At 41.5% G+C, this 486,799-nt stretch overlaps 24 protein-coding genes, 4 long non-coding RNA genes and 1 other non-coding gene across 52 annotated transcripts; 18 read left to right on the top strand and 11 right to left on the bottom strand.

The window, feature by feature from the left end:
• Positions 1-34,887: 34,887 nt before the first annotated feature.
• Positions 34,888-46,555, bottom strand: mpp7a (MAGUK p55 scaffold protein 7a). Of its 7 annotated transcripts, XM_061265499.1 has the most exons (20): positions 46,282-46,555; positions 45,159-45,382; positions 39,931-40,020; positions 39,693-39,811; positions 39,550-39,627; positions 39,389-39,469; positions 39,146-39,277; positions 38,950-39,031; positions 38,752-38,837; positions 38,589-38,663; positions 38,334-38,530; positions 38,186-38,250; positions 38,043-38,063; positions 37,506-37,538; positions 36,974-37,144; positions 36,830-36,910; positions 36,652-36,745; positions 36,466-36,574; positions 36,251-36,394; positions 34,888-36,159 (listed from the first exon to the last, which is right to left on the bottom strand). In XM_061265499.1, exons 2-20 carry the CDS (start codon positions 45,253-45,255, stop codon positions 35,980-35,982), a joined length of 1,935 nt encoding a protein of 644 aa, XP_061121483.1. In that variant the 5' UTR covers positions 45,256-45,382; positions 46,282-46,555; the 3' UTR covers positions 34,888-35,979. The 7 variants fall into 7 exon arrangements, with proteins under 7 accessions (XP_061121483.1, XP_061121484.1, XP_061121488.1 ...); XM_061265500.1 differs by lacking the exon at positions 38,043-38,063; XM_061265504.1 differs by lacking the exon at positions 45,159-45,382 and having other exon boundaries at positions 39,878-40,020; positions 46,282-46,553.
• Positions 46,556-47,881: 1,326 nt separating this feature from the next.
• On the top strand, positions 47,882-53,678 carry waca (WW domain containing adaptor with coiled-coil a). Of its 2 annotated transcripts, none has more exons than XM_061265507.1 (13): positions 47,882-48,134; positions 48,270-48,300; positions 48,897-49,089; positions 49,200-49,291; positions 49,715-49,830; positions 49,901-50,010; positions 50,105-50,356; positions 50,422-50,544; positions 50,659-50,810; positions 51,055-51,179; positions 51,817-52,012; positions 52,079-52,206; positions 52,289-53,678. In XM_061265507.1, the coding sequence occupies exons 1-13, from the start codon at positions 48,094-48,096 to the stop codon at positions 52,356-52,358; spliced, it is 1,629 nt and encodes a 542-aa protein (XP_061121491.1). In that variant the 5' UTR covers positions 47,882-48,093; the 3' UTR covers positions 52,359-53,678. The 2 variants fall into 2 exon arrangements, with proteins under 2 accessions (XP_061121491.1, XP_061121492.1); XM_061265508.1 differs by having other exon boundaries at positions 50,662-50,810.
• Positions 53,679-55,257: 1,579 nt separating this feature from the next.
• On the top strand, positions 55,258-58,388 carry bambia (BMP and activin membrane-bound inhibitor (Xenopus laevis) homolog a). Its single transcript, XM_061266167.1, has 3 exons — positions 55,258-55,803; positions 56,959-57,237; positions 57,368-58,388. The coding sequence occupies exons 1-3, from the start codon at positions 55,590-55,592 to the stop codon at positions 57,784-57,786; spliced, it is 912 nt and encodes a 303-aa protein (XP_061122151.1). The 5' UTR covers positions 55,258-55,589; the 3' UTR covers positions 57,787-58,388.
• Positions 58,389-100,034: 41,646 nt separating this feature from the next.
• LOC133143882 (uncharacterized) lies at positions 100,035-106,904 on the top strand. The gene is made up of 4 exons (XR_009710501.1): positions 100,035-100,179; positions 100,343-100,436; positions 102,497-105,762; positions 106,369-106,904. It is a non-coding gene; the product is annotated as an uncharacterized LOC133143882 (long non-coding RNA).
• Positions 106,905-111,129: 4,225 nt separating this feature from the next.
• jcada (junctional cadherin 5 associated a) lies at positions 111,130-125,347 on the bottom strand. The gene is made up of 5 exons (XM_061265860.1): positions 125,218-125,347; positions 118,162-118,698; positions 116,522-117,406; positions 112,883-116,061; positions 111,130-112,767 (listed from the first exon to the last, which is right to left on the bottom strand). The coding sequence occupies exons 2-5, from the start codon at positions 118,530-118,532 to the stop codon at positions 112,733-112,735; spliced, it is 4,470 nt and encodes a 1,489-aa protein (XP_061121844.1). The 5' UTR covers positions 118,533-118,698; positions 125,218-125,347; the 3' UTR covers positions 111,130-112,732.
• A 16,814-nt stretch (positions 125,348-142,161) lies between these two features.
• Positions 142,162-147,940, bottom strand: mtpap (mitochondrial poly(A) polymerase). The gene is made up of 9 exons (XM_061265959.1): positions 147,734-147,940; positions 147,257-147,423; positions 146,948-147,175; positions 146,634-146,858; positions 146,359-146,570; positions 145,173-145,399; positions 144,386-144,478; positions 144,253-144,326; positions 142,162-143,028 (listed from the first exon to the last, which is right to left on the bottom strand). The coding sequence occupies exons 1-9, from the start codon at positions 147,903-147,905 to the stop codon at positions 142,702-142,704; spliced, it is 1,725 nt and encodes a 574-aa protein (XP_061121943.1). The 5' UTR covers positions 147,906-147,940; the 3' UTR covers positions 142,162-142,701.
• Positions 147,941-148,235: 295 nt separating this feature from the next.
• Positions 148,236-152,329, top strand: map3k8 (mitogen-activated protein kinase kinase kinase 8). Its single transcript, XM_061265960.1, has 8 exons — positions 148,236-148,395; positions 148,718-149,090; positions 149,179-149,349; positions 149,892-150,153; positions 150,275-150,381; positions 150,715-150,867; positions 151,209-151,455; positions 151,690-152,329. Exons 2-8 carry the CDS (start codon positions 148,734-148,736, stop codon positions 151,800-151,802), a joined length of 1,410 nt encoding a protein of 469 aa, XP_061121944.1. The 5' UTR covers positions 148,236-148,395; positions 148,718-148,733; the 3' UTR covers positions 151,803-152,329.
• Positions 152,330-152,775: 446 nt separating this feature from the next.
• Positions 152,776-167,524, top strand: LOC133143523 (rho GTPase-activating protein 29-like). Of its 2 annotated transcripts, XM_061265474.1 has the most exons (23): positions 152,776-153,014; positions 153,701-154,061; positions 159,811-159,954; positions 161,280-161,376; positions 161,446-161,518; positions 161,603-161,663; positions 161,850-162,008; positions 162,563-162,627; positions 162,710-162,820; positions 162,912-162,992; positions 163,078-163,260; positions 163,333-163,470; positions 163,546-163,721; positions 163,807-163,961; positions 164,047-164,160; positions 164,244-164,336; positions 164,410-164,573; positions 164,646-164,834; positions 164,914-165,051; positions 165,115-165,350; positions 165,413-165,728; positions 165,805-165,922; positions 165,993-167,524. In XM_061265474.1, exons 2-23 carry the CDS (start codon positions 153,770-153,772, stop codon positions 166,829-166,831), a joined length of 3,942 nt encoding a protein of 1,313 aa, XP_061121458.1. In that variant the 5' UTR covers positions 152,776-153,014; positions 153,701-153,769; the 3' UTR covers positions 166,832-167,524. The 2 variants fall into 2 exon arrangements, with proteins under 2 accessions (XP_061121458.1, XP_061121459.1); XM_061265475.1 differs by lacking the exons at positions 152,776-153,014; positions 153,701-154,061; positions 159,811-159,954 and adding an exon at positions 160,470-160,721.
• Positions 167,525-168,298: 774 nt separating this feature from the next.
• On the top strand, positions 168,299-184,638 carry LOC133143521 (retinal-specific phospholipid-transporting ATPase ABCA4-like). 2 transcript variants are annotated; one of them, XM_061265473.1, is made up of 50 exons: positions 168,299-168,379; positions 168,461-168,554; positions 168,616-168,757; positions 168,904-169,043; positions 169,856-169,983; positions 170,064-170,261; positions 171,388-171,477; positions 171,843-172,077; positions 172,161-172,300; positions 173,821-173,937; positions 174,016-174,213; positions 175,417-175,622; positions 175,693-175,869; positions 175,949-176,171; positions 176,530-176,751; positions 176,820-177,024; positions 177,106-177,183; positions 177,255-177,377; positions 177,563-177,740; positions 177,819-177,950; positions 178,033-178,172; positions 178,242-178,379; positions 178,451-178,632; positions 178,707-178,803; positions 178,867-179,072; positions 179,130-179,184; positions 179,262-179,342; positions 179,558-179,724; positions 179,818-179,942; positions 180,012-180,110; positions 180,291-180,480; positions 180,544-180,638; positions 180,710-180,742; positions 180,830-180,935; positions 181,011-181,085; positions 181,153-181,322; positions 181,394-181,571; positions 181,638-181,753; positions 181,833-181,980; positions 182,047-182,170; positions 182,303-182,432; positions 182,502-182,622; positions 182,702-182,764; positions 182,841-182,947; positions 183,015-183,156; positions 183,231-183,365; positions 183,437-183,540; positions 183,605-183,697; positions 183,761-184,010; positions 184,075-184,638. In XM_061265473.1, the coding sequence occupies exons 1-50, from the start codon at positions 168,314-168,316 to the stop codon at positions 184,192-184,194; spliced, it is 6,882 nt and encodes a 2,293-aa protein (XP_061121457.1). In that variant the 5' UTR covers positions 168,299-168,313; the 3' UTR covers positions 184,195-184,638. The 2 variants fall into 2 exon arrangements, with proteins under 2 accessions (XP_061121457.1, XP_061121456.1); XM_061265472.1 differs by lacking the exon at positions 168,299-168,379 and having other exon boundaries at positions 168,446-168,554.
• Positions 184,639-188,179: 3,541 nt separating this feature from the next.
• On the bottom strand, positions 188,180-189,837 carry LOC133143656 (noelin-3-like). Its single transcript, XM_061265729.1, has 4 exons — positions 189,682-189,837; positions 189,394-189,613; positions 189,095-189,201; positions 188,180-189,019 (listed from the first exon to the last, which is right to left on the bottom strand). Exons 1-4 carry the CDS (start codon positions 189,826-189,828, stop codon positions 188,336-188,338), a joined length of 1,158 nt encoding a protein of 385 aa, XP_061121713.1. The 5' UTR covers positions 189,829-189,837; the 3' UTR covers positions 188,180-188,335.
• Positions 189,838-194,010: 4,173 nt separating this feature from the next.
• col11a1a (collagen, type XI, alpha 1a) lies at positions 194,011-222,427 on the bottom strand. 5 transcript variants are annotated; one of them, XM_061265723.1, is made up of 67 exons: positions 222,023-222,427; positions 219,192-219,356; positions 218,906-219,119; positions 217,515-217,677; positions 214,531-214,656; positions 213,316-213,411; positions 212,206-212,301; positions 211,079-211,366; positions 210,574-210,639; positions 210,386-210,427; positions 210,216-210,278; positions 209,737-209,811; positions 209,537-209,620; positions 209,348-209,404; positions 208,492-208,545; positions 208,361-208,414; positions 207,872-207,925; positions 207,706-207,759; positions 207,372-207,425; positions 207,192-207,236; positions 206,965-207,018; positions 206,835-206,879; positions 206,510-206,563; positions 206,333-206,377; positions 206,145-206,198; positions 205,977-206,021; positions 205,766-205,819; positions 205,606-205,650; positions 204,950-205,003; positions 204,761-204,868; positions 204,642-204,695; positions 204,163-204,216; positions 204,030-204,074; positions 203,903-203,956; positions 203,763-203,807; positions 203,602-203,655; positions 203,469-203,522; positions 202,542-202,595; positions 202,358-202,465; positions 201,598-201,687; positions 201,150-201,203; positions 200,912-201,019; positions 200,724-200,831; positions 200,575-200,628; positions 200,447-200,500; positions 200,269-200,376; positions 199,839-199,892; positions 199,710-199,763; positions 199,550-199,603; positions 199,426-199,479; positions 199,244-199,351; positions 199,097-199,150; positions 198,919-198,972; positions 198,783-198,836; positions 197,475-197,528; positions 197,274-197,381; positions 197,139-197,192; positions 196,994-197,047; positions 196,818-196,925; positions 196,679-196,732; positions 196,569-196,604; positions 196,440-196,493; positions 196,124-196,370; positions 195,929-196,041; positions 195,664-195,732; positions 195,157-195,390; positions 194,011-195,077 (listed from the first exon to the last, which is right to left on the bottom strand). In XM_061265723.1, the coding sequence occupies exons 1-67, from the start codon at positions 222,135-222,137 to the stop codon at positions 194,931-194,933; spliced, it is 5,439 nt and encodes a 1,812-aa protein (XP_061121707.1). In that variant the 5' UTR covers positions 222,138-222,427; the 3' UTR covers positions 194,011-194,930. The 5 variants fall into 5 exon arrangements, with proteins under 5 accessions (XP_061121707.1, XP_061121709.1, XP_061121708.1 ...); XM_061265725.1 differs by lacking the exon at positions 211,079-211,366; XM_061265724.1 differs by lacking the exons at positions 211,079-211,366; positions 212,206-212,301 and adding an exon at positions 212,506-212,691.
• LOC133143657 (uncharacterized) lies at positions 222,273-225,986 on the top strand. Its single transcript, XR_009710457.1, has 4 exons — positions 222,273-222,367; positions 223,505-224,418; positions 224,714-224,811; positions 225,606-225,986. It is a non-coding gene; the product is annotated as an uncharacterized LOC133143657 (long non-coding RNA).
• A 710-nt stretch (positions 225,987-226,696) lies between these two features.
• On the top strand, positions 226,697-232,274 carry rnpc3 (RNA-binding region (RNP1, RRM) containing 3). Of its 2 annotated transcripts, none has more exons than XM_061265998.1 (16): positions 226,697-226,833; positions 227,337-227,493; positions 227,571-227,618; positions 227,708-227,817; positions 227,888-227,971; positions 228,147-228,258; positions 228,888-228,956; positions 229,050-229,189; positions 229,257-229,382; positions 229,455-229,585; positions 229,652-229,849; positions 229,925-230,019; positions 230,196-230,254; positions 231,008-231,140; positions 231,446-231,522; positions 231,925-232,274. In XM_061265998.1, the coding sequence occupies exons 2-15, from the start codon at positions 227,341-227,343 to the stop codon at positions 231,512-231,514; spliced, it is 1,527 nt and encodes a 508-aa protein (XP_061121982.1). In that variant the 5' UTR covers positions 226,697-226,833; positions 227,337-227,340; the 3' UTR covers positions 231,515-231,522; positions 231,925-232,274. The 2 variants fall into 2 exon arrangements, with proteins under 2 accessions (XP_061121982.1, XP_061121983.1); XM_061265999.1 differs by having other exon boundaries at positions 232,216-232,274.
• A 4,680-nt stretch (positions 232,275-236,954) lies between these two features.
• On the top strand, positions 236,955-323,524 carry ntng1a (netrin g1a). Of its 2 annotated transcripts, XM_061265995.1 has the most exons (11): positions 236,955-239,150; positions 254,098-254,127; positions 280,613-280,720; positions 285,672-286,235; positions 302,288-302,931; positions 310,074-310,246; positions 314,154-314,180; positions 315,981-316,025; positions 316,844-316,903; positions 319,867-320,001; positions 322,984-323,524. In XM_061265995.1, the coding sequence occupies exons 4-11, from the start codon at positions 285,993-285,995 to the stop codon at positions 323,208-323,210; spliced, it is 1,554 nt and encodes a 517-aa protein (XP_061121979.1). In that variant the 5' UTR covers positions 236,955-239,150; positions 254,098-254,127; positions 280,613-280,720; positions 285,672-285,992; the 3' UTR covers positions 323,211-323,524. The 2 variants fall into 2 exon arrangements, with proteins under 2 accessions (XP_061121979.1, XP_061121980.1); XM_061265996.1 differs by lacking the exons at positions 236,955-239,150; positions 254,098-254,127; positions 280,613-280,720 and adding an exon at positions 282,345-282,857.
• On the top strand, positions 277,028-278,273 carry prmt6 (protein arginine methyltransferase 6). The gene has a single exon (XM_061265651.1). It carries the CDS (start codon positions 277,035-277,037, stop codon positions 278,136-278,138), a length of 1,104 nt encoding a protein of 367 aa, XP_061121635.1. The 5' UTR covers positions 277,028-277,034; the 3' UTR covers positions 278,139-278,273.
• Positions 323,525-330,210: 6,686 nt separating the features above from the next.
• LOC133143648 (guanine nucleotide exchange factor VAV3) lies at positions 330,211-359,502 on the bottom strand. Its single transcript, XM_061265713.1, has 27 exons — positions 359,122-359,502; positions 352,877-352,993; positions 347,233-347,291; positions 347,094-347,159; positions 346,207-346,315; positions 345,923-346,024; positions 345,393-345,461; positions 345,219-345,322; positions 345,046-345,145; positions 344,788-344,883; positions 343,590-343,658; positions 343,421-343,507; positions 343,263-343,348; positions 342,862-342,994; positions 341,568-341,677; positions 341,396-341,497; positions 341,230-341,321; positions 339,585-339,607; positions 338,979-338,997; positions 337,864-337,994; positions 337,147-337,212; positions 336,787-336,821; positions 336,521-336,637; positions 335,925-336,012; positions 335,467-335,596; positions 332,500-332,651; positions 330,211-332,430 (listed from the first exon to the last, which is right to left on the bottom strand). Exons 1-27 carry the CDS (start codon positions 359,326-359,328, stop codon positions 332,386-332,388), a joined length of 2,514 nt encoding a protein of 837 aa, XP_061121697.1. The 5' UTR covers positions 359,329-359,502; the 3' UTR covers positions 330,211-332,385.
• A 1,981-nt stretch (positions 359,503-361,483) lies between these two features.
• On the top strand, positions 361,484-365,454 carry selenoj (selenoprotein J). Of its 4 annotated transcripts, none has more exons than XM_061265766.1 (10): positions 361,484-361,573; positions 362,199-362,265; positions 362,812-362,991; positions 363,213-363,311; positions 363,373-363,465; positions 363,534-363,690; positions 363,810-363,925; positions 364,019-364,096; positions 364,324-364,463; positions 365,184-365,454. In XM_061265766.1, the coding sequence occupies exons 2-10, from the start codon at positions 362,199-362,201 to the stop codon at positions 365,280-365,282; spliced, it is 1,029 nt and encodes a 342-aa protein (XP_061121750.1). In that variant the 5' UTR covers positions 361,484-361,573; the 3' UTR covers positions 365,283-365,454. The 4 variants fall into 4 exon arrangements, with proteins under 4 accessions (XP_061121750.1, XP_061121751.1, XP_061121748.1 ...); XM_061265767.1 differs by having other exon boundaries at positions 361,555-361,573; positions 362,196-362,265; XM_061265764.1 differs by lacking the exon at positions 361,484-361,573 and adding an exon at positions 361,921-362,096 and having other exon boundaries at positions 362,196-362,265.
• A 148-nt stretch (positions 365,455-365,602) lies between these two features.
• Positions 365,603-371,083, top strand: LOC133143679 (endophilin-B1-like). The gene is made up of 9 exons (XM_061265768.1): positions 365,603-367,249; positions 367,591-367,732; positions 368,008-368,136; positions 368,221-368,354; positions 368,502-368,594; positions 369,115-369,204; positions 369,502-369,602; positions 369,675-369,906; positions 370,007-371,083. The coding sequence occupies exons 1-9, from the start codon at positions 367,187-367,189 to the stop codon at positions 370,112-370,114; spliced, it is 1,092 nt and encodes a 363-aa protein (XP_061121752.1). The 5' UTR covers positions 365,603-367,186; the 3' UTR covers positions 370,115-371,083.
• A 384-nt stretch (positions 371,084-371,467) lies between these two features.
• Positions 371,468-375,793, bottom strand: nrros (negative regulator of reactive oxygen species). The gene is made up of 3 exons (XM_061265679.1): positions 375,449-375,793; positions 374,810-374,927; positions 371,468-374,694 (listed from the first exon to the last, which is right to left on the bottom strand). The coding sequence occupies exons 2-3, from the start codon at positions 374,912-374,914 to the stop codon at positions 372,772-372,774; spliced, it is 2,028 nt and encodes a 675-aa protein (XP_061121663.1). The 5' UTR covers positions 374,915-374,927; positions 375,449-375,793; the 3' UTR covers positions 371,468-372,771.
• A 750-nt stretch (positions 375,794-376,543) lies between these two features.
• ngdn (neuroguidin, EIF4E binding protein) lies at positions 376,544-378,820 on the bottom strand. The gene is made up of 11 exons (XM_061265680.1): positions 378,757-378,820; positions 378,444-378,503; positions 378,174-378,245; positions 377,920-378,057; positions 377,760-377,844; positions 377,636-377,688; positions 377,457-377,559; positions 377,190-377,364; positions 376,971-377,124; positions 376,825-376,891; positions 376,544-376,707 (listed from the first exon to the last, which is right to left on the bottom strand). Exons 1-11 carry the CDS (start codon positions 378,775-378,777, stop codon positions 376,688-376,690), a joined length of 948 nt encoding a protein of 315 aa, XP_061121664.1. The 5' UTR covers positions 378,778-378,820; the 3' UTR covers positions 376,544-376,687.
• cebp1 (CCAAT/enhancer binding protein (C/EBP) 1) lies at positions 378,183-380,942 on the top strand. Of its 3 annotated transcripts, none has more exons than XM_061265683.1 (3): positions 378,183-379,211; positions 379,805-380,056; positions 380,128-380,942. In XM_061265683.1, exons 1-3 carry the CDS (start codon positions 379,209-379,211, stop codon positions 380,434-380,436), a joined length of 564 nt encoding a protein of 187 aa, XP_061121667.1. In that variant the 5' UTR covers positions 378,183-379,208; the 3' UTR covers positions 380,437-380,942. The 3 variants fall into 3 exon arrangements, with proteins under 3 accessions (XP_061121667.1, XP_061121666.1, XP_061121665.1); XM_061265682.1 differs by having other exon boundaries at positions 378,305-379,211; positions 379,772-380,056; XM_061265681.1 differs by having other exon boundaries at positions 378,374-379,211; positions 379,769-380,056.
• A 2,251-nt stretch (positions 380,943-383,193) lies between these two features.
• slc22a17 (solute carrier family 22 member 17) lies at positions 383,194-388,711 on the top strand. Its single transcript, XM_061265309.1, has 10 exons — positions 383,194-383,715; positions 384,157-384,672; positions 385,082-385,185; positions 385,252-385,406; positions 385,482-385,647; positions 386,080-386,204; positions 386,275-386,380; positions 386,452-386,675; positions 387,017-387,128; positions 387,334-388,711. Exons 2-10 carry the CDS (start codon positions 384,199-384,201, stop codon positions 387,608-387,610), a joined length of 1,743 nt encoding a protein of 580 aa, XP_061121293.1. The 5' UTR covers positions 383,194-383,715; positions 384,157-384,198; the 3' UTR covers positions 387,611-388,711.
• Positions 388,712-389,783: 1,072 nt separating this feature from the next.
• On the bottom strand, positions 389,784-398,796 carry zmp:0000000991 (mucin-3B). 2 transcript variants are annotated; one of them, XM_061265306.1, is made up of 5 exons: positions 398,632-398,796; positions 396,178-396,242; positions 395,975-396,107; positions 395,135-395,180; positions 389,784-394,776 (listed from the first exon to the last, which is right to left on the bottom strand). In XM_061265306.1, exons 1-5 carry the CDS (start codon positions 398,730-398,732, stop codon positions 390,334-390,336), a joined length of 4,788 nt encoding a protein of 1,595 aa, XP_061121290.1. In that variant the 5' UTR covers positions 398,733-398,796; the 3' UTR covers positions 389,784-390,333. The 2 variants fall into 2 exon arrangements, with proteins under 2 accessions (XP_061121290.1, XP_061121291.1); XM_061265307.1 differs by lacking the exons at positions 396,178-396,242; positions 398,632-398,796 and adding an exon at positions 394,908-394,978 and having other exon boundaries at positions 395,975-396,070.
• An 862-nt stretch (positions 398,797-399,658) lies between these two features.
• LOC133143880 (receptor activity-modifying protein 3-like) lies at positions 399,659-409,057 on the top strand. 2 transcript variants are annotated; one of them, XM_061266122.1, is made up of 4 exons: positions 399,659-399,974; positions 405,355-405,384; positions 405,466-405,625; positions 407,546-409,057. In XM_061266122.1, exons 1-4 carry the CDS (start codon positions 399,923-399,925, stop codon positions 407,799-407,801), a joined length of 498 nt encoding a protein of 165 aa, XP_061122106.1. In that variant the 5' UTR covers positions 399,659-399,922; the 3' UTR covers positions 407,802-409,057. The 2 variants fall into 2 exon arrangements, with proteins under 2 accessions (XP_061122106.1, XP_061122107.1); XM_061266123.1 differs by lacking the exon at positions 399,659-399,974 and adding an exon at positions 403,349-405,269.
• Positions 409,058-419,814: 10,757 nt separating this feature from the next.
• On the bottom strand, positions 419,815-419,886 carry trnac-gca (transfer RNA cysteine (anticodon GCA)). The gene has a single exon. It is a non-coding gene; the product is annotated as a tRNA-Cys (tRNA).
• A 176-nt stretch (positions 419,887-420,062) lies between these two features.
• pomp (proteasome maturation protein) lies at positions 420,063-421,306 on the top strand. Its single transcript, XM_061265783.1, has 6 exons — positions 420,063-420,153; positions 420,404-420,501; positions 420,612-420,672; positions 420,755-420,856; positions 420,936-421,029; positions 421,119-421,306. Exons 1-6 carry the CDS (start codon positions 420,151-420,153, stop codon positions 421,184-421,186), a joined length of 426 nt encoding a protein of 141 aa, XP_061121767.1. The 5' UTR covers positions 420,063-420,150; the 3' UTR covers positions 421,187-421,306.
• Positions 421,307-422,135: 829 nt separating this feature from the next.
• LOC133143695 (uncharacterized) lies at positions 422,136-438,302 on the top strand. Its single transcript, XR_009710467.1, has 6 exons — positions 422,136-422,226; positions 426,088-426,189; positions 428,950-429,111; positions 429,329-429,385; positions 433,183-433,262; positions 437,020-438,302. It is a non-coding gene; the product is annotated as an uncharacterized LOC133143695 (long non-coding RNA).
• Positions 438,303-440,491: 2,189 nt separating this feature from the next.
• LOC133143692 (matrix metalloproteinase-16-like) lies at positions 440,492-462,136 on the top strand. Its single transcript, XM_061265782.1, has 10 exons — positions 440,492-440,992; positions 446,827-446,975; positions 447,464-447,586; positions 449,478-449,782; positions 452,926-453,087; positions 454,963-455,180; positions 456,777-456,915; positions 458,489-458,639; positions 458,700-458,815; positions 460,241-462,136. Exons 1-10 carry the CDS (start codon positions 440,864-440,866, stop codon positions 460,573-460,575), a joined length of 1,827 nt encoding a protein of 608 aa, XP_061121766.1. The 5' UTR covers positions 440,492-440,863; the 3' UTR covers positions 460,576-462,136.
• Positions 440,854-441,624, bottom strand: LOC133143694 (uncharacterized). Of its 2 annotated transcripts, none has more exons than XR_009710465.1 (2): positions 441,352-441,624; positions 440,854-441,015 (listed from the first exon to the last, which is right to left on the bottom strand). It is a non-coding gene; the product is annotated as an uncharacterized LOC133143694 (long non-coding RNA). The 2 variants fall into 2 exon arrangements; XR_009710466.1 differs by having other exon boundaries at positions 440,854-441,025.
• Positions 462,137-486,799: the final 24,663 nt, after the last annotated feature.

Raw genomic sequence — 486,799 nt, forward strand, 5'->3', positions numbered from 1 at the left:
TGGTTGCCTCATATTTATTGCAGTATGTTTCAATTATAACAACAAAGATGCATCCAGTTACATGTTAACACTTGTATTATTCTTGCAAATATGCAATGCACGTGGAGTTTACAAACTCAAGAACTTCATCTTCCACATTTGAAACACAAAGTGCGCAAACGTACCTTTACTTGCAGTCGCGCTTGGAAAACCTCAAGCAAACACTCTTCCTGTTAGTCTAGTCGCCATGGTTACTGACGACGGTGTTACCGTAATGTTTAGTAAAGATGCGCAACTAGAATCTGGCGTCAACGCGTTTGACTTCATATGACGTCATAAAAACTCGCTTTGCATTGCATTTTTCGAATTATAATGACGCCTGTTTATTGGTCACCATGCTTTTTGTCACTTTATGCATTCAAACTGTGCACAATTTATTAATCTAAGCATCATGCATAGTAAAATAGTACTAGTTCAAGTGAATTGTGTGCAGAGTTTGATACCTCTCGTGGATCATATACTTTTGACTAAAGCAGTGTTGTTTTTGTGTTTCTAAAAGTGCTGTTGGTGACTTTCAGCTGTGTGTGTGTGTGTGTGTGTGTAGCACTTGCACTTAGCTTAAAGAGTAATGTCGGGGATTAGTTATGCATGTTTTTACCTAACTTTATTAGAAAAACACTTTAACTCACATCAATCTGTTACTTCCATCTTAAACCCTTTGTTTAAAAAAAAAAAGCAACAAACAAACAGAACACAGCACATAATTAAAGCCCATTTACTGTTTGTCAAAACTCTAAATGAAACGATTCACTTTTTTTCTTTGTGCAGAATCAAATTTGGATGTTACTAAGCTCAAAGGCTTAATTCAACATAATAAACACAACTGCTCTTGTGATGTTTACATGTTGAGTCCTTGATTAAACAGAACCGTAACACAGAGGACACAAGCTTCCCTTAGTAGGGAATATCCTGATTACATCCGCTCACAAACTTCCACAACAGACCATTAACCATAACAATAAACATACCCATAGGCCAAAAGGAAGTTTGCTACTGTTCCCCTCCTTCTAGCCAGATTCCGATTCACAATTTAGTTCAGCTTTTCTCGCAAACTTCTATGAAGAAAATTTTTCAGACTGTGTTCAGATTATGTCCAATCATAGATACTTGCTAAAGATAAAAAAAAAATTTAGAACAGGAACTATATTCTGGTTCAATGAGTTTCTATCGATAAAACATGATATTGCTAAATTTATATTCTTTTTTTTTTTGCAAGAATAAACTAGCTTGAAGCTCTCATGGTTATGAACCGGCAATTATGGCTTTCAAATACACCGGAGTGTATGTATTTCAAATTACACTCATTTACTGCCAGGGATTTCTTTGGAGTGGACGGATGCCTGTCAAATATAGAGGACTTAAAGAGATTTAGGACCCTGAAGCCATTGGGGAAACAGACAATGACATGAAACAGTTATTTCAGTTTTTGCATTGAAGTGATTTTGCATCTATTTTTACAAAAGGAGTATGATGATGTAAGTTTATTTTTAAATCATGCTGACTAAAGGTTTAAAGATGCATTTGAAATGTGCTGGATGAAAGAAAAGGTCCCATTGCTGATATTAATTTCAGATATATTGGACAGCGTTACTTATTCGGAAGGTCACTGCTGTTTCCATTCATAAGATAAAGATTGATGATTGTCTTATAATTTCATTTTATCCCAGAATTTCTAAGGTTTATTTTTGCTTGACTTTTATATTCTTATTCTTCTCGCTAATGATTGGTTTGCATCTTCAAGGGTAACCTCAAGAAGTCTGCACTCCTGCCCTCTGGAGGTTTTGGGTGAAGTCAATTTTTTTTTCTAACAAATGTAAGAAACACATTTATCTAACAGATAAGACTTCTAGCACACTTTTTGAGCAGACATGATTCAGTCTATGACGTAGCCTCGGCTCCCACTCCTCATCTTGCGATAACAGCTGGTTCTACTTTTTCAAACATTTAGCGCCATTAAAAAAAAGACATCTTTCCCCCCATGTTGCTTTCCTCCTTCCTTCACCCCCTTGCTCATCTGTCTCCCTTGCTTCACCTCCACTAGTGTAATTATTTTGGGGGTCTGAGAGACTTTCCACATTTGGCAGTGTCTCGTTCGGTTAAACCCGAGGAGCTCTAACAAAAGTTGACTTTTGCATTTTAACCTCTCTCCGGGAAGCTTTTTGTTCCTCTGTCGGAAGGCGAAGGTGGGGTTGGGGTGAGAAAGGAGTGAGCAAATGGGGCAAAATGGAGGACAGCGGCTCTGTTTTTGGAATCGGAGCGAAAACAAGTGAACAAACACATGGGTGCTTCTAATGGAATAAGATGAAGATAGCTGTTGAGTGGAAGGTCAGATAGAGTGGTCGATTCAGGAGGGACTTGATGCTGGCCTCGTCATTTGAGGAGGTGCACCTTGAAACTTTTAAGTTGGTGCCACTCCGAAATCTGTCCTGCCATTCCGATAAAACAGGAGAACCAGGGAGTAAAAACCGCCAGCACACATTTTAGTGTCTGGTATCATCACTCTCAAATCTCAAACGTTTCCAAGAATTTGATTTTCACTGCAGCTTGCGGGTGGAGGAAAGCCCCAAAGGAGATGGTGTCGACATAGACCGGCCGGGACAAATGACAAGAAGACCCAAACAGTAGCGACCCCAAAGGAAAATGCTAAATAATATCCTATCTTGACATAGATGAATTTGAGCAATGAAATTTCTCAATAGGATTCGTTTAACTCGCCAGCGCAACATCTGCAATGTAATTATAAAGCCCCGGCAGACTAATCAGTCTGTCTGCACGGACGGCGGGCTTTTTGCTTCAGCTTCTAGGCGGGTTCCCCCCCGGAGAACTACATTGTGCCAGACAGCTAAACAGACTTTAAACCTGTGGGCATTCCCCTTCTTCTCAGATGGATCCAGTTTGGAGATGATCCTTTCTCTCTTGAGCCGCTATCTGGCCATGAAGCAACCCCAGTGGCTCATCACTCATTAGGTTCTTTCGTCTGGAGCCAAACTCAAACAGCCTTCGAAGTCCTCACGGTCTGACTCCGCCCCCCCAGGTCAACACCTGCTGACATACTGTTTGAGCCAGGGGCTTCCTGTGACTAAAAAAGCCCCAGCACATCTCGCCGCTTGTCAGATGCATCCCTATTAGCCACCATTTCTTCATGACCTTGTCCTACATTTCCTCCGAAACACTTCAGATATCCCAAAGTCATCACCCTTGAGTGTTAAGCTAACTGTTATTAGTTGGCAAAGGTGAACCACTTTACAGTTTGTTTGTCTTGGGCCCCGCCACATGGTTTCTTTCTTGTGACTCACCGCCACCTTGACAGTTTAATGTGTTACGTGGACATTTGCACAGATCTGTCCTCTATCCGCCGTCTCTGATCTGGGTAGCGTTCCTGTCTGGTCGATATGTAATATACCAACATCCTGATGTGACCTCGTGAGGGGGACTCGTCTCAGCGGAAAGTCTTCTTGTTCATGAGTCATGCGGCCCAAATGGAATCTTTTTCCTCTTGATTTTGTTTGTTTTGTTCCGTCCGGTACGGGCTCTCATCGCACATCCCAGGTGGGAAATGCGGGCTGAACTAGTGCTTGATTAGAAACATAAACAGCCATAGCACGTTTACACCTTTAGACCGACCACTACTATATTTAAAAAAAAACAAAAAAATGATTGACAGTGTGTCAAAACATGGTTTGCAGGGTATGTAGGTTCATGGGCTAGGTCTTGGGGAGGCCAGGTCTAACGGATACATCTGCCACTGTCATGGTCAGGTTCCAGACCTCTGTCAGCCCCCCTATGGCGTTGATCTTGATTTTCCAGAAGCTCCTCCACCGAACGTGTCAAGATGTTTCCCAGAACATACCAAACATCAAGTGACACCGACAAAGACCCTCTCGGAAGATAAATATTCCTGGAGGGCTTCGTGTGAGAGCAGAGTTGAACTTTTCGGTGTTCTTATAACAAAAAGATTTTCATGATTTAATTAATGAAAGCAAGGTGATGCTGTCATTTTTGTTTTATGACAAATCCTTTTTCATGGAACCTTTTATGGTCAACCACATTCCGTCGCAGGTCGCGTCAATCTCTGATTTGTTCATATTTCAAAACAATTTCTTCTCCATTGGAAATAATGACGGTATAAATAATCACTTTCAGAATATATATCGATTCATCATTAAACTTGTTAATAACAAGACTTATGACATGATGACATTTGCCAAGTCACATCGAGTCCCGCTGACTCTTTTTTTTTCGATTAAGGTAAATAAATTCCATTTGATCAGGGTGAAAAATAATGGCAAAAATCCTGACTATTTGAGTTCCTCATGAGACCATCGTGTGCTATTTCATAATTGTAACACATCACTCAAGTAGTCACAGAAGCAGTTATTAGGCACCGCAATTGGCACCGGAGTTAAAAATGAAAAATAATTGAATCCTAGTCATTTTTTCTTGGCCGCCATCAACTTCTATGACTCTCCCTGTGAATAAATTGGCTAGTCTAGTTACCTTGAGGTTCAGCACTCGATTCCCTGTAGTGCAGCGGCTGCCACATGGAAGTAACTTTAGTGAACTAAATATTAGCGACCAGTGACCTGGGCCTTCTTGTAATCCACTTACTGTCATTAGCCACTGGGTCAGCAGGGACGCTGCCGCTGCTGCTGGACTCTCAAAGCCCTGCTGGACATACGACTACATTCCATTTCAATGGCGTATGGCTCGATGATGGAGAAACAATGTTTTGCTACTTACATTCGCATGTGTTGGATGTGAAGTTGCGCAAAGATGTTCCAATGGAAGACCCGATGGAAACCTATCATAGCGAGAGGTTTTCAAAACTATTCAAAGGAGACATTTTTCTATCGTCTGCGGTCGACACTGATTTGAAACCCCCGGGACTGAGTTTCCGAACATTTAATAGTGACAGTTGAGAGCGGGCATATTAGTTGAGATGGCTTTGACAGAGGCAAAAACAAAATAATCATAAAGTAGGGTGTGGTTAAATTTAATTTCAAATGAAACAACTATATTGTATTTTTACCATTACCACAACTTGCTCTTTAGACTCCGCCCATTTTTCTTCCCTCATCATCACTTCAGGCTTCAGTTGCCGCAATAAATGTATAAACATAACAAAAATCGTCCAAAAGAACGATTCATGAGACCGAGCCGGATAATAACACAGGTAACATAAAACGCTAGCATCTGCAACTAAGGTTTAGTTTTACTTAACATAAATCTTCAAATACAGAAGGCATTACATTGGACTAGTCGAGTCTTTGGAATGAAAGCAAAATAGGCAGACTGTGCGCTTTGATTTGATGAACGTTAGTATCCATGTCTGAGCTGGAGAAGCCATTGCTGAGCTTCACTCACACGCCAGCTTGCGTTTTTATAACAAAGTCGAATAACAAAAAGGAAGGAGATTTGTTATCTCAAATCTGTCATAGCGCACAATAAAGAAAACAGGAAGAGACAAATAACAGAATATAGAATGTGAGGTATAAATGGTTTCTTTCCCCATGCAGCCTTAGTGAGTGTTTTTACCTTTTCCTGACCTTCTCTGCAACTTCCTCCTCACTGAGTTCACCAAATTTAACCCCCCCCCCCCACACACACACACACAATCCACACGGCCATCAAAGTGAGCACTGTGGAAAGGGGAAATGTGAAGGTTAGACAACTCGAGTTGGTCGACTGATGAGCTGTGGAGGGGTTGGATTTTTTTGGAGCTTCATCAAACAAGCTGCTCTATACTCTGGTGGACAATTCAAGAGCCTGTACGACTGCTCCTTGCATTGGTTCAAGGATTCTCCAAAAAGCACTTGATCAACTAAAATATAATATTGATTTGAGGAGCAACATTTTTCTGTTATTGGTCAAATTGAATGCAGATGGCCCATATGCGAGAAGACAGTCGGGAATTGAGTGTACTTCTTTCCAGCACGGCCATTTACAAGATGAACGATGGCAGCTCCGTTTACCTAAATGTGCATTTTTGACTGAGCCACTGTGGGGCAGTTGATAGACGGACCTGGTGGGCTTTCTCTGAAATTCAAACTTAGTCAAGTGCAACTTGAGTGGCACTCAAGGCTAACAAAGTGAGAAACATGACATTTGAACATTTTTCTTCAACGCGTTCAAATACTATAGGCATTATAAATGAAGATCAGGGGTGCAGATAGGATTTTGCAACTGGGGGGGGGCACAAGAACCAAGCTTATATTAACACAATTAATATTATGGATGTTGGTGCAAAATATTATATTACGTTACTTTTCCCGATTTCATAAATAGACAAATAGAAATTCAGATACACAATTCAAATACACAAGAGCTCTTCTGAGAATGACAGGATGATGGGGTGAGACTAAAAAGATGGCAGGGACGAGAAGGAAGTTTGTTAGCCTGTAGAGGAAACTGATCCGCTGTGGGACAATAATTTTGTCATATGGACAAAATGTCATCCATTGACGACAATAAATGCTAACCATGTTTTGGTGTGTCTGTGTTACATATATGCTGACATACAGTAAATATTCCGAATGTCAAATGAAATCTTACGCAATAGACTCAGCTGACTTTTTGTAGTTAAAGTGAATGCCTTATCAGAAACATCTTTACTGGTCAAGGATATTAAAAACACACAAGGAAGTTCATTATAATCAGCCAAAGTTGCTCAAGTAGTCGAGCTCTTGTAGGCTTCAATTAAGATCTGTAAACTCGAATGCTGAAATCTGAAAAGGCGTTCTTCAAAATAGTTTTCCCAGAACAACACTGCCCACCAATCACATTTTAGCTCTTTGCAGAAAATCGATTCTGTCCAGCTCCGGTTCAAACAATACCGCTCAAGTTTTTGAAACAATGAGACTACTGTTCCTCAGCCAATTTTCATAAAAGCAGACTTGTTTTTTTTTTGTGTGTGTGAGGGAAACACAGAATCAAATACAGAGATGTTCCAAACAACTCCACCGATATGAGTTTCTCTTTCTAAATTAAAAGAATGTTCAGTGGCCTACTTTCTGGGAACGGGTATAAATGTTGCCTCCTTTTTATTTTGCCTTCATTACCTTAATAGTTTCTTAGTGATATTCCTTTCCTCTTACTCATCGTCCGTTATGACGTCTCACCAGGTGTCAGGTCATCCCCACTGTGTTACAGACCTAACACTCAGCCTCAGAGCAAGCATGGGGTGATCCTGCATGGCTGGGAAAACCATCAAGCAGCAGCAACCTTTCTTCCCTTAGCTGTCAATTCACAGCAGCAGTGAACAAGAGTTAATTAGTTTCATCTGAATGGCCGCTGGGCTGGGAGTAAGGTGTGTAAGGCCTGACCTTATCACCCACATACTAGACATGGGGTGCAGATAGTATTTCTGTTCATTCTGTGTTTGGCTGTGAAGTATTATTATTTTTTTTTTCAATCACCTCGAGGACTAAAATGAATCCAGTGCTTTATAACTTTAAAATGAAAATGTTGGTAAGTTAGTCGGGTTAGGCTACTGGCAACTAAGATGACCTAAAGAGAAAGATAATCACGATTGTAGCGATTTGTGTTATTCATATGACAGTAATGTACTGTAGCAAAATTATTTTGAGCTTATACAACCCCGCAAATGAAACCCAAAATCAAATATGTACTGGATATAAATATAGGAAGTTACAGATAGTGAAAATGCCAAAGGGAGCAAAAACAAACTGCAGCAAGTGGTGGAGAGAAATCATTTCTGCCACTCACGCAAGTCCATTAGAGCCAATTTTAGTCTCGTGTCATAGTAATTCCCTAAGTACTGGTTTAACTTGAGAGGTGAGATGGAAAAAGAAGGTAAGTGTTGAGCTGAGAAGATTGCATGGAACATCTCGATAATATTCCCCCTACAAATTAGCATTTGAACCCATGTACTTTGGAAGTAACTTTGAATTTGCGTCATGCCGGACAAAAGAAAATCCATCAGCTAGGAGATTTACAAAAATCCTACAAATCTTCAAGATTATGCTTTTTAACTGCTGACAGATCTGGAGATAGTATTCCTTCACAAATGGAAAAAACAGACATTTGGGCCCAGCTTGTTTTTATATGATCTCGGACATTTACCCTTTCAATCAATAACACCTGTCAGCTCGACTATGTCCGTGAATGCCGAAATTTCGACTATCTGTTGGGATTTTTGCCCAAAGACTGCTCACGAGCAAACTTCTTTCTGTCATGAATACAAAGTAATGAGCACTTTTTGGGAGTAGCAGAAGGAATTTCAAGTTAATGGCATGCATGCCGTGTTAGGCTCAGTCCGTCAAGTGTGACTGGCACAACATGTGAAAGCTGAGTTTTATGAGAATTGGTCATGTAAGAAGATTTTATTGTGGTTGGTATACAGCTTGAAAATAATTTAAAGGAACACAGAAGCCTGTTTATAACTCTTACAACTTTCTGCTCTGCTTATTATACGTGGATTTTTGTTTCAAGGCATGTCACGGGAGCTTTGGTCTCATTGAGAGGACGGATTGTAGTTTGACGGAATTTGTTTTGACTCAGTTTTTCTTTTTATACCAGAGTGTGCTTTGTTCCTGTCATGTAAGGAAAGATCCAGATTTTAATATCGTTCATCATCTGACATACACCCCACGTCATGTCTGAAATATATAGCTGCTCTTTTGATTCCTACCATTATAGTCGACTTCAACCCAAAAATGTTTTTTGTTATTTTATTTTATGGGCAGGCCAACTAGTTGAAACAGTTTTCTGAATGTTTCATTTCTCAAATATGAATTTATCAAGCATTTGTAGCCATTTTGCCTCTTGTTGTTGATTGAAAATGACATCACAGTTACCAGGTCTCAGGTCACAACCAATCACGGCTCAGCTTTAGAAAATCGGTGAGGCGTGATTATAAATGTTGCTGCTTAACTGTTATACCACAAATATTAATCAGATTACTTTTTTTAGACTAGTGGGGGCACATATAACAAATTTTAAAGAAAATCCATACGCTTGCTTCAATAGATTTTTTTTTTTTATAAACACTCCCAAACTGTATTTCTCCTCCTTTATTTGTGTAAGCGCACCTTTTAAAGACATCATCAATCATTCTCATGGCTGTTACAACATATATTTAGGCCTGTTGGCCACGTGCATTATGTCACATATGTGGCCAAATGTAGAAAGCGTGCTGAAGGAGAAGAGGAAGCAAAGGCAGGAGACCTTGGGGGCCAACGTCTGGAGATCCGTTAGCAATGCAAGGCCCGGTCCTGTCAGCACCAACTCACACTGAGTTACAAAGACGCTCGAACGCACAACTGCAGGGAGTCTGTGTTTGAACAGTAGCTAGAAGTGCAGGACGGCTCCCACAGCTGCTATTCCGGTTAAAAAAAAGTCGGATGCTTTCATAACAAACAAATAAATAAATAAAAATTTAGACTTTGACAATAAAAACATGAATCAAAAACACAAGGAGACCAGCGGGTTTGTCAAAATAGACATTTAATATCACAAAAATATTGAAAACCTTTCAACCAACAAAAGTGATGGAAAATAAAGTTTGAATCAAAAGGTTAACTCTCAATTGTAATGACTTATTGGCATTTTCCTTAGAATGATGGTATGAGTTCCCCAAACTTAATAAAAGAGTCGTGCTTTTAGGCGTAATTTAAAACAACAGCAAGTGTTAAACACATCCATGTGGCCGTTGGCAGCAAACATACAGAAGGAGAAGATGAGACAGTTTCCGAATCGCTTTGCTTTCAATGAGAGCCAAGATTGTATCTGGCGTATATTAAACACCCTATTGCAGATCACATTTAGGAACTTTTATTATTATTGTATTATAGATGTACTGTAACTGGCCTTTTGGAAAAACAGGCTCAGTAATTGGAAATGAATGGCATTTTAATGTCAGACATTTTAAGGTCACATACAAAACTAGGCGAGTGGCACAATAACCCAAAGCAAAATTCTTATTATTTGCTATGTTTATTGACATCAATCCATTTTTTTTTCCACTTGTGCTTATTAGAGTTGGAGGTTCGGGCAGATAAAGGCAAATAGAAATTCTAGTCCCTACTGCCATAAAAGTTGAAGAAGTCTGCCCAAAGAGTTAAGGCGACTACAACGCATCAAGCACATAATCATTTACAAGAAAAGAAAAAAACATAGCCTAGAAGAAAGAAATCAAGAGAAAAATGGTTTGAATGATGAATGGGATCTGCAGCAGATGCTCATTGTATGTAGGAAATGAATATCCTCGACTGGTCAAACTGAAGTGCTTCAAGTCAAAGGTCAAGCCTTTCCTCTCAAACTTGACATCACTTGATCTATCACTAATGATCTCTTGTGAGAGCAGACATGGTGCCTTCTTTTTTTTTTTTGAAGGCATGACAAGGTCAACATGTCAATTATTCTAATGTCATTGCGGAAAAATAGTAGATGTACAGTAAATAAAAGAATGAATGATGGCCACTGTCTTTTAAGCTACTTCATGTTCAGACACGGGTAAAGCCTTCGTGTTCAAACTTCCAACAATTACAAAAAAATTATGTTCAGCGTCACATTTGTGGAAGAAAAGCTGTGAGAAAACAAAATACACACAATCCACCTAATAAAGGAATTGCTAGCTCAGATCATATTTAATGATTTTTGTTTTGGATTTAAAAATGACAAAATAAGAGATAATGTTAGTTTTACCCAATTGGTATGTGACAAAATAATAAACCTTACAAAGGAACATTTTCTGTCAGATGGATTTCCCATCCCATTCCCAGAGGGGAAAACTGAGAAAGAAAGATGACAGCAAAGGCAGAGTCGTGGCCATTAATTCAACTGTGACCTCCTTCCAATATTTAATCATCAAGACTGGCTTCGAAATCTTTGGCTTCCGTGAATGTATTATTGATGGGCACAAACAATCGGCAACCTTGGCAAGTCATTCATTTGATATCGTCGATATCGGGCTAACATTCCGGGTAGCCGATTTATGTCTAAAATAGTAGAATTATTTATATTATTTATATCGAATAAGTGCACTAACGGCTACAATCGGTTTTTACAGCGACATTAGCATATATGTCGGCCAAGGTTGCGAGGCTTTTACGGTGACAAAATCCATCAGACAGGCAGTCATAAAATGTCTGGGAAAGTACTCATAATTGCCTCTGCTGATTTTAATATGATGGAATGTATCATTCTCACAGCTGTTTATTGACTATTTCATATCATCTTAAGTCATCGCTGTCCTTTAAATGACAGAACAAGAAATCCATAAAAATGACTTTTGGATTTGCTTTGTTTGGAGACAGGCAGCATTTTGTCTGAATTGAAAATCCTTTGCATTCCTGATGTTCTGTGCTAGCACTACTATGGTATCATTTTTTTCTTCCATTTCCTTACAACAAATAATGAGTTCACTCAATGATCTGGGAGAGTATTTGCCAGCCAAGCACCACTTGGGGAAAATATTGTTTATATAAGCCTCAATGTATTTGCACGTGCCACTAAGCAGATATAACGTTACACTAGATCATTAGAGGCGACTTTGTTCCATCGTGAGTAAAGCTCAGGCTTATGTTGTCTCTGCTATTCATCCTTGGGTTTATCTTCTCAATTCGCACCCCCTACCACCCCCCCACCCCCACCTTTAGCATACAAGCTCTTCAAAGACTCATTTGAGTTTGTTTAAAAAGCTGGGATAATGAAAACAATTCCATTTCTTAGTTTTTAGCAGCTATGTTTAGTGACTTCTTCTGAGGACACATTTAAGTTTAAAAATTTAAATGTACATAACCTTGGCATCCATTTGACAGCAGATCTAGAGATTTTCTAGTTTATAAAATCTGATGAATGATAGGGAAAACACAATCTCCTGGTGCATATTTTTCAAATGCGACCGATTATTGCTCCGTTAACATGTTGGACAGGAACTCCAGTCTGAGCAATGCTCCCCAGATCAATCTGATTGGATGGCATCATGGGACAATTTTTTTTAATCCATTCAGGATGTGCTTTCTTCTCATCACTTGGCTTGAGGAACATCTCCGAGCACAGGAATCCGCTTGCTTCCAAGTCATACTCCAAGCACATTTTTTGGGCAATTGATGTTACAGACATTGCATCACTAAGATATGAAGAGAAGAACTACCAGAACCCCAAGCACAACAAATCCAATCCCAGTACTTTTTTTTATTTCCCAATGCAACCTCAGTAGCATTACAAAAGCATCTGTAGGTTCTAGGGTTTCAAACTGTTAGAAGCGGGCCAACTTTAAATCATAAAACCACATCCAACAGGCTGAAAAGCCATGCAGCGAGTACTCGCTTAGCGAAGATGTTATTATAACTCAAGTTTTTTTTTTCGACTCATTCTCTCATTTCAGTTCAATCTCAGCTGGAATACAGAAATCGGGCTCACCCGCAATACTGCTGGATGTTGTCTGGGTTGCATACGGGGTAAAGGAGAGGCTGTGGTTATTGAACTCATGGATGAGGGTAAGTCTTATCGGATAGGTTGACTCAATTGTCACTGCCATGTCCACATCAGTGATGTCGGACATCGCCTAAAAAAATACACCAAATAAGCCGTCCCTTGAACCCAAAATCCCTCCAAGGCCAATTCAAGCCACAGCGGAGACAGACTAAGAATAAGCATTACATTCTCCAATTTGTGTCAATGCCTGCCAGTGCCCAGTTAAACCTAGGTTAGGTTCTGTGAGGAGTTTGAGAAAAATTTATGACGATACTTCAATCCTTGCAATTTAAAGCAGACACAATTGTAAGAGTGGTTATCATATTTCAGACATTGGCTTACAATAATTTTTTGTTGGGTGGATGCAGGTCATCTGTAAGGTCTCATGAATTTGGTTGGCAAAAATAAAGTTGAGGTTCCCTTGAGCTAAGAACCGAGACGACTTTTATTCAAATCCTAATTCAAGTCATATCAGCAATTTAAAACAATAATCCAAGAATAGTTTCATCACCAAAAAAAATCCATCAAAGAAAGTAGCATGAACTCTGATGAGAGCATTGCCAAGATCAATATTGTGTTATCGAGAGGGCCACCCTCTCCTCAATCATCGCCTCTATTCTTGGCATGGCAACCAAAGGGGTCTCAGCGGTATGCTTTGATTAGACTAGTTTATTACCCCAAGGCCGAACTTGATTTGGCCCTTTCCGAGCTGTCCCTCCGAGCCTCTTTGGACTAAACCACCACTGCTCCACAGGTTTACATCCACAACTGAATATAACCCTTGCACTGTTTCTGTCTACATTTATTCAAAGCCAATTTATATTCCTTTTACTTATCCAATGTATTTTTAGTGTGGGAATTTAAATCCAGGTCCACAGTTTGGCTTTAGCTACAGGTGCTTCTACTCTGGAAAGGGATGGCGAAAGGTTTTTGGATTTAAAAAATATGCTTACAATGACGAGGTGGGAGACGACGTAAAGTTAAATGTAACAAAATAGTGTAGAGCTGCAGTATGTGCGCGTAGGCAGTTGTCCATTCCTCACTTTTGCCATTTGTGACTTCCTGCTTGTCGGTTATCAACAGTATGCCGTCTGTTCTTTGAAATGTATCACAGGAAACAATATACATCATGCTTGTCAGCTCGGAGAAATCCGTACTTGCAGGACTGCAACTGGTCTTGGCAAAGCAGATTTTCAGGATACAGTGTTTAGAGAATAAAAAGGAAAAAGGGGAAAAAAGCACAATAAGATTTTTTCATGACAACATGGGGGCAATAAGAAAATAAAAAAACAGAGCCTATGCATCAAAAAGCCAACAACTTCTTTTAAATTTGGAGTCGTGATTAAAAATGAAGGATGGTGAGTGGAAGTGGTTTGAATCTGATTGTTTAAAAGTGAGGTGTTACACTCCTGTGTACACGTGGGTTTTACCTTTGAGCCTGCTGCTTAGACGGTGCCAAAGAACCGCATCTGCACGAGCCTCCCGAGTTCTGTGTTACATATCAAGTGTGGCCGCCCAAGCGCACACTGATTTGCGATTTTCCATCCACTTGTTGTCCAAGATGGATCTGTATCAGGGCTATCGTTTTTGTGTCATTAGTCATTTCAGGCCAGACACTGTGCGGGAATTTGAAGTAGGAGAAATTTGGCAGTGTTGTGATATATATATAAAATGACAGATAATACAGGGAAGTATGCAGTACAGGTTATTTAAGTTGGAATAGTTTCCAAGCAGATATTGATCCTGCGTACAAGCGAGGTAACTTTGCTACGGCACGCAAAACTTTTACAGGTTGTCTTTCTTTGCACAAAGAAGAAAGACTCCTAGCGAGACAAGTGTTGAGTTTGAGAACAGAGATGGGTGTCCCAGATTCCTGGATAAGTGGAAGAACGTTTTAGCCATCATGAAAGAGTGCTATTTTGGCCTAGAAATTGAGCTGAAACAGAGGCGACGTATTTGAACGGTGGACACAAGGCAGAGCTTGTCACAAAAGACAATGCTTACCAATAAAAGATATTTTCCATCAAGTACAATCTGTTCAGCCACAATAACCCTAATCCCACGATTGAATTAATTCAATATGGTTACAGAGTGACCAGTACTGAAAAAAAAAAATAGTGAGCAGACTAATTGTGTCCTCCTGAAATAAACTCAGGGATGGCTTCAGTGAACTATAGAGGGTAATTATCATTTTGATTTTCGGAAGCTAATAAGTATGATTTGATAAACCTATCAATTGGTGCGTCTGCTTATTTGTTTGTCTTTCTACCGTTATGTTTTCTATCTTCTGCCAGATGGATCATTGCTCACACAGATCCATTTTTCTGATCTTTCTTCAGGGTCAGAGGTTCAGATACCACATGTGTAGGTTGCAAGCATAAAACCATTCCTTCGTGTTATTCTCATTACCCAAAAAGAATATTTCAGCAATAGAAAGTGCCTCACTATTGATGGCAACAGAAGGAGAAATTAAAAAACACTTATGAGACCAAAGGAGCCTCTGGTTTGTGCCACTTTGCCATCGTCATTAGCATGTCATCCTAGTTGTTTTCACAACCTATTCAACACCTAATGGTTTTCCTCCTAGATAATGGTTTCCTCAAGGCCTTGTGATTGGCGCAGAGACGGAAACGAGCAAAGACATCAGCAAAAGACACTGGTGTGCTTTGCAGACCTTTCTGCTCCTAATAGAATAATTGGCCTAACTTGAGAGGTTGGAGAAATCAGTGGAACGGGTTAAAGCGAGGGCAAGGTACCGACAGAGCCTCGTATCAGGGTTAGCCCATCAAGCAGCTACATAATGGCTCATTTTTGACATTTCTCTCAGCTTTTTATCGTTTCATTAACAGCTGACCGATACCCAGTTGCATATTTGTATTGTTTCCGCTGGGCTTTCCAGTGGCAGCTGAATAACAGATGCAGAATTGAAGACAGACTCTGAAGTAACAACGGGCCGTCTCGAGACGTGCTCTGCATACGTAGAAGGAATGCTCACATATGGTGTGAAGATACACTACATATGCAAGAACACTGCTTTGACAATTTTTATTGCAAGTTAATATAGAGCTAGACGTTTGGAATACAAACAAGAACAGCTTGGGTCATGAACTCAGTTCTTTGGAAAGTCAGTGGGCCATTTTATTACTGCACTTTAGGTCGTTTTCTTTTTTTTCACCAGAAAGAAAAACAAACCTTGTTATCAGTGGACGCATTTACCAACTTATTTTCCTTTTTGACACCTCACAACTCTCTACAAGGAGCTTTTTAAAAGCTCATCTCAACATGTGATTTACATCTGACTTAATGCATTACAACATGCGGGGAGGACATGCCGGTAAGCCAAAAAAGGGGAAGGTTGGGGGATTTATGAAGGGAGGGAAGATTATGTTGATCATAATCTGGCAAGAAGCAGGCTGAACTCAGAATAGATATGGTAGCCAAATGTCTGCTATGAAAAAAGAAACTCAGATGCAGTGGCAAAGGGAGATTTAAAAACCCAAAAGATATATGGCCATTATTATTTTAGGATAAGTAAATGAATGTGTTTTCAAAATGGAAAAAAAGTAAAACTGTCAGACTTCTCCGTGGATATCTATAAATTTGTCTTTAAAGATTTTCATATACATAAAGGTTAATAGATCCCAAAGTACAACAAGGGAGGACATGACAGGCAAAAGGTCGAAACCATGACAACAGAAATTACATTAAATTAAATGATAGTTCTTCAAAATTATACTGCACAGAGAAAATAGTATGCACATATAAAATCATAAATATGAGAACTATATTAAAAAAAAAACAGCAAAAGTGTTCTCATAAGAGTCAACCTCTCTTGGAGGGCTGACAAATGTTTTGGAAGAACTGCAAAGCAGCAGGAGTCCAACTTTGACTTTCTGAACTTGCCATCGACGTCCCCTGTGGGCATCTAGCGATACATAAATACTAATGAGAACTTGTTGCTTTGTTCAAAAAAATGTATATACTCCTTTCCTAATTGCCCTCATGGGATTAATAAAATATTGTGAATGGCTGGCGACCATTTTAGGGGGTAGACCCGAGTCAGAAAATGAATGTATGGCTTAATGAAATACAGCTATACTTATCTACTGTATAAATACCTATTCTAAACCCATCAAAATCAAATCCCATCTGATATTTTAAGTTTTACAACCAAATGATGCAATTATAGAACCTCAAAAAAACCTGATTACAATTACGACGCCTGCTGAATTTGCCGTGCTATTTTAGCAATTACAAATGAGACGCCACTTAAACAGCAAGTGGCTCCATTCTAAAATTTACTTTGAAAAGGAGAAGCAAAATATATACCAGGAGAGATTCTGGGACCGATTCCCGTTGTTAAAGCAGTTCCAAGATACAAGAACAGGAAAAAAAAGGCTTCAAAAAGCAAATCACAAGGGGTGTCGGGCAAAGAGATGAATACACACAAACCCTCAGTCCAAAGAAGGCGAGAATAGTTTATCTTGGATTGCGGCGGGCTGTCTCGTTGTGGTCAGCTAGTCGAAGAATCAGTTCCATATGTAGCTGCTTTATTCTTGCATTGCTTATACATTGAGTGGTAATATTGGTCGGGTTTTGAACCCAAGAGCTTAATCTTTATATTCACAGGCTTCAATGTTTTTGTCCCAAAACTTTTGCAAATGGGGTGTACGTGACGACTCGGATTGTTATTTTAGCTCATCGCACATTTTGGTGCTTCCTATGTGTGGCCTTTCTTGAAAAGAGTAGCGGAACATCAAATCTCCTCATACAGTCTCGTCTTACCTCATCCAATACCACAACTAAAGCCTCTCTATGACTCCGAAAGCCGCAAGCAAAATTAGGCACGGCGCTCCATTTGGCTTGTGGCGCATAACGACCAGCTCAAAACATCACCCTATGAACTCTGTCTAACACTATGGCATTTGACAAACACGTTCCTTCCCTTTAAATTGAGAGCGACAAGGCAAAACAAACGCAAGCGGCACGGGCAACGACGCCGACGTGTTTTGACATGATGTCACTTAACAGCAAAAGTGTAACGGCGACAATAAACCCGCGCCGACTGCTGTGTTGACCACTATGTATAGAGGTATAAATACTAGTGTAGTGGAAACACATGTTGGCATTCTTCACACCAGATGTCGACCATGGAAAAACCAAATACAAAGTGGTTACGGGCCTCCTGGACATTAAATTACAATTATGTCCAATCATATCTGGTGTTGGGAGTGTGTCATTTCATTTTACCTTACTGTGATGGCATTGCAAGCTTCCACCCATTGCTCATTAACTGCCCCCCCCCCCCCCCCCTCCACACACACACAAAAAAAAGAAAATTAGGGTTTGGGGTCCTTGTATACTTCCTTCGAATCAGCAGAACACCATTGGTGAAATCATGCCTTCTCTATTGTGCATTGAAATGAACTTTCTAACCAGATGATGCAATGCGAAAAAAGCCAGTCGCCACAAAAAGACCTGCTGCATGCATTTCCATCTGTTTGATGAAACGAGTTCTGATTGCAACTAATAAAAGTAAATCACCTCCCCTTCACTTTCCTCATAGCTCAGCTCCCGCTCGCACCGAACCAGGCTCTGGTTTCCCGTTTTTATTTCCTTAACCCTGGACTTGACCTTCTGCTAGTAATTAACAAGTATACTGAGAAAAAGGAAAATTGTGGGTCATTATTATGATAATTACGGTGAGCCGGAGAGATTCCAGGAGAGGCTGCCAGGTAATGTAACGCAGACGTCCTTGCGACACAGCAGCTTACGTCCATTTGTCTTCTAGCACCAAGCTTCATGTTAAAGCAAACTATTACCCAGGTGCTATGAACACCCACTTAAGAAGCCACTTCAACCTTCTGAAGTGTCGGCGAATACAAATGTGTAAATCCGTTAGTAATGTCTGACCAAGGTGTGTCTATTACTTTCCATACTGTTCCCATGAATCATCATGTAAAGTGAGCCGAGTCATCCTCCGCTCGCTAAAAGCGTGACCGAGCCAGGCGAGCGGTCCAGCATAAACAAAGTGCATGCAAAGAGACTGTTGTGTCATGGAGAGAGGTCTATCTCTGTTGAGAGATTGTTTAGTGTTTTCCTTGTAGTTATCCTGAGAAACGAAAACAGCACTTTCACGTGTCACTTTTCATTTACAAAGTGGCTTAGGAAGCAGGCGGCCCAACGGGAAACAATGCCCACATTCAGCTTTGGAGCCTCGGGCTTTCCCTACGCTGAGTGGAAAAGAGCAGAGGTGTGTATCTGCCGTAATGATGGAAGGAAGACATTTTATTTTAGAGGGATGTAAGATTAGGACCTGGGAAATTCCTCGGACGTGGAGTTGCATCGATGTACAAGAGTCCAATTTGAGTATGACGTGAAAAGATAGCCAAAGACATAATGGACGGAAGCTACGAGCGTAAAGGTAGCAAGTACGAAAAACAACATTGCTCTGTTTTCGAGTATGTTCCCATTTCACCAAGGTCTAATCCATCAAGCAAAAGATGTATTGCTTTGAAAGCAAGAGTTGATCTATAAAACACAAACATGTGTGCTGCCTGTTTTAATCTCATTAGCTGCTCTCTGGTTGTGTCATTACCTTCCCTCTCGTGCTTTCCACACTCTGATGTAAACAGGCAACATAGACATTATGCATAGTATATATATCTGGCACGCTAAAATATCATGTCGTGTAATTCGATTCAACCAAACAGGACAGTCTGCAACCTGTTTGCGTGTAAAGACTTCCAGGCAAATGGAATGAGAGAAGTTAGTGATTCAACTGCCCTAATTGTGTCAGAGAGGGAGCTAGCGAGCCCGCTCGCCACAGATGAGAAAAGCATGGCATGTCAAATTGCCAATAGTTCATTCCAATGACGGCCATTCATGGAAAAAAGTACTCCAAGTTCATCACAAACCGTATCGATCAAAAAGACTTTCCTGTCTTTTCACAATTATCATCTCCCTCATTAAGAAAATCCACAGACATCAATCATCCACTTGGACTTTTTACAATAATAACGCTGGCTATGTCATCTGCAACTGCCATAGCTCGGAACTAATGTTATTTGTAGGTCTATAATGGCTAATCCAGCTGATCCGCCGGTATCCAGCATGAGTGCTTTGTTGAATGAAATTAGCCGGAGCCATGCAAGGCAACGTGTACGATGGCATCGACTTTGCATTTGAATCACACACAATTAACTTTAATCGCATTGATTGTGTATTACATTCATGAACGTAGCAGGCCAGAACCTCTAAGCCTTCAGTCTAAAATGACCAAAGCCATTGGCATCCTTTAAATAGCACGGTAGCACACTTCTGGTGCGGTTTTCAATGTCACAAATGCAAGAATTGACGATATTTCTTCATTAAAAAACCATCAAAGTACATGACTGATTGCTTTCCAGTACTTGAATGTTTTTATTTCACAAAAACTGAGACACACATGCCTTTGCTTTTTTTTTTGTCTGGAACATGAGAATCAATGTAGATAAAAATATAGTTTCTGGAATGTTAGGACTGACTATTTAAGAATCGCTTTTTGCAACGTTAGCCTGTAGCTCACAGTAGAGTCTTGGAACACAGACACAGAACCTTTACAGAGGCTGAGCGACCTTCACATTGAATTTCTAAGAAGAAATAATGGAAATGGTATGAAGCCATTGCAGGAGTTTTTTTTTAAGTTACAATTTTTCCTTTGTGTTAAAAAGAATGTATCAACTATGCTGCCGCTTTAGTTAATGGAAAAAGAAAAGTCGTCGGCGCGCTTTCAGACATTTATTGTATGATGCAAACAGTGAAACACACAAAATCAAATTAGAACATTAGACTAGGCCAAAAATCACGTCCAGACGCCCACACAAAAGCTAAGCAGCAATTGTAGTGATGTGAGCCAACGTCCTAAAGGCACACGAGGAACACTACGACTTATTGTGTTTCAGCTTATCCCACAATAAATTTACATTTTTTATTTTTATTTGATTACAATATATTGCTATTGTTCACCAAAAAAAATTGGGTGGACTGATTTAATGCCATTTCACTTCATTTTAATTGGGATTATTGATTTTAAAGCAGAAAAATAAAATTGAGTCATTTCATCAAAAAAAAAAAAAAAGAACTAGCATGGTGAGGGAATAGCTGATAGCAAAAGCAGATGAAAAAAGGAAAGTTGGAGCACAAAAGATTGCGTGCTATGAAGAGGGCTTTATAAGATGAACTGAGTGGGAGAATTCCAACAGTGACGGGAGCACAGACCAAGCAGGTCACATTGAACACGTCAACACAAAACAAATGTGAAAACGGCATGGCACAAATCTGCTATTAACATCGACGTCACTGAGCTCTGAGAACAACCAAATGAGAGGAACAGAGCCAGCCACAATGGGCTTGACAGCCTATAATGTTCTCACATCAGATCAGCGGTCAGGTTGAGACTGTGGGCACTATCCTCTACTCGCAAATATATAGACTATAGAATCAAGTTTAAATGAATCCACAAACAATCTGAAATGTCAGGTTTAACCGATGCATGTTCTCAGGAGCTAAAGCAATCTGTGAAAATGAAAATGGTTGCACTCAGGCGGATACGAATCACACGGTGGCTTGACGTTATGGTCGCAAACTCTTAAGAAGTCAAGAAGTGGCCGCAACGGGGTATGCGAAGGGCAACAAGAATTCCTCTAAGCCACGTTATGGAATTCACGCAACCCTATACGGCACATGTCGGAGGAAGGAACTTAGGTGTGTACGAATTTCCCCGGGGTGTGGTGAGAAGAGTGTACCGGCCTGGAGCCAAGGTGGTGGTCAGGGTGAAAACCACAAAGTGAAAATAAAGGCAACAGGGACCGAGACATGTCCGGCTCACATGAAAGATGGGCGGGGCCTCAGCACGCAACAAAGTGAGGTGATGAAAGATGGGGTCCCGTGGACTTGACTGGTGGAGTGTTCACCTCAAATTAACAGAGAAAGAAAAAAGGCAAAACTGCGGAGAGTTCATGGAGATGATCAGATGCTGATGATTGCCGGTGACGCATCTCAAGATTGCCGTTTTTTAAAGACATGTTACAATGAAAGAGAAACACAGGCCAGGATAGAAAAGGAAGTCATTTGCAGACATCAAGCCTAGACTGTCTGAAAATACTCATGGCCAAGTTCAGAGTAAGTGTGTCTGGTTTTGGTGCGCTTACAACTTCAAGGTTGTGGGCTGGCTTTACACAGGCGAGAGCCTCAAAAGCATGTATGGTAATGACTTTGGTATGGATACCACAGTAGATTATCAGATATACACGATTATTTTTTTTTTCCAGAACAGTAAACGGAACATTTTATCAAGAACTCACTTTGACTGCTGCGCATTGATTGATAGATTTTGAAATTGACTCTAATAAGTACAATTTGAGTCACTCAAGAGAGCGACCAAGCTCCATTCTCGGGCACCACTTACAAGAGTACTTGTAGAAGGGAAAACCTTTTCCAATACTGATGCTTTCCAGGGCAAGCTGGAGATCAGAGAAAAGATGTTCTGCGCTGTTTATTGGCATGCTCAGCGTAATGAAGTTCTCAGACACCTCAAATATTTCACAAGTTAACAAGTAGACATGGAAAAAAAAATGACATGGGGCGCAGACAAGAATGATGCCATTGAGACGTTCATTTTTCAAACTATTTAACAACTCCGTGGCCGGAGCGAGATGCAGCTGGACGCGTGGGGCTTTTTCCGTGGTTGAAAAAGGGGGGGGGGGGGGGGGGGGGTGAGTAAAAAACCATCTTCCACTACATGTGCCAGACAAAAGTGGAGAGAAAGAAAGGAAGAACAGAAGGATACGGCAAGAAAGGGAGGAGTGTGTGTTTCATGGCACGAGAGCGTCCATCGTTCAAGATGTTAACCGGGAGCAGATGAGAGCAGGAGACAAACGCACAATTCGCGCTCGGAAATTAATTCAATTTATATTAAAACTACACTAAAACTATTCATCTGGCATATCAGCCGTTTTAATTATTGATGGCCCATTTATTTTACAGCAAATGTAAAAGTGCTTCCACGCTGAAGAATTATTGAGCAGCAGTCTAGCATTCCAATTTCAACCTTTCCTCCCCCTACCTACAGCTTCCACCGAACCCACTGAACATTATCCATCAGGCCTAACATCTTGACCTCTCATCGATGGCACTTCCTTAAATTTGACATTGCTACCCCATAGCCACGGCTAACAACCCGTAACCGAACCGCGGTTAATTCTACAAATGTTCTCGGAAGTCGTGTATGCTAATAGATAGCACATGGAATGTGACCATCGACACGCAGGTACAGCAACATATCTTAGATATTATTGTTGAGAGGGGATTACGCAATCTGAAATGAAACCACCCTTGTTTTCAAGCATCCATTGCCGTAAGAGCCCACATATGTTCGTGTTCATCAGAGATAATAGGGATCTTGGAAAAACAGATCACTATGCTTGACTAAATAAACCTACTCGTACATTCCTGCCATCGACCTCTAATTTAAGGCCTCCAGCTCCGCCACCGATCGTTTTTCAGTCTGCGGCGCTGGATCAGCAGGTAACTGCTTTTCTTCGGGGGGAGGGACCGAATTCTGAAGCGCCACTACACTGTTTGAGTCTTGAACCTCAGCGCACATTAGTCAAAGTCCAAAACATTCTTCTGGATCTTCCACTTCCCACCAGAAGAGTTGACGGAAACAGTTGGGCATAATAACTTGAATCACTGTCGATATTAGTCTTGTTGAAGAGGTAGATAATATGCTCAAAAGTTGTTTATTCACGTGCGAGAAAAAGGAAAAAGATCAGACTAAAAGAATGGAACGAAGGGGGTTTTAAAGACCTGATTGATATCCCCGCCATCGGAATGGACCGTTTGAGATATAATTAAGAGTGATAGAGTTTCTGTCACACAGAGACGACATTCAAAGGCAAAAGTGTGTTTCGAAACCCCTCGCCTTGTTATTTACATTGGCTTTGGTTGCTAAGGTAAACGTTACCAAAAAGTTAGCCAAACAAGAAGTGAAAAAACACTTAAGGGCCTGATTTACTAAGATTTAGAACTTTGTTTTGGTTATTTATGTCTGTAAATCTCTTTGTATGCAGCTGTGTTGTTTTTTTAAAGTGCTCCATAAGTAAAATTGACCAATGGTGGATGTTCTAAAAGAGCTGGAGTCCATCCATGATTAATGTCCGGTACTTCTAAGACAAGTTGCTCTGTAGTAAAGCTTAGACCATGCTACTCAGTCTGTACTTTGATTTATGACTGTTTCTTTGGATATATGTATTGTGAGTGTACGGAGAAGAAGGGTTAACTGTCTTGTAGACAAAGATCTGTCTGTACTCAGCTTGGATCAAGAGCTAATGTTGACTACAGAAGCAGGGGCCAAGGGAAAACACACACCGGAGTGTGTGCGCACGTTCGTAGGCGGTAGCAAGACTTCAAAAATCACACGCACTTCCCCCATCGGGTGGGATCATAGCTACATGTTAAGATTGCCATACATGAGCTCATACTGATAGGTATCGTAGTCATACTATGTACACACACTTCAGTCACGGGAACAGCATGTTGGATTGGAGTGACATGGAAAAGAAATATGGCTGAGCTAAGAATACAGTAAATATAACAGCTTTTTGACTAAAGTGTGTACAGATATGTAATTCATAATATTGCACAAGACTTATTATATAAGCAAATAAGCTTTTTGACATTAAGATAGTGCTAGATTTATGCTGAGGCTTAATTTTTTATTAACATAACATAATTTGAACAGTATGATTCAGTGTCCTCCTTTATGTAGTCGGGCAGATGTTGACAGAGGCAGATAAATGTAGTTGACTAAAGACCCTGGTGATAGGGGAATAAGGGACTAGAGGTTCATCAGAGCTAAAGACTCGTGGTGGACGGGGGGGTGGAGTTTAGAACCAGCAGTGGGAGACCCCGAAAAGTCACAACAATCAAGGCGCTGCATCTGAAGTGGATTACATCACGTCATGAAATACAAATGAACTTCAAGGAATATGGTGAACATTAAGAAGCAGAAGTAATACGAAAAGAACGGAACACATTGAGTCACGACGACACGGCGGCGGACTCTTTAGTCAGTTAACATCTTTGACCTGCTACAACATCATCCGTCATTTCAACGCTGTGATGTTTTAAAGCACGGGGAGGGTGGGAAGCAGGCAAAGAAAGACAGAGAGCAGTCCCCCATGTTGCCTTCTTAATGCATCTTGTTCCATATCTCAACACAGATGACAGACGGGAGTTATCCGACGATGTATCACGTCTTTGCTGTTTGCTCGTCCGAAAGCATCACATTTTCCACTCTGTCTGTGAGCTATTAAAACATCTTAACAGTGGCGGACTGATATTAAAAACATGCGGGATGAACTAAGCTAATAAATAAATACCCCTAAATGGAGCCAAAATCGAGCATCTCCAATACATTCCAGCTATTCATACTTTCCTTTCTCTTCTATTAATCACTGTAATACATTTACAATGTTTTTGTAAAATCGTCCTCCTCATTCAGGCAATTTTGAAATAGTTGGAGGCACCCCAGGAGTATTCATGACCATTTTATTTGGAGAGATTTTTATATCAGTCACAATGTTCATTGTGTCTCGTTGTCTTTAAGGCAGTGTTGACTTGAGCTGTTGCAGTCACCTGCTGTGTGAGTGCAGCCAGGGCGGAGGTGCAATGTCATTTTATGTTAGGCAATAAATTGGCCTTCCATTAGTTGCAACCCGAGACCAAAATACATTTCAAGTCTTCAACCTCAACTTCAATAGTGGTCATTTAGAGTGGCGGCTGACTTGAAAAACAATCCTCCTTAGAAATACTTTGATACGCCATCTCTGGGCTTTGTCCTGTTACCCGATAATCCCGGAGAGACGGTTTGCGGGGCATTTAACAAGAAGCATAAATTTGGAAGTCTATCATTTGAAAAGAAGTGTAAGAAAGAAAATCTCAGGCTGATATTTGGGGGTCAGTTGAACAGGCGATGTGGGTTGTTGCCGTTAAGAGCCGCAAGAGAAACCAACATGTTATCCTTTTCTGTCCAATTTTCTCCAAGTCCAAGTAGGGTATGACCAACATTTTATATTCCATATTGCTTGGAAGTTTTTGTGTCTCTCATCCGAGTATCATAAACGTACGCCTTTTTCTCTTCTCTTTTTGCGGCTTGACATTTCAAACAAAGACACACAGCAGTAAATCCCCCCCCCCCCCTCTCTCTCTTTGCTACCATGCCAGGTTTTCACATGGGGTTTACACAGGTGTGGGTGTACTAACATGTGGATGTGAACCGGCCCCAAGCATGTCCATGTGTCCACCGGATGATACGACTACCCCCCCCCCCCCCCTCCAGATCTTCTGTATCAGTCTGTATCCGGCTCTGATAAGTGACATCTCATCTGGTTTATTACCTGTGCTCATCCTTGCAGATTTGTTTTTTCAATTATCAGATCCATGGTTAGATGTTTGGGTCTGAAGAGACATGCATGGCCGGTCGTCAAAGTAGTGGGTGGATTGAGAAGACAAAAGTCACACGGTGGAAGTCGGGGGATTGAGCATCAACATTTAAACGTTATATTTTACTGTACACTTACGGCCTTAACATTTTTTGTGGCTTTTTAGACTTTACTGACTGACCTCCGTAAACTGGTTGTTATATTCGCAGTAAGAAAACAAAGCAGTTTCACTTTTGACGCTACATACACAATATTAAAGCTACTTAAGAATCAAGATAATGTGTCTCCTCTAATGTTTCAGCTCTCTTAGGCACTAAAGCAACAATTCAGATGTTCCGCCAGATATTTGATACGTCCCGGCGGCCTGGTGATGATTCCAAACCACTTCAACAGTCAAGTCAAATTGGCTCAACATTTCCTTATCAGACTCAATACGTTGCACAATGTTGACATACGACGTCAGATCTCTGGAGAATTACAGGAAACGGAAAATAGACCCGACTGGTGTCAAGTGTGCTCGTTTATGCGCAAAAACACATCATTACATCAAAATTGATAAGTGATGGAGAATTGGAATGATTTATACACAAGACCACATGGTCTCAGACGTCCTCGTACACTTGCTCCAGCCTAGGACGAAAAAACAACAACACTTGATTCATCCCTTTTGTGATTTAAGAGCAGCTGTGCAGGAATGCAATGACAGCCTACAGGCTGCTGTCAAGTCTCATCACACAACAGACAGGGACAACCGGCAAGGCTATAGGTCTGAATGATAGCTGGGCTTTGAGCCGAAAGCGCCGGTTTGATGTCCCAGTAAGCATTCCAGAACAATGGTAGTGGGAGGCCATCTGGCTGAGAGAAGGAGACACACACACACGGTTTGAAAATAAAAGTCATCCTCTCTTTGGCTAGTTTTGCCTATTCGTCTTCACAGCACCCCTCAAGTTGTTTTCTTTATTTCAGTAAAGTTTTGAGGACTCTGCAATGCTAGCGATGGGCTTGGGAGAAACAGGAACTTGCACAAGAGTGGCGATGGGGCCAGAGATGAAGATAAACACTAGACCGAGCGTGAAGCGGTGCTGACATAGGATTCCGACAAGGATTTCGCTCCTGCCTTTAAGTTGTATGTTTTATAGCATCAAATTTAAAACTGCCAGTCGATAGAGATTCTTGGAAAATGTCATGGTTTGTTTAATTTCACATATCCCTGACAAATTTCAATCTCTACTATTCATGAAGTAGCAAAAAGTCCACCCCAGTGCTCCAAGACTTTTCTTTCAATAACATATGGGTGTAAAAGGACAGGCAGGCAATCCTGGTTAGTTCATCTTTGTAAGAGAACGTCAGAAACAAATGAGAACATACCATGTGGCACATCTGCTTTGCTAGTTGGAGTTCCACTCAGCTTACTTAGAAACTGTGGAATTTATCTGGTGCTCAATGAGTAACATTTTAAATTACTTGTATTTACAGTTCACGGCACTTTCCAAGAGCGGTTCCATGGTGGAGTAATGTACTTTGAATTTATTTCTCCACTCTTTTTGTTGCATAAAAAGTTCTTTGTCCTCTAGGTGAGCAAGAAATACTTCTGGAACGTACAGTAGAAGTGGCCTTGTGGAACTAAAATTATGAGGGAAAAAAATGCATGAGCCACAGCCAATTTGTGCTTAGTCTTAATCAGACCATGACTTCAGGAACTATATCAAAAACTGGAATACTGATGACGCTTTTTATAAAAAAGTGCATCTTAAGGATTTGAGGATAAAGAATTTCTTTTTATAATTTGGAACTTTGCTATGAGTTGACGAAAAAAAAACATGTTACAACAAAGAAGTATGTGTTCTGTCTCCGCAAGGCCTCCGTGCATGTTGTTTGTTTCTTGAAATACACCGCAGACTTAAAATACACACAGCGCTATGAGGAAAAATGTGAAACACAACATCAATCATAATCCTCCTCGAATACAATTCGTAAGAATCACACTGCATTCAGGAAATTAGAATTGTCAAAACAATAAAAGCAATGGAAATTGATAAACGGTAGGATTTACCTAGAATGCCATTGAGTCATTCAGTTTAGTAGCAAATGTCAGCCAACTCGTCTGAAAATGAGGTCATTCATTTAAAAAAAATAATAATCCATTAAAGCACAAGTGTTGGATGCAGCACCTTTAAAAGCTGCGCGACCATTTTGGCAAGGCCACGTCGTAATTGCAGCGTAACCACGCAGTGCCAAGCCTATTAGCAGCTAACAGGAGCGGACAGGAAAACTGACTAACCACAAAATGAGTGATCCTGGGGTCTGGGTAAAGGCCTGCTGACAGAAACTTGGTCTTTGAGTCGAGTCCCACCTGAGGCAGGTGGAAATTGAATATTGGATTAGATTTCCTGTGGGGTTTTGTAGTTCGGGAACTTGGCAGGATAAGAGCGAATGCAGTGGAAGCTGCATAAAGAACATTAGGGCAAATTTCTTTTAATTAAATTGTGTCGTTTAAATTCCAATGGGCCCGAGCTTGAGTCATGCAGTCACAGTCCAGACAGAAAAATTGTATTTGAACATATTGGCTTCATCTCGGCGACATAATCGGATTACGAGAAGTCAACGACTGCTAACGTTGTGATGAATTCAAATGATTGGAGACAGACACAAAAGAAGTCTGGTTCAAATCTCCAAGCAAGTCTGAGGTCGTCTTTCCCTTTAGTCTGTCATTCTGTCCGGGACACTTCCATTGCACTTGCTGTCAGATTACCAAGCTATTTGTGCTTGATGTGTCTATTTTTCCTGTGGAGTGGAATGGTCTGTGTATTAAAAGTGATTCTTTAGAGAATTTGTGGTGAGACATTTGAGGAAGGAGATGACAAATGTTTTAATAATGATGTGCCACTGATGGTAGCCATGTTTGTCTGAATGTGCATGAGCATGTCTTTGCGGTAAGGTGAGATGGTTGTTGTATACTCTTGCGAATTTGCCAGTCGCTCCAATTGGCTCACAATGCGACAGGCTGCCTCGTGTCCCTGTATCGAATCAAAACGAGAGGAAACGTTGTTCTGCTTGTTTGGACTAGGGCACCCCTATTTATGGCACCAGCAATAACAGAGGCTCAAGAAACTAATACAGTGATATAGTCCATTCTAATGACTTCTGCCATAAAAATCGTATTTTGAGGTCATTAGTGTTTAAAAATATCTGTGTGGGTTGAATATAGTTTAATTCCAAGCCAAAGAAATGGCTTTAAATTGATCAATCGATTATCAAAGCAGCAGTCGATTATTGTGAAGATTTATTACCGTATTTTCCAAGGTGCACCTAAAAACCTCCAGTTTACTCAAAGGCCGACAGTGCGCCTTATAATCAGGTGCGCCTTATATATGGACCAATATTGAGCCACTACAGTAGGCGTGTTCAAAGTCCAGCCCGCGGGCCAAATGTATATATCTTATATATGGACAAAGTTTTAAAATGGGCAATTCATTGAAGGTGCGCCTTTTAATCCGGTGCGCCTTATATATGGACAAAGTTTTAAAATGGGCCATTCATTGAAGGTGCGCCTAATAATCCGGTGCACCTTATAGTGCGGAAAATACGGTACTTGTCAATTAATAGTTAGTTAATTTACTGACAATGTTTCTCCGCCAAACAGGTGTCAAACTAAACAGCCAAGGTTAGTTCTTACCAATCTGCCTTGTTCTGAAAATGTGAGTGAGCCGTTCTGGAAAAAATTGTACTTGTGTTACACAGATTTTTTTTTCACATCCCATAAGTATATCCAAGAGCAAATACATGCTCTGCCCTTCGAGATTAGCCGGGTGCAATTAGGGTGAGGCCCGAGGATCATTCTCAAATGCTTTTCTATGCAGCGCAGAAACACGATGCCACCATCATTAGAATCATTCTATCTGCCCAACAGTTTTCTTTATGGGGCCAGCAAGAACACGATCCTAAACATGCAGCTATCATAAGCATCATTATCCATGTTCAAAATGTTTCCTTGGCCTTTCATAACATCCAGAGCATTAAATGAAAGCTGTCAGGTTTCCTCAGTCCCAGCTTTGCAAGTATACCATAAGTTAAACGCTTACACACAACACACTCGATCCTGAGCAAACAAAATATGCTATTACCGGGAGGGGCTAAAAATTATATATATTTTTTTCTTTTTCTCTCTCTTTCATTCGCTTTAGTGATAGAAATATTTCGTCCAAAAACAGACCACCAAAGTAGAAGATATATTAGAAAAAGTGCACAAAAACATAGTTTGGTCATTTCAAGAATGTTTCAGTATATTGATTAATGATTATTTTTTTTCACTGAAAAATAAATCTATATTTTAATGTATATTTACTGAATAAATGATGAGCAAACAATGTGATCAGGAAGCGGAGGAGGTTGGCTACACATTGCGTAGATTCCCATGTGAAGACGAGGCCAGACAGACAAACTGTGTTTTTTTCATCATCTTTGTCTGTCTGCAAACAAATAAAAATATCAGGTGTGTTCGTCTCAGCATTCAAACTTCCTCGGCCAAAGATTCCGGAGCTCCTAACATAGATCGAAAAAATATCTAGCAGGTGCTAGATTGAATAATGACATTTTCATGAAGCATCATCAAGATCCAGCGGCCATTTAGCTTCTTGCTGTCTACTGAAAATGACATCACAGTGCCACTTGTGAAAGTCACATGACCAAACACCAAAATTGTAGTTTGTGCATATTTAGCTTTGGTGACAGCAATCCTCAGCCAACCACATGGATTTTTTTTTGCTGCTTAGTAAGTTAAAATAAAACTGTTTAAGCAAAGTGACGATCTCATCGGCATTATGTGATTATTCGGCGACTGAATCTGGGATCCTCATTACTTTAAACCCGACTTTCTGGCTTAGGCAAGCCTGCCTGAGGTCAGATGGTCCCCATGGTGGTTTGCAGATTTCCCTACAGAACATCTCGCAAAATATATTAATAAAAGATTTAAAGATGGATGTAGGAAGTGAGTGGGAAGATACAAGGTAATGTCATTACCACTGGGAGTGCTAATACGCTAGTAGGAAGGGTAAGAAAAAAAAAACCTGTATGTTCTCTTTGGGCTTTTAGGATCTTCGTGATGTCAGTTCCTCTTATTTGTGCTGGGGAAAAGCTAAATAACTTTGTTTGTGCCCATCAGAAATGTGACAGTGGGGTCAGTAAGTTTCAAATAACAGAAAAAGCTGTAAGGGATGGAGAACTCTTCTAAGTTCAAATTAAATATAAGATTGGTCGTGCGACAAGAAGGAGAAGAGAATGAGCCAAGCAAATAACCATGTGGTAGTAACCACTCTGTGTGCGCACATTATAAATAGTGGACCAAGAAATAAATCCAGGTTCAAATGAAGGGAAACATGCATAGATTTGTAACATTGGAAAGCATGTCCAATACAGAAATAAAAATTATAAAAGGGAAAGAAAAGACAGGAAGACTGAGCCAAATCCTCACCACCAAAGAGAGGGCCAACTTGTTTCGTGCTGGGCTGGTCCACGATTGAGTTGATTTGTTTTGCCTGGACTATTCTGGATCCATCGTGTGGAGGCCGTGTGAAGCGAACGGCTTGGCTCGCAGTGACCGCGATGTTTTGTTGTGGCTACAACTGGAGCGGCCCAACCCAGAGTTCCCCGCGACCGTCGCGATGTTGTACATCAAAATCTTATGAAGTGAAAAGATTTCCGACACAAAGTAACCGCTTTAAACGCCAAACGGCACTTCCCCTTTCAAGCCCAATCAGACTGAGAAAATAACAGTGTTTCCCACAGATTTTCTCCAACGTAACACACGCTCGGAAAAATCCCAGACAATGAACTACATTAAACATGGTTCTAATTGCTAGTTTCCCCTGGTCAACAACCTCGGGAGGCTTTCCTGGAGAACAGAAAAACGAACAAATTACAGGGATAATCTAACAAAAACAAATTTACAATGCAAATTTTGACCGGTGACGTGTTTCATCGCTAATTTTAACCTATGACCTCTCTCACATTGTCAATCGATTAAAGGTAACACAATGTTGATCCGGTCACTGTAATGTACACGGGAAGAATGGGGTCGTCAAAAAAAAAACAAAAAAAAACCACCATGACAAAAACAGAAACTCATGGTTCGAACATTTCCGGTCAAATTGATTCCCACACATATGCCGAAACAGTTTTGTCCGTCTCCACAGGCTGTGGGTGGGACAGATGGGATTTTACATCACTCAGGTGTAGCACACAGAACAGAGTTCATGACAGAATATCCGATCAGTCTCTGGACTGTGTGGGAGATGAACTGCAAAAAAATAAAATAATAAATTAATGGTTTGTGCATTGTGTCCGGATTCGCTACAGTTTCCGCTATCGATAGTGTGCTCTCGAATAATAACTTGGCAGGAGAGGGTGTAATTCTTGGTTAAATATCTTAAACCGTTGTAAAAAGCGCACTACTTGTAATTTGAAATCAATCCTCACGATACATAATTACATATTTTAGATTGTTAAATAGGAGATGACAAATTATAATCAGCAATGCAAATGGCAGCCCGTAGAAACAACAATTAAAATAAAGCCAAACAATGATATCTTCATGACATATTGTATATTTGACACATGGTAAATCCTCCACTTGAACCTCCTACTGAGAAATGTTGTGTTCCAGTCAGTGCTAGACAATAAATGACTGTGGGTGATTGCATTGTGGTCCAACAAATAAGTCACACGTAATACTCCTTCCATTTTTTTTTCTCTGGAAAAAAAAGAAATCAAGTGGAAATTTCACTCCTGATGTTAAGTGGAAATGAGGAGCTCGTCCAATGGCAACAAATCTTTGGCTTTTGGTTCTGCATCAATGTGTCCAGTACAGAGTCTGCTGGCAACACCCGTCCCCAGGTTTCCCTTGAGTCTCCGACAAAACTCCAAAACATCTGGGTAAAGATGCTCAGGATTCTTGAAATTAGAATGGAACAAATGTCATTGTGAAACACAAACAGAGAAAAATACCGCTATGCTCACAATGTCTTCGAGCAAGGATGCAATGGTCACGCTTAAAATACGATATAAATCCTCAACGCACATACACGCAGCCAGGAAGTTATTAGCAGATCTGGTGAAATCATTGTCCCATCAAAAGCCATCCATACGCAGTGTTTCGTGTGAACGTAGCTCATCTCCTCCACAGCTGTGCTCCGCTTTAAGCGCTGTGCTGGGGCACTTAACTTTGATAGAACATGCAGGTACACTTTGGAAAAACAATGTTTCTTTAATAAGGTTATTAAAAGGGCATAGAAGCTTTTACAGGAAAAGGAGTTAAGACTTTGTGGAAATTGGTAATCCATAATTGCTGGAAAAAAAAAAAGGGATTCCCAATCAATTGCTTTATCTGTCCTAAATTATAGAGGGATTCAACCCCGGAACATTTGACTGTGCTATCCACCACTCCTATTTAATTTTTTTTAAAATGTAAACACTAATCTTTGCACCTGCACAAAGCCGCACAGCATCATCAAGACACACAACCCTTAAAATGTTTTGTTTGGAAACACGAGCCCTTGAGGTAATTGCATGAAAATGACTCTAATCGTAATTGGTGGTCTGGCTTTTCCACTTTTGTCTTTTGCTAAATTTCCAGGCTTCAATAAATATGGTTGAAATTCTTGCGAAGAAATGAACACATACTTTATCCATCAATCTCTGCCCTTCAAAACCTGTCTTTGATTTAGAAAAGTTTTTTTTTCGTCGGTTATTTACTGGAAAAAGTCATCTCGTTGTTGTTTTTGTAAGCCTGCCCCAAAAAGTTGAACTGAGGGGAATCTTATATCATACGTGACAAACACAATGTGGCTTGTTAGCTTGATGCAAGAGAAATGAATATCTACCCAGTGCCCAGTGTGATAAATGATCTTTTTTCCACTCGGGAAGCTTTCCAGTGTCCAGCGATGAACACCTGGGATGTTTTTACAATCCCGACAGCGATCATAAAAGACAACTTTAAAGAAACATACGCTTCTGTAAAAATCTTCAGCCGTGTCCAATTCAGATTATATCCCCAAAAAAGTAAAGGGTCAGTAGGGACAATTTTGCAAGGTGGCCTCATGACAATTGCCTGATGCCAGTTTGAAAGTTTGAAAAGACTCTAATACCATCTAGTGGCAATGTTAACTAAGGCAGGAAGCACTGAACCTGAAAAAGTAACTGCTTCCTTCCTGTAGATAAGGAAAATTCACTAAGTATGCAAAAATATGTATTACAATTAATTTATGTCAATATTATGTATCCTCATACAACCATCAGACTGAAAGACCTATCTACAATTACAGCGCACAACCACATGAATAAATAATTGTATTAAAATGTGGCTAAGGAGAATATGAATTTACACATAAGCAAACAGTGGCCCTTCCATTTCTGTGGTTCGTGCATAATTGCAGAGTATTAAACTGCGGCCGAAGGCCACTGTTCATTGACATGACATTTTTGCAAATGGAAATACAAGCTTCAAGGGGGAAAAAAGCAAATTAAATATCCCCCCTAATGTTCAACATTTGGTGGGGGTACTCCTGTGGAAAAACACATTGTCGAATAATGTCTTCCTCCTGCCTCAACACGCCACTGCCAAAAATGTCACCACGTCCATTCCTATTAAATGGAGGACAGGGGCTGTGTTTTCAGGCGCGTGCCACGTAGATTCTCGCTAACAGATGTCTGCGTGATGATTTACGAGGGATCTGGCTGCTTCACTCAAAAAGCTCGCTTGGCTGAGGATGCGGAGTAAGAGGGTCAAAGTTAGAATTTGTTCAAGTGGCAAAAATAATTAGGATGCATTCAAGTCGAAAAAAAACTAATGGAATCAGTTAAGAGCAAAGAACTTCACTTCTCGGATTGACACCGTCAATTTAGAACTGCTTGCAAAAATGTCAAGAGAGCCTTTGAAAGGTTGGATTTTCTTTTTAATACAAAATGTAGCCCAGTAGAATGAGAAATAGATCTATGGCAAGAGATGTTTTTCCTCGTGTGTACAGTTTTGATTATGAATGTAGATGTACAAATATTAACTGACGCAGGTCCAACAGGGCAGCATGGAAATGTGACTTAATTGTTTCTTTTTACAGCTACAACAGAAAGAAAACCTCGATAAGAATAAATAAGTACCAAAAAAAATCCCTTACATACACTTGTGGGGATGCTGACACTGTTAAAAAAAAAAAGTACACCAAAACTATGATCAAAAGCTAGATAGCTTAGCACAAAGGCTGTAAACAATCTGTAACCCAAGTTTAGTTGAACTTTTAAAAAGTAGTAAGATATGTCACATAAAATGCACTCCTTTTTTTTTTTTATCTTAAACAAATATTGACTTTTCTGTCTTCAATGGGATTGTAGCAGGAAGCCCATGGAAGCACAGCCTATTTTTAGAAAACTAACTGATGAGGCACAAAAATGGTACTTATTCAAATAATTTGTAAGATGACAACATTCACTTGCACAAATCTCTGAACGTTACGCCACTCGTAAAAGGTCAAATATGTCCGTCATTTTAAAAGGGGGTCATTGAGGTTATGTATAAGAAAAATAAATGCAGTCAGGAGTGGCTCGAATCCTTGAAAATGGCTTGTGGGTGGACAATAATGCGATTCAAATCGTGTTCTAAAGATGTTTGATATGCATATAAAATGTTACAAAAAAAAATCAAAAAAGTATTAGAAAATATATTACTTTTTTCCCCATCAAAATTCAACATGTACTGCCCTTTATGAGAATGTACCAAACAATATTTTGAAGTGGAAATAGGATAAAAATATAATAAAACACGAGAGCTCAAACAATCCCACATTTCCCTTGCATTTTTTTAAAGACATGTAATATGTTGTCAAACCAAGAAGAAATGTGTCAGTTCCTTTGGTTTCTAAGAGTCTCATCTTTTTAAAGACGCTGAAGAAAGGCTTCTGGTTGGCAGTGCTTGGCAAGTTTGCTGATAGTGTGACAGTCCAGGCTCATTGCGCAATCCCTTGTGTAGATCTCAAGAGTGAGTCCAGCTAACAGGAACCCATTGTGTGTCCATCTCCACTTTCTTGAGTGCCACACGTAGCTCGCCAAAGGCCTCTGTGAGGTTATCGTTGACGATGACCTTCTCGAATAGATGCCCGTATTGCTTCTCCATTGTCTGGGCGCTTGTCACCATCTCTTGAAAATCCTCTTCCTGGAGCAAGCGTGAAAACAAAGACATTAAATTGTCATTTAGAAAAAAAATGTAATCCGGCTTATATTTCATCCATGTATTCTGGACTCACCGTAAATGACTTAGCGGATTCCTTCTCGTCCTTCCTTGAAATGACTTTAGCGTTAATCCTGGTCTCCCTCAATCTCTCAATCGTAGGAGGCTTCACGAAGACTACAAACGGTTTAAACTCCGCTGTCCGCAGATGCTTTAATGTCTGGAAAGACAAATAAAACTTGAAGTGCACGTCCGAACAAATGGTAGAGGGGAATTTTTTGGACCACTCACATGAGGCTGCAAGTCCAATAGACACACTTTGTTCTTGGAAAGGACCGACCGTATTGAGTCTAAACTTGTCCCGTAGTAATTCCCTTTGTACTCGCCGAACTCGATGAACCTGAGAGATGAGACGGAAAGAAGATAAGAATATTGCTTGGAATATCTCAGGAATGATAAACAGCTACGTTTGCTTACTTATTGTTGTGAATATCCGTCTCAAAGAGCTGTTTTGAGATAAAATGGTATTCCACACCGTCGTTCTCCAGGTTCTTCTTGGGCCGACTTGTGTCTGAGGGAGAGACAGAATTTTACGAGAGAGTCGATGAGCTTAAATATTAGAATCTGACTCAGCGATGGGCGGGAAACCACGTACGTGGGATGGTCACACTGAAGTGCTGTGGATCGGAAATCAAAAGTTTCCTCTTCAGCTCATTCAAGCCTACTCCAGTCGGTCCTGCAGAAAGGTTCCATGATGAGCCCCAATTTGAATATTTGTGTCTACCAGCACGCTACTTACCAACTAGGACCACTAGTCGGTGTTTAGCTCTACCCTGCCTCTGGTATTTCGTGACCTCTTCGTAAGTGGGAACGTCGGCTGTATCGTAAATTTCACTCTTCTTACACTCGTACATGGACTTGTTGGTCTTCTTGTCTTTCCTGCTGAGACGGAAGCTTCTTCTGAAGCCAACTATTGTCAACAAATGGAGAGAAAGAAAAAAGAAAGGAGCTTTTTTTTTTTAAATTGAATTATAAAGCCGAGATGAATTAAGGACTGTATTGTAGTGACCCCAAAAAAATACATGTGACCAATACCATCCAAAAGTAAATAAAAACATGAGTGCTCCACGTAATATTATATAAACCTTGGGTTGATAGAATAAGTAAATATTTTGATTGGTCATAAAATTTGTAACACTTTTGAAGTCATTTATTTTAAAAATGCCAAAATGAAACATATTTGTAAAGAGAGGATTTTTTCTGAGGTTATAAATAAGATGAAAAAAAGTAAAAGATTTCAGGAAAAGAAGAGAAAAGAATACATTTCTCACCTAAACGGGATCCGCTAATAAAGTCAGCATCCTCTGGTGATGAAAAAAAGGAAGAAAGGAGGGACCAGAAGAGTCGTATTATCGTATTGGAAGAGAAAAATCAGAAGGGATAGAAATAGGGACCCAGTCTTTTTTTTTTTTTTTTTTTAGGAACGCACACAATGTATGGAGGCAACAAATATCAGGCTTAATATTAGAATTAATTAATCCAAATTAATATCAGGTATTTTGCTGTTAATGCTCTATTGCTAAATATTTAGTCGAGGGACTTTCTAGCAAAAAAAATAAAGGGAGATGTGAAAAAAAATTGGTTTTAGATTACATTAAAATAAAATCCAAGTGCTTGACCACTCTAATACGCTCATAATTCAAAGCCTATTCAATGAGAGATGTTAATTGACTTGTACCTTCAATTTCCTCAACTGTGAGAAACAGCAAATGAAGCAAGAAATGAAATTGAGGAAGTTAGCGAAAAAAGAACTTTCAAATTGAACACGGGAAAAGATTTAAGGGGAATTAAGAGAAGAAAACACCTACCACAATCTACAGCCACATCATCTTGAAAAAGCAAAATATACTATTAAAAGCCCGTAGCTCCAACTCCAAACAGTAATTGTTTCTAAAAAGTTTCTTCTATTTTTTTTATTTTATTTTTCTTTTGAGTAGCAATAAAAACCTACTGGATCGTCGAATCGAAGACCGATGCATCGGGCGAATTGCAGCAGGACTTTGCAAAGCAAGTCTCCTGTAAAATAGACAGTCACATGATCAGAGCGGATTAAAAAACATTCAATGCCCAACAAGAGAGATTTCAGGGTGACTTCTCACCTTTCTTGAAAGTGTTTGGACGGGATTAAGCCAGCGCGGGGGTTAGCATCCCCTTCATGTTTGGCCTGCCACCAGGTTGTGTCATCTTGGCTCATGATCTGAAGAACGGAGCCCTTTTTGAAGGCGAGTCCAGCTTCCTGACACGGGATGGCTTTGTCGTCTTTTGGGTCATAGTCAAAGAGTGCCCTCACAAACATCTGAACAGAGAAGTAAATTAGTGGCTTCCTAAATGACAGGAGATGATGATCATTTAACCTTTGGCTCTTTGGTTAATACGTCCTCCTTGAGCCCAGGAACAATTTTGAAGGTAATGGCCCCTTGTGACTGAGCCTGAATATTAGAAGAGACAAGATACAATGTGGGTTAGTATGTGGCTAATACAATTCTAATCGGAGGCCAAAATAAAAATATGTTATACCAGAATCCGAATAATTTCCTCTGGTTGTTTGTCATCCACGGGGATTCCATTGACCTCCTTCAGCTCGTCCCCGACGTGAATAAGGCCTGTTACACAAAAGTAAATCACAGGCTAGACACTGAAATGTCATTTTTATCCCTATAATATTGCAATTTAAAAAAAAAAGCACATTCTTGAAAAGTACAAAAAGAAACTAACCACTTCTGTCTGCTGCCCCTCCTTTCATGATTCGGGCCACAAGGATGGCTCCCGTGAATTCATCTTGCTTTATCGTAGCTCCCTATGAAAAAGGGGATTCATATTTTGCTAGCGCATGTCAAAATAATTCAATTTAAACAGCAGTCCTACAAATCAAACTTTGGTATTAAAGAAGGTTTCAAATGGGCTAACTTACGAGGGGCTCCTTGTTTTTAACCAGTCTTATGATTTTCACAGAATCCTCATCGTCGTTGAGGTTTTCGGGCATTGGAGGTAGTTCAGGATCATATTTTTTCTGTGCAACCACATCATGGACTGACAGAAAGTTCTGGAAGAAAGGGTGGAGAAATAGCATGAGAATAGATTCTTTTTCTTTGTTGTGAGTTATAGCAGCAATGCTGGAGCGAGAATGGGGAAAAGTCAACATTAGGATCTTCACCTTCAAGTGGGGCTCAGCCAATAGCTTGAGAAGTTCACTGACTTCACTTGAAGTTGATTTCCCTTGAAGGTCCTCGGACAACTGAAAAAAAAAATCATTTATAGACTTGAGAAAGTTTTAAAAACATTTTAAAGACATGCATTCACTTAACTTTCACTTACTTGAGTGCACAGACTTGCAGCATCGTTCGAGACAGGCGTGGGTTTGCTCTCTTCATAATGCTGCAGCCGATCATGAATCTGAAAGGAGCGCTTGTGTTGATGGGGGACAAAGCAACAAATAAGATAAAAATGAATTCATTTACCTTGAAGAGTGAATGGAGGCTTTTCTCCCCGAACATGCCCTGGAGGAAAGTGTTTTCCTCAGGGTGGCCGGCATGGGGCTTCAGTTTTGACGGTAACGCCGCCAGCAACTCATACAGCCCTGGAATTACCAAAAGTAGAGATGAAACGTATATACAGTTAGAAACGTTGAGATTTTGGTCGGTACCTGGCTCGTCGCCCGCTCCGTCGGTCAGGGCGGGCATGGCTGCTGCCAATTACCTCCGGAAAATGGCAACACGGTTGTGAGTTCCTCAGCAGCTCCCCCCAAAGACCAACTGCATTTGTGGACAGGTTTTATGCCATGGAAACCTGCAAAAGGAGAATTTCCAGCTTAATGACAGGGTGTGCAAAACCTGCTAACATGTTTGAAATATCTCCAGGGTATCGTGTTTGAGTCCAGCGTTATTGGATCTCGGGTGTTCCCCGAGACATCCTTGTTCCTCGTTTGTATTTCTATCAATGGTTGGCTGATGTGTGTACAAACGTGACACTTGATAGAAGTAGTCAGCCAACTAGACATGAAACATGTTGCATGTCTGGTTTATTGAGGGAAGGAAAACCTTGTGCTTATAGTCACGGTACATTTCAGTAGATGCCGGAGGTAATTAGAAGGTCGTACTAAATAGAGGATCTGAGGCATTAGTGTTTGAAAACCAGACAATGGCTGGGTTGAAGACATCATCTGTCGTCATTATGTAAACAACGCAAGGTAATATGAGCAGATGGTCGATACTATAAATATTTTTCCAAGCCATCCAATAGCAAAATGGAAATTTAAAAGGCCAGAAAGGTTTATAAAAGATGGACATAAAGAAACATGGCTAGGTAGGGAAAAAAATGGGGTCAAGGGTCAGCAGTATAGAGACACTTTCCATGTGGCTGCTGGATGGATACACCTGTCTGACATGTTCTTCTTGGTCTTAAAAAGGGTTCTACCACCATCTAGTGGATTTATTACAACAAAGCAACTGCCAGAACAACTTAGACAAGGATGGAAACATACTGTGAAAAATCACAATCAATCCTCCAAAAAAAAAATAACAACGTATGATTTTTATGTTAGCTGAACAACACTTCTTACAAGGTCTTACATAAGACACAGTAATAAATAATGTAACTATGATACACTGGCGTAACAAGATTCTGCGGTCACAGAAAGAGGTGTGTTACAATAATGCAAGATCAATCGGGTCAACTGTGAGAACACAATAAAAACAAGTGAGTCCAAAAGAATTGATGGCAGATATTAGATTAGGGGAACGTAGAAATACAAACATGATAACAATCAGGAAAACTAAACTAGCAGGTACAAAAGAACACCTACCCGATCATGTTCTTCCTGCAAGTGAAAATGCAGCTTCGACACGCATGTGCGGGCACTCCCACTCAACTTACAGTGCATGAAAACAAAATCCTCCCATACGGGAAGTGGCCTGCCCACCGGGTACATCTGCTCACCTGATCAGACCTGAAAGGCAAGTTCTTCTCACAAAAGGCCTGCACCTCTGTTTACTCTTATTCAAATTTTATTTTGATCACAGTTCATCCAAATTTTATTTTTTTATGTGGTTTGCAAGATGAGATGTTCAAGTCCTAACTATTTTTCTGCTTGTGTGTCAAACAATTGACAAACAATATGTACCTAAAGACTGAAGTAAACATACTGTATTGTGTAATATGTAGAAACTAAAATGACCGCTAGGTGGAGCTGTCACAATAAGAAAAGATTGAAGCACTTTACTACAGTGAATGAATGTAATCATAGTAAAACATATTTTTTGAATGAAAACTTTATTTAAAAATGTTTATAAAAGGTGTTATTAGTAACATTAAATTTTAGATAAAATAATAAACAGGAAATTATTTTGGATAATTTTGTATCTCAATGACATTCGAATGGGAGTAGTTTGTGTTCAGGGAGGAAATAAAGAGGGGCAATGTGCCGCTCAAAGAGAAATGTGTTTATGCATCCTTGTTTTACACCTACTCTCCTTCTCTTGGCCCATGTCTTTTTTTTTTGTTTTCATACAACAGCAGCTCTTTGTCTCTGGCTGACCCAGAGAAGGCCACAGTCAGTGTCAGTCACCACTCACACATTCCTCTCTCGCTCACATTAGCATGACGGGTTGTTGGAGAATTAATGGGCAATTTCATTCAACACAGACATAAAATGCGAGGGGGGGGGGGGGCGTACTTGTTATCAAATGCATGGATGGTGATGTAGTGCATGAAATGATATTCTAATGTCAAAATGCGCTGTGTTTTTCCGCTTTATTTCAGATTACCAGCATCATCGTGACATTAATCAGAGCATAGTGGATTTGTGCAACAATTCAGGATGAGAAGAGAGCAGCAGGTAAGTCTCACTAATCTCAAATATCAAAATTGCCTCCGGACGTATGATCCTGAAGAGAATTATGACAAAAGCAGCATGACCCAGACCTGACCCTTTCAAGAAACCCGAACACAGATGGGGAACAATAGAGGGTCCCTCATAAATGCAGCATATAGGAAACTAATTTATGTCCATAACAACCCACCACATACTGTTCAGCCTCGCCTGAGTGTTGCTACGTGATTGCTCAAGGAGTAGGTTCCCCTGACCTATTTCAACATCCACTCCGTTTCCCCTCCATCGTTTCCACCACCAGGAAATAAATGTCAGCAAGTGTATCTCCAGGTTTGAGGGCCAAGAGACTTTTATGATGTTTGAAGTTCACACTTGATAACGTGTGGAACGGGTCAAAACATGATACAGTAGAAGAGAAACGGCAGGGAAATGGGTAGTGTAAGAAAAAAACAACAGGATGACCCCATGGCATGAAAGGCAGGAAACGGAATATTTTATCAGCTCATGTCTGCAACAGAAGGCCTGTGTCTGTTCGCACACCAATTAACACATTCCACCACCTTTCCATGAAGTGGGCATGATAAACTGAAAGCAAGGTTGAGTGTGTGCATGCGTGTAACCCCATTTCCCGGTATCCCTAATAATTTGCATGGGCTTTACATGGGTTGCTAGGAAATTGAGAACTGGCACGGAGAAGGGGGCGGGAAAAAAACAACAAAGTGGCAATTGTGTATCCCTGAATTACACCCGCAAATCAAAATGACTAACATAAAGGTTTTGGGGTGACTGAGGTCTAACAATGAATGTCACACTCAGTCACTCCAATTCATCTGAAGTTGCTGGAAGTCTATTTGTGACTATGGTGTCTCATTAATGAGTCAACAACCAAATAAATGCCAAGTGGGACTCACACCAATACAGCCACATACCGTAAATTTCGGACTATAAGCCGTGACTTTTTTCCAAAATTTTGAACCCGGAATCACAAATTCTAGCTGGTGCGGCTTATAGTCCGGTGCGGTTTATAGTCCGAAAATTACTTATTCCTGTTTCCATAGACATGATGGGGTTCATATGTAGAAAACAGAATATGTCGCTTTGACCTCACTTGACCTGTCCGACACACTTCGCTGACAGCTCAAGCAGCGATACTTGTTTATTTCTGAGAAGGATCCAAACAGTAAGCGGCTGAATACTTCATTACACACAACTCATTCACTGGTGAAGTTTATGGCTGCAGCTGGCTACGTCACTCTGAACTACAGATACATTTCCCACACTCTATAAAACACTGATGACCTAGAAGCAACCTTTGGCGGTGACAGAAAATTTTGAAATGCTCAATGGTGTGATTGACACTACGCCGGTGATTGCAGGTGAGCGCGGAGACGCGACGCCATTTCTAACACTATTGCTGGGCTTTATTTATTTGACATAAGTGACAGTGAAAATCTGTCAGAGCTTTGATAAGAACATAAATACGCTTAGCTGTCCCTCTGAAATAAATTGGATTTTTGTGCAAGAAAATAGTTTGTCATGATCTATTTATTTCCCCTTTAGAAGCAGTTGTAACTTGTAACCCGACACATGGTATTGGAACCTCGACCAAGGCAAGTGTGTCTTAGGGGGAGAAATAAATACTGGTTTCAATGAGACACTATTCCATAGGTGCCAGAAGGGGCTTGATAATGATCGGTTTAAACAAGACTAGACAACAGCTTGTCAAAATATTTTTGCGAGATCTTTTACAGTTGGGGGGGAGGGGCAGATGAAGGCAGAATATTGAAATTGTTTCGGGAACTGCGGTGGGAAATTGCCTTAAGGTTTTCCAGGGCAGCGAAATACTTTAATTCCAAAACCGATTGTTTAGTCTGTGGATTTTTTTTTTTTGCCTCATTTTATTTTCTTATTCTGTCTATAAAGAATGTGTGATCCTTAAATCTGTACAATGTACTATAAATTAAGTTTTTGGCTTAACCTCATCTCCACCCAGCCAAATATATCCATTTCATTACAAGATCAAACTTCACATTATTACAGACATCCCAAATGATCTTACTAACTTATATATATCACACTTTAATTCCACTACAGCCCAAATAAAAACCTCTCCACTTGAAGGTGCATCCATTGGGCTACTTATAATTAGTGGTGAAGTAAGACAATATAAAAGAGGAGCCAGCTGTCTGCTGAGACAGTTCCACAAAGTCTTCAGTTATTATAAAAAAAGGAGACAGTTGTTCAAAAAGCAACACAAGTCAATCCTTGAGATGTGGCCATGGATGAGTTTGTGCTGACGGAGAAAACGCAGGGCACTAATGAAAAGGCCCTCAGACAAATCGGCACTGTTTGGAAGGCTCCTTGGTCTTCATGAATGAATCATAAAGCACCCAACCTACAAAGATTCTGTTTTGTTCAGTTACTTTAATCTTAGCTCTTTATTGTGGGGCCAAGATTGCCCAATTTTGTTCAATATTTTTCACTAGAGCACTCTGTTGTCAAATCACGTGTCCTAGTCTTCAACAGCATATCGATACCGAATTGTGCATGACATGTACATAAATTAAACATACCTCTGATTGTGAAATAATCGCAATTTAACTTGTAGCTAAAAAAATAATGTTGATGTCTTTTTTGTGAGTGCTTTCCAAACAACATGGAGGCAAAGTGTGCTCTGGCAGGAACCCGACACCTCTTTGAGGCTGGCTAAGGCATCGCTACCAGTGTTGTTCTTTCACCGTGACCCTGCCGAGAACATTACCGTACATTAATCTCTCTGTCTCTCAGTGGGAGTAGGCTCATTGTGAACTAGGATTAGTTATACCATTGAGTAATACGGTGATTAAGCGGGATGGGGAACTGAACGGATGAGTGAATGAAGATGAAAAGCAGTATAGAGTGAATGAAGGAATTATGTTCTATGAATGGGAGAGTCCACGGATGGAACTGTCCAATATCAAATCCCAGATCATTCAATCAACAGGCAGACATGTGTCCAGCTTCTCGAGCGTATCACTCCAACTAGAAAAAACAGTGATGATAAGTGGGGCAGGCTATTTTAGGACTGTTTACGATGTTAATGCAATAAAATACTTACTGTACAGCACGGTGCAAATAAGACTTGGAGAAAGGCCGACGGTGCCATCTGAGCAACCCACTTCACAATCTGTCTTTTCCCTCACTTCTGCACGCATTCCTGCAGAATCTGAAACCTCGTCATAGAATTCTGCATTCCCACATATCACTCGGTCAGGTTAGTGACCCTCCAAACTGGTAGCAAAACCTTTGGAATGTGAGCAATGTCGGGAGCTTAGGAGACACCTGTAGAGACATCCAGAACATTACGCAAAACTTGGGCATCATCCGAGCCTCTATGACCTCCTTCTTATTTTTCTCCACCCCTGCTTCTGTCTAGTTCCCATCATCAACGCTAATGAGACAATAACATCCAGGTAAGGTATTCAAAGCAACAAGCAATTATCAGTTCAAGGCCATGTTTTCATACATCAATTATGAAAATTCCATCAGAGTTGGGTAACACTGCAAACATTTGATACTTGTACATTATAACTGAAGAATGTTGATATAAAGGATTGGAAAATTATTGAATGTAGATAAATATCTGGTTTATTCCGTATTACACCATCAGACAAAACTGTAGAAATGGTGTAAGACAAACCACATGGATTTTGTTTAATTATTACATACGAACTGGAAGTATGTAAATGACTGAGTTGGGATGCGGGGAAGGCTGACATAGTGTTTTCAGCACTTGTGGTTTGGCGTGTCATGCTCCAGTTACTACACTTGACTTTGCTTGGCGTAGTTACTTTTTGGAAAGAACCTTTTTCTTTTTACCCTGTTATTGTTGTTTGTATATGCGTGTGCATTACAATTAAATGCGTTTGTATTTTTGTTATGACAGCATATGGTCATCTGACTATAGGTCAATTCGCATTAAAAGCTCATATAAAGGCAAAGATGCTCGTGAGTGGTCGTTCGTCTTGTGATCTTAGTAGTTTTAGCATTTATAAATGGAATTAAACCTGTTAAAAGGGTGACAGGAGCGGTACGCATGAATAGCGATTTTATTTGCATTGAAAATAAATTCAAACCGTGTCAAGTGATTGCATTTTAAAAAACAACACAAACGCTAAACTTCTCTCAATGACTTTTGTTATTACGATCATAATAGAATGTATAATGCTCGCTATACTTACTTTGCAAATTTAGATCGGAGCTGAAATGGGTTTCGCTAGCCTCAGTAGAGTCCAACCATTCTTTTGATAAGGAATCTAAACGTTTTCAGTTTGCACTTTAAAAAAATGCGCTCCGGTCCTTCATAACCACAACTGTGCAACGCTTGTATCTGCAAAAAAAATATCTTCAAATCGTTCGTTCTTATCCGTGGGACTCTCCAAGAATACAATTATATTTCACTTGCTGATTTGGAAGCAGTTTGTCTGCTTAGACACTATGTTAAGTGTTGAACACAAGGAAAAACACGCTGATCTGCAGTCTGTATAGACGGGGAGGAGGGGGGGGGGGCGTACACCAGGGACCGCCCCATCCGTTCGTTCATTGGCCTATGCCTTTAAAAGGTGGATTGTTTACCTAAATGCTTTGTTTTCATTGGTGCGTTGTCCAACCAATCCAAGGCAAGTACGCGAGCGCACTATGATGCATTCATAAAAATGTTATATGACATTTGTTTTCAGTGATGACAATGACGTATTACCTCTGTAATAATTGTCTTCTGAGTAATTGTCTTCTGATGCGTATAGTCGTACTCTAAATAAAGAGTGATATTGTTTGAGTTTGAAACAGGTTAAATGCGGTAAGATGGCTCCCTCTAAAGGCCGTGTGAAGAAATGACTCGTGTTGGAAGGAATAAATGTAAGCAAGAGGGAGTGTTCTATTTTTCAATGAAATAAATGACCCTTTAACTTTTTCTACAATGAATTTATGTCATCGCTGTTTGAGAGAGGTATCTTAGGAACTCTTGCTGCAATATCACAAATTGGCCACTAGACGGCAGTGCATACCAAGTAGTAACTGTTCAACAAGGTGTAACTATATCTCATGCCTGGAAACTATTAGTAATATACGCTCACTTTGATTACCAAATTGCAAATATTAAAAATGTTATTATTTTGACAGAGGTTTCTCTCAAGAGTGAAAGTTGTGCAGCATTCAAGAGGGGATGCACACGCTTCCTGGTTGGGTTGCCAAGTTTGAACAGTGGCTCCCTCATTATGCTTAAACGCTACAACGTTCAATATGCCTAATTTATTAAATATCCTCCAAACTATAAACTTACTGTGTGCGACACTTCGAGCATTTAAAAATGCGCGTTTTGAGTGATCATTTTTAATGAATTACCCTGGAGTTGCGTCAATTTGTAATATCTGGCAACCCTCCTAGCACCGCACTGCTACGTTTTGTCGTGTGATCCGGAGAACCACAACTCGTGATGTGCATTCCAGTTATTTTAGGTGAACTGAATCTTCCGACTTGGATCACTCAAAAGATTCGTTCAAATCGTTTGAACTGGAAATGCGAATCACTCACTCACAGATTCGTTCACTCGCAGATCCATTCAGTTGTCGAACGGGAAATGCAATTCACAACTCGTTCGTGAACGGGAAGTTAGATCATTTTCTTCTTCGTTTTGTTTTACGGCGAGGTGGCACCAGCTTCAATGGGCATTACCGACCCCTACTGGTTGAAGTCATATGAACTGAAAAAAGAACGAATCATTGTAGGAAGTGATTCGTTCACTCTCATTCACTGAACGGATCCGTTCTTTTGAACGACTCGTTCACTCACGAGCCAACACTAACCACAACTGCTGTGCGGGAAATGGACTGAGTGAAGGAGGGCGTTCTTTCCAACCACCGCTGCCTATAGCATCAAAATACCTACCAGGCTAGGCTGAAATTGACCATTTCGGCCCGCCGAATTAGCGAGAAAAATACATTGCCGTCATTAGTCTTTCCCATCCCCACTCTAAACACACTAACACGGCATTGATGGTAATGTATGCTAGGAAACAACCGAGACTCGGCGATGGGTAAATATATTTTTGACATTTTCCAACGCTTGACAATCCGCCATTTTTACTTAAACCAAAACAAGTGTCTGGAAAGTTACGCGTACATTTGGATTCATTCCTCAACGTTGACATGTCCTTTCCTTCTTATTGCAGGTGCGACCGAAGAGATTCTCAGCCCTATCAGGTACTTGGAAGCTAAGCGTAGCTTGCTAGCAGCTTAAAATGGAAACTCCGGTTCAGGCTTCTGGGGAGCTCAACAGGCCGCAGTCGGTGCGGAAAAGTGAAAAGTATACATTTGTTTGTAATTACGGCTGCACCATTACTCTGTGCAGACCACCGACAGATAACCATAGTTATTGCATTAATTGCAGCCTGTCGCTGAGTGGAAAAATTCAGGCGAGTTTTACAGCAGTTCAAGCTGTTAGCTTGTTAGCTTGCCTGCTAGCCTGTCTGTGTAAGGCCTGACCGCAATTATTAATCTAGCTGGCGATTTGTAACCTTTCAACATTCCAATCATGTATGGCTAAAGGTTAGCATGCTAGTGGGAATGTTAAAGGTATGCAATTCTCCAGTAATTTCAACTACGACCACACTCCGTACGTCATATTACGTCGCAATCTCGAACTGTTATTTTCGTCCTCTCACGTTGTCACGAGTGATCATATTAGTAATTCGATCTACAATTATGAGATTTGTAGACTGATACACCTGATCATGAAGGTTTCTAGTTAATACTTGATTAGTCCCCCTGACAATGTGTGATGCATGTTTTTATTTCAGACTCTCAAATATTCATCCAAGAGCCATCCAGGAGGGGATCACAGACATGAAAAGATGCAAGACCACTCGGATGTCACCCCTCCCTGCAAAGTGCTTCGGAGGTCTGACAGTCCAGAAAACAAACACAGTGACAGCACAGGGCACAGCAGAGCAAAGGCTGTCCACGCTCACAGGGCCAGGGATCGCGATGGAGGTGATAAAAGCAGTTTAAATTTGAACTGGACAACGACTTCCCTTGGAAGAGATTGTACAAGATATGCTCGATCATCAAATAAGTGAAACACAATTATTTTTGTGTTGCAGGGACCAGTTCTTCGCCACATGAAAATTCTCATAACCACAGTAGCGTTCAAAGTTCCAACTCACATTCAAACCCTAGCAAAGCTTCAGACACAGTAAGTAGCCTCTGATGAACTGCTTGGAGTCTTTCTTGATGACTGCAACTCTCGTGTGTTTGTCCGTGTGCGTGCGTGTCATGTATCACCCTGCTGGCTTCACAAATTGAACTAGATGTGATAAAATGCATGTTATCGAAGTGGTCCTGGTTTGACTGTATATATTTTTTTATGGTCCTTTGGGGAGATTAAGGTTGAAATGTAACTATATAAAGAAAGAACATTTAATGAAATTCTAGTAATATAATGAAAAATGGTAGTGGTGCAAAGTCTTTCCGGTGGTAGTCTTTGTTTAACTCATTGGATGTGCCTTGACTTGAATTCAAAGCCCAGCTCGGCGTTTATTTAAAAAGACATTGCAGCCTCTTGCATCAGATGTCTGTTGCCAGATAGAACCTGTTCCCGACATCTCTTTTTCCTCAGACCCACGAGCCAGGTGATGACTGGTCGGAACACATCAGCTCATCTGGGAAGAAATACTATTACAACTGCCGAACAGAGGTGTCCCAGTGGGAGAAACCCAAGGAATGGCTTGAGAGGTAGCCGATTTGCCAAAGCGTTGGAATGCGTCGACCTTTATTTATTTATGATTGTGAATATATTTGGCAGAGAGCAGCGTCAAAAAGAACCAACAAAACAGACGGCGGTTGTCAACAGTTTTCCCAAAGACAGGGACTACAGACTGCAGACATCGGTGCCCCCTGGTTTCTCAGCAGCAAGTAAGAACCGCCCGAGCGTGTCTGCTTGTCAAAGGTTTTCATGGATGCGTCGTTCAGCAAAACAGTGACAACACCAACCTCGCTTTCGGTTCAGAGTCTGCGTCCACGACGAAACCCACGACGACTCAGGCGACGCAGTCCTCGTCTTCCGGCTCAGGGAGCTCGAACCCCTCTTCAGGAACGCCGGGGACGTCGTCCTCCTCCACCGTCCCCGTGTCTCCGGTCCTGCAGTCCCCCGCGCCTCCGCTTCTCCAAGACCCCACCTTATTACGCCAGCTTCTTCCTGCACTTCAGACTGCCCTGCAGCTCAATAATGCCAGCATGGACATGGCAAAAATAAACGAAGGTGCGTAAGCAGGCGAGAGTATTCTTTTTGACGAGTGTACAAACGCTTGTTTTCCTTTTATTTAGTTCTGACAGCTGCCGTCACGCAAGCTTCGTTACAGTCAATGCTTCATAAGATCCTTACTGCTGGACCGTCACCTTTCAATATTACAACGATTCTCTCTCAAGCGGCTCAACTGTCCAGCCAAGGTAAGAGAAACCTGTAGGGAAGCGGTACAAAAATGTTGATTTTATTCAAAGGGCCAAAAGATTTGTGAAGTGGATAATATTTTTTGCATTCACGCTTTCTTTTTTTGTCCTTAGCAGCTCAGCAGTCAAACCAGTCGCCGATGTCGCTAACGTCAGATGCGTCATCGCCCAGATCCTATGTTTCTCCTCGCATCAGCACGCCGCAAACCAACGCCGGTCCCCTCAAACCCCTCCTCGGCACACAGGCGGGCATCTCGCTGTCAAAGGTTGGCAAATGAGAGCCTACTGTTTGTGAGAATTCCCAACTTTGCGTCTTGTCACTGCTTGGTTCTGATCATCGAGTTACTTCCAAGCTTGTTTTATATGTCTGCTGTAAATGTTTGTAAACATCAATTGGGAAGAAAAAAAATCATAAGCAAAGAATTTGCTAATAGTGTGACATCAGAATTGATCAATTTGACCAGTCCAGCTTCAAATCATCATACTGCACATTTGGTGATTGTTCTCTAGGTGAGCTCGCCAGCAGTCAAGCAGTCATCTCACCCGCAGCAGATAGGCCAGCAGCCGCTCCCCAGCGATAAACAGCACACTCATGATGCTAGCACAGCGTCACCACGCACGATCCAGCGGCAAAGGTACGAGCACGTCGACATAATTGATGGCGTGCTGTTTTATTGCCCGTGATGCAGAGAGGCATGCATGTCAGAATTTTACAACAGAAACAACACATCTTTAATGTATCTTATCTGCATGAGCATTCTGAAATTGTGAAGGAAAAAAAAAGACTGGTTTTCACATTTGGGAGTTTTGTTGACACACAAGATGCGGGCTGCAGTCAGTGTCTTTGTCGCCGTCTGCTGGTTGTTAGTGGAAACGTGATTGAGTCGTTCGGTATTTTAGTAGCACCGTTTGCGAACGTAAAGTTTTAATGTCATGTGAATGCATTATGGCTCATTTGCAGTATTTGTGTATCCTGTGTAGTAGTTATTTCATTAAAGTAAATGGAGCTGTGTCTGCAGCTTGAGTTGCAGAATGGTGAATAGTCATGTACGGCTCCGCTGCTTATTCTCTCGGGTTGACACTTAATTGTAGACACATTTACGATGAAGTATTTTGACATAATTGATACTCAATATCAAGAGGCTATAAAGGGAAATAGCTGAAAGTTAATGACAGTGTATTTTTCTTCTTTCCCCCCCACCCCCTCCCACTAGTTCCGTATAATTGTGCACCTAATTTGAGGCTTTTCTGTGCTTCTGTTGTCGACCGCAGCAGTCAGAGGAGTCCCTCACCAAGTCCCAACCACGTCGCACCCGGCAGCAATGCCACCCCCACGTCTGCCTCCGCCGCGTCCACGTCCTCGACAACCCGGACCTCCTGCTCCTTCACACCCACCCTCGCTGCTCACTTCAACGAGAATCTTATCAAGCATGTTCAAGGTTGGCCTGCTGAACACGCAGAGAAACAGGTTTGTAGCCGCCGTTGTGCAAATATGATTAATCGGATTAATGTATAATATGAAATTGTGGTGCAGGCATCAAGATTACGCGAAGAGGCTCACACCATGGGCAGCATTTGCATGTCCGAGAACTGCACCGAGCTCAAAAACCTGCGTTCCTTGGTCCGAGTCAGCGAGATTCAAGCCACGCTGCGGGAGCAAAGGTAAGTCGTGCACAAGCGAGCGAGTCCCATGCAGTGCAAATGCGTGCGTAACATTTCTCTTCTGAACGTCTTCCTCTCACAGGATACTGTTTCTAAGACAGCAAATCAAAGAACTTGAAAAATTGAAGAACCAGAATTCTTTCATGGTCTGAGAACTTCTCGTCTCAAATCAAAGCGGGCGTTTTGATGATGGTTAAAGGAAGAAAAAAAGGGTACAGTAGGCGGGAGACCCATTGCACATAGCTGGAAGCCAGAGGCAGAGCGGCGGTTTGGTTTCTCTCTCGAGGCCCATCTTTACACGTGCACACAGGAGCCGTCGCCGGGTTAGGTTTGGACCGTTCGGGCCGTAACGAGCCAAGGAAGAAGGAAAGGATAAGCTGTTTGGAGAGGAGGGGTGATTCACAATTCTGCTTTGTTTAAAAAAAAATAATAATGGAAAGGAAAAAAAAGAAATGTAGATTTCTTGTAGATGTTATCTATGTTGTAAATATATTTTGTAGAATGAAGCCATGGAAAGCCGTGTCTATCAAAAGCTTTTGACATCTAATCAGCGCCGAGGCGGCGACACCCTTTTCTTTGCGTGAACTCGTCCGCAGCTTCCTGTTGTCAGTTCGCCGATCCCAGAAGGATCTTAAGCCGATATCTCACTGATCGGCGAGTGTTTGCGCCAGACATTTGCAGACAGTCTCAAACTTTCAAGAGAGCACCTTTCCACAGAAGCCGAGCTCGCACAGAATAACACTGGTATCGTTTTTCCTTTCCTCCTCAAACCTCAATGAACTCGTATCCCCCCCCCTCCCTAGCCCTTTTGGGGTGAAGTGCACTCAGGCATGGTGAAACATCCCCTTCCAGCTAAGTCCAACACAACTACTCCGAATAGTCGGGTGGTGTGTTTGCATCTTGTGGTGGCCCTGCATCTCCCAGTCTTGATGAAATAGTGCCTGGCGGTGTGTGGCTATGTGTGATTCCAAATCGATCAAATCAAAAATAATCAATGGGAAGTTGCTTACAATACATTCCCCCACCCCTTGACTGGCTTCAGCCTGGTCCTGCCACATCCCCCAAGTTTTTTTTTATTTTTAAATATATATATTTTCCCTTTTGAGATGCAGGTTCATTCCATTGTACAGTCAAAGTGGACAACGTTCAAAGGGTTTATTTATAAAGAGTTGTAGAGATCTACACTTTGATTTGCACTCTGTAGGAAGGGACAAGAAGCAAACGGGTAGGTTTGGGCAGAGGTGTGTGTGTGGTCGGTCACAAGGTTCAAATGTGAATTGTATGTATGTTAGTAAACATGTTAAGTTAAAGAGAGCCCCGCTTATTTTATTGGAGTGTTGGGTTTGCTTTGATATGATGCTAGTAGTGCCTTGTTGAAAGTCTCGTTCGCCTACACGTCCCTTTCCTGTTGGCTTTTTTTGACCTTCTGTTTGACTAAATATAACAAAAATAAAAGAAAAGATATTCAACAAGCATGGCCCATGCTTATTATTGTTTGCCCTCCACTGTTGGGTGGGTATCCAAGCTGCTATGTTTTGCTCCCACTTGCTGTCAAACGTCTTGCCTAAAACAACTTTACCACCACCATTGAGTAAAAGTGACCACATCATTGTTTTGTATATTGTTTCTTGAAGTCTATGACATATGTAATAAAATATGTCTCTCCAGGCTTAAGTAGTCTTGCCTTATTGATTAGGTTTATTTATGAATAAGCCAGTGAGGAACTTTCTAGAGTAAGACATTTTTTTAATTAAAAAAAAAACATTTATACTAAAGTTTTATTTACTTCATTGTATAAACATTAATGTTTTGTGATGAATCAAATGAGTGAGCATACAGATGGTGCCACTACCAACTATCACCGCTAGATGGTAGTAGAACATTGCCTACTAAAATAGAACGCAACAACAGTACAGACGGTGCTTGTATAGATTATCACCGCGAGGTGGGAGTAAAACTTTACTTCAAATGAAACGCAATCACAATGCTGCAGTTCACGTTGTTTAAATGATCTGATTCTAATACAAAGTTTTTTTGATATTTATAAGAAGGAATAATACACTTGAAATTGTAATTTTAAGTCAGAAAGCAGTATTTTCTCGACTCCAGACATTTCTATCTGCAGCAGTCTGACGCAAGGCGGACTGGCGCCTCTGGGAATTGTAGATAATTGCTGTAATTGTCATGTGTATTTTTTCACTACAGTTGTATCCTCATTTTCACTTGGCTGTAGGCTTCTTGCAGAACGCGTCGTTTATTGCAGCCATATAATTTTTTTATTCATAGTGCGCGTAATAAAGCATTTTAAATGAACTTGCACAAACATTGAGGAGGAATTAGAATATATTATTATTGCTACACCAGAGCCTTCGATTTTGCATTGCAGATTGTGACATGTCATACATAGTGTGGATGTGCGCGCGCGCCTGCTTGTGTGCGCTTGTCGTCTCGGCGGCGCCATGAGCCTTTTTGGATTGCTAATTTCTCTTAACGACTGTCCGCTCCTCCCTAAGTGGCAATAGCAGCCTAGTCGCCTGAAGGCTTGAAGGTTCAACCGGCGTCAACCTGGCTGGGATGACGCTGCAGGTACAAACACTGGCCACACTTTAGTGACAATAGCTCCGAGATGTAGTAAAATGACTCAACCCACCAATGACCTAAACATACAGCCAAGACATATAACCAATTTAATTTAGAGTTAAATAAAACAAATAAATGCGATATTACTGTTTTTCCAGATATATGCATAATTAATAGACTCATAGTAGTAGTTGAAAGCCACAATTGGCTCATAAACAATTGCAGATATTCTAAACAAACGTATAATTTGAATCTTTTCTTAAATTATCACTTAGTTACATGAAATTTCTTGACTAACCCCTGCCTCAATTATTCCCATTATTATCCGGCACGGGGCGGTATTTGGCATATGTAGTATACCCACCCACACTCATTAATAAAATGATTTTATTTTGAAACGGGTAGACCGTCACGAACTTTCCTGACAAACTGACCAATCATCTTAAAGGGGCGGAGCTAAAGCAGACCACAGCTATTTCTTCTGCTATATTTTGACTACTTGGAGTTTGCTCGTAGTGTCTGACAAAACGGGATTGTCCTTCGTTTTCATCAAATTCTTCTTCCAGGAATACTTCCATGTTGCTTCAGCATCTTCAGTAACATGAAAAGATAACGCAGCAGTTTCATTTTGACAGGCTTCAAAATAGGAGTATATCCTCTCTTTTTTTCTTTTTCTCCTTGGACTTGAAGTAGACGCAGTGCTTTTTGCGTCTTTTGCAATGTGGACCGGTTTTTAAAAGCAACTTTTGAATGCTTAGAGGGAGCTTTTTCTACTTCTGGCGGAACTGTTTGTTGACTTTTTAATGAGAAGGAATGGCCAGCTTTTCGCTGTAGCTCCATGTAAAGCGTTTTTTTCCCCACGTCCAGCTCTTGGCTTTGGGGACGATCGTGCTGCAAGTTGCGGACACACAAGCGCGTGTTGCGCGTCAACTTTGGCGTCAATGGATCGTCACTTCAGTCTTATTTCAATTTGGTTGCAACTGGAACTTTGCGCCATGGCTATTCTTCTGACAAAAGGTATTATAAGTATTTTTACGCTGCTTGTGCCACGTTTCTTCTTTGCCGCTTCCGACTAAAACCATGTCTGGAATGAAACTCACCATAAAATGCTTCAAATAATCACCAATATATCCTCGTACAAATACGAGTACAACATCGCATCATATAACCTTAAAAATATGTTAAGTCATAATCGTGTTTTTTTTTTTTTTTTGTCACGCGCAACTTTTCGCGTTGGACGACAAAAATAGTTGGAATAAACGCATCTGCTATTAACTTAAGAATTAAGTCTAGCAAACTAATCTTCGTTTCATGCACTTTTAAACAGTTTATCAAACTATTTAGTTGCATTGTCTCCCAAAGGATACCTTCAGCGGTTTTAAAGCTGCCTGCCATTCATATAAAAAGTGAACTGGGCCAAAAAGCTTCCGTGCTCAGGTCGACCCTCCCTCATCCACCCCCCTCTAACCCACAAAGGGGCCTCTCCTCACTAATGAAATATTCTCCAAATGACCTGGCGGGCCCTATTGCTCCAATCATTCCCAGGCAAAACACTGATCTAATGAATGCGCCCCTGCACCGAAACATTCAAAAAGGAGGGAACTGGCACTCAAAGATTTTTTTTTCTCACCCTTGTTAACAGTAGATTATAACCTGCAACAATCTAATGAGGTTAAATACAAGAAGTATGTATTATTAAATTATGAATCCACGTCTTGCCTTGGCTTAATAAAGTTTGGGAAACACTGATGTAGAGAAGAAGGAAGGAAGAGGTCCTGGTTGAACTAATGACTGGGTCTGGTTAAGAAGCAGCAGGCAGTCATAATGATAAGGTAGTTGTCTCGGGACATCAGTAGTGTGTCAGCCCCCCACTCCTCACTTGCAAATGGAAAGAGGAGCCCCTCCCCAACTACTTTATGAGTTTTCATTTGAGTTGAAAGAAATTGACTTCATACTAGTTCCTGTCTAGTTCAAATTGATGCCTTAGGAGTGATGTCAATATAATTGTTTCCCTCAACCTTTCTCGCGCCAAGGCACATATTTGACATTTGAGAAAATCTCACATCAAACAATCAAACAAAAAGATTGTCTTCCTAATTGATTAATTTAAACAACTCTAGGGGTTCCAGAACCTGAGGACTAACCATCATCTCTGATTTCTGTCACCTCCAGGAGAAATAAGGTGTTACTGTGACGCGCCGCACTGTGTGGCAACGGGCTACATGTGCAAGTCTGAGCTGAACGCCTGCTTCACCAAGGTGTTGGACCCACTCAGCTCAAATTCTCCCCTCACACACGGGTGTTTAGAGCCCATCGCCAACGCCGGCGACATCTGCAGCAACCAGAGGGGCGCAGACGGCCTCGCTGGTGCCGCCACCCTGGACTGTTGCCATGACGACATGTGTAACTACAGAGGCCTCCATGACCTGGCGCACACAAGGGACTCCACAGGTAAGAAATATATCAAGCCAAATCAATTTATTAATTATGTAATAAGACTGATTTAGAAAAAAAAACCATCACATATATGTGACAAATATCATAAATGGTGCTTCATTGTTCTGATTTTCAATCTCTTCAGATCATAACCGGTACCAGCCGGAGAGCAACAACAGGAACCTGGTGACGCGGGTCCAGGAGCTAGCCTCGGCTAAGGAGGTGTGGTTCCGAGCGGCGGTCATCGCAGTGCCCATCGCGGGCGGCCTCATCCTGGTGCTGCTCATCATGTTGGCGTTGCGTATGCTGCGCAGCGAGAACAAACGGCTGCAGGACCAGCGGCAGCAGATGCTCTCGCGGCTTCACTACAGCTTCCACGGCCACCACACCAAGAAGGGACACGTGGCCAAGCTGGACTTGGAGTGCATGGTGCCAGTCACTGGTCATGAAAATTGCTGTCTGACTTGTGATAAGATGAGACAGGCGGATCTCAGCAATGATAAGATAGTGTCCCTTGTCCACTGGGGGATGTATAGCGGTCACGGCAAACTGGAGTTTGTATGACTTCCTGTTCAGGAGCGACCCTCAAGTGTTGCAGACTTTTTTTTTTTTTCTAACTCTGAGAAAGAAAAAAAAACATTCCCATATTTTTCTCCCGTTGGGTCTGTGTTTTCATTTATTTTTACCAGTGGCAAAAAAATACGAGACTGATCTCATGCCGTGTGGTTTTTGCTAGAGGAGCACTTTACTTGAAAAATGAAAAGGCAAAGCAGCGAGGAGCCGTGTTTAAACCCGAGAGGGCGGGACTGCGAGGGTGCACCCGAGGATCCTGGACTTGTACACTGAGCGCTGAAGGATTCCACATCAATCCGAATTTTGCACATTTGTATAAAGAAAAATGTTGTTGCTGAAAAAAACCAAACTTTTACACTGACACCAGGGTACAAGAATTTGAGGAGTTAAAAATTGACTGACACACTCCTCTCTGTACATTCAAGTTTATTGTAAATTTTAAAAAATATATATATATATATATATTTTGTCTGATTCAAAACCGACCAGTGTGTCTTGTTTTAGGTGAATGTTCTACATTGCTCCGTGTGATCGGATTTTGCTTGATTGTGAGTGTGAAAGACTTCATTAAAAGTGACTTTTTATTTATTTGACTTAATGGATTTTTTAATGTAAATTCTAATATTGGAAGGGGGGAGTTAAACATGCAGTTGTGGTCATAGTTTGGCAGGTCATGTGTGTGTAAAGCAGGATGCAAAGGTGTGCCTAGCAGGATGATGTGGAGGTGGGCGGGGGGGGTGGAACAGTAGGGCCTTGTTCTGTGGTTGAGCTGCTCCCACTCTTTGCAGAGGTCAAGCGATTTTCCTTCTACACTGCCTGTAGGTCTCCTGATATAGAGAACTTTGTCTCTAAAAAGACAAAAACTGCATGATTAAAAAAATAAATTCACATTATTCTGTCAATATACTAGTGATGTGCATTCCAGTTCTTTTAAATGAACTGAATCTTTAGAATCCGTTCACTCAAAAGATTCGTTCAAACTAATCGTTCATTGAATCACACACACACACTGATCCTTTTGATTTCATTGTTTTATAAATCAAATAATCAAAAATCAAGGTCACAGCTTAACGAAAAGTGAAAAGTGCCACACCCGCCCTCACCCCCACTTTCTGATTGGCTGGTTGATATGTGACATCACTCGGACACTCCATTAGGTACACCGCCATTTTCAAGTGTACCTAATAACAGGCCAACACATTGGAACGCGGCCCTGAGGACTAGAGCTTGACAGCTGTGACCTTTGACCATGATATTTTCCTAATAAAGTGTCCTGTTATTAGGTACACTTGAAAATGGCGGTGTACCTAATGGAGTGTCCGTGTGATTCCCTCGTTAAGTGCACCTGCGTGAAAAGTTTTAGCTCCTGCAGAACGTGAAAGTGGCTAAAACTTTTCACGCAGGTGTGTTTAACGAGGGTAACTTGGAAAACATATTGGAACGCGGCCCCGAGGACCAGAGCTTGACACCTGTGACCTTTGACCATGATATTTCCCTAATTTGGTATAATAACATCATCAACTACAATCCAACAAATACAAAAACTAAAACAATGTCGGCATAACGTGTGTCGGCTGGCATAGCAGCAAGGCTGTTTGTCACTCGTGAATCTTCACGAACGATCCTAAAGATGGCGGTGTACCTAATGTACCTAAAGTGCCACACCCGCCCTCACCCCCACTTTCTGATTGGCTGGTTGATTTGTGACGTCATACAGACACTCCATTAGGTACACCGCCATTTTCAAGTGTACCCAATAACAGGCCACTTTATTAGGGAAAAATCATGGCCGAAGCTTAACTGAAAGTGAAAAGTGCCACACCCGCCCTCACCCCCACTTTCTGATTGGCTGGTTGATTTGTGACGTCATACAGACACTCCATTAGGTACACCGCCATTTTCAAGTGTACCCAATAACAGGCCACTTTATTAGGGAAAAATCATGGCCGAAGCTTAACTGAAAGTGAAAAGTGCCACACCCGCCCTCACCCCCACTTTCTGATTGGCTGGTTGATTTGTGACGTCATACAGACACTCCATTAGGTACACCGCCATTTTCAAGTGTACCCAATAACAGGCCACTTTATTAGGGAAAAATCATGGCCGAAGCTTAACTGAAAGTGAAAAGTGCCACACCCGCCCTCACCCCCACTTTCTGATTGGCTGGTTGATTTGTGACGTCATACAGACACTCCATTAGGTACACCGCCATTTTCAAGTGTACCCAATAACAGGCCACTTTATTAGGGAAAAATCATGGCCGAAGCTTAACTGAAAGTGAAAAGTGCCACACCCGCCCTCACCCCCACTTTCTGATTGGCTGGTTGATTTGTGACGTCATACAGACACTCCATTAGGTACACCGCCATTTTCAAGTGTACCCAATAACAGGCCACTTTATTAGGGAAAAATCATGGCCGAAGCTTAACTGAAAGTGAAAAGTGCCACACCCGCCCTCACCCCCACTTTCTGATTGGCTGGTTGATTTGTGACGTCATACAGACACTCCATTAGGTACACCGCCATTTTCAAGTGTACCCAATAACAGGCCACTTTATTAGGGAAAAATCATGGCCGAAGCTTAACTGAAAGTGAAAAGTGCCACACCCGCCCTCACCCCCACTTTCTGATTGGCTGGTTGATTTGTGACGTCATACAGACACTCCATTAGGTACACCGCCATTTTCAAGTGTACCCAATAACAGGCCACTTTATTAGGGAAAAATCATGGCCGAAGCTTAACTGAAAGTGAAAAGTGCCACACCCGCCCTCACCCCCACTTTCTGATTGGCTGGTTGATTTGTGACGTCATACAGACACTCCATTAGGTACACCGCCATTTTCAAGTGTACCCAATAACAGGCCACTTTATTAGGGAAAAATCATGGCCGAAGCTTAACTGAAAGTGAAAAGTGCCACACCCGCCCTCACCCCCACTTTCTGATTGGCTGGTTGATTTGTGACGTCATACAGACACTCCATTAGGTACACCGCCATTTTCAAGTGTACCCAATAACAGGCCACTTTATTAGGGAAAAATCATGGCCGAAGCTTAACTGAAAGTGAAAAGTGCCACACCCGCCCTCACCCCCACTTTCTGATTGGCTGGTTGATTTGTGACGTCATACAGACACTCCATTAGGTACACCGCCATTTTCAAGTGTACCCAATAACAGGCCACTTTATTAGGGAAAAATCATGGCCGAAGCTTAACTGAAAGTGAAAAGTGCCACACCCGCCCTCACCCCCACTTTCTGATTGGCTGGTTGATTTGTGACGTCATACAGACACTCCATTAGGTACACCGCCATTTTCAAGTGTACCCAATAACAGGCCACTTTATTAGGGAAAAATCATGGCCGAAGCTTAACTGAAAGTGAAAAGTGCCACACCCGCCCTCACCCCCACCTCCTGATTGGCTGGTTGATTTGTGACGTCACACAGACACTCCATTAGGTACACCGCCATCTTCAGGATCGTTCGTGAAGATTCACGAGTGACAAACAGCCTTGCTGCTTTGCCGGCCGACACGTTATGCCGACATTGTTTTAGTTTTTGTATTTGTTGGATTGTAGTTGATGATGTTATTATACCAAATGTGTTTGTGTTTGAATAAAAGGTTGAAAAAAAATCTGTTATACTGACATTTATTATTTAGGGGGACACAACGTAAAACACATTCATATTGTCATATAAAGCAGTTAACCAAATGTCTGATCAGACATTGTTTTAATTGGCGAATATAAAAACAAGGAATAAAACACCAGACAGGTTTTAACATAAATGTTTATTAAAATAACAAAAGCACATTTCAAACCAGCAATCTAATGTGAAATTGCAGTAAATATATTGGATAGCAATATTTAGGCGTATATATGCATACACTTTATTTCACAACTATAAGTGTTATAAAATCAAGATTACCCAAAGAGAAGCATAATCTCCCTGTTTTTGCATAACGGCGCATCCCTTCATGCAATCAAGTTAGCCGTTAGCTTAGAGAAAACGTGCATAAAAGAAGTGGTCCCCCCACGGACTCGTTCGTGAATAAGAAAGTCAGGATTCCTTCCATCACTGATCCGTTCTCGCGATGAAGATGAAGTTGTCATTTTCTTCTTTGTTTTGTTTTACGGCGAGGTGGCACCAGCTTCAATGCGCATTACCGACACCTACTGGTTGAAGTCATATTAACTGAAAAAAGAACACATCACTTTAGGAAGTTATTCGTTCACTCTTGTTCACTGAAAAGATTCATTCTTTTGAACGAATCGTTCCCTCACGAGCCAACACTACAATATACAAAATAGTTTATTAATTGAAAAGTCAGTCATTTAGTGTAACTTCTCAATGAAGAGTTTTTCTATGCGCTGAGAACTCACCCTTGATTCTTTCCATGAGGACAGGAAAACTCTATTAGCAGCTAACCACTTAGCGGCAGCTTGCATTAGCGGGGGCTCAGCCTGTAGTCGGGGCCTCCCGCAGGACTATTACACGTGTAATCATAACAATGTCCTCTGCTTGGCCTGCCTAATGTGACTGCTGTTTGCTTTAGCCTCAGTCCACTTTGGCTTGGTCTTAGGTGTTATGAGGTGGCACTGAGACAAGACAAAGGATTTCAAACTAGAGTTTTAAACGATACGTGGGGTCCAAAGATATCGTAGGGGTTCCACAAAATGGGGTGAAATGTGAAAAAAAAGGTCATCTGGCCTGGTACCTGAGTTGTCCAAGCATATTTCAATGGGCGCCAGTGCCCCTTTTAGCTGCGTCAATGCAGGAGGGCCCACGTCCATGTTGGAAGAGTGTATGAGGTGTAAACACACATGGAACCTGTTAACACTTACATACGAGAGCACACCTTCCTCCCACCCAGTGTAGGCGCAGACATTTCTCTGTTGACCTGACCTGAATGTAACCGTTTGAACGTTACCAACAGCTACCTTTGACTTTTGTCACACATCTTCGCAACTCCCCATGGATTAGTTTGCTAAACTTGTTTTTAACCCAAACCTCCACATTATTTGGTACCACTTGTATCTGTGGCATAAATAATATCATGGATACTCTCGGGCTGTTTAGCCATTCTCAGTACAAACAAACAAAGAATTCATGGAAATAAACAGAGTTTGTAATTCCAGTGGAACTTAAAGTGCTATTTCTTTTACGTAAAACTTGTATGCCTGCAGAAATAAATCTTCTTTGTCCACCAAAAGAGGATATGCTGTAAATATTTAGCAAATTCACTTCCTCCCATTGGATAAAAGTGCCTCTTTAGTGCAGATCTTCATTTACTTCATCCCGTCCATCTAAACATTTATCTTCAGAATGCTGTTAACTATATGAGATATAAATTATTCTCCGCAAGAAAAATAATAATGTTGGGAATGTTTAGTCATCCAGTAAACTTTGCAAGAAAAAGTTTCAGTATAATTATGTCCAATAGAAGCTGTAGCAAAAACTTTAGGCTTATCCTTGAAAGGTTATGAGTAGAGAAATAAAGTTTTTAGAAAAATATATTATTAAAAGTCAAGACAATGTACAATTCTTGGAATGACACACAAATTTACTTAATACTTGAACACTGTAAACCTGAGAAACGTACATGACCAGCAGTATGAAGGGCACCCAGAGGTGCAGTGACCTCCCAAAACTTATGTGCGTGCCGGAGGTCGATGATAATAGCCTCCACAAAGCCATTTGGCTTGGCAGAAGGCAAGCGTGCCTTTCTATGGAATGGAGATGTGCACCTTGGGTTGACAGCCTAGCCTTGGGACTGAATACTTGCCTGTTTACTCTGATGTGTGCTCATTGTGGCTGGAGATCCCAGGGATTACTGAGCCTGGAGCAAAAAAGATCTACTCCCAACATACACAAGCCTCAAGCGACATTTTCATGCCTGTGGTATTATATGGTTTACGGGGATTAAAAAATGTGTGGTCCATTTCAATTTAATGTTACTTGTATATATATATATATATATATATGTTTATATATATATATATATATATATATATGTTTATATATATATATATATATATATATATATATATATATATATATATATATATGTTTATATATATATATATATATGTTATATATATATATATATATATATATATATATATATATATATATATATATATATATATATATATATATATATATATATATATATATATATATATATATATATATATATACATACACACATAATAAATTATTTACACACATACATATATACACACACACACAAACAGCGTAAAGATGGTGTAATTCATTGCCATGTGTATTTTGATGCCATGTTTGGCCTTACAAATTTGTCATCTGCAGAGGTCAGAGGGTTGTCGCAGATCTTATTTCCAAGAGCAGGGATGACGACAGCCAAGTATTTACGAAGCCCCGCTTATCTCCTGCAGTGTAACTTTGGTCATTTGGACTACAAGAACCCCATAGACTAAATAATAAAGCCCGACTACATATTTTATAGCCCCTCTTCATCTGATGTTTATTCTGGCTTTGTCGAGTCAAGCCGTACAACATGTTGATGTATTTTACCAGAGCGATTACTTCATGCTGCCAAAGTTCGTGTGATAAAAGCAAGTGGAGCACTATTCCCTCCTCCTGACAAAATGAATGGATCTATTTGTTTATGATCAAGCCAACACAGCAACCACGTGTTCAGGGTAGTGCCCAGGGGCATGTAAAATCACATGTAAGGAGCTGCTGTATGTTAGGGAACGTTGCGTAATTACTCCTTTGCTGGAACACTTTATGACATTTCCTTGGGAATGTTTGGAGGAAAATGTCTCAACGGCCATGAGAAATCGGGAAGGATATTTTAGTGTTTAATGATAGATAACTAAAAATAAACAGAGACATTAAACAGACATGTTTTATTAGGTGAAGCGGATTTTTGTATGTTAGCTAACTGGCCCAAACATTTCTGGCTCAGGTGTCGGGCATTCAACTCTTGAATAAAATCCCCAGAGAGCTTCTTCTCATCTCCTAAGAGGATAGGAAGTTGACTTCCAGATGTAAATATGTTAAAGCAAAAACTTTCATCTGAGCAGGTCAAGCAAAAAGTGTTTCCTCTGCCTGCTCCTTGCTGTGGTCAAAACAAATTTCTTTACAAATGGGACATGGTATTAATTACCGTATATTCCAGACTACAAGGTGCACCTAAAAACATAAAATGTTCTCAAAAGCCGACAGTGCACCTTATAGTCCGGTGCGCCTTATATATGGACCAAATTTGGACAATCAGAACTGCAGAAAAGATCATTGGAATCAACCTCCCATCTATCCAAGACTTGTACCTGTCCAGGACCAGGAATCGGGCAAGGAACATCTCTACAGACCCTTCTCACCCGGGTTGCAGTCTGTTTGAACTACTCCCCTCCGGACGGCGTTATAGAGCTCGGTACGCCAAAACCAGCAGACACAGAGACAGCTTCTTCCCCCAGGCTGTTGCTCTGATGAACTCACACCACTCATAGAGTCTCAGAGACATTACTGTGCAATAACATCCTGCTCCTCACACCTTCTTGAATTTGTCTACACTGTTTTTGCATTATTCACATGTCCTGAATGTTGTTAGTCACCTAAATGTTGAACAGAGGGTGTGTTTCTACCGAAGTCAAATTCCTTGTTTGGCACGCTCAAACATGGCGAATAAAAAACTCTTGAATCTTGAATCTCTTGAATCTTGAAATTCCTTAATTTAAACTGGCCAGAAGCATTGTGTCATGAAATCAATCATAGATGGCCTGCTGAAGACTATGAATCATGAATCAAACAGACTATGGATCATTATTTTGTGATTATAAAGTAATTTGTTGCATCTGAAGTTGAAATAAAAATGATAGAATGGCGAATGATTTGATTTGGATTAAAAATCTGACATGATGCATTAATGGTGTGCCATATAGTCCGGTGCGCTTTATAGTCCGGAAAATACGGTAATACAAATATATAGCCAAGCCGAGCCCCGCTCTACTATTCATCATCAGGTGGAAACATTGTTTACCGCTGGGGTCAAGGTCCCAGGCACATGGTTACGGGCTCTCTGAGAAGAGCCATTGTTGTTCCAACACGCGGCTACAGTGAAGATCATCTTTAACAGAGGCCCTCTGCCCTCAGGGCTAAAAAAGCCAGACTTTATCAGATTCTGAAGTTCAAACCACAAAAGGACATTTAAAGCCCTTTAGAGTTTTCAGATAAGCTGTCTGCCCTGTAGCTATTTGAGCTGTTAGGGCGTGTTTATTCTGAATGTCACTTTGTTTGCCTTCTAGATATGATTGAGTGAACATCACGTCATACTTCTGTGGCTATTCTGTACCATTCTTCAACATGAGACAATTTGGGGTTTGATTTTTTTTCTCCCCCACTGTGGGGGTTTGTGGCTGCTTTTTTTCTTCGATTCTCCCCGGTCCCCCATTAAAGAGATGGTTGTGATAATCCCCCCCACCCCCAACTTTGACTCCCCCGTGTACAGGAAAATGCTTTTACCACGGCGGCCCCTACTTAGTTTCTCAACCCGTCACTTTTCTACACTCAGCACTGAAACTTTGTGTAGCGCAGACCTGCTCATTTCAGGAGTCAGGAACGTCCCGTGTGGTTAAGGCGACTGTGGCGTCCTTCATCTGTGGAGCATTAGAAAGAGAAGCAAATTAAGGCTGTCTCCTCAACACTGGGCAGACCTTTTCTGTCTGCAGTCAGGACCAAGGGGGGTTGGGGGTGAAGCCACGGTAGAAGAAACTCCATTTACATTCCTCCCTTGACCGAGGATATTTTTTTAGCAGTTGGCATAAATACTCGGTTGAACATTTTTGTCGCTCCACCTTTGTGGCTGAAGTCGAAACAATGAATCCAATTGAACGTATAGTTTTCATAAATTCAAAAATTGTGCTACTGCGGGAAATAATCCCAAGTATTTGAGTTGCGTCTCTGGTACTATTTGTGACGAAGGCAATGTTGGGGCTGAGTGAGAGGGTGAGGGTTGCTGTGGCAGCCTGGGCTGGGACAGACAGACATAATTTGGACCAGAGGTGGAACCTGAGAGCCCTGCAGTCTGACAGGAAGCCCTGGCTTACCTCCCGTTCCATTTAGATGTCAGGAGGCCCAAGCTTGGAATGGTATGGCTTGTAGCTCAGACCTAATGGGACTTAACTCCTCTCTAATATTTTCTCCCCCATATATTTTTTCTACATGTGCAATGTTTTCTTTGATTTAATGTTGTGACATTATTAGTGAAGTTCTTGTTGAGACTTTAGGGCCATGTGATCTGAATGTCTTTTGTCTGATTTCATAACCCCCAAAAAGTAAAGCCTATTAAATGTAGGGGGAGAATACAGCCGCACTAAAATAAATTCTGCTATTACAACCGGACTTGAATCCGATCCAAAGACTCGGGGGTCAGTTTGGCTTCAGGGAGACAGAGGTTATATAAAACTCGGTTTGTGAATGTAAGCGGAGCTTTGTTAATGTTACAAGTTCATATAAACGCTTCCCAAGTGACAGCCTTGAGCGTGATGTGATGTTTCCTTCCCTTGCTCGGTGATTTTTTATCAATGGAAGTATAGAAAATGCACAAAGGGCCTAAAAAGTTCTAGAAGCACATTCATCATTCAGTCAGTCTGCTCATACAGTGTACGCTTGAGCGCTCTGCAAGACAGAAACGTTGTGAACATAAAAAAAAAGCCAAGTGTGCTTTTTCACACTACAGTACATTACATTTTGCACGTCCAAGAATTTTTCACCACGTCGGTTATTGTAACTGACGGATTGTGGTTATGTTCAAACATATTTCTTGTACAAACATCTGGTAAACCTCTAATTTGATTCTAGCCAATACAATAGCCCAAAAATACAATATTTATTTATCTTGTAATTTTCTGTTGTTTGCACCTGTAGCAATTCATTTATTAATATTTTCCATTGAAATAGAAATTAAATGAATCAAATCCAGCCCCCCCCCGCCCCCACCACAATTATTTTGCGATGTGTTTTTGTGGTGTTCGCATGTTTGCACAGTGCATTAGACAAAGCTGCAAACATAAACCAGATGAGGTGCGATTAACATGGACGGACTGACAGACAAGGAGAGAGGAGGTGCTATGCGGTCTCACCACAGACCCAAAGCCACCCCCTTAAAAGACTTTACCCCGATCCGATGAGCATCACATTCAATAAAATGAGAAAGTCGGAATGGGAGTATATTTTATGAAGTAGTATCCCAAAGCTGATGGCGTTACCCTCCATTTGAGCTAACTACACGAGTGTCAGCAAATTGCCAAAATGAAACAACCACATTCTGGATCAATTTCCACTTTTTTCCTCGCAGTTCCCATGACCTTGTTACAGCGAGGTTGTTGCATTCTCTGAATGGTGCAGCACTTTTACAAAGAGGCGAGCAGGAGTGCGCTCCAATGTGCTTGGCTTGCCTGGTTCACTGGCTGGCTGCTCCAAAAGTGAGAGCTCCCGCACGGCCGGCTTCCAATTCATTAGATTTGAGAACTCAGCCAGGATATGATGACTCCCATGACCTGCTGCTCAGATCTTGTGGTGCATAATCAGCAAAGTTGTTTGCTGATTTAAGATCTAATGGATGTCAATGGGGTGGGGGCAGAAAAATGGACTCTGAAAGGACAGAGGATTTTTTTTATCTAACGTAGCTGCAAGTGGTGAATGCATACATTGACTTTGAAGCTTGTTTTTCTTCCTCCGCCGTTGATTAGGCTCTTAGGCTCCCTCGTATTTGTTCGTTCCGTCTCGTTCTGCACCAGTAGCAGAGTAACTGACAGGGGCCTGCTGAGTGCTCAGCTAATGAAACTCATTCCCTGCATGTCTGTCTCCACGGTAGCATTACCCCCACCCAACCACCAGCTACTTCCCCAACTCCCCGGCCAGACCAAAGGTCCCCGGGTTGACTGCCAAACAGATCCAATCAGATTCGACTGGCTTCTCATATATAGTCTGTTTTAAATGCAAGGATTACAGTAAAACAAAAAAAAAACAGAGTGTACTCTTTTTCATCAAGGCCCGGTCAATGTTTTTGCTTTGGACTTTCAACAAGCCCTATAGGAGGATTTAAATGTATAGCTTTTATTTAGGATATACCTTCCAACATGTCTTCACCTTATTTTTAAAACATTTTATGTACAGTTTTGGAACTTTTTGGTTTTCATTTCAATGGGGGTATTTTAAAGTACCGTATTTTCCGGACTATAAGGCGCACCTAAAAAACTAAAATTTTCTCAAAAGCGGAACGTGCGCCTTATAGTCCGGTGCACCTTATATATAGACCAAATTCCTAAATTTAAGCTGGCCCGAAGCATTATGTCATGAAATCAATCATAAGTGGCCCACTGAAGACTATGAATCAGGAATCAAAAAGACTATGGATCATTATTTTGTGATTTTAAAGTAATTTGTTGCGTCTGAAGTCGAAATAAAGATAAAATGGAGAATGATTTGATTTGGATTAAAAATCTGACACGATGCATTAATAGTGCGCTTTATAGTCCGGTGTGCCTTATATAAGGACCAAGTTTTAAAATGGGCCATTCATTGAAGGTGCGCTTTATAGTCCAGTGCGCCTTATAGTCCGGAAAATACAGTAGGTGACACCTAAGGGACAGAAAGTGATCTTTACCCTCTTTGACATCTCTGGCTAACATGACCTTTTGCTTAAACTGAAATGGAATATCACAAATGAATGACATAGCAAAGAAAATGTTGAAGTAAAGTAAGAGGAAGGCAAACAAAGCGCTTGTGGTGGCCTCTCCGAAGCAGAGCAGAGACAGGAAGAGCTGCCCAGTGGGAGGGCTCACTCATTATGATATCCTGTTACCGCCTGAAGCGGCCTACCACTTACAGTTTAGTTAACATCACAATCTCTCTTCTTTACGCTTCCTTCTACAAGCAGGCCTGCAAACATTCAAAGAAAAATATGATGAGAAACAGATTGGAGGTTTTAAAGGCGATGCTATGTTTTTTTTTTTTTTTGCTCCACATGATAACTCGACATCACAGTCGGACCCCGACCTGTTCATTTCCGGGCAATGCATCGGAGATGAGCACGGGAGGAAGGGCGGACTTGGGGACAGATGCATCGCTTTGGTTACAGTTTTCTCAACTTCCTGCTGCAGAGGAAGTGAGCCACAGGAAAGCTGAGTTTTTTTTTTTTTGACCAAATGATAAAAGGCAGTGTTTTCCAGACATGACATGCAAAATGGCTGGTCAAAGAATGCAGTAAAAAAGCTAAACCAGATGAGGCTTTTTGTTTTTGTTTTTTAAAGCAGCAGATGTCATCTTTTTTCATTTTAAAAGGGACAAAAACGCTAACAAAAATATACACAAATTCTATGTATTAGTTGAAGATGACGCAAGTCATGATTTAAGTGCTCAGCACGTAAAGCACAGAAATTTAAATGCAATGTATAACATGCTGCTTTGTATTTAAATCTTATTTTATTTAGGAAGATTTTTTTTTTTTTACTTTGATGCTAATGTTTTCAGGTATATCAATTGTGTTTTATGAACAGCCCTTAAGTGCAAATAATATTCAACATAATTTAATGGAGCTTGTATAACAAATCAGAAATATTGCAAAGAATGTTTGCTTTCTGTCTGAACATCTACACTAGATCATCAGGCTCACTTTCTCTGAAGCCGGTTCCTTAAATGGTACTTGATGGAAAAGTTCTTGCAGTGAAAAAAAAAACTCAAGCTGTTGAATAGAAACATGAAAAAAAAATCTTAAAGTTACAGTTGTGTCATTCTGTGCATACAAGACTTAAATGCACAAACTAATGGTTTTCTTTACTTGTTCTATTCTTAGCTGCAACTATTTTACGACTGTCATACCTTAGTTTATATATAGGTATTTTTTAAACTTGTCAAATATCCATCTAGTCTCGTCAAAACATGTTTTGCTTGTTCGTCCACTTATGACCTGTGAGCCTGACTGCAGAATGATGAACGGGCAAAGTTTAAACATGCGGACATTTTAAGCTCTCTCATTCCTCTGCTGAAGGGAGAATTTTTTTTTTTTAATGATTGGTTTAAAAGTTGAATTTGTGGCATCGCAGTCTGGAGCCAAGTAGTGCCTCTCCATAAATGAGTCTGGTGAGGCGACGGCACTGAAAATTCACTTAGCAATAGAAATATTTTACATCATTCATACTATTTTATATTATAATATCTTTGCAGAGGTAATTATTAAATCCCAAATTTTAAAAGTCCAAAATAACATTCATCCTCTGTCATTGCTTGCTGACTTTTGAGTGTGTCAGGGGGGAGCATTTGCGTCACCCTGTCATTTATTCTACCTCTGCAACCCTCTCATCTTTCTTCCTATAAACAACACTCATTCTTTCCAAGCTTCATCCCATTTATGCCACTCAAGATATAGTTTTTATATGTCAGCCTTTACAATCATTTTTTTTTTTTTAATTCACAATAGAAACCGTAATTATCCAAATATTTGTCTGTCAGTGGCTCTGGTAAATGAATGCATGGAGACTTACAAGCTGTGTTGACTGGTTGATTCCGTCAACTCTGTTTTGTCGATTACCAAAGCCACAATTCTGCTGCATAACGCATTAATGTCACTTCGGAGAATGACATGCTATGGAGATGCCAGCTTTTCACTCCACAGGACATGTTGCTGACGTGTGCCCATATAAAGAAAGTCACTCTTTCCATTCCAGCAGAGAGGGATGATGTCACCCTGAGGTGTGAAGCAGAAGCATTAAATCTTTTGAATCAATTATACCCCCTGAAGCACATGTTGGCTCTGACACGCAAACACGGAGTCACATTAACACTTCCTGATGGCTGACATGTGACCAGCAGATGTTTATATTTAAGTCATCAAAAGGTCACAGCGAGGGGATCGGGATGTCCGATTCATGCTACAGAATGTGAATGTGACGTTGAAGGAAACAAATGTGTGTGGAAATAGGAAAAAAAAAGTGCCGATACCAGGTATCGATCAGAAACTAGAAATGAGAAATTAGAAGAATAGGAAATTACTTTTAATTTCATGCAATTTGAAGGACAATTGCCATTTTGCAAAAATGATCTGTCACTGATTTGTATAAAAAATATCATTGGTATCGATGCTTGGTATTGGTATCGAACATCAAACTAATCAGCGCCAGAATAAATAACGAATATGAAGAGGAAGCAAATAAACAAACAACATGAAGCAATTTCATTTTACAACTGTGTCCACATTTGTTTCCCCATTTTTGATGGGAAAATAGCCTGGTTCGGATGTTTTGATCTTTCAAAAAAGCCCGAGTCAGACAATAAATGAGTGTTTTATGCCATAAACAAATGTAGTGCAGCTGCTCTGTTGACAATGTCCTGTGTGTGTGTGTTTGTGTGTGTGTGCCACCGACAGTACATCCGCGTGCGTGACATGTACATCCTCTTAACAAGCAGCTCTTCAAATGTTTACCTCCAGCGTTTTGTTTGTCCATGCCACCTCCTTGATTTCTTTCTTTGTTTGCAGAAGAAGGGAAGAAACAGATGGAGGGATGGGACTGGAATCATTTTGGTTGGTAGGGCGGGGGGCCTACTATACAGAAAGACCAGCTTGTGAGACGACATAAGGAGATAAGGAACAAATATTTACCGCTGTTGTCCGGTTGACTCCCCAGAAAGTGTGCTTAATGAACGGTGAGGGCTGTTTGGAGAAGGGTGAGGGTGCTCAATTAGCAGACAGTAGCTTCTGTACAAACACTGACATGGAGGGGGGGGGGGGGGGGGCAAGTCTTGCATTGGATTTCTTGTTCTCAGCCAACTGTCATTACCTTGAAGTGTTACAACCTAGCATTTGTACAAGAAGACAAACAATGCACGGCACGTAGTCATCAAAGGCACCCCGAAGCCGGAAGCGGCAAATGAACGAGTGAACGGGAGCCAACGTTTGAGGAAAAACAGGAACAAAGACACTGGACGAGTCATGTCTTCGCCTCGGGGTGCATTTTGACATCATTGGTTCTCTTTATGTGCTCTGGTTATGATTTTAGCAGCTTTTGTTGTTGGCACGCCTGAGAAAGAAGGTCAGCGGCCGCCATTGAGAATTAAAATTGCATGAAGTTTAACAAATGCAACTCTTTCACTGAATCTGAAAGGTGCTGACGTTCAGATGTTTTTTTTGTTTCTAAACGAGTGACTCATCGGCTCTCACACACGCATAAATACACATTGAAAAAGTCAATCTGAAGCCCTCAGGTAGTCTAAACACACACACACGCGGCATGTTGCGTGCTCTCAATGTATTTAGTCTTAAAAAGTGCAGGAAACACCCTTTCTTTGAAGCCCCAGTTTGCCTTCCAGCACTTCTTTTTGCTCTGATTTTAGTGCTGCTGTTTCCTATATGGATCCACTTAGAGCCTCCCTGTTACAACGCTCATATTTTGTCTTTACGGTCATGTGCAACAATTAAGACACGAGTCTTCCATATAATGAACAAAACAACGAATAGAAAATCAGAAACCCATCCATGTTTTGTCGGTTAGGCCATGGGGTGGGCGGGGGCTTGGGAACGGTGACCTCAGACTCACCTCTCCGTGCGCAACGTTGGGCCCGCTCAGTCCCGATAATGAGATCATTACCAACAGTTAATTAAAATCGATGCGTCTTCTAAAGCTATGCCCCATATCGCTTTGTGTCCAAACAATTGCGTCCCTTGTGGGTGTCCGAGGATGAAAGGGTGAGCCAAATGGAGAAGAACGCCCATTGTCCTCCTCCTGAGAAAATGTCTTCCCTCACTTGTTGCCTTTCAATGAATGCTTTGTTTGCGTACTGGCGGTTCGGGTCGGTCCTACAGAGTTCCGACGGACACCACTGTAACTGGACGGAGCTTCCGATCCTTGAAAAAAAACATACCAAGATCTAGATCTTTTTGTGTAGGACCTTCAAAAGATCCCGAAGGACAAATAGAATGAGACCTCCAACCTGCTCCAGCCTAGAATGACGACGTTTCCTTCTTTGCACTCTTCTGTCGCAGACTTTTATCATTCCGTGCATTCTTCTTCATTACACAAACGGACTTGAAACCCGGCTTGGCGCCTCCGCGCCCTAAGCTGGTCCGTAGGTGTGTAATTATGTTTAACCACCTTTGAAAAACAAGAATCGCACAACATTGCTTGACTACAATACAACAAGGCATTCGTTCTTGTTTCATTCCTTTTCAGACCGAGCCATTTTTGTTGTTTTGAATTTGCCTTCCAGCCCAGAAAACCTTTCGGTCGAACCCTTAATATGCAATTCACGTCCCGAGATAGCGACCGGAGTTACAGTTTGACGACACCGATGGCAAAACAGAACTCAAGCCGGCGTGATTGATCTGGAGAGGCACAGCAGACAGCTCCAGCTGGAGATCAAAGCGCAGCGTCTCCTGTGCAGAAGAAGAGGAGGAAGGCGGGAGCGAGGGAGGAAGGTTGGAGGTGCTCCACCTCCTCCCCTCGCAACCCCGCACTTCCACTCATGCCAGATGTTCTCGTCTCAGTGTCCCATCATGCTTGATAATTGCAAAGGGCACCCTCGGCTCTGTTGGTGCCCCTCTGACAATAAAGTGCAGAGCCTGGCGGGACGCTCAGGTCCCAAAGAGCTTTGAATTAGTGCGGCAGTTACACCACATCTCTACGCTCAGTCACAAATGACCACGGCGGACGCCGAGACTCCTCAGAGTTTCTACCCGAATGATTTCATGCCACTTTTATATCCAGCTGGGGTTGTACACTCTTCTCTCGTTTTTGCACGGTGACTCACCATCATTTCTGGCCCAAGGGACTTTTCCATTGACACGGTCCCTCCTCTCTGCCATCATTATAGGTACACTCGGTCCATGAAGCCATGGGGGCTGAAATTAGCGCATTCGGGGACAGATAATGACAAGGTAGAGCAACGTGACACTAGCTTTTAAGGAGGCAAACTGGCTCCATGTGTCCAAAGTCAGTCCCACTGTCTGCATCACCTCACCCCTTCCCTCCCAACCTTTTTGGTTAGTGACGTCTGGGTGAGTCAGGTGCCTCATCTCGTCCGTCTGTCCTCCAAATCAGAGATAACGGCTGAATGCGATGTGGCAGGTGGTGCACGTCTGCACACACTGGGCCTGTTACTATCTGTATCTACACACACACCATCATCTATCATCTGCAACCTTGGTCAGATCCAGACAGGCATCCTATCTCCCTCCCTTTGACCTTAACCCTAGTGCACCTGCACTGCTAAGAATTTAGCGGCATAGCCTTGCTATTTGTTCATTCATGAACTCTTGCGTGTGTGCGAGCATGTTAAGAAAGTGACGCCAACAATTCAGTGATTGAACTTTTTCTAGATCCAGATGAAGAGCACTACCTTGTTCATAGAATACCAGTTGGAGCACCAAATATAAAAACGCAAATCACACATCTGTGTTGACATAACCGCTCTACATTTGAATATTTTCCACAATGCTTCCCGTATTATGGTCCCAAGGTCATATATGTAGCTAAGGCCATAAACACTGACGACAAATTTGCCTTGAACACTCCTCTGCCAACCCTTGGCACGTTCCTCCCTTCCGATTCATGAATGAACGCTAATTGACTCAAAAGACTTCGAAAACAAGCCTCCCTTGACTCTCATCCTGTTTGGTCCTTTCCTCCCCCTACACATGTTGTGCTGACTCGTGAATGGCAGAGGTGTGCGGGAGCCAAGCGTACGCCGGCGGCCGGAAGAGCTCAATAAAGCCTCGTCTTCTCGGACATTTCCATTGGATATTTGATGATTTGCAAGAAATACTGTCAATGGAGGTCTTTGTATATAAACGTGTGTCTAAACTGTCCAAATGATACGTCAACTTGTAAGCTTTTTTCCCCCCCATTCTACTGTCCTTTGCATTACACACACAGAATTTTTTTTTGCCTTTGACCCAATCAGCACACACACTATCTCTGTCTGGATTCCATACACCATGGCGTCTAACGCTTTGCTGGTTGTATTATGGAGCGACCATGTTTTTAAAGCGATGGGGGGGGAAGAGATAGGCTCTCTGATCTCGCCGTAATCGCATTAGTGGCGTTTGAACTTTGTTTTTCTTCCCTTTGCAGGGAATCGCTCTGGGCAAATAAACTTCTATGGAATATATTTACAGAAGATGACAAACAGATAGACAGAAGATAGAAAACAGGGAGGGGGGGGGGGTTGTTTCATGTCAGCCACTCACCTATGCTAACTTTGGAGGTTTCTCATTCAGAGGCTCAACTTTTCATCAAATTGCCTTCAAAATTCTCATCCGACTCATGTTGCAGCTTGATACGTCAACCTGGAGGCGCCCCCGCTCATAATTCCCTCTCTTTTTAAAAAGCCTCTCCAAATAGTGCAAGATAAAATATCAAAAGGATACTCAGGAAAAGGGAAACACATCCACACAGTTATAATTTAGCCTTCAGAACAAGTCCTGCTTTATTTACGAAGCAGAATAAGAAGGGGGGGTGGGGGGGTGGGGGGGGGGGGGGGGTTAACAGTCAGGAAGCCAAAAGCCTTTCTGAATGATTTAGAAGTCTCCCCATCTTGGTGTGGCCATAATTATGGTTGTGTGAGATTGAAGGGTAGGAGGTAGATGCTGGAGCCTAAAATAAGATTATAGTTTAGAGGGACAGAGGGAACGAGGGTGAAAATGAAAGAAAGAATGGAAGGCTGAAGGTTACAAAGCACAAGAGCTTGTGCTTGAATTTGAACTCCATCATTTTCTCTGAACGCTCCCAAAATATCTGGTCTGAGTGGCCGTGGCACGGGAATGTAAATGATTTGTCCACACTGGCCAAAAATGAGACGGTGTCAAGCCAGCGTTGTCAAGGAATGCTTGAATGATGTTTGCTCTAGCAAATTCCTGGTCCACAATTGCACACAGCAACGGGAGCTAGAGTAGCAAGAAAATAAACACTCTTACACTTTGGGCATTATTGAGTGATTTTCTTTTGACTTTTTCTGACACTGAAGGAAGGGCAAAGCCTGGGACTTGGGAATTACCAGATTGTGAAAAAAGCCGAGAGGCCCTGCAGGTAGTTCCGTGTTTTTTTGTCAGCCATAATGGACCATTAGTGCTGTGTGGGGCTCTAATTTCTAGCTGAGATTAAAGTCTTAGTTGAGGGATACCTGAGCGACAAGGAATGGGCCTCAAGGTGGGATGGAACTATTTCAGGTTACTGACAATCCAATTTCAATACTAAACAAACATTTATTCATATTATCATGGGTGGTGCCAATATTTATATCGAACTCTCTTTGGCTCCCCCACGCATCCTGCTCCTGTGCAGTCATGCTTCATAATCCTGCTCCTGCAATTTTCAACTTCAATTTGCCTCCTCTTCCGCACCTTTTCCCCTTAAGATATCTACCGTCTGTCCGTCACTGCATGCACTGACCCGTTTGTAACCTTTGATTCCAAGAGAACTCATTGGACTCGTATTTTGCCGTAGGAAAGTCTGCTATCTTAATTCTAGCATATAATAATAATAATAATGTCAGTGAGTTTTACAACAAACTGGATTAAAAGTTTTCTTGAAGTTGTTAATGACTGATCAGGATGTGGCATTTAATTAGGACATGCTGGAGTGGTTGTGGCCAAGACGATGATGCGAGCCAGAAGTCAATCTTCTGTGGCTGCGTGCATCTTGAAGAGACTTTAATAAGACACCATCTTTAATGTGGGGGTCACTTCTGTCTGTAGTTGAATGGGAACTTCTGGGTAGGGTTTGTTTAGACTTTTTTTTCCCCCCCAGATGTTTATAACAATACTGCTGCAACTTTTATTTAAATTTATAGTTTTATTAAATCCCCCAGCAAACCTCATCTGTGGTGCTTTGGTGTGACATCAAAACAGGAGCCGCGTAATCCGCATTGTCACTGCTGGAAGAGGCTTCCCGAGACTGAACCTTTGTAATTAGCCAAAACAAATAAAGTAGATACCATTAGCAGTTTCCTTGTTGTGTTAGGAAATCAGCAACATCTGCTCCCCTCTCTGCTCCTCCGTTTTCAGCGCTCTGTGCTTAATAGCCATTAGAGCCAGTCCACATTCAACTCTGGCTTAATAAACACCGCAACACTTTTTTTGAATTTTATTAAAAGGAAGGAAACGGGTCAGTGTATGAAACAATGGTAACCTGCCTATAATTGTATGGCTCTAAACCCTTTCATACACACACACAGGCATACTTGCTTTTTCATAGCCATACCTTCCTGTCAATGCTGCATTTCTCTGCGACTCTTCAAGGTATTCAAGCATGCATGCTCCACATTCCCAGCTGTACTTCTGCCCAGAATGAAGCCATAACACTGCTGTCTCCAGCAGTCAGTTAGCAGTGGAATGACTCCCTGTGTGCGTGTGTGTGGCTCAAGTGCGGGAATGTATGTGCATCCCTATCCAAGTTCTTGCATGTGTGTTGATGACTTCATCCTCACTCCAGTCCCAAGCATTAGGGCATATTTTTAAACAACACGAGAACAAGTGTGTGCGTGTGTGTGCGTGTGAAGTGTGAATGGCAAATGTTGTTGGTGGAAGTTGACGCTGTTTTAAATTACAGGTAAGCTGGGGTTAATTTCCCGATGACGGATGGCTTGTGGATAGAAATGGGGGAGGGACACTTAGTTGTTGAGGAGCTAAAAGTGGTTGGTGAACTGTTGCATTAGGTGTTAACAGGTAGTGGCAAAAGTAGGGCAAATGATTCAGAATATAATTTGTACCTTTACGGGATGGATGTTTTGAAAATGTTACCGTATTTTCCAGACTATAAAGGCGCACCGGACTATAAAACGCACCTTCAATGCATCATGTCAGATTTTTAATCCAAATCAAATTTAGGTGCGCTTTATAGTATGGAAAATACGGTACGTCACAGCATGTCGTTGCAAGTACATGAGTTAGAGAAAATCCAAAAGCCTGAACCCAGACTTGAACCGAGGATCTCTCAAATATAAAACAGTCATTGTAATCATGATGCATAGGCCTACATATATTATATGACTTTAATGCGGGTTGTGGTATTCTAGCAAGAAATGTTCCATGGACAACAGCACAGAACATTTCATTAATTTCAACTTCGACTGTAGTCCAGGAGAGGAAAGAAATAAAACGAGTTATAATTCATTTTCAGGTAAGTCGCAAATCATCAAAAATAATGACCCGAGCTACTCATATGGAAGCTTTAATGTGGTTGAGTTTAAGTGTGTGAGTGTGTCTTTGCCTGGCGTGTGAAGACCCTGTCTCCATCCGACTGGCAGTGTTAAGCCACAGTCTCCACCACAGTTGGCCCACAGTCTTGCAAGCCCCCCCCCCCCCCTCTCCACCCACATTTCTTATCCATCAGCTTCCTCCACTTCCCCCACATTCCAGCATCTCAGTGCCATAAACAACTATTAACTTAATGGTTACAAAAATCATTAAAGACGGAACATCTGTGCAACCATTGTGGCCAATCAAGGGAGCCAGAGGGGCTGCCCAGTTGGGGGAGGAAGAGTGTGGTTGGTTGCCTCAAGTGCCTGCACCCAGTTTAGTCCATCCCACTATAATTGCATGCTCTTTATAGCTGGTATTATGGGAGGAAGAAGCAGTAGGATGGCCTGGAAAAAAAAAATAAAGCAAAGGCAGGGTGGGGGATTTAGTCAAGACACAGCGACACATGGAAATGTTTAGTATCTCCATGGCGGCGCGGCAGGCAGCAGCCCACTCTCTTCTCTTCTCTCCCTCTGTTCTTTTGCTTTTTCATTTTCAATCTTTTTAACGTCCTAAAATAAGAAACAGATTGCCACTGTGGCTGCTTAATTTGCCCTCCTTCATCATTTTAGGATGTTAGTGGAAATTGAAGTGGAAAACATGAAAGACAATAACTGAATGGGAACAGGTAGCGGCGAAGAACGGATCCTAATTACAAGCATGAATGCGAATTTTCAAGCCAATCCCAATTTGCTAGATTACTATTTAATAATGACAGTTTGAACTACAAGGCTGTGTTGAATGTTGGCTGGCAAAGCAAAATATTTCTATATTCATTTACGCCTGAACTTGTATCCCAAATTCACGATCACGGTTACAATTTAACCACTGAATCATTTCCAATGGGTTACTGCAAAATAAAAATGGAAGGTTATTTTTTTAATTAAAAATAACTCACTTCAACCTCCAGTTTTTAGGATATCTAACTAACCATGGATCTTGATTTTTTTTATTTTAACCTATGTACCCAGCCTCACGCTACATCATGAAAGGTAACCTGAATCAAATGATAACAAAGACGGCGCTGTTTTCAAGTGCGACGGGACCCGTGGCCACCACTGCTACCCCTCATTCCAGATTGGCCATGACATGCCCTTGGACTCATTTTTATCTTCATAACAAACGTCAAACCCAGGTCTGAAAGTATTTCCTAACTTGCATAATGTATGAGACAACAATATGTGTAGTGTGGAATCAAGAGTGCTGAAACATTAGAAATGCGTGAACAAAGAAGCAGTTGTTCTGTTCGGCGTAGTCGGCGAGCCTCAAAGCCAAATACTAAAAACACGGCGAGAGGTGTTTCTCAGATGTAGAAACGGTGTCCATTTTTCGTGGCTGATTTTAATGACGTGTCAAGGTTGCTGCTCTGGGTGAGGACAGCGCAGGGAGTAGCGGGAGTGTTTTTGTGAGCGCCGATGTATACCATTTTGCCACAACAGCATTTTCTTTCCCACGCTGCTGGATAAAGACTTTCCTGATGTGTCCGATGGGAGAGGTTAAAGCAGGAGAATTGAAAAAGTGCTGGAAAATGGCAACTTCTTTTTAACCAACATAAACAGATCATAAAATGGTTCCTCAGTTTGACTGTGGGAGCTGAGTATAGTTTAGGGGCAAGTGTGTCACCTCTGATTTGGGTCACACGGATGTCGGTTTTTCATGCAGTGTCATTTGAATAGGATGAATAAGGCTTTTAGTATTTGGATGTTGAAAATCAATCAGGGTATTTTTTGCAGAAAAATTCAAACAGACACAAATCAGATTTTTATTTCAATTAATTGGATCTAATACCATGAAAAAATGCAGATGCCATTTAATTTTTTATAATTTTCTCAAGCTCCTCTCTGTAAGTCAAACAGATGGGTTTTGTCATTGCTACTTAGCTTTATGAAAAACAAATTGAAGCAAACCACAGCAGAGAGCCAAATCCACTTTTAGTGACAGTATTCCGAGGTGGGCACAGCCCAAAATGTAATTAAATGTGGTGAGTAAATCCTCCAGGTCAGGACAACATGAACAGGACTCATTACATCTACGGAAGAGTCATTATGTGAGAAGTGCCACTATTAATTCGTTCTGACTTCTGGTGTATTTGCTGACCTAGATTTCTCATTTAAATCATGAACATTCATCTTTATATTTACATGCCAGTCAAACAGAGGGCATAAAACCTTGTGGAATTATTTTATGATTCATAAGTTGAATAAATAAATAATAATAATTAATAAATGTTATTATACCACCAGTTTACTACCGTTATTATTGAACTTTATTTTCCAATCATGGTAAATTGTGTCCTTTTGAAAGCAACTGACCTCACTTTTGCACATTATGTAAGGAAGTGGCCGTCTGGTAAACAGAACGGGCTAGCTTGGAATTATTAGTGTAAGGCCCCCGGTCACCATGTTCTGCCATCCCCTCTCAGCAGCAGGAGAGTCGGAGGAACCATAAAACATGATTAAGTGAAAGAGCTGTGGCTGTAAAGTTCGTTCCAGTCACTCGTGGATGAAAAATGACAGCAAGGTAAGTTACAGCATGGGAATGAGTCTGGAATCTTTGTAATGATTAAACCCCTGTTTTGGATAACCAGTAGCAGACGGGACTCGTAGATCTGTGATAACAAGGAGAAAAGAAACATCTGCTCGACAACATCCCACATATCGCTTTTCATAGTGAATGATTTAAGATATGCAGTAGATGTTGTACATTGTAAATTTTGCATTATCTCCGCAGCTGTGTAAACAGCTGAGGGAAAAAAATACAATATACGGAAAACGTAGAAGTGTCTATGTGGAGTTAAAATGTTTGATTGACAAATATATTTGAACATGATTGATCATTTAATTGAGGACCAGTCTCGACGATGAACTTTGCTCAGACACGTCGCAAACCCCCAACTGACCTTTCCCCTCGGAGATAAAACCCAATACTGATCAATAGTTTAGTACAAAGTGTCGATGATTAGTGAAAGACGACATGTTTTCCACTCACGCCGATTGATTTTGACGATTATCTCATGTGATGATAAAATAACTTTGAGGTCACACTGACATGATATTTCAGTCTTTCGGTTGACTTCTGGCCTCTTTTTTTTTAATCTGTTCACTTTTTACAGTATCTGGCTTTTATTTTGGACATAGTTTGGCTTAAGCTACTTACTTTAGTCTTTACCTCTATTTTTTTTTTTTTTACTATTTATGTAATTAGCGGACAGTTGACATTTATTCATTCATTCATTCATTCATTCATTCATTCATTCATTCATTCATTCATTTATTTATTTATTTATTTATTTATTTATTTATTTATTTATTTATTTATTTATTTATTTGCTAAAGAATTAGATACACACAGACCTATCTGCACTGAATAGAAAGCACAGTAAGTCTATTATCACACTTTTGTTTACTGGGACTCAATGATACAGTCAGTGCTTTTGCAGCAACACATCATTTGGGGGAGAAGAAGAGTGAAATGAAGAAATGAAAGGAGCCCTGTGAGAGCTTCCGCAGAATACGGCTGATAAACTTGCTGTGGCTATTACTGAAAGCCGTCTGAACATTTGGAGTCGTCTGTGGGAAAGAGAGAGGCCTCAGTGTGGGAAGCGACTTTCTCTTGATACCGAGCTGCAGATCAGCAGTTTGCCATTATCTGTCATGGAAAAGTCGAGCCTGCTTTAGAAAAGGTCAGATGCAAAAAGGAGTGTTTTTGTCTATTACTGTTGACCCTTTGTCATCGCCACGGGCTGAAGTAATAAGCAAAGCCTTTGAGGATGCCGGATAAATTGTGCAGAGAAGCGCTTTGATACAGATCTCGAGCCTTCTATTGGACTGGAAATCAAATTAAAACATGAGAGCAATGTTGTAGCTCATGTCTGTCTTTTCCCGCTGTCTCCCCGTGTCTGCCTGTCTGTCTGTCTGTCTGTCTGTCTATCGGTCGGTCGTTGGCTCCAGGCTGGAGTCGCATGGTTGACTGATCAAGTCAGGGGTGTTGAGGCGAACTCTGCGGGCGACGCGCAGGAGCTCAGGCTGGGCTGAAATGAGTCTAAGTAGGCCAAGCCTTCATACATAAACACACTTCGCCCCCCGCCTCACCACTATGACCTTACCCGTCCACCAGCCGCCTATTTCACCATGACCTCCAGCCTTCAACGGTCGCACCAGCACGGATGGCTGGATGGACGGAAGGAGTCCGAGAAGCAGCAACAAACAGTTCAACTTTCTGACAGCTCTATTCATACTGACACGTCATTAAGCAGTTTTTGATTACCTAAGTGTTTTTTATTATTATTTTCCATTAGCTTTGCAATGTTGGGTTGTTTCTTACAAGGAAAGAACCGGACCGGGCGTCCTCAGCCTCCCACCCCACACATCCAAACTCATTAACTCAATTCATAATCGGCCCTTTCACCCCCCTTCTACGGAAGAGAGGTCATGGCGAAGTTGTTGTTGGCAGGGCTCATTAGCACCATCGCTTACTTCACTCCAAATGATTGTTTTTGCTCTGCTAAACCTGTTAGCATGTGCTTTTCTCAATCTTGCCTTCCTTTGGCACATTTCTTTAATCCTCGTTCCCGTTCCTTCTAGAAGCAGAACGACTGAATGGAGATAATTGGGGGTAAAAGTATCTGCCGCTTGTCTGACCAGACGTCTCGCACAACAATCGGCAGATTGTTCCGTAGGACCAGTGACACAACAAGATTTAATTAGCAGGCAACCGCATCAGATGTTATGTACATCAAATCGATTCCAAATGACCTCCCTTGCCGTTTTCTTACGAACTCTGACTTGGGGTTCAGACTGATACCAGACCACTTTCAAATCAAGCAGTCACCTTTGTAAAGAAGTTTTTATTTCTTTGGTTGACTGGAGAGCGCAACAATATCCGTTTCTATTTATATCCGTTCTATTTTTGTGTCACATCCTCCAGGTAGCAACCGTGTTTATTTTGTATTCCCAGCATACTTCTCTTTAGTCCCACCGATTGGCCGTTACCACTATTTACACAAAATATCACAAAATACAAAGCACTCAGGGTGAACTCAAACATTGATGATGGTTGTTCTGTGATATGGAAACTTTCTCATTCTGTACCTCCTACACACAACATTCCATCCCCGGAAAAGATACATCGGAAAGGTCAGTCTTGCTCCTGACCTTTAGTCGTGACTTCATAAGAAACGTCTTTTATCATCATATGGTGTGGAGATAGCGAGCAGACATGGCTGAAACTGAGATAGCCATCAATGACTTGAAGTGCGACTGCTAAACTGAGATGAGAATGTCTCATGTCCTTGTGTGCCACTTTTTTTTTTTTAAACCACCATTAACAAGTTGCGTGCTTACGGTTGAGCAAACGCAATTTTACGAGTTTCACAGGCAACGAAAGGTTGTGTGTTTGGATATGTATGAATGTGTGTGTTTGTTTTGAGCCTTGAGAAGTGAGTAGGGGAAGCCAAAATATCAAAGGCCCAAGAGTCAAGCGTCGGTCAAACGTGGAAATCAAACATCCCATGAAGTTGCTCGAGACGGCCAAATGCAATAACACAGTAGCTGCACCTTGTCTGTCCGAGGTGAGTGAAAGAGACGGACGGACGTACACACTGTGCTCCTTGTTGAGTACTCACTAGCCAATAAAGCCCGCTTTCATAAAGCAAAATTATGGACATTTAAATTAAGAATCTCATCTACAACAATGCCCAGACCCAAAAGCTAGCTTCTAAACAGGCCAGCTAGTCCCGAGATATATTTACATGCCTTTTTACCCAGATTTGTATGGTGCCGTGGAACACACAATAAAAACAGGCCCAGGGACAGACGGCTGTAATTTACTGCTTTCTGACAGATATAATCTTGGAAGATAGGAGCGAAGCAGGCCCACAGAGCTGCAAGCAAGCACATGCCAGCGATTAAGTCTCCGCACAGACAAAGCATATGAAACAATGATTAGTTTGGACTTTAAAATTGACAAAAGTCAGTGGTCCATAAAATGGAAGCATGGTGAGTATGTATGCGCATATATTATATCGCCGTCGTTTAGAAAAATAGAACTGTTTCATACTCTAATGATATGGTGCGGTTGAAACTGACCCAGTTTAAAGTTAAAGCAAGGCAGTGAATGTGCCAACATTAACATATAGACTATAAATGGTTCATGTCACAAATGTCCGGACATTTTCATGGCGAAGCAATTTGGGGATATTATCGCTGTTCCTTAGAAGCAAAAGTTACAATCTCTTCAATTGCAGATTATTAAAAAAAAAAATTACTTGTGTCTAATCTCATTTGACAAAACAATAAAAATAATTCAGAGTGCTCGCTACACCTAACACCTCAGCGGCTTTGGTCGCTCCTCACCAGGGAGTCATGCACGGTGGACAGGGAAGGATGGGGTGAGCCAAAACACTTGCAGGGTCAATTTTGCATGTGACCGGTGTTTCGTATTTAATGAGAGCCGCTGTCACATCAAGTCAAGGCAGTCAGCGTAGAAAGGAAAGAGAAGAGAGGAGGAGTGAAGGGAGGTAGCGAAGAAGGTTGATGAGATATTCAAACAATAAAATTGCCACAATATGATACAATACTAATTTAGCTAATTTAACAAGAGCGCTTCGCAAATAAACGGGACAGTAACAGTTGAAAGTCAGTCAAAAGCTAAAAAATAAAAACTAGTCTGCAAACGTAGCAGTCTGAAATGCCATACAAAAACAACAACAGCAAGGGACCTAAAATTGATCCCTGTGGAACACCATAACACAAAAAGTCCTGCCAGCCAAATAAGATCGAAATCACGACTCCTAGGCTGCAAACTTATAACTTTGTATATTTGCATCCAAGCCAATTTTATTTATAAAGAAATTAAAAAATGATAGTAAGCTCCAACTCTGTAAGGCGCTCTGCTCACAGCATCCACCCACCTCCTCCCACCCGCATTCCCTCACCGGACCCTCATTAGCTCATGTGTACTCAATGCGTTTGCTCCTGCATCCCTTAATTTCCACTGTTATGGGGACAAAGAGAGGCACAAAGCGTATCGCGGCACCAGCTCCTTGAACTCGACCTCATTCACTCATTACTGTCGCCATAGAAACCCCCTCCCCTCATCACCTCCTGACAAACCCTCTCACAGTGACTTTATGAATCGTGTGTCACTCATGACAGGCAAAGAGAGCCTTACTCGAAATATCACTTCGAGTTCATCCCAAAGGAATTTGATGGGCCTTGAGATCAGGGCTTTCAAGTTCTTCCGCACCAAACTCATCCAACCACAATGCGGTAGTCAAAGAAGTACACAGATGCAAAAAAAAAAAAATGCACGACTGAAAAATGTGCTCCAGTTTTCAAACAGCCACTTCAAATCCACTCCGATAAATTCATGAGCATCTGGGGACAGCTTTCATATAGCCACATGAGCATGCAAACACACACACGCAAACACACACGCCCACGCACACACCCAAGGGCTCCCTCTGCTGAGTTGTAAGTTCATAACTTCAAGAACACCCCGACTAAGACATTCTTAAGATTGGTTGACAGATTTTATAAATTGCTAATAATTCAATTTCTTTGTACTTGGCCCAAAACACATATTTAAGTAATTAAGACTAATCTGAAAAACTGTTTCCAAATATTGCCTTTGGGCTATTCGGACAAAAATTAGATGCCAAATAATAGGTGAAATGTTTACTATTTAAATTATTGGTGATGCATGATATACACAGTTAGCGATTTAATAAATGAAGATGATTAATTGTTCTTTCATTGATTGGTAAGGCAACACAAAATTAAAGCAATGTCACGTATTGATTTACACGAAGACATCTGCTTCATTAATCCTCATGATGACACGGAAGAATAATAGAATAAGCGGAGATGAGTGCAGAGATTGAGTGCATGTAAATGAAAAATATATAAAGGCAATCAATGTAATTTGGATGTGATGTATTTTTAATGAGGCACCAGTTGTGCGAGGGGTTCGAGCGGAGTACTGAATCCAGTCGGGCCGCTATTGATCACTTTGGTGGGAGGCTGGCACCAAAACCGGGCCACAGGGAGGCTCGATCAGCACTGCCTCACTTCCTGTCATCGGCTTCCTATTAGGCCTAACTCCTTCTTCCATGACCCGAGAAGAACAACACATTTCAAGTATAGGTATCCTTCACCGGGCTTTTATTCATCATCACTTTGATATCCAGTCCAGACATACTCTGGTCTCTTCGGGTGTGATCAAGCCATTCTTCTCGGCACCAGGAGAAGTCTAACAACATATCAGCAGAGTGACAATGGAAGCTCTAACAACAGTGGCAGTAAAGCACCTAAGGGTGGATTCTTGACTAGTGTGACCCCAGGGAGGGTGTCGCATCCTCCTTTTAATCATTAAAGGGGCAGGAACCCCCCCCCCCCCCTTCCAACTTCTCAAACCCCGTCACCATTTAACCCCCTGGTCTGACTCCCTGCGTAGCCCCCAGCTTCACAAGCGCCACAGTCTCATAAGCCAGACCAGTGTCTCCACTGATAATCGATGTCTGCGCCCCAGCTTCCCTCCCCATTGCCCCCTGAGGCTCAAAACCGCCGCTTCAGCTCCCGTAGAGATGGCTATGTTCACGTAGGTTTGACGAAGGCATATAATGTTAACAAACTGCGTGGTGGCGGGGGTTCTTTCCAAATGTGTCGACGCACATATCACAATCTTTTTTTTACCTGAGTCAATAAAGTCCCATTGATTTGGTAGGGAAAGACATTGGGAGTGGGGACAGGGTTATGAGGCCCAGGCAATGGGACTCCAAAATCCATACATGGATTTTCACCCGCCACTGACTCAACTCGACCGGTGATTTTAAAATAGAATTATTTTCCCGGCTCAATTAAGGTCGACAGATAGGAAAATAAATTATCGAATGAAAACGTTCCCAACAGACGGGTTCTGCTCTATTTGCACGGACACAAAAGTTGATTGTAGTCGGCCTCCGTGATTGTAAGCTATAAAATGACTTCACGAGTGGAGACAGCTTATCTCTCCCCGCGGATGCAATCAATAGACTGGCGCTCCGCCGTTGCTTGTTGACGCAAAACTTCAGAGAGCGCGGTACTCTGCCGTACGCCTGCTTTGGGTAAATAAGTCTCCGTGAATTCGTCATTGAGCACACGGAGGTCACACGGGCTGAGATGTGGCTGATTTTGATGCAACAACGCATTATTGTGTTTTATGCTTGTCACTTGTTTGTCTGGGGGGGGGAGGGGAGACGGAGACAGGACGGCATCTTGCTTATCAGTCCATCACAAAGATGAACTATTGTGTAAACAGTCTCAACAGAGCGTCGGCTGCAGGCGGCTTGTTCTCCTCTCTTGTGTCATCGTGACTGTGTGACCGGCAGCTCATGTGGGTGTCAACAAAACACGCTAATGATATTATTTTTAGTCATTGTTGGGGAAAAGTATTTTGGATGGGATCAGTTTGCAAACCAGAGCCACTAATAACAGCGTAGGAAGCACAATGCTTGCTATATTTCCAGTTCATGCAACTTCTGGGAAACAGTTGGACTGTTTGTTTAATCACAGTAATATTGACACAACTGAAATACACCAAGATATTTTGCAATGCACATTTTTGCACTCGATTGCGACAGTTAGAGCTGTTATTTCTGTATTTTATTTTTTGGGGACAAAGCACAATTTATTTGGGTGTTTTTTCTGTCTGTCTGGGATATATATTTTATATATAGAATATACATACATAGATATAACCAACAGCTGTCTGTTGTCTCACGGTCTCTATTATTTATAACGCTCGACACTGTGCATAAACGGTAGCTAACAGCGGTCTCAGCTCGTGTCGCAATGGCGGGACCGGTGTCACGTTCGTGTGAGTCATATCTTTACTTGCGGTGAGATTAGGTGACGCTCTATACAAGCAAACAACATTCCCAGCAGCCCAACGCAGCTGAGAGACTCTTTATTGGCTGCAAATGACAGCAGCTGCCATTGGGGAAGCAAACAATTGCCTCCTGCTGTAGTTGGGGAGCTGATTTATGCAAGACATTTTCCCACCTACTGTGGTTTAAATGTGTAATTGGTATCTGTTCAGTTATTTTTGTTTCTGTGTCATCAGTACCGTATCTCCAGCCCAATTCTCATAAGCAGTTTATTTTTGTTTCTGTTTTATCTGCACGGTACCTCCAGCCCAATTCTAGCCCCCTTTGAGTAAAGTGAGAAGACTTGCTGAAATGCTGGAAAAAAAGTAGATCATAATTGCTCTGAAGGGTGAGACGCCTGAGACTCAACACGTCCCGCTCTCATAAAAGGTGGCGATCCATATCACACGAAGCATTGCGCGCTGGCACAAAAGCTACAGTGACAGCTGCTTCATTACCTGAGTGGGCACTGATCTATTGTAAATTTTTACTCAGCATCATATTATAAACAAGATTAAAAAAATCACAGGCGACAAGGAGTACCGTATTTTTCGCACTATAAGGCGCACCGGATCATAAGGCGCACCTTCAATGAATGGCCCATTTTAAAACTTTGTCCATATATAAGATAGTATATACATTTGGCCCGCGGGCCAGACTTTGAACATGCCTGCTGTAGTGGCTCAATATTGGTCCATATATAAGGCGCACCTGATTATAAGGCGCACTGTTGGCTTTTGAAAAGATTGGAGGTTTTTAGGTGCGCCTTATAGTGCGGAAAATACGGTAGTCGCTGTGACCGCTTGATCATGTTTTAAAGCAAAGTAGACTTGTGTGTTTACACAAGTCTACGTGCATATAGCAACATAAACACATAAAATGAAGAAAGATCTTGTGTCTAAAAGCAAGACATTTTATAAAGCTCGCCATGTCAACCGCAGGTTAACAGTTCTGGTGAGTGCTTCCTAATTTACAAGTGCACTTTGATTACCTTAACTTGCTTTTGCTGCCTCCGCATTCAGATGAGAAATTCCCGACTGTTTATCTTTTAGATTGCCCTCTCTGCTCTATAATGTCCAAACAACATCTCCACTTGACTTGAAATACTTCTTTCATGTGAAAACAAGACTTTGAGGGGTTTAAGAGTTTCTGTCTGCATTCTGAACACTTGGTGTTCTTGCAACAATAACAAATGACAACGCTGTCTCAAATCTAATCCAATTTAACTAGAGAGGAAGCCAAATGATCGTAGTCGATGTTTTTGAGTTCATGTCCAGGATGTCGCAGTCTAGATGGCTCAGGAGTCACGAGACTGTTTGTCTGGTGACCCCTAAGGACCCAAAGGTGGCATTTCCCCAGCTAAAAATACTGACACCGTTCCAGGAACAGCGGTGTTCATGATGGAGGAGAGGAAGGAAACAGTTTCTGTCCTCCGTGCACCTCAGAAGTCTTTTTTTTTTTTTTTTTAGGTGGGGCTCCATTTACTTTTGACCTTAACTTTTATCTGACTTGAATTGGCTTTTTATAAGCAACTTATTTAAGATGACACAAAAACAAATGTTCATTTTATCATACAGCATTATAAATATTGAAATGTTAAATATAGAATGCTCCTAACATTTATCTTGTTGGACTCCATCCCAGTTGGGCGAGACATAGGTACACCCTAGTTGCCTCTCACTCACAGAGCACAAGCACTTTGGCATTCACACAGCCCATTTTTGGAATGTATGAAGGGTGTGTAATATTGTCTCGCAAACAAAGCCTGGCATTCTATTTCAATTTCTAAGAATATATCACATGAAAATGTTCATATCCTAAATTTCGAGTCAAATTCATCTCATTAACCCTTCAAATATTTCCCCTCACGTAGCTTTGCCACCACATCCCAAAGTGGCAACATGAACAGGAGTTTTTTTTTTTTTTTCTTTCGGCCTTTCCTCTGGGACAGACTGGTGCCAGGGAGTGCTGAGAGGGTAAACCTCTCGTGCCCACACCCCGCCTGCAAACAAACCACAAACACACCCAGCAGGCCTCCAGGCACCAACACAACCACGGGCCCCAGACCCTCAGTCTACTGCTGGAGTCAGCTGGATGTCTGCGTGCGCCTCATTATGTTGCTCATTGTTCATTGTCAACTCCCTGTTGCACTGGTGTGTGTGTGATATACACACACATATATATCCTATACAGATAGATCGATGGCTAGATGGACATTTTTCACACGGTTCCTTTTTTCCGTACAAGGCGTGCACCATGAATCACATATCAACACGCGTCAACTGTCTAAGAGACGCCACAATTGATGATTACATCAGACTGCCAGTTGGCGTAATTATCTTTAATTATCAGTGTCGGTTGCTTGACACCTTCATGGTGAGAATAGAATAACAACACTTCCAATTATGTTGTTCTTTAAGAAGACATCACAGGTGATGCCTGAGGCGTTATAGACTTGGAAAGTAACGCTCACTTGGCTTCTCTAATGGGAATGTAGAACAAGTATAAATCATGGAGCAATTAGTTTAAAACCTCAATCCTGCTTTAAAGGATCTCAAACTGCAACAGGACCTTCGCATGATTTACGGTAAAAACAGAAAAGGTGTTTTTATCAGCACAAATTGTCTTCACGGGCATTTATGAGAAAGTGGAGGCTAAGATATGCCTGAGTAATAATTGCCTTGTTTGGATTAGACAATTGTGGGAGTTATAATTTCAAATCCAGGCTCAAAAGCATCTGAGAGCAAATTCATACGTTTTCCGTCATTACCTTATGTTTATACAGAACGTTTGCGAGGAGGTGTAACAACAACAGGCACATTTTAGTGATTACTTTTTGACATATTCAATCATTTTGTAATTTGTACAGCCCCCCTGTGGCACGTTGATCTTTTCCTCACTTGCAATGTAACCAAAGCGGAATACATCACAACGTGGGGAAAAAGAGGTCGCTAACATTGTCTCGTTGCCAGGAAATTTCAAGCAGTGACTGACATCCTAATAAGCGCTTAAAGAGTTTATACAGGCTGCAGTGGATTTTTTATTCTTTTTTATTTTTCTTATAAGTTGAAGTACCAAATGCAACATCAATATTGAGGGAAATCTAAACATGTGCTTTTTTTTTTTTTTGCAGGTTTGTCTCTGGCCCGTCTGACAAAACTGAGCATAACCACTCAACTCTAAAGTGCTCTCCCAACAACATTAATGCAGCTAATGTATATTTATACAGTTTGTTGCTTTTGGACGAAAGCTTCTCTCTGATGTCCTCTAAAGAGAGCCTGATCAGGCAAATATTTAGATCCACAAAGTAACCAGTTGCTGCAAACATCAACTGTCCTAATACTGGCAAGAGCCCAATAAACTATCTTTTAATGTCATTACTAAATTACCGGAGACGGCATGAACAAAAATGTCGACCTAGTTCTATAAATTGCAGGCGTTTGAGTGAGCTCTTGATTCCTCATCTGAACAGATGCTGCGGTATGAATGAGGCAGGGCAGACATGTCTTTAAAACAAACCCGGTGTAAAGTTGTGAGTCAGTTATCGGCTCCGGCGCAGCTATGCGAGGCCTCCAGACAGGCTTGCATTGATGTGAAACTGTTGCTCCCCCTCTTCAGTGACCCTGGAGCAGGGGTGAGGCCATGAGGGGCACACCAAGAGCCCAAGGTGCGATGGTTATCTCGGAGGTAGAGTTACAGTCAGTCGTAAGGAGGCAAGAGAGACGGATGGATACTAGTGGACGCCCCTTTTTGCCTCCTCGTCCATTAACAGAAGGAGCCACTGTTCCTCTAGGGTTCCTTGGTTTGGGCTTGTGTGCATCCTACAACCATTTCCATCCCTCCTACCCACCAGACAACCACAGGCCGCTCCAGGGAAAAGAAGAATTTACACTGGCAGCGGCCTCCGAGCAGCACCACTTGTCCGTCATTACCAAGCTCAACGTAAAGCCTCAGTTTAAATGTTGCTGATGATGGTCCCAAGCCAGTTGCATGGAAACAAAAAAGAGCCGCAATCATGTAAATTTGATAACAATCGTTAAATAGCAAGAGATTTTTGGATAAAGTTGCTTTACCCGACATCAAATTCAATCGAGGACTTTGGTTGTGTTATGCGCTCGGATAGCATGTCAAGGCCTGTCCAGTTGGCCAGTTGTCAGCGGCGTCTTCATCATCCAAAGGAGGCATTTTATCTTTCCCATCACAACACTCCTCAAAGGAAGGGGGAGAATGTGCGTGCATGTGTGTGTGTGTGCCCTTGTGTGATAGATGCCAGCAAACGTAACTTTGCGACATTGACGATGCACCGAGAAAAATGACAAAAGTAGTAAACAACATAAAAGATACATAATCTTTTAAAAGAAATAAATAAATGCGTGCACCACATTCACAGACACACCGGCTGCTTAGTTCTGTGACCCATAAGCTTCAACCCGTGACCAGAAAGCAGTGATCTAATAAAGCCTTGCACTGCTTCAGTGGTCAGCAAAAGAGTGAAGGTGACATAAAGGCCATCATCTCATTGACCCACATTCCACCCTATACAGCAATATTTACTCTGCTGACGTTAACAGGCCATTAACACCTACGTGTTTGCTTCCGAAAAATCCTCCTTGCCTCTCTCAGGTTTGAGAATTGTATATATATATGCCATGTCCAGACTGTGACTAATAACATAGTGTGATAGTGTTTCACAAATCCTGACAGCAGCAACAATGTAGGCAGTGTATGCAAATCTAATCTGTCTAAATATGAGCATGGAGCCAAGAGTTAAGCAGCCCGGCCGCCGTTCAAGCATAGCCTGCAGATAGAGAAGGCTTGCAAGGAGGCTGATTAGATACACTCTGAGTAAGTGCAGAATCAGGTCAACATTCTCCCGCACCAAAGTTAGACTCCCAAGTGATCATGTTCAAAACACAAAGAGGGGATATGATGCTTGAGGTTATCTGAATGTGGTACCATCTACAGAGTTTGTGTCCGTGATTCTGTCCAGTAAAGAGACAAGCGAGCCATCTGTTGATAAATAACAACCCACTAAGGCAGCAGGAAATTTGCGGGTCTGAAAATACCGAAATAATCCGAAACAGTCCTATAACCATGATAAATACCTCTTATGTAGTGTCGCCTGTGAAATCCTATTTTCAGATTTTCTTCCAGTCTGACAAATAACAGTTGGAAATTTCCACACACCCAAACTTATTTTGTGTGGGTCTTTGAGCTGAGCTGCCCCTGCAGCTAAACCTGCCAGACGTTTAAAAAAAAACAATCGTTTGACCTGGTCAGCCACTTTTCTGCCTCATTTCCTTTCCAATCATTGTCTTCCGTGATCCAGGTCACCGAGAAAATCCACTACCGGAGCCAGAGTAGGTGTGTCGTCTATTTCCAACATGGCATCTAAAAAGAGGCATCATAAGATCGACAACAAACATTAACACTTCTTCAGCTTCTTCTCCTGTCCTCAATATCTGTTAGCAGTTACTTAGTGGCAGGATTCCACCAAATGTGCTCTCCAGATGTCCCACAACAAGTAGATTTGTGCCACTCAAACACTTTGATTACTACGATCCAAAGAGTAATGACAGCCATAGCACAAAGAAGCATGATTGGTTATTTTCATGTTTGTTTTAACTGGCTGTGACTCCCCATAGGCAGTTTCCATGTCAGGATGCAGAAGTCCTCTTTGTTCCCTCTCAGTATTTAACAAGCCAAGCCAATCCTTTAAATAAGACGCTTCGGATTGGTTTTACTGCGGCCTATCATCTCTTCTTGGCATTGTCGCAGAGGTCTGGATTTTACTTTTGCCGCGATGAGGCCATTCTTGTGGCCGTTCTGCTTTTCTCTCCTATGCTCGACGTCTTTTAATGGTTCAGAGGCCACAGCAGCTGTTTCAGTAGGCATTCGCTCATGTGCCTGAAATGGATTTCCAGGATATGGTCTTCCGACCAGGAGTAGATGGTGAGCAGAAGACAAGGACAGAGAAAGTAGACAAGATAAAGATGTCAGGGGATGTGTTCAGTTGGTGGCCGCTGAACTGGGGAAGCTCAGTAGCACCTCACGGTCGAGAGACTTTATCTCTAGACTCGCCTCAGCAAGCATGATAAGAGCAGCTGCTACTTTCAGACACGTTTTTAGACATGCGCGTACATGAAATCGCAAAATTAAAAGTGGGCCTCGTTTGCAAACGGTTAGCTCCATATGAAGTTCCACAGGCCTACTTGCTTGTCACTTTCCAGTCTGGATGAAGAGTGAAGGCTATTGCCTCATGCACTAGTTGTCAAGATTTATGAGCCTGGGCTTCTTTACATATCGTCTACAGAGAGTTCTCTTGCCGTTTTAAATCTGGGATGTTGGACTTTTAATGCCCACTCATTCAGATGACAGCAGTGGCACCCTTACGTCTGTTTGAAAACCGCATTTATGTACGAGCGATTGAGGAAATTACATTTCTATTTCAGTTGAAGTGCCAGATTGAGGCTCTCTGTTTTACGGGCCGAGGCGGAAACTTGGCCGGGGCGTCCGGCGTCGGCGAGAGGGGAGTGACAAGGGCTCGGGAGGCCCCGCGCGGCACTAAGTTGGACGATTGTGATTCCGGGCAACTGGCCCACTCCGTCCTTCCCTCCTACCTCCCGGCTTTTGCTCCTTGGCAAAAGCAAGAGCAGGAAATCCCCCAGACGGGATTTTAGCGAGGTTTAATGAACACGTTGGCTTGACAGTGCCTTTTCCTGTTTACTAAAAGGCAGACGGTCAAATAACAGTAAACACAGTTTCCCCTTCAACCTGCCCTTCGCTCATCATCCTATCAGGAGAACGCAAAGTAATTGACCTCTTTAGTGATGCAGAGCACATACTTTCAGATGTTTACAGTATATTTAGCCAACCCACGTAATTTCATTCTGTCCCTGAATCCTAACCCCAAGACGACCAAATCACTGAGAATAAAAGTAATTGGTGGTCTCACCTCAACTTCTGAATGGAACCAAGTCTGCATGGAGGAGCCACAGCTTCTGGCAGGCTTCCCCAATTCTGTCCCCACACTCTCAGAGGAGATTTGGTCCGGGAACACTGTAAACATGCCACACGGTTTGACCTGAATATTTCTGACCGAATTCAACCAGGACAAACACAATCTCGGAATTCTGATGCCGGGTGGCAACGAATATATTTCGGAGCTACTCCGACGGTTTCTTCATCAATCCTCCACAGACTTTAAGACCAAATTTGTGGTTTGTTTTAGAATAGCACATACTGTACTCTTTGTTTCAACGGTAAAGAACTTTGACAACTCCCTCAGCACTATCACCGCACACATTGCAAGGGTTGAGTGAAACGGCGGAGAAATGATGACTCGACACGAGACCGCCTTCCGATTGTGTTATAGTTGCACTTTCCATACTTGGAAGGCAATCTTATGTTGTCGAAAAGGAACTTAAAGGCGTATTAAAAGACTAAAAAGAGCTGAACCAAATAAACAAGCCCTGATCCAACCTGATTTAATCAAAGTATGCTGAGTTAAACATACTTTGCGGTCCAGAATAGTTGGTGTTCACATTTCAAAACAAAAACACCGGATTTTGCTACACAAATGAAACCCGAGCCTGTTCGATTTTCGGGTGTGTCTGACCCGCAGAACCCGAAGCAAGTGTAACAGAGTGACGGCAAGACCATCGCTTCAAATGAAGTGGAAGTGAGGAAAAGCTCTGGCAGCCAAGCAGTCTGGGGGTGAAGTTTCATTATCATGTGCTATCAAATGTCCTCCATTGAAGCTGATGAATCGCCGGATTAGAGGGGAAACGGAGCTTTGTTGTCTGAAGGCGTCACTAACTCTGATCCATGTCTCTGCTGCCACCCACCCTGATCCGAAAGCCGTTCTCGTCTCCGCTACCGTCTCGTTGGATAAAATCCTTGGCCAGACTTTCTTGTGATGATAGATCACAGGGTGTAGCGCCACATTGACAACCTGGAGACTAACCTCTGCTCCCCCGGGCTACGATCAGACCATATTAATCAAACACCACATCATGACCAAAAGTAATGGGACGATTGGTTAAGCCCATATACATTTACTGCGCACACACTTTGGCTGGCTCTGTGCGGTTTTAAACAGTTGCCAAATAGAGGTGCTCTATTTCATGAACTATGACTGAACTTGTTCAGAATGGGTAAAAATGTTAGACAAATATGCTGTCTGGAAACCTCAAAAACGTTGTTCTTCCGTCCCAGCCTCAAGACCCCCTCCCCAACGCTCTTCCCACCCCTCCTCGCTTCCCCCCCACAAGCCCTTCATCCTCTGCCAGCTCACGGCTCAACATTTTCCAAGCCTATGAGGGCAGAGGTCGACATATTAGAGGAAAAACGGGAAACTTGATTTAAATTTCGTCTTATTGATAATGTACATTGCGGCTAATGTTATAGAATCAGAAAGTCCCTCCTTCACTAACATCTCTGACATGAATAACCCTCTGTCCTCGTCGGCTTCCCACCCACAGAGCGAGCTGACAAAGGCTCCCATTTTACGTGCCAGGTTTGATTTGATAAGTGGAAAACCTGAGTGATGGGGCACCTTTTGTGAAAAGCGGGAAGGAATTCCCCTCTAGTATCGAGGCATGATTACGACTTAGCTTATGTGTGCGTCTTTCAAAAGTAACATTCAGATAATAACCCTGGCCTATTGTTTGGGAGTCAGTCATGAGACGCAGGTGTCTTTTCCAGGGATGGGAACGGCCCTGTTCCTGCTCCCTGAGGCTTCCAACAGATCCCTACGTCGTGTGACGGACAGGAACAGTGACGGTTTGAATTCAGTCTGACTACAATAGTCGCTGTCAAGTAAAGACTTTCAATGTAGAACATAAAAAAATGGAAATCTCGAAACATATATAGCTTGGGAACATGTTTTCCTGGTTGATAGATTCTGTTACCCAGCTAAGGAAATATCCCGTGTAGGAGCATTCTAAAAGAAAAACAACAAGGAAAAATCAATTTCCTTGTCACACGGTGGAGCCGAACCGGTTTGAAGTGAGTTACATGATCCGCAAGGCCCCCCGGTTTCCTTCTCCAAACAGGAGTATATATGCGGGTGGCAGAGAAACGGAAATACTCAAGTAACTGCTTTCTCTCACAGTAAGCTATGCCGGTGTTAGAATATTTATGTGCAAATAACGCCTGGATAATAGAAACCACCTTGTCCATGTTTTCTCACAGTTCCAGGAAGTTAAATGCATATCACGTGTGAACTAGCTGTTCTGATGTATCTGGTTCAAATTTTATTTATAGTTAAAAAGAAAATCCACTCTACTAAAAATAGTTGTTTTTTTTCCACAGAGAGAATTGGTGGCTAATTGGCGGCTAATCGTGGTTGTGTGAGTTGGTTTTTCCAACTTTCCTGAATAATTGTTTCCTTTTTTAAAGTCAAGGGCATGTCGTGTCTGCCTCGATATGCAAAAAAAATTGCTCCAAAGAAAATAAATTCATGGTATTTGTTGCTGCCATTGCCAGTTACTTATGTGGTAAACCAGCCAAAGGAAACTCCACATGGACTCTGGTTGCATGGGGATTTATTGAATGGACGAGAGAGGAAATGAAGGGAAATGACACAAAACCAAAGGAAGTGATGATGGAGGAGATGAGAGACAGAGATTTTGATTATTTTACTCGCCCTGTAATTCATTTAGTTTATTGGAATGGGGAGGAAGCAGAGGAGCACAGGTGGCGACAGGGATTGTCGAATTGGGTTTCATCCAAACCTCTCGATTAGACCTCCCCCCAGTGTACCGAATTTGCCTGATGATAGGATTGATAAGGCAAATGTGGAATTGCTCTTCGGCGTCCGGACCTCCTTCCTCACCACGGGAGCCATGAGAAAGTTTTTACGAGGGAAACTTTTATATTCAGCTATTGTTTAAAAAGGAAGACCGGGGTCACTTCAGCACTGCAAAGCCAATTTGGAATGTGTACATAGTTTATAAAAACATGCAGAGTTCACTTGGCTGTAGTTTTTTATGATGCGGTTTTACCACCTACACAAAGTCCTGGTGGGACTCGCGTGATATAGTATATTATCTTTCTCTGTCCATGCTTATAAGCGAGAAAAAGCGGATCCCGGGAACGACAAGACGGGCAATTTACTCATTTTACAAATCGGTTGAGGAAGCTGTGATCTCACTACTGCTGAAGCCAATTAAAGTTGTGAGGGACAAGGAGTCGACTAATGGCCCCAAGGTATGCCGCAGCCACTACGTCTTCCGCCTTTAGACATAAAGTATCACAGAGACACACAAGCACGCAGACAAGCACCACATGGGCCATCGCCACCGCGACCCGGCAGTTTGGCACCAGCGAGGCTGAAGGGTTGGGGGGGGAGTGATGGGCTCTAACACAGCACTCTATCTTTTTTTTTTTTTTTTTTCTGTTTGAGTCTCTTGTTCGCTCGGGAAGGTCCAGGCTCTGCTGGGTGACGCAGTATTAGCGATGCTTGCGGTTGTCCACGCTGACCGTCAGCAGTCACACAGACGTCAGTATGAACAATCATAGGCTTGTGTGCCACTCATTTGACCTGGCCCAAGTTAAGCCTCCAATTATTCTTGGTTGCTTTGAGTGAGTGTTTGCAATTTTTTGTCTATTGACTGTTTGCGGTGATGTGAATGTGGACTAAAAAAGTGATTTTTTTTTTTTTAGGTCTCCTGAGTTTCCATTTTTTCTATTGATTGACTTGTGTGTGTGTTCCTCGCCGAGGACAGACTTGGCTTTGTGTTGCCTAATTCAACGCATTTATAACGCCGTGTGTTTGGATATCAGATTGCCGTGGCAACAGGATATATTGATGGTCAAACTTGCCTGCAGATCCACAAGTGGAGCCTGAAAATTAATTTGGCTCTCAAGTAAATAGTAACAAAAAGAGCCCAAGCTTGTGGAATGTTACATTTGTGCCATAGTCAGCTGATCACCACAATTAAAATAAAAATGTGTTTCGATGGTGCCAAGAGAGGGATAGTTGGCTTTTAAGAAGACTCAAGTAGATGGCAACAGTTTAGCAACAGAAGGAGGAGCCAAGAACTTCACTTGATAGGAATGCTGAACTGAATGTTGCGAAAATGAAGATGTGGGGAATATTTTTATTCGTCATCACAGGAAACGGGCCAGTTTAAAAAGGGATTCCGGGTTTATAGAGTCGGCTTGTTTATTCAACAATTTAGTTCTTGCATAATAACCCAGGCAAGTATCAGCCACATCGATGCAGTCTGAAGATTTTTTTGATAGTGTCATATTTATATGAGTCGTATTTCAAATTTATTTCAATATATCTTGCAATAATATATTTTATTCCGTTTTTTTAATGTTCTGGAGAAAAAAAATGAAAGCGTGACTATTATTTTAGGAAGGTGACTATGGAATAGTAGCAGTTTTTCTAACCATACTGAGTGCATGGGTGCATGACTCAGAGTGCTGACACAGCATGTGAGCATGGAAAGACAAGTAAGTGACTTGGCGCCGTTTGGAAAAAAAGAAAACAACCAGCCTTGATAAAGATTAGTCATTTTATGACCAGTACTCTGCAATTTATTTCATTTTCTGTCAGAATTTGTCCCAATAGATTGAGTAATGAGCGGGGATAATAGCACATTCTGGTACAGATTGAAATGATGACGATAATGATGAGGAAATGATTTATTGATTTAATTTTTTTTCAAAATGGCTGTTAAAATAACATTTGGAGATTGTATAAACGCATCACTTATGCTACCCCAAGTATGTGATCGAGTTCCCCGACTCGGTCAGTTTTCGCGTCACAGACATCAAGCCGATAACGTATTTCATTTGTCAGCGCACGTTTGTGATTTTCGAAACGTGCTCGAGAGGATGAAGACAGGAAGAATGTGAAGAAGAGAAATATTTTGAGGACTACTGTGCGCTCATGTGCGTCACATCAGATGCAATCAGCAGACTTGCGTGCGGGCCAACATGCACAGAGATAATGGAGGGTCCTCCTTCCTGTTTTTTTTTTTCCTTAAAAGCTCTAAATTAATCTGCGACTATAATTACAGCATGGGTGGAAGAGCAAATAAGGAAGGAAAATAAGGCTGTGAGAAAAGCGTACGTGTGTGGCGGTGCTTTCCGAGGAAATGAGGCCATATCGGCTCGTCTGTGCTGACAAACACGTTGCCAGGTTGAGGCCCGCAGAAGCCACATCTTCTCCTGCTCGCTGCGATGTTATTTGAGGCTTTTTTTGGCAGGGCTCGGGCACAGGATGCAGGCCGCTCGCCGCAGGAAAGTACGACCGCATTGTCTGACTTAGGACAGCCTAATCGGCCCACAGCAAACACAAATGTAAACTGAAGCTGATTATAATTTGAGCCCTGGGCCTCACCCTGTTGATTGTATGGACGGGGGCGGGGTGGGAGGTCTTATGATATATATTTACCCATATTTCTTGTGGTGACTGGTCAAGGAAAGCGTTTTTTTTTTTTTCCAAGCGCCGCAGTAAATAAGTATGTCGTGGAAGGACTGCGCGTTATCTCCGATATGTGTGTCCAAATAAAAAGGCGACACACAGAACGATAAGTGTTTGCTTTGGCTTGCCGCTCTTATTGCTTCCTTATGTCTTCTGCAAACATGATTGTGGCAAATGCATATCTTTGCTCTCTTTCATACTTGAAAGATGAATAAATAAATCATTTTCGATTACCTTTTTTAGCTAAATTATTAAAAAGATAGATATTTTGAAATATTTTATTTAGAAAAATTACCGCACGGCGTTACAAGGGACTCTTGCCTTTTTTAAAACATATTTTATTCTAAAAAAAAATGACCGCATTCCATTATGAGGGACTCACATGTCAAGATGTCTCACCCGCGTAATTCCGCTAATATTAATAAACCCGCAAACTAACCAAATGAGTAAAAAAAACAAACCAGACCCAAATCTGCTAATATAAATGACACAAAAATGGGGCTTCACGTTTATTGTTGCATCTACAAAATACCTCAGAAGCTTTCTGCCTCCAATTCTCTCAGGGGCTTATTATTGGTAATCATACTATTACGCAAGCCAGAGTGAATCCCAGCTCGCCGACCAGATGAAAGGTTCTGGCGGTCGAGCTCGGCAGACAACAACCCGTCGACGGATCAAAGCTATACTCTTGTAATATCCTCCACCGCCTCGCTTTGATACTGTAACCGCACAAAAGGAAAGAAGAGCCTGCACTGATGACAAAGTCTGATTCTTATTTTTAAACCATTCACGTGATGCTTTGTTGTCATATGAAGGACCCTGAAATTTCTATTTTTTATAGCAATAGAGCGTTCACAAAGCCCATTAGCCCCGTTAGATAACAAGGAAGACCGAGTTCTCCGAGGCACATACTTCAGCGTCTAGACTCCAGACAAACATGATACCTGCTTTGATATCGTCGCCGCGACTCTCATGTTTGGCTACCGGAGGCTCACAGGCGGGGAGAGCGCCTCCCTCCCGTGGCGCGGCGGCGTGAGGTGTGAACGAGCCTCTCTTACGACCCCCTGACCCTTTCCTGTTTCAGGACCCGCAGTCAATTCTGGGATCAGAGGTCACCGCTTCCTCGATAAACCTCCGGAGACGCAGCGTGAGGATGGCTACCTTTGATCAATCGGAGTTTCGAACCGGAAGCAGGAGAGTGAATTTGGCCGTGACTCTTTCAAACACACGAAAATATCTTTTTGTAGTGCATGATTGACACACCAAAGTATAATTACAGAAGCAATTACAGGCCATTACAACGTCCGTATAGTGTCTGAGATGTCTGGCCTGTCAAATCAAAGGGAAATGTACCTGTACATGTGTACATTCTTCACAAATGATATGAAGCTTAGAAGTTTTCTTAGCCGAAAAATCTCTTCACCCCCTCCTCCATCTTTTCCGCCTGACATGTTTAGCATAAGTCGTGGCACTGCGACTTATCCGCTCGACACGACACAGCAAGTTTCTGGATAACTACAACAAGGCTGATTTGTTCCCCCAGTAGTAGATGAGGGAATATTAGCACAAAGCTGCTGCCAAAGGCTTTCCGTGTGAATGAGAGGCAGCTGCACACAAGACGTGCGTGCGGCACAGCTAAAAGACGGCATGGGAGCGAGGAAACTCAGGTAACCGAGTAGCAGAGACATGCATAAAAGAATATTCACACACAAGGCAGTGGGTTGCAAAGGGTTGAGGCACCCCAGCTGCCGAGGCCCCCGGTGAGGTGAGGAGGTCAGGAACATTACCCTCCATTTGTAAAGGAGAGAGTAGGCATGTCCAACAAGTCCCACCTGCCACTATATTTATGAAATTACTCATTGGAGGTTTTGGCTTCCATCAGGCTTTACACTGGAAAGTCTTCGGAGCAGTAAGAAACACAAGTCAACCTCTTCCAAGCATTCAGGCTCTAGCAACACCTAATAGATTTTCCCGACGGACAACGGTTATTCTAATTGAATCCACACACAGTAGGCGGTATCGCGGCTAAATTCCCACTAATGCAAGAGCCGCCGGTACGAGGTGGGCCCTTTTCACATACTGATCCTCTTGGACTCTGCTTAATTTAACAGAATCACTAAAATGTTTCTCACACATGTACAAACACACACAGGTTCTCACAGCGTATATTTAGACATGTAATCCTCTGCGAAGCTCACAGCGGACGGCGCGGCTCAAAGACCCCTGGCTGCGTGTACAATAAGGGGGACTTATTGAAACAAGGCTGGCACTGAGAGCGCAGCAGTGGGGGGATTTATTTGGAGAACAGCAGCGCACTGGCTAAACTTTGATCAGCCCTCGTGCACTGCCGCCCTTTTCTCTTTCTCCCAGACACGGGCTGGCCGGTGAACGCCGGGGGACTATGGAGGGGCTTGTCTCTTGGCAACAGAGACAAGCTTGACTAACTTTTATTTTGATTGCATTTAATGGGTGCAAGTGACTTCATTTTTTTCAATTGACAGCTCTATACTATATTTAACATTTACTGCAAAGATTGCATGGCGTCTTCAATCGTGGCGCCCCACAGAGTGGAAAAACTCCACCGGCAGCTTTGCTCCTCTTAACCTACAAAAAAAAAACATTGTGCAAACTTGACCTTGTGGGTTCTTAGTGCTGTAATGACACCCGGTCTCTTTGTTGTGGGCCAAACGTGACGGTTAGCTTAGGCGGAATGATACTCATCAGACTGCGGTGGAGAGAGACACTTCATTTGGAATTTTCGAGCAAGGGAACAGAGATCAGAAGGTCAGAGCACTCCGCAAACTCCTAAAGCAGCATCAGAGATGAAAGTTAGCCTGAATAATCCCGTAAAGTGCTCAGACGGAGCAGAAATTCCCCTGAGGGAGGTCTCCACAATGTGAGCACCAACCCCCTCAATAGACACAAAGACACCTCACATCCATTAAAAGAATTAGCAATTAGAAGACGAGCAAGAAACTAAGCGACCGGTGTTCGTTTGGACTGCCGATGAGCCAAAAGTCTTTCTCTGACATTTTCGACAGGATGGCTCGTCACTAATCGACTGCTGAGTGACTAGTTGTGGCATGCGGTGTTCCGTTTCCCCTCCTTATTCCCAGCCCTTCCCTCCGTGCGCCCCAGTCAACATAGATAAACACTCCCAGACATATAAAGGACCAACGTAAGAGACTAATGGAGCTAAAAGCCCCAATGAAAAAGAACACCGAGCTCATAAACGTCATGCCGTAACCAGTCGAACAAACAAAGCGCCGAAAACGGTTGCCTTGTGTTTACTTACTTCTACTCAATGACAAGGGATGCATGCCGCGAGATGGAGTCCCTTTAAAACTCCTCATAAAGTTCGCCTAAAAGGTTCAATTGGAGGATGAGCCCATCGGTGTCGTGACATGTCAGAGTGACTTCATTGTTTTGAAGACCAAAGTGAGTCACTGCCTTTAAGTTAGAAGTCCTTTGTTGGGGTTTGTGATTTATTTTCAGGTTTTAATTTGTCTGAAATTCCAAAATAAGGAATAGATTGAAAAAGTACAAATAAGAGTAAGAAGAATATCGAGAATTTACCGTATTTTTTGGGCTATAGGCACTTAAAATCATTTAATTTCTTTAAAAAAAAAGTGTGCTTTATAATCATGGACGTCCAATTGAAGTTAAATAAAGTTTGACTTATCTGCTGTACTGATTTGTTTCCCTTTATTGGCAGTAATCTGCCTTATAACTCAGTGCGCCTTATATACAGAAAATTCCCAAAACAGAGACTGCACCTTATGTTCTCATAAACCATACAGTCCGAAAAATATGGTAAATGAAATATACAGACTCAGGTAACTTGAATCTTTCTTATTTTAAAAAATTCTAAACAAATCTTTCATTTAATATAAAGAGCCTCGGTATATTAGCAAGTATGTTCAAGCACAACGAATATAGTTGACGATAGTTAAAGTCTTACGAGTACAAGTACATCATGGGGCTTTTACGTTCCCATTATAAAAAAGAAAGAAAATAGTACAAACCCCACCCTGGCCTTTGACCCCGGGAGCATGTCTGTAGCCCAAACAACTCAACTATGTTGCAGCCAGTGTGGTTTGAATTACAAGCTCAAAGGATAGTTCAAGTTTATGTGGACGGGTGGGTTAAGAGGTACAGACACTGGGGGTTGGAGGGAGAGGGGGCGCTTGAATCCCTGTCAGATCTGGGCGACTGCTTTATTTGATGTGTGCCAGGCAGGCTGGTTCTGTCACTCAGCCTGAGTTGGGCGTCCTTTGAGAGGGGCTCAGCTTCAAAATCCTGAAAAGACCACCGTGGAGAAAATGGAGGGGGATGAGGATGGCATCACAGGTGAGATTCAAATCAGTCCACAAATGGAAGTCTACAAGAATGAACCTCTGTTTGCAAATAGCAAACATGGAGTATTTTTTTTTTTTTTTCAAAATTGTTATCAGGTGATGCGTTTTCTCTGAATATAATTGACAGATATTAAACTCTTTGCTGATTCCCACTAACGCCCACTGGGCCTCTTTGACAACAAACTGCACACACAATGGGCACTTTCTTCACATGAAAGGATGGCAGAGGATTTAAAAAACTTGGACAGCGGGATGACAGTGCTGCTTGGAGCATGTGTCATATTTTTTTTTTTGTGATGGGGGGGGGCAAGCACCTTTGAGAGACTAAAGCCCTGTGCGAGCTACACTTTGAATGTAGATTTAGTTACACTGTATACGACTCCCAAAGAGTTCACAGGGGCCATTTATTTTGCAAAAATATGAATGTCTGGTTTGTTTTCCGGACATAATCTCGATCTTTTTATTTCTAGTCTTCACAATTGATGACGCTTTATATGACACCATGGGAAAATATATATTCACATAATAAACCCAGGATGAACTTGTTTGTATACACAGTTCTGTTAAAAGCTTTTTTTTTTTTTTTTCTTTCCACAAGCACCTCGAGGTCAACAGTAACCATGAGCAGACTTTTTCTGATGTGGGAAGAAGATAACGCCTCACATGGTGAAAAGGAGGCCCGGAGCCAACACAACATCAACATTATTGGACAGATTTGTCTCTGTCTCTCTAACCCTTCAACAACAATGACTGTATTCATTTGTGTGCACGTTCAAAGTAATATCAGTCACATATGAGCTGGACAAACGCTGAGAGACTTTTCTTGTAAAGCGTGAAATCAAACGGCGGGATTTATCAGCGAGACATGGTCGCATTCCTCAACGACTGTGTTTGTTGTTTTAAAGTGCAGGCAGTGAAGGAGGCTGATGCTGCGTATTAAATATGATTTGAGTGACTATTTAGATTAAGACGGTGGGTTTGATCGTCTCTGGACACTCCATTAGGTACAGTAGTCTGTCATGATGAAGATGATCCCGTTTTCAGAGAGTTTAATCACATGTATAGGAATTCAAACGGCCACTGCCCTTTTAACTCCACTGATGTTTTACTGCTAATAAAAGGTGTTAACAACAATTCCCTGGAGCTAGCGAGAGTGTGAGTGGATATGAATGTGTACATAAATTCAAAGCGTTTAAAAGTCCAGTTAGCAAATATGAAGTAAAAAAAAAAATGTTGCATTCATTGTTTGAGAACTTGACCTGGCCTCAGGGGGGGCATCTCCTCTTGACATCCAGACAAAGACCTTCTTAAGACTGGGACGGAAGAGAGAGAAATGAAGGGGACCCCCATCATGTTTGCTGACACAAGCCCAGCTGACGCCATCACTCAGGGGCATGATTCCATTTGTGATGGAGTGTCCAAAATGAAATTATAAACTGGAGGTCAAGTTGGATATGTCTCATTCATGGAGTATTTTTTTTTAGGACCTATCAGTAAATAATGTAGTAGTGTATCATTGGATACTATGGAGAGATTTTTGTACTCAAAATAATAGCACTCGATATGAAGAAACTGGAGTTGAGATGATTCAACAGATGTGTTTTGGTTGGACTCTGCCTAGTTGGACATTTAACTTTCCTCAAAACACCAAAGGAAGACCTGATACGGAAGCGAGCCAACCAAAAATACACACACCACATAATCCTGAGCCAGAAGAGTTCCTGTCTTCTTTGTATTTAGTATCCCCCCCCATTCAAACCTCACAAGCGGTTTCTTGATGTGTTCCTGTGTATACCCTAGACACTTCCCTCTTTACATCCCCTGCCTCTCTTTCTCCCTGCTTCCTTTCCGAGGAAAACAGACAAGCCTTTAATAAAAAAAAATAGTCTCTTGTGTTACTGGGATTGACTGAATAAACAAGGCAATGGTTTCCAGCTCTGACCACACGCATTAAATCTTTTTTTTTTTTTTCCGCTTCAAATTGAAGACTTCTTGGCTGATAGCACAATGGCTCAATGAGCGCTGTGAGTGATCAGAACAAAAAAAAACATTGTGGTGAATAACGTGTGGTCGAGCTGTTTAGTATCGCAACACTAATATACGTGTATATATAAATATATATATATGTACGTGTATATATATATATATATATATGTACGTATATATATATATATATATATATATATATATATATATATATATATATATATATATATATATATATATATATATATATATATATATGTACGTGTATATATATATACATATATATATATATATATATATGTATGTGTGTATATAAATATACATATATATGTGTATATAAATATACATATATATGTGTATATAAATGAACATGTATATGTGTATATAAATATATTTAAATATCTCTGCACACACACTGCTTTTTCGAAAGAAAACACACCGAAATTGTTTAGCGGAGACTGTGTTTAGCTGTGCTGCACAGGCGCCAGTTGTTTGCATACACAGATGAGACAAACAGCTCTGTGTGTTGTCATGTGTGAATGTGCATTTATGTCAGCAAAGAGCGTGGAAAGAAGACAGCCTCCTCTGTCAAAGCCTTGTGACCTTCCTCATAGTTGAAATAAAAGGCAGGGAGCAGCCATTGTCGGAAGGGGGGGGGGGGGGCACAAAGCTTTGTACAAAAGACGAGAGAAGTGAATGTGCTGCAGTGTTCGCTGAATTTAAAGTCATTTAAAATTGGTATAATACACAGTGCAAGACCTAATGAGTCAGAATGCAACTGCTAGCGGGCCATAAAAAATTAATGCAGAAAAGACTGGAAACAAGTCAAAATGAATGTCTACTCATATGAAATCATTTGTTTCTAGTTTCAAAGTACGCCACCCGGGGTTTGGAGCTTCATGCCTGGCTCCTGGTAATGCAAACCTTTTGGCAAGGTGGGTCAACATAAAAGGGGCTAATGTCAAGTCAGAGTCAGTAGCACCCACCTGGCCTTCAAACCTTGCTCCTACAGTCTATTTTTCCTACTCCTAGTTTATAAAATAACACATTTCCAGCCTGCACCCTCAGTAGACAGCATTAATCTATAACAGTATGGTGTTGTTTATATTTCTCAACTGCAAGAACAACATCGCTCCTAAAGTAAACCTAATCTGTCTGTAATTGTAAACAATCTGTCACAGTAATGGCCACCGGGAAGAAATGAGGACCTCATGGCGAGGCCTCAAGTAACCAATCCCACTCGCTAAAGGCCCGCAAAGACTCGCCGCCATCCCTCCTTAGCTCGGCGCATTGAAAAACCAACAACCTTCATGCAAAATGTTTCCTGTGTGCCTCCGTCTGGGGAAGGAAGGAACTCCGAGGAGCTTCCTGTCTTTGCTTAACTCTTTGAATGAAGTGTGAGGCGCCTAACTTAAAGCACCCCCCTGCCCTCCCTACTCTATCTGTGTGTCTATCTGTCTCTCCGCAGAGGGGGAGCGAGCAGAACCCCGACACCAAAGTAGGCCAGACTCTTTGGGCGAGATAAGGCAGGCAACAGGAAGGAGACAACCCAGAAGCTTACACTGCATGACATGACAGAGCCACTATTCATTTTTCAGGAAGTACCAAAAAAAAAACACATATCAGATGCTGCATAGGAAATGGGTAGAAAAAGTCTCAAAAGTCTACACACCCTTGTTCAAATGTTTTTTTGTGATATATGAAGCCAGATAATTTTTTTAAAATATCAAACAAAATGAAAAACCGAGATAATTTGGTCGTTTGCAGAAAAATGTCAAAAACATTGTTTAAATGTTTGCATTTTGAGTTAATTAAAAATCTAGAAGGCAGAGCTTGTGCCTCAGGACGCACACTGATAACACAAACTCATTGGCGCCACCTTAGCCCAAACTCTTGTCATTGTCACCACACACATTTATCACTTGTTTCTTCTCATCGTCACACAGAAGCTGAGAACAATTGTGAGTAAACAAGAATGACAGTGGAAGAAGAGTCTGTTTGCTCAGCCCTGTCCTCTCCCACACAAATTGCAAACAACCTTGTGTGTCTAGTAAAGGTGAGCGTTAACGGTGGCGGCGCTTATTTCGGCACCGAGCAAACATGCTGGACAGACAGGAGCGACGATTGGAATCACACAGACAGTCAAGAAAAGTCAACATGAAGAAAATGAGATTCAAAGATTTAAAGGAAGAGGCGGGTTGCAACACTAGGCGGCCAATCACAATCCATATCAAGGTAAAACAATAATTATATAATGTCTTCAATCAGAATTAACAAGGTGCCCCACTTTAAAAAGAAAAAAAAAATCCACACAGGAGCAGGCACATTTTCTTTTCTTTTTTTTTTTTAAATATCCTTGAATAAAATCGAACATTTAAAGGAATCTTATCTATATGCAGATTTAGGAGCTGAAAGGTCAAAGTGAGTTTTACGCAGAATGGATTCAGGTTATTATAGGCCACATTTGAGTTTGGAGTCAATTTGACCAACTTGAAGTTTAACAATGCTTGGAGAATAGAGGATAAAAGAAAAAAAACGACAGAAGGACATTTGAGTTGACCCACCGGCACAGCTAGACACCAACACTAACCTTTGAAGTCATGCTCGGGTGGTGGCCTTGTAGGAGTGATGGTTTGTGTGGCCCTCATGCAGGGAACACAAGAGGAACTTGGAAGGAGGACGCCTGCATTGTCACCAGCGGGGTTGCCTTCAACACGACATGTGCTCAATATGCTTTTGGTCCCCTGTGTCATGTGAGAACACCCTGTGTGACAAGAAGCAAAAGGCACCATGTTGTTATGAGATCAAGGGTCAGCGTTGGGCTAAAATGCTCATTTATTAATTCTAGTGAGCATGGGGAGGCAAGTCTGGTTCTTGAGGGCCGGTGTCCTCCATCTTTTCTGTTGCAACACACCTGGTTCAAATGATCAGGATTGTTATCCAGCTTCTGAGTTCCAGAATCATAAAGTTTATTATATGTGGGTTATTGAGTTTTTAAAGAAATTACCACAAGAGGGAGACAAATAAATAAATTTAATTTCGGATCACGTTTTGGTTTTGCTCTGCAACCATATTAAGTTATTGCAAAGTACTATGGCGCCATCTTCTGGATGATAATGTCACTTCAACATTCTTTCATGGAATCAACCCAGAGGAGAAACACAAGCTGTTTTTCATGCAAAGACTTTTATTTATGAATAGTCTGTAATACTGTACAATAGCACACACTTGTCTCTAATTACGATCATTCTAAATGATCTATTTTATCGTAGACAAACATTGTGCCTTTTATAATTAGTTCCCTTTTCACAATCTAAAAATAACACGTTCTGCTTTAAATATGTAGAATACCTTTTTGAAAATAAAATATACATTATTTGAAATATAACAGTTGTTTATTGGGTTGACTATAGACCATAGTACCAAATGCATGTACTGGATATGCAAATACACTTCTCTGTAATTTCATGCACACGCACACACGCGCACGCATACTAAAACTAGAGATGGCGCACGTTAAAAAAAGATGCTATACATATCTTGTCTGTATGAAAATAGAAAATATCAAAGCAAGATGTGCACCAATCAGTCTATATGTTACAACTAATTTGCAGTACAAAAGACTAACGAGGATGACGAGACTAAAACAAAATAATGGACTTCTAAAATTCCACAAAATCAAAATGATTCTACTGGGGAGAAAACAAGGAAACCAGTAGTTGCAGCTTTAAATTTTGGTATTAAACCTATTAAATGTCGATGTCCAATGCATAGCATAAAGTTTGGTTTTGGTATATTCCCAAATGTCTTATATTGCTATCCCAAAAGCAAAGTCAGCTCTGCTCGAAACCTGTTAAATAAGAACTGATATGTCAACATACAATGATTGAAGACGTTTACAATGTTCTGTACATCATCACCGACACTTTCACCATATTCACTCCAGTTAAAATAATTCATTTTACACACAAGTTAACCAAGAGTGTGCACAAAGGCATACCTTTCATTTAACATAGCGGTATATTTATTATTTCCTGCAGAGAAGCACTTCTGAAATCACAGCTTTACTTCCAATAGCAAAATTGCCCACAAAATTTGATGGTAATTGGGAAAGTAGCACTCAAATTTCTGATTTACAATATGTGACTGATGCTAAAAGTGATGCGTTCGAAACAAAAGATTATTGGTACACGACACAAATAAGCTGCACACTTTAACGCGGACATTTAAATGATCAGCTCGTTGAATCGTACTACTTGGAAACCGAGGCCGAAACATACAGTACGTTACTATATTGCTCTGAAGTGAAACTATTTTTATTTATTTTTTTTAAAGACCACAGTGTTTCTCATTGCAACCCAGACTCTGAGTACATTCGCTATCATACACGTAGAAGAATAAAGAATAGAGGCTTCCATTATTAGTGTAACACTCAAATATTTAGAAAGAAATCTGAACATAGATAAGAAAATATACATTTGTTAAATCCATTTTTATAATCTAGATAAAATTTTGATACTTCTTTCTTATATTTACATTTGGTGAGGATTAATACTGATTGTAATGCAATACTGTTGCCTTTTTGTTTTCAATTTACCTGTTACATTTCTTTTGAAGAGCAGAAGCGCTTTTACATTCATAATTCAACACCGAGCCAGAAGGCAGAGTGCGGCGGGAAATAATGACGTGCACTGGAACAAAAGCAAAAAAAAAAAAAAAAGAATATTTCAAAGGAAGGCAGTTTTCTTGGTGTAGCAGAGAAATATTTGAAGGGGGTGGCTGGAAGGACTCGGAGAATTGGCACCACCTTTTTTTTTTTATTTGGCTGTTAAAATATTCCCGCAGCACCAGGAAAGTCCGATCGCTGAGGGTTGATATGTAACGATCCGACTAAGCCGCGGGAACCTTTTTTTTTTTTTCTTGGCAAAAAAGGTTAAGCAGGAAACGTTTTCCACAGTGGTCGACACAGTCGTGGGTTACACTCGCTCCACTCGACTGGGATCGTAGGAGTCTGTTGAGAAAAAAAATCTAATCAAAAAAATATAAATAAATAAATAAAATAAAAATAAACCAGCATTGTTCATTTTAATTGTGCCAGTAAGTGTCTCAACAACACTTGAACCCACCTGAGACATTTAGCATCTCCTCATCCTCCAGATTTGTGGGAGTCCCAGGGTTGAAGCTGAGCGGTAGTGTTATTTCTCTTTTGGGAACACTTCGAGGTTTAGGAAGCAGTGGAGGCTTCTGGAGCTTCATCCGACGCTTTGCTTTGGGCAACCTGTCTACCTTCACGTCGTTTGTCGTTTGGCTTTTGCTAACTTCTGCTGCTTCGTGTTTGTCTGCGTTGTCAGGCTCTGCGTTTCCTTCAGGCTCTTCTGGTTTTGCTTCTCTTACTCCTTCGTTTATTGCTTTTAGTGCAAAATCTTCATCAGTCTGTTCTACCTCCTGTGATTTCTCACCTCCTTTGCATATATCTTCATTGTCTCCACCGGGTTGACAATCTTGGAGAGTTTCAGGCTCGACCGGAGAATCCACATCGACCTCGTCCCTCCTTCCGTTCTGTGCCTTCACACCTTCATCAACTTTCCGTTTCTCCTCATCCTCAAGCTTTGGCTCTCCCTGAACTGAGTTTTCCTCGCTAGCATCAGAATTACAATTCCTACTGGAATCAGAAGCTTTCAGGCTGAGGCGTCTGATCCGAGACACCGAGTGGAGTTCTTTGAGTCGGGCTATTCGGTCCGTGGTTGACCTGCCGCCACCAGATGCATTGGCAGAAGAGTTTAGCTTATCTTGCAGGGCTTCGATGAATTTTTTGGAAGGTTGTGGTGCGGCGGTGCCCTTATTTTCTCCTTTCCTCACCCTATCGGGAGTGATGGGGAGGGACAGTGAAAGATGACCCGGCGGATATTCGGGCAGGTCCAGCACCACCGTTGACTGAGTGATGTCATCCTCGTGATTGTGCTTTTGTCTGCTGTCGTCAATTTGGTCTTCCCCTAACTTTGACACTTTGACCTCTTCCGTCTCGGTTCCCGGTAAAATCAGCGGCCCCTGTTCAACTTGCTCGGGCTCTTTGATCACATTCTCATCGCCTTCGAGATGAGGTTTCTCATCTCCAGGAGTTTCTGCGTCATCACTCCTCTCTGACTTTCCCAAGGTTTCCATTGGAACGGTAATTCCCAAAATCCTGGCAGCTCTCTCCTCCATTGATTCGTTGTCCGGTATTCCCTTTGCAGATTTGACTTCGTACAGACTACTCAGGTCCTCGGCGGGTAACGAATTGGCTTTCTCTTGAGTAAGCAAGTTCTCAAGGTGCATGTCTGCTATGGTTGACTCACAGTCATTCCCGTTTTCCTCGAAAACAAAGGAACTCAATTTGCAAATTTCATTCCTGCTCAAATTAAGCTCAGTCCTGCTTTGTGACATTTTGTCTGACTCAGTCTCCGCTTTATCTGGAAGCTCTGGATTTGTTCCGCTCTCGCTCGAAAGCTGGTCGTCGCCGTGGAGTTGGTTTGAAAGCAAGAGTGAGCGCTGCTCGCTGTGACCACCGGGGGTCTCGGTGTAGACGGTCAGCCCGACATCCCTTAGCAATGACTCCTGCGCGACGGGAATAACCTGCCTGTAAAGCTGCTTTGAATGACTCCGTTGAGGCGGTGAGGATTGTAACTTATCAGGTACGTCGGTCTGCGGTCTGGAGAAATCCTGTCGTGCGGCCACGGATTCCAAATCGTTGGCAGAAGGAAAGGATTTAGATCTTATTTTGAGAACGGGTTTTTCTCTACCCGCTCCAAAATGCTTTCCCGGATGATAGCGGCCATTTCTTTTGTTCATCCCGTCTAAATCGTCGATCGAGCGACCGAGATGCCGCCTCTTGCTGATTGTGTCTTCCATCTCCTTATTGATGGTCTCCAGCTCACCGATGGCATCGAATGGCCGTCTGTTGACTGGCTTTAGGAGAAACTGACCAAAGGCCACTTGTTCAGCACACTCGGGAGGACTGCTCCTCTTTGGAGACGATGGCTTCTGGTCTCCTGAATCTTCTCGTTTGGATGGAGAGAATACGTGTTGCTCGGAAGGTTGCGATGTTGGGCTGCCGCTGAGTCGGGAGAAAGCGCTGTTGCTGGAGGGATGGAGATTCTTCTGCCCGGCCATGGGATAGCCGTAAGAGGAACCGTTATCTGTTCCTACGCCGCTGTCAGTCGTCGTGTCCGATGCAGAATGAACAGGTTCTTGTCCTCCGGGTGGGCTTTGGGGTTCTGGACTTTTCACCACTGTCAAGGGTGAACCAGTCTGGGTTTCCTGGTTACGGTATTGATTTCCTGGCCAGGAGCCGGAATAGCACATCGGCTTGTCGTCATTGGCTTGAAGTGCCCAGGCGTCTATGATCTCCTTCCTTAAAGGAGCCCTCTTGTAATTCCTCAACGAGGAAGTGCTGGTGGTGTGAAAATGCGAGTAGTGGACTTTGATGGGCATCTCGTTGACGGACTTGCTCCGCAGGCTATGGGTCTCCTTGAGGCCAACAGCGAAAGTTTCTGTATTGGTCATGGTCAGACTTCGTGCTGTGTCGTTGTTGTTTTGATCTGCTGATGCGTCTTTGTTAAGGTTAGTTGGTGTGTGAAGGGGAACAGACACAAGGCAGAAGATGGTCTCACTAACTCTTCTCTTTCTGTTATTCTCCAACCCTGATCCTGGGACAATTTTCTTGACTTGTGTGATGGTTTCTGCGAAGACCTGATCTAAACTGGACCCCTGGCGAGATGCTGCTCTTCTTATTGGGGCCTGAAAGGCGGAAGATGGCGATGGAGGAGGACGTTGGTTTTTGGAATATGTGTTACAATTTTGGTCAGTTGCTGAGAAGTTATCGACAGTCGCTTTGTGCAAATTGCTGTGCCACCTCTTATTGTCATTGTCAAAGTCACATGAAGACGTCTGATTAGCATCGCTGGCTAGTTTGGCAGCGATAAAAGGCCCCGCCGACGGGGGCAAAAAGGCACTTTTGCCGGATGCGGGCTCCGACGTGGTGGTGGTGCTGGGTAGTTCGTTGCGGATGTGACGTATCTTGTCGGCGTCCGTCAGAGAATTCCCGCCGAGAGCTGAAGAAATGTGTCGTATGCGGGGATCGTCGAAGGAGATGTATTGCACTCCTCCACCTGGATGCTCTTGCGAAGTACATACAGGATGAAGCTGCTTGTGGCCTGCAATGCACTTCTCTCTGGATGAGTCAGACCAAGAACCCGCTGGATGTCGGGTGATCCAATGGGATCCATCTGGAGCCACGTGGATTTGCTGGTATACGTCACCTCTGTACCTAAAAGCAAGGGAAAAAAAATTGCTACGTGGGTAATTGTGGAGCAACACGTTGCAACCAAATTGGCATGATGGGAGTAACAGAAATATCTGACATATTTTTATTCTTTTCTTAAATGATTTCAAGGATTATGTAACAAAACATCAATCTTTTTATATATACCGTATTTTCCGGACTATAATGATCCATAGTCTTTTTGATTCATGATGCATAGTCTTCAGCGGGCCACTTATGATTGATTTCATGACACAATGCTTCGGGCCAGTTTAAATCGAGGAATTTGGTCCATATATAAGGCGCACCGGACGATAAGGCGCACTGTCGTCTTTTGAGAACATTTTCGGTTTTCAGGTAAAAGGGAAAAAGGTAAAGACCCAATGATTGTCACACACACATCTGCGCCTTGTAGTCCGGAAAATACGGTATATATAAGAAAAAAAGAAGGATAATCAGCCCTTACCTGTAATCAACTGCAATCTCACCATATCCCCGACGCCCTTCTATAATCACAGGGGCTCTTTTGTACGATGGGGGTGGGATGTATCCTGGAGGTCCAGAATCCTGTGCAAAATAGTCTAGTGGAGCATCACCTGTCCGTATGATGGGAAGAGGAGTCCTGTCCCTGCTATGGGAAATAACCGAGTCTCTCCCAGACAGCAACTCACAGCTTCCCCTGATCTGCTGGTGCATTTCGTAGGAGGGAGGTCTAGGGGGTCGAGTGAATCTGGGTTTTGGCGTTAACGATAACTGGTTGGCACTTGCCGGCCTGCCGTTCTCCGGCCAGCGGGGCGCCCGGTAAAGGTCATGTTGTGACAGGGGGTGGCCGTTAACCCGTCTGTACAAGTCCTGACCGCACGAGGACATGTCAACATATTGCAGGCTCTCAGGTCGCAGCATCCTGGGCATGGACTGGGATTTGGCTTTGGTCCTGGGGTGGACTACCATTCCCTCTGGTGTCCTGGCGTGGAGCCGCTGCTGCTCCTGTGCCCAACGTTCACCCTCACTCTGCGACATCTGGCGACTAAAACTGACAGCTGGACGCCACTCGTCTGTCCCCAGGCTCTGGCACTTCCTCTCAGTGGCCACCCTCCACTGTTTGAGAGCCGCCTCTCTTTCTTTAGCACGAGCCTGTACCTGGGCCGCCCAGCGTTGCCGCTCCTGGGCTACTCTGTGACGTTCCTCCGCGGGCGGCTCTTGACCTCTTGCTTGTTGACTTCCCTCTGGTCTGTTATGTTCCCCTCTATGGTCCGCATAGTCCAGAAGCACAGTAAAGTCCTGGCCTCTCCTCCTCCAGAAGGACACATCCTTGGACTGCATCTGTTGACCTCTGCTGCCATCACAAAACCTAAGAGGTAAAAAAAAAAAAGGTTAATACAAATTCCACTTCCACTAGATGGTGACAGATCTCCATGTCTTTTTTCATGAAGCGCCATACAAAAACATGTCAAAGCGATTGTGACAACATCTGATTTGTGATGCCTTCAAAATGACTGACCGGCATCACTAACAAGATGCATGTATGTGCACCCCATCAAGGCTGAAGCCTTGACCGCCCTCAACATTGCAATCTATAATGATCTCTGGGCAGTCGTGTGCTGCGGGAAAGCTGGCGAGTAAAGTGAAACCAAAGAATCAAAACGGCCGTGGTTATTTTACTGGCTGGTGGATGGATTTGAAAAATGTCTAAGGAAAGAAATAACATTAACAAACTGAACTCATTGTTTGGACATAGGAACGCTCGTTTTTACTTTGTCTCAGTTACAACACAAGCTAGTGCGAATAGGCAAACGAAACAGCTCTGTTCAAAAAATAAGATTCAAGAGGGCCTCAAAATTGCGTAACACCAAACTCAGCTAAATATAACTCATTCTCATATACATTATGCATTTAACCCAATATAGACGTTGTATTATTGATGAAGTGTAATCTTGAATTAGGCGGGATTCCGGAGTTTGACATTTGGCCATTTTGTAGAGAGCTCGGCAAAAAAAAACTCCTGCTCTGTCATTATTCGCTAAACGGTCGGGGACAACAATAATTACGTGGTTCCATTGGTCAGCAAATTACAGCACCCATGTGACAAAATTGAATTTATCATACCCGCTGTCTGACGTCAGCGACTCTCCAAAGGAAGGCGTTTCAACTTGGCCCTGGATTTCAACCTCCTGCCTGGATTGGCTCCTCTCCCTGGGTTCGACGTTGTTGTTGGGGCAGCTAGTTCCAGTCGCGGCCAGGTACCCTTGAGGAGTCCTGCTTCCACAGTTGTTTGCGTACGTCACTCTCAAACCTCGTTCGTAGCCGTTGAGTGTCCTGCTACTGGGCCTGCTCCCCGAACCCGCATTGTGTTTATTGTAAGATGGAGGTGAAGAAGACGAGCGGGATGCGGGGGTTGGGGTCGGGGTGGTGGAGGCGGAGGTATGCTTGGGGAGCTTATATCCATGAGAAATGAGGAGGTCCTCCACGCTGTACATGTTCGCATTTGATTATGCTGGTGTGTTTCCTCTTTTCCCCCCCTCTTTGTGTTTTTTCCGCTTTTTTGGGGGGGCGAGAAAGGTAGGTCGGTTGTCAAGGCGTCGCCGCTTCTTCCTCGTGTGCAGCGGCAGGATCACCGGCACAACTGCCCAGCCGAGGCCATCACTGAGTAGAGAAGAAAGGAGGAGATGATGTAAAAAGACAACCAAAAACCATAAACCAAAAAATGTAATAAAATTAATTAAAAATAATTAAATTAATCTGATTTACAAGGACCCTTCTAACATAACACAGAAGTGAATGTTCATTACTTGGTTCACGTCAGCACCAAAACTGTCTACATGGAAAATTCTGGTGGATGGAGAAGTAAATAAAAAAATAAAAACACCATCGTCAGCAAACTGATGATGAAATTGATGCTTCTGTATATCACAAGGACAAGCGAGCGATCGTATTCATTTCTGCTCCACATCCTCGTCCACACTCTTGGGGTTTTTCTTTTGCATCTCAAAAGCATTTCCTTCATCTGGGAGGATAAAAAAAAAAGCCTATTTCAAAGCTAAAAAAACTGGAATTCCCCAAGAAACTACAAGCGAGTGCCGAGAAATGCAGTCACTAAACTAAAACGTGGAAGAAAAAAAGGACAAACTTCACAGCAATCCCATCATAGCATGCAAATATATTTTTTTGTGCGGTATTAAAAAATTCAAGATCCGACTGACGATAGCCATGGTGCATCTGTTAATGATGTCTTGCCCTCGATGAAGTCATACTTGGTGCCTTGTCAACAGGACACATGCACCAAAATGTATTCATCTGCTACATTTGTTTTTCAACTCAGTGGATGGAAAAAAACAAGATTTATTATAAAAAATGGCCTTGACTCACTCTCCCCACTATATGTCCTTGATCCTTCCTCTCTCCGTGTACCTGAACCTTAGAAGAGCCTACAACGAGATGATTAACAGGATCCAAGAGCGTGAAATGCCGCTCTTTGTATGTACGGCTCCTTAATACGATTAATTTTTTTTTTCCCCCATTTAAAACCTTAAACCTGTTAGCTTTGGTGGATTGACTCTTGCCTCTTACCCAGTTAAGTTCAATTTCACTCCCTTCCATTTGCGTAATCCCCTCAAGGAGAAGACGAGCTGGAAGTTTCTGTAGTGAACAATGTCAAAACAATGACATCATTTGGTTTATTGCTTTGGCCTGATTATCACTCACAGACTACAAAACTGTCAAAATGCTGTGTAACAAATACGAAAAAAAAGGGCTGCGTGTTTCCTTTTTGATAATGTGTGTTTCTGAACCTCAACATTACTTAAATGTAACGCTTGCTCAGACTGCGTCCTTCGTTTTCAATGTTAAGACTGAAAAAACTACTAAGAGCATATTTAATTCTCAAATAAACTCATTAGAAGCGTGTCAAGCTCCATTTAAGGCTGTTTACGAGAATTTGGCTTGAGGTTGTAAATACGCTGAATTTTATTTTAACAGAAATATGGATGCTTAGATGAATAAAGCTATTTTGGTTCCTTTTTGTGATTAAGTCAGGAATAAAAACAGAATCGTATCGGTATAATTAAATCAGATTTAGGTCAAGGGGGCATATTTAATATGATAATCCACCTTACCTTGTGATAATATTCCATTTACATATAAACCTGTTTTAAGTGAAGATGTCTGATCCTAACTTAATCCCTAATCTGAGGCAATTTATCTTGATGACACCAATAAACGAGGATTATCTCCATCATCGGTTAAAGTGAGGATTTCCTTCTGTAAAATGATCTGCCTGCAAACCAGTCCCCCGCCCTAACTCTTCCTTTCCCATGACAAGCTGAATTTAAATACTGCTAATGCTCTTACGCAATGGAATTACTCATTTTATATCAAGTAAAACCTTGGATTGAAGGAACGCTACGCAACAATGCTCGACGTTCATCCCCCCCCACGACACAAAAAAACATTGTGTTCCGTGACAATACCCTCTTGTGTGGAAAATGGATGGCATTGTGGTTGCTTGGATATGGCAAGCGGAAAAAATAAAAAAAGTGCTGTGTTTTAGTTGAAAGCGCTCGCTCAAGAAGGGAGGGGGGGGGGGGGGGAAATAGTTGATATGGATAACATACACTGCTAAGCGAGCTAAAAATAAACAGAACCACATGAGGGCTGGCATTTCCCCACAGACGACCCTCGCACCACCCCCACGTGTTCTCGTCTCATCAGCCACAACGTTTTTACTGGCGACGCAATTGAAAATACGGGTATGAGGTCGTAAGAACAAATATCAAGGCCTCGCTCCAACAAAAAAAAAAAACAATCAGAAATATTTTTGGCTGGGCACACATGACTGGGCTGCAGGAGCATGACGGCTTGCAGGTTGACAGTTTGGTGTCACCTCATTTACTGTACGGCCGAACTAAGATGAGGGATAGCAACGCAGTACCGGATGGAGTCATATAAAAAAAATAATAGAGCAGGTACTAAGTTGTCTTCAAACACGGCAAAAAAAACATCTCGGTGTTCAAAACAAATTGAGCGAAAAAGATTTATGCGATCAAACGGCCTAAAAGAGCTCAAACGCAAAGCATCCAAACGAGTCTAATACAAAGACAATCACCTAAAAATATTCCACAAGAGCCGCACCTCTCCACATTGTTCCCAGTCTCCTTGGATCTAAAAAGAGTCCCGAGCTGGGTGTGTACTTGGCTGCTCTCCGGTTCCGCATCTGTTTGGACTGTGCGTACGCAGACCCATCTTTTGGAACGACAGCCCATCGCCTTCAATAAACAGCTCCAGATTGTTTATCTAGGTGACAACATGGTGTTCATTGAAGGTCCTGAATGTTTCCAATCAGGCTTCTGTTTGTCCAGTGAAAACACGCCAGAGGCTTGTTTTTAACACAAGCTTGTTTGACAAACAACCAAGTTGACTTTTAAGTCTTGTTTAACTTCACTTAAGGTGCACGCTAACCCAACAACACCCAACGTGCATGTCGGCCTTCATTGCCTTAAGAATTCTAAGTCAATTAGCTCATGTAGAAAGGTTAGCCAAAAGACATATATTTGAATTTTCTTTTTTTTTTTTTAATCGTCTCCCTTGGCGACAGTTTTGCTCATGCGTGGGCCGCTAAAATATTCCCCCCTTTGTTGCCGAATTTGGTTCACAACTTATTTCAACTGGCTGGCAGCAAATTTAAAAATCAGGAGGGGTAGACTATTTTTAATTCCAACAATACATCACAGGGTACAACATTCCAGTCTGGCCCTTGATTCTTTTTTGTACTTAGTCTAGCCAAATAACTGTCCCCCGGACTTAATGGATGACAAAAACCCGGCGCAGAGCTGTGCAACAACTTCTAACATATCAATGAAGTGATCTTCCATTACTGAGCTCATCATGAGATTTTCAGCCCAATGCAACCACATTTAAAAAAGGATGTTTGGGTTGGGCTGGGCATTTTTACTGCAGCCAGCATTTTAAAAAGAGAGAAGATAAAGGCAAGGTCATTAGGCACGCTAATCCACAAACACACAGTAAGCTTCACCTGCATTTAGCTATTCTCAATCCATGCCGTGTCCTAATTAACGTCCGTCAAGGTCCGGCGGGTTGCTGGAGATGACATGGGCATGTTTAGCAGCCAGAAGCGGACTGATCAGAGGGTTAGCATGCTATGACATATTCCTAGTAAGATTCCGACTCTTGCCCTTACGTGATAAGGTGGATGCAAAAAAAATGACAATACTGGAAGATTGAATCGTAAAATTGATTTGAATTTAAGCATTATTTAATAAACAACTTGCTTATTCCTTATCGCACACTCCGTTTTGCTTCAAGGTCGTGATTCATAAACAATAAAGCAAATTCTTGACAAGCAATTAAATGTTTAATCATTTATCGGGTTTATTCCTTGAGGCCATGTATGATACCACGACAATGCGGTATGAAACCGCCCCCCCCCCCCCCCCCCTCCCTCTTGTGTCCCCTGCTGCCCTGCCTCTTTAAACATTCATTCATTATACAACGCTACATTACATTTATTTCTATTGTGCAAGAGTGTTATCATTAACAATTTGCCGGGGGGAGTGATCACATTAGTCATAACGCCAAACACGCATGCCCGTGTTTCTACATCACGTGATGTGTTTTTTTTTATTTTTTTATTTCACTTTGAATTATTATTATTTGGAAAAAAATGGGGAACTGCTTGCCTGTATCTGTGACTGCACAGATTACTGTCGAGTGTTTTTTTTTCTTACGCACGACTTGTAATTTCCCTCGAATTATACGACCTTTCACATTTTTGAGATTCCATTGCACGTCATTTAGACAGACAGCATTGCATTCAGGGCCTTGTGCATAAATTTAAATGTGAACCAGATAACAGGTGGGATGAAAGGATTCTCACACACTCATGAGGGAGGCATGGCTGTGGAAAACTGCGATGTAAACAAGTGAAAACAAATAGTCAAGCCACATTGGAATAAATTGACGCTAAGGAAGCGGAGAGCAGGCAGATGGCCCGAACATATGGCCGGCTTCCAATCGGGATGGAACAATATACACAGCAAACGTTTCACATTTCACGCAGCAGCTCTGGCGTCTCGCTCTTAAGAGGCAACGCTGGCAGTCAGCGGCGTTCATATGTTTCTGCTCGGCTACATCCGTGAGCCTCGTCCTGCCTGCCCGCCCGCCTGCTTGCGTCACCTCAGCTCTGACATCACGTGTGACATCATACAGGAGCTCCGAGGGGATCCCTGTAGCTAGGCAAACATTCGATGACATTCAAAAAAAAAAAAAGAAAACCTCCGGTTTTAGCCAGCCAATGGCCAGACTAATATTCTGTGTGCACTTGGCCTTGAAATAATGCTGAAGACAGACAAAGTGGGAGATGGGGGGGGAAATGGGATAGTCTGTCAGAGCGTGGTCAATGATCCAAGGAAAAGTAATAATCCGAGGGGAAAGGGAAGTTCAGGGATATCACACTACCTTGCAAAAAAAAAGAAAAACGAGATTCGCCCACCCTACACTTATCGCTGGCTCGGGTTTGGCCCACTCATAAAAGTTTGACTCATTTTGGAGCTGTGAAGGGCCCCTCCAAACATGCTGAGCAAACCTTTCTTCCACATGCTGGAAGGAATTAATGAGCTGCTTCCTTCTTAATACCCAGCCCATCCCCCAAACTCACCGTACTTCACCCCCTGAGGACTTCCACCAGGGTCTTCACACGCCAACCCAATATCAGGGATGTGTGAAAAACCAGCAACCATAGTGATGGTTTCTTTCTCCCTCTTAGCTAGTCTTGGACCATTTGCTGACATTTACTAACTAGCTTTTAATACGTAGTCACTGAGCTATGAAAGGTCAAAAACTAACAGATATTGCTCCAGGGCAATACCATAAATACTGTCTAACACTACTGAAAATAATCATACTTGAGGCCATGGATGACCAAGTCGAGGGGAGACATTATGTTTACGATGTAACTGAACTAGACTTTGCATCCAGTCTGACATGGACTAAAATTCAATATCCTATTTTCCACACTTCCTTTTATAGAGCAAAGTGCAGGTCCATGACCCTTCGATGAATATTAATTCCAATTTAATTTCAACAAGCGTTAAGGATGGCCTCACTTAGCAGTCAGCATGAGCGAAGGTCATCAGTGGCCAGCATGCTTGCAGGTAAGACAAAGTGACAACATGCAAAGCAATCATTTGTTATCAGCCGAGCTCCATTTTATGCATTTTTCCGCACATGCACGAATCCGCGTGTTTTGACTGTTTTGTTATGAAATGGACTGACAGGCATCTCTCAGGTTGCTACTAAAACACACTCGTGCAAAAGAAACGCGCACCAGCTCGACTCCCTTCAACGACTCCCTATTTTCACTTTCATTGCTGTCCGGTTGAAATGCAGTCAAAGCGTGACGTAGATTGAAAATGTTAAACTAATCGGGGGCGTCCTTGGCTAAATTCGGCATGCACGTGACCCGACATACAGTAAATGATCGCTCGGTTGTTTTAACTCACATCTCGCCCACCCTCTGTTGATAAAAATTCAAATTGGACAACTTCTGCAGATTTCTAAGCAATATCTGAGGATGCATTACATTTCTGAGACAGAAATTGGATTAGGACCGTATGATATTAATTCGGTCAGATACCTCCATTATTCCCGCTGTCTATAATACCGGGGTGCTAGGACAGGGGAAATTGCGTAATTTGGATGGAGTTTGGCCTCTCATCCACCGAACGATGAGCTAACGTTAGCGTGACTAGCTCCATCATAGCAATCTTTAACCTTCAGCTGATAGGGGAAGAAAAAAGAGCGCGTCCCCGTCAAATAATAATAATAAATAAATAAATAATAAAATCCCAAACGCACCGCGCAAGTTATAAATCCGATCTGTGCACGCTGCGCTCGTGCACATCCGCCGCGTTATGTCTAGTCTGAAAAGTGACACAAAATCTGAACCGAATGGCCCCTTTTCCGACGCTACGAGATGCAGACGAAGCCGGGCAGGAGAGTGTGGAGGAGGCTGGATTGAAGTTGAAGAGACCGCTGGAAATGTTGAGTGACGCGCGGATGCGACTCAGCCTCTGACGGCTCCCGGGAAAATAGCACACGCACAAAACAATAATAAAACGATGCATGCAAAGGACTTTGCACAGAATTTACCTGAGGAGCGTGTCGTCGCATTGGCGCCTCGGTGCCAAGCTCTCATCCCTGCCGCTGCTCCGGACGGAATGAGCGAGCTCGGATGTGCGGAGGGAACAGCCCCCTCACGACGATCGGCGCTCATGAGCATCCCGCCTCCGCTCCAGTGGGCAGGCAGCTGGCTGGATGCAGCGGCGCTCAATGGTAATGCCAAATGACTGTACAGTACACTCAGCGTTTCATCCATCCAATGCTGCAAATGTTTGGAGTTAACCTTTTTCCTACTGTAGAAGAAGGATCGATTCAAAACGCATCTGAGAGATCTTTAGGGACTAGCAGCGGGTAATGAATAATTAACCTCCGCACATCCTTGACCGTGAAATTGCTCTAGCCAATCAAAATGTACAGCTGCACACGTAATCTGGATGGAAAAACGTGGCCTTAACCAAGATTCAGCCTTGCATTTAGTGCATACGGTGGGTACCTACAAACCTACCGTATTTTTCGGACTATAAGGCCGCACCTTCAATGAATGGCCCATTTTAAAACTTTGTCCTTATATAAGGCGCGCCGGACTATGAGGCGCACCATTAATGCATCGTGTCATATTTTTAATCCAAATCATATCATTCTCCATTTTATCTTTTTTATTTCAACTTCAGACGCAACAAATGACTTTATAATCACAAAATAATGATCCATAGTCTTTTCGATTCATGATTCGTAGTCTTCAGCGGCCACTTATGATTGATTTCATGACACAATGCTTCGGGCCAGTTTAAATTTAGGAATGTGGTCCATATATAAGGCCCACTGTCAGCTTTTGAGAAGATCTTTGGTTTTTGGGTGCGCCTTATAGTCCGGAAAATATGGTAATCAACCTTGAGTCAGTATAACGTTTAGAATAAAAACAAATATTTTGTGTCAAGAGTGGACTGAGATGAGGAGGCGGAGCTTCATATCACCAAGCCATAGCCTTGTCAAATCATAATATTTTTTAATCGTCTAATACATTGATGTTGTTTTGGTTCTCTCATTGAAGATGGACCAAGCCCTTTGTTTACACTCCCGGCTTTATGCCTTCAAAGCTGACATTTGTACTCCCTATCCAGCTCTTAAAAAGAGCAAGACCCTACACCTCCATAATATTGACACAGATGTTACATTCCCTGAAAGCCAAGATTTGGAAGCTGCTTGGTGTTGTCAACACAAGCCTGCAAACTAGAAAATATTTCCCTTTTGAAAATCAATCTACACAATAAAACGTTCTACCCAGTTTGCACAATCGCTGCATGTTCGCATGACTCAAGTTTGGAGGATCCGATAGCTATCTCTTGTTTTATTTATTTTTGTTTTTACAGTAAATTCAGAGAAAGCGTTGACAAGTATATCGTGCGTCTGGTGATTTATGAGCACATTAAGTCCCCGAATGTTGTTCTTGAACATAGAACAAAGCATTTTGATAGAGTTTGCCACATGATAAGACAATGAGCAAACTGGAAAAATAAAAAAGACCAACCGCTGAGAAGCACAAATGGGGCTCACATTGTAACTTTTGTTTTATAGTATTTGGCCGTGTAAACTCTGCAACACCTGCTCAGTGTCACGGAAGGTCGCCATTTGTATCCTCCTTTTGCTCGCGATTTGAACTGCATTGTTATGGCTGCAAAGTTGGACATGTTGATTTCCTAGGGGCCATGTATTAGCAACTCAAAGTAGTGCAATGTGGTGCGGAGACAGTGACGTCACCGCTCCACTTGCCAAATGCGGTTTGGGGGTTGAGTGTTTTTTAGCTTGCCGAGCAGGCCGCTGCAACATGTCCCACACTTTGAAGGCTTTGAGGAAATTCCGTACTTTAAAAATCCTTTCAATTCAGCTCAGTAACTAAAGTAGAGAATAACATTAGTATGAGTTTTAGGCAGTCCCGACATCCATTTACCGTATTTTTCCGATGTTAAGGCGTACCGGATTATAAAGCTCAGTGTCAATGAACAGGTATATTTTGGGAAATGATTTATTCCATATATAGCGTGCACTGGGTGCAGCTTGCTTATTAAGCTTGGCAAGGGTCAGGGCTCCTGAAACCACTTCCACCTTCGCAGAAAGTAGACTCAACTTTCTTCAGTTTGCCTTGCTTTTTCTCACAAAATGCTTTTTCATCCACAAAGAATGTGCTAAACTTGGCTAGCCTATGAAAACCACACATCTGCGGGCTGCCTAAGCCAGAAACTGTCCATTTCCCATCAGACTCCATCTCCAAACTTATAATTAGAATTATTTTAGGAATATCGAGTGGTCAGTGCATCCTCAATGTATTCTTGAAGAAACACAGGAGCTGTCTCGAACCCAAACAATTGCAGCAGAGTGTGACATAAACACAGAAGCGGTTCTCGCCGTCATCGGCTAAAATGACTGAATCAGCATCGGGAACTCGCTGTAACATTTTGGGTGAGCGTGAACATTATGTGTGAGCTCAATGGAAAACATTCACACAGACACTCATAGACGCAACATCGTATCCCAACATTGCTTATCTAATCTTCTCAGTTTCTTCCTGCGGAAAGTATTTTTTTTTTTAAGGCCGCGATCCCACAGTAACTGCACAAAACATGAAAGAACTCAAAGAGCGGGGAAAACAACTTTATCCAAGGCAATCACGGATTTGTGCTTTCCTATAAGAGTGAAGCACCTTCACAAATGTTAAGGTTTATTCCCAGCCCCAAAAAAAATCTCCACGATCAAACAGGCTCCACGTCAACAAAGCAAATCCTTGAACAGCTGGGCTTTGACGTTGCAAAGTGCCTACCATAACTCAGCACAGATGTGGAAAGGTCTTGATGGTCGGAGGTTTAAGCCACCCTGGTAGTACACCACCCAGAGGCATCTGCTCAGGAGATCTTAAGGGTTTTTTTTTGTGTGTATTTCTGTTCCACCCGGACCGATGGTTATTGTTCTAAGGTAAGAGATCTGTGGGGAAGAGGGCACGAAGGGCAGGCTCAACACATGAGAAACATGTAAAGCCCCTTCACCTTTGAACCCACGGTGCAAACAGCTGCCTGATATTGACGCTGAGATTTACTTTGATCCGTTCATATCTGGATTCAGAACAACGGCTCGCTTTGTGTAGCGCCGTTGCTTTTGGGAAATTACACCTCCTTTGGATAACATCTACCTGTTTCAAATAAATATTCTCTCACCAAGGCGGGATTATTTTTTGCTCGGAGCCACAGGGCAAACAAGGGAGCCTTGGGCCCCCGCCTGTTCCTAAACTGAGTGTTGACAATAAAAACAGCTTCCGTTCAGCAAAGTTCTGGAGGATGGACATATTTTACCAAGATGAGAGAAGTTGGCCCAACCTACATCTGTTGCCGGCATACATAAACACTCCTATGCTAGCCGAAATAAACAAACTGTATTTAATTTTTTGTATCAAGTCTACCCAGAAGCTCTCTAAATTGAATGACGCACAGGAAAAGAGAGACTCCAGTGTGCTGAGGAAGCACTTTGAATCGCTACAACCCTTCTTGTTTTATTGCTTGTGTCAGTGAATCTTGGAAATTTAGCAGAGGGCTGCAAAAGAGTGAGCCATCTGGCTGTGGAACTTATCGGCTTCCCCCTGGTTGCTTTCTTAAGATTCCATTCATTCCGGTTTAAGCCGCTAGTCTCATGCATTAAATCTCCCAATATATGTGGAATTTATTTATTTATTTATTTATTTATTTATTTATTTATTTATTTATTTATTTATTTATTTATTTATTTATTTATTTATTTATTTATTTATTTATTTATTTATTTATTTATTTATTTATTTATTTATTTATTTATTTGTTTATTTATATAATAACTTATTTATTTAAACATTTATTTATTTAACTTATTTTATTATTGTATTTTTTGTTTATTTATTTATTTAATAACTTATTTATTTAAACATTTATTTATTTAACTTATTTTTTATTTTTGGGGGAGCGGCCTTCACTGATGTGGGTGACACATCTGAATTGAGGTGTGGCATTTATGATAGCAGAGTACTAGCATAGCACTATTTGAGCACCATAGTCTAGATTCTAGGAAATAAAATATGGACGCTTTGGTAAGCTAGTACACCAGGTGGCCTCGGGTGGTTTTTTTTGTTTTGTTTTTCTCTCCGTTTGGCATATGAGTCAAACATATCAGTGCGTTCATGCAGACACGACTGCTAATTTGAATTGTCCACGTCCGAACTGCTCCGGCCGGTCATGACGTGACGAAGGCTGCCTGACCGATGGCTGTTATCCTTCGTGCTTTAACAGAGAAAATGTCAGGAGGTTAATAGCAAAGTCCTGATTCATTTACTAGGAAGTGTCTGCAAGGGGATCAGGGAATAGGAGGTTGCAAAATGGCCGTCCTCTGAAATATTACTCATCTATGATAGATGTCTGACAATCCACACCCAGATGGAATTTTCTTTTCTATGCTCGGACTTGACCGAGTGAATCATGAGTGCTTCTGATATCGTCTCAGTGTCATATTTGCGCTCCTCCCTGCCACTCCAAGAATCACCGGGTTGCGATATGACCAAACATACAATTCCAGTTACACGCAAAACATACACGGGCTCCAACAATATAGTCTGTCCCAAATTTCTCGTGGGAGTGCAGCAGACAGCCATAGTGAGGCATGTGGAGGGAAGGAGGATGGAAGCATGCCAGAGGGAAAACACAGGCTCTTTTTTTGTGTGACTCTGTGTGTGTGTAGACAACTCACTATTTGCAATGTGCAAGAAGTTTATACGTTTGCAGTAATGTGCAATTACACCCCTGCTAACCTAATTAACCGTCTGACAGTGAAGAAAGACGTTGTTTTTTTTTAGCTTCAAGTGGTAAATGCTATCCTGCAGAAAGGGCTGAGACATTTTTCTCTTGTAAAAATGTAGTGTACACATCACTGCTCATATTGTTTTTGGGGTAATTGAGCAATGAATTTGAAATACGGCCGTTGTTAAAGAATAAAATAACAATGTGTTACATTCGAATCTGTCTTAAATTTGGTTTACATTTAGCTGAGCTTTTATGTGAGTAGAAATGTGTCCAAGAGATTTTGGCTTAAGAGGATGATGCAAGCGGCACTGCTCTGTACCAGGCATCTATTTTGGCCAATCAGCCATGAGTTCAACCTCCTCCCACTACATAACAAGATGATGATGATGATGTGCTGGGCCCTTTGACATGGGATGAGATAACACACATCTGGCTGCATGGACAGTCTGTAGTGCAGCTAAAGCTTTCAAGATTATGCTTTCTCTGAAAGAAAAAAAAACAAAACTCTGAGCCTCCGCTTGTTGTTCCAAGAGAAAGTCGCGGTTGCGTTAAAACAACACAACAAGCAACACTCGTACGAAGGAAAACCACAGGATTGCAGAGAGCTCTGTCAAGTCCAAACTCAAGTGGAATTCCATGCAAGTTGAAGTGAAACCTGCAGGCTTTTCGTGTCAGATGGCGCACATGCAAAATGGATAAATTATTCCGCCATGTATGCTATAGAGCTGAAATCACTTTAGCCTGCACACAAACACGTGTAATGGCATCCAGCACACGTTAGCGCTGGATAAGCCACACTCATGCACACCCTGTAAGGGTGGGCTGGGGTTCTTCACCAGGTTTCCCCCTTCCTCTCCTCAGCGATAAAGAACTCTCCTAATTCCTGCAAGGATTCACAGCAGGACTTTAAACAGGCTCCTTCAAAAGGGCTAATTATAGAATCGACCTATACCGTGCTGCTCCAGTCAGGTACAAGACCGAAATCACATTTGTTACTTTATTTTAATGGATTTTATCTGTGGGGGTAGGAGCCAAAGCCGACGGCAGGAAAAAGCTTCTGATGAGCTTACATAACGCTCACTGCACTTTCAAAAAAAAAGTGCCGTACCTGTGTGTCCGACCCCGAGCGGTATTGCTCCGACATCTTCGGCACGCTACAAAGTTAGCGAGAAGCTCAGGCATGAAAGCTGACTTGTGGAGAGACACGTGGAGGTGAAGCATGTAAGGAGGGAGCGAGGGCATGTGTGGCGGGAGTGAAGCAAAACAAAGCCACCCGGTCTTTTCAAGCTCAATTGAACGTTCAATCTCTTTGGGCGACAGATATATGACACGGTGTTATTTTTTTGCCAAGCTCATGCAATTTTAAGGCGGTCGTGACTCGTGAGCCAAGAGGCCTAAAAGCTTGTGTTGTTTTTCCGTCGGCAAAGCTCTCCGACGGCGGAGGTGTGCGGCCGCCCAAGGATGAAGTTAAAGATTCGGTGGACGACTCCCGAGGGTTGCGACCGCCTCATTATTTCTGCTTCCTCACTGCACTCGGCGGGGCCACAGCTTGGGAGGGAGTCGTCTGCGTTCAATTCATAATTCATACATTTGGCCGACTGCTTCGCTCTGGCACACGTAAACAGCGTGACAAGCCCAGCAGGTCTCTAGGTCCAAATCTGTCCACAGGAAAACCTTCCCTGATGTCTGCTTATAATCAACAACTTCAACAGAACCCCCTAAAGAAGCAGCTCCGTATGCACGACATAGTCCACCGTGTTCCCTCGACTAATTTCTTCGCCTTATCAGCAATGTTCCGAGCGAGTGCAACGACGCGGCAGGTCAATCATGGGGCTGAATCTGTCTTTCCGGCATCAAGACTGCGGAATACAGATGGACTTGTTCTGAACTTGAGGATCTCCAACCTCAAATTGAACTCTACACTTTGTCAACTTTGAAAAGTTCGGAGGCTGTATGTCGACGAGAAAGACAAAATTTGTTCTGGGATTTTTCATGGAGATTCTTAACCCAGAGATTCTTCGCGGCGGAGATAGATATAGACGGATATAGATATACCGTATTTTCCGGACTATAAGGCGCACCGGACTATAAGGCGCACCTTCAATGAATGGCCCATTTTAAAATGTTGTCCTTATATAAGGCGCACTGGACTATAAGGCATGCTGTCGGCTTTTGAGAAAATCGTAGGTTTTTAGGTGCGCCTTATAAGTCCGGAAAATATGGTACTAGATATAGATATATATTTTCAAGAGTCCCTAGATTGAATATCATGGACAGTGATATACTGCCAAAACATCAAAATGAAACAACATAATGATATCAAAATGTTTCTGAAGCGCTCACTGTACTTTCACTTGAGCAAACTGTGCTACCGCAAAAGCAAATCAATCGCTGGCGACTGGCTCGGCATCAACGGTGGGAGGTGATGTCTGCTTCACACACTACCATGATTGGAAGTGGGCCCTTGCTCATATGAAAGCCCAACTTTACTTGTCAAAGACAGAAAGCACCAGCCATAAAAATCACAGGGAGGCAGGACCACCAACATAGAGTCGATGGCTTGCTTCGTGTTGTCTCCGCCTATTCGTCGGCTCTTTGCCCTAATGGAAATTCACTTTCCATCCGCATCAACCTCACTGATATCTGCAAAGACAACTTTAAGACAATATTGATCCAAGTGCTTCTGGCAAATGCCGCAGGATTTCTTGCTTGCTGTGTTCATTAACTCTTTGCATTGTAATGAAAATACAGCACGCTAGAAACAGGACACATTTAGCGTGTGCAGTTTGTCATACAGGTGTTAGCTTGAAATTTAGCAGGCAAACTGCGTTCCTTATGCTGGACAGCGTTGCATGTGAGAGACACACTCATGTGTGGAAGTGGAAAGCAGGACGGTGGCGAACGACATTCCAGGAGATAGCAGCATGGGGGTGATAGCATGTTCTTGTGATTACATTCCAAGACGGACCTGATAGTGTAACATGAGTACAAGACATCAAAACAGTTTGCTTTTCTCACTAAGGAGCATCACACCACGTGTGGGAAAAAATTGGGGGGCCAGTAAAAATAAAAAATATTGCCAGTTTGTCAGGGTTGGCATGAACAATCACAAACTAAAGAGTATTTTAATATCCTACCAAATCACAATCTAGAGACATAAATAAAAATACGGACTGAAGCTTTGACATGATTTCATTTTTTTGGGGGTGACACAGCCAAATCATTTTTTGGTAAACACCGCCAAACATTTTTCATCCTCACATGATGAATAATTTCTGTAAAAAGCGTAGTCGTCTCAGGACCACAACAAACAGCCTGTCGCCGCTCCTTTTTTTGGGGATGGAATAAAAAAAAAAAATCAATCATCTTTGTGATTCAACAGCCGCTCTGCTCGGTTAGGAAATGAAACTGGATTGCTGTCCCCGAAGAAGAGAGGAAATTATACAGATAAATTGCTCTGGGACAAACAGACCAGAATCAGGCCTTAAAGGAAGCAGCTTGTGCACACACAAGAAATATGTAACATTTCCTGCAAGTGTCAGTTTGTCAGCGGAACTCCCGGAGAGTCGGTCATCTGGACGAGGCTCTGCTGTGTCACTGTGGGGGATGCTTGGAGGTCAAATAGTCAAGGTACAGGTCAAAGGTTAATCTAAGAGCGCTTGGGCGGTCACTCACGGGTCAGCACTCAGACAATCTGCATGCCTCGGGGATGAAAGCGAAGGGGGACGGACGTGAGGGACTCATGGGGTCACTAACTTATACAATTACGCGGCGACATCATCTCCAGAGCCTCTTTGGAACAAAATTATTGGGACAGAATCTGACTTGAGCAATCCATTCTGAACAGAAAAGGAAGCTTTCTACATTTTCCTCCTCCACGGTTCAGTGACCTCCAACGTGCTTATTGATATTGACTGCGAAGAGGCAGATGGCAGCGTCACCTCCTTGAGTCTGTTGAGTTCAGGGAGAGGACACCCACACCACAACTCCAATGCTTCCCCATCCAAAAATACTCCTCAATTATTCCACTCTGTCTGCCTGTTACCTTTCTAATCCTGCCCTTTATTGTCTATTCTTTATTTTTGTCACCGTGTATCTCCCACACACTCTTTTTTTCCCATCATGCAGAGATTTAAAGTTTATTTTCTTGTCTCCTTCGCTCCTTGATACACCCATGTTTTCATTCGCAGGGGTGGAGAGCACGTGTTGGCCAGACAGCAGAAGGTTTTCATGTAACACAAACTGCTGCAAAGGGGCTCAAAGTCCCACTCCCCTTTCTAATAGCTCACTGCGGCAAAGTCATATGCTGCACAACCATAAAAAAGAACAGACTCCCGAGTTGTTATTGAACCCAGAGGATATTCTTTCCTTTCCTTGCTATTATATTCCAGAGTGTAAATGAACCCCATCTCCAGATGCAATTGATTGTCTTGATAGTTTTTCTTGGATTGCGGTGAAGTTGTGATGCGGAGCCACCAAAGTGGAACACAGTCATTTGTTCTAATAGCTAAACTGTTTTTCCAGTTGTAAATAATATCAAGTGAATCGATACGTTGCAGACACAAATGTGGGGTCGACATGAAACCTAGTTTACTGCTACATGTTATTTACATTAGCAATTGTTAGTTGGAATTCATTTGTAGTTGCGATTGATATATAATAAATTGGATTTCTCATTCTCATTTCTCATTCTCATTCTCATTCTCATTCTCATTCTCATTCTCATTCCTCATTTCTCATTCTTCATGCTCATTTCTCATTCTTCATTCTCATTTTTCGTTCTCGTGTCTTATGTCTTATGTCTTATGTCTTATGTCTCATGTCTCATGTCTCATGTCTCATGTCTCATGTCTCATGTCTCATGTCTCCAAAAAGCTTTTGAAGCATTTTTACCCACCATAAAACTCCAAACAAAACTTTTAGTTCTTTCGACTTTGGGGGGTTTGACTAAACACTTAACACAAAGTGAATTCTTTTTTTAGTTGTGCAGATGTCTGGATGCCATTAACTGAAATAGAAGAGCCTTTCATTAGATTCTATATCAATTAGTGCTTCAAAAATGAGGTTTTCTATCCGATTTTGCAAGCCAGAGAAGCCTTTGTAATAAAGATCTTTTTTTTTTTTTTTTTTTGAACGTCTTAATGTGGTTATTATTCCGGAGAATGGGAGCGTCTTTTCGTGCTACTGGAGCACTGAGAATAGGAGGCTTCATCGCATGTTCCCAGTTTCCAACATATCAAAGTGCTACCATAATTACTATTTCAAGTTGAAGGGACCCTACTGTTTCCCCCCGCGCTTCTTTGCCATTTCTTGCAGAAACTTCAAAGGCCTACAACATTCTGGCTCTTTTCTCAACCCAGATCTTTCTTCAGTATTCTGACAAAGCCAGCAGACACCACACCAAGGACGTAGACTGAAAACAAAAATTAAAAGCAACGTGGTCCAAAGACTGATCTTACATCATCTGTCAGAAAATTTGAGGAAAAAAAAAATCAATATTTTAAAAGCACAACAGTGGTGTTTAATGCAGCAGTGTTTGGAAAATAAACTCATCGTGAGGAGTCTACTGGGAATGCATTAATGGAGATAATGAGCAGAGATAATTTGGGTTTGGATTATTAAACTAACTTTTCCCGTACATTATATTCCATACAGACCACAAAAAAACAGAGGTGGCGACCACATTTGCTTTTTACTAAAACGGCTAACAGCCTGTTATTTCAATCCGGTAATACCCCCAGCTTCTCATTGCGTCCGGGGGATACTATCGGAAGGCAGAGCGGAAAAATTCCAACGAGGTAAGATAAATTCACCTCTTTTGGAAATTGAAGGCATGTGTGGAATGTCATGCCATTGAGAAAAGAAATGGAAGGTATGGATGGGAATAGTCACTTGGGTTCCTCTCACACCTTTGAGGACAAGGTAAATAAAGGCATTGTGGAGGCTTAAGTTTGGTTGTGCATGCCTCAAATGCCTACTTAATCAAAAGAAAACAATCTCAGCCATATCCACATGCTTTGAGAATTGAAACCTGCTGTTGGGAGTATTGTGGAAGCACGTTTGTGTTACCTTTGTGAAAGCTTCTGAAGTCTGCAGAGGAAGCCACACCCTGATACTGACAGTACTAACAGTGTCGATTCATAAAAAATAAAAAAATCTTTCAACATAAAAACAAAATTCCATAGTATCGTTGTTGGATTTTGTCTGGATACTGAGGCCAGCTGGATATTTAGGAAGAACGACCTCTATCCAGGAAGGAGGCTACAACTTCATGCTGCTTTCAGCCTTCCACCACATGGCTTCTCTTCTCCATCACGCCAGACAGAACGATCATGTTACCATAATGAATCCCTTTAGAGTAAAGACCCATCTCACTCAGCCCCTCCCAAATCCCCTTAGCACTTCACACTCACTTTCTCTCTCCATTTTCTCCTTGCATCATCTAAACAGTCATCGGCAAAATATGCAACATTTCTATATGACAGCCATTTTTTTGTCTCCAATTCAAGGACAGAGATGAAAAATATTATGGCGGTATATTCACTTGTTTGATACAGAAGCCCCTCGGGCAGGGCTTGACCGTCATGACCTTTTTGGATGTGACCTATTGACTTTGCTCCAGGGGTTTATGTGAGAGGGATTCCAAATTGATTGCTACTATCAAAGTAGCATGAAGTGAAATGAGAGTGCGGTGGCTTATCATCCATTTAAAAAAGGTTTAATGAAATTGCGCCGAGCACATAAAGCACGGAGAGAGTGGCAGGTTGATTCATTGCGTGATCTTGGAGCATGAGCTTGAAAAAAAAAAACGATATTGAATGAGGCTAAAGAGATAGTGTCATTCATCCTTATCAGTGACTTCTTATAAAATGCATATTTTTATTCTTATACAGCCAGCTAGGCCAGATAATTGACTTGTGAGTATTTTCCGATTTTTGTAGGAATTTTATTCCGCATTTACTTCTGTTCTCTGAAGAAAACATACAGTGAATGTCTACCAGCATTTTCTGAATAATTTTAGGGGTTTGTTAAAAAAAATATATATAAAAATATACTTTGAGGATCCCCTCAGCCCCCCCAGAAAAAAACTCCTAGCTCCGCCAGTGCTCTTTACCACAAATACTATTTTAATAGCCGCATTCGCCGTTGAATGCCAAGATCACGATCCAAAACTGACTACAGAATATTGGCTGCATAATCCAACACACTTTTGATGTTATTTGACATAGAAAAATGCACAAATGATGAACGGCAGACTGTTTTATCTCGGATTTCCAGTTTCCTACTCTTGAGTGTAGCCAAGGAATGAGCTTCCACTCCAAACCTGGCTTCTCTAATACATTTTCCACAGGCATGAGTGGAATCTGAATGTAGGAGATGTTCTGGAGATTATATTTGTGAGTATTTAGGTGACTCATATTTATTAGAGCCAAAGGATACAGTTAAATGGAATGCAGTATTAGGAAGTTGACTATTTGGGCCATTTGTATCCACCAGACAGAAACATACTTGGTTCTGGGCTATTGAATACATAATAACATAAAAATGAACTCTGTTAGTACTTTTTAATCTACATTCTATTAAGACGACTTTATCCTTGACCTATCAAACAGAAACGGACCTCGGCAAATCTGATACTAAAGTGCAAAGTACCGTGCAGCGAGACGTAATGGGCCATGGAGCAAAGCAATATTAGACTGTGAGAAACACTTCTCGACACTGTTAGAGTTTTTCATTCATTTTGATCTCGTTAAGCCATGTTTCGAGAAGATACAAATTGACTGTCTGGCTGGCTGATGAGGAAAAATAGCTTTTTGTACAGCGGTCTTCCAGATTTTGTGAGTTTCCCAGCCGGTCAAACTTGAATCTGTTTTCAGTTTTACGCCAATACCGTGACCTAAAAAAACTCCTAATGGTAGTATCAACTCTTATTTCTGCCACACTGATCAAGGTTACTAAAGATGAGCCAACACCGAAACATCACTAATGTTCCGCGGGATTTAAAAAAACAGCATATGCCATTAGAAAGATTTATAAAATACGCTAGAGACCCATAAAAAGTCGACAGGAAAGCACTTTGAATAATGGAAATAATCCTTGCTGTCAGTTCAACCCCATGACGTGTGTCTTAAGCTCACTTGCGTTCCTGGAGATGGTATTAAAGAATACATAAGGCACAATGGAAAAAAAAAAAAAAATGTCGGATCAAGGCACCTTGTGCATCACCCTATGCACTAGTCACACCCCCACATCGGTGGGTGGCAACAGATACACACTAATGAGCGGGAAGTCTCTGATCCATTGGGCCTCACCACATTCCAGCGCCTCTAATAAGACCACGTCCCGCTTTACAAGTTGATGGTCGCTTCATTAACCGCAATATGAACCTGCCCTGAACAGGAAGCCCATGTCGTTGTATTTACCGGGGTTTTATTACGAAGAACTGGGACCACTTTAATTGGAAACAACCAGGAAAGGTGTAAGATGGTGGTGATGGGGTTAAGCATCTCGGCCAAGCCGGCTAGCTGAAGTCTCTGAGGTTGAAAGGAAATTGGAAGAGCTAGGATTTCTTTTCTTGGAGGTACGCAAGACAAAATAAAGTTACAAACCCAAATAATTCCTCAAGAAATACTGATAAATATTAATCTATGCTTTGTACTGGGAACTGGTGGAAATTTAGATAAATATTCCTGAAAAAAATTGGAAAATACCCAAATGTCTGGCAAAGGATATTTCATGGGGAGGCAGTGCTCCTGTGACCCCCTCCTCTGGCTCCGCCAGTGTTCTATACGTCATCTCCATTCTTGGATCGGGTTCTATAATCCTCCACCATCTTCAAGAGGAGCTATGAGATCAGCAATGCCAATTTTAGCTGCTGAGCTAAATAGGACCAGTAGGCCTATTTTTTAGTGATAGGAGGCATTCCCACAGTCGCTGCAATGACAGACAAGCCCCGCGGTGCTTTTGGCCTATTTTGGAGCTTTCTTTGAACAAAAGTCTGACTCCCCTCCGGCGATGCTCCCGTATTTGGGTGAATCCATGTGACATCGTTGGGGGGGGCGACCGAACATCCTAATGACGGTGTGTGACAGCATAGGAGACGCTCGGAGCGATGAGCTGCCGACACAGAGCTGCCTTTTTGGATTCCCCACTCAACATCCAAATTGTCCTCAAGCCAGCCCACCAACGTCTGGAGTTTTTGTTGAAACATTGAAATGTTCCGGGAAGTCGGAGGGCTGCGAGGGCGGGGCCCGTGGGGACAGTGTTTGATACTACTCATCAATCGGAATCTGTGTAATTTCATTTTTGTTCCACAGAAATAAGCACACCTCAAGACGCTCGTAATTTAGGTTGAGCCTTCTCTATTGTTTCTTGTCTCCTGTCCATCTACAAAAATGGGGAGTGGGTCTCGTTTCACTTTCATGGGTCTCTCCTACGCACAAATCTCCAGTTTGTACTTGGTGGTAAAACAATAGGGAGGATAAAAGCCTATTTTCGGAATTCCTTCACCACCTACGAGTGACATCTGAAATTAATTATGTGTGGAGGAGTGGAGGGTGGGGTGTTTTCCAGAAACGGAGGAATCGTGTGGAGGTCGCAGTCTATATTGCGTGAGCAATCCCTCGGAAGGAAAACAATCTTTTACAGTCAGAGGAGAATGAATTACTTTGGTTTTGATTGGAAAAATAATGGAAAAACGAGGAGCCCTTCGTTTGTGATTATAAAAACAGAAGCCTTTTTTGAATGGTATCGGAATGATTTCCTGGAATGATCGTGTGAGCCAAAAAGAACCCAAACAGAAAGGAAGAAGGTGCTGGAAAGTTGTGAAAGGGGAATGGTACTTCCATTAACCTACAATTCGTTCCGAGCAAATTCCAGTTTTCCTAATTAGGTCGATCTTGTAAAAATGACTTGTGTAGGAAGTCAACAGAATAAAATGGCAGAGCTGTAAAGCCCATCCTGAAAGCTTCTTTGAGCAACGTGAGGCCAGTACAGTACTGTTTTTTATTTAATGACCTTAAAAGCATGAATCTCCAAAGAACACCTCCTTTCAGCGAGGAGCGTGAATATGAACTAAGCTTTGCGGTCGGGAATACGCACGGCGGCACAAGTGCATATCTCCTCAGCTAGGTCTGTCCAGCCGAGCGAGCCGAGCCTGGAGATGACATGTGGGCTCTCATTCGACTGATAACACCCAGTGCTGCGGCCCGTAGATTAGGCTCTTATAGGGAAGGGACAAGAAATCTGGCTCATGAGGATGAGGGAGGGAATGGATGCTGTTTAGTGATCCTCCTCCCTGTGCATTATTTAACTCTCTCACACATATGGACTATATATGCCATCTTCGGACGACGCTTACCGACGGTAAACTGGGCGAGCTTTACCGTTAAAGATTAGTTCCACAAAAGACATCATAAAAAGCATTGAAATGAATATGACATTCATAAGCTCAATATTACAATAAGCACAATATAGCTGAATCAAATATTATGCCTTTATAGAGCTAATGCTTTTGATCAACAAGGTCAAAGGTCGGAATGTAGATATTATTGTGGATGTACCGTATTTTCCGGACTACAAGGCGCACCTAAAAAGCTAAAATCTTCTCAAAAGCCAACAGGGCGCCTAATAATCCGGTGCGCCTTATATATGGACCAAATTCCTAAATTTAAACTGGCCCGAAGCATTGTGTCATGAAATCAATCATAAGTGGCCCGCTGAAGACTATGAATCCTGAATCAAAAAGACTGTGGATCATTATTTTGTGATTATAAAGTAATTTGTTGCGTCTGAAGTTGACATATTCAACTTGAATATAAAATGGAGAATGATTTGATTTGGATTAAAAATCTGACAAGATGGTGCACTTTATAGTCCGGTGCACCTTATATAAGGACAAAGTTTTAAAATGGGCCATTCATTGAAGGTGCGCCTTATAGTCCAGAAAATACGGTAGTTTTCAGTTGAGTTGTCGTACACTGTAATAATGGAAGGTGTTCCTAATTTTTAGACTCTCCTGCGTGAATATTAGAGGCAAGTAAAATATTAGGTCACATTTGTGGCTCTTTAAGAGACTTTCCCGAAGGAAGCTGGTGTAACGACCATTCACTATGTTGCTTGGGACAATTAGTGGAACTGCAAAGGGGAAATGCTTTGCGGTTTTGTGGAGTCGGTGGAGAGGTGAAGGGAAAGAGTGGCGGGGGTTCGGGGGTGATCAAATGTCTTGATAAAATAAGTTATGAAACTGTTGATAAGGTCTCAAACATCAAAACATTGTTTTCTCCCTGACTTAATACCAACAACTGCTGAAAACAGTTAATGGTTTCCAATTGTATAACTTTAATGCGCTTAAATTTTGAGGTGCATATTGACTTAGGTGTCAACGACAAAACTAGAAAGTATTTCCTAAAGCAGCGAATGCAGAAGGGTTGACACGGAGAACCCAAAATGAACCCTGCGTCACCCAGCAGTGGCATTTCATCAAATTCTCCCGAGGTGTTGATTTTCCACATGCGATGCTTCACTAACCGCAGCATTTCATAATTGCTTCGCTGCTCTACCAGCGCCGGGCCCCATCAGTCACAAAGTCAGTGATGGAAATAAACAAACTCTGCTAACATCAAAGAATATTCAGAGAGGAAAGAGATGGCGGAGACAGATAGCTTGGTGTGTTGAGGTATGGGGACAGTGACTCAAGTTCAAAGCTGGGGGGAGGGTGGCACAAATGGGCTCCCTCCACCCGAGGGACATGGTCTGCCATCTGTGCCGTGGCCCTGTCGTGCTCTATGGCAAAGGCTACACGGGTGGTCGGCCTAAAGAAGGTTGTTAAAAGTCTATGGCATCGCCCTGTGACCTTGCACAGCAACGAGTGGCAAAAACAGCTGTCGGCTGCATGCACAACACCGTGCCACGGGATGCACCCCCCCCCGGCATCCTCAGGCTGCCATCTCGTAACCTAAGGTTATGCAACAAAAACATAGACATTAACATATCCACTTTGGATTTTTTTTTTTCTTGAGCAATTTCGGGTTGGTCATATTTAAAGCATTTTGTAATTTGTTATTGCAAAAATAAAAAATCCCCTTTTGCCCCACTTCATGTCAGAAATAAGAGTGACATCACTAGAGCACTCACTGACTGATGCAAAAATATGAAGAAAACATTTGCGAGGATCATTATGTCATTGTATTAGGTCATTTGCTCTTACATAATTCAGTCCAAATACAACACTGTCGTGTTTTTCCTATTATAATGCTTGTTTAAAGATGTCCAGAAACCAAAAAAATATGCCGATCAAATGCCGTTTTTTTTTCCCATGGCTGCCATAGAGGATAGAATAATAAAATTGCATTTGTTGATTGATTGTGTTCTACGTTACAATATACAGTCCACCGATTGATGACAATAAAAACATTTGCATTGTGAACCTCAAACAAACCTGTCAATCAAGTGAGCTTTTTGAAATATATACAATAGTAAATATGTGAACTAGTTGAAACAATATAAGTGGTAACCTATGTTCTTTCATAAAGGTCAGAGTAATTCACAATATCCTTGCCATGGTTACCGCTTTAAAGTCTCAGTAGCACCCTCCAGTGTTCACCCAAGGAACTACATCCTATTAAAGGCGCTTCTTCCTTTGTGTCTTTGAGGTGTCCTTGAGTCATTCAAAAAAGTTCCTTTCCAGGGATGTCAAGAGTCTTTAGCTCTTTGGCTGCTTTTTATTTTTCAGGGATTCCAACAAGCCCTTGATCCGCTCGCTAGCCGGCTCCCTTCTCTTCTTCTTGCGACTTTTGACCCCCGCAACCTGTGACGGCAGTAGAAGGGTCGCTAGTCCCCAGGGTGTGAGGCTCCTGCCCCCTTTGGGTGTCATTGAGTCGCTTTGCTGGAGCAGCCAGGCGCTCTCCTGACACAAAGCCACAAATCGTTCGAGTTGTGTGCCGTTGACGTTCTTGCTGACGTTCAGGGTCGTTTCGAACGGGTTCTGGATGTGGAGCGGGGCCGCCTCGGGCTTGTTCTGCTCTTTGCCCTGGAGACAGGGAAGGAAGGTTGGATGTGCTGTATGTAACGGTTCATTTATCTCATTGGTCATGCTTTCTGCACCCTTATGCCGGTATGTGGGGCACATGGGGGCCAAATGGACCAACTCTCCCCAGGAGAGCATCGGAAAAAAAAAAAAGAGAAATGTGGATATGGCCTTGGAGGACACTTTTGAGATACAGAAGGAAAAACTTCACATGATGTATAGAAAACGGATTCAAACGTGGGCTGAGCGCCCCATCAAACAAATCATCCGTCTGAGGTTAGCGGGAAGTCGGACAGGCAAAGGCATTTGTCAAAGAAGTGGAGCCAACCAGAAAATTGTGGCACAGTAAAGCTGATTTACAGCTGGTCCTCCAGCAGCGAAAACCAAAACGGCTCAGGTCATGGCCGCCTTTTACCTGCAAAGCTTCCTCCGGTTGTGTCAAAAGTCATGCATGACACTAATGGGACCTAATGAGATAATAAATGAATGACCCAGGACAATACAGGAGCAAATACGTGGTGATCATTTTTCACATCATGTCGATTGGAAACAGATTCTCAAAGCTTCAATTGCAAAAAGCACCAAAAAGCTTTGACACAGATATGTAAAGCAGGCTAGAAAAGAAGCCAGGAAGTGTTTGATGGAATGGCTGAAGATTGAGTGACATATTTTGATGTCTCCTAGCTAGCTTGCGCACAAATACCGTAACGACTTTATCATTTTATCTGCCCACTTTTTTTCTATTGTGTTTTTGTTGTTGTGAACGAATTAGCATTGATAACAGCAAGCGGCTTGTTTACCAATGGTGATTGACGATACTCCAAAAAGGCGGCAGTTGCCGTAGTGTGACCCCGTTGACAGACGAGGCCATACATCAGTGCCAGTAAAAACACAACCTCCTCGCTCGAGGTAAATAATGCTTTGCAGCCTGATGGAGTTCCTAAATTTGATCTGGGCTCAAGGGCATTGGATCTCACGGGCCCAGCATCAATCAGACGAGACAAGGGCGGCTGTCATTTGCGTGGGCTGACAGCCTCCGTGCGAGCGGGCTGCCTTCGCTATCAACAGATCTGCTGATAGAACCGAACACCCAGGAGGGAATGAAGGGATGCCGAGTGGAGATATCTGATTTGCGATAGATGCCAAACTGATAGGAAAAAAACAACTCATCCGATACTATGCTTGGTAAGATTTTTCATTTGGAAATAATAATTGTTTTCGACATACCTTTCTGATATTTATGGACTTCTTACTGAATCCAAAGGTGGCATAGAACTCAAAGAATCCGCAAAGCAGTCCCTCTATGACAAAGAAAAGCAAAATCATGTTCGTATCCACAAAATCTGGCCTTTGTGCTCACCGAGTGTTTCCGTGTTGTTCCGGAGTCGGATCCTGTCGAAGTCGTTGACAAACGTGCAGTCGTTTCCCTCGATCACGCACTTGTCGGCGGGACCTTGTGGAATGAAAGCGAGGACACGAGGTAAATGGCGGGCGTCGAACAGCGCTTATAAATAAGGCACGTACGGAGGGCGTTTGTTTGTGAGGAAAAGGAGAAAACAAAAATATAAGGGGATGGATCAAGTCCTTTTGGAGTCCACGGTGATGCCCTTGTTAGCAGTCACCTTGGGCTGATGCTGAGTCTGTGTGTGTTCAAGCAAGTGCATCCAAAGGAGGCGGGGTCATCGACCTGACCAGAGTGATGGGCCTTTTATTGTCCTCTAAGCACTCTGTGTGATAGAAACTCCTCTGACCGGGGTAAAGGCAGTGAAGCAGGTGGTAGCGGTGTTGGCCACCGAGGGGGTGCGGCGGGGGGGGGGGGGGGTCTGTGTGGTTTTGGTCTGATTGCTTTTGGAGGGCAATTATCAAGCAGCCAAGGTGAAAGTGAGGGAGAGTTATGAAGGTTTAGTTCAGTTGCGGCGGTGTGCTATGATGGCGCTTTGCTAGATTAGCAAACGATAAGCATGGTAAATCAATATGCGGCCAAGAAAGTTGTACTTTCATTATCTGTGGCTAATCGGAATGACAATGAGCATCGCTAATTCTCCGCTGAGCAAATTCATCTGGAATTGACAGTTTAGACAAATTCTTTGTTGTCTATGCATGAATTATTCTGATGTCTTAAAAATCTGTCGTGGCTTTTGTTGCACCTGCGAGTTCTCGTAGGTGGTCCAGCGTGGGGATGACAGGCGGGCTTCTCCCCTGCAGGAAGAACAGCACCATGACGGTGAGAGAGAAGTTGGTGATCCAGGCGCCGGGGATGCTGCTCGTCAGTCCATGTGCTCGGGCCCAACATCGTACGGTGAACACCAGGTGACGCACTCGGGGGTCCAGATGGCCATAAAGGTAAAGCAGCTCTGAGCTCTTCATCGCCACCCTGTGGACAACAGGTGGGCTTGTACTACTTTTTCATTTCATGCAAACATTCCCTGCAAGCTTTCAAATGCGAGTGAGGTTAACACATCCCGCAGTAATGTGCCATAAATAAGTAAAAGAGTCTCTAACACTAATTTCACAACATGTTATATTCGTTTGCTAGTGTCACTGGAACTGGAATCCTAAATTACCACTAGAGGGCAGTCTTTTCTATGTCACCATAACTCAGTCCTTCTCAAATAGTGGGGCGCGCCCCCCTTGGGGGGCGCCGTGCTATACCTGGGGGGGCGCGTGTGACCCTGGGGAACAGGCTTTTTTTTTGCAGTACTAGAATAAAGTGTAATTGCGCATCTTCCCAGCAGGGGGCAGTGGCGCTCTCTTTGTTACTTCTGTGACGTTTGCGACAGTGCAACATTTTACGACTTACAAGACAAGTAAGGATAGTCACGGTGGGGAGGGGGGGGGCGCGAATAGTTTTCTTCTTGCTAAGGGGGGGCGTAACAGAAAATAATTGAGAAGCACTGCCATAACTCAATGGGTTCTGCCTTGCGGCCACTTTTTTTTTCTCTTCCCGTTGAGACATTCACTTGCACAAGCATAGTCACCACAGCACAAACAGGAAATTGTAATGACCAAAAGATATAAGCAAGAGTCAAGAAAAATCCCCCACGACCTCAAATCCACCCACAACACAAATCCCGCAACAGTTTCCTTCGAAACTTCACAGAGGTTTACTCTGTAGTTGTTTGTGTGGGCATTATGGATGTGTCACATTCAGAGTGGGCTGTCAACAACGTCAAAAATGAAACGGAAAGTGTAGGTTCGGTTACGCAATCACTGGACTAGATTGCCACCGCCTACCTTGATTTCAGGGGTTTTCTATTATGTCAATTGTGGATGACATTTTGAGACCAAGTATGAATGTGAATGTTGGAAAAAATATGGGAGAAGGGGATGAACCTGTTGTTGGCGGTGAGGTCACACTGAAAACCAGACGGCTGGTGGGCAAAACGGACCAGGGGGCATCGGGCATTCAGAATCTTCTGCACACCCACGCAGCCGGGCCCAAACTGGTCCACGCATTCACCGATGACCGACAGGATGCTCTGCGTGGCGCTGCGCTCTGAATTGGTTCGCTTCATCTGGTACTCCAAGGTCAAACCGGATTTGGGCTACACGATGAAAGAGAACTCAATAAAAAATGCAGGTATTATTAAAAGCCTACTTCTCCTTACTATTTTTAAATTCCTTCCACTGATGCCATCTAGGTCCAGAAACATGTCCAGATCGCAGCCCAGCTTTCCAAAGCCATTCACTGATGATCCAAATGGTTTAATGGAGCATTCTGGAAAATAAGCAGCAGCGATGTCTTTGAGCAGAGAGCAAACGAGGAAACGCAGTCGGCTGTTCTCCTCAGTTAGCTGGTAGGCTTCAGTCAAAGAGACTATTTGTTGGTCTATCTGAGGGGAAAGGCAGAGATAGAAATATTTTAGTTGGATTTACATTACAGATATTACAAAAGGAAACACGTATATGGAGATGTACTAACACTCTCTTCTTGAGAAAGTTTCTGAATGAGCTCATTAATGGGAATGGTGGTTTGTGGATGGTTATTTTTACTGGGCTGCTGGTTGGTGACTTCCGTCAGACCCCTCAGAATCATTAGTCTTGATTTATAAGGAACCACAGATTCATGGTTGTTATTGGGGATACCGGCCCCATCGAGTAACGAGGAAACACTGTCTTGGGAAGCAAACTCTACCACTGCATGCATGCCCTGGAAAAGAATAAAAAACAATCAAGCTTAGACCTCAGTTTGTAAAAATACAGCAAAGGGTCGGCGAAGGATTTTACTCACATAGCTTTCATAAGTGAAGTAATTTTTAATTTCGCCATGTAATGCTAAAAAATTGAGGATCTTTTTCTCATTGACTTTTTGAGGGCAGTTGATGAGAACAGATCGTTCTGCCTGTTCTTGTCTTTGGGCTTGGACAGCATAAAACGAGAGACGTCCATCCTTCTCATCTGTTGAGAACAGAAGAATTCACATACTATTTTTTTAACCAAAACACATTCCCATGTTTGCTGTTAAATTGATCATCTCTATTTATTCCTACAATTACTAATTTGGCATATTTTATTACATATGGTCACAGATGCATTCACAAAATGATTTTTAAAGAAGTGACATTATAACACGACGTCATAATAAACACATGTTTCACTAGTGACTCATTTATGACAATATCATCAATTAACAGGTACTACAAAATATTTCTAACACTGTCCTGATAAGGCTGACTTATCAGCTTGATTGAACGTAAACGTTACTGACTGGTTTCGTCCTTTGTTGGTACGTCGGCATGAGCTGGAACAGCTGTAGTTCCGACACTTCTGTGAAAGAAGTTGTCTGCCTTTCGGAGACATTTCGCGAGGTTGATTCTTCCACACATATGTAACCCGTGAACTGCTATGGAGGACGCCATTGTTGTAGAAGCAGTACGCATGCGCTGTTTTCGGAGTTGCCCTTCCTACGGCAAGCGAGAAATGTCAGAAATAATTGCGAGAATCACAACATTATAAAAATATATTTGTATTATTTATAACTACTTCATACTTGATAATTACTTTAACGTGATGTGTGGTTCAAGCGTTCATTCGTAGTACAATACAGTAAAACGATAATACAACAGTTTAATCATATATAATAAATAATACATATAATGTTTACTTTGTAAAATGACTAGGTGCGCGTTTGTTTTGGTTAGTTACTATTATAACAAGCATTTATAAAAAGAAATGCTTCTTTTTCGGCTCAGAAGCAAATAGTGAAAACGAAACACAAAACGTGCTTAGTTGCGCGTCTGACGTCTAGAGTGAGAAACCTGCGCAACATTTCCACTGGGTAGTTCCTCTTCAGATTGGAAAACATCAGCCAGTCTCTGAGGTGGACGCAACTGACGCACTTATGGAAAGAAGTCGCTCTTGATATCAACGGTAATGACACTTTTATTTCACTAATTCAATTTACAATATAAGTTATTTATTTATGTAGTTACTTAAACGTTATAATCAAGCGATATCAGCTCGTGTTAAAATATTTCCAAAGTCATTTGTTAACATTTATACATGTAAATATCTGTGATTTCTCATGTATTTGTATTTTGGCTGTCGTAAATAAAAGTCATCTAGTTGTTTGAGACACGCTGCTTCCTAATTTACTGTCGAGGCATTTATCCAAATACATCATTTAAATATATGTATTTGTGTCCTTTACATTTACGGTATTCTACACAGACTATTGTTTTTTATGTTACAGTGAGTGGGACAAATCCATGCAAACAAAAATGGAGTACACTTATGATGACCACATAGAACTGCTTTTGGCACATATGAATATTGAGGACATCATCAACGCTGCAGGGACGCTCTACCAGCTTGAGAAAGAAGAAGAGGAGGAGGAAGGTGGCTTATTATCGGAAGCTGAAAGTCTGTCCCCTGTTGAAATGGATGGGAATGAGGAGATTGGGAAGTTTGTGAGTCGGGAGTCGCAGGAGGACTACACTGATGGGGATGGAAGTGTCCGGCATGGGACAGTGACAGACCTCCTGTCCTTTGTCAATCTGCTCTCCAACATGCAAGCAGCAGCACTGCAGCACCTGACTGAGGAGATGGGCGTCCTACTAAACAAAGTCAGTTTATCTCGATATCAAGATGATGTAATCCTAACTGCCTCGGCTAAATATGCATTCCATTCAAAAATATCTACTTTATTTACAGAATGATATGGTTGTAAAGAATGGACGCTATAAGATCAACAAGGATGTGCTCCTGTTTCCCTGGCAACTGTCCTACAAAAACCGTGGCTCTGACCTCGTACCTGAGGGTTCCTTTGGGAAAGTTCACTTGGCTCAGGACATCACAACTCGGAAGAGAATGGCTTGTAAACTGGTACGTCCTGCTGGGAAGAATGTGGAATTTTTTTTCAATATGTCAACATGTTTTTCTGTCTCTGAAAGCAAAAGAGGAACAAAGTTATTTGAAAAACTGCCAATACCGCAAAATGAGCTGTGGAGTGAACTGAGCTTTTGTGACACAGCATCAGAATAATTGTTGAACTTTTGGATTTAGTACTCGTGCACATGTATATTCATTCACCTCACGAGAATAAAATGTACAACCCGGGCTTTCCTCGTTAGATAAGGTTGTTGATTTTGTGCACACACAGCCAATACTGAGGCGACTGCTGACTGGCACTATTATTTACTTTGGCAATAATTTCCTGGCCATCAACTCATAATGTCAGGCAATATCATGTCTTTATGATTGACTAGCTGTGTAGTAAACAATATGAGGCCTCGTGCTTACGTACTTGAAAAAAATAACAACAAAAAAAAGTGGCAGTGTTCTTTGCTGATAATACAGAGTGAAGCAAAAAACAAAATATATTCTTGCTAATGAATTGAAGAGTATCCCCACATTGTTTTTGAAAGATTCCCATGGAGAACTTTCGAGGGGCCGAAATCGAGTTCCAGGCCCGCTTCTGCCACGAAAACATCGCCAAACTCTACGGGGCATTGCTGTGGGAGCAGAACGTGCATCTCTTCATGGAGGCCGGCGAGGGCGGCTCGGTTCTCGAGATGATAGACAGCTGCGGGCCAATGAGGGAGTTTGAGATTATTTGGGTGACCAAGCATATCCTTCGGGCTCTGGAGTATCTGCACTCGCACAACGTCATCCATCACGACATCAAACGTAAGAGAAAAAAATGACCTGTTGGCAGTTTAAAAGATGTGTAGTAGGAATGTTTGTGAACATTTCTGATTTTAATACAGAAGGTTTCAAAATATGCTTCTATTATTTCTTCTCTCTTTAGCCAGTAACATTGTCCTGATGTCAGACAAAGCTGTCCTGATAGACTTTGGCCTGACCGTGCAAATGACAGAGGACCTCTACATTCCAAGAGATCTGAGAGGAACCGAGGTAAAAAAAACAAAGATAAAGGCAAAGTTTACATTCTGTTAGACAACAGAAAAGATCCTGTTCTCCTCGTAGCTTTCTTAGCGGAAAGTCCCAAACCAAGCTCCCGGTAAAAAAAAAAATGAATCAGCAATGCTCACAGACACATTTTTTAGCTCAAGCCCAAATTACACAGCAGACTGGAATTTCCAGCACAGAGACAAGCTACTACTGTTTACTTGCCACGCACGATCACGTTGACGCACCACCTTTGTCACAGGAAAATCTTTTTTTTTTTGTATGTGTTCATGCATCATTATTCTGGTGTCCTTTAAATGTAACTTTCATTTTATTCAGATGTACATGAGTCCAGAGCTGGTTTTGTGTCGTGGACATGATACCAAAACAGATATCTACAGCCTGGGATCAACAATCATTCACATGCAGACTGGCAACCCCCCCTGGGTTCAAAGATATCCACGCACGGCCTATCCATCATACCTCTACATTGTATGTATTATTTGATTTTTTTTAGATATTCATGCCCCAAGGAATATCCTAATATGTGACATATTTGCTCACATCTGTTTTCCATTCCACATGGTTAGTTTCAAAGAAACTGATCTGATCTTTTGAATGTGACTCAGCTACTCACTTCCTCTCGAAACTGTTGACAAAAAATACGGAAGCAGTGTGAGTCAGTAAAACGACGGTTAATCATCTCACCTCGCTTTTCAGTGAGGTTTAACAAGTTGTAACTAACGGCATTACTCGGAAAACAAAATCTGGGTCACTGCTTTGGAGTTGTTTTTGCAAGCCTTGACTGATGAGTTCATTTCTTGCTCTCTTAGATCCACAAGCAAGCACCCCCTCTGGAGGACATAGCAGACAACTGTAGCCTGACCATGCGCTCGTTCCTGGAACGGGCTCTGGAGAAGAACCCGACTCTTAGGAGCTCGGCATCGGACCTGCTGAAGGATGAAGCCATCAATCCGCCCAAAGAGGACCAGCCTCGATGTTGGAGTCTCGACTCAGCTCTGGAGGAGGCCAACCATGCCATGTTGTACCAGCAAAACCAGCAAGATGACACCACACAAGGTGCTTTAAATGGGATCACGGAGTAGTGATTCGATAAATACCACCGGCTGTTATTAAATGCCCATTTTTTTATTACCGTAATTTTCAGACTATAAGCCGCACCGGACTATAAGCCGCACAGGCTAAAACACGTAATTCAGGGTTCAAAATTTGCAAAAAAAGTCACGGCTTATAGTCCGAAATGTACGGTAATTATTTTCTGCTTATATATATTAATTCAAGTTTTCCTTACAGACTCTTCACTCTATGCTGAAGTCTCTAACCCCCTGAAAAGGAACGGATCCTTGTACCTCGACCTTGGAGGCTTGTCTGGTTATTGCCCATTGATGACAGGGCCACCTACTTAAAAATATAGCTAACATTTGTTTATATATGTGGGTGACTTTTGTTTTAGGCCACCTAATAATATACAAACAATCTTCTGTAATTGTTCGGTTTCATTGATGCGGACCAGCGCTTTTTGTCAGAGGCTACTGCTAGAAGGGACACGGCTCACTGATGACCTGTGTACAAGACCCCCGATGACTAATTAGCTAATCCTTCGAGATGGAGATGTCTTGTGTGACTCACTGCACTGCAGGACAGTATTTGGATGAGACACATTTATAACGATGTGCATGAATTGTTGTTGTCAATTAGTAAGTTGTAATTTTAATGGCTTGTCTTGAAATGTTTTTGCCTGATAGTCTCTCTCTAGTATTTTTTTTTCCAAGTATGTGCACACTCTGTAGTCATGACTCATTTAGTTCTTCATGGACTTCCTCAATTTAATTCCTGTGGAATATAAATAACAATCTTGTGATGCCCATTTTGTGTATTGTACATCCTGTGAGATGACCGATTTTTTTTTTTAAATAAATTGAAGTATTCAGCATGTTTCGCTTTCATTGCTTAAAAATTATGCATCTGTAAAGAGGTGAGACGTTGAACCAAAATCTTATTACATCATGTGACGCTTAATAAATGCATTGTTACACTATTACCGTTAGATGGCACTCAAGTCAAATACATTTCTGCATTCAACCAACTTGTCGTTGCCGCAGCAATATTTTCAATATACATTTGAAAATATCAATTGTCTATATCCAGAAATTTATTCTGTAGCAGAGCAGTGCCAACTAAAACTATGTACAAGAATACTTCATTTTCAAATTGGCCTTATAATAAAACTGAATATTGTAGATTTGAATATTCTATTCAATTATATGGAGTCATGGGACATAGCTGTCAGATTTATTATGAAAATCATAAGAGGATGTTGAAATTCTCTTACAACTATCTTGACAATTTATAAACTAAGCACCTGTTGTTAAAGGAGAAGCGTGCGCGCATAAACAGACAGACGCGCGCATACTCGGTCAAGATAACGTCACTCGTAAAAGGGGGAGGCAAGCAAGTCGCTCAAGTAAAACTCCAACAAGGAGAACCAGACCGGCACATACGAATAGCGTCGCTTCCTGTGGACTATGTTTTTTCTTTTTTTTTTTCTTATTCAAATATAACTAACCCCATTGGACCGTCTTTTTGCGTTTGGATCTTCATCAGAAGGAATGCATCGGGTTCGTATGCATGTATAATAAATCTAAAGTAGTTCATCAAAAAACGCAAAGTGTTTTTTTTTGCAAATGCAACATAATTATTGGTTTTTATTTGCGCTTTGCACGCAAGAGAAATTCCACCGCTACTACTATTTGCTTTATTGATGGTATAGTGCGTAAAATTGTTTTAACTACGCACCGACGAGCTATGTTTTAAAAACGGATAATGGTTTTTGTTCGAATATTTCTCATCCTCCAAAAAGGGACAAAACCTTTTGCGGTACAAAAAAAGAAAAAACGCACCACTGAGGCATTTAACTTTGCGTTGTGGTGCGCCTTTCGTCAACGCGTCAGCAAATCTAAACACCGCATAAAAGTAAACTTGCACAATTTGAAGAGTTCATAAAATAAAGTAGATTCTCTAAAACGTGTTCAGATTTGTTAGGCGGTGTTGTCAGAGAGTATTACTTTAAATGGTATGACTGTAAATATTTGTATTTAGTGTATCAGAACACGACTGACAGCATTTTGGTCACAGCTCTTAAACTTTTGAACTCTCATAAGCAGCACTTGTGCTCTATTACAGTTAATGTTATTGTTGCTGATAAAAACAATTAAGACACCATGCAGGTTCACCATGCAGGTTCTTTGTTTTTATAGTGAGACAATATTGTTGACTATTGTAACACTCGCCTCTTGTTTTGCAGCACCCTTCATTCTTAAGGCAGGTCTGTGTTCCGATTGAGACCTGAGTACAACCACAGGGCCAGGAAAGCATGCTTGCCGCCATGCTGGGTCATAGTACCGGCGGAGGATCCGGAGGTGGCGGTGGTAGCAGCGGAGGAGGAAGCAAACTCTCTCAGAGCATGTCTCAATTTTCCAGCTCCAGCTTGAACACTGTCACTTCAAACTCCTCTATGTCGGATAAAGTCTCCACGGGTCGCCCAATGCACTCGCCCAACCTGGAAAGCCTCACCTCAGACCCAAACTACATCCTGCAGTTGGTCACGGATGTACGCAAATTTGCTGATGTCGTGCTCCAGTTCAGAGGAGTTTTTGCCTCCGGAGGTACGTTTGGGAATTTTGTCTTTAATATGACCTTTTTTTTTGTCCTGTTGTGGCCTTGGTTGCTGGGACACCCAACTTGCCTTATCTCTCTTTTAGTTGCAGGTTATTGCTCTCTTCGTGGTAAACAACACAATGAAATGTGCTGCTGACCAAGCACAGTGAATAAAGTATAACGTGACTAACGCATTTTTCCACGCAGAAAAGAAATACTTTCAATTCATGTGCATTTAAATTGTATGCTGTATCAATCCTCTCACCATCAAACAAGATCTAACTAGGTTAGCTGACAAACGTGACAAACCCTTTTAGCTCAACTCAAACCGGTTCATGATTGTTTTTTTTGCTTCATAATATGATTACGGCAAAGTATGGGGGGGGCGGTTCCCAAAATTTAATCTGCAATGCAACAAGAAAGAAAATAATGCAATAAAATAATTTTCAATGTACTGTCAAAATGAATGAATCTTTCAGACTCCAAAAGTTTATTGCATAAGCGAACAGCTCAGTTATGCGGATGCGATCACTATAGTAGATTCCAACATGTGATTTGAGTCTTCCCATTAGGGCTTGTTTTAGCTAAATACAGGAAAAGGCCAATTTGAGAGCCTGATTCGGAAGTTGAAGAAAAAACCCTCCACTTTTGAGGAAAGACGTAAATAGTCCAATTTGCCTGAAAAAAAAACAACAACTCTCAAAGGTCCTTATTGTTTCTTAGTCGACATATCCCAGGTGTCATTGTTTCGGTTTAGCATGGATACTTGGAGACAGAGTCACTGACTTGGATTGTGATTGGAAGTGATTTAAACCTCTCTTTAATTTATGACCGTATTGTCCGCATGCTGCATCACCAAAGTTCAAACCTTTCATTGCTGTGGTCACTCACTGAAAGTGACTAAAACAACCCCCCTCGCCCTTTGGGTCTCCTTTGCAGCTAAATTCGCAGTCAATGACGTCACCCATCGTCCCTGGTGGCATCCCCGCACTCCAAAGCGGCTATGTTTTTTTTTCACAAATGGCTACTTTCCCAAGTCTGGAATAACTGGCCTGTAGGAACCATCCCCATGGGGTTTCCTCAGCCGAGTCTTCCAAATTGGATTTATTTTGACTGGTCGTACTTCCTTAGATGGTTCTTATTGCCACGGTCAATGACGCACGCACACACACGACTGAGTCCTCCAGAAGTTGTGTACGTGATTCCACTAGTGTCAGGTCAATGTTGTAGAATTGCCCACTGTCAGATATTTACAATCTTTTGTTGGATTGTGACCTCGTCGGCTGCGCACTTGTGAAGGGCATTTCAGTAATTGGAGGGGATTATTATTTAGAGGTTAGTCCCCATTAGGGTCACAGAGGACATCATGAGACCATATGAGCTAAGGGGGTGGTCTCTCTGGCCCTTTTGTATTGTGAATAGACACTCCAAAGCACTCCATCATATTAGAGAAGCAAACATTTGGCCCCTCGCTTAACCAAAAGGAGATTTTATTTTCAAATCAGTGCAGGAAGAGAGTTTTCAGGGTGTGTTGTCTCGCACGCTGCTTGATTTAATAACAGGTGTGTCATCTGTGTTTGCGTTGCCAAGCGGAATGAATTTTCGTGTCAGCCGCACAAGCATAAAAAGTGAACGAGTCAGCGTCGACAATGGAAAGTTGAGAGCCGGGTGTTGTTACCAAGTAGGAAGTACAGAGAAAGCCTGTCAATGACACAGCAACTTTGGAATACCTCGAAAAAGATACATACAGGACGGATGAGTGTTCTTTTAAATGAGTAAAGTCGGTATTTGTCAGTGTACAGTATGTGCATGACTCACCCTGCCCCTATGTCAACTATTTGCTCTGAGTCACGAGGAATCTTTAGCTAATCATTATCTATGCGAAAAGCTTACCTCAGGTGTTGCGTAATACCAAGGTACACACATAAAGGCGACAAGGTGAATAATAGCTTTTAATTGTCTGGAATAGTTTTTGGGTTAGTCTTGATTTGGTTGTATGGTGCTGGGAAACTTTGTGCTCCGAGAAAGTCTAAAAATATTTTCAGTGATTTGGATGCCAATTTAGCCTTACTTGGACTTTTTACCAACCATTCCAGACTTTCTTTAAAGGCTCTAACTCTCTCGTGTGTTTAGACAGTCGATCCCGCTGGGTTTTGTGGGATCAGCTGTAAAGTACTACAAGCAAGCTTCTTGCTTCCAAAAAAGTTCCTTTTATGGTTCTTCTAATGTGCGTTTATTTAAAGCCAGTGTAAATCATCCAAAATGTATTTTCGAATGTGGACCAGAAAAAAAATTACTTTGCCTAAAGATTGAGGTACTTTTCCTTGGATGTTTCTCAGATTCTTTAGCTGCCTAAAGGATTTATGACATTACCTTAATTGCTTCTTGCTCTTATATGTCTGATGCTATGCTTGAATCGGATTTTTGGAGGGGGGGGATTAATATCTAAGGTTGTCTTAATCTGTCTTTTTAAAAGGGAACACGTCACAATGTATGAAGCGCCCCAGGGTTAATTCAACTCACAACTGCTTCAAGATGGAGAATACTTTAAATCAAATTTGACTCCCATTCTTTGAGACTTTCAAGTTCACAAAGCCCATTGAGCCACCATCAGGATGACAGTAAATCCAAATCGTCTCCCTTTGTGTTGCCATTCGCTCTCTTATATCCAGTGACAGGTGCACTAAAAAAAGGAGCCGTCTTCTCTTCCTGACTCGTTGATGTTCCTTTGGGTACAATACACATTGTGGAGAACAAGCTTTTAGCGATAACGCTTGAGCAGTTTGGCTGCCAGATCAAGGTTGCACAGAGGGGTGGTGGGGGTGTGTGTGGGGGGGAGATCGGTGTTTTTCTTAAAGAAAGCAGAGAGCATAGTTGGAATGCCAGTTTTTAGAGAGGTTGGGGGGGGGGGGGGGATATCAAAGTGTTATCATTGGGTCTTGGTTAGTTGTGACACTTTTAGTGATTTCTCCACCTTCTCTGTCCTCTTGCATGTGTTTTGAACCATAAATAATACATTACTTGTGATTTGCGATGCATAATTGAGCAGAGTGAATGGAATGTTGCCAGGTCATACGAATTCCGTCCTTCTTTATGTGCTTGACTCCTATAATAATATAATCCAGACAATATTTAGTTGGATACTTTCATCTGCAGATTTTGGAATGTTCTACTGTTATGGTGTCATTTTGATGGTGACAATGTTTTCATTATGGCTCCCTCCTGCCCCCTTGCTGCATCCCCACGACCTAAACAAGAGGTTGGAATGCTGTGTTTCCATGACGCTAATGAAGTAAAAGCCTGGCAATGTGTTTCTGGCAGCCTTACGAGGAGCTCCTGATCCGCGGCCTCCTTCTCATCAGGCTCAAGGTCTGATCCCTCCATAGCTTTCATTCAGCAGGCCTTATTATGCACTGGAATGTCTCTCACTCCTTCTCTGGTCGCGGGGATGTGCAGCGTAAGGGGTAAAGTTGGGACGAATCCCCAAAGGCTGAGAACGAGCCCAAATAATACACAACCCCCTTCTCCTTTCATATTTTCCCTCCCTCCCATACCGGCCGCGACTCCTCCCCTGTCATTCCTTACCATCCTCCCACCACGCACAAAGACCGACACACTCACACACCCCGATCATCCTTTCCTTCCAAACCTAAAAGGCCGGCGTCACAATTTATTGTTTCATAAACGCTTCGTGCGGTCAAGTCCACGAGATGACCTGATCCCCTGTTTGCTAGCGGCCCCAGGGACAATACAGATTTTTTTTTTGCTCCTTGGTTTTCCCTGTGGACTGTGGACAGAAAGATCTTCCCAGAACCTCTCTTTAAACTTTACGTCCTCTCTTAAAACCGAGACTACAGCTGCCGAGTCTAAATTTGTGTTTGTCAGATACAGTATGCCTTAAACAGATTCTTCCTGGTGGGAACAAGTTGGATATGCTTTGTGGTTCTCACTTTTTGGGGTTAAATAATCAGTCTTTTTTACTAGGGGTGTCTTGCTGTGCCATAATGTCTTGCTAATTAGCCTCAATTTAGGATGGCCCGTGGGACCTTTTAAAGGAAGCCCTTCTATCTTGTGGGGCATTCAAGCTTTAGGGTAGTACGTAATAAAACCTTTCAGTTTATGCCTCCTATAGTAAAGATTCAATTCAATGAATGGGTCATAAAGCCTGCAGCAGGAGGATTTGAGCTATGCTGTTTATTTGAACCATTAAAAAAGATAATGAGTGGGGATTTTAAATGACTAAGGGTTGAAGCAACTTGTTAGGAACTTTGAAACTTTGTCCTGCACACGTGTGTATATCCAGCAAAGAACATATAAATATTTGAATTGCAACATCGGACTTTTTGGGGATGCCAAAATCCACCAAAACCTGTTTTTTTGGTGACTTTAATCTAAGCATGCTGGTTGGGCAGGTAAAACAAAAAGGAAAGAAGCTTTTGTCATTAAAATCTACCAGTTTCTCAGCAGCTGAAGAAGCTGTGCATGACATGTGATGAAGATGAATGAAAATGGTTGCTATGGGGAAGGAGGATCTAAAGGTCCTGCGGTGAAGCTTTTGGCCAGAGCGAATCATTGGCTGCAAGCAGTTCTTTTTTTTTCCATTTGAAATTTGAAGTGGCTGGTTGTAGGAGTCATGCCAGCTTCTTTTTTTTTTTTTAAGGTTTTGTAGTGAACTTACAACACAGGAATATCTGCTTGGAAGTTTATTATTTTATGTCTTCCAAATTTATTGTGTCCAAATTGGAATGATTTCAAAATATTTTGTCTTTGATGCCGCAGCACCTTCTTTTGTTTTGCATTTTTGTTGTTGTTGTTTTTGTAAAACCGGGTTACCTTCTACCGGGAACCTGCGCCGTACTGTTTAGCTGGCTCGATTTTCTGGATCACCCCAGCAAGCATTGTCAATATGTCCATGCAAAACCCAGCTGCATTAGCCCCGCTGTTTGTCCCACTCCCAAAAAAGAGCTAATGAATAAAAGGAAAAATGGGCGACAGCTAAAGTCTTTCTGATCCCCTTCTCCATGAAGAGATAATCCAGGGGGGTGATCATCAGCGCCAATGTGGCTTTGCCTGTCACTGGTTTTGTCTGAGGGGGGAAAAGTGGACAGTAAGCAAAGCACCCATCATTGCGCAACACCGATGTTGTTAGCTTTTGTTATTTGGAAAAATATCAACAAACTGCACTTGTCTTTAATACAAACATCCGCTTTGTTCTCTTTGCTCGCTGACTTTGAGTCAGAACATCAATTCCCACCCTTATCACAGTCTGTGTTTTTCACTTTCTCACCTCATCATTTCTGTTTAAAAAGGAGCTTCTGATTAACAGACTTGCAAACTTCCAATTGTAGTAAGGTCGCAATAGGTCATGGGTCTTTATGCACTTGGCTCTCAGGTACGACTTCTCTATGGAGGTTACACAGCCGACCGAGTGCAATCCCAATGCCAGCCTTGCTTTATGGCCTTGTTGCCTAGGCAGACCATTGAGTGCTTTAGTGTCGAGCGCAACTGCTGTGAATGGATGGTCGTCGTCTGACATGGCTACCATGGCCACCCTTTAAAGCAGCAAAGGCGGAATGTAATCTAGTGATCCTGTTGCCAGAATGGCTCTACTATTTGTAGGATGGGAGATTTGTCATTCTTGATCGACTTTTCCGAGTGGGGAGGGCTTGTGCTGATATTCAAATAAGGCAATTTTTTAATTTTTCATAGTCAGTAGCATCATAAAGCTTGTCCAAATCTCATTTTGTGATTTCACAGAGAACCAAGCGTGTCTCCACAAGGCAGTCCATGATCGTCTAAGGGAGATGCTGGCGGTCCTTTCGAATCTCATCAGCAAACACCGCAGCCTCAACTCACTTGATATCCTGAGTTCAGCTGGGACGCTCATCACGACAGTGAAAGGTAGAAAATGAAAATGTTTGCAAAATAAAAACGGGAAAAGTCCGCTAGGCGTAACCGTTTTTGTTGCTCCTGTTTCTCCATGCCACAATTTTGGTTAACATGAAAGCAGTTTATTCCATAATCAAAGCTCTTGTAAGAGATTATTATTATTTTTTTTAATTTAACACAAATGCTTTGAAAGGCACTAGACTATCCTTATTCTGTTCTTCATTCTCTTCGATATAATTTAGTAAGATGATCTTAATTCTTAAAATGGCCAACACCCTGGAATACCAGCTGCCCAACCCTTTGGCGTATTATTTATAAAATTACAATAAAAACAAGGCGGCCTTTCGTATGTGTTGATGGTAAAAATATTAGCCCGAGTTTTGTGTTGTGCTTTTCCATTGAAACAATACCATTTTTTCTCAATGATGTAACTTCCGCATTTGGACCACTGGTTGGGGCCTGTGTGAGCGCTGGCATTGTATTCCAACAAGGCTCAGGATGTCCTGTTGAGGGGTTAGGGGTTGGACACAAGCAGAGGCCATGTAAGCACATAAGTGAGTTAGTTGCATGCTTTGAACGGTGATAACGCCGCCGCCGTGTTCCCAGGACCTTACGGATCTTTACAATTGTTCATTAAGTCAGACCAATCTTCTCTTTGGATTTCTTTTTTTTCTAAATCCTGAACTCAATTTTGCTTGATTGAGGATAATATGATCAAATAATTTTATTAGTGATAAAATTGCTTGTTGAATAGGACCGAGTTTGGAAATACTTTGCAGGTAGGTATTCTTAGCTCTTTTTTTTTTTTAAGAGTGCAGGTGACAAATTTTCTGATACTAAACTGTTTTTGTGCGAAGTACAGTATTGAGGAAGTGTTTTAGCCTATCGTTCAAACTTACTAATTGAAGAAACCTCAGAAAATAAAAGTAATATCTTGAGCTCTTTGAAATCTTCATTGTTCCAATGTAAAGAAAGACGTTTCCTCAATAGCACTGATTTACTGAGTCTATTTTTTCTCTGCACAGTCCAGAACAGGAAGGTTATTGTGAAGACTGATTACAAGCATTTTTACATTGGTGTTTTTCTTTCCCCTATTCTGTCTTCAGTCATCACCGTGTTTTGACTCGAAGCAGGAAACTACTGGATTTGCCGATTACGGCCCGTTTATATACACTTGGAATCTTTTCTTATCCTTTCAGAACATACAAGGTTGTTTTGGATGATTGTGGTGGACTTGACAATGATGCATATTGAATCCGTGCAGGATGTCACCAATGTACTGAATTGATATTAGGACAGGAAGCTTGACTTCATCTCAACTCATCTCCATTTGATAGGAGTGAATTTGGAAGAGGTGAACGAAGAGAACAAGAAGAATCTTTTGAGAGACATCGACATTGCAACCGAGCAATTGGCATTCACCGTTGGCAATGTGTAGGTATCACCATGTTGGCTTTTCTGCATCAAAATATATTTTGAATTTGATTTTTTTTCCTTCTCCAGAGTGTCTGAGTTCCTTATGGGAGATGTAGAGAATGGATCAGTGTTAGGGCTCCCCCTAACTAAGACGGGCAGGGTAAGTGGTGTGCAGAATAATAACTTGCTTGGTCTAAAACATTGTTCCTTTATCTTGTTGTGGTTTTTTTTCATGTGCTTTCAGTCTTTTGACAACCTGCCTGTGGAATCTGGAGGATCCGGCTCTGAGAAAGATGATCCGCCAGGTAAGATAGTCTGCTCCCTTTGACAGAATCTATTTTGATTTTGCACTCTTAACAATTGGGCTGAAAAAAAAAAAGGGGGGGGAGAATATTTTTATTGGTCAGACTAATTTGTACATATCGTTCAAATATTAATATATTCAAATGGTACAAATACAAAGTCCAACTTTTACAATCTTCCTCGTGCAGTTCCTGTGATTGTAACAGGCCCAGCATTTCGGGGCGAAGAAGTGGATCGGACGCTCCAGCAGAAGGACAACGGGGTGGAGTCAGCACTACGCTACTCCAAGGCCTGGTCCAAATACACCAAAGAAGTGCTGGGGTGGGTGGAGAAACGTCTTAATATGGGTGAGTCAAGGTTTGCATGGGTCGTATCGGGTATTTTGTGTTGCCGTAGCGACGCAGAACTCCAAATGTAAGTCTCATGTGTGTTAAGTAGCAAGATAGTCAGTCATAAGTAGCAAGATGTTAAGAGGTTAACTGGTTTTACTACATAACCAGAAAAGCACATATTGGTTGGACTTTGTGTTTTTTAATTGGAAGAGAAATTTGACGGAAATTTCCAGGGATATTTTTTTTCACCTGTGCTAGTCTCGCATGTTCAAAGCTGAGAATCCAGTGTGTGAACCGGTGTTCTGCTCGATGGTTAATGAATGGTTTCACTGTCATCCTTAGTCATTCCCACAGTCAGGATGGTGACACAGGGCCCTCTGTAAATTGGCACAATGTGTTATCACAAAATGTTTATTGAACACATCCTCTGTGGCTAATGATTTATTCGATAATGACTCAAGGACATTGCTTGACTTTATGTAAAGTCAGTGTCTTTGTTGGCTTTCCTGTTATTCTATTCAAAACGTTTTTACAATTAAATCAGAGGGATTTATTTATATTGTTACCAGATATGGAGTTGGCAAAGAGCTACAACAAAATGGCTGAATCTGCAAACGCCCTTGCAAGTCAACAGGTGATTTGAAAATGTGATGTTTAAATTTAGAAGCGCTGTGATTTGATTTTTTATTTTACAAACTCTGTTCTTTCCGCTCAAGCAATTCATGCCGTTCCGTGACATCTACATGGCAGCTTTCAAAAATGACATTGAATACAGCAAACTTGTACTAAACACCACAGCAGTGCTCCAAAGCAACAAATTTATGCAGGTAATTCCCCAAACCAGATATTAGCTGGATAATAAAAACAGCAATACTAACATAGTGTGTGCTACTTTTTTTTTTGCTTTTTTAAATCAAGCCGCTAATAACCCGAAAAAATGAATTGGACAAACTACGCAAAGAAATGAAGGAGCTGTGGCAGAGAGAGCTAAAAAAAATGGTAATTATTCTATATTGTTAAAGAATTTACAGGAACAGTAATTAAGGTGCAATTTTAATCATTTTAATTTTCTTTGTATTCCAAGCACGAGGCGGAGAGCGCTCTGAAAAAGGCAAGGATGCTGCAGGATCAGCGTCAAGAAGAGTACGAAAAGGCCAAGGTTTCTACCAGCCGCTTGGAGGGCGAGCAGATCGGAGGAGTGGGAGGAGCAACGGCTGCTAAACAACTAGAAAAGCGTCGCAGGTTGGAAGACGACGCCCTCCAGAAGGTACTGCAACATTTAAATCCCCTGATATCATTTACCGAATTGATAATCCTTCCATTTATTTTTTTGTTACAGGCTGAAGAGGCGAAGGTACACTCCAAAGCGTGTCAAATTGATGTTGAGGAAAAAAAAGCCGGTCTAGCCAAAACGAAGAACGACATCATCACTCAGCTCCGAAAGATGGTTTTCCAATGCGATCTCACTCTCAAAGCTGTACGTCGAAACATCTCAGTCGAGAGTGGAATCTGATCCCATTAACACCTAACAGAATGAAATTGTCTCTTCAAGGTCACGGTCAATTGGTTCCACCTCCAGCAGGCTCAGGTGGTATCACTTCCCGTCAACCACCAGAGACTTTGTGAAAATGCCAAAATATACGAGCCCGGGCTTCGCTATGTTGAGTTTGTCCGGAATTTGTCCCCTGACTCCCAATATCCGGATTCAGCTTTTTCATCAAGCACAGGGTGAGACATGTTCTAAGATTCCGGACCATTTCTAGTATTCCCGTCTTTTTCGGACTCAGGACAGATGTTCTTACTCCTCTGGCAGATTTCCTCTCACCCAACACATACAAAGCGGCAGTCACTCATCCTTCAGTAACTTGTCACAAGGATCCTTGACATCGGACCTCCTCGATGAGGACGGGTCCACCCGACAAGCCAAGATTGCAGAGCGCCGCGCCAACAATAACACTGACCTCCAAGGTATTTCCAATCCTGCAGAAGTAGTTTCATTGAGTTAGTCATCATAATGACGAGTCATGGTTTTACTAATTTTTTTTATACGCAGCACTTCGGATTCGTTCTTGCAATTCAAGTCAAGGAGGAGGAACCTGTAGCGACTCAGAAAGTGTCGGAGGGAGCAGCGAGTCCCGATCCATGGACTCGCCTACTGCCAGCCCAGGTGAAGCATTTCATTGGCACCACCAGAAGGATGGAAAGTTGATTAGACAGCACAAATGTGGATTTAACTTGGTGTCTTTTCAGGAGACTTCAAGAGGAGATTACCCAGATCTCCCTCGACTGGCACCATGTCATCTGCTGATGACCTTGATGAACCCAACTCTCCTTCTGATAATGGTATGCAAAACAATCACAAATGCTGAGTTTGCTTTTTTTGTTTTTACTCAATTATATATTGCACTCATTTCAGGCGTAAACGATCTTTTAAACGAAGTCGCCAGCTCTCCACGTTATTTTCGAAACACACAGATGTCCAAAGCTGCTCAAACGCACAAGTTGAGAAAACTCCGAGCGCTCTCCAAATGTCGAGAGTGTGATGGGCTGGTGGTGTTTCAAGGAGCAGAGTGTGAAGAGGTAAATTGTTTTCTTCTTTCTTTTCTTTCAAGACTTTTGGAAACTCCAGTTAACATTTCTATGTGTGGCCAGTGTTCGTTAGCTTGCCATAAGAAGTGCTTGGAGACCTTGGCCATTCAGTGTGGCCATAAGAAGCTTCAGAGGAAGCTTCACCTCTTTGGCGTCGACTTCATGCAGATTGCAAAAAACAGCCACGATGGCATCCCCTTCATCATACGCAAATGCACGTCGGAAATCGAGACCAGAGCTCTCGATATGAAGGTATCCACAAAAAAAAAGATTAGATAATTTTTTGGGAAATTCTTTGGATCTTAATGTCAAATATTTTGGACTGCAAAAGGGTATCTACCGGCTGAACGGCGCCAAATCACGCGTGGAAAAACTGTGTCAAGCGTTTGAGAACGGCAAGGACTTGGTTGAGTTGTCCGACCATTACCCCCACGACATCAGCAATGTTCTCAAACTCTACCTTAGACAGGTAAGCTTGTGTTTAACACTTAAAAGTTTTCCTTTTGTTTGACCTTGATGATGTTCTCCTCAGCTTCCAGAACCACTCATCCTCTTCCGCTACTACAACGAGCTTATTGGTTTGGCCAAAGAAAGCCAAAGAGGAATTGCGGAAGATTTGGAGGCATTTCGTCTCAGCTCCTCTCCAGTCACGCCGGCTCAGGTTGGCGTGGAGCTTAATCGCATCCTCTTCAAACTCAAGGACATCTTGAAGCAGCTGCCATCTGCTCACTACAAGACATTGCAGTTTCTCATCCAACATCTCCACCGGTAGGTTGCTCCTAGCTAAAAAAATCTAAACATTTAAATACTAACAAGCCTTTTTTTTTCAGGGTGACAGAAGAAGCTGAAGAAAATAAAATGCCCGCAAGAAACCTGGGGATTGTCTTTGGGCCTACACTCATCAAGCCGAGGCAGGCCGATGCCGACATGTCTCTTTCCTCGGTTGCGGATTACCCGTATCAGGCACTCATTGTCGAGCTCCTCGTCCGACACTACCACATGATCTTCGACACCCCGCTCAGTCCTCTTTCGGGCAACTCGCCCAAAGTGGTTTGCTCTCAATCCTCACTGGACCACATCCGTCCTCAATTGGGAAATGAGCAGCTTCTTAGCAGGCACTCAAAGTCTGTGGGTGACATCCAGGAGGTAAAGCAGAACTTCACAATTAATGGACCATAAACTTGATGTACTGATGTTGTGAATCATCTGCTACCAATTACAGTTGAGCTCCAAGAATTTGAAGAGACATTCCTCCACTCCTCCATATCACTTGTCGCCCGAGTATAAGGACCCAGTTCTGCTCCTTCCAGGTGACCATGAAGATAAAGACTCTGAACCTGGTCAGTATGAAAGAATTGTGCATTGAGTGCATTTTTATATTGATTTGATATAATATTCATGTTTTTAAAGGTGATGAAGTTGATTCAGAGGTCTGCAATGGGGTCATTGAGGGGGCAAAATCCAGCGAGCGAAGTTTCAACCGCTCTCCACACGTCACACTTACGACTCGGGTGAATCTCCGATCGCACCGTAACAAGTTCTCCTCCCGGCCAGTCAGCATGCCGGTAGAACGCAGTCGTGGTCAAGACAACGAGAATCCCACCTGGACGACCTCGCATGAAGATGATAGAAAAGGAGGCATCCAGTCTATCCAAGAGGTGGATGAAAGTGAGATGAGAGGTGGAGCACGCTACGGGAGCACCTTTAGTAACAACCATACCTTACGTAGGACTTGGGCCGATCAATATAAGCACCGTGATGTAGCGTCGAAAACTACCAAAAATGTTTCCAGTCCAGAAAGCTCATCAGAAGATGCAAGCCTCCCTCATGAAAATTCCAAGAGCCAGCTTAATGGACCTTACAGCACGTCATTGAGAGCCGGCAGGATATTAAGACGGGAGGAAAACGTGACCAAGTACAACATAGTCTCAACGGGTTACCGACCTTCCCGGACCCTTCAACCACCACCTGGAACTTTCTATAAGCCTCCATCAGGGAGTCGAACGAAATTACTCCATACGTTAGCTAACAGCGCTGGCAACGAAGAGGATGAGGACGACGAGTTGGAGATTGAGATTTCTGTGGACGAGCCTCTTGAGAAGGACGCAGAGGCAGAGCAGGCGACCGCCTCGTCGTCCCACAGCCCAGATCTAGAGGACGGGGGTCTAAACCAGACCAGACCGTTATACCAGAGAACGAGATCCAGGCAACTTGAAGAGGTTGAACATCGAGAAGCTCATTTTGTGTGATATCTCCAGCCACCAGATGTCAAGACACAATAAAAGACAAACTTGGTGGTCCTGAGTGGACAAGGAAAACTAATTTCCTTTCCCAAAAACAGAGAACGCACTTAAAAGGGTGTACATTTTTGGAAATTGTATTTTTCTGCCATTACTACACTGACATCAGATTGGACTATTTATAATTCTTCTTAAACTGTGCAATTGCATTTTATGTGAATATTTGTAGTGTTCTTCCAGACTCACTGTCCGTCTGTCTGTTTATATACCAACAAGTATATTTGACGAGTTACAGAAGATCATGTAGCCATAACACTGAGAAGAACAAAAATGGTTCACTTGATCACTACAGGAATCTTTTTCTGTTCGTTTATACTGTTACACGGAGAAAAAAAAAAGTTTTGTTAACATTTTTCTGTCAAGCATTAAACACATACTTGTTCTGTGCGGCTAATGATACGAACGTTATTTTATTTTAGTTGAACATGTGACCCTGAGAATCGTCGAGGAAACAAAAATAGGTCTAACTAAGCTTTATATATATTTTTTGTAAGTATAACAGGATTCGGTTGTTTTATTTTTTATGGTGACTTTCAAGCTTGGTGGAATGATCAAATGATTCAATGTAAAAAAAAAAAAAAAAGACAGGTACATTCGAACAAGCGTACTTTGTAAGTTATTAAAATGTCTCGCAACTTTCAACCATGCTTTTCTTTTTTTTTTCTTTTTAAACCAAACATGAACTCACTTCACCCACTAAATGTGAAATGTTCGGACATCATTACACGCTTCCCCGTGTTTTTTTCTTTTCTTCTGTTGCTAAGTGCAGGCAAAAAAACAGCCAATAAAACAAGTCTGCAATTAATCTTGCCAAGGCACTGCGTGTTCTAAAGCACTAATTAAAATAATTAAGACATAAAAAGAAAGGGATGATACTTAACATCATTTTAATAATAGTCTGTCAAATCATACAGAGTCCAACAAAACTTCCCACCAAATTTTTGCTGTGATTAACCTACGCTCTGGATTTTTTTTTACAAAACAAAGAATTTGGCTTTATTTATTCCCTCTCTGAATTTCTACAATCTATTAATCTTAATTCCTCATCATATTCTGACAACTCCCTTAGAATAAAACCCAGGGTGGCTAGTGTGCAGGATTAGCAGGCTCCACACTTGCAAGTGAGATGTCGACTGCCGAGAAAGGAGATTAAATCAATCTGCTTAACTATTCACAAGGTTTACAAATTAGCTGCGTTAGCAATCCCGTAGCGCGTTCGGTGGAATATACCGTGTTATGTGCTATTCATTAGATATCCATCACGGGGGCAAGCATTCAACTGAGGTAGGTGCTACAATTATTTATGCTTGACTATTTTAGAGAGCTCATTCCAAAAGTGTCTTTTGTATGCGAGATCCATTCGAGTATATTTGGTTGGATCCAGGCCTGTTTACTATCGCGACCCCCTTTTGGGGGTGAAACGGAAAAGTCATGGGGGCAGGAACGCAGGTCAGACTCCTGCTGTGGAAGAATTGGACCGTCCGCAGGAGGCAGAGGGTAAAATCCTTTCATCTATCATTTGCACACTGCATTTAATCACTAAGCATGCTGTGAGGCTTTTTTTTTTTTTTCAACTAGATGCGTTTCTTCATGGAAATCATGTGGCCTGTTATTTTGTTCATCGGGCTCGTTTGGCTACGAAGAGTGAATCCGCTCTACCGTCAGCATGAATGTAAGATGAGCTTTTAAGTTTTACCATTGCACGTATTTTGAATATATCTCGTCTTCCTCAGGCCACTTCCCCAATAAGGCCATGCCCTCTGCGGGGGTCTTACCCTGGATCCAGGGAATCTTCTGTAACGCCAACAACCCTTGTTTCCAGTACCCTACCCGTGGTGAATCACCTGGCTTGGTGTCCAACTACAACAACTCAATGTGAGTTTTGTCCTGATGTTTGTTGGACTTGTGATTTAATCCTCAAACAAATATCAGTTGTGTTTTTATATTACACACACAAAAAAATGTGCATAAATAAATGAATGAAAGAAGCATGACAAATGTGTGATAACTCATTTTTCCAGATTGGCCCGCTTCTACTCGGATGCCCAGGAGCTTCTTTTTAGTGATCCAAAGCTTCTACCCATGGGACGACTTTGGTCTGAATTGAAAGCCATGAGTAGCTTCATGGACACATTGCGTACCCGTCCTGATAAAGTCTCAGGTCAGTTCTCTAAATCGCAGCCAAATATATATATATATTTTTTTATATAATGATGTAGCATTTGATTGTGCTGGTGTCCCTAATGAAGTGACAATTCATATTGTACATTTTTGACAGCAGTTTGAATATCTTGAGTTCAACTTTTTTAACCATCAGACTATGCGTATCTTTATGTAACAGGATTACAGCACAAGGCTTCAAGAAAGATGCGTAATGTAAGCTGCTTACTTTTGCTGGTGGCCCGGTGTTTATTTGGTGGGAAAGCGTTTCACGGGCCCCAGCTAGTGTCCTCATGAGGCACAATAAAACCACAGTTTCCATCTCACGGGACACCATGCCAACAATATTGTTTTTGTATAAACAGGAACACTATGCAAGCTGGTGTGTGTATTTTTAGTACAAATCTTAACGATGGGATAGGGAAAAAGACGCAATGGTTATGTCAGACTACTCTCATGGTGTAACATTCAACAGACCTAAAAGAAAATAGGAGGCCACATTACACAGGGAGTACGGTTCCCATGAGCCCTGGGGAGAGAACATTAGAGCATACCAGGCAGTGGCGGCGCTAGGATTTTTTCCTTGGGTGGTTGGGGGGGGGGGCAAGGACTACTCAGAGGATCCACAAAACAAAAGCATTTTTTGACAAACCCAAAAAAGTCTCCAAAAAATGCTGATAATTATTCAGTATTCGTCCGAGTGGAAATATGGGAAATAAATCTCGGCAAAAATCGGAAATCACAACTTTACAAAAGTCTAGAATTTGACGAGCCTAGTCAAAACTGAATGATCATTTTTTTCCTCGCTTGCAGGGCGAGGACTACAAGTAGAGACAATCCTTAAGGATGATGAGACTCTGACGTCATACCTTCTGAGAGATGTGCCACTAACCGAATCGGTGGTTAATCAACTTGTCACAGCCAAAATCAGGCCCGAACAGGTTCATTACATTCCACAAGTGGGCCTGGGGATCTCTCAAATCAATATTTAATTGTTGACCATTATACCGAATTTCCCCAGTTTGCCTTTGGAGCTCCAAACCTGCATTTAAAGGACATTGCCTGCAGCTCGGATCTCTTGGAGCGATTCCTTATTTTCCCGAACCACAGAGGACTTCTCGCCGTCCGCAACGCTATGTGTATCCTCACCGCAGAGCGGCTGCAGGTCATCGAGGAGAAGTTCTATGCCAACGTTGACTTTTTCAAGCTCTTCCGAGTGGTCAGTGCAACTTTTAAAATCTTTTTTTTCATGTCTACCTTCTCAATCAACAATTGTTTAAAAATAATAATTTCATGGAATAAATGTCAGAATTTTGGTTTTAAATGGAACTCAAGGCTTCAGATACATTTTTTGTGAGTTAGCCAAGCTTGATAAACATCCAACTATTGTGTGACTGTTTATATAACCGCCATTATTAATCGTTTTAATTTAATAAGCCAACAGCTGCAGGGTTTGTCCGAGCCGATGAATAGAGAAAGACCTCATTAAACTGTGCTGGAATGAACCCCAAATTATCTTCTATCTTCTCAACAAAACAAAACAAAAAAGCTACAGCAGGATGGAAGCCAGATTAAACAAAAAACAAATCACACGTCGGTTTTTGCCCAAAAATAACTCATTACTCGATTATCAATTATTCATCTGACATTTTGCATAAATGTGAGTCTGCACAGAATATTTCCCATTGCATCATTATTCTGTCAGAAGTGTGAAAAAAAAAAAGTCCGGAAATGTGGTCATAGGTCAAAAAAAAATACTAGTGAAGTCATCTTAAAAGATCAGAGGTCATGCACTTACTGACCTAGTTTAGATCAAAGGTTGCAATCATTTCCACGAATCAGCAGGGCGGGAAAGACGAGATAAAAAGTGTGTTCTTGCCGGGCCAGCATACTTGAAATAGTTACGCACGTGTACAAAACCTGTGAAACGGCATTAGTGGAGCTGTCAGACTTGCCCTCTTCCACTAATTAGCTTAGATGTAACACTCCCTCCTTGATGATTAAAGGCCGCCTCTGGTAGACAATACGGCAGACGGCTTCTTCATTCCTCTGGAGTCTGAAGTTAACCGAGACCACTCGTCGTCGAACTACTTTCTTATTGCTTTTGCTTACGCACGGCCGTTGAGATGGAGAGATATGTCGCAAAGGAAGGATGTCTCCTCTGGTCTTTGTCTCAGCCTTGGCCTACTTCCTGTACCTTCAGACTATTGTATGCAAGCTCTCAAGCATTTCGGTCCCACACTTACAAAAAACAAATCCTCCCAAGTCATTAAAATATTTAAATCAGATGCAAGTGTTACTATAGAATATTTTGATAATATTGTCATTTGTGTTCCTTTCTCAAGCTTCCTCAAGTTTTGGATGGTAACTCCGAAGGCATCGACATTCACTTTTGGGTCCAGGTGGCGTCCGCAGCCTCGGACAAACTACGGGAGGTAATGGTGGCCTCGTGCGTTCCTGTTGAGCCCCATTCAAAAGTTCACTGGCTTTCTATTTTTAAGTAGGCAGGAAACGGTTGCTTCCGTTTGCCTCGGTTTTTACGCAAACACAAATGTGGTGGTGGTGGGAGGAGCTTAGCTGTAACAGTGAATATGATGGTTAAATCAAGATTAGGTTCCGCCTCCAAAACCTACAGTAACACTAATAGCATTAAAAAAGTATTTTTTAGCATTTAGCATTTGATTCACATTGTACAAAACTATGAAAATGCCCCATCAATTAATAATTCGTGGTTTACGTCTAAGCTTTATTCTCTGCTCTGACCATTCCGTCTTTTTTTTTTTCTAATCAACCTTCTCAGTTATTCCAGCGAAGCAGCACACAAGAGCTCTTCCAGGTCATGACCCCTCTCTTCCAGACCGATCCCACCTTCAGGCAGGTGATGACGGCTGCTTCCAGCCTCGTTTGCGGCTACACTGAAGGCGCTTTCTCCCGAGTGGCCTCCTTCAACTGGTACGAGGACAACAACTACAAAGCGTTTCTTGGCATCAGCAACGGCAGAAGACCGAGCCAGCACACCTACGACGACAACACCAGTGAGTAGCTACCAACAGTGATCTCCACACCTGCTTTTATAATCACATTGGAATGCAGGCTTCGGATCATTTTTGCCCCGCAGCTCCTTTCTGCAATGATATGATAAGCGAACTGGAATCCAACCCTGCTACCAGGATCGTATGGAACTCCTTGAAGCCCATGTTGATGGGGAAAATCCTTTACGCTCCTGACTCGCCCGCTGTCAGAATGATCATTAAAAATGTAAGTGTCTTCAACTACGATGAGAAGTGGAAAGACTTTCCATCGCTTGACTACCTGCTTTGATTTTCTGTTGAGCAGGGCAAGCATGCTGCAGTGAACAATGCTTTGCCCCTTTCAAAAGGGGATCGGCTTTCCTCATGTCTTGTCCCAGCCTTTGTATGGAGATGTAGATACTTGTTGGTCAAAGCCCCTCAGGGGGTGGAGGTGGTCATGGATGGCTCGTTTGCAATGGCTGAACACAAGCCGATCGGCGCCATGGCTTTTCTAGTCTTGGTAAACATGGTAGTTTAAAAGAAGGTGTCATTGACCTTTAGTGACCCCCGTTTATTTTTCTCTTCCTACCTGCATTGGCCCAAAAAAATAGTTGGACCAAAAACAATATAAATAATTTCGTCATTTGTGTGGAATAATAAAAGGTACAATTATTTTGATCACAAACTTGGCTTCTTCGCGGCATTAATTCCACTCTGCTATTTTCGTCCTGACGCATTCAAAAGGAAAAACAAACTTATCACATTGGAACAAAATAATACAAAGGACTATTTGAAAAGTGGCACGAATTCCACATCCAGACTGTTACGCAACAGCTTAACAAATACAACTGATGAATGGTTTCCTCTTACGTAAATGCTATAACAGAGGAATTTACTTTAAGTGGGGTTATATCAGCGGCTTTCACCCATTGGCTGAACTCGAGAATGTTCATTTGAAGTTTGGTACTGGCATGTACCTGAAGTATTTGATGTCAACAACAGCTCAGCATTGCGTGAGGCCAATCACTCAAATGTTTTACACACCCTCATTCAGTACCATTGGCGGTTATAGACGTCAAAGATATTAACTGGGTTGGCAGTGGATGAGTTAAAATCAAAGCAAATTGATTTTTGCTTCAAAACATGCAGGAAGACCTCACATACTAATTGTTGCTTGGAACAAGAAGTGACCTAAGGGAACCCCTTCAATCCATCTCCTGCTTGTGGATTCTGTTTTAAACTCCCTCGGGAAGGAGGAAGCTCTCACTTGTGGGAACCTGACTAAGATTCACTAGTCCGGAGCATTGGACCAACGGCCTCCATTGTCACCCCGGTCCCATTGTCCCTATTGTCACCCAAAATCAGACACACAGAAGAGGAAGGCGTTTAATTGGGTGTACTCTTGAGCACGCACGTTCACCCCCCCTGCTGCGCATGAGTGAACGCTAAAGAGCGGCGAGCGGCGTAGGCCGTTCACACACAAAACACTGTAGTGACACATTTAGGGATTTGAACGATAAGCTTGCGGTAAATATTTGACGTTTTGGCACAGGTTGTCGCATAGTCGATGTGGTTATCTGAAGCTCGTGCCTGGCGGAAATTCTTTGTGTGAGAATGTGTGTGTTGTCTTTGTAAAGCCTGTTTGGGGAGAGCGGTCGGTGTGGGAATTTTGCGAGTGCTTCAGAGAAGAACGTGCAAGTTTGAAGGTCTTGTACATGAACGTATAGAATACACATTGTGTTTTATTGACTCGCATCTCTCTTGTAGGCCAACAGTACTTTTGAAGAACTGCATAGGGTAAAGACAATGGGAAAGGCCTGGGAGGAACTGGCTCCACAGATCTGGGCTTTCTTCCAAGATGGAGTGCAAGTCAAAATGATACGGGTATGACACCCGCCTGACAATTTGTGCCAGCTATGACCAAAACTGTAATTGCAATGACATTGTACTTTTCCTTTTCAGGACACTTTTCGAAATCCCTCAGTGATGGATTTCATTGACCGTAGTCTTGAGGAGGCTCCGTTCTCCACCAAACATATCCTCAACTTCCTGCACAGTGGTCCACCGGAGGAACGGCTTGACAGCATGCCTGATTTTGACTGGCGGGATGTTTTCAACCTCACTGACCGTGTCATTCAGATGCTCAATCAGTACGGAGATGTGAGGACATTCTGAAATATTTTTTGTACTGTAGCCTAGAAACCTTTGTTGCATTTTAGCATTCCTGGAGGTACAAAAAAAACCCTTAAAGGGATACGCGTGTTAAGCCGGGTTTCCAAATGAAAATTCGGTGTCAGGATCATTTGTTTTGGTCCCCGCCTACCTATTTGAACTCCTGACACTACAATTCACCTGAACTGTCACATTCTTGGACCGACCCATTCATTGAATAATCCAAGTCCGTCACTTGTTGATTTCATTAGTTTGACGCGACGTGAGCATTTGGATAAGCTGTCGACTCGCTTCTGTTAACTGCTGATGGAATGGAGTGGAAGCCCTTTCCAAAAAAATAAAACAAAGCATCGCCCTCCATAGCTACGTGGGCCAATATATTTAAAACAAAGTCCAAATCAGCCTTTTTCCCCCCAAAAGGGCTTATCGGGATGAGGGGGTCTATCCCACTGGGGGGTGACACGGGGGGCACGGTTGGGTGGATGGCTAGTGCTCTTTCTTTTTGTCCAAGTTAAAGCTTACAGCACTTGAGTGTGACAGGGAGAGTGGGAACGCCTCGGGCTGATTAGACACAGCTGTCACTTCACCCGCCATCTTTTATAGGGCAACTACAATGACGGTGGGTGCTCGGCTGCTTGCACGTTGGTGGCATGCATGCGAATCACGCAACACACTGGCTCTGTACTGTTGATGTGGAGCATACTTTGGCAGCGTGGTATTTGGAATGGCAGTTACTTGTTGCTTAAGTTGAATGCAAGGGGAACTTTGTAGATAGTGTGTATTGACATTTTGACATTTACCGTATTTTCCGGACTATAAGGCACGCTTAATAGTCAGGTGCGCCTTATATATGGACCAAATTCCTCTAATTATCCTCATTATTTTGTGATTATAAAGTAATTTGTTGCGTCTGAAGTTGAAATAAAAAAGATAAAATGGAGAATGATTTGGATTAAAAATCTGACATGATGCATCAATGGTGCGCCTTATATAAGGACAGCGTTTTAAAATGGGCCGTTCATTGAAGGTGCGCCTTATAGTCCGGTGCGCCTTATAGTCCGGAAAATATGGTAGTTGCTAGCAAATCGCACGGATGTGTCATTTGGACAGATAAAATGTTCCTTGTCTGTTGTTACCTTGTAAATTAAGACTTTCCTTTTTCTCCTCCAATTCTCATCCCTTCTCCTACAGTGTGTGATACTTGATAAATTTGTCGCCCTACCCAACGAGGACACCCTAACTTATCGGGCCTTGGACCTTCTTGAGGATGGCAAGTTTTGGGCGGGTCTTATCTTTGTTAACATGCATCCTTGGAGTGCCAAAGTCCCGGCTCATGTCAAGTTCAAGATCCGTATGGATATTGATGCTGTGGAGCGTACCAATAAAGTCAAAGACAGGTTAGAATGAAGGATGATAATATCTTACTTTTGTATATTATGATAGAGATTAATAATGTGTCCTTGTCAGGTATTGGGATCCAGGCCCCAGAGCGGATCCGATGGATGACCTGCGCTATGTTTGGGGAGGGTTTGCTTATCTTCAGGACATAATAGAACACGGGATAATTCGGACTCAAACGGGGAAAGAGTGGCCGTTGGGGGTTTACCTGCAACAGATGCCCTACCCTTGTTACGTGGATGATCTGTGAGTGGACGCCCACAACACAACATTCAATGCATCGACACAAAATCAGTTGGTCACATCAAATTTCTCATTTGTCCAGCTTCATGCTCACACTGAACCGCTGCTTTCCAATCTTCATGGTTCTGGCTTGGGTCTACTCTGTATCCATGATCGTCAAAAGTATTGTTCTGGAAAAGGAACTCCGTCTAAAGGAGACCCTCAAGGTCATGGGGGTCTCCAACAGTGTCATCTGGTTTACATGGTTTATTGACAGCTTCATCGTGATGGGTACCAGCACTGCTCTCCTCACAGTCATCATCATGGTGAGAATGTCTATGTTTAGGCTTGATAACGCTGTGAACTTCCTTGGATTGGCAGGTGACAAATGATACTTTGACCTTGTCACCCTTTTAATGAATCACTGACAGTGGCACAGTGATTGTCCACATAATATACAAATCATTAACAAATTGACAGTGAGGTCTATGACATCATGGGAATAATGTCAACACCTGGTGTGCAGGAATGAATTTAATAATTAACTTTTGTGCCCAGTTAAGATTAGACGATAAATTGACACATTGTGTACTATAGTGGCCCCTAGTGGTAATAATAGGGAAAACAGAAAATAAAATTTTGCACGCAAATTTGATCCCTTGCTTGTTTCTGACTGACTTGCAGGGAGGAAGGGTACTGAACTACAGCAACCCCTTTATCCTCTTCCTCTTCCTGCTCACCTTCACCACGGCCACCATCATGCAATGCTTTCTCCTCAGTGTCTTCTTCAACCAGGCCAATTTGGCAGCAGCCTGCTGCGGGATTATTTATTTCGCCCTCTATCTGCCGCACATTCTTTGCTTCGCCTGGCAAGATCGCATCACCAAAGACTTGAAGATCCTGGTGGTAGGTAGAACATCTCAACAGCGTTGAATTCAACGTAAAAGTTCATTCCTGAATATCTTCTCCCTCAGAGTCTGATGTCCCAAGTTGCCTTTGGTTTTGGGACAGAATATCTTTCCCGCTATGAGGAGCAAGGTCATGGTCTGCAATGGGACAACATCCAGACGAGTCCTCTGGAAGGGGACGAGTTCTCGTTCCTCACCTCTATCTGCATGATGGGCCTTGACACTTTGCTTTATGGTTTCCTTGCCTGGTATCTTGACAACATCTTCCCTGGTGAGTTGGATGAGTTTGTGTTTAAGGCATGCGTGTGAACGTGAGACATTTATTGTTGCTGTGTTTTGAAATACAACACAGGCCAATATGGAATCGGCCGGCCGTTTTACTTTCCCTTCATGCCCTGTTATTGGCTCAACACAGTGACACCAACTTCAGGTATGCATTTTTCCATTCAAGACTTCCCGCTTCATAATTTTCCTCCGCTAAACACGATCTGCCTAAACAAGGCTTTGACAACCCAGCATTCAAGGATAAAGGGACGCCACTGAAGAAAGAGGAGAAGGAGAAACCAGACGAAACTAGTACATGTGAACACCAAGACCAGCGAGATGTGAACCAGACGGCTAATGGTACTAAATCAGTTTGGTTCAGTCCCTAAAATAAACTCCATTTCATAAATGGTGGATATTTTGATTATATTCCCATTGCGAAATTTCTACTAGCTTGACATTTCTGGTGTTATCATCATGCCCTTTGCTTCTTCTTTGTTTTGTGGTCCTCCAATACCTTTGTTATCACTGTCATCACTATTCAGGCCAGGCCTTCTTTGAGGCAGAACCAGCTGACCTGGTCAGGGGTGTTTGTATCCAGAACCTGGTCAAAGTTTTCAACAACCGCTCCAAGCCCGCTGTGAACGGCCTTAGCCTCAGTTTCTACGAGAACCAGATCACTGCCTTTCTTGGGCACAACGGGGCTGGCAAGACCACCACTATGTAGATATACGGTGCAATCCACCATCAACACAAGGGTCACGTTTCATTAGCCAACCCCCTTTGTTCTCTATCTTCTAGGTCCATCTTGACTGGTATGTTCCCTCCCACCTCAGGCACAGCTTCCATATATGGGAAAGACATCCGTACGGACATGGATACCATCCGTCTGTCTCTAGGAATGTGCCCACAGCACAACACTCTTTTTCAGTAGTATGTAATATCATTTTTTGATCACGGGCCACATTGTTGTTATGGTCCATAACAATGTCTACCTGCTGTGATTCTTCTACAGTATGACCGTCGCTGAGCATATCCTGTTCCACTCACTGCTGAAAGGTCGTCCAATAGCGGAGGCCGAGGAAGAGGTGGAAAATATGCTCCAAGATTTAGGTCTACCACACAAGAGAGATGAACTGACACAAAATCTCTCAGGTTGGTCAGGATTTTATTTTCTTCCCTGCCACAGCAACAGTATGGAAACATGTTGCTATTGTTATTCAGGGGGCATGCAGAGGAAACTATCAGTCGCCTTGGCATTTGTTGGTGGTGCAAAGGTGGTGATTCTAGATGAGCCCACTTCTGGGGTGGATCCTTACTCCAGACGGTCCATATGGGATCTGTTGCTGAAATATCGTGCAGGTAACATTGGTCCCCATGTCATCATTTGAATTGTGCTTAGGAATTTAAAACCATGATGTGTCTTTTTCCAGGTTGTACTGTGATCATGTCCACCCACCATATGGATGAGGCCGACCTGCTGAGTGACAGGGTCGCGATCATCTCTCAGGGTCGTCTCTATTGCTGCGGTTCTCCTATCTTTCTCAAGAATTGCTTCGGCGCCGGCTTCTACCTCACTCTTGTGCGAAGAATGAAATACAGCCAACTTGGAGCTGTATGTTGAAATATGCGGAATATTGGACAATTCATTTCGGTCTGTCCATTTTATCTCTTCTCATTGTCTTGTAGAATCCTGATGTCTGTTCAAAAAACTCCTCCTGTAAGTGCTCCAAATGTTTGAAGTTTAAAGTAAACCAAGAGGAGGCTCCGGACAGACAAATGGATGGTAACGTCTGTGTTAAACTGAGACAACAGTATGGCGCAGAGAGTGAGAGTTTTGCATCTCCAGGTAACATTGAACGCATCACAGCCCTGGTGCATCATCATGTGCCGCAAGCTCGTCTGATTGAGGCCATCGGCCAAGAGATGACCTACCTGCTTCCCAGTCATGACTTCCAACCACGGGCCTACGCAAGCCTCTTCAGGGAGCTGGAGGAAACTCTGGAGGACATCGGCCTCAGTAGTTTTGGGGTGTCGGACACGTCGTTGGAGGAGGTAGGAAGGAGGACAGGGAAGGCTTTGAGCTTGGGACAAACAATTTTTTTCTTATAGATTTTCTTAAAAGTCACTGCTGATGGATATGCAAGCAACCAGAAATGCATTCAAGGTAAGAACATTTATTTTCTCTCGACATTGTAATATTTCAATCTCTTTTCCTTATAATCTGTCATCTGCCTCTCTCAGACAATAAATCATTGCAACAGATTTCTCGAGCTAGCCTTTGTGGATTCAACAGAGTGGCGATTGCGATGGAGCCACCTGAAGGTGACAGTCGCATTCGGCTTGCAGCTCTGAGCAGATGCTTGCCGCTTTAGTGGATGAAAATAAAAAAGCCCGTCATCATACATGGAGGATGTTAATTTTAACTTGCACTTGTACCATTTAGCTTGCCGAGTCACCAAACCTCCTTCTGCTTGCCAACTAGCCTCCATCGCAAATGTTATTCAGATGTGTAATTTAACCTTAGCGCCCTATTCCAGACTCAGGAGAGCCTTTGGACACCAATCCGTGTGATGGTCCCAAAGGTAACGAGGGCAGAGGGTCGTATCAGGTCAAAGGTCTGTGCCTGGCCGTCAAACAGTTCTTTGCGCTGTTGATCAAGAGGTTGCACCACACCACCCGATCTTGGAAAGACTTCTTTGCTCAGGTATTATTCGGTTAGGCCCAACTACATTATTTCTCATTTAACTCATTCACTGCCAACCCAGTTAATTGAGTTTTGATCTTCTCTGTCCGTTAGATTGTTTTACCAGCCAGTTTTGTTTTCCTGGCACTGACCTTTACGCTGATCATTCCACCGTTCGGGGAATATCCAAGTATGACTCTAAGTCCGTGGATGTACGGCCGACAGTACACTTTTTTCAGGTGAGTCCATTTTGATGTTTGTATCATTTTTTGGGGGGCAATAATATTTTTGGGGCGACTCCTCTGCAGTAATGAACGTCCATTGGATGCCCAGATGAGAAATTTGGGGGAGGTGTTGTTGGACAAGCCGGGTTTTGGGACACGCTGCATGGCGGATGAACCTTTGCAGTGAGTAAATGTCACATGTTTATAGTGGACGCATGATATTTAAAGACCTTTGGAGGACCATTGTGGTCACACAACAACAAAACCTTAATTAATTCCGTGCATAAATCCCACCTGATTTTATAAACGGCGCGCCCTTCACTGTTTTGTTTAACCACATGGGTCAATTCCCCCCCCCGGTAGAGATTTTCCATGTAACAACATCACCACAGACTGGGAGGTGCTCCCGGTTAACCCATCAGTGATCGAGATGTTGGCTGAGCCGAAGTGGAACTCCATCAGACCATCTCCGGACTGTCAGTGCAGCACCAAGAGGAAACTCACCATGCTGCCCACATGCCCTGAAGGAGCCGGGGGTCTTCCACCCCCACAGGTACCCGAGAATATTCAATCCTCCTGAAGGTTTTTTTTAAATGTCATTCTGTGTGTGCATCAGAGAATTCAGTCAACAGGAGATGTTCTCATGGATCTGACAGGGAAGAACATCTCGGACTACCTGGTGAAAACGTACCCCAGTCTCATCAGAACCAGGTGTCCTTATGTTCAATCAAAACGGTTTTACAAAATCCTGCAGCTATAATATTCTACATTTGTTCTTTCAGCTTGAAGAGCAAATATTGGGTAAATGAACAAAGGTAATTCCTTTATATTCAAATTTAAATAAAGCTAGGTTACCTTTTGGATTTACAAGCAGACTGAAGTCTGACATCTGTGATTTTAAGGTATGGAGGAATATCAGTTGGAGGGCAGCTCCCTGTTTTAGATCTCCAGCCAAAGTTCATCCAGGATTCAGCAGCTCAACTGGGGCAAATGCTCAACATTACTGGGGTATCATAATAATCAATATAATTATAGTATTAGGGTTATTTTTGTCCTCATTATTTTATTTTTTATTTTTTGCAGGGTGACAACTGTAAACAAACACTACGAGAAATTGGTACATTCCTCAGGTACATGGAGACGCAGAATAATGTGAAGGCAAGTGATCGCCGTGATTTTCCATGTGGTTTTCTCGCACGTATATCGTAACTTATTCGTCGTTCAGGTGTGGTACAACAACAAGGGCTGGCATGCCATGGTGTCCTTCATGAACGTGGCCAACAATGCCATCTTGCGTGCAAATTTACCAAAAGGAGCTACCCTGGATCAATATGGAATCACAGCCATCAATCACCCCTTGAACCTCACCAAAGAGCAACTATCGGAAATCACCGTGTAAGTAGGAAGCTGTTTTGCAGTATCCAACGTCGTATGAGCTTTCACGTGGATTTTCTTTTTTCCACTAGCTTGAACACGTCGGTGGATGCCGTGGTAGCCATCTGCGTCATCTTCGCCATGTCTTTTGTTCCGGCTAGCTTTGTCCTCTATCTCATCCAAGAACGGGTCACCCAGGCCAAACATCTCCAGTTCGTCAGTGGTGTCAGCCCGCTGATTTACTGGATGGCCAACTTTCTCTGGGACATGGTACTGATTAGAACTTGATATAAAACCATTGAAATACATCCTAAATATATATTTGGTGTTTTACAGGTGAATTACTCCATCAGTGCAATGATGGTGGTGCAGATTTTTGTCTTTTTTGATAAGAAGTCTTTCACCTCAACAACCAATCTGCAGCCGCTTATTGGACTACTTCTACTTTATGGGTAGGTGTCAATAATAATTACTTTTAATAGATAATAAATATACGAGTTGTGAGAGCTTTCCACCATTTGTTTTTCTCAGCTGGTCCGTCACCCCCATGATGTACCCGATGTCCTACATGTTCAACGTCCCCAGCACAGCCTATGTGTCTTTGTCATGTATCAACCTCTTCATAGGCATCAACAGCAGTGCCATCACCTTCATCCTGGACCTTTTTGAAGGCACCACGGTAAGAACGGACGAGCCTAGTTGTATAAAATCCGGCTTCTAAACATTTAATGTGCTTGCTGTCAAGGCTTTGTACAAGTTCAACCAGCTGTTGAAGAGCGTCCTGCTGATTTTTCCACATTACTGCTTGGGGAGAGGACTTATCGACATGGCCGTCAACCAAGCCGTGACTGATATCTTCACTCGCTTTGGTAATGTATGGTACAAAAAAAAAAAAAAAGATTTTTTGGTCCAAATCCAAAATAAGGTCGGAGAAAATTAGGTTCCGAAGAAACGTCTATCGACAATTTTTCCAGTGGGGCTTATTTCCAGTGTGTCCTTAGGTGAGGATCACAGTCCTAACCCCTACGACTGGGACTTCATTGGGAAGAACCTTTTCTGCATGGCAGTTGAGGGATTCATCTATTTCACCTTGAATATTTTCTGTCAGTATCGCTTCTTCCTGGATCACTGGTAAGATTCCAAGATTTTATTTTTTCCCCAAGACAAATTCAGCCAAGAAATGGTAAATACCATTGGCAGGGTACCAGATGGCCCAATGCCTTCAATTCTGGATGAAGACTTGGATGTGGCTGAGGAACGAGAGAGAGTCTACAGCAGCAGGAAAACAAATGACATTTTACACGTATGCAACCTTTCGAAGGTGAGATCTTTTTTTTATAAAGCCAATTTATTTTTTATATTTAATTGTCTGACTTTGGCTGTTTTCTATTCCTCACCAGATATACACAGGAACCATCACTCCCGCAGTGGATCGAATTTGTGTTGGTGTATCACCTGGAGAGGTTTGTACACTTGAATAAACAAAATAATCAATCCACTTTATGCCATGATGGTTTTTTTTTTTTGCTTCATTGCCAGTGTTTTGGTCTCCTGGGAGTAAATGGCGCAGGAAAGACCACGACGTTTAAGATGTTAACCGGTGACATTGATGTCACCACAGGAGATGCTTCAGTTGCTGGTCACAGGTTTCAAATGATTTCCAAAAGAGTCGCAATGGAAATATATTTCTGACCAGATTTTCTTTCCTATCAGCATTTTGACCAACATCCTAGATGTCCACCAAAACATGGGATACTGCCCACAGTTTGACGCCATTGATGAACTTCTAACAGGAAGAGAACACCTTCATCTGTATGCTCGTCTCCGCGGGGTACCAGAAGTTGAGATCAGCAAGGTGAGAGGTGGTTGCAGGACCAGAACAAATAATTTGTCATTCCTCGCATTGCATGTTCATCTCAAAATCCGCAGATTGCAGAGTGGGCCATTCAAAAATTGGGTTTGTCCGAGTATGCGGGCCAAAGTGCGGGAACCTACAGTGGCGGGAACCGCAGGAAACTCTCCACAGCCATTGCCATGATTGGCTGCCCTGCCCTAGTATTGCTGGTGAGCACCAAAACAATATGTCCGCCTCACATAAACAAGTTGATTATATTACATGTGTTTCATTCCACAAGGATGAACCCACAACAGGTATGGACCCGCTCTCCAGACGCTTCCTCTGGAGCTCCATTGTGAGTGTGATCCGAGACAAACGAGCTGTTGTTCTCACCTCGCACAGGTAACCGCAAATGTGTGTATTCAATTTATAAACACATTTCCTCATGATAGTTATTCCTTGGCAGCATGGAGGAATGTGAAGCCTTGTGCACACGTTTGGCCATCATGGTTAATGGATCTTTCAAATGTTTGGGAACCATTCAGCAGCTCAAATACAAGTAGGTTCTTGACGTTCTACCCCGGTGCAGAATCTAGTCGTAAATTACCGCATGATCCGACAGATTTGGCGATGGATACGTGGTGACTATGAAGATAAAGGCATCCAAGGCAGGTTGCGCACCAGATCTGAATCCGGCCGAAGCCTTCATGGAGAACACCTTCCCTGGCTGCATCCAGAGAGAAAAACACTACAACACCCTGCAGTATAAAATCGCCTCCGCCTCACTGGCAAGAATCTTCCAGATGGTTCTCGCTAACAAAGACAAGCTTAACATTGAGGACTACTCGGTATCACAGACGACTCTCGATCAGGTAAAAAAAAAATGGTTGGAAAAATATAAATCTTTCAACCTAACATGCGGCTATTTGATCATAGGTGTTTGTGAATTTTGCCAAGCAGCAATCAAGAGAGGATGAGGCGATTGTGTTGCATCCAAAAGCTGCGGGGGCCCAACAAAGTGATCGCGGCACCCCAGTTAAGAGATTAAGAAAATGAACTTTGCCCTAACCGAACCACTTCATGTTTAGCTTTACTAGAACTTTTTGGGCAGTTGCAATTCATTCCAGAACGCAACAATAAGGTGCCTACAATTAGACGCTCTTTTGCTCACCTTATAGGCCTTGCGAGCTAAAAATGGCTCAGGACAGCGGAAGCTTTTTAAAAGATGCATCGATCCTGTTTCTGTATTTATGACCTCATAACGCCAAGCATGACGTTTTTTTTTTTTTTTTGCCTTCCTGGAACAAGCACTTGTGACATATAGGAAAATCTTAGCACTTTATTGTTGCTTCATCATTTGTTTGTTATTGCAGAAACAAATAAACTTGTGCAGAATCTCAGTTTCAATAATCCTGCTGCAATGATCAAATTGCTTTCCGTATGCGAATGTAAATAGTTATCTTTCACAATAAATGTTCCCCGTGATTGCTTCAAATCAAATTTTCGCCCGGAGTCAGATTTGATATCAGGTATGAAAAACAAATGGATAGAGAACTCCACTCCAGATGTTGCAGTTGTCACCAGATTTTAAATGGCTATTAACTGTTGCAATCTGGACCTGCCTGATGATTAGATTGAGTCGATATTGACGAGCCACAGCAGTCATTCATACATTTGCATGAATGGATATTTCCTTTCCTACAGCAACACTGCATGAATATTTAAGTACTCTGCTGACCCGCTATTATGTAGATATAATAAACTAAAAAAAATACAGATGATGCAATGCAGTCCCACACCACCAAACAGTACAGCCACACTAATTGTGTGTCAATATTGTCAGGCATGCATAATAGTTTGAGGCCTCAGTCTTTCTCCATGTGAAATAATACTGCCCTCTGCTGGAAAGGAGTGCTGGTCAGGAGTACCACATATCTTTGATCATCTCAAAGCGCAACCTGTTAAAAATATATATATTTTCCTTTTATACAGCTGAGCTATCATGGTGCATTGGAAATAATACGGCTATTTAATGAGCAGCATATTTTGCGGGTTGCATTTTGTTATACTCGTCCACTTGCATTTGCTCGGGGGTTGTTAAATAATTAATATTGCTTGAATTAATTTGTGCACACGTGGAATTTCCCTGTATCTAGAGGTATCAATCTGATTTTTATAATTATTTCCCCCCTTCTTGATGTATACAATTAAAACAGGTAGTCAATCTGAATTACAATAAAAAAAATCCTCAGTATAACCCAATGCTGTTTAACTACATCACTAATTAAATCCTCTAAAAGTACAATTAAGGTGACCATCTTCCCATCAGACAAACTGGTATCAGAGGGACAATTTCATGAAATATAAAAAGGAACTTTGATCAAGTATACTTTTTTTTTATCCATTTAAAGAAAGCAATGGTCAAATGGAGAGCAGTGAGCTTACCTGTGCAGATCCTCATTTCTTTTTAGTACTTTGTATTTGCTCTGTATTCCACGCTGAGTTGATATTTTTTTCTTTATTCTCCTTAATGACAAGCAGGTGAGGAGCGTGGACACACCCTGCTTTGCTTGATGCACCCCAACTTGCAGACTTGGCAAAAAAAAAAAAACAAACAGCAGAAACACTAAAGTTTGTGAACAGCAGAAGAACATGAGACCTCCATTGGAGAAAATAAGATGACATGATTTTAGATGCATTAAGCTTCACTGATGCAATTTATTGCAATCTTTCAAATTCTAACTTTTGCTACTCTGTAACATGATCACTCATTAAAATGAGTTCCCTTCATTCAGCGTCCTCATTAAAACATCTTAAAAACTACCACAGTGCAGTATCCTGTCAAAAACTGCGCTTTTTGGATTGCTGCGAATTTCATCACGCCGTCCCCAAAACATGGAATAGAGACTTTGATATTGTTTTAAGATTTATAGCTCAGAATTGGAAACTTCTATGAGCACACTTGACATTATACAGAATGTTAAATATTAACTCTTTGGTGTCAGATGATTTAAAGTGACTTGATTGCTGATGTCAGCACAATTTAATCCTTTGGGTTTGACAGCCTGAGGCTGCCGCATTTTGATTTCGTCGTTGATGAAAGCGAGATTGTGCTCCCCGATTGCTAAAACTTAACACAAGACAGCATAAAAAATGAGCACGCTTGCCGCAAATACCTTCAGCTCCACATGTGGTTAACGAGAAAAACACAGTGAGAAATTACTTTCTGTGACCGCTCTGATGTTTTGTACAAAAAAGCCAACTCTGAGAAATGAACAACTGAATCCATTCAGATAATACAACATGACGGGGGTGGTTTTTGCTCAATATAATTTTATATTTAATCAAAAATCTAGAGCTAGCCTGCTGTTCTCAGACTGGAGTAGAATATGAGTGTACCTGAGAGAGAGAAACATAGAAATACGTTTCTGACTTCACACCAAGCAAGCAACACAGCACGGCCCAAAGGGAAAGAATGATGGAAAAGGCCTTTTCATATTATTCCCATACTCATAATGTGACAGGTTGCTTGGACATGGCTGCCTTATGTTGTGATTTATTAGCCTGAGAGAGAATTTTGACGAGCAAACTATTATTTATGATGAAATATGTATTCGGGTGGAGTCTATCGCCCGGTTGTAAATTGAATGCCTATTCTTGACTCAATAGTCATTTACTCCCAGATTCTCATTTGAAAAAGATGTTTTTCTTTAATAATAGAAGCAATATTCTTGTTTGTGAGCTGAGCATGAAGTATGTGTTATTGTTTTGTTTTTTATTTACGACTTGAGGGATTTTAAAATGACAACAAATGGGTAGCAGTGACGGCATTTTTCTTCCTTATATTTTCCTCCACGAATAATACACTTTTTTTTATTTATTTAGAGAATCAGCAAGTGAAAACAGAAATAAATGGTGTTTACAGGAGAATCACAATAATGTCAAACTAAACACAATCACATCCCATGAATACAAAGTATTATTATGGTGGCTTTTAGTGCTGCATTAAATCCAGTGTTCATTATCAACACTGCAGCGTTTGTGAGGTAAATCTGAGCAGCTTCCCCACAACATCTGCTCTCCTGATTTAACGTGATTACAATGTTCAGTGCTGAATGCACTATGATGATCTTTGGGATTTTCAAGGCAGGTGCCCAAGTTCTATAAAGGCACAGTGAGTATGAGTAATCTTTCCTCTGCAAGCTGAGTCATAGCAATGATATATGTTACATTACAGTTGGACGTTTCCATCAGAATGGTGCTGAAGTGAAGATAAAATAAAAGTTGGCTTGGATTTACTTTCATTTCATGTTATGTCTTTTTTTTTTTTTCATGTGCCATCTACTCATTAAGCTACGTTTTTCTCAGCCAATCAGCTTCCCGCAGTCGTTTGCGTCATGTCCAGGTGAGGCTTGTCTCTGTATTTAAGGTGGATGCTTTGTTCGGCCTCGTCATTTCTTTGCTGCAGTGCTGCTGCACACATTACACACTAGAATTTACTCCCAAACTAGAATTGACTCCAAAAATATGACACCCCATTTACCTGTGAACCGACTAGAAGTCATCATCCATGCTTATCCAATATTTCAATCATTTCAATTATTTTGTATTATATAATGTGCATTTTTTTAATGGTGAAGAAAAAAGGATTCAACTGCTTTCAACAAATGCTTTATTAAAAAGACACCAAAAATACACACACAAAAAAAAACTAAATACTAAATTGCACTGATTGCAAGCACGAAAAATGTAACATTAGGCATGCATGCACAAACTAAGAAGCTGGGCATATATTGTACAATATACAGCGATGCCGTATTTAAGTGTATCATCAATGTGGAAAAAGTGTAAAAATGTTTTTCTACAGTACTCATGCTGCAGTGGTCTACTCGCTTAGCAACAAGTTCAGTCCCCACTCAGAGATGGTGTTAATGTTTGTGCCCTGTGGTTGTCTGGCAACCACTTTAAGATGGTGTCTGCCTTTTGCCCACCTGGGAAATGCTCCAGCGGTAGAATGGTTTAATGGATTATTTTTTCCCCCCATTAACTCATTCACTACCAACCCAGTTAATATCTTTGACGTCTATAACCATCAATGGTTCTGAACGAGTTACTTTCCATGCTCCATTTCAGAGTCTTGAAGTTAAAAATCTGAACCACACAATGCTCCAGGTTCAACAATTTGTAAATGTTTATCTCACTTTTTAGAGTCATCATCTGTTTCTATGACATGGAACAAGGTGATGTTGAATATGACCTGGTGTCCATTATTCCAAGCATAGAGCACTCTCTCTCTGGCATTGTAGTCAAGCATGGAGATATGGAAGTACTGATTGAAGAATGGAATGTCTATGTACTCATACGTTGAAGTCTTTGTGGAGTACGCATAGTAAACTTTTGCTCCAGACAGATGCGAGTTGGTGATATAAAGCGTCCCGCAGATCATGAACGACTCCCCCGCGTTCCTTTTGGAGTATTCCGTGTTCCAAGTTTTCAGGACATGTAAGGTGTCCGGATCGATTTGAGAAATGACCATGTTGCCAGCGTTTTGGTTGGTGGCATACGCCACCCACATTCCGAGTTCATCCGCCATGACATCGATGTCTGAATATCCTCCCCACGTATACGGGTACATATTATGGAAGCCGGCAAATTCCAAAGCTCGCTGGGCCAGCACGGTGCCTGTCTCAAAGCTGTACTTGACAATTATGTTGCTCTGGTACTTGTTATAATAAAGTGAGCCGTTGTAGACGACGTGATTGGTTCCTTCCCATTTGAACGGAAGGCTATACGTACGAGCGACCACTCCCGCCGAGAAGTCCTCCATGGTCTTGAACTCTCGGACGATCTTACTGTTGGTATAACCGTCCATGTACCAAACCTGTGTCAAACATGGGAGATGTTATTTGGAATGGCGTCAATAACAATAAAAAAAAATATATAATCTTTAACTCACTCTGTTGTGTCTTGAAGATACCAGTGAATCGGTCATCCATGCTCCAAAGCGGGTTCCGGAGATCTTTAGCGTAACAGGCCCGGTGATTTTCATTAACTTTCCGCATGCTGAGAATAATAAAAAAAAAAAATCAATATACCATATTTTCTGGACTAAAACCTAAAATTTTCTCAAAAGCTGAATGTTTTAAAATGGGCCATTCATTGAAGGTGCGCCTTATAGTCCGGTGCGCCTTATAGTCCGGAAAAAACGGTAATGAAATACTGGCTTGGATTAGGTCAGATTTTCGTTTGACTCACTTAATTTGCCCATACAGCTTCGGAGCCTGGTATCCAGTTGCAGGAGCCGCTGATAGAGCTCATCGTAGTCGTAGACACCAAGTTCCGCCTGAATACTTGTTAACACCGCTGAGAGATTCCTGATCTCCTCTTTGAATTGGGCGATGAGTGTCGCGTCCATTTTGTACTGCTCCAACACGGGGATCAACGGCTTCAGCTGGTCCATCTTGTCTTGAAGCTCCTAAATGCGAGCAAGGAAAACTAATATGTCCGAGAAATTAAGAAAGGGTACGCGCAAAAATGTCAGACCTGGAAGTTTCTGCTCATGACAGATTTCCTATCATCCTCAAACTGTCTGAATTTGGTCCTCAGGCCCCTCATTTGGTTCTCCATTTTCATCACAGACTGAAAATCCCTCTGGGTTCGCATATTCAGAACCTCAATGGACTGAGACATATTCTGCACCTAGAACCCAAAATGGCTGATTAAAAAAAAAACAGAAGAATTTGAATGCTCCTACCTACCTTCTCAAGAAGATGGCGGAGCTGCTTGTTCTTGGCATCTCTGGAGCACAAATTCTGTTCTGGGGCCATGACAGTGCAGACACAGCGTCCGTCAGCATCCTGACCCGAGCTGTGCACCTGCCAACCATCTTTTGGCCCGATAGTCTACAAGCACAAAACCAAACCAATTAGACCGGATATTGATCGAGGACGGGCTTAAAACAAAAAGATGAATAACGAGAAGATGCTGATAGAAAGCATTTATTTCCCCTTATGAATGTGTCACGAGTAAATCTACATGAAAAATGTCCAAAGCTGTCTCCAATTTCATATTTTACTCTGAACAAACATCATTTTAGCTCTCAAATAGTTAATCGCCGTAATAATTCTTGTTGCTTAAATATTACCAGGATCAATCAAGTGTTCGTTCATTCGTCTATTTTTTTTATGGTTTCTTTTGCAAGGGGGAAAAAAAACGCAACTGGCCATGAGGTGGGTGGTTGGGCAAACAAATGCAAATATACCCCGCCTTCCTCTTTTCTTCCTCTTTTGTCAACACCTTAACCTTGGTGTTGAGGTCTCCTGCGTTCAATTCTGCTTTCTTTCTCAGCAATCCATGCAAGGTCAACGTTTCTTTGACTCCCTATTACTTCATCTTTTTTCATGAGCTGACTTTAATAAACAAAAATCCTCCATAACACAGACGACCTTTTTGTTTCCAATTTAACCTTTCAACAAGATCCCAAGAACTCTCACTTAGTTCCCTAACCTCATTTAAAATGCATCGGAACTTTTGAGTAAGATTTCACGGAAAGATTGTATCTCCATCTGTTGTAGTTTGCAAACTGAATTAAGACTCATTCAACAGATGAATGTGAACTGGCACACTTCCAGCCTCTTCTCATTAGTGCTTCCATGAGTACAATTCATGCTGTAGGCTAACTTTCCTTTTTCTGCATGCTGTTCATATCCTATTCAGCCTTTGTACCCAATCTTGAATTGTAAAACAAAGAGAAGAGCTTCCACTTTTTAGCTGGTCTCCAAGGTGGACCACGCTTTTGTTTGCTCACAGTCGACACAGCGCACAAAGGAAGTAATGTGCTGACTGGATGCAAAACGCCTTGCGCTATCGTAGCGTGCAGCTCAAGGTAACCTTTGGAGGACAACGTGTGGAGAATGCTGCAATCAACTTGTAATTTAGCACACTTTTTTTTGTGCTTTTGTCTAACTCCCCCATTGTCTCTTCAACTCTCTGTTGTCAGACTGCTGCAACAAGTCTCCAAAGGCTGGCCTAAAATACTGCTGTGCGTGTATTGAAAGAAAGTTTTTTCGGCATTGGCTATCCAAGAACATGATTAATATTCATGTGGAATAATATTCCCGCTTTAAATCTACATGGAATTGAAAAAATCCAGGAAGATGATCACCTTTTAATTCATTCACATTTTTCAGACTCCTCACATTAAAATCCTGGAAACTTTTTTTTTTTTTCCAAGAGTGAAAAGTGGGAAGTAAATTTGATTTGTCAGTACATTTTAAGCCGAATAGCTTACACAAGTCCAATTTGCCGAAGCTAATTCATCTCGTCGTCCATCTGCCTGTTCAAACAAGCCACGGCAATGTAATATGCATGACTCTTATGTGAACACTTGTAGATGTAATAGCAAAGGAAGACCAAGTTGAATGAGTAGCCGCTTCTGCAATCAGACTGAGGTAGATGTCGGAGATGAATGGTAACACGCTGAAGACATCAGCCATAGCAACACTAACGACCGCCAGGAGAGGTGAACACTTCAGAGTGGAGAACAAAAGACAAGGAGGTTGTCGGGCTGAGTCAAAAGCAGCTAAAATTGCAAATGTGGCAGCCTTTAAGAGATGTTCAGCTTTTCAGATCCGCTTGGAATCTAAAGTGGCTTCACTACTTGGGTGCCTGGACTATCATCATCCCCCCACACAGTTTTTATGACTGCAAAACAATTGCAAAGATGATGGAGTGCTGTTGTCGTTTGGCAGGATACGTTCTAGTTTCTGCTGAATGATAATGGAAATAGTTCCAAGGAAATTGGTACAGGGCTGCAGCTCCATTGTAATTCCACATTTTGATTGTGGTATGTTGCTATCTCGCATTTGATTACAAAATTGAATTTGGAAAATATATTATATAGTCACGTTCATTCAAAATAACTCACCTTTTGCGATAAAAGGGAAAACTGATGACAGCCTCTCGCAGTTAAAAAAAATTGCGCAACATTATCAGTCCATTACTCCATTTATATGTGGGCAGCAGTCCCTATTCCAACGATGACCCGAAACCTAATCCCGACCTTTCACCCTTTAGTGAGTATTTTAGACAAAATGACTTTTCTAAATTGCAGCATAGATGCTCTATGAGTAGCCACAACATAATTACCTGGCTGGGAACAGACGGAATATTATGCAATACAAATATTTTGATTGGCTCTGTTAGGGCATGGGGAACAAAATACACATCTTCTATTAAAGGCACATTCATTTACATGCCCAAAGTGGAGGCCACTAAATTGCTCCGTTCAATACATCGAAGAACAAAGCTGTGTGTTGCGAAAAGGTTTGGCAGCCAGTGAGTGACAGATTAATTCTTTGCGGCTTAGAGTAATTCCATGAAAGGTTTGCATTTTCTAATCATTTCACCCCCCAGCAATTAGCAATTGATTTGGGCACCAGTAATATTCCCCAAATAAGTGGGATATGAATTAACTTATCCTTTAGTCACCCTATTCAAACTATTTCAAGCCCCTTCAAAGAAGGTTTAAAGCGGAGGGCATGATTGTTGCACGCCCCCCCCCCCCCCCCCCCCCACCCAGCCAGTCGATTGTTTATAGCATTTCAGCACCACGGCAATGGACAGCTCCCCCATTGCCACTCGCTGCAACACGTTGATCAATCTTTTTCGAAACGGATCTTAAGAGACATGCAGGCATTTAGCAATAAATTTGGAACTTTTCTAGGGTCTGGATGACAACATTTAAGATGACTAGTGATGATTTACAGATATAATGCAGTGTTGATTATCAATATGATGGATTTTCATTAGTGATGGAGATTTGGGAGATGCTCAAAAACTAAATGAAAATGTTGTCATAAAACTCACCGCAGATGGGTACAATCCAAAGATGGTCAGGGAGAGGAAGGAGTATAATATACTCAAGAGGAGCCGCATGCTGACTGCTGTACGTACGTCTAGCTGTATTCCGACTTCACTACGAGCAGCCCCCACAGTGGCCGGTTTGGGGGGGGTTAAGATTCTTGGAGTGCGCAGAGAGGAGAGCTCGGCTCACGAATAAACGTCTGTTCGCTCACTGGCATCACACCCACCTCTCCTTGGAGCCAAGGAAAGGATTATGAGGGTGAGCGAGAGAGCGAGAGAGAGAGAGAGAAATGTTAAGGGACTTGTAGAGGTCTATTTGATGATTATGTAGATTAGAAAGAGTTCGTAGAAGTCCCCAAAAACTTTGCTTATATTTTATCAGCATTCACAGGGTTTTTCTGTGGGTCGTTCTTTCATCAATACAGACTTTTCTATTTCTTATCTACAGACTATTTTTTAGTGGAAATTGTGGGGCAAGATTTATAGATTCATTGTTGCCATTTGCTTAAGAGGCTGAGAGATAATAAATAATAAAATGTAATATCTGTGAAATATATCAAGCGTTTCCCCGAGAACATTCATAAAGGGCTTTCAAGCAACATCGAATATAATTACTTTAGTGTAGTTTTGAATTGTTTGGGGAAATCATAGCTGTCATGCCAGCGAGTTATTGATTGAGTTTTGCTTTGAGTGAGGAAAAAAAATCAAAGCTCTCTTAAAAATCAAATCCACATGTCAAGAATGAATATTGTAAGATGGAACTTTATTGGTTTCAAGAGAGACGGAATTGCACCAGCCCAAAGTTTTTAGTTGACGTCATTTTACACAAACCACTGAGACATTCAGTTCACTGTTGTTTCCAATCCAGTTTTAATATTTAATGGAACTATAAAAAGCAACATGGAAAAAAAAAACATTTAGTTACAAAATGGGTCACCTTAGGGGCTTCTCATTGCATTCACAGAAAGGATTTGAACAGTGGATGTCGAGCAGTTGTGGAACTCTCTCTTTTCAAAAATAATCCCCACCCAAAATATATCAACTTAATTGTTTAACCAAGGTATATACAGGGTATAACATCCTTGCATCCTAAAAGGTTATCAAGAAAGTCTGAGGTATACAACCAAAAAAATAATAATAATTAAAAAGCCTGTCAGAAAACAAAACAGAAAAAAGCAACAAATAGAATTAAATTAATTAAATGAATGCCATGATTGCTACTAGCACAGGATCACAACATTAGTGGGAGATGTTGCCGTTATGTTGTCGCTAAGCTTTTTGGAGTGTCAATATATACAAAGGGCAAAGTCTAAATTTGGCAATGGAGAATTGTTTGGATGCTCACTTTATTTGCCTGATGAAAAAGGTACACACAGTATTTGGTAAACAGAATTCAAATGTGGAATCCGTTTGCTGAAATAAGCAGAATGGAACACATGCAAGTTTTGAAAAATGGATTCAGAAATAACAGTAATGTACAAAATACTTACAGTTTTTATTATTATTATCAAAATAGACCTTCTTTCTTTGCTTAGCACCTCTTTATTCCTTTGGAGTGTGTTTTTTGAACAAGCACCATTTGAATTTCCTACAGCACCTGGAGAATCCGGAGAGGAGGTCCGCCGCCTCTCCCCGGGCTCGCTCCGATCGGCCCGCCTCCTCTACCACGCTTTCAAAATGTCCTTCACCTTTTGCTCCGTGATGGGGTCATGTGGTTCCAGCCCTACAAGGGCAACAAGTATTCTCCGGGTTTACGCGTACATACATGGAAAGGACATGTTTGCTACACCATCTCTTATTCAAAACTTGCATGTGGCATAGAAAAAGCCTGGGTTGGTGTGGGAGGGGGGGGGGTGTATTGGGGGCGGGGCTTCAACTTGACTTTCTCTGCTGACCCCATCAAGTCCTTTTTTTTTGGTCATTTTTATTTAGCCGAGGAAGCAGACGGGCCCGACTTCAAACCCGAACTTCTGATTTGGGTCCCCAAAGTCAGTCAACATGACGTCGATGATTGGAACCTGATCGATTTTGGGAGTATTAATCTCCATCACAGTCTTTCCGTAGCCCTTCCTCGTCTGTAACGGAAAAACAACTTGAATGAGAAAAATCCGAGCCGGCGATTGAAGTTATTCCGATTTTTTTTTTTTTCCTTACCGCACATCCGTCTGAGAGGGCCTTGATGTAAGGGTTGTTATCGTAAGACAACTCCTCGTCATTGGCACCCAGGAAGCGTAGCGACTTGTCGTAGCTGTCGCTGGTGGCGTCGTGCCACGCCACGGATTGGTGGCAGCTGTAGGTGAAGTTTTGCCTCGCCGAGGCTGTCAGTAGCCTGAGGAAGGTCATCTGCACCATGTTAATGGAGTTGCCCTCCGAGTCGACGTAAGAAAGCTGGGGCGGGAGAAAAAAAATCCACGTGTAAGCTCTAGTTGATCGTAAATAAGAGGAAAACAACAGCTGGGAAAAAAAGTTGTTTGTGACATAAAGTTTGTCCTCTAAGCACTTTGATTGAGCAGGAGTTGTTTACAAGGGGATGTTTTTACGTGCTCAAGGGCAAAGGATGATGTTATATTGAAGTCGGGTTTTCATGAGCTCTCGCTCAGGTAGTTTTTTTTTTTTTTAACTAAAAGCTGGTTGATGAATCAAGAAAGAGAGAACACTTACTATTTTACCACGCTTAAATTCACTGTACCATGACCCTGGAACTTCTTTAGGCCATGAGGATATTCTGACCTGTGAACACAAAGACATTTTGTTAATTCCAATAAATGTTTCTCATTTGCATATTTCTCCTTTGGTTGCACCAGAGTGTGTTAACCCTGAGGCAAAAGGCTTTTCATGTGATTCAGTCTGCTTGCTAATGAAACATTACCCCGATAAGATTTCAAAGAAAATAAATCATGGGTACTAGGAATGGAGACTGACTTACCCCATTGGATTTCTTATCAGGGTAGATGCAGGTTTCTCCCCCAGCAGTAAAGTTACAGTAGACTTTGAAAGAATCCCCTGAGCAACCTTGATTTGGATCAATCCAGTATTCACCTGAAAAGAATCCAAAGAAGATATTTATATCAAAATGTACGACTTGATCCGACACTGTTGTGTTTTCCTTTTCTGGATTTACCATCGGGGAACTCCGGGTGGCAGAGTTGCAGGTCCTTGCATGTTCTGGCTGGGTTGTTCTGAGTCCCCATTGGGTATTTCATGCGCTCAACATCCTGTTTAAGGTTGTTGAGAGAGCCAAAGATGTCCTCCATGCCCTCGCCGTAGTCCATGAAGGTACCGGCCGCATCGGATTGCATGTCGCTGGAACGCTTGGTCTTCTTGGGGGAGCGGACGGGCAGTGGCTGGATGACCTCACCCGGTGGACCCTACAGGGAGGGGTGTGTCATACATGTCAAAAATTCTTCTTAATTCATACACAGTCCTTAAATACTCACAGGAGGACCCGGAGGACCAATAGCGCCACTGTCTCCTTTAGAACCAGCCGGACCCTGTGAGACACGTTCATCATATTAACCAAGTGTCACGTCATTATTTTCAACTGGATTTTAAATGATTTGACTTACAGATGAACCTTTAGCTCCCTTTGGACCTTGGGGACCCTGAATGTGAGAGGTTATCAGTTTTGCATTCACTCAGCTGAATTTTAAACGATTCAATTATTGAATAGACTTACAGGTAGACCAGGGGGACCGGGGGGACCGAGAGGACCTGATGATCCACCGATACCCTAAAAAAAGATGAGATGGAAGAAATATTATTACCGTCGGCCATCATGATGTCTTTTTCCACTAAGTTAGAGAGAAACTACTTACACCGTCTCCTTTGCTACCAGATGACCCTTGCGGTCCAGGCAAACCTCGGTCTCCCTTTTCTCCTTGTTCACCGGGGGGTCCGATCAAACCGATTAAACCTGGATGTCCCTGAAAAAGAACATTTTAAGCACAACGCCAAAAATTGCTTTCTTTCAAAAGAAACCCGATAAACATACCTTTTCACCCTTGGAGCCCGGGTCACCTTTCAGACCAGGAAGTCCAGGAGGACCCTGAACAAAAGTAGAAATGAAAATGTTAAAACAGAACCACGTGGTGCTGAATAAAACATAAAAGGTTAAGGACAAGGTGACATGTACTAACCATTGGTCCAGGTGGGCCATCTTGACCTGATGCACCAGGGAATCCTTGTTCACCCTGTAAAAAAAAAAAAATACTTTTGTATTTCCTTTTTGCTTCAACAAGCTCATATCTCAAATAAAATATATTTCGACTTACAACAGGGCCAGGGATTCCACGTAGACCTTCTGGACCAGGTTTTCCAGCAGGTCCCTGAGGTCCAACAGGTCCTGTTTTACCCGCTGGACCTTCGGACCCAGCCTCACCCTGGAAACAGGAAGTTGCCCCAAAAGAGTTGTACTCGTTGGTAAAAGTACCGACGTCACTTCAAGCCAAGGAATCCAATGGAGTGCTTTTTACCTTGGCGCCCTTCTCGCCTTGTCTGCCTTCAGCACCAGCAGCTCCCGGAGGTCCCTAGGAAGAGCACCATTGTTATGAAGCATTTAAAAAAAAAGTGATTTTTATTCAAAAATATGAAATATTAAAGACATGTATAGTAATCTTTATTGTTCAGTTTTTTTTTCTATGGGTATGTCTTGTATGGCATTTCCTTATTGGGTGAAAATTCTGCCTAGCAACAAGCTGTCAGGAATGACAAAAAAAACAAATTTCCCTGTTGATAATCATATTTCTTTTCCCAAAGAGTTTCAGACACTAATCACGACAAGGTGAGTAGTGCTTGATGTGTCAATAGCAATTTAATCCGCATTGCAGGGTCATCCATTCCTCTTTCATCTTTCCACCATCAACCTGCTCGACCAGCCAAAGCCGGAGCGTCTATTGATCCAAAGTCCAAATTGAGCCCGCTAATACCCCCAGAGAGCTCCTTCTGCTTCAGTGCTTTTATTAGCTTGTCATCTTAAACTTTTAACTAGTGCTCAAGAGTCTCTTCGACGGCACTAATAAGACTGTGGGCTGGTTCACAGAGTAGTTGTTTCCCTTCTAACCAATGGATTGATTCAATTTCCCCAAAATGATGCAACAAATAAACAGATTTTTCTTAAACAACTGACTACCTCTTCAAATAAAAGTTAGCCATAATGCATTTTAAGATTTTTCCCATCCAGAAAATATCACCGGCATGAAGACTCACATCTGTGAAATCAGCTTAGTAGCACCATGCTGATATCTCCTTCATACTGCATTAAAACATTAGCTTTAAGTACAATTGAGTGTTCTTAATTTGACAAGACTGCAATTCCCAATGAAACAATCTTAACAACAAAATTCATATTCTGTTGAACACTCCTTGAGCCAAGTCACATTTTGTGGTTCCACATTCATGTTATGAATCTGCTTTGCCGCAGCTGTCAGACAGCAGCATGAGATCAATAATGTGTCACGCTCGCAATGGCTCTCATTTTCAAAAAGCTTTAAAGGAATCAAGGATCAATTTCTTGATAAGCCTTTTTTCATTTCTTTTGCGAAAGGGGAAAACGGATTCCTGATTTGGGAGTCTCACTTCTCGTTTCCCATCAGACTTAAGAGCATCTTTCGATCACAGCAGGATTTTCTCTTTAAATTTCCAACTTTTGTTATTCCCCCTATCTTTTTTTTTTATGAAAATGAATAATTCGTACTTGAGTACAACTCCCGGACGTTTGCAAACTTGGATTGTTGGCAGGCACGTTACAAAAAATCCAATCCCTATACAAATTCTGAACTTACTCTTTTGCCTGGAGGTCCAGGTGGGCCAGCTTCTCCAGATGGACCTGGGGGTCCCTTGAGATCACAGAAACACAATGTTATGTCACAAATATATAACACCGATTTGAACCCAGCAATATAGATATGAAATACTTACCGCTTGACCGGTTTCACCATCCTCTCCCTTCTCTCCAGGTTCTCCGTCCGTGCCCTGAAGAAATACACGTGTCAGAAATATATCTTTTCTGTGATGAGACCGACTTGAATTTAATAAGCATATATTAAAATCAGATTTGGATATGAAGCAAATATTGCTTGAGGATTTCAGTACTCACAGCAACGCCTGGCTCTCCAGGAGGACCGGTGTCTCCGGGGAATCCGACGGGACCCTTTTAAAAGAGACCAACAAGTTGTGTCAAAGACCAAGGCAAAATGGAATATATATATATATATTAATTTCCATATTTATGTCAAGTGCTTACAGGGTTACCCTTTGGACCGTCATCTCCAGGGGGTCCTTTAGCACCTGCGGGTCCAGCAGCACCAGGAGGTCCTGCCTCACCCTTCTCTCCTCTCTCGCCTTTGGGTCCCTGCCAGAACAAAGAAGCGTATCACGTCAATTTGATGAATTGAACAAAATGGAATGGCTCTCGAGATTACATACCCCGGTGCCGGGCTCTCCGGGTGGTCCCGGGTTTCCAGCTTCACCTTGTTCACCCTTGTAGAAAGACAAACCTCAGTGAGTAAAATTATGATCGTACAAATACGGGCAATGATTTCACTCGTACCTTTTCTCCCACTGAGCCCACTGGACCCACACCGCCTGGAGGACCTTGTGAACCCTGCGATACAGAGAAACAACTTGAACAACACTTGCTGATAGCTGATAATAAAATCACTGATTGTGGAACATAGCCACTATTTGATTTCAAATATTATCATACATACATCAGCTCCACTTGGACCTTGAGGACCTCGAGGACCAGGGGGGCCAGGAGGACCCTACGGAAAATATATTTTATAATGTATACATTTTTTAATACTTAAGTGTGTAGCAGTTGAGGTCACGTTTCTTACCATAGGGCCAACGTCTCCATTCTCTCCCTTCTCACCGGGAGGTCCTGGAAGCCCCTGAGGATATAAAAACATAAATCGTACATAAAAACGAAACATCATCCAAGTCACAAGAGGTGTGGATTGCCGTAAAACCGAACGCAGATTGCTTGTAAGTCAACCATGTGCGGCAATGCATGACAATTTCTCCATGCTGTCAAATTGTCCTCTGAGATTAAATCGTTAGTGGTCTAATTACGCAGTATGCTAAAAGCGAGAAACAGAAAGACACAAGTGCAGGAGGTTGCTCGCTGCAATTACTGGAAAGTCGGTAGGAAGTGAATGAGTCTTTTTTAAAAGTCTATTAAATGTACCCTGGTGCGGAGTCATTTTAAGAGTTTGTAGAGTCAACAATTTGGCCTCACAAAGACTGAAGGAAATAAATGGCTCTAACCTGCAGGCCGATGGGACCAGGTGGTCCAGGGAACCCTCTGGCTCCTTCGTCACCTTTTTGTCCAAACATACCCTGCTGACCCCTAGGCCCAGGCTCTCCATCAGCTCCCTGAGAACCAACAGTTTTACAGTTGCTGATAGAACACAAAAAATATATATATATTGTAACGGCAACTTACAGCAGGACCTGGGGCACCAATGGGACCTTGAAGACCTGCTGGTCCAGGAGGACCCTATCAAAAAAATCAGAATTAAGGATAGAAAATATCCAATGGGATTTGTAAAGGGAATTCCTTGAGAAACAAACCTGTTCTCCCTTATCAGCTTTGCTTCCTTTCTGACCGGGTTCACCAACCTCTCCCTAGAAAATCCACGTAAAGATCAGTCAGCTGTCTTCAATAATTGTCCTCACCACTGACAGTTATTGAAGCTATCTTTGGGATGTGGCTTACTGACCTTATCTCCATCCTCTCCAGGTGGACCTTGTGGTCCAGCAGGTCCAGGCAGACCCACAGGACCCTGGACGCCGTCACGACCAGCTGGACCTTGAGGACCTTTCTCACCCTAATACAGTCAAGACATTAGCTTGCTTCCTTTTCAGACAAAGATAAAGAAAGCATCAATCAATGTTTACTAATACTTACAGGTGCACCTTTCTCTCCAGCAGGACCTGGGGGACCTTGTGGCCCAGGTCTACCAGACAGGCCAATTGGACCTGCTGAACCAGCAGGACCTCTCTCACCAGGAGAGCCCTAAGTCAAAGTAAAGACAAAAAAATACATTTACATCAATGGGTCAGTATTAGATTGGAATTTTTATGTAACTCTGGTGATACCTTTCTGGATTATTTTTCTAATTTTACAATTCATCTATCATACTTACAACAGGTCCAGGTGGACCCTGGGGCCCCTCTCCGCCCTTCAGACCTGCAGGACCCTACGAACAAAAATAAGTGTCAATTATTTTCTTCGACAGCAAAATATTTGCTTTTGTCACATATGCAATATACGATAACAATTATTTAGGAAATCTTGCACACTGTATTTGGCAAGTCATTAAAAAACACTGCAGTTGGATCCCTGACCATCTTTCCTCCTGCTCGGACCATGATGCATTGCAGCCGAGGACTTCATTAGTTCCATGTCACGTTGCGATTCCTCTACGTAAGATTAAATGTGAGAGCTGCTGTCTCTAAATGAGCGAATAGCTGGAGATAGGTGACGGTTCATTTGTTATGGAGTCAAGCTCTGTCACCATCTCCTATATCAAAGCCATGGGTAGAGAGAAGGAAGCGTTGATGAATAAGTTTAACGTCAAGTAGCTCTCTTACCGTGGCACCAGGTAGACCTCTCTCGCCTGGAAAACCTCTGAGGCCAGGAGGACCGTCTTTACCAGAGGAACCTTGCGGTCCGGGGTCTCCCTGAACACACAATCAAAAATCCCGGTTGAAGTTTGGATTGATTGAGTTGATATGTTCATTCTTGACAATACAATTCTGATCAAATGCAACTGTAATTTAAAAAAAAAAAAAACTGTAGTCATCACAATGACAACAACTCATTTTATTTTTAAGCAGAAACATTTCTTCGAGCTTTGTTGTTCTCATTGAGCACAACAAGGAAGCAGAGCCGCAAGAGAGCCTGTGGGGCTTATAAAAAAATTCAAACTCTGCTGCTTGGACTTCAGCAAAGTGTCCCTGGCATACTAAAATGGAGGCCTGAGTGAAAACGAGGGAGGGAGATGGGTCTGGGAGTAGTAAAGTGTTTAGAGTTAGCCGACAGACTTGATTAGATTGTCTGTTTTAGGGAAGATGGGGGTGGAAATGAAAGCACAAGACTGGAGAGAGGAGGAGGATAAGTGCAACGGTACGTCAGGGGGGCCGTTTGGACAAAATGCCTCCCGACGGCCTCTAATGGGTTCTCAAATGGTGACAAACGGGGAAATTCAGACAGAGCATTTTAGTCGTATGTAATGTATAATACATATATCCAAAGGCCGCTGCCATTTTTGCTGACGTGACACAAATTTGTATGTAAGTACGGAGGCGCCTCGGAGTAAATAGAAACTCTTACGGAAGCCGTATAACTCACCTTTGCTCCCTCTTTGCCACCGGCTCCAGGGAGACCTTGCTCTCCGGGTGGACCTGGAGGTCCAGGGTGGCCTCTCTCACCAACAGGACCGGTTTCTCCTGTGGGTCCCTAATATGAAATATATTTTAGTAAAAGAGGTAACTTTACAGACATACATACTAGTATTTTTTTTTTTTTTTATTACCTGTGGCCCGACAACACCGCCTGGGCCTGGTGGACCAGTTTTTCCTTGAAAACCCTGAAAAAAAATAAAGACTTCAATTAAAAACAAACCGAATAAATATATTGACCTATTTTTGAAGCAGCACCACTTCACCACCTAGGCCGAGAATCTCACAAACTACTTTTATAAGAGATCATCTCAGGAGGATGTCTGATTCTTGTCTCAAGAACAATTTGAATGTCATCAGAAAGAAATACACATGCACACACACGGAGTTCTCCGGAGAAAACGGTGGAAGAACAATTAGTCGAGAAAAAAAGCTGCTGAATAAGTTGACAGTTGCACTTGATTGGTTTATGCCGTGCGGTTTTCCCTTTGGATATACTTTAAAGTTCTTTACACTTCATAGGGCAAAGTCACTTTTCTGACATTTTTTTTTCCCCCTCCTGTTGCCCTCATATTACATTTAGCGGAAACAGAGATCCATCTTGACTCTTGATATGCACTTCCTGCAATACAACCTATACTGACAACCCATGAGTATTTTTATCACTGTAATCAATCCACATATTGGATGCCTGCAGAGCGAGCTCCTCAACTATAAATCCAGAACCATAAACATTCTAATGAAGACTATATCGTCGTTCGGATAGCAGAAACGAAAGATATCATAAACACTGACGATATGCGAGTTTTTAGAAGAACTTATAGTCCTTGCACAACTCGTGATTCATCTCAAGTATGGAATAAAAATGCAGAGAGGGCAAAATGAATGCGACAAGGTCCAAATTTGCTTTTTTATTGTTGGATTAATCTCATGTCTGTCGGAATATCGCCTACTGTGTAAAAAAAAAAGAAAAAAAAAGAAACATTGTCATACCAGGATGTTAATATGCTCCATATAGTGTGTCTAATATTATTAAATGAATATATTATGGAAGTACTCACTGTCTCACCACGCTGGCCCGGATGTCCAGGCAGTCCATCCTTCCCAGATGGTCCCTATTTTGGAGGATGAAATATATTGGATTGGCTTCAAGGAGATTGCTTTATATTTTGTGGTTAGGTGTAAATAACTTACAGGTGGTCCTTTTGGTCCAGGGAAGCCCACAGGCCCCTGCGGTCCTTGAGGTCCCTGGAATAAATATATGAAGATTCAAGGTGTGGAAATATTGTTATGGAGGAGGAGATACCTAATCATGTGGCCCCATGTTTGATTAGAGTCATGCATCATGGACTTACTCTCTCACCAGGCGGGCCTGGAGGACCATCGTTGCCTGATGTGCCCTGTAAGCCGCAAAAAATGATTATCAAACATCTTTTACTCATATTCTCTACAATTTAAGAGTCGCTTGTATGTTATGATCAATAGTGAGTCATACTTTGGGGCCTGGCTTTCCTGTTGGGCCTCGGGCTCCTCGAGCCCCACGAGGACCCTACAAAAAAAATGTAATCAAAATAAGATATTTCAAGTAGAAAGAAAATAAATAGAGAATAATGAGTACATACCGTTGGACCTCTTTGTCCTCTTGGACCAGGTTTGCCTGCAACACCCTTTTAGAACCAACAATAACAAAATATATAAGCTTATATAGAATAGAATAAAGATCCTTTTGTATTAAATGTGATTTAGAATTCTTACCCTGGCACCTTTCTCTCCATTGGCTCCCGGGAATCCGGGAAAACCACTGGAGCCCTGTCAAGAATGGGAATAAAAGGACATATCACAAAGGGAATTCATTCTGTAGTCAGCACAACTCTTCGAAATGAGGAGCACGTCATCTTAAATACATGCACAAATAATCAAGCGACTATCTTACCAACATGTGATGCCCACATCGCGTTGCATTGGAAACAAGAAATCAAATGTGCTGAGTCTCTCAATCTTTGATCATTTCACATGTCTCTTGAATTTTTGAATTATTAAACAGCACCGTATAGTTGTATTGCAATAATCCCAACGGTATTCTGATATTCTATTTGAAAAATGCCATCCATTCTTTTGAAAGGCTTTATCCTCACTCGCTGACGTGGGCAGGAGGAAAGGCATTGAGAAAAAAAAATAAAGAAGGGCTTGAAAGACGAGTTTTAAGGTTTGGCTTTGTTTGAACAATCATTTACCTTTGGTCCTTGTCTTCCTGGATATCCTGGCAATCCTGGTACTCCAAGTTTACCCTGAGTAAAATGAAATCATGAATAACTCCAAAGATTTGTCAGAAAGGTGTCCACTGTCATATTACCTTTTCTCCAGCAGGACCAATAGGGCCTGATTCTCCATTGGGGCCAGATCTTCCCTTAGGTCCCTCAGGACCATCCTCTCCACGGGACCCCAACATGCCAACCTCACCCTGATTAGCAACAAAATAATTAAGATGATGGACTTGGATGTGACAGAATCTATTCTAAGAGATAAAAAATTTCTTCCTCACCCGGTCTCCTTTGATTCCCATGTCACCTTTAAAACCTGGGAAACCATCTTCACCCTAAAACAAAACAAGAACAACCTACAGCATGTTTCTAGAATTGCTCATTGCAAGCAGTCATTTCCAAATTGTAATCATATTAATCATTTTTTTGTCCTTTATCATTTCATATGATAGATAATTTAGCATTGTATATTTATCCGCTCATACACACACATGAGCTAAAGCCCATCCATTATTCATGACAAAACTTCATCCCCAGGACTCAGGAGTTGAAATCTCATCTTTGAATCATTCACCAACTAACACACACCCGTCACTATGGTAACATCAAACTCACATTTTATACAATCAAATTTGTATCGATCTCGAGGGACCATCTCAGCGACTTCAGAGGTTTAAATTCCGAGTAGTAACACGCAGGCAAACACTTGAAAGAACTGGAGATGAATTGTGAATTGTTCTTTGAAAGCGAGGCGGCTTGAGCACGGCTGCTTCGCATTCGTCTCCACTGGAGGAGGCCATCCCATTGTCTGACCTCTGCTAGGCTCAAAGGATTCAGACGGACGTGAGGAAGGCAAAGACGGGGCCCGAGTTACAGACGCTGTCGCTTGAATACAAAGATAAAAAATTCACTCCCCTCACTTGACTTTCATTCTTACCTTTTCTCCCTTTGAACCTTTCAAGCCTCTCACACCATCAGCACCCTGTTGGACATGTCATACTTTAATAGCTCATCTTGATGAAACTCTACAAACATAGCTTGACTACAATTCAAATAGACCATTATTATTGAATTATTAATTTTCTAGACGAACTTACCTTGACACCACGAGGACCAGGATAGCCGATTGGACCCTGTGGACCCAGAGGACCCTGAAAGAAGAATAATGGTAGTCAGGGTGGATGAATAGAGCAAAGCAATGACCCGCTACTTGACCCTTACATCGGGAATAGGACAGCCCCCTCTATTTTTTTATTTTTTGCATTATAATTATTTAGGTAAAAAGACTGAATTCCTGAAGACACCTACTTGGGCTCCTTTCTCTCCGGCCGGACCTTCCTTGCCAGGATGACCCTGTAAAAACATAATAACACAGATGGTACTAAAATCTAAACAACATTATTATTTATTCAGAAGGTCCCAAGTAAGTATTATTGCTATTCTGGCTGCTTGACCACAGGTAATAATTGCACGTACAGGGGGTCCATCCGCACCAGGTAGTCCAGGCAACCCTGACCTGCCCTGGGGTCCCTGCAGATGAGAAAAATACACATCAAGTATTTATGACAATAAAGAGTGTTATCAGAGACAAAACAATCCCCCCCCCCCCTAAATTATGAAACATTTAACAGAACATACGCAATTAAAAAATAATTAGTACGTACTTTTTCACCAGGGGGTCCGATGGGGCCTTGGGGACCGGGAAGACCCTATGAAATGAAGATGTGCATTTCAATGAGCTTTGGTTTCTATGGCAACGCACACACACGAATGCGTGTACACTTCCCATACACTTTGCTATGACATCAGATTGCAATTCAGAGTGTGATGAATGAGTTTACCTGAGTCCCTGAAATACCCTGTTGGCCCGGTGGTCCTGGTTCTCCTTGTGGTCCCTAATCAAAATACGAAGCAGCGGTCAAAGCAAACAAAACACAAGGCCGGACTTGAATTCAAAAGTATCACTTGCTTTATACTTGTTAATATATTCAAGCGTCCTTCAGATTTCTATTCACGGTAAATGCCATAACAAATACAAAATGAGGGATCTCTCTAGGTCATTTTGAGGCACAGGAATGACCTCTGACCTCAGCTGTGAATCCCAAAAGAAGGCTTTAAGAGCTGAGAGGAAAGGTTTTAAAGATACAAACAAAATAATGTTCTTGCCATGTTTCCTTTTGGACCATGAGGCCCGTCAACTCCAGCAATACCCTGTGAGGCACAAAAAACAAAAACAAAATGAGGATGATTGTTAATCTTTTACCAATATCAGGAACTGATCAAATGATTTACATACAGGTGAGCCTGGAGGTCCGGGGGAACCGCGGGGTCCCAGCAAACCTCTTGGACCCTACAAGGAGTGAGAATATTATTATTATTATTATTTTTATTTATTTATTCATTTGTTTATTTATTAAAATTAAATGTGCTAGAGACCAAACAAGCGCAGATTTGAATCAGATAAATAAAAAAAAATTGACCAGTGTTATTAATTTGAAAAAATAAATAGATGAATAAACGTACACTCTCGCCAGCCAACCCTCTGGGTCCGATCTCTCCATCCTCGCCCTGTGGGGGAGAAATAGACAGTTTAATAAATGCAAATTTTGATGAAACTCAAAATACCAGTGGGTGACTTCAGATTAGGGTTTTATTTTTGCTTTCGTTCTACCAATTTGTGTTTTCAAAATCAGATGCACTTACTCTCTGTCCATCCTCTCCAGGAGATCCTGGGGGTCCCATTGGTCCTGGCTCACCCTAATTTAAAAAAAAAAAAAAAAGAACATTAAGAAATTCTTGATGATGGCTTTTCATTCTTTTCCCTTTCCTGACATTTGCAGGTTGTCAGTCATCAAACTGGAATTTCACAATTTTTAACACTAATTAAGATATGATGACAACCAGTCTATTGCAGCACAAGTAGGACTGGCCAAAAATAGTTTCAATTAAAAATTTGGAAATTATCACAAACACTATTGATGGCTCATAATGAAGATATTATAAATTATTTTACAAGATAAAATATAGCTGTACTTACCCTGTGTCCTTTTTCACCAGGCAGTCCGGGAAGTCCATCAAAGCCTCGGTCACCCTGTTTTTTTTTTTTGTTTTTTTTTTTTATGACAACAACGTCAATTCACAGCCACATAACATTCCGATTGCACTATTTTGCAGACATAATTGCTAGTAAATCTATTTAGTACCTTGCTGCCTGGCTCTCCAGGCATCCCACGTGCACCATCGGCTCCGGCACGACCCTAAACACAAAAGAAAACAACAATAATAAAAAACATAATAATTGTAAAACAAAAATAATTTAAAAAAGTACACGGTAAATTCAAGGTCAATTAAAGTGGTATTAAAAATCAACAATCTCCTATTTTATGATTATTATTTATTGCTAATACCTACTTTATTTTAATTAGGAACCAATTAGGTCAAGCTGCTTGGCGGGTGAGACATATTGGGCCCGCACGTCACCTATTCGCTTTCTGACTCATTTTGACATTTTCAGACAGATTAAAGAGGCCGGCAATTGATCCGATGATTGGAAGCTGTACAGGCCTTTAAGCAAGCTATTGTTTGTTGGTTTGTAAATAATCCTCTCAGTGTTTGAGCAGCAGGTCCAAACAAGTCCACATGAACAACAAACACTGTACAGTGAGAGTGGACGGGTCATTGAGGTCACTCACCCTTTTGCCAGCTTTTCCCATTTGTCCTGGTGGCCCTTGGACACCGCGGGGCCCCTTATAGACACACACACACGCACAAAAAAATACATCAGCAACTTTGAGTGACTTTCTATTTCCTTTTTTAAACTCACCTGAGGACCGGGATCTCCACCTTCACCTTTGAGTCCAGTTGAGCCAGGTAGACCCTGAACAGATGATAGGACAAATTAAACCAATTGTCTGGAAAATTGTCAGCATAATTTTCTCCAGCAACAGCAGGATTTATTTGAGGGTAACCACTAGAGGGAAGTGTTTAACTACATTAAATCTCGCTGTATGTGACTCAAGATTGACACGGACTTGCGGAGAGTGTGGGCAAACATGTCCTGGAAGTGTAGATATAAATTTGTTTTGCTAAAATTATATGTCTATATTCTATACGGCAACAATATAATAAAAACACACAACTAATAAATATTAAAATCTCAATCCACACACAATGCAGCAAAATGTTTCTTTTTTTTATTTGTATTTTTATTGGGATGATTACACTTGGACCAAAGGCAGTGAAAGGTAGATTTCACAGAGGCCCTGTCCATGCGCTTTTTTGCAGCAGATAATGATGGCTCGTGTATCAACAAGCCCAAAAAAAAGAGATAGTGGAAGGTGGGAGGTAGACAGAAGTATATTTTCTAAGCAGCTGGTAGCACCTAGATAGCAACAAGCAGGTTGAGCCCCAAAATGCTGATGCAGCAACATTTCCATACAAACAATCCGCCACAATTAAATGATGCCACAATTACAATAATGATCGCTAAATTTACGTATAATGAAAAAAGTCAACTTTACTATCTGTTAGTAAAATAAAACATGTTGACAAAAGGACCTACATTCTTAACATGTTTCATTGACGATGTTTTTGTTGAATTGGAGGCTGAAAGGTACAGGAGTGATGTAAAAAAAAAAAAAAAAGAAAATCAAGGTGAATAGTCGAAAGAAGTTACTCACCACTGGCCCTGATCTCCCTGTCAAACCCATCGGCCCTGGGGGTCCCCTCATAGCCAGCTGAAAGGTAAACATGACTGATATAATATTCTGTGTATAGTATTAACTGTATTTGGATTCATATTTTAACAATGTATGCATTTGTTCTACTAAAATGTAGCTTTTTAGATTTCCATGTCCTTGTCCACTTACTCTAGCCTGGGAAAGGATGGCTTGAGCTTGGGCTTCTTGGGCCGACACCACCGGACCCTTCTCACCATCGCCACCGAAGCGGAACTGTTACACACAAATATACACACACAAAAGCCATGAAAAGGTTCCTCGGTGCGTTACTAATTGTCCCTCATTATTCGGTGGGACAAAAATAACTGGTTAATATTGGTAGAACTTACTGGCAGCATCAGCATGGTACCGGGAGGTCCGGCCATGCCGTCAGCTCCGGGTAAACCGGCACGACCCGGAGGACCCTATGGTGGATCGCGTGGAAAGAATAAATTGATGTAAATAGATGGAAATAGTTTTTATTTTCGCATTAGAACAATTTGATTTGACAGGACAAAGACATTTTTCAGGTATTGTGCAAACACAGCAATTTTGACCTACGGGTCACCATAACCGATTAAGTGATTACAATGCATACGCAATGAAATCCGGTGCTAGATGTAATTAACTTTAGCAGCTGCTCAGATCATAATTAACTTAAAACAACAAGAAAGTAAGAAATGCATTTGACACAGTTATCAATGCAGGATAAAGCTATTGGAAAATAACATGGATGTAAATATAAGTTTAATTTAATGACCAAGAAGTGGAACGTAATGGTGTCAAAAGTCACAAATCTAAATTCAAATTTAAAAAAATTTAAACTCACTCTGTCACCAGGATCTCCAGCAGCACCGGGGGGTCCTTGTAGGCCTAAGGGACCGTGAAGACCCTTTTCAAAAACAGAGAATAATGTGATAATCAAATCAGGTGACCATTGTGTTGTGGAAAACAACAACTGAGAAGGTATTTCTATTTTTTTGAATCATTTATACTCACAGCTGGGCCAGGAGGTCCTGGTGGTCCTTCAATCAGCATACCCTTGAGAAAACAAACATTGGCAGTAGAAAAACAGTGTGTATAAACAAACATATTTACTCCAATTTGTCGTATTTCACACGACAGCAGGGAGAGTAAAATTCAGATCGACTCAAGATTAGAGTTCCTGAGCACGATGGGGGTCTTACAGGTTCAATCACAGCAGGTTCGCCCTTCTCTCCCTTTTGGCCAAAGGCTCCTCCAGCTCCAGCAACCTGTGGTAGTAAAGAAAATGGCGGCACATTGTACTCCATCCATCAAGACTGTATATATGTGGGAGCCAGAGGTCGGATTTGACACTGGAAGAAAATAATCAGGCAAATAAATGTTAGTTATCTGGAGCAAGAGTGAACCCCTGGACTTGAAGTGGAGCAATGGTGTCAACTAGTTATTACTAACATGCAAACCCCAATCCAAACAATCCTAATCATGTGATTGATGGTTAGGTGTGGAGAAATGATTTCAGAATGTATGAAGTGAAGCATTCCATGAAAACAAACCCAAACAATGAGGTCAATCAAATCACCGGCAAAGCATCGGCACGACCGGCGCAACATGCCAGTGATTCGTTACTCATGCCAACGAGAAAAAATAATCAGCACGTGCACACATGCACACACCCCTCAGTCTCCAAATCGGGGTGCGAATACTTACGGCGCTCTCAGAAACGTCCGTTTCAGCAGCCACCCCGGGCCCCAATTCCTCATCATAGGCGGTAGACGGTTTCGAGGGGGCGGGGCCGTACTCATCATATGCCCCATAATCATACAACCTGTTGTCAACCTCTCCCAAGTCATACTCCTTTAGGTCATCATATTCCTTCAAGTCATATGTTTCCACACCAGTGTCCACCTTTTCCGCCGTTTCTGGGACAACGACGGGATCCGGAGCAACGGGAGGGGCTTGGGTGACATAATCACCGACAACATCCTCCTCCACAGCCTTGGGTTGTTAGAAAAGCGAAGAAAGGAAGCAATGGCCAGCAGAATGTTAGTTGAGCAAATTGAGTATTTTTTTTATTTTGAATCAAATATTTTGAAATATATGGTAACACCTTAAGTATTAAAAAAAAGGAAGATTTCGTACTACACAATACAAAAGGTGTTATCATTATAAACACAATCAAACTAGTGTTAATATAAATTATTTCTGCCTTTTTTTTTTTTTTTGGTTCCATATGACATATTCATATTGAAACCCCAAAAAATGTTGCAAGCTCAGTCATTCACGATTGTAACCAAATTCACAAATGATCCATGATAATTTCTTTCTAGATTCAAAAAGAATGTGATTATACAGGTTTGATTGTCACTAATTGATGTCTCTAAATGAAAATTTGGAAGAAGCCTGGGTAATCACATCCACATCATCAAAATATGCGGTAGGCAAAGCAAGCTGATAACTGGCTGTGGGGACGATTTGTTTTTTGTTGAGCGGACAAAAAAAATAATACAAAACCAAACTGCTTCGATGACGAGGGAATGGAGCATATGTCGCAATTTCCAATTTTATGTTAATTTTTTTTCCAGATTTTTTAGGCCGTAGATGTCCAACCAGACAGCGTATAAAGTCTCATAGTTTGAATAAAGATTTTAAAACCAACTAACCAAAAATAAGTTAGTCGATTTAAATCTTTTTAAGCAGGGTACAACCCAAAAGACGCACCAATTTCACTGAAATAGTTGTGTCTTCACATACCAGATACCTTCTCGGGCAAAATCCTCCTGGACAAAATCTCCCCTAAAACTATTTGATTTAATTCGAATGAATATAAAAGTTACCTCAATGGATCCATGCGTGGCAAAGGGGGACTGAGTTTGAGAATCATCTACAGTTCCGTAGTCAATGCCTGTATTGTAATCTTCTACATTGCTTAGCTGAGGCATGTTGAAAAAAGGAAAGAAGAATAAAGCAAGGGTTAACACAAAGATAGGTTTGACCCGGCCGGGGGGGTTATTTGCTAAAGGGCCCCTTCCAAAGCTGACTACCGCTAGTGCTACACGGAAGAGGTTAGGGAGCTTGCATCACAGATTTTCTCTTGGAAATCTTGATGGGTTTCTTTTCTCAACTCGATCCTTTACCCTAAAACTGCCTCGGGGTCGCGCCGGCGCTGTGGCTTGGTAGCCAGGCATCTGTCGCTTCTTCTTAGCGGCAAACTTTTTAGTCGGTGTTTTTTTGCCAGCAAAGAACTTTAAGGGCTTGGCCTTAGTTTTACTGAGGGACTTTCGGGTCCTCTTCTTTTTCATGGAGACACTACGTTTGGTTCTCTGGAAGAGGGGGGGGGGCGGCGACAAAACAAACAGCAAGACAAACATTCAAGAGTGGGAATGATTTGAAGGCACAATTTGTGAGTGGTGTTCAGATTTTGTCATTCACCTCGTGACCTTTTGAACCACAACAATTGGGAGTGTAACAACAATCACAGACTGTGCCTTTCATGCAACACAGATTCCGTGTTGGGACGTATATGGACGATTTTGGGACAGATGCATATTTAAATATTTGCTTCCCGGCTTTTGGAGTAAAACAAATTCGATTTTGAAACATTTCAGGTGATTGGAAAGACAAAGACGGGATTCAGTTTGGTTGAAGCCTCGTAAGACAAAGATGTTTGACGCATGACGATGTTTATATGCACGTTCACAAGTCAAGCTAATTGACAAAGAAAAAAAAATTGCTATCATTATAATTCATATTAGTACCAATTTATTTATTCAAAGGATTCCCATAGTTAAATAACATAACGAAACAATCAATCAAAACCAGGCTTATTAAATTCAGTACTTAGAATATCAACGTGCATATAAACATAACATTAAGAAACCGACAACACAAAAGACAAACCAAAGAACGAAGAGAAACGACATGTTGCTTTTCCTTTTTTCATTTACCTGCGGCTCAGAATACTCATCATCGGTAGGAACGATGTCACTGGCTCCCTCGGCATAATCATAGAACTGAGAGTATTCTAAATCATCAGTAGTGAACTAAAGATGTTGACAGAGAGAGATAGAGAAAGAAAGGGAGGGAATGAACGTGTTAACATTAGCCACAAGGATGCAGGGTGAGAAGACGTTGCATCCAATGCAACCATCAAAAGCATGTTAAATAGATCGAAACCAAATAATTGCATTATTTGTATGTTTTAAAAAAGTATATAAAAAATGGTCAGTACAGTTTTTTTTTACATTCATAATCCCTGTATGTGTAACAGAAGGATGGAGTTAGAAGTTGCAAAGTAAATAAATAAATACATCAAGCGTCACTGAATAAGGGAGCGGCTTGAATGTGGCGAGCAGATGAGCGGAATACGGAAACAAGCTCCGATGTTTAAGACACGATGTTTCAGAGCTCATAAAGTGGTGGAATACAAAAGGCAAACTTCAAAGTCCCTATATTCCAGCTGCATTTTTTTTTTTAGTACATAATAATGCAAGTTTCTCATGGAAAGCACGTAATTACATGCTTCAGAGCATCTAAGGTCAACCAAATGAAAGATTTATTGCAGACAAGCATGCATCTCTTCACTGGATTTAAATCTTAGCAAAAAAAAAAAACCCAGCATGTTTGGTTAATATTTTTTTTCTGTGCATCCTTATAAGCTTAATCAGAAGGAAGAAAGAATGATTAGAGTTAGGTAGATGGACTGAAACTGACTCTTTCCAACACTATTAAAAAATAAAGCGGACCCTCTCGACACTTTACCTAGAGTGCCGGTCAACTTTAGATACTGCACAGGTGTCCACAGGTGAGCCTATTCAAGCATGTGCATGTGGAAACACCTTGAACCAGGTATATGCAACGGCATGCTTTGACAGCTGACTGATGCCACTTGCTATGACATCACACGGGAGTGGAATGCTGTGTAGGTGTGTATAGTTACAGTATCTAGTTCGGCACTTAAAAGTAACCACAACGTTATTAATGTGCGCACTGTACATATTTTTTAACATTTTTATATTACACTGATGTGTAAAGTGATTTAATTAAAGTCGATATGGAAATGGTGAAACCTGCTGAAAAGAAATAATTGGAGTGTGAAAATAGACAAGGGTCTTAAACAGGTACTTTGCGGAACCCCGTCCCATTCTCCCTGATTGGCTGACCTCTTCCCGCGGCTGCTGGGCCTGCAGGGATTCGCCGTGGGGGGTGTCACAGTCCGGGCTGTAATGTTCACAGTAGTCGTACGCTGCTTTGGAGTCAGCAATGATCAGAAGTTGTTGGATGTCACCCTGTGGAAAGTAGAACAAATATGTTCGGATTAGCTCATGGAAGTGTTTACTTAGTAAGCGTCAGAGACGGGACGAAGCTTCGAGCTTGGAAAACAATGTCATAGGTGATGTCGGGACTCCCACAACAATAATATAAAATTATAGGTGACATCTCTCATTCTGGCAGTATAAACAAACAACATAATCAGCAGGTTACACCTTTTTACTCAATAACAACTGGCACAAATTATAATGATTCAAATACGCCAAATATCTATCATATGAAAAACTACAGTTAAGTATTTAAGATCACCGCCTACTACTGTGCCACTTCAAGCCATTGACCAGCAGAAGCATTCTTTGCAAATCTTTAGTAAACGAGGCCCTTAGCGTCAATGATGATTACCAGTCAAACATGAGAGGAGAAAAGCAGGCTGTAACTTGCTAGGAGAATGTGAGCATGTATCCCTCCGCATAAAAATGTGATCTATGGATCCTGAGCATGTAGCTTCATATAAACATCTATTTGCTAAGACTTGCAGAGCCCCTTGTAAATCTCTTTGTTTAACCATCCATCAACATCTTGCACCATTTTAGCTCTTAAGATTCCTTCTTGGGCGCTTCTATTTTTAAAAAAGGGATTTTATTTCTCTACATATACGGCTATTAAGGTATGATTGGCCGTTTGAGAAATAACTAATGTGTGTGTTTGTGGAAACCGGACAGGAAAGGATAGATCAAGATTTGGCCAGATTCAAGCTGACATGTATTACCTCATGTGTCACCCTAAGACCAACAGTGAATGCTTGAACCCCGGCCTAGAGTCAGTTCTAATTAGTCCACATCTGTGAGCCACCCGTTTACACACAAATACACAGTGGCAACGTGGTGTTTAACCCTCAAACAAAATCATTACCATACAGAAATTGTAATGATTATCTCCTCTACATGGTGGGATAGATAAATTGACACCATCATTAAATCTGCGGAAACCGATTTGCCGCATTGACCTTTCTTTCCAGGGAAAAATAACATTGCAGCCATATCATTTGGCAAAGACGAGCCAATTCACAAGATCAAGCAGGGGCAAGTTCAAAACTGCCAAGAGGGGGAACACCGAGAGGAACCCGGAGACAGACAGGCAGGCGGCGGTTGAGAGAGAGCAGCTGCGACGGCAAAAGATGTTTTGTGTAGGGTTAGGGTTAAGGTTAGGGTTTGGGGGTCTTCGGGTCTGTATTCTACTGCTGAGATAAAATCTTTGGGCAAGTTCCCCGTCAAAAATCAGCAAAAGTCATTTCTCAAATATAATCACACAGCAAGTATTGGTCGAGCACTCATCAACATCTTGGTGTACCTTTGCCTCGGGCTACATTAAATGTCAGTCATGGGCAACCTTCCTTTTGTCTGACCCTGGCTGGCTATAATTAGACATCCCCCGTACAACAATTAGCCAAACCCCTTGAAGGTCAACACAGATATGCACACACACGTACATTAGGTAGCTCTGAAACTCACGAAATAGTGACGCAGTAAAATAGACGTCTACTTCTGGATCGGTACGTTCTAAGCAGGAAACGAAGGAACAGACAGGTACCGTAATTTTCGGACTATAAGTCGCGGTTTTTTTCATAGTTTGGGTGGGGGGGCGACTTATACTCAGGAGCGACTTATATACATATATATGTTTTTTCACTTTTTTGGGCATTTTATGGCTGGTGCGATTTATACTCCGGTGCGACTTATAGTCCGAAAATTACGGTATGCATATCTTCACGCAGCTAAGTCATGTCACCTTTACATGAATAGGTGGTCTCATTTCTGTGGCGAGGCCGCAAGGTAGGAGGGGAGGTGGTAGCGGGAAGGGCAGAATACACAGGGAGGGGAGGAGATGAGGAAGTGATGAGGAGGAGGGGGGGAATGAAAGACTTCCATTCATCTGAAGCAGATTCCTTTTCCAAAGGTGGCCACCTCAAACCTGGGCCAGATAGGTATGAATAGACGTCTATGCAGAATACAGGGCATCATGGCGGTAAGAGTAAATATGGGCGATATTTGAATCTTACTTGATGTACAGTACAAATGTTGCCTACAGCAGATGTTGATCAAAATGGCTATCTATCCTTGTTGACACGATTTAGCATATTCTTAATATTTCAAGCGTAGAAAGGCATCAGTGTCTCTCAGACCCCAAGCTTCGTTACCAACAAAAATACTTTCAGCAAAACTGCTTTCACTGTTTATTTTCTCATTGTAAGCGTGTGTATGCTTAAGACTTCGGTATTTCCTTCCCCCTTTACATCCCAGCATGCAATGGGCCCTGTGGATTTGCGCCGAAAGCGGGGACAGAGAACAGACAGGAAACCTGTTCCAAAAACCACACAGCGAAGACCCTGTTGGCGTACTCACGGCTCCTATTTTCAGCACGTCCACTTTTGTCAGCCTCTGACTGCCCTCACTGTTTCATACAGATGTTGCTTTCAGGGCTCTCTCGTCAAGGTAATCAAAACTGACGGCTCATGGGAGTAAATCAGGATTTTAAGTAAATTGTGCCTGGGTCAACTTTTTATGCTCTTCGAGTCCCGATGGCAATGAGGAAGCATACTGACGACACAAACAAAATGGCGTCCGAATAATGGTTGCTCATAAACAAACCAGCCCTCTCTCAAAAGTAAACATCGCCTCTCGGTGACCTTTACTTTCCACCAGAGAGAACCAAAGGTGTCATTATTTGATCATTCTTCACCCCTTCTATCATCACATAACCCCGTTTTACAGATTCAAACAAAAAAAACTAACAAGTGATAAATCGGCGCTTTTAAGAATTCTGCCAACTGTTTCTAATCCCAAAACGCCCAAACACAAACCACTCCGAATATTACCTGGAAAAACTCCTGGTCAAGGATTCTGGTACCAAAGACAGTAATCCCATCGGTGCTGATGGAGGTCTGGTCACTTCTGAGGAGAGGTTTGATGATCTTCTTCTTGCAGTCCACAATGATGGTGACTGTCTTTTTCTCCACACTTATAGCAACACGGTGCCACCTGTTTAAGAGCAAAAAAATGGAAGATGGGAAAAATTATTTACCCGATTATTTTGGTACATCTCGATATAAAACGGGCTAACTGGGGTCACACGTGAGTATGACACCTCCTTCCACTTTGGAGCATTTACCAGTGTGCTTAAGAGCTATTGCATACCAGGCAGCAGTGGACCACATTCTTGCCCCCACACTTTGGCCTTGTTTAACACAGGATTACACTCATTAAACTCCAAACTTAATCCTCCTTCTGGGTTACTCGGCATGACAGACACGGTGAACATTGTGGAAAGTGTGTGTCGGAATCCAGGAAGACTTGCCTCACCAGAGCAGGAGGCATACAGTCAAAACATTGTTCTGGGGTGGAAGATGAGACTTGGCACCAATGAAAACTCAATCCAGGCATTAATCACACATCTATATCGGATCACGTATGAGTTGATTTCCTCTCGTAAATCTCGTAACGTTGGTTGCGTTTGAACGAGACTCGTACAACACAGTTTAGAGGAAAATAAACGTGCTACAGCCCGGAAGGATTACCCGTCATGTTATATGCTAGCAAAGTATCAGCTGACTTCAAATGGTTTGTCGAGTTTCAATAATTCTACCGAGCAGTTTTTCAAATGAATCGTGGTTTATTTCCGCAAACGGCAATACAATCTCCTAAAAATTTATTAATTTCTCAGCAGCCTTTTTGTTTGTTTATTCCCTTTTATCCCTGCACAAGGGTTAATGTCAGCTAAGGCAAAGCTCTTTGTGAGAACTCGAGGATTTCTGAACCCGGGAGCATGTAATCAGTTTTATGCTAAAAGGTTATAAGCACCGTTCCTGGTTGGGTGAGGTAATCCAAGAGGTTACAAAAAAAAAAAAAGGTGTGGGGGGGTAGCACTGCTTTCTGCAGCACTCTCGCTAAAATAACAGAGGCAGTGAGTTCATGGATGAGGTCAGGTTGCCCATTGCAGTCCCTGCTGTGCCCCTGTAATCCAGAGTCCCTCGCCTGTCTCTGTGCCCAAAGACCCCCGAGGAGAAGGATAAGCCAGCCATGGGCACCTATGGTGCATCAATGGGAAAACCGCCATTGGTTTCTTGCTTTTGTCCAACCACTGGAGATCAAGCGTGAGACCATGACAACGTAAAAAAATTTTTTTCTTACATGCCATGTCACTTCCCTGCAAATTCTACACTCATGCATGACGGGTTTTTTTTTTTTACTCAATGTGTTTTTGACGTACTTTCCATCAGCAAGGTTGAGTGTACGGAATAGAGGGTAGTCCTCCGGAGCTGGCTTTCCATTCTGATCTTCATACAGGAAGACAGGTGAGCGTCCCACTTCGATCCCCAGCTGCTGGACCCCCTGCCCGTTGTAAATAGACAGCAGGAAGGACTGGAGGCCAGACTTGGGGCGTACTGTAGTCAGGATGGAGAAGTCCTCAGGGAAAACACCTTCTGTGAAGACAGACGTTATTGGAGTTGTACTTTCACTCAAATATAATAAGACGGCCATATTTTTAGTCTTACCAGGGAATAGCTGCGTGGTAGGGGCACTGATCTGGATCTGCTTGCCAACTCTGTAAGCAGCGTCCGGCTTTGATGCTCTTCGGTTTGTGCAAAATCCTGATGTTTTTGTCACTCCTTCTGGGTAATTGTGAAATTCTAATACTTTTAGCACATCCACTTCTTGTGCTGTTAAAAGACACAAAAGAAACAAGTGTTAGGTCGCAGGACTGCTTGTGTCAATACATCCAAAACATCTCCGTTTTTTTTTTCCGAAAACCCTTCAGGCCAAGTAAACAATATGCCAACTGAGCTCCATTCTTGCACCAGTGTAGGTTTACCTGGATAAGAGTCTCCTCGAGTTTTCCATTCTCTTCCATTTGATGCCCTGCACATAAAGGAGCCTGTGTGGCACAGTCGTACCCGCTGTGACCCCCGTGAAAGCGCTATGACCTTGCTTCTTGTTCATAACCAACCCCTCTCCGTAAATATAAAACAACTTTGTCCAAATGAGTGTTATTCTATAACCCAATTAAAAAGTCAACAGGAAAAAAAAACATGATAAATAGAAGCTACACCCCTTATAAAAAGAATACTACTGTACGGGGAGAGGGAAGCCACGCCCCCTTTTTGGTTGGCATGTGCAGGTTTAATCCCTGTAACGGTCTCTTGAACTGCTGAATACAAGGGGATCTTTGCTATTCTCCTCTGAAAAGCACGTGGTGTGGGCACAAGTCCACGTTTCAACATGAATCTAATCCCGGTCGACAATAAGACGGGTGCCACAAGCACACCTTAAATGCAAGATCATAATACATATTATCCTTAGTTGAGATTCTGCAGATCACATGACTCCGACACCTCAAATGGCGACTTCTATTTCCACAAATTGTAACTCATTCTCTACCATCGACGGCTATAGTCGTCAATTTTTAACCGGCATCAAATGAGTTAACTGTTATACAACCAGTGTGTGATCCCTGCCTGCCACTCTGCTATAGAAAACAAATGTAAAACATACCAAGGCACAAGGAAAGATCTCATCATTGAAGACCGTAACGGAGGATGGAGCTTACTTTGGAGAGTGAACTGAGGAAATTATTGTGAGCTCCTGCTGAGTTCCTTTCCGTGGAAACGCCGCTTGATCCAGATGTGGCATTTTGGCGGAGCTGCAACGCTCACACTTTGTAACACTTAATAATCACAATTGAATGTGCTGAATTGAGTTGACACTGAAGGGTGGTTAGCATAGCGACCAACATTTACAGGTTGGTGGAGAGAGAAACAAATGATGAGACATCCTTATGCAAATCTTGAGAAAGGGGAGGAGTGATATGACACATGACTGTTGGACACATTTGATATTTTCCCAATTACAGGTGTAATCACTTGCTATCTACATTCTCATCGCAGGTGAAACATGAAGCAGATCAAACCTGGAATGAACCTGTCATTCCAAGCTTGTACATCTTCACACAAATATGCTAGTAAATGAAAGGAGGACCTTTTCACCTGCAGCTCCCTGAGACTCCAATAATATGTCTCTCACCTGCGCTCCCGCTTCCCTTTCCTAACCAACATTGGGACCTTTCCAACGAGAATGCTTCGTAATACTAAAAAAATGTCTACATTTCTTTTAATTTTTGCTTCGTTGAAACATTTAAGTGGAATCGTCTCTATTATTATAAATATTTGTCTGCGTCATTATAAGGCGTGTGGAAATTCCGATAATTTCCAATCAAGGTCAAACAAGAAGCCGATTAGCCGTTGTTTCCCGCTTGAGCATATTATGTGCAGAAGACGTTGAAAATGCTAGCTTTGTCTTGTGGAATGCACATCTGAACCTGCGCCCCGGGGGCTGAGAAAACATGTCAGTACACCGCTAGATGGAGAGGGCACCATGCAGAAACAGCTTCGACTGTCACGAAGACCTCCGAAAAGAACACGTTTGACCGTTAAAATCAAAGAAGGAGATATTCATCAGTTTAAACTGTCAAATTTGGTTCTTTCCACACCTATGGAGTCATTACGAAGCCCGAAATAAATTGCCAATGTTGATAAATTATCCGTGGAGAGTCAGCGATAATTCAGAACCTTGCATGCTTTACGGCTGTCAACTCAACCTGCATCCATGCCTGCTCTTTGAAAGCTTCTAAATCATAGGGAAGTGCAACAAGGACCATCATCAAATAACTGCTCACCACTTAGAGGGGGAAGAAGCATTCCCACACAAGACACACATCGGCCAGTAGACCGAGCGAAGAAAAAAAAAAACATCTAAGTGCAAAGTTGAGAGGAAGAAGAGTTGGGCATCAGGTGGGGAGGGGGTGAGGAGGGGGGGGGGGGGGTGGATGGGCCAAAGCTCTTTGGCCTTCAGTGTGGACCAGGCCAGTGTGGTGATAGGGTGAACCTGCCTGGTCAATCTTGCTCCCTGCGAACATTTTGGAGCTTTATACCCTCATCACTCGTAATTCTGATGAAATGCGCGCAATCAACCCATTATAAATACACACTTCACGAATTGCTCAGATAAGTTTGAAGTCACATTTGAGCATTGTACATCTAAATGCTTGAGGATGATTCATAATTCGTGCTCCAGCATTGGCCGAGCGCTTTTCCATCCATGCGTAAAGTTGCTTATTTCCCCCCCCCCCCCCCCCCCCAAAAAAAAACATGCGCACAATTCAGCATTACGCACCTCTCTTCAACGTTGGTGCGCAACTTGCATGCCTCAGGTGCGATTCCTCTAAAGTGCGCAAAAATCTGATACGGCCCAATCTCCATCATCACTTTGCAGGCGGTCGGATAATATTTCCTTTTTTATTTTATTTTTTGAAAGGTGCCAGTATTCTTACCTGCCGAGACACCGGTAGTCTGTAGAACCAGGGTTAACGTAACAAATGCAGCTACAGAAGAATCCATAAGCCACCGTTTCGTTTTCCACCTTGTGGACCACCTCTGCATCTCCATAGTCGTCAAGTGAACTTTGGGGCCGACTTCAAGGTGATTTCTAAGTGACGTCCCTTCCACAATCCCAAATGATGATGGAAACTGCGCTACAAGGAAGCCATATGGGATGAGTTCTATGCCTCTTCTCTGCAGCCACCACGGGGCCCCCGATCCTCCTTGCCAGTGCCCAGCTTCCCAGTGAGGGTAGTCGGGCTTTAACCAAAACGCACCGACTGCACTCGCTACACTTGGTGAGTACACGGGCAGGAGGGCTGGGCAAAATCCACAAACCAGAGCTACGTTTACACAGAGGGGGAATGACAAGGGAACCAGCCCCCGATTAGCAAATCACGGGGCTGGAAATTCTCCTATGGGTCCACCCATCTGCTTCACAACGCGCCTCGGAAAGAGGAAAGACAAACATGGACAAAGTTGTCAAGGAGCTATAAAGGAGAGCATCAAGATGCAACTCCGAAATATTCCTATACTCACATATTTTTATTCACTCTTAGTTTCTCATTAAAATACCATCAGATGAGTTATCATTTTTTGCTAAAAAAGCAAATTGATTTCCCTGGGATGAAATATCTGCTTTTATTTCACTATTCAGAAAATCACAATACATCATACACAAGTCAAATCTGGTGTTGCACTATGCATTCATATTTATTTATTTTTTCATTCTAAAAAAGTTTCACAGGCATGCTCAAGGCAGTCACCGGTCACTGTCACTGTTTACATACTGCCCATGGAGGAGTATAAAGAGCCCTTTCTCTGCTCTCACTTCAGTCCACAGTCTAGTCGTGGCAATGGAAGGTTTGCAAGTATTATTTTTATAATTTGAAGCCATCAACACACTATACATTGCAACAAGTTGGTAATGAGCTCATCTTGCTCAGTTGTTGTTTTTTTGACTCCAGTCATCCACAGAAGATTCCTTAGATGCCAGATACAGCAAATATTTCAAGTTAATGAGATTTCTGCAAGTTCATTGTGATCTGTGAGATCATTGATGGACAGTTTGACACATTTTTCCTCCATTTCAGGAATGCACTAGTTCTTCAACTACTGTTCTCAATTTTAGCAGCCAAAATGCTGCAGCTCCTGCTAATATCATGTAACTTTGACCCATAGTCATTAGTCAGCAAATCTTCTGATGCTATCATTCTGAGGGTTGGACAAATCTGCAGGTAGCATTCCTCACATTCTGCCACATCCCTGGATTGCTGACCTGCCCTCACCCGTCGTTCGATTCCTGCACATTTTGGTCTAATTATGTACCGAACTCCAAAGTCTTGCGGTAACGCTAGCGTGGCATGGCAATTAATGATTTATCACATTAACATTATTCTGTTTTTAGCTTTGAACTCCTCTTTCCTCTTTTCCAGAACAAGACTGAGCTTTTATTCCCTCCGGTGTTTCTGAGTCACTCACTCAGTCTGGCAAAGAACACAAGCACGAACTTGCATTAAGGGGATGCGTAATAAAGCTTTTAACTCGGTTCGAATCCGACAATATATGTAATTATAATGAAATGATAATTGTCAGTATGGAACATCTGTAGCCCAGATGTGACTCGGATACCCGCAGCTGTTTTTCAGTACGATTGCTTTTGAATCTTATGGCATGAATCAAGATGGATTACATCCACATGAGCATGTAATACTGAAGTTCCGTTTCAGCATGTCTGAGTGTTTTAGAAATAGACATTGTCTGCGGGAATGGTCTGCCAAAAGAACTTCAAAAGGCTTTATTTCCAAGATAATATTAAATGAGTTTGATTTTAAAGTTACCCGTTCACCTGTTTTTCTCCTACTCAGGGTCGGCCATTTTGCCACTCGCTGTCAACTTAAAGTGACATCACAATCTCAGGTCACAACCAATCACAGCCCAGCTTCAGAAAACTGGTGAGCTGTGATTGGTTGTGATGTCAAACCTGGAAACTGTGATGTCATTTTCCATCGACTGCAAGTGACAAAATGGCCGCCCTCGGAGATGGATTTAAACAGGTGGATTATTCCTGTTTAATTCATATTCCGCAATTAATCAAAACACTGTTTTTAGAAAAATGAGGATTAACTTCCTCTTTAATTATATTGAATATATCTTCTTATATACATCCACAGAAAAGTAGACAAATACTCAAAATATTTCATCTTTAACGATAAAAATACCAACTTTCGTTTTTTTCCAAGCAATCTTCAAACAATTAGCGCGACTTGAATGCTTCCACTTCATAACTGCTAGCACTTGAGGATCACAGCTGTTCACTGAGCGAGGAAAGTGGAGACTTGAGACCCTGGTAAGTACTTTTTGGCATTCCACACCAATCTGACACATCAACTTTGTCAAACACACACTCACATGCACAGGGTCAAGAAGACAGGCAGGGTGGGACGGGATGCGGCTGCCTCCTCGGAATGCATTTCTGTAGGAAGCGTTAAACATGGCTCCACTTGCATTTTTACTCATACGGCATATATACAGCTTAAATTATTTATTGATAAAATACTGATGTCTTGAGGTGATAAAACCTGAAAATGAATGGTCCACTCAAAGCAAACTAGGACAACAATTTCTCTGTAACATATTTGCAGATGATATGCTGTATTCAAGACCTGAGAGTTTCCATGAAAGCTGCTGGAAATACCCAACGCATTCATCGCTCCAAATGGTGAAAGAGTCCATTTAAAAAGTTGAGTTCACTGTCTAGGGGGTAGTCGCCAAAGGCGTCTGAAACAAACTGTTGAAGGAGTAGGAAGAGATTCTCCCAAACTATGAAGGATTACACATTTGGTTCTACATTCAATATTTGTGTTTCTAAATATAACAAATTGTGAACCAGAATTGTTCAGACATGCACTGGGAAATGAATGAAATGCAAAACAACATATGTTAAATTGCCGTTATGTAAACAGTCGATTGTCTATTTTTATGTCTTGGAATTACATTTTTAAATCAGTGTGTGTGTGTTGGTGTTGGTGCATGTGTGAGGGAGAGTTTGCTTTTTCAACGTTTGGCAATACAGAGCCTTACTTGTTACTTTAAAGTCCTCCAGTTGGCACACGTAAGACATCCACGTGTCACATGTAATAGCGCAGAACTAAACGGTTTGGAAGAGATTCAAAAGATGGTTCTCCCTTGTCAAATGCATTTGACCGCCATTTGTGAAATATATATTTTTTTGTAAAATATGCTTGGACTATATTTTGATGCATGTAGAGGGAAAGTGTAAAGGTTAACAGAGTTCAGTCAGATATTGGTCAACTGCAGATTTTGTAAAAAAAAAAAAATTGATTATGGATAATTGTTGCAAAAAGCTGCAGAGCAGATTGTGACAGTCTCTAGCATGGGGCCCCCAGAATTTGGTGCTGGGACCCTGCTTGGTCAATGACTTGGAACTGTTCGCTTCAAGGAGCCCAGAACCCTTTTTTTGTAAATCAGGCCACTGAGAACCGTCCGTTGGACTCATTTTGTTCTCTCTCCCAGATAGCCACTCCCCTTCAGCATCTTTCCCTTCCCTCCAATGCGTCACATTGGATAGAAGAAGGAGGATCAAGTGTCCACGGTTCCTCCCATCACCTGTGAAATTTCTGAGTCAGTTCACGGTGAAAGGGGGCATTGTGTCCCCCTGATGAGGAATGCCCTTGCGTCGCTCCTCAAAGAAATGGCTTCATTTGGCCAGGAATTTGGAGGCATCTTGAGAAGTGTTGGAGTTTTTCTGAGGGCTGGTGATAGAAAGAAGAAGACTTCAGGCAGCACAGATTGGCCTGCTATTCTCAATAAGTGATACTAAATCAATTGTTACCCAAAAGATGACTGTAGACCATGTACTCCGGAATAGCAATAATAAATCAAATTGATGTGCAATGAATTGACTAATTTAAATTCATCAATTTGGCTGCCATTGCGGCATTTTCAACCCTTATGTATAGGAACCAAATTAACTGGGTGATATTGTTTATATTTTATTTCGCATGCAATAACTTCAATAGTCTCAATGGACCTTCAGGCTCTGTTCCTAGTACATGTGCTGAGGTTGACACCTGGTGGTTACAAATATTAAATTGCATAATATGGCATTCTCAAGAACCAGCAGCATGAATAAAAAGCCAGGAGATTGGTGCATTGCTTTGTGCTTCTATTGTTTTCATCGTTTACTCTATTTTATTCTTTATTCCTGGACCCCATGATAAATGCTATTCTTATTTTTCTAATTCAAATTCCCAATTTATGCTGCACATTCTGTTATATATTCGGTTACAGGGTTAAATTACTTAGGATGTGTTTTATTACTGTGGGTTCAACAAAATTGAGTTTAAAGCAAATTCCCCCGTCATAGACAAAAGTGCGTCTACGGTGACGTCACTACGCATATACGTCAAAACAGAGCATGCGCAAACCGGACGCATCCCGATGAAATTGTTTACAAACATGATCCACTTTCAGATTGGCAAAGGCAATATTCCATAGACCCGGTATCCATAAAAAAAAATCTATCGATTTCAATTCTGATGTTTGCATTGAACATTTTCATTCCGTTTGGTTTTGCGAATTCATTGCAATCGGAACACGTACATGTCAACCCGGTGCAGTTCTATTCCTGCAAGAAAGGGAGCGACGGTGTGCTACTTACTGCTTACCGTTCACGCGTTTTGTGTCAGAAGAAGGAGAGACCGGAACGACTGAGGGCAGCGAGCTTTACAATCATCTAATGGTGAGCTTTTAACACATTTATGTTTGGTTATGGGGTTTATACATATATTTATACACGTACGTGTGACCTGATATGCTTGCAATTGTAACAGAATAGTCAAGAAGTCGGGTTAATTCGTGTCTGCTCTTGCCATTATGATATTGAAAAGCACTACTTCCTATTGAAAGTAAATCATTTTGTATATACGTAAATGCATGCACCAATTACGAGAATACTAGAATCAAATGTTTAAAAGATCACATTTTCATTTTAAAATATAAAACAATATGCAGTTTCTTATGTGCTAAATGCAAATGCAGCAAAGCATTTAATTTACCATATCACTTGAATGTCAAATGGATCAAAACACATAAACAGCAAAACTACACAAACGTCTTTGTCTAAATGTTGCTCTCCCACAATTCCTTGAGAAATAAGTTATACAAGACAAAATGCAAATGTTAAAAAAATGTAATGTACTTATTACAGTATTCTGTAAATCTGCTATCTATTCTCACCTGCAGAAAAATGGACTTTTCCGAGGACTCAACTGCGGAGCATGGAAGCAAGACACTGTTGGTTCGCCATTTACCGGCCGAGCTGAGCCAGGATGAGAAAGAGGACCTGCTCAGATATTTTGGAGCGCAGTCTGTTAGAGTTTTCTCCAACTTTGGTAGTATGGTGGGTTCACGAAAAGATGCAGAGTTAACTTGGAGTTAGTTTCTTACTCAGATGTGTCTGTTCTATTCTCCCCACAGAAACACACAGCATTTGCAACTTTTCCCAGTGAAAAGGCTGCAGAAAAGGTGAGCCTCTAATAGCAAATACTGACACTAACTTATTATTTTTTTTACCCTATATACGCTTAAACTCTGTTTCCAAACATCTGTTCAAGGGTCTTGCCCGGCTCCATCAGCTCGAGATTCTCAATCGAAAACTTATTGTGGAGTTTGCAGAAGGCCAAGATAACCTGACAGTATTAAAGGATCCACCTGTGTCAGACAGGTCAGTAACCGCATTGACTCGTAAATATGCAAATGTATGCTAATGACATTTGAACTATTTTTTTTGTCAGCACTAAAAAGCGAGCGCAGAACAAACCAGATGCAAAGCAGCCTAATGTTCCTCTCATAGAGACGGGCATTGCTCCAAATCTTGGGTGAGTGTTGAACATACAGGTTGATTATTTCTTTTGGTCAAAGCCAAAATTACGTTCTCATTAAAGATCAGATTGATTGATTTTTTTATTGGTAAGGTCCAAGTTACTATAAAACATATTAATATTTTGCTTTTGTAAAAACGTTTCTCATTCATTTCTTCTTTGTCAATTACAGGTTGAAATACCAACCAAATCCATCTTTGAAGTATTTGTACCCGCCCCCTTCTAATAGCGTTCTGACAAATATAACACACGCCCTTTTGTGTGTGCCCAAGTTTTATGTTCAAGTGAGTACACTTTTTATTTTTCCACTTTAAATCTTTAATACGCAAAGATAAAAAAAAAAATCCGTACTTTCTTTTGCATGCTGATTTCAATTTGGAGTGAACATTTGTCGTTTATAACAAAATCCATCTCTGCATGTTTCGCCCCGGGAGACGAGCTAATATATATATATGTATATCTATATATATATAGATATATATATCTATATATATATGTTAAAAAAAAAATTGGTCTTTGAACTGCATCCATTTCCTTTAAAGATCATCCAGCAAACGTTTACCTTTTTTTTTCCTCAATTCCAATTTGCGCATGTTAATAATAAACCATAAGTGGGAAGCATGAGTGATAGGTTTAACATTTTGAGTGGCCTGGATTTGAAATGCTGCTGTTTGCAGCTTTTGCATCATGGTGGCGCTCTTGTGTTGAAGCAGCGGCGGTGGCATCAGCCCACCTCCCCTCGCCCCCACCTCACCTCTCACACTTCTCACCTCAATTTCGCCTTGATCCATGCATTTGGAAGGGGAAAGCACAAAAGCTCTGCAATTTCCGTTTGTTTGCTTTTTTTGGTTGCAGGTATTATATGAAACCTCTTTAGCTCAGCTCTTTACTGTTTTCATATTTTTCTTAACAGGTTCTGCATTTGATGAACAAAATGAATTTACCCTGTCCGTTTGGACCGGTCACTCCCAGACCCCCATTGGTGAGATTTTTTTATTAGGCCCTTGAATTTGAATTCTTTCTCCTTAAACAATAGTTATGTCATTTAAATCTAAGCACAACTTGTCTCTTGCAGTTTGGGCAACTTCCGACCGCCCCACCCATCCCCATGCCTCCCCCGTTTCCTCCTGATCTCCCGCCTTTCCCAGATGAGGAGATGATGTCAGCTGATGAAGAATCTGAGTATGAAAGTGGAGATGATGAAGACAAAGAGAGGTGAGAAGTGGAACGCTCACATGATTGGATGGTTAGCATGATTTTAAAACAAGGGGCTTGGTTTCAGGATCGCTCGTCTGATGGGTCTGGTCAACCAAGCATGCAAGAGACCCTTAAGACCAAAAACATCTTTGAAGAGGAGGAAGCCCAAGATCAAGGATCTCCTCTATGTGCCCAAAGTAGACTCTCAGAGGTACAAGTCGTGCATGGTTTTATTGTTGGTTCTTTCTTTAAAAAAAATGGCAATTATCTCTGCTGTCTTTAGCACTCCAGCCATGCAGCCGTCAGACGTGTTTGAGCAGCCCAACCCCGCCGGACCCAAAAAAATCGAATTCCACATCTCGGTTTCGGAGGTGGCGGCCAAGGTGGACGGAAGTAGGACGCAGTGTGACGAAGGTAGGAGGAACGCCACGTCGTTCCAAACTCAGTTGCTTGTAGTTTTATTTTTCACTCTTTCAACAGTCCCTGTTTGTCCTTCCGAAATGGATGTGACTGAAGTTACCCTCAACAACAAAACAGAGGCTGCGGAAGGATTTGGGAAGATCTACCCCAGCCTCCAGCCGTCCCAGGAATGTGAAGAACGCAGTGATGAAGAGGAGGATCTCCCCTCGGATGTCATCTCAATAAAAGAGCTGGAAAAAGGACGTCTCTCAAAAGACGGTAAACAAGGAGATGACAAATACCTACGCTCCGATATGACCTCTAAGGGGCTGACTGTTTCCTCCTTGAAAACAGAGATAAAAAGGATGTCGGTGTTTAAGAATTACGAGCCCGGCGAGCCGACTTGCAGACTGTACGTGAAGAATATCGCAAAACAAGTGGAAGAGAAAGTAGGTTCTTTTCTGGCACTCGGCCTTTTTCCACGTGCCGTGTTTCTTGCTGAAGTCGTCCGATTGCCGCTGCATTGTTGAATGTCAAAAGTAAAACAATCCCGTAATTAGCTCCGCTGCATCAGAGCTGCTTTGGTTGTTATTTATTGTCCTTCCGTTCATCGTTTGTCTCGCAGGACCTCAAGTACATCTACGGGAGATACATTAATCCCTCCTCAGAAACTGAAAGAAACATGTAAGTGTCCTTTTTTTTTTTTTTTGTCCTGTCAGCGACAAATTTGTTTTAAGGACTGATTTGATAAAATGGCAGCTGAAGAAACGAGTCTCGGAAACATCTCTTATTTACTCCATCTCCCATTCATCAGCTATTTTTGACTTTGGTAATTTGTCACTTTCTCTCGGGAGATTACGGTAATGCATGCTGACTGTGCTATGTTATTTTAAAAAAAAGGGTCAGGAGGGATGGTTTTTTTTTTTCTGTTTGAGCATCAGCCGTACTTTTAAATGAATATTCCACCTGGGATCTGAAATTGAGTTTTTGTTGTGTTCACACTTGTAATCTGTCACTCCGTTCCAGCCCCCACCCTCCCTAAAAAAAAAAAAATACACAAACAGTAGGTGGTAACAAGCTTTATAGCATCATTCCGTTTGCAATCGCAAAGTATCACTTCTGAGTCTGAGGGCTCTCTCGAGTGTCGTTTCGAATACAGCAAGCTGTTTCTGTTTTTTTTTTTTTTAATAGAAGGAAATGTAAAGCTTTTCCATTTCCTGCATCCATATTTTTAGCCCTTATTTTGTAGTGCCATAAACACAACACTTTTCTTATTTTCATTTTTTTCCATTTCCCAGACCTCAATTGGTTCTCTAATGCATACCTTTTGTGTATAGTAGGCAAAGCAGGTGCATTTTTTTTTTTTTTACCCCCCGAAGCGTGTTGGGCAACCACAGGTGCTAATGATGGTCCCCTTGCTTGCTGTTCCTTCTCCAGGTTCGACGTGGTGTTAATGAAAGAGGGCCGGATGAAAGGGCAGGCCTTTGTCGGACTTTCCAGTGAGCAGAGCGCCGAAAAAGCCCTGCGGGAAACCAACGGTTTTATTCTCTTCGACAAACCCCTCGTGGTGGTATCCTTTTTGTTACGTGCTCTATTGTGCTAGCAAATAATATCATTTGAACACAATGTGGTCAGCGTGTCTTTTCATGGATGGAATTGACATCTGACATAAAGGAAAATAAAATGAGAATTCACGCTATTGTGAATTTTTGCGTAGTCTTCCGTAGTGCTCCCGGAAAACGGACAGTTTAACATCCTCGGTGTAAACTTTGAAAACAATCGAAGGTGTCTGCTTGGAAGAGAAATTGCTTTACGGTGCGAGTGTCAACATTGACCTTCTTTTGAACGTTTCACGCCCTTAACTTGTAATTGCAGCAATTTGCTCGATCAGCCAGGCCAAAACAAGACAATAACGACACCAAGAAAAGACCAAAACAACGATAACATTATAGGTGAGTAATAATTAAAAGGATGCGTTATATGTCATTCTGCAGCTGTTGTGAAATGCAATATATAAATAAAATATTGTATTATAAGTTAAGTTGTTAGCAAAAAAAAAATACATTGTCACGTGGCACATCTTCCAATACCACCTAATCAACATCTGCCATTGTATTCTTTTATAATTAGGACCAAGATGTGTATTTATTTGACTGCTTATTATAATTATGACTTTACTACTGCCTTGGGATAGACTTAGGGAGAACATTAGGTTACTTCGCCGCGGTAGGAACGTAAACCGAGGACCCCCTGTAACGATCAATGGAAGGAGTATTGATTTTTTTTTTTCCTGAATTGTGACAGAGTTCACGTTGTCATGCTTTCCTTTAAATTTGTGTTTATACTTCATTTAGTCAAGATGCCAAGGCTTGAATTTGTGGGCCAGCAGAACCATTTGTATCCTTATTTGAACATATCCTTTGGAGAAAGAAAGCAAAAAGAAAAATTGAAAGAAAAGAGGGCAGTTCTATTTGTGGCACCAGTGTCGTATGGACCTTTTAAGCGCGTTGATCTACATTTACAAGGAGGGAGCGCTATTATTTTCTTCATCTGCATTCAGTGAATTCATTCTTTATTTTATTTACTAAATGTTGCTTAAATGCCGTTTGACTGTTTATTTTTTACCTCGTCTGGCTGGATTTCAGGTGATGATCATCAGAGGTCGTCTTCATCTTTTGTTTAATAAAAGTTGTTTTTATTAAAATGAGGTCATGTCTCTGTTCCGCACACAAACTCACATAATCTACATTTTGTGGGGTACTTTTTATTATTCACAAACATCTCTAACGTTCAAACCGAGACGGTTGGCAGTCGCAGGTTAAAAAAAAAAAAAAAGACTGCAAATAAAGTGAAGTCTGTGGGAAATTGGCGCAGCCGCTTGAGCTCACCTTCACAATCCCGCCTCGCCCCACCGGCGTTATTACAGAGCGTAAACCTCTGAGAGTGAACTTGCCCCCCTCAACAACCATCATATCAGAGGATCTGGAAATCAAATTATTGTTGTCCTCCGAGTAATGCGAAAAGTGGAGTTGGGAGCATGTCAGTCAGAGATGAATTAAAGTTTGAGATGTCGTCTCGGATGTTAGATGGCTGACCACTTTTGGTGTTTACAGACCACTGGAAGCGACAATTTTGTTGTCCATCCTCTCAAAGAATTCAAGATCCATTCAGTGTAGCTATTATTTCTTATTTCAAAATAAAACAGCAATTCCAATGCAGCTACCAGAGAAATGTTAGCATATTAAATTTTTGCATTTAAGATCCAAAACCAAAAGGGTCATCCATCACATGCATTCATCTGCTCTGACCTGCAGCCCTTATCTCCTGCATGAGGGGAGAGTGGGGGGGTCCCATCTGTGGCCGACTCTACCCGCCATTCCAACGATGAAAAATGTGCACCCCCGCAGTGGAAATATTGAGTTACCGAGGCATTTATCAGGTAAGATTTGACCAAGATGAACGCTAACCTTTTATAAGTAGACTCAGATGAAGATATATGCCGTGCGCTAGCTCTGTCTTTTTCATACCCAAGTTGCATTTGTGCTTATCATTAGAATATTTCACTTGTCTTCCATTTAACGAGGTTACCAAAGTATCTTTATGGAAATAGTGTCACATTTCAGGGAAGAGGTTTCTTGCAGGTTACTACGGTTAATATTGTAAACAAATTTCCAATTTACTGTAGAAACAATTTATAGTCTGTTCAAAAGGCTATTGAATATTTTGAGACTCCATTATTCTATCGATTAATCGAATCATCAGAAATAATTTTCTTTGTGCATTAAAAAACGATTATTTGTTCATTAAAGTAAACATAACAGTTAATTTATAAGAAATAAAAATATAAGAAAGATTGATGGTCAGTTTTAAAGCAGATGTTATATTACTTTTGAAATCCTGAAATCAGAAGATTTTGAAAGATTTATTGAAATAAGTGGCAGATAATTAGCTAATTTGTCATCAATTCATCAATCAATTTTGATACCTGGTACAATTTGGTGCTACAAGTTCTACCTTTAGGTGAAATCACGAACACTTGAGCGCTCTTTGTCTTTGAATTATCGTCAATATCTAACGCTAGTTGACGCCTGACTCGCCCTGACTTTATTCACGACTTTACGCAAACGTCAGAAGACACACAATGCTTCGTCATCTCATCCCCAACCTCCGTCCCAATAGTCAGAGTCACTTGGTGGAGCAAAAGTGTCAATTCGAAGGTACGCTTATTCATTCTGAAGAGAGTGATGGCTTCTGAATGCATATTTCATTGGCTGAAAGTTTGCAAGTTTAATGAAGTTGTCCGAACGAGTAGCATTTAATGCTGAAGGAAAGTCGTGTGCTTCAAAAATTCATCCTAAGTGTCTTTGATAAGAATTAAGTCCAAGGTCATTGACTTTCTTTCTTTAATCACCCAACATTGCATTTTTCCCAGTAGATATTTAGTCTCTCAAAATATAAAACTGCATCTTCATCCCCCATGCAAGTCGCCGCTTCCGTTTTGCGACTTGTCTGAAGTGCCGGCGAATTCTCATCCTCACCCGCATCCACAGCAAACCTTGTTTATTCCCCACAGTAGCATTAGCAAAGCTGTAAAAGTATTTATGGGGGTACAAATGTGGGACAGCCAATCTAAGACAAATCTATAAATCCTGGCTGTTGATTTCTCAGGGCCACGAGGTGCAGGCCAGTCATCAGTGGAGGTAGGAAGTATTCCCCGGGTGACTCTGTGTGAGTAACGCACAGACACCGAGCAGCATGCCAAACAGTGTTACAGCGACGCTGTTGTGCTTTTAAAATGGCCAAGCTGGCCTTCGCCTCTAAAGTGAGACGCAGACCGGCTATCCATCTACCATGAGCTCGTATTATTAGCTAGCACCCAACTGGGACCCCACTCAGCAATCGGTACGCGTGCTACAGTTTGCACCCTGTTCCTGCGCTGTTTGCGCCTTGCAAGATATTACAATTGTAAAGAATTGGGCTGTGTGCAGCCATGATATGCGATTTGATTGGTGTCAGTTTTGTTTCATGCTAGGTCATGTGTTCCCTGTCTGTTTTTCACGTCATGTCGACTCGTTAGGCTCTCGTCCACCCCGCTGCTTGGTCTTTCCCAGATATGCCTCGTTATCTGGTCAGGTTTTTTTCTATTTAGTTGGCTGTTTTCGTTCAGTCTTGTTGTTGATGACATGTCACGTAGCTTTTGTCATTTTGTGTATTCTGTAGTATCTGCGAGGTTTCCTTTCCACTGGCGCCATCCACTTGCTCTGCAACTGCAAGTTACCGCATTTTCCGCACTATAAGGCGCACCTTCAATGATTGGCCCATTTTAAAACTTTGTCCATATATAAGGCGCACCGGATTATAATATAAGGCACACTGTCGGCTTTTGAGAATATTTTAAGTGCGCCTTATAGTGCGGAAAATACGGTAGTCAAACTCCTTAAAAGTCATACAATTTGGAGTTCAACCAAAATCTGGAAGTTAGAATTGTGTGACTTGTGATTGATTGGTGACCAGTCCAGAGTGTTATCTGAAGTCTGTTCCCAGCAACCCTCAACAGGAACAAGCTATCTTAGCACACATTAGCCCGTTATCGTTTTAAGAGCGCCAAAAACAGATCTTTTCCATCAGATCACGCAGTAATCGCAATTCAAAAGAGGTTTTTCCACAGTAGGTTGCCCATATGAAGTTCTTCCTTCTTGAACAAGATTTGCACAACATATAGAAGAGCGTGCCGGGCAGTATACCGTGCGAACACTTCCCTCAATATTAACAAGGAAATCGATGATCTAAGTAAACATAGCAGTCCAGTCTGCTATCACCTGCTAGGCCAAAAGTAATCATTGAACCGGAATGGTCCGAGAGTTTGTACATCCAGGAGGAAAGTTAATAATGAAAGAGTCATCTGAGCCTGTGATTGGAATTGGATATTAATCCTTATATCAAGAATAATCACCACAGGAGGTATGAAAAATGAAATGGCTGAGTGAGCCTCTCTGCTGCATTCGTTTCATCATTCAACAGGCATCATGGCCGGCCGGTGCATTGCCCTATTGTTGTGTTTTAGCTGAAACTCACCTCTAAGCTTTTGAATATTTAATTCCTGATTTTTAGGACAAACAACCATAATTGATTATTTAAAGTTGAAATTCAGGCTGCACAACTCTTGTTGGATACGACTGCACGGACGCTTGGTGGCTTCTCACAAGCCTCTAACATCCATGTGGACACTTCAGCAGGTTTTGAAACTTTGCAGCTTGTGGAACTCTTCGTGATTTTTTTTTCCTTCAAATCGGTGATCCCTTGAAAATAGCTCAATACAGGATCTTTTTTTTCTCTCCATTGTTGTCTGGAAAGACTTTTAGTAGAATCATCCCCTCCTGATAATCCATCAAAAATAATCAGCCGCCGTATACCTTTGAGTGAGTAAAACGAAGCTGTCAGTGTTCCGTCGCGTAAGCAACGATTTTGATCTCCTCCTGGCACGGTTTGTCACGCTGAAAAATACAGCCATCAACCTTGAAGGTGAAATCTGTCTAGTGTGTAGATGGAGCCCTATTGTCTGGAGGATTGACAAGGGTTGATGCAACAAGCTACACTGAGTCAAGGCCAACACACACGTTAAAAACACACACATTCTTTCTTCACCACCTTCATCCCCAGAGAGGGAATTTTTCATACTTTCAACCACTCAGCAGTGACAAGTATTTGACACCCCTGCTTACTGTGACAGACCACTTGAGGGCTCCACCACAATGCCTCCTATGATGGGTATTGTTAGAGAAATGTTGCAGGAAAATAGGAAGAAAACAGGGCTGTTAATGGAGCAAACATGAAAATCCTCAACTCACTTCAACATTGTTCCCCAGCATCAAAATTCCACCAGAAAGCAGTGAAGTACTACTTTTTGCCCAATAAAGTTCCTCAATTACCGTATTGGCCCGAATATAAGACGTTTTTTTTTTTCATTGAAATAAAACTGAAAAAGAAGGGGGTCGTCTTACATTCGGGGTCTAGACAAAGGCTTTTTTCAAACCTCTGTCTTGAAAAAGAGGGGGTCGCCTTATAATTGGGGTCGTCTTATATTCGGCCCTTTATGGTAACTTCAACAAAGTTCTTTAGTGCCAAGCTACCACAAATTGGCAAATAAAAATTTGGAAAAAAAACTATCCTTTTTATTTTTTTTAAGCCATTAACTATTTCCTATGTAGCTTTACACCGCCGTGTTGTTGTTTGTGTCAACAGGGCAGTGTTCTCACCTGCATAAAGAGGCCACGTCTGTTTCAGATGATGTGTGGCTTTAATGCTTCACAGCGTCCCTCTCTCTGTCTCTGACTGAAGCATCCATCCCTCTCCTTGAGCAGAACAGTCTCAGAGGTCAGTCCACACCTAATACCACCTCCCTTTCCAATAGGCAACCACTTTTGGTCAAATTGGAACTTACCGTGACTAGCATGTCATCATTCATTTGGTGGGGACAAGCTAGAAATGCCACAATCCTCATTTGTTGTCATGGTAACATCGAGACCTGCACAGACAGTGGTCCAAAATATTAGAAACTGTGTGTTGGCAACTGATAGATTTGTCTCGGGGCTCCTTTGGGGAATCAGGTGCAATCTTTCTAGACCAGTAAATATCAGCCATTTGGCAAAATTTGATGATTGTTACGCTAAGCAGAGAACACCAGAAATTATTTTGGAGAATCCACATCCACCTGCGCTCCCCCTTTTCTCCCACTGAGCCTCCACCCCGACATTCCTCAACATATTGCTCCTGTTCAATTATTTAGTTGTTAGCCTGCTCGGGTCCCGAGCTGCAGGGAAAAGCTTTACCTGGCGATTAGAACAGAGCTTGTCACTGGCGGCGACCTGATATCTCTGTTGTTGTCAGGGACTGGAGGAAGATGACTTTTGCCACATTATGCAGGCGGAAATGTCATTACCTCATTGCAGGCTCGTCATTTGCAGCCTTTGGTTTCCCAGCGGCGGAGAGAAATTGTGTGTGCTTGTGTAGATATGAAGATGAGCTTGTGTGTGTGTGTGTTTGTGTGTCACCCAACACAAATGCCACAAGCCCATACAATAGAGAACAGCACATCCTGGCAATTATTGGTAAAACTAATATTTGAAATGCTCACCTCTATAATAAGAAGAAAAAATATCTCATTGACTACCTTCATGCTATTCCGAGAAAGCAAATATTTGACTGGAATATGACATTTTTGAATTGGATGAAAAATCCTATTTAAATCCGCTAGGGGTCACTCTTGAAGCAATTCTACTTTTTTCTATTTTTTTTTAAACCAACCTTGATATGGTGAAGTTGTTCATCCAGTATTTATAATATGCACTCATCAAAATTTGAATTTAAGTCACCTAGCCACTCATAATATTCAATAGGAAAGCTGCACTTCAAATTCAATTGTTACTCTATAACAATATGACAACTGAGTTATACTTTATGATAGTGTCTGTATATGTCAGTACATTTTTTTTTAACAATGCAATAGTTTGTTCAAGGAAATGCTGGTAAAGTAATCTATTTCCCCAGACTTCCTGTGTTCATTATAAGCTAAACACTTAGGGAGAAGAGCAATCAAAAGTGCACAGTAAGCATTGCCGCTGATTTTAGCCCAAGAAAAGTCAATCTGGATTCCTCTCGCTGATCTATTATGCAGCTAAAAACACACAGGACTATTTGTTTTCTTGCTGGACTGTATGCACTGCCAATGTCTGTCCTTTCAGGCATGGATATGCAAATTACACTGGAGTTATTAATCACAGTGTCACAGGGATTATGCAAATGAGGAGTAAAGACCGGGGATGGAAAAAAAAAAAAAAAAAGAAGTCTTGACATCAACAAATTTATGTTGGCATTCACCAGAGGTGAAGTGTTAAATTGTTGGCTGTGATCGTGGTTAACTTTCGGTGGAAAAGGTTAAGTTTATGTCAGGAGATGTTTTGGGTCAAGATAGTAGACAGCTAGAGTCTTCATGAGCCTGTTTGTGAATTAATTTAGTTTTTGGTAATCTCATCCAACCTTCCCTTGTGTGTTGTTTTTTAAAACGTTGGTATTTGGAAAAACGAACAGCATATAACCAAAATGATGATGTTTTGAAACTATGGGAATCAATTTGGTGTTTGTGGTTAAGCAAAGGTTTAGAATCTTAACGTCTATTAGCCTGTTTATGGTGTTTCACGTGATAAATTAGCATTAAGCTACCGGACTTTTGATAATGTTTTGATTTTGAAAAAATGAGCTGTCTGTTGTACCATAAACTTCAAGTAGGAGTGACAAATAACCTTGAAGCGAGCACACTTGGCCTCTTATTTGCACAACTCTTTGGAATGCTTTTTAAAAAACAAATTGAATTACTACCTTAAGTGTGTTTTATTAAGTTCAAACGTAGACATACAATAGACAGACAATACCCATTGAAGCTCCTTTCTATTGTCCCTAATATAACGGCGGCCCTCGCAAATTGGAAGCAACACACAGGAGCGACGGCTCACCTCCCCCTGCAGCGTTTCCTCCCAACCTTGGTGGATGATTATTGGCAGGTTTTGGGGCATTGCTGCAAAAGGTGAGTGAATGCATTTCTGCAGATGACTGTGAGGCAGGCAAAGATTGAATTCTCACTACAGTGTCCGTGTGTGTGCTTATGTGGCAGAAAGGGGGGGGAGGTATGGGTCAGTCTCCTCGAAATAGGCAGTGATAGATGAGTTACATAGAAGCAGACAGCTATGCCTGCTCCCCAGCCTGGCTGAATCAGGAAGCTGTCTGCCAACTAAATGCCTCTCCCTTCCTCCCGTCCTCTCTCACTCCCTCACTCACACTCTCATTATAATTTCCTACCTCTTTCTTCTTCCTCTGCTTACGAATCAATCGTGTGTTTTTTTTTTTGTGCTTACCAGACAACAGATCTTTAGTCATTATGAGATTGAGCTTTATATCACTGCTTAGTGAGCACTGGAAATAGAAAATACTTTTTATCTATTTGAGCTACTAAATTAAAAATATATATATTTATGCTGGGACTGTCACACATGTGGTGTTTTTGGGGTGTGACCTTAAGTCCAAAGATGAAAGAAGCGCATTGTTGTTTTCATTCCTCTCTCCAGTGCTTTTCCTTGTAACTTTTATTTCTGCCCGGGGATGCTTCTTTGTGTCTTGTTTGGGTAAAATGTACATGAGGCTTTAAAATGACAGCATCTGCCCTAGAGGGCACACTTGAGCCATGTGACTTTGTCACCTGCCATGACTTTAGAAAGAGGATTAACTGGAAAAAAAGGGGGATGGTGAAATATAGCAAATGAATTACACTATGCAAGTGTCTTTAAGGAAACATATTACGGAAAATTGACTATTTAATGGCTTGTATGCCAATAATTGGATCGCTGGAGTGCCTGTCCACCAATCAAGTGTGAAATTAAACAAGGTGTGAGATAGCTATTCTGGATTTCCGCATAATCACCCCACACTGTTTTCATTCTGTCCATGATCTGCTCAGTTAGGGGAAGATTCAAAGCCACTTTCAAGTGATAGCCGGAGTCTGTTGGCGAAAAGTTAGCTTTGAGTGTATTAGCGGGCGATAGCAGTGACATATTTTTCAGTCTGACGCAAATGCAGGTTTAACCGCCATGTAAGTAATTAATAAGCAATTTCCTTTCTTTGTACGTGAGGAATTCTTACTCAGTGGTCTTGTCCATTAATAATTTAATTATCTTAGTGAGCGAGACTTGGCCGTGGCTGTTTCCGTGGTGTGGTCAGTCTGTTTTCTATCGCTGCAAATAGGAGCAGAATATGACTGTATAACCTCAAAATAATTCAGCAGATGATGCAAGACCATTTCTATTGGATTCTACTTTTCTATTATATTTTTAAACTAGATTACCGTTGGTTGTATTCCCTCTTGTATGTGTGGTTAGGGTCACTTCATTTGGAGCAGTTTGATAAAAACAAAAATGATATGAATGCTTAATGAGCCACAACCGATATGAATATGAATAAACCGTTGAATACCCGCATAAGGAGGATTAATCACAAATCTGTCATATTAAAGAGCATTAGTTTAATCAGTCGAATAAATTTGTGTGAGTGCACATCTGTATTAACTAATCAGCAATCTAAATGGCTTAAAGACTTTTCTGACTACACAATTATGTACACGAGAAGAATTTCTGTGTAAAAATGAAAACAAAATCTCACAAATAAATAAAAAAATATATACATTTTTACCATAATATAAATATTCACCATGACACGGTATTGTCACTTTTCCTTCTTATCCAAACATGCGTGTCCTGGAATTTTTCTGACACCCCCGTCTTTTTTCTTTATCACCACTTGATGCTGACCAACACTGCTATCATAGTGCTGATGATAATCAATCCTCAATCAATTGGGCAATAATTGCTGAGCCAATAGGCGAGGGTGGTTAAATATTGATACACGTCTAAAAGGCTCATCAGGCTTTATTGAGCGTAGAGGGAGACACACAATGCTGCTGGTGCAGTTGATGAAAGATGGCAAAGTGGCTCAGGTCATACACTCCATTTAAGTTAATCCAAGCAAATCTTCCCATTTATTAGAATAGTACACTAAAATTTAATCGGGATTAAATATTTAAGTGCTACCTTCCACTGTCCAAGACACAACTCAAGCTATCGGTAGAATTTGTTTACTCTTATTTCTAAAAGTTCCACTTGAAGATTAAAAGACGAGAAGAACAGTGACTTTGCTCTAATTATCGTGATGGCCAAACGAGCTGTGTCAGTTAAATTGCGTTCGCAATCGGCACAACCTCTGGCTGCTTATAGCAGCTACTTTCTGACACTGCGAATCAGCCTGATAGATTGCATTGCGAGTCTCTCCTCAACTGATTGGCAGCTTAATGACAAGAACTAGTGGGGGGGGGTTAAAAAAGAAGCCCAGACAGTTTAGGGTCCTCGACTAATGTAAGTTGATTTTCCACTCTTAAAATTGATGCATGCAGGTGGATCTAATATAAAGGCATCATCAGAAAAAATATTCATTTATAATACCGTGTCTGGAACTTTCCCTGAAATGGTCTCATTTATCAAAATGGTGGAGCCCAGTAAAATGAATTTGGAGCTAATGGTGCCTGTCCAGGCCACTTAGGATATAACAAAGGTCGACAAATATTCAAGACTCACGCACAACTTCTGACAGGACAGGACAGGACTTTTTTTTTTTATCCCAATGATTGTTTATATTTTTCTTCTTGATGGATGGAGCCCACCAGGTGAATATTAAGTCTTAAGTTGAGTTGGGAGAAAAGTCTCCTTGCATGCCAAACGGTCTCCAATGTGCAGTCAAGTTGTGCTGTGCATGAGCAAGGCTGCAGAGGAAGCAGATCACACAGCACAGGCTGCATTATTAAAGTACTGTGTGCTCACGAGAGCTGACAGAGGCTTTCTATTTGCTGTCACAGGTTGCATCTTGCACGATTGTATAAAAGCAAGCTGGTCAATTCAAAGCCTTGTTATCTTATTTTTGATATTAGATGAAAAATCATTCCCGAGAAAACAAAGACGTAAGATCATATTTTTTAAATGATATGACAGACTTCGCTCATCATGATGAATTTGAACCACATGAAAAGACACCAAAGGAAAAGCTGCCAGGAGCTGTCATGAATATTTTCATTTCCAAGCAGTTTGTGTCTGGTGGTCTCATTCACTGAGGAGAAATGTGAGTGACAGTCAGACACAATGATAAAGCAATCAATCAAATGCTCGATTGAGGGATAGTCAGAAAATCCGGAATGGAACATCTCTCTGGATTAGCGACACAACTGAAATGTCAAATTACTGACATTATTTTTCACAATTAAGCCTGGAGCTACAGGTCAAGGTGACAGTGAGGTGGTTTGTTTGTTTTGTTTTTTCTCCGTCAACCTGCTACAATTTTAGTCCTCAAAGTGGACCTGTGAGCTTTCTTGTCTTTGGAAATGAGTCGCCCTGCAGGGTTTAGTCTACAAGGCCGACACTAATTTATCCTTTGTTCTATATTGAAACTTTGAGGGAGGGGAAAAAGGGATTTCGTCTTACTCGAAAAGTCTCCCGGACTAAATATTTAAAAAGCAGTTTTCCGTTGAATACTAATTCATCATCTATTTATAGCCCATTTTTATCACTTCCTGTATAATATGTCTTATGGCAATACATTTTCTTCAGATTTATATGAGAAGAATGCTGAATGAATAAAATATTCAGCTCCTTGCTTAGTCAGTATGTGTGTGTGTGTGTCTCGTGACCAACCGTAAAGTAATATATACTCCACTGGTTAAGATGAGATGAGGTCAAATCCAAATCTACCTGTCACCGATGTCAAACTGTTCGGAAAAATTGTGACTTGATTTCCCCAAAGAGCTTTCCTAGCAGGTTACACAGATCTCCCACTTGATTGCTCTTCCCTGTTAAGAGGTGTTTTCCGAAGTGTAGAAAGAGGCTTGGGTTTTGATTTACTTTTAACAACCCCTCACAGTTTTTCTAGACAAGGCTATATTAGACTTTAATGGATTCTGCGGCTTGAAATACTCAAAGGTAATGGCAATTCAGGTATGCAATGCACAGCAGAGATCTGCAGGGTGGCAATTAATAAGGCGGCCCCATTTGAAAAGTCGAGGCCTGCAATGTGACACCCTCCAGGATTTTCACTTTGGTTTGTTTACTTTGCCCCTGTCAGTCTGGGAAATTCCAGTAGGTCTTCTTAAATCTCGATTCTATATCCCAAGTGTTGGTAGTTTCAGAGATAAGATCAAGGTGATGCAAGAGCATTTAAAAAAGGTCGGTCTGCGCCGTTTAGGGCGTGGACGTAGCTGACGTCCCAAATCGAATCGCCTCTTCGGATTCTCTTGAAACGTGATGTGTAAACATTGCATTGACATGTCTGAAGACAACATTTCAAGAGATTTTATTTTTTTTGTCCACATTGTCATAGCTTGCAGCAGTATTGGATTAATATTGCCGTGTGTGCATAAAAGAGAGTTGACTAGAACAAAGCTTAACTATGTTAGAACCAGAGCGCCAACTTTTTGAGGATAAAATGAAAATCGGGGGCTACTGCTGTCTTAGGAGTGCCTCTCCAGATGAGAGCCAGTCTGGGAGAGGGGCAGAGGCAGGAGGGCAGAATGATTGAAGTAGAAGTCAGGCTGAGAATCTTCTGGCTGAGAACTCCTTGACAAACAAAATGGGGCAAACTAAAATAGAGAGGTTTGATCTCTGACTTACCGAGCAAACAATCTGGCAGTGTTGGGGGGGGAGTCATGTAGTTACGGCAAACCCAGGCAGACGGGTCAGTTCTTCATTTCCAGATCACATTGCTCACCCGACTACTGTATCTGATTATTTATCAGCAATTGGTTCTGTTTGCGAAGAATTTCTGAAGACGAAAACCCCGTTATATCAAATCGGCCACATCACGCTATTTATTGATAGATTTAATGAACATGCCGGTATTCATTTTGAAAATTACAGTTTTGCGAACAGACATAATTTGGAGTGTCCATCATGCTTGCATTCACGCACAAACTCAAACACACATTCTTTGTGGTTAATTTCGCCACTTACAAAGATAGTGTTATTGATGTGATGGGTCACATTGCAATTTGGAGGCAATTAAAAGGTAATGAATGTACTCAGATGAAAGCCTGGAGGGCAGCAAGATGATCTATTTGTGCGCATGTGTGTGTGTGTTTGTGTGGCTTCCAGATAAAATGCAGCTAAAGTTGTTCTCACTATACGCCTGCATTGTGTTTTCTGACTAATTGTACCGTATTTTCCTCACTACAAGGCGCACCGGATCATAAGGCGCACCTTCAATGAATGTCCCATTTTAAAACTTTGTCCATGTATAAGATTTGGCCCGCGTGCCGGACTTTGGACACGCCTGCTGTCGTGGCTCAATATTGGTCCATATATAAGGCGCACCTGATTATAAGGCGCACTGTCGGCTTTTGAGAAAATTGGAGGTTTTTAAGTGCGCCTTATAGTGCGGAAAATACTGTATCTTAATGGTCTCTGCATCTTTAGCTATAACTCCATCTGAATTAGCGTCTTTAGCTTTCATTTGATTGTTGGTGAAACTCTGAATGCATCTGGTCTATCCGTAGTGCCTAACAACCAAACAGAAGACGGAAAATTTTCGCTTGGGCTCATTCATCCCTCCCCAAGGAAACAAATTCTGTCGCTACGAAGGAAGAATTTAGCGCGGTAGTAGTCATTTTTATGTTCATTACATCCGTCTAACCTTAGAAACCTAACCAGGCATTACTTGCTAACGGCTCTCCTAGGTGTTTTTAATTAGTGAGGATTGCTTGTTATGTGAGGCAGATGGCCCAATCCTCCATCTTTTGTTAAAGCCACACTAATTAGGCTTCTCACAGAAGATGTGTCGAACCCGAGTCCTTAATCAGTGAGACTGCTTAGGCAAGTAATACCGAAGCCTGATGTGTGTCCTTAACAACGCTCACCTTCAAACTCAAAAATAGAAATCAGGCACAGTTTTGGATGGATGCGGTTGTTGAAGGCAAATCCAGAAAACGGTCATTTGATTATTTGAGATATTTTGGAGCTACAAAGGACCCGGCTCCAAACAGATTAGCGATCAGAGGTCGTCTGGTATATAAACCAACAGTTGAGTCAGAAAAGCAAAGCAATACGCAAGAGAACGCTTGATGCCTTCATTCTTTTCTGGCCCTTCCAGCACTTTGAAAGCACGACTTTGCAAAGATATGTAAAAGTTCTCATCTCATCCGAGTCCAGATATCTCCTTCTAAACAAGCACAGATGGTAAGTATGGCCCGAAACAATTCTCACGGTGGTTTCGACACTGCTGAGGGAAAATAATGACTCAGAAATCATTGCGAGTGCTTGAAATGATCAGGTTTATATTGCTGGAATCTTTTTATACTCAAATGTTGCTTACTTTGGAAAAGTACACTTTGTATAAATCACCAGACCTTCCTAGTGTGCAGTCAATATTGGGTCAATAAGTCCCCAGCGTGCTAATGGCGAGAGGTAGTTTTCGAGAAAACAATCAAGTGTGAACGACGTCTCTATAATATGCGTTTGCTTTTTCTATTCTGTCTTGTTCATTTTGCAACAAAGGTATCAGACACTGCTCTTTGGTCATCTTTATAAAAGAGCTAAAATGGCTTTTATAAGCACTTAATCCAATTTGCTTTGTTACATTACGCTCATAATAAGGTTGGCTGGATGGAAAACGTTTTATATATCTTTATAATGAAGTTCACTCCTTTGTTGGCTTGAAATGTCATACATGGAAATCAGAGGCATGGTTACATTCTTGCCAAGCAATTAATCTTTAGGATGAACTTTTTTTGCTTTCCTGATAAGTGGCCTGCGTAAAAGTCTTTTGGGCGAGAAACATCGGAAGTTTTACTTTCGGGAATGATGAATCATTATTTCCAATTTCCACTCCATGACATCGTTTTTAATTTGAATGGTGTAATAATGACACTAGAAAGTGTCAAGATTAAATATTATGTGGTGAAGCAATAACTGATGTAGAATAACAGGATGCCAGCACAAGCACAATTTGCTTTGCCCGTAGTTCAGCCACAATAAATAGCCGGGGCCCCTACCGCATTCATCATATCGATTTTTCTTTAATGATATGCGCTAGAAAGTAATTTCCTTGTCTCTGCCTTGTCAGCGGTGACTAATCAAATTTTCTCGAGTCAACCTATTCTATAGCTCAAGGAAATGCTTGGTTATAGGTGTTGGTCATCCGAGTGCCACAGACATTTCCGAACAACTGCAATCCTTCTCTGCAGGACTTGAATGCTAAATATGTGCTGTGTTTTAATTAGTTAACATATACTAGTGACAGAAACTGCAGGACAAAAATACTTTTAATTATATTGTGTTTGATTCCGTATTTCACCCTCACATTAAGAGCTCATATTTTGAACATATGGAAGAAAACTGCCACTGAAAAGTGAAATTATTTAAGTACGTTGGGGAAAACAATGCCAAATATAACTCATTGCAGACATAAATCAAATTTGCAAATATAATACAAGCCATATGATTAGAAAATATCTTTTTATTTTTGTTATTTGAGCATGCGAGTCAACATACCGTAGCATTAAATACGTTTGTATACGTATTTGCGAGTATGTTCAAATATACCCGCACGTCTTCAAATTATCTGATAAAGTCCGTGAAAGTAAGAACAGTATATTTCAGTTCATGTTTTCATAAAAGCATCCATGTTAGAATATAAAGTATATCGGTTAACTTAATAACTGTACTGCAATATAAACCTTGACCAAGTGTTTTTTTTTTTTTTTTTTTGCTAATTGCATTGGCTCATTACTACTTTCATTTCTAAAACGCCAATCAAAGTAGCGTACCCACAAGCCGATCGATGTCAGCTGTCTTTCCGACGGAATCTTTTATTTTCTGTAAATACCGAAACAGAGCGTTATAGATTGGGGGCAGCCAGCTGGACGCCCGCATTCGTGTTCTTTTTCCCCTTCTCTGGGTGGTGGCACTCTGGAAAGGCATTGATCATCGCTTGGTGTCCAGTTTCATGGAGGCTGTCTAAAGCTATGACTAAGGCCTACCGGGGCCAAGATGTTTGGAGTAAACCCGTGACCTTTGAGGTTAGTCTGAAACCATGTTATTGATAGAAACGCGGATACGGTTACTCACCCACTGGAACTTGTCATTATTCAATCATTTTCTAGTCGATACTGAGAGGAACCGCAATATTCCATACTTAGTCAATGTTCATCCCAATTTATTTTCCTAAATATGTGATACTGTTTGGAATTCATAAAGCCTTCCATCTTGCTTTGTATTCATGCAGTCATTCTGACATTTCTCTGTCAATGGTATCAGACTTCAACTCGTACTGGGCTCCCTGCAGTGCGAAGGGAAGGAGAAGGTAGCAGAGTGTGTTTTTCCAAACAGCCTGCTCTTCCCACCCACCTCTGCACGCTGGTTAACACTCGGATTTCTCTTTGTAGCTCTGGCTTTGGTGAATTTTCCTAAAATACACATTCATCATTGCCGAGGGCATAAACAATTATCAATCAGATTTTACCCGGTATTCCACATAGGAGAGATTCTCATGCAGTTTGCAGAGATGCTTTTCTGTGGAAGATCTAATGTCCGATTGTCAAGACGGAAAATCAAAAAGTCTAATTACCTCACGTCCTGTCATCTCCCCGATCATAACGATTGAATGGCCACAGGCGAAGAGGTATGTTTTAACCTAGCGCACCAGAGGGCATTTGATTAGCATTCATATTGTTTTGCCACTTTTCAACATATTGCCTCGTCAATAATTCAAACGGCAATTACAATGACGAAGACATCAAAATGTAAAACGGAGCACTCCGAGTCGCTCTTATTCAATACGAGTTGTTTACAAAACTACAGACAGGAGCGACTTTTAATTAGTCGCTGTGTAGACTAGCCAGGATGAGCAGATTGTCTGCTCGCTCTTTCACCGTCTTCGTCATGGAAATAGAGAACTGGAAGCATTGCTATGTGAATTGTTGTTAGCGCTGCTTCAGGTGCAAGTTGCCAATTTGCAATGGTCCATCTGTGACGATTGAAAACACGATTTGGTTTTAATTGTGACTGACTCCTTTTATTATACATAATGACTGACTGGACCATATAAAAAAATATGTTAACGGCTATCAAATTACGATCGCTTATACAGCATGATACGATTGATCATCGATGCACAATGCCTGTCAAGAGTACCAAAACTTTGGCTTTCTTTTAAGTCGAATGTCTTGTCTGACCTTTTTTGGAAGACCTTGCTCGAGTAAAGCATGTCCTTGTCACGACTAGTTTTCATGGACCACTTGGCAGAAATGTCCTAACTTGAGAATATTGACAATGAAGAGAAGCGGACCGTGCTTGCTACTATTGAATTTTTTTTCGGAACAAATAAAGCACAAATTGAAAACAACTCCGATTAACAATTTCAATTATAAAGCACGTTTAGACAAAAGATAGAAAACATTTAGCCTCCAGTTTCATCTAATTCAACAGAAAACAAATACGCCGCTATTGATTTTCTTGTAACTTATGGACATCTTATGTGCAAATGTCAACCGCTCTCCGTGTCTGCGGAATATGTTATCTATTAATGAAGACACGCTCCGGCACGGTGGCGTGCGCCAAGCCTGACAGTCATTCTATGTGATCACAAGCTCTAATACTTCCTTTAATCAACACTGCTTGGCCCAAGGTATTGTGAGGGTATCCGTCTCACCTCGCCGGGAACACACGCTGGCAGCCATTTTGCATATCAGGCCTGGCCGATCGATATGTTATTAGAGAACAACCTGTTGGAGGCATGTCAATTAATTCCGGCCTGTCGGCTGCCTCACTTGCGCTGTTTAGCAAGACAACCAGAAGAGTCGAAATCGCTTCAATGCCCTGAGAATGAAATAAACTGGACGGATGAGCATCTTTCTCGATCGATATATTCTTATTCTCGGAATCAATGCTGTTCTGAACTGTTGCTCTATTGATGTGTTTTTAGAAAATGGGACAATTACCTCAGAATTTGACATGAGTGATGTGTGGAGGTAAATATTCATGCTTACAATGGCAGATCAAATCGATTCTTCAATCAAAATATCGATATTTCGGATCGTTTGAGGTCATGTACAAGTATATCAGTGGTGGGAAAAGTGTAAACAAGAGATGATAAAATGATGATGGTTAGCGGGGACTCTTTTTTTCTGCTGCCTGGGTAAGTGCAGAATGCTGAGTAGAGGCAATTACTCAGTGGACACACTGAAAGAGTGTAAATGGAGTCAGCGTGGAGCTATTTGACCTCCACAAACAGCCAAGATGCATTTTGGGATGTTTGTAGTAAGTCAGAACAAACCACAAAAGCAAATTATTTATCAGGTTAAGTATGAGAAAATCTAATCCACACAATGTGAAATGATTTTTGTGAGGAAATTTATTCGTCATGATTGGTGTTCATCTTGGTTTTGTTTAGATCAGGGGTGTCAAAGTCAAGGTCCGGGGACCAGATACGGCCCCCCCACATCATTCTCGGTGGCCCGCGAAGACAAATTGTGCATCGAATTCATGTGTTAATTCCCAATTTCTTTTCACTTTTAAAATATATAGATATTGTTAACAATCTTTATTATCATTGATTCTTTTAAAATCATTTTTACTTTTAAATATTTAATTTGATTTGATTTCAATATTTTATTTTTAATTAATTATTTGTTCATACATTTATTTGAGTTGACAATTTCGATGGCCCTTTGAGGCAAACTATGACTAAGATGCGGCCCGCGACAAAAATAAATTTGACACCCCTGGTTTAGATTAAGTTTGACCTGTCGTATTGCACCTCTTTTTCATGAGCACTTATTCTTGAATCAACCAATCAGCTCGCTCCGGCCACATAGGTGGGCCTCGTTGTCCCATCAGTTTGTTTGCATTTATTCCCAGATTTCCTTCAGTCTGTGCTTCATCATTGTTGCTGATGCTGTTGTCACCTATGGAAATAACCAGACTGGACATTTCACTGTGGTATGCAGGCACTTTCTTTTTTTGAAAATAGCTTGATTATTGCGCAAGGAAGAGAGCTGCTTGAATGGGGGAGCGGCAATCCATATGCTACACTTAACAACCAATGAAGTTGTGATTCAGACATCTGAAGCTGAAAAGAGCTGACGGTGCTTTTCCGGACCTCTGACTTTCTCAGAACAGCAGAGGCACGCAATAATCTACCTCAAATTATTGCCTGTAAACCCTGTCATGTAACAGTTAGATCAAAATCACTCCGTTATGACAATAACTGTAAAGACAATACGTTCATCTGTTTTTGGAACGTTAAAATCCATTCAGATTTTCAGTCGGCTCCTGATAAATCCTATTTTGCAGTTTGTGATCACAAACGATTTCTAATGGGCTCTTTGGAAAGCGAGTGTGTTTAGTCATCAGATAATCTGACCAGAAAGTTTCCTTAATGGAGACTATAGAGTTTTTCCAAGCTCTCTTTGAATGCTGACAGCTTGACATGATCACTCAATGACTTCAGCACAATTTTACTGTACTTTGGAATGTAACCAAAACAAAATGTTTGCAGGACTTGGAAATGATTCAATAATCAAAGTGTTTATTGTCATGTGCGCTTTTCTTTGTACAATGAAATTGATATTATTTGCTGTATAGAAAAACACCCAACTATGAAATCAGAAACTAAAATAAAATATAAGAGATATAAAATTTCCTGCACATAATAATTTGCTTGTATCATATGCTGGTTCATTAAAATGGTTGCAATTCTACACAGCATGATGAAGCACACACTGGAAAGAAATGTGAGCACTTTCACAAAGTCAAAGAATATAATAAATTCCACTTTTGATTTATTTTTTGGGTGAATTTTACAGAGAATGCAAAAAAGCTTTATCGGTGTAAGATTTAATGAGCCAACATAAACAATTGGGAAATAACGTATCATATCTCTACATTTATTTTCAAAGTATGCATTGTCTTTATGCACATTATGCTTTTCTCGGCAAGTGAACAGTCCACTTCGATGTCGCTTTCCATGAAATGTTGAATAATGTAAGAGTCGTGCCATTTTGCTTTTCTCATTGGCCGACGTGAGCAAATGCAATCTAATCGGCCGGTGTGCCAGATTCTGTATCTACTTTTAATGACTGGCTGAGTGTTGGCCATTAATTTTACTATCATTTTGAAATTTGAAAATTGCCAGTTGGATCACATGATCTTTCACAACATCCAGTCGGTCACTGCCAAGCCAAACCAAATTTCCAGCAGTTGAAAGTGGAAGTCACATTTGGACATTGCTTCGAAACTAAAAGTGGATTTTCACCTCATTCGGATGACTGAGAAATAACATAAAAGATTGAGGATGGAAAATAATATTGCTCCGGGGGAGTCATATTCCAAAGACCCCCTTACAGGTGTCACCTGGAAGCTTTCTGCCACTCAGTAGCCCACTTCTCTAGAAGCTACAGATGAGAATTTTTCAATCAAACGGCCTCAGGCACAGGGTCCCCATGAATAGTCAACACAACAACTCGGGTTGCTTCAAGGTAGCTTGAAAATCTCAACTTGGTGTCCCGCTATGGGCTCCATCCATAAAGACTCTTTAAAGCCAATATGAAAGAGTCAAACCACCTCTGGACTTAAATTGGCGGGGGCACTTTTAAACCTACAACACCCAAGGATTTGATCAATTTAAAGCATACCATATTTTCCGGACTATAAGGCGCACAGGACTATAAGGCGCATCTTCAATGAATGGCCCATTTTAAAACTTTGTCCTTATATAAGGTGCACCGGACTATAAGGCACACCATTAATGCATCATGTCAGATATTTTATCCACATCAAATCATTCTCTATTTTATCTTTTTTATTTCAACTTCAGACGCAACAAATCATTTTATAATCACAAAATAATGATCCATAGTCTTTTTGATTCATGATTCATAGTCTTCAGAGGGCCACTTATGATTGATTTCATGACACAATGCTTCGGGCCAGTTTAAATTTAGGAATTTGGTCCATATATAAGGCACACCGGCTTTTGAGAAAATTTGAGGTTTTTAGGTGCGCCTTATAGTCCGGAAAATACGGTATATAATTATCATTATTGTATTTAAACATTCAGTACACCCGGCTGTTCATGACATGTAGCAGATGTAAAAGATGTTTCCTTATAATCCCATTTCCTGAGAAACGCGACACCCACAGCAGCACTTCCAATTACTCTCTCCTCTATTGCCCAGTCATCTCACGTTGCCCATTATTTCTTTCTGCATCGCATGCTGCGGTGCGAGGAGGGCGATTATTGTGGGGTGCTCTTGACATCAATGTGAGGTTCAACTCATCCCTGCTCTTATTTTATGCTTGCTTAGCCATCGGATGCGAAGAGCAAGTTTTCTACTGTGGGTAGTTTCATGTAAGTGTTTTGACACTTTTTTGGGAATCAATGTTTTCCCAAAAAATAAGAGCATTAATATTCTCCTTTGCATAAATTATCATACAAATACCGTGTGCCCTTTTGGATCCAAACATGCACACATGGCCAGACAAACCCCCCGTAGCTTGACGGCGGGATATTCTTAGTGTTGATGGAGCTATCGATCACGCACACATTAAAATGATGTCGGCAGCGGTGAACACCAATGGCGGAAAGGTCCATTAATCAGGAAATCAATGCATCCTATCAATAGGCTGCCGTGGTTCTGACAATGGATGATGCGTTTGGAGGTGGGACTTAGCTAGAACCCAACGGGTCTCGCAAGTCTCGGCGTTTGAACTCCGACCTGTCTCACGCAAACCTCTGGTGATGCTTCCATCTTTTATCGGATCCTTTCAGGGGATTGCTCAGTCCCACAACTCATTGTCGGTTGTGAGCATGGAGGGGTCATGAGTCATGAACGCTTGAGATGAGTAAGCTTTCCTCTACTTGTACCCCAGGAGATAGTCATGTCCATGACTGATGGAGAAAAGTCATCATCAGCATGACTGGACAGTACAGAACTATTTTCAACAAGTTCATAATTCATTTTCACATTTCACAATTTACCGTTTGTTTCGCTCTTAAAATCGTTTTATTTCATCTGCGTGCAGCCTAAAAAAAGACTAGCTGACATTAATTTGAAAGTGTTGAATCAGCACGATATTTGAAGTGCAGTGTGAAATTACAACTGATCATGTAAATTACAACCTGTAATGTCTGAAAATAGAACTAAGGGTTCTTAATCTGGGTCACTAGATGAGAAGCATCCAAAATGTGTTAAAAGCTAAATTAACTTTGCCAACTTGAAAAAAATTAAAGTCACATCCTGCGGGCCAGTTGGTTCCAGGCTATTGAATAGCAGCTTTGTACATGTCAAATAATTACCAGAACATCCTGTTTCCCATCAAACACGACATGAATGGCGGTAAAACCTGCCATTCATGCGTCGAGGAGAAGGCAATTTGGAGGTTACATCTTTTGTAAACGTATCTTTTACTGGAGGCGCTAGATTGGAACATGCCTTTAAACAGATTTCTCTCCCCTTTTCCGATCAGTGAATTGAATTGCAAAGTCTTGGATATAATTTGACTTTAGACATAACCAATTTATCTCCCGCTGCTGTGCAATCCAGCCCTGTAATGAAAACCTAGATGGGCAGTCAGGATTGGCGGAGACTGACACATGCTTCCGTTGGTTCAAATTAGAAATGCCAAAAGAAAGGAAGAAAGTGTCAAATGGCAACGCCGCGCACGGTTTACATGTCGAAGACTCGGGCTGGAGGATTCAATCTCAAGAAAACTTGTTTGGTTACCCCGCCAAAAAATGCCTTTTCTTGTTTAAATATTACTTTTATTTTGAACCCTTTTTTTTTTTAATCCACCGAATCTGACCAAATGACAATTTCTTATCCAGTTTTGTGCAAATTGTCTAAGCTGTGATATTTTGCTGTACTTATATTTTTCTCTCTGTCTCTCTTACAGAAAACACAAAAGTCAGAAGAATCATAAAAGGTATTTGGTGCACCCTGACATATAAATCTCCTTATATAGCATGCACTAAAAAACATACTGTAACATAAATTCTACTTATATAGCAGGTGGTGAAATGTACTATTGCTGAATCATTCCTAAGACAAAGTTAACCAGAACCTATATCACAAAAATACATTCAAAAATCTGTAGAAATAAATATGACAAAATGAATATGAATGCCAATCTGGTGTAAAATACTTTTATACTTTGCCAAATTATTCAAGTACTGTAGTTAAACCTGCAAAGTATCGAGCAGCACTTTACTTTTCCTCCTTTCGTTTTACTGATTACACCAAATCGGTGATGTCGACGTCCTGGTGAGAGCAGCTGCTCATCTTCTCTGATCGCTATGTAAATATGCACACTTTTGAAAGTTTTTTTTTTTCCTAAACAAAGAATGTTATTTAAACCGTCAATCATTGTTTGCATAATCACGTTGAAATTCTGATGAATGACACTCGGCACTCGTAAAAAAGTGATTTGTACTTCAGAGAGGAAATCTCTAAATTTAGATTTGTCATCATTTGTATAAATGATGTCGTCCGTGTCAATTATTGGTTATGACACACGGCGACACAAACAAACCACTCCTGCGCTTTTAAATGACGTCTTCTTATTGTTGCTAATCATCTCCATGTCAGAAAGCTTTAGCTTCATTTGAACTGATGTCACACCGAATTAGGCGATGAGGTCCTCAAGGTGCTAATCAATAAAACAAATAAAATGCCCAACAATAATAGCCAAGTTGTATTTTCCGGAGTTAGCTTTATTTCAAGACCAGTTAGCGTAATCTTTTCCGTCATGGCTGATTTGATGGACTGTTTTAAGTCAGACACCGTGGCTCCAGATATCTGGTTTATAGCATTCACATATGATTTAATTTAAGTTCCGATAAATCCATATTATCTTGAAAATCAGTTTATGATAAAACAAAATTGCCAATGGATGGGTTTTATTTGAAAGCTTTCCCTTATATCTGCTTTCATTGGATTGATGGCATTTGTATAGTGCTCATAATAAAGTCGAGGTCACTTCATATGACTCCAATCGAACGCGAGACTTTTCTAAGTGTTCCATCCCTGAGCGCTATAAAATGGTTGTTTTATTTCCCTCTTCACCTGGTGACCCGCTTAGACCACCTGGGGTCAGTATCGAGTATTGGGATTAAATAGACGTGCAAGTACAGAAGGCATGCGAGATGTGTGCATGAGCACAGGGTTATTAATAGTGTGGATTCCTAGAGCAAAGACAAAATGTATTTAAATTTATTTTTCCCGAATAGTTATATTTCTAAGCTAAAAGCATACCACGACCAAATCGTCACCACTTAAAAAGATCTTCATATAGGCGACAATGCAAATTTCTCCACGTCCACAAACAGTTTCCTTTAAAGCCCCCTGATACATATTTTAATACAATCACAGGCTCGGCGCCACGGATAAATCTGTTTGTATAAGACTGATAAAGTATCTGGCCCAGCTGTCAACCTATTTCCATGACAGTTGTGTGCAACTCCTGGCAAGCATTATGCTATCCAAATCAATCATATCTGACATGCTTTCACTCAAAATGAAGCAAAGTCCTTGAATGGCTTTAGTAATGTCATTCGAGGGGGGGGGGGGGGGGGGGCAAGTTGCATGTTAAGCCAGGGCAGCGCAAGCTAGCTTTTAGGGAATCGTCTAATAGTGTCGATAATTTATAATTTTTTTTTTTTTTTTTGCATGACTCTTTATTTTTACCATAGCAGCTCCATGACTATATTTGGCTATAAATGTTGCTCGCAGGATTTCGACTAATAGCTCGTCTTTTTAAAATTTGGTTTCCTCTTGACCTCACCCGACAGGGACGGATTGGTTGGCATTGTCATGGCAGATGAAAGCTTGGGCTGCATGCGGGTAATTGCCTCCGATCCTTAGTCATCAAGTTGTGTAAATTTCTCGGCAGCTCATTAGCAGGCTTTATTTGAAGAACCTTTTTCTCTCCCTGTCATCTTTCTCAAAGCGTCTCAGCTCACTCTCCATTTTGCAAAGTTTTTTTTCTTACTCACGTGTACAAATGTGTATAATTTAGTTGAGTTAAACACAGTCGCTTTAAATATGATTTTTTTTGGCGTAATTATATTTCATCAATTATTCAGACATATCTTTTTCACTTTGCACTGGTGTCGGCATCATCCGCAGCACAACCGTCTTGTCAATATTATCAACCTTGGATAATTAGCCGCCATTCTTTTGTAACATAAGCTGGAAATGTCTTTATTGATGAGCAAAACAACACTATTGACGTTTCCTGTAAAGCAGGATTTAAAAAAGTAGAATTTCTGTACTAATCGGAAGATCGACATTGTCGATTCATCTTATGTTGAGGTTGTAATTATATTGTTGATCATTTAATTATATTAAATAATATAAGATATATAAAATAGAATATATAATATTCTATATATTTATATTATATATAATTTCAGTAATAATTTATTATTTAATTATTTCACAACAATTTAATTCATATTATTAGATGGTCATCTTAAAAACTGGATAACCAAATTTGAATGGTAAATTAAGTCTCCCATCTGTCTGGGTTGGAGCCGTCAGGTTTAGCGTTAGCGCACGGAACCGCTCGGGAGAGTTCATGAAAGAGGCAGAAGCAAGCGCAGCTCATTTGACATGCTGAGGGAAGGCAAACGCTCCATATGCGCACCAAACCAAAGTCATTATGGAAATACATTTCAAATACATATTTATATTGTGAGACAAAAAAACATTTACATTTCATACTCTCGTCCTTACTGCAGAGAGACCTCTTGAGGAAAGCGTCTGATGGCGTTATACCATCCCTGTGGAATTATGTGTAAATTCTGTACAGTCCTTGTGGGTTTTGTGGAGCTGTTTGTTCATGGTAATGTCATGTTCCGACTTCGGGTTCATGAATGAAGAGGTAATTGATTGTGGCGATTTGCACATTCTCCCCCACTGTAATGAGGTTCTTAGTATGGCGCTCAGTGTTGCTGACCCAACCGGAGTCTAACATGCCCCCTTTGCTCCCGCTGAGTGATTTGCAAGGCATGGCTGTCCTTCAACAACTGGTTGCATCTGAGACTTGAAACGTCTACAGTATTTTCCCAATCTATTAAACGGCCGCTGCACTCAGCCTGTTGTAATTGTGCTGACCGCAACTGAACGTCTTGCTTGAAAATGCACTGACTGCAAGAGAGATTTAAGTCAAGTGGCTGGGTTGGTCTGTGTGAGAATTTTAGTTTAAAAAAAAAAGAAAATATTTAGACTCTACAATCTTTTAGGTTTTTCATTACAAGTGGCAGTCTTATTCCTCGATATACTTGCCTATTTGTTTGTTTTTTAACTCAGGCCAAAGCCATGTCTAATGAAAAAGTTGTATTTTGGCGCCATCTTGTGGCATCTTCAAAGTCTGCTTTATTGTCAATTTCTTCACGTCAAGACATACAAAGAGATCGGAATTGCGTTTCCTACTATCCCACGGTGGCAAGACATATGACACATTCAAGTAAACAATACAAAAAGTAAAAATAAGAAGGCACATATGATGAATAAATAAGCAATAAATAAATTAAAGAATAAAACTTCATGCCAATGAATGGAGCATCTTTTTATTAGTTTGCGTCAGTCACAATAAACGTATACATCAGAATTCTCAATTGTCACAGATGAAAAAGAATAAAAAATCAACACCTAACTTTACTAACATTAACAATAAAATACTTCCTCTGACCAGAACATTGCAAGCTAGAGAATGCAAATGAAAATTAGAGAAGGGTCATAATGCGGAGCCCTTTCAGCACACATCTTCCTGACTATAATCCTGGCACAAAATCAAATCCCACCTCCTTACTGAACCTAGATAATTGCAGACAGGGGTCTGATAAGCCCCTGTAATGGAACTCTGTCAATCAGTTCATGCCATATAGCCCCCCCCCTCTCTCTCTCCTGGGTGTTTGCTCAAATTGAATGAAGAAATCCAGGAGCCGCTGACATTTAGGGCTACTGCTCTGCTGATTGTGAGAAGAATGTTCCGGTTTAATTTCATTAACGGGGAAAGTAAAAGCAAATTTGCCGTATGAAAAGCAATTACGGCGCTGCTGACTGGAGCTTTTATACTCGCGAAAGGTCCTCCTTCTCATTGTCTTTCAGAGTGCCAAAGACTCGCCTCAATTTATCGCTGGGGTATTTATTATGCAAGCAAAACAGAACTCAGACTGGGTAATTATTTCCCTTCTGGGATCCAAAGATTCGAGAATTCTAGAGTAGTTTATGAGTATGTCTTGGGTAACTTTTCTACTTTGAAAATTGCAATCGAATATCATTTTTGAAAATATGATTCAGGCAGTGGAGGGAAATCGATGGTGGCCTTTTTCTCCACAGCTTCAGTCCAAAGTTCCCTGCTGCTTGAGTGCCATGGCTTGTTCTCCCCTTTCATCCCATGGACATGCCCCCTCCGAGCTTGGAGAATAGTCTGACTGCAGGGTAGAGGTTGCGTGCTTCTCACCTGGATTTATAGAAGAGGTGCAATTTTGAAAGGTCTTTAACTTCACTGTAGATTCAAACATGCTGCCATCAAAATCTATCAGTGAAAGAACATCTCAACAACTCAAAGTTCCCATTTTGTTGTGATGGGGGAAATATTGATATTTTATGTTGGGAAGAAATCAATAATGATATCAACTTAGAGTGTGTTCGTGTCAGGGTTACATTTATGCTTATGTTAAGATCCTAAATGGCTAAAATGAGGAAAAAAAGACTCAAGTTCATGTCCTGTGATTCACATTTTTAAACCTTAATCAAAGGTTCGTGCTCTTCTGAGTGCTTTAGTTTGTCTTCGCTTGAGCACCAATAACTTGTGGAAACACAGTCGACTTTGGCTTTATGCAATAAAACGGCAGCTGGATACTTCTAATGGGCGAAAAAAAAAAAAAAAAAAGGACCCAAGGCCCGGGGAGAAACCCTCGGGGGCAGACACTGCCAGGTTGTTTATCTCCACACGGAGCCCCTCGCCGCTCCTGTCTCATTAGTAACGCAAGGGAGTGTCACAGCGAGGCTAGCTGGCTAAAAGAAGTTGACCTTGCTCACAAGTGGAACCATTCTTCCAACTTGCACTTAGTCAAATGAGGACTTTGAGGATTATTCCAGATTTTTTTTTTTTTACTTTTATTCACACAGAGAAATTTGGAGGGTTTATGTATTTAGACTGCAACCTCCCCCTTTTGTGCTTTGTGAAACACTGAGATGAGAATTCAAAGTGCCTCATGGGAGAATGATAAAATGGGGACAGCGTGGTTTTTGACAGTTGATAAAATGAGATACGGAAAGGCCACGACAAAGACAAACCTCTCGGAGACACAAAAAGAAACCAAAATTAATTTAGATTTTTTTTTATTTTTCTTCATGGCATATTTTTTTTATATTGCTTTTATATTAATATTGCAACTAAACAATCGCAGCGAGCTATGTTATCAAGTTTTTTTTTTGTTTTTTTTAAATGTGTAAAAATGCTTTTCAGGTAGTTACAATCAAGGGTCCTTATTAATCTCATGTACTCACCAAATCTAATCAGTAGTCAAGTTGGAGTAGCGGAAGGAGGCTTTTACTATAATTCACAATCAAAGAACTGGTTTGTTGTATGTGTTTGAAGCTTAGAGGAAGATTTCCTTGTAAAGCTCTAGAGGGGAAAAAAAAAGCCACAACTGTGTTGTTCCTGTACCATTTCCAAATTAAAAATGTTTCCGCCCTGACCATCCTCTCATCCTCCATGTATGAAGAGGGATTAAGTTGGCACAAAATACTCTAACAATAGCTCACCTAAGTTAAACCACTTTTTTTAATTATTTTTTTTTTATCACATAACTGTTATTGTTGTCTGATGACATTTTTTGAAAAGAACGTTTGATCATAGATGCACGAATAATAATAAATTGAGCCCATCCCACAAAGATGTTTTTTTTAGTGCGGGCTGTGCTAAAAACAAACAAACAATAATAAAAAAATATATATGATGCCACCATTGTGTATAATGATGGCTCATGAGTTTGGCTTCCTTCAAAGCGAGCCAAGGTTAATTCTGTCAGTCTCGCCTGTGCTTTTCCTGCTATGACAAATCAAAATGTCTGCAGGGAAGCAGATCTCGGCTGAATTTATATTGGATATTGCTGAAACCACGGTTTAGCTCGTGAGTCATAAAAACAAACAAAAAAAAAGTCAAATTCGCACATTACATTCAAATACATGGAATTAAATTGAACGCCTTCCAGATTGGTTGATGGATAATAAATAAAAAATTAAAAAATACATATAAAAAAATCTAAATAATATAAATATAAACAGATAATGAAATAGAAGATTGAGTTCTTCCCCCATGTTACCCTTTGGTTTGCCAAAAATCAGCATAATATCCATCCGGCTCAACTGCACCTTCCACCGTCTCCCAGCTAAAAAGACAAAGAAATGATTATCTTTGCTCAGAGATATCAGAACCCCGACTCCAGTTTAAACTCTTGAAAAAGCTCATACATCATATTTCACTCAGCAGCATACAAAACAGATTATTACCACACTAGCTGAACCATGAGTGGGAAAACCACCAGTAAGCAAGCTTTGTATGAGACAAGTTTAACTGCAAGGTCACAAGGACCCACCTTGTCACTTGTGGATATCCTAATCGTGAAATTGTATAGCAAGTTCTTATGAATAAGAAATGATGCCTTCATAAATGATTTAGTCGAGCGGATACTATACTAAGATTTTGGTTTTTGACATTTTACCATGTACAGTAGCGTCGTCGACCTAATCCCGGAGAAAACGGAGGCCATTTTGTTTATTTTGATTTGTTCTGCACAAAAAGCAATATGTTGGTCCCCCAGCATAAAGTAATGAGATGTGGATGCGTTGTTTTGTTTTGCCTAGATATTATGTATTTGTATATAATGTATTTATTTTAACACACCAGGGGAATATATTGAATTCTTTGTTTGGGTCACATTCAATATTGTCTTTGCACACTACATACACAAATAAATTCCTGAATAAATAACAATGATGAGTTTCCCCATCCATTCAACAATCAAACCATCCAATTATTCGAAGCAAATCTCCATTTTAACACTTATTAATACAATTATACTTTCACAACATAGATGAAAGTTTTTACAGTATTTTATCTTCTATATTAAGCAAGAGCTTTACCATATTAATTATAGCCATGGAACGACTTGAATACTACACAAAGCCTTCAGTTGAAGCGTGAATTTGATTTACAATGGATATGTCTCGACTCCAACCTATTAGACACATCTTAAGAGACCCCAATATTTATATTAATCTGAGCAGATTCGGCCATGAATTACATTTTGTGATAGTTAGCCGGAATTCGGTGACCATGATTGTTGGTGGTCATGTTCATTCAACACCTCACTTGCAAAAAACTCCTTGCAGACCATAAACAACATTGGTGGCTGATGTTGCCGTACCTTCAGGGTCCACTAAAATTCAGTCACTTGGAAGGGGATGAAGAAGCTTTTTTTAATGGTCGCTGGAGACCAGCAGTATATTTACCATAATCCCGAGCCTGAGGGAGCATCAACTTCTAATCACCTCCATCTTCCCTCCTTAATGCAGATAGAGATCAGTGCCTATTATGCACCTCATAAAGCAGAAAGCTTTAAGATGATTGTTGCTTGAAATGGAAAAGTTGATTGGAAAAGGAGGTAAATTACTTTGCGTGTTCCTTTGTGTCTTGGTTAGTGGATAAAAGTTTGCAACTATTGCTACATGGAGCAGTTTTTGATGGGTCGTGTCAATTCCCATTAATATTTAATGATACACATTTTATAAAATTGTGAAGGTAAATTCAATGCAAAAAGAAAAAGAAGAAAAATCTCCCCCAAAAAAGTTTCTCTAGTTAAATAATAATTGGGTAAAGCTCGGGTTATTACAAGCCAGAGAACATCTCACTTTCTAGGGGGTAGGTTGTTGGTCCACCATATTGGCAGATTAAGCAAATTAATCCTTCTTTAGGCTTAATCCCTTTCCTTATCATACGATTATGAAAATACACATCCCTCCTTTCTCTCCGATATTAAATTGCTGGCAGAATATAGCTCCTGGCTTGAAGAGGAAAAGAAGGCAAAGCAAAAGAAGAAATAGCCCTCAGTTGTGTTTCAAGTGCTCTTTAGTTTGGATTTCGTTGAGTAATTTATTAGTCTACTCAGTTTCTGGCCCGGGCTTTGATATTTCAAAGTTGACACAAATTAAAATATAATATTTAGGCATTGGATTTTGAGTGTAGTTCTTCTACTTTTATTGGACACGTCTTGGAGAAGCGTGTCAAATCTTTTGCTATTTGTCTTGGGTTGAATCAGCCACTTATTACCCATGAAAGGAAACCAGACAACTGCACTAACTGCTAAGAGGAGCAAGCTACATAAAAATACTGCATCATTAGAACATTATCCCAGATTCCAAATGTCACTCAGCCACAAAGGAGACAATGAAACCGACTTTAAGCAAAAGCCGAGCTCTTCTTCAGATGCATCAGCGATCAAGCCATGGCGGGAAGGTGAATCCTCGTTTTTATTTTATGCGGAGGGGGAGGAAAGGTTGTTGGTATAAATGTGTAAATTCCAAAATGTATTTCCAGATACATCCATCCATGGCTCTTTTAATCTTGTTAAACTAAACAAATGGAGACTTGGATGGCGGCAACAGATGAAGCTGCGGCAGACGTGGTCGTGTCAATATCGCTCATCAAACAGGATCCGATCAAAGACCTGCCTGTGCCCATACATGCCGGGGGATTAAAGTAGAACCACCTCCCGGGGAAAAAAAAATATATATATATATATACCCACACAGATATCAAGTTCATGTAAGTTGTAAAAATTCTTTCAAGATGGCATTGCATGAAAATGAAATCCAGACCTTGCCATAAATAACATCCAAAAAGGGCTTTTAAACATCAGGTATTATTTCCTCTTGACAATGCAGAGTGTGAAACAATCATTTCACTAAATATACTTTCACAAAAGGCCCCTTTGCATTAAAACAGCAGGCCTACATGAATACCAATCAACCCGCAATGATTTTAGAGTGCTGGAATGAAAACTCCACAGGGAGATGAAATATCAGCCCACAAGCAGTAATAACTGCAGAATCCTGAGAATGAAAGATTATTAGGCATAAAAGATGACTCCACCCTAAGACTTGAACAAGCACAGCGTGATGTACATAAACGCGTAAACCTGTTTGTCGCCTTTCTATAATGGAATATGCGAAACATAAACCTTAGTGTTTATATTTTTCAATTATGTGACAGATGAGGATAAAAGCCTCACTTAAATTCATTAATCTGTCAGCGGTCTTTTTTATGCAAGATGTACAACCTTTCCGAGGGAGGTAATGAGCAGCTATTTAGTAAAGTTATAAAATGAGTACAAAAAAAAATGTTTCCTAAGGGGGAAATTCAGTGCTTGAGAATGAACCATGAGGTACGGGATAATGTCTTTTAGGTGGTTTCATGTTCACATGAATGAGCCATATAAAGTGCCATTTTGCTGAATAAGTGTCATTTGCATCTCAGGGAAGTAAAATGCATAATCCTTTTTTTTTTTGCAAAGTGACCTCTGTCCGTGCTTCTTAAATTTCGACCTATTTTAATTGGAATAATTTAAAAATGTATCATCACAAAATATGGCCCTGTTTGAGAATCAGTTTTTTTTTTTGCAAAGTGACCTCTGTCGTGCTTCCTAAATTTAGACTATTTTAATTTGAATAATTCAAAAATGTATCTTTTCACAAAATATCGCCCTGTTTGAGAATCTTATAGCGAGATGCATACATTTTTTATTTGTTTTTTTATTTTTGCAAAGTGACCTCTGTCCATGCCTCCTAAATTCCGACCTATTTTAATTTGAATAATTTAAAAACTGCATCTTTTCACAAAATATCACCCTGTTTGAGAATCCGCTAGCGAGATACATGCAGACAAATAAATCGTATCGCAGTTGCCTCTCGACACTTCCACAGAGGAGCAACATTTCCTCATCAAAGTCACTTCCTCTTTCCACTTCTGTCAAGGAAAACCCAGTGGGAAGCTATGGGAGAACAGTGGCAGATCTCAAGTAAAGACCCGAGCTGCCGCCTGGCTTTCAGAAAAAAAGGCCTTGTCTGGCCGATGCTATTGTCATATTGGAAGACAAAAACAATTTCTTTGTTTTGGATAAAAGGAGAATATGCTAATGAGGGTTCAAAAGTTGCCTGTACTTCAGGGAGTGTTTTTAAACATGAACCTATTAGGATAAATGTCACTTCATCGTAGAACAATCGCTTCCCCCGATGAGTCTATTATGTGTTTTTTGACGCTGTTGAATGAATGAATACAAAAGCACCTTTTTGTCAATATCATTTACTTCTTGACTCTCTTCACTGAACTTTGAAAACTATGCCGGGAAATGGGAACTCTTTTCAATGTGACTCTAAAGTAAAGGCACGGGAATATATTTTTTTTCCTCAATCTACTCGCTGATCTGTTTTTACCTCGGCCAGCGACTTCAATCAGAATGTTAGCCCTAAGCTCTTTGATTGCGCCTACAAAAGTTGATGGTCTCCTAGCTTGTAAGCTGCCTATCAGATAATAAGCAGGTCTGCCACAGAGTGCAACAATGAAGGCGTAGCTGCTGTTGTCACCAGACGTCCAGCATGTCTTTTCCTGCCCTGTCTTAGCGTTCTCTCCAGGGAAATCTCCCAAGAGCAGCTGTCCTTATCAATGTGCCAGCTCTCCGCTCACTGCCTACCTGGGTCGCATTCTCCATGACAGTAGCACAGAGGTAGCGCTAATCTGCCAAGACTTCGGCAAAATTAAATCGCCAAGCGGGCCACTGGGTGAAAGGCGATGGGGAAAGATTTGCCGCTCACTGTGAGATGGCATTAATATGCTTTGCATCTGCCACAGACTACATTTGCAAGCTTAATTTACCGTATTTTCCGCACTATAAAGCGCACCGGATTATAAGGCGCACCTTCTATGAATGGCCTATTTTAAAACCGGATTATAAGGCGCGTAGAATAGATAACTCAACGTGGCTCAAACGTTAATGCAATCACAATATAGTAACACTCAAAATAGTGAAAACAATAACAATATATCAATAACTCAACGTTGCTCAAATGTTAATATCACACAACACACAAAATAAACACGTAAAGCTTACTTTAATAAATTAGTCCTCATCCACGAATCCATATTGGTCCATATGTAAGGCGCACCGGCTTTTGAGAAAATTGGAGGTTTTTAGGTGCGCCTTATAGTCCGGAAAATACGGTACTCCTAAAGATTCATGATACCTAAATGATAAGGATATTATAAGACACATGAGGAGAATAAAAACAGTACATCAAATGAGCCAGACTTCAATTCGAAATTCTGGTTAGAAGGCACTTTGTTGATTTTTGTTTTTGAAAAGAATAAATAAATTGTGCTGTTTTTAATTTAAAAAAATAACAATATGGCAAGGAGCAGGCTAACCAGTTAGCATGACATCAGTTAAACTCCCCCACAATTCCTTCTGTGACATCCAAACACTTCGTTAGCCTCGCTCGCCGGATCCCGACGTCCGACTGACACCGACCACACACATATAAATACGAGATTAATCAGCAGAGTTGTTCTACTAAACGACACCATGTTGTGGCATGTTATACTTTGTCATCACTGGGGGTGCTTGTGCCATTTTCAAGCTTTTCCAGAATCCTTTGGTTACGCTCCCGGGCTGTTGTTAAACCTCCAGCAGTGCCCGTCTAAAGCATGAGTGGTTCACAGTCAAAACATTTATTACACATAAATCTTTTTTCTCTTCAGCTGAGCTACCTTGGGAGGGCTAAAGGACGGAGTCGACAGGAATCGGGTTTTTGTACAGTTTGCCACAGACAGTAGGCAGGTAAATAGTTGGGGGAGAAAGAGAATCTGAAAGTTGTTGTCTCTTATTAGCTCTTATTGCTAGAATTGGTGATTCCATGCCACAGTCAGTCAAGAATCAACACATATACTGTATTTTCCGGACTATAAGGCGCACCTAAAAAACAAGAATGTTCTCAAAAGCCGACAGTGCGCCTTATAGTCCGGTGCGCCTTATATATGGACCAAATTCCTAAATTTAAACTGGCCCGAAGCATTGTGTCATGACATCAATCATAAGTGGCCCGCTGAAGACTATGAATCATGAATCAAAAAGACTATGGATCATTATTCTGTGATTATAAAGTAATTTGTTGCGTCTAAAGTTGAAATAAAAAAGATAAAATGGAGAATGATTTGATTTGGATTCAAAATCTGACATGATGCATTAATGGTGAGCCTCATAGTCCGGAAAATACGGTATTCAAATGTTCTACACAAGCGTGCCCAGCATGGAGCGCACATGCAGGTTACCAAATACGATTTTCGGCCGGGAGGCACCTTGTGGCATATGAACTAAGTGAGGCTCTGGTTACATATAAATACCGTATTAATAGTGGTGATTCATTATTCAAGTGCAACCTGTAGGAGACATAACATGAGCCCACCTATTTGCGACACACAACACCTTGACATTTGAAAAATCTTCAAGCCAGTATAGAATATCATCAAACCAGTCTTTTTATGAGCTCCACTGGGAATTGTATCAACAGCAGCATGTATGGGTCTAAATAATATTCTGGTATTTTGGTTCCGCCGAGCTATCGGACCTTTCACGTCCGGAGCCTCTGAGTCTGGACATGCAGGCTGAAGGCCAAAGTGCCCCTTTCTGATACACATATTGTTTTGTTTTTTTGCATGCAGAGTGCATTCCTCATCACATATGCTGTATATACACAGAACCCAATATCACCTCACGGTACATTTAAAAAATGATCGATTCTCATCGTTTCATCAGAACATGATTCTGTTCATCGCTACACTGTGAGGAACAGCTTTAAGGATGGGGGGGATCCTTAATCACTTGAGCTCGTGCTTGTTCTTAATAGGCTCGGCTTGAAAGGCAATGATCTGAAGACGTGTTTCATGAATGCGCCGCACGTCGTGGTTTAACATCAATGAAGCTATGCTTTGGTAATTGTTAGCCATCTGTTTTTCCAACTTGACTCATGTTCCTTTCTTTACCCGGCACCAAGATTTGCGATATAATGGGCCGAGCAGCTTCCAGGGAAAATACCTCGGAAAAATTTTTGCTACTGAGCGCTTGAGTATATGTAATTATATGGGTGGAATGACAATGGCATTTTTCTTTTAGTGTCCTGCACGGCCGCACAACGGGAAGCAAAATAAAGCTGCGTGGCTTGTTCTGTAGCTCGCCTCAAATGACTTAATCAGGCCATAAAGAAGGCCTCACTTACCGATGCTGTGTTGCCCCTGTGCTCTGCATTTTATCAGCCCTAGGGAAAGGTGAAATATGCTCCCTCCGAAGTTAACGTGCCCTATCTCTATCTAAGAAGTGACAAATTTATCGCAGCCATCGACTATTTACAATCCGTCCCGAGGTATGATGATCCGGACTGTTTTATTTAAGCCGCAGAGTAACGGCCATGTTGGTAAGACCGTCGTGGTGAGTTGGCACAAAAATGAAAAGTAGAAGAAAAATAAAGAGTAAAAAGAAAGTACAACCCCATTTGTCTAGAGCAACTTTTAAATAGTTTTCACTCATTTACAAATAGAATCACGTCCAACTAATCAGCCGATATCATTTAATGACCCTAATTAGGATGCATTCTAAACAACTACTTTAGACTACTTGTAAAATATTCATTTGCTAATCTATCGGAGACAGATACAACTAAAAACAATACAATCTAATTTGTACTTGATAAATAATAAATTAGCCGTGCCGTTTCGTACACCGTTTTAACTTCTCCTTCCTCTCTTCTAGCTCACTATGAACCCTCAATATTCATCTTCCTCTCACTCTTCCTCTCCGCTCACTTCAGTGCCTTTTTGAGTGGAGTGACAGTCTTTACAACGTGTCACTGTGAATCGACCTCACCTTTAATATTTCAATAAAAAGTCAAAGCGCCGAGTGGTGAAGGGCCCTGAGGATTGACTTGTAGCCAGTTCCATATTTTGGTCTCTTTAAAAGCACAGCCCAAAAAAAAAGATGATTTTTTTAAAAAATATTATTTTTACCTGTCTTCCGTGTAGATAATGATGTGCTTTTGTATTTTGTAGAATTGAATAGGAAGGCTGTTGTTGCATAACAAAACCCTTCAACCTTGATTTCATTGCAGCAAACATGACCTATGAGCAACTTTTCTCTGCGTTACCACGTCATTTGAAAAAGCACAACTCATTTTTCAGCAAGTGAAAAGCAAAGTAGCAAATTCGAGACCTCTACAATGCCGTGAACCAACATTGTAAACACTTCCCGTCTTTGCACTGAGAAAAGCAAAAATAGACTATTGAACTTTTTTTTTTTTTATTACATTGTTGTCATATATGGACAGAGGAAAAGCTGACTTGTAGAAAAGCATATGTAGCAAAGATTTGATGCAGTGAAAGACTATTTCTATCCGAAAATAGCCTTCAGAATATGGTTGACTTGAACTTTTTTATTCCTCAGGGGAAATCAGCCCCAAAAATTCTTCAAAAACGCTGCGGGTCGGCACGTCAGCCATTTACTACCTTGATAACCAAATCGGACCAAAATGAAGATTCTCACGTAAGGGTCTTTTCCAGCCTTTATCGATTCCGTGATGTGTACAGTATACAGTCATGGTCCAAGTTGTTCTCTGTTCATTTACTGCAAAGAACTCCTCGCTAAAGACATTTAGTGGGTCTAATGTTTCGACAGAGTGCAGGTGAAAGACAATATCTTTGTCGCCTTGCCTCACTTCATTCAGACGGGAGCTTGATCAATCCTTTGGCTCTGTATGGACTGGGACTGGTGTTACTAGGCGTCACTGCGCTCGTTTGTGTAGACAACCCACCCCCCATCCCCTCCCCAAACCAGATCACACCACAGAGACCCTTAAAAGTAGAGTTACGATAGATCAGTTACTTGACGCCACCGATTCATTGCTCTCTTTGGGTCAACAAACGACGACAACATCATGCGGGGAAATATGGGCTCATCTTGCCACGATCTGTCCACAACCACCTCTTCCGCTTTGCATATTAATCGACGGTGTAATCTGGTTGACGTGGAGCCGAGTGAATCGCGGGGATAACCTGAAGAGTTCATCTGTTTATCCGGGCCACGGCACGGGGGTGGCTGCCAGGGTGCTGAACGGGCGAGCTGGAGCTCAACTGGGTGTGTGCATACATGATTTATGTGGCTTACCCTCGGAGGAGGGAGATAGAGACGACCTTCTGAGGAGTCAGAGCCAAAGCGCTCTCCCTATAAATGAAAAGCGTGCTTGATTACTGCAGGAAAGATGATACAATGCAAGAAAGGTTATATTGCTACCTATGATGTGGATGATACATCACTTTAAAAGGTTTACAGTTGCAACATTATCTCTGAACTTCACAGGGATTTTTTTTGCAATTTGCTGATGCAAAAATGTCCCCCGAAGTTCATGAAAGGGTTCGTGATTGCCTCGTTTCGGTTTTGCCCTTTGACAAATCAATTCGAAAATCAATCGTGATCTTAATTGGGTTTTTGTTTTTGTTGACCCCTTGTCAAAACAAGGTGACATTAGGTTTTAGGGAATTCTTGCGGTTTAACCTTTGCACCCAAATGTTTGTGAAGATGTGACAGAAAGGCAACAAAACGGGGTCATTAAATTCGTCGTATTATTCATTGAAGAATCCCCAAATGAAAAAAATAAAATAGAAATTACCCCCTGGGAGAAATTTCATTTTTTATGACCCATTTGTGTTTTCCTTTGACCATGTTGATGTATATAATTCACTAGCTCACATCCCCCTTTGATTGCAACCTCTACTCCTTCTTAAAGTGAGAATCTAATTTGATGCCAAATCATGTTTCGGAGACCTTTTCACTCTTCCAAATCGACTCATCGTTAATTTATAAGATGGCCTCCCACCGTTAGCACCTGTTCATATTTTCTCGCCGCATTTCAACATATGGTGGCACACATAATCAGCCACGCTTCGTGACATGTAAACGTGTGTGGTAGACATTTTCTGCTTCCTTTTAAATGTAGTTAAATATCATTTGACTGCCCCCCGTACAATTTTCCAAGTATGTAACGTTTCTATATATACAGCGCTCTGTTTCTCAAACATATCGTACACAACAAAAACAATCTCCAATTAGTCTCATGCAGCCACTGAGGAGTCCGCGGTTCAGAGCAAACTTCTGAAAATGCAAAAATGTGTCACTCAACAGTGTACACATCCATAGGGAACGCTATTTATATCCATTGGAATTTCCAAACAGTCGGGAAGGGACAAATGTATTGTTTGCACATTTAAATGAGGGTGACTTTCCGCATCCGTCTCATTTGTAAGCAAGGAATTGTTCAGTTCTTGATGTCAGTCACATGTAGTTGAAGGCTCGTAGATTTGACCGTCGCTAAACTTCCACGAGACAATGACAACGGTATCATTCTCAAATTCCCTTCTACAAGCCATATCAAAGCACCTGTCGTTTTGTAGCCCAAGGTTAAAGGCCCACACAGGGCTACGAGCAAATCATAATGGTCCACGCTCTCTGGCTGACACTCGCAGCCTGGGAGTACTTTAATAAGCTGCTGGCTGACAGACAGAGGCGGAGGAAGTGAGGTGCTCTCGATGGGAACGACACCTTGCACTCCCTGACGGGCGGGCGGGCGGTCGGTCGGGTTGGGCGGCTGTGTGCTGAAGTTATAATAAGAGGTTCAAAAACCTCTCAGCTGAGGTGATACCATAAGATTCCAGAAAGAGATTGCTGAGATCCATGCTCGGATTAGTTCTGTGTTACATTAGCATTTGATGTGGAATACAATTGTTAAGGGTAGATTATGTTGATTTCATTCACTGTCAACCCAGTTCTATAATCGTCAATGGCACTGAATGAGTTCAAATTTGCTGTTGACTAATCTACCGTATTTTCCGGACTATAAGGCGCACCGGACTATAAGGCGCACCTTCAATGAATGGCCCATTTTAAAATTGTGTCCTTATATAAGGCGCACCGGTCTATAAGGCGCACCATTAATGCATCGTGTCAGATTTTTAATCCAAATCAAATCATTCTCCATTTTATCTTTTTTATTTCAACTTCAGACGCAACAAATTAAATGTATGATTGATTTCATGACAATGCTACGGGCAAGTTTAAATTTAGGAATTTGGTCCATATATAAGGTGCACCGGACTATCTCGGCTTTTGAGAAATTTTGCGGTTTTTAGGTGCACCTTATAGTCCAGAAAATACGGTATTTGTTATATATTATATAATATTACAATTATCCCATCGCTATGGTCTTTATTGAGATTCTTACTTGTGCTTTCACCAGTAAAGTAAAAAAATAGGTCTGGCCACCTTCTCCGCTGCTTGACGACGCTATTAAGACAGTTTGTGTGTGACATACTAACATCCAAATTATTTCCCTGTTTATTGAATCGCTGATCTGAAAAAAAGCCAGCAGCTCTTGTGTGTCTCTAACAATGGGAACACATTTCTGGAAGATGAGATTGCACAGTTGTATGTAAATTAAGTGGAAACAATCCCGGCGCTCAAAGCCTTCCAGTCGGTTTTTTTTCCTCTTTCTCCCCGCCATTGTCGAAAATGATTATCAGATGATAATAATAATTTCAAATTGAGATGAGACTCAGTAAATGACACGTTTATTAGCCAGTAAACACACTCAATTACTGATTCTGCCTCCGGGTTTGTCCTCAGACAGGTCTCTGCTTTTCCTCAAGGTGACTAATTTAATTCCCTTGATTTGGCCTGACCTTTGTCAGGATTGTTTTGATGGCAATGATTTCCTGTCCTATTGCTTGCAGCAAGAGGCAACGAACCAAGTGAAGGGTTCTGGTTTATCTTCGTGGGCCTTAGATGAAATGTGAAGTGAGCTGTAAAGAGATACTGTATGTCACTCGGGTTTACTACCGTATGCAGAAATCTCGGTAGATTGAGAGAAAATGTATTGGAGCTCCGTAAAATGCGCAATGTTGATGGCTTTTGGAGGTCATTTGAAATAGCAAACATATTGCAACAAGTAAGATCTATAAAAAAAAAGGGGGGACGGTGTTTACTGTATTCCGAAGCGTTTACCATCAGTCTCCGACGCAGTCAAATCAAAAGCGCTGTCTGACTTCAACTACCGCTTGCTATCTCGCCAACGTCATCTTATCAGACTCCTACAGAGCTTGTTGACGAGCTGATCATTTGTGTTGGAGGAGTGGGGGGGGAAAATCATTTCCGCCTTGGGTCCAGGAAGTGGACAAACTAAATCTAAATACCAACGTTGGTGCCAATAATATTTCATGCGCTTTGCGACACGTTCTCCGCATCTGTCACAGAAGGCGACATACCTGCATTATTACAGCCTTGCTTATCTTTCTTGCTTTTTAACTGCCAATTCCTTATTCTCTCTACGACGTATAAACCGCTGAGTGAAAGCTGGGTATATTACTTTTTATTGCCCCGCACTGGAAAGTCACCGCGATAGCGCTCTAATCTCGGGACAGGCGGTGATATTCGTTTACATGGGGTAGGGGCTGGCACAGATGACTGATAAGAATAATCTTTTAACAGGGGTGTTTATATCTCGCGCTACTGGCCACTGATACAACAGTTGAGCCTCTCCGTGGGGATATTGATTTTTTTTTTTTTTGATGAAGATGAAGAATTACCGTATTTTCCGGACTATAAGGCGCACCGAAAAACCTAAAATGTTCTGCCTTATAGTTCGGTGCGCCTTATATATGGACCAAATTCCTAAATTTAAACTGGCCCAAAGCATTGTATAGTCCGGTGCGCCTTATAGTCTGGAAAATACGGTACTTAAGACTAGATCACATATCAAGTAATCGCCAGCCAATCTGTCATTATTATTTTTAGTTTCTGATGAAGTGAGATAAAAAAAAATCCATGTTTTCAAATTAAAATGACTGTAAAACAGAGGTAAAATTGGTTACCAAGACCTTGGTGATTATTTACACCTCATTAGTTGCAGAGGGACAATATTTCACCCCATCCAGTGATTACACGCCACCTCGACTGTATCCGGGGACCTCGCTGCAGAATCCTATCGTTTACAACCCACTGTATGTCTTTGCACTTTCTTGCAGACAATATAGCATGCTCCTAACTGACTCTCTGGGGATAGAGAATGACCCGGGCTCACTAAATATCCAGTGCAGCAGCCCAAAGTAGCCATTTAAGACTGCAATGTAATGTCCCTCCCGGCACTTCCTGCCCGGCCAATTAGAGGTCCGAACAGAAGTGCTCAAGCTGAGCGCTGCTTTGGATAGATGATGTCATTGTTTCGGGGAAGGGAGGGGGGTGAGGCCGTTAGGCTGGGCGTGGATCCCCAAGTGTAACTTTTTGAAATGCAAATTAAAGGCTTTCTCAACACTTTCAGAAAGTAGCAGCCTCTCTTCACATGCCACTGTTGTGTTTTTTTTTTTGTTCACTGGACAAAAATAACTGCACAATTCTCTTTGTTTATGCTCCAAAAAATATGGAACATCCTGATGAAAAATGCGGCTTTGGAAGGAGCAATGAGTTGTGTGAGGGGGGAAAAAAAATGTGTTTGGTGATGAACTGTAACAGTAAGTTTATGTTGCTTCGGGACAGCCTTTGCCTGTGGGCACACTTTGTTATTTTTACGGGTTCACATGAGGACGTCAACACCACCCGAGGCGAGACTCGCTTTTGGTCATCTTTGACTAACAATAGAAAAACTGAAAAATGGACTTTCCCGTTCAAATTCAGACCAACTCGGAGTACCGTCGCATTGAGTTAATTTAATCGGAATTTTGTTTTGGTTGAAAGTGAAAAATGTGTCTGGATTGTGGTGATGAGATTTAATTTGCGGTTAGTCCAGATTTTACTTGGCGTAATCCGCTTGTGGAGTGTGCCAGAGAGAAATCGGGCCAGAACATAATGAGGGGTTGTGTTGTAAACAAACGACCAATCACGGCTGTCATGGCTCGCAGGCTACGGGGCTATTCCATTAAGCTGTTAAGCAGCTCATTATCCATTTTCCTTTATATTCCCTCCCGGTGCTTGCCATAATTCAAAAATGTAAATGCGTTGAAAAAAATAATCAGATTAAGAGATTAAATTGACAAATATTCTACATTAAAAACGTTTTCTTTTTCACCACGACAGTGCTATTGTTTTCCCCGAGTCTTGAATATGGAAGCAACCCGATGATCCGAGAAAAGCAAAACAATACCCCGTAAATTCGGGCTCTCTCGTTTCCATTTGAAATTCTTAACATGGGGATAATGTGGCACAAAATCCTTTATCTGTCTACTGAAGCTCTTTAATTTCATATTTTCATTTCAACCGGTTGAGGTTGTGGACAGGTCGATGGATGCAATTAGACACGCAAGACTCAGCAGTTGCGCTAATGTGCTTAAATGGATTTTCGTATTTGTTTGAAGGTAACCAATATGCTACAACTAAATCCCGAGACTTGCTTCTTGTGGTCAGTACGTGTTTCTGTGCAAACGTCCGTGGGTCTGTCAGCTCAGATAAACGTCCTGCTACCAGGACAGGTTTGCTCTTAGGCTAACTTACCTTCAGGGCGAGATGCACGGCACCTTTACAGAAAATGAATACTGCCTTGTGTCTCTTTGAAAGAGCATTGATTTATTTATTTTTTTACTTGGCAAGAACCAAGGTCAACGGAAAGAACAAGCCGGGAGCGCCTTATCGCTTCCAAAATACCAAACCTGTGTGTCAGTCTATTTGTTGACAACAAAAATGAATATATTTGAACTATTGTATGAAATGACCCGCGGAAAGCCGACACGCTCGCTACCTGCGAGACATGAAAAAATAATTGGCCTAATCATGGCAGGTTACATCGCCCTCCTAATTAATTCTTTCTCGAAAAATGACTTAAACCCGCCTTACAATACATGGACGGAATTATTCCTTACAACAAGAACCAAAAAGAATACAAAAAAGTAGACATTTTGTAAAAGTTTAATTCCAAGTTCACAAGCTGAATTCAAATGTGTTGAGCATTAATTAAAGAATGTTAACACATTAAGAGTCCAGGGTAGCATAATGAAGTACCATCATTACGGTTTAATGTGTTTTTCAACTCAAAGACCCCAGCGACATATTTGCTTTGGGAAATGTGCTTTCAGTCAATTTCTCATTATCCCAGATAAAACTTGAGGATTGGATTCATACCATGAAAATATAATAATCTCAAAACTTTTCCAATTTTCGTCATGTATGGGCCATGCCGTTTTAGTCTGAAATAATAATATAACAGAATTCCATTTTTCTAAAATGGACATTTATTCTCTCCTAAGCAGCCAGCCCAGGCCTCCTTCCGACGCCAAATGGGGCATGTACTTGGTAATTAGACTTAATTGCATTGTACTGTCACTGATATTTGGATGCATGAGGGAAGTGAGTCTACAGGGAAGAGGTTGTAATTAATGAATTGATTTCCCTGGATGTGGATTGACGGGTTGAGGTCTTGCTATGGGACCGGCTGCTGCGCTGGGTTGGTGACTTGACAAAAAAGGTCCAGTGGAAACCCCCCGGGGCGAGAGATTTTGCTTTTCACCATTGTTTTCCATTGATACAATTAGAAAAGACTAAGTGGATGTTATGAAAGACCAGCTTCACATATTTGGGGCTTTTTTTTTGTGTGAGTCAAACCAGCCTCATATTGATCATCATTGTCCTTTAGTATTGTCGCCAGGATGTACGACCCCCCCCCAAAAAAATACACGATCACGCTTTTGCAGGTCCCTCTGCATACATTTCATGTTATTGTGTGGATTGCGTGCTTGCAATCTGTCCACGCCCGTGTGCACTTCCAGGAGAATGTTGTGATCGTGTTTAGGTGTCGGTTGCCGCAACTGACAGGTCCGGTATTACGAACGGAGCACAAGCAGCTCCCATGAGGCCATGCAAGCTGACCAAGATGGAGAACAGCTGCCTTCGTGCAAAGCCGACCTTCTTCTTTAGATTTTTACTGCCCCCCTACATGCATTCAACACGTATAAAAAAAATATATATAAATACATATATATATTAAAATAGATCCCCACAAACGTAATTCCTGTCCCTCATCTTGGTGGACTCTTTTGATTAAACATATTTGAACACATTATGTCCTGATGGCTGCTGTTTAAAATTCAATGTTATTTTATTAAAAAACATTTCAATTGGTAATTAGGATCTAGAAATGAGTAAATCTGTGATTTTTACAGCTCACATAGTTCTTACACATTCCACTATACTGTTCTCTTGCTTTGTGTAAAAATTGAAATTCTCACATTTTGCTTTGGGTTTTTTCCCCAACCGACAAACTACAGCTCCTGCTCGTTTGTTCGGTATCGTTTGGCCAAGGTATCTAAAAGTCCCATAGGACCATCAGAATGAAAGTTCTGCCTGCCATAACTTTTGGGGAAATTTCAGAAGTCTTGCATATAACTTGTTAAAAGGTGAACTGTCTAGATAAAGCGCTCTAACCGAGGCATAGATGTTGCAATGTTATCCAAAAGTCGACTAATAAAACTGATAACTTCACAAATTTGAATAAGCAGAAAAATGTGAGAATAGATATTTTGTGTAGGATAGCGAAAGCCATATATACCGCCTTCTCTCAGTCCCTGAACGCACCATTCTAATGTAACGTCATTGTCGCTTACTTGTGGGAAATGTAGGCTTTTTTACATTTACGTCAGTGCATCCCGAGCTGTGTAAAACTACAAATCCCATAACAAATCAAATACCAATGCGGAAGTGTTGCGACAAGAGCCTCTCCTGCCTTTTGGTAAACATGTCTCGTGTGGCTAAGAAGCGAAAATTCGATAAAACCCGACAAGACAACCTTTATTTTGATAGCTATTCCGATGTGACAATACACGAAGAAATGATAGCGGATCATGTACGAACCAATACGTACAGATTGGCCATTCTGAAGAATAGCGAATCGATTCGAGGGAAGGTTGTGCTGGACGTCGGGGCAGGAACCGGCGTTTTAAGCATGTTCTGCATCCAAGCCGGTGCAAAGAAAGTCTACGCCGTTGAAGCGTGCTCCATTGCCGAGCAAGCTGTGAAAATAGTCCAACAGAATAACATGGAGGATAAAATCCAAGTTATACGAGGGACTGTTGAGAGTGTTGAGCTACCGGAGATGGTGGAGGTGATAGTTAGCGAGTGGATGGGTTATGCGCTCCTGCATGAGTCGATGCTCAACTCGGTGCTGTACGCGCGTGACAAGTGGTTAAAAAAGCCCAACGGGATCATTCTGCCCGATAAAGCCGAACTTTTCATCACGCCCATCTGTGAGCCAATCGTGGAGGACCGCCTACACTTCTGGTACACCGTCAAAGACAATTACGGCGTTGACATGTCATCCATGAGTGACTTTGCCAGGAAATGCATCAAGAACTCCGATATTTCTGTCAGCCCGGTGACCGGCGAGGACGTGTTGTCCCATCCGGCCCGGTTCGCCGAGCTGGACCTTTACACCACCACAGCGGAGCACCTGCGATCGGTCAAAGGTCACTTCAGGTGCGAGTCTTTTGGCTCGGCTCTCGTCAACGCATTCTGTGTCTACTTCAGCGTCTCCTTCCCGGGTCCGGACAAACAGCAACCACTCGTTCTCTCGACGTCTCCGTTCAAACCTGAGACTCACTGGAAACAGGCTGTTTTGTACCTGGATGAACCCGTGGATGTGATGCAAGACACACTGGTGACCGGGGAGATCAACATGTACCCATCGGAGGAAAGTGACAGACACGTATGCATCCACCTGGACTACACGATCGGAAAACAGAAAACACACTCCAAGACCTTTTCCATCCCTGACTGGACCGCTGAAACATTGTCGTAGTTTGCCGTACTCTGAAACAATTAAGTTGGTGTGATAGTAGAACAATAGTCTTTATTAGTTTAGGGCGTTATGGAAAGTTGTTGGATTTATGAAATATTGATATGAATATGCATGCATTTTTAAATAAAATCATATCAAAAAAGCATTTGATGTTACAATTATTACAATTATATTTATACACCGCAGAGTCCTAATTTTCACAACGTTACACAAAAATTAATATAGTCAAATTTGATCTAATTACATAAAGTTTTCAGTTAAAAAAAGGAAAGGAAATTATTTCAATTTTCAGCAGTGATTGCAGGTCCTCATTGTTTTTAAATTACCAGGTAAACATTTTTAATGTGTATTATCTTCTCGCTTGCGCTATCAATTAAAAGCGAACAAATTATTGAACGTGTTCGCAAGCATCTTCCTTTTCGATCGCCGCTGAAACTTGACTGGCGACGGCCGTATCTAATCACGGCCACTCATTCATCCTTGTATGTTAATGACAGCATGAATGAGCCAATAGGATTCAATTCCCGCAGTCACTTACAGTAAGCAATATTTCTGTCAGCACATCCTAAACACACAAATTAGAAGCACAGTATTGACAAAAGCTAATTTGGTGGACCAACCTCCCAAGAGGTGGGCTTCATTTCTTCTTGCTAGCCGAGCCTACCCTATTTATCATCATTACCATTAGCAACCGGAACTGACCCGTAGATTCCGTGTCCGTTGCATGGTGCTACTTTTTTTTTTTCTCCACAGCGATAAAACATTGTTAATTTTGGCCCTGGGCTGCAAATCTCAGCCGTCTTTTCGACACCATCCGTCTTAAAGCACTGAGGCATGATAACATGGACGGATGCGCGTCGTAGAACAAGGACGGATCTGCCCTGTGCCTGTTAAGAAACCAAATCACTGGTAGAAACGCGTAAACCATAACCGGGTGTACCTGAGGCGCTCTCGTACAATCTACCAAACTGTGCGAGGGCGCTAATCCTTTTTCAATCATGCACTTTTTGGATTATGCCTCCATGTAATTCTTTTCAGGTATTGTTTTATAACATAATATGATATTTCAATTTTGCCAAGTTGCTGCATGGGCTTAGAAGACCATATAGGATTGGATCAACGCTGGAGGTCTGCTTGCAGCAGATTGGAGCCCAGGGTTAGCGCTGGGCTGATAAGCGCAGAGATCTGACCTGATTCGCTCCTTCAAGCCATCCCATATTGAAATGGGAAGTGACTTTTTTACCATGGGGTCGGTGCCTGAAGGATGCTGGTTTAGCACGCCATTCACCTGGACCACACACAAGGGAATTCAAATACCACAAAAACAATTTGATACCAGACTTAGTTCAGGGTATCGGTACTTGGTATCGGTATTTTCTTTTGTAGGGAAATTGTCTCTATTAAAAATACTTATTTTTGACACTTGGTATTGATGACGACCCAAATTTTGACTAGTCTGAAAAAATATGGTATCAAACATTCATTATCCTATATAGCCATGATACCCTTAATTGGACAAATCCTAAAATCTGGTGTCGCCAGACAGGAACGCTTTATCCATCAATTTTCAAATAACTATTATGTGATTTGACGAGTGAGGAAAAAGGGAGGAACTTTATTAGACGCTGAGGCGGGGGCATTTTATTGGCTATGGGACCTTTAATCCTCTTTAAAAAAAAAAATAAAAATTTGGACACTGGTGGACTTGGCCAGCAATCTAGTAGCTAGTTGTGTTTAGCTACATTTGAGTCTTTTAAAGCGGCCGCCACATTGGTTAATTTCTTCAAGGCTTAACTCTAGAATAAAAAAATATATATTTGAGGAAGCCAAAATGCATCTTGAGTGAACACGTATTTTAGTCTCGACTTAAAGTGTCTCTTTGTTAGCTTGCCGCCGCGCACCTCTCTCTTGTCACAGAGTGAATTAGAAAAAGAGGTTCATGACAGGCAAGCTGCCCTCGGGCTAAGAGGCAGACACAAAGAGAGAGACGGCTGCAAGGAGAGCTGTCTCCTCCGTCCCCACCCTTGACGAGTCCAACAATGATGAAGAAACAGCGATCATGCTTGTGTGCTTTACATCTGCCATGCTTGCGTTTATTGCGTTGATCCATGACAGGGATTAATTGCTGTCAAAACCAACTTTGCCGCTTATATTTTCCTTTGGATGGCTATATTTGATTTATTTTTACACAATGACACGGCTTAATATTTTTCAAAAGTGAACATTTGTCAAGCGTTTAGCTTTGAGGCCTCTTGGAACATTTCGGATTTCCTCCATGATTGAACCTCGGTTACCATTTGCTTTGCATTAATAGTCTTCATACAGTATATATTAATCTCAATGTGTCTTAGTAGAAGATAAATTATAAGACTCATTTGGAAAAGTATCTCCATTTGCAACACTTGTCCAAAAATATACAAGTTTGGGTATTTTTGTGAAGAAAAACTGATCATTTTGAAAATATTTTTGTTCAGATGTGCATTCCATCCCCAAAGAATAACTGAAAATGACGACAGGCATATGGAACCAGCAATCAACCTGACATTGAATAAGCCACGCCCCCTAAATGGTTCATAACCCAGGTAAATGTGACTTCTGGCTCATCTCAACATACAGTAACAATTATGTTTACTAAACCAGTTTACGGTCTTAATTTTCTTTCTTAAAAGCACGAAACAAAAGTAGAAACATCTCATGCATTCTTGCTCCATAAAATGCTGTCTCACTTCTGAGTGCTGTTGCAAAACAAAATAAAAAATATGTAAATCAAAAAGAAAAGTAGCACATATTCCTTTTTTTCCTCAACTTGTGACGTGCTGATACCGAGGCATCTTTGATGAATAAAACAAGTGCAGTTCAAGGTGGTGGCTCCCTGGCAGCTGCTGTCTGGAAAGAAATCAACTTGAGCTGTCAAAGGCTCCCAATATCTTCTGCATGTGTGCAGCCACTCGGCTCGCTCGCTCGCTCGCTCGCTCTGCGCCTCTGACGCCGAACGCCCCCCGCCCCCCTACCTACCAGAGCGACTTGCAATGTTTGCATCCAGCAGCTTGAACATTTCTGCAAACTTTTAAACAATTGCACAGCTCGTGGGAGAAAGGTATTTTTCTAGCATTGTTGTCTCCAAACCGTGGTCGCTTCTTCAGGTGCTCTGCACTGGAAGCTGTCTCCCATCCGGCGGAAGGGCGGGCGGACGCAAGCTGGTGGCACCTACGGTTGACATGTCCCGTCGTAAAGCGGATTTGGGCGGCTGCAACAGGCAGCATGGCCGGCTTTCCGCGGGGCTCTGAGACTAAGGTGAGAGGCGTGCACAGTGAATTTCCGTCATGGTGTTCAAACTTTTAATTTGTTCCGAGATGCGCGCCGAATCCGGGATGCGATTTGTGGTCAGGTGACATTTTTAAGACGCACACTGATTAATTATTTTTTTTTTCCAAAATATGTTTCTTAAGATGTGCGCAAATTTTGTTCTATTTTTTTCTCTGCCACTGTCAAAGTTTATCCGTTAAATTATGTGGAAATATGTCATTAAGTCAACAAGCACGTTAATTAGTTTTTTTATTTTTTTTGCACGATAATATGTCTGTAGATTTAATGTTTTTATATTTTAAAAGCCTGGAAATGTATTGTAAATATGCTGCAAGATTGCGTGCAATGACCTCACATTTTACAAGCAATACTTTTTTAGCAGCTGTCATTCACTTTCTGAATTAAACGCAACTAATTGCGCTCGTTAAATATGCGGCAAAATATATCATCAATTTTTGATGATTTCACCCATGCTTAAAAGTATTTTTTTAAATCAAAGCAAGTTTAACAGCTCACACTTTGGTAATAGGGTATCCCCAATTTTACATTGTCGTAATGTTTGCGCGATTATTTTTGCATGCACGTCAACAATTATTTGGCAAATGTTTTATTCCGTGAGATTACTACATTTACATTCCTCCAATATATCTATTTGTTTGATTAATATAAGCCATAAAGGCGAACACGCTCCTCATTCTACTTCATAAGATAAGTTTTTTTTTTTTTTTAAATATATATATTATTATTGTGTGTGCGTTTTAAAAGAGATTGCGTGCGTGTGGGTGGATGCATGCTTGGGTGGGGATGATGTTTGGCGCGGTGAAGAAGGGCAGGACAAGGAGGCTGGGTGGGGAGGGGGGGGAGACCACCCATAGGTGCGCGCGGTGGAGGAGTTGCAAAGCTGAGCGGGCGCCCGGGAGCGCACCATCCTCCTCGCCGTCACATCTCGCATCAGATCCAATAAGTGAAGATTGTGATGGCAAGATCATCTCTTTAGTGCGTGCATGTCCAGAATTGAGGAAAGGCGGGCGCGACCCAAGTTTGTTTTCCGATAGTGCCACCATCGGAGAGTCGATCGGCGCGATGGATGGAGTGACACTTGGAAGGGACTAAGATGGACACTTTGGAGCTCGTGTCCAGAAGTGCTCCGGTTTGCATGACGCGCGGTGTTGAGCGAGCCCCCAGGACGGCCATCAGTCATTTGTGTTCATGTGACAGGACAATCTTTTCGATCGTCCAAATCGAGCAATGGTGGTGTGTGCAGCGAGACTGACGTGCGAACTCATCACTTTGCTGCGCCTGCAAGAGCCCGTCTTAAAAACGCTTCATTCTTCATTCATGATCATTCCGATGAACTTGTTGATGAGCCCGGGGACCTTGGAGAACATTTGCACGAATGGACTTTCAGCGCTTGTAAGTTCATCCAATTGCTTTGTTTAGTTGAATATTTGTGTGTAAAAGTATTTTCTATAATGTCATTAATAGGATTTGCTTCCAAAAGCTCCAATTTCTTTTTTTTTTTTTGGAGGGGGGGTGCTTTGGTTCGGTATTATATCTCCAAATTTCATTAGTGGCGCCCCCTTGTGGAAGTCATTGCTTTTCGTCATCTATCAAGCATGATTGCATGTCTCCACTGGCATTAAATTTGTCATCGTTTGAGCTGCCAGTTATAGTTAGACCTCCCTCGGCCTATTTTAATCAGGTGCTTTAGTTTCCCATTCAAATGCATTATAGAATGGGGCTGCATGTGCTTGAGGGTACGAGTGAAATAAAATATTGTGTTGGATCATTCTCAGCAAATTAGATGGATGACTGTTGATGATTGTTACAATCTAAAACGACCTCAAAATTAGTTTTCAACTGAGTTGAATTCAGGTAGAAGGCAACAACTTTTAATTTGTAGTTTAAATACAGCCCAATTATATTTCGAAATCAAGAGTCCACATGCAACAATTTCACAGTTTTTTTTTTTAAATAACTGTCTCCATTCACGTTTTTTCTCCAGGCGTTAATTATTTTAAGTTTGTGGCAAGCAAGTTAAAAAAATTCTAAAAAAATATCAACGCTCACCATTTTTCTGTCAAATAATTTATTTCTGCGACTTGCTTTTTACCTACATTTGTTTCTTTTTCTGGCTTCTTCACACTAGTTCCTGCTAAACGCAAGTGAGCATCTTCCTTACAGCTAAAGTGGACATTTTTGAGTATCCAAGCATGTCACTGTGGCTGCATACTGCCTTTTAGGAAAAGTGTTTTTAATTATGCATTAGGTGTTCCTGTGTCGCAAAGAGACGCAGAGTGTGTGTGTGAATGGAGGCGGGGTTTGTCTCGCCCTCTCATAAGGTGCCTCCACGCCGCCACTTGTATGTGCCACAGGAGTAACTGACGCCTCAGGGCTCTCGACTCAAACTCGGGGGCAAGAGGCTCCACGTCGCCCCGTCAAAAGTGCTGCCCCTGCACAAACAGAGTGCATGTGTCAGTTCGGGCCGGGCCACTCAAGGGAGGACGTCTATGTGTTTAGGATGGGGAAAAAACCCGTCACGGATAGAGTGTTGTGGCAGATGGAGGCCAGTGGAGGCAAGTGAAGCGTGTCTTGAGAAGTCACACTTTGATTGCCTTTAAAGTCTTCAGACATGTGCTTGCACTTGATCCTGGATGTGAGGAGGCTTGTATGTGGCTTGTAAGTAACAGGACATTTTTGGCTATGGGAATCACATTTGGAAAAGATGTCTAGGGAGGGGGCTGTATAACCTCCCATTCCATCAACCAGCCAACATCTCAGGCATGATTAAAAGTTCATAAAGCAGCCACTTGTAGGCTTTATAAAATAGAAACGTGCCGAGCTGACTGGAAGGCAAGCCCCTCGGCGTGCTTCCATAGGATGTCGTGTTTGCTCCACTCCGCATGTTTATTCATGAGGAGCGCAGTCCGATATTGGCAGGTTATTAACAGGTAAGATGAGCAGAGCAGACAGAAGCTTCTGTCCTTATCTATCTTTCATCTACCTCCGACTGTCTGCCCTCCTGTCTTTCTGGCCTTCCCTCTGCCCTGTTTCTGCTTTTGTGAGGCACTGGTAGGGAATATGAAACAGTGAGAGGCAGAGAAGATGAAAGTAAAAGAGGCAGGAGAGAAGCTGTGTAAGAAATTGCCCTTGAAAATGCATAAATTGCGTGAAATTAAAAATAAGAAGGTGGGGGGGAGACATCCATCGTATCACCGCTTTACCTTAATAAATCCGCCTTGGTTTGTGCTGAATCTGTCCTTTTGCGACCTGAAGTTGTTTTGAAATTTTCGGGCATTACGAATTAGTTTAATCGTGGAATAATATCGCTGACCTCACATTTAGTACATGACGTAATGTTCGGTTACACGAATTTGGTAACCCAAAATGTATCACTAGTAAATGGTTGAGGTTGAAAGCAATGCACGCATGCACATTTCCACACATGCAGTCAGCATTCCAGGGAGCTCTTTAGTGTGCCCCTTAACACGGTAATAGTATGTCTCCTAATGGGAGACAGGGAGCCCGGTGCCAAGAGTTCTTCTGGATAATTGGCTGCTTCCTCACCCGCTGACTTCTCGCCCATTCACATCCTCTTATTTTACATTTAAGGGGCCCCTCAACCTCTCAGACCTTTATAACAGTTGGCAACTGTTTTGTTCAAATTAAACGCTACAGTTTTTGCCCATATTCTCCATGTTGGTGTTGATGTCATCTTTCATGGTTTTCTGTGCACTTGGTTGATCCTCAGATTCCATTCAGCATACTTTGTCTTAGGAAGCTTTTTTTTTTTTTGAACCGATACTTGCTACCATTCCTATCACCGTCATTTATTTTATTCCACTGGGAGCCACGTGGTACCGCTCTGTTCTCAGAGCAGAGAAGAGGAATTGTACAATGTCTATTGTGACAGAAATACCCCAAGGCATGCCAGGTGCTCCTGTGATTGTCGACAGATCTGCCATCACGCATGTCATGTTTTGGAAATACATTTTCAACTGGAAAACAAGTTGGTGACCGCTGAAATATACGGACATAAAAAGGAATATATAAAAAAAAAAAATGGAATGGTTTGCTCATCTAGTTGAATTATCAAACTATTTCTTCATCTTGGTCTACAAACATCAGCTTATTTCCATTCCACCTTGCAGTGGTACCAAACAATGTCACCGACTTCAATCCTCGCCATAGATTCACTCCTATTCTCTGTTTCTCATTTCTCCACAGTTCCAGACCGCCACACAAGACGAGCACAATGACTGACAGCCAGACAAGCTGAGGAGACCTGTCACACATTGTCTTATCAACACGTCAAAGGGTTATCTCCTCCTCGCCCCCCCCCCTTTTTTTTCCCCACTAGCCTCTCTCAATCTCGCCCTCTTCTCAATGGGCTGCTAACCCAAGAGACATCGAAATCGTGAAAAGACGCCTTTAAGTCACTGAGAATCTCCCAATTGCTGTCAGTGGAAGCAAAAGTAGAAGATCCTTGTTTCAAAGTCTTCATAAGGTGATCCAGCTCCAAGTCGAGGAGCTGTGAGAGGACCAGTCATGCTCCTCTACTTGGCACTGCAGGCGTTGTGGACTGGCCTTTGCCAAGCCGCCATGCAGCACTACCCCGCGGCTTGGGGCCACTACGACGTTTGCAAATCCCAAATCTACTCAGACGAAGGACTAACCTGGGACTATATGGCCTGCCAGCCAGAGGCGGCAGACATGACCCACTACCTGAAGGTCACGCTTGATCCACCTAACATCACCTGTGGAAATCCTCCGGAGACATACTGTGCATTGGTGAGTACGTAGATTCCTGTAAACAGTTTTTAATTGCAAAGCCTGGCCAAGCAGTAATGTGGCTAAAAACAAAGAGGCTGACGTCACGTTCTTCTGTTTAGAGAGCTGTTCCTCGGAGTGTTGTTCACACCGATTACTCACTCCAAACACACCATAATGTGACTTAGCCAGGGAAAACAAACACGATAACCTCGGTAGTACAAAACCAAAACATAAAAATCATGTCTGTTCCCCCCAAAAAAAAATAACTCAATGAAATCAATGATTAGCTTTAAAGACCTCTCTGTTGCAGATTTGCAAATTATCCAGCAATCATGAAAATCACCAACTCCTTGCGGAGCTGCAAATAAAACGCTGCATATTAGGTCAAGTGTTTAATTAGCAAATCGGCCTCCTCCGTATTTGGGGTCCTTTTCACTTTGAAGCTCGCAGATGGTTGCCCCAGATTGCTAAATGATTAATCAATTTCGGTGTGTAGTGTAAGTCATCAGAGATGCCCTCAGAACAAGCACGCAGCGTTGATAGCTTTTTAGATAAATCACAAAATGTTCCTGGAAGAAGAGTAGTAACTTGAGAAATATAAATAGATTCGAGTTGTCGTCAGCAGAAACTCAGATGAGGGAACGAGACGGAGGGGGGTGGATTAACAAAATTGGGATGACAAAGGCGAGCAAATGATCAAGAGAGATTGGAGAAGGCAAGAGCATCTGGGACTCATGAGACCCAGAGGACTATGTGCAAAGCATGCAGTGGATGACTAGCTATTATCTTCTCAGTGGGCCACGATGGAGACTCGGGAGAATCTGAATAATTCAAGATGTGTTTTATTCATACTGATATGTTGCCCGATATATTTTAGGCAATGTATTTTTGAAAATGTTCTAATCTGTGTCCGCATGAAAAGCCATTATAAAGCCGTCACACAACAGGTGGTAATTCGGATCGTTACTGCAAAGCAATATCGGTTCATGAGAAGCCTGAAAATGAGACACGTACCAAAACAGCCAATTAAAGATAGTAGGAACTGACATTTCAAACGTATTATATTATATAACTCGGTCTGTATTTGGATGAAATATCCTTGCATCTTCTACCCACAATTTTGAGTTACCGTATTTTTCGGCCTATTAGGCGCACTTTAAATCCTTTGATTTTCAAAAAAAATTGAGTGCGATTTATAATCAGGTGCGCCTCTTACCATATATGGATGCCGAATTGAGAATTGTTTTATAATCCCATTGAGGAAAAATCCAGTATGCTCATGTGATAGAAAATGGATGGCTGGATAAACACATTCTTTTTTTTTGGTCTTCCCCATCTTCAGTTAACTTGACATTGAATTGAGCGCGGTGAGTTCAGTGGGTGAAAAGGTTGCTTGTCATATTGAGAAGGCCGTTGTCAAAACAGGGCCGCCTTCCATTGTGCGAGTACTCGTTTGTGTGACCCCCCCCCCGATTGATCCATAGGGAAACCTTGAGTCTGTCTTCTGTTTGCTTCATTGCGACTGTGATGGACAAATGAATCACGGACGGGTAGGAGGAGTCATGCCTGTCGGCAGCTTCTCTGCCACTCTATTTCCGGATATGAAATTCGGTATTTTATCTTTGCCAGCCTTTTAAACCGTTTGATGAACTTTTATCCAATTAGTGAGTTGACGCCATCCTGTTGTCCCTGTGTCTACACCAGGTAATGTGATAAGAGCTTCAATTAAAAAAGCCAGTGGGTAGCTTCAACGTCTCCTCGCTCTATTGCAATTATACCATACAACTTCTATGGCGCATTTCGCAACAGCTGCAGCTGGAATAAAGTAGACACCTACGGAACAATAACAACAAAGTCAGTCAGACACCAAAGAATACAACTGGGGTCTTCAAATGAGTTTTAAAATGGTCTCGCAATTTTTCAAGTCCAATTCAATATCATATGAGCGAGGCAGTGATGGGATGATGCTTATATGAGTATCGTTATGTCCGGCACAGGCCTTCATCCCTGGGTCATGGATAGACGAAGGTTGCATCAGATACTCCGAGTTGCCCGTACACATTGACGGCTTTTTCGGTTTTAGCCCCGTGACCTTTCAAATAGCAATAAAATGCATTGAATGTCGAGACGTAAGACTACCATTATATGAAATGGGCTGTAATAGCTCTGGTTTGATGTATTCAGCAGAGAATGCTTGAGTTTAGGAAAAGTACTGTGAGAGGCTAAAAACAGAAACTTTGATTATAAGCAACATTTCATTTCAAAAGATAATTCAACAGCAAAACTTGTTTTGCTCAAATGAAATAAGACTTAAGCCACCATTTAATTGGCCTATCAAAGAATATACCGTAATTTTCGGACTATAAGTCGCTCCTGAGTATAAGTCGCCCCCCCACCCAAACTATGAAAAAAAACGCGATTTATAGTCCGAAAATTACGGTATGTGATTATCTGTTATTTTTGAACGGGAAATTTACCCCAAAAGTTTTAAAGCAACGTATGAGCCAGTTTAAATTAAATGGATGAAATAATCGGACACTTGTTTTCATTACCTTTTGAAGACTTGGGTATTTTTTAGTTCCCAAACTATTAAAATTGCACAGCAATTTTAATTTCTAGATGACACATTTGTTTAGTTCGGGGAACCCCACGATGTCTTGAAGGCTGAAGTTTGTCGGCTGACTCGACAAAGCCTAAATGAACCAAGATGATTTCTGACAATCAGCTGCTTTGCCAAAGTAGTCAAGCAGGTTTAATTACATGCCAGCCTGCTGATGTGACCATTTTGACAAGTATTAGTCAGGGCTCATGTACTTCCAAAGAGACAACTATAACAGACCATGACAGTTTACTTCATTTGCTCAATTATAACGAGAGCTTCAGGACAGAGAATGGGACCGCGGAAAAAGTCCCTTGTTGACCCATAAACCGAAGACCACCTGTACTCTAAATTTCCCATAGGTATAAATGGGAGCAGATTTTTAATCTTTCAGTCTTGGTCAAAGTAGTTGTCTAATGTGTGACATGTGTCTAATTCAAACTTGTCCAGTGTAGTCATGGGCGTTGTTGACTTTTGTGACTTTTGGTTTCCCATTAACCAACTGTGTTTGTATCGGTTTGATAGTGACCAATTGCAATTGAGACGTGCCCTTGTCATCCACACGCAAACTTGACCTTATCCAAAGCTCATCCTGATTAAGGATTTACGTTGGGGAAAGTATTTTTATACTTTACTGCCAACTGACATTTCCTTAAGAAATAAAACAACCGTCATCCACAATATGTCTCATTTCAGATCCTAATACCGCTCCGTTTAGTGGCGGATGAGTGGGTGAGATGATTTTCACAGGGCTGCAATGTTTTCATAGTCTGTGACATTCCGGCTCATAAACCTGTTTACGGTGCCTTTTTTGTTGTGAAGTGGGCGAGATAGCGAAAGGCAAGTACTAAGGCTTTTTTTTTTTCTGCAGAGCAACTGACTGACATCAAAAAGGTCACATTTCAGAACCGCGGCAGCAATTAACCGGCGTAGAAAAACTAATTACACATCCGCGTGTTAAGCGTCGGAGGATGAAGATCCATTTTTAACATGGCTTCTTTCATCTTTGCCCAGCTAAAACCAACTAAACGTTTTATTCCAAGATGATGCAACTAAATGGATTGGGAGATGTGGATTGGCTTTTTAGTTGAGGCATAACAAAAAAATGTATCTAATGGGAGTCAATTTGCCAAAGTGTGACTTAATACTGTAATGAGGTTAAAAATGATTAAAGAATATTTTGTATACCGCACATGAGTTAAAAATGCTCGTCGATCCTTTCGGGGTGAAAAGTTTGTAGATAGAAACTTGGTGAAAAGTTGGCTTGCTGACAACATCAGGTGTTTGTTTTTTTATTCTGTGATGGAGTGACTTGTCTGAGTGTTGCTTCAACCGTTTATATTTCCACGATGCGATAACATCCCCCCCCCCCCTCCCTGCTTCCCGCAGCCTCTGTTGACTCCCTTTCAAACGTAAGGAGACAAACATCTCTTATTTCGCCCCAAAACAATGAAGAGGAAAACTTTGAGTGTTTGTGTGTGAATAAAAATAGTGTATAAAGTGGAATTTTGTGGATTGAGCCCTTTGGAAAAAGTATTGCTTTCAATAATTTAGTCACTTGCGGTTTTCGCGTATTTCACGGTCGCCATCAAAAAGTCAAATCATTATCTCGTAGAGATTTCACCTCCAAATATTTTATAGAGTTATTTAACTGAAAGCCAGGAATCTCACATTGCGTTAAACACTATTGCAGCTCGGACCTGATTAGCCTCCTTGAACTCTCAATTTTGTCCATTTCTTTGCCTCAATTTTTCCTTCTTCATTCCTTACTGTGTGGTTTGAATCCCTTTTGCAGTCATGGGGGGATTTGGTGCATTTCACAGTTAATCACTTTGGAAGTATTACGACAGGAAGGCATCTGCTTTCATCCGACTTTTCCCATTTGATGCCCCGAGAATTGATAGCGATGTAATATTACTTGTAATTGCTCTTTGTAATCCTGGAATGAATTTCTGCTTGAACACTAATTTTCACAGCAATGTTTGCGATAGCAAATGCAAATCAGATTCCGTGGCATATGGCGTGTATGATTTTATTTATTTATTTATGTTGGATTTTTAATGTTAATTGCAGCAGATGAATGGGCAAAACCTATTGCTCATTTTTATCTACGTGTCGAATTATTCCAGATGCTTCTAAGAACAGAATTTAATCTCCTTTTTGAGCAAATATTGGAAATTTATCTCAATATTTTTTCCACATTTACTAGCCGAAGTAACCTGAAGCAGTAGCGGGGTTAAGTTGCTTTTTTTGGAGTATCCAAAAAAGAACCCTGGTTACAGATAGAATTGTCAAGGAAGTACACACTCTGCACTTTTTTTTCCAAAGCAATATATGAGCAGCATGCTGGAACATTTTGACTGTGCACTCAGCTTGATCTGACACCGAGAAGTAATCTGACATTCGATGCTGTGCATCAGTTTGTTGACTACTCATTGACAGAAAGCGAAACTAAACAAATGAATCCGGATGGAATTCCTCCATCCTCTGTTATGGCGATATATTTTCTTAAATCCCCAGAAAAAAAAAAAAGGAGTCTGTCATGCTTTTTGTTTTTAGCCATTTAAGTCTGCTGGGAATGCACTCGAGTGGTTCTTCTTTTCCCTCTCCACATGGCTCGCTCCCTATTTAAGCAAGCAAGCATATGCCGTGCAAGGGGAACACGCTGAAGCCTGGAAAATGTGCTTGCTTAATTAAAGAAGGGGAATAGCCAGTGCAGCTATTTACACCTAATTCTGACATAAATCTGTAGTTATCGCACTAGTGAGACCAAGCCCCCCCTCAATTTAGTGACGTACCCCAGAGCCTTTCCTTAATAAGCAATCTTCCTGATTGAACCGAGGTGAGAGTTCCACTTTCTTTTTAAGGGATGAGAGAAGCTGAATTTAACCAGAAGGGAGGTAGCCAAGTGCTGTCAAGGCTATTCTGATTGTTAGCATTCTATTAACCCCATTTAAGACAGAGAGAGCAGTTTGGTAAATTGTGGCTGGGCTTGCAGTATCTGCAGGAATGTACCGTATTTTCCTGACTATAAGGCGCAGCGGACTATAAGGCCCACCATTAATGCATCGTCAGATTTTTAATCCAAATCAAATCATTCTCCATTTTATGTTTTTTATTTCAACTTCTGATGCAACAAATTACTTTATAATCACAAAATAATGATCCAGAGTCTTTTTGATTCCTGATTCATAGTCTTCAGCGGGTCATTTATGATTGATTTCATGACAATGCTTCGGGCCAGTTTAAATTTAGGAATTTGGTCCATATATAAGGCGTACCGGACTATAAGGCGCACTGTCGGGTTTTGAGAAAATTTTAGGTTTTTAGGTGCGCCTTATAGTCCGGAAAATACGGTAGCTTCGGGTGAAGGCAGGACCACAACGGACTCCCCTTTAATTCTGAAAAAATATAAGGTGTCATGCACTTGTTTCAGAAGCCTGATTTGACAAGCGCTAATCTTTTCATTATGTTTGCACTTGCGAGGCTTGGCGTGGAAATGCATTTTTACATCCTGTCTGCACATCAGACGCTGGAAATGAAATGATTTAGTGAGAGGAGCCAAGTATTAGCTGTTACTCAGGGACTCGTATTGTCGTCTCACCGAAAGGCTTCTCTTTCAATGCTTATTCAGCGTCCTTCGGTCTGTAAACACATGCGGCATACAGCGAGAGGCAGCCATTGTGGCAGATAGCGTTGGCGTTTGAGATGAGTCTCTCTTTCACCCTCCGCCTGGATTCCCTCGGATCGCATCAAGTGCTTCAGTGCACTTGTGTTATTAGTTGGCATCCTGCCTTGCCATCAAACTGACTTGCTTGGAGAAATATGAAGGACTAAATAGCTGCTGATTATAGATCAGTCGTCGATTACACACTTCATTAGGATTCCTTGCGTGTTTGAAATTTAACATCAATCACCTTCAGCATTATTCGTCTCATTTACAACTTGCAGATGTCGATTCGCCATGTTGTTCTACCAACTTATATTTGCGTCAGTTGAATGAATTACTAACCCTAATTAGCTTCTCTAACATAACTAAATTCTCCCTTCGGAATGCAATTTAGGTTGTAACTCATTCCGCTTTGCCACGTTGCCTCGTTTTGACTGATTTGAAGAGACTCGTATCAATTTATATAACATGCCCTTAGAACGTAACAATACAAATGTATCACTTGAACACTGTGTCTTTTTGGTCATTAATAACCTAATGGTTCCTTTTAGCAACACTAGAGGTGTGACTATTTATCTGTTTGATGACACTGATAATTTATGGGATTATAAGTAACCAAATGACTGGATGACAACGAATTACGCTCTTCATGTTACATCGGCAATGGAAAAATGAGATACCCCATCATGCACCTTTTTCAAATATGGTATGCCAAGAAGAGCACATGAACTGGATAGCCTCCATTGTTGTTCTTTATTTACTGTGACAGGCTGCTTGCCTTTATTGAATTTATTGGCAGGTTAGACTGTGTCGCGCCGCTATGATGTCCCACTATTTACGCGTTGCCAACACATCCAACGGCGTAACCACGAGCCAGATGAAGATTTACTGTTCCAAACCGTACCACGGCGAGCTCAAGCGAAACGTAAAGCCCGGTGGTGATGTAATTAAGTGACGTAGTCCGAGCGGTTTTATTATTTTTGCTATTTGGGGAATTTGAATGACCTTTTTGATTCTTTTTTTTTTGTATTTCGGAAATCCACAGTGGTGCGCGGTGACTCACAAAAGCCGGCGTGTGACTGCGCTTCACCACGTATCTGGGTGCCATGTGGCAGCGAGCGCCTCAGCATTGCTCTTGCCAAGAGATAAGAACACAGAGTAAGCCACTCACCGTGCCAGCATACTGGATTTCCACTCTGAATCATCTTTGTTGGAAGCCGTAGGGCTGCTCCATTTCTAAAGTAACGATTCCTACAGAGCGCCGTGTTGACTTTAAATTCTTTACATGCTCAGTGTGAGAAGCTATTTGAAATAGATTATCAATTGCAAAGCACTTGACAGTGAGGCAGAAAAGTGAAATCCCGCAAGGGCTGGAATTTGTAACGTTGCTAAAGCGAGCGGGGTAATGAACGACGCATTTGCTTGATGATTAGAGCTAATAGCATGTATCAGGGTGCTCTAATTGTTGTTGATTATGTAAGTACTTTAATCTCAACTACTTTGTGTTATATTATAGTGCCGTCGAGATTTAGGGAAAGAAGCTTTTTAATTGAGCGTGTTATTGGAGATTAGTGCATTGTGATGTAAAGGGAGACAAGGTTCTGAAAGCCAAGGTGGGAGACTGTTGTGCTGACTGGATGAACACCTTTTAGCAGACTTGTGCCAGCGTTATATTGGCTGAAGTCAGCAAACGGGTTTGTGACAAGAGGGCAGTGCCCGTTGGGAAGTGTAGGCGGGGGCTGCCGTGCGGGCTAACTGCTTACCTGTAATATTTGTTTTAGTCTTGTTAGGATGCTCTTTGAGCACACAAGAATTGAGAATTTTTGTGGGTTTTATTTTTTATATATTGATTTAATTTAATTTATACATATTTCATTATTTATTTTATATTATTTTATTTATACACTACCGTTCAAAAGTTTGGGGTCACAAAATTGTTTGGGTGACCCCAAACTTTTGAACGGTAGTGTAAATATTATTATAATAAAATGTTATGAATTAAATATTATAAATTATATCTTATATTTGTATAAGATTATATATAATCTATGAATATAAGTATACATATATATTATAAGATTTTTTACACAGAAGATTATATATATAATCTATAAATAATTATCTAAATAAATATATACACTACCGTTCAAAAGTTTGGGGTCACCCAAACAATTTTGTGACCCCAAACTTTTGAACGGTAGTGTATATTTATTTATTTTATTATTATCTTATTTGATTTTATTCCACATTTTTACTAAAACCTAATGACATTACTCCACAACCCTGCTCACCGTTGAGTGACATCATCCTTTAATCACACCGCTGCATCATTTCGTCAAGAGATTCTAGAAAAAAGAAGAAAAAAAACAATCCAACATACCGTTACATGCGCCAGCGCTTGCATTTGTTGTATAATTGCTTGTGGCACAATGTTAGTTCTTTTACTTTTGCCGTGTCATTATGCGTTACTAGATATGAATATTCAACACGGGCCTGCAGGAAAAGCAATCTAGGTTTGAGTGACAGTACCTGAAAGCCTCCCTAGTTTCTTCACAAACGTTGTCTTTTCAAATCCCTCCTGAACACCGCCTGGTTGCCTTCAGCATAACAATTTAAATCCCACCTGATAATAGCTCTTGTCACGCTGACAGCTGTCATCAAGTCAGTCGTGTATACTCTTTAGTTTACTTCTCAAATTAGCAAGTGGATTTTCTCATAATGCTTTGTGTTTCTTTGTCTACGAAAAAAGAAAAAAAAAAACACCCTAAGGGTAAGCAATCATGCGTGGAGCAAGTTTTGAGACTTTAAGTTTGATTGAAGATAAACTATAATTAGTGAAGTGGTTGGTTTTTGTTGAGACATTTGTGCAAAGGAATTTTAAATCATGCATGGGCACACTGTGCAATATCGCCGCTCGTGATTTACACGCATGCAATTTGTGCTTCACTGAGTCGTTTCCTCGGTTTTGACAGAAAATCAAAGCTAGCTAACAGCGCACGCTAACCAGCTTCCACATTCACAGCCAACCATGAACTCCCATGACAATTATGCAGCTTGGGAGCTTGCCTTTATTATTTTTTTTATTTTTTATAATGCAAAAAATATCATTGATGACATCCATTGATTTATTCTCATCATTGATTGCAAATAGAATCCCTGCGCACGATGCTGCTATTCAAAAAGTGCATCAGTTCAGACGCCATCCTCCCAAAATCAAGTCAAACGAGGGTGAAGGTTTGGCAACGCTGTTCCATCTCACTGCCAACAGATGCTCTCCAAGGGTTGGTGCAGGCAGATGCCCTCACTGAGCAGAGCCAGCAAAACAAGACTGCTTGCGTACCCCAGAGCCCCCAGAGGCTGGTCATTATTTGGTGGATTTGCATAATACTACAAGCCAACATTGTCTGCGGTTTATCAATAAACGTCCACATAGCCGGTTTAGACTACCAATTAAGTGTTTCAATAATCTTCATTTGCTAGACTCAATATTTGGGGAAGGAGGTGTTTTATAAATTTCAACTTTTTAAGTCAAAGTTGCCAAATAGTTTTACTCTTTTATTGGATTGTGAATATGAAATTTGACAATCCGGTTTGTCTTGATTTGGACTAATGACGTTTTAGTTTGAAGATGATTTTTACACAATATTTCTGCAAAAACTCCTGTAGTTGCTGTGTACCCTAATACATGTGTATTTAAGAGACAGAGACTCTCCACACTTTGCTTTTTTACACTGATATGGTTAGATATTTGTCAGATCTTGTTTTATGCCTGGAAATGTCGTCGTATTCTCACACATTTCTCCAATCCAAGCAGTGATGTCTTATAATACTGCGATGATTAGATCGATGTGAAAGGCCAAATTACATCTCATTCTCATTTGTGTCAATAGTGTCGAGTCAGAAGTAATATAGTAGCTCGATGCTCCACAGTGATAAGCGCTAATAAAAACCTCATTTACCGTAAACTGTTTACTTTTTCAATGCATCATTTCAATCTGGGATATTTCCACTGCCAGGCTAGTAACTTTTCCCTCACCAGTCCCTAAATAAAGTAAGTCATCGGAATCGAGTGGAGGTATCGCAGTTTGTCTGTCGATGAAATGAGATATAAAGGGTAGAGTCATATCGGCTACAGTGATGCACTGCATCTTTGCCGATTTCCCCGGCGCTGCACCCGAGAGCTGTCAAGGGGTTCGCTTGGTGCCATGTTTAGAGAGGTGACAGAGCATTTGTAGCACTTCCGCCCATGGCTGCCTCAACTCAGTCGCGTCAGATGAAATCAACTCTTGGAGAAGATAGATAAAGGTAGAGTGGGTGCAGATGGGGAGGAAAAAAAAAGCACATAGAGAGGAACAGAAAATGGTGTTGAAATCAGCGTTGCACCGAGTTTCATCGTGCCGTTGAATATTTTTATTGTTTTGAGCCACTCCGGGAAAAAAAAACAATTGTGTGAGAACACTGCATGCAAGATTACAGAAAAAAGAAAAGGAAGGCAGTTATTATAAATGGAAAGGTACCCTCACCCGAAATTCACCTCCCCTGAGTGTGACAAGATTGCTTTCCGTTGTGCAGCTGTCAGCAAGATGTGCAAGCAAGGATAAAACGAATCTATTTGCATGATGCAGTCACTTCCACCCAAACGACAAGTTTGTAAATGACTCTCGTTGTGTTTGTTTGCTAAAGATCCAAACGCTGTGGTGCGTTGAGCTACCAGTTCATCTTTGTTCCTTAACATATCTCAAATCTTCTTTGCCCATTGAAATGCCATTTATCTGTTCCAGAAAAATCTATATTGTGAAGTGTATGTTAACTAGGAAAAATAGAACTTCATATTTTACGTTATAAAAATAGACAGCAATGACGTTAATGAGCGTAATAATGTTCTTTGCATCGGACAAATAAATAACTTGAGTACTGTCTACATGTGTTGCTGCACCATTTGTGTACAAATGGTTATCGCGCTACAACAAGAATGCTTAAGCTCTGTGGTTGTTTAAAAACAAAAGTCGAATCCTCATTTATGTTTAGTTTGACATAGCCTGCATCATTTCGAAACCCATCCCATTTGAAAAAAAACACACACAGCACTTAAGCACTTCGACACGCACACCCCTCAAGTGTGTTTATTCGCAAATGGACTATTCCTTTATTTCTGCTATTTTAAGCCCATGCTGACTACCTAATGAGCGCAAGTGTATGCAGCCATCACAAGATCAACCACTGCATCTAATCCCTCATTAAAGAAGATTGCAGCCTAAAACCAGTGTGCTTCTGCTGCGTTTGGCACCAGAAACGTACACATGGAATTCTACAAACAGGCAACCCCTCGTCATGCACACGCAATCACGCTGCTCTGTGTTGACTCATTAATTTGTATCTCTTAGTTTAATTCACTACTAACACAGTGCTTAATGTATCTTTAATTTCAGCAGAGTGGAGTTGAGTAGTCTACTCCCCCCCTCCCCCTTGTGAAACTTGTTTTTCGGTTCCAAACGCCACTGGCTCCCTCTCATCTTTATGGCATCGTTCTAATCATCAGGCGCTCAGTCACAATCAACTGGTAGAGCACCCTTGAGTCTCTTTTGAGAATTGTCAATTATAATTGCAGTGGATGATTGGAGTCATTGTTGGGAATGCAAGTGGATGCACTTGTAATTAATCAGTATACTGCTTTTTTCCCCCCTTCATTTATTTTTCTTGTCTTTTTTTTTTTTTTAAACCCTGAGTGTGCGTCTCGCCTTTAAACTGTGTGTCTGCACGAGTGTGCGCTAGGACACTTTGCCAGTCAGTCAGTGTGTCCGAGTGTCGTGATCTTCCAAGCTCAGAGAAAGTAAAAGGCCCGAGCTCCTTTTCCCCCAGAGTCGTCTGTCAATCATCTCCGATTCAGAGGTGGGGGGTGATGAATGGAAGGCTTGCAGAGAAAGAGACACAGTGAGAGAAATAAAGACAAGAAGAAGAAAGTCTCCCTTTAGAATGACTAAATAGACCTTCAATGATCTGACAGAGGAGCCTGGAGCTGAATCACAACTATTCTCCGCACAGTTAAAGATCCACAGAGGGAATGGTAGGCCTAACCACAGTTTTGATTTTAATCATTTCTTAAAAAAATAAATACAATTAAATAAATATGACTTGAGGGGTACTGTGGAGAAAAAAAGGGAAATGACGACGGGATTGCATGCATCGTTATTCTCTCCTGATTCGGAATAAAACAGCATTGATTCACTTCGCAATATGAAGTGAACATGATGACAGACTCATTGATTACCTCTCCTTACTTTATGATGTATCGTATCACTTTGATTCCAGCATTCTGTCTTTTTCATACATATCTTGGAAAAGCTGCCCATTAGGAAATGAAAATCAATGTGTCCCGACTCTTGTTGAGAAGATTTTCTCTGTCTGACATCATTTTTGTTCATTTATGTCAAAGTTCAAGTGGTTTAATGGGGTTGAGGTCAAACCTTTCAAGAGTTTACTGTTCTTACAACTTGTGCCGAGCCGCACAAGCCATGAACTCTTCATGTTAGCGATGCACTGTGACTTTTACGCTTCTACTCTCCAGCACAGGGCCATCATCTTGTCCTTCAAAGCATATGATAGAGACACGGCACATAAAAGATAATGGAATGTAAAATGTATTTTATATCCTCTTAACGCGAAGACGAGGTGCTGAAGGCTCACTCCACTATTGTTTTTGAGCTTCGTAAATCTCCAAAATTGACACATGGTCCTGCCTCATAAGATCCCCTTCGTTTATGTGACGGTAGTTAGCCAGAGAAGCCATCTTGGATCTTTCCCACTGAGGCCACAAAACTAAAAGGGTTGAAGCCACCCAACTGTTTTTTTTTGGTCTGTGTTTTGGAAAACAATTCAAGCCGTTTAAAAGATTAAACATCCCAGTTGCAGGTCTGCCAGGAGACATGAAAGTATTTGAAAGATAAATACTAGCAAGTTGGTGTGAATACACAGTGTGTGGTCCGCTATCACCTTGTTGACCACCGTGCAGTCTGGGCGACCTCTGGCCGACCCTGAACCATTTGAAAATATGATTGTAATCCTCATGAGGATTTGGCCCAGGTGTCTATTACCACTGTAATCTGTCACACTGGCATCCAATATTCATTCCACGTCCAGGTTAAGCCCCTCTTTCTGTCTGTACCACCTATCACCATGGGAGAGGGAACGAAGAAGAAAGGGGGGGGGGGGTGATGGCTGATCCACTCAAGGCATGGATGGGAAGAGAGAGAATCTGGAAAACAAGATGGCACAGCTTAAAAAAAAAGCCCCCCGGCTTGCTATGAAGAAATTATTAAGGAACAAAAGACTTCACTAGCGTGACGAGAATATCGTAAAGAAGATTTTTGCTTCACAAGGATAACAAGTAATGATCAATAAATACGTAAATAAATAAGCAATGAGCTAAATCTTTGCCAGGATAAAGGCAATTATCCTTTTCAAGATGGAAACATCATTGGATCATTTTTTACCTTTGATTTCAACTAGAATGCTAGAAAGTGGATATTAAGTGTGCTGTAATTTCTTATCCTGGGTGTATGTCGACGTAAGAATATCAGACAACTTTTACTTTGTATTAATGTGGAAAAAAAGGGCAAATTTAACCCCACCTCAAATGATTCTGACCTTTTAATAAGCAATAGATGATTTTAAATACCGTAATTTTCGGACTATAAATCACACCGGAGTATAAATCGCACCAGCCATAAAATGCCCAAAAAAGGGAAAAAAAACATATATATGTATATAAATCGCTCCTGAGTATAAGTCGCCCCCCCCCCACCCAAACTATGAAAAAAAACACGACTTATAGTCCGAAAATTACGGTACAGAAAAACACACGTTATATTATGATTACTGTGTGTTTTAAGATGAAACAGAGATGAGGAGGGACACGAGGGAAGAGAAGAAGAATAGATGCTACAGGCTGGGCTCAATTTGCTGTCTGGACTATACGTCTGACACATCTGTCACACATACAGATTGATTTGATTGGTGGGAGCCCATCCATCTTGATGTCTTATCAGCAGGCAGTAAATTTATATTCCCTCAAGTCCCATCCTCCATCAATGGCTGCAATGTAGACAGGCCAAGGTTGTCAGCGCCACAGGTTTAAAACTGGTTTGAATTGAGAGTGTGGATTAAATTTGTATCTCAAAGCACAACAGTCTTTCCATATATTCAAGATAAGGACAAATTGATCTCTCGTGAAAACCCCCAAATCGAACATGCAATTTATCTAGGGCTATAAAACTCTGAGATTAGAATTAATTTAGACTAGTGCTTTATAATGTGTCTAAAAGCTCCTCACATAAAGAGCAGGAGTTAATCTCCCTTTCCAGCGCATGAACACTCCAAACAGCTCTGCCTCTGTGAAGAGCGACTCGACGGAGTCTGCAATCAAATTCATGAGCCGCTGTTTACGACATTGTTGATTTTTATCCTTCTCGTTGCCTGTTAAATTGGGTTAACAGTTTGACAGTAATGGGGACAATGCGACAGGAATTCAGAGCAGTATCCTGCCAACAACACACACACACACAATCTCTATTCTAATCTGATCAAACCGGTGTGTTATGATGACATCAACAGCAATTAAGTGCTCCAGCAACCTCAGTTCGGGATTGGTTTTCTACTCCCCCCTCCCCATCCTGACCACACAACACCCCGGTGGGACTTGTACAAACATCTTTAGTAATTACAGCTACGCTGCGTTTAGGGTGCGGTCAATTATTTCTGCATGTGCCAAAGCATTAATTGCTTAACAGAGCCCTCGCATGTTCCCCTCCAGTAAAACACAGATGTCTGCTATTGATTTTCATAAGACCATACACTCAGCATTTTATCTCTTTCCGCTTCTGCGGGTCGAGGTTATTGATCTACATAAAGGTTGTATTTCCAAGCGTGGGAGACAAGTAGCGGCGGAGGCGGTGATAAAATATATTTAACCTGTGGGTGCTGGACCACTGGCCAAGGTTGCCAAGTTTAACACGCAGCACATTTTCAGCTCCTCGGGGCACGGGGATCGATTATGTTTGGACATACGCTATCTAGTGACAACAGCGGGTGAATATACTCAAGTGCCGTAATATTAGGAACACCTGTACACACCCAAAACAAGCGTTATTTAATTGGTGTTTGACTCCCTGTTAGCTTCAAATATTTGCTAGCTAGCCATTTTTACGATTGCCAAGTGGATATTTTACTGCAACGGCTTTACGAGGTACTGACATACTGTCCCGTCTTTTACCGTGCCTCAGGGCCTTAACTCAAATAACCCTTTGGAATTTACTTTTTTTTTTTTATTTACCTTAAGGGACTATTTGATTTTCTTCATGCATGTAGTCTTGGATCTTAACATATTAGCTCTCAACAGATTGCATTTTCAATTTAGCAGAAGCCCAAAGACACACAGGGTACCAGATGCTGCAGTTAATGTCACACCTTAACACACCACCGTGAGATTGAGTTAAGAAACCTGGGTGGAATTATACAACCACCATCCAGACTTCCCAGAAAATGCCTGTAGGGGATGGTCGAGGCAGGATATTAATGAAGCCCTCCAACAGTTAGAAGACCTGGGAGATTGCTGTTTCATTGTCACCTTGCCATGGAGGACGAGGATGGTTGTTTCTAAGTTCCTCGACCTTTGGCCGCCTTACATGTAAGGTCTGACCCTGTCATGTTTAATACGTCAGAATCACTTCTGCACATAAACTGGGTCGACTGAACTCGTTTATTTTCCCCTTAACATGTGATCTTCTGTGGTTCTTCTGTTTATAGGAAAACCCTTACATGTGTAATAATGAATGTGACGCCAGCACCGAGGAACTCGCCCATCCTCCGGAACTCATGTTTGACATCGAGGGCCGCAACCCTACGACGTTCTGGCAGTCGACATCCTGGAAAAGGTATCCAAAGGCCCTCCTGGTTAACATCACGCTGTCGTGGAACAAGACCATCGAGCTGACCGATGATATCGTCCTCACGTTTGAATCGGGCCGACCAGAACAAATGGTACTGGAAAAGTCGCTGGACTACGGACGTACCTGGCAGCCGTATCAGTTCTATGCCACGGATTGCCTGGATGCCTTCACCATGGAGCCCAAGACGGTGCAGGATCTGACCCAGCATACCCTGCTGGACATCATCTGCACCGAGGACTACTCTCGAGGTTACGTGTGGAAATACGATAAAACCGTTCGCTTTGAGATCAAGGACCGCTTTGCTCTGTTCGCCGGGCCTCGACTCCACAACATGGCTTCGCTTTACGGCCAACTGGACACCACCAAGAACTTGAGAGACTTTTTCACCATCACAGACCTGAGAATCCGACTGCTCCGACCTGCAACTGGAGCTACGATGGTGGACGAGAACAACCTGTCCAGATACTTCTACGCCATTTCGGACATCAAAGTCCAGGGCAGGTAAGAACTGGATTCTTCTGCACAAGTTTGTCTGTGTTTCACACTTTGTGTTTTTTTAATTTGACAGATGTGAGTGTGGCTGAAGCAGTGTAGGAATGAAGATTTAATCACGCTTGATAGGCTCTTCACACTCGGAAGGCTTGCGGTACAAAACGTGCAGCGTAGCTTAAAAACATCACAACAATCCGAGCGTGTCAGAGTTTTGTTAGCCTATCCTGCTTTTTTTTTCTTTAATGGTCATTAAAATCGGTCTGCCATACATGCGGCTTATTTATAGAATTAATCCGAGCAAACCTAAGCATCACTACGGGGCTGTAGGGTTGAGCAATGGCTGTGAACCGTCATCAAGCCGTGGTCACTAACCGGACTCCCCGCCGTGTGAGTGATGTTTGAAACCTACGCAAGTGTTTACCAAAGGTAACACACAGTTCAGCCGTAATGAGATACACCATAGACTGGGAGAATCAACTCTCCTTTTTGCGGCAAATCACCGCTCAGCTCTTTTCTTCAAGCGTCGTATACGAGACGTAAGCTCCTTCACCCCTCGGAAGACGCTTCCGTGAGATTCGACGGGAGCGATTTTTGCCGGGGCACTGAGGTCGGATCTGGCACGTTTGCCGTCCGACCCGGATCAGGAATGAGAAGCGGTGCGGAGGGGAGAAATTCCGTAAGAGAGCTCCTAGATTTTCTGGCCTTTCCGCAGGAGTGTGAAAAACAAAGACGGGATGGTAAGCTCTTTCCCCAAGTGGGTCAACCTAGAAAAGCAAATGCAACTTTGCAAACGCTCTACAGGAAGTGGAAGACACGGGGTGTCATGCATGATGAGCCTCCTCAAGGGGTTTATTACTGGCCCCTTACTTGAGGTACTTGGATTGAAAGAAATCAATGCAAAGAATTTCAAATCCAGCCAAGCCTGTGATGGATGTGAACAATGCAAACCCGCCCGGGATCGAAATGAATTTGACACCCTTGTCATTTTTTATTGCATCGACTATGCTAAACGGGGGGTCTACGGAGAATGAAAACGGTTCCGAGGATTTTCTAATTATCTACCGTATGACTGGAACATAATTGCAAAGTCGACATCTTTACAGTAACGACGGATTGCAATTTCACTAACTGCCCCCCCCTCCCTCGTCCGCCATCTTGCCTGTGATCAATATAGTGTAATTAAAGCAGAAGAGCCCACCAAAGGATCTTTTTCGCCCTCCCTGTACCTCCCCCCCGCCCCATGTTTCGCTCTATTTCTTCTGTGCAGAGAACATGTCTCTAAGGGGACTGTCTTGAATTATACACAAAGTTGCAGACCCTTTCCATTGGCGGGCCTCCACTCCAGGGATAAACAACAATCACGGAGCCATGAAAGAACCGATACTGATAACTGTAGATTGGATGTTTGAGCACATTTAAATCAAAAGGGGCTGTTGCATCTTGAGATTACCAAAGTCTGCAAGGACTTTAAGGGCAAAGGTTGCTTCCCGTTTGCGTTTGTGCCATCCCTCTAAAACTTTCCTATCATAGCCATGAAAGGCTTTTGCAGAAACTTCATTTCCTGCTGGAAAGAGGACATTTTGTTTCTCCGCATTTCCCGCCCTGTCCCTTCAGAGGTTACCTTTTTGGTAAAATGTCTTTTCGCCTTTTCTTTTGTTTTCATGAAACTACCTATGGGATACATTTTACGTTTGGACAGTGCGATTATCGAGCAGTGATAAACAAGGGTGCTCCAGATAATCATTGTATTTTTTCTGTCCTCACTCAATTTGAATTGTAGTTAAGTGCATGTGAGTGCTCTTGGATGTACATATCAGCAGTTTAGTGAGTGATGGCTCTCCCTTAAGGGAGGACCAAAGAAGAAGTCAATCTGCTTTTTTTTTCCTCCCCCCCCGCCCTCACTTTCTCCCTCCACAGTGCTTGGCTTGCTCTTAGGCCCTGCCTTTCGTCGACAGATAATCTATTTGTGCTAATTTCATGTTTCGTCCTGTCCGGTTCCCCGTTGAATAAGTCATTCCACTTGTCTTACCTCCTTAGTCCATCTTTTTCCCGCACACTCAATCTCGCTGGCCGCCGAGCACCATAAGCAACTATTGACGTGCTTACGGTATGCATTTTAGACTTTTGGCTATCAGCAGTCTGTACCTCGTCCTCATGTGGGAGAATGTCATGTTTGGTGGGGAAAGCAACTAACGGGTTTGTTCTAATGTGGACCATCTGCTTATATCTAGTCTGATTTTTTGCTTTCCTCAGTTTGACTTTGATACAAAACCTTAATTCTGCTTCTATCCAGGCCAGAGCTTTTTTTTTTCCTTTATATCTCTTTTTTTCACTTTTCTATCACCACCTACAAAAGTTGTCCCTTCAGACTTCCACACAGCTCTCCTCCTCTCCACCTCCCTTTCCTCGATTGTCTTTTCTCACTTCCTTTGGCTCAAGCTCCTTGGAGTTATTTTCTCAGCTGGACCAGAAATGCTCTGGCCACTGTGTTCCTAATTTAAAAAAAAAATCTGTTGCCTGTGTTGTGTTATCTGCCTTCACCGACAATTGTGTCCTTATGTAGCAAAGTACAAAAATGTAGCATGACTATCTGATATCGACTGGTCAAAATAATCTTTTATTATATAAAAGTTTGTTGAGGAAAATGAGCTCTGTTGGTTCAGGAGACTTTCAATTTGTTGTTCAAGGGCATCTGACAAGAAACTTTTCTATCCTCCATGTTTAGCTGGAGTGCTACGGCGGACCTTTTGTGTCACACACTGTCTCTACATTTTTCCAAACACGGATTCCTTCTTTCCTTTAAAGCCTCTTCTATCTCTTCTCCCATGCTTACCATTTTCACATTCCAATGGCAGAATGAACAAGGAAGGATTTTTCCTGCTTAGTCTCTGTTTGCTGAGTTGCTCATTTCCAAGCAGCTTAAAGCTATTGTACTGTATTTTTATTATTCAAAAGCCAAACAATAGATGGTCCTACCTACCTCCAACTGCTTCCTGTCTGATTGAAGGTTGCCACAAAAGCAATAGAGAGGAAATATTCCCACAGAGTCGCTACACCTTGAGATCAAATCAAGTTCACGGAAAGATTTATGTACAAATAAATTCATGTGATAAGGGTCCGTGTCGCTGACATTGAACTTGTAAAAGCCGCGCTAGCCATGCTGTCCCTCGCTATTTATCACAGACCGGCAATGTCGAGCTGCTTTCGAGATATACCAAGCAAAGAGACAAGTGACGTGATGATTTTATCAGTAGAGTAGATGAAAGGACAGGATGCACGGAGACCTCAACAAATCCAGCTCTCAGATTATTTCTTTTACATTTTTTGCACTTTAATCTCATTCTGTGGCTGAATATATCAAATGTTGCATTCCTGCACTGACGTTTACAGAAAATTACTTTGGATACAAAAGCATTCCAGCTATAATGCTTTTATTCCTGTAATATTTTACACTGAATGTATAAGGTGAATTTAACGCTACACACACTCTTGCATCGAGAAAATTGCTGGGAAAAAATATATTGTGAAAACGAGTCAAATGAAAATAATCACATACATAGTATATATGTATCAAATGCTTTTTGTGTAAGAATAATATAATATAATATAATATAATATAATATAATATAATATAATATAATATAATATAATATAATATAATATAATATAATATAATATAATATAATATAATATAATATAATATAATATAATATAATATAATATAATATAATATAATATATGTCCCTTGTCAGTTGCCAGAACCGTCAGGCCTTTGCTCTTTCTCACTGTCGACAGACCGCATTCAACATTCATGCGCTGACCCATTTCATTAATGGAGAGGTCTTTTTTCGGCATGTCTTGTCCCCGTCTTTGTGGGCTGCAGCCATCCTCATAATGGTCCCGGCTGTCAGGGTTTCATGACTAATCCCCTCATTGACCTCTCCTTCACTCGCTGCGTTCCACCACTCCCCCGCCCCCCCCATCCCCGCCCCGCCAAGACCCAACACCAACGGCCTACCGATGAATCAATAACAAGTGGAAATATATGCCAACCCTCCCTTTGTAAATGACTTTACCTGGCCTGAGTAATTTCTAAACATAATTGTAAATTTGCAGAATTTTATATTCATGTTTATGACCGCCTCAGCCCAAAGATCATCATGCTGTTTCTGTTTGCATAATTCATGCGAACACACGCACATGACAACAAAGTTGATGTGCTAACATCCGGATTTTCCCAAGCGAGATATTTGATTTTGATCTGGAGACGACGCAGTCTGATGAATAAAAAGTGCTCGATAATGGGCGCATTGAGTCATGAAAAGCGATCCGGACTTATCTTCTCGCACAAAGCCGGTGAACGCAGAAGCTCATTATGAACGGTTATCCGACGGTGAGTTAGCCTTCAAGCAGAGCGAGCGCTAACAAAAGAGAAAAGGAAGAACATTTGGACAAAGAAATAGTGTTGTATTGGGTTTTCCAGACATTTGCAACTTCAGCTGCCCGATGTAAGTTATTGAAGCAAAATGCCTCCCGATGGCCAAACAACCTGGGCGAGGGTCAATATGGAAGACAAAATATTTGTTTTAATACAATGAAGAATTCATTTTTGTTTCCAGTTGTCCAGTTGTCAGATATGAAAAGGAAAAATGGTGGTTGCAGTCAGTCCTAGTACTCACTACAAGATTAATTTAAGAGTAAAGAGCAATAAAAGTGGATTGCTGTGCTCACAAGGCTGATAAGTGCACTTAACATGGCTCATTTCATTTCTTGCAACGGGCTTTGCTTCTCTGTTTCAACGCCGTAAAACTATTTAGCTCGACGCTGATGTATTGCTTAATACCTGATCAGCTTCATCTACAAGTTGATCTTTTTTTCTTTTTTTACTTTTGACCGAGAACAAAAAGTGACCTTGAAGTATAATGCAAAAATCCTCCAGACAGAATAACTTTGAGTTTTTATTATCATTCAACAAAAAAAAAAAACACACACAATTCCGGCTGGTCTATCAAAGCGCAAACAAACCAGCTCCATCGGCACCTCCCACTGGGATTAAGAGAGGAGAGAGATGTTAAGGGAAGAGTTCTGCTATCTGGGAAACTGCCAACATTTTCTGCAATTACACCTACTCGCCGTACCCTGCGGCCAGCTCAGGTTCTGGCCCCTGGTGGCTGTTGCCATGGGAAATGTCTGGTCCGGATATCAGTATTAACGGGAAAACGACTTTGCTTCGGTACTTTCTTCCAGTGGATCCGCTCGGCGCTTGATGCTCGGCCAATAGTCTTTATCAGTGAGGTCAACATATTGATTATATTGATCTTCTTTAGCACGTCACAGGTTGTAAACACCTCCTGATTGACTCCTGTTTAGGTAGCATGTCCGACTCTATACATTTGGGAAGTCTATGGCTTTGATTGATGCTCGTATTATTTTTTAACATATAAAAGTTCTAGAAAGCTTTTAAAAAAAATCCATAACTAGTCGACCGAGATTGTCATGTGAATAGTCAATTGAATTTTGAATTCATCACCGACAGCTCTTGTAACTCTGTGTGCTCCTTTGCTTCCAAAAACCTCTCGTCAATTCAGCAGCTGTCGGGTGACTCACCTGTATCATAAAAAAATAAACACTCAGGTATCAAAAATTCAACGTTTCTAGTAGTAGCGATGGAGAACTGCACCGGATTGTCATTTTTTGATCTGTTGGTTTGTTAGTTACATAAAAATGACAGAAGTGAGTTTCTACAATTGAATACTTAGGAAAGGTTAGGTAAAGAAGGATGCTATTGCAGCAAGTTTGAGGACTTAGGTCCAGCCCAGAGGGAGATGTTGCTTCCCACAAACCACTGCAGGCTGCTAGTAAGCGGCGGAGAAGGCAATTACCAGGTAACATGTGGCGCAGGACACAGAAAGCAGCTGCGAGCGACGCGTCACAGGGGGAAAAGTGTTTTGTTTCGAAGAAGCTCTGCGTGTGTGTTCGGGAAGAGAACGACGGAGACGAAAATAATCTTTTGTAGATTTCCTTTGCTGCCACGCAATTATCTCTTCCGCTGTTGACAAATCACATGCAAACACCTCAAGGTCATTCCGTCAGATAGCTTCTCGTATCGGACCACCTTGTTGAAATAAAAGCACATTGTCGTTTTAGGAGTGAAATATTCTCAGACTGGCTTGAGGCTTAGCTTTGGTGACACTGGAGGTTCTCGCGCTGACGTCTACGACCACTGCGGGGCTATCAAGTGTCATCTGGCCCTTCAACACCTTCATGAACGTCTCCATCTGGCAGCCTGAGGAACAAATCAAGAGATGCCGTTCACCTCCAAAGCTCAATAAAAGGGCACCAATGAAAAATCAATCTCGAACTTCAAAATCAAGATTTGGCACGAATGGATCTTACGGTGCCGTTAGAAACGTACAGAATCTTAAAAAATGTTTTCTGTGAGTACCTCACGAGCCGAATGACAAGGAGGTCATTAATTAACCAAAGTAATGATATCCCCTCGACGCTCTTCTCGGGACAGCCTAAAATGAATTTGTCGAGTCCATTGTTAAGCGAATGTAGCGTGAGTGAGGATTTAGTGCACCTTAAGGGAGTCCTTCCTTCCCTCCCTTCCATCCTGGAAATATGCTTCTGAGAGCTCATCTCATATTAATCCCTCACGGTAGAGCCTGGATGTGGCTCCACGCTGCCCGCTGGCTAACTTTGAGCTATTCATTACCTTTCAGAATTACGAGCTCCTCGTTTTTTTTTTTTTTATTCTCCCCATGTCTGTTTCACCGGCCTTGTGTTGCTCAGCCTTTTGTCCTTCTCCCCGCTCCAAAATCCCTCAACTATCGACTGTGACCTTGCAACCGCCACGCATCCTCCTGCGGGACAATTAAACCTTAGTGAGAACAGACGGGAAAGGGATATAAAGAAGCCAGGTTTGTCTTTTTTTTTTTTTTTTTTTTTTTTTTTTTTTTTCTCCCTGACTCACCTGCCTCCTTTGAATCCCTCTTGAAGTTTGAGAGGAGACCCTTTTATCTGCTTTCCGTCGCCTTGAGCCAAGGACGAATGAGCCTCCACCTGGGTTGTCCAAGTCTATAAAAGTGTAAATTTCCCCCATGTTAACATGTTTGTCATTTTCATCCCCTCCCTTGACTGTTTGACAGGTGCAAGTGCAACCTTCACGCCAACAGCTGCGTGTTTGACAAAGAGAAGCTTAGCTGCGAGTGCGAGCACAACACCACCGGGCCCGATTGCGGCCGCTGTAAGCGCAACTACCAAGGCAGAACGTGGAGCGCCGGCTCCTACCTGCCCATCCCTAAAGGCACTGCAAATATATGTGAGTACACACACACACACACACACTTGATTAGTTATAGTGACAGGTCATGTGACAGGTGTTTGAAAGAAACGCTCGGCTACAGACAGCTGGCAAGAGTTGGAACCCAATTAGCAGCATCCCGCATCATCGTCTTTGACTTCTGACGGTAACAATTTTAGAAAGTTAGACAATGACTTGTCTGACTGCTTCAAGGTAACAAGAGACAATTAGAGAAGTTTCAAAGAGACAAACACGCAGGAATGTGTTTCAATTGCAGACTCAATCGTTTGGCCCATTCGGTTAAATAAGTTGCGAATGATATAAAGTTAAATTTTTTTTTTTTGATTATTTTATTCATTTTACTCATCAAATGTTTCAATTTTTTATGTATTTTTTTATTTCTTTTTTTTATTTGTTTTTTTATTCATTTTGCTCATCAGATACTCCAAAAGTCTCGCCGCCATGCAATTCATTAATCAATTAACCCATGTACAGGATCACACATAGCCATTGCCGTTCATATATCAGAGCAAACTTTGCCGATATTCGTTTGAAAGTCAGGTTTTATCCGCCTCCTTCACCTTATTGCATCTGCTGTGATTTCTGCATTCATCACCGGCGCTCCGAGGCTCTTGGCCGCCGACTAATGACTTATTCTCCCTCCCAAGGGATCCCCTGTTATGAGACTTGGAAAAGGGCGAGTGAAATAGCCCTTCCTCGAGCCCAGATTGACAGATCATTATTAAAAAAAAAAAATGTCACACACCCTTTGATTCACAGGCACACAAACACACATTCATAACCACTGCACAGAGCGGCATTGTGTATTCCCTGGATGTGATTGAGCACATTTTTATCTTTTATTTGAGGCAAAATCTGCACGCAGTGTTTATTAAAAAAAAAGTTTACACAACCTTCTCCAAAGGCCAATTTGATTTTAATTTTAAAATGTATTTGTATTTATAGCTGTTGAAAAATGTTCTCTTGTTAAAAACCGTGAGTTTTTCTGACTTCCAAATGTGTTGATTGGGTGCACATTTGACCACAAATAAAAAAATATATAACGTAGAAAACATAAAATCGGTTATCGTCTGACTTAAAAACACCACGACCGAGACAAGTCATTGATGACTACACATCCCCCGATGACACATCCGTGCCAAAAGTATGGAGGTTAAAAAGTGACCAAAAAAAAAATCACAACCCAAAGAATAACTTGTCTTTTCATGTGAGGGTTGCCAGGAAACAAGCGAACCGCTTGTAGTCCATCCGCCACTTCTCAAACTAGTCTCTCCAGATTCTTGGAAGCTTTTAGCAAGTCAAAAATTCCAGCCCATAAATCTCATTTAATAAAAACCAAAATTCATAGCTCATTATTTTTTTTTCTCCATTGAATAAAACATCCACGTTCTGGTGCCAGGGTGATAGAACATAATATTTTTTAACAGTCAAAATAAGAGCCAGCATTATGCAAGATATTCATTATGCTCTACCAGATGCTGCAGCTTTATTTTAAGTCCGACGGAGAGGCCAAACGCACACACCTTATTGGCGGATACAGTGCAGTGTAATGCCTCACACTCATTAACACATCCCTACACACACACACACACCAAATATTTTTGATTAATCTCTCCAGCACAGTGTGAGTATGTTCCCGTACATATTTCAGCTGTAGGAGCAAATCCCGCAGGATCTTCCAATGTCGTTGTAAAATAAATCTCATTGTCAGTGAGCACAAACAAGCGTTACGCAAAGAGTCCTCCTGATATCACTTCCGCGCAGTCATATTTTGAATTACATTCACGTTTGACTGGAACCTTTTAAGAGTCGTCGCTGATCATTTGTATTTGTAGAACGAAGGCGCTCGCTCATCCCATCCAAACACAACAAGTTGAATATTTATAATCTCACTCTACAATTATTCTTATAATCTTGATAGACTTTATTATGGTGATCTCCCATGGATGACTGGATAAATATGCAGAATCTGTGAAGCATTCATTTTTCCAAGCACAGAGATTTATTGTAAAAGTTACCACTCATGACTCAGTCTCCCTAATGCGGGTGTGTATGTGTGTGTGTTTGCGTGTGCATGGGCTACTGACCCCACATGCTCATAGATCATTTGCAGCGAATCGGACGCCCTTCACAGATCATGTTCAGCGACTTGCAACCGTGATCCCGACACAGCTCGTAAAAATCAATGAAGCACACCGTCAACATGAGCCGCTAATGCTCTTCCTGTGCGATAGAATAAAATTAGATTGCTGCCATGCCCCCCACCCCCACCCTTTCCATATCAATAGGCCAAGACCACGTGGACGGGATAGGAAATGACAGTGATTAAAAAATAATGGAATGGGTACGACACTTGTTTGAAGCCCCACAGGTTGTGAATAATTGCTGCTCCAAATTTTCTATACATGCGTTTCGTAGAACATTTTTATCGGACTACTTTTGAAGATTTGAGGTGTTTGGTTATTCAAGTGCACATCCCTACTAGAGTGGAAGCCACAATTAGAGGAATGATTGCATATTAGAGCACCATTGAGTGTATTGTGCCTTTATCACGGCATTCCAATCAACAGCTCCTTTAGCGTTACGACACTCCTCATATTTTCTTGCAAAAGGCAAAGAGCAGTCGTAGAACGTTGACAGAAGAAATTTTCTCTCTATAAACCCCCGTGATTATTTACCTCTTGTTTTTGTTTTTTTTTGCTCAAGCTGTGAACTATGAGTTTTGTGATGCTCGCTAAGAAGAGCAAGTGTCGGTCACTTTCTCGGCGGGTATGAGGATATCCATCTTTGAGTACATGAAGATTGAGTCGATAAGTTTGTCAACATGGCCGTATTTAGAGCCACAGTGATTTTTTTTTTTTTAAAGAACAAAACAACAACTCAAATAGACAAGTCGGAACACTGAAGATAGCCTGTCACAAGAACTACAAAGTTTTTTTTTGTGGCACATTCTTTCACATCAGTGATTATTTATTAATTTGAGTTTTTGTTTTTTTTTATTTTCAGTGTTCTTTGTTATTGTTGAGACTTTATTATGGTATTATACGGTTTATTTTGATTTTAATTAATTTATTTATTTTATTATTATTATAAGGTATTTTTCTTCCATTTTTGGCCCATTCTTTCACGTTATTTATTAGAGTTTTGTTTTTTAATTTTCTTTATTTTTGACACTCTACTACTAAAAGCGCACTCTTAAGCACAATAAAGGTATTTATAATTCAGCTCATCCTGGCCGTTGTCCTTCCTGTCTCCTCGATCGCATCTGCCCACCCCCCGGAGGGTCCGACATCCATTATCCTCCGTCCCCGTGCATCGTGCGTAGCTTCCTGAAAGTTCACATCTCAGAGGGAACACACATGTGCGGCTGCTAATTTCCAGTACGTGTGGCTGGCAAAGATCAGACGGAGCCATTTTGCGCACATACATTTAATGAACATGAATATAGTGACATGATTGAAAGTGGAAGAATGAGACGACTCAATTCCACAGACGCACAACCAGTCGGCACCCTGAGGTGAGAGTGATCTTGTCACCATGGTGATGAGACACTACATTATATACTCAGTCGCCGTCTGGCACAGGGACGGACGGACGGACGGACGGACAAACCCGCTGCAGGATGAGACGTGTCCTCATTGACTTTCTTTTCTTTTTTTTATCTGCAGTGACATTTGATATGTTGTGCCGCCGATGCGTGAGAATTCTGTCTGGGGTTCTTTTGACAAAAGAGTATTTTTAACAAAGCAGCTCATCTTCAAACATCTTTTTCAACTTTAAAAGATAAAAGCTTGTATTGTTTCTGACCCTATTGTGTCCACCCGAATTCGTTTTTCCACTCATACGAGTCGGGCTGTTGTGCAATATAACATATGCCGATCTTTATTTTTTTTCTTTCTTTCAGGTATTCCTAATAACATTGGTCCAGTTAGTAAGTAATCCGCCTCGAAAACACTTCTCACAGTGCCCGGATGCTTGGCTTTGCCTACCGTGCCACCCTTCACCGCACGTCTCTGAAATTGATGCCAAGTGTTCATTTCTGATAAGCCGTACTTTCGGCTCTGTACCGTCACCCATACGTGCATCTCGGCTTTATTCAAGTGCCGAGGCCTTTCTGGAAGTATAAGGTTGCTTAAGGTTATTTTAATATAAGCTGTGAGCCACCTCGCCATGGTCTTATCACCAGAAAAAGTTGGATCGTATTGAACACCAAGTCAAAGTGCATCCACTGGCTTTTATTGCAGAAAATATTACCGGCAGACTGTTGACATGTCGGATTCAAATTGGCGAGATGAAAGAAAGCTAGCGAAAATGATATCTTATGCACCAGTATTGGCCGAGCGTCCTACGGCGTGTCGTGCGAGCCGTGGTGTGTAACCAGATTGTCCTCAGGTGGCTTTTAATCAGGATTAAGAGGAAAGCGGTCAACGTGCTAGTCAGAAGTGGACACGTGGCAAATGAGACCAACCAATTTCCCGCCACTTCTTTATCACCTTGTGGTATATTTTGCTCCCTCTCTGTGACGTGCATGGCTTGACTCGAGTTAAATGTGTGTGTTCTCTCACACTCCAAACACATGCATGAGACCCGAAGCTTAACACAGAGTGTGCATGCTCGACACTCGCCTTACACAGTAAAACTACTCCGACTCCATGCGTGCAAGGCGATGAGGCTGTGCAAACAACACGAGTCGGAATATTAGATGACTAAAGAGGATGAGAGAAGTTTTGCTGTCCTTGAGGATATTAACCAGACAAAAAAAGATGTGTGGAATTGTTTTGTAAAGTATCAACAATACATTTTTGGGGGGTTGAGGCCACCAGAGGGTGAATTTGCAATCAGTGCCTGATTCCAAATGCAAGATCAATCATTTTTGGGAAGGAGAAGTAATGGGGAGGGGAAAAAAAAAAAAGATGAGATGGGACGAAAGTCTTTTGTCTTTCTTAAATCAATAAATGCAGACGTCGGGGGTGATTGTCATGGTGTTCCGAGCCTCTGAGCTGATGTATTATTCAGCTTGAAAAGTGTTCTTTGGTTAAAGAACAGAGGTCGCACTCCTTGTTGACTTTTTTTTTTTTACATTCATCACCTTGGTGTTAACTACGGGAAGGTGCATGAGGTATAGGACAACCAATGTGTCGCTCGAGTCCTTTCCATTTCCAGGAAGGAGCGTATTTCCCTGACCCGGAAATACCGACCCAGGTTCTGCTTCCCGCAGCAGTCCGTCATTCCAAATCCCAACACCTGCCATTATTTATTCATTGTTATTCCTCCACCAGAAATACACTGTAATTAGATATTGATCACATAGTCAATGTGATGAATTAAACAAAATGCCCCCGAACGTCTCGGCTTGCCATTAATAGTCGCTCGCATAGGCCATGACTCAAATGTGAGATTTTTTTAATTTTTTTTTTTAGAAAGGTTGTTTTTATTGTTGTTTTGTCATTTATTTTCATCATTGCCATCATCATACACAGCACAAAAATTACATACACCCGTCCTCCAAGGCGATGCTCGGCGTTGCTCGTCCATGTCAAGCTATGCCACATTACATCTGCTGCCCACCTCCCAATTTAACCGGTTCATGCCAGACATGTGCGTGTCTCCAGTTGTGTGTGTTCGCTACCACATAGCCCCCCCCACCCCCTCCGCCCCCACCTTCCCTATAGACTATCTGTTAAGTGCATCAACACATGAATAACTGATGGTTTCTCTCAATTGCACGCAGTTCGGCCGAATGTCTCGTCCCTAGGTGTCGCTAACCGAAAAGAAGGTAGGCATTTCAGATTATGCAATTCTCTTTTTGCTTTCACATAAATCCTGTACTTCCAAATAAGGCCTTTTCAAGATAGTTCTACTCGAATATAGCAGATGACCCCCTTTTTACGTCCCAAAGATCTTCAGGCTTAACTCAAGTTGACTCGTCACGAGAAAGCTCACTCTTATGATTTGAGAGTGCACGCTATCTTTGACTACCCTTGGACACACATTGTGTGCATTCCGCTGTTTTTATTCAGAGGATCCACGAATTGTCCGTCCCATCGGAGCGCGTCGGGAAGAAAAGTGTGTTCCTCAGTGGTTTTGTGCATATTGATGTTAGGGGCTCATCTCGCTTTGAATCCATCATGCAGATATGATGCGCAAACAACTCGGGCGCAACACTGCTGCAGAAAAGCGTCGAGGGCTTATGTCACGCCAGATGCAGATTTCCTTTAGCGACTGTTTGTTCGGTGACTGAAGCACGATTGGGAGAAGGATGCGGTCATATTTGGAGTGGAACGTTCTTGGCTGGCCTCCAGTGAGGTGGAGGAGTAGTTTGTGTGTGGGGAAGCACGTGCGCACGTCATACAAAACACTCGTTTCGTAAACGAAGCATGAAAGAATAATCGCGGAATGATTCTTTGTCACAGTTGCCGCCACATGCGGCCTAGCTTCACCTTTTCCCGAGCCATCATTCATCTTTTTACGACCTGCTTTTTTTTTTCTTTTCAAGCCGGATGCTCCATGTTCTTAATTATCTGACATTTATGTTTGATTGCATTGTCATGTTGTTTTTCTTTATGCTTTTTTGTTTTGTTTGTTTGTTTCTAGTAGCTCCACAAGTTGCATTGTCCACTGCCCCTTCAGTCCACGTTGCAAACCGCAAACGAGGTAGGAATTACCCCCCCCCTGATGGAAACTCAGATTTCTTATGATCAACACTTTTTTACAACCGCAGCCCGTTTTTAGAACATCCCGCTTGTCTTGTTATAAAAACCTGTGAGAATAAATGGTAATACTTAAATCTTGTACATGGTTGTGCAGTGGACTACACGGGCGCTCCTTCATTGTCAAGCCTTGTCAGGATGTTAGTAAGTGGGCAGGGAGAATTGACCTCAATACTCATCCTTAATAACCACAATCCCTCGGACAAAAAGCCCCAATCTCACCGTTCCCTCTCTGGGTTTTCCTTCCAAGTGGTTAGCGGTGGAGAGGCTTAAGAGGTCACATCTGTCTCAATGGTGACACGCCGTGTCACTGGTCATTCAGCCAGCCTGTCTTATTGCTGAGAGTAGAGTTGAAGTGAGGCTCCAAACCTGCCCATCCTGCACCTTTCAGGACAGGGATGATCGGACGCAGAAATGACTGTAAAAAATATATGTACGTATATACATACCGTATTTTCCAGACTATAAGGCGCACCTGACTATAAGGCCTTCATTGAATGGCCCATTTTAAAACTTTGTCCCTATATAAGGCGCACCAGACTATAAGGCGCACCATTAATGCATCATGCATTAGCTGACTAAGCGGTACAGAAAATGGATGGATGGATATATATATATATATATATATATATATATACATATATTTTGGACAAGTTTTTTTTTTTTTTACGATTTGTTGGGGAAACGTTACTTCCAAAACCAGTTTCATCTCATCCTCTTTCCCGTCACTTCAAATCAGAACAACCATGAAATTGTATTTAGACAGGCCATGTCTAAAGTCCGCGGTGGTGCTCCCTGAATTCAAATCCCTTCATGGTTTGACCTGCCCTACGCTATGCGGTGATCTTAACGTGATGGTATCTGTGTGCTCTCATGACCGTCCCCCGCCTCGCCTCGTCTTGTGATGTGTTGTGATTCTACTAACACTGTGCTTTTGTCATGGCTGCGCTAATCATGACCTCCTCCTCCTCATTATGTCACAAACGTCTCCTCCCTTGAGTCGCCATTGTTAACCTGGCATGCCGCGGCACCAAATTCGTGCTAACCCGACCGCCGTAGCGCTTAAAGCAACAGAGCAAAACATTCTCTACCACATTTCTGTCTCCCTTCTCTACACACATCCGCCATCTTTGCAAGACTGCGAATGCTTCGGCCACTCCAACCGGTGCAGCTACATCGAGCTGCTAAACACGGTCATTTGCGTGAGCTGTAAGCACAACACTAGGGGGCAGCACTGCCAGCTATGCAAGCTGGGCTTCTATCGCAATGCTTCGGCAGAACTGGATGATGAAAATGTTTGCATAGGTTAGTCGCCCCTTCGCTTCCCTTGCCGTCTCTGATTTCCTACAAACTGTCCTCACTCAGACTAATCCGCCTTCATCAACTTTTTATTAACCATCATTCTGTTCTCCTCATCTTTTGCCGTTTCTAATCAAACACTTTCCTTAACGTCATTGATTTACATGTAACGTCATTTTGGGCAGAAACCACAGACTGTTACTTTGGATGGATTGGTGACCTATCGCTAAAGTGCAAAGACCCATTTACCCGGCGACATAAATCAGCAATGTTTGCAAAGCCACCTTAAACCTGTTAGATTTTGAGGCATCTTCCATGTAAAGCCCCCTTCAGGTCACCCCACATACCTTTTTTTTTTTTTAAATTGGGATGAGCTCTGTACCCAGGCTGAGCTATTACGAAACTTTAATCCTCTTCTAGATACATGTTGAAAAGGGCTGAAAGGGGAAGGCTCAAGTTCAGCCACCTTTGTCTCAAGTACACGCCTGAAGGTTTTGTGCAAAAAAAAAAAGGCAGATTTCTGAAATCGTTTATTTTTCCCGTCACCTTGACGAAAGCCGTATTCCCAGGCAAAGACAAACAGGCCTAATTCATGTCGTGTTCTTGGGAGCATTTTTTTTCTGCATGTGGCCTAAATATAGATTTCAACATTTCTTTGTTATTCGGTAATACTCTTCATCTAATTTTTGGTGACAAGTTAAATACACTCAGTTGGTTATGACTTTAAATAGCTGGATCATTTGTGAACAAAGCAACTGTAGTCATAATATTGTCACTTACAAGCCATTTCAATCTGGCACTGACCTTTGCACAAACACTTTGACTGGCCTGTTTTTTCTCAGTATAAAATGTGTGAACATATTCGGCATAGTCCCCCATGGCAAAAGTTACATTTCGCCATCTTTCAACGTCCATAGTGCCAGGTGCATTTGTGAGTCCTGAGGGAAAGTGGGGAGTGACACATGACAGGCCGCCACACTTCCGAGGAAACAAAGAAGTCAGATGTGCTATATGACTTGATGTCAAATATATGAAAAGGCCTCAGGAGCAGCAGCTGGAACCCATCACGAGGCATTAAGAGCCGCTGACAATTTACCTTGTGCCGATTTGGCATCCCAGCTCTGGATGCTGACCTTCACGCCTCCATGCGTCACTTAAAGGCACCTCTTTTTTGTTGCCTGGCATGTATGTGCAACTTGATGGGTGGGAGTCCTCAAAAAAAATACTCTAGGTGTCACTGAGCAGCTGTAGTGCAAAACTGGAAGGTGAGCCTGAACCCAGTTTGGGAAGGAGGCGGGGCTTATTATTATCAATATGCCCATTTCAATGTGATCAATGTCATTCCACACATTTGTCTTGATTTCCTTCCAATGTCTTTCACTTCTGCCTGTTTTGATAAATGTAATTTTACACCTGCATGTGCTAAATTTTTGTTTTCATTCTGTGTTTCTATTGAAATGGTAGCATTATTATCGCCGATGACTAGATCAGTCGTTTTCTTCCCGTAATTGAGACAGTTGGCTTGTGAAAAATCTCAAGGTGTGCTGTGATGTCAAAGCACCTTGTCTCCAGCTTGTGTGTGTGTGTGTTTTTTGTTTGTTTTTCCAGAGTGTAAATGTAATCCCTTTGGCTCAGTCAGTGATCGCTGTAATGGCACAGGATTTTGTATATGTAAGGAGGGCACTACAGGGCCCAAGTGTCGCGAGTGTCTGCCTGGCTATATGTGGGACGATGGCTGCAAATGTAAGTAGAACCATTACAAAATGTACAAACGTGTGTGTATTCAGGCACTACGGGAAAGAATACCGAACGGAAATGTACCTTTTTGAACATATTGGTAGAATGTAGGTCAAAGATTTTTCAAGGTACCGTATTTTCCGCACGATAAGGCGCACCTAAAAACCTCCAATTTTCTCAAAAGTGCGCCTTATAATCCAGTGCGCCTTATATATGGACCATTATGGATTCGTGGATGAGGTCTAACTTATTAAAGTAAGCTTTACGTGTTTGTTTTGTGTGTTGTGTGATATTAACGTTTGAGCAACGTTGAGTTATTGATATATTGTTATTGTTTTCCAGTGTTACTATATTGTGATTGCATTAACGTTTGAGCAACGTTGAGTTATTTATTCTATGCGCTTTATAATCCAGTGAGCCTTATATATGGACAAAGTTTTCAAATGGGCCATTCATTGAAGGTGCGCCTTATAGTGCGGAAAATACAGTATTTAAAATATTTGAATGTCAAAAATCCTTACTCCACATAAGCAGGTCCATGCTTGTGTAGAATAGCTCAAATTTGGGGACGGGGAAATACAACGTGCTTATTCAGCCGTGCAACACGGCAACAACATGAAAGCTGAGTCAATATTGACGGCTTGACAAGCCGCCTGGAATCTGTTTGAGTATCCGTCACCTCTTTGTTAGTCCACAACAGCAGACAATGTCATCCAAAGCTAACAACTCTCGATGACCATACAGGTCGTTTTCCGATTACGTCATTGAATAAATTCCCGATTGTTTTATACGGCAATACTTTTATTCAATGTAGTAGTTGACATCGACTGTACTGCTTACAAAAAGTTTTGACCTTCCTATTATATTCTCAGCTTCCAAAGGAGTTGCTTGCATGGTCAAGTCTCCATTTGTATGCAGACCGAGGAATGCAATTAAATCTGCAATCTCTCACCAAACACATCTCGGTTCCTGGCAGACACGCCTACTTCATCAGCCCCCCCCCCCCCTTCCCCTCTCCAAATATTTTCTCTCATCAAAAGTAAACGTGCCGGATCGTATCATTTACTACCTGTGTTCATGCAGATTTTCTTTTTTCTTCTATGAGGTCATAAATTGGGTCTAAAACAAAACCCAATAATGATTTGGCATGAATACAGGTGAGATATTTCCACCAGGTTGAACCTAGCCAGCTTTTTAAAGATGAGAAAAATATTCCAGATCAGTTCAGTTTGCTCTGGTCAGGTCTGTTTTTTTTTTTTTTTTGATGTGGCTCAGCAGGAACGGAAGCTGCTGCGAATATTCTCGGAAGGAGCAGACTTTTGCTCGGAGGAGCAGGGACAAGATAAAAGGTCATGATCTAATTAAAGAAGTCTCCCCTGCGTCCTGATCGTATCTCAGCTATTTTCGAGGAAACGCCCTTTTTTAGTGAATACATCTCCATGGCTTTTCTTTTTTCATTTTTTTTTTTGTTTCATTTGTTACCAAAGCAGGGTACACAGTGTACATGTTTTTAAACATCTTGAGCATTTCTTCTAATGTGAGAGACCCCTCATGACTGCAAAAAATGCTAGGCTAACTATTAGCTTATTTAGATCACGTGTAAATATATCGTCTTGTTTTTTTTGTTTTTTTAATGGTGAATAACATGGCAGCCAGACATGACCAAATCCAAGTCTATATTTCTTTGCACGCTTCCCATCAAAGCTCAATTTGACTCCTCCCGGGAGTCTGCATGCATCCATCTGAGAGCCCCTGATATTTGTTGTCATGATATTTATGTCCCATCCAGTTCATAGATGGCTTACCATATTGTTTTCCACTCACGGAGGGGGAAAAAAAAAGGAAGGGGAAATTGGTCCAAGTGTCTCCTGTGTTTATCATTGTTTATTTGTCTCTGTTGGTTTATTAGTTTGCGCAGCCTTGCTTTTGTTTGCCTGCAGCTTGCTTGACAGCTTGCCTCCGGCGGGAATATAGTGGCCTCGCTGTCCTAGCTCTAAATATACACCAATTTTCAACCTGATGTTCACTTTGTCTAAAGTAGCTGCTGTTTGGAGGTGGAGGGGGAAACCTCAAAGGCTTTGGGGGGGGGACTGTTTTGTTTACGCTGGAAATTAATAATGTGCACAAGTGGAAATTGTTGCACAATAGTGAAAAACACTCAAATCCTTGACATCAATAAAAATGGATAATTTTCATTCAGGGACCAATGATGGAGTTGCTTTAAAATATATCAAAGATTTACCGTCCAGTTATAAGATTATTAATGACCAAGCATCAAAAATAATTGGTGCACTATTTAGCAAGCTTAATCTTTTATCTCTTTTTAATGACCCCGCAGTCGTGATGCTCTTTAACCATTTATGAAGTATAAGTGGCAAAAGGGAGCTTTAGTTTGAAGTACAGAAATCTCGAAGAGGATTTGTAGCTAACGAGGAGAGACGTGAGCTCATTATTTGGCAAGCAGGAAGTTATGCGCTGTGATCCTCCCTAATGGTTTGTATTTGTTAAGTTTAAAAACTAATTAACGGTGTATAAAGAATTGAGTTAACCTTGAGGGTTTCCTTATTTTGAAGTGGAATTCAAATGACAAATATTGACATTTTAAAATGTTATTGTCTTTGGTTGCCATTTAATTTTCATTATGTATTTTACGTTTGGGTGAAATAATCTTATGATAGTCATTTCAAGTGTTTTACTTATTAGAACTATATTTTGCAATAGGTTAAATCATTTTAGCGACATGAAATCAAGTTCGGAAACCCAAACGTGCTTCTGTCAGAATTCCCTTTAACATCATTCAATTTTCAAACGCTCCCAATTGACAACTGAGATGAAAGATTCAATTATATGAAATCAATGTAATTTGATGCTTTTTGAAGCTGAGGCCTTACCATGATAATAGGCTCTTTATTCCTCACACTGACCTTCAAGTTATAAAAATGTTCTAATAGACTCATTGTTGTGTTTTTTTCATCGGCTCCATCACAGCTCGGGTGTGCGACAACGAGCTCATGCGCTGCCAAAACGGCGGCGAGTGCGTCGGCAACGTCCGTTGCAACTGTCCCTCAGCCTACAGCGGCCTGCTGTGCGAGAAGCCGCGCTGCGAGACGGAACTGGGGGGTTGTCGAGGTCCCAGTTCAGACCAGCCCCCCCTGAGGCCTCCTTCCTTTTTCGGGTTGCTGCCTCTGCTTCTTCTGGGCTTGGCGCTTCTCTAAAGAGACCTAGTGGGAGCCATTAAACCGCAACACACACACACATAGCCTTCACCCCACCGACCCATCCCTCTTTCGAATAACCGGCAACCATTCAAGCAAAACAATCATGAGCTTTGTGGACTGTACTGTACCAGCTTCTTCTTTGAGCAGCCTCAGCGGACACTGATGTGAAAAGGAATGTGCCAGACTAACGAGTGCAAAAACATCTTTTATTTCTATTCAATATCAAAGAATATATACAAAAAAAAAAATAATCCAATGTATACTTGTAAAAAAAAAAAGATGATTTAACAAAAAAAAAAGTGCAATGGACAACGAGCCCCCCCCCCCCCCCTCACCTTTTCCGCCCCACCCGTCATCTTTCCTGTAAGCCATACAGGTGCTTAAGCTCCCTCCAGTTGGAGCGAATAACTGGAGATGACGTCCTCTGTTATTGCCACGGCAACAACGGCTGCAGCCCATTGACTCGCTCGAGCTGACCGAGACCCCGCTGGGACGCCCCCCTGTAATCTTAATGTCGGCCGGACTGTCGAGAATGACCAATCAAAGAAATATTTCCCTCGCTCTGTTCAATATAACGTCTGTGGGGGAGCCCAAATGGAGAACAGGTTCTTTGCCATTGGAAAGAAATGCGTGCAGACTGCAACTTTCAAACTCATGCTCCTTTTCCTCGCCATGCTGCCACTGACCTGTGCTTTTGTGAATGTTACTCTGTAAAACCCTCGTTGGTTGAAGGATTCTTTTTTTTTGTTTGTTTTGTCAAATGTTGGTGATGCACATGTGCAAGAATCCTCTCTCTCTCCGTCTCGCTCTTTCTCTCTCTCTCCGCTCTCCCCATCATATTTTCCCCTCTAATAAGCTCCACTAAAGCTGTCTGATACTTTTGCGTTAGGGCTCTCATCTCGGTCAAAGGATAGTTTTCCACGCTACAAGTGAATAGAAAAATCATCAGTGTATTTACAGGTTCTCTTCTAAAACTGAGCTAACAAAACAAGTAATGTAGTCCTTTTGTATTTTTGCTGAACTGTGATTAAAAAAAAAAAAGGCAACTTTAACGTATCTATACGACACCCAAAATGCAGACTTTTTTTTTTCTTTTCTTTTTCTACCCCATTGCAATTTATTTGATTATTTTTAGTTGTACGGGTCATTTTTATTTTATGTTTCCAATGTGCTGCAATCAAAGAGAATATCAGTTTACATACAGTATAAATAAAGTGTATTTCAATCCCACCAAAGGACATTCTAAATGTTATGTTCTCGCGTTAACACTTGACGATTTAAGTGAATAAAAGCTTCGAAAGATGCGATGTTGCTGCTTTTGATGGCTCGTCATGTTTAATGCAATATTTGAGTCCGGACTGAGAAAAGTCAAAAATAAGATACATTCGTATTCGGAAGCTTCTGATGCCAAAAGTCGCATTTAAAAAAAAAAAAAAGGAATGCATCAGCTTTGGTGATAATTCCTTTTAGTTCGAATCTGTTAACGATTTGTTTCCGTGGTGTGGCTTGTCACGGAATTAAATATTGACAATAATTGATGTATCCCGGAGATCCCTTGCTCAACAACTCTTGTCATGCACTTGATAGTTCATGCATAACCTGAAATATGAACGTCTCATTCACACTGTTCAACTCTATTGGTTCACTTTTAGCACAGTGTGTGGTCGAGCGAGACCAGCATGATTTGAAAATGGTCAATATGCGTGATATTTTCACAGCTACTAACTGATTTGATCATTCCAGCTGCAAAGACGGTCATTTTGAAGGTCACATTTTATTCTGATTTTTATTTTTGGGGGGTTTGGAATCCAGGTATGCTGCTCATTGAGCGAATGTGTGTCACCTGTAAAAAGCTGCATACCTGAGGTGGGCGGGGCCAATCAGCCTAGAACTCTATTTAGGCAACAGGTTACCTGAATTCACTGTTTGTTGGTTTTCACTCTGACAAGACACCTCTAGGTTAGCTTAGTTTGAAGTTTGTTACGCTGAATGATTGATTTCAAAGTCTTGCCAGTCTTTTTTTTTTTATTCTACTGCACAGCGGAAACATGCAAATCCTATTTTGCTTTATTTTTGTTAAAAAATGTGATTGATGCTACGTGATGTTTGGTTAACAGCTTGGAGGGCAGACCAATGTCAGCCATTATAACGTGGCAATTGATTCGAAAACAGATACGGTGGAAATTCACAGTTAATTAATTCAGGAAATATAAATGAATGAAATGGCTTAACCTTAGTCAAGGTGATTTGTGTAAGAGTCAAACCTTGAGTGATTGTGTTACAATTTGATGGTCTCGTTAGCCGGAGTTTGACTTTTTATATTTTGGGTGGCTTTTCCCCACTTTCCAAGTTTCTTTTGGCAAAAGCACAATTAGGTTTGTCTCTCCTTTCGAGATCGAGACACAGTCACTCATGTCAAAGTCAAATAAGTGAACGCAAAGTGACAGCCTGTGTTTGATTTGTGTGTGTGCAACGCCAAGCTGAGTCCACACTGGCTGATTTCCACCAATGTTGTGTGTGCAGTGTACAAACAGAGCGTGTGCTACAGCTGCATCGACAAAACCCTGCACGACGAATAGACTGAACAAATGTTCGGGTGCTAAAAAATCACAAGGCTCAAATAGGAGACGAAATAGAGTTGAAGTATTTGGGCAATGAAAATAATTCTCATCATTCTGATACATGTTGACCTTGGTGATTTTTATTTCACTCCACTTTACTGTGGGAGTGATGGTGCCTATATTAATTTATTCCATGGCTAGAAATGCATCTGTTCACTGCATATTATGTTCTGAATCCTGTCACACAAGTGCTCAGTGTTTCATTAAGGAAACCTGCAGCAGCTCGCTTGCTCGATATAAAATCGGTGCTATCGCCACAGGGAAACACCTGATGTGTAAAAACCATTTTCCACATGTGAGATAGCCTTCCTGTGAACGCGAGAGACATGGTAGAGAATCTTTTTTTTTTTTTTTTTTAAGACCGTTGCCTATAGCGCCAACTGCTGGAAGAGCAAATTAAATTGCAATACAATAAAGAGCGTCTTCGGTGCTGTAAATAAAATTTGCTCCACCGATGGAATACGCAGCATGAAGACGGATAAGATAATTACCAGCCTTGTTGTGGTCCAGACCCCCTAGTGGGAATATCTCAGCGGGCGCTTTGGCAAGAGATCAAACAAATTGATTTATTTAAAAATGCTGAAGAGGTAAATTAAACCGGACGTGGTAGCTGGATCATCGGGTAACCTTCATGGTTACCATTCAGATGTGTTGAATGGTGCCGGATTCAATCCAAGATTGTAAATTTGAGGTTAGAAAAAAAAAAAGGGAATGACAGACAGCTTTTCTTTTAATCATTTTTCGAGTGATGAGCAGACCAGGCGACCTGCAGGCTGTTGCCAAGGAAAAGGTTCATTAAGTCGGACATACCTGTTAAGCTTTGGCTTCTCTCCCAGCGGATGGACAGAGGGGGATAAAGCTGTAATTTTTTTTTCCAATTCAAGCGGCAAAGTACTCGCAATGTTTCGTACAATCCTACAAGCACAATAATTCTGAGTAGTTTGCTCCACCAGCACTCCAAAAAGCTTCAAGTTCACTTTCAATAGCAAAAATGCGACATCCAAAGTCTCCCATAGTTATTCATAAGAAGTTCACATTTTATTATGCTGGCAGGATTTGATATCGGGGAATATGTTTAAAGGTGTGCAGTGAAATGGCTGGGAAAAAAAAAATCTCTTATGCTGCTTTTTATTGATTTGGTGCATTTATGTTGTAAAAATTCACATCACCCGCTGTAACTACGCTTCCATAAATTCAGCTACAACCTTGAACATAACGCGAACCATTTCATTTTATGTTTTGATTTTCTTTTTTTTTTTTTTTTTACGAATAATAATCCTGCTGATCTATATGACCTGTGCAGCAGAAATTGAACATCCCGTGCCAATCACTCATAGTGACACTTGGAAAAATATTAAAAGCGTCAAAATTCATCTGTACGTCCGCACACGACCTTGGCGGGCTGAGTTGCTGCCTAACAATTGACACATCACAAATTGTCATTTAAAAAAAAAAACTACATACACCGAAAAACTCCCAAAACTGGCTCCGTTTTATGTAATTTTTTCCCCCAACTCTCCCTTTTATTTCTATGTCACTTCTTTTCATAGCATGACCCAAGTTGATGTGGCCACCTAATGGATTCGTCCGTAAAGTGAAAAATGACATTTTGGGTCGGGGACTTCAAGGATGGTCAAGTTAATGAATGGCTACCAGATGGCCCTTATTAGGCTAATGTGTTCCCTCTCTCGACAGCCCCCAGCTCTCGCCGGGGGATTTGGCAAATGTGTGTGTGTTTCAGACCAGGTGATCCCGATAGAAGAGAAGCCTGCGGAAGCCTCACTTAAACTACTCAGTGTTTTGACGGGGTCAAATGTGCAGGGTGGACCTACTGCTGTCCAACCCTGTTGACCCCTTTTGGTCAGGAGCCCCTCCCACTTCTGACAATCTGACAGCAGGTGTCCACCGTCTCCGCTCAACTTTGTTAGTTGGGAAAAATAAAAAGAGAGAATCAGAAAGGGACAAAGCTCTTTCCCCTCCGTGACAGCGTGTTAATTGCCTCATTTATAATCGCCTGCTCATCAAGATGAGTAATTGCTGTAGTGCACACATCAACAACACAACCTTTTTTTTTTTACACTCCAGAATTATGAATTAAACCCAATTAATTAGAATGTTTGGCATAATGTGTTGTCAGTGCGCCATGCCACCGGGCCTTTGTGTTTTATGACGTTGAACCCAGAGGGAAGCGAGTGAGCAGAGCTCCGAAGCTTTGAAATTGAAATGAATCCTGCGACGGCATAAAATAATGCCTAGTGTGCAGCCGTTCCTAATAAAGTGTCCGGCGAGCGTATATTACCTATGGGAAGCAAATGAGGAAATAGGCCAGCATCGCCATCATTATCCATCATGTTGAGGATGGGAACGCTGTGAGAAGGTGGCAGCGAGGACCTCGGGTGGCGCCGAAGCTTCTACGCTCCTTCTGTGGCGTGTTACCATCAGTAGGGCTGCCATTTAAATGCTGACGCCACAGCAATCCGCCGAGTAACAAATGAGAGTTGAATACATGGATGTGGAGGTGCTCTGGGGGACCAGAGAGGGGAGGGGGGAGCGGCGACATTCACATAGCCGAGGTTAGGCGAGGAGCCAGAATCTGAAATAGAAGCGTATAAGGGAAATAGCACTTTGCCGACATAATGGTGAGACTATAAATAAACTACCTTGTTATACATTTGGCAGCGGCCCAAAAGTGTGATCAAATCCGTCTGCAGCTGTCGCCATCGACGTTACAATTTCATTCAAGCTTGTGAGGTAATATACATGAGAAGCTCACCTGTGACCCGAATGAGGACAAGCACAAAAGACAAATGATTGGTGGAATCCAAATGTATAAATAAAAGGCCATCTGCAGTTCAATGAACCAAATTGTTCCAAGGTATTGATCCCTCAAGCAAATCATGCATCTCCACCAGATTTAAACATGCAAATCACTTTTTGCCACCATCTGTTCTCATGATTGTGATGCACGCTTGTGTAAGTGTGAATAGAGAAACCGAAGATAGAAAAAGAGCAGATTTGGAAAGGAAAGGCATTTTCAGTATGCATGAGTGACGCATACGTTTCATGTCGGAGCCAGTTGGAGTGAATTGCGAATCACCCGACACACTTGGGAACAATGCAAGGGTCCAAGAATGTGCTTCAAAAACTTTCTGAGAAGCTTCAAGCTAGAGATGCTTCAATTGCAAACATATATGTAAATATATGAAAGATTTGAATAACGTTGCAAAAAAATGTGTAGGCAACAGGTGATGTGTGGATTTTATGGTGATGAACTGTTGAGTTTCTTCTGTAGTCATGCAATCCAGAAAAACACGCAGGGGGAGGAGGGGGGGGGGAAGCTCAAGGGGGCGGGGGGTGCTTCTTGATATTTACACACAGCAGCCACCACCGTCTGGCAGCAATGATGACTCCCTCGTGGCTCCAAAAGACAGCAATAAACCTTGAGAAAGCACGCGCCGCACTGAGGAATAGACTAGCAAATGTGGAGTGGAATTCAAAATAGAGAAGACGTTATGAGATTTGCTTCCTTTTGGGGGGGGGGGGGGGTTCAGCATAAATGATATCGTCTGTGGGGATTAGATGCCACAAATGACACTTGGAAAGATTTTGTTGATATAGTGTAGTTTGGTTTCATTGATATAAGTCTTAATACAGTCTTCTGTGTTCTCACTGTAAATATATACAAGATGAGAGGAAATGGTTCATCAGGATGATGACACCCACAAGAGACACTCTTAACCCCACATTCATTCACACTTATTAACCAACAAGCAAGTGAGAAACAGCCCCCCCCCCCCCCCCACCGCAAGTTATTTAAGTCCTGTGGCGATAACAACAACAGAACACAAGTCTAACACCATGACGTTGACGTCTGTTCAGTGTCACCAAACTGCCACGACTAAGTCTTTAAATGAACTGAGAAAGGTTTTTAAATCAAGACAGTAAATACAGAATTGTGATTTGTATGATCGCCAATGAGATTTCGAGCGCTGATCTGAAGAGCGCATTAGAGCGCTGTCCATGGTGCTGAAATAAGCACATCGTTTATATCCTTGTTTTTTTTCTTCTCCAAAGCGATCAAAATCCGACTATAAAATAATTATTCCGATTTTTTTTAAGGCATTTTTCTGAACCACCACACTTTTTACTCCACTCTTAACATTTCAAAAATCTGTCAAATAAATTAATACTTTTCTGCCGCTGTGTGTGACATTTTCTGAGTGAGCGTGAATTTTTCATTTGATTGTATTATTTAACGGGGTGTTTCATTTCATTATCATCCACGGCCTATCAAAATGTTGACGCTATTTCAGTCTCAATCGCACAGCACTTATGTAAATAAAAGATTTTCCAGCGCTGTATAAATGTACGACTCATTTGAATAAGCATCATATTTTTATTATTTACTATAAACATATTTTACAATATGGTACAATAGAAAATATACAGGGGAATGCTACACAGGCCTGAGCTGTTTTCGATTTAGGCCACAGCGGTTGTACCATAATAATATTGACTGTACAGTAAACACAGCATACAGTACATCTTTGGTTCAATAACAGAGCACACACACAAACTCAGTGAGACACACACACACACAGTGACTTCCTGATTTTTTTTTTTTAGAAGAAAAATATCACATTTGAAGGACACCTATTAAATGGCACGTCAAATAAATTTTGTAATTCCATTCTAAAATATTTAGCTTTGATTGCTTACGGCGCATAGCGCCACAAAGCTCTCAGAGCATCACTTGAGGGATGAAATCCACAGTGAAAATGGGAGGACAGAGATTGGACTAGAGATAGATAAGGAAAGAAGGGGAGTGTGAGGGACTGAGAGGATAACGCTGTGACTTAGGCCGAGCGGGAGAGGAACCGACAGAGACGGATGCAGCGGGGTCACCCATGTGTAGAGCTGGTGTCATGATTAGATCGCGGATACCCTTGAGTCTTCCTCCTGTGTAAAGACATTGGAAAAAAACAAAGGGAGCATACTTGGTGGAAAGACAGTCCGCGTTTTTAAATGACTACGCCGTCATAGTTCATTTGGGCAGAGGAGCAGAGTGGGAGTGGATTAACACTGTCAGCCATTAGAGAAGCCCACTCTTGGTCTCCTGAGGTTCTGTTTCTTCATGGTCTCCTAGACTGAGTTGGATTTTTTACTTTCAAGAATCTGCAGCCAGTTGAAGCTAAAAAAAAAAGATCTCTGTTCACTTGGTCAAATTCCATTTTAAATGTTGTTAATCAGATGATGTCATGGCAAAAGTTTGTCACGCTGAAGGTGACCGCTCGCCGATGAAAGAGACTCCCACCTAGTGGTCACTTGTGGACATGAACAAAAATCTTTAAACCAGCATTTTAGCCAAAAGATGAGCAAAGAAAAAAATAAACCCATCCACAGAGCAACATAAGATCATGTGGTGGCTTTGTCTACAATAATCATTTCCAAATATAACATCTTTAATAAGAACATATTTTACAAACAAAATGTTCACCGTACAAAAACAGCGAGCGGCACAAACCGCCCGGGGGCCTCGCACACCTTGAGGTCACGACGCCCTGAGGTGTGTTTCCAGAGGCGGCTTCCATCTGTTCATCAAATAAAGTCGCAGACTAACAAGTGGCTCTGCCTCAATGTCACCTTTGGACAGTATGATGAGGCGTGTGCTGAATAATCAACACTATCTTATGTGTTTTCCCTTCTCATAAATTTTAACTTCCTTATAGAAAATAAGGTCAAGAACATTCCAGTTAATTCCCATTAGTAAAACGGAACGAAATGACAAGAATGACTGTAACCTAAGTCAAAAGGCTGATTTCCAAACGGCTCGGAGTGTTTTGGCTCATAATAGCTCCAATAAGAAAAGCCTCCCGCCAGTGGGCTCCTGCCAGCGATAAGCAAGAGGATCACTAACGGCCGGCACCAGCGAAAACATGAGGGTCTGCGCCGGAGATAAAGAATGTGAACAGCCAGAGGAAAATAGCAACCAGAAGCATCAATTGCTGCCAGCGAGGACCGACTTTATCTTATATCTCGTGTATGAGTGCAAGTGCGGCGATTGCAATCAAAGAGGGGCCATCGAGTCATCAATAAACGTCGGCGTTAGTGGAACAAACACGCAAGGTCAAACTGACTTCAGAAGTGAGAAGATGATGTGGGAGATTTTTTTTTTTTTTTGTACAGTGTGGGTCCTTTCCAGCTTGGTTGGCTCTATTCCCATGAGAGGCAGAAGGAGGTGCAGGTGTAGCCAATGGATGAATGAGTGCAGGAATGGAAGAGTGGCGTCTGAGTTCCTGCTTTTTGACATGTCTGCAGCAGCCAAGTTGGGATTTTTTGTGGGCAAGAAAGAGGCGGGATGAAATGCATGGCTGGGCATCTGGCGAGCCCGCGTGGCCCCCGCTGACAGGCAAGCTGCTACTTGTAGATGGTGCAGTTACTTAGCCACAGCGAGCCGAGCAGAAAGGATGAGGCCATCTTTTCGTCAGAGATGTTTGCTCCTCTGCTGGCTCAGAACTTCTTTTGTTTTTCACTCTTCTTCATTGGTATGCTCATTCCTCGCCTTCTTCTACATAGGTGGATGGAAACCAGCCGATCTGAGGGCAGAAAGGTGACACGTTTGCCTAATTTCAATTTTTCTTTAATTGTGGACCTCTCATGCTTACCCTCCCGTTGACCTCGCCCCTCCACCACCCGTTGGCTCCGGACTTGGTGTAAATCTTCACCACGTCGCCCTCCTGCAGCGAGAGCTCTCGCGTGTCTCGGGAACTGAAATCGTACCGTGCGATGGCCACGCCCATCACTTTCGGAGTAAACACTGAGGGGGGCGAAACAAAGAGCTACGTAAGGACGTGTGATTGGCATTGGAAATTATTTTTCTAGCCCTGTCGAGCAATGTTGGACAGACAGACAGACAGACAGGCAAGGCAGACAGACACCAAAAGAGAAGTGATACCTGTACCTGACCAGAAGGGGGCAGAGGAAGGAGGTACAAAGCTGTAGCCGGCAGGGGTTACAAAAGAGAGGCCACAGAGCAATGGCGCTATGGCGGGGCGGGGCGAGCCAAGCAGGAAGCGGCGGGGTGCAAGTGGGAACGGGGCAGGGATGTAGGGATGGAACAGAGAGAGAGAGAGATAGAGAGAAAAGCAAAGAAATATGTTTTCAGAGGTAACAAAACAACACGGCCTCGGGTCGGAAACGTTCTTCGAGTCACAGATGCGAACTTTACGACTCTTTCGACATTCATCTCATTTTCATAAGACCGAGAGGAAGCCGCGTTTGGTGTTGGGCGCTCATAAAACGACAAAGATTGCCCTCGATTATTTTAAGGTCAATCTTTCCCAAATTGGTGAAATCGCACCTGAAATGCAGAGAGACGTCTTATTTGAATCTGGCTAGATTCTAGGTCGATCTGCACAATCTTAAAAAGGATTCCGAATTCATAACAATGACGATACAGCCGTTAAATCGGATCTCGTTAAGATGCTACGAGGGTACCCATTGAGGTGCCTGCATAATAAAAGTAACTGTAGCGTGACAACTGCAAGCACAGCACAAGTCAATTGCTTTTTTTTTTTTTTCATCAGCACAGAGGAGTCAACGTTTGTCCTCGCTAATGGCGGATAAACGAGCGCACCTTATGAGAAACATGTTGTTCGGAACAATGCTAGCGAGATAACTGGCCCGCGTTATTGGTACGCTGTAAAGGGAGATGAGGCGGAGGGCGGGCTCGGTCGCTTTTTTGAAATGAATACTAATCAGCCCGCCGAGAGACAGCTCAGCAGCCTCCAATGGAGACCAGGTACAAACATGGCCATCTGACTCAAGCACATACCAAGCACCATGAATCACGTGCTTAGTTTGAGCGCATTCATTTGGGTTAGCGGCAAATCAACCCAACGAAGCGATCGATACAAAGGTGAAAACTAAGAAAGTACAACAGAACGTGGATTTTTTTTTTTTTTTTTAAATAAGCATGATCAACACCAATCTGTTGTCATTTGTCCTGCCAAAAATGTGACCATCGTCATGCTGTTTCTTGTCAGACGCGTGAAACTGGCTGGAGAATAAAACGTTAAAATGTTGTTTAAAAAAGAAAAAAACGATTGGTGCGTCGCGCGCACGCTGAGTTTAAGGTCTTTTTTTTGGGGGGGAATTGCTTGAAAGACTCAGCTTGGCAGCAGCGCCGTGTGGGGTGAGTGGAGACTTTTGAAAGGATGAACTACACAGCGCACTTTTGGAAGAAGGCAGACAGTCAACTGTGAATCTTTAATAGAGTCTTGATGTTTTTTCGTTCGTTCCCCCACCTAGCATTGTCTACTATAGCGATAGCCTATAGATAAAAAAAAAAGTTTACTTCTCCAAAAATACTTTTGTTTAAACTCCCAAATATTTATTTAGTTTGACGCGCCATAATTTTCAACCACAACATTTACAACAGTTTATTTCTTCAAATACTAACATGGAGGATATTTACTCAATGGCTGAAAAAAATATATATATATATAAACACAATAAAAATATCTTTTTTTATCTGTGTTTTGTGTTTAGTGTGACTATGGTTATTTGCCATTATTTCCTCCCTCGCGAATTATCTCATTAAAATTGTTATTCAAAGTTGTCAACAACAGCTGCTCTTGTCCAAGTCGCTAAAAACAAAACCTCTTACTGTATGTTATTCATTCAGCCCTAATTAGCAGCAACTCTGGGATGTGAGTATGTGAAAAACGGCATTTGCATACATAAACAGCATCATGTATTGCATTGCAATTATTACAATATAATTTTCAATATGTGTGACTCTGCACTGGTTAATTGGTTCATTTGCTCGCCTCTTTGGAATCAAATAAATACAAGCAGAGTAGGCCCCGAAGCCCTGACGATATATTTGCCTTCACTTTAGTTAGTTCACTGAAGGTTTAACCAGATAATTTAACTCCCTTGGAACTTATTTGTAGTATTTGATGGTCTGGAAACTGCAGATACTGTTGTCAAATCTAATGAGACGCAGAGCTCAGGGAAGAAGGAAAAAAAAAAAAAAAAAGAACCCAACAACAACAATAAAAGTCAGCGGAGACGGAAGTGTTCCAAATAGCAAATAGCTGTGCAGTTCTTTTACTGTAAGGTTGTGAAGATGCTCCCAGGTGAGTTAAAGCACTGTGAAAAGAGATGAAATTTTAAAAAAAAAGCATAGAAAGCACCGAGAGCGGTGGGCAGAGAAATCAGCCGAGCCAGTAACAACAGTAGCGAGATGCAGGATTGGAGCATAAAGTGTAAAGAGCAAATGGAACACGATTTGGAAGGCTTGGTGGACAGAAAATGTCAGATTGGAGAACTGCTCGTTCATCAAAACGTTGCTCGGCGGGGATGCTTGTGGTCATAAAGTCGACATGCTACCGTTACTGTTGTGATGACTTATTGCAAAACAACACGTCAAATCCAAGCAAAGTCGTATTTTTTAAAAAAAAGTGCTCCGTTTGAATACTTTTCTCCACACTACAAAAACACGTCCCTCAACCTTTTGGGGGGTAAAAGCTTGTCAACTTGTGGCCTTTTATTGAAAACAAATTGAAAAGGTCAAATTAAAGCATTTCAGTGTTTGTTTGCTTTCACAGCTCCTCAGGCGTACTCACTGTTTCCACCGGAGCGGTTGAGCCGATGCATTGCAGAATTCTCCAATTCCCGGTAGGGATACTGCAACGTAGTGTCCAGACTCCGAAAACCTTCTCTTAGCGAGTGATGCTTGTAGTATTCAATCAGCTCCTGAACATACACAAAACAATTAATTTAGCACTGATTATTTCGATTTTTCAATGATTCTCATGTTAACTCATTCACTGCCAACCCAGTTAATAACTTTGACGTCTATAACCGTCAATGGAACTGAATGAGTTAATATTTAATGAGCGTGCAAAACACGAGACAAAAAAACACTTTTGTTACTTCCGAAACACATTTATAATCTTTGATTATTTTTGTGTGCACTGCTCAAGTAAAATTCAGGTTTTGACACCCCATTAATGAAAGTAATGATTTATTCATGAATTGCAGTGGTGGGGGGGAAAAAATGGGAGGAGCTTAACAGACTCACAAAGAGACTCCTGAACTTCTTGTTCTCTGCGATGTGGAAGCAGCCCTCCTTCGTCAAGATCTTTATGTGCTTCACGTCGCTGTTGTACCTGTGGGCCATTGAATAAGTTATGAGTGTAATTTCCCTCCCTGATCACCGCCATCGATCGGCGGTCGGCCTCTGGCCTCACGGTGAAGCCATAATGGAATGCGTTGGGTCCCACAGGTGGTTGACGTGCAAATGATGGCTGATCTGAGCCCCCGTGCCCCTCTAACCGCCCACCCGCATGATTGTCATTCATAGTCATACTCGACTCCAGGTTATTCACCTTTGTGGTCTTTCGCCTTCATTTACGACAATGGGGAGTAATTGTTTTCTGAACCTCGGCTCCCCCTGCAGTTGGGAAGTATAATTTACCTTGAAGCCACTTTGGCAAATACACGACCGAAGTCGTAACTACGTGGAATTAGAAATAAATAAATATTTGTAACAAATATCACCTGGTTCTATGAACCGCTTGTGTCAGCACTGTCTTCAAAAGCGAAGGAGACGCCGTGTCTTTAAAACAATGCAAACGTAAAACGCCGACTCAGCATTTCGACACAATGGGAACTTACTTAATGCTGATGGCATATTCTGTGTACTCTCTGCTGCGATGGCGGACCAGGTAGGTGCTGTTGACCCGGTTGATGAGCTCTGCCTCCGCCTGGAGCCTCTCCATTGGTCCTGCAAACCTAAAAGCAAAAGTATTGGGACAGATAGCCTTCAAGTGAGATCCGGTTTGCTGTGTTTAGTTCTAGCCAATAAAGCAGTGATTTAGGAAAGGCTTCTACCTTCCTATTGACCATCTAATTAGGCAGTAAAAGCTCATTTGTAAACTTACCATGGTTGAGAGGAGTAATCAATGGGCTTTGGGACCTGAAGCAAAGAAAAGCAGGCAAAGTAGACATGTCCTGTTAAACTGTCAGCCAGCATCAGATCAACTCAATACTATTTGGCGCCAAATCCAAAGTGCAGTGTGTGTTGACGCTAATCCTTTTGCCTTTATGTCCCCAATAAAGATGTTGCTCGCTGTTATCTTTACAAGCGATAACAGCGATCTCATCTATAACAGTGACATCATTGTTCTGAAGAAACTGGTTCAAAAATCACATTTTATCCGCGGTTAAACATCATCAGACGTTTTAAAAGTCAAAATAAGCCACTGCGGTATGTTGACGAACAAGACGGAAAGGCTGCTTACACATGGGCACGGCCTAACAGCGTCGCTTGGAAAGAAGCCAACTTCTTTTGTTGACAGGATTTTACCCTGAAAGAAGAAAAGATAATTGTGTTATGCATCTGGGTGACTCTGTCTCAATAATTCAACAACAATTAGCTCAGGACACAGAGCAGCGCATGTATATAGACAACCCTTGTTATTCTATTCTTGTAATAATGGCTGGCCGGAAGAGAACCCCTTATTTCCCCCTTAAGGATCACTCTAATGTCTTGATTTATAAACACCGGGGAGTCCATATAAGGGTGATAGAGGGTTTGCCGGTCACCGGAGTGCGAGTTATCTCCTTCAGTTCAGGCACCGACGCTTAATTGTCTGTCCTTGTCTTGTCTAACCCTAACCCTGAGAATTCATTAATACTGTGGATTACATCATACAAATGAAATGAACAATGATCACGTAAGAGTTGGCATCTGCCAGAAGGAAAGTAGTAATTTGACGTTCGCTAACAGTCGATGGAGGTCATTGCCTGTCACGTCCTTGTGACCGGTGTGACATCTCTGCTGAGAATGTTATGTTTTGTATTATATGGACGCCATAAAGCATGATAGGCAACTGTGGTCCTCGAGTTTTCTATGTCTCCATGTTGCAACACATGATTGGTCACTCCAGAACCAGAAAATGCCATAAAGTGTCCAAAGACTTGATGACTGTGGATTAAGAGGGAGTGTAAACTCCGACCTGCCACCACGAGCTGTGAAGGTCGGCGCAGATTAATTCGATGATGTCACCCGTCTGGATACTGAGCGCCGGGCCAGAAGTCGGGCTCGGCACGCCGAAATAGTTCCTCATCACCATCATCTTGGGCAGCCCTGCAACAAAGACACGGCCCGAATCGTAAAAAGACAATCCGACGATTGTTTGTTATTCAAAGTGCTCCTTTTACTTTTTTTGTAACGATTTCCCTCCAGAGCTTTGATTCATCAGTATGTGAGTCCGTGTGCCTCTGACCTCACTTGTGAACGGGCACGCTTGTCATTCGAAAGCTTTTGCTCGGCTAAACTATTCATGGCTCTTTTTTTTCCCATGATAATCAAAGTGAGTATAGGTGGCATGTGTGCACACATACAAATACGCCTCTTGTCAGCCATGCACCGCCCATACAAATCATCTGGAGGCCTTATCATAACACACATTATATAGGCGCTACGCTAGCTGCTATATAGCAGGGTAATCAAACCATTATGTCTGACATCCGTAGTGTCTATTTTCCCTCTGTGAGAGGATGATGAAAAGAGGACAGCTCAAGGCAAGTATTGTCCGGAACAATAGGGCTAATCTATCTGCTTGTGTTCCAGCTCTGTGGCACGGAGGCTGGCAGCCTGACATGCAGGAGACTGCCTGAAATGTACCTCCAAAAAACACGCGCTTGTGGAGAATTGCATCTCGGGGGCATGAATTGCATTCCTCCACGTGTTTGGAACGGCTTTTTGAAAACAAAGGACGCAGTGTTATGAAACGCCAAAGGCTGGAGCAATCAAATGCTTATTGATTTTAATGCGTCTTCAGTCAGAAAATGATTTTCCGCAGGATAATGGAGAGAGAGAGAGAGAGAGAGAGAGAGAGAGAGAGGAGGACAAATGATTTTCTAAGAGAGAGATTGTGATCCTACACCAAGATGCACAATGCATTTGATTTATTCACAAATGCATTCCTAATGGTACAGTGCCATCATCTGATAGACAACATAAATGTTTATCAGGGTCAGATGTCAAAAGAGTGTGGAGTGATTTTTTTTTTTTGCATGGCACAAAATAAGATGGCGTCACCGATACTGGTAAAGTAAAACTTCTCACCTGGATCTCGGTCTTTGATCTGAAATATTAAAAAAGAAAAAAGGTTTTGATGGTGACACATATGCACATTGAAATGAAATTTCACATTGACATTCGGTATATTAGGGAAAATTCTTGCAACAGTTTTAAATACTTGTGAAATGATTCATGAGTCATCCACCGTGTACGACTTGCACCCAAACAGAATCCCGCCAAAAAAAGTCAACTTTTTTGCCAAGTACCAAAGTGTACAGCTCGGCAGAAACTGGATTTAGAGGTTTATAACTGGAGGGACACGGTCTCAATGTCACCTCATCCCCAACTTTCATGATTTTGCTGATCAGCATTGCTTGTGATCACAATGTAATCCCCCATAAAGACCAGTAGCAGTACAGGGTGGAAAAATCCGAGTGTAATTTGCTACCACGCTTTGCCCAGAAGCAAAGTGAACTTGGGCTAAATCTGCACAGGTAGACTGCAAACTCAATTGGAGTCTTTTTTTTTTTTTTTTGCAAAACACCTGCAGGGGAGAGAAGCCCCCTTCGGTCCTGCACACTTTCCGAGGGAGAGAAGGCTAGCAGACGCGCCACGCTGACATCAGCGCAAACACGAGCGGCGGCGGCTCACCTGAGTTCTGACGGATCCGGGATCTGAAAGAGGTTTGAGAAGAGGCATGGTGAGTGACGGGTTAGCAGGTGCGAGCAAACACTCGCACGCCTTCGCCGCAACAAGACAAGTCTCCCTCATTAGTGGTGAAGGCGGACGCCTCGTGTTTGACCGCGGTTCGCTTTGTTTTGCTTTGCTGCCGCTACCTGACAGCTCAGGTAGAGGAGGTAACGAGGTTGAGGGTTTGGAGAAGAGAGGAGCTTGGCACATCTGTGCGTCTGGTTTTTATTTTCGTCTGTGTGTTTTTTTTTTGCTTTGCTTTTTTTGCTCCACCGGTTTCTGTTATTGGTTCCCTGAGGGAGTGGCTTGAAATAAACACACACGCCCTTGAGCACATGTACACACACTACCCTAACCACACGTTGTTCCACTTCAACACAAAAACACACGCGAACTTTGACCTGTGATATAAACACTTGGCGCCGATAAGAGGGACAAACGTAGGTAAACAAACACTTGGCTATGCCGCACACGCGCGCTCATAAGCATAACACGGCAAAGCTGAAATTCTTTGTGCATATGTGCTGCAGTCTGTTCCAAAGTTATTTAGCAACTAACAAATCTGTATATTCTGTATATGCACATTTAAACTTCCTGAGTAAACTTTTTTTTTTTTTTTTTTTGCTGTCGGAGTCGTGGCGGCGCCGAGTAATGAGTGAGGGAATTCAAAGCGACAACACGGCCGTCACAGTTCCACGCTCTCCCATGGCGGGTGTTGCCCAAATCTACTCAGGTGCACATAGCGCCGAGGTGGGCCCGGCGGTGGCGTTATTGCCTCTGCGACCTGATAGCACCGTGACAGATGCTCGGGCCAACTCGAGTTGGCGGCTCGCTGTGGGGAATGTACGACACGGTTGCCACCACGCACGCTTGCTGAACACTAGGGTGAAATGCGTATGCACGCTTTCTGCGTGCTTCCAAGAGCTAAATCGTAAAGTTTGAATTGAAGGTTTAGCTATCGCATGTTCGCACACATTCATAAGCGGACGACTAAGCTCTTAAGTTTTCCCTCCGTTTCTTTCACAACAACCATGGCATCTGCACAGGGAGCTGAGCGGCAGACAAAATAAGGGCACAATAAAAAGTTTTTTTTTTTTAAAAAGGCTCCTCTCTAAAAACATTATTAAGCATCGGGGAGCACTACAAGTGCACACACGGTGACATTGCCTTTAGTGTTGTGTGTCAAAACCTCCCAGGGAAGCAAAAGAGCATTTGAATGAGTATTAGAAGCACTTATTGAATATGTGGCTGACCTTGGTTGTTAGAATTAAGGACATGTTCAAGGCTCCAAAGCCGTGAATTCCCCCCAGTTCCACCTAAAATAACCTTTTTTGGAGCTATGACATTGCAATAGATCTCAGACAAACAATTAATTACTCACGATGCTAAATTGGAATGTACCGTAATTTTCGGACTATAAGTCGCACCGGAGTATAAGTCGCACCAGCCATAAAATGCTCAAAAAAGTGAAAAAAAAACATATATATGTATACAAGTCGCTCTTGAGTATTAGTTGCCCCCCCCCCCCAAACTATGAAAACAAACGCGATTTATAGTCCGAAAATTACGGTATTATATTTGCATATGTGGAGAAAAGATAGCTCACCTGTTTTTCCGCAGCAACCCAGACGGTTCAGGCATTCTTTATGTGCTCCTAAACCGCATTTGGAGCATAAGTAGCCCTGGTAAAATATGCCCCTGCAGACACAAAGATATTTTATATTAACCCAAAAAATATATATTTTGAGATTTTATGGTGTGTGGCTTGTTACCTTAGTAGCATGTGGCATGAATTGCAGGAGGTAATTCTTTCAAAAGTGTGCATGTGAAAGTCATGGAAATTGTTGGTGGCATTCTCCGGATGAATGTTGGAGCTAAATAAAAAAGACAAGTCGTTTCATTTTTCTTTTGGATGCAAGGAGGTAATAAAGTCAAAGTCCTCACATGGCCATGCCAAACTGCTCCAGCCATTTCTTTTTCAGTTCTTTGGTCTTGAAGAAGAACTCAAAGCCGTTCTGGCCCTGGTTATGCGTGAGGTAGAATCCGTAGGACCACTGAAACGGGAGGTGAAATGCGTGAGAGCAAAGAAGACAACAAAGGCCACGTGCATGGAGTGAGAATGATGGTGAAAGACAAAGTGATAAGGAGGGAGGACGGGATGCCGAGAGACAGATGGACGCAAAGAGATACGTGTGAAAGAAAACTACGCCTCGGGCGGGGAGGGGGGGCCGAAGAACGAGGGGAAAGGGTTGGAGGGACGCACCAAAGACAAAGACCATGAAGACAAGAACCCAAGTGTGAGATGGCGCTGCCATAGCGCAGCATGCTCAAACTTAAGAAGACTGGCAAACAACTCCAAGGCGAAATTGGATTCGGTTAGCCATATGTTTGTCTTTTTATTAGAACCAACTAAAAAGATGGTCGCGAGAAGCAGGGTAGCTAGCTCCTGCTTTGTTTAGGCCTTTTTTTCCTGATAAAATAATAATAATAATAAAGTTTTGCTTTGTTAACGAAGTGGGCGAGAAACAGAAAATGTATTGACTGATAAAAGAACAACCTGTATAATATCTTCAGTATTGGATTAAAATTCTTCATTTTTACAAAATGTGGTGCATGTAATGGTGTTAGAATGTTGTGTTTGTGGACATTTGCATTTATTTGAATGTCATTTTTCTTCATATTACGTTTTGGTTCCTTCAATTGGTCTCCACCTCAGGTGTGTTCCTTGTGTCGACCAATCAGCTCCCTCCAACCACTCTCTTGTTCAGGTGTACCTTGACTTGAAATTTGTTTGTATATAAGCCCCCTGGCTTCCTTCATTCTGTTTCGTCATTGTTTTTGCAAGTCATGTTTTTTTGAGTTTGGTCATGAAATGTTGTTTATCAGCGCCGCCTTGGCAAACTACTCGACTTGGAACATGAAAACAAATGATTGCAATCAGATTTGTTGAAAAGCAGTGTTTGTTTAACTGCCAACTTTGTTGCGTCACAATAGAAAAAAAAAAAAAAAAAAAGAAACAAAGCTGTCCTACTCTGAAAGGTCAACTACAGAGTAATTTGTAGAAAGTAACACCGCTTTCAATAACACAGCCACACCTTTTGTTTATCAAAATGTCAACTGTCATTTGCTCTTTGCAGCTTTGCGGAGGAGAATGGCAACAACAACAAACAGTATTTCTTTTTTTTTTTTTCGGCTCGAGTGGAAAATGTGTCCTCTTGTTTACTTTGACGCCACAAACCTTTCGGCTTTCCTTGTCCGACGTGGGGTTGTTGGTGACCTTAAAGAGGTGCAGGTCTATCGCGTCTTTCATTTCATAGTTGTCTCCCCGTCGCTTGCAAACGATGACGGCAGCATCGAACAAGAAGATATGCCTGGGGTTTAAAAGAAAAAAAAAGTTTACACTGACTTTTTTTATCAAGTGGCCAATTTGTGAGTTTGCATGTCACTGTCAAGTCGGCACCTTTTCAAATATTAAATTTATATGACCACATGGAAAAAATATTAAGTACAAGAGCAAGAGGAAAAATTCTGTTTTCAATGATTAATGGCCTTTCCTAGATATACGTGACTTAGCAGCAACACTTGAAGGAACTTGGAGTTGTTCATATCAATCAAGTAGTACACATGCAGATATCTCACCTGTCCTGTTTAGCACGTTTGTCCACTGAGGCCACCCTTACTTCCCCGTCACCTTTGGGTCTCCCGTAGTTACTCAGAGGCTGATTCTTGACAAGGGACAAAGCAAAATGAACTGAATAGAAAAAAGAAGATCTATTTTGTGGAAGAGGGTTGCTTACAAGGTTTTCGATGGATTTCTGATATTGATCGATTTCTCGCAGAGTCTCGTTGTCTCGCTTGACTTCATTGACATACTGGGCCAAATCCTGTACACAACAAGTATTAATAATGCATGTAAGCGATATTATATTAATATCTGGGTAGGTTATAGGAAAAAAAAAAATCTACCTTCATGGCATCTAATGCTTTCCGTAGATTGCTTTTCTCTGTAGCATCGTGAGTGTGTTTAACAAGCTCCTGTTGGAAGGGAAACAAGTTAGAATAAACAAACTTCCAAAGTGGTCCTTGGGGAAAACATGTTTTTCTTTTTTTGCAGAAAAAAAAAAAAGTGATTTGCATGATGAGTCACCGGATGAACAAAAACAATGTTTCACAAGATTGCGCGTGGAAAAGCGAATGTGGAAAATCCAAAATATTTGTTACGTTGGATCTTGATATAAAATGGAAAAGGTTCGTGCAAAAAAAAAATCCAATAGTGTGTGTGCGTTTCTGAGAGAAAGCGTGTATCTGAAATTGCTTGCCAGTGCCATGCCGCAGCATAAACAAGACATCTAGACCGCAGCAGTGGAGGATAAGGACGGATGCCATGCATGTCCTTCTTCCAGGCCAATAAAAACACACACTCTCTCTCACACACACACACACACACACACACAATGAATCCCAGACAGAGATATGTATATATACGTTTGCTCCGCACTGCCCAAATCCCTGATGTCAGTCATGCTCAACCAGGGCATTATTATTATCACTGGCAAGATGGCAGAGTTCTATTTATCAAGCCTTGCTTCCACCTGCACGCATCTACAGAGATACAGGCCAAGGAGTGTACAAACAGATAATCATGATTGGACTCAGCGAGGCCACAGGAAAAAGAGTGGTGAGCCAGAGAAAAGAATATGAAAGACTCAGAGGAGAGACTAGCTCACACTGTAAGAAAAAAAATGTAATCTATAAATGCTTTGGAAGAAGTTTAACAAGGGTTCATACGTCACTGCATATCACAGCAAGCCCCACTGCTATTAAGTATGACTGATTCTAACCTTGCAAGGTTGTTCCTCAATATATAAAGCCAGGTCCATAAAGGACCAGCAGAAAAAATTCTTTAGATGAATGCAACAAAAGTGGAGGAGTTGTGAAAGTGAAACCAGTGTCCCCCAAAAATATCTCTCTCCTCTAAAGTACAAAATGAAAGGTAGACAGCAGCGCCTCTAGTGGTCAAGAGTGAAAGTGGTTTCTCTGGAAGTATGTCAGTAATGTTCTAGTCTATTTTGATAGAAAATAAAGTCATTTAATGACGTTTATTTATTTGGGAACTAAAAAATGTGCAATTTGGATGCACTTAAGAAAAAAAAGAGCACTGCACCTGCAGAAGGAGGTGATACTTCAAGACCCGCTGCATGGGAACCACCAGCAGATCCCTCAGAGTGAATTTGCCATAGTTAGCTCTTTTAGAACACTCCTGTAACAATGAAACAAAACAAAAAAAAATAGTTTTGTATTTTACACTCGTTTTATCTTGACATCATGCAATTCTTAATTTATACACAGAGAGGCGCTGTTTGGCTGTTTAAGAGAAACAGCTTGCTGCAAATATAATTGACTAAAAATATGTTTTTTTTACCTCAAGCTTCATGCGTACGTCCTCTCTGTCCTTACATATACTGTCCAGCGTGGCAATGGCTGTCTCGACATCGCTGCAGTATTTCCCATAAATTAGCAACCTAAAATAAAATGCAAGCTTCATAAAATCTCTGCGTTTGACTAGTTTTGAGTGGAAAAATGTCAATATTGAACCTTTCTTTGAAAGCAATAAAGATCTGGTGAAGATTTTGGGCACTTCTGTGTTGGACTGAGTCTTGAATTTCCTGTAGTAAACATTTGTGGACTTTCACCAAGTCCTGAAAGACATTGAATATATTTATAGTCGAGTATATGCTGAGTGATGTAAGAAAGAAGATGATGACTTACCGGTATATTAACAAACACTTTCTCTAGCTCGGCCGTGGATAAAAACACAGTGAGAGGTGTCATAAAGTTCTGCGGTAGAGAGAAAGTGGAGGCATGAGAATAAGACTGGTCCCGCTAGAATAAAAATGGGCAGATCATTTTGCGAGAGGTCATTACAATACGCTGCCAACTTGCAAAGTCGCTGGTGTCAGCGAAAACAAGGCGCCATGACAATAATCTCATTTTCAGACTTTGCAATTTAATGATTTCCTTTCGGAAAACACTTCCACCTCCTAGTCACCTCAAAGCAGCGGGCGAGCGCGTGTTAAATTACACCATCCGCTTCATATTGAAAGTCATCTACTGCTTTCACTCCGCTGGGAAATCAAGGAGGCTCTTTTTCGCGCTTTGAACATAAACAGGAGCGAGGAGACAAGCGGCGCTGAATGGGTGGGAAGAGATGCAGCCTCCAACCATCTTGCAATATTTTTAGCATGGAAAAGCGCTAATGTAATTGGATACAAATACCAGAAAACATAAAAAAAATGTACCTTTTCTATTGAGTCAAGTGTGTCTGAAAATTTCTCCTCAGTCTGCCTGATTTCTGTTAAACAGCAACTTCGAATGTCGATTTCTGCTTGTTTCTGTAACACCTGCACACATAAATCATAAAGTGTTCATAAATGAATGACACAGTTGGATTGTTTGCCTTAAAAAAAAAAAAGTACAACTCTTGTATTAATATTGTGCATTTTAGGCCCAGTATGAGTTCCACTGAAAGTATTTCCACATATGTGAGTCATGTGATGTGATGTGATGTAAGAAAAAGACTTACCGGGGGAGCGAGCACTTCCGTTTTCATCAAGTCCTCGTAGATTTCCCCGCCCTCTTCGTTATCATAGACGCAGTCGTACAGATCCTCCTCATCTTCCACCCCGTTTTCACTACGGCACACATGACAAGTTTTATTTTCAATTTCAACCACGGATAAGTTTAACACAACTTGAAAATGATGCATGGACATAATATGTATGCATAATTTGTGTCAAACACAAATAAAAAGCAGACACATTGCCAGCAGCTGTCCCAGTCTTCCCAAAATGATTATCTTAAGAACCTTCCCAATCCATATTAGTCAGCGTGCTCCAAATCTTCTTCTTTTGCTGCTTTGCACTTAGACGGCTTTAGAAGGAATTGTGCCAGGAGTCTTTTTTCGCTTATGGAGGTGGATTATAAAATATATTTGGTCTTTATTTGCTTTCCAAAATAGATGGGAAAACGCCATGTGATGTTTGGAGAAAGTTACTCAGGACAAAACAAGGACAAGACTTGAGGATGAACCTATTTTCAATTAGGTTTCCACGTTTAAACGGGCGCTCGAGGGTTTCAATTGACATGCAAATTTAGAATTCTTGAGTGAGTGCTGAAATTAAAGATGAATACGAGCAGACGGTCAACTCGCAAGCCGTACATGAAGAAAAAAAAAAAAAAAAAAAAGCAGGCTGAGGTGGCAATGGCTGCCTTCCAGTCATCACCCAGGCAACAAATGTTCCTCAACCATACAACAGCATGCTGTCGCTCGTAGGAGGGAGACTAAATTCCCCTCGAGGCGAAAACCTAGATTATTTCATGCTAGGAAATTCATAAAAATCCACCAAATGTTGAATTAAAACTGATCCCGAAGCCACAGCAACAGGACAAATATATGATTAGGACACATACTCCATGAGGTCTTCGAGGTGGTTGTAGATATCCTCATCTTCAACGCTTTCTTCAGTTGGAAAAGACCTTTCAAATCAAATGACATTTTTCAGTCACTTTATATCATCAAGCTCTTAAAACATTGTAAACGGAACCATACCTGATTCCAGTTTGCTGTGCAATCGGTGTGAGGGAAAGCTTAGAAAGTGTGTCCATAACCTGCAACGAAAATGAAAACAAGAATATAATTATTAAAAGATAATTTATAAGAATATTGTCAGCATCCTTCTAAGCACAAGAATGTGAGGGTAGCAATTCTCACATTTTGACACTAGAGGGAAGCCTTTTCAAACTCTTCAAAACAATGTCAATGGTATGCGCTTACCAAAATAATTTATCATATATATTTTTTAAGAAAAACATTTTTAAAAAAGCCCAATGGGAGATGACTTAATAAGCATGTCATGATTGAGTCATCACCCATATGTTGTTTTTTTTTTCTGGCAATACTGTTTGTAGCCAAAGAAGCCACAGACAGCCATTTATAGGTCATCAATTCACTGACACGACACACAGAGACATGCCCTGGGGTGCTCCAACAAATCAGTACCGATCAACACAACTGGCTTTTTCCTCTACCACTAACTAATCGCACAAAAAAGAAAAGCCAAACTTTAAATGGTCACCCATTAAACACCAAATGAAACATAAAAAGGTACCGAAAGTGATTATTGCTATGTTTGGATTATACAGTATATGTTTTGGGGGGGGGGTTCTCAGTGGGTGTCAAACATTCACGCTCACAGTTTAGTTTTATATTCCATCCAATAAATAGTCAAGGCTGGCCAATTGGCTGGCTCACCAAGATCCAATGTGTGCTGAACAGAAGACTGGAGGCGATCCAGTGGGATGAGTCGCCCTTCAGCTTCTCTGACTATGTTAGTCACACATATTTGCAACACAAGTGACCATCTGCACACGGCCAGAGAGTGTAGCTGGACATCTCACGATAAAAAAAAAAACTCGTGTCCAATCAACATTGACAAAAATAAAATGATGGGTTTGAAGTCCAAGTGGCAGTGAATTTGAATTGAGGAGCCAAAAAAAAGTGGGTGCAAATAGCGGAGCAAAAATAAATATAATTGCTGCCTTTTAGTCCATGGCATGAGGATTTAAAAATATTATATCACAGTCATCGAGTCTTTAAAGCTGCATATGAATGAAACAATGACATCAGCTCAAATCATTAACCTTAATCCGAATGTTTTATTTTTAATTCACAACCTCAGGCAATTACCTGAGTAGATTACCTTCCTAATGTTTTGGACCTTTTAATTAGAAATATAATTATATATATATTCTTTCCTATAGTAAGTGGGGGGGCCATCGATAAAAATGGCGTGCCTGTCATAGTTGGAGATTGTTGTAGTGAAATAAAAAAAACTTGTATCGCCCTACATTTTCAAAAAAAAGTCCAGCTCGACCTGTTTTTCTTTTTTTTTTTTAAAGATAGCTAGAAGCCAAACTGTGAAGGACATATTCAAGGATACAAAATGAGCAGGTGTGAAAGCACCTTCATACGGTGTTAGCATCAAATGGCTCCAGTGCTTGGTTCTCCGTCTTATGTAACACAGCGTCTATCATCTGTAATCTAATTCCTCATAAAGTTATCTTCGCAGCACTTGGGATATTAGTCTTCTTGAATCTGACAAAAACAAACACTGGGTCTTGGCTTTCAAAAGCCACTGCGGTTTTTGTGACGCCGTAACGACTGCCACGAGTTGAAACTCTCTTTGCGGGCCATGTTTGGAAAAAAAGGAGAAACCGGCTGGTATGAGAGCAAATTAATTCAATTCTAGTTCCAAAATGAAGCATTTGGTGAAAACTGTTTGTTGTCTACGTCTGTCTGACAGATGCAGTGTACAGGTTCCAGTCCAATTAGTGAGAAGCCAATAAAAATCTGATAAGCTCAGAGAGAGGCAAGCTAATGTTTGGCAACCAAAGCCATGGCTCATTAACACCAGTAATGCATAATTAGCAAGCCTGGCTATACAGATGTTGGAATGCAGCGCACGTCTTCCCTCGGTCCTCGTTGCCATCAACTGAACCTGCCGTGACGATGCTCCCTCCATTTATTTTTGTCACTCGATACTAATGACTCAACAACTGCCGCAGGTTCCTCATGTTCAGAAATGAATTTTCCAGAAGAAAATGCTTGGAACACATCGGTCCCAATGGAAGCTGAAGACACTCCAAAGTCGTCGTCGAACTTCACTCATGTGATCTTCCTCAAGTCAACCAAATAACCGCAGCGTCTTCAAAAATTCTTCTCGCTCTCCCACAGCGTTCGTGAACGTATCACATATGGGTCACACGCAGCTTCGAACTATTTTGGCATGCACGCTGACTGGGTTATGCTGATATTACAGCACGGCTTGAGGCCTTGATGCGTAAAGTAGCACATCTGATCTTCCAAATCTTCACCTTGCTGACAGCTGGAGGGAGGGGAAACTTACAACTGCCAACATCAACATGTCACATGTTTGTGAGAAACCGTGTCAAGTCTCCAAATGCAACATGAACTTAACAGTCCTTAATTAATACCAATTAAAAAAAACAAAAGTTTGCATCGTTTCTATTGAGGATGTTGAAATCACCAAGAATTAAATACTGCACGAGCGTTCACTGCCTACTTTCAGTCACGCAGCTGTGAAGAATCGGAAATGACTCGAATCATTTGAGTCAGAGTAAAACGAAACCACGCATCCGTTAGAAATACGCAAAATGCTGTATTTATAGATTTTTACAGAGGCGGGGATGATGTGACTTGAAGACAATAGGTGCAACAAAACTGTAAAATTAATATGCGGGCTTGGTGGCATACCTGACTTGAAATGTACGGCTCATTATGTAAATTTGAGGAATGAAATGTTTTGCTGGTTGCCACACAGTATATAATGAGGTGAGATATTTTCTGAACATTCTTGTGGAGTACATCCACCTACTCCACCTCCACCTCTGGGAAGCAATATAGGAGAAGAAAGGGGAGGGGGTGAGCGTTGAGCATCTGGAAAAAAGATAAATGCTCCAGAAATGTTCCAGACCAAACATACCTTGAAATATCATAAACACCTTTATGAATTGTTACCAGAGTGATGGCAGATGCCGCTTTCGGGCACTTCATCTAGGATTTAAAAAAAAAAAAAGGAATGTATTTGCCACAATCGGACAAACAATGTAACATGGAGGAAAAGGATGTCAGAAAGTAGGCCAGTGAGGTGGGGGAGACGAGTTTGGAAACTTGCAGTTCATCCTTTGGTACTCTTTGATCGTGTCCACGGTGGCTCAGCTTCACCGGCTGGCCGGGGCCCAGCGGTGGCCTAGAAATAATCTGCCATGTATCCTCGACACAACAACAAGCGAGAGTAAAAAATGTTGCCTTCTCACCAAGGTGCCAGAAAACACATTGGTCCTCAACCTCCTTGTTTGTACTGCACTTTTGACATCTCAAAATGAAAAGTATTTCACAAAAATGTATCCAGGACTCAGGGTTGTTATTTTACTGAGAAAAGCTGAAAATACACATTCGGTACTAAACAGTGCTTTTTATTGGATCTTCTCTCTCTTCCCTGCAGCTTTAATGTTGGGAACTCAGTGGGGGGTTTCCTTTCAACTCGTATTGTATGTACAGCAAAGCGCACACTCGCTTTCAGGACTGACGGATGGATGGATGATGAATCTGTTCAGTCACTTGACTCAACACGGGTTAGCATAATTGGTTATTTGACCAAAACTCATGCCAAAAATCATGCATAATTCACAGAAATGTGTTTATGCAACTTGGAAATATGTTCAATAAAGAAACTATGAGCATCACGGTGAAAATATTGTATTGGATTTTCAGCTAAATGAAAAAAAGAGACGTGGTCTGATCTTTTGCACATTTGTGCGTGCGAGTCCATGAATTATCCACAAACCTTGCAGCACTGCGACTATAAAGCTTCGATCAAATTTTAAAATTCCAAAATGTATAATCCTTACAAACGGAAAATGGAAATGACGACACGCTCGATGCTATTTGCTCAATCCGGCGTGGCCAGTATAAGCCGTGGAGGAAAATGTAGCCCACACAGTAGCTAAGGCAAAACATTGTTTTTTTTTGCAAAGATCGAAAGTGGAGGGAGGGAAACTAGAGTATCCATTAACACAGATGACATATGATAATATCTGGTCACACAAATCTTCTGGTTAGAGAACAGCTGAAGGGCAACGGGAGGGGGGGAGCAGGTCGGATGATATCTCGCTGCTTTAGTTAAACATATCACTGATAACTGAAAGGGGGATAAAGAATCAATAAACCTCCAGCTCCTGCTTCACTTTCATTTTTTTTTTTGCTTTGCACTTCCATGTCTTGATTGAATGATTTAACAAGATCCAAATGCAAATCAATCCTTTTTTGCCACTGTTTCCTTGGAAGTCACAATATCCTATCACCGGTGTGCTATTTTTAGAAGCCTGCAAGTTGCTCATGCGTTCATTGTGTCCCCTGCTCTGAAGAGCTTACTTGTATTTTGCCAATACATTCTTTCCTACTGACTCCACAAAAAAAAAAAAAAGCTGCATCCAGATTTTAGAACCATATTTGTCAAAGATGAATGAATGACACAAGCGGACAGGAAACACTCGCTTGAATTTCTATAAAAGAGGTACAGGTCAATCCGTGACACATTATTTTCCGACGACTTAGCAACTTGTCAACACCTAGCATGGAAATGTCCGCTCAGCTTTTTGTTTTAAAACAAACTGCAATGACACGTGTCGAGTCACAAATGAGGTCACGTGATGAGCAAGCTTCCTAAATACTTTGAATCTCCCGCTCCCTGAGGAACGCCGTAGTTCGAAACCCTTCGTGTGTCTTCAAGGCAAGATGTGTACACCAGATGTTGTTTGATTTTTTTTTAGTTTGTCCTTTTATTTTTCATTTTTTAAAGCTGTTGAAGATCAGGAGGAATTTCTCCCGTGATTCCACCACTATATGAACGCTACAATAAACAGACAGTTGATATTTAATTCATAGGGAGCAAGGCAGCTATTTTTAAAACAAAACAAAAAAAAAAGAAAGCAGGTGAGTGGCAGCTTAGCCCATTGCGGCTGCTCCTTGCTCCATTAGCTTCTGCAGATCCAGCCAAGCGAGCATCACAGTTTGCCCGGCTTGCTGTCTAATTCCAGAGATGTAAAATTTACTCTGGGGGCAAGGTAGGAGTCACTCAAGAGAGTCATCAAAAATGTTCTGCCTGAGCCAAATGGAATCACAGGAGAAAAAAAAAAACAGCATTTGTATTTGAATCACGTAGATGCCACAAGAAAGGATGTAAAAGCTATCCAGCGTATTCGGAGAACTCGTTTTTGATATTTGCAGTCATTAAGGACTGATACTATCGACAAATAGAGAAGCATGTAGGCTATGCCTCATCATAAAGAAGTGCCAGGCTCAAAGATCGAAACACTTCATAACTCGTGCTGGCTTCCAGGCCTAAAGATTTCTAATGAAACCTCCTGGGGACATTCCGGCTGGGGTCAGCCTGAGGCTTGTCAAAGAACTTTCCGAGCAAAGAGTCAGCAACCTTATCAAAATTAATGAATCCTTGTCCAGACTTTGCAGACTCAAAAAAGACAGCTTGCTTGCTTTGACATTTTCTCCCCAATTTGTCATGCTGCTGCTTACTTTGAATTTTGTTGAAGTAAGCTCATTTATTTATTTACAAATAAAAAAGCAAGCAGACAGAACCTGTTTGGACACTTACCTTTCCAAAATCCCTGACGTCAAAAAGGTCAAAGGCCTCAAACAGCTCACTTTTCTTCATGCCAAATATGTCGTTGCATGCCGCCAGAAAAGTTCTGATGTTCTTCAGGCAGAGGAACTACGTTGGGAAGAGAAACATTATCAGTGTGTAAGCAGAGCTACAGATCAAGTAACTTCATTTTTAGTAGAGATGGACGAGTATCGATACCAGGTATCGGTACCTGCCTTATTTCAAGGTAACGATACTTACGATTCCGGCAAATGTGATCATTTTACAATTAGGAATTGGATGAATAAAAGCTTGGCTTATCCTATGTTAATTACTTTTGATTTATTATATAGGTCTTTATTTAAAATGTGTAAAAATACTTATGGTAACTACTGAAGAATTGAAAAAAAAATGAGTTGCGCTATCAAGATTTACCAAAACCTTTCTTTCAGACCATGATAAGTGTTTTTAAGGAAAGCAGGGAAGGGGAAGGTGTCACCAGAGTGACGTTAGCCAACATGTGGTATCGCTGGCTTGTGACCGCTATCCTTCCTGTAATTGATACAGGATGGAAGTGAGGAACGTGCTGATGAAAGAACTTTTTTGCAGGAAGTGATGTTTTTGTCACATCACTATCCACCCACACTCATGGGACAAGGTTAGCCAGATGACCTCATGTGCAAATGTGCATTCCACAACGAATCAATGAGAACAGCCTTAGATCAAATCAAGAATCGGATGCATAATTGAACGCGTGATTTTATGAATATAAATGAAGTGTGTTTTTCAAATTGAGCTAAACACTGCTCCATTGAAGGAGAAAAGCGGCGGCATTATTCTATTATTCACAGCGCACCTTCCCTCATAATGAGATTTTTCCAAGTGATGCATAAAATATGAAATACTCCAACTGGATTTCCTTCTGAAGACATCAAGCGGGACCTAAACCAATGAGCAACCAGCTGCAACTGTATTATTGAATGTTTTACGTTTGTGCACATCAGTCTATTTTATCAGACAAGCACATCTTGTCCGCCTACAGTCTCTGGAGAGTCTCTGGGGATTCTGTATATTATCTAAGGGAAGCAGCTTCACGCGGCACTTGTGTCAGGCCGGCTGCAATGAGCTGAGGGGAAGTTGAAGAAGAACTTTGGCAGTAAACCCAATGTAAGACAGCAAAAGTAAAAATAAATGACATTGTTGATCAATTGTTTTGTTCTAATTTTTTTTTTTTGTTAGGATTTGGCTATGGTGCTGTGTTTGGAAATACAAAAATATTTAAGACCAACATCTTGCGGCAATATGAACACATCTCATTCGGAGGAACTGTTAGCAATCTGTCGAGAAGAAATAAGCAAAGCTCCTGAGATTCGGAAACAAACCATCATTGTTGAAAAAAGCTTGGGAGAATGTGTTGCCTTTTAGTGAACACTTAATAATGTGATCACACCAAATTATTTATGACATTAGTCTTACCAATTTGAAGTGACCTGATCTCCAACGCATAAAATGAGGCATCTGTCGGAAAAAATTAAACTGAACCAGTCATTTTAAAAAACACCTCCCTTGGCAACAGGGCATCAAAATGTTGTATTATTTTTAAGTAAGTGCCTTTTTAGTCACTCACATGACAATGAACTGAAAGGTGATTGGTTAACATGACTCAACTTTGATCTTTGATCTGGTTCTTTGACAAAGACAAAGACACTTCTTTATTTATTCCACTTCTTGTGTAGGATTAAAGCTGGATAATTGATTTATTTGCATTAAAAAAAAATAAAAAAATCAAATGCATTGAACAATTCACATAGGCATCATGCAGGTGCAACCTCAAAATCAATCCATCATGCGATTAAAATTACCGCCACAAAGCAGAATGAAGACTTCTGTTGGTATTATTGTATTTCATAACGGGGGGTGGGGGGGTAGAAACACGACATTTATAAAGAATAGTGTGTAAAGAGCTTTAAATCCCACCACTCTATTTAATCTTAGCATCTGGAATATCAAACACAAAACGATGCCTGAGAGTCAAGTCGTCTCACTGCTGCTCTTTTTTTTTTTTTATATGCTTTGTGTCCTCAATACAGATCCAGTTTCCGCTTATGTATTCCTTCATACACGTCCGTCCAAGCTCCATAGCAACAAGCTGAAGTCTTTTTATGGCCCCTGCGCGTATTGTCGAGCGTAATGAAATCCAGTTTGTGTACGCTCGCTGCATGGCTGTACGGCTAAAGGCTTGTCTCTATTTTAGCGTATTCTATCTTCTTTTTGTCTAAGGAAATAAATCTGTGGCAATAAATTAGGCTTGGGCCACCTTTATGATTTTTTTTTTTAATCTGATATGTGACAGACAGTTGAAGCCACCAGATTGCAGTTTTGACATGAGTCTTTGTCTGCCCGTCTAAGCAGGAAATGAGAGATGCTGCACAAACGAAGACGCTGATAAAACCGTTTTTTATTTTTTTTATTTCGCCGCGTCGGGTTCACTGCAGGGACCCGAGAGGCATGGCCTGACATTACATTTGACTTTGCTCGCTTCAGGGTCAATGTGAGCTGAAGCCTTTTCTAGTTCCCTTTTTGGTTGAGAGGCTTTCTTAGAATTGAGAGATGATGAAGACTAACCGTGATCAATTCCATTTGTTAATGCAGTTTTAGAGCCGCGCAATTGAGAATCAATCAAGCACTTCAGCAGCAGCGTTTTTTTTTTTTTTTTTTTTAACAGCAGAGGGACATTACCGCCTCCCAAATGTAAGCCATCCAATTGTTTAATCGATTGCGGCAACTAAAAGCTTGTCACGGCGCTTCCATGCAACATCACGTCTCGTTCACATCAGCGAGCATCAAACTGTTCAAATATATACATGACGTGTACGTGCTGTTGTGTCAACAGATAATAAATATAATATACGATTTTCCGTGCTTCTCGGTTTTCTACATGTTAATACAATCAGGAGACACACACACTTCCCAGCATGCCACCTCCCCCACGCTGCCAATAAATACGTCCAAAGCCATTTTCCATGAAATCCTACTTTTAACCCCTGTGACCCCCCCCTCACACACACACTTTCACTTCTACACAAAGCCCAACCCCCACTAGTAGATGGATGTGAATTACGGCCACTATGTGTGATATGAATCCAGTTTGTGACAAGAGCTCATGGAGTTTTAGCTGATTGAAAATCCGATGTACAATGGTAAAGTTAATTCCTTCCAACGATTTTTATTCGATTGTACAGGTGTGTCAATGAAGTACAACTTCGATTCTTCATTACACCAATAAGGGAATTCCCACTTCCGATATTGACAAAAGTCACCCATCACTTTGCTTTGTCCATGAATGTCCCCCGTGGGATCAATAAGAGATGCACGAGGCTTTGCAGCTCATTCTATATGGTGTTTTTGTTTTTTGGATGTTTGCCTTCTTGAATTTCTTTTTTTTTTTTTTTTAGCAAAGAAAAATCAATATCACTGGATAATTTTCAGAGTCATTTGAGATAAGAGCTCTGCTTTCAATATAGACTATAATGGTTAGCCCGTATTGATTTTTCTTAATCAAATTCAACCTCGTCATGCTATGTAACATAATATTCATTGCATACAGACTCACCACCTTGAATATCTCCTCGTAAAATCATTTCTGGAGCCGTTTTTAGAGGCTGACCACAACGTAGGGTTGTTGCCTTGGTGATAGAATGAAAGTTCACTACGCTCTGTGCAATTGCAGCTAACGTGCACCAAACAATATAATCTTGTCTTCCATAATAATTATACGCAAGTCACTGTGCATAGAGCAGCGTATGCGCATGCATGGAATTGAGGTGACACTGCGGAACAAACCATCATCAAACGTCTGCCGCAAACGTTTTGATGCAGAGCTCACCCGACATTTTCACAGACTTTGAGATTTTTCTTGGTGTCGTCTTGATTAAATATACATAGGGAGCATTTATTATGTATTACGCTGGTCTCAAAGTGTACAAAAGTAATGTGCATCGGTGACAGTATTTTGTATTGTGGCACTTGCTGAGCTACCTGCTGTGAAGGCCAACACATCTGATCATTCATAAATATTGAGATGATGTCATCATACCATCTCTTTTGTAGGTTAGGAACGTGTTGAGATACTAAAACACCTACTTTTCCTACTCTGTTTGATGCTCGTTAGAATTTCCATCTTTCCGCTTTCACTTTCCAAAAATGAAGATTAAACCATAGAAGGTGGTTTTGCACTATTATTTTTTTCTTTGAGTGAAGAGAAGGCAGGCTTTTCGTTTCATTGTGTCTGACATGTCGCTGCTTTGGGCTGAACTTTATTGAGGGCATGTTTAGTTTCATTTCCTTCCTCTATTCTGTTTCCTGATTTTTTTTTGCTGCTCTGTGTGGGAGATGTGTTCAGCTGTTGTAATACTTGCGACAAGCTTGTGTTGTTGGACAACAAGGTAACAGCAACTTCCCAAGCGTAGGAATTGGGCCGAATTGGAACTCATTCTAGTCAAAAGAAAATGCTGCAGTTAAAATAAGCAATGGAAAAATCAAACCCTTTTGAGCCTTGGATGCTTAAATTACGCAACCAATTTGGGACAACAACCCATTCAGGGTTCTTTTTGGATATATGAGTCCATAGGGGGGGGCAGACAGTTTCTTTGTTGGCCAGTCCCATCACTGCTTTTGTCTTTCCATCTCAAGGGTCCCATGGGTTTAAGACCACAGTGGCGTCACATGGGTTGTTATTGGCCAATGAGAAAAAAGCTGCCAGGGGGCCCTCATGAATAATGCACAAAAAAAGGGGGGGGGAATTAAACTCCACCCCCAATTATGTAAATGTAGCTATGAGAGGAGCTGACACTGATTTAAACTAAATAGTGATGACCAAAGTCTATTCTATGTTAATATTTAGAATTTGAAGAAGGTTACATGAAATAGCAAAAGATGACATCATGTGTTCATTAACTTCCACTGTATGACATTTGCAACTATGTTAGCACACAAATTTCGCTCTACATGCATAAACACGGCCATGCATAAAAGAAACTGACTATAAATAGCCCAATTGGAGTCAAGTCATGCACTGTGCATGAACAGGACAGTACAGTTCTTTTACAGCATTATGTCATGACTCACACTAATAATGTCTCGGTACTATTAGCTGCAAGTAAATGCAAATTCTCTTTCAAGCTCAATTAAGTTTTGCCAAGGTAGATCCTGCACTAGTTGTCATTATAATTGCAAATGTTGATTTAAATTGTCCACTTGACCTGCTGGAGCTGACAAGCGGTTTGATCGTGAGAGACCTAACTACGTATTATATTGACCCGGCCACTGTGGTCATTGTGTTTGGAGAGCTTTTCCAGGAAACAGGCCTAATACGACTCTCCATCCACGTGGCACGACATCAATACAAATGATATTTTCGATTTTAACCGGTTCTTAGTGTGTGTGACTAAAGTTGCTCGGCAGGCTTAGTCGTTTCGCAGGCGCTGTGTGTGGTCACGGAATACAACACTCAATATTAATCTGGCTCCCTCTCTGGCTATTGAGGCAGATGCTATCTGACAAATAGGAAACATGTGGCCATAACTCTATCTAGCATAGACAACGCATAGACATCTCTCAGGTTTTGTTTTCCAGTATGACTAGACTATTGGCAGCAAACTTGATGATTGTTACTTTAAGTCTTGTAGAGAGAGAAAAATAATCTAAATCACATTTTGCCATCATCCACTGTTTTCATCAACCATAAACTGAGGAACATTTTAATGTTATTGTACAAAGATGACCAAAGAGAAATATAAAATAACCAAATAAGATTGTTAACAGACTTTTGGGATTGTTACAATAAATGGGTTTGACGTAACTCAAGCATCAAATTGGGTTTACTTAATTAATATCACATTTAAAGTCTGTTTCCACCCTGACAACAATGTGTGTCTCATAAAACGTTGACCAATACGATTGGGATGATCCGTTATATCGTGAAATAGCGGAGGCGGTATTATAATGAGTAATATGCAGCCACATTGGAGCCAAAGTTAATAATTTCTTGAAGCAATCATCCAGATCGTTTGATATATAACGCCGAATTCTCAAACTACTATTCTATACACATGTGCGTTGCAGAATATGTTGTTTTACCTCTATTAGTTTGCTAACAAATTAAGCGACCCTTAAAGTCGCGGCAATGTTAAGGAAGTCTGGCGATGGCGCCGCGCTGCAGTTTGACAGCATAGCAATATGTTTCATTCTCATCTTACCTGTGACATTTGAGGTCGCAGGTTGATCTCCTTTAGGTTGATCGAGTGTGGCCTGAGATTGTTGAGAAGATGGCAAAGAAGGACTCCATCCCGGAGTGTTTGGGCCAAATCGAATACCTGCGCAGTCTCCCACGTAACCCGATGGTTCACTGGAAGCACCTTGCAGTTAATCAGCCACAGCGCACACTGTCTCCAATACTCCATCATGACTATTCTCACGACAAAAAAAAAGCGTCTTCGACAAGCTTTTGAAGTGCGCTTCCTTTTAGAGCGCGTCCATGTTCCAACCCGATGAAAATGGAGCAGAGTTGCGCATAGATGGGCCGCAGTCGATGTGAGGTTGACAGCCGTGTGTGCTCGTATGACTGGATGGAGCGCACCCACTCGATCTCTCTCACTCGATTTCTCGTTCTCTCTTCCCTCCCCCTCATCCTCTTCCGCTTGACACTGCATTACATTGCAGAAGACAGAGAACACGCTCAGAATTTTGCTTGTTGTAATGTGCAGAATATTAGCACAGGGTGGAAAGTGTAAATACAGTGATCCCTCGCTACTTGGCGTTTCGTTTATCGCGGCTTCACTACATCGCGGACTTTTTTTTTTTTCAAATTAAAAAAACATTTAAAAGTGAAAATAAAACTTTTAAATTGAGGAAACATGTGTCTAACCTTTAGGACAATGGGTTGTATTTAGATTTCACTTAGCGCGGGTGGTTTTTGGAACCAATGATTCACGATAAACGAGGGATTACTGTACTTTGTTCCTGGTACTTGAGTATATTTCTCAGGTGGGTCACTCCAGAATTGTAGAAAAGTTGACAAAATGTAACAGTATGATGCTGTGAAGTTCTCCAACACTGCAAACAACAACGACAAATAATACTTTTTCATTTAGGCAGCCATTTATGCCAAAATCTAGTTGTAGATTGCGAATGGCTGCTTTCTATTACTTTCTTTCCGGATTAAATACACCATCTCACAAATTGTCACTGCCCCCATATGCATTATATCTTTTGACAATGAAAGCCATTTAGAGCTCCTTCCCCATCCATCTACTCCACCCTACCGGCGTCAATTAACAGTCAGACGACACCATTGTTTCCAACACAGCGGTTCCTGTTTACGGCATTGTACCATGACAAAAAGGTCATTCAGAATTTGTCCGCTACCAAGCTCATTAATGCTCGCTACTTATTAACGCTGATTAAATTGATACATGTCGAGGCTGAGGAAGAACCCTTTCGGTAGATATTGATAATGATTGATGATGGATGTTAGTTATTAATTGTGAAAATACAGAAACGTATTATTCTACTGTACTAGAAGTTTATGTTTGTTTCTGCTTGTTTCCAGTATTCCAGAAAAGAAATGGGAGCAAGAAAAAGAAAATACAATTGCATAAGTTCAAGAAACGGCAGGCAAAAAGTGCACAATGTGTGACAACGAATCCCCCGAATTGCATTTCTAAACAGCAGCTGAGCGCACGGCCTTGTGGAAACAATGCATGTGCAGATTAGCCGACAGATTATGTATGCTGTTGGAAAAAAACAGCCAAGAGCTAGAACTCTTCATCCCTGCTCTATTTCTCGCATGTAGCTCATACATCTTTATACTCGTGCAAAAGTTTCAATAGAAATGAGCTGTTTTTTGAGTCTTTGTTAACTTTCAGTCGTCTGCTGCTATCTTCCATCCGGTTCCATGGCCGGCATAGCACAGATGACAGAAGAGGTGATAGGCGGCCGGAAGCTGATGTGCGTCTTAGCACCGTTCTCCTGTTACACTTTCCTCAAGCGCATTGGAAGCGGGAGGATTATCAACATTCATTGGATTAATTCAGGACGGGATCTGAAAGTTCCCCAAGTGCGCTTTAACCTTGGTCTTTATGTTTCAATTAAGCTTTAGTAAAGTCAAATTTTGTGAAAATGGACATCATGTAAAATTTCGGATGGATTATTTGCCAGTCTGACATTTTTCAGTGACCCTGATTTTATTTGTGTTCATTGTTGTTAACCTGAATTGATTGGGTGAGTCTATTCTGTGTGCTGAAAGGACCATCAGAGAAATAAATGGCCTGGGATTCCCCCAAGAGAGATCTGGGACAGGCCTTGCGGGTCTCATCCGAGTGGAATCACCAATGGGGATCAGCTGGGAAAGCATCAGGATGGAGGCAATGGAGTGGAAGGTGAACATGACGCATCAGAATGGCTTCTAGTCATCATCTGGAGAGTCTGAAAGCTACTTCAATATGCAGCATTTGTCACTATTGAGCTGGAGGGTTTAAAAATGGATGAGATAAAAGCATCACTATGATATATTTGACTTAACTTAGCACATCCTCTATTTTGTCATTGGAGCTTCGTTATCAGGCGGTGGTACACTCCGCCTACTTTTTAAGGGACAGGATCGTGTCAAAAGACATCAAGTGAACAGCAAAGTCACAAAGAGACCCAAAGGTAAAGGATTATTGCACTAACAACTGATTGCATTAATATTGAGGCTCATATTATTATTATTATTATTATTATTATTATTATTATTATTATTATTATTATTATTATTATTATTGTTATTGTTATTGTTATTGTTATTATTATTATTATTATTATTATTATTGTTATTATTATTATTATTATTATTTTGGTTGTCATATGGTGTATTCAGACCACAAAAGTTATTTGGTCCGCTTGTTTGGTCCGGACCAAAAGCGGATTTAATTTTTTTCGTTTGGTGCGCTTCCTATTTCGACTACATTTTGCGAGCAAAGTATATTATGTAAACACACCCACGCTTATGACGATCTGTGCTCCCATTCGACACAGACCCGGAACCGGAGGAAAACATACGAGCTGTATTCCTGCGTTGCATATTTGTGTTGTTGATTCGGATCTACGTTGTTTTTGTTCACACTTGAAGCAAACCGATGTTTCTTTAATCCGCACCAGGATTTGTTTGCGTGTATTCACACCTGCACAAAAGGTCCGGACCAGCGTTACACTCGAACCCAGTCAGGTCTGAATACACCCATAGTATTGCAGTGTTTAACTTGAGTTGCTGTTTTTTCAAATGTGTTGAAAGCAGATGGCCATGAGTGTGCAAAGCAGAGCCCTTGGGGCCGTTATAGGGGCCGCTGTAGCAGATGCAGCAGGTGAGATAAAATGTCCTCAATATGCTGAGAAAAAAATGTTTTGTAGACCTGTAACATAAATCAATTAGTTGTTTTTATCTCTAAATACATCATCGGAAACTTTAAATGGTTTTGTAATGCACTTTCATGCAGAGTAAAACCGATTATTCGATTAATCGATTAATACTTGTTACTTAATATTTGTTGCACTACTATTTTGCTATCCAGCTCTGTAGAAGATGAATTTACCATATAGCCAATTACATTTTAATAATTTTTTTTATATATAATAAAAGTTGTGAAAATTGAAGTTAAGGGTATACATTAGTTATAAGGTACTCAATATTATCATTGGTTATTTTTTCTTCTATTATGTAAGCCATAAAACCAGACAAGTTGGGTGCATCGAGAGGCAACTGTTCGAGCTGATATAAAAAAAAAAAGGGGGGGGGGGCCTCTCCATATCTAAAATGAGCAGCTAACAGCTTCCCAATAGTTTCCTTCAAAGTAGACTCAGATATGTTCTTGGTTTCTGTGTCAACTGCATGTGTGTGTTCTCCAATGCAGCCCAGCCCATGCACTGGATTTACAATCTAGACAGACTCCGAGAAGTTCTCGCTGACCTGGAACCCACACCAGAGTTTCGTGCCGACTCTGCAAATCCTTTTTACCGCAGGAAGACGGGCGAGCAGACGTGCTATGGAGACCAAGCTTACGTCCTGTTGGAATCATTGAGTCAGTGTGGAGGTACACAACTGAGTCAGGCGAGACAATGTGTCATATATTGTAAAAACTTTTTTTTTTTTTTTAAAGATTATTTTCAAATGTGTCATCACCGCTGGGAAAGAAGACGATTAGCAAATTCCCTGAGAAAAATAAAACTGTGATTAAATACTAAAATAAGATAAACTGATTATTTCAAGAAGGAGCCAGATTACAATGTTGAGCAATTTTTTTCGTGTCGGCAGGTATCAACGTGGAGGATTTGACTCAGCGTTTCTACAAATTCTTTGGCCCGGAGACAGTGTATGACCTGCCAGTCAATGACCCTTACCGCAAGGAAGGAGGTACACTAAATGTTCACTCATTACTAAATTCAAAAAATAATTTAAAAAATAATAATTTTAGGCCCCAAAGCTGTCCTTCCGATTGATGGTCCATGGAGGCATGCGAGCATCAAAGTTTTCTTAAAAAATGTGGATTCCGGCAAAGAAGAAACTGGTAAATAACAACAATCATTACTAACTGCTAATTAGCATTGTGACATATTTTCTTTTTCTTTTTTTGAGGCTGTGACAAGGACTGCCAAATGGACGGCATTACCAAGCTAGCCCCAGTGGTAGCTTTTTATGCCGGCCGACCTGAAATGCTGGACCAAGTGGAAAAAGTTACACGGGTGACCCAAAATAACGACATATGTGTGGCTGTGACATTGGCTGCGGCTCGGTAGGGAGAGAAAATAAAATAAAAAAACAATGACGACATTCCATTCTTAACATTTGGTTTCTCGTTGGAGGGAAAGTTGTAAACCTCAACCGGTTTGTCTGTTTTATGAATGTGGTCAGGTTTTTGGAACATTTCATTCTGAATGGTCCAAGTTCCAAAGCTCTGGAAGCAGTTTTGGCTCAGTTGAATGATCCACAAAGACAAAATCCTCAAGAGCTTGATAATGCAATCATCGGTGAGACTATGTATTTAAAAAGCATCCTTCAAATCATTCACAAGATAAATGAATCATTATTATCATTTATTGCTTTTTATGTCTTTACGGAAGCACATGTCAACGAGGTGAAGAAAAACCTGGCCAAGCCGACCCAGCAGCTCATACCCGCTCTCTTCACAAACACATGAGGTACATTTGATGACACAGCAGAATTCTCACACCCCTCTGGTTCTAGCCTTTCATCTCCCCACTAATGATCTCCTTTCAACTGCCTTCTTATTTTCCCCCTTCCTACTGTGTTAACCGTCTTAAGTTTTACAAGACTCAAAGGTGGAGACGATAAATACTCGTGAAAAATTTTGCCCCTGGGAGGTTAAATTATGATGTTCGACTAAATTGCAGTTTTTTGTGTTCAGCTTTGCCCGGTGCGTTCCAAGGAGCGCTACATGGAGTCCTGACATCCAGTCGATTGGATGAAGGCGTCAGGGACACCATGCGCTGCGGGGGATGCACCGCCAGCCGAGCTTCTTTCATCGGCGCCTGCTTCGGGGCACAGGTCTGGGAACGACCCACAGAATCCGAGTCATACAATATCCTGCAATTATTTTTTTTTCAAACTCCAAACTTGTCTTAAAATTCTCATGGCTCCTCATTCTGGGGATTTTTTTCTAAATTGCAAGAAGTTTAGCTCCCTGTTGTGGATAAGCACACACACACGTTACATCCATTGTCACACTTTTAAAATGTGCAGTTTAAAATGGCAACGTGTCAAACGACTCCATTGAGGGAACGCGGTCAGAAAAGCAAGAAAAAATCATTCGAAAGGTTTTGGATGCATCTGGTAAAATCGAATCAGAAAGCTGGACTGCATGAATTTCTAATCAAGTATGGAAACGTTTGGATTTAGGCTCGAGGCCGGCTTGATTTCACTTCTCCATTTTGGAAGGGTAAACGCTGATCTGGCCCGTGTTTCCAATGTGGGGGCGGGATGGTGATAGCTGCGTCAGCTACAATGACATCATAGCAGCATGATGCTGCGTAACCTGCCAAGAAATTCTGCAAAGAACACGACACACAGTAAACAGGACAATGACCGAAGTCATTTTTTTTTGCCTTCTGTCTCCTTACCACCTTCTAAAAAGAACACAAATTTGAGTTGTGCTACTTTGGAGGTTACATAATATAAAATTGCTATGTTGTGAAATAAGTTTGAGCCTGGAGAAACTTTTCTTCCCCATATGTGTCACTCAATCTTATTTTAATGATGTCTTTGCAGACTGGCCTCCAAGGAATCCCCGAGTCCTGGAAGACGAGAACCCTCAGATATCCTCGACTGCTGGAGCTAGTTGAAAAGATGTTCCAAAAATCAACTTAAATCGAAGTTGCGGGCTTTTCAGTGCTTGTTACTTTCCTTCAGTTGCAGATGTGTTTTGAAATGACAGTTCGTGACGGTCTCGTTTCAAAAGTCTCCGACTGAACGAGACTTGAATTTGTTTGTCGTGTCAAAAAAACCCATCAGTTGCTGATAAAGGATAGTGTTACTTGCATGTGCGTGATGTTTTAATTGAAGTTCCCATGATGGATAGTTGAGGTTTCTTAAAGTCTGGAAACTTTTTTTTTTTTTTGCTGAAGTGAAGAATTCATTTGGTTTTCGTCTTCCCACTCCACGGAGCATGTTTGGTTATTGAGAAGTGAAAGAGCAGATTTACTACTGGAACAACGTGAGACTGAAAATAATGCTTCCCTCAGAGGAGCTGTTCTGCCTTCTGAAAAGTGCTGACTTTTCATTTAAAGCACTTACCACAACAAGTCTGAAGTTGAGAACAGCTTGATCACTTTTACATTACAGATGTAAAATAATATACAGAAATATAACAACCGGTTCATCTTTTCCCAGAGTGAAAATATTTTCACTATAAAAATGTCAAAGCGTGGTTTCAGAATATCACATGAATGAAGCTGATGATGAATAAATTTCCACAACATTGTTTCGTTGGGTAAATATGTAAGAGTGCATAGGTAACAAACAGAAGGAAAGTCTTTTGATTTCTCCCTGAGCCTGACTTCCTCCTACACAGCGGGTCGTCGTGCATGTCTGGCATAATTATATCCAGACCTGAAGAGTTGTTGTTTTGTTTCCCCCCAATCTGCCAAAATCCAATTCCACAAGGGAGCTTTTTTTTTTTTTTTATATAAATTGGTTGTCAACTAAATTGTGAACGGATTGACAATATTTTTATAAGTTCAAAAACTATCCCATGTATTAAATTTGGCATTGACAAGGTGCAGAGAGGCTTAGTTATGACACCACTTGTGAATGTTGTCACGATTGTATATTTTGGAGTCGAGCCTTGACAGCAAAAACACACCCACGTTCACTGACATGAGACAGATGAGCCTCCTCCTACGAGTCCCAAGTGACTCCACCACCTGGAGTTAATATACATGGCATTAAAATACTGTTATATGTGCACTCTTACTGTCAGCATACAATATTTTGGATTGGAAAAAAAAGCCATTGATGGCTGATGATTGAGAGGTCAAAAGTTCATGGCCATGTAGTGATAATGATTGATGTATGGACAGCACGGTGGACTAGTGATTCGCAAGACTGCCTCACACTTTTGAGATTCTGCATTTGAAGATTTCTTCCAGCCTGTACCTGCATAGTTTTCTTCCTCTCATAGCATGTTAGGGATTTTTGAAGATTCAAAATTGTCCATTAAGTTAAAGCTGAATGGTTGTCAATATGTGCCCTGGGGTTGCCAGGCAACCTGTTCATGGTGGATGGACAGATTTATATGGATTGTGTGGATGCAATATATAAACCACAGTTGTAGCGCTAAGTAATTGCAGGGAATGGGGCCTTCCCGATTATTTGTTTTTATTATTTGACAATTACTCTAGGTTATGTGTGTACATGCAGCTGATTATCTAATTTAAAATAAAAAACACACAATAATTTTTGCCCCAAACGGTTTACCTTGAAGCCAAAGCACAAAAAACAACAAAGTTTTCAAAGCTTAGTGTGCAACAAAAGATCGTAATGACAACATGACCCCTAAACGTGACGTCACCAAAATCCCGCATGCGCAGTATAGATCAAGTTGCTTTTGATGAAGAGGGAATACTCTTGCTGTACTATCATCTTTGTTACATTCAACAGCTGGGTGGAACTCCGGACAAAACTTGCTTCAGTGACGTTTTGCAAAGAGATGGAAATCGGACTGCTTTGAAAGAAGCCTCCCGTAGTATCAAGATTCACTTATCACAATTGTCATGGATTTTAATGTTAAACGTCTCGCTGCAGATGCGGGTACTTTTCTGAGCCGTGCTGTGCAAGTAAGTTTTAAACGTTTTTGCTAGTGGAAGTTATTGCTAATTAGCTGCTAGCTTACCCTCCCAGATACCTTTGAAAATGTCACAACTTCGCCACTGGCTGTGTTGTCTAAATCAATATTTATTAAACATGGAGATGTTTGTAACAACCACACGTCAACTGCAGCAGGCAATGTTTGCGTGCCGATTAGTTTAACAAACGATCAAAACAGGCCTCTATTAAGATAATGCTCTTCATTAGCTGGACGCATGACGTTGAATTTTGTCCATCTGATAACATGAGAGGTTCCATCCCAAAAAGTATGCTTAACGTTACAAATAATTGTGTTTGGTTCGTTTAAAAGTTCACAGAAGAGAAGTTTGGCCAGGCTGAGAAGACAGAGTTGGATGCCCATTTGGAGAATCTTTTGGTAAGAGCTGAGGCCACCAAGCAATGGACAGAGAAGATTATGAAGCAGACGGAAGTCTTATTACAGCCCAACCCAAGTAAGAACATATTTTATTATAACTAAATAGGATAAATACATTCCATTTGTACAGTATGTGGAATTTTACGTTTGCCAGCACATAAGATCTTCAAGATGTTGGATGAGATCAACTGGATTTGTATTTTTGTTTTCCTAAAGGTGTATTTCCCAAATGTGTGTCACGTTGTTTGAAGCTTTCTTGTGCACACTGTGTTCTATTTGACAGTAGTCCGTACATGGCTCCCTTACTGTTGTCTCATGACTTTGTAATTGAGTTTCCCTTGTAATTTCCAGATGCCCGACTTGAGGAATTTGTGTATGAGAAATTGGAAAAAAAGGTCCCGACACGACTGAACAATCATGAACTGTTGGGCCAGTCTATGATTGACTCCGGGAATGAATTTGGTCCTGGCACTGCTTATGGTGACTATCATCTATATTTTTGTACCACATACAGTCTATGCCTGCTATTACCCAATATTTTGTTTGTGCTGCTCACTATTGTAGGAAATGCTTTGATCAAATGTGGCGAGACCCAGAAACAGATTGGCGGCGCTGAGCGAGAGTTAATTCAAAGTTCTGCCATCAATTTCCTGACCCCATTCAGGAACTTTCTCGAGGGGGACTTCAAAACAATCCTGGTGATTTCTCATTTGATGTCATTCACACAATGCTCGTGGTTGTATAACAGTTGGCCTGTAGTCAGTAAACTATACCTGACGAAATGTTTGAAAAATATTTAGTGGAAAAAAAAAACCAGTACCCGGAAATTGTTTATTTGTCTCCAGAAAGAACGAAAGCTGCTGCAGGTCAAGCGCTTGGATCTGGATGCGGCCAAAACAAGACTCAAGAAAGCCCGCATGGCTGATGCTCGAGCTGTGGTATGTATGTGATCCTAAATCATCGCTTTTCATCTAGTTGTTGTTTACATTTTGAGTGTCACAGTTATTTCAATGTTGAAAATGTTTCTTCCCGAAAAATATGAGGCAATGTCCTCTTGAACAAAGTTGTAAGGCCGTATGAAGTCACATGACTCTGTGTAAATAAAACCTCAGATCCTCAATTCCAAAGTTTTGTTGTTAATACTGTGTTGTGTGGCATTCAAAGTCGCACTTTTGTCACGTCAAAACAAAGGCATGTCGCCTTAAGTGCGATCCGTAGTTACACGGCAGCTGTGGCTCTAACTTGTGTCACTGTTTTTAAATTGCAACGCAGCAGATGTGAGCAGAGGAAGTGACAGCGGTAAGTGGAATGTTGGAGCTATGTTTGACCTTAGCAAACAAAACCAAAATTCATCCAGACATCCATGCACACAGCAAAAGCATCGCATCCCCAAGTCACTTGTCTCGTGTGTCTATGGTGGAGTTGATCTAAAAAAAAAAATAATAATCTCTCCCGCAGGCAGAACAGGAGTTGAGAATGACTCAGAGTGAATTTGACCGTCAGGCTGAGATCACCCGACTGCTGCTAGAAGGCGTCAGCAGCACCCATGTGTGTATATTGCAAGTTTGCCCGAACACAGCGCGTCATCTCAATCGCACGACACATTTAGAAAAACTTGTGTTGCGCACAAAAAATTTCAAATACTTTTCTTGCCTGACAGTTGCCAAAGTGCAAACGTGATCTAATTACTGCTAATGCGCTTTTATTGCACTCAAAGGCTTGTTGCATTAGCCAAGTTGTTATCATGCTAGCATCAAAGCAGCTGAAATAATGAGGCTATAAAAACATGTCCGGATTTGAAGGCGAAGCGGGTGACTTAACACATTTCTTCTTGTGCGGGATCAGGCACACCATCTACGCTGCTTGAATGATCTGGTGGAGGCTCAGACGATATACTACGCGCAATGTTACCAGTATATGGTGGATCTGCAAAAGCAGCTGGGAAGGTACGAGAATCGTTGGGGGACAATCAAGCAGCTTTTTGGCATCTCACTCTTGTTTCTCCTCTCCGCTGCTAGTTTCCCGTCAACCTTCTCCAATAACAACCAGTCGTCAGTTACGGAAGGGGCCAGCATCTCTGTGCCCACCATACCGGTGTCGGCCTCCCTGCCCACCTCTTCCAGCCGCGGCGGCTCTACCGCCTCGGGCGGATTCAGCGAATTGCGCAGCTCCAGCGGCAGCCGCAAGGCCAGAGTCCTTTACGACTACGACGCGGCCAGCAGCAGTGAGCTTTCCTTGCTGGCTGATGAGGTAAGCCACTCTTGTACAAGTGCTATCTTGAATTTGAAGTGTTTTTTTTTTTTTTTTTTGGGTGACAAGCACTTGACATGTCTCCCGTGTGTGTTGTCAGGTTATCACAGTCAGCAGCGTGCCAGGCATGGATTCAGACTGGCTGATGGGAGAGCGAGGCAGCCAGAAGGGCAAAGTGCCAATTACCTACCTGGAGCTACTTAACTGAGTCTTCGGATATGAGCTTATGCTGCCATGTCAAGTTACTTCCACAGTATATATATTAAAGGAAAAAGAATAAAAGTCCGGCACTCTTAGTCAGGATACTTGAACTCAAAAAGCTGGAGTAAAATGCATGCAAGTGAAAGGAGGGGGGGAACGGAGAAGATGTTTTAGTATCCAACTGCCTTACATTTCAAAAAAAAGTTGCCTTTTTTCCATGCCTTTGTTTTTTTATGTTATCCAAACAGCAGTATGTTCCAGAACATCTCCCAAAGTGTTTTTGTTTTGTTTACATAATATGAATATCTCAGAAATGTGTACACATCTCAGATTGTTGCCGCTAAGTACATATTTTGGAATCTACTTCAGTCACAAATGCTGGGCGATGCTAGTTCAAGTCGTTATCTCACGGTGGCATTACGGATAACTTAAATCTGAATAGGTTTAATCATAATGAATGTTGTACATGTGTATGATGTGGTAGTGGGAAAGTTTAACATCATTTGTGAGCAATTTTAAGTGCCAGATGAAATTCGTAGCAACTAAATCCCCAAATTTATTTAAAACAAATTATAAAAACTTTTATTACGCCATCTATTTTGTCTTGCATTAATTGCAACACTGTTGAGATGGACAAGTTGTTCAAATGTTTTTTTTCTTACATATTTATTGCGAATTGGAAAACCTAATTGTCACATCTCTGTAGGAAATGGTCAACCCAAGGCTACTTTATTAGTTTTAAATTATTGCTACATGCATTGTTGGCAAATGATTCGATTTTTTTCATATGACGCGCTGAATAATATATCTTTGATATCATCTGATCTGATGTGTGGCACGGCTAACACATCAGGATCCTACCCCAACCCGAATTGCATCTCAGTATCAAATGGTGCCTTAATTACTGTGTGAAATCCATGCTATTTGCTTGATAACAATTGGAAAGTGGAAACATTAATAAAAGATAAAATACAAACTTGTTTCAAGAGTTCTTTCTTATAATTTAGTAGTTCTATGACGTTTTGTAATGAACAGTGAAGTGTGCAGATCGTGCCACCAGGTGGCAGTATACTACTGTGCCTTATATCAACGGAACTACTGTGATCAACCTAACAATTATCACAATAAAGTCCACAGCAATGATCTTTAATTTTTATTTGTAAACTATGTCATTAAAAAAAAAAGTCCACTTTGAAGATGTTTATGGTTTACACCAGGGGTCCCCAACCACCCAGTAAGAATTAAAAAAAAAAAAAAGGGGAGATTCTCTCCCAATTACATCCGTCGCTGCATCTATGTCTCGTGACACAGGTGGATTCAGGTAAAGACGCTCGTAGCAAAAAAATGAGTAAGAAAAAGAGATGTTTGGAAAGTTCTTTATAAAAAGTTGAAGGCCCAATGAGGAGACAGAAGAAGAGGCTACAACTTCCAAGACAAAGAAAACTGGATTTAAATCAAGGCAGAATATCCCGAAATCGCCACAAAAGCACAAACCCTGCTTCTCTTTCTCACATTGTATGTGAAGCAAGATTTTCTGCGGTGACAGCGACCAAAACAGCAGATACTTAATGGTGAGTTTTATTTTAATGTGGTTTGTATTTGTTTTAATGCCAGTAGTATCATTTTATTTCATCATATTGATATATATAATAAGTTGATATATTTGTATAAAGGCCAGTCCTTGAAATGATGATCTTACATGTCCGTGGCGCAAAAAAAAATCTCCCACAATCTACTAATGTAGACTCAGCAACTTCACATTAAGCGCTTCCTCTTTCTACAAATAAGTGTTTTTGAACGTGATAAATACTTGTGGTTTGTATTTCTGCTCTTGTTGAGAAAACATCATTCAGTTTGCTGAATAATTATATTATATTTAATGAGCAAAAAAAAAAAAAATTAAATAATTGTCTACTTGCCCCATTTAGAAAAAAATAATTATGGTAGTTTCGATTTATACTTCTTCAACCGCCGTGACCTTTGAGCATCACCACAGCGGTATTCTGGTTACCTTCTGGTTAGGCCTCATGCATTCTGCTGTAACGGCAGATATCAACAACTTGCCCGCTCCTCAATAATTCATACAAACTGTTGAGAAATTATTATTTTTTAAAGCTTGTTGATGCATCATTTCTGAGAGTTAGTAGGTTAGCGAGCACGAGGATCAGCATTCAAAAGTGCCCCTCATTGGCCCTCCATCGGATAGGAAGGAAACCCTCCTCTTTGAGATACGGAACTGGGCAGTGTGCTGTACACTTGCGCAAAACAGGAAATTTCTTGTTTCCTTTGCTGCTTATAACAACAGCTTGCACAACACCACTTGTGTGTGTGTGTGTGTGTGTGTGTGTGTGTGTGTGTGTGTGTGTGTGTGTGTGTGTGTGTGTGTGTGTGTGTGTGTGTGTGTGTGTGTGTGTGTGTGTGTGTGTGTGTGAAGCGCACGTTCACACAAAGCTAGGCGCCACGGCCGCAGTTTTACATTTTGTGGTTTTGCACCACATGCTAACGGTGCATGCAGTGGGAAATAAAATCTTTTTTATAATGGTTAAAACTTTTATTGCCAACCCTAATCAAAGCACCACAGGATAAAATGATCATTGTTAGCCTGTCAATAATCCACCAGGTTGTCCATCAAACGTTAATGCTGGACTGAAAGGTAAACGTACATCAGTAGGACGTAGGCTTTAAATATTTTTTTTTGATTGATTTGTGGATCACTTTGGGCTTGAGTGTGAGAACTACAATAACAACAATGCCCACGAAAGAAATGCAAATGGTGCCAAAAAGCAGGATGTACCAAAAAAAAGATTCTCCGCTTTCGTCACGGCACAAAAATGAGCGGTAATGCCGAATGCTGCGTGTTTGGAAGAGATCCGCGCATTCGATGTCCGACTGGCCGACCACGTGGACGGTCTTTGTTGTCGTGAAAGTCCTGAACCATTCGCTTCGGCAGCAGTTGAATGGATTCCCCGTCAGGAAAACGGTGTGAAGTTTCGAAGCTAACGCGTCGGCCTGATCCGAGGGAATCGTCGACAACTTGTTGTCCCTCAAATCGAGCTGTCTTAAGTCAAGACTTGACACTGAAGCCGGAAGATCCTCGAGGGAGTTGCATGAAATATTCAGAGACTTCAGATTTAGAAAATCTGCAAAGTCCAATTCCCCAACGTGTGTGTTTCCCAAACCTAAGTGCTGTAACGTTCTGCTCAGACTTTTGATCGACTGCTGGCCTCTTAGTCCAGGGTTGTCGGAAAGTTCTAAATGCGTGAGAGCGAGTCCAGAGAATGCAGATGGTGGAATTCTCTCAAGATGGCTTCCCTTGAGAAAAAGCTGCCTCAAGGACTCAGTGGTGTTCCAGGCTACACCTGCCTCACGGAGACATTTCCCTATGTTGCTGTAACTGAGGTCCATTGACCGAAGACCCGGTAAACTGAACAATCGTCTCGAGGATGAGCAGTCCAGATCGTTCCGGCTGAGGTTAAGGTACGTCAAGTTGCTAAGCGTCCTCAGCGTAACATCATCCGCTGCAATCTCTATCAGTCCGTTGTCGCTAACGTCCAACTCCAACAAGCTAGCCGAGAATCGCTCGGATGTTAGATTCAAGCTTTCCAGACAGTTGCTTCGTATCCGCAGTCTGGACAGGGATGGCATTTTACGGATGAATCCCCGTGGGAAGTACTGCAACTTGTTTCCTCGTAGATCTAGAAGCTCCACCGAGGAGACGTCGCCGTGAAGGCTGTCGTCCCATAGCTTAGCCGTGACGGTGCTGGTGTTCCTCCCCAGGTTGTGGAAATCGACAGTGGAGGTCAAGTTTGGGAATGTGACGTTGTCCGTTAGGTGCTCATAAAAACTCACAACGTTGTGGGACAGGTGGAGATTGCGTAGGCGGCTCATCTCGGGTAAGAACGGAAAGAAGAGCAGCTGGTTATCGGATAGATCGAGCGTCTCGATTTGAAAAGTGACGTTCGCGTCCGGCCTGGTGATGAACCATTCGATGAAGTTGTGGCTGGCGTTTAGAACCACCAGCTGGCTCATGTGGAAGTCCGTCAAGCAAGGTAGATAATTGAAGGCCAAGTTGAGCCGCTGCAATCTGGGATTGCCGTCAAAGGCGTTGTCGATCTCAAACAGGAGGTTCCTCTGCAGGTCCAGCTCTCTCACCTGGCGAAGATCTCTGAACGACGTCTCGTCCAGACGCCGTAAGAGATTCCCCGAAAGATTTAAGTACTCCAGCGATGTCAGATTTTGAAGAAGGACGGCAGCCATTTCTTCATCTAACCGATTCTCGGATAGATCTAAAAATTTGATCCCGGGCAGCGTCTTTAAAGCATCGCTGGTTTGCGTGTAGCTAACATACAGATTATTCATTGCCAAATTAAGATTTTTTAACAATTTGGTAGATTGAAAAGTGTTTGGATGCAATCCTTCCATCTGGTTGCAGGCTAAACTGAGGGTAGTGAGCGAGGGATACTGAAGAGCGTCGTCCTGTAGTGTCTTGAGAAGATTGTGATTGAGTTGAAGTTCTTCGGTGCTGCTTGGTAGTCCCGCCGGTACCGACGTGAGGTTGGAATTGTTGCAGAGAGCCGTTCGTTGCGTCTGCACACACGGAGAGAGAACACACACTGCTCGGTTATTAAATTAATTAATTTTGACCTTTGTAACCACCATTTTGTTTTTTGAATATTACAGTAGTATGAATGGGAGAGCTTACCATCTTACACTGACTGTGTTGTGGATGACTTGAGGCTGGTGCGAGGAGGATCCACATGGGTAGCAGTAAGCAACAGATGATGGACGACGTGCCGTGAACTGACATTTTAACATCCTCACTGTTCACAGGACAAAGAGGCTTTTTACGGAAAGTCAGAGTCCTCCCTTCTTGTAAATTTGATTTCCAAGCAGCATTTATTTATTTTGTTTCCCCTTTTTTGTTTTGATGTGTATTAACTCACAAGTTTTTTTTTAGTCTGATGACTAATATAAAGCCAAAAGTGACTCAATTTAATAACACATAAAACAATAATCGATAATAGAATTTTTGTCATGCTCATATCCCCTAATTACATTCAATTTACATACATAAGTCTGACACTTAATATATTTTTTAAAATAAATATTTCTAACATGTATTTCTTTTTTGTGCAATAATAAACACATAAAATAAATATAAATAGTAAATAAATAAATAAATAAATAGAATAAATAAATACAAACTTGCAATAATAAATAGCGAGATCAGCAATGTGCATTGCGCCAATAGATAAACATTCAAATCAATCCTTCCCATTGCTTCTCAGACAGCACCAGTTAGCTTTCCAATCCTAAAAAGTGCATAATGCATCAAACTTACAGAGGTGGTAAGGCGTGGATCCCCCGAGCCACCGCTGCCTGCACCCGTGACCATATCGCTGCTTCTCTCTCGGCCGTCGTGCGTGTTCTTCATGTGCCGTCCTCTGACAGAAGCATTGACACCTCGCTTTTACTATTCGCGGAAGCATGCAACGGAAACCAGGTCACATGGACAAGCTGTAATCAGAGAGAGGTTCTCAAGCTCAAAGGGGCCACAGGAAGGCAAATTCTTCTTAACTTTTCTTCTTTCTCGTCACCATGCAGAGCCCTGCTGTTATATCTCACTTATTAGAATTTCTGTCGGGAGTGCAGCTGCTACCACAAAGCCTGGCAGAGTGCACTTTTTTTAACTTGGCCTCTTGTGATCAGATATGGAGAGGAAACCAGTCAGCGTACACACCCTTCCTGCTCGGTTTGAGGACTGCTGCTACAATATCGAGTAGTTAGTCTTGTATTTTATCTATGGAATAGTTTCGGCAATCAGAGAGTTAATTGCATTATTTAAGAGGAAGCACAAGAAGTTTGTTTACGAGAATACGTTGAATGTTGATATTGTTTGTGGAATGTGAATTAGGCAGCACAATTGACCCCTTTTTATCCATCTTAGGGGTCGGCCATTTTTCCACTGGTCTCTGGTCACAGCCAATCAGGGCTCACCAATTTTATGTAGCTGATTAGTGATGGATAAAACGGGTAGATTTTGCATGTTTGATTCATATTCCACAAACGATGTTTCAACTAGTTGGCCTGCAGAGGGCTGCATTTCAACCCAAATGATTTATCCTTGGTATCCACCCAACAGTGAAAATAGGGAACAAGGAATAAGGAAGTCAAGTGGCTCGCTGGGCCATAGGTCATGAGTGTGGCAACAACAATCTTGTTGCACATGATTTGTTGTGGCGAATCAAAGGTACCTAAAAACAAGTACTGCTCCTTTAAAGGCTGTACGGTATGATCATAAGTGGCACAATTAAATGTCGTGAACCAATTGATTCATGAATTCAATTTGGAAGTAAATTAATCTAATAGTAAGGCTTTTTTTTACTTGGAAAAAAATGACCGTTTATAGGAAAGCTTTTATTAAGAAAAAAAAAAATTACGATGTGAGCATTTATTTAATGGCATGACATTTAATATGTAACAATTGTTGATGGTCACAACAATGGTTATTTGAGCTGAAGAGGGGACTCCACATATTTCAGCTATTTATAGTTCATCAAAATGACAGCTCCACTCTGGTCTATCTGCGCTTCTTGAAGGCTGTAGAGAAACAAATGCGTTATCAGAAAAGTGCTTTTTCTACATTTCTTCCATTAATGGGAAGACTGTCCAATTGAACTGATTTGCAGCAAAGTAATTAGAATGGCTGGCCCTCACCTTTTCTTTTCGTTTTCTTCTTCATGACCTGCTTCTTCTTCTTCTTGGGCTGAGGGTTATCAGCATCCTGAAGCGGTAAGCATAGAGGCATACATTTTATTTTTTTACATGTTGGGTTCTCAGGAAATAATTAAATCGCTGCTTACCTGGCCGCCCTCACCACCTGTCAGCGCTGTAATGTCCCCAAAGTGTGTGATGCCACCCAGCTGACCAGACATGGACATAACGCTTCGCTTTTTGCCGCTTCTATCTCGGCTTGGCACGTTCAGTCGAACCATCATGGATTCCTCAAAATCTTTCCTGCACATGGAAAATAATGAGAGTTAGTGAGCACGTCCCATAAAACAAAGCGCACCTTGACACACCTGTGTAGCTCCTCGCGGCTTTCTCGCTCATTCTGGAAGTCCTGTTTTTCACGGATCTCCTCGGGCGCGTCGCTGTACTGCTGCCGCAGCTCCTGGATCACAGAACTTCTCAACGCAATACGCCGCTGACGCTCCATCTGAGCCTTCTTTTTGTCCGCTTCTGTCATGTCGCCATCTAGTGGGTATAGAATGAAGTTTTTTGCAGTACTGTTAAAGCTGGAATAAACAGGAATGTGGGCGGGATTATTAAAGAAAAAAAATCATTACCATAATACACAGCCGCAATCTTGGGTGGAATGTATTTCTTGTCAGCGGAGTGGGCCACTTTCTTCTCTGATACCTGGCCCTCTTCATCTTCAGACTCACTCAGCTGTTACAAAAATTAAAATAACGTTAACAAATAGGCATTTTGAATAGGAAAAAAGAAAAAATACAGGTACACGCACTTTACTGATGAGATTCTCCGGGTTAGGACGAAGCTGCAGCGGGTCATTTTCAGCTGAAACCACAAACCTCAGGTTTCATTCACTGTCATACAAATAAGAGTATTCAACTTTAATGACATCTTACCCAAACTACCAGTGACAGCTGTGCGCACTAGTTTATCAATTTGGTACTTGAGTTTGTGATCAAGAGGTCGCATCTTCTCCAGGACCTAAAACAAAGAGAATCGTTTAGTACAATTAATAATACACCGTTAGAGAGTAGTTACTGGCAGTAAACATCTTACCGTCCTGACTGTTACAAGTCGGGTTAAGGCTTCACTTTCTTTTATTTTTCCACCTTGTGTCTTGATGCTGATCAGATGAGTGAGGTCTTGAAGATAGAAGAGCAGCAGATGATTGCGAAGATCCAGAAATGACAAACCCTGACCCAAAGAAGACAGAAAGTCAGGGCAAAACTAGGCATTAAACTTGAAGTAGATTAATTCAACAATTTATGAATAAATAAATAAATAAATTTAAATTTCTATTCTGCACAAACCTTTGTTGTCTGAAACACACCATCTTTAACTTTGGTGCTCAGCTCTCGAACATGGCTGGTAACCGCTGCCACCTAGAGGAAAGTTTGGGTCATAATAATAACAGATTAAATAAATTGTATTAATCAGTATTGTGTGTCAACAGTGAATGAAACAAAATTAACCCTGAACAAATTAGTAAAGAATCTTTGATTTGCTATTGTGCTTAGCATACATTTTATTATACACAATTATTTTCTAATATACAAGAACGTAACACACAACGAATTTACCTGTTCTGCGAGGCTATTCAGCAGGTTTACAGTCTCGGGCAAATCCTTATCAATCAAGTCCTGCAAGAAAATTGAGTGGTTATATTACAAACGAGGGTGAAAAGTCGTCAAAATGCACAAGTTGTGAAAATGGTCAAATGTGTGTGGCTAACTGGCTAGCCATCGTCATTTTGACAACACGCATTTCCTTATTTTGATTTTACGCATTAAGTAATTCCTCATCGGCTACTTTCAATCACAATTATGAATGGGACAGACACACAAAAATGTAAACAAATAAAAAGTCAAATAAAGCTAGCACAGGCTCACTCACGTTGTCGACGGTGGAAGCCATTTTGGCATTGCTAAATAATACGGAAGTCGCAGTGGGACAAAATAGGTCTAAACGATTTCTTTCTGTCACACAAGGAAAAAAACCATTAAGCCCTAAACTGCTCAGTCTACAGAATGAGTAAAAAAATATATTTTGAATTAAATATGTATCAAATATAAATTATTCCAAGTAATCTCATGTTGACAGCTTTTTTACTAGTGTCCTTTGTGAACCAATATTTAACATCATACTCTGTGTGTATGTGCGTGTTGGTGTGTGAGAGAGTGACTGCGTGAGAGAGTGAGAGAGAGATGTGGTATTGGTGTGGAGGGGGCGTGGGGTACATATTTGGGGAATCGTTTTTTTTCTCCCCCTCAGACCATTTAGCATCAAACTGTCAACCTGTATGACAACCTGACAGCATTATCTGAGAGTCTGAGGAGAAAGTCGTCATGGTAAGTCATATATTTGTTTGGGGAAATTTTGTGCTTAAAAGCTATAAATCTTTAGTACAACTAGGAATTTCTACCCCAAAAAATGTAGTAGAATAAAGTTATTGAATGCATAACAGCAAAATTGTACTTTGCATTATATGTCATCATTGCATTTAATTTTATAGACAGTGAAATGTCGTCCATATTTTTTTTTGTAGTAATTAACTTGTAGCTATAAAAACAAAGTACAGAATAGAATTATAAAATGCAAAAATTATCATTTTTTTCTGGTTGTTAGGATGTGATGATGTTTTTTCTGCGTATTTACACCTTTTAAGCACTAATGTAACAATTTGATTCAATCTAAACCACATTTTTAAAAAAAATCAAAGATGCTAATATAGAATATAAAAGGTAAATACCAATTTAATCCCTGCACAAATATTTGGAACAGTTCTAAAATATGCACATTGTTGCATAAAACAGAAATAGTTACTCTCTCCATGTCGATTATTTTTTTCTGTATCAAAACATTTGAAATTGTTTTTATTAAACACCAGTATTTTATTAAACCCTAGCAGATGTGTGAATCCAGGGTGTCCTCTGTCATCCAGGAGTGGATGACTCCATATCAGAATCAAGCCCACGTGACATTGAACCCAACATCTTCAAGCCCTGCCGGCTCATCCAATTTGGTTTCAATGGACATGATAACATACAGCCAGTCGCAAGGATTGAGGGGGAGCAGTGAGGACCGAATAGACGAGCAGATGATGGGACTGTCGTACCTGCCGTACGCGTCCTCTTGTCTCAGCGGCGCCGCAAGTTCTGGGAACCACCATCAGAACCACGGCAACAATTTGCAGGTGAGAGACAAGAAATCATGCGCTTGTTATACATTATGTGATGTGCACTAAACACCAACTGTCCTCCTCAGGAGTTCTCTCCTCCTTTCATCTTGCCAACCATGCGTGCGCCGGTGGCCAAGAGGAGCATCAGCAAGGACAGCGCAGAGTATCGGCTGCGACGCGAGAGGAACAACATCGCCGTGCGGAAGAGTCGAGACAAAGCGCGCAGGAGGATCCTGATGACACAACAGAGGGCCCTGCAGCTGCAAGAGGAGAACCAGAAGCTGCAGATGAAGATCGGACAGCTCTCACAGGAGCTGGACACTCTCCGACATATCCTGTCTCAGCAGCACCTGCCGGGAAGTGACGAGGGGGCCGCGGGGGTCACCGCCGTCTGAGCAGAGAACAATCAGTTGGTTAGGTTCAGTGCTCAACACGCTTATTAGATCACCTGTCATAAAAATGAGAACATGCGGCAGCATCATGAAGTGCTTCAAAAACGATTCATGGTGGTCTAATAATTTTGTTAAGCACTTGCACAATTCAAGGAGAACCACTACAAGAACTATATCCCAATTGTGCAAAGATACTGATGCTCAGTTTGACTCGAACTGAAAAAAAAAGGCATTTACAATCTCTTTATTACTTTGGGGCTAGTAGACTGTACGATCAGGTGTTCCCAATATTTTGGTGCCCTTATCTTATGCGAGAAGGTCAAAATATTCAAATCACTTATTTGTGTGATGTCGCTCAACCACTGCAGCCTGTTACATCAAAACAGAGCATTATCATAGTTTCTAGTGAGGATAAGTGCTACAGAGAATAAATGGAAGCAGGGATATTCATGTTCTGTCTTGAGCTGCGGAGGTGTTTGTAAAATAATGAATAAATATGGTTAACAAAAGTATTGTTTTTGCAAAGTCCCATTTTTTAATCTATCTATCTATCTATCTATCTATCTATCTATCTATCTATCTATCTATCTATCTATCTATCTATCTATCTATCTATCTATCTATCTATCTATCTATCTATCTATCTATCTATCTATCTATCTATCTATCTATCTATCTATCTATCTATCTATCTATCTATCTATCTATCTATCTATCTATCTATCTATCTATCTATCTATCTATCTATCTATCTATCTATCTATCTATCTATCTATCTATCTATCTATCTATCTATCTATCTATCTATCTATCTATCTATCTATCTATCTATCTATCTATCTATCTATCTATCTATCTATCTATCTATCTATCTATCTATCTATCTATCTATCTATCTATCTATCTATCTATCTATCTATCTATCTATCTATCTATCTATCTATCTATCTATCTATCTATCTATCTATCTATCTATCTATCTATCTATCTATCTATCTATCTATCTATCTATCTATCTATCTATCTATCTATCTATCTATCTATCTATCTATCTATCTATCTATCTATCTATCTATCTATCTATCTATCTATCTATCTATCTATCTATCTATCTATCTATCTATCTATCTACTAATCTAATCTAATCTAATCTAATCTATCTAAATTCTTTCCCATAGATAACGATGTGATGCAAGCGAATGTATTGTCCATCATTGCGTACATTATGTATCGTATCTTACATCAGGGAACATGGCATCCACCCGCCACATCATTTACCATAAGTCGTCTAGCCACAGAAACGGACGTCATGTCACGGACCGTTGTTCACTAGCGGTTTCCCTTTGTGAGATGGGTACGATTTCGACACAGCGGAGAATGGAGATGAGGGAGCGTAGAGATAGTATCAGCGTTTGGGGCTGCCAGGGCCTTCCTGTGGCTGTGATGGTCGTGAAGGGACACAGAGATAGGAGACACAGAGGAGGGGGTAGGGGAAGCCAGACTCACACCAAGATATCATTTTGGAAATCTTCAATTCTGATTGGTGTTCATTGAGGATAATAGAAATGAAGATCATTAAGATTCGCCTGTTTTTGACACATCAAATCAGTCGTAAAATAAACAAAATGGGTTATTGATGATTTTGAATTACAGCAAAATTACTATTATGTCGCTGTGGCGAAACATGTGAGATTACCCAGTGGCCGTCACATATCGAGCACCAAACACTGACTTCTTGTTTGACCTGAGCGTGTCTGTTGAAATGTCCCGCAGCATCGTGTGGGGCAATATGTGGTCCTGCGACATCTCCACAGGGTGAGGAAAGACTGTATTTCATCTAATCGCCACCAAATTACCCAACAAGTAGCAGAATATATGAACCCCTACCACAACACCACAAAGCATATGCATATCTCTGACAATCCAGTCATTCGTTATTTTCAAATTTCACTGACGCGATATTAGGAATCGCATCACAGAGAAAGAACAGATATGTTTTCAAATTTGGCGAGTACAAAAAGTTAAACATGTCAAAAAAATAGTCATAGTTAGATGTCTGAAAATATACTCAAGTATGAAAAAATTATTTCTTCATCACTTTGCAAAATCCTGTTTTTGTTGTTATTGTGCTGACAGTTCGCTGACATTTCTTAAAACAGCAAATTAAAAAAATGCAATTGGCCTAATTTTTTTGTATTTACTTTAACGCAGCAGTTTTTTACTAGTGTGGTTTGCACTTTACTGCTCAGAGTTGTAATGTGTGCAAAAGATAAAAAACAAAAACTATTTTGGCACAATTATTAATTGCTTTAAAAAAAATCCCTTAGGTGTAAATTATATCCATTAAAGCCGAAAATTGCAGAAAAATATGCAACGCAACAACTTTCTTTTAAATGGAAAAAAAAGAATATCTGCAAATAAAATCTCGCAATCCTTGTGTCTCGTGTTGAAAGGAGAAGTCATTAAATTCTTGTGCCGTGAGTCAAAATCGAGTTCAGTTATTGTGCAGTTGAGTGATAATAACTTTGTAGCGCCACCATGTGGCCATGTAGCGTTTATACAGTTTTCCAATGAGTTTTCTAACGCATAATTAGCCATTTATTTTGGCCATTTAGTATTTGGTACATCAATTTTTGTCTTGTCAATCATATTAAAGAAAAATAAAAAGATCTAACCATCGATCGATCGACCTATCTATCGATTGCTCTGCACTCGATAGAGGATGTCTGGTAGCACCGAGACAGGAGACGTCATCGCCTATTTACCGATTGCAGCCGAAGTTTGCCGAAATCCAAGTCGCCGGCGGAGGCTCCCACAAGCCTTCCCTCAATGCAGTTCTCCACAAGCTCTTTGTCCACGAACGGCTGGATGACGACACGCGTTTGTGTCAGATGTTTCCTTTGACAATTCGTCACATCGGAAGACCGAACTTGAATGGAAATTATTAACGTTTGAAAATACACCGAGAAAATAAGAGGAGGAGCGACTGACTGCCTGTCGCCCGACAAGCTTCATCACCATTCCAGTCGCTGCCAGTTAGCTGAAACACAACTAGCGTGCCCTTGTATGGGTCAGGGTGTTTATTTGTTTATTTTGTTACCCGAGAGTAATGTTGTTTGATTTTCGATTAATCGTGCACAAAACAGACTGGCGTTAAGGTGCGTTGACAGCCGTGGAAGAACTCTGAGCAGGCTGTGCTCGCACTCCGCAATGTTCGGGACGTTTGGAAGAGAACGCAGCAAATAAATAACACCATCCCAAAAAAAAAAAAAAAAAAAAAGGGTAAGTCACGATCAGTGCTTCTTTTGATACCACGCGGTCGTCGTGTTTGTTTATGACCACTGTGTTGTTTTTGGGGGGGGGGGGGGGGGCAGGTGTGTGTGTCTCAGCTGTGGACTTCTTGCCCCTTTGGCTTGCATTCCCTTCACGTTTTCCACCCCTCGTGGAAAAAAACAAAACACTCTTATATAACCCAGTGGGATTCCTCTGTGCAAGGTTCCCCGTGCTGGGAAACACTGGCTGCACCCATAAGGAAGGTTGCCATGCAATGGTGGAAAGTCTTCTTAACTAGCTGAATTTGAAACATTTGAAACAGGAACAAAATATCGGTACTGCCTTATGATGAATATTATTATTAACATCTGGGATGATAAGATGTTCCCAAGTTATGGCTTTGAATTGTTTCATGTGATGTAAACATTTGTGTAATTCTTCCCCTCTTAGGTCTTTGCTCCGTCTCTCCATCAAGCACCTCCGCAGTCAATCATGACATCGCCAGACTCCCCCCCTCTTGTCTCTCCTTCCCCATGTCCCCCTCCTCCTCCATCCCTCCCCACATCCCCCGTGCCATCCTCCCCTGCCCCGTCCTCCTCCTCCCTCCCGCTCCCACCCTCGTTGCCCCCCACGGGGGAGGTGATGGTCCTGGCTCTGGGTCGGAAGAAGCAAAGGGTCCTGATTGTTTTATCAATCCTTCCCAATCTCTTCTTGGCCTTCCTGCTCTCCTCCGACCCCCTCATCACCCTCTCCTCGCCACACCACTGCCACCTCCCGGGGCCGTCGCCTTCGCCCGAGATGCTGAACATCTCCTTGCCCTGGGAGAAAGGCTTGCGGCCCGGTGAGAGCGGAGAGCTTTCCCAGTGTAAGCAGTACGCCAACGGGACCCAGTCGGTCGTGGTGGACTGCCAGGCGGGCTGGGACTACAAAGTCACGGAAGGGCTGAAGAACAACATCGTAACTGAGGTATAGGACCTTCCTGTTGGTCACGTTAGCAGGAGTGGACTATTCAAACATTCTGTGACAGCTCATACAGGCATGTGAAGCAAAGTCACAAAACCGGTCCGGGGAGTTTTTCAACATGTTTGCGAGTCTGCAAATGCGCAACAAGAACCGCCGAGATGATTTGACAAGATTTTATGTGTCTGCACTGGGGCTCCCAATTTAGACCAGGCCTTTTTATTTGCAAGCGTCTTTCCCCCGCTGTTTGTTGCTCTCTGCAGATCATTAAAAGTCATTTTGCTCTCGGCGTTCAGCAGACTGCATCATTAGCTGCTCGGGTGGTAATAAAAATCAGTGGCTCGCTTACATGTGATTAAAGTTTTGATGTCATTCTACTCGCTCAGGACAAATAACTAGCATCTATTTCATGTAGTGGGATCTGGTGTGCGATCGCTATTGGCTGGTTCCAGTGGAGGAGGTGTGCTTCATTTTGGGGGCTCTGACCGGTTGCCTCGGCCTCGGTTTCGCCGCCGACAGGTGACCCAAACACACCCACGCGCACCTATTCACACGCAAGACGACGACAATTTGTTTTCTTCACAGAATGGGCCGCTCCAAGACCTTGTTGGCGTCGCTCACTCTCTCGGTGGTGTTTGGCGTTTTGGTGTGCGTCTCCCCGTACCCTTCCATTTTCATCGTCATGCGTTTCTGTCTGGCGGCTGCCAACGCCGGGGTCTACCTCATCCTTTACATCTCGCGTAAGTTTCTTCAGAACCCCAAAAATATCATTTGATGATTTCCCCTTGAGCTAATATTTGGATTTTTTTTTTTAGGGCTGGAGTTGTGTGAGCCTTCGCTCAGGTTGATATCTACCGTACTGGCGGGACTGATGACTGTTTCCGGGGAGCTGCTCCTGCTGGCGGTGGCGCTCGGTTGTCAGTCCTGGAGAGGTCTGCTGGGAACCGGTGCCGCCCCGCTAGCGCTCTTCCTCTGCTACGGGTAGGAGACCGCTTCAATTTGTCACCATCCATTTAGAGTATGGACAAAAGACTTGAGACAACCACTCATCCTAAATAAAGCTTCATTGGGATTGTGCAGGCGGCCGAGCTCCTGATTGGCATTTGATAAAGCGTCTCAATTGCATCTGACAAGCTTTTTTTTGGGGGGGGGGGATTGCATCGATCGTAACTCCCTCGCCACACTGAGCTCTTTAGCTCACGTCAATATGCGTTTAAGCAACCTTGTCAAGGGTGTGTAAATCGCTCCATTCTTGCTTCCAAACTAAATTAAAGTCATAATCACAGATTAACCGCAAACGTGGGGCGTTTGGTGGATTATTTTCCACAGTGCAAGGCCTATGAATCACAAATCCACTCGTACGATGCTGGGTAAAGGTCAGCTTTATTTCCGCCTCACTTTGCTTGCCTGCAGCATTCCTGGAGTTTTCCCAGAGTCTCCTCGCTGGCTCCTGCTGTGCGAGCGACACAGCGACATGAATTCCTTCGGCGAGAGGAGAAACTCCAGCAGAGATCTGAGGGATGACGAGAGCTTCACAGGTGCGTGCGCGGCGATAGGTTGGCGGGCGTCCCTCGCTTTGTTGTTGCGACTCCATCCTGCTGTTTTCAGAGCTGGATTCGGAGCCGACGCCCTCCTCGCGTCCCCACCTTTCCTTCCCTGAGCTCGTCCACAGTAGGAACATCTGGAAGAACATTTGCGTGCTCGGCTTCACCTCGTGAGACATCCGCCGCGGGTTCTTATCATATTTCCCGTCGAAAGGTTATCACCACTTTTCTCTCCGCTTAGATTCATCTCTCACGGCATCAGCCACTGCTACAGCTCTTTCCGAGGCGACGTCCGAGGCACGGCCCCCGGCTTTTATTGGACGTACCTCCTCTCGGTGTGCGCGGGCGGCGCCGCCTGGGTGTTGCTGTGGGTGACTGTGGACAGATGCGGTCGGCGTGGCATCCTTTTGCTCTTCATGACGATGACGGGCTTGGCCTCCTTAATCCTACTGGGACTTATGAAGTGTAAGCGGAATCATTTTCTTATATTTTGCCCATCTGAGTGATAGAGATTGATTTCAACAATCTCACACACATTTTGGGAAAATTATGGACTCAAAACTATTGAATCTTGATTTCTTTTTTTTAAATCGACATCTTTGTCTCTGTCGCCCTCTTGTGGCACAAAAGGTGTAGCGCATAAACAAAGTTAAATATTCACCCCGCAGAGTGTTAATAGTATGATGTAATAGCAATCACGTGTGTTCTTTCTTCCTGGCACATGCCTTTTTATTTCTTTACAAGCAGGTGTTTGGCAACACCGCTCCATTCCTGTTTTATAACATCTCCCGTCTTTCCACTTTTAGATCTCAGTGAGAACGCCATCACCGTCTTCTCCGTGATGGGCCTCTTCTCATCGCAGGCCACCGCTTCCCTGTGCATTCTCCTCACTGCAGAGATCATGCCCACTGTCATCAGGTAGCAAAGCACTCACTCGACACACGTTTTAGCAGCAAGATGCCAGAAGATGGCGCCAAAGTAATCCTTTTATGACCCAAATCCAGTCCCCCGTTTATCGTTTTTTGTTTGGCCAGCGAGATTGACTTCTCGTAAAATACGCCGCAACAAATGTCGGTAAGCAAATGTTTGGATTAAGAAAAAAAACGAGGGCGTGTGTCCACAGAGGGACAGGCGTGGGCGTTGTGCTGGCCCTGGGCTGCGTGGGCCGCCTCAGCTCGCCACTCATGGACCTGAGGAACCACTACGGCTACTTCTTGCACCACGTGGTCTATTCCTCTCTCGCCTTGCTGGCCGTGTTGTCCATCCTGCTTCTGCCCGAGAGCAAGAGGAAGCCGCTGCCTCAGACTCTGGCCGACGGGGAACAATACAGGCGTCCCCCGCTGGGCAGGAGGAGGCGGGACAACGTGCCCCTGCTGGCCACGCCCAACCCGGAGACTTAAAAGAAGGAATCGGAGGTGGCGTGTGCAATTCCACTGGAACACGACATTCATTTATGTTCATGGAGGAAGGAGAGTTGAGAGATAAAAAGGGCTGTCAAGATTTTTAACTTATGGCGACGATCCGCACATTGAAATCTTCCTAACACTATCATCTTTGTGGCTCAGCTCAGCCCCCCCCTCCCCTCGGGCATGTGTCACGTTTTATTGTTGTAGTCCAAAACTTGTTCTTCATTTAATGTTAGTGAACTGAAACCTCCACCATCTGACGTAGGGGCACAGTTCTCAGACGTATCCTGTTACACCTTTAAACTGTTGTTTGCTGTAAATACTTTTCCTGATTATTATTATTATTTTTTTAATTTAAGTCTGTTGGAAAGATGTGCATTTCTACGCAGAGGAGACTGCGCGGCGTCGAGCACCGTCAAAGCTTAATGAGACTTGCCCAACTAAACACTAATCAGTATTAGGGATCCAATTCAAAGTGTAACTCTGGCCCGGAGCTGGAGGATCATCATTTTATTTATTACCCTCAAAATAATCTGAGCAATACATTTTTCTATCGATACGTTTTTCTGAATCCCCCCGGGGATCAATAAAGTATCTATCGAAATGATAGTTCGGGCATGAAGGCAAAAGATGTCGCAACATTCCGAGCTGCATGCGTGGAAGCACTTTGAAGGCCTTTTTTTTGTTCCTCGGAAGCTTACAGTACCTCTTTAGATGCAAACTCAGTGGAGTAGGAGTTCACACGGTTACTAATTTAAACCGAATGCTGAATGTCTTGTCGATGCTGTAGAAAGGACCCAATGATGAAGCTTCGCAGGAGCTAATGAAGGGTCCTCCGTGTTTCTCCACCTCTGACTGTTTTCTCGCTCATGTTGGATGTCGTGATTGCAGTCAGAAAAATTTGCTGGTGGGCTCACTCAATTGCACTGGTGATGCCTAGTTAAAAGGGATTTTTTTTTCCTGACTGTTTCTTCACGTTTAAGTACCTCCTCGGAATAATTGACTCTCATAATAGTGTGTCTGAAAATTGTTCAATGATGAACCCAGTTAACTCTGTAACCTGATTTACCGTTCAATAAAACTGGTTCCATCAAACTTCCGCGTCTCGTGTCGGACCACAAACAAACCGGAGCGCTTATGAAAGACAAACAAAACTTGCCAATTGGTTATTTGTTTGTGGCTTGTTGGCGGAATGTGGAACTCCATGTACCAGTCACAATGTTAGGCACACCTGCACAGCATTATGCATTGTGCCAAAGCTAAAAATACACAGAAAGCTTATGAGACCCAAAAAACAATAAGTGTAAGACATGGAGAAAGGATAAATCACAAGGACTGGAATATTCCACCGTGGTCATAAAACAATGGCTAATAGGTGAGAGTGAAATTTTTAACACAAAGTTGTGGAAAAACTGAAAGTTGGGGAAAAAAGATGACGTCCTTGCTCTGAATTGTCTTAGTAGTTTGGACCTTCAGATGAGTTTCCCAGAAAAGGACAAACAAGAATAATTTCAAACCCAACAAAAGAGCCACAAATGAAAAGGGCAAAATCAAACTTTCCCATGATTGACTGCCAAGGAAGATTAAATGTACTGAATGTTAATTGCAGGCACCTCCCAGTGAGGATTTATTGTTGAATGAAAACCAATACTGTTGACATCATGTGCCACTTTTGTTTAGCAGATCTGAATTTTCTTTCCTTGCCAGAAACTCTGCCAGTAGGGGGCGCAGATTTACCCTGCAGTCTGCCAAGAAACGTCATTTCCCTATCATGTGGAGTTTCTGTGGAGAGCTCCAGGGAAGTAAACATGCAAAGCAGGTAAAATCTTCCTTGTCTGACTAAAATACCTTTTTAAAATAGTAAACTTAAGGAAAAACAGGATGAATCTTCACAAATGATGACATAATGGAAATGCTCTGTGACTAATGAAACAGCCACACCCGCATGATGTCAGGCCAACGAACTATTTGTCCTGAAAACTATGAGACAGAAAATCAAAGGTGCAAAGTGCATCAACAGAAAATCAAGGGTGCAAAGTTCATCAACAGTGACCAGACTGTTTTATGGCTGACTATATATAACACCCATATTTACTCAGCTATCACTATGGCAGGCTGTTTTGACCTCATGGTGAAGTAACAGTAAATGATGTCACACTGAAAACCATTCTATGAAAGAGCTTGTTTGAATTTATTTATAAAATGCATATATTAAGATGTTTAATTGTCACCGTGCAAATATTTAGACAAGCATTGTGTCAAGTACTTGTTTGTGACAATGAATGTTAAAAATCACAAAATACAGTATGATTCAATGAAAACAAAATGGTTAAGAAAATAAAGAATTTAAAGCACAAAAAAAAAAAAAAATTTAAACATGAATCCTCCTCCACCAATGGTTATCGCTTAGCAGCAGAAGAAACGTATGTAGATAACCCTGATGCGTTGAAGCGGGAACTGGGGTAGTAACACTTTCAGCAACCATTCAAGATGCGACATGACCAAAAAAAAAATCATTGTGACACATTCAGAGCTGGAGCTATTAACACAAAAAAGGATTTTTTTTTTTTGCTCCATCACCTTTTGGAGCGGGAGGCTGGAATTCCGAAACTTCACTTCACGTCACTTGCTGATGACTGTCAGCCAACATTCCTGTCATTCTTCTCTCTTATTTTTACAATGATAGTAGAAACTTGCGATTACAATCGAGACTGCTTTCACAATTCCGTTTCCTTCTCGTCATCGTCACTGTTTTCTAAATAATATTCGTCATCTGTTGTTGTATCTGAGCTGCTGTCTGAGGATTCTTCAAATGTGGTTAGGTGAGAGACGTAACCTCGAGAAGGCAAATGCCCCCTAGGGGACGGACTGTCCATTGGTTCTGGAGATGGGCTGGAAAGATTAGGTGAGGAAAGGCTGGGAGGTTTGGACATGCGTCTGGGCTGCGGTGACAAAGGAGGCGTTGGGGGAGGAGTCGGGGGGCTCACTGTATCCCAGTCAAAGTGAGACGTCTTCATTTTGGGGCTCCAATGATTGGGTGACATTGCAGCGGTGTCTGCTGGTGGACAAACGGAGACACCCGAGCTCCATTGGGCCAGACGGCGAGTCAGTGATCGAGGAAGCGATCTCGATCTGGCTTTTCCGCCGTCGCTGGGCATATGAGACTGCATCTGCCTGATTGCCCGATGATTACAATTTCTCTCCAACCACTGATTAAAGTCCTCATCACCTCCTCCGTAAGTCGGGACTGTTTCCGAGAGGTCGTCCACACTCATGAATTTGGGGCCAGTGGAGATCCGTCCGGGCCCCGACCGCCGACTGGAGAGTACGGAGCTCACCGAAACGGACCTCCCGGGCTCGATGCCGTACTTTAAATCAGCGTAGCACGATGCGTCGTCCTGGATCGGACCTGTGCTCGGAGGACCCGTGGAGGCCCGGCTTCTACGGGAACTCACCAGGCTGATTCCCTCACCCGGCTCGCACGGTGAGGAGGACTCACGTCGGCGCGGCATCTTCGGGCTGTAGAAGACGCTATCGTCCACCACTTCGGGTGAGGGGAATGGCGAGTGGGTGGAAAGAGAGGAGAAGGGGGAGAATGGACTTTTGGAACTGGGTGAGGATTTCCTGACATTAGTACCGGTTAGTTTTGGGCTTCGACTAGGACTCGGATCTACACTCAGATGAAACTGCGTTGATGTTCTGTTCTTGACGTCAATCTGGTCAGACAATTTCTGGGGCTCGGATTGATCTGGCCAAACGAAGAACTCGTTTTCTGTCATTGGGTTTTGTACAGATAAGGTTGGTATGAGGGTGTATCGGTTCTGCGTTGGCCTTTCATCGTCCTTCGGTTTGAGTTCTCGGTCTTCTCCGGTTCTGCTGCTCTCAAGCGTGGCATCGCTGGTATCGGTTAATCCAGCGACGGAAGGCGTTTCAGAAGCTCGCCTCCATTTCCACGGCAATTGCTCGTCTTCAGGGCGCTTAGGGCTGAACGTTTGCCTCAGTTTATTGATGACCTGGTCCATTTTAGTCGAAGTTTTATTAGCCTTCTCGTTTTCCGTGCTTTTCTTCATAACAAAACGGCGTTTCTTTGGATTTTGTTCGTTGTTGCTCTCCGCTGAGAAAAGTTTGAATTTACCCATCACGCTCTCCTTCATCCTTTTGCCGCCGACTTCGTCACCCGCACAGCGACTTTCCACTGAGCTGCTGCCACTTGAGCTTGGATTGGAATGAGTCAGAGTTGTGTGTGACTGTTCAGAGGTTAGCGTCTTTGCGAAAAGTGCCGACGATTCAGCCTTTGGATCAGAACCTGGTATGTCCATTTTTAAACTCTGCGGAGTTTGCGGGCTGACATCAACTCTGCTCTCGATAAACAATACCCGACCGGTTTGTTTATTACGACATATACTCTTATGGCTATTATTATTGATTTCTTCTCCGTACAGTAAATTTTCATGCGATGACATTTTGTTCTGCAGAGGAGATGCTAATTGTTTTGGCGAATTTCCAAGTGATGTTTTCGAGATAGGTGAGGTTGCATCTGCTACTGGATGAGAATGTAGCGAATGATTTGAGGTGTAATTTGAGTTCAAATTTGGGAAAAGTGGCGTCCGTGGCGTCACCTTCTTGGTTTCACCACGGCTGGAGATGAGAGTGGAGTAGGGCGGGGAGCTGTAACGGATCTTGTATCCATTTGAGTAGTCGGGAGACGAGAGAGCAGTTGTATAATATAAGAACTCATCGGCCTGCAACGATCGTGACCTCTGAAGTCTGCACGGGGTCACGTCCATCCTCTCGAAGCTGCGTGGATTGTCAACGAGGTTTTGTTTCGAGTCTCCTTGTTCTCTTAAGATTTGATCCGGAGAGTCGGAAGACAAAGATCGATACTGCAAGTCTGAGGTCTTGCGTGATGCGGTGGAAAGAGGAGCATTTTTTGTGTTCTGACTGCTTGATCTTAGAAAAGAGAAGACGGATGGAGCTCGGCCGAGCGACTGAGACCTTGAGCGAGACAATGGACTGGTCAAGACGGATGGATCTAGACTTTTGCTGGATTGGGAATTCTCAGAGTCCTCCCACATGACGTGTTTCACTCGCTTTCCATGTCCTGTTTTTTTGTTGTCTTTTTCTGATTGGTTGGTTAATATTCCACCCACTTTGCGGTTTGGACTGGTTGGAGTGGCAGGGGGTGTTTGGAGATGCGATGTTATGGTAGAAGTAATCTGGATGGGACTAGTTGTGCTCATAGATTGGGGGTTTTGTCTGGAAGAGTCATTTATCATCGGAACACGACTGGACACGTCTTTTGTTTGGAAAGACTTTGAGTTGGTGCTGTAACTTCTTATAAAGCCAAGAGGAGACGTGTTGCTTGCTGTATTGGGGACTTTGGATGTTCGCGAGCCAATATATAAGGACGTGTCAGAAGAATCTGCTTTCGACTGAAATGACGGACTGCTATTTTGATTCTGTGAGAAAGCGCAGATGTTTTTTGAAGGACCGACCTGATTCCTGAGAGAGTCGGCGCGATCAAACGACGAAGGTTTCAACGATGGTGCCAATTCGCTTACATGGGGTTTAAATGAGCCATGAACGACGTCACGCTTAATGGAACCCGTCTGCAAACGTTGCGACTTTTGCGTTTCTAGTTTTTTCAAACTGGACTCGTGGAGTTGTTTGGCCAGCCTCATTTTGTCAAACGAGTCGTCCCATTGTTTCTCTTTGACTCTACCGATTCCTCCTCTCGGTGGCTTCGTCGCGAGATTGACGCCATCGTTGCAGATCGACGTTGCTTTCTTGCTGCTAATATCGGAGATTTGACCGTTGAGACTTTTGTTCGGAGTTCGACTTGGAGCTGGCGTGTCACGATTGTTGTTAGATAGAGGAATTAAGGGCGTGTTTGACTTGGTTTTGGGTGTGTCGGTGAGAACGGGAGGTGAATTGCCCTGGCTATTTTGTTGCCACCTGGATGATGATGTCACAGGTGTGTTTCGAGATGGTGAACCACTTTCGGAGAGCCTCCCGGAGTCATATTGAACAGATTTATGTGAAGATACAGCGCTGTCAGGAAATAGATTTAAACCTCTGCCTGAACTTATCCAACTCTGTTCATTATCCGATGGTCGCTGACTGATAAATTCTTGTCTGAGGCACGAAAGACTCGGTTGTGGCGTATTCATGAGTTGTGGTTGTTTGGGCGTGTCGGTTGTTATTTTGTTTAGGGTTGAAGACAAAAACAAGCTTGTTTTTGCCGTGCCTCTTTTACCGTGGTTAGGTAGTGACGGAGGACTAACTGGTTGCATCTCGGCTGCCCTGGGAGAAAGGGACAAAGAAGAGGGGAGTGGCTTGAACCTTTCCCTCTCAAGTGTTTTGTGGAAGGCTTGAGTCACCTGTGTTGAGAAAACGTCTTGTTCAGTTTTCAAAGGCGCCGGCTTGACCTCCGATGACGTGGGGTTATTCGAGTTCATACTTTGATTGTTTAGTCTTCTTAGTGACAGAAGAAGACTGCTGGTTGTGGGTTTTGAACTCAAAGATGAGTGCCGCAGCGGATGACCATCTCGTTGAGTCCCCTTTTGCCCGTATGGATCCCAGCTCGTACTTGCTTGCGCTTTCTTCATTTCTATCTCTTTAGCGCTTCCGTCCAACGAGGCTGTCCGAGGAACTTTACTCTTCAATTCATAGTCCAAGTTTTGAGGACCACTTTTCGAGGACCAGCCTGTTGTGTTCTGTCTAGTATTCAGAAACGGAGCCCTCGACTGGGCTTGCGATACGTTAAATAGTCTTCCCGTACTACTTTGAGAACTCTGAGAGCAACTCTGTGGACGGATTGCCTCGGAATTTGCCATACCTGGAAGACTCGTCAAAGTTTCCAAACTGCCCGTTGCGTCGAACCTTTTGGACCGTCGAAGGCGGCCAGTCCAAGTCGGGGCAAGAACCGTCACCATGGCAGAAGACAACATTACTTTCCCGAGCTCCTCAACATCTGTTTGGTTCTCAAGCTCAGCACCGTCTTTTATCAATTGATTGATTTCAGTTGATCCACGGACACTTGTGCTTGGTTGCAATCCAGAAGGAAGTCGACTTCCGGACAGAAATTGTATCTTCTGTGGTAATGGTGACTCACTTGTTACTTCTCTGGAAGAGTCTAGTAGTGAAGTCCAATGATCCACCTGTGAAAACAAGAATTACCTAAGCGTAACCAAAAATTTCCAATTGAAGTCTGCGGTGTCTTTTCCCAAGGTGTAATAAAGTAGAAACATTCAAGCCTAGACAAACAGGTTATTTACAATTACATACACACCTTGACAGTTCTTAATCCATCCAATCCAAGATGATTTGAAGAGAATACAATGTCACTAAAAGCGTGACGATCTATTCAGAAATGAAAAATCATTCGATTTTTAGTTCTTTTAAAAGGCCTCGTTAAAAAGTTACTGGACGAAATTGTGCATTGTCAATATTTTTATATATATATATATTTTTTTTAATTATAAATCTCACAATAACTGATAGTTAATAATAATTTACCTGAGCGCTGCCAGCCACAGTTTCACACCTCTGCGTCTCATCCGAACTGAAGAAGAAAGCAAAAGTTTGATTAGTGCCAATTGAGTAATCAGGAGACAAAGTTGACATTTCCCAGGATGAAAAGTCAAAAGTTTTCCTCGGATAAGATGCCAAACATTTAGCGCGGCAATGCCGAGCAACACGATGGCCGGCATTCCTTTGCTCTGTCCTCCAGCCTTCACTAAACACTTTTCACACACACTTAAGTCACGCCTGTAGCCATTTTGAAGGTATGCGTGCCACACTTGAAAAAAAGATCACACACGGGGTCTCTCTCACATACAGTTCCACATGCCGACATTGTATACTGTAAAATTGTATTTTTGCTGATATGCACATGTGCTTGAAATTCACTTTAAGGGTGTGTCACTTCCTGGTGCACTACAAAATTCAAAATCTAACCGCAAATGATGTCCGTGAAACAATAACAGGGACTTTCTCATTAAGGGCGGTACGGGTTCTTATTATAGTTTGGGTGTTGATGATTCATAGTTTTTTATTTTTGACTCAAAGTTCCAGACTGCCCATAAATGGCTGCATTTAGTTGCTAAAATTTGAATCAACAACATTTTTCCTCCCAATAAATTTGCTGTCCCAATCATCAAAACATTGCTTTTATATGATTTGTCTTAATTTAGTGCTGCTTGTTGACGTCTGTTGAAAGCTGTATTTCTCTCACCTGCCTGAGGATATTCCTTACGACGTCCTTAACATTTTTCACACGCTATTCCGTGCACAAATTAACATATTTGAAATACTGAATGGTGGACAGAAATGAGGTCAAACAATTTGTGTGTTCACCTATATACACAGGAGTCTTGCTTCCTTTTGAGGTCCAGGGAGTTGGAGAGTCTTAAAACAATACGGGTGGTATATCTGCTCCCACTTTCAACATTCACCTCTTGTCTTGGTCCCTCTGCTCCAAATTGACATTCTGGAATAATAATTGCATGCAAATGTTAATTGATGGGGAAGTAACACCGGTGAAAAAATAGAATTGTCACCTTCGACCCTTCTTTCATGTGTGACGGCACGGCAGCAAGGATGCGGACTTTTGTCGTCCCACTGTCTGCAAAATCAAAATCATTCATTTTGGTTTTACCCACAGTTTAAATACATGGATGATGTCATCAGCTCCAACCCGCCACTTTTTTGTCAAGTGTAAGCACACCAAATTTGGTGATGCACAAGCAATTGGACCATAGATGTCTCTCACACAAACAATAAGCAGCACCACGTTAAGAAGAACAAACATTCCTTCCATCTTTGGCTTTTATTTACTGTGTGGAGTTCCTGTTCATTGTTGAGGCGGTTGGCAGGTTGACCCTGAATCCAAGTCACCTTATTTAAACTTGATTTTACATCTTCAACTATTTCCTCATTATGAAATGAAGTGTGTTAAAAGTGCATGGCTGTCATTTTTTAAATATCTGCTTCCTCATGTGTAATCATGCCTGATTGATAAGAAGCACTTGCATAATCCAACACACTTTCTTTCACAGGCGCCGAACACGCCCACTTAGATGGCGGCTCCAGCACGCATTCGCCGACCCGCACTACTCCGAGCGAGCGTGGCAACACGACAAAGACGAGGTACAATTCCGCATGTCGGAATGATTTTAGTGTTGCTGGACGTCTTCCTTGTGTCGATAATTGTACCACTTTGTGTGAGGACGTCAAATGACTTGCACATCATAAATTCTTAATACAAAAGAGAATTTGCCCTGGGGTCACATGGATTATACAGATTTACCCTTCGCGTTATTGTATTGTAAAAAAAAAAAGAAAGACTTGCATGACCTGACAAGAGAGAAAGTTACAAAGAAGGGAGGAACATCTTCAGCTCAACACACCTTGTCTTTTTTGGTCCTGACACGCCCGCAGGCCAGGACAAGAAATCAAAAAGACATACACAAATACTGTAACAGCTTCATTGTCATCATTGCGTTCAACCAGCAGCCAATTTTTCTTTTCTTTGAAATATTTTCCTCACTCCAATTTGCCTAAGGGATCCATGAATTCTCTCAATAATAACTTCTAAGAAGCTGGCCAAGTACAGACTTGAAAGAGACGAACCAGGCGCCTAGTTAAAAAATAGATAAATATAATAATTGTGGCTGGTCTGTGTAGTAACTCCACTCTGTCCACACAAACTGTAGATAAGAAAACCGTTGTTGTGTTTTCCAAACAATGACTTTCTTCCTGCACTACCAGTAGCTTTGGCATGCACTTGAAAGCTTGTGAACTCACTTTTGGTGATGACAGAATTTTTTTTTTTCTTCATACAAGATAAGGAAGGTAAAAAAAAAAAGTGGTGTCATACCACTACAATAATAAACAAGTGACAGTTTATCACATCTTGCTGCAGAAATTCACATTGACTCAAATATGATTAATCAGTCAGCTTATGTGTTGTTGACGGCAAATATTTGTGTATCATAACATGCGTTACCACAAGCGTACGAGTTATGTCACAGTTTTTATGACTTTCAGGCGGATGACAAATTGTTTTCTTTGACAGGATCGTTAGTCTGAAACATTGCGTGTGAGGTATGTCGGCTCCGGTGTAAGGGCCGCACTACTTGTGGGTGTGTGTGTGTGTGGGTGTGTGTGTGTGGCCTTTTCAGGCAACTAACACTTACATAACCACAATGATCCTGGCTGAACTAAGTGTGGGTGTGAACTCAGTACGGACAAACACATCATTGAGATGTTCCAACTGCAAATGATTTACTCCTTAAAATGTCTCTCCACAAATCTTAATGACCTTGCAGTGATTTGCAATATTAAGGCAAACCAGACTTTTTTTTTTTTAGAACCCCGCACTCCGCCACACTTTAAGCAAACAGCAAATGTTTAAGCATGAAGTGCAAAGAAATTGAAGTTGTGCTGCAAGTCAGTGGCTTTGTGTTTCCATGGTGATAGTTCTGTTGCGGACCTGAATGCGTTACCCACGCGTTAACAAATTTATCTCGGATTTCAATCACACACAAACTCATGAAACTGCCTCCATGCACATACATGCAAAATATGAAACACTTTGAAAATACAAAAAAACAAAACAAAAAAAACATTGTTTAAAATCACAGCTGTTTGCTCTCATCTGATATCAGAAAATATTTACCCAAATTATCCCAGGTCATGAACTAATTAAAAAATAAATAAAACGCACCAAACAATTCAATAACCTTAACGCCGAACCGCTTGATATACCTTAAAGAAAACTCAAAAAAATATTTCGACAAGCTAGAGGCGATGTAGGAGCGTCACAGATAAATCCAACACTTAAACACGCAGTTTGTAAACGAAGTTCAGCATCAGTAACAACTCTGCGTTCCAGCCAATCCGCAACAACACAACCGAGGAAAAACCGACCCACTCCGTGCAAAACATGACAAGTGTAGCATAAACGCGATAAAAACAAGTATAAATACATCATGAAATGGATTTAGACCTACTTTGTAGTCGAACTCCGTGTTGAGCGTGTTTCCCCGTGCGGAGGTGTCGCTGTCTCTCCTCGAACTGACAGTTCGGAGTGTACTGCGTCACTTGTTGACATTCTGTTTGAACCGGTTCGGAGCTCCAGGATGCCGATGAGACACGCGCATCTTAAACACGACGTGTGGAATTTAAACGAGCAGCGTCAACCACAAGATAAAGTAACCGTCCACGCAAGAAGTCAAAGGGCGACGTGGAGGTCAAGCGCACTTTAACCACGGAACTTTTTCCCCTTCTGTCAAAGACACCACGAAAGTTTTCTTCAGTAAAAGTACACATGCTTGTGTCAAATTTATTGGGATTAAAGTAGAAATACGGATTCAACTCCTTTAAAAATAATAATAATACTAATAAATAATGGCACAACAATACCTGTATAGGACTTTAATATTACTCCTATAGTTGTACTATTAAATATTTTGATTAACGTATTCAGTGAAACAAGTATGACGTAATGAAATGCAAATAAATTGGATTTTAGGGGACTAAGCGGTTCAGAAAATGGATGGACATCCGTCCGTCCGTCCATGCATCCATCCATCCATGATTATTAAATTCATCCATCCATCCATAATTACTACATTAAAGGTCACACCATCCACCCAGCCATGATTATTAAATTAAATGTCACACCATCCACCCAGCCATGATTATTAAATTAATACTTACAATAGCAATATTGCTCCCTATCGTTGAGTTAAGAAACTACATTTAAACTGAAACCACAAGAGGTCAGTGTTGTCATATTAGTTTTAGGGAAGACGTCACAGTGGTTCCGTATTTTATTTGAGCAATTGTTTGCTTGACCAAAACTTGTCAACAAAGCACGGAAATGAATATTAACATTTGCAAAACGCATTATTGGCGATTTATAATAATTTACAGTTGTAAAAGCAGTTATTGAGACGCACCAATGGTATTAATGGCAGTGGTATACTTGCACCGCTCCTCCTCCTCCTCCTCCTCCTCCCCTGGATGCAGAACTGGTGCTGAGCTCTGACTCCTCGCCACGGAGAAGTCTCGATTATCATCACCAGGACACACGGGGATCACGCACAGGAATCTTTGCATTTTTTTTTCTCTCTGTGGCGAGGGGTGCTTTCTTCGATTCTCATTCGAATCGAGTCTGCTGGCAGCATGACGGAACTTGATCTGGTCTTTTAGGGATAATAATGGCCCGCTTCAAATGTACAATTTTACCGAGCTGATTCTGAGCTTTCATTCAGAGACTAACTGGATCCACACAGCGGGATGGATACAAATGAGTTTGCAGTGCTGAAACTTTTTGTTGTTGGGATTTTGGGTGAGTGCTCTTGTTTTTCCCTATTTCAAAATAAAAACAAACACAATATATATATATATATATAAAATAGCCTACACCGGATTAAATTATTTCATGCAATACTTTTTCTATCGACCACACTGCACAATTTAATAGCACTGAATTAGTAGACTTGTTTCATTTAATAAGTGCCTATTTGTTATGGCAGAAAAAAAACAAGACTAAATTGCATGAAGGTTGACCTTTCAGAACGTGTCAGACCTTCATACGCAGTGGATAAAATGTGGCTACACATATTGATTATCTGCCTCCTGCCATCATGTAAAAGCATATTCAATTGTTCTGCTTCTGCTGATGCTAAAGAGATGAATATAGATTATTATTGTTTTAAAAAATATATTCTTGGAAAAATAAAGTTAAATTGGATTATTTCCCATGCAACATTTAATTGGCGCTCATTAGATTGTGCAAGTGTACACATAAACCAATTGTTCTCAGTATTATGATTTTGGATTGCTCTCATTGGGAAAAAAACATACGGATGGGCATACAGATTTTTTTTAAAATAAATTTTACATTGAGTTGCACGACTGTTCTTTTTAAGCAGTTTAGCGTTAATCAACAGAAACCGCTGGCTCCAGCGATAAAGCCGCCCAAATTGCTTTCTGATCTATTCCACGTTCTTCTGAATAGAATAATTAATATCCACAGTTTGTATTACATTAGGAAGAAAAAGCATCAAATGTAGATTGAGCTAACCCTCCATGACTAGGGGAGACTCTAACATTGCACGCCCCAATGGACAGAGTTAACCTATATATCGAGGCCAATAGGACCTTTTGGATCTGGCTCATTAGTCGGTCCTTAAAGGATTAAATCATGTATGAAAATGTTTCATGTGGTGGAAATGTTGCCCCTCATGACTTTATGTACAAGGTTCGACGAACCGGTTGGGGTGTTGAAAGATTCTTGCGTGGTCTGCTTCTAAAATCACAATTTCATTTATATTGAATACAAAACATTATGGATAGTTTCAGACCCTTAAAATCGAAGTAATTTTATTTATGTTGTCGTTTTAAAACAAGCAAGTGGCATACAGGACTTTTTTTTTTTAGACGATTTTGTAACAGCAAAATTACAAAATGTAAATGGAGAATCACGATAGGCAGGCAGAGAGACAACTGTAGTGAAAGGATTGAGTTTCACTGCTGCTATCAGGACAGCAAAAGTGCTTGATGGTGATAAAAGGCAGGGGAGGGGAGTCACTCGCCATCATGGTGTGGCTATCAGGAGGTGATTGTGTCACTGTCATGACAAGAGTCAGCCTTGGCGCCGCAATGACTTCCATTACACGCCGTCCACGCAAGTTGCACAATTCCAATTTCAAGCATTTTGCTTCGGCTTTGTCATTTCTGTCAGATTGTGCCATGCTCTGGGGGGTAGGAGCTCAAGCAAAATTGAGGAAACGTTTTTTTTTTTGTTTGAAAAGCTCTTTGGATACTTGAGAATGCGGTCTGTGTTTGAAGACCTCCCCTCCATGGATAACGGCCATGTGACAGTTGCGGCAGTGCTCGGACATAATACCTGTATTGCTATTTTTCTTTGTATTTTTTCCTTTCTGGTTCCGGTAAAAAAATACAAAAAATAAGGAGGACAGATTAAAATAGTTGCATCAGGTTGCGGTAAATATTGTCCATGTCGTCGGGATTTCCCCATATTAGCTTTGGTCTAGACAAAAAGATTTTCTCGTCAAGCATCCCTTTTGGGACCGAGAAAGTTTGGGAACCGTTTTTTTTTTTTTTTTTTTATAAATGGAAACAAACCACTTAGTCAGTGTGACTGCTCACATGCAGATTTTTGGCCAGTTGTATATCAATCATAAATCTAAACCCTTAACCCACTTTCACAAGATGTCCCTCAAGGTACAGTTCTAGGCCTCTTTGATTTTTATCCTGGACTTGTTCAGATAATGATGATCTCTTAAATTCCCTCCACAAAAAATGATGTATGTACTGTATTACATTTATTTGCTTTTTTTGTGACGACTTGAGAATATTCAATGGAATGAACGTATTTCATAACGGTTACATTCGTATCACTCAGGCTAATAAGCTTGACACCGAACGCTGCTCCGACAATCTTCTAATGGCAGCGAGGGTCTTTTAAGAGCCTGATTAATATTTCATGGGGCTGTAAAAGTTTCATGCAAGAGGAGATGGAAGGCATGAACTTTGTCTCATTTTGCTCTTCCCGTTCGTTTTAAGGTGTGACACTAAGGTCTGGCTGACACTAGTCTCCCACGGACTGCGGCTGCCAAAAAGTAGACTGCTTTTACTCACCCTGTAAAATCCTGTCAGTGGCCTTTCGTGTTCTCGAAACGGCGCCACCGTGCAATACAAAAAAAGTGGAAGGATGCCAAGCAGGTGTCTATTTATATCAGGATAAAAAAGATCTCACTAGGGGATAAATAGTTTGCAGCCAAAAGACTTGGATGACTTCGAAACAGTAAAGAATAAAGTGACACTTCCTTAAAAAGAAGCCAATAGCAGACGGGAACGTTTTATTCCAATGCGGGAAAATGTTTCCAGGAATACTGTGGGAACAAGCGTTGTTTATTATCTCAAAAGGCCTTTTGTATTTGTATCAGAAGCATCTTGAGCATCTGTTCATACAGTACTAGTCAACATATGCCCTACTTATTTCGACCCTTAACAAAGTCTGAGACTCATTATAACCCAAACCACTCGTCCTCTCCCCCATAAAATTGGCAATTTAATCGTAATGTGTGCCGTTCTTCCTCATCATTATCCTGCAGTGCATTGTTCTAATGCGGCCGAGTCCAAAGGAGCGTTGTAGACTGTGAATTTCAACTCCTCTGCTGCTTGAGGAGAGAAAAAAAAAAAGAGCTAATTGGCTCTACGGTGAAGCTCTTGCCTTTGTCCGACGGAAAACAATGACCTCTTCGTCTCATCAAGGAGATCATTAGCTTCTGTTCGTCTGTCCAATTGGCAGGTTATTAAAAAGATTTGAACCCAAGTGTCTTTTGGATCTTTGCACACAGTCGCTGTCAACTTGACTTTCTGTATTAATAAACAGTAAACGTCTTTGAGGGGAGGGGGGGGGGGGGGGGGTCAGTGTGCCTCATAATGATGAAGTGATGTGTCTTTGAGTAAGCATCGAGAGACAATTGACAATGTGATCTTTCTTTTTCAACATCTGCTCTTTTAACACACTGCGCCATGGAAATGTTATTACCGTGTTTAGCGGAATACGGCTCATAAATGTTTGTCATGACGTAATGCCAAACAACTTGAGAGCCGGGAGTGTTCTGTTCTAGCTTTTTTTTTTGTGTATGATTCAATGGAAGTAAACCACTTTGGTCTACCTCGAGCTTGAAATGATTTTCAAACGGCTCATTTGAGAAGTCGCGCCGAGAATCCGAATCCACGTAATGCCGTTTGTTCCGCTTGATTATGCACGCAAACAAGCGAGTGGAATTTCACAGTCTCTTGAATCAGCAAATTCACTATTGTACTAGTATTTCTTATCTATCGTTCACAGCTCGCTTGAACTCGTGCCAAAATCCAAAGTTTCAACTGGGATTTTCCAAAATTGAATGTTGATGAGGTGCTTAGCGCTTCAGCTTGAGCGGGGGCAGAACAACTGATGGGATGTTCCTCTTCTTAAGTGTCTGTTACACAACGTCTTTAAGATGCTGGATTTGCATGCCAACTTAAGACCCCATGCAATGTATTTGCTTGTGGCACTTCTTAGCGCGGAAAATAAATTTTGTGGCATAACAGAAAGCATATTTGATGTGGTGGACCTGCAACGCTTATTCATTGCTTATTAAATAATCTCTTGTTGTTCCAGTAAGTGACTAGAAAAATCAACATTATTATTTGGTCTGAATATTTGCGGAAGCGCGCGTGATTTTTTTTGTTGTTCAGGAAGTCTAGCGAGCAGCCGGCTTTTCCGATGCCAATTAAGTGATTAAATTAGAAACACAGGAGACAATGCGTCCTTGGGCATAAATACACATACGGTCAGACGACTTAATAACCGGTTTGGGTTTTGCATTTTTCCTGTTTTAAAACGGATAATAGATTTAATAAAAAAATCATTCATATATCTTTAACTTTTTTTGGTTTTTATTATTATCCAATATGGATGTTTTCCCCAGCCAGTTCCGCTTGCATGCTTCTGTCCCTACTGTAGGTGATGCAAGTCAGCTAATGATGCTGCCGATGGAACCGATAAACAAGCAGCACCTCTTCAATTACCCCCGGAGACAGTTGGCACATTAATTCATCTTCCATTTCCTCATTTCCTCTCCTCATTTCTCTTTTTAAGCAGACAAATGTTGTTGCCAATCCATCTTGCGAAACAAGCACCGCAATCGACGTTCTCTTTGATGACCGAGCTTGACTTTTTATTTTAGTGTTTTAATAATGGGATGGATCCAGAGCAGTTGATAAAAGGGCCTTAAGGATGGATGGAGGAAATTGAAATCTATTAGCATACTAAACACTTCACATGAAAGTGGCTGCTTCTTCTGTTGCACTCTTCCATTCAAGAGTCTTTTTTTTTTTTCGGGACAAATTTGTAAATGCAGTTTCATATTTGAGTCACTGACTATACTCTGACTATTATGTTAAGTCATGATGTTTGCCGCAAAGCAATGAGGCAAAGCAGGAGTGCTCTCCAAAATTGTGTTTACGTCCAAAAACAAAAATGGCAAAAAAGACATTTGGAATCAACAAATTATGGAATAATTTGTAACACCAACACCCTGCTAAAAAAACAAAAAAAAAACAGGATTCAAAGCAACAAAAAGGTGGCTGATGTCAGATTGACGAGCACAGGTAAAAAAGAAAGAGCATAAAAAAAAATCAAGACATGCCACACAAAAAACATGAATGAAAAAAAACTAAATAAAATTTCAACAAAAACACAGATCATGATTTATTCTTTCAATAATAATGGCGGACTGGAAAACAAAAAAACCCTCATTTCCGAGGAAGTGACTCTCTTTTGCTGAAATCTCTTTGCTCTTGGGTGTGATCCAATGAAAAAAAGAACCTCAGCGGTATGTGCGTGACTCAATCGCTGTCTGAATTCAGCAAGCAGGAATGCGTGGCATCTTTCAGAGCAACGCCTCCTCCACGTGTAACGCACGAGACTCTTCTCATGGGAATTGAGTCGAACGTCGCAAGCAGCGAAGCACGTTTTCCCAGTTGGTTAAGGTGGCTTTTTTTTAAGGTTCTTATCATAATAACGCAAGGGTTGAGGGGAGGGAAACATGACAGGTCAAAGGTCAGGAAGACATTTTTTTTTTTATTTCCACTTAACATACAACATATCTTTTTATCAAAATAATTTCTATTTTTTTTATTTGCAGTCAATGCCTGGATGGCGAAGGGCTTTTCAGGTAAGCGAGCATCCGTTCGGTCGACATCGGATCGATTTTGTTGGAATATATTGATGATGTTTTCCAACATCTGCTCTCCAGCTACTGAGAGTTTGAACATTGAACACACTTCTGCCCGGCCGAAGAGAGCTTGCAACGAGTCGCGCTTGGAGTGGGAAGTGGAAGTCTGTGGTGAAGACTTCAAGCGTGACATGGCTCACATAGACCCTCAGCATTGGTGTAACCTCACTCACTTTATCAGGTATTGCACACACACTACAGAATATTTGGTATTTTCATTTCAATCAAATGGACACTTAAGATTTCATTTAAAAATTGTAAACATTAAATATTTGTTTGACTAACTACAACGAATGACTTAATCACGAAGCTTGGAGGGAAATTTTTAAAATGACCTTTTCACGGAGCCACTCTTAATATTTTCCCCCAAGCGTCAGCCTAGCTTAGATAAAATCTCTTAGTTGTTGTTTTTTTTTTTCCAAAACACTGAGACGTGAAAAACAAAACATAAATTTAATTTAAGCCTTGATTCACGGATCTTGACAGATCTTGATTTCCAAGCATCACTGCTGGAAAACCAGGACTCGTTTCATTTGTCAACCTTTTTAAAATGTTTCCAACTTCACAATTTTTCCTTCTAACCTTTGAACGCTTACGCAAGAAGAGGGCGAATTAGCTTAACGTGTGATCCCAAAATGACAATGACCGACGGTTCACACGCCACCTCTGCTTGAATGCTAAAATCTGCCTCTTGAACTCGGTGGTGCAGACAGATGTTTTAACTTGAGGCTACATCTGAAAAGATGACGGGGAGGATAAAACAGACCATTTGGAGTTTTGAAAACAATTAGCATTATTTTTTTTGTGTGTGTGTGTGGGGGGGGGTTGTCTAGAAAAAGACATAAATTGACACCGGCTATCGTGAGAGAGTGCGAGTTCTGAATTTGGTCAAAGTCTGTATTATTTTAAAGTCCCCTCTGACTTTCTCCTTTGAATTAGTAGCAGATTTCACAGGAAGCACGCTGTTGCATCATTTAGTTTGAAACAATGATGCCTTTTCCCAGGAATCGTGTTTGTTTGCAATTAAAAAAGAGGGAAGCGATAACGAGTCGAGTCACAAGGAGACGTGTTGCCGTTGTAGGCCGAGGTTCTGAGCAGGACTTTTAAGAGAAAGAGCAAATATACAGATTGACCTGAACAAGGGAACCGAGAGGGGAGGGGGGGGAGGATCAGGCTCTGAGAGCAAAGAACCTCATGTTTAAACAAGCAGTGATCCCTGCAGAGCTTCTCCTGTTTGACAAATGTGTCGCGCTTCCCCGGGGCGCAGCCGCTGCACAAACAACTCCCATGATGTTTTGAGCTTGTTGTATGAGAGCCTAACCAAGTTAGAAATGTTACAATATTTTCAAGTGAATATAAGTGTTCAATGTAAAAATAGTTATCATCAATGAAGTTACTGGGATAGCCTCCACGTGGCCACCTGCCACTCAGTCATTTACCTTTTTATGACTTCATGAGTTTTCCGCACTATAAGGCGCACCGGATTATAAGGCGCACCTTCAATGAATGGCCCATTTTAAAACTTTGTACATATTTAAATCCATATATTTGGACACGCCTGCCGTAGTGGCTCAATATTGGTCCATATATAAGGCTGGTTGTCGGCTTTTGAGAAAATTTGAGGTTTTTAGGTGCGCCTTATAGTGCGGAAAATACGGTGTACATATATATGTATGTGTATACGTTGTATATACGTATATATGTATGTATCTCTCTCTCTCTCTCTCTCTCTCTGTCTCTCTCTGTCTCTCTCTCTCTCTCTCTCTCTCTCTGTTTCTCTGTGTGTGTATGTACATACATAGTATTTGGACTCATCTCGTTTATTCCCTGCGTTGAGAATGAACAGGAAGCAAAGCACTTGTCTGGCATCTGGTGCCTTTGCCATTGCTTACAGAATATACGGCAGATGCTCACCCAGTACATCTCTTACAACCAGCAGATGTTTATTTGATTAGCAGCACTTAAGCAAAGCGCCTTCAAAACAAAAGTGACATCTTGACGTCAGAAGACATACAATCATGCCGTAGATGGCGACCGTTCAAATGCTAATAATATAACAATTGATCCTTATTTGAATTTCCGGTAATGGTTTTCTTCGCAGTGAGTACCACATCTTTACCCTCTGCACGGAGACCAAATCCTTCATCGTCCACTGCTACTGGCCCAATCCACTGGTGGAGAGCTACATCATCCGCATACACAAGCACTTTTTCGCCAATTGCACTTTGGATCAGGTGGTGTGGGTGGACCCTCCGGACAACACGTTGACCGTCCTCATCCTTATTCCTGTTTTCCTCACCTTGACTATGATTGCTCTTGTGGTGTGGTGCAGCAAGAGGAGCGACAACCTGGTTTAGGGGACATCACCCGAACATTTGTTACAGTGTTGGAAAGTTTGGGAGTTGGATTTAGTTGGTCATTTGATCCGCTGGTTGTTTTAGCAATCTATCTTCTAAAGTCCTCGAGACAACAACAAAGTGTTCAAACATTTCAGGGTGCCTTCACACAAGCATCTACTAATCAGTTTCATGTTCTCCTTTCATGTGTGAGCAAAATACATGGTCCAAAAGGTAAATAACAAAATCAGCAAAGAGCCAAAAGACGTAATAGTGACTTACTGCACATGTTTCCTGTTGAGCATGTTATTAGTTTGCATGTTATCTGATAGATGTTCGGATTCAGATAATCAAGATGTCCCCTTTAAGTGCACTCACTGACTTGCTGTTTTTTTTTAACTATAGCTTCTTGGATTGCCAATACAATTAAAGCTATTGATAAGAGACAGTTTTGTAGTCAATTGTGCTGTTCCGCGTTCCAATATGTACACCAAAACATCCTTTCGTGTTTTAAATATTTCTTTTCATCAATAACAAAAGAGCATCCTTGCACAGGATTTTTTTTTTTGTGTGTGATTCATTTTCGTTTGTTTGGATTTCTATTAGCATGTTAAAATATATTTAGAAAAAAATCTTTTTCTGTCTCTCTTAATTTATGCCCCAAAATAATATTCCACTTTTAATATAAATAAAATTATAAATAAATAAATAGGCAAACGTTTTTTTTTTTATCTGTCTCACTTAATTTAAGCCCAAAAAATAGTATTACACTTTTACCTTGTACAAATGACAACATGCTTTATCCAAAAGTTTTTTGCTGTATATGAAGCTGTTCATTCAGGCACTGGTTCCTCATCTAAGTCGAGAAAGAGTTCATGTATATTTGCCAAAATTTCAAGCTATTTATTGTATTTGCCTTCAAGTTACTATACGTGCGAAACAATATTACCTGTTTAGGTTTGGAACATTTCGATGGATGGATGGATTGGCCGGATCAAGACCAGTGACCTTGGACTTTTCTTGTCAGTCAGAACACTGTATCCTAGCTGAAGGCCAAAGCTGATGGAACTCTTGGGAAATAAAATTCAAAAGGATGAAAAGGAACCCAAACTTGGACTTAAAGGGATTCTATGTTTCCACACACTGCCGAGTTACTCAAGGGACAAGTCGTCACTGGAAAGGACAACAAACACGAGACAACATTAGAATTCAACCATTTTTTTGTGGCTGTTTTATGACTGATCGCGATGAATAAAATACTGTTTGTACACTGAGAATTTCTCATTAATGTTCTTTAAAGGTGAACCTACGAGCATCTGGGTGTTGCATTAGCCTCGCATGATCTTTTGTGGATCTCTTCCAGAATTTCACAATGGAAGCCAAAAACAATGACGACTTACAAATCTATAACACTCCTTGGCTTTATTGCTCTTAATTGTTACTTCACGAAACAATACCTCTTAGATTTGGGAGTAGGTGAATTCTTTTTTTACCCTCCAGAGAATTTCTTCTTGGAATTTCATTGTCTTGAAATGGGTTCATTGGTTCCCTGGGAGTGTTTATTCAAGTGTTTATTCAATTCCGAGACATCATTCTCTTATTGAATCAACATCATTGACGTATGCAAGCGTCCTATCGTGGAATTTTGTAAATACAGAGTCGGACAATGTAGTCGTTGGCCGACGGTCAATTATGTTGATTTTGTTGCAGACACCCACGTTAATCCACAATGAGCGGACCCAGAGGACGTCGGCGGAAACCACAAACTCACTGAGCACAATACAATGCCCAGTATCATAAGTTACCATCTAAACAAACACACGGCCATTATTTATCCCAGAAGATCTCCAGGAAAGAACCGGAGAGATTTTGTTACTTCAGAGACATAAAACAAGAGCGTTTACATGCGCATGCCCATGGGAGCGTAGTTTATGAGAGGCGGAGCCTAACAGTGCAGGTTCCCTGAAGGATGCTTTTCCACAAGGCCTCCATGGCCAGCCACTTGGCGGCAGGAAGGATATTCAATCTTTTTTCCCAGAGTTGACAGAAGAATACAGGGAAGTGGGTGGACCCAGTGCTTTTTGACCAAAAGCGGCGCAGGAAGTATGAGGGTGCCATTCAACTTCCGGGTAGAGCTGCTTTGTCATGGCCGCGCAACTTGTGGCGAAGATTAGTGACGACCAACGAGCTGGAGGTTGTGGCAAAACGAGTGACCTCTGCCATTTTAAGCAACAGTATTGTGCCTTTGTTGCCATGTCGATAAAAAAAAAAAAAAAAAAAAAAAAATATATATATATACATATATATATATATATATATATATATATATATATATATATATATATATATATATATATATATATATATATATATATATATATATATAAATTATTATTTTTTTAAATATCTACACATTTAAATATTACTATTATTTAAATAATGATATATATCTATATCTATATATCTATATATATATAAATTAAATATATTTAAAAAACTATACATTTAAATATTACTATTATTATTTAAATAAGGCTTTCAAGATTGATAAATAAATGATAAACACTGTTCATTTTTGGACACATTTCCCTTCACTCACAAATTCATTACAACAAATATTCTACCTAGGTGGTCTGTTTTGATTCCTAAATGATTTAAAAAAAAAAAAATCACTGACAGCTGTCCTGAATGAACAGCGAACCCTTACCCTCCCAAAAAAGCAGTTCTCACAAGTCACTAAAGCAGACCTCACACAAACCCACAGTTTCCCACAGTAAAACTACTCCGAAGCACATGACCCAAACAGGACATCCTCCCAGTTTTTCACCCGCATTAGGTCCCACTCTCACCCTCATCTTGCTCTCCTCCTAACCTCATTTTTGCCCACGATGACTCAACCATTAAAATAGCAACTGTAGCTTCAAATGATATCATAAATTAAGCCCCCCAAAAAAAGTCAATTCAGTTGACCTTTCTTTGGGGCACCAATATACCAAAATGATCCCTAAAACGCGCATCACATTGACAAGCTTTACATTCATGTCCATGTTTGGCTATGTTGACATAAATTGATTTCCCTAAAATCATGTTTCATGCTTTCACTATTCTCATATTTGTTTTTCCCTCCTCCTCCTCCTCCTCCTCCTCCTCCTCGCTTCTCCTTTCCCCCAGTGACCCGAGTGGCCCTCTCTGTCGGACTCCCCCGGTCATCACACAGCTGGACTCAGTCTCTCTCTTTTTCTTACACACACACGCTAATGCACAAATTATGCAATTTGGTTACTTCATATGTGTTTTACCACTCGGGCTGTTCTTTATCGTTCCCTTGTTTTTCCTCTTAAAAGTTTTCACCATTTGTTGTGTATATAAGTTGCTCTCCTACATTAAGATGACACAGTATATCATGATATTATGAACATAAAGTGAGTAAAAATAATTGATTCATCTGTCAGTGACTACTTTTATTCTAATGATGAGCTTTTTCCTGATCCACAAATTTAATCTGCAAAGTATTTTCTTCTCCTCAGAAGTCGGTTTCACTTTTCCGGTTGACATTACACACCTTGTTGTATTGTGTGTGTTGCTTCCTGTGGCCCGAAAGTACAAAAGTGGAATCAAAGGAGAATTTTTCTAAAATCAGAGTTCCCTCCAGTTGTCTATTCCTGTTTACACGTTACCATGCTAACCACTCACATCGAGTTTATCAACCTGTGGCGCGGAATTACTGGCTAGCCACACGCGCATCTTAAGCAGTCACACCGCCGTTGACCTCACACAATGCACCACTTGAACTATTTTAATAAACAAGATTTCCTATGACATCATGCACTTATCCAGCGCCTGAGAGTCTATTATTTGAGAGGAAAGACATTCTCAGTGGAATGCAAAAGTGAGTTTGATTCATTTGCAGGCACCTAAATGCACCACACATATTGCAGCCTTCCGGCATGACTCTGGCATGATTCCAATATATGAGCCAGGGCAAGCATAAAAAATTCCATCAGGCCCCTGAAAGCCATTACTTCCATCATTTCATATATATATATATTTTGCTTTTGTGCAACTAGGGACTGTATAGAGCAACGTTTATTTTGACATCTCTCGCTCTCAAGGCAGGTGTCCTTAGTCACCATGGTTACGCAAACAATACACATCCATCTGTCACTTCACTTCTCATCGTCCAATAAAAGCCTCATTAAACATCTGTTACCAAGCAACCAGCAGATGTGAAGCCAAGTGACAGCTATGATGTGTAAGCTCATTAAACAAATCCCTCATTTGCGACCTGTTAGAAGTGTGTGATGGGCTACTTCACGGATCTTAACATGCATCGCGGACGTTGACGTGAGCTCAAGGTTGTTAAGAATAATGAGAAGTATGCCATGAGCTTTCTCATGCATGATCCTTTTAAAGAGCTGATGTTTTGCGTGCAGCAAATACAGTGCAGAGTGTCCTTTGTGCCGAGAGGACAAATATTGGCCTTTGTTGGTGTGACAGACGTCCTTGAAGAAGAAAAAGTTTTTTTTAGGCTGATATTGCTGTATAATATAAGAAAAACAAAAACATCCATCAGGTAGAGTCGCATCATTTGATTTGATGATGGAGCTGGAAAATCAAGTTAGTCAAGAGAAAGAAACTAAAGTCCTTCATTTGTCCCTCACTGGGGACATGCAACATAATGGAATAGAAGTAGAAATATTTGTTGGATTCCTATTATATGCATGATATTTTAGTGAAATAAAAATGACAGCTCAGATGATACTGCACGTTCACCGAAATCATCTCGGCCCGGGTGTGAACAATTGCTGACAGTTAAATGGATGTACAGTGTTCACAACAAGCAAGCTGAGCAAGAATGGGACAACGCTCTGAATTATTGAGAGGGGAGTGCAGCAACAAGACTGCAGATGGGAAAACAAGGTCAAACTGTACGGTTCACTGAGTTGAAGTTTAATTTTTTGGGGCTGGCGTAATCCTTTGCAGGGGAATTTCACAGGCCAGTTTCGGCCGGGGGATCTGAGAGAGGGAGGGCTGCGCCGATGCAGCGGTGGTCACAGCCCAACTCACTTAAGATGCAAATGAACTGTTTAAAAAGACTGTCGCTCATTTTTAAAAACGCATTCAGAGCGTTTATCATGGAACAATCGTCTCATTTTCACAACTTATGAAACACTCCAGAGACCGCAAACTCACCCTCAGTCATACGCATTCATTTTATGACGTAGCGAGCGGGAAGAATGGAAAAAATTCTCCTCGGGTCAATGAGGTGTTGCTGGATAAACAAAAAGTATTTTTTATCCGTATTTGATGGCATGTCTTGTCATCTCAAGACGTGACGCAGATCTTCCCTCTCCGGGGGGAGTCACCCATGCCGTTGACCTCTTGTTGGCGGAATTGTGTTTATCATTGTTTATTTATCATGTGGAAGCCATCAATGAATGATGACCGTTGTAATATTCAGTCTAGCCGCCGATTCATTCCGTCTTTTAAATCCGCTACCAGAAATTTGACCTGCTTATATTTCCGTTTGTCTCTCCCTACTGTATTCCAGTTGTTGGGAAGGATGTTTGACTTTATCTAATGTTTGGGCTAAAGGTCCTGTGGAGATGTGTTGTGTATACACACAGATAATGCTGTTTGCTTTGAGCACTGGCCTGCATCCTGCCCGGAGGACTTCACCAGAGTAACACAATGGACCCCCGTGAATATTCCACAGGGGTCCCACGCTGTTTACTAGCCCCGCCCCCTGACCAATATGGAGCTTGGTCCATTTACTCTGTCACATGTTAATGAGACTAGAATGTTATTTAGGATGATGGAAAATCAGGCATTCCCATTTTCGCCCTTTGAACTTTATGCTTCGGTTAGTCACTTTTTCCAAAACGTCATCACTTGACTGTCCTTTCCACCCATGGGGTGAGTTCATCGTTAATGCGTTTGATCAAAATTGGGATGCAATCGTACTGGATTTAGGTCACGATTTTTAATCAATGGAAATTTTGTCAGCGGGAATCTACCTAATTTAACCTGCATGGGAGTTTTAGAAAAGAATTTTGGAACCTAGCAACAGTAAGCGTAAAGGAAATGAGGTCACGAGCACATCTGGCGCCTTCATGCCAACTGTCCCAAATATGGTGGACATCTGGGAAAAAAAAATCACTGGTGCAAAATTTGTTGGGGGATGCTTCTGACACTTTCTTTTTTTTTTTTGGGCAATTTTTTTGTGACCAACCTCCTGAAAATACAAAAGCATTTTTAGCAATGCAGATCTTTTCAGTCAAGTGGAACTAAACCGTCCGACACAAACAATTTGCACACATTTCATTTGGCTCTGCAAACGCCCGCATGATAATCCAACACGTTCCCTGCATTGTGTCGGTCACGCTTGAATAGTGCTAACACATTAGCATTATTAACCGTGCTGGCCGCAGTTTGACCCCATGAGAGACAAAAGTGAGGAAGTTCATGACCTTCTAATCGACACGCGCAATAGCATAAACTTATATAAGAGAGCGTAAACTTGATGTCAGGCAAAAAAATAAAATGCTTATATAAGAGGCGAGCCATTTTAAATGGTCAATGTGTTTGTGAGGATTACTCATTGATTGACGTGTTGGATGGATGCATCACGGAGGCGAAATATAATTGACGTGGTAATTATAATGATTTGATCACAAGTAGCAAACTGTTGTGCTCAATTTCCCCTCGCATTGCTTACATAATTGATCAACGTATCTTCAGACGTTGACCGGCTTCACTTCTTGGCTTTCGATTTTTTAAATATGCACTGTGATGTTGGCTTTATGTTTTATCTTGGCGACATTAATGAGGAAAACTTGACGGAAGTTACATAACAAGCTTGGGTTGGAGAAAAAAAATACATATAAGGGGCTGCATCAAGGAATTCCATCAGATCGCTGACCTCGAGCAGACCTAATGTACTGGTTCTGCGTGTTTGTGTGACTTGTGTGAATTACAGGCCTGCCACTTGTCACCGCACTCTTTAAATCCAAGCTCAGGCAGAAAGAAAGATGTTAAAAAGTCACGGTGCCATCAGTTGTTGGTATTCACTACGGGCAGCCCTCAAAGCCACTGCAATTACTCTTTGGTCTGGAATTTAAATTTTTATTTTATTTTATTTTATTTTATTTTATTTTATTTTATTTTATTTTATTTTATTTTATTTTATTTTATTTTATTTTATTTTATTTTATTTTATTTTATTTTATTTTATTTTATTTTATTTTATTTTATTTTATTTTATTTTATTTTATTTTATTTTATTTTATTTTATTTTATTCACATTGGGCCATTATAAATGATCCTGTAGTAACATAACAAGCCACATTTTAGGCGGCCATGTTGTAGCAGAGTCTATAAAAGCTAATTATTTACCTTGCCTTTTCCTCCGGCGGGTCAACCCACACTTGACCCGAGTTGCTCTCTGAAACGACACCGTTTTGTTGCACAATTAAAAGCACACCCAGACACAAAGGCAGGAACTTAACTAAGCATAATGTCTTACTCACCCGTTTACAAAACATTTTCTGGGAAATAGGACGCCGTTTGAAAGAAAGTCATTTAAGTTCAGGGCGTGAGAAAAGGTTTACGTACCGGGTTATAGATATGCCTGCCTCTGATTTGAGATTTTTTTAGTTTTCACCCTCAGGACACACGTTTTTATTAAAAACATCAATCACAACGGCGCAGAGATAAATGAAGAAATAGAAAGGGTTATAAATGCAAATTTGTACATGGATGCAGGTCAGCATATTGCCGTCTTAAATCATAAGACAGATACGCTTCTGTTATCTTCAATACAGTTGGCTTGCCTTCGAGGTTTTAGCCAGGCTTTTTGAAATAGCTTAACATAAAATCGCTCAAGGAATGAAAGCGAAGTGAGGCAGATCATGGAAACATTTTATAAACAAGCTCCTTGGATGTGACGAATGTGATTAGAGTGGAATTTGCTCGATTTGTTTTTTTTTACTACAGTTTATGTCTGTTTTTTTTCTTCTGTTGGGATTTGAACTTCTGTAATATAGGATCACTTTTTTTTCTTGCCCTTTTATGGTGGAATATTCACATTGTGGCAAGATGGAGTCGTTTATTTTATATTTCAGCTTTATTGGACAAACAAGTCATAAAACAGACGTCACTTTTGCGTAGGGGAGCATAATCCTTAAAGCGACACGTTTGGTCTTTCATACGTTCGTTTCGATTTGAGTCGGCGGATTTAGAAGCGCATCTTTTTTTATTGCTGCTCTGCAAACGCTCAAACCTCTTTCCAGCCAAAGAGTCACCAACAGAATCCTGTAGTTATTTTAAATCCCATCAGGCTTCTTTTGGGCCGTCACAGTTCCCATGTGAGGCCACAACCCAGTGACCCGCGGATAACAACGACCGACGTCCGTTCGTGTTGGCTCAGATGGGAAAGTACGGTAATGAGACAATTTATGCTCAGAGGTTATGCTCGCTTGCTCCTGCTGTTAAGGCATTGTGTTGAAGTGTGTACTAAATGTGTGTGTGTCAGGATGTGGAATAATGAGTCCAAATCTACCTGCAGAGATCAGATGACCTCTTGCACGGCAAGCCGACGTGTCTGACGGATTTTGGTTGAGTAGTGGACAGAATGGTACACATAGTTCATTTCATTAGGCACGATCATATATACATATAATATTTTTTTTTAGCTTTTTTCACCCACTCATGGAAAATATGGCGAGAACAGCGCCTGGCATTTCCGACACTTAATAAATCATTTTTGAAAATGGCATTCAATGGAACAGGCACTGAATATGGAACGTGAATCATTTTGTAGAAATGTCAAGTCAAGGAAATAATAATATGCGTCACCCTTTTCTGAAATTTTCTAAATAGCAGTCATTTTTTTTCTGATAGGTCCTCCATCAGACTTGGCATTTCTCAATGTTCTTCACGTTATGGTTGACTGACTGTATAATTTTTTCCACCTCCTTTTACAGCAAACAACCGAGCCTATCTTGGACCATTTAACAGAAATGACCTCAAAAAGTGTCCTTCGCTATGGTGCGGGTGGATTTTATGACAAAAAGCAGCCTCCAACCACTTTAATTAATTGTATCAGCCCGACTGGCAGATCTCCCACTGGGACGTATAGCTGCTGTTGAAGAAGCTTTCACAACAATAACAACCTTGGAGTGCCATTAGATGACACAAAAAAAAAAAGAGATGATCTGCTTTATTAAACCGATAATTGCTCATTCCCCGATTATGTAAAGCACATCAATACAGATACTCATATGTTTAGATCTTTTTTAGTTATTGATTTATTTAGAGGAATTAATTGCCAAGAGAATACATGAAAGCAAACTATTTTGCATTTTGCAAGATTTGAGATTCTCTTGTGGGGCGCTTGGGAATATGTTTGGAATATTTTGTGCCAATAGTATTACTGTTAACATCTAATTTTACATAGATGCCATATTGAGCTGTTTGTTAAAGAGACTTAATGAGCAAGAAATTTATGAAATTATGAATGCATTCATGAACAATCAAACATAAAAGGCAGATTGAAGCAGAGCATTGGATTAATAGACCGGATGTGAATCCGGCCATCTGGTTAACCTCATAATTCATCTCCACTAAATTCTTGCATAAAGAAAATGTACCCCCCACCCCCTCTCTTTTATCTCCATTCATCCACCATCGTAAATTTATTATCATTTGCGAGAAACTGCATTTGGGACTCCATACTATATGATTGCGGCATGCATGAAAACAATGTGTGGTCTTTATCCATTAAGCCACAATAATATACATATTTTCTTTGTCCTCCATTTTTTTTATGGTTGCATTATCGTGTGACAGTTTAGAGATTACAGTATTGTATGTATGATGGACATTCTAATGCCATTTGCAGAACTTGACGACATCAGCAGTTTGTGTGCAATGCACATATGCGTGTCAGCGTAAGTGCAAAACTGCTGAGCTCTGAAAAAAATATATTGTGGTGTATGTATTAGTGGACATATTGTGATGATTTTTTTCTTAATGTTATTCACACAGTAGCTGAATTCCAGATGAGGATAAAATTTCAGACAACCAAATCAGCTATTTCTGCTATTTCATTCCTCAAACCTCCTCCAGTTTTGAGCAAACGTGTTAATCCAAAAGAAGGAAGTCATGACTCAGGCTGCTAAAAATAATGGACGTATGTTGAAAGCAAGAGTGAATGATATCCAAAAATGGGAAGAGGAAATATGACAAAAAGTACACAGCAGCCACCAATGGCCATGCGAGAGGAAATCAGACCGTTCAAAATTCAAATTCAAGTAATAACCCTTAAAGACTTCTTCACTGTGTCTATAAATATCTGCGTATAATCTCCACCTATGGTTAAAATTCAATACGAAAGCTTCTCCTGATTGCTGACATTCTTTCACTGGACTCCTGATGTGAATATTAAAACATCATCAGGCTGTGATTAGGAGCTATTCTAGTTGCATGCTGCGATTTGATCCATATATTCGATTAATAGTACGAGAGGTGATTGCGTTTGATGTACTTACAAATAATATTTGTGAGCATGAAATCAGCTGATCATAAAAAGATGAGAAGTCTCCAAATGTCACATGGTGACCCTGCTGGTCACAGCCACTTTCTCATTTGCAGAAGAATACCTACAACCTTTTGATATTTCGGGGAATTAAATGCTCCTGATAAACTGTCTGATTCAATGTCGAAAAAAAAAAAAAATGCATGCTGGATTGTTTTCATTTTTATAATGTCATCATAAAAAAGCACATGGCTGCCTTCCTTTTCTTGGTCACTGGATGAAGTTACGCTTTTTTTTCTTTTTTAGACATTTTCTTCTTCGATGCTCTCATTTTACCTGAGCATATTTGACTATGTTAAATTCATTTTTTGTCCTTTTAAATGTGAAAAATGCAAAACTAGGTGATGACATAATGGATGCCGCTGGCTGTAATTCAAAGCTTCAGTCTGGACTCAGGCCACTCTAATCATCACATAACATGAGGGAAAAGAAGATTGACAGAAAAATGCTGGGTGTTACTCTCAAATATGTTATGATCTGCACACGTGTACACACAATATTGCAGAGCAACCTGCAGACGGCATCGTGCCGAGTTCCACACCTCCGGGACCACCATGATAAAGCAGCAGCGTATTAAGAGATTCAAAAGAGGTCAGTGACTCTTCTGACCTGATTTCCTCAGGCAGCTCATAGCTTTAGGTTTGTGAATACCCCGCCACCTCGACTTTGGCTTTTCATCATAAATTCACTTGGCACTCTTTGAGCCAATGAGCTGAGATTGCAGGGGGAAATTGTGTGTCCATGCGTGACTGGATCTTCAATGTCCATGAGTGGTTTTGTTGTGTGCGCGCCTCTCGTCATTATGAAACTTGGCAAGCTGACGTCAGCGTTAATGTGTGTACATACCGTGTGTAACAATGTACATGGAATTTGGAATGCTGTAAATGATTGCCTGTATTTTTGGCTTCACATGGGTGACCTAGTTTGGCTTTAGATGTCCAGCTGATGCATGGCTGCAAAAACAACAATAACAACAATGAAAACAAAAACAACGCAATTGAGTATCTTTTTGGTTTGTGCTCTAACATTCGTGCACTATGGGTCCTTATTTAGGGATGCGTGTGCCAAACCAGATCATGTTCAGGTAATTGATTTAAGCACAGGTGCTCAATTCGAACCTTGGTGGCAAAGGTCGTGAAAAATAGCCTACATGTGATTTCTTAATTCTTACTTTTCCGTTGTGTGCAGAATTATGAGATGAAATACCTGGATATATAGATTATTTATTCTTTTGGGAAATTAGACTTTCATATAAATGTGGAACAAGTAAATTGTAGCTTTATGCTGCCCCCTGCTGATGAATGCCATTGTTGATGCGCTTTAAAAAGCACAAAAACACAGTTTTGTGACGCCTCTTTTATTTAAGAGCTACTTATTTTAATGTGTACACGTATAAAGTTGGGCTGTGTCCTCTGCTACTTTGAAAAATACAAAATGAGGGGGCACCCGGATTTGAACCGGGGACCTCTTGATCTGCAGTCAAATGCTCTACCACTGAGCTATACCCCCGTGCCGATAACTGGAAGACAGTGTTATTTATTTAAAGAAAAGATATTCGTTGTCGAAATTATTTTTTACTGTAATAAACCACCAAATAATCCTCAGCGATTACAAAAATAATGATGGAAAAAAAATCTGGTAAATCTGGTGCTAATATTCGAGAAACGTTAGAAAAATAGCTTGACGCATCATCCGTGACGTATACCGGTTATGGCGTCATGAAAATGCGACGCATTTCCATGTATTCAATCTAAAGCGCAAGTCGCAGTTGAAATGGTACGTCAATTTTGTTTTTGTTGTCGTTAATGTAAAGTGAAAATACAAATACTAATACTATTTATGTTTTAACATTTATGATATGTGGGGTCTCCTGTAGCTATAATCGCCCCAATTGTGAATGTGATTAGTCATTGCAGCTAGTGCTCATTAGCTAGCGTTTAAAATACACAATGCTTCCCATAACATTTAAATATTTGTGTACGGCTTTTTCCATAACATACTGACAAATATATGGCATGAATATCAGAATTCTCGAGGTTTCCAGTCTCAATTGACCGCCAGCGTACCGGCGACTGGTTTGTGTCCACCGGGGGCATATGGCGTTCACGATACACTTCGCCATGGGTGAGTAAATATGCAGTAAATACTCAACCAGTGGTTTTATTAGATAATGTGAATTGATTGAAATCAGACGTATAATACGTATTCTGTATATGTTGTCATTTACTGATTAGTTTCAACAATGTGAAGAATGAGATCGTCCCTGCCCATGCATTGGAGCTGTCGGAAAGAAATGTAAGTCGATTTGAATAACTACGAATGCGGGATTGTGTTGATTTGATTTTCTAGTGGCCTATGATGTGTTTGTGTCAAACAGTTCCAGTTGAACCAGGACAAGATGAATTTCTCAACCCTTCGAAACATCCAAGGTCTTCATGGTCCGCTTAAGCTGCAGATGGAGTATAGGGCAGCGAGACAGGTAACGTTGAGATGTTCCATTGCACCTGTTGTGGCTTCCTTATTTCCAATGTTGCCTTTTGATTGATCTCTTGCTCCAGATCCAGCGTCTGCCGTTCTTACCGAGCTCCAACTTGGCGCTGGACACCCTCAGAGGCACTGATGAATCCATCGGCTTTGAGGACATCCTCAATGGTGACGTTCACTCACTCATTCACCGAGTCACATATTCATTGCTAACCAGCCATACTTTCCCCCCCCCCCCCCCCCCCCCCCCCCCCCAGACCCAACACAGAGTGAAATGATGGGCGAGCCGCACATGATGATGGAATGCAAGCTGGGGATGTTTTAGAAGATGACGGATTCTTGTTATTGTATGTTTCTTTAATCTGATGAAACTGTTGAGGTGACTAGCATAGCTTTTCTATTATTCCAAACAGGTTTGCGGTTTCAATAAATGTCACTAAAAATACCCATGCTATTATTGTTTTGATTCAACTCTGGGAATGGATGTGTTTCGCGGCATATAAATCAACACTTTTATTTTGAGTTTGTATAAATTAATTTCCGCAAGTCGAATGTATAACTGCTTCCCTTCAATAAATACAATACAATCTTTATATAGCGTGTACATAACAAAGTAAAAAATTGCAAAGTGCAGCCACTGAGGACGGATTACAAGCAACGTCAATGTAATTTAAATAGTAAGAACAAGGCTACAGTGACTTTTTATTTATTATTTTCCAAAAGGCTAGTCAAGGTCGGCGGTGAGGGAGGGGAGAGAAGAAACGTAGAGGTTCTGTAACTCACTGTAGCAATCAATTGAAATCTCACCGCCATCGGACCAGCCGGCTACATTGCTTGGTGCAGCATTTTATAAATGCCAAAACAAGAGTACAAGTTTAAGTACTGGTGACAATCCTTTTTTTTTTTTTAAATGTATTCTATAATATACAGTTTTAGTAGTTAAATTGTGGTACAGTTCAATTATAGTGTCCTATTGTAAACTATATAAACTATACTTGAAGAATGAGGAATGGATTATTGAGAATTCTGGGTAACTGCATCACAAAGAGGGATTAGAAGCTGCCGGATATCCGGAAAACAGTGACACCAAAACGGTCGTTTTTTTGTGGTGTGTGCATCACAAAATAAGTGCTCTTGGAAATAGCATTTCCGGTATAAACAGGAAGTGTCAAATGACCCTGAAGTGACAGTTTCCGGTGGGTGGCTAGAGGCGTTGCTGGACTGAATCTGCAAATCTGGTAATTATTGTTTTTTATCTCAGTGGTTTTTTTTTTGTGCTTATCGTGCAGCATATGTCTTTTATATGATAAGGTCGATTAGTGGTCGAAGATTCGTGTGCGAGTGACTGTGCGTGCGACACTTCAGGTAGGCGGTATTTGAATGTTTTTAATTATTATTTTAAAATTTTATTTGAACTGATTAGTGATACGTGTTTTATTTTTACAGTTGCTCACGTTTACCGCTGCTTGCTGTAAATTGTAAAGGTCGATTAACCTCTTGAATCTTTTTTTCAATAATAAATATTGTAAACTTCATTCTTCTTGTGTCATTTATTGACAGAGAACCTGCGTTACATTTTTTCTCATTACAATATCATTGGTGAAAGAACAATTATACAACTCCTCCGATTTTACAATAGCGCTCCCGTTTTTTATTTTCCTACATTTGAAGTCAATCCAAGTGACCTTATGACATACGTCATCCATGTTGTTCAGGACAGCATCCGGTAGGTGACAGTATTGAGCCGTTCAATGACTAGATCAATTCAATTCAGTCACAAAAGAAAAAAAAATACACTTCAGAATGTAACATATAGTCTTTATTTATATAGCACATTTCACAACAATTGTGGCTGTAACAAAGCGCTTTGCATATACAATAATGATACAATTACAATAAATAAGAGTAAATTAAAACCCAAATTTACAGTATAGACAGTACATATGAATATAAGGCCTACTGTATATAAGGTGGAATTTGCATTTGACTCATTTCCGCCACGTATTGTGTTCTAGCTGTGACGCAGGGAGAATTTGGCACATTAGACAGGCCACTGACTTGTTTGTCAAAAGTGCTCCTTTTCTTCATGCTGCGTGGTAATTGCTCTACAAATCACAATGACTGCTGCAGAGAGTGAAGAGGCAGCAGCAGGCCTCATTGGCGTTCACCATTTGGGAGTGGGTTGCCATGGCCACAGATCCACTTCGACTGGATGAGAGTGGGATTAGTCTTAATTAACACTAATGATCAGCCAACTCACATGCAATTTATTGGATCGAGCCTAATGATTTCACTTTGTCATTTGTAACAGCCAATCAATACATTTCCCTTAAAGTGCCGTTAAGGTCAAATTTAAAGATTTGCTTTGGTCCATCATTTTATTTATACCTATGGATGATGATCACAAAATAGTTTTTTTCCAAAACTTTTTCTGTTGCTTTTATTTAGATTACACAATTTAACACATCTTCCCACACACACTTTATAAAAGAAAGCCCCACCCACTCTATCATAAAATGCCAAACACCCTCCTGGCATTTTGCTTTTGTTTCCACGCGCCATCTGCCACAAAACGAACGTAAGCATCATTTCGTAGATTAACAAAATGTCATCACCTGACTCCCGCTCTTTAGTTTTCATCTATTGTCGACCGAGGCAGAAAATAGCATCAAATCCAAATCTTCTGCTCAAAACAAAATGTAAACTCAATACAATAAATAATCAAATAACAGTTTAATAATTCCAATAGTGTCATTGCTGACCCTTATATAACCGACCAGAGTACACTGAAAAAAAAAAAAAAGCCTTTACTTAAATTGGATGTTTATGCTTCTTCTCGTCGAGTTATGACTCCAATTTATGCGTCTCCGGCATTCGGCAAAAGAAAGAGATGTGGCGTGAAACCAAACACACTTCCAAATGGATTGCTTGCGTGTTAGCAGATATAGCGCAATAAGTGCTGAGTGAGTCCTTGTGTGTAAACACTCCCACAGTATGGAATAAAATACTGCCGTAAGTTCAGCGTGAGCGCCCACTATATATACAGTTAGTCGGCTCACACATATAGTGAAAAAACAATTTCGAGTTTCTATATATATGATTGACACATTGCTATCACTTCAAGTTGAGCTCAGGCAAACATCTGACAGCTCCGTTGACGTGGAGCACAACCTCATCCATCCGATCCCTGCCCTCGGATGAACTTCCTGTGAATTGCCGGTGTTGTTTCTCACACGGGAAAGTCACAGTTTGGGTGCTGATATGTCACACTGCATTTAAACTGATGCAACCTGCCTCAGAATTGCTTGTTTTTGTTTATTAATGTACTTATTTGGATATTTACTCATTATTTACGCTTATATTTATACACATGCAATTTTTGATATAAGTTCAAATGTGTGGACATTTTTCACACTAAATATCCTCTTAAATATCTTTTTTTTGATTAAATATTCAGTGCCTGTAGATGTAAACACCGTTTTCCGCCCTGCTTCTGACAAAGACTATTGCCCTGATCCGCCTGCCACCCCCTGGCCTATTTTTTTTAAAGCTTTATAGTGGCTTTATAGCGACATTAAAAAAGTTAAAGCATACCAGAGCTGTGATAGAATCAGTCAACAGAACGTTGCTGGACACAATAACGATAATAAAAAGCAGAAAATGGACATTTGAGGTTGGAAAGTAAGCACTTGCAAAGCCTCTGTGGGTGTTCTTATGTATTTGTGGATGACTGTTGTTTGCGTGGGCTTGAATTAAAGTTCTGGAAGCTGCGTGGATGACATCTTGACAAACTGTCAGCCAGCACATGAAGCAAATCTGACAGCAATTTAATCATGCATCTCATCTTGATTATGGGCTAGGATGCAAAACGCTTGCCGGAATTCCATCTCGGGCTGCTATCATAGATATCAATTCCTCTTCTGCGCCTACTCAATGTGGGAGTGTCTGTAAGGACAAAGAGGGCAAAAAGAGAAATCAAACTATTTCTGTTGTGCGTGGGAGTCGCTTGTGGGTTTTTGTTTTCATCTGCTCTGACTTACGGCTGCGACTCCTCCAAAATGTACAGTAAGCCTAGCAGCTGGGTTTGTTTGGAAAACGAGACGGTCGGTCTCCACGTCGATCGATGTGGGAGCTAACCATCATGACTGGAGTGTAAATCAGAGGCGGTTTAGTTTTGCTTCTTGCTATGAGACTTTCCAGGTGAATTCGGGTCAAAACCCTTGATTGCATTTGTCCTAATGAAACAAATTGGAGATTCACTGCAGGCAGTTTTGAGATGGACCATCACACATCAACCCACACAGCCTAAAGTGATCCTCTTAATCTTTCCCAGAGGTCTTGATGTGATTGAAGTCCTCACTCTGCTAAATACCACAGCTCAGGGCAATTGGGAAAAGAAAGAAAAATGCATTGATTGAAAATTGACACGTGTGCTGTAAAGATCATTTCCAACAAGTAATTTAACTTTCTTAATGGTTAGCACCTCAAAGCTGCAGTCAACAAAAAATTCATACCACGAATATTAACTACCGTATTTTCCTCACTATAAGGCGCACCGGATTATAAGGCGCACCTTCAATGATTGGCCCATTTTAAAACTTTGTCCATATATAAGTCCATATATAGACACGCCTGCTGTAGTGGCTCAATATTGGTCCATATATAAGGCACACCAGATTATAAGGCGCACTGTCGGCTTTTGAGAAAATTGGAGGTTTTTAGGTGCGCCTTAGTGCGGAAAATACGGTACTTCTGCGTTACATCATTTCATCCCATGTGGAGCAAGCAGTCAGCTATCAACTTCAATTAAAAAGGTCTACTTCACTTAACAATGTTATAGCCCATTGGAGTATTTCTTTTACCCGGTTAATGTGATTTTTTTTTGTTCCTGAACCTCAGCGTATAGCGACAGCCCGTCACGGCATGTCGATGTCACGTTCACCTTCTAACACAATTGTGAGCTGTCACCTCTGAGGCGTGTGTGACGTTTGCTTTTAATACAGTATATCAAGCAAAAGTGAAGTAGCAATTATTTATTAGCAGAAGGATGAAAGCGCCCCATGCTGCTCGGTAGCCGTGGGTTGTCAACCCCTGCTCTCGTTATAAAAATCCAACAATATATTTTTTTCCCTCCTGGCTTATTCCCCGTCGACTTTAACGTCAGAGCACCACTCGGCTCTCATTACATCAGTAAGATGGTAAATGTGATTGGTTGTGTGTTTCCAGGAATGCTACGCAGACGTGGCCATTAGTTGATGTGTCTTGAGGGAAGCTGGTGGATGGAGAACATCGACATCATGCCAACAACTGCTGCTGAAAGGAATAAAGGTGAATTTAATTAGAACGGCACTCGCGGGTAGTAACCGGCGTTGGCCCATATCAGTGCTCAAAATTTGTCAGGCTGAGTGCGGCTAATGAGAGGTTTCGTTTACAGAGAATCATTTGATTTGAATTAGCCCCGACGTAGAAGGCTTGGTGTTGAACTATTCATAAGCCAAACTTTATTCTAAATAAGGGCAAAATGACTTTCTGCATGACCATGGTGTTTGTTAGTCAACCGTGATGCTTCCGTTGCATCTTGAGCTGCAACCTCATTGACCTGCATGCTAACTCTCTAGGGATTTACCGGCTAATGGAAGCTGGAACATTGCGGGGTGGGCAGGACCGCAACGTGCATTATGCCGCAGCATTGCAACAATCAATATGCTACAAACAGTACAGGCATGAAATAATCATTTTAATATGCTAGGATAGCTCTCTAGAAATGAGTTTGTCCGAGCCAGGGGTGAGACTTTTCATCATCGTTGCAGTCGGATGCTTGCTCCTACTTCTGGAGTCGCGGCTAAAAGTAAAAGTGAGCTCTTGTAAAAATATTTTAACTCGTGGAGGCAGCACTGGCGGAGCTAGGATTTTTTGATACTTCAGAAGGTCGGCAAAACAAATAAAAAAATCTTTACAAACCCTCCAAATTCTGCAGAAAACGGTGATAAGTATTAATTATATGTTGGAAAAAAATCCTGGAAAAAAACACAAAACTAAAAATATCCTAAAGTGAATTATCTGGCCTGGCACTTTTAGAGGCCAAGCATATTTTAGAGGTGACCAGTGCCCCCGCTACCCCCCCTCTAGTTCCGCCAGTGGGAGACAGCAGTTCACTTTGTGTACCTTATGGAAATACAAACAAACCATGAATTTAATAGATTGCTTTCCCAAAAACTTTGCATCCCGTATTAAAAGTTCAGGCGGTCGAGTTGGGCATTAACAGAGATTTAGTGAAAGCAAAGACTCTTAAAAAAAAAAAAAAACATCAGCGATGTGATGCCGCTGATAAACACAACAGACAGACCGTATGGTAGCAAAGCAGCTTTAAATGTCCGTGGGGATGTATTAAAAACATTATGTTGCTCAGACGTTGACAATATTTGTTGGAAACTATTGGAGGAAAATCAAGCGCTCCAAACAAATAACACCATTTGACAAGATAGCCAACAACATCTAATAGCGTTGCCGTTTTGCTCGTGACAAAAGCAAGCAAATGTCGTGTTTAATTGTGCTTTTTTTTTTGTAAACAACGCTATCAGTATCCCGTGGTCATTATTAGGTTATTGCTTTTTTATTGCTATCCTAATTTGGCTGCGGGCTTGTTTATGCAAGCCACATTATCCCCTACAGATAAGCATGTATTATTACCAGCTACAGTAATCTAATCAATATTAATTACAGCCGAATTAACGATTCACAAAGCTCCTCATCATTAATCGAACCAAGCGCGGCGCCTTACATCCCGATTCACAGTGTGCAAGCTATTTTCGCATGTTTAAATTAACCCTTGAGTGACATTTGCTTTTTGTAGCTTTAAAGTCCATTTGAGCTGACCTTTTAGATGACTCACAAACGTCCTCCTCAGATCCCGGAGTGGTGAGTCAGCTGACAATTACTCCAAATGACATCCTGTCAATTGGAAGAGGAGAGGCGGAGAATGAACCGCTTTTATTGAGGAGGGGAAGTATTGTCGGTGCACATTCACGCTCCTTTCTTGCTTTTACTTTATTTTGATGTCATTAGATATGTACATCTCCAGGATATTAGTCATTTTCCTCAAATGTGAAGAAATAATTAAAAATCAAAATACCAAATTAGAATAATAAAAAACACAGATACTCTCATTGTCTCACTGACAATGTGTGAGGTCAGTTTGAATGCATCTTATTAAGGTAAATGAGCGAGTCCTTGCGTCACCCCTGCTCAACGCAAGTGTTTTTTGATATCTGAGCAAGGTTGATGTGCTGAAAGGTCAAACTCATTGCCGTGCCGCGATGATATTTGCCAGCTAGATCACCTTCGACTCGATTCCATCTCACAAGGACTCGCGTATAATTGAGAGGTGTCGAAATGCTGCAAATGCCAAGAGGATAAATTATTTAGTTTTTCTTAACAAATAAAATAGGATGATTTTGTGCTACAAAGTGTTTATATTGCTTCTTAGTGCTATGTTATCAAATAAAACCGTTATCATCCTTCTGCCTCTAATTTAATTTGTACATCACGGCAACAAAACCGGCCAATCAAAGAGTGTCGAGACAGAAGGGGCATAGCTTTAATAGGGTGGAAAAATACGTCAACAAGAAGTGTTTTGGAAATGCTGTGACTCACTTGACCTTTAAGCTCCCCATTAGTCTCATGCACTACTTCTATGTGATGTACTGTAACCGGTGGCTGTGATATCAGCTTGCTGTGGCCAGACAGTGACGAGATGCACAAAGACATGCTGGTAGCAATATCAAGAAAGATTCTATTGGATAACTGACCTTGGAATTGATAATCAATTTCTTTGATCAGAAAATGTCTGCAACCTGAGATGGATTACTCACAGGCGGTGTTAGTCACCATAAGAAGATGACATCCCTCAAGCAGAAAAAATAAATAAATAAATAAATATACTATATATATATATATATATATTTTTTTTTAATTAAAAAAATATTCAAAGATATTCAAATTCTCCACTAAACTATATTGCAAAAGAAGTCCTCATCATTTGGACTCTTGTTTTAGCACACTGAACATCCCATGCCACACTCTCCACAGACATGCATATTTAATATGGAAGCATATGGTTGTCATCGGAGGAGGTCAGCGCTTGAGGCGAAGCTGAGGCTTCTTCCTGTGGGCTATGCATCTGCCCTCCACTCGTTGGACGTTGGGATTGACAAGAAGTGAGACTCTTGTACTCAAGGATGACGATCAGAGGTGAGGTTGTTTTCGTTTAGTACCCCCTCTACTGTCCAGGTGTGGTTACTACACTTTGAGGTGTTCACTCCTCACCAGATGGCCGACTCAAGTCAGGTGTGTGTGTAGTGTGTGTGTGTTTGTGGAGATACTAGCGAGAGCGTGGAAGCAACCCTCTTTGGCTGGATATGATTTTTAAAGCATAATTTAAAAGCATGATTTTTGCATTGTTTTCAAGGTGCGTATAGTTTTCCAACAATCCACCCGCTTCCTGAGCTTCTCTTCTGAACTCCTAGTAAGTATACATCAAGCAAAGGCATTGTTGCACATGACTGAACTGAAATAAGGTTTTTGATGATGATCTACTTTTAAATCAGTACATACTTCACAATAAAAGACCACCATCCTTTCACTTCAGTGGATCGTCCGTTGTACAGTGTATTGTCATTAGTGGGACTTTTATGCCTTGCTGAATAAGACGCCCAAATAAACAAAACAATTGTAAAGCTTCCAGACTGCATCTTAAGCTGTGCCAGTTAAATCGAATTATGCCTGATTGTGCAAGCTCACAAACCATTCATCTGTGTTTATGGTTGTGCGCTTTTTGCTTTTTTGTTTAGTCATGGCAGATTGTTTGCAGTGTGGCAGTTGTGGATGAGGCTGATCTTCCTAATGCACCTTCCTCTGCAGAGGATATAAATTAGTCTGAACTATAGAGCTGATCTACCGCTGCCAACCTCATCTGCAAAGTGAGTGGTGTGAGGCGGTACGGAGAAGATGCAATGTCAGACTGCTCTCTCGGAGTCTTCCCACAAGGACAGACTTATGGCACGACTTTTACCACATGCAGCTAAAAGCAATTACAGCTTACTGCATTTAGTACACAAATGTGGTATCAACGAGCTCGTGATGTTTTTTGATTCACTTTTCCAGCTGTATCAATTTTATCAATATATGAACCACAGAATAAATAAATGGGGCTAAAGAAGGAGCCCTGGGGAACACCGCAACAAGAAACCTTATTAAACTTGACAACCAGGGACTAAGTGACAGAGATAAACCTCAAAGTTCTTTCAGGGTTGATAATTTGATCTACCGACTCGTTACCAAACAAATCTTTTAAGTCTCATTACCAGGATCACTTCCCAACACTAGCTTTAGCTTTTTAATTCCCGTATCGGTCTGCTCGTACTCCAGTTGTAAATGATCTGTCTCATCAACTTAAAGGTGTTATTTCATCTAGGGTTAAAGGAAAATATATCACAACAAAAAGTATAAGACATCTTTGATAAAGTTCAATAACAGATGAGTGAATGTGAAGTGCTAATCAAATGGTTTCTTTTGGAAAAAAGTCAAGTCGTGTGAGCCTGCTTAGTCCGGGCCGATGCATCGTCTCATGAATTAAAAAGTGTCCTTGGAGAGCTCCCTCCTTTTGGAAAGCTTGTTTCAGCAATCTTTTCCTCCCGTGCGTCGCGCCACTGCCTGCTCACTTCTGCTGCAGACACACTTACGATAATGAATAGCTGCAAGGGGCTGGGGTTCTTTACTGCAGCCTGGAAAATGGCCACGCTTCCACAAAGCAAAAAAAAAAAGGCAGCAGCATCTGGTTAGGCAAACCACCCCACTGAAGTTTCCCAAAAATGTATTGATTTAGATTAACCCCTAACATTTCAGGAAAATAATTCCATTAATACGAGATCCTAAATGGGCCAAGCAACTTTTATGTTGTTATTCCTGGAGAGTGGGAACAGTCTGCTGCTTCATTATTTATTGAAACGCTATTATACACGGCATGCATTGTTTTTGTCGTTATATTTAGACGTGAAAAGCATCGTGTGGTGAATTAGGCCAATAGGGCAAAGCACAATGAAATCAACCTTTTACATAATGACTGGCATATATTGGGATTATTTTTGTACATCTTTGCGCACTTTGCTTTTTTTTTTTCTTGCTAGCATCACAGATGCGTCCCCACTGACCTACTTGTCTCCACGGATACAGGTCAGGCAATGTCACACTCGCGCGTTGCCACACACCTTCACCCTCGCACCGCATAAACACATAAATCCGTATCGAGCGAGTTCTCGAGACACAAAACACGTATACTGTAAGCATTCTGGTCATTATGTACGCTAACACATGTATGGGGTCATGTCACACTTTGGCAACCTTTCACTGGCTCCAAATGCAAACACGCTGTGCAAAAAAGGCCAGATGGAATCTCACAGCGTGGGCTGTTGGCCTTTCATGCACTCCCGAGACTTGATTTTTTTCACCATTCCTCCTCCTTCACCAAGCGGATTTTCCTCCTTTTTAAAAATTCTTATGACCTTCTTATGAGCCGGCCTCGGGATATCGCTGTACATTTTGCCAACAATGCGCAACAATGTTACACTATGCTTAGAAATGCCCTTTTTTTTTTTATGGCGAGGAAAAATCTGATTTGGACCTCACACGCGAGATTTCCAACCCTGTTGTCGGTGCTGTAAATATTGATTGGAGGTTAAAGTCAATTAGAATAATAGAGCTAATAAAAATGCAGCTCTGTCTGCTCCTGGCTTTGCTGTTCAGCTTCTTCCATAAAGACGGGTCGAGAGAAAGCTTCTAAGCAGCCCAGAGTGTGATTTAAAGAGATGCAGTCTCCGACGTAAATAAGCCCTAAATACATCTTACGGAGCAGAATGCGCATTGTACACTACCCATCAACATCCGAGCGAGGGGAATCGCTTGCCAATGTCCTGGAGGTGAACTTAAAGGGAAAATGTAGAAAACATTCGAGAAGGAAACTGAGGAATTGACTGCCTGGAAAACATTAGATTTAAATCAAGGAGCTAAAGAAAGCTTGAATGCCCAGAGCTTCTTTTTAAAAAGAATTTAACCAGTTGGACTCTCCTTCAACCTTAGCAAGCGTGAATTGTTGATGCTTATGGTGACGGGAGCACTTGAGCTTGTATAAAATTATTGGTTGAATCATTAATTGTGCAATCTGAGTGCTCTTAAGAGGTTCCGTTGTCATTTTTCTTTAGCTAGTACAAGACTCCACTTCCAAATGGCATGAGAATATTTTTGAATGCAAAGGAAGAGCACTGTCAGAGAACACGGAGGCTTTTAAATGTTACCGAAGGAATCTCAATTCCCATTTTATGCCGTCAATGCCACCCATTTTCTCATTCGACACGTTCCAAGAAATCGGAATATCTCATGCAGCCGTACTTTATCAATACGACCTTTCAATCAGCAGAGCGGGCTAAGTGCTACGTGGAATATGCTAAAAGTTGCATCTGGCACGGAATCGAAATTGACCACATATAAATCACTATGATTCTCTTGGCAAAAACTGACTCTGTTTTTTTTTTTACGTTTTCAAGAAAAACAGCTGGTTAAGTTGTTAAAGCCCATCTCAGCTAAGGTTGTAAAAATAAAATCATTCTGCTATTCCATGCCAGTGGTTTCACCCACAAGAGACCTCTGTGCCCTCTTCACTACTTTCCATACCGCCTCCCTCCACCGAGTTGGACTCTTTAGCTCATTTGGTTAGGATCAATGTACAAATACCTTTAAATACTTTGTGTGCATGCTTGTGTGTGATTTTACCTCTGTTATCTCGGGTGGGGTGGGTGTTGAGAATTGGTTCAGGTATTTTGAGGAGAAAAAGGCTGAGCAATAACTTTTGCGGAAATTGCTTCCAGCTTTGAAAAGAGGAAATACCATCGGAGGGGCAATCCTCAGCATCTATGTTCAACAACATTTTGACTGTTCGTGTCTGGACATTTTAAGTTGAAACACCTGCTCAAAGAGGCCTTGTCATGATGTTTGGATTTCATGTACAAGAAGAAATACAGTTGATTCTAAAGACTGCTCTTCTGTGATTTTAACGGTTGTACAACCTCAAGTAATTAAATTAAATTAAATTAAATTAAATTAAATTAAATTAAATTAAATTAAATTAAATTAAATTAAATTAAATTAAATTAAATTAAATTAAATTAAATTAAATAAATTTTTTGTTGTTGTTTGTCTCAGAAAAATTTAGGCCTACTTTCCCACCCACTTGACTTGCATTTGATTCATCCTTTTGCTTTTACTCTCTAGAGATTCATTCATCAGTGATCTCAAAACAAGCTCACTTGGTTGCCGACTGCCACAGCAGATGGATTAAAAAAAAGAATCTGGTGAGTACATGTTCAAGCTGGTGGAGAGGCTAGATGTTTTTAGTTAGTCATTTCTTTTATTTTCACCAAATGTTCAAGCTGAATAACACTCACCCGCATTCATTCCATACATACATTTTTATTTATCTCTAAAATAGACACGTAATGATTGGCACTTAAAATGAATTGCCAATTTAACGTTGATGCTATATCACAGTTTGCCACCGCATCTCAGCCCTCGAGATGTATTTCAAAAAGCTGTACACTCCACTTGATGTGCTTCAAGGTCGTCCCTGTCAAGGGTTGTTTCTAGGATGCAGTGTATAATGCTATCAAGTGACATTTAAATGGATCTATAGGTTAATATCACCGACATGTCCTCTTGTCCACATCCCCAAAGGAACATAGAATAGATGATACTCTTCAGAGTCTCATTCAGCCAATCACTCACTTTATAGAAAAAGAAGGTAGCGATGCCCTTCCGTGTCACGATTAACCTCGTCTGTCTGCACTTATAAGCGCGGATGAGCATCACAAGTGACAAATGTTTAGTCGAGATTTTTGCTTGATGAGTCTCGTCATTGATCGTTGAAGAATGCCGTGATGAAGCCTTATTACGATGTGGGCGGATGAACAAAGCATTCTCATTGTATTTATGACAACATGATCAATAGGAGGATATTGAAAGCCCTGATTTTGCCAACTAAGCGCTATGGTTTAGTTTTATGATGTAAATAATTTGCTTTGTACTTAAAGGATTACGGGAGGAAAAAAAACCCGCAAAAAATGACCATGAAGAAATTTTCCAAACCTCAAAAATGATTAATTAATACTAATGAATATTTCATATGTGTTCCCTACATGGATGGATAAATACAGGACTGTCTCAGAAAATTAGAATATTGTGATAAAGTTTTTTATTTTCTGTAATGCAATTAAAAAAAAAAGAAAAAGTCATACATTCTGGATTCATTACAAATCAACTGAAATATTGCAACCCTTTTATTATTTTTTTTTGTTTTTTAAATTGCATTTAGAAAATAAAGAACTTTAGCACAATATTAAAATTTTCTGAGACAGTGCTGTATAATAATTATTCCTGGGAAAAAAAAAAAATCAAAAACCTTTCTTGCCCATACTAGAAGATTATACGATTCATAGTTTTCAACGCGACAGTACCAATGAAGGAATTGGTAGAATTTTGTGCTGACTCATCAGTGTGAATTGATCCAAAAACGTCTCACCTGACCTCCCTCTGAGACACATTGTAGCATTTCCAGCCAGAACCACGCTTGGTGAATCAGAGTCTATACTCAATTACTTTCTCCAATAAGAGGACTGTGACCCCGGTGGAAAATATACAGTACTGCAGGGTAAGGGTAGTAGAGCAAGATTTGATTTCTTAACCGGTGTTTGTGCAATAAGACGATGCAGGGATGTAAGAGAGCCTAAAGGGAGAAGTTAAATTATTGAACTGCAACCGGTTGTTTTATGATCATATTTGTCGGAAGACTTTCAGCTCTCAATATTTTGTATAATGTTGTTGCTGTGGGCGAGCTGTTTATTGGTTGATAAATTTTCATGTGGAGCTTGCATTTTTTTTTTTTTTTGCGCCCGAGCCTAACTATAACCAACATCCCCCCGCCAATAGCTCAGGGTTTACGGTTGAGTGTCTCAAAGATATTTCTTAAATCTTTTTGCTCTTTCCAAAACTTGCCGTCTGCCTCAGGTTATCTCGCTCTCGCTGGGGTGTGTAGTTCATGTGCTGAATTTAAGACAGACAAGATAAGCAATAAAGGTCGTTTCTTTGACACTTGTCCTCCAGGAGCTTCAAAAAGTACATCAAGTGGACTTTGCAGACAGCAAATCAAATATAGGCTGCTTCCCAAAAGTTAACTTTCAAGAGAATAAAAAACAGCTCTGGGCTGTGTACTTATCAAATTCAAGGGGGAAATACGTGTACCCATCTGTAGATTATTATTATTATTATTATTATTATTATGAATACATGCAGTAAAGTGTTATTATTTCCCGCCATTGTTAGTCAACATAAATACCGTATTTTCCGCACTATAAGGCGCACCGGATTATAAGGCGCACCTTCAATGAATGGCCCATTTTAAAATTTTGTCCATATATAAGATATATAGATTTGGCCCGCGGGACGGACTTTGGACACGCCTGCTGTACTGGCTCAAAATTGGTCCATATATAAGGCGTACCTGATTATAAGGCGCACTGTCGGCTTTTGAGAAAATTGGAGGTTTTTAGGTGCGCCCTATAGTGCGGAAAATACGGTAAATTATTTCATGTTCCTGTTTTACATGAAATTTATCCATTCCAAGTTTGACTTTTTTTTTTTGTCACTTTAACATTGGAATCCAGTTATTTAAAGTTTTGTAATTCTAAACTTGAATGACTTCATTTTCATTGTCCTCCAAATGACCGCTGATTGCAGGCATTAAACTAGGACATAATTCACACTCAGTACTTTTGCGTGCGTGTGTGTGTTAAAATTTCAATGGGGACACGTCAAAAGCCAGGTGCTTTGCCAGAGGGCAATAATGAATGGCTTTCCAAATTTCCTTCTTAGTGAGCATTTTCCATGAGCTGCTGCTGCTTGTCTGACACAGCACGTTGACACTTCTTGACAAAAGTATGCTATTAAAATACCCCCTTGAGCTATTATTTTATTTGGCCATGTTGAGGATTTTTTTTTTTTTTAAATGAACATATGCAAAATTAAATCAGAAATGAGATTGTGCAGCCTCAACGAGGAGGAATATGTTTTGATAGGTAATTCAATGCAAGCATCTCGCTTCCTCCCCGCAGGATTCCTTTCCTTCAAATCTCTTTTGGCATTTTACCGATGATGAACGGTATTCAATCTTTGCACTGAGTGGCTTCTTCACACCTGAGAGCTTTTTTTTATTGATTTCCTGAGTCAGGAGGAAAAAAAAAAGACAAAACAAAAACAAACTGGGATTCATAGCTTAAGCTTCTTTCACTCCATCTGGATGCCAATTATGACTCTAGAGGAGAAAAGAGACGAGTTATGCCATGTGACCTCCCCAATTGCACAGATACAGATTGCGGTGGGAGAGCTTTGCGTGAGTAACACTGAAGGCAGTGGTCCAAATGAGCCCACTCAGAAAACACAACAGAGACAGAAAATGACACACAGCCAAGTAGGCCAATCATAGGGCAAAAACAAGAGGTCAACCTGAAAGTCTGTCCAGAAGCAATTCATCAAATTTCCCTTCTTTCATTTCTCCATGTCTTAATTCCCTAAAGCTTGTTTTGTTCTTACAGCTATGCAGCAATGCTTTGATGGTAGACCACCAAATTGTGTCTCAGGCAGCAGCAGTCAGTTCCCTCGTCATGATTGCGCCATTCACATCTGACTTCATCTCACGATAGCTATGCAGACTATTCGTAAATGACCCAATCAGAGAGCGCCGTCGCACCGCATCTCACCTGTCAGATGATCTCCCTGGATGGTCATTAGACTTTGATTACTCCTCGCTGTGATTGCCCATTGCCGTTTTATCAAGTCCCATGGATGGCAATCTCATATTGGGCCGAATGGGTAATATCGCCCATAGCTATGTGCACCGTTGATAGCGGCCATTTAGCGTACCGCCTTTCATTACGAATCAAAATGGGAGCAATTAAGAATTGCGTGCTTTCTAAAATCATTCCTTGCTCGTTCTATCAATAACAGTACAAACGTTGGGCATCCCACTCATGTTTATCTCATTTGTTTGTTTGTGCTCAGGCTTTGGATCTTTTCTGACACACCTCAGATGTTGATTTCTTCACTGTCTGGACAACCTCTAGCTTCCAAATATTCAATTTATAGATAATGACATTTTGCAAAAATATCTTCAGCTGTCTGCTGGAGACAGGATTGACCTTTCAAATGAATACATCTTCTTGGACGGTTGATAGATTTATTTGTCGTGCAAAATGCCAACGGCGGTGCTTCCGTGGTTATTCTGATTGGCTGAGAGAGGTTCATCTGGGCCGACTCGTCAGCCTTCCAGGGATATTGCCTGACGTGCACTCTGCACTCGATAGAACCCAAAGAGACCGATGAAAGATTGCTTTCCTACCTGCTCTCAACAATCATCAGTGAATTCGCAGTGATGTTGGTTATACTTTGAAAGTTTATTACGTAGAGGAATGGGGAAAAAAGTGTCAGTAAAGTTTTTTTTTTTTTTTTACAAAGCTGCAATTTTTGGTCCATAAATTGAATACGGTGCAAAACAGGAAAAAAAAATGAGTACAGCATGACTGCCCTCCCATGTGTTATTTATAGCATAGTTAGTGTCAACTGTTGTTAAAAAAAAAACAAAAAAACTGAATGTCAAACACACACACGGGAAGAGAGATGTTTGCCAAATGATTAATAATTTAGCAGTGAGGGTCAAACAATATCAGACCCCTCCTCTTAAATGTCAGGAAGTGGTTTTGACCTCACAATTGCAGCAGAATGGAAGCTGAACGCGATGGGAACGATGAGCAATTCGCTTATCGGCCGACTCTGAGCAATTATGATTGATTATAACTCCCGCGAGCCATTCATGCAGCCGACTCCTCTGTGCACAAAATTGGTTCTTGGCTCTGGGCGGATGCTCGTGTCACACAGGAACACTTGAAAGCTGTTTTTTTTTTTTTTTTCTTCCCCAGTGCTGTAATGTCAGGTTACTCTCCTTGAGTTTTAGTCTTTTTTCAAAGTGACTTGTGAAACTTGACTTGAAAAAAGGAGTGAACATCTTTGAGATTTATAGAGTGTAAAGCCGTGAAAGATGATTGGCTGTTTTTTTTCTTTTCTTTTCATTCTTCAACAAAGACTACCCAAAATTGCCCCTGTGCTGTGTGCGCAAAGAAAAGAAGTGTGAAACAAACAGCAGGCTGTTATTTTCTCTAGTTGCTTTGTTAAATGCGACACGGGGTGTCTTGAACCCGTGCTGAGTGCAAAAACCTTTTAAGACTTGGAAGGCATTGCGGGAAAAAAGAAATTGAGCTGCCATCGGTCGCACTTGCAGGTTGTTATTATTTTCTTTGATATCAACGTTGCTTGCATTAAATGTCCCATTTATATCTGCTTTGTAGAATGTTTTTGTTTTAATGAGTGCCAGGCAACCCAGACATCAGCTGCTGCTTTGACCTCAACTCACATGACAACCCGTCTTGTGTCGTGAGTACAGTGCGTCCGCCTCTTCATCCTTTTTTTTTTTTTGCAGAGATTGCATTCGGTTGCATCATCGCTTATTTTTCTCTCTCTTGCTACATAAATAAATCCTCCAATCTGAGGATTAGAACATTCAGTCTGTCTGAGAAAGGCATCAAATTGGGTCATGGGACCTAAAATGAATGCTCTTTAGGTAATTCGGTGCCGGTAGCCAAAATAGCGACTACTGAACGTCGCCGTTGGAATACAGTGAATACAATTATAGCATGGGCAATATTGTTAGGGATGGAACGCCGTCATCGCCTTGGCGCTGAGCATCCCCGCCTCGTTTGTCCAATTGAGCTCATTAGCACTGTTATGGCATCAGTTCTTCCCCCTCCGCAAGTTTAACAAACAAACTGTTGGCCGACTGAGAAGTGTGAGTGTTCACCAACAGTGCCAAATGACCTAATTTACAATTTTGCCACTGTTGTCACTCGCAAAGGGTGGTGACTCCGAAATATTTTTTTGCGGTTGTCTCTCGACCTCCTTTGCCATCATCCCACATCACAAGGCTTCAACAGTAAAATTATTCAGTAATAAAAGATTCAAATGGCTCAGCCATTATGTCACATTCATAAATCATAACATTTCTACACGGCAAAATTTTTACCTTATTTAGGATTCCGAAACATCTTCTGGAAAAAAAAGACTTTGCTGAAGAGTGGAAATTGTTGCGGGCTCGGTGTGATCAGATAAATTAGACAAATGAAAATATAATTTTCTTGGTCTGTTGGCAGTTGTGCTGGTCATGAAGTTATTTTTACACCAAAATTGCTCACTTCTTTAAACAAACGCCACCGCAGTCGAATGACAGGGACACTGGCGTCATGGCTACGTTTAAGAAAACATCATAAAAAGGTCTTGGCAGGAATTGCGATTGTCTTCGGTGATGAGCGCTGGAGCCAGATTCTCTCGACCAATCAAAATGAAATCGACAATAAGCACAGAAAATAGTTTCTTTCAATTCTTTTGGATGTTCTTGTAATTATAACATGGCCTGATGATTCCTAGCAAAACCTCAAGAAGCACTGGGAGCTAAACTCTGCTTTAACATTATATTGACAAATAGAGGTGTTTATCTACAGCTCCAAAATGGATCATTAGCATCTCTTCCCGTCTCCCTCTGTCTTTTTTTTAATTGATTCCTCTATGTGAAGTACCAAACGGAAGACAGACTTTGTTTTTAATACTGCCAGGAGATCCAGAAGGTCTGACTGGGAGCAGATGCAGCAGTTATGAGACAGAGTCGCGTTTGGAGAGGCTTTGAGAATCTTGGCATAGCTCCGTGCTGGTGGGTGGACCAGTTGGAACGGGCCAGAACCTTTCCAAAAGGGTATTGAAGATTGAGTGTGAGAGGAAATCATTAAAAGGAGTGGATGTGAAACAGTTTGGGAGCGAGGGGAAGTAGTTAGTGAGAAAATACAAGTCAGCCAACTAACTCTAGAAGGAAAGGCCACATAAGAGCAAATAAAGGAAGTACTTGTGAAACATTAACGCCATTGATCGTTTGGGCTCTGAACAAGGCCAAAGGTCATGTGTTCTACTTTCACTTTGGTCCTTTTTTTTTATCATATGGTGTGGTGAGAATCTTTTGAGTTGATAAGAGTTGCTTGAATTAAAAGGAGCGTTCACTGCCCTCTAGTGGCCATCAATGGGATCACAATGGAAATGACAAGAATCAAAACCGCCCAAATAAACACGCACTTTTCAATGGAAGCATATTGAAAATGCTTATTTTCAGATCGCTACGTAAAATGTACAAACAAAGAAAATATGATTTCCTTTCCTGCTAAAAAAAGAACATGCACCAAAAGCTGGAGTACTGAACAAAGGCTATTGTGTGCTTGTGGTAAAGTGCTGACAAAGTAAGATACATTCTTCTTGTCTCGGTGAACAGACGTTACGCGTGACAATGTGAGCAAAACAACCTCATACACGCTTGCTGTCAGGGATGTTTATTTATTTATTTATTTATTTTTGTTTTGGGGATGGGGGGCGCTCAGGCGCTCCTGGATGCGCGCATGCGCACCGGGTGGGAAGCGCAATTGAAAACGAGCAGCTATGCCGCGCCAGGCAGAAAAGGCTCTGGAGGTCTGCAACAACAGCCGACGCACGGGAGGACAGATCCGGGGACGGTTGTATCGGGAGGCGACTGGCAATCGTTAACATCTTCTAGCCCGATTGACCTCCAGGTTTAGGGAACCTGCAGAAGGCATTGTGGGCTATTGACCGAACTCGCAGGCTGGCTGCTTCCCTCCCCGATCCATCTCCAATGTTGCTGCTAGACGTCTGAGGATTTATGACGCCCGCCTCCGGGTTGTTTGTACCGACTGTGAGTCAAACTTGAACTGAGACAATAAGCGGACAAGCAGCGGCGCTCACTATGGTTTTATTGGCGGTGCGCAGCAGCAAGAGATGTCTCGATCGCTGCTGGATGGGGACGATATGCCTTCAGTTGTTGCTGTGGATTTTATGTGCCGTGAACGGAGAGGAGCAGCCGTTCAGCGTGGAGGTAACAAGCGGGACATCCATCACCTGAAAGCCGCTCACCATTCCAAATGACAACAGCACCGTGGTTATTCTACTCGTGGTCCAAAACTGCAACTTTTGTCGCGTTTTCAACACACGCTTCATTGTGTTTCTTGCAACAATGGGCTCTTTGTGCAATAGATCAGCTCGTTTTTCCCACTTCTAAGATGAAAATTGAACATGATCTTACATAAAAGCTCAATTCAATGCATTATTAATAGGTAAATGTGCAGAATATGATGATACAAATTAGTATTAAACTCACAAATCCGCGTCAATAGTGAAAAATGCTTTAAATAAGAAATGCATGATATTTAATACAACTGAACAAATAATACTCACTCGGGACTTTGAGCGATGACATCAGAGCAACCTAATTGTATGCTTACTAAGTGCTATCATCTTCCACTGGATGTCTCAAGAACTGTTGCCTTCCTGTCCACTATTTCAAATAATGAAGGGGTGGGGGAAAAAAAACATTTTCAAATTCACAAGTGTTGGCTGCACGCGGTGTACTCATGATTTACATGTCTGCCTTTTAAAAGAATCAACTTTAATTGTTTCTTCTTTTCGAGCCAGTAGTTATTTCCCCCTTGGAGGAACGAACATGTCCCTCTCCCCCACACACACGCATAAAAAAAAAAAAAAAAAATCAATCTATGTACAAATCAGTCCTGTCATGCATTCACACGGACGTTTTGGCATGTCCACTGACGCTCATTTAAGTAGTGCATCAACACGTCAGCATGATTTGCAAGTTTGGCATGCCACAGTCTTCTCGGCTGAGAGGCTGACGTTCGATTTAGTCCAGATGCTGCAGGTTATCAACTTAAGCGCTCGTAATGCAAAATTAGCAGCACCCTTTATGAACAAGTATAAATTTAGATTTTTAGACTATGTATATGATTCTGCTTTTCTCTCCCATAAGATTTAAACAACATAAAAATTAAAGTGACTATTGTTTATGTCTGAGCATTTCTGTTTACCGTATTTTCCGCACTATAAGGCGCACCTAAAACCTCTAATTTTCTCAAAAGCCGACAGTGCGCCCTATAATCAGGTGCGCCTTATATATGGACCAATATTGAGCCACTACAGCAGGCGTGACCAAGGTCTGGCCCGCGGGCCAAATGTATATATCTTATATATGGACAAAGTTTTATAATTAGCCATTCATTGAAGGTGCGCCTTATAATCCAGTGCGCTTTATAGTGCGGAAAATACGGTAATTATATTTGCAATTATGATCCGATCCATTGGTTGTTGATAATTTGATTGATTGAAAATATTGCTTAGTTTCAGCTATTTTCAACACATTGTAGTCTAAAAACATGTCAGCCGTAAGAATTTGAATGACATCCGCATCCTGCAGGCAGCATTCTTCTGCTCAGCGTGACACCGGCATGAAGAAAGAAATTAAAAAGAAGCCTTTGATTTTTAAATTTGATTTGTTGATTTTTTTTTTTTTTCCCCCTTTGCGGATCAAGATTGCTGCACTGTTGAGTGTTTTTGTACGCGCTGTAGTTCTGATAGTTGGGAATTTCGGGAGTGAATTTTGAGGTGAGATATGATCTACCTCCAGCAACGACAGGTACTAATTTATAGTGGGTAGGAGTGCAAATCATAAATCTGGTTTGATGTGGAAGCTATGAGCTGAACTTGCTCAATAATTGCTGCTCCATTCGAAAGACTTACTGTTCTGGTTGGCTGTGATCCTCGATTTGACTTCATGGTCAAATTGGCTGCCTTGCATTTGTCCTCCAGTAATATTCTTTCCCCCCCCCCCCCCCCTTTAATTTGGATTTGTACAGAAGGTACAGCCTGTTACTGCTAAGTCATTCATTTTTGTTGCACATTATTCCAGCAGGATAGATGTTCCATGCTCCATCCTGAATAGTTATGAGGTGTCAGCTCTTAAATTATTATTTTTGTGTATGAGAGCAGATTTGATCGCCCACCGGGGGTGTCAGCTGTTTGTCGATCACATATGGCTCACCTAGAGACATATACAACACGTGTTGACCTTAATGATTCATAGCATCAGTCTGACACACAAATAAGCCCCGCCCCCCTCTCTCCAGCCGTTGTGTTTGTGTTCTATATTTGACGCTCACACTTCACTAAATATTTAGACACACATGCAAAACGCGAGATGATGCCTTCAGGGTGTCTCGTATGTAAAGTGGCTGATTGTAACAGATTATTTCGAGTGCCACAATGTTTGGGTGTTTGAAAAGTGCAAACCCCACACTTGCTTTTTTGCAGAGGTTTTGAAAAAAAGGTTTAAGTTGTTTGAGTTCAAAAAGAAGAATACACTCTCGCTCCCAAAAGGCACCAACCACTGATCGGTATGTTGGATCAGGCTCTGACATTTGTGGATGACATTTTTCTGACATTTTGTCCTAATGGGGCCACTGAGGTAAGCATGACATGCATTAAGTATTGGGTGTGTGTGTGTCTGCTTATGTGTGTGTATTGGGTCAGTTGAAGGTGAATATGAACTGTTTTACATTTTTGCAATGCCCGCCAAAGTGTCCCATCACAAATATCAGCTTATTTGAAGTCCAGTTGTCTCTTTAAGAGGGATAAAGCAGTTTGATTGTGTGTTTACGTGTAGGTTTGCGGTCACTGGTGTGGGCAGGAAGGCTGTGGTTTCCTTGACAACCCTGGCACACATACCAGTGGTTGTTGGTGTGATGAATAATTTAGAGTGGTCAGATTTGGCACGCTTTGCTAGTGGGCTTGGGTTATGTTCTAAAAGTTTACCGCTTACTTCCAAGTACCGTATTTTCCGCACTATAAGGCGCACTTAAAAACCTCCAATTTTCTCAAAAGCCGACAGTGCGCCTTATAATCCGGTGCGCCTTATATGTGGACCAATATTGAGACACTATGGCAGGCGTGTCCAAATATATGGACTTATATATGGACAAAGTTTTGAAATGAGCCATTCATTGAAGGTGCGCCTTATAATCCGGTGCGCCTTATAGTGCGGAAAATACGGTATTCGTACTTGCCAATAAATAGGACCAACAACAACTAAAAGATAAAATATGGAGTATTTTATCTTTAAAAGCAACATCACTCGCCGTCCCCGTGACCCGAGGGAGCAGACCGGTGTCGAAAGTGGCAACATCAACAGTCGCCACATGCTCGCAACGTGTTGCTATGCCAGCCGGGCTCCCTGACATACACCTCATCCATAATGGAGTAATTCCATCCCCTTACACGATGGCCTTTTGATGGCACCCATCGTCGTAATTAGGCCACCTTCTGCTTGTCAGGTACAGTCTGAGTTTGAAACGGAGAGTCGGTCCCGAGGTTCACATCGACTCAGCCTCTTTGTCAAACTCCTGAAAGGGACGTTGGATCCGAGCTCCTTGTCAGTACAGTACTTTGCCCTTCTTTTCAACTCAAATATTTCCCCCGCTAGTGTTGGCGTTTTTGGCAGCAGATGAAATTTTGTTTTTTTGACTCTGTTCAAACGGATAGGTTCTTTTTTGTTAGTGCTGACATCGCAGTGTTTTCTGTCTGCCTGCATTTTTTCTCCTTTATTGTGTAACAGTTGAGAATAAAAAATTTAAAAAAACAGTCCTGGTGAAAATACAGAGGAGTGACTGGGTTCTACTTCTCAGTATAGTGGAGACAAGTCCGGAGAATCCAGAAATAGGCTCAGATGGAATTCAGACATTTTAGGTTTAGCCAGTATTCGTAATTAATGAGTAGAAGGGAAATTCTAACCTCATGACTGCAAAGAAGTATGAATCACGCGGAAGCTGATTAGCTGAGATTCAATTGTGGTTTTGGTTATTTTAAAGAATTTTGCCAAAACAGACCAGTTGGCAAACTATGATACAAAGTTCAAATAGTTTCAAACAAGCTTTGATTGACACGACACTCAGAATGAAGTTGTTTTCGAGTGGTGTGAAATGGAAGCACATTACATCTCGAAAGGTGTTACATAAATTGCCCACTAACGTCATTACACGACCTAAATGCGTTCCGACCTACTGCAGGAATTTCCATTCCATCCAACGAGGAGGCTGTTGAGCGACTTCTCCTCAAATCGGCACGGAGAGTCAATCGATACAAGACCGGCAACGGGAAATAATTAAAGAATGTGCTCAACAAAGTAATGAAGGAGACGGATGGCAATGAAGGCTGAAAGAAGCAGAGCAACCTTGGAGTTGATGTTTGCTTATTATTGAAAGTGTGTCAAGAACTTTACAGTCCACGTAAAGCAATTTTAAAGGTCGACTTTTATATTATTCCATGAGTGCTAGCTCAACTTTGGCCCAATGTGGGACAGATTTGAACAGATAAATGTGTTGATTTATTTAAAAACAGCCTTGTGTGTTTTTTTTTTTCTTTTTTGTTTGATCGGATGTGCCTAGCTTTTTTTTTTTTTGCCTCTTAAGATATCATCGTGGCAGTCAGGGAAAAAGGGGAACGCCAAACATGGCTGTCATTTTCAAAGAGGAGATGCCAAGGAAGAACAGATAATTACAGGACAAGAAAGGAGAAAGTACGCATTAGAAGTCAAATGAATACCAGCAGAAAGTAGAGGAGTGATTTTTACAAAGTGAGATGCACTGGAAACAATTTTATATATTCTTTCAAGACATGCTGTCTAAATGCGGACATCTCTTAAAACCAAAAAATGACGAAACTCCTTTTGATGTCACGCTACTTCAGATTTTAACTTCTAATTTGGTTGACGTGAGAGCAGGCTAATGTTACTGTTTCTACAGTCATGAACTTCCATGTTTGACCTTCACTGGCTGCTAAATTTGATTGTATTTCAGCCACTCCAAACTATAAACAGTGTAACGATATTCTCCTGTCGGATCGTACTCGTGTTTTGCCAAAGAGCTTTAGCAGCGTGAAGGCTAATTGAGGGGAATTTGCTGCCAGGCAGTTTATTAGACATTTGATTCCCAGTCTCAAGTGGCGTGTTTATGTTTCGACGCACTTCAAATGCGTTACAATCTATTGCTTCTTTTTATGACCGGGGATTTTATTTGTGTCACAAAATGCAGACGTCGGACGTTGTGTTTATTGTTTTGCTGATGAGGAATACAGAACGTCTGGGACTAGCCAAATCCCTTAAAGGTCTTGCGTGGGAAAGCCCGACTACCCCCTTTTCCTCCCTCCCGAGATCTGAGGTGATTCCCTTTGGCAGGATTTTATAGGGACACTGAGAGCTCTATTATGGCAATTTCTTTTCCTGACAAGCCAAACAACACGATAAAAGATTGCATTCTGCTCAGTAAACCTAACATAAATTCGATTTTTTTTATTTTTTATTTTTTACCTCCTGCCACTTTCCATTTTATCATTTCTTTCAAAAGAGCCAACTGCTGTGCTATTCTTTTCATTTATAACAATGGGATAAAGGGTTTATTTTATTTTATTTTATTTTATTTTATTTTATTTTATTTTATTTTATTTTATTTTATTTTTTATTTTATTTTATTTTATTTTATTTTATTTTATTTTATTTTATTTTATTTTATTTTTATTTTATTTTATTTTATTTTATTTTATTTTATTTTATTTTATTTTATTTTATTTTATTTTATTTTATTTTATTTTATTTTATTTTATTTTATTTTATTTTATTTTATTTTATTTTATTTTATTTTATTTTATTTTATTTTATTTTATTTTATTTTATTTTATTTTATTTTATTTTATTTTATTTTATTTTATTTTATTTTATTTTATTTTATTTTATTTTATTTTATTTTCAATGTGCATGATGCGTAATGTCTCCCACTTGGTACCCTTCCCTAATTTGTCTTTCTTTGCTCCTAGACGTGGCTCCAAAGGTATGGCTACCTCCCTCCTGCAGACCCCAGAATGTCAGTGCTACGTTCTGCCCGAGTCATGCAGTCCGCTATCGCTGCCATGCAGCGCCGTTACGGCCTCAACGTTACAGGAACTCTGGACAGCAACACCATAGAGTGAGTAACACCGAAAATTCAACGCGGTCCAAACAAAACGAGTGAATCAAAGTGATGCTCCTTACGTGACTAACTCTTCTTTTGTAAGTTGTCATCGATCCTCGACACTCTGCGCGGTGACTTTTTACCTGCGCGTAACTCAAACGCTGTTCGCTGACATTTGTCCCCGGCGACACCCAAATGCCATCCGTGCTACAAATGGCAATGAGTTCAATCTGCCCACTGAACTGTAACGCCGTAATGTGTCCGCCGGCCGAGTGACTGCCATCTAACCACTGGACTGAAACAGGGTGAAATGTGATCAGCTAACAGTCTGCCTGTTTTTCTATTTCCCTTCGCTTCTCGCTATGCAGCGGGAACACACTGAGGTGAGCGTCATATGTGGATCCATCAGATAACGTGGACTGGAAAAGTGCGCCAGTTGAGCCTTCAAAATATTTTTGCATGGTAGCCGTCTTAATAGGTTTTATTGTTGTGTCCTCCTGCAGGTGGATGAAGAAGCCCAGATGTGGCGTTCCTGACCAGATTGCGGGTGTATCGAAATTCAGCGTCAGGAAACGGCGGTACGCCCTAACGGGACAAAAGTGGCAACACAAACATATCACGTACAGGTGAGTGACATTCTTGCCTCGAGCAAAAAAAATGAATATCTGGTTTGTTAAGTTTTATGAACGTCTGTAACGACAAAGACGCGTGAAGGTCATCAGAAGTTCACTGTTGCTTTAAGCTGAGATTCACTTTGCTTTTTACGAGCACACAATTTGTCAAATCTCTTTTATCTGTCTTTGGCTTTATGTTTTATGGGACAAGCCTTAATGGTTGCTTTTTGTCTACTTTGAGGATAAACGCGTGGCGAATATTGAATTAGACACGCAGCTGTTTTGGGATATCGTTCGGGGGCAGAACTGCGAGAGAAACAAAAAAATATATGCAAATGGGGAACCCTTTGGATTTTTTTTGCATTTCTATATAAATTGGTCATGAAAATTAAAAAAAAATGCTTTTAGATTTCTTTTTATTGAAAAAAATAAATATATAAATTGTCAGGCTCAGTCAAGGCATGTGAAAAACAGAGATGAGCTACAAGGAGAAGAGGAACCCCCCGAGTGCAAAGTTGAGGGATAGATTATGTAATAGGATCGAAGGATTTCCAGAGTGTATTTGCTCCCGCGCGCATATTCGTAAGGGCTCTACGTGGCGGTGTGCGAAGCTTAGGCAGCTTTGCCTCGGGCTGTCAAACTGCTGCAGCCAAAGTCGTGAATGCGGTGAAATTCCATTTCGTCTTCCACCTTCGACAGCGAGCAAACGCTTTGCCGCCACCGAGCAGTGCAGTCCGGAATGGCTCCGACAAGATATGAATCTCGGAAAATGTCAAATGTTAAATATTCAGCACAAAAGAACAGAACAAACCTAGACGGTTTAATAAAAACACCCAAAAAATATTATAGTATTCCATACCCAACTGGGCCGCTCGATACAGATAGCTAAAATGCTAAAACAAACATTTTACGAGGATCTACAAATCGACAGCAATACCTTTTTAATTGTTTCATAGAGGCTCAAATAAAAAAAACTATTTCGATGGAAAAACACTGAATAAAAAGAGTTGATCAATCAATTTTTACTCATTTAGTTAAATCGCACCCCAAAATGGAAAAACACATTTCTGCAAGTGGATTTTTAATGTCCTCCCCGCTGTCTCAATCTGCTATCGCTTGGTTTGATTCCAGCTACGGTCACACTAACCCCCCCCCCCTAAATTATCCATCTTTCGCTTTCAGACTCGTTAAATAATCATTAAAAAACAAAGCTGGGTTTTGAAAAGGCATGATTAATGCATGGTGTGTGTGTTGGTTTCCACGTCGGCGTATACAGTATGTGCTGTTGGGAGGCCCTAATTAGCTTTGGCATCCCCACTGTTTTCCCCACATGCAAGTACTATTATAGCACACGAGATGCATTCAGAGTAATTATCACCTCCCAACATGGAGTTAAATATTTGATATGGCCATAGAAGGGGTCAAATTCTTTCATTCGTCAATTAGCGGTGGTTTTGGAAAGGGCTCGGACTTTATTTCAAACGTCATTAAAAAAAAAAAATCACCATTCGAGTCAGCTACAACAGCAGGCAGACGTCTTCTCATAAGCTGTTGGCAACCAAACCAGAGTGAAACCAAATGTTAATACCGTGACGATTATTCTCAGAGCGTAGAAAGCCGTGAGAGCTTTTTCCCCCCTCCGTGACTAACCAGACTTGGGCTTTCAGAAGGCAGTGGGCTGTTGATAAGCCTTAATTAGAAAGTAGATTTGTGAGCTAGAAAATTGTCCAATCCTCTCCACACCTGCGACAAATCAGAGTTGGCATTGTGGACTCGGCTCAAAAATGGTAAGCCTCAGTTGGCAGGATCGTATTTTTAACTTTGGGTACCTTGTGTACTACTTCACATTTGAAACAACACAACAGTAATAAAGTCTTCCATTTTGTGTGTCCTATCCGTACAGCATAAAGAACGTGACCCCCAAAGTCGGTGCCGAGGAGACCCACGATGCCATCCGGCGAGCTTTTGACGTTTGGCAAAACGTGACACCGCTGCGCTTCGAAGCCGTGCCGTACAGTGAACTGGAGCGAACCAAAAAAGACGTGGACATCACGATTATCTTTGCCTCAGGTTTCCATGGTGATAGCTCACCGTTTGACGGCGAGGGCGGCTTCCTAGCCCACGCCTACTTCCCAGGGCCAGGGATCGGCGGAGATACACACTTTGACTCGGATGAGCCGTGGACGCTGGGCAACCCCAACCATGATGGTAAGCTACGGTCGAAAGTCGTGATTCACCGTTTTAAACTAAACATGGAAGATACACATACAGTACCGTATTTTCCGCACTATAAGGCGCGCTGGATTATAAGGCGCACCTTCAATGAATGGCCCATTTTAAAACTTTGTCCATATATAAGGCGCACCGGATTATAAGGCGCACCTGGCCCATTTTAAAACTTTGTCCATATATAAGTCCGTATATTTGGACACGCCTGCCATAGTGGCTCAATATTGGTCCATATATAAGGCGCACCGGATTAAATTGGTGCGCCTTACAGTGCGGAAAACACGGTACCCTAAACTCGACCTTGGCATATTTCAGTGGCGCTGATAAATATCTGTCCAGTAAGCCGCCAGTCTGTCATAGCTAATCCCTCACACCGTTGAGGGGAAAGGACCATTTGGCGTTTTGGTTGTCGGCGGACTGTGGATGTTATTGTTGTTATTGTTTTTGGATGATGAGGCCACCAGTGAGCACTGGAGAATTAATCCTCGGTCCGCTGGGAGATAAACGCACGCAAGCATGCGATTTAAGTACGCTCGTATTGTAGCTGTTCCATCTTGTAAGTTCACACGTGATGTTTTGTCTGAACCTTTTTACCCGGCAACACTGACATGTGCGAGTGGATTAGTGGATCACACTCGAGTATTGGGGTGTCATTTGTAAGGATATATTTTTCTTTTAAATCTGTTGATTTTGATCAACTTGAGAATAGTTTCAATCAATTTGATGACTAGTTAAGGGAGTAAAAAAAAAAAAAATTGTGTGCGAAGTGATCTCTTAATCCAAACGTGTCATCGTAACGTATTATTATCCCAAATGTATTACAAACATCACTTTGAAGGCGAGTTTTTGCAATCGCACGCACACTCGGGAGCGAAATAAAGTCACGGAAGGAAGCAGAGACGTCAGCACGTGTTTCTGCCCACCAGGCTGCCACTAGAAATAGACAGCCACCTACTGACAGCAGCAGCATCAACTTCCACATGGGCGCTGGGGCTCGCTTCCGCCTCCACACATGCACACACACACAAACACACACCTTGATAAGGCGTCCCCTCCCGTTGATATGCCCTTATAAGATTCTCCGCAGCATCTTAATTGAAAATGACGTGCATCAGCATCTGCGAGTTTTCACAAGCAATATTATAGTTTGGGGCTTTCCAAGGACACCTGTTTTTGTGTGGCAACGTGCAAAGCCCCCTCGCTCGGAAATGTATTATTAATGATGAATGATCACAATAAAAAATGTACACCAATCCCCCTGTCTTGCTCACAGGTGCTACGCTGAGATAAACATGACAAGAATAAAGGATGTCCTTTCCTTGGCAGCATTAATTATAATGCTCGCTGCTGGTTTATTTACCTCCAGTCCGCAGGAGCTGCTGATACTCGAATCCTTGGCAATATTCCAAAGTCTGAATTTCACTCCGTTGCAGTTTCTGTAAATAAATAATTACGCCACAGCCAGAGTACATGTTATGTTGAGTTAGCTTCTCCAAAACTTAGTACATTCAATGACAAAAAAATATATATTGTATTTTTTTTTTTTGCTCTGATTCAATATTGGAGAAAAAAAAAAAATCAGCGTGCTTGGAGACAGAAAACAACATCGAAATGCAATTACCCCCCTTTGGTGTGCACTTCTACAGCAAATTGTCAGTGGTGAAGTCTCTTAGGGGAATTGTTGAAGCGTAACACTGCAAAACAATTTAGGCCAAACCAGAAAAGCACCACAAAAAAAACAAAAACACCCAAGCGATAGAACAACTTTGGTCTTTGCGTTTGTATAAACATTTTTAGTGATAACATCAAAAACTATTTTATTCGTATATTTCTACGAGACCTATCAGATCGGAACTCCAGAACTTGGACGGACAGCATCGTCATCTGATTTGTGTGCCTGTGTCTGTTTATCTTGTTCATGTTTATGTCAGGGAGGTTGTATTCCCACATCCCATGTGCCCCGAGCACACAGATAGGCCGCGACATGTATAGGGAGCTTGTAAATTACGGAGAAAGAGCAAGCAGACGACTCTCACGGCTCCTGTTTACCACCGAGAGAGAGGATTGTCAATGTAAATGTTAACGCCACCCTTTGAAATGTCATTTTTTTTTTTTTATTTCAACCCTCTGAAACGTAGGTGTCCAACTCGAGGCGCGGGGGCCAGATACGGCCCGACACATCCTTTTATGTGACCCGCAAAGACAAATTTTGCATCGATTACTAAAATGACAAATTGTCTTCGCTTTTTAAAAACAGAGATAGATAGACCGTTTTTTATTACCATTCATTTTTTTGAACTATTTGAAGTTTTTACTAGTCTCAGATTTCAAAACTAGTTATTTATCAGTTTGTCGTGTAGCCTATACTGTAAATAGCTTGCAGACGCTTGAGCTTTTTAAAACTTTGAATATTTGTAAATAGTAAACCATATCTTCCCATATTTGCTTTTTTTTTTTTGTCCACCTTGTTTTATTCCTTGTCACCTTTTTTCTTTCCACCCGTCTTGTATCCTCACCATTGGCGAGGCTGTAACCAAGTCGCCCTTGGCTTTTTGTTTACGGACCCCCGCGTACAGGATGACTTAGGTCGACAAGTGAAAAAATAAAATGGCAACCTCAAATGCCCCCGGGAGGCCAAAGAGTCGAAGCTTAAGAATAACACTTTGGAAAATTACAGTTCATCTTCATTCATTCGTATCATGTGGAAATCATTTGACCTCCTCGCTTGCAAAATATATTAACAACGCACTGTTCTCTCTTCTAGATTAATACTACAATGTTTCAAACGAAACCTGGCTACACTCAATTTAATAGTTACGCTTGACAACAAAAACGATTTCATGCTCACATCTGAGAAATTTTTGGTCCGTGTGACGTAAATGAAGGGGATTTAGCGGCAGTCGAGAACGGGGGGGATTGTTAATTTCAGAGCGAATTGAACTGTCGACCACAGAGTGTTCACGAGTCAAAAGTTCACAACCGCTTTGGTTAACCGCAACTGCACGCTAATTACAACCTATGCCTCCCGTTTCTGTGTGGACCTTATTGCGTAATCCCCTCAATTCACTCCATATATTGTAAATTGGCCATGTCACAGCTAATTTCTCCATCCAAACTTTCAGGTAACGATTTATTCCTGGTGGCGGTCCACGAACTGGGTCACGCACTCGGGCTGGAACACTCCAATGACCCGACGGCCATCATGGCTCCTTTTTACCAATACATGGACACTGAGAACTTCAAACTACCCATGGACGATCTGCTGGGCATCCAGAAGATTTATGGTGAGTTTTGTTTTTGGATTTTTTTCTTTAGATGACACATTGGTACTGTTTTGATCATCTTGTCTTTGCATGTGACGGAACTTAGTGGGAAGTTGTCCCTTATAGCCGTCGAGACTGTAAACCAGTTACACTCCACCGAGATGACAGCGGGCTGTCGCACGAATGGCTGCACACATTCCCTCACACACACACACAAGAAGCGGCCATCTGTTTACATGACTAGGGTACCTTTGGGAGTGACAGACCTGGGCATGGGATCAAATCTCTCCTCATCCCTCTTGTGTTTTACTCCTCTCCCTCCACCTCTCTCTTGTACTCGGAGTTGAAGGGCAGGACAAGTGGCAGCAGTTCCTCTCACGGAAATCCTCCTCTGTTTCCCCCCCCGGCAATTCCCCCCCCCCCTTATTGTTGAATCCAAATAAGGTCAATGGTGCGACCTTCCGTGTTTATATCAATGGGACGTTGAGGCTGGGAAGGAAAAATGGTCATGATGTCATTGGGCTGCAAACATATCAAGATTTCCAGTGTAATTAAGACTTAAGCGCTTTTGTCACACAGTATTGCGATTACACATTGTGGCCTCAGGCTTTTTTTTTTTTCTTCTTCTTCAATCTTCTACATACCAACTGAGCAGTACAAAAAATAAAACTTGTTGAAGAAATGTCAGCGCTCCCAACTGCCAACCACCATATTTATGTTCTAGCCAACACAAATAAGTTGTCCGTAACGTGTCTCGGAGTCACGTCTGATTTAATTTGTAAAAACCAGTCCTTGGGGCTCCTTGGACACTAATAGGCTTTCGGTTTATTTTTGTTTGACTTGCCATGAGCGACTTATATTCATTCATTTGTTACTCCGGCTAAACAGTTCCGTCTTATCTTGATGGCAAGCAAATCCACCTCGAGACTTTCCTTTTTGGCGTACGCTGCTCGCACTGATAACGTTTCGGTGGAAACAAAACAGACTCGGTCGGTTTCGGTGTGTACTTAAAGGAATTAACCATCACACGAGTGGAAATGAGATTTCGGGGGTGGGGGGGGGTTTCTTGTGATACAGTGGCGCAAGAATTCTGTATAGTATTTATTTTCTCTTGTCATGGCACTGAGATGTTGCCAGTTTAACCCCCACCCCCCCTCGAGTGTCCAACTGACTGTGATCTCCCCGCATGCTTACATAACTGCCGAGCGCTTTGCCTCGTCTAATCTGGGATGTATTTCACAGGATTTAATTCAGTCAGTGAAAGGAATCCCACTCATGTAAAACCCCAAGCATCCGTTATGTGGACTGGAAGATGTCTCGCGCTCCCGTTAATCCACTGATCGGCCCGCCGTTCGATTAGTTTGATGTATGCGCGCTGTCGATTGCCTCCTTCCCTTTAACAATTGCTTCCTTCATCTGCAATCATCATTAGAATCATTGGATCTGTTTTACATTCACTGAAAAGTCTTCCATATAAAAAATATGGAATATTCCTGCAGCTTGTGAAGCCGGCCATATCTTTATTTTTTTCCACATTCACAGGGAATGTTATCTCTGCACCATCATGTGTTCAATTATTTATACTTGCAACCCACTCATGGTCCTCCTTTCTACCTCTCTCTTTGTACTCGTTGGATTCATGTTCTTCAGTCTGCTTTCATGTTAGTCATGAATATTAAGCGTTAGCGAGGGAAATCTGTACACCGCTTGTTTTATTCTTACGTTCAGGTTCAACGGCATCTTTTTTTTTAAGATTGAAAAATACATTAAGGGAAGTGGTTAACTCATTCTCTGCCAGCCCAGAATCTTTGACGTCTTTTGCCGTCAATGGGAGTGAATGTTTTTTTCCTCGCGTAGCTCTTTTTTTTTTTTTGTCGACATTCTCATTTTTTTTAGGGCCTCCTGACAAGCTCCCGCAGCCCACCAAGCCTTTACCAACGGTGCCCCCTGCTCGTTCCCACCCGCCTTCCGATCCACGCAAACCAGACCGGCAGACCAGACCTCCTCGCCTGCCTCCCGGTGACAGACCGTCTCATCCCAATGCTAAACCTAACATCTGTGATGGATGTTTCAACACCTTGGCCATACTAAGAAGAGAGATGTTTGTCTTTAAGGTAAACAAAAAACAATATTTTGAGCCATTAGTTGGAACCTCTGACCATTTTTTTGTCCCACAACTCACAAACGTGGCTTTTAAGAGAAAACTACACGCGTGCCTCAATGAATCTTTATCCTTGGTCGAAGCTTGTGAGCACAAGACTACTGCACCAAGCAGTGAGGAACACAGATAAACCTTGAGGCAAGACACAAAGCAGCCTTGTGTTGTGCACACACAGGATAAAGAGTGCTACTCATGCTTTATATGTGACCTTTTTTTTTTTCCGGTAGGGGGTTATAAATAGTATTAATTGCTTAAGTAAGAGTCTTGTGGAGTTAAGGGGAAGAGAAGACTTTGTTTGCCATTTCCCCTTCTCACTCATTGCGTTTTACGGCCAAAGATAATAAATCTGTTTTTAAACTTTGCAATATATTATGGTTGAAACTGCACAGTTGTTGATTTCAACACCTACACTGTGTTCATGGTTCATTAAAGTTTTTTATTTTAGTATTTCATAGTAAACAAGTAGTTCGAATTATTCAGACGTATCGATTTTAACTTGGGGAATTCATATTCAAGCATTTATACTATTTAAAAAATTCATTCAACGTCTATTTAATCTCTACATGATTATGTTATCCACTCACAAAGCTCGATCGGCCATGGGGGAAATTACTTCAACTTTATATTACATTTAAGTGAATTTGCTACATCTACTTACTGTGCTTAGAAAATACCAGTAAACATTTGTTTTGTAAAAACGTTGCATTTTCTTCTCAGCCTGTTTTATAAATGACAAAGCGAGGTGAGATGACGCGCTTGTTACAGTTGATATTTTTTTTTACCATATCTAGTGGGGCTATCGTTTTTCCTTTATTTGCAAACTCTGTTAAATTAAATTGCAATTTTCAACGTTTGTTGTTTCTACAAGAACAAATTAGTTGAAATGTTTCCGAGCTTTCATGACGGATCCTTTTTTCCCTAGTGGGAGTATAAGATGTTAGGGTGGGGAAAATCACATTTTCTCTCATATTAAGTCCAGAGAATCCAATTTCAGACTTAACATGTGTTTTCAATTACCTTTTGCATTCTTTATATGAAAAAAAAAGTGAAGCAGTTGGCATCTAGGGCAGCTGTGGCTTTTAAGTGAGCCAGGCAAAGGAATCAGAGAAGGAAGTGAGAAGTTTGGGCAGAGTGAACAAGGTTGAAAGAGGAGAAGTGTCCAGCAGAGTCCCAGCGAAACAATTGGATTAGAAAGTGAGAAAAGCGAGAGTAGCGGAGACGCTTTGTTTAATCAGCTATTGATGTAGCCTTCATTCGGTGTGTGTATGTGTGTGTCTCCAAATCTTTTGTGTCCTGAATGTATAATGAGAAGACGTGCTGGACTGTTTTTTAGCATGGGGTGGGAGTCCAAATGGCTTTCCCAGCTGGGTCTCCCCTGACTCTGTTTTTGGCATCAAATTTCATCCCTCATCAAATAGACACACCTTCCATTCCAATGGGAAAGCTGAGAATCTGAGAATACTCACCATATTGCACGTGACAAAATGAAAGAGCATGAAAATACTTCATAATCATTTATGGTGATTTATTATTTTTTTTTGTCTTTTAGGATCATTGGTTTTGGCGAGTACGGGATAAGACGGTCATGCCTGGGTACCCGATGCTCATCAGTGTTTTCTGGAGGGGTCTGCCACCCAAAATTGATGCTGTCTATGAAAATAGTGAGGGCAAATTTGTTTTCTTCAAAGGTAAGCCTGTTTTTTTTTGTTTTTTTTTTACAACCGCCACTATTCTTTTATTTTTAGGGGCTTGATAGTCTGGTACAAAACAAAAACAAGAGACTCGTGTCTTTGTTATCACTGAGGGAACTCCCTTGATCTTATTTCACTGTAAATCTGAAAACGATGAATGTTTTGCTCACTTGCTCGGAAAATCCAAGGTAATCCTAAAGCTTTGACTTTTAATAATGTTGATAGTGAGCTTAGTCCTAGCGGTATTAATGTTTCTCTTTAAATCTTCAGTTTTAGTCCAAATGAATCTTGGAAATGACGGCACGGCAAGTTATATATATTTTTTTGTCTTGTCAGTATCAATATGCATGAGGTCGACGCCTAGGTAGGGCAATGAAAGCAGGCTGGCAAATAAAACTACGAATCTTCGCTCAACCTCATTTCTATTTTCAAAACCCAACAATTCCTGGAAACGCACACAACTTGCGCCAAAAAGCTTGTGTGCCTTTTTTCCACCCTGCTATCTTCCCAGACTAGCTAACAACAGGATTGAGGCATTTATACCAGTGTATGCTTCTCCCCTCAATCAGAAGAAAATTTAAAAAAATAAAAATTAGATGTAGACTTTAAATGCAGATAGCTTATAACACTAAATAATTCCCCTTTGTATACAGAACAACTCTTGTATGTTACTTTAAAAAAAGAAAAAATCCAATTTTGAAGTAGGAAGTGAATTTAATCCCAGGGTGTGTTTTTTTATTATTATTTGTGTCAGGGCCAGAGGAAGTGTGACATGGATTGAGTGGGTCTTTGTCAGGGAAAGAGGTTAAATGAATTTCCTCTCTAAAAAAGAGGCCACCGCTGGTTTGTGTGTGTGTAACAAATCCCATTTACTCTTTTGGGATTCTAATCATTGCAGCGATGATAATGATAATACAAATTCTTCCAACCACCCCCACTTCCTCCTATTCCTCCTGGAATGACTTGAAACGCACTTCCTGGGGTCACACTGTCAGAAGTGTGCAGTTTCACCTCATTACTCCCCAGGAAGGAGAGTTCACTACGCAGAGAAATTTGGGGAGTGTACTTAGAAGGAGAATAAAACAATATTCTATTCTATTCTATTCTATTCTATTCTATTCTATTCTATTCTATTCTATTCTATTCTATTCTATTCTATTCTATTCTATTCTATTCTATTCTATTCTATTCTATTCTATTCTATTCTATTCTATTCTATTCTATTCTATTATATTATATTATATTATATTATATTATATTATATTTATGTTATCGCAGATGGAACTCTGGGCTTTTCAGTTTTACCGCCTCCTCAATTTCCACAGTATCGGAAAGCAAGGGCAGAACTTTTCACTTTGCGCCTTGTCCTATTTTAAATGAGGGAAACATCGACTACGCAAGGCAACAGGTTTACCGCTTGATATTTACGCCAAAGCTTGTGCTCGCCGTCCTTGTAAATTTGCCCTTCTCACTCGTGTATTGCACCCGCAGGGTAACCCGCGCTCTTGCTTGTCCTTCTTTTGCTCATCGTTTCTATTTTCTTTTCTTTTTTTTTTTTTTTACTTTGCAGGAAAGCAATTCTGGGTGTTTAAGGACACGGTGTTGCAGGCCGGATACCCTAAGGACATCAGCCAGTACGGTCACGGCATGCCGGCTCAGAGCATAGAGACGGCCGTGTGGTGGCAAGATGTGGCCAAGACTTACTTCTTTAAAGGAGACAGGTATGGATATTGGAAATTTATTTGTGATTTTTTCTTTCTTCATCTTTTGCTCGTGTTCAGGTACTGGCGCTACAACGAGGAAATGAGAACCATGGACCCCGGCTATCCGAAACCCATCACCGTGTGGAGAGGTGTGCCCGAATCGCCACAGGGGGCCTTTGTCGATAAAGCCAACGGTATGATTTGTACTTGCTGATACTCTAATTTGGCAGCAGCTGGATGTAGTGTTCATTTGCCAGCTTGTATTGATTTCATCTGGTTGGCTATACTGGGACGTAAATGGCATTCATCTGCCCCATCTTTCTCATTTTGCATCGGCATGTAAATGAAATGGTGATTATATTGGAATATGAATATAGGTCATCCTGCTCAAGAAATATTTTGGTGCAAATTCATTTGGAAGCCGAAAGCACCACTGGGATCTTCCGGTTTCAGCCCGATGGCTCGATGAATCAAGCCGTATGTAACTTTCAAAAGTGTTCACCTGTCGACCCGCTCGATTGTTTGCAGACGAGAAAATCTTTCCCCGTTGAGCTTATCCTGCCAGTTGGACCCGGGCCCGGATTTGGCAACACCTTGGTCGGAAAAAGCAGGGCAGGTGGTACCGAACGCTCGGGCCATCTGTCCTGTGGGTCGGCAGCCAAATTCATAGGCCAATATTTGTGCCGCTGAGGCCGGGAGGAACGTGAGCGGGAAGGGTGGGCGGCGTGGCTGATTGGCTCGTGCATTCGTCACATGCCGATACAGGTCGGGGTGTGTCACGTGTCGCCGAGATCGACCCAGATAAATTGACATCATTGAGTACACGTCTACGTGGGTGACGTGGGTGACACATTCACATAGGAACATATTTTTTCTTTGGAAGGAACAATGTCTCCCGTCCACCATTTTCAAGAAAGTCCAATCTCGTCCATTCTATTTACATTTAGAGTATTTGTCCTCATTTTCCCTGAAAACAGCAGGCATGAATAATAAATAGCGAGCCAAGCTGTCACATGCAAGGTAAGCGACCAGTTTTACATGATATGGATATTTTTAGGGACGTCCTGGAGTCAACCTTAAAACTCGCTTAAAATGAATTTGAGGTGTCAAAAACAAGGTTCACACCGACCTTGATATTATAAAATGGATTTAATTAATATATCCGTTTGCACTGTGCACAGGAAAGGCAAAACTTTCATTCTATCTTCGCTCAACATTTGCATTGCTGTCTTCACAAACAATCCCACAGAAGGAGACACGTGGTTCCGAGTGAATTCTTCCTCCAGGGGGTTGGAATCAAAAATGAACACTGACTCGTTGTGACTTTCGAGTTTGCGTGACACCAGTACAATTGGCCACTCATTCTCATGGGGGGGGGGAATAGTCTTTGGAGAACACCAGAGCAGCTTGTTTCTACATGACATGTATTCTGCTTTGATATTAGCTTTGTGGTTTGACTCACGTGTGTGTGTTTTAATGAGATTTGTTTTTTTTAATTAATCTCCTGTGACAACGTTGCTTAACAACGCTGCTGTCAAATGCACAGTGGCTCAACTGCATCGTTCACTATTAGTGAAATTGTTTTATTTATTATATTTTTTCTCATCCCGCCCCTTCAGGTTTCACATATTTCTACAAGGGGAAGGAATACTGGAAGTTCAACAACCAGTTCCTCAGAGTGGAGCCAGGCTACCCGCGTTCCATCCTCAAGGACTTCATGGGTTGCGATTTAATGTCGGCCGACCCGGGTCGCCCTCCCGCCGGCGACGGCAACACGGACGTGATCATCGAGCTGGACGACGAGGCCAACACGGTGAAGGCGGTCGCCATCGTCATCCCGTGCGTGCTGGCCCTGTGCCTGCTGGTGCTGGTCTACACCGTGGTGCAGTTCAAGAGGAAAGGTACGCCGCGGCACATACTTTACTGCAAACGCTCCATGCAGGAATGGGTTTGAAAGCTGATGAGGACAAAACCGGACCTGAAGGATGAACGTTTGAAGCCTCTTTTGTTGGCGATCAGAACCACAAAGGGCCCCGACAACCGGCCCCCTAACACTCAAGGCATGACCTCGGGACAAGAGGATTGCTGAATCAGCCTTTTTTTTTTCACTGACAAGGGGAGCAGAGGGACACTTTGCGAGGAACGTGTCCCCTAAAATGACAATTAGACAGTTAGAAGAAGAAAAAAAAAAACTTGAGGTCCGTTTTCTTTTGTATCTTTTGCCGGACTGCTCTTAATCCGAATCAGGGGAAGAACTTTAAGCGGGACATACTCTTCCCACAGGCACGTCATTGTCATCTGTCATATCAGGTGTTTGGACAAAAAAACAAAAATCTGTGACCCCACCACCCTAAAAGATAATGACTTTTTTTTTTCCCCCTTTTTTCATTTTGTTCTTAATTTGTTGCGCTTTTTAAGGAGGTTGTCCGTGTTCCCTTTAAAATATTCTTGAGGAAGAGACCAAATGAAACCAAATAGAATCTCTCCAAAGAGGATCACTCTTTTCTTTTTTTTTTTGTCATCATTTGATGCAGCGTGAGAGCTCTGACTGTTGTGGCAGTCTGTTTGAAGACACAGGGGCCAAAACATTCTGCAATATTTTAACTCGCCTTAATTATTCTTAAAATTTCTCGTGCTTGCTTTTACATTTGTGTTGTTGTTTTTTTCTATACTGCTATTTCTTTGTTTTATTTGTATGAGAAGCGGCTTCAAAAGCTTCTCGTCGTTTGGTATTTCTGGATTTTATTACAAGACCCAGAATGCTCAGCACTGGCTTGCAGAGCTCCTCTGGATAAAAGAGTCGGCTTATATTCGGAATAATGTTATTATAATTTGAAGGTTCCTGGAGTAAAGCCACTATTTTGTGTTTTATGTTTGTTGCTGTTAAAGTTTTATCATTTCCCTGCAGCAGATTTCTGGTAACTTGAACATCTTTGGAGTTGTTGGTTAAGTATTTGTTTTTATTATTATCATGTCTTTTTTATTTTGACAAGAGTGCACATCCAAATGTCATTCGGTGTTTCTTGGATTTTTTTTTTTGGAAGTCCTGTCTACTGCCTTTTTTTTTTTTTTGCCAGGTCTCACACATCCCAAAATGCTGTTTTCTTTCTATCCAAGGACCCAAAAAGTCAAGATCAGTGCCTGTGTCAGCATGCATGCAAGCTCTTACAACCACACATGTGCTCAACGTGGCTTTCTTTTCCTTAAAAGCTAGGAGGCCTTTTTTTTTTTTTTTTTATATTGCCCAACTCCCAATTTAAAGGTACTGGTAAATTTAAAAACCAACGTCCAATAGGATCAAATAGGTGCATCCTACCCAAGTTGGTCAACTTTTTAATGTCCTCTCTGAATGTCTATTTCCATGATCGCAGTCTTCTTTTCTGGTTGATGCAAATGGAACATCTCACATTTGTTTTTTTTGTTCGTGTTAGACTTCAGGACAGTAAAGAAAAAAAAAATGTCCTGATAGAATGAATAAATTGCTCAATCCATGATTAAAAGCTGCCTTGAAATTGTTCATTCTTTTTTCACGCTATGTATAAATTTATGTGGTTGATTTATTTATTTTTTTGGGTGGCAGTCAACACATTATTATTTTTTTTTTATAATTTCAAGGATTTTTTTTTCAGCAGTTGTTAATCAATCTAAATGTATGTGTTTTGCATGTAAGGCACAATTCAAGAGCAGCTGCATGCTCTGACTCACTCGCATTGGCCCGGCATGTTATTCTATGGTGCTATTTTGGTCAGACCTCCTCCTTCTCCTACTCTCCTTCCTGCTGCCGCCATTGGCTTAGAAAGTGAGCGATTACAACAGGAACTGAAGGAATACATTTTCATTGAAGTCCGACGGGCGCCCTCCTTAGGTTAAGGACCATTTATCCTTGCGGTGGTTATTATTACTGCCGCTCAGTGCGGCACCTCCGAGAGTCTGCTTGAAGGTTAGCTGAGGTCAAGCTGTTGCCGTGGCCTGGAAGAAAAAGAAAAAAAAAATACACAACATGGAGAGATGAATGATTGTGCACTCTCAGTTGCTGGATCCTTTTTCACGCCATCAGGTCACTGATATGCTTTTTTTTTCAGCAAGTGAGACTTGGGCAAATCAAATAGTTGTTTTCCCCGTTTTCAAAAATTGTCCCGACAGAATCCACAGGTCCGTTTAATATTCATAACTGCATACTTGTCGCACAAAAGATGACGCCCGACCGTGTCACCTTTCGTGTCATTCCTCCATCGTAGCTTGAAAAAGATTGCGCTCTATTCCCCCCCCCCCCCCCCCCCCCCTCTTCCTTTGTGTAGAGAAATGAGCTAGTTATTGTCACTTTATGGAGTGTGACGGATGAAAGCCGTTTTCCTATCTGGCCAAGTTACATCCATTGGCTAAGAGACTTCCTCCTCATCGCACATAATAGAGCGCATTCAATCAGCCATAAAGTACCTTTGAAAAGAGCGAAGAATTGCATTTTCCCGTGCAGAATAAAACCGAATGAACAAATAAATGAAGCCTCAACGCGCTACCGCTGATCGTTTTGTACAATGAGCTGTGAGAATCGGACATGCCGGCAAATATGTGTCCAATTCAGTGCCAAATAGTTTTTTCAGCAGAACATTCTTGCTTTAAAATAAAAGGGCGTCTGGTACATTCCAGACACATTTTGCTCGAGTTGAAAGTGTTTTTTTTTTTTTCCCCCGATTCCTCCGATTGTTGACACTTTGTTTAGCCTTCCTGCCATGTTTTGACTGAAAGCTTTCTCGTTTCATTTCTGCGGCTGTCTCCAGCAGAGCTGTTCTATGTCTTTTGTTCACGCCATGCGCGGTCTGGAACTGATGAATCCAGACAGAACAGCAGTTTGATGCAAAACAGACCCAAATGAATTCAATTAAAAAGTTCTTCAAAGCGTGCTAGCTGCTGGCAAACATGTTTTGACAATCTCCAATCAGGCCGATGGAGTTGAAGGTGCAAGGATTTATTTTAGTTTGAGGCTGAATGAAAAGGAAAAGCTGAGCTCCAATTTTTTTTTTTTGTTACTATTTCTTTGAAATACTTTTATGACTTGTCAAATTAAACGCATAACCTTCACAGTTTAGTTTTAAGATAATGGATCTCGTTGTGGATTTTTTCTTTCTTTCCCGAAAAGCAGTGTTGATGAATCATTGAAAGCATTTATTTTCCTTCACAATTTAATAAAAGCAGGTTTTTCAAATTATTATTTTGCTCTCCAAACACAAACACCCATTAAACCACGTTGGCAACTTATCACATTATTATCAGAAACTCATTTATTTTTCTTCATTTTTTTTTCTTCTCTCTCAGCTTGTGCAGCATAGAATAATATCATTTATTCTCCCGTGCGTGATATGTGAAAGTGCTTTTCGTGGCAATCTTAAGGTTGAAATACTGGGAGGCGCCCCACAAAGGTAAATAGCGTACTCTTTTCAGAAGTGTAAAAATGTGGTGGCTCAGCGGTTAATGGTGAGAAAAGAACGCGGCTGACTGACTGCCGCCGCCGCAAAATTATCCCAAGCGCCCCGGTGGGCCTTTTTTTTCTTTTCTTTAAATGGTCAAAAGTTCATTTTTTGTCAGGGTTGGACTGAGACAAACATCTCTCTTGAGGCTTCTACTCCGGTGTCATATTTTTCAGTTCAAGGTGAAGGACAACCAAAGAAGTTGAATGGTAATTATGAACTTCTGCTGACTTCTGAACCATATGTTATGTTTTCGATCCATGTGAAACTTTGTTTTCCCCTCTGTCTAGCTCTATATGTGTTCTAGGATTGACCGGTCCAGGGTCTATAAGCAAACCGCATTCCACAGGCTCATTTCCATCTGGACAAGATAAAGGAGAAGATGGAGGGAAGGAAGTAATGATCCACAGTGTGCAGGTAAAATTAACTCCATTCATCATGTCATTGATTTGTACAATGGAGAACAACTTTTCTTTGTTTCCCCACTAGATATGGCAAAAATATGCTTAATAAGTTTCTTTTGGCATTGTTGTCCAAAAGTGACCACCCCCCCTCCCATTTTATTTGAACAAATTAAATTTCCCGCACTATAAGGCGCACCTAATAACCTCAAATTTTCTCAAAAGCCGACAGTGCGCTTTATAGATGGACCAATATTGAGCCACTACAGCAGGCGTGTCCAAAGTCCGGCCCGCGGGCCAAATGTATATATCTCATATATGGACAAAGTTTTAAAATGGGCCATTCATTGTAGGTGGGCCTAATAATCCAGTGCGCCTTATAGTGCAGAAAATACGGTACTCATTATTATTGAGCTATCAGTATGATATGAGTCAATATAATGGACCAAATTGACTTTATGAATCAAGTGTAGGACTGTATCTATTTTTTATACGTCTAATCTTAGCGCTGAAGCTGTTGATCCTTCACAAAGGTAGATATGTATATCTCAGAGCGTGGGAACATCAGAAGATCCAGATTTTTTTTTTCTTTTTTTCCCTGGCCTTTCTCACAGCTTCCCGTCCCAGTGATAACGCTTTATCAGCACAAGCCATAGGATTATTTTTTTCATGTTGAGCCAGACTTTTTATGTGTGTTGAAGGACCCCGGTAACAAATCTGCTATATCAACACAGCTCAGACCAAATACTTTCTTTTTTTTTCTGTCGGTGATGATTTTCTTGGAGCTGGAGCTCACACTCAAGAAGTGTGCAATTCAAACGGAGGCTCTCCGGCTGCTGTGCTGTCTCTAGTGAACTTTTTTTTTTGCTTTTATAGTCAACATGATAATTTTCGTCCTGCGCTCTGGGGAATTGTACTGAGAATATTCGTAGAGAAGAGACGTCTTGCATCCTCAGAATAACAACGAGAGATTCACTTGGGTGGTATTCCGGCTTGTTATCTGTACTATTAGCAAGGACACATACAAAAAAAGCACACAGTTTAGCATGTAAGCTTAGTTTAGCTTCTAGTCAAGTCTTAATAGCCAATTGAATATTTACCACCGTCCTCATTTTAATGACATCATGAAAAAGACAACACAAACAAATTCCAACAAAATTCCATTTTGCATATTATTTGTAAAATCAGACTGAAAATCACTGAAAATATCTATGGAAAGTTTTGACTTTAAATACTTTAAATAAAAAAATAGACTGTTTTAAATGCATTCATGTAAATTCATGAAACATCAAAATACAATTTAATTTATGATGAATTTAAGATATCAAACACTCAACCAACCAGGGAATCTTAGGATCTTTTTTCATCCATCCATCCATCCATCCATCCATCCATCCATCCATCCATCCATCCATCCATCCATCCATCCATCTATCCATCCATCCATCCATCCATCTTCTTCCGCTTATCCGGGGTCGGGTCGCAGGGGCAGCAGCTTTAGGAGGGATTCCTGGGGGATCCCAAGGCGTTCCCAGGCCAGCTGAGGGACATAGTCTCTCCAGCATGTCCTGGGTCATCCCCGGGGTCTCCTTTCAGTGGGACTTGCCCGGAACACCTACCCAGGGAGGCATCCTGATGAGATGCCCGAGCCACCTCAACTGTCTCCTCTCAACGTGGAGGAGCAGCGGCTCTACTCCGAGTCTCTCCCGGATGACAAGAAAAAGATGCGTGTTTTTAATTGTCTGTTAATTGTCATTTGTCTTGGCAACAAGGAGGATTTGTGAGCTTTACCGGCTGTCTGTTTAGATTTTTTGCTTCTTTTTGGTACTTCTCTGTATTTGCTGATGTTTTTTGTCCATTAGGTCTTCCCGTCTGGCGTCCTTGATGACATTCAGGTGAGTAACCTTGTTTGATACAGGTGAGTAGCGTGCACACCATTCGCCGCGACAATCTGTATTTGTTTGCATGTTTCTTTGTTCCTTTTAACGTTATTTTATGGACTTTATGGGTTGATTATTTTGGGACTTTTTGGTTGTTTTTTTTTAGACTCCATCTTGCCTCCCTGCTTCTTTTTGAGTTTGTGACATTTTCTCCAGATGTTGCGCCTCCCCTGAAGTTCTCCAGACAGAGGTATATACTAACACACTTTCAAAAACCACCATATTTGATAGAAATATGAATGGTCATAGCTCTCTTTTTGATAGATAGATAAATATACTGGGATATCAGAGCAGGACTGCAGTTTTCCGCTCTTTTGAGACGGTCTCAGCATTCACACGCAATTTCTACTCGCCCATTTTTGCTGCTATCCAACCAAAACATGTCACTGTCAGAAACAAACAGGTTTGAGTCACAGAATATGGAAATGACAGAAAGTGCAGGAGAGGCTGTTTTAACACCGATGACAGCAGGCCCCGTGAGACCATCCACTCTGAGAGCGAGTGAAGGCTCCATGAAGTCGTCAACTTGATGTAAATGGCTTTTTAAACGCCGTGGCCTTGTAAAGCAAAGAGCGCGTTCTGTGCAATCATAAAAACGACAACTATAAGGGCAATGGAGTGTATATCCACAAGTCTTCTCGCAGGATGTGCGCTCGGTGGCCCGAATCGCCTCAACGTGTCTCTCGGTGCCGTGACATCGAAACGAAAGTTACGTGCTTTAATAAGATCTGAGACTATAAAACAGGTGAGCTATTAATAGGATCCGTTTATTGAAATTCAATGCAAACACGCAGCAGCCTTAACAGGCAGTCTATATTTATTGGATGTGGCGTTGGGTCGCTGTGATTCTGACACTTACTTAGCGAGGCCCCTGTGGGCGTCCGCCTTTTTTTTTTTTTTTTTATCCTTAGAAAAGTCATTATAGAAGTGGATTATACACGACAGCAGAATCTCATTCCCAAATGGCCCAGAAAGTGAAGGTTGAAACATTAGGATTAAAAACACCCCGAGCTAAAGCCCAGTTTAAAAATGAAAGATACATTTGGACTTTTTTTGAAAATGCCCTGTGTGCGTTTGTTTGGCTCTCAGGCTTGCCGTTATCAATAAAGACTCATCTGCATTCATTTGCTTTGGATTTAAGCCAATCTCCAAAACTGCTGGAATCGTAGTAATAATCATTCATTAATGCTGACGGAATTATTACCCTTCCAAATTCACTCCATGACTGTCTAGTGAGTATATTACATTGTTCTCGCTTTTTTTAATCGCAATTGTGTTGTCCTGTGTGGCAAGTAATGAAAGTGTCTGTCCAAAGCGGCCCATTCTTCCTCATGAATACAAAAAAAAAAACAATCCCTCACTCTCTCCATCAAACTCTCCTTCGTATAAAAGAGGCAAATTAATTTTTTACGACTTCTAACACTTATTACAGGTGTTATCGCTGACAAATCTATGCACTGCGTCAAAAGCAATTAAAGGCTTTTGTTCCCCAGTCAGTTGAATTAGCCGAGTGACGACGGTGGAAGCGGGAAGACGGCGTCCTTTTTACATCAAACTCCAATTGTCTTTGCCAATGTTGTATTTATGTCCCAAATGCCTTGTTTTTTCCCCGATATCAGCAACTTTCCAGTGCATTCCAAATGGATTTGAAAAAAATTAAAAATTGACTGGATATCTGTTACTTTTATGCTGTCAGTCCTAAAAAAACACCTCCCCCCTGTGTGTCCTATGTGGGTGGCAACATCTATTTTAGTCCCTGTGCTAATGTTCTTGGAGCACTCCTGTTAAATGATGCAACCTGTCTTAAAAAATGAAAAGCGCACATTCGACGCTATGAAATTCATCTTGCGCTTAAACGCTTTCCTGAAATCGAAATCAGCCAGCACAATATTGCAATCAAACCATTTGAATCAGATGAGCTATTCAATCTGTTTATTATTTCAATCCGGGCTCCAGCTTACTTCCACAAATGAAGTGATCCAAAAGAATTTTTGCGTCCAAAAAATATTTGAAGATATGTCAATAAACGGCTGATTTTTATTCGTAGTCTGTTCAAGTTCAATGAGTGCTTCATGTTTTAATAGAAGTGCTCAATTTATGGTTGATGCTGTTAATTAATTGTTTTCCTTGTGTTGTCTGTGTATAAACAGAATTATATTGACAAAATCTGACTCTCACAGCGACCTGGTTTGACCCGTTTCGTTCTAAAGAATGCCTTTTCAACCGAGGCCGATAGAATGAATGCCCTATTTGTGTGTGCTCACATTCAATCGTGTGAACAATGCAGAACGTACTATAAAGCTCAAGAAAGATAGATGATGCTCATGCAGTATGTGCGCTGACAGACAGCTGGCATAATTCCCATGAGGCGACAGATTTCCTTTCCTGCTGTTCCAGAAAACCTCACCCATGAGGTCAACAACAATCTAAATTTCAATTAAATTGGAAACTGTGGCTGATGGAGACCGAATGAATGTTGATGGATCTTTGTCTGCGGGTTCGGGGCTCGGTGAGGAATTAAAAAAAAAAAGCGGGCAATTATTTCATTATTATAAATCCCTCCGACTGCCAGCCAGGGTCGGCGCTCTGGCTGAGATTAGTCGCGAACGCAATTATTATAACAATTAGGAAGCAGACAGCAAGCAGTGTGGCCTGCGGGAGGATGAAGAAAATTTGAATGTCAACTTAAAGAGGGTTATTAAAATGCTGAAGGTGAAGAGAAGATTGAGATTGTTCTCAGGTGCTTCCATTTTTTTCCACCCAATTTTTACGATACTATTTTACTATTAGTAATGATGATAAAAGTGGAGTAGTGTGATGTGAGGCCGCCAGAGACCTACTTAAGAAAAATTCAACGTGAAGTATCTTTGCTTTGATCCAAACTATGTCACGCAAACCACGTTCATTTTCAGTTCGGTTTTGTGCGTGGTCGAACGGAAGTCCCCAGCAATTGACTTGGGCAACTTACGTACGCTTTGACGCGCCCCCATTAATGCTTTACTTCCCATTTAGTGACACAGTTAAGAAGCTATTAGAGCAGAGCTGCGAGATCCACTAAAGGCTTTTCAGGGACAACATAATTGCACATGTGAAGAGGTCATTGCCGCTAATTGACGCTAGCATGCAAGTGGATCCCAGTCGACACTTTCTCTGCTGGTACCCTTTCTCCAGTTGCTATTATCTCAGTGTGAGACGATGGAGACCATTTGTCTCTCAGCAAGGGAGGACGTTGGATGAGTTTCCCCCCCGATGGGTTTCCAGCATGCATAATAACCGTCATCATAAACATCTAAGCATCAAATATTTGGTACATTGGATGAGCTAATAGGATTCCAGGCATTCTTTCATTACTTTTTATTCCGCACTATAAGGCGCACCGGATTATAAGGCGCACCTTCAATGAATGGCCCACTTTAAAACTTTGTCCATATATGAGATATATACATTTGGCCCGCGGGCCGGACTTTGGACACGCCTGCTGTAGTGGCTCAATATTGGTCCATATATAAGGCACACCTGATTATAAGGCGCACTGTCGGCTTTTGAGGACATTGGAGGTGCGCCTTATAGTGCGGAAAATACGGTAGTCATTTTTCTCCTGCACTTCAACTAATAGACGATTTTTGAAGGTACATTCATTGATAAGATCTTTCAAGCCAACGTATATATAGAGACAGTGTAAATATTTGCCTGGATCTTTGATATTGTTACTGATTCTAGAGGCTCCTCCTCTCAAGTTCTCCTGTTGCATTTTAATTAGCAGTCAAACTCCGAAGCAGCCAACGTCAGGAAATAATCAGTCGAAGGCTGATGCGGCAGGTCGGCAAGCAATCAACTGCTGACTTCCTGGCTGTCTGACAGAATTGACCTTCAGCGGAAGATCTCATTAGTAGAGTTTAGACGTGTGTTGTTGTTGGTTGAATAGTGGAGAACAATTTTGAGTGTTGGAAAATAATCAACTGCTTACTTTGGGTTTTGGTTGGCAACAATTGCTTCGAATAACATTTTTCTCGTCCTTTGTGTCTCATAATGAATTTGCCAAAACAGTTTGCTTTCTTTATTGTTGTCAAAAATGTGGACTCATTCCAGCATATAACTGCATCGCCAGGAAGCCATGCCTTCTCCTCCTTTTTTTTTTTTTTTTTCTTCTTAATGTTGCCGTCAACCCACATTGAGGCCGTTGCCCGGGCTCATCACGCAAAGTGCCAGCGGCTGCAGCTGAATGCATCTCTGAGTTTGCATTGCTAGCCAGTAGACGGGCCGGAGGACACATCTGCCATGACACTAATGCACTGACTCAGTGCTCAGGGCTTAACACTGCAGCCAGGACCAAACCCAAAGGGGTTTTGACACTTCAGGGATCCTTTTTCCACCAAGCACCTCAACATCCTCGCTACATCAGTCTTCCGCCAAAACAACATTTCTTGATGTCATCGATAATGGCATCTTTTGTTATACATGGAGGGGGTTATTATGGAAACATACTGTCACTTGAGGGATTATGGGGGGAAAAAAGCTATTAGAGACTACTGCGACTGTCATCCTAATAATGATGTATGACGAAGAGGCAGGTTGAAGATGTCCTTGTCTTTGTGTGAGGGTGTGAACTGCCCCCCTGAGTCGAATGGCGATAACACCTTTAATGGCTCAATCTCCATCATGTGCACAAGTGTGTGTGCCAAAATGCACCAGTTTAGTGCTTGTCAATACGTATGCTTCAACTTGTTCATCTCATTATTTCCACATCTTTGATGTCAAGGCCAATTATAACACCCTCTTTTTTTTTTTTTGGCCTCTTTCAGATTTTATTGTCCAAAAGCTACATGGAAGGAACGATGTCATCAAATGGTGTAGCGAGTTCAAAGGTAAGCAAATATCTATATTATATAAAGTGAAGCTTCACAATGTATTGAATTATGAATATAATATATATACAATATAATGTATGTAATATAAATATACAATATACTTTTTTTTGGGGGGGGGGTTCAGTGGCCTAAATGCGACACCACATGCCCATCTAGCCGTGTCGTAGAATGAAGTCATCAAGGTACACATCATTATCACCTAATTCTAGTTTAATAGGATTACCAGTAATTGCACACGTGGCATCTCGGAGTTTATATTTCATTAAATGTAATTTCGATTTGATTAAGACGAGTTTATATTTGATGTTGTGCAAATCAGAGCGGGCCTGTGCAAGGTTAAATTAAATAACGCACGCTAGTTGTTGTAACTTTATTAGCTCTAATATAATTGTTGGTAAGACCGTGTCGGATAAAAAAAAAAAAAAAACACTCAGGTGTGGATTTGGCAGATTGATATTCAAATGATGTTTGTCTCTATCAGTAGGGATGAATTATGAGAGCAGATCTAATAAAGATTCTGGATTTGTGGGCGGGGCTAGAGTTAACATCTAATGGCCACTTCTGTAATACAGTATTAAACTATTCATGATAACTATTTTCTAAAACGTTAATGCCCATAATGCATTAAGTTCCAAATCCAGGCCACCTTTAACTCCAGCCTGTAATGAGTCGTTGGTTGCAGACTGGTGGGGAACAAGGGAACTCTGTGAAATGTGAGCGAAAGTCAATGGAACAGAATGAGTCCTATCGATCTCTGTTGAAATACACGCTGGGAGTGCAAACATGGCCAGTCAAAGTGACCCCGTTTAACTAGAATGTGTAGAGGCCTATTTATTGAATGTTCCCTTTCCACGCACAAGCTTAAAGGAGCTTGGTTATTTTTATTTAAATGCTATCATCTGTAAATAGCATTGGAATGCGAGAAGGAAATCAAACCAATGTTAACATTATGCGTTATTACATATCCCGCAATGACAAATTGAGTTTTGTCGTGCTCGGGTAGTTTCATTTTCACTCCTATATTGGTGTCATTGCAATTCTAGTGTGTTTACCCAGACATTTATTTTCACTGGACATTTCATTGGCTTTTTTACCGAGGCGTGCTCTTGTCTCAGCCGACCGAATTACAAGTAAAAATATCATGTCATCACTTCTTTCCAAATAGATTAAGACGGCTGTAAAGCAGATTTCCTAGAAGGAAAAAAAAAATAGATTGGATTGTATGGAAGAATTTTGATTGGATTGTCACACGAGCATAACACAGGTGGCTACGATATGATGATTTCTTTGTTTCTCCGGTTCCTCGCCCTGCCTTTGGGTCACGCTTGGCTGTCTTGGGTGACACATGCGTGCAGATCGTTCGCAAAGCCCGCTGCTGCAATCTGAAGCGGCAGATCTGGTTACTTGAGGGGCCCTCCCCTGAGCTCCGAGCCCATATCAAACCACACACTTGAACAGAGGTGGGAAGGTGTTCACATCTCAGACGTCTGGGAAGAATTGTGGACCGGGGGGGGCGGGTGTTTTACTTTACTTTGGATACAATCACTATAGAGGTAAGGCTTGTTCAAATAAAGAATATCTTCGCTTCAGTAAGTCATAAAAAATGTATGTAGCAAAGGAAATCGGGTGAGCTGAGGTGAACGCTACAGTTGGTTTAAGCTGAAGGAACGGCCTTGCTGTGGATTGTAATGGCCGGAAAGTGTCCTCACTGCTCTGTCATTAATAAACAATGATGAGGTGATTCATGGGTGCAATTGAACTCAGGCTAGAATTGAGGTTTATGGAAGGGAGGGGGAACTCTGACGCACATTTGTAGCCATAGTGACCACGTCAGCGCACTTATTGAAGTAGCATGTAGCTTATTCATCTTCCCATAGGTCTGCATAGAAAGCGAAATGTGGTAACCATATGCTTGATCCGGCCTCTGCCAGCCATCTTGTTTCCACCTCATCTCCCGTTTTCATTTATTTTGATTAAACCCACATTGCGCTCTCTTAACGTCGTCGAGTCTGCGCCATCTGCGCGAGACCGAGCCACCGGAGGGTCATCAGAAGATCCAGACAAGATCCATTAAAAAAAAAAAATGTTTCAGAAGAATTGGCCTTCAAGCAAGCATGTAAGGAAAGGATTGAGCTGAACATAGTCGGGTGCTTTGCCACCAAAACACCAGCTGGTGTGCATTTCATAGCTCATTTGTTCTTAGGTGGGTCTCCATTCCCGGAGCATCATTTGGAATACACGGGAAGCAACTAAAAATTGGTTTTGCTAAAAGAGACGTAAGAGAATTTGCATGAGAAGGAAGATTGATGGAAATATATCCAGAGAGGCCCGTCTGGATCTCATTGCTCATGTCGTGGACAGAATGGGAGGCATCTCGTGGACATGTATGTAATGTTGTGGAACAAACTCCTTGGAGCTACGGAGTAGCAGCCCGTTTCATCTGCTCAATCTTGCAGTCAAATGCTGACAAGCAGATGGATGAGGTAGCCATGGGCTTCGGGTAAACAATGGAAGTTGATAAGTCCAAGTCAAAGATAAGGAATCAGCTAACACCTTTTGGAGAAAAAAAAAAGAAGCCTTCCATCTGTGTTCAAAAAGCCTCACCCCAAAAAAAAATCGGAGCTGCCTTGGGGAATGTTGAGGGATTCAGCAAAAAGCGGGAAAGAATGGAAAACTATTAAATACGGTTCGGGGCCGAGGACAGTTTGATAGCACACCTTTCAGAATGTTAGAACAGCATATAAAAATGAACATTCATTTCTCCTGCAGGAGCAATCCCTCCATTTTATTCATTGGCCAGATGTGAAAGGATGCTCGCCGACATTGTACAAAAGAACCAGCCGGGATGTGCATTACGCTTAATGGAGAGCAGAAAAGAACAAGGACAAGCAATACAAATATGCTGTCTTGTTTATAAGCAGTACTATTTTTTTGGGTAGGATAAATTTAAAAGGAAATAATGTGGTTATTAATGCAAAGATGTAATAAGCTGCTCTTTTCCGGATGAGAGGAGTAAATAGTCCATTGTCAAGTTAACTCAAGTAATACGGAGCAAACATTTGCATTGGCTCGTTTTATCATTATTAGTTTTTTTAACTTCCATTAAGTCATGAATGAATGTTGACACACTCTGATTCATTCATTTGCATTTAGATGCAGCCGAGTCAGTACGACTCTAACAAGTGAGGAATTATTTTATTTTCCTACTCGAGGCTCTTGTTATCCTTAACAAAAAAAATCCAAGTTCACACATAGTTCATGTCATTGGCTTTTTTCAAAGCAGCTGCATGATTTTTTTTTCATACAATTATCCTCTCCCATATTGTCAGATTAAATTATGGTGCATATTAAGTTCAAGGGCCAGAAGCACAAATTGTTCTGGTGGAATTCAAATGAACAAAAGGTTCATATGGATTGATCAACAAAATGTCATATGTTTAAAATAACATCATGAAGTATGATTTGACGTACTTTGTGTCTGAATCTGGACCATCTTTTGGTGGATGAAGCCATCTGGGCCATCCAAGAGTAGAAGTGGGTCAGGGATATTATTTGGACCCATTCTTTCCTGAAGTGCTTAAAAGGTTCATGAGGTCCAAGTTAAGACAGCCTAATATGATTTCCCCGCTTGCTAATTATATCATGAATAATTTGACACACTGGCAACTACGCGCATGCACGAGGTGGAGAAGATAATGGAAGTGGGAAAAGAAGTTGAGAAAAAAAAAGACAGATTATTTGAGACGGAGCTGACAAGGTTAGTGATGTTCCAGCAGGCTAAAAGGGGCCATAAAAAGATGGGCCATTTTCTCAACTGCAGATGGTAATAAGACAAGTTAATGCATAGCTTTCAAATGAAACCTTTATGACTTTCAAGTCGTTGGAGCCCTTGGCGACAACTTCTTTCTCCTCGTCACTTCGATTGAAATTAGCCGGAAAAGGCGCTTTTTAGTCGTCCAATTTGGAAATAGTGTTTGCACTAAATGGCTCTCCATGCAAGTCTACAAAAGCATCAGTAGAGTCAATTTGTTTGCTTTCTGTTTTGCTCCCAAACAAGTCGGGCGACTAATTAGTCTGAAAGAAACGTATCCAAGAAGACACAACGTTGTTGTCCTCCCCTTTGGGGTGTTTTTGACATGGTTGCCGACACAGTGCAATTTGTTTGCCATTCAGCAAATTGCGTCACTGAATCCTCGGGTTTTCTTCCTTGCCGCCGCCAACATGTGGCTTCTTTTTCTCCCTCCTTCCCATCCCTTGGATGATTAATGGGAACTGTCTGCAAAAATCCCTTCTTAAACCGTTGCAGTGTGACATTCAATTGGTTTGAAGTTCAAAGAGACAACTAAGTCAAGTAGCTGACAGTTTGGAGTTTTATTTCCAAGGAGCAACATTTTCAGCTGACTTAAAAAATATATAGTTTTGGTCCAGTCCAATACGTTTGTCTAATAAATAAATAAATAAATAACATTAAATAAATAAATAACATTAAATAAATAAATAAGTTTTGGTCCAGTCCAATACGTTTGTCTGATAAATAAATAACATTAAATAAATAAATAACATTAAATAAATAAATGTTGTTGTTTATTTTAGTAGTAGTACAACAGATTGATTAAATAAATAAATAAGTTTTGGTCCAGTCCAATACGTTTGTCTGATAAATAAATAACATAAAATAAATAAATAACATTAAATAAATAAATGTTGTTGTTTATTTTAGTAGTAGTACAACAGATTGATTGTCCCCGAGAGATTTTATTACCAAAACATATCCTGGTTTCTTGCGTGCGTCCAATGTCTTTGTCCATGAAATTTGGCAGCTAAGTGACAGATAAATGAAGCGAGCAAGAGGTAGATGACACAGAGGGGCTATGAAACTGTGAAGTTAGAAATGGCGATGCGTCGCAGGAAGCTGACAGCCACGCCGCCGAAGGACAGGCCATTGTGGGAATGAGAAGCAATATCGGGCTGGCGATGAGACGAGCGGAGCGGAGCGCATCAGTGACACTCGGGTAAAGAGATATGTGGACACAGGAATGCGTGCACCAAGAGGAGGCAGGCAGGCAGGCCTATTGGAGCGGATTAACGTAGACTGAGGAGATGTTGTTGTCATGTGTCTGAGGAGCAGTGACTCAAAGGCTTTTGAGGATGTTCACAGATTGCAGCCACCAGATGAAGATAGTATTTCCATCAATCTCACACATACCTGGCAGGTGCTACCCCTTCACCTGACAAATGAATCATCGGGATGACTTTGGGATGGATGAGGAACAGCTCCCGTATGTTGGGCCCGTCGGGAACTTGAGGAACCAAGACTTATTTCCCTAAACTAAAAGAAGGCACGGTCGGACTAAATGGACTGGAGATTGGGGACATTCGTCTGCGGGGACGGGAGACGACTCCAGATACGAGCGTGCGTGTGCGTGCAGTTCATATCCTTATCACGACCTATTTCTCCTTATGTTACCTGGTATCATCAAAGCTTCTTATCTTCAACGTGCGAGGCGGTGAGGAAGGCCAGGTCAGCTATGCGGAGGGAGATTACCTTTACGTTTGCACCAAAAGCAGCAGAATAAAGGAGCAGACAATGTTCCCGCAGATGTTCCAGAAATGAAAAAAGAAAAGGAAATCTGTGAAATTGGATGACACACATATTTGAACTCTTATGCTTTGCCTTTAAAGTTGTATTACATTTGGGTAAGACTATGATAATCACGATTCAAAATAATAATTTAAAAAATCCTAAATAATAATGAAAGAAAAATATTAATAAAATAATAAAATGGAATAATTAAAAATAATTTAAAAATAATAATAATAGAATTGGAACAGCACTGAGCAGCTTCGGTTCCATTTGTATTTTTTTTTTGTACAGCTGTCACCCAAAAACTTGCTTACGATGGGTCACAGCGGATTTTAGAAGAGCAGCTGTTGACAACAGCTGTATCTTAAGTGTCCATCCCAAACACCCTGCAGCCATCAGTGACAATGACTCGCCATGATAGAAATAGTATGATTCGAGTCTGTTTGAGCGGGGTAAAGGCTGAGAGAAGGAAACTTTGAAATTTTCATCTTCCTTCAATACTTAATGGATGACGTTGCATTGGAAAACCCCTTCAACTCTCCAAACAATAAAACTTACCTGGTGTTCACGACATGAACTTTCCAACTCCAACATTGCAGCCACGCTGGAAATGAAATCATCCGCGTTAGGCCGCGACTCACGTCTGGTTATGCTCAGAATCTTCGAGCCATATGGAAGGGATCACGCATCTTCAGCTTGTCCATTTGTACTTTTTTTCGTTTAACTTTATACTCCCCCAGCAATTAATCTTGCATTGAAAATGTACTTACTTGGCTCCGGCAATCTTTTTTTTTTTTCTATTTAGACGATGTTGCGATAACATTGACCCTTTACGCAAGACCAAAAATGGTGTGCGTGCGTGTGGGAGTGAATGAGAGAGGAAACAAAAATATTTTTCAAAACAATATCATGGAACAGCATCATTTAGCAACGTGCGCGAAGTGAGACATCAGATGTAATTATGAAATTTATATCTATTTAAGAAGATAGGAAATGACGAAAAAAAAGGACATCGGCAACTTGAGCGCAGACCTTCACCAAGGTTGAACTCTTATCTATCCCGCTTATCCCGATTAGAGTCACCGAAAGCTCCAGCCAATTCCATCTGACTTTGAGAGCGCCGTTTTGCGACCAAGGTTGAATTTTAACAAAAGAATATTTGTGTTAAAAAATGACAGGGCTGTAGTCATTTGTAATTCTGGGTCAAAGCCGGAGCATGATGAATGGACGTCGATGCTCGGGAGGTTGCGCTTCATTAGCGTGGATGACAAACACGGGCTAAACTGAGTTCTATTTATCCTTTCAAGTATAGACGATAAGAAACAACGTCGAAAAACATCCTTTATCCGGTCCGACAATCACTACTATACGTTGTGTTGACTCGTCAGGGCCCCGAACGTTGGCCGGTCAGCATCCAGATGATGGATTACCTTAAAGGCCGGGAAATTGAGACGCTCTCGTATTTCCTTCCATACGCTGTGTTTATTATTGCACACTGTGCGCACTCATCTGTCAGCGGACGGGCCTCGGGCTGGGTTACAGAATGGCGTTCAGCTAATTTGCCTTGTAAAAGGAAAAGCAATGATGTTATTTTCACCTTGCTTGAAAATGGGGATCAAAGATTCGGATTATTTTTGTTTTCTTCACCAAAGTCAAAAGAACACATTGCTGCTGAAAGAAAAGATTTTCATTGAGATGAATGGCTTTCATGTGACGAGTCGCAGCTCCAACGTTTGGTTCGTATCTGCCTTTCATCTACCATCTACGCTGATAGGACCATTTCCCACCTCTGCATCAAAATGATGACTAGCGTCGTAATTACTGGATCTTATCTGGAGGCAAAGTGAACCCAGCTCCCTCACGCTGGTCGTAGTCTCATAAAAAGATAAGGGAGACATGCTTTCTTATTACATTTGGAGATTATTAAAGGGTAGTGCTGGGGGCGGGGCTAATCATTGCATCTTTTCTCATCATTAAGGAACGTGCGTGACACGCTCACCTTTGCCCTCTTTACGCGCAGACATCGAAAGTCGACAACCGGCTGCTGGAGAAATCATAAATCGATGATGGCGACGTTACCTTGGTCACGTAGTTTTGAAAACAATAGGAAACGAATAAGCAATCATGGAGCCATTTGAAGACAGCCCACGGAGCCGCAACGATCGTCTGTGGAAATAAACCGAGGGATCAATCCGGATTATGTTTATGAATACAAACGGCCGCGTCGCTACAGCGGCTTCATATCGGGAACGTTGCATGCATGCTGTGGGCTCATTACATGCGCAAATAAGTACAAACACACAATAATGACTGACAGGGGGGCACTTGAATATATAATTCTATAGGAATGGAACAGGACTGTTTATTTTAGTTTTTTACCACCACTGAGTCATTTAATGCCCTCAGGCAGGGCTGCCCCATACACCAAAGCTCAAGACGACTTAGTGGATTTATTTTGTATTCTATTTTATCCACTCAGCAATCCGTCCACTCCCGTGGCCATGTGGGCATCACAAGCTGTTCCGTGACAGCGGCGCTGCGCCCACAACTGAAAACAAAAAAGTCGAGCAATTGAGGAGTAGGTGAATGATGATGTAAGCGCTGGCGGGGGCGAAATTATTTGAAGAGAGCGTTTAAGTTTTCTCCACCAAAGCCTGTATTATCATAATATTATTAGTGGTGCTACTTGAAAGGTCAGCGATTAGGTGCTAATAGGAAGTAAGATTTCTTGTGTAACCCAATTCACTGAAAGGACAAAACGCTGTGATGTCATCGATCCTAAATGACTCCATATTATGTTAACACCATTTGTTAATCACTACAGAAATTATTTTAAATGTAGTATGCATGTAATGTTGTGTTTACAGATTTCAAACCAACACCGCTCCTGATAATTAATGTTTGAATAAAGGTCAAAGATCGCAGTGGTAGCGTCTATATTTTTTGAGAACACACAGAACGTTTTCTGCGTTTTGTCACACTTAATCAGCGATGTTTCCGTGGGGGCGCCACACTGTCATCTCGTTAATTACCATGACATTTCCCGAGTGTAACATGACCTCACAGACTATTTACACCTGCTTTTTTGGCACTTACGCATTTCCCGTCCTTTTCGTCATCAGTGTTATCCTGATGAAAAAAAAATAATCAGGCTAGCTATCATCAAGTTTCCGGACTGGCCTCCAAACCTATAATTAAATGATTCCCTCTTAATATTTAATTTTAATTAATTAATGACATTTTTAGAAAAATGGTTTCTTCAGACAGCTATAATAATTGAATATGATTAATAATAATAAGGGCGCCTACGCCCTGGCCTCATTGCCCGTCGATCATTTAAAGACTGACTATCGCGTACAGTCGGCTGATGTCACCTGTCAATGGCGAATAACTAATAATTATTTTCTCCAACTTAACAAAGAACTAAAAATTGTCCAATAAGACTACATCTGCCAACGTTGACTCTTTATTGCGCATAACAAGCCCAATAGAGCTTTAGTGTGTCCATCTCATCAAGTGACCTGTTGCATGTGAGTAGAAGAAAGCAAAACGACAGCTGAGTATCCTCAGGCGATGCCAAATGCCAACAACACACAGGCTTGTGGAGGAAATTAATTCAGTCCCGGAGAGGATGTATCACATTACATCAATGTATCCACGCCAGACGGCTGTTGAACCGCTGATAGCTTACTGGGAACGATGCTCCTGCAGCCACCACACAATACCGCGTTCCCCTGAAGGCATCGGCCTGCTGCCGAGGCACCGAGTGAAATGATGGAGATTGGCAAGTTACGTCTGGCGTCACGGGATTAAGGTAGCTCGGAGACATGGTGAATCGATCAGCTCTGTGATTATATAATATGAATTGATCGGACCCTATGGGGGCGGGTGGCTCACACAGTGTAAGCTTGCGATGGGTATTTCAAAGAAGAGTTATTATGAGGAAAATAAAAAAGGACATGATGACAGTATTCCGATAATACGGCCAATGCTCCGTTTCCTGTTACGTTTTCCATATGCAGTTGTCCTCAGAAGGAGTCCTGGGTCCTTCTCAGGTAGTTTATTTTGTGCCGGTAGGGGACATCCTGAGGTGAACCGTGCCATTAAACACACACAGCACACACACACACAGAGTACGTTTTCCCTTCATGGATGAAGAACCTGGATTGCTGCAAACAAATTAGAAAACACCATTAAAATAGTTAGTGCCATCATTCACTCTGTGTGTGCGGGGGTGTGTGTGTTGTGTGTGTTTGCAGCAGTGGTGTCAGTCACCTGTCAGCCTCGGGTGCAGATAAGAGCCAAAATCGACCTTCCCCTTGTCTGTTTGTTATCACACCTTCTATTGGTCCATCGCTGGAGCTTTGCAATTTCATTTTTTTCAATCCCCTTCTCTGTTTCCTCGCACAAAAGACGTAGCGACCTTTTGTCACACTTATATTGTTTATTTCTATTCCTATTATATTTTAATTGGACTTATTTGTATTTCATGCACTAATATGATTGGCTTCCCGTATAATTCAGTTCATTATTGAACAGTTCATTTAAAATGATCAGTAAAATTATGGTACATTTGAAATAAAATATCTCATTTGATGTCATTTTGGCTTTAAGACTGGGCTGCCCCCCTCCAGTCACATCCACAGTGGAGACAAGCAAGGAGTGAGTCATGATGCAGCTACTTTGTGACTAAACATCATCACCGGGGCATTTAATAACACGACCTTCATCAAATACATAAAACTTTCGTCCATCATGCGAATCAGGCATTATTTTACTATTATTTGTATGCCACTATTCTCAAACTAGTCCTACATTACATACCGTGTCTACATAACTGGATCCAATCCAAATATGAAAAAGGTTCATTCTGCATACAACCCAAATCCCAACATAAGCACGCAAAACACTTTTCTGTTAGCTTTGCATCCCTGAAGCTAAAACTGCTGGACACACAGAAACAACCGCCCACTCCATGCATTCAAATGGCTTTGGTAAATAAAATGAATAATAGATGGCAAGTGTATGAGTTTGGAGCTGCAGAAATGCAATTTCTCTGGCATGGTGAGGTTCTTGCATTTCTATGTCCGGTATGTAGAAATGCGTGTGAGCTGTAATAATGATTAGTTTGCCTATGTGGCGTGCCTGCTTGCTGAATAGGTCAGACACATCAGTCATGGAAAAGCTCCACCATGCAACCCACTGGGAGACTCTTGGTGATATATTTATTTATTTTTAGGGGGGTGGGGGGGTAAAAGTCAAAGAATGTACTTACTGACCTGTAAACATCACAAAGAATAGCAAGTAAAAAGCTAGTGGAGGTATAGTCAACCTTGTCTGACTTGGTTGATTCATGCATGTTTGTTTTTTTTCTTCTCAGATTTGTTTGGTGCTTTGTAAATTTGTAGTCTGTAAAGCCGCAGCCACTGCAGAGCCTTCACAAAATGGGCTTTTGACTACAATTTTTCATACAAACACTTGGAAAGCATACAATCTTTGTCATTTGCTTTTCCCCCCTCGCGATAATACTCGTAATGAATTCCACTAATCCGAGCGTATATTTGTTATTATTATCTGGTGGAAAAGTTTATCGCTGTGTGAAAAGAAAGGACTTAAATTATTCTGCAGTGTCAAGGATTTTTGGATGCATGGTCTCAAACACACACACACATGCACACTGAGGAGCTGAGCTAACAGAAAAGAGAATGTTGGAAGCAGTGGGGCAGATTAATTTGAGAGGGGGTGCAGGGAGTGCATGCAACTCTGTGCATGTGTGTCTGTTTAGAAAAGGAGGAGCAAGTGTAATTGAAGGACACGGAGATAGTAAGTTCTGCCTGATGGGGTCAATTTCAGCTCAGTAATAGTGAACAGTCCGATGTCTATGGATGATAAAACAAAAAATGTCCCAAAAAAAATTGGATGTCCCAAATGGCTGTGTAGGTGTGGCTAATGTTTTGGCAAATGGTGATCAGTCGTGATGCTGCTTCCACCTCCACACATCCTGCTCTTCAAGCATGTTCACATTAAAAAAAAAATAAAAAAAATCGAGAAGTGACTCTCTGGCCGTTGAGTTTCATTTGAAGCATAACAGAGGCTATGATGTCTAAAAACAACAATCCTGTTATTGATGAATAAACAGATGATAGACCCACCCCCCGGCCCCCCTCCCTCCCACACACCACTGCCCCTTAAATCTATTCTCGCTGATGCACAGTTGAGTGCAGTTATCTGGCTGAAAGTTGGGGGCAAGAGGTTATACTTGGCGGGCTTTAGAAAAAATGGGATTAGACCAAAAAAAAAAATGTCACTGAACGTTATTGTGTGATAACAGCACAGAAAGGCCTTTCAACCATGGACACTTTTATTACAACAATAATAGCTTCAACTTTTTTTTTTCCCCCTCCCACTCTGTTATTGCCATCACAACATTTTTCTTCTGAAATACTTTTGATTTGACAACAGGCACAAAAATACAAATCACAAACTTTATCTCACATTCACATATGTACCGCATTTTCCGCACTATAAAGCGCACCGGATTATAAGGCGCACCTTCAATGAATGGCCCATTTTAAAACTTTGTCCATATATAAGGCGCACCGGATTATTAGGTGCACCTTCAATGAATGGGCCATTCTAAAACTTTGTCCATATATAAGTCCATATATTTGGACACGCCTGCCATAGTGGCTCAATATTGGTCCAAATATAAAGTGCACCGGATTATAAAGCACACTGTCAGCTTTTGAGAAAATTGGTGCGCCTTACAGTGCGGAAAATACGGTATCCAAAATGTCCCATTCATTCGGTCAAAGGTCACTACTGGAGAAAATGGCTTTCGCTAAAATCTAAATTCCACCGCTGTAAGTACATGTCCAAAGTTGCTTCCTGGCTGTGTCTTTAGGGAATTGTGTTGGAATGAAAGTCCTACTGAAGCCATTTGGCGCTTTATCAGCACAAGCCAATCACTGAGGCCTCTGTGGAGCGGGAAGGGCCATCCATCACGGACAGCTGAGCGTGGCCCACGACGCCTCTGTCACCACATAATGCATTGTGTGGACTAAAGGAAGGCAAACGTTTCAAGGGGAGCGCCAATGTCCTCCACAGGCCTTAAATGATTTAAGTCTGATGTTGTCTTTTCCTGACACTTTGACGCTTTGTACAGCACAACAAGGGCAGAGACGTAATCGAGTGGAAACACCACAGAAACCTTTGGGTATTTCTCTTAGAAGTGGTCAAATAAAATCAAATTTGGACAAGCCAATAGTTGAAATCCTGAAAAAAAACAATTTTTAATATAATTTTCTTTATGTAGCCAACCTGGAGAGGTCCTTAAAAATCAACAACAAAACCCATCCGGCAATGCTTATTTCCACAAGCTCCTGTTTCTCGATTATTTTAAACCGGGTTTTTCAAAGAGTGAACTCAGATGCACCGTGTAATTTTTAACCCTCCGGGGAGCTCTCTGTCTCGTTTGTGTTTCATTAGAAGACTGGAGGAACTCCATAGGCAATTGTGGAGTGAGGACTTCATGCATTTGTAATGAATAAGCTACAAACTCCTTTGGCCTTCTGCAAAGTCCTCAAATGACTCGCTAACCCAGAAAACCAAAATAGTTCATACGGTAAATAATAGATTGTACACACTATGTCTAACGTGACTGTAAGACGGGAATGATTTCCACTTGTCCTTCCTGAGGATGTGAGAGAGGAAAAGGTTTGAGGATCATGAAGGCCAAATGTGACTTCTTTTTTTTTTATTTGAGGGGATTCGGTCATGACTTTCCACTCAGGTTGGAATTCAGGTCATGTAAATATGCTGCAGCTCCTTGGTTTGTTTCATCAATCAAGAAGACAGATGATTAAATCACTTTCACATGACATGAGGTGTCAGACCCACCCGGATTTCTGGCAACTCCTCTTTGTATATTTACCAAATACTCCAATATGCTTAAGCCAAGTAGCGCTCGGGTTTCTGGGAAAACCCTGGAAAGTTTATTGAGGAAAACTGAAACTCTGCAGGGAGTTGTCCTTTCTATTCTAATTTAGAGCCAATCGTTTTAGTTAGGACAGTTTAGTCGGCTGTCATCCAGTGCATGACACATTTAAATGCTAATAATCTAAATTGATCCAAGTCAAACAAAGTTGAATATCCTCAGATTTGTCCATCTGGCTTTTCATCCCAGTCAAATTCTCCCATGCCTCGAGACTCGCAGCGTATCGATCACGGCGTCTCGTTCGCTAGACAAACACAGACATGAAGCCGGAATAGCTAGAGTCTCACATTTTCAAATCCACTTTAACATGATGCTGTCTTATCGACTGCTCTCCTTCCAGTAGCGGCCGCTGATAAATACATTGATGCTTCGGCAAGTGTAAAATCATAAAACAGTGCTTGCGAAGAATAAATCAGTTTTTCCACCAAGCGTCCCAGTAGGACTATACAAAGTATGCAATTCCTGTTTGGCGCTTCCACGGAAACATGTGCATGTGAATTGCTCTGAAAGTGAAAAGCTAATAAGTGGAAAAGACTGCTAAATAAAGTCAGCGGTGATTTCAACGCCTGTTAATCGTTAAAACGTGGTTTTAGCATTTCACCACCAGACAGCATACCTGGCATAATTAAATGGTGTCCCATATTCTACACCAATGACGGAATAGCCTAGATGTGAAGATTTCTTGAGTTTTTATTCCGAGCAGAAGCAGCCTGAGGCCAGAATGCAAGGAAGATATGATCAATGTCTCCATCTGTTGAGAGTTGCACAAGATGAGATGAAGGACACACCTTCTGTTGACCTTCACTCTCCTCTTGTTCACACACCGGCAGCCATGCGTTCATATACGCTGATGGAAAACTTTATTCTGCGTTTTTTTTTTCCCCACCTGCTGTATTTTTATCGGGCATAGCTTTTTTGGAATTTGAGTTTGGGTTATTTCTTCAGGGCCAAGATCATTAATCCATCTCATTGTAGCGGTCTGTGCCAGCGCAGCTAATTCCCGAATTATATTGAGCCAGCCCGTCATAGTTTCCAAAAACAGTTTGACCTTTGTCAGATGGAACTTGTCGTGATGAGGTGACCTGCCGACAAATGGCGGCTGGCGGGCTTGAACGTGTGACATTTTCCATTGCCAACTTAGACGTGTTATTTTATACCTCGAGACGGTGAATATGCCAAGAGGAGTAAAGTGATGTGTGCTATCAGTAACCTAACCTGAGCTAGCAGCAGCCAATGTTGTGACAGTAGCAAGCGTGCCACTGTCACTTTTAATAGGCAGGGCTCATTCAGATATGTTCAGACACCAGCCGGCTTGCATGATACACCTCAACGCCATGTGACTCACGCAAATAGACACCATGAAGCACACACACACACACACACCAGCAGCACTTACATGCGATACAAAAACAAAGAATTAACAACGTCAGCCACTTCGGAGACTGACAATAATTTGAGTCAAGTTTGCATCAGATGTTTAATAGTTCCGAAGTCAAGCGAGCTTATTTTCTATTTCCACTTGCCAGAAGCAGAAAGTACATCTTAACATCTGGCTAATTGTAGAGTTCCATTATCTCTTGTGAATAAAGTACAGGAATAGAAAGGAGAAGTTCTGAAGACATTTTCTGCCACCATCTGGTGGCACAGATATATGCATGCACAAAAATAAAAAGAGTATTTTTAACTTAATTCAGAGATTGTGGGTTACAGTCTGAGTATAGTCAAGGAAAGTTTCAGTAATTTCAGGCCTGATGCCTGACAGTCAAGGCCTAACTAAATTAAACAGAGGAGAAAGGTCGGATCTAATGACCTACATATCTCCTTGCATCACTAGACAGCGGTAAGACGGCAAAAAAGTGCATCTGTATTCTTCTCACTCCCTCTCACAATCCCATCCACTACGCCCGCGACAACTTAATGGTCC

The sequence above is a fragment of the Syngnathus typhle genome, linkage group LG19, assembly GCF_033458585.1.
Source record: "Syngnathus typhle isolate RoL2023-S1 ecotype Sweden linkage group LG19, RoL_Styp_1.0, whole genome shotgun sequence".
Lineage (NCBI taxonomy): Eukaryota > Metazoa > Chordata > Actinopteri > Syngnathiformes > Syngnathidae > Syngnathus > Syngnathus typhle.

What these genes read in the sequence shown, in the direction of transcription:
- LOC133143523 (XM_061265474.1), top strand. Translation starts at nt 153,770, where the DNA reads ATGCTTGCCGCCATGCTGGGTCATAGTACCGGCGGAGGATCCGGAGGT. An exon ending in CTCGCCTACTGCCAGCCCAG is followed by an intron (nt 164,161 to 164,243) that starts GTGAAGCATTTC and finishes GTGTCTTTTCAG; the next exon opens with GAGACTTCAAGAGGAGATTA. An exon ending in AAGGAGCAGAGTGTGAAGAG is followed by an intron (nt 164,574 to 164,645) that starts GTAAATTGTTTT and finishes ATGTGTGGCCAG; the next exon opens with TGTTCGTTAGCTTGCCATAA.
- slc22a17 (XM_061265309.1), top strand. Translation starts at nt 384,199, where the DNA reads ATGACATCGCCAGACTCCCCCCCTCTTGTCTCTCCTTCCCCATGTCCC. An exon ending in TGCGTGCTCGGCTTCACCTC is followed by an intron (nt 386,381 to 386,451) that starts GTGAGACATCCG and finishes CTCTCCGCTTAG; the next exon opens with ATTCATCTCTCACGGCATCA. An exon ending in CCTACTGGGACTTATGAAGT is followed by an intron (nt 386,676 to 387,016) that starts GTAAGCGGAATC and finishes TTCCACTTTTAG; the next exon opens with ATCTCAGTGAGAACGCCATC.
- LOC133143692 (XM_061265782.1), top strand. Translation starts at nt 440,864, where the DNA reads ATGGTTTTATTGGCGGTGCGCAGCAGCAAGAGATGTCTCGATCGCTGC. An exon ending in GGGCAACCCCAACCATGATG is followed by an intron (nt 449,783 to 452,925) that starts GTAAGCTACGGT and finishes CCAAACTTTCAG; the next exon opens with GTAACGATTTATTCCTGGTG. An exon ending in GAGAGATGTTTGTCTTTAAG is followed by an intron (nt 455,181 to 456,776) that starts GTAAACAAAAAA and finishes TTTGTCTTTTAG; the next exon opens with GATCATTGGTTTTGGCGAGT.
- ngdn (XM_061265680.1), bottom strand. Translation starts at nt 378,777, where the DNA reads ATGGCTTCCACCGTCGACAAC. An exon ending in GTGTGTTTCAGACAACAAAG is followed by an intron (nt 378,058 to 378,173) that starts GTTTGTGCAGAA and finishes TCTTTGGGTCAG; the next exon opens with GGTTTGTCATTTCTGGATCT. An exon ending in CAGGTGGTGAGGGCGGCCAG is followed by an intron (nt 376,892 to 376,970) that starts GTAAGCAGCGAT and finishes TTACCGCTTCAG; the next exon opens with GATGCTGATAACCCTCAGCC.
- ntng1a (XM_061265995.1), top strand. Translation starts at nt 285,993, where the DNA reads ATGCTCCTCTACTTGGCACTGCAGGCGTTGTGGACTGGCCTTTGCCAA. An exon ending in TGTCGCTAACCGAAAAGAAG is followed by an intron (nt 316,026 to 316,843) that starts GTAGGCATTTCA and finishes GTTTGTTTCTAG; the next exon opens with TAGCTCCACAAGTTGCATTG. An exon ending in GTGGGACGATGGCTGCAAAT is followed by an intron (nt 320,002 to 322,983) that starts GTAAGTAGAACC and finishes GCTCCATCACAG; the next exon opens with CTCGGGTGTGCGACAACGAG.
- LOC133143679 (XM_061265768.1), top strand. Translation starts at nt 367,187, where the DNA reads ATGGATTTTAATGTTAAACGTCTCGCTGCAGATGCGGGTACTTTTCTG. An exon ending in TGGCTGATGCTCGAGCTGTG is followed by an intron (nt 368,595 to 369,114) that starts GTATGTATGTGA and finishes TCTCTCCCGCAG; the next exon opens with GCAGAACAGGAGTTGAGAAT. An exon ending in TTTCCTTGCTGGCTGATGAG is followed by an intron (nt 369,907 to 370,006) that starts GTAAGCCACTCT and finishes GTGTGTTGTCAG; the next exon opens with GTTATCACAGTCAGCAGCGT.
- map3k8 (XM_061265960.1), top strand. Translation starts at nt 148,734, where the DNA reads ATGCAAACAAAAATGGAGTACACTTATGATGACCACATAGAACTGCTT. An exon ending in TGGGCGTCCTACTAAACAAA is followed by an intron (nt 149,091 to 149,178) that starts GTCAGTTTATCT and finishes CTTTATTTACAG; the next exon opens with AATGATATGGTTGTAAAGAA. An exon ending in AGAGAATGGCTTGTAAACTG is followed by an intron (nt 149,350 to 149,891) that starts GTACGTCCTGCT and finishes TGTTTTTGAAAG; the next exon opens with ATTCCCATGGAGAACTTTCG.
- jcada (XM_061265860.1), bottom strand. Translation starts at nt 118,532, where the DNA reads ATGTACAGCGTGGAGGACCTCCTCATTTCTCATGGATATAAGCTCCCC. An exon ending in GAGATTGCAGTTGATTACAG is followed by an intron (nt 116,062 to 116,521) that starts GTAAGGGCTGAT and finishes CCTTGCTTTTAG; the next exon opens with GTACAGAGGTGACGTATACC. An exon ending in GGAGATGCTAAATGTCTCAG is followed by an intron (nt 112,768 to 112,882) that starts GTGGGTTCAAGT and finishes TTTTCTCAACAG; the next exon opens with ACTCCTACGATCCCAGTCGA.
- LOC133143648 (XM_061265713.1), bottom strand. Translation starts at nt 359,328, where the DNA reads ATGATGGAGTATTGGAGACAGTGTGCGCTGTGGCTGATTAACTGCAAG. An exon ending in AAACGTGCTAAACAGGACAG is followed by an intron (nt 342,995 to 343,262) that starts GTGAGATATCTG and finishes TTTAAACCCCAG; the next exon opens with GCATATCTTCTTGTTCGATG. An exon ending in CAACCGCTCCGGTGGAAACA is followed by an intron (nt 332,652 to 335,466) that starts GTGAGTACGCCT and finishes CGCCCCCCTCAG; the next exon opens with TGTTTACTCCGAAAGTGATG.
- zmp:0000000991 (XM_061265306.1), bottom strand. Translation starts at nt 398,732, where the DNA reads ATGTCAACAAGTGACGCAGTACACTCCGAACTGTCAGTTCGAGGAGAG. An exon ending in ACATGAAAGAAGGGTCGAAG is followed by an intron (nt 396,108 to 396,177) that starts GTGACAATTCTA and finishes TTATTATTCCAG; the next exon opens with AATGTCAATTTGGAGCAGAG. An exon ending in CAAGACTCCTGTGTATATAG is followed by an intron (nt 395,181 to 395,974) that starts GTGAACACACAA and finishes TTTCTTCTTCAG; the next exon opens with TTCGGATGAGACGCAGAGGT.
- waca (XM_061265507.1), top strand. Translation starts at nt 48,094, where the DNA reads ATGGTAATGTATGCTAGGAAACAACCGAGACTCGGCGATGG. An exon ending in CTAGCAAAGCTTCAGACACA is followed by an intron (nt 49,292 to 49,714) that starts GTAAGTAGCCTC and finishes CTTTTTCCTCAG; the next exon opens with ACCCACGAGCCAGGTGATGA. An exon ending in CGCACGATCCAGCGGCAAAG is followed by an intron (nt 51,180 to 51,816) that starts GTACGAGCACGT and finishes TGTCGACCGCAG; the next exon opens with CAGTCAGAGGAGTCCCTCAC.
- cebp1 (XM_061265681.1), top strand. An exon ending in ACCACGGCAACAATTTGCAG is followed by an intron (nt 380,057 to 380,127) that starts GTGAGAGACAAG and finishes TGTCCTCCTCAG; the next exon opens with GAGTTCTCTCCTCCTTTCAT.
- mtpap (XM_061265959.1), bottom strand. Translation starts at nt 147,905, where the DNA reads ATGCGTACTGCTTCTACAACAATGGCGTCCTCCATAGCAGTTCACGGG. An exon ending in GTGGAAGGAATTTAAAAATA is followed by an intron (nt 146,571 to 146,633) that starts GTAAGGAGAAGT and finishes TTCATCGTGTAG; the next exon opens with CCCAAATCCGGTTTGACCTT. An exon ending in AGTCCATAAATATCAGAAAG is followed by an intron (nt 143,029 to 144,252) that starts GTATGTCGAAAA and finishes CCCTGTCTCCAG; the next exon opens with GGCAAAGAGCAGAACAAGCC.
- rnpc3 (XM_061265998.1), top strand. Translation starts at nt 227,341, where the DNA reads ATGGACTTTTCCGAGGACTCAACTGCGGAGCATGGAAGCAAGACACTG. An exon ending in GTGAAAAGGCTGCAGAAAAG is followed by an intron (nt 227,619 to 227,707) that starts GTGAGCCTCTAA and finishes CATCTGTTCAAG; the next exon opens with GGTCTTGCCCGGCTCCATCA. An exon ending in TAGGACGCAGTGTGACGAAG is followed by an intron (nt 229,586 to 229,651) that starts GTAGGAGGAACG and finishes CTCTTTCAACAG; the next exon opens with TCCCTGTTTGTCCTTCCGAA.
- prmt6 (XM_061265651.1), top strand. Translation starts at nt 277,035, where the DNA reads ATGCGGAAGTGTTGCGACAAGAGCCTCTCCTGCCTTTTGGTAAACATG.
- LOC133143880 (XM_061266122.1), top strand. Translation starts at nt 399,923, where the DNA reads ATGGATACAAATGAGTTTGCAGTGCTGAAACTTTTTGTTGTTGGGATT. An exon ending in GATGGCGAAGGGCTTTTCAG is followed by an intron (nt 405,385 to 405,465) that starts GTAAGCGAGCAT and finishes TCTGCTCTCCAG; the next exon opens with CTACTGAGAGTTTGAACATT. An exon ending in AACCTCACTCACTTTATCAG is followed by an intron (nt 405,626 to 407,545) that starts GTATTGCACACA and finishes TTTTCTTCGCAG; the next exon opens with TGAGTACCACATCTTTACCC.
- LOC133143656 (XM_061265729.1), bottom strand. Translation starts at nt 189,828, where the DNA reads ATGTCTCAGTCCATTGAGGTTCTGAATATGCGAACCCAGAGGGATTTT. An exon ending in TCATGAGCAGAAACTTCCAG is followed by an intron (nt 189,614 to 189,681) that starts GTCTGACATTTT and finishes GCTCGCATTTAG; the next exon opens with GAGCTTCAAGACAAGATGGA. An exon ending in TATCTTCAAGACACAACAGA is followed by an intron (nt 189,020 to 189,094) that starts GTGAGTTAAAGA and finishes TGTTTGACACAG; the next exon opens with GTTTGGTACATGGACGGTTA.
- mpp7a (XM_061265499.1), bottom strand. Translation starts at nt 45,255, where the DNA reads ATGCGTGCAGAAGTGAGGGAAAAGACAGATTGTGAAGTGGGTTGCTCA. An exon ending in CTGCAAGTCTGTGCACTCAA is followed by an intron (nt 39,470 to 39,549) that starts GTAAGTGAAAGT and finishes TTTTTTTTTCAG; the next exon opens with TTGTCCGAGGACCTTCAAGG. An exon ending in ACGGATATTCACAACAATAA is followed by an intron (nt 36,575 to 36,651) that starts GTAAGCAAACGT and finishes CTCATCTCTCAG; the next exon opens with GTTCATCGAGTTCGGCGAGT.
- col11a1a (XM_061265723.1), bottom strand. Translation starts at nt 222,137, where the DNA reads ATGGAGATGCAGAGGTGGTCCACAAGGTGGAAAACGAAACGGTGGCTT. An exon ending in CAGGACCTCCTGGCCCAGCT is followed by an intron (nt 210,279 to 210,385) that starts GTGAGTATAAAT and finishes GTTTTTGAAAAG; the next exon opens with GGTCTTCACGGTCCCTTAGG. An exon ending in CAGGAAAGCCAGGCCCCAAA is followed by an intron (nt 203,808 to 203,902) that starts GTATGACTCACT and finishes TGCGGCTTACAG; the next exon opens with GGCACATCAGGCAACGATGG.
- nrros (XM_061265679.1), bottom strand. Translation starts at nt 374,914, where the DNA reads ATGTCAGTTCACGGCACGTCGTCCATCATCTGTTGCTTACTGCTACCC. An exon ending in AACACAGTCAGTGTAAGATG is followed by an intron (nt 374,695 to 374,809) that starts GTAAGCTCTCCC and finishes CCGTGTGTGCAG; the next exon opens with ACGCAACGAACGGCTCTCTG.
- LOC133143521 (XM_061265473.1), top strand. Translation starts at nt 168,314, where the DNA reads ATGGGGGCAGGAACGCAGGTCAGACTCCTGCTGTGGAAGAATTGGACC. An exon ending in CCGTCCGCAGGAGGCAGAGG is followed by an intron (nt 168,380 to 168,460) that starts GTAAAATCCTTT and finishes TTTTTCAACTAG; the next exon opens with ATGCGTTTCTTCATGGAAAT. An exon ending in TGTGAACCAGACGGCTAATG is followed by an intron (nt 177,378 to 177,562) that starts GTACTAAATCAG and finishes ATCACTATTCAG; the next exon opens with GCCAGGCCTTCTTTGAGGCA.
- pomp (XM_061265783.1), top strand. An exon ending in TGGAGCTGTCGGAAAGAAAT is followed by an intron (nt 420,673 to 420,754) that starts GTAAGTCGATTT and finishes TGTGTCAAACAG; the next exon opens with TTCCAGTTGAACCAGGACAA. An exon ending in CTTTGAGGACATCCTCAATG is followed by an intron (nt 421,030 to 421,118) that starts GTGACGTTCACT and finishes CCCCCCCCCCAG; the next exon opens with ACCCAACACAGAGTGAAATG.
- bambia (XM_061266167.1), top strand. Translation starts at nt 55,590, where the DNA reads ATGAGAAGGAATGGCCAGCTTTTCGCTGTAGCTCCATGTAAAGCGTTT. An exon ending in GGCTATTCTTCTGACAAAAG is followed by an intron (nt 55,804 to 56,958) that starts GTATTATAAGTA and finishes TGTCACCTCCAG; the next exon opens with GAGAAATAAGGTGTTACTGT. An exon ending in GCACACAAGGGACTCCACAG is followed by an intron (nt 57,238 to 57,367) that starts GTAAGAAATATA and finishes CAATCTCTTCAG; the next exon opens with ATCATAACCGGTACCAGCCG.